The sequence below is a fragment of the Camarhynchus parvulus genome, chromosome 4A (assembly GCF_901933205.1).
Source record: "Camarhynchus parvulus chromosome 4A, STF_HiC, whole genome shotgun sequence".
NCBI lineage: Eukaryota > Metazoa > Chordata > Aves > Passeriformes > Thraupidae > Camarhynchus > Camarhynchus parvulus.
The window spans coordinates 7,640,040-8,104,508 of NC_044600.1; the positions used below are offsets into that span (position 1 = coordinate 7,640,040).

At 43.4% G+C, this 464,469-nt stretch overlaps 7 protein-coding genes across 16 annotated transcripts; 5 read left to right on the top strand and 2 right to left on the bottom strand.

Annotated features, from left to right (window-relative positions):
* Positions 1-23,368: 23,368 nt before the first annotated feature.
* On the top strand, positions 23,369-37,141 carry SLC6A14 (solute carrier family 6 member 14). 2 transcript variants are annotated; one of them, XM_030967538.1, is made up of 15 exons: positions 23,369-23,416; positions 23,869-23,955; positions 24,039-24,201; positions 25,762-25,893; positions 27,400-27,561; positions 28,880-29,015; positions 29,768-29,900; positions 31,715-31,855; positions 32,816-33,044; positions 33,129-33,254; positions 33,346-33,464; positions 34,642-34,741; positions 35,138-35,247; positions 36,226-36,393; positions 36,995-37,141. In XM_030967538.1, the coding sequence occupies exons 1-15, from the start codon at positions 23,369-23,371 to the stop codon at positions 37,139-37,141; spliced, it is 2,001 nt and encodes a 666-aa protein (XP_030823398.1). The 2 variants fall into 2 exon arrangements, with proteins under 2 accessions (XP_030823398.1, XP_030823399.1); XM_030967539.1 differs by lacking the exon at positions 23,869-23,955.
* A 12,640-nt stretch (positions 37,142-49,781) lies between these two features.
* LOC115915028 (protein FAM162B-like) lies at positions 49,782-53,924 on the top strand. Its single transcript, XM_030967960.1, has 4 exons — positions 49,782-49,914; positions 51,746-51,851; positions 53,056-53,164; positions 53,817-53,924. Exons 1-4 carry the CDS (start codon positions 49,782-49,784, stop codon positions 53,922-53,924), a joined length of 456 nt encoding a protein of 151 aa, XP_030823820.1.
* A 142,332-nt stretch (positions 53,925-196,256) lies between these two features.
* Positions 196,257-270,734, bottom strand: KLHL13 (kelch like family member 13). Of its 7 annotated transcripts, none has more exons than XM_030967991.1 (9): positions 270,666-270,734; positions 260,504-260,568; positions 253,039-253,097; positions 215,158-215,299; positions 213,827-213,959; positions 213,352-213,548; positions 206,667-207,462; positions 199,449-199,562; positions 196,257-197,797 (listed from the first exon to the last, which is right to left on the bottom strand). In XM_030967991.1, exons 3-9 carry the CDS (start codon positions 253,056-253,058, stop codon positions 197,310-197,312), a joined length of 1,890 nt encoding a protein of 629 aa, XP_030823851.1. In that variant the 5' UTR covers positions 253,059-253,097; positions 260,504-260,568; positions 270,666-270,734; the 3' UTR covers positions 196,257-197,309. The 7 variants fall into 7 exon arrangements, with proteins under 7 accessions (XP_030823851.1, XP_030823848.1, XP_030823852.1 ...); XM_030967988.1 differs by lacking the exons at positions 253,039-253,097; positions 260,504-260,568; positions 270,666-270,734 and adding exons at positions 228,545-228,657; positions 229,137-229,181; positions 229,860-229,874; XM_030967992.1 differs by lacking the exon at positions 260,504-260,568 and having other exon boundaries at positions 270,666-270,729.
* Positions 270,735-302,556: 31,822 nt separating this feature from the next.
* WDR44 (WD repeat domain 44) lies at positions 302,557-325,708 on the top strand. The gene is made up of 20 exons (XM_030967645.1): positions 302,557-302,671; positions 308,977-309,010; positions 311,425-311,499; positions 312,009-312,639; positions 313,224-313,354; positions 313,445-313,537; positions 314,470-314,606; positions 315,621-315,704; positions 316,029-316,135; positions 317,102-317,253; positions 318,671-318,809; positions 318,901-318,965; positions 320,195-320,308; positions 321,045-321,167; positions 322,077-322,268; positions 322,430-322,531; positions 322,792-322,907; positions 323,360-323,487; positions 324,119-324,250; positions 324,636-325,708. The coding sequence occupies exons 1-20, from the start codon at positions 302,598-302,600 to the stop codon at positions 324,728-324,730; spliced, it is 2,724 nt and encodes a 907-aa protein (XP_030823505.1). The 5' UTR covers positions 302,557-302,597; the 3' UTR covers positions 324,731-325,708.
* Positions 325,709-335,035: 9,327 nt separating this feature from the next.
* DOCK11 (dedicator of cytokinesis 11) lies at positions 335,036-410,671 on the top strand. 3 transcript variants are annotated; one of them, XM_030967508.1, is made up of 55 exons: positions 335,036-335,219; positions 350,995-351,111; positions 351,336-351,425; positions 352,107-352,189; positions 353,233-353,302; positions 355,588-355,683; positions 358,824-358,958; positions 359,967-360,144; positions 360,582-360,661; positions 361,051-361,134; positions 362,972-363,112; positions 365,139-365,348; positions 365,682-365,804; positions 366,799-366,881; positions 368,367-368,489; positions 368,671-368,747; positions 369,250-369,434; positions 369,610-369,675; positions 369,843-369,935; positions 370,332-370,455; positions 371,057-371,178; positions 372,013-372,099; positions 373,301-373,390; positions 374,904-375,022; positions 376,675-376,744; positions 376,876-377,001; positions 377,571-377,642; positions 378,008-378,154; positions 378,597-378,680; positions 379,154-379,265; positions 381,899-382,077; positions 384,067-384,180; positions 384,686-384,761; positions 385,038-385,141; positions 387,063-387,174; positions 387,295-387,361; positions 387,839-387,886; positions 388,074-388,139; positions 388,386-388,519; positions 389,144-389,259; positions 391,007-391,144; positions 395,582-395,764; positions 396,403-396,516; positions 398,196-398,411; positions 398,494-398,551; positions 400,221-400,327; positions 401,298-401,420; positions 402,286-402,399; positions 404,174-404,320; positions 405,181-405,391; positions 405,708-405,901; positions 406,365-406,465; positions 407,644-407,782; positions 410,064-410,076; positions 410,171-410,671. In XM_030967508.1, exons 1-54 carry the CDS (start codon positions 335,118-335,120, stop codon positions 410,067-410,069), a joined length of 6,156 nt encoding a protein of 2,051 aa, XP_030823368.1. In that variant the 5' UTR covers positions 335,036-335,117; the 3' UTR covers positions 410,070-410,076; positions 410,171-410,671. The 3 variants fall into 3 exon arrangements, with proteins under 3 accessions (XP_030823368.1, XP_030823366.1, XP_030823367.1); XM_030967506.1 differs by lacking the exon at positions 410,064-410,076 and having other exon boundaries at positions 410,171-410,310; XM_030967507.1 differs by lacking the exons at positions 388,074-388,139; positions 410,064-410,076 and having other exon boundaries at positions 410,171-410,310.
* A 7,093-nt stretch (positions 410,672-417,764) lies between these two features.
* Positions 417,765-435,572, top strand: IL13RA1 (interleukin 13 receptor subunit alpha 1). Its single transcript, XM_030967578.1, has 10 exons — positions 417,765-417,911; positions 421,108-421,265; positions 424,829-424,964; positions 426,860-426,980; positions 428,725-428,909; positions 429,287-429,438; positions 430,581-430,723; positions 431,180-431,266; positions 431,551-431,635; positions 432,768-435,572. Exons 1-10 carry the CDS (start codon positions 417,830-417,832, stop codon positions 432,885-432,887), a joined length of 1,269 nt encoding a protein of 422 aa, XP_030823438.1. The 5' UTR covers positions 417,765-417,829; the 3' UTR covers positions 432,888-435,572.
* Positions 435,573-440,985: 5,413 nt separating this feature from the next.
* Positions 440,986-462,286, bottom strand: RADX (RPA1 related single stranded DNA binding protein, X-linked). The gene is made up of 15 exons (XM_030967366.1): positions 461,650-462,286; positions 460,207-460,349; positions 459,192-459,384; positions 455,914-456,022; positions 455,692-455,783; positions 455,475-455,597; positions 454,241-454,339; positions 453,524-453,691; positions 452,869-453,029; positions 452,265-452,458; positions 451,164-451,232; positions 446,461-446,540; positions 445,721-446,014; positions 444,376-444,558; positions 440,986-443,960 (listed from the first exon to the last, which is right to left on the bottom strand). Exons 1-15 carry the CDS (start codon positions 462,206-462,208, stop codon positions 443,815-443,817), a joined length of 2,613 nt encoding a protein of 870 aa, XP_030823226.1. The 5' UTR covers positions 462,209-462,286; the 3' UTR covers positions 440,986-443,814.
* Between the last annotated feature and the right edge of the window lie 2,183 nt (positions 462,287-464,469).

Here is a 464,469-nt window from a genome sequence, read left to right on the forward strand (position 1 = left end):
TAATGCTGCCCATTGATATAATCCGCTGCAAAAACTCCTGATGGAAGAAGAAGTAGCCAAATCTTCTTTGCATTCCCTTTTCTCCCTTTTGCCTTTGTGCCGCCTACCAAAGCTGACAGGTCAGTGCTTCAGATCTGAACCTGTCTGTCCTTGTTGGTTCTACTCCTCTTTTTTTAAGCTTACCTTTTCTGTTTGGCAAATCTCTGGCCATCTCTACTCATACATCTTCCTACTTGGTTCACAGCAATCACAGAGCTTTAGTACTGCATTCCTCAGGCCTGAAGTTAGATTTTCTGCCTGATTTTACTTGTCTTTTGTCTCCTGTGGCATGGTTACTTTCTTTTTCCTGGCTTTTCTTGGTTTCAGTAGAACTTTTGTTTTCCTTCTGATAAAAACCATGTTTCACTGGGTGATTTTAACTTTCAATGCCACAGGTTGCATATGGTCAGACCTGAGAGAGTTGGTTGTTTACAGTGAGTTTCTTCCAAATTTGTTAACCTTGTCCTCTTCCTTCCCTCAAACCCCACCACAGAGATGATGAGAGCAGCACTGGGCTGGCACATGTACCTGTTACAGAGCATAATACAGGAGCCCTGCCTTGTACTCCTTTAAACAAAAAACCACATCACCTCCTTCAGTTGCTGGACTTTGCACCTTGATTTACAAAGTGGGGAGCTGTAGCTTCTTCCTTTCCTTCAGCTTCTTCTTCCATTTCAGCTGCAGAAAATCCATTTTCTTGCAGTTGGAATGCTTGGTAATATCAGTAAAGCCCGTAAATCTTCTTTGAGAAGAAAGGGTGTGGTGAGCTGCCAATGCAACTCTGGCCTCCAGCATCAAACCTTCTTTCTCCAGCTTTCAACATCTACAGAAAGGCCTTATAAAACAAAATATTTGCAGTTAGATTTTTCTTACTTTGTAGCAAATACATTTCTTTACTGCACTGAGAAAAATCCAAGGAAAACACGAAATCAACCATCCAGGAGTTATGCTTGTTTCTAAATTTGTCCCAGGTTCTGCACTGGAGAAGAAGACACCTCCTCAGAGGATCTTTCTTTAGTTCATCCTAATTGTTTTTCTGTGTTTTGGTTTTTTCTTGATCACTGCCTGATGTAGGAAACAGAGTGGTGTTTGTCCAAGATTATTGATCTAATAGCTTTCTACAGGTCAGCTCTTTTTTTTTTTTTTTTTTTAAATAGCCTTCTAAATTTCTTCTGTGAGTCATAAAAAGCAGCTATTTGAGTAGGTGTAACTGTGAATGCTCCTCCGGGTTTCTGCACAGACTGCACAGAAAACTACCCTCAAAAATTATGACAGGAATAATCTGTGTAGTGCTTCCTAAAGAACTGGTCAGGTATTATTTCAGTGTAATCCTCTAAATTTTTTTGCTGTGGGCCTTAATCCTCCAAATAGGCATTTCTCTAATTCTCAGTTATGTGCCTTGGGACACCACTCAACAAAGTCAGTGATGTTGCTTCCTCTTTTTTCTCCCACTAGGCAGCAGGTCAGAGGTTTTACTGCTGTGTTTTGGATGGGACAGGAACTTGCTGGGAGCACATGAGAGGTGGGGGGAAAGGCTATTTTGTATTTACCTTTGAATGAGGGAGGGAGAGGGGCTGCTCAGTGTTTGTTTTTAATCTGGCAACCAAAGCACTCCTGATTTCCTTCCAATTTCTTGGAAGCTTTATCTCATAACACTTACAGAACTCTCCCTATTGAGCAACAGTTTTGTTCTTTCTGTGGAGCAGGACTGCCTTGGAAGGTCCAGCTGGAGCACAGAGTAACCACAAGGCAAGGAACTGCAAACCAAACACCTGCCAGGGGCTGCTCCTGCTGGAGAGGGTGACCCTCTGCACCAGGCTGGGGCTTGAGCGCTGGTGTTGGGAAATCAGGCACCATTCTGGTCAGATTCCAGAGCAGCCCCAGATGAGTGGGAGTGCTTCTTCCCGACTACATCCATGTAGGAGTCAAAGAAGCTCCCAGGGGTGCTAAGCAGTTGGTCAGTTTGAGGGGAGAAGCCTTTGAGGGCAGGATTTTCCTACACAGGGGAAAGTTGTCTGTGCTCTGCAGTGAGGAGGTGCCCCTGCCTTGGCCCTCTGAGTGCTCTCTGTGCCAAACTGCACCACAGGCACAGGACTTCAAATGCAGCCTGTGTGGGTGGGCTCCAGTCTGGGGGAGGCAGGCTGTGGGGTTTGAACTTCCCTGAAATGCAGAGCCATGGGGGAAGCCTGACAGGGGGTGAATATGGTGGGATAGGGGCCTGGAAGAAGGAGGAATTCTCAGTCTTGCCCTTACTTTCTATTACTGCAGGAACACCTGTATCCTTTGGTGAAGTCCTCCTCACTTTTCTCCACCCTTTCATTGAGGTCAGTGGAGCTGAGGAATGTGCACATGAATTTTGGGAGGGAGAAAATCACCCCTCACCCACACACAGCCCTTAGAGCCTACACTGTCCTAAGACCTAATTGCACCCTGTGGTATGATAATTTAACAAAAGATTAAGGAGTTTCTTGTGTTATTGGTACTCCTCCCCAGTCTGTCTGTGTCTGCTATCAGCTTCTGAGAGGCTGCCTGAAGCTCAGCTTTGTTGTCATTGCCCTAGTTTGTGTTCTTGGCGTTTTTAGCACTGCTGGGATCCTCCAGCAGCCAGCAGGGAACAGCAGCTGGTCAGGCTTTGCTTTCAGACAATGCTCTGCAAACACAGACCAGCACCCCACAGCTGACTGGGATCTGCCCCCAAATCCAGGGCAGATTGGCTGGTGGGTGAGGGAAGAAGGAAGGGGAAGGGATTATAGGTTTTGGTCGCATGATGAACCTCTGCCTCTTTCTTCATTGCGCTCAGCTCCTGGAGGGGAGGTGGCAGCAAGGGCTCTGGGCTCTGTGTCTGCTGAGGCACATCAGCTGTCAGGACTGAGGAGCACACCTCTGTACACAGCCTTTTTGAATAATCACTCTTTAATCCTTACATTTTAATCCTTAAAATCTTTAATCCCGTACTACTCCTATTGATAAATCAAACAGGTGGAAGGTCTTGAGTTGCTCTGCACTACAAAATGCTCGGCCAGAATAATCTTAGGTTAGATTTGTAGCTTAGTAGTTCTCCCAGTTCCCATCTAGGAGGAAAAAGAAAGACGAAATTGCCCTCTTGAGCCATGTGTCTGCATTCCAGGCATATCCCAGCCTCCCACAGGCTCCCTGAGAGCTGTGGGCGAGCAGGAGGGTGGGAGTTGGGCAGCAGTGAGTCTGTGTCAGACTCAGGATGGATGTTTGCAGTTTCCAGTTCCCTGTTGTGTCTGCCAAGCTACATGGTCTCTGATTTAAAATTTGTAAGAATGTACTATGAGCCATGAGAAAGTGAAACGATGCCAGTAATTCCATCAATCTCACCTGCTTTTACAATGTAATAAAAAAAAATGAAAATTTTTCTGACTAGAAGTTCTAATTCCTTTCTTTGGAATTGTTATGAAAAGCTGACCTTTTTATTTACTACAATTAATTTTTTCTGATACATTTTACTTCTAAATGGTCAAGATAAAGATAATTTATTTTACTAGATCAGGGCATTTTGTGACTTTTTCAGCAGTGTTAAACCCAAAATTGTTAATTCTATTGGACTAAAAGAAAGATTAACATTGAATTCTTTGAAGTCAAAACAAAATATTTCTGCAGAGAGCAGATACAAATTTAATGTTGCCAAAAACCCTTGCACAACACTACTAAGTTACTGCTCTTTTGGAGAATTGCTCTGTGGGTGAATTTCCAGCTAGATCTAACAGCAATTGAAAGAATGACACTGGTGGGCTTTTTCCATCATTCCTAAGACTCTGTGGCAAATAATTTTTATAGGAACTTAGAAACAGAGGCATCTAATGAGAAGTGCCACAGCTTTTCATAGCAACATGGTAGAAACAAACACAAAGTTATGAAACAGATAGAACATTCCGAGTATTTAGTTTGGCAACTGCCAATTATTTTTCGAGTAGTTTCTGATTTCATCCTTGAAAACTGCTGTGGGCATGGCATCACTGAGGGCTGTCCGTGCCCCTTACTGGAAGGGCAGAAGATTGGTTTCTCCTCTGCAATTGCCTTGGATCCAGTCATGTGCCTGCAGGGCAAGGGAGATTGTTTTGGTATTCCCCGTGGGAAATGCTCAGACTGTCTTTTCCTGGAGGTGATGAAATCCTGATCCTGCAGTGTCAGTTCTGTTTGCAGCTTTCTGATGTGTGCTTTTGTTTGTCCTTCCCTGGCCTTGAAACAATTTCTACTGAATCAGGTCAGGTTATTACTACAGTGGGGAAATACAATTCACAAGAAAATAAGCGGTTCTGACCTGGCAGTTATTTCCAGTCTTTTCTTTCTTCCTTTCCCAGAATCCCTCCCCTTGCTCACTCCCCAAACTTCACAATCTCTCTGTGATAGTCTGTGATAACTTTTAGAAGTATTTCCTTGCCAAAAGCCAAACCAAATTCTCCCTACCAGTTAATATCAATGTACCACTGTAAATAGTCAGCAGTGACCTTCAGTTTTGTTTAAGCTGCCTTCTGCTTAAAACTGGCTTCCTACAAAATTCATCATCAAATATGATTCCCTACCAGATTTCTAATCTAATTGACCAGTTCTGAGGAAGGACATGGCATTTTACCTAAGGCAGATTGAAATTCAGTCATAAGATCTGGGTTGCAGTTCAGAGCTGAATTTGTCTGGTGCCTCTACTTCTGAGCTTGACCTTGTTTCCTTGTTGTTCTTCAGTAAACCAGCCTTTCCAAAACATTCCATCTCTTTAGGGAATGAGGAAGTTATAATGTTTCCTCTGTGTGCAGTCCCAAGAAGAGTTCTGAAGTCCTGACAGCCATCCTAATGAATCTAGGTGTTTGTTGGAGTACTCTCAAGTTGAAAAGGGAGCATTGTACATAAGCAATCATAAATTATGTTCTCAGTAAACTTTGGAACATCAGTGGATTTATTTTTTGTGCATTATTTAATTCTGAAAATTATACAGATGGTCTTTCAGAGGATGTTCAAAGTACAGAAATATTGCTGTATTAAAAATGAGTACAAAATGTCTTCACAACATACAAATCATGACACCATCTGTGTGAAGAGCAAGTACTCAGTGGCAAAGTGCTCTTCAGTCTGAGAGCTGGAGTGTGGGCAGAGGCCATGTAATCAGAACTAAAAGATCTCTATGCATGTCAGACCTAGGCAGAACTGTGGTTATTGCACCACAGGATGAAGGGTTTTTCATTAGTATTTTGCACAATATGTAAGAGTTTTCACAAATTCTAAAAGCTTGCTTGAACAAAATGTTCATTGTCTAGAGTCAATGGCCACTCCCATTTCCTACCTTAGATTCCTGTGACTTCATCCAAAGTGAAATATCATTCTGAAGTCTTACTAAATCTTTAGAATTTTCATCTGTCTTACATTTAATAAATTTTACAAATAATATGAAGCAGTAACTTTGTATTAGGACAAAATATTAACATTGAAGTTACTAGGAGCAGATAGAGCCTTTACCCATTAAGTTGGTCTCGATGCTCAAGGAGTTTTACCTGGCTAATTGGGCTGACCTCCATGTACTTTTTGTTATAGACAGGCACTTCTGTCTCAGAGGTTTCTATATTGTGGTGTTGGCCTCAAAGATTGTCTCAGTAAGAATGCCTCAATCTTAAGAATCATATGGAATAAAATTTGGGAGGGTTATAATTAACAATGAAGGTAATGACTAACTAAGATTAACAGCAATGAAAGCTTCCTGATTAAGAGTGCTGTAGCAGCTTATACAAGACATTTATTTTTGTTTACACGTTCTCTCAACAGTGTGTTTGTGTGATCTCATAAGGTTTTTACAGTGCTTCAAACAAACTATCTTTGGATTGCCATTGCCATTTGAGTTCATGTTATGTTATCTCTCTTTTAGGCATGTACAGCACCAACAAAATCAATATCACAAGCAGAAATGGAACTTTAAAAACCCAAACAAACTCCTGCAGCTACATTTAGTAAGAGAAGATTGAAGTGCATGCTAACCTTGACCTGAATGCCAAGGTAATGGTGATGAAAGATGGTACAAGAATGGGCGTCCCTCCCAGACAGGAGCTGACTGAACTCTGCCAGGCAGCCCTACAGCCCCTGTGTTCCTGTGGGGAATCTGCTCCTGCAGATCCCTGAAGCCCCTGTGCTCCCACAGATCCCTACAACCCCTGTGTTCCTGAGGTGAATCTGCTCCTGCAGATCCCTGAAGCCCCTGTGCTCCCACAGATCCCTACAACCCCTGTGTTCCTGTGGGGAATCTGCTCCTGCAGATCCCTGCAGCTCCTGTGTTTCTGTGGGAATCTGCTCCTGCTGCCCACACTTTCCAGCAGTACAAGCACACAGGGGTTGTGGTGGGCAGGAGCAGCACAGGTAAGAGCAGGATGGGGCAGCGTTGCCACAGGGAGGGAGCTGCTGTAGGAGAGGGCCCTGTGTGTACTTTCCACCAGGAATTACCAGTGCTGGTGGCTTATGAAAGAATAATAAGTGAACTTCGTGTTGCTCTGGCAAGGGAAGTGCAGCTTGTCTGTATCAATGTATGTGTATCTGCCACCTAATGTTGTTTTGGTTTTGATACTTTGGAAGATGATGATTCACATTCAATTCTTGCTTCTCTGTTAGTCATGGCCTGGTGGCTGCTTTCCTTCCAGGGATTGCTGCCATGGCCATGAGCTCTGTCTGGTGTGAGCAGCATTTGTTACACACTCACAGGCTCTGTTTGCCACCCTGGTATGGTCAGGTTTACAGGGTAGTATTTGGGACAATGCAGAAACACATGCATGGAAAGTTTTTATCTATGCAAATAAAGGGAGAGGGGTGACTGCTTCATGGGCAAGATAACAGGGTGTTTAACACTGAATTTCCTCTAACAGGTGCCAGCTCCTCAGCACTCACAGGCAGCAGCTGCTGGGCACTCGCTGCCAAAGCAGCCAAATCCAGGCCCCTGTAAATGAAAAACCCTGTGGTGTGTTTATTCCAAACCGTGTGACTTCCAAGATCCTTTGTGTTCAGTATGATTTTAGGCTTGTTATTTTTAATACAGAGCCTCTTTCCAGCATCAGTAGTTAAGCTAATGTTGTTACTTACAAAAACAAATATGTTTTAATTGTGGTAAATCCTAGGGACAGATCAGGTCATGGCAAGGGCAGTAAATGAAGGAGAGACCAAAACAAAGTGGAAAATTGTTGACTCTGCTGCTGGCGCTTATGGAAGAACATTGCATGTCTTTAAGGTTGTGCCCTGTGGAAAGAGAAGGCTGCTGGAGGGAGCACAAGCTATAGGACATAAATCCTTGTAGTAAGCAATACAGGAGCTTCCTCCTATCTGAAGAGGAGGAAATTGCAGGAAAGATATACCCAAGCAACAGGTGAAATCCATATTGCCTAAGTCAACAGAATCCTACCTTGTTTGTGTGTGGTTTCCATAAATGCACAGGATTTTCTAGGCTGATGGAAAGTTAGGGAATTTGATATTTCCTTATCTTCAATCTTCAGAAAATACCAATTAGATGCTGTTTGCAAAAACAAAGTTGCTATTTCTTGAAGCTCTTTCAGCATGCTCCTGTTGACTCTGGACATTTAACTTCAGGCAGCTGGCAGAGAGACAGCTATAGAAAAATAATCAAGTTGTTAATGACGCTCATAATGTTGTCAAAATTTTATTTATTTGTGAGATTATCTGCCTAGATTCTTCTGAGCAGAATCCAAAATGAAAATTTTGAGTCTTGCTTTCAGACTTGGAATGCTGATATGAGCATCCAGTTACATAAAATTGAATCTAAATCTCACCGCTGTAATCTCTTTTGACGCAAATTTAGCCATAAGCTTTTTGCCCATTTTTGAAGAAAAGTTCAGCAAGCGGTGAATACAACTGAGCTACAGAGAACTAGCAGCAAGCTTGTATTGGGGTGCTAAATACACACAAAATGAGCTGCGAGGGACACATACACACCCACATTTATTTCTGCCTTATCCTTGCCCTGGTGAGGTTATGTCTCTGAACAGATGAAATTGTGACCTTCTGCAGTTGTAGCTGTTGTTATGAGACTGTTCTTTATTGCAGAAAGATGCCCCATGATGTCATGCTCAGTATATAAAGTGAGGAGTAAGGAGGGAAGGAAGGAAGGAAGGAAGGAAGGAAGGAAGGAAGGAAGGAAGGAAGGAAGGAAGGAAGGAAGGAAGGAAGGAAGGAAGGAAGGAAGGAAGGAAGGAAGGAAGGAAGGAAGGAAGGAAGGAAGGAAGGAAGGAAGGAAGGAAGGAAGGAAGGAAGGAAGGAAGGAAGGAAGGAAGGAAGGAAGGAAGGAAGGAAGGAAGGAAGGAAGGAAGGAAGGAAGGAAGGACATTTGGAGCGATGGCATTTGTTTTCTCAGGTCATGGTTCTGTGTGTTGGGGCTTTGCTTTCAGGGATGTGGCTGAACTCCTGCCTGCCCGTGGGAAAAAGTGAATTAATTTCTTGTTCTGCTTTGCTTGTATGTGTGGCTTTTTCTTTCCCTATTAAACTGTCTTTTTTTCAACCCCTGATTTTCCTGCCTTTCACCCTTCCAATTCTCTCCCCCATCCTGCTGGTGAGGGAGTGCCCTGAGTGGTCTGTGGTACTTGGCTGCTGGCTGGAGTTAAACCACAGCACACCCAGAGCTACAGGAGAGGCTTAAGCAGACAAAACTGGAAAGCCAAGAGCTGCCTCTTGTGCCAAGGATGGGGAGAGAGCCAGCCCCCTGATCCCCAGCTGTGATTTTACTGGAAGTGGGAATTGCAATAAATCCCTGCAGTTTGCAACACAAAACATCCCTCCTGATTGAGCTCCAGTGCTTCCTCTCCTTGTGGTGTCAGACTAAATCTTGTTTTCAGCTTTTTGTTTCAGAGTCTGGGCCAGCCCCATGCTGTTGGTGTGTTTCACAACTGACCTGGCCCCCTTTGTGAGGTGACAATGTTACCTACTTTCTTGAACTTTTCGCTGTTTGGCCTGTACTCGGTGAGTGCTGCAGGTGGAACATGCACTAATCCATTTATGCCTCTTCCTGCTCCCAAGTCTCAGGGAGGAGAGGGCTCAATAAAGGCTTTCAGTAAATTCCTTTTGGGTAAAAAAGAGAAGGGAAGGTTATCTTGAGTCATCTTTGTGTTTAAACTCCAGCTCCTTCTATGTAAATAAATTACCTTCCTCAATGCCAGACCAAGTAACTTTAAGGAAAGTTTGGAAAAATAAACCTCACAACTTCGAAACAAACCAGCCAGAAAGGACAAACAGAGCCAGACAATTGACAGTACCTGGGAGTTGCCTCTTTGCACAGCTCCATGACAGTATTTTAACTCATGAGAACTGTACTGAGGGCTTGGGTTGATGGCAAGCTGAGTATGTCAACCATGTCTTGTGGTGCATCAACCCCAGCATCAGCAGCCATTTGAGGGAGGGGACTGTCCTGCTCTGCTCTCTGCTGGTGCAGCCCATCCTGAGTCCCATGTGCAGGTTTGATGCTTCTTTGTAAGAAGAGCATCAAATTATAGAGCATGTTCAAAGGAGGGCAGCCAAGATGGTGAAAAGGGTAAGACTTGGAGGAGCGTCTGAGGTCACCTGGTTTGTTCAGCTTGGAGAAGAGAAGGCTGAGGGACCTCACCACACTCTGCAGGTTGCTCAGGGAGGGCAGTGGAGGGGGGCTGCTGATCTCCTCTCTCTGGTGACCAGCAAAGTATGAGGAAATGGGATGAAGCTGTGTCAGGGGAAGTTCTGATTAGACATTAGGAGAAGGTTCTTCAGTGCAAGAGTGGTTGGTCACAGTAACAGGCTCCACACTGGGATGTGGCTATGGCACCAAGCCTGTCAGAGTTCAAGGAGTGTCTGGAGAACATTCTTGGTCATTTGGGATAGCTTTAGACAGTCCTGTAAAGGCAGGGAGTTGGACTCCATCTCTATAGGTCCCTTCCAACCTGAGATATTCTATAATTCTATTATTCCTTTAGCTCAACACAGGAGGGTTTTACGTTTTCCTCTGTTCAGGATTTGCTAACAGTGTCAGAGTCTGGAAGAACAACGAAAATATATTGCAACCTACAAGATTTGGCATAGCTTGGTAGGAGATTACTGCAATATTTAAAGCAATTAACATGTCTTCATAGGGTTCATTTAGCAGGCTTTGTGAAAATAGATATAATTATCCTAAGGTAATCTGGCAACTTCCATGGGAACCATTTGGGAAACAAAAGAAATTTTATGTAGCCTTTTGGAATCCAGTTTTCTACCTGGTCTACGATTACTCTCTTTGCTCATACAGAAGTCCTGTGATCTGAGTATACTGCAAATAAAAAAGAAAATGGCTGTTACATCTGTTAGGCATCCACCTGACAGATGATGGTGTAGTTTAACAAAGAATTGGAACAAGCCTGACATTTCTTTCATAGTCTAAATAGTCTAATCCAGAGAAAATATAGCAGGCACAGAAACATTAAATTATTTGAGTTTTTCAAAACAGAATCTAAGGAATAAAATTCGGTGGAAGAAAATAAAATGCTAATGGAAGGAAATTGATGATAATTTCTCATTTTGAATAAATACAAGTATAAAATAATCACATTCTTTTACAAAAGCTGTAAACACCCTTTGACTACTAGCTCAAGCAAACTATGAGTCCATTGCTATCCAACTCTATCTTACCTGTATAAACAAGAGGGGAAAGTTTATCTGAAAAGGAAGTTTTCTTCAGTGAGTGAGACTCTACCTCTGATTGTTTCCAGATTTTTTGTCACAAAAAGAGCTGAAGGGGGACAGGAAGAATAAAATAGATAGAAAGGTGTTTTGCTGTGGTTTGCTCCACATAATTTTTAGGCTGTACTGGCATTTAATCTAGATGCTTTGTCCAATAGACACAACTAAACTGCTGCACATGGGAGTTTGCTCCAGTACTCAAATGTTGCTATTGAACAAACAGCTTTATTCTCAATAAAGTCTCAGTTCTTGGCTCTGAATTTGCCCCTCAGCAGAGCCAAGAGCCATTGTTCCCAGCACTGAGGTGCTGCCCGTGTGCCGGTGCTGCCTTGGCAGGGAGCACATTCATCAGGCTCCATTGCAAGGTGTTCCAAACTGCCTGCCCAAGGAGGTCCCGGATCATTGCTGGGGGGTTGAAAACTTGGCCAAGGAGAAGGAGGAGGAGACTGGTCCTGTCATCAGCAAAACCAGCCCTCTGGGTTTCAGTCCTCTTAACACATCTTGGTTTCTTCAGCAACTGTAAACACAAGTGAGCCTCCTAAAGAAAACAATTGTCATGGAGCTTATGGAAGAGGAAGAAGTAGATATTTTTAGAAAGAGCTTGGAGGTCATCTGAGTGTCTTTGGCCAATGTGGCCAACACAGGCTCCAAGGCTCATCTCAGCTTGGCTTGTACACAGGCTAAGCCCAGCATCTCAGCAGAGGGATGAGGAATGGAGATAGTGATAGTAAACAAACAAGTTGTGCTTGCTGTCCTTCTTCCACAATCAAGCCTGAACTTTGTCTCTTTCTCACCATCCTGCTGTGAAATTGGAATTTCTGTTGTGATTGCATGTGGCTTAGGTTTTGTGTGTGTTGGTTAAATTGTGTCTGGGTTATATATCAGTTGGTCCAAACTGGAAAAAACAAGAACAAATGCAAAGGCATTTCTCAAAGAGAAAAGGAAATAGTCAACACACACCTCCCCCACACTTTTTCTACTTAATTTGCCAATTCTTCTTCATTCGTGACATAAATTGTGTCCAAAAATTTAGAGCCTAGCAGATTTCAGTAACAGTGAGAAATCAGGTATTGTGACCAGATAAAAGAGACATAGAAGTACATTTCAATCCAATAAGGCAGATACAGCCAATTGACTCAGAGAGAGAGAGTTGCAAAAAGACAGCTGAAGGGTTTGGATAACATCACAGAGTTATTATTTCATTATTGTAAGGTTTCCTAGCGTCATCACAACATTTGAGTATGTGATGAATCTACCATATTGTTTTAGCATGGGATACACAACATTGACTCTGGAGCAATAGCAGCTGTGGTTTCTTGTTCTAATGTCTGATCTCAAATCTTTGGATGCCCATGTCATCTCAAACGTCATCTCAGCAGAAGAGCTGAGTGGGAAAAATGCCACAGGTCTTTACTGGGTTTAGTTTTTTTTTTTTACTCAGAAGAAAAGTATCTTCTCTTTTCTGGCATTAGTCAGGCAAGAATTTCTGTTTCATGGGCCATGAGGAGATGACCTATGTACAGCTTTCTGCCTGCTGAGCCTGTGAAGTGCCATAATATATCCAAACTGCATCTCTGGGCTTCAGAAATATTAATGACTTTTTTCTACTTTTTCCTGCTGAATCACTTCTCTATGACTGTCAAAGCCCTGTTTTAATTTTTTCTCCTATAACTTTAAATGATTTTAGGGTGTTAGAAGCTTTTAGTTGTTCTATTTCATTATTTTTTCTTTCCCTCATCTCCAGCAGGCTTTTGCTTTGGTATTGATTTTTTGGAATTTTTTTCTCTCTTTCAGGAATCTCATTTCCACTACTACAGGTTCAGTAAAACAGATCTCAGGACTTTTAGCAGAAATGTTTGCTGTGACAATATTACAACAGGCCACCTCTGATTGCCTCTGCTCACTCTGAGATGAGGATAAGCTATTTCTCCTGGCTGTTTTCTGAACGTAAAAATAGTTTCTGTGTAAAGCAAAGCTTGACTGCTTGCTTCAGCCTAGATTTCCATTCTCTTTAGTTAATTTCAAATAAAAAAGGCAAAAACTTGTTCACCTGATAGGCAGGAGTCTGGACTAGAGGTACATTCCTGCCTGAGTTGTTCTGTTTCTGAGCCTGTTGTCATATAAATGCTTAGGTTAAGCTGAAAGAAAAAGAAATAAAGGCAATTACAACAAAATTTAAAAGATATTTTGCAAATAAAAGCTAAAAAACTATGTTACAGTATTTTTCCCTTTTAAATTATTTTTTAAATGCCTGAGCTTTTTGTTGAATTTGAGATGAGTTAGTTCTTTGGAAGGTCAGTTCTATGGAGTTTACCATTTGAAAAAGACATCTCACCTCCAGTGACTTCCTCCTAAATACTTTTCTCTTTATAAAACAGACTAATACAATCTAATCCTCTGCAAATATAACTGTTTGTTCTGTTTCCAGTGGGGAACTACCTTCAAACAGTAGCCAAAGAAACACCTTAATAAATAAATGTATTCAGCTGATAAAGACTTTAGACTTACTGGTTCTACTTTATCACCTTGCTAAGATCAACAGCTTTTTAAATGGCTGGAGAGTAGAATAGAATAGAATAGAATAGAATAGAATAGAATAGAATAGAATAGAATAGAATAGAATAGAATAGAATAGAATAGAATAGAATAGAATAGAATAGAATAGAATAGAATGCCTCTTCTGTTTGGGTTCTCCTGTAAACAGGATGCTTAGGTTGTCTTCAAAGTTTGCGCCCTTGGCCTCCCTGCTCTTTGTCCCTGCCTGTGGTTCCCCATGTTCAAAGGAGCTTAATCCACACTGTGCAGAGAAGGGATGTCAGAATAACCAGAGGAACTGAGATGTGACTGGAGGAATTTGGTTTATTTACGTTAGAAATGCCAGAGTGAGAAGAGATGTGACAGGTCTCGTAGAAAAGGGCAAGAGGAAAGACAGAAGGAAAGGGGAGAAGTAGGGGAAAAGCAAAGGAGGAAAATAAAGTGAATTAAGCACAAATACAGTTGTTAAAGGTACATTTTGTCTTCAGAGGTGTCAGGAAATGCTTTATCTGGAGGAGCGTGTGGAAAATCTTAACAGGTTAAATTGAGGTTTGATCACTAGAGAGGAATGGAATGAGGCTACTGTCCACAGAATATTGGATTGTACAACCTAGACCTGCCTGTCTCCTAACTCCTCCTTTGTGCCTTCTGACACCACAGTGACCCTTCCTACTAAAGAAGACAGCTAGGATAAATCCTTGCAGATCATCCATTCTAACAAATTTTTGTAGAAATATTTACTTCCTTTTTCCTGACCCTGTAATAGGAATGCTTGATATATTCTTTTGGTAAAGAAGATCCAGGTGCCAAGTTGGCAAATATCCTTTCTATTTTGGAGCAAAGCTACCAAGTTAGCCATTTGCAGTCTGTTTTATCATTTGTGACCTTAGTGTGCCTGTGAATCTCCTGAGCTTGCTCAGAGTGCCATTTGGTGATTGTGTTCTTGTGTTTGCAATAATTATCTTTCGAAACGAAAGGCCTAAAACCAAGTGTCCATGTCATTAAATATTGTGCTTGAAATATTCAAACTAGTAGAGATGTTATCTGCCCTTGATTTAGGCAAATAAGGGAGGACCTGACCTCAATCTTTATATAAACAGCCAGCAGCATAGCAGTAAATCTGTTTGCTAGCTGGCAGATGGAACTCTTCTCTAGGTTTCAGTTTTCTCTCCACCATCCACATCTACTTCATCAGCCAATGCATGCCCGTGGAGAAAGAATAGTCATTGCCAAGTGAACCCTGGAAAGCCTTAGCAAACAGTCAAGATAAATGTACCAGGATTTCTGATTGAACTCCTATCACCAGTAGTCTTTTAGTCTTTGATGGGAAAATGTTTCTTTTACAGCACTATCAGCCTCCTTGTAATCTTGTTGAGGTTAAAAAAATAAAAAAAAATCTATTTATTTAGTGTTTCAGGTATATACACCCAGAGTAAGTCCCAAGTGCATGAATTTTGAATGTAAAGGAAAAAACATTATTGTCTTCTTAGTTAAGCAGGGGATTAAACACAGCTCTCATCTGGCTTTACTTTTTACCACAATGTTTCCTCCTCTGCTTCAATATTCACTTAGCAGGGAAGGGCACTAAAAGGAAGGACACAAAGCTGTGTAATTTAGCCTGTAAAGCCACACTGTATATGGGCAAAAGCCAAGACATGGGAAGCATTGAAACATCAGAAAAAGAAAGCAGCCAATATGAAGCCCTTGCTGGAAGGACTCATGTCAGCGTTGTCCCTTTTACTACCAGTGCCCAGTTTAGTATCAGTGTCATCCTAATGCTGCAGACAGACCTGGGACCATCCCTCAGTGTCCCAGTAAAGAAGGCAACCATGATTTGTAACCTGGGAAGATTCAGATTCAGCCAAATTTTGTTCCGTTTCCATGCATATGTATCAGAATAGAGGTGACCAAGCTACATCCTGAATAATTCCTTCTAAATGGAACTATATTCCAGTATCATCATTCACTTTCCAGGGAACAAATAAAAAAAAAAAAACAGCGGTGAAGGAACCCCTCGTTTCACAGTGAAAGCAAATTTTCCTGTAACTAACAAAGCCCTGCCTCACAGGATTGTTTCATAACCACAGAAACTTGTATAAGCATGGTTGCTTCCACAAACTGGACAATTGCTGGCACTACAAGCACCACTGGAAACAATGCTGTAAATTTACCTTTTGGTTAATATCTACCACCAGAATGTCCCAAATGAAAAGCTGCCTTGAAACAACTGTAGAAGGAAGTGGTATGTGCTTAGTTAATGAAATTCTGTAAAGTGATGATCAATAAACATAGACTCTTGTGGTTTGGACATAAACCATCCATTTTTAAAATGAAAATTAACACTCAAAAATTACTTTTTCAAATTTTCTCCATACTGCAACAGCTCTGGAGGGATTGTACTAAGCCTTGAATTATCAGCTCAGAAGTGTATGGGATTGGGTGGAATAACGGAGAGAAGTTTCCTGGGACTTTTTCCAGGTGCTGCACTGTGAAACTGGGAAAATTATCATGTTACATGAGGTAAATAGGACAGGATCTGCTTTGACTAAATCATCTAATCACATTACTTGATTAAATTCTTTAATCAAGGCGGGTCCTCTCTACTCAGTAGCCTGAAAATATGATGTGTTTTAACTGCATGCCTCAGGCTGCTTAAACAGGGCAAATACTCTTATGTGTACGGGTGTGGGAGGTATGGCTGCAGAGCATGTATCTGGATGTGCAAACAAATACAATCTCTGTGCACATTTCTTGGGTTTGAAGTAGCTGTTCTACGTAAACTCTGGGGCTTGCTATTATTTTTAACTTCTTACTGGGTACCACGACTCAGCAATAAATCTGTAGGGCATTTTTTTACACAGTCCTAAAAGCAGTTGCGTGTGCTCTGTGCTGTGTGGAACAGTCCTGGAGATTTCCCATCATGGACGGAAAACCTGGTTCTCTCCTTTAGCTTTTGCAACCCTTCATAAAATACCAAAACCAAAACCAAACCAACAGAGAGAAGGTGAGCCTTGGGGATACGAAACAGAACATTGTACAGCCAGCACACCCAGACTGTCACCACAAAGCAGAGCATTCCTCACAGCTAGTCCCCTTTGGATCAGTATTTGCTGTCCATCACAGTTTATTGGTACCTTTCCAGGGACTGCTCAATCCACTGTTTTTAGTGGTGTCTCTGACTCGTCCTGTGGTGTTCCCTGCCAAGTGCACAAACACAGCTTCTGGTGTCTTGCTTCATCTCATGGGAAGGACGTCAGTGCACTTCCTTGCTTTGCCTTCCTGCACTCCTGTTCAAACTTTACTCCCTTGTTTGCCAGTCAAGGAGAAGTTTATAAGGAGGAGTGCAGGAGATTATAAAACTGCCAGACCAAGATTATGCAAAGAAACTAATAACTGTATAAAAGTTTGCAAAGCTTCACAATCCAGAGGTGTCCAGATGAGTGCCAAATGTTGATATACCAGATATCAGCCTTTATATAATTGCCCCAGCTTTAAGGAAAAAAACCAACATGTCTTCATAATACCTTTTTTCACTTGAACATTAAAACCAGCCACAGAAAATGCAGGTCCTTTGAGAACAAAAAAATAACAGTGTAAAACTTCATACATTAGTCTTCAGCTTTCAGGAAAGTAGAGTGTACTTTTTTTTATCCTCTGAAGTAAAACATTTGTAGGAGTGGGTGCTCTTAGCACTACAGAGCAGCTGTAACCTAGTGGAAGCAGGTTGTTTCCATTGGGTATACTAATAATTTTAGCAATTCACCTTTCAGAAGTACAGCTGCACTGAGATCTCACATCAGGACAGTACTCAGCCCCTCACCTTTCTATACTGAGACCCCTTGAAGTCTGACAGAGACTTCAGCCCTTCCCTCAAATCGATTAAAGTGGCAATTCTGTGGAACACTAATCCAAAACTGTAATCCTAGAAGCCTCATGCTGAGATGCTGCTAGCACATTTAAAATCTGTGGGCCCCAGGTTTAGGCACTGGAAGTCAGGCAAAGTCCAGAAAATCCCAAGTGCTGGGAGTTCTGAGAGGCTTGGTTAAAACCAGTGTTTCATTAGAAAATGGCTTCTCTTTGGCTGTTGGGTCAGGTGAGAGTGTGCTGAGAGGATCCACCCCAGAGCAGGTGTTGCCACTGCTGCCTTGCTAGTGGCAGGGCCATGGGAAGCAGGGAGTTGCCTTCACATCCCTTCCACCCAGCCGCTCTCTGGCCCTTTGGGGTCAGATATGGCTGTTCCTGATCCTGCAGGAGAAAAGATGGTCTGGGCTCTGAGGATGCTTGTTCAGGAGAGCCTGAGCCAGAGAGGGAGAGCCTGAGGGCCTGGAAAGGAATGTCAGGGGAGTGACCAGATTTGTGGCAACCAGGGTGAGTGTTGTGGGTGGTAAAATAACTTACGGTGTTTCTTTGTTGAAGCTTTTCTTCCCAGTCAGTCATGGATTATTTTGGGGTGACCAGCTTTCTTCCTTGCTTAAGGGGAATACAAATGCACCCCTGATTTTAGAGGGGAGGATGTCCTGCGGTGAAGCTAAAGAAATTACAGAGTCTAATGCTTGTGATGACTGCAATTCACATGCTCTCTGCAAAACCTGTGCCATATTAAATACTTGAGCCCTACCTCTGCTACAGTCCTTGAAACAAGGTAAAAAGACCAGTTTCTTTTAGAAAGGATTTCTAGGTCTAATAATGAAAAGAGTTGTAGGAAATCCAGATAGCAGAAGGAATAATATTAATACCTCTAGTATTTAACTTCTTTTAAATGCCTTTTTTTATTTCTTCCAAATTGTGAAAATGCTCAGCTAAGTAATTGTGCTAGTGTCCCTGCAAATCTTGCTTTTTCGTTTTGGACTCAGAATCATGTTATTGCAGCAGGTGACTTTATGGCATTACTACTACATTTATGGCATTACTACTTGATATGAGGTTGTTTTTTTTTACGTGAGGAAGCCCCAGTGAGTTGGATGAGGCTCTCTCTGAGAGTAATTGCTGACCTGCGGGAACAGGTATCACACACACGGAGGAAAGTGTTGATGGAGGTATTTCCATTCCAAAGATATCAGACAGGACTAACAGCCCGGCTTTTGTCCTTTTGTGAAGGAGGACAATCACAAAGATAATTCTCTTGGCTATCACATGGCAAGACTGCATGTCAGTATGTAAAATTACCTCAAGGAAAGGACTGAGCTGAAAGGTCTTCTTTTTGCTGTGTGATAGCCAATACCTGTATTTCAAAGCCTTTCTGTTAGTAAAAAGCTTCTCAAGAATATGCATTTATGTTATCTTATGTGAAAAGCTTTTTTTTTTAAGCAGTTAGCAAGAAAGTATAGAACTGGGGGGCTGGGGAAGAGAAACTACCTAACAGCATCTCTTGGCTGTGCTGAACTCCAGAAATATTGGTGCTTGGTGTGGGGGAAGAATTTAAAAATGAAACTGTTAATGATTGATGAACTCAGTACAGCATATTTGAAAATTACTACTGTACTCACTCCTAGGCTTTATTTTACTCAATTAAAAATGACTCTTTAGTTTCTACTGGCCCCACCTCTGAAATATTTCCTAATAGAAAAGTCATTATATTCTGACACCTCTGCTCTCCCTGATCATTAAGTTTTGATAATTGCATGCTTCCAGTTTTTCATTTTCCCATACTTTATGTCTCCCCTTTCCTTTGTTGTTTCTGTTGTTACGTCCTCCCTCGTGCGATACCCGAGGTTTTGTGTTTACAGAGCCTTTCATTGCTCAAAGAGAAGTTGAACGTGTTTGGAACCTGCCTCTAGGATGGTCAGGGAGGGGGCAGGTAGAGTGACACCTGCCTGATGCATCTTGGAAAGGCTTGGATGTTTGTTTGGCACAAGGTTTCAATGATTCATGGAAAACTAAGATGCTCTGTGCCAAAAGCCAAAGCAGAACTGGGGGGATTAGGAGTCCTGGGCTGCAAATGCCGGTGTTCACTGTGCTTTGGTAACTGTAATGCAAGTCTGGATTTCAGCAGAGATTTCCAGATGGTTGCGTGATTTAAACATCTTTGACCTTTACCAACATTTAATCCTTTCTTGGTTGCTTTTCTCCTTATTGTATATGGAGCTCTGTGTTTGAGAACCTTTTTTTTTCCTGTATGGCAACTTCAGTAATCTCTGACTGATTGATGAGCTCTCAGGGTCTGGAGAGAGGCAGTGCTACAAGAAAGACCATGTTATCCTGGAGTTTTGGTCAGCGGGTGAAGTGATTGAGGAGCACATTCCAACTCTTGAATAAAATTAACTAAAGTGGAGATTAATGTTCCATAGATACAGAACTGTCAATCTTGCCGAGAGTCGTGAAAACACCTTGATTAATTTTGTGGTTGAAGACCTGTGGCTTCCTCTTAAGTGGCTGGGACAACAAAATCTTCCAGGCTCAGTGTTGTAGGAAAGCAGTTCTGCAGAACCTTTCAGTTTTATTGGTATATTTTAATTTATTTCTGTCTTATAAGTTTTTTCTACATGCATATGTAAAACTTCCCCATCGCTAACTTGATTACTGCATATAATATTAATGATTTGCAGGTTGCAACCTGCTGAAAAGGCCTGAGGGCAAATCTGCTTTCCATACAGTTTCAAGTCTCCACCCATAATATGAGCATGACTTTGAAGGCTTAAGCATTTTGCATTTGTAGCACTTTTGCAACTGTTCCATTGTAAGGAGATAAATGAGGGAGGTTTCAGCTGCTTCTTTTGGGTTGTGGTAGCAGACTGTCCATAGAGGCAAGTAGGAGTGACCTTGCTGCATTTCTCACCTCTGAGATGGCTTTAGAGATGAATCCAAAAGTCCTGAAGTTGGAGGAAATTGGATTAAGCACCTCATTGTGATTTTGCCAATACAGGTCTTTAATATGATTATGTAATTCTTAATAGAATGAATGACTGTTATGTTAGTGAGCCAAACTTATACCACAGTACTGAAAACTTTTGATGTTTTTCTGAATATTTTTTTCAGGATTTCCATTTAATGAAAACAAATTTGTGGCTTGAGATCCATATTGAGTAGATGTGTGTGTCCTGGTGGCCTGTTGAGCAGCAGCAATGAACATCCCCATTATGGAGAAAAGCAAAAACTGATTAAAAATAAGAATCCAGGAAGGATATATAATACATCAACTCCTTTTCCCATGAGCAAAACCTCCTCACCCTCACCTTGGCAGCATTGGAAGGAAAATTTACTTCCTACCTTTGTTGCACAAATGGTTGGATGAACCATTAGAGCCAGGCAAACCAGTATTGAGGCTTCTTCAGCAAGTAATTCCCAGACTGTGTTTTGCTACAAACCCTGTCTGCTTCCACAGGTACCTCTCTGGAGTCACAGATGGCCATTTCAGAAACTGTTGCCTTTGTAATTTTGTCCTTGACAACACCATCTTTACCTCTCCATTCTGCCTTCTAAGCAGAAGGGCCACTTCTTGACATGCCCTCCTTGTAGATACACTCCCATCTTGCTTACAGCAGGCTCACAGTGAAAGAAGGCATTTCTCACCAGATGGAGAATGCTGCCTTGCTTTCAATGATTGATTTTTTTTTTAAGTTAGTGGTAAAGGTTTGGTCTAAGTTGCCTGTGGATCAGTTCAACACCAAGGAAATGGTCACACTTTTAATCACTTTGTCTTTAAATCAAGGTTAAGGCTTTCTTAGGCAGGAAGCCTTAATTAAAAGGTGAACTGTAGGGTTTGGTTCTGTTCAGCTGCAGAGGAGAGGACAATTCCTGCAGCTGCAGGAGCCAACTTTCTAAGTTTTCTACTTTGCTTAGCCTGTCAGTTTATAGCAGTCCTGTCTGTCTGATCCTCTCCTCTGAAGTGTGTAACATTGCCAGTTGAGCTCTGGATGACAGTAATTACATGCTGTTGATAGACAGTTAAATGATTTAGATCATCTTCCTCAGATCCTGAAGGCCAATATGGGGTTTTTTTGTTGTTGTTGTTGGTTGGTTGGTCTGTGTGTGTTGGCCTGCCAGGATTTAGTGCCTTCTGAAGTGATTTGCAAAGTGGGTTTTCTGGTCTTTAGCTCACACCAGTTGGAAGGGGAGGGGTAAATGAGCCCCAGCTTTGTCTGCTGAATCAGTTTTGGATGTGTGTGTCAATATTAGTGCCAATATTAGTAAGCATTGCTATCACAGAAGATAGAGGTTAAGAACAGAATTTACTCATCGTATTCCTAAATAAGCACATCAAACACAATCTGCTGTATCGCCAGAGCTGTTTGTGTTAGCTAAGGGCAATACCCAATGTCTGATAATAGCACTGGTGCAACCAAATGGAAAACACGGGTATCTCACTGCTCCTAGGAAATGTCAGAATTGTTTGCTGTATTCTCAGCATGTTAAGATTATAATTAATTTATTTCTAAATTATTTTTTCTCTCCATTGGATTAGCAGAAGATTCAGTAAATGGCATTGATAGTAATCCAGGGGTGCTTTCCGAACTAGAAAGATGACGTCTGTTAGGCTGCTGGTCAGGAGATGGGATATCTCATCTATGGTAGAACCAAACTGGCTCTGGTTTGCTGGCTGATAATTCTGTAATCATAGCTGAGACATTCCAGGGGTGACTGGCTGGCATGGTGCTTGGTTGGTGAGTGGGTATTCCAGCTGTGAGGAACCAGCCTCAGGGATCAACCTGATGGAGTCAGCCCCTAGTGAATGCAAGGGGAGCTGCTGTGCTGTTCAGCTGCAGAGCTAAAAGGAGAAATATACAGCCCTCCTTCAGGCACAATCCTCTCTGGAGATAGTCCTCTCTCCACTGCTCACTGCAGACCACCTGTAGAGGCTTGTTTTCTTTAATTTTTATTTATTATTTTCTCCCAAAGCCTGTGTCCTGTCCGGACACTGCACCTGTACTTGCTTTTTGTTCCAAAGGTAAGAGTATTCTGGCACCTTTCCAGTATCTAAAATATAACTCTCCTTGAGAATCTGCTACACAGGGTGATAAAATAAAATCTTATTTTACTTTCCCACCTTTCAGATGCTGTCCCACACAGTCCTCAGTCCTGGTGTACCTCTTAGTTGTGGCTAGGTTGAGATGCACTTGGTAGCACTTTGCTAAATGAAAAGTCCCACTAATTTGGACAGAAAGGGTATTTGTCAAGGTGTGGATCTGAAAGAGCCATGGAAAAGACCATTTATAAATAGGGGAGAGCAATTAAGCAACTCAGACAATCTGTGTCTCCTTATGTCTGTGCAGAGTGTGTGCTTTGAGCAGTGTCCTCGGGTGTTATGGAATGCCTGGGGAAGGTCACTATGACATCCCTTCCCATGAAGGGTGAAATGTCACAGCCACGTTTGTGGTTGGAGCGGGGCAGGTGGGTTGTGGAGGTGCCCGGTCTTTCTGCTCAAATTCCTCCTCTGGAGATTACTTAACTTGTATGACTTGCCCTTTCTGTGCCTGTACCCGAAAGTTGTGTTCAGATGCTGAAATTTCCGCGGGATATAACCCCCTTGTGGCAGACAGGGGAGCTCAAAGAGGTCACCAGGGTAGTGGGCAAAGGTGAGGCAGACAGGCAGTGCCTCCGTGGGGAGCAGGCATAGGGAGCAGCGGGGTGGGCTGCTCAGCTGAGGGTCAGTGTTTGATGGGGAATTGGCAGCCCTGAGGTAGAAAACAAGAAGGAGAGTGTGTGGGTAGGTGTTGGAAGAGGAGGAAGAGGGGAAGGAGTGGGGGCACATGCTAGAAGGGAAGGTGTGTGACAGAGAGGCGGCCAGGCAGGGGTGCAACGAGAGCTGAAGAGCCCTGACAGGGGGAGCGAGCCCAGGCAGGTTCGTGGCAGGGAAGTGGCTCGGGGTAAGGCGAGGAGCGAGGGCGTGCGGAGGGCAGGCAGTATTTAGCAGGGGAAGTGGGCAGGTGACCGTGCAAGGTGTTTTAGGCAGGTGGGTGTTCCCGAGGAAGTGGGCGCGGGGCCGGAGGAGGGGACGCGGGCACGGGCTGCGAGGGGCTGCCCCGGGGGCGGGAGGCGGCCCCGCCCGGGCCCTGGGGCAGCCCAGGGGCCGCGGTTCCCGGCAGGGCAGCGAGGGGCGGGCGGCTGCCGCTCCGATAAAGCGGCGGGCGGCGGGCGGCGCGGGCAGAGCGCAGCGGCTGCGGCGGCAGAGATGGGGATGCTCAGCCTGCCCGGCTTTCTGTCCTGCGGGAAGAAGAAGGTGAGGCGGCGAGGGAGGCTGGCCGGAGGCTCCCGGGCAGGTGGGGTGCGGAGGCACCTGGGCAGGTGTGCGAGAATGTAGGCGAGTGTGGCTGCACCCGGGCAGGTGGGTTGTGGAGGTGCCCCGGTGGGCATAGCGGCACTCGGGCAAGCAGGGCGCAGGTACGTCGGCAGCTGAGGGCAGGTATGAAGTTGTCTGGGCAGGCGAGATCCGAATAGGTAGTGGAAGGTAAAGTGGGATGAGTTCCTTGGCAGATGTGCAAGGCACTAGGACAGGTGTTTTTTAAAGGGGGCATACAGGTACGTGCTGATGTGAACATCTGAACAAGTATGGGGGCATCTGCAGGGGCAGAATACAGGAGTCTCCTGGAGCTGATAGCACAAAGGAGTAAGGCAGGAGTAAGGCAAAATTGTGGAGGTGTTTGGGCTCTCTGGTGGCACCCTCTCTCACAGGTCTGTGCTGTCCTGCCAGGGGCCAGGTGGAGTGGCAGCCAAAAAACTGACTCTGCCCGTCCTGTCTGGCTGGTCAGCTATCCCAAGGTGCGTCTCTGGACAGAGAAATGATGATATGATTGCCCTTCTTGCCTGGTGGGTGTCACAAGCCTTCCCTCTTCTCTTCAAAGGACTTCAGTTTGTCATATGAAGGAGATCCCAGCTGCACCGATGAGAATGCGGAGCGTGGCAACTGGGCAAACAAAAGCGAATACCTGCTGTCCTTGGTGGGCTATGCCGTGGGCCTGGGCAACGTCTGGCGCTTTCCCTACCTCGCCTACCAGAATGGAGGAGGTACCTGTGCTGAACAGCAGGGTCACAGGGTGGGCACACCTTGCCGTCCGCAGGACAGAGGAGGGCCAGGTCCAAGGGCCAGCTCCGAGGCTGGGCATGTTCTGTCAAAGCTGGATGTGAGCTCCATCACCCTGGGAACTGGGATAGAGCCTGCTCATGGGAAAGGGCACTAAGAGGCACCTGTGTGCTTTTTGGGTACCAGCTGAGAAGGGAAATAGTAGTTAGTTTGAGTTGCAAATTTCTACCTGAGAATTCCATCTTCGGAATTACTCATAAACAACATGTACCTTTTTGTCCATGTGCCAATATCTTCTACTTGTCTAAATAGCTGCTCTCCCTCCCCAGTGCTTACCCTCTGGTAAGTTTATGTTATATACCATACCTGGCATGTTTATGGAGAACAGTGGAATCCCCTCTGCACCTTTGTTTTTCCATGCAAACAGTCTAAGCTGGAATAATTATCTCAGCTCAATAATTACCCAGATCAAACACTTGGGAAGTGTGAGACAGAGAGAGCCTCTACCTGCTTACACAATGAACTAGTGGCTAAGCCAAGCAGAGGCACTGGTTTCCTTGGATTGTATTCCAGAGCTTTATCTATTTGCCAAGCTACCCCTGGTAATTAAAGGCTGTGTAAGTAGTAACTGCAGAGAACTTGCTTATATGTACCTATTTGCTCTGCCTAACTGTTGTTGAAGTAAAATTCTGGGTTGTAAAGGCAGTACAGCCCACACAGCTGCACATGGAACATAAGGAGGCATTCCCAGTACAGAATTTTTATTGGAGTGAGATGGGCTGGTTTGCATTACTTGAAGTTTTGTTGAAGAAAATTGTGAAAACAAAATAAGTTGTGACGTCAGCCCTTGGACTAGATCTTTTTTTTTCATCTGCTGCAGCAGAGACTTTGCATTTAAAGCATATTTGTGCTGTTGCTTGCATCCTTTTCTGTGCTTCTTGCCCATGATTGATAAAGACAACTGTTACATCCTTGTTTTGAAACAGAGGAGTAATCCAGTTAATTCTGTGGGACAATTTACTTCCTGAAATTACATCAGGTATTTGCAGTTCCTTGCAGAACTGGGTCCTTGATTGCTTTAAATTCACTGAGAGTGATGAGGACAGATTCCTGCAGGGCTATCGTGTCGTGTTTATGAAACTCGTGCTCTCGCTTTCCCTGTCTTCTGTGCACACACAAAGAAGTGCCAGTCCCTTTCACAGAACAAGGTGCTCACTGATATCAGGTTAACATGCTCTTTTAAATGGACTTGAACAAGAGCCATCCTGAGATGTTGTTTGACACAGGACTCAGCCAACCATAGAAAATAATCTTCATGCTTTGATGTCCAGTAACTGCTTAACAGGCAGTTGCAAAACACAGCTGAGCACACACAGGAATGGTTCTGTTCTTCTTTAAATTAAAAGTTGGAAGATTAAATAGAAAGGAGCAGGAGTGAAAGGAGGAGTATAAAATGTCATAAAACTGTGGTGAATGCTGAAAGATGCATTGTTTTCTCTGTGTGTGTGATTATGCTTTTCCCCCCATTTTTTATCTCCTCTCAGGTGCTTTTCTAATCCCCTACACCATCATGCTGGCGTTAGCTGGCTTGCCCTTATTTTTCATGGAATGTTCCCTTGGGCAGTTTGCCAGTCTAGGGCCAGTTTCCGCCTGGAGAATGCTACCATTGTTTCAAGGTTGGTTTTCTTATCTTTCCTTTTATTCTAATAATAAACTGTTGTGAATTAATGATTTCTTAATGAAGTTACTAATTCTGAGACACCGATATCTGTGTTGTGACTATTCCCAATGTTACAGGGTCAGTGTTCTGCACCCAGGTATATACTTCCTCATTATTCAGTTAATAAACAGATGCTGAGTAAAGATTCCCCCAAAAAGGGTCTTGGTTATGAAAGGTTTTATCAGAGATTCTTGTGCTCAGCAGCACATCACTCTCACTCCAGCTGTCCAGGCAGAAGGAAATATCTCTGTTTTGCTGTGTGAGGGAAAAACTCAGTAAAACAACTGGTGTAATGTGTGCAACAGGTTGAAACTAAACTTCAGAAATTGACTTTATCACTGGTTTTTTATGCTTCACATCCAGTGTAGCTTGCAAGGCAATTGTGTGTTGGATGGGTTAATTCTGCATTTGGCTGCCAGTGTGGGCACAGGCACACTGGTCTGGGTGCTCTGTGCAATATTGTGCACAATCACCCAGCAGCTGCCTTGGGAGTCATCTGCTGGTGAGATAAAATAGCCTAGACTCTGGCTTTGTAAAGTGGGGTGCTTCTTGAGATAAGAGAAACCGTTGCATGCTGTAGTGGTAGTTTGAGTTTGTAGTGAGGGTTTGTATTTCAAACACTCTCATAGGGAGATTTGTTTGGAAACAATTAACCACGTGCTTTACTCATGCCTGTCCATCCTGGCCCTGTACCATGGGTGTAAAGGACTCTGCAATGATTTTGCTTGTCTTAATCTACCAGAGGAGTTAACGTAGGAACGAGGAAGTTTCCTTCTGATGCAACAAGAATTTGCTTGTCAACTACAGAAACTGGCTGCCCCAACATTTACTTTTTTTGCCAGTCTCTGTTCTGCTGCACAAGAAACTTCCATGAAAGCAGTGTGTCTATCTTAAAGCAAAAGGTTTTAAACACAGCATATATTTTATATATCTGTAAAGAGAGAAACTTTATATATCGTTTCTAAGATGACCGGTACAGTTTGTCAGGCTTTTCCAAACTCACAGAACAAAACTGATTTTAACAAGGGGGAGAACAGTAATATTTACAAGATTTACTATAGTTTAAAGCATTCATTACAGTGGAATCTTTAAAACGGCTTGGCCAGTCCTAGTACAGTTTGTTTTATTTTACTAAATTTCCCTCTGAATGGGGAGAGAACAAAATACTGAATTTCTCCTTTAGACTTTGTAAATAGTCCATTTTTCTATGGGCCTGATTCAAATTCTGTTTCAAAAGCATGTTTGAGATGGTCAGTTTGGATCATATCCATCATTTAATGGGTTTAAAATGTCGCTGTTTGTTTGCTGTTAAAAAATATTTTAAAACCAAACAAAAACCAACTTCAACTTCTTCCCAAGTAGCCTTTTAAAAGTCAAGTGAAGGCTATTTGTTTTGGCGGGAGGAGGGGTTTTGCAACCCGAGTTTGAGGTGGTTAAGATATTTTGTGTTTCTCTTTCCTAGGAGTGGGCATCACAATGGTCGTCCTCTCAACACTTGTGACTATCTACTACAATGTTATCATTGCTTATGCACTCTACTATTTATTTGCCTCATTTCAAAAAGTGCTGCCGTGGTCAGAATGCTTTTCCTGGGCAGATGAACTCTGCAGCAAGACACGAATAGGTACCATACTTTCCAGACAGAGTTTAATATTATTGTTTTTGGTAATTGGGCTGCTTTCTGGGTGAAAGTACAGGATCAAGACAGCTACCCATGGCTTCAAAAGTCCTTCCTGGAGTTTTGCATCTGAACATAGAGGAGTGATGCTTATCCACTTTGCCACCAGTTCTGGATGCTTGGGAAATCTATAGAGAACTGGGCTGAAATCACTTTGTTGGATCCTTTTTTTTTTTTCCCTTTTAAACCTCAGCTTTTTTCTAGTACATACATTTCCAATCACTTGAAATACTGCATTCCCATTTCATCAGGCTTTGTGGCAAAAAATACCTTCCATGAGACAAACTACTGCAGTAGTTTTTATCGAGGTCTTTTCATTACTCCTTGCCTCCTCTGTGGCTATGGTAATCCTGGGCACCACTGAGGCGCTGGTTTCACTCTTCATTAACTCTTCAGAATGTATCTCCACACCATTGCTGTGTTTCACAGCACATGTAGGGCCTAAACACTTATCTCACCAGTTTCTGTATCAGACCAGTTTAAGGCAAAAGGTGAAGTTGGTGAGGTAATTACCAGTTAGCAGCTGGAAATGTGCTTGCCTGGTAACCAGTGATTATTGAAATAACAAGGACAAGATGAGGATGGATTATATTGTTTACAGTATTAATGTAAATATGTCTCAACCATATATCTGAAAATATCTTCTAAGAGGCCTTATGTAACAAAAAGTTGATGACTATTTATTGGCAAAACAAAAAAGATTTCAGCACCTAATTTGTAAGTTTTGGGGGAACACAAAACTGAACTGAAGAAGCTGTCCTGAAATAGGCTTCAACAAGAATTTCCAGTAAATGCTGATACATATGCTGATAAAGTGTTTTTTATTGTATGTTCTGGCAAAAAATTCCCAACCCTAGTTTCCATTCCTCCAACTCTGCTCCAAGGAAAATATTTAAAGTGTTCTGACAAGCCCTCTGCCACAATAAAATGAATATCAGATACCAGATGATCCATGTGTCACCTTGGTTCGGGACAAAGGTTTTCACAGAGTAACCAAGGCTACAATTTTAACTATGCTCTGATTTGATTTTTATAAGTATTCTTGAGGATAAGTAAAACGTGGTGAGCACACCAGATTCTTGGTGTTTTGATTTACAGTCAAGTAGCGAAATCACAGCTGCAAGTGACATTTCAGGTTTGTTTCCAAATATTGTTAGCAGGCAAACTGAAGCTGTAATTGCTTAGGAAACACATCTGCTGTATCGGTCTGATTTTTTTAATAATAGTCATCCCAGTATTAATAATTAATTTTTCTTGATTTCAGTAAATGACTGCAACACAACCTTCCATGGGGATATCATTCGTGCAAACTACTCATTTGTCACGGCCAACAATCTCACATGTATAAATGGCACCATAAGCTACAAACCAGTGCAATTTCCCAGTGAGCAATACTGGAAGTAAGTAAATACTTTAAAGAAATTACTGAAAAAATACCTTTTTATGCATTGTGGTTTTGGATGTACCTTTTATTTTTGTCTTATCTTGCAGTCCAGAAAAAATATTGTCAAGGGACATGGGCATGCAAATCTCTAGAGAGGGGACTTAAAATTTAATTGATAAGTTTTGCTTTTTTAAGAGAAATTATGTATAGAAAGAGAAGCAAGTGAGTCAACCTTTAACCAATTGAAAAATACTCCCATTTATAGCAGTCTTCTTCTCTGGAGTCCTGGTAGGCACTACTTGGCATCTTTATACATAGCATATACTTTTCTTTTTCTCAGGAGTTACTGTGTGAAATATATTCACCTTATTCTGAATCTGGGCCTGTTTTAAAATTGCCATTTCTTTATTGCCCCATGGTCTCAATTTGCCTCGTGTTCACTGGGTTCCTGGAAACTGATTCTTTTGGGCTCTTCTTTTCCTGTCAGAATTTCATGATTAACATAGAATATCTTAGGTGGGTCTTACAGGAGATGTATGGAGAGATGAGAGCTGGTAGGCTTCAAAAAGAAGGAAAAATTGCAGTTAAATACACAGTTTCTCATTGCCAATCATGCAATTCTAACTGCACGCTCTTGGAAGAGGCTGCAGAGTCTTGTAATAGCCTCACACAGCAGCTCATTTTTTCTGGAGAAGTAGCTGAAGAGGAGTGTGTGAGGTTTGTGTGCTGCTGCCATCCCCTCCTCACGGGAGCATCGTGTGCTTTCAGCAAAGTGGCTCTGCAGCGCTCGAGTGGGCTGGACGAGACCGGCAGGATCGTCTGGTACCTGGCTCTCTGCCTCCTCCTCGCCTGGATAATTGTTGCAGCTGCCCTGTATAAAGGAATCAAATCTTCTGGAAAGGTATGTTAGGAAGACCAAGGAGATGACTTTTGGCCTGATTCTGCCCTCCCAATGTCAGTTGGACCCAGGGAAGTTTAGCACAAGGCAGGATGCAGTCCTAACACACCCCCCTCTGCTGGGCTCAGCATTTGGCTTCCCTCCTGCTCCTCAGCTGCATAACTGTTACATAAAATATGAGTAAGGTGCTGATTACACAGCCATTACTTCACTCTTGGGCCTCCACTCCACTGGGCTGCCCTGTATTTTGGAATCTTGCTGTTGTGCCAGTGATTCCAGCTGAGTTTTAGCCGTTGCCTGGGCTGTGTGATGGAAGCGTGTGCGTGATGGCACACATGGGCACACGCCCTGGGAACACCCGGTGATTATTTTGTACTTCCAGTCTGGTTGAGATGGTTGGACCATACAGGTCAGGTGCTGTGAACAGGTGTGTGTGTGCAGGTTTCTGGCAGATTGTGAAATGTTGTTTGTTCCCAAGAGTTGAGATTAGTTGTAGGGACAAGGTACTTAGATACTTGTTTTCAGAATCTGTCTCTGCTGAGCTCCCATTTCCACAAGCTGCAGCATGGTTTTCTGGAGTTTTTCTTGGGCTAGGCTGACTTCAGGCAGGCTGAACTTCATCCTTCCTCACCTGAGACCCTTTTCTTGGTTTTGTTTCTTCCTCCTCATACTCATTTCTCACCTTTGTGTTGCATCTCCATCATTTACATCTTCAGTCTCAGTTGCCTTTGCTCTTTTGTTCACCTTCTCTGCACAGATGTTTTTTCCCCCCTGTTCCTTCTGTCATTGTGCCTTTCTTTGGTTCCTTGCTGCCTCCTTTCCTCCGCTCAGTGTGATGTCTCCTCCTGTTTTGATTTCTATTTGGAGCTTTCTGTCCTTGTTTCAGTGCTTTGGGTTGGAGTGTCTGTTCTTTCCCAGCCTCAATTATTTGGCTGCATGGCTCTTCTTAATCTCATGTTCTTTGGGTTCCTGGCAGTTGCTCTTTCTGTTGTAATTTTTTTTCTGGCACAAAGACAATTTTCTTTGGAGAGTAAGGTGAGACTTGGAAGAATCTAGCTGGGCAGGAGCAAGACAGATGAAAGGCAGAGAGAATTGTTCTAGGCAAGCATGAAGGAAGTCTTTGGAAATGTCAGACTCACCACACAATGGCACAATGCTCTGGCTTGGTGGAGCCAACAGTCCTGGGTCAATTACCTGTCTGAATAACACTGAAACTAAGACTCAAGAAACCAGAGTATTGTTGAACATAGCCTGTGTGACAATAACTGTACTACTGGCCTTGGTCCCATTGTGCTAGTACAACAGAATAGAACTGTGTCTGAGAGAACCTAAAAGTCCTTTCTCCAGCAAAGAAAGCTTCCAGAGCAGTGACTTTTAAAAATAATTTTTGTTTTGGTTTTTTTTGAGGGATGGTCGGGGGGAGTAGCAGGGAGCTCATCAGGAGATAATTCCACCCTGGTCGCCTAGTTTTTCCTGGCTTTCAGCTTGCACTTGCTAGAAGCACTGCCTAGCAAGAGATGTCTGAGCTAGCTGAATCCAGACCTACAGCAGTAAATCATGCCAGAAAAATGTATTTCTGAAACTGGTCAAGTGCTATCTCAAAAGTGGATGTGTGGCTTGGGCCTTCTGCTTCTGCTGGAATGCAGCTCCAGAACCGGCTAAGCCAGACGGTTTGGTGGTTGGCATGTGTTCATTTCTCTGGTTGCCTGTTTTTCTTTTGTACCAGCAGACCTTAGCCTAAAGCCTGTCCAGTCTTCCTACATGAAGGTCTGTGGATCCCCTCACACCTAATGTGTGTCCCTGCCATCTTTCTGCAGGTTGTCTACTTTACTGCACTCTTCCCATATGTCATCCTGCTCATCCTGCTGGTGCGAGGTGCCACCCTGGAAGGTGCTTTGGATGGCATAGAGTTCTACATTGGGAAGGAGTCCAACATCACCAAGCTGATGGAGGCAGAGGTGAGAGGAAGTTCAGCCCCAGAAGTGTGACACACTTTTCTGGTTATGTGGCTTTCTTCTTTTTTATCCAGTCAGGTACTTCAGGTCCTGCCCTGTGTTTTGTATCAGCAGCTGGTTGTGTAAAAAGTCCAAGCCCCTATTCCAGCTACTCTCAAATTGAAAGGCAGTCACCTCCTTCCCCCTCCCTGCCACACCAGTGATGAGAACTGTTCTATTGCTTCTAAACAGTTCTTGCGGATCATGCTGGAGTTTAATCTTAGCAAGATCTGCTGACAAAGCTCTTGCTGATAATTTTAAAGGACTTTATCATAAGGCTGAAGGGATCCCTGAGTTTGAAATTCAGGCCATGCCTTGCCTGGGAAATTACCTTGGGTAATTAGGTGGACCAGGAAGGGCACCTCATGCAAAGAAAGCCAGAACCTTCTTTGTTCTGGCTTATGCCAATATTATTGCAGTTTTATCAAAAGCAACCATTAGGTGTGATATTTATTTGTGGTATTTATGAGAGTGCTTGGCACTAGCTGAGGGGCTACATCAGAGGCAGGAGTGGTTTGTTTGGGTCACACAAGTGAGAGGGTACATGGAAGTTCTCACTCCTGCAGCCAGTCCTGGTTGTCCTTATTTATTGTCTCTGTGCCAAGATTCATATCTCAGCAATTCACCTATGTGAACAAATCTAATCTTTTCTTCAGGGTTAGCCCACTACAATTTAAGTATTTGGCAACATACTTGGGATGTGACCTTTAGACACCATAGAGATACTGTGTGATTGAGACTGCAAGGTCACCAGCATGCTATATTCTATCCTCCCTAAAATTCATATGAAATAGAATTAGATACACAGGCCAAATGAAAAAAAATACCCTTGAGCTTCAATGGTGGACAGACTTCAATGTTTATGATAAATACTATAAGTAATACAGCAATTCTCATGTTCTTTTTTTTTTTTTTTTTTGGCAGGTTTGGAAAGATGCAGCCACCCAGATATTTTTCTCCCTGTCTACAGCATGGGGCGGGCTTGTTGCTTTGTCTTCATACAACAAGTTCCACAACAACTGCTACGCAGATGCCATTCTAGTTTGTGTGACCAACTGTGCCACCAGTGTATTTGCTGGGTTTGCAATATTCTCCATCCTGGGACATATGGCATTTGTGTCTCAGAGGCCTGTCTCAGAGGTGGTGGACTCAGGTAGGCTGATGGTCACACTGTTGGTATTGGGACTTGCGTTGGCCAAGGCACCACAATAACATCCTTCTCTCCACTACTTTCCAGGGTTTGACCTGGCCTTTGTAGCCTACCCAGAGGCTCTCTCCCAGTTACCAGTTTCTCCTCTGTGGTCCTCCTTGTTTTTCTTCATGCTTGTGCTTTTGGGCCTTGACTCCCAGTTTGCCATTGTAGGTAAGTGGGGTTTTAAGTGACTCATGTCTTTTCAAATGACCATTGCCTTTCTTAATTATCCTGCTCAAGCTCACTTCTTCTTCCTTTACAGAAACACTTACAACCACCATTCAAGATATAAATCCCAGCATAATGAAAAAATTAAGAGGACCTATAACCCTGGGTGTATGTGCAGTATTGTTTTTACTTGGGCTTATCTGTGTTACTCAGGTAAGAAATTAAATTTTTTTGGTAGTGAGTTTAGTTATGCTGCAAGTGATGAACTCAAATCAAAATACCCTTTCCAACTGTTGCTGTCTTTGTGGATAAATCTTAGAGACCCTTGAATTTTGACAGCGTGCCTGAACACACAAGCAAGCAATTCCCAGGGAAAGCTTGAAGAACCTAAGGTTTTCTGCGATTATTGAACTGAGACATGCTTTTAAATAGAAGGCTTTTGCAGAGCCTGTGAATGATCAGCCTGATTTATGGTTCCTCGGTTCAGGAATTTATTTGTGTAATCACAAGTATATGCATAGAACATGTCCGCAGCACAGTGGGTACTGCTAATAAATGCTGATGGGATCTTTTTGTTCAGAACTCACTACCAAGGAGGACAGGAATTAAGGAATGGCCTAGCCATGTAATAAAAACCCACTAGCTCGTGAGCATTTGTAGATTGCATGGTTACTTCTCCTGCATATGTATACTTATATAAATAGATACACAGAAAAGAAATTTTAAGTATACTGTGTAAAATTTCTTGAGGCAATTGCTTTTAAGGGCATAAAGGTTCACTGCTATTACTCCATCTAGAAATGCAGATTTATGTGTGTAATTAGACTGAGAATGTGAAGGAGGTAATTGTGGTGAGTAGACATTTGTATGGTCAAGAAAAGTACATAAGTCATTAAACAGGGTGGTGGGGAAGCTTGCAAGGGATTCAATCACAAGAGTGTGGAATGGCTCAGAGATTGTTTCCTGCTTTGTATCCTGCTATTGCATGCTGGTGTTCAAAGCTGTGGTTAACCCCATGGAGAAGTCAGGCATGTAGGAGGATTGAAGCCTCCCAGAACTGATAACTGGTATAGCTGTTGCTGTAATTCAGTATAAAAACTTCAGCCCCAAATTTATTCCTGTAAGCTCCAAATTTAAATCTTGCTCTCAGCTGCTTATATATGCTCTATATATGCATAGATCTTGGTTTTAGCATCTATAGTATTTTGTTAGATGTGCTTTTCAACTTTACATAGAGGGTTTAAAGAAAATAATATTCACAAATCTGTGCTTGACCTGGAGAACTGTGAACTTAAAAACTCAGAGTCATGATTAGTTAAATTGTCTTGAACAAATGCATTTTATTTGTATGTTACTACTCAAATTTTAACCTCTAATGTTTGTCCTGCAGGCAGGAATTTACTGGGTTAACCTAATAGATCACTTCTGTGCTGGATGGGGACTCCTCATTTCAGGTGCCCTGGAGATAATAGGCATCGTCTACATTTATGGTAAATTATTTGCATTGAAAATACATTAATTAAACTAAGCAATCCCAGGAGCAGTGTATATCATGGAGTCACAGTATGGTTTTGGGGTGGAAGGAACTTGAAAAATCATCCTGTTTCAAGCCCCTGTCATGGGCAGGGACACCTTCCAATAGACCAGGTTTCTCAAAGCCCCATCCAGCCTGGCCTTGAGCAGTGCCAGGGATATAAAATACTAATTATTAAAATAAAGAATTTATAAGTTAACCATCTGAATAATAATATGATTTTAAAAAACCCTTTAATGCAGAACTGGAGAAACTGTCCTTGATTATTGCTTTTCTTTGATCACTTTTGAGAAACCCCACCTGCAAGGGAGGTACCTGCTTTACAGTGAGTCCCATGATTGTCTTCCAACAGGAGGAAAAAGGTTCATTGAAGACATTGAAATGATGATTGGAAAGAAGAGCAATTCATTCTGGGTGTGGTGGAAAATATGCTGGTTTTTCGTCACTCCTGTGCTGTTAATAGTGAGTGCACATGACTGGATTGTATTAGTGTGACAGAATTTAGTAACTTAATATTGAAGAGGTTTCTTTGTGAAGATTCAGGGCTGACTGCCCAGGCTCTGTGCATAAAGATGGGGCATAGCTGTGCCAGTGAAGTGAACTATGGCCTGTCTCTGCTTTCTGATACACTGCCTCCTCTTTTGATCCACTCCAGGAGAGGCTGGGGCTTGAGATCAGTAACTAGAGAGCTGGGTCTACACTCCCAAGGACTAACACAGGGCAACTAGATCCTCTGCCTTGGCAGTTGGATTATCTTAATTTTAGACTGAGATTGGTTTGAAAACCTTTTGAGGGAAATCCCATTTTTGGGTCAGATTTTCTGCTGTTCTCCTGTCTAACTGAGACCTTTAAATGTCCTGTTGAATGTTTGGTTTTTGTTAAACCTTTACTTCCAATTGTGAGTGTAGATGGTTGGATTATGTTACTATGACAGAATTTATTAACATTCCCAATCCAGGAACAGTGGCAAGTCACTCTGGCCAGTACATTACCTGTAATCTGCCCAGACTATAGTTTAGAAAATGCTGCTTAAAACTATCAAATTTCTGAAGCAATATTTGCCAGTTTCTAATCTTAGATTCTTTCCTGTATTCCTGTAAATAATGGAATACAGGAATGCATAAAACATATAGAGAAGGGTACTGGGCTCAGCCAGCAATACATATATTATCCAACATAAGATTTAAAGAGAACCCAGAGATCAAGTCATGTTCAAACACAAATATACTTAGTGCATCTCAGCACTGGTGTCATTTTTCAGTCCTGGCCTTCAGTCTGAACACCAAATCCTGCACAACTGTTCTCATACTCAGAAAACAAGAGGGAACTGTGCAGAACTTGTAGACAACCCTTCTTTTTATTAAACCAACTTGGAAGCAGTGCAAATTCAATGTTGTTGGAAACCTGCTTTTCTCTTATTGTTTTTGCCATTTTTTCTAGGCTATTTTGGTCTGGTCTTTGACCACATTTTCAAATCCCACTTATGGCTCAGTGATATACCCAGCCTGGGGAAACATTCTTGGCTGGTGCATGATCATCTTCAGCATCATGTGGATTCCTATTGTTGCTATTGTAAAAATACTTAAAGCTGAAGGAAACCTTCTTGAGGTAAGTGCAAAAAACCCCACTGATATAGCCTCAAATCTGAATTTCTTTGGTATTATCAGGACCACCTGTGCTTTTTTCTCCAACACATCTACTACTTTGACATGTTTTTCAAATGGATTTTTAGACCAAAGCATTATCTCTGGTAGTTGCATCAAAGGTGCATCTACCCTACCATGTTCTGATAAAAAGATAAAGTCTAATTCTTTGGGAGTGCACACACACCATTTGAGAGAGATTTTTCATCAGTTCTGTTGCTATTCCAGCTTCTTTAAATTCTCTGAAGAATTTCTATTGCTTTCTATCCCCATATAATTTTCTGGAGTTTTGCCTCCCATTCCTCACAGAAGCAAGTGACAGATCTGAGATATTCTGCTCTTGGCAAGCTTTCCCAAACAGTTGTGTTGGTCACAGCTTTCCCTGTTCTTTGACCTCAGTGCCCAGAACCCACCAACCCCAAAGATACTCGGAACGATTTTAAACAACTTCGGCGATTCGCCATTTGTTGAGTTGCGGCGCATGTCTAGAGCTATAATTTTACTGAATTTTAAAAGAAGCCTGGACTAAAGGAAGACATTAAATGCCTGTTGGTTTTGCTTTGCAGCGCATTGCCAGCTGCTGCCGGCCTGCAGCAAACTGGGGCCCCTACCTGAAGCGTCACCGAGGGGAGCGGTACAGCCACATGGTGGACCCCAAGGACAAGGAGCACGAGATTCCCACTGTGTCTGCCATCGTATACAAGCGACGTTGAGATGGCTGTTTGGATGACTGTTTTTTAGTATATATATGTGGGTTTTGTTTTTTAATATTGGAAAGGTACTAGCAAAAAAAAAAAAAAAAGAAAAAAGGCAAATCAACAGCTCTGCCTCTTTAATATCCAGCCCCCAAATGAAAGTGATTTGTATTATTTATTTTTAGTGTTTTAGTCTTTGGGGAGGAACACATCAATTAGGCACTGAGATCTCACCAGGTGTGTAGGTTGAGAGGGCAGGATAATCCATTGCAGGCTCCCCAGGCTGCTGGACTGGGCATGATTAACCCCATCCAACTGGTATCCAGCTGGACTGCAGATCCAGGTGTGGGGGAGAGTAAAGATATTCTGGTGCTCCCAGCTGGAGCCCAAAGGTGCTCTGTGTGTGTGTGTGTGTGTGTGTGTGTGTGTATGCCCCGAGGTGCAGCTGCTGCCTTCTGCTGTGCTCTGCCACCCCAGGGGTGTGCAGTCAGCAGAGGGGAATGGTGTGCTGCTGCCTGGCACTGAGGCTCAGGGAACATGGATAATTCTTCTCTGTCTAAGCCTTGCTCAGTGTGAGCTGCTCAGGGTTTGATGTTGAGTATGCTCTGTGTGTGTGTTGTCTAAACAAATACATATATTGAGTGGCAAAAAATTGCCATCACAGGAAATAAGGTTTAAACGTGGTGAAAAGCAGGCTGCTTTCTATTTCTCATTATTCCCCTTGGGATCCCTAAAGAGCTATCTTCTCTGTCATGCCCTGTGCTCAGCCCTCATCTGTCTTTAATTGGAAAACCTCATGTTTCCATATTTTGTCATTAGGCTCTGCAGAATGGAAGCGTAACCATTGAATTCTGGTTTGTCTGCTCTCCTATTTTCATCAATGCTTTACCTATCAGGTTGTTTTCTGCTTCTTTCACTCAGATTTGGGTTTTGCCTTCCAAAGGAGACCCAAAGTGCTTTTCTAAAAGATTCAAACAGTGTTATGGTAGGGCCCAAAGAAGCAGAACTTAAAGGGAAGGTTACAACTTCGTTGTAGTGCTGTTATTCCAAAATTTGCTGAAATAATGAGATTAATGAAAAGTTATTAAGTTTGTAATGTATTTGGGAACACAGACTTGAGCATCGACATAGGCAGGAAGGGTTTGGGTGAAGAGAAACTGACTTGTAATACAAGTGAACCCAGGTAAAGGGGGGAAAAAAGACTGAGGAGAGAATTAATACATTTGGTGTGCTGAGGAACATCTCTCACTGTGATAATGGTTCCTGGGCAACAAAGCAGCAGGGTGTTCAGCTGTCACTTCCTCTCAGGGCTCTGTCACTTTTTCTGGACATGAAGGAGTGTGGATAGTGGCTTTCTTGCTCAAGCATCATACCTTGGTTTATGTTTTATACTGGGGGGGTTTTGTGTGGGTTTTTTTTCTTGTGACAAATCAACACTTTATGGTGAACAAAATGTGATTTCCCCCGTTTTTAATGATTTTGCAACTGGCAAATAAAATGTGATTTTCTGTTTTTAATGAGTTTGGACCTGGAAACTTTTAATTTTGTGTGTGGAGTTGGTGGCCACAAAAGCTTCTATGATCCTAAGCCTTTGAGAGCTTGAAGTGGAAAGATTCAGCCTCCAGGAAGTCTTGTCTTAGTGCAATAGTCTTGTTTTGAAGTGGGCTCAGAAAGTACAGGAAGTAATTAAATGGGAATTTATATAAAGGACTGTGGAGCTAGAGCCCGTACAAGAAGCTGGTGAAGAGGAGCCTCTTCCCGCACTCCAGCTGCTCAAGGATCATCTTTCAGCCAGAAAAGAGCTGTCAGTAGCCTGGAGAGGCTGGGAGCAGGAGGGGGCTCCATCTGCTGGAGCTGACAGCAGCTCTCACCTGGGAAGGGACGCACTGGGGGAAGGAGAGGGAAGTCAGTGAAGTAATGAGTGAGAGCAATGAGATGGTGGAGAAGGACATTGGACAAAACAGCTTTAGAAAGAATTCAGGAAAGGAGATGCTGCAGGCTCATACCAGCCATCTACTGCCCTTGCAAGAAACCCCTGCTGCTGCACACAGGGCTCACTTGGGTAGACTTAAAGCTCTAAGATTCATATTTGCAAACTTTAACATATTTACAAGAAAAAGAGCATTGTTGCCAAGAGAAATGCATTGAATTTTCTCTCTTGTGTGTCCCCTGCCAGACACAAACAGATTCACATTCAACACAGTTTGGATACAATTTCATCTGGACATCTCCCTGTATTGCACAATCTCTTGAGTTCCAGACTTTCATTATTTTCCTTCTAGCAATCAGGAAAGTAGAATTTCTTGGCAGGGTTTCTATATTCAAATAGAATTTAATTTCTATAATTAAAAAAATTATGGAAACCATGACTGGCTTTGCTACGGGCAGCCTGAGTTCCACAGGGTGAAACCAGCAGCAAGCACCAATGATGGCAGATCCTCCTCCACCAGTGTTAATCAAAGGTAAAGTAATTCCCTTTAAAAGATTAATTGTGGTGTTTTCAAGAAAGCAGAGAGCTCATGTTCACCTCTGCCATCTAAACTGGATTCCTGCAAGGCAGCTTGTAGCTACACATACATGTTAGTGACATATTAGCAGCATGAAGACAGACAGAATTTCCCAAGGTGTTCTGTGGGCCAGAATGATTAAACACAAGCAAATGACCACCAGGAATTTTGGTCCTTAGTTTTACTTTGCTGAGTATTGTTGAAGTACTTCGAAAGCAGAAGAGGAACCTCCAGGTAAGACCCAAAAGAGGCAAACCCACGTTGTACACCCAGGACAGGCTGGGAAGGCAGATGGCAATGTGGGAAGGAATCACAGAGTGTTAAAATGCAGCTGTTGATGAGAGAAAGGAGAATGCTTATGGGAAAATCCAGAAGTGTGTAGATTATGGTGAATTAATAACAGTGTTTGACAGAGACTAAAATAATGAGAGCAATCTGTCATATTCCGCCTGTTCAGATAGAGCTACAGGGCTGTGAAATGACAGATCAAATTAAGGTGTCAGGCAAAAAGGCTGTAGTGAGAGACTGATTGCTGAGAATTAACCAGACTCTGGAGATGTGACCTGGGAAAAACTGCTGTGAGGGAGAGTCACTGGAGGGAGCCCTGGTTCAGCTGCAGGGTCTGAGGCTGGGCAGCCCTGAGTGCACTTCTTCTTCTGTGGTCTTGGAAAAGATCATTTGGGATTGATGTTTCTATGAAAATTAGTTTGGAAGGACTGTTTTGAAAATTTTCATCCAGGAAAAAAGGTAGCAATTAGAAACAAAATTAATTTCAGTGTTGTTTTTCCAAAAAAAAAAAACCTTTAAAATGTTCCCATGAGCATTTCTGTATAAATCAAAATGTTTCTTTCAAGCTTTGGCCAGTCTGTCTCCCTCACGTGGGGACACAAGAGCCTGGATGTTAGTGTGGAGCTATGGGGCAGGAAGAATCCAGCCTTGTTTCCATCACCTGCCTTCCAGGCTGGACAAAGCTTGTGGCTGTGCCATGCCTGTGGCCCCCTCCAGGCTTTGTCTAGGTGAGAGCTGATCATGCTGCTGAGGGAATCCTGAAACCCACACTCTGTGGCTGATAGTAGACCCCTGCCCTGAGCTGCCAGAGAGTCACTTTGTTGTCATCAAATGAGACCTGCCTGCTTGTGCTGGGATGATCTGGGATGATGCTCCTGCCATTAACATATTGCGAAACTGTACACTCAACTTTGGAGATGCAGACTTTGATTAAATCTGGGTTTTATAAAATAAAATCAAAAGGAATGGAAGTTTAGAGGGATAAGGCACAAGCCAGGAGAGATGTCAGTAAACTGGGAACTAACAGAGCTGGACTGTCCAGTTCCTATATTGGAGTTGCAGCAGGGCTAACTTCAAAAGAACTAAGAGGCACAGGCATTTGTGAAGCACCTCCATCTGCTTTAAAAGCTGTGTTCCTCTAGAGCTCTGAAATGCCACCAGATCGGTGCTGGGATCTGCACTTTCACCAGCCACAGCCCTTCCTGAGGATGTGGCTGGCCAGTGGCATTGTCTCACTGAGGAACATTTAATAGAGGCTCCTTCTGCACCCCAAACCCTTACAGAACTGGCTAGTGCTACACTTTGTCTACTAGATGTATTTTTCCAACTTCAAAGCTTATACTTTTATGAAATATGAATGAATGTGTGTTCATTTGCTCCTTCATTTCACCTTCCTGAGGGCCACTGATGGTGCTTAAAACATGCCTCCTGTGTGTGCATGATGGATTTTTGCCAGTGTGGATGAAAGAGGCAAACCAGCCTCATTCTCTGTACTTCCTAATCCTGCCTGGTGCATGAGTGTGCAAATGGCTTCAGGAGCAGGGGTTGCTCTGCTCTTGCTGAATCCCAGTGCTGCATCTCAGTATTCTTGTGTTCTCCTGGCATCAGGAATGTGTTTTTGTTGTTGTTGTTGTTGTTTGGTTTTAGTTTTATAAAGAATCTACAAACTGTTTTCTTCTTTTGAGCCTAGACATTGTCTTCAGTGTAGAGAATTGAGAAATTTCTACATTAAAACTCTGTTGCAGCAACATGGTCATATTGATTCCAGTTACCAACAGCAGCATTGCTTACTAGCTTGAGTCCAAGCACGGACTTTGGAGCTGGTTGCAACAGAGTCACATTTTCATCCTGGAAGTGATGAATGGCTTAGGCATACTAGGCCGGGAAATAAAACCTGTCACTGGAAGACAGATGAGGGCAGTATTTCCCTTTAATGTCAGGACATGGGTGTTCCTCTCTGAATAGGTTTTGATCTTATGTGGGCTGTTAAGCGTCTAAGCTCCTTGCAGAGGACCCTTGCCAAATGTTCTGCTTCTTCATATAAAATTGGGGATCCACATTGCTGGTGGCACTTGCAGAAAGTATAGGAAAAGCAGAGATTGTCTTCACAACTCTGAGAACTCATTTATGCTAAGGATGTTTGCTTCCCTAATCTGGTATTTTCTTTAACACTGTTTTCTGTTTGTGTTGTGGGATTTTTTGGGCGGTTGGGGTGGTTTTTTTTAATACTTGTCTACAGTGAGTGGTGTATTTCCTGTTTCCCTGCTTTTTAGAAGGAGGAATAACTGCAGTAGGCAACAGGGAACTGTGTTAAAGAAATTAGAGCACTACAGAAGCAGACAAAGCTCCTGCTTCTTGTGTGTTGATGCTGTTGCCTCTGTCTTTGTAGCTATCTTGTATCGTGACCAGGCTGAGGATGATTAACAGTTGAGATGGGGAAGGAATTACTGTTGATACGATTGGTCCTGAAAGGCTTTTCCCAAAGGTCTGGCTCTGGTTTTTGCACATATGACCAGTGTCCTCTGTTGTTCCTGGGCTGTTTAGGGTTTGTTCCTCTGAGCTAGATAGAAGCCACAGCATTCCCATAGCCAAGGTGACTCTGTAAGACCAAGCCAGGCATGCTGAATCCCTCTTCTCACTGCAGTGCTGCAATGGATGAGTTTGTATTTTACCTCTTGGGCTTTCAGCTGACAGTTGGATGTCCCGGTCCTGTTCTGCATGTGGCAGCACTGAGTCAGCAGCTCCAACTGCTCCTCCAAGTGCAAAGATTCATTAGCCTGCATTTATCAGCTCTTGCCAGGGAAATGGTGAATAATGAAGCCTGGTTCAGGTAATGAAATGATCTCCTTCTCACATCTGATTACATTGCTGCTTATTATTTCCTTGGTGTGTAATTCTGCTTCTCTGGAAACTTGTTTTGTAAATACTAATGACTGTGCAGCTGTGGCCCAAAGTTAAACCAGCGCTGCAGGAGCCTGGAGAACTTTGTGGCCTGGCTCTTGGCTTTACTGCCTGTGCTTCATCAGCTGCTGGGAGGGTGGGGACAGCCCCTGCCCCAGTGCTGGAAGGTACAAGGAGCCCCATCTGAAAAGGTGCAGCCCTTGGCATTCACCAGGAGCAGTTTATTCCCTTTGTTCAGGTGTCAGTGCTGGGACTCAGCCCGACTGCCCTTCTTCTCTGGCACTGAGCTTCTCAGAGAGACATCTACCATGATGCCTCTCCATTTATAATCGGTTAGCCAAGAAAAAGACATATTCCTCTCATTTCTCCCTTTTCTTCTTGAGTAACTCTCTTAAACAAGCAGACTACTGCAGGCTATTCCAGATGTTTTATATGAGAACACTAAAACTGTTTTCTCTCTACTGGAATGACTTTTCTTGTACATCTTAGAATTGCATCTGCTTTTTCCATGGCAGCATCCATTTGGCAGCTTGCTGTCATCCTGAGTTCACCAAATGCAGTCAGAAATCCTCATCCTCAGACCCAAAGGATTGACTTTGCACCATGTGCTCTTTGTCCCACTGATACAACATCAGAGGGTCTTCCAATCTTCCTAGGCCTCTACTTCACCTACTTCCTTCTCCAAATTGTCTTTGTTTCTGGAACTCCCAGTTCTCCAAGAATAGTATTTGTACCTGTGAGAGACTTTTTTTGAAGGTTAAGCAAATGAAAGGTGCCAATTCAATGTGGGTAGCACGCTGGAAACGTCTCATATGTCCATGATAAACTCAGATCTTGGGTAAATCCCTCCTTAGAAGGACAGCTCTTTGCCATGGGTTGTGTGTTTCCAGGACGTGCATAGTCCAAAAAACGCAGGACAGTTTTGAGTTACTGCTGAAGAAGTGAAGTCCTGTTTATGGAGGATGTAATTTATTTTTAAGCAGCTCCTTGCCCCTCTGCTGTCATTATTCATCTTCTCAAGATGAGTGTCTCATTTTCCTCCTCATTATTGCTTTGCTAGACTACATGGGAGCAGCAGGAGGTGCCTGGGACTCCCTCGTGCCAGGCACTGCACAAGCAAGGAGCAGAGGAGTCACCAGCATGAGTGAAGCCACTCCTGAGTGTGCAGGCAGACAGAGCCAGTGGTTTAACAAGGCAACAACACAACAGTCCTTCACCACAGCCCCCAGGCTGCTATGCAGAGATTTGTGTGACAGATCCTCACTCCTGCCCTCCCCATGCTCACTTGGGTGCCCATGCATCTCTTAAGAGATGTGTTTCCCTGTGGTCCCTTTGGACACATAAAAGTTGCTGGAAGCAAATCTCAGCCTATGTGTAGGTTGTGTTTCACCCAGCATGGTCTCCTTAGGAGGATTGCCAAGAAACAGTCCATATACTTGAGGAGGCATTTGGCTCTGTTATGGTTGCTGTGTTGTTCATTACTGGTGCAAATTGTGCCCAGGGCAGTGCCTCCCACTGTGCTCCTGCATTGGTTACATACCTTTTCAGCCAGTCAGTGAGAGGGAAATTTAACCCACAATGGAGGAGGTTCTAGTGATATCTGCCACTTTATTGGCCTGACTGATGGTGTATGACTTCTCTGCAGGAGCTGAAAAAAATTTGAGTCATCCTTGTATTAAAACAAGTGCGGGGAAACGGAACTTCCACACAGAATGGTTCAATCCTTTTAAATTAGAGGGGTTTTTTTTTCCCTAAACTATTGACTAATGGACTGAATTTTTTATAAATGCATCTGTTTTTGAAAACAATGCCATTTTTCTTAGGAAAGAAAATAATTAAGTGACAAGGGAACAGCAAGTCTGTCCTTGTCAATGTGTTCCTCTGGCTCAGCTGGGGAAACAGGTGTGGAAAACATTTAAATTAAATGGTTCTCCAAACTCTGAGTCAAAATGTAAACTGTTAAGATTCTGATGGTTTTGTTTTCTCTGGAGTTTCACACATTTTTGCTCTACAGTCCAGTTGTGCACCATTCCAGGAACCAGTGGCCTGGTGCAAAGCTCATCAGCGCATTATTTTCCCTAGCAATAAAAGCTGTGATTGCATCACAACACCCCAAAGGTTTTGGATGATTTTCCATGGGTCCTGTGATCTTTGCTGCTCACATTTGGCTGCTCCCCCATGATGAAGCTGCACTTGGGGTCACCCCACCTTTCAGCCCATGTGTGGGCAAATGCTGCACGTGCCAAGTTGCCCTGTGCTGGACCAGCACCTTTGTAAGATCATTCCAGACCCTGGGAAAAGTCAAACTGGGGCTTTGCCAGAGCAAGGACGGACTTTTGTTTTGCTGCCATGAGCTTTGTCCTTCTGACATGAGCTGTTATAAACCCTGCCCTTTGTACCCAGGACACTTCAGAGCCATTCCAGGTTCCTTTACAGCGTTTGCTTGCATAGATTAGTGACTCCAGCTGTAACTCATAACCTCCACTGGATTTGGCTCCTATTAAGACAATTCTTAACTGCATTCCTGTGTCCAATAAAGATTCCATTGCATCTTCTCTAAAAACACAGAACTGATGGAAGGAAACACAGCAAACGTGGCTTATGGGTCCTCTTGTCTTACCTCTCCCTCTAAAGAAACTGATGTCAAAAGGTTCATGTGGTGTGAATTAGGCAAGATTTACCAGAAACAGTGGAGTTTGGGCTTGGTTTTTTTGTTTGTTTGTTTAAATACTATGATTTACTATCTTATTTATGGTTTCTAGGCAAGATTTTTTCAAATGGTAGTGGTACTATAAAATTTGGAGGAAGAGGGACAGTATTGGAAGAAAATGCAGGACCTCTCAGTAAGTGGATAGAGGATTTTTTTTTAAGCAAAGTTGAAATTTAACACAAAAAAAGGGTAAGGACTCCTTCATTGTTTTGTTTCATTGACAACACTTAAGATTATAAAAAATATGAATCCAAGTGTTCTGAGTTGATTAAAGCCTCATGCTGGTGCTTGTGTAAAGAACTCTTTACAAATCCTCAAGTTTTGGTTTTGTTGTAAGATGCTGTAACTATTCCTTTGATTGACCTCGCCATGGTGAGGAACAGTTAAGGAGCTTTCAGTTCTTGGGATTTGCATTTGAGTTTCCTTAGGGTAGACTCATCCCCGATATGGGGAGGAGGTGACTCATCTGGAGAGAACTGCAGCCCTGAGAGTGCTGCTCCCTGGAGAGGAGGGACAGCTTTGGGCTGGGAGTCTGCAGGTGAATGAGACTTTCCACAGCAATTCCTTGCTCTTGCTGTGTTAAATTGTGCTGCTGGAGAATATCCAGTTGCGTGGAAAAATATTTCCTGACTCACTTCTAATTTCATAAGCCACAAGCCCATCCAGGATTGCTGTTTATCTTGTCTAGGAACTAAGATAGAGCTCTGCTGCATATTTAATTAGATGGGGGAAGGCAAAGAATTTTAAGATAAGATTATCTTCTGTTCCCCATCACAGCTCTCATGTAAGAAGTTTTCATGGCATGCAAACCAGAGCCTGATGGTAAGCCACTTGTTTTTGAGGATACTGAAAACAGTTTTGCAGAGTAATACTTTTTTATTTTTTTAAATACTCCTATGAATTCTTTTCTGTGTATGAGGAAAAAGATTAGTTATGTGTTTTTATGAAAATGAACAAGGAGGTGTAAAGAGATACGTGGGAACCTGGGGCTCTTGGAAGAATAAACACTTTCATTCCTATGGCTGTTGAAAGCAGCAGAAGAAGGACAAGTGAAGAGAACCTGAGTCTAAGTTTCTCATTGTTGCAATAATTCTAACAATAATCAGAATTAAGGCACTGGGAATAACAGTATGAAGTCAGCCATAAGCCAGAGCAATGGAGTTTCACAAACACAATTGGGTTTATATTGTGGTCCCTCAGTTCCAGCTCTGCAAAGGTTTTTGAGTATGTTTAGGGGCTGGCTGCTAGGCCTTGCTGTGGAGGCTGCTGAAGTAGCAGAGTTTGAGCTGGCAGAAGGGGTGTGAAGAGGATGCAGGACCAGGATGGAGTCCTGTGAGGTTTTTTGTTTAGTTTAAATCTTCAGTGTTGGCAGCAGTGTGCAACAAGTGTGGCAGCCACCTATCACTCTCACACAGAAACCAGAAATGTCATGAGCTGCACCACCACAGCTGCAGACCATCCTCTGCTCTGTCTGAGCTAGTCTGGTCCTTTGTGACTCAAAACCCTTCAGATCTGTGCCCTCCCCTTGCAGTGAGGTCAGAGGAAGCCTGGGCAATGCCTGTAGAGCTGGTCAGTGCTTTCTGTATTGTCCAGGGCTTGCTCAGGAGTTGGGGTCCTGCTCCCCTCATGGCAGAAGGATGCTGAAGGCAGAGGAGATGGCGCTTTAGACCCAGTTTTGCTAATTCTGGAACTCTGAACAAGTTGTTACTCCTATTCAATCACCTCCCTACATGTGATGTTAATGGTTATGAAATGCTGGCTGCCCTTTGGTAATGAGTCACTGATGGTGTGGGGAGTGACTGGATGAGCCTCCTGTGGATGTGCTGTAACCTGGCCAGAGGGGATGTGCGTGCACTGAGATAGGCACAACACACCTCTAATGAGATCAAAGTTCATCAGGCTGCTCACAAGTTCTACCTTGGTCCAAGAGCATTCTGCATCTCTCTGCTGTTCCAAGTTGCTCTGGGCCAGAGGGAGATCCACAGTGTTGGAGGGAAAGCTGGAATTCCTAACACAGAGGTGTCTGTAGCTTTCATGCACTGCAGTAAAACTCAGCCTGTCATTAAACATTCATGGTGCCAGACAAACAAATAAAATTCAGGAACAAGTAACTGCCTTTGTGGTTTTGTGAGGACCTCTGTGTCTTTGCACTCCCAAATGCTGGCATAATAAATCCTGAAGTGCCTTTTTGCTCACAGCAGACATGATTAATACAGCTGTTAGCTGGTGTGTCTGCTAGAGGAAACAATTGGCAACCCCTAGGTGAGCAAGCAACAGAGGCCTGCAACCCCCACAATTTTCTCCCCTTTTGAGAAATTAAGACATAATATAAAAATGTTCTTTTTTTCCTCTTCAAATCCATCATCAGACATGACATAAAGAACAGTCACTTCTGCAATAGTATTTTGGAGAGTGCCTGTTAGAGTGAAGATGCTCTAATGTTCTGTACAGCTGGAGCCCCTGTGGGGCCAGGCAGGTCCAAGTGTGACCCAAGCACCAAGGCAGCACATCTCTGCCCACAGCCCCTCCTGCCCTCCTGGCTTGGGGACCAAGGGATGCCCAGATGTATAATGCTTTTTTTTCACTCAGCAGCTCTTCCACAAGGTGAGAAGGGAGCTCGTGGGAATGCTCAGGCATGCTGGCCATAAACTTCAGGCTACAAATGCATCTTCCCTCATACCCTTTTTACCACAGGGAAATCCTGAGCAGGACACAAATATTCTCTCTGACTTTACCAGCTTTCCCTTCTGCTTTTTTCAACATAATCACATCCACTGATTTCTTCTTGTTTGCAGGTCTTGTTTGCAGCTGGAAGCTCAAAACACTATTTATTTTCTGTATGGGTTCCTAATCTGGAAATGGATCTAATTTGCTTTACCAAATTACAAGTGAGTTAAGATGAACACATTGTGCTGTGTCCGGATACATCGTGGTACTTTCATGGAAGAGGAAAAACCACATTTGTCACTGCTGTGATTTTCTTCTTTCCTCAGTATCATTAACTCCATGTTCCCAAAAAATATTAAACATCTTTATAAATGATGGTGTTTTTTCTTGGGGCAGAAGTTGAGGAGCCAGAGCTGCATCTGTTTCACATCTTTCATCCTTTCAGCCCCTTAAGAATAGTCCTGCCCACACCTTCAGTACTCTTCCCTTGCAGTCCCTCCCCTTGCTCTTAGACACATTTTGATTATCTGCAATATTGCATTTGATGGTATTGCTAAGTGGTTCTGAAAATTTTCCTTTTGGCAACTGCTTCTTCACTTTTGAATGGATTTTTTTTCCTTACCTGTAAATCAGCTTTAGGGCCTTGTATGTCTAAGGAGAGTAACTACCCCACAGCTCCAAATGAAACAAGTATTTTGCATTTCCATTTCCTGACCCATCAGGAAGAATTTTGTTCAAAATGCAGGAGAAATGTTGAAGTGATAAAACAGCATTGGTTGTGGTTCTTTCTCTGGTTAGAACAGTTGGTGTTATGGAAAACATTCAGCATTATCCAGAATTTGTGGAGGCCAAATGCTTTATAGGTATCACTACATTTTAATGACAATTTTACTGACTGACAAATACTACCCCAGCTGAGGCTTTTGTTATAATTTCTTAGTTTACTGTTTTAAACCTGAAGCATATCTGAAGTATAATTCTTTGCTAGGAAAGTTTGCAGTCTGCATGTGAGATGGACTTCCTATGAATTTATAGGTACAGACATCAACTTTATTTTCCTGCCACCAAACCACATTTATTCTGAGATGTGGTAAATACTGCTCCTTTTCATAAAATCTGTTTAAAGCAACTGATTTGCAAGATTATTTTGTAGCTGAGAGCAATTAAGAACTCTAACAGCTTAACCAGCTGTGATAATTAGCACTCACTAAGCCTGTCTTTGGGGAAATACAGCACACTGTCTTATTTTAGTTCTTCCATAGTAAGGACTGAGAAAATAGTGTAAATAACCACTGTTCTCCTGAGCAGCTCCTTGGGATGGGGAGCCTGTGGCAGAGTCAGAGCTGGGTGTGAGCTGCCCCAGCAGTGATTTCTGCCCGCCCAGCTCCCAGGGTGTGTCATTTTGGTAATCACGGGTGATAAATTTAACTCGTCATTGTGATGTAAGCAAAGCCTGTTGTCAGTTAGGGTGGAAGTGCATGCTACTCCCTTCTTTCAGGAAGGGTTATTTTTACTTTAATAAATCCTAGCAGCAGCCTCTAGGGCTCCTGCCCGGGCTGGTGGGGCAGTGGTGGCTCAGGGCAGGATGCTGGGGAGGCTGCTGGGGCACAGCCCTGGGCTGTGGCAGCGGGTGGCTGGGCTGGTCCTGTGCCCCACCAGGGCTGCTGGCAGCAAAGCAAAGAACACCCAGGACACGGCTCTGCAGACAGCTCATCCAGGTGGGTGGAAAGCCTTTGGTCACTGTGTGGTGCTGCAGCACGGAGGGAAAGGGTATTTGCTGGAAAAGGTGAGAAAATGAGCCTCATTCTCAGCCATGGCTGAGTTGCTGCAGGGCTTTGTCAGCTGGGGCAGGGAGCACACCCAGAGCTCTGACCGGCACAGTGCACAGGGGTAAAGCTTTTTTTATTATATAGCTGGTCTGCTACGGCAGCAAATACCAACTGATGCTTCATGTCAGGAAATCTGTCAATTAAAACAAATAAATGTTCCTCCTCTTACCCAGCTGCCAGGTCTCCAGAGGAGGATCAGTGCATGTCCCTGAGTGTGCAGGGCTGGTGCAAGTGGAGGATTTACTCCCCTCTGCTTCCTGCTCTGCTCCCTGCCAGGTTACAGCCACAGCTGTGTGTGCTTGTGCCAGGCAGTGCCCTGGATTATGAGGCAGGGAGCAGGCATGGGCTGCTCCCAGATGAACAAGCTTCCTGGTATGGACAGGGTTTCTCTTCTTTGCACCACCACTTCCTTGGCTGTGCCTTTGCAGAGGCCTCACCCTTGGAAAGCTGGGCTGCATGGGCCTGGCTGTGCTCCTGTGGGATGGCTGGGGGTCTCCAGCATGGGGCTTTGCCCTTGTCTTCCTTGGGATGGAGCATCTGCTTTTAGCAAGTGTACTGCTTGCTGCAGATTTGATTCTGGCACCTGCTGATGTAGCTCTCCTGGTCTCACTGCACTTTGTGAGAGAAATAGGAGAAGCAGGAGACTAAATTTACCTGGGCCAAGATTTACAACTGGGATTTTTCAGCCACTTACAAGTCCTGGCATGCATGAGCAGCTCTGGGGCCAAGGCACTTACTATAATTTCACCAGCTCAACACAGTCAGGAAGAAATTCTTTCCACACCCTGTTCTGTAGCAGCAGTGATTTCCTTTCAGCTGAATTCCAGCAACAGGCAGGGAGTGAGGATGCTGAGACTGGAGACATCTTCATGTCCATCTCTTCCTGCCCATTCTGGTCACAATTGGACATTTCCCAACCCAGGCCCCACATTTGCAGGCACGGGGCATTGTAGTGTGGGTGCACCTACCTGGGTGTAAGTACTGGGTGAGCAGTCTCAGCTGCCTTGCAGAGACCACTTGTACAGGTGTGCACTGCAAAAGCCAGGGCTTTGAGCCAGCCATTGCTTACTATGTTTTCCAGGTCTCTCTGCCACTGTCCTTGTTGTTGCCTATTATTGGGTTTGTGTCCATCAAGAGGAGCCAGAGTCCTTTTCTCACTGTGCTGTGGGTGACAGCATGCAAATAGCATCACCGTGGTAGCCTGATGGGGTGTAATGTATCATCATTAGAGTGCAGTAATGTGGTACCCAGCTTGCATGAGAACAACTGCCAGTCTCCCACCAGGCTGCATTTTAGCAGATATCATCTCTCCATCAGTGATTTCAGGAGAAGCTGTGGAGGAGTTAGCTACTGGTGCTGCTGGCAGTTTGCTTAACTCACTAGTTGGGCCATTTAAAACAAGATGCTCGCAGGGTGAGATGTTGCTGTGGGCTCGGGGACTTCAGCCCCACATCGTTTGCCCTCTTAATCGGGAAGTTTAGAAGAGATTTTTCAGTTTAAAATCTACCAAAATGAAAGGGAAGAAAGTAAAATTAAATAAGCTGCAAATGTAACAAAGGACCTCACACCACCTGCTGAGTCTTTTTGATGTTAAAAAGCACGTTTAGTTCCACAGAATAGAAAAGTGTAATTTTAAACTTTCAATCCTTTTCCCTTTGCACCAACAGCTCTTTTCCCTTCTTGAAGCTTAGCTCATTGCTTTGTACAAAATCTCTTACAGGTAAAGAACCTTTCAGGAATGAAAGAAGGCCTACAAATTTTGATAAAAAGGTGCTAGTATGGTCAGGACGCTTTAAAAAGGAGGAGGACATTCCCAGGCACATTTCGTAAGTGGACCTGTCACAATGATTCTTTTGGCTGTGAACACACAGATTGAGACCCCAGTCTGCATTATCCAGAGCTGTGCTCTTGTGGGGGTTAGTGCCTCCCCCATGCTGGTGTCCAAAAATAGCTGTAAATAATTGTAACTTTTGTAACTTTTTGTCATTCCCTGTGAGGTAAACTGGATTTGCTTATTTTCGTTATCACAAATTTCAGACTAAGCTGAAGTATCTTTTGCAAGACAAGTGGCTTTGAAACGCAGAAGCTGCCATGATAAGATATCATTCAATCTGGGTTTTTACATGCTTTTCTAGGTTTTATTGATTAGTGATTAATAATGCTGCATAAATTTTAATTAGAAGCTGGGGCTACATACAGCTTTGGTGACAATGAGTTCCTCCTGTATGGGCTGTGGTTCCACCTCCTTGCTGAGATATTTTGTTAAAGGGTTGCACTCAGTTTTGGAGTCCTAATGCTTCTGACTTGTGACATCCTGGATTCACCTCCAGCTGTCCTTCCCCTTGCAGGTGTGAGTAAATCCATGGCTGGATTTCATTTCAGGGATGGCTCATTGCCATGCTGCAGTTTCTTGCAAACATGGATTGTTGGTTATATGCCAGGAGTTACTCATGGAAGGTGGTGGAGACTTTCCAGCGATGGATGGGGCTGTTCAGCTGCTTGGGAAGAAAACTCCTGGATGGTGCAGCTGTGTGCTCTGACCCAGTCAGCCTCCCACCACAGCCTCATGGGGCTGGTGCCAACTGCCTGGCAGAGGCTGTGCTGTGGTGGGCTTTTAATTCCCTGAGGGTGGCATTGCCTGGCTCTGGTGCCATGGCCCCAGTGCCTCCTGGTGCTGCACAGCACCCCATGGCCTGCCCTGCAGCACCCAAAGATCAGCCCTTTGTTATTATAGTGGAAAGACTTTCCCACCCCTGTCATTTTACAGGCATTCACTCTCTCACACAATAAAAGAATACAGGAGAGCAAGAGTTTTTAATCCTGTTATTACTGATGGCTTTTGACCTAAATCTTTTCCCCACAGGCTAATTTTTACAGTCCTCCTTTAAGCAGCTGCAGAAAGAGAAGGCTGAACCCCATTATACATTGACAGGAAGTAGCTGCAAGTCTTGAGCATTCATTACCCATCTCCCCATGATCCCATTTCCCACAGGCTGCTGCAGAATGGAAAATCTGCTCTGTCCTCCACAGGTCTGAGGTGCTTGACAGTGCCAGGAACATTGCCAGGATAAAGGTTTGCTACATCATGATTGCACTGACTGTGCTGGGCTGTGTGACCATGATCATCTCAGGCAAAGAAGTGAGTATTGCTTCTGGGGGAACTGGTTCACTTAATGCGTGGTCTATGTATGTTCTTTGGAAATAAGCACCTGGGTGACAGATAGGTTTGAGAATACATACACATGAGCAATGTATGCACAGGGTGTGTATCACTCCTTCTCCAGAGGAGACACTGGCATTAGAAAGCACAACCTGCTGATTAATGTGTTGCTCCTGACCCACACTGCCATAAACTGTGCAGTGCAATGCTCTATATGACAGTGTCTCAACAGGAGGCTGGGCCAAAGGTGATGGAATAGCTCAGACAGTGTCAGTGGAACCTGGTTCTGCCTGACACCTGTCAGCCATGAGGCTCCTGTGGTCCTGCCTGCCTGGCCTGGATGCCACCATGGTCACCAAGAGCTGTGACTCTTCTCCCTGTCCCACCCCACTGCTGGGTCTCCAGTTTGACTTGCAAGTCCCAGGGCACCTGTAAACAATTTACAGCGTAATTCTCCTGCTAATCAGAGCTGCAAATGCTGAAAAAGTGGTATAACAAGGAAACAGATTAACTTCTATCACTGCAAAATATCAAAAAGGAGAGCGAGGTGTCAAAGGAAGGGGTGCAGATGTGGGGAAATTTTGTGGTGGCAATTGTGTGCAGGCAATGATTTCCACCAAATTGTTTCCAGGCTGCCAAGAAGGATCAGACGCTGCTGAGGGTGAATGCAGAAAAGAAGGCCAAATGGAGGGCTGAAGTGGAGAAAGGTCAGGAGGCAGCTGTCGGGAAGTCACAATGATCTGGAACAGATTTATTTTAACATAAGGATATAAGTGATTTGCACATGTGGCATATGGACCTGTCTTCGTTTAACTCTTAAGAGTTTTTTCACTGAAACTCTCAGAGCAAAGACTTCACTGCTTAAAAACTGCTCCCTGCAAACTGGGAACCTCCTATGGAAACGAACTGCTTTTTGTGGCTTCTGGTCTTTGGCACCAGGCCCAGCTCATATACAAAGATCTCTTTTAAACTGCAAACTGTGGAAAGGACAAATTCAGGGCTGCCCAGCTCAGGATCAGCTTTTCATGGTGCTGCTGGTGCTCAGGTCTCCTCCAATCCAATCATTGCTCCCAATGATTGTCATGAAAGTTGTCTAGCACTTGCTTAGCTGTGATTTTAGTCCAGAGTAATTGTTAATACATGGTTTGCTAAAACTGAATTCTTTTTAATCATCATAGTTCATTAACTCATAATAAAACAGCTGTCCAATTACATCTAAAACAAACACATCTCTTCACAGCTTCATTTAGAGTGTCACCAAAATCTCTGGGATGATGCTTAACAGATGGGAGAAGTCCTAATGAGATATTGAAAATTACATTTTCACAAAGTGACTTAACTTCAAGACAGGCCCCAGTTCATGCCTGTGGGTGCTGATGCTCTGATCCCCCAAGTGTCACATGTAACCCCTCAAGACCTGCAATGCTGGCTGGTGGAGCTGGATGTGCTGCACGGAGTCCCAAGGGACATGGTGAGGCAAAACCCAGCCAGTCTGACCCCAGCTGCTGGAGGAGGTGCTGCAGCCATGCTCAGCCCTGGGGCAATGTCCTGAGCACCACACTGGGGTTGGCCTTTCCAAGGTTTTTTACTTGGAGCGGTCACACTTGTGCTCCAGGGGAGTTTGGAAGCTCCTGCTCGGGTCTCTGTGGTTTATTGTGTCAAAAATCACGTCCATTTCTTGCTGAAGTGTCACTGCACAAACAAGCTGCTGGCAAAGTTGGGCTGAGGCATTGGCTGGTGGGCAGCAGTTGTTGGGCTCTGGGACTCCATCTTTTGTGCCTGTGGCTTCTGGGCAGTTTTTTCCCTCTGGTGCTCCTTAGGAGCACTTCTCTCCATGCTGCACACCTGTTTAGGGTGAGGGGGATGTTACCTCTGTCACATCTCCAGGCTTGCACTCCTTGTTTCTGACTCAGAGCCCCATGCAGTACAGTTCACCAAAACTGATGTCTGGTCCCTGTAGTATTCCTCACAAAGCACATCTCAGGGAAGTGGAATAATGGTCTAGGACAAGTAGAGAGTGAACAAAAGTGCCTTCTGCTGAGAAGGCACTTTTGCTTCACAGGTAATACGGCCTCTTTCATTTTATATGACCTGGTTTTCTTGGTTAGTGCAATAAACTGCAAGAAGTACCTCAAAGTTAGTGCTCATTTGGGAATAAACTAAAAGAGCTTGCTCAGTCTCTTAGATTTTTTTTTTAATTCATAAATTACTTTAATGTGCCCCTTTTCAGAAGGTGCATGTCACAATTAAAGGAACCATTTTGATGGTTGTAAACAAATTCACATCCATGTTCTGAGCTTTCCTGACTTAAGCAGGAAAGGAGATGACCATAGCAATATCTAAAGAACAAGGAAATTAATTGTGACTTGTTCCAGTCTCTGCTCTGCACTTCCCTCTGCCTAGGAAAGAAACCTGCTTCAGTTGTGAGCTATTATCAGATCCTCTTAAACAGCCATGGTCTCTGTCTACAGTGCATAAAGCTGCCACATTACAACATAGTCATTGAGAAAAAATCAATTCTTCCTCCCTGAGCCCATGGTAAAGCATTTGAGTGACCAGGTGACCCAGGTGCTTTTGGGCTCTTATAAAGAACCATGACTATTATATAGGGAAAGATCCTTTACCAGTGCCTACATGATTATTCATTTTAATATCATATTACTCTCCCAAAAAACCAATTGGACTGACCTCTGGCTTGCACTTGGTTGGGGGTGGGTGGCTGCTGGTGTAGCATAGCCTCAGCTGGAGTCTCCCCTGTGTGAACTGGACATGCCTCTCCAACACTGGGACTTATCACTGCTTGTTAAAATCTGTTTCCATCTGTGTCTGCAAAGTCCTTTGACTCTCCTCTTGAAAAGCCTCTAATTAACACAGAGTCCTGAATGTATAATTGGCTGATCCTCAGCACCTTATAGTTGTGAGTTTCTTTATTTCCCCTCCCGTCTGAATTGCTTCAGTGTCACATCTGATCCTCCAGGCATTTAAAAAGGGGATGGGAGGTGTTATTGGCTAGGAGCTATTCTTCCCTTCTTAATAAGGTTGTTTTGTCAGCCTGGCCCTGAGGAGAGGGGCTGGCTCCTTTCTGAGGCAGGGGACAGAGCTGAGAATGTGCTGGTTTGCTGTGGTGCTCAGAGAGATCAAGGGTGAGTCCTTTCAACCCTCACCTCCTCGTTTACTACTCTGTGCTGGGGGGAAAGAGTTCTTCTTCCCTTGCAGGATATTTTTTTTTTCTGTTTAATGAATTCTTGTATGGCAGCGGTTAACAATGTACTGGTGGTTGGTGCCACAGAGATTTGCATTACAGTAACAATTATTGGGGAAGCTCTGCTGTCTTGCTGGGGTTATCTAATTCTGCTTCCATTAAAACCAGTGCTGCAGTTCCTCCTGGCTGTGGATTAAGGTTATCATCAGTGACTTTTTGAAGTTTCAGTGATTTCCAGAGACTTAGCTTCCCCAGGGAGTCAGGCTGCTGCAGGGCAGAGCTGGGTGCCCTGAGCTTTTTTCCTCCAGTGTGGTGAGATAAAGCTTTTATGGGAGGCTCTGCATCATGAGCCTCCCAGTATACCAAAGGACAAAAGTCTCAGCCAGGAGATCTCAGTCCCTTCATTTGACCTCTTGTTTTGACCTTCTTGGGGTCAAAAATAAATCAAGTATCTAGTGACACTGGTATGTTCCTGCGCTTGAGAAGGATTTTTTCCATTTTCTTCTTGTGATTCAGAAAGACCTAATTTTAAGGACTGTTCTCCCAGTGCTTAGTCTCCCACCAAGCTCAGAAACTGCTGCTTGTTTTAAGTCTAAATGCACACAGCTTCAGCTTCCAGGCATTGAACAATGTCTTCAACATGGAAACTTTGAACCCAACTCTTCCCTGTGTGTCACCAGTCACCCCTCAGCTGTTGTTTGCAGGCTGCTGTGTTTAAAGCACCTGGCGTTTCTAACCATTGCCTGGTGGGTATCATTGGTTTACTGGCCAGTTAGGTGATTGACTGTAGTGAATTTATTCCTGAATCAAGTGATTTACTACATTAGTAGCCCTCTCATAAACAATCAAAATAGATTGTTTTTGTTGGTTTTAGCATAGCACCAATAATCTAGTACTCTTTGCAGAAAGAAGGGATGTAAAATCTTCACAGATTTTACTGACTGCCCTGGAAAATTAAAAAAGCACAATGGCTATGCATCAGAAACTGGTTCTCCTCTGTCTGTGGCCAAGGCATCAGCAGGTGCACGAGCAACATGGCCAGGCATGCCTGCAAATCTGCTTTTATTTCTGGAACTTTGAACTGCCAATGATCAGTTCAAAACAGCTTCAAGGCTAAAGGTCTCCTCTGGGTGAGATGCAGTGATGGTTTGGATCTGTAAAGGGAGCTGCTCCTTCTTACCACAAAGATCTTTCCAGCTTGGAGCAGCCTCCTTGATGCTCAGCATCATTGCAGCAAGTTAATTGATGTCTGCTGCCGGCACTGGCACTGGGATCCTCATGGCCACCATGATTTCAGAGCTGGCTTAAACACAACTGTCCTGCTTGGATTTGGCATGGAGTCATTCTAGCCTAGCAGGAAAGCAAGGCCAGTGTTCAATAATTGGAATTAATTAATGAATCATTCATTAACACATTGAGATAACATTAAAGCAATTTTCCATGGTTAAGTAGCTTGATGATTGCCAGTGCTGTGTGATGTATTGCAAAACCTCTGTGACAGTCATATAATGAGTAAGTAGCTCCTGAAGGGCACTGAAAGGACCTGAGCATTTAATTTCTCTGCTCTGTAAAGGATCCAGACACAACTTCCAGCGCTGCATTAGTCAAGCTGGTTCCACACCTTCTCTGTGTAGGCAGGAGCTTTTCTGCATGGAAGCCTAAACCTCACACCTGACTCTTCCTCTGCAGCAGTGTTCCTCAGTGAAGGACCCAAATCTTGAGCTGCTTGGGCAGGGACTGCTGTTTGCTGGGTGTGTGACCTCCTCCCCACCATAGGGAGGAGGTCATTCTGGAGCAGGGTTTCCTAGGGAAGCACTGGCCTCATTCACAGCTTAGGTATGTTCTGCATGAGCAGTGTTATTGGAAACTGCTGGTGAAACTGCACCAGAACATGGAGGGATTTTCATGCGGCTCTGAAATCCACATCCCACAGATGATGTATGGTCCTGTGACTTTTTCTAACTGAAATGGGAACCAAAATAGCTGAGTGAATTACAATTATTCCTAATGGTTCATTTTTCTCTGCATGCAGAATGTGTGAATGCAAACACAGCTCACACGGTGCTCTATGAATTGCACCCCCTTGCACTCAACTTCTCATCCCCCACAAGCAATTCTATCAGTCTAAATGTTGTCCTGCAACAAATTTCTACCAGCAGGGCTATAATCTGTATCAAGGACATCCACTAAGGTTGTAAAGACATCATTAAAGCAATGGTGCTGCAGGGGAAAGAGGAACAATCTCCAGAATGGTCCCAAGTAGTTTTAAGAAGCAGAAGAAAACTGTGAAAGGCATGCAGTTAAATATCCCAATATTTCAGGCCTCTAAGCCCCAGGAGAAGGCAATTTTACTTGACAAGCAAGCATTAATGCAAAGCAAAAATACAGCTATTGTACGTTGTTCTTTCCCACTCATTTCTGTTTTTCCTCTCCTCGGAGCCCTTGTTCAGGTGGCACAGGGGATGCTGTGGGCTGGGGACTGCTGGGCACCCACTGCTGTGGTGTGAGCACATGCAGATCCATGGGATGCTGAGGACTGCACAGTGATACCCTGCAAAAATGGCAAAGTATCCTATGTATGAACTCCCACAGTGTTGGGGATTAGGATTTTTCCTTTTGTTTCTTTATCTCAGGGAATTTTCTCCTATTTGTTGCTGAGACAATAATGACTGGTACTTAAGAGTGACAAAAGATACAGCCAAGGAGCAGGGGGAGAAGTGCAGCTGGCTGAGGGGCACTCTCTTGGGAAGGGCAGAGCTACCATGAGATGGAAAGGATAACTAATAACAGTGCTTTCCTCAGCAGCTCCCAACATGCACCACAAAGGCAGTCAGTGCCATGCCATACCTCATCGAGGTGGGGAAATTGCACCCCTGAGAGCAGTGCTGCTCTGAGAGGGCATCAGGGCAGGTGTGGACTGGCATTGGCATCACCCCTTTATGTGCTCTAAAAAGACCCAAGGACTTAGGATAGTGAGGTTTAAGAGCTGTGGTTTGGGATGCTGGGAAGGGGTTCCCCATCACCCAGACACCTGGAGATGCTGCTGAACTCTGCCTAAGACCCTGCTGCAATGGCCAGCCCCTGTAGGGATCCCCTGGGAATGTACTAGAGAGGGTATCACTAATGAGTGGTGATACTGTAGAAAGTGGCTGCGTGCAGAAATATCACAAACCTGGAAGTGAGACAGAGGAAACATCCCAAATGTGGCATAGAAAAGGGATGGCTTTGCCCCCTCTTCATTGACTCCCTCTTCCCTGTTAAAAATGTTTTCATCAGGAAGGAAATGTGCTTTGAGTTGCTTTTACACATCAGCCAGGGACCTGAGATTTGAGGCAGCCTCCCTTTTGCACTTACCAATCTTCTTACTGAGGCTGGGCTGGGGTCTGGATACTCTCCCACAGCAGCTGGTGCAAGCTCAGTGCTTCCCTGCTAATGTGCTCCCTGGCTGCTCAGAATGCAGGCATACTTCTATAAACAGCAATAGAGCCATGTACTTAACCAATAAACCAGGCCTAGGAGCTCTGACACCCAGACATCAGAGCTGAGATAATGACTCTCCTGGAGTCTAACCTCTGCGGAGGCTGAGCTATTATGATTTCTCACTCCACAGCTATTATCCTCCATTATCCTGCCTCCATCCCACTGCTCTCTGCAGCGTGTGCTGTGTCATACAGCAGCTCCCAGGCTGTGACTGGTGTCCCTGAGTCCCCAGCACAGATCCCCTGCACATTATGGGGTTGGGGTAGTGCTGATGCTTGCCAGCTTGTGGTGTTTGCTGAGTGCTGCTGCTCTTCATTCAGGTTTCAGTGAGCACGGGATTTTGCTTTAAAATGCAAAACCACATCTTGACATCTATGGGAAATTAAGTTTCATGCAATAACCACTTTAGAGACTCTGTTTTTAAGTGACTGGAGAATAGTTTTAAACCTAGGAGGAATCTAGAGGTAGATTTACATAACAATTGATTTAAAAGCTCCCTACCACCCCCAAAGAGAGCAAAGAAATCTGTTTCTGCTCAATTTTGTGTTTTAAGTGCTTCTAACAATGCAGCAACTCAGTGTTTCAGTACAATTTGCACGTTCCACAGTAGTCTGCTCCAGAGAAAACTCCTTCATAGCATTTCTGCATGTCTGAAGTCCTGCTCAGATACTTGAGTGCATTTTAGTAAAAACTTTCTCCTTTGGCTTTCTATATTCACTTGTTTGTTTAAGATTTAAGTAGTTTCAGAATATACTGTTTAATTTTTTTTTCCTCTTGTTGCAGGAAAAAAAAGCCATTAAGCCCAGATTCAACTTCATGTGCATGAGCAAAATAGCTTTTATTAAAGCCTTCAGCTGTGATGAGTGAGAGCTCCAAGCTGTCAGTTCTAACTCTAGGGAGAGTCCCAACGCTGTGCTCAGACTTTATATTAAAGGATGAGAAACTGCACATCAACATATCAGTGAAAAGCCCATGAAAATGAGAATACACAATACATAGTTTATTAATATTACAGTTCAGCAAAAAGGTGAAAGCTGTCAAATAGGGAGGAGAAAGTGGGGCTTGAATTTCTATCCAGTCAGGCTTTACAGTCCCTGTTTGACCATATTATTTCCATCTTTCACCTTTCTAAGTAGGAAGCTCAGGATTCAGCCAAATGGATGTTTATTTACCTTTGAACACCAGCAGATATTGCTTCTTCCTTGTCAATACTGAGTTTTTACTCCGCAGCAGGGCAGAGGCTGAATCTGGCCCAGGTTTGATCAGGACGACAGCACGCTCACACCTTGCAGAAGCTGCTGTATCCTCTGCCAGAAACCGAGTATTTCTTTATTTTAAAAGTACCTCTCTGGTTGCCATGGTTTCCAGGAAGCACAGGTCTCACTTTGCTGTCATGGGCTGATTTGTTTTCCAGGCCATCATTGTCACCTGGGGGGAGCTCAGACACCACAGGAGTCCCTTGGCTATAGGGATTTTTCCAAGATCACACCCACCCTGTGTGTGCCACACGTGGGTACAGACCAGGTCATTTACGCCTTCAGAGAAATGGGATAATTTGATTTAAGGAAGTCTTGCTGTGCCAACATTCTGCCCACAAGTTTCAGCTGGATGTGTAAAACCGACCCCCAGAGCTCAAAGATTTTTCCCACTGCTGTGGGTTTAGTGTTATAATATCTTTTTTTTCAGCCTGTTTAGCAACGAGGCTGTCAATCAATACCTCTTGTCTCAAATGGAGGAGTTTGACATTGGTTCATTTTACACCTGCAGGTGAAATTTTGTAGCTGTTAGAGACAGACCATCTGTTACACAGCCAAGGAGCAGGCAGGTATTATTAGAAATACTCTCACCTATCCATGAGGATGGTGAGAAGCAGCAGTGCACCTAGGTGGGTTTCAGGGGAGGCTGCCAGTCAGGAAATGCCTCAGAACCACTCCTGCCTTTGCTGATGGCCAGCACTGTGCTGATCAATCACTTTTAACGTCCAGTGAATCCATAATCTTGCTGGGAAATGTTGAGAAAGCAAATTTGCTCTGAACAGAAGGCAGGCTCTGAGGGTAGGACTTGTTCCCATTTTAACTAGGTGTTTGCTGGTGCAAAACTGAGTTTGTGTAGGATCCACTAAGCACCTCCGTTTTTCCTCCCCTCAATCTTTTCCCTTTTGATGGAAAAAAATCTTTTCAGCTCTCACTGCTCTTCCTGTTCAGCGAGAGCTTTGGAAATGAGGGATGGTTCGTCCTCCTCTTTCCAGTAGGAACATGCATGAGTTGAAGGCAGAAGAAGACCTGAGGAGGACAGGAGGGCTCTGCACCTCCTCACCTGCCTGCCCTGCCTAATCCCCACTGGCCACAGGCACCAGTTTTACCAGGGATCACCTGCCCTTCAACTGGAGCAATGTTTTGAGTGCAGGAGTGACAAAAAACCAGAGCTGTAGCTGTGATGAAGAACAGATAAAACTGGGAAGAATTTCCCACTTTCTTCTGTGAGTAAATGGCAAAATTCTAGACCCAGTATCATTAAACTGTTCAGAAAAAAGAGAAGCTCACAGAAGAAGAGGTAATTTCCTCCTTTGAGGACTGGAGACGCCACAATTACTCTATAGCATTAGCAACTGCATCACCACCAGAGTGAGTCTAAGAGGAAAAAATAGTCAGGGAGGCAGGAAAAAAATAATCCACCTCTATTTTTCTTTCCTTACCAAATTAAATGACCTGCACCAGGGAGCTTCTAACACTTCTAAATGGTTGAGTGAAGCTCCAATTTATTTCCTGTCAGATTCTCACATGCTCCAGTGTGATGAGGAGTGCCCTACAGGTGCTGAGCAGCCTCTCCTTGCTCAGAGTCTGTGTCCCTGGTGCACCTCACATGCAGCTCCCAACTGCTCAGGCAGTGGGTGCAGCCTTTGTTTTGTTTTGTTGCTGTGGTTTTGAAGTGACTGCTGTGTTTGCAGAGGAAAATTTGGGTGGGAATAGAGGTGGCTTTCATGGTGTCAGGGTGAGGCTCCTTGCAGCTTGCATTGTAGCTCTGGCCAGAGGAAAGGCAGCCAGAATGCAGCTTTATTACTGACAAAAGCAATTTCTGAAGCACTTGGTGATGTTAATAGCTTTCAGTGGATGTGAGCAGGTGAGGCTGAGCCAGGAAGAGCAGCCCAAAATGTGAGGTTTGGGAAAGCAGCCTAATGCCAAGCTCAGGAGGGCAGCTGAGGTGCTGCAAACCAGCCCTGCTGTGCCAAATGTGATGCTGAGGAACCCCACTGGCTGGTGGGAGAGGTGGTGCAGGCTACAAGAGATAATGGGTGTGAAGAGGGATCCACCTCCACGATATCCCAGCCACACAGAGCTGTTGCTGCTCCTTGGCCAGCTCAGATGGGCCATGGGGTGCTTGTCCCAGGGTCTGGCAGGTGGCCTTTGCCCATCGACCCTCCCGTGCTCCACATGGTTTGTGGGTGTTTGAAAACTCCATGGTGTGACTGAATAATCCCAGTTGTCCTGGATCTCCCATCCCAAGGCTAGATAAAGCTTGTAGAAAGGATAGATCTGTGTAGACCCTGCTCCTGCAGCTCCCAGCCTCCACACAAGATTTCCTTACCTCATGGCAGGAGCAAGAGAATGAGCCTGAAAGTCCACATAAGATTTTCAGATGTGTCTGAGCCCTATATTGTGAAATTTGGCCAATATAGGACTCTCCAAAGGGCTGAGGAGTACATATTGGTAAAACAGCCTCCCTCTCCTGCAGTGCACTGCTCAGAGGGGAGCAGCACTCTATGGCATGCATAAAATTAGCGACACTGTGTTTTTGTTTCCTCCTTTGATTAGCAAAGCTTGTTGCAAGTGGTGTGTTTAAACAGATATTATGCAGGATGGTGATAACCAGTTTTAAGTCATTATACAAGCAGTTTAATTTGATGTTGCTCCATAAATAATCTAAGTCTATTTGCATGCATATTTTGTTGACAGGAAGATAAAAACCATAATTCCTACAAACAACATAATAATGCTTTATCAGTGGCAAAAATAGAGGAAAAATCTGCCTTTCAAAATGCCACGGTTCAATCACTAAAAAGTAGATCTTCATCACATCCAGTCATATTAAAAAAAAAAAAGGTACAGCTCCATCCCTAACCTCCATGGAAGCAGAGAAAATACTAAACCATGTAAGCTGGGGACAGTATCTTTTGTTTCCTAGCTGGGAATATTGGCTGATGTTCTCTGGATCTGATCACTGCATTGTTAATAGAGGATGCTATGTCCCAGTGCATCACTTAGATACACAAAGTAAATTTTATGGGCTTTGACTATTCTCTGTAAGACTATCACTGGCTTACAAAAGAAGAAAAGGAAGTTTCATAGTTCAGTCAAGCAACTTTTCAAAAATACTTCTCTGATTTGTGAATCCAAATGCAAATCTCCCAGCCCGCTGCTGTGGCTTGCAAAGCTCAGGGGTGGTGTTGCCCCAACACAGCTCCCAGCTCTGGCCAAGATCTGCTGCCAGAGAGTGCCCTGCTAGCACAGAAGGTGGGCAGGGCTCACAGAGAGTGGGAATAAGAGCCTAGCTTTTCTAAATGACAAATAAAATATTTTTGGGGGAGTTTTTCAGTACCTGGTTTGAAACATCTATGTCATACAGCCTCTACAAATTTCATCCCTGTTTCTGCTGTTCTGTGAGCAAAGTTTGGCAGATGTAAACTTGTGCCAAATAGGGTAAAATTAGGCTCTGCTGGGAGTCCTATACATGTTTAGAATTGACAAATGTGCAGATCCTTGATATTGCTGCCTTGTGCAAGTTGCACCCAGAGTCTGGACAGCAGAGTGCAGGTAAGTGCATCCATTCATTCCAGGTCAAACAAGAAAAGAAAAGTTCCTTTTCCTGATTTTTTTCTCACAACTTTTCACACAACTGTCTGGTCCAGATATTCATCCCCCCTAGCAACTACAGGAGCACCTGGGCATCTCCTCAAATCTCTCCCCATGCATAAAGATGAGGTTTTTGGGCTCATACAGTGTTTGCTGCCCAGCAGTGAATTTTTCTCATCAAATCCACCCCACCAAAGTCTCTCAGTTGGTGCCAAGTGCAGGATCCCCAGGACAGGACATCCTGGCCTGGAGGGGTGGCAGGAAGCACTCATTATCCATGGCTTGTGTGGAGGTCTTTCCAAGCCTGGAACAAAACCTGGGGTGAGGTTTAGCTGTGCCCAGCTGTGCTCACCTCATGCCACCTAACCTGAGAAAATTCATCCTGCAGATCTTTCTGCCAGAATTCAAGAGCTTCTTAAAGAAATGACAGCAAACCAGACTATCTTTTCTCCTCAATGGTGAGGAAGAGACGCTGTCATCAGTCTGGTAATTTCTTCTACCTTTTATTTACTAGGAGTTAACTTGTTTGGAAAGAGGGAAGAGTGTAGCCTTTTTCATATTTTTACTAACTCAGTTTCTTCTGAATGAAATGAAGTTTGCAGCTGGTGCTGACAGTTTGGAAAGAGGACTCTGCTTTTAGTGTTGGTCCATTAGGTCTGTTTGTTCGCTATTTAATACTCTGTAAGACTTTGCTTTAATTTAACAATTTCATCTGTCTGCAATAAACAAATAGAATATAAGATTTATTTTCCAGAGCCGTATTTGCCAAGTCAGGGATGTATTACCATTTTGTTGAGGCACAACACTGGTAGAGAAAGTAATTGTGTCTTTGGAGAACACACTTCATTCATTTTGCAGTGGGTGGTTCTTGATTATCAAAGTTGAGTTCCTTAATAAAAGATGCTTGTTGTTGGAAATAAGCTGTAGTTTAGCAAATAGTCCTAATGCAGAAGTTAATAATGCAACCATCTTAGAGACAGCACTCTCCAGATTTTAAATATCAGTTTTGAGGTAATGAGAAAGTGTGGGGTCTCTCATCAGCTCCTAAAAGATGAACCTAAGAGTTATTGTTTTGACTTGGACAGAGCTTCAGTCTGTGCTGTCTTGAACAGGTGAAAGTTTTCCCAGTCTTACACAACTTCAGCTTTTTGTTGTTTTTAAAATAAGAAATTTCAAAGAAGAATAGGTTCCTAATGAAGAATGAAAGGAACCAAGAATGAACAGCACAGAAGTTCAATCCACCTCCAGAGCTGCCTAAGCAAGGAAGTCAGCAGGGACACCAGGAGGTGAATTTTTAGCCTGCTTCTAGCTGTTGCAAGGAAAGGAACAATCTTAGAAATGTGAAATAGCTAAGAGTTAATCCAGCTGAAAGTTCATGTCCTGGTCAATTTATTGCCAGTTTTCCATAAGAAAAAGACCAGGTGCCCATCCTACTGGTACCTGGTGCCTCTGAGTGGGTAATGCTCAGAGGGAGGTGGCAAGTGGGACTGGCTGGTGGCACCTGTGGGAGACAGCCTTACATTCATTAAATCAGATTTTTCCAAAGAGCAGCACATGCAGCAGCTGGCAGCAGACCTGGATCAAGGACATTCTCCCAGACAATGACACTGTCTCTGTGCTTTGCTGAACACATTTGGGTGTAGAACTATTAAGAAAATGCTCTTGGATTCAGGATGGAGAACAGCGAGTAGCTCACTCTGGGTTTACCAGACAGCATGGGATGAAAGACAACGAATAATTGAGCAGCAGAAAAAATGCATTTAGTGCACATAAGGACTTAGGCTAAATTTGTCCTGAATCTGAAATTAAATATGAAAAGCAGACGGGAGAATAAAACCAGTTCGAGAATGAGGCTCCCACTCCCACAGGCACAAAGATGGAAAATGTGAAGAACTATCCATTGCTGCACCCATCCACTTGGAAATGCTTCAGTGACCCAGACAGCCCAGGAGGTGTCTAACTGACTCTGCCATTTTAGCAAATGGATAATTGATGGGTTATTTATAAATTACATTCTCATGGTTGGTCGGAGAGCCAAGGAAGTCAGTCTGAAGTGATGGCTGGAGGCACTAGAGGGCTCTGGTCCCTTTGCAGAGCTGCTGTGGTAGATGGAGCAGAACTGCATGTGCCTCCTGGAGGAGCCTGGGCAGACGCACCATGAGGGGTGCATTCTTGGGCCAGTTTTACTGCTCTGGCAAGAAGAGGTTTTTTCACAGCCAGGGCAGAAACCTGCAGAGCACAGACTGGCCGGCTCCTGTGTGCTGATCTCCCTGCCCTGTGGCGTCCCCCAGCTGGCAAGGGTTTGCTCTGCTGCACTCTCACTTCCATCACCAGCATTTTTCACTTTCTTTCCTGCTTTTTTAGCTGCTTATAATTTGTCCTTTTCTCAGGGCATTGCTTTGTTATTGCTATTTCTTTTCTCGGGTGCACGAAATTCCCTCTCATTGTTTGTGTTTGCCTTTCTATCTGGAGCATTATTGTGCTTGAAAGGACTGTTGTGAAATCCTGCAGTTTTCATGAATTAAATGAAGCAGTGGGAAAACAAACAGATCCAGGAGTCTCAGAGCATTTGCCTGGCTTACAGCATTACTTGGGCTTTTCAGTTCACTGTGTGTTGGACGTGGAGAGAGTCAAGATCCCCAGGAGAGCAAAGACAGCAAAGACCACCCCACCTTTCTTTTTGGGGAACTCACATGGGATAAAGTGGGGAAGGCTGCAGGGTATGGATATCAAGGACTTGAGAAGCCTCCAAAACATACAAAGGCAGAAATGAAAGGGAAGGGAATGGAAGTGAGGTGATGTGAAGTAACACAAGCACAGTGTGGGAAGGATTTATCCCACCTTTGAAAATGGCAAAGAATGAAATGCAGGGACATTGCCTCTGTACAGCACTCTTCACCTGAAAACATAGTCCAGAATGGCTTTTATGTCCTTTACCCCATCCCAGGATTTTCTGATGATTCTAATAGATGGTCCACATGGCAACTTCTTGAAAACCACAGATTATCAGTACAAATCAAGCTGGCTCAAATTCTTCATGTCAGATGTAGATTTTTTTATCAGAAAGTAGAATTTCACATCAGAGAGAACCATAGCTTCAAATTTGGCATGCAGATAGGCAAGTAACTGCTTTGCTGAAGGCCTAGATCCTGTGAAATAATATTCATCTGCTTTAATTTTCATGCAGCTGGGTTAAGCCTTGCCTCATTATGTTGCCATTAGGTGCATTAATATTTTTTGACAAAACTACATTAAAATTGTAGATTGATCTTGGTGTGCTGCAGAGACCATGCTGGCTTTCTAAAGTGCTTGGAAATACTTTGTGTTTTGATGTGAAAGAAGATGAAAGGAGTGAAAGTCTATTAGACAGATATCCTGTGTGGTACTATGACATTTGGTGTATCACGTCTTCAAAGCAGGATTTGACATGGAGCATGGTGTGGTGGAAAGAATCCCTAGTCAGAAAAACTCAGGACACAGTAACAATAAGGAAAATTATACATAACATGAAAAGATGCAAGTTCAAGTGACTAAAATTTTTAATGGAAGACCTTTTATTTGTGGAAAGCCCAAAACCTATAAGTGAAGAGTGTGGATATCATTAATTTCAGCAGCTGTTTGTTCTCCTGCAGCCATACAGCTAACATTGAGACTGAAGATCTGTTTCTCTGCAATAACTGAATACCAGAAATGTTCTGTTGTAATGTTTTATGCTGGGATGTCCTTACTGCCTGGATTTTAGCAAACAGAACAGCAAGCTTTTCCTAGGAGAGAGCAGCCTGGAAATCAGGGGAAGTTCAGCCTTGCAGAAAGCTCAGCTCTGCCTTGTAGTCATGGAGGTAAAAAGCTGAAGTCACATGCAGGAAAGATTTTTTTATTTCTAAATGTGTTGTTTTGAAGAGAGAGGACAGATTAGTTGTAAACTTTTAAAATTTAACTTTCAGCTAGAAAAAGATGAGCTTGAGATCAGCCTGATTGCCACCATGGGGGATTTGAGGCTCCTTGAATTCTTGACTCTGAGATGTTTTATTCCTGGCTCTGCTGTACAAACAGCAGTGACTGAACTGTAAGAGTACTTGTGAATGGGTTTTAGCTCTCTTGACTTAGCCAAGGGAAGCCCACAAGGACTCAGCCTGCATTTGAATTACCATTTCATGGAGAGTGTGGAGCAGCACACAGGGGTTTCAGAGGAGATGAGGCTGGTATTCCCTGGGAGGCCATGGAGGCTCCCTCACTGTCCTGTGCAGAGCAGCTCTCCCCTCTCATGCTGAGGACATGATTATACCCTCTCTTCATCTCTGGTTTCACTAATCATCTGGAAGCACTTTGTGAGCTGTTTTTCGGGATGTAACTAAATATGGATCCAGCCTCTCATCTTCATGCAGTGACTATAATGATGTCCTTTAAAGTGCAATTTCTTATTGCAAAAACTCCTTGTCTGGTGGGGCCCTTGTCCTCTGTACCAGCTCAGAGCATCATTTGGGTTATGACTGTGAACTGCAGTTCAGGGGCCTTCAACATATTATTTACAATATTACTGAGCACTCTGTTCACTGTGGGGGGAAAAACCACAAAAGTCTACTTCCTAACACAATCTTTGCTCTATTTCATCTTTTGAAAATTTACCTGACCTGCTGGGATCAAGGCTAGAATATTTCTAACCTCTCTTTCTCCTACCAAGCAAAATCAAAGCTGCTGATCTTCACAGGGCTGGCTGCTGATTGAAGTACAATCACTTCTCATCACTGCAACCTGCAGACCATTCAATTCTCAGCTTCTGCAAGCCAAGACAGCAAAGCTGACCACAGGGCAGGATGGAGCAGCCTCATGGAGATGAGCACCAGGTGGCTTTGTCCCCCTGGCTCCAGCAGATTACTGGGAAAACACAAGCAGGAGCTGAGGGACTGAGAGGAGAGCTGTGAGGAATTAATATGAGCCTCAGGTGTGGAGAGAAATGATGGCTTTGTTATTGCCAGGGGCTGGGGTGAAATGGCAAGGGAGAAACAAGGGTGGAAAGAGAGGGATGTAACAGGAGCCTCTTCCCTCGGGAGGTGGAGGGGCCCAGCTCCTTGTAATGTAATTTGGTATTACTCACCAGTTAACAGAGGTCCTGCTCGGTTTGCCCTTACTGAAGCACCCTTGCTTTAGGCAGGAGGACCTTTTCTAGAGGCAGCAGCTGAACTCTCCAGCCCCAGAAGCAGATGTGGATGCCTGAAGGTCTTTGCTGCCTTCTGGCATCCACTGAGGTGATGAGGACCAGCCCCTGCTGCTGTCCCCCTTCTCTCCAGCTCTGTGCCATGCAGGGGCTTCTGACTTGAACTCCGGAGCCCTCAGATTCCAGAGGTGAGCAGGGGCTGAAGCTTGGGAAGGCAGTGCCCAGTGCCAGTCTGTGGCAGTGCAGAGGGTGTGGTGAGATGGGTGGGTTTGTGTGGCAGTGGGGACTGGCAGGGGCAAGGGAACACTGCCCAGCTGGCACTGGAGGGCAGCCTCCCCCAGGGGAGAATTAGCTCCTATTAGAACTAAGCTTCAACTTAATTATTTTAGCTACACTGGGATAATTTCAATTAGCTCTTCACATCTGATGCTATCTCTCCTGTTCTGCTTAGGCAGCATTTGCCCTGAATATTTTTGCTCTTGTGCTGGAGTTTGCCATGACTAAAAGTCTCACCCGTTCTTGTATTTATGCTCTGAGTCTCATTGTTTATCAGGTTGTTCAGGACATTGAAACCATTTATGGGAAGCAGTTTCCTTTTGATTAAATTGCATCTGTGGTGCAGAGATGCATTTCTCTGCCTCTCTTCTCTCACCAGCCTCAAGTCTCAGCTGGATATATCCTCTCAGATGATCAAACTTTCTCAGAGTCTTTTCCCCTTGGTGCTCCTTTATCACTGCGTACCTGCAGTGTGACAAGTGTGATGGAGCAAATGTGCAGGCAATATCTCTTCACTTGGGGGAAAGAGTGTTTGGGAAATGAGGGAGATTAAGTAAAGAAAATTTCTGTGAGCTTTGGTGAAAGTGACCTGTTCTTCTGGGATAAGACAATTTTAAAATTTTACCCAAAAATATTAACATGCACTCAGGGTCTGATGGTGCAGGTGATGGGAGAAATAGCCTTCCCTTGAGAAGCTTATAGTGGCAGAAGGGCCTTGTGGATGAATTCTCTGTTCAGGAATGGTGCTGCTGACTGCCCAGACCCTGGTTTGTACAAAGGTTAAAAGAAAAAACAGAATCCCACTATATTGTTTCCCTTCTCCACACCATTTATGAATCTAGGATAAGTGTATACCCCCTCTTTGTCTCCCTTTTTATTTATCTATTTCAAATTCTAGGGTGATGCTCGAAGATGTCATTTAAAAAAATATTTTTAATATGTCTTAGCTGTATTATTACAGGAATTAAGCCATTCTGCCATTGCTGTCTTGCTCCAAGGGGCCAATTCTCACACAGATGGCTCTGAGTTATTTACCCCACAGAAGGGTGCTCTGCAGGAGCATCTGTTTGAATTTCATCTAGAACAGGAACTCTGCCCACACTGGGCTGGAGACCTCTGCTCACTTGCAGTTGTCTTTTGTTGGTTTTAGCCTAAGCAATCTCCCAAGTGATTGGAAATGTCAGAGAGATGTGATAGTGTGATCTGAAGGATTGTCTCTGTTCAATATCAAAGCAAACTTGTGGTTGTCTTGTAATAATTAAAACCGTTAGCTCAGCTAATCAATATGTCTCAGTTTAGCTAAGTCTTTCTCAACTTCAGACTTTCTCTTTAATTAAACTTGCTTCAGTGACCTTTTATCCCCTTGCTTGCATCAATAATGCCATCATTTGCATATATAAATGTGATAGGACGGATGCACTCGAGCCAGCTGTATGGAAATCTTGACTGAACAATTTTATGAGGAAATGACAGGAAGGTTCATGATGCATTTGCAAGGAAAAGGCAGACACAGCTAGGAGAAACTAGTTCAGTTCCTTCACAGGAATGAGAAGGTTGTTGGCAGTGAGTGTCCTGATTCCCAATACTGTGGTTCCTAATTCCATGGGATTTCAACAGGTTTGCTCCTTTGTTATGGATCATCAGAGATTCCACCCCTGCAAGTCATGTTCTGGCTGTGCAGGAACCAAGAGGATGTGTGATGCCAGTGAACCAGGTCTTCATCCAAAACCACAGAGCAGTTTCAGTACCACGTGGAAGGAGATCTACCAGATCACCAGTCTGCTCTGACAGGTCCCTTCCCTTCTGCTGCTTCTGGGAACTGCTCAGATTTACAGACGGGGAATTTACCACTTTTTAATTCTTTGCTCTTTTTAGTTCTGTGTGAAGCTGGATCGATCAGGAAACCCTTTGTTCTGACTCTAGCAAATTTACATGCTAAATGCTCCCACAGCCAGAGGCTGAGTAATACAGATGGCATTTTGTCTGGCTGTGGATTTGCAGCCTCTGTTGGTACAAGCCACCTGAGATCTCTTGGCATCAGGCAGAGACATCCATTGTCTGTCTCATTTCCTCCACCTAGTAAACACAGGTTAATCTTTCTCTAATGCACAGCTGGAGCATTTCAAAAAGGAGATAAGTCTGCTTTGTGGGAGCCAGCACAAAAACCCAGCCCTGCATGTTGACTCAGTTGAGAGGGTCTTAACAAAGCTGGTGGGGTTTAGGGCAGAGCTAGGGGCCAGCCAGCCCAGTGCTGGATTGCACCCTTAGCTAGTAGGCAAATTCATCACCCTGTGATTCATCCTGAAATGGGGAAAACAGATGAACTTTCATATGACAGGAGAGTGGGCAGCTTTGAATTGTTAAAAATCACTGTTGCACAGACAGCACGTGAAGCCAAGGGAATATGCTCACTCCATACACCCCCTGCCAGTCTGTTCCCCAGCCTTGTGCTGCTAAAGGCCACTGGGTGTTTAGCAAAACTTACAAAATTCTTGCTACACTACGTTTTCTTTCAAGCTACCCTACATCCATTGCAAAGCCCATTTGGGGGAGACTGCCTAGGAGTTGGTTGTTATTTCTCTGTGCCATCTCTCTCCTCATGGTGCAGGGAAACATGAGTGCAGCTGTGCATGGAGCTGCTTGGCTCTGCCTTATGGGCACAGTGGGGCTTTAGAAGCCACTTCTGTCCTATGCTGGAACAAAATGAGAGATACACAGACATTTCTGAGAGCTAGGGAGAGGAGCTGGCCAACTCCAGAATGGCTAAGGAGCTGTTGAGTGGGATGTGAACCCAAAATGAGCAACATCTATTGGCTCCTCTAAAGAAGGATGTTTCTTCTTGGAGTAAAGAGGGATGTGGTGCTTCTCTCTTCCTCCCCCTCTTCTGCTGCTGCCCATCCTGCCTGACAGCAACCACCAAGGTCAAGGGAGAAGACCCTATTCTAGAGGCTTTATTGCAAAGATGATTTTGCAAAATGTTCATTTTATTGCGTTTTTGATGAGGTGAGAGTGGGAGACACAGAGCATATTGTCTGCAGAAGGCTGGCTTGTTTTGTACCTGACTTGCCATCCAGGGTGTCCTAGTCCCTCTATTTTAAGATGCTTCTGAATGCTCTATTTTATTTTTTTCTGCTGTTTAGAACTCACCTTTTCCTTTGAAAGGTACAGCCACCCATGGACTGTGTTCCCCTTTCTGAGGCTCTTGCTATGAGCTGTGCTAAAGATTTAAGAGTGCTTAAAGCTAAGGATAAAACTCAGATTTTCAAAAAAGATTCTGAAGAGATGATTATTATTTATTTCTTATTAGAAGTCCATAAGGCATATAAGTTAGCATGTAATTAGTAACTATTAGTACTTACTAATACTAATTACTATTACCAATTAGTTAGGAAGCAATTAGTTAATTGCCCCTTATAAGCAGCAGGGGGTTTGACATTGAGCAGTGACCTGCTAGCATTCCTGCCTTTGCCAGAGCACCCTCACCTCTCAAAAAGTATTTTCCTTTTTGTAGAGTTTGGCAAAATGCTCATCTGTAGGGTTTAGCAATGTTGCTGATATTTTTGACAGAAAATAAAACTTCAATGTTCTCACCTATGGAAAATAATTTTCAGCTAATGGTGGCAGGTGTAAATAGGATGCAGAATTTTTCCCAGAGTATTTCATGCCACAACTCTTCATGGTTTTTGAGCCATGAAGTATCTGCATCCAACTAGAAAGAGCACTGCATGCTCCCCTAGGACGGCACAGATTGTGACCATCCCAATTCCTTCTTGGAATGAGCCTCCTTCACCCCACTGTGCCGAGGGCTCGCCTCCCACCCAGGCTCTGTGTCAGCAAAGGAACCAGGGGTACGGCGCTGCTCCCGCCCTGCCAGGCTGAGCAGGCACAGGGGGATCCCCACAGGCGCTGAGGGGGTGAGCAGAGCTCGGATCAGCCATGGCTGAGCCCCTCTGGGGCTGGGCTTTGGCAGCAGCAAGGTCACCCTGTGTTTGCAGCTCTGCACAGAGCAATCTCCTGTGCTGCTGAGGCCAGATGAAATTCAGGGCTGCTCCTTTCTGCCTTCAGCTCGTTGGAGTAAGGCTGAAAGGTGAAAAGCCAAATGAAGCAAAGGCAAACAAAACATTTTGCATTAATATTTTTGTAAGCTCTTAGGGGGCTGAGGGCAGCATGTCCCATATCCCCAGATAACGGGACCCTGAGCAATTACAGTGTGGGCACAATCTGAAAACTGTGCTGGGTTAGCTCAGCTGAAATACACAACAAAGAGAGATGGGCAGGCTACTCTGAAAGCAAAAGGGAGGCTCATTTTTGCATTGGTTTGGGCTGAGCTGGGCTCCCTGCTGCTATCTTGCCCTCATCAATATCTACACAGAGAAGAAGTTTTGGGGAAACACTGTGTGCCTTTTCCTGAGACTCCTCTGTGATGAAGATGGGGTAGGCAAAACTGAAATCACTGCTGGAGTCATTCTGCCTGATCTCCCACATCTGAACTTGTGCTCAGGTAGGTCTGCAACTGCAGACACAGCATCTGCACAGAGGAGCCTGCAGAGCTCAGAGCAAAAGCCCTTTTGGCACCCAAGGGAGCAGACTGGGGGCTGGAGCCTTGTGTGGGAGGAGATGAAATGCAGAACTCCCACACTGGCGTGTGGAAAGGCAGGTAATGGCCCTGCTGAACGAGCTGGGTATCGACTGCTGGAAGGAAATGGGCTTCCCATTTGCATGAAATATCTTCTTTTCTATGTGTGCCAGTTGGGGGCTGGAAAAACCATGGATTATATTTAGCAAAATTGTATGCTCCTTACCTAGGCATCTTTTCATTCTCTATCTCCCCCTTTTGACACTAAAATTAAAGCAGAGTAGGATCTTTTATACTACTGAATAGGAAAGCTGCAATTAACTAGTCCATCATTATTACTTTTATACCTGAGATCATTAAAGGTAAGGCAAAGCCACAGCTGCTCCTGTGATATGCTGCCTTGCTATTGAGAGTATAAATTGTGAACACTTTCCTATGGGAGCGCCAGTTTCACTGAAAGTTCCTGCAGCCATGGGCTGCCTTTGCTCTCTCTATCACTTATTGTTCAACACTGCATCAGTAGTTTGGTATTTAATTATAAGGGCTTTTTTGTTTTATTTTGGATCGTGACCCTTTTGTTCTGGATCACCACAAAAATCTATTTGGTGCAATATCACTTCTGCTAATTACAGACTTTAAAAACCCCCTTTGTTTGTGTTACTACAGAGTTAAACACCCTCTGGTTAGAAGACAGTCTTGGCATTTCTGTTCAGTAAAGGCTGTTTAGATTTATTAAGTCATGCAAAACTAACAAACAAGATTAAATAGAATAAACGAAAAACATCCACTCTGAAAAGCCCCACTACTCCTACAAGAAGTAGGAGAGCTCATAGGGTGTGTGGTTAATTTTAGAAGATGGCAGTTTCATGATCTTTTTTATGATCCCTGGAGCTCTTCTGTCTGTGTCTTTCAGCTGCTATCTTTATTTAAAAAAAACCCACCTCTGAAGAGCACCAGAGTTTCTCTCTGTGGCTCAGGGCTATGTTTTTAGGTTAGCAGGGACAGGATCAGCAAGGGCTCAGCAGTGCACAGAGATGGGCACCACTGAGGTTCTCTGACACAGGCGGCTGCATTTGCTAATATTGGCCATCAAATGTTAACTAGGTCATAAAAATGTCTCTGAGTTGGCCATAATTAGTCTCCTAATGATCTGCTGGTTCAGTCCCTTCTCCAGTGGCTTCACAAAGGTTGTGTTTATGAGCACATGTCAGGGTTAGCAATCATTTTGTTCTGAGTGATGGTAATGGCTCTGAAACCGTTCTTCAGTTTTTTAGGGGTTGTTTTGGTCAAACATTTCCTTGTCATTTGGCATGGAATGATGGTGTGCAGAACGGCTTAGGCTGCACACAGACAACTATTCTTTTCCTCTTGGAGCTAAACAGCCATAGGATAGTAGTCAGATTTATTTTTACAGCTCTTTCTTACCTCTGTTTCCCTGGGTTTATAAATCATAGCATTTGGTTTTGAACACTTGCAGCTAAATAAAACCCAACACAACAGCTTTCCTGTGCTGTGGAAAGCTGTTCTGAGATTTTTGCAACCTGGCTTAAAATTCTCAGCAACTGAAAACCCGAGTGAATGTGGTAGAGACAGCATTTCCTAGGCATAAGGGGGCATGGGAATGTCTACAGAGTCAAAGGCAAGGAGCTCCTTATTTAGAGAGGCATGGCACATAAAAATGTTTGCTAAACAAGCCTTTCCCTGGGCATTTCCCCTGCTGCCTTCTGGCAGGGAGTGTTGTGTGGTGATGCAGGGGACCACAGGTGATGTTGTGTCCCTGCTGGCACAGCTCCCTGGGTCCTGGGAGCTCCCCCATCCCCCTGGTGAAGCCTTGGCCCTGTGGCTGATTCCCCACGTGGGATTTGCTGTGGCAATGCAGAACAGCTGCCTGTCCCATCTCCCTGCTCCCAAACAGATTTCATGTAGCCAGAAGGGAAGGAGAGCTCAGGTGGTGACACCCCTCGAGAGGTTTGCCGTGGAGCTGACTGTCCCTGGACAGAGAGGCTGAACCCCACTGTGGGGCAGCCTGAATTTGAGCACCTGGGCTCAGCTTTGCAATTTTGGCAGGAGACAGGAGGTGGAATTTGAGCTCCCTAACTACAGTTATGAAAGGAGCTGTGCAATTTCACAAAGGGCAACTGAGGACAAAGATATTGCCCTGTTGTAGATCACAGTTGTGCACAACATTTTGTTGTTTTTTGCACAGTTTTTATGTATATCATGTGCTTTTCCAGACACAAGGTAGGATGTGATGCTCATCCCTCCACTGCTGCTCCTGCTCCCTGGCTTTGCAGCATTGCTCTGGAGCAGTCAGAGCCATTCCAGAGGCTGCCCCAAATCCATCCTTCTGCCCACAGCGTGCTCCTGGCTCAGCTGTGCTGCTCTCCTGTTGGAAACTGTGTCCAGGCTCTCCTCCTTCCCTCCCTCTCTCCCTCCTCCCACCTCGCCTCACAGAGGGGGACTCCTGCAAATTGGAAGGGCTGGAGATCAAACTGGAGTCCAGTGAAAGCACTGGGGGTCTTTCTGCTGCCTGCCTGACTCCTGCCTGCTTTGGGCTGCTCCAGGGAACTCTTGGGTTCCACCCTCATTGCATCTTTCTTGGTTTGGCCTGTGCAGGGCTGCTGTAACCAGGCTTTAATGAAGCATGAGCTTGATTTAGGCAGGGACCATGTCCCTCTGCTCTGGAGCAAGGAGAGGAAGCCTTGCTGTGACTGCCTATGCAGCCCAGCTGAAACGAGCTCCAGGTGGAGGACAAAGTACCACCTGTCCTGCAGAAGAGGGAGAATTTTAAAAAGCAAACCCAAACTCCTTGGCTCATTGAATTCAGAAGCTTTTGTTCTCATGATTGTCTAGATTTGCAGCTTGTGTAGATTCCTGAGGGAAAGTGAATTAAACTCTGGAGGGGGAAAAAAAATCCATTCTTTAGAATGGCTCATAAAAATATCTTCTAACAGGAGTGCAATTTCTGCCTTTGTGTCCTCTGGAGCTAAATGATCAGCCATATTATGTGCTGTGCTTCGTTACCCAAGAACATTGCAGCAACGAGCTGGAATAATGAGTGCAAAGCTTCATTCAGAGAGAAGCTGAGCTCCTCAGAGCTTCAAAAGACCAGGTTTATTAATGAGAAAAAATACAGAAACATCCTTATTTAAGAAATTTATATCTTCTAGGATGGTTCTGAAAATTACAGCTAAATCAGCTGAGATGTCAGACATAAAAAGAAGATGTGTGATTCCCACTAATACTCTCTGAACTGTGTCTGTCTTGGCTGCCCTTCCTGGCAGTCAGCATTTCACAGTTCTCATTTCCAAGCAGCCAGCTTTGGCTTTATGTGGGAGATGTCTCCACTAGCAGTGGGAACAGAAATAACTGTCAAAAAATGTGAAGAATGTAATCAACTTTGCAAGCTTTAAAATCCTTTCTGGACGGGTGAAATGGTAGTAGCCATCAAACTGTTCTCATCTCTCTTTGCTTCTTAGCATTGGTTTTTGAGCACCATGTAATCCACAAGAACAAGAACAATATCCATTTCCTTTGCACGAGGCTGCCAGGCTGCTTTGCTCACGTGAGCTATTGTGTACAGAAAGATTCAGTTTGCCCTTATCTCCCACATCTCCTCTGAGCCAAACTATTGGCGTCAGTTTTCAAAAAATACATTTTATCTTTGCAGAAATGAATTTAGATGTATCTTTAAATGAATTCTTGTAAATCATCTTTCATGAAAGACTTTGAAGCATGCCATGAGCTAACTGGCTTTGTTCCCTTTCTTCAGACAAACTGACATTAAGAAACTTCAGGCTTCACACTGACAGATCTTGTGACATTTGTGCTTTCTCACTGAGCACTGTGGACATAATTTTGTCCCTTCTGGGATTAGTTCTACTGTACCAAATCACTCAAAGATTATCACTTGTACCTTGTGTCCAGTATGATTTCTAATTCCCTGGTCTATAATTCCCACAAAGTACTTGATTAACTTCTGAGGTATTCTGTATAACGTTGTTTTAAGTCCCCAAAGCAATTTAGCAAGCCTTGCTGCCTTCACAGTATTAATGTTCTCTCAATGTTGCATTCTGATGAGAATCCCTATTTTAAATAAATAAGTTCACAACACTGAGTATGCATTTGGATGGTACTAATACTGATCTCCCATGCATTAATATGAATGAGCAGGATTAGCATGGCAAAATTTGCAATTTCTCTAAGTGCTGGAAATATGAATCAGACTAAAGTGTTAAAATTTTGCTTTGGTTTGTTCATCCTTAAAGGGTTTTTTTCTTAAGTTATAGCCAAGCATATAAATGCAGTCAAAGGCCAAGAGCATGAAATATAATTTAGAAGTTGAAATTTTCATTATATAAGTCAGAGATGTGATAATTTGCTGGCATTTTTCATTCTTATTTTCCTAAAAGGTTGGATTTGGGGTTGTTGGCGGGAGAGGTTGTTTAGGTTTTGTAAATTTTGTTGCTGATTCTGGTTTTGCTTGCTTTTTGTTTTACTTGAAATACATATCAGGAGCTGGCAGGGTTGGAGTGTGGGATGCATGTGGATTGTTCAGCCTGGAGATAAAGAGATGGAGCAGAAATTAATTTCCATCTTTACCTACCTGAAGTGTGGGGCATAGGAAAGAGGAGCAAGGTTCATCTGGAAGATACAAACTGAAGGGTTGTGAGGGACCTTCTCACCTCGTTCATTTTGTGGGTCTATGAATGAAGCAGATATTTGTGTGCTGTGCAGTGGCTCTAGATGTCCTTCTAGCATGACCTACAAAGCACCAGGAATGACAAATTGTCCCTGTGCCAAAGGCATGGGAAGGAGGGTGTGCTGGGTGTGCTGTTCACAGCCAGGCTGGGTGGGGATGGGGCACTTGTGGTCTGTGAGCTTCTCCACCCCAGCCTGCAGAAGAGCTCCTGCAAGGACCTGGACTCTCATGGGTGTCTTGCTTTCATGGCTTGTGCATCCATTAAGATTATAAACCCCTTCCCAAAAGGAAACATTCTCCAAACCTCCGGAAACTGAAGTGACAAATAATATTTTTTGCTTCTTCTCTTTAAAACATCCTTCTTTAAAACTCTGAGCTGCTGCAGTCTCCTTGCCCAAGCAACTTAATTGTCAACTCTCTGGTGAGCCAAGCTGTCCTCTCTAGGTCATTGCAATGAGGGAACAGCTTTGTCAGAGCATCATCTCTCCTGGGTGAGCCCCATGGCATTGACAGCTCAGAAATGGAATGGGCTTTGCCAGTGCAGCTGGGTGAGCATGACTCCACTTCCACTGCCCTGGCACTGATTTACCAGGGGTTTCTGTGGGAGTTAATGCATATGGAGCTGGACATTGGAAGACACCACAAACTGTATTTGCTCCCAGAACTCTCCTTTGGCTGATTTGCTGCCTTCTCCCTCTGAGCATACACTAACTTTTGTATCAAATATACATCAAAGCACTGTATGTTGTTACCACCCACAAATATTCGCTATCACTACTAAACAAATGAGATGCAATTGCTGGATGAAGTTGGTGAGTGTTGCCTAGCTGGAGAGAAAGCAGGGGGGAGACTTGAAATCTCTCCTCCTTTTGGGTTTTGGTCACTGTGCTAGGGACAGTGGATAATTAGGATTAATAGGGATTCCTTGACATCCCATCTCAGGCTGTGCTGTCAGAAAGCACGGATCTCCCTTGGGGTCTGCAGCAGATGCTGGCTCTGCAGCAGGCTGGCTCTCTGCTCCCTGTCCAGGTGACTTTGACCTTTTACTTGATGTTTTTAAGTTGTGATGCTGCTCGTCTGCAGGGCTGGGGCTGAGCCTGGAACTGAGGGTGTGCTGGGGAGCCAGAGCTGTGCCACTTTTCCATGAGGGAGCAGAGTGCAGGGCATTTTAAATTACTGTCAGGGATACTGGCTGTGTATCTTGTGTGGATGCCTGCTGCCTCAGCAGGGGCTGCAGATGCCTTAAATCAATATATTATGATTTCACCTCAACTGTGTCATTTTGAATTTCCACGTGATTCTGCAGAACCAATTATATGCATATATATATGAATAAACTCAACTCCCTAGGCTGTTGCTGGGAGCTTAAGCTACTTGGAAATCCTATTTTCAGAAAGAAACAACACCGGAACAAGAAAATTCAGATGCTGAGATCTGTTCTGGTGCTTCCAAGGACCAGGAGTGTTGGTTCCTGCAGAAACAGTTTTGGGAGGCTCCAGGGTAACGCTGCTTATGCAGATCTACTAAACAAGTTTCTCCCTCACTGATTTTCTCCAGTGCAGGAGCTGCTGCAGGCTCCTTTCCTGCTCTCAGAAGAATCTGCTGCTGAGAATGGCTGCTGTCTCCAAGCCCTGTTGCTTGCTCAGGAGAAGGCTGAAAGAGGCCTGTGAGGAGGAGGAGGGTGCACATAGGACAGTTTGTCTTTCTGCCTTTCTGACAGTCTGTGTTGGTGCATTTGGGTTTTGCAGGGGGTTCAGGGCTGCAGGGGAGGGCACAAGTGCTGCAATCTCAGCAAAGCTACTGTGGGTGCTGTGTAACTCTCCATAAAGAGGTGAAATACTTACAGGTGCCATTAAAATGCTGAAGGCACCAAGTATTTGTGATGTTGACCTCCCATGATGCTGTAGTTTGACATTGGCCAAATGCTGGGCACCCATGAAAACTGTTTGCCCACCTTCTGCTACAGTTGGATGGAAGAGAGGGGGAAAAATTAACACAGGATTAATGAATTAGGGACTGAGAGAAAACACTCTAAGGGCAAGAAAGGTTCAAATTTAAAGGTATAGGGTAAATTTATTAGTAACAGAGTCAGAGGGGGAAAATGAGAAGAAAAATAAGCCTTTAAAACACCTTCCCCCCACCCTCAGCCCCTCCCTCTTCCCAGGGGCACCTCGCCACCCCTGGTAAAAACTGCCAGTGTGCTGCTTTGATTTTCTTCCTAACTATCATCACAGAGGCATTCCCAACCCCTCTAACTGGGTCAGCAGCGTGTCCATCTCCAGAGCCATCAGAGATTGGCTCTGTCTGACATGGTGGAAGCTTCCAGCAGCTCCTCACAGAAGCCACCTCTGTGGCCTCCCCACTACCAAAAACCCCACACCAAACATGCCAGATCAAGACACATGATTTTGTGAGAAATACTTTGTGCTATTCCAGCACGCAGTGAAACACCAGCTCCTCAGCACAGAGCAGCCCTGCTGCCCCCAGGATGGCAGCCAGGCTGCTGCCTGCTGAGAGGAACCTCGGTGTTTGAAGGTTCTCTGGCAACCAAGGTGGAATATCTGGTCCCCTTTCCTTTTTAATATTAATTTAGCTTTGTAGTTAAAGGGAAAATGCTGGGAAATGCACAATGTGAGGCATTAATGGGTTAGTCAGTGGGATTTATTTGCTGTAGTGGCAGGGGGCTCAGTCTGCAGGCACAGTGAGGTTTCTCCAGTTTCTTTCATGATGGTCAGAGTTAAGCTCTGCATTTCTCTGATGTTTGGGGACTGGGGACCTCCAGCACTGGCTGAGTTAGCAGGTGGTTTTGTGCTTACAGCCCATGCAGTGAGAAGTCAGGCATCTGTAAAGATTTTGGAGGGATGGAGGTACAGCAAAGATCCTGCATTGCCTCTGGGCTCACCTTTGCCATCCATGACTTTGGCAGAAATCCCATGGGACTAAATTCTCATTTTTTCAGTGGAGAGCAACCCCAGTGCAGAGCAGGTAATGCTGACCCTGTGCCTCCATCTCTCTGCTGACTCAGTCACTCCAGACTGCCTCCACATTTCCAGCAAAGGGCACACAGGGCACATTTACAGCTGCTCTGGGGACCAGCCAAGGCTGCAGCAGTGCAGATTTACCAGCCAGCGTGGCAGGGCTGTTCCCAAACCCTGGGGTCTGTTAGAAGAGTCTCTCCACGTCCTCAGGAGGATCCATAATCATGGAGAAGACTTTGCTGGTGGAAGCCCAGCTTCTCAGTGGACTGCTGTGTCTGAGTTATGCAGTTTGTTCCTCCTCTCCCTTGTCAGGACAGCCACAACCTCAGTGCTTGTTATGGGGAGTGTGTGCATGAGCACACAACCAGAAAAAGGCAATTTGGGATGCTGTTATTCACACAGCACTGTGTGAACTCAGGAAATTGGACCATGGGGTGAGAAAGCAAAGCCCTTGCTCAGTGGGAAGCAATGGGGAATAAGGCTTAAGGAAAGAGGGAAAACAGGTAAAGAGTCTGTTATTTCCTGGTGCTGAATTCCTGCTGAAGAAGCAGAGCTGAGGGCATGCAAAGTGATCATAACCAGGTGCAAAAACTTCCCAGTGCTTTGCTTTTCTGGAAACTGCCTAAGTCACTAATGACATGAGGGCAGGGGAAAACACTCTGCCTTTCCCAAAGCTGAGATGGGTTTTGTGATACTTGATTGTAATTTTCAACTGGTCTAAATATTAGTGATGTTTGGAGGTAAGATGGTAATATTTTTCAATAGAGGGTTTTTAGGCAGCAAACTGTAAAAAATAGGATATTCTTAACTTGGGACTAATGTGAATTGACAGATAAAATTTGCCAAACCCTGGAATTTATGAGCACTGCTAAAACATATACAAGCTGGAAGCACCCTTGAGAATTGCAATTATGCTGTCACCCTGCCCTTCTTGGAAGGGCTCTGTGTGCCTGGGTATTGACAGCAGTTCAGTAGAGGAAGAAATTGCCATTTTGAAGCTACACTGACATCTGAGGAAGACGTGAATCAGGGTACTGAAGGTGCCCAGGGCAGGGAAAGCAGGAGAAATGCAAAGTGTGCTGGGCTACATGTGCTGGTGTCTGTAGGTGCTTTGCTGTACTTTTCCCTCCTAACCAGGACTGTTGTTGGTTTGCTTCAGGCTGGGATTGAGGGTTTGTGTTATATGAAGAGGAGAGTGAATTTCTCTGGACTACAGCATAGAATGTGAATGGAGAAAATGCAAGGTCACCCAGGGACACTGCAGCAGAAACCAGGATAAAGCTGTGGTCTCCTCAATCCCAGCACTACTCCCAACAACAAGGAATGTGGGGGGAAAAGGGCACAGAGATTTTCAAGTCAATTGAAATTATCCAGCTGCTTATGCACTGGGCTTCATAGCATGAAGGGTTTCTACACCCCCAGTATAACCAGTGTGAAGCTCAAAGGAGCAGCAGCCTGGGCCATCTCCCTTTTTTACTGCGCTTAACAGCAGTAAAAACCTCCCAGCAAGAAAAGGATTTGCATGATGAAACCTTAAACAGCTCCAGTTCTTCACCTGGAGGGAAGCACTGGGTTGTGATGAGATCTAAGTTTAAAAAAAATCCAGTTTATACTTACATTTAATTTTAATTAAAATGTGCTTTTCACATTTCTACTGATAACTCTCAGGTGCATTATGAAACACTGGAAAGGGCACTCATTTTGAGCACTTTCATATTTTCAATCATGCTGACAAATTCTCCCAAGTTGTTATTGAATGGGCTCATAAAAGTAGCCACCTACACAAACGTGGGATCTAAATCTCATCTGCTGGAGAGACTGGAAAAAATATTCCTGATCTGGATGGGAAGAGCATTGGGCAGGTAGAGGGACTGCTGCTCTGGGAAGCACATTGCTCAATGCCTGCTCACAGGCAGTGATTTTCTCCCAGGGCTTTTTGGGTTATCAAGTCAATCAATGTATGTGATGCTGGCCAGAATTTTAGTCTGAATATGATCACCCAAAAGTGGTTTTTTGCTGTGTCTCCTTCTGTGGGTTTTCAGAGGTGCTTTTTAGAGGTATGAATTTATGGGTTGCTGTCTGTACAAACTGCATCAGCTCTGGTGGGAAGGTTTGCAGCAGAGCAATCCCAGCAAGCTGCCTCTGGTGGTGCTGGTAGAGGTAGGGAGCAGATGAGGTAAAGCACAGGAAGCAGTTAAGGATGGACTCATTTCCCTCCACTACTTATAAATTAATGCCAACATCCCATGAGGATCTCACACGATTTCAGTTCATGAGCTCACATGGCATCAACCACAGAGCCTTTCACCATGTCACCCAGACATGTCACAGGAACAACAACAGCCTCTGAATCAGCCATCATTCCATAGGAACACACAGCCTGCCTCTTCGAGACAGGGGATATATTCTTTTTCTGTCTTCAACACTGCAATTAGACTATTGAAAAGCCAATAGGAGACAGTTCTCCTGTGGAGGAGCAGATATTTATTCTCAGAGAAGCTGTCCCCAATTGTCTTAAGTAACTGGCAAAAATAACCTACTCAGTTACTCTCTCATCTTTGCATTTCAGGGGGATTTCATTAATCTGTGATGTCAGGCTCTAAACATAAGTCCATTTTCAAGGCAGAAATAATGTCCTATTTCAAATAGTGTCCATTACACTTCTGAATGTAAAATCTAAAGCTGCTGAGAGATAAGGAAGATATGGCAACTATGTAGTGAATCTCTTTGCTACTGGAAAGATTTTCTTGTTGGATTTGGGAGAGGAAATGTTTGTTTAGCTCCTTTGATCTGCAGATGCTGAGTTGTCTCCAAGCAGGAGCAGCCATTTCTAGTTACTTTAGAATTTCAAGAAGTATTTGATCCAGAAAGGTTCTGGAGATAATTCTTTGTGTTTCAAAGGGTAGATAATGCATCACATGCAGTAGGAGACACCGCTGTTGTTCCCTGAAGAATCAGACAAGGCTATCAGAACATCATCGAGGAATTTGAGAACAGGCATTGAAACGTATTTGTTCTGTCACTTTTGAGGAATATTTGGTGAAGCTTGTTTGATTTGATTGTTTCACTACTGTGTGAGCTCGCTTATCTGATTATGGTATTGGCCACTTTCTCATTGTATTGAATTTTAATAGTCCCAAGATTAATTAGATGTGCATAAAGAGCAGCTGCAAGAGATGTGAACCTTTTGTTCTGTGTTTTTTTTTTCTACTGCTATGAGAAGAAAGAGATGAGAGATAACTGAGTGCAATCAAAGTGCAGTCATGCTCTTGATTAACAACATAATTAGTTAAAAATCTGAAAGTTTTGCAGGGAATATCTGCACTTGATATTAGGCTCTGAACTGACTAGAGAGAAAGACCACATTTGGATTTTGCTTTATTATTTGGAAACATAATTGAATGTTTAAATAACAAAATTTGTCCTTTTTGTTTTCCATAGGAAAATCAGTTAATAATAAATAAACAGACAAACCAGGAAGGTATGTTGGTTTTACTGCTGTTACATTAACCCCAAAAGGGAAAGTTTGGTCCCCACTCACAACTATTTTGCAGCTGGATTTGCTCTAGTTCGTATGTGCATCCAGTTTAATGTTTCATGGAGATACAGACTGAAAAGGGCTTTTTTTTTTTAATCTGGGGATCAGGACATCATTTTTTCTCTTAAAAAAATTCAGCTTAGGTGGATGCTTTCAACAGGAGCATCCATAGAGGAGGTATGGTGCAGGCAGGAGAGTACAGACCTGGGGTGGAAGTGGCTGGGGATGTAAGGGAGGCTGATGTAAGTTTAACTAAGGGTTAAAATGTATACCTTGTCTTTTTTTACCAAAAGCCTATTTTTTTCTTATTTAGCTGTTAAAATCAAGAAAAAAAATCTCCCAGGCTACAACTGGTAAGAAAATAATGAAATTTTAATGAAGATTGTTCTGATAGGTCCTCCTGTTTTAATGAAAACTTTATTACCAATTAACATTTGAAAATACCTGTTTTCACACTGAGTGAAACATTATGCCTAACATTAAGTATAAAAAATGAAACAACAAAAGAAAAAGAGCATTTTAATGGCTATTATTTGTGAATACTCTGTTTATTTGCCAAATATAACACACAAGATAGAGAACTACAAGTAAACTCTTATTTATATTTTATGTAATTGTATGCTTTTACTTTCAGCTTTAAAAAGAATAACCTTAAAAAATCCTTTAAGCCTGTGGGATGGCACAAACATGAGAGCAATGAATCTTTATAAGCTCGCAAAATATGTGTTTGCTCTTCTAGAAGTTTATGCTTCCAGATTTAAGTATCTCCATCCCAAAATACATCCTGTATAAAACTCTGAATTTCCTTGGTGCATCTGCAAGTTTGCAATGCTTTCCTTACAACCACCTGTCAGTTTTAGCTTCTCAAATTCCACTTAGCAGCACTGCTGAGAATCATAAAAAATAGTAGACTAGAAAATTAGCAAACTTATTTTGTCATGCAAGGGAAGCTATTATTTTCAACATCTGGAAAAATCTGTCTCAGCTAAAATTACTGCCTCAAAAATTTTGATGGTTTTTAAATGAAAAAATAGGTGGATTTGTTGTTGTTGTTGTTGTTCCATACATTTTCAGTGCCCATAAATCCCAAGGGGTTTTTGGGGGACAGATCCATCCTTTTCCAGCAGAGACTTGGGCAGGACAGGAGTGAGGATTTGGGCTCAGGAGAAGCCACACCAGTTTGGTTCTGCTCTGGTGTTGTTGCTACTTTGTTTTGAAGTCTTTCTCTACCCCAGTGTGCTGAAGCACAACACAGAGGGCTTGTCCTGTTCATGCTGGAAGTCTGATAATTAGAAATTAGCTGTGCTTGCAGCCACTTCTTGGTGGTCTCATGAAAATTCCTTTTAGCTCTGAACAGCCCCTCGGTATGCAGAAATTCTTCAGTGCACCATCTGCTCAGGGCTTGTGGACATCTGCAAGTTACCTTTCTGTGACAAGGATGTCTGTGAGCTGGGTGTCTGCAGCATCCCTAGCTGGCTGAAACATTTCAAAGCCGACTACTGGTGAGAATGCAAAGGGGATTCTTGCACAAAAGGAATGAGTGCTATGAAATAAATTACTGGGACATACTTGCAACTGTTTACCTTCTGTTAAGCTTGTTGCTACTGAATTAATTTTGGAAACATGGTAATTTCATTCTGCTAAAACTAATGTATGCATGGGATGTGTTTTTAGAGCTTTAAATCATCTGAGAACACTTACTTTTCTTAATTTATCACCTGCTTTCTAAAAATTTTAATTTGTAGTTTTTCTCCTGTGCAATCAAAACCTTATTATTGAAGAGGCTGTCACTCAAAACTTCCTCCTTCCCTCCTGTGATGTGCAAAATGAATTCTCTGTCAAATGTGCCTGTGTAATTCACTGGGACCAATTCTGTTCAGGATCTGATCCTGCTCTCACAGCTGTAAAGCCTGAGATACTCCTCTGAATATTCACTGCAAATTATCTGATCAGCTGCTAGCCAGCCTCCTGTTAGCAAAACCAGAATGTAACAACTGTTGGGTGGATTTGCAGTTGGCTGCTAAATAGCCTCCTTTTTAAATTGCTGTCCTTTTTGAAAAGTACAGTCATGTAATGCAGGAGCAGAGCTGAGATGAGGATGCCCTGTCTGTAAGGCACTGAAAGGCCCCTGTTACACCTCCCTTTCATCAGGCAGAGAGAACAGATCATTTGAGCTCTGTAATCTGTTGCTGCTGATAGCTGACCTAATTTCTGAGTGCAGAAATGGCTTAGTGGCAATCCCATCTCTTTGATAAAGGAGGTGAATAGAAGTGGTGTGTTGTTCAATGGCCTCTGCCAAGAAGGTCAGCAAGTTCTTAAGGGAAAATGTTTGATGGATTCTACTAAATGTATAAGGCTTCTGCCTATTGCTTATTGACAGATTCTAAAATGAAATTATTTTCTCTCAAGCTTGAAGGTCATTTCCAATACGTGCCTTGGCACTAAACTCAGGATCACTTAAAATAAAATGCCAAGAGTGGAATCGAAAATCTTGAAAATCTTCATATGCTGCAATTACAAAAAACAAACCAATGAAGGGAGCACATTGAATGAGACTCACAAATGTCAGAATACAACTTCAGGACATATCCACATCCATGACTAAGACTTTACTCTGTGCATGCTCATATTGCACAGCTGATAGACAGAGAGGCAAATTGAACCTCACTGACATCCTTTATCTATTTAAAATAATTGCTTCCAATACATTGCAGGGGAAAGCAAAGCAGATGTATAATTAGACATATCCCTTGGTGGAAAGTCAGTCTATAGGCTTGGATGTCTCTTTATTTTTAACATCCCCAATGCCATCTGGAGGTTATTCTAACCCCCAAAAGTAAGACAGCTCTGAAACAGCTTCAACGGGGCTGGGCCCTGAGGTTCAATTATCATGCCTGGTGTCATGTCATAACTCATTAATTTTCAGAAATATAAATTTTTAATGTAATACAGCATGCATAAATATTTTTTGCCATTTGATGGTGGGAGGGATTAGAGCACAATGGGAGCAGAGCTGTACTTGGAGTGGCCTTTTTGGACACATGGCTAAGATGCCTGCTCATTAAGGGAGCAGCCAGCTGCTGGCCCTGGCTGATTGCATTGCCTTGTGTCTCTGGGAGGTACTTTTCTCTGATTCTACAAGCTGTAAAAATAGCCTCTGTGAGTCTGGGTTCAGACTTCCTGCCACATTTGCACATTCCATTAGCGAAATAAGAAGTTTGCTATTACAGTACAGAAGGTAAAACAGGGTAATGCATTTTGCTTTAGTGTATGTGTATCCACTTCTAGAGCATGCCCTGCAAAATTATCACTGGCTTTCCCTCTGTGTCTGTTCTACTGGCCCCTAAACATCCTCTCATCCTGTTACCCATTCCAAGGAAATTAATATGCTAAGTTTAATCTCACTGTGTTGGATTTGGGAAGCCCCAAGAGAGATTTGGAGATCTCCTGTTTCCTGACTCTGTCCCTGATACCTCCACAAAGGTGTGGTCTCCTTTCCCCTGCTTCTGCAGCTCCCTGTAGGTGCTCAATGCACTCAGCAGTTATGGACATGGGAGAGGTGGCCTGAGGGACAGGGACAGTGCAGGTCACCCAGGGGTCTGTCCTGAGCCTTCCTGCCCCTCGTGCCTCCTGGATGGTGCTCCTAGCAAAGAGCCTTTAGAGCTGCAGCACTCATGGGTCAGCTCACCTTCCCCTCCAATGAGACTGGTGGCTTGGAAAACCCTTATCAAGAGTGATAATGCATTCTGGAAGATGGATGGAGAAATTCTTGCTGTGCATAATGCATGCTTCCCCCCAAGGACAAAGCCTGAAGTAATTCTAGTAGGATGCCAATGACAGAGATGCAATGGAAATTCTCACCTTGAATTCAGATCCACAGTGCCATTTGGCAGCTGGAGACTCCTGGAAGAGGGAGGGCTGGAATTTCCTAGTGGATGCTATGTTGAGTGCTGCCAGGATGGGGTTTTGGGGCAAGATGGCTGTAGTGCAGTGCCTCAGCTGGCTGTGTGACTGCATTCAACCCTCTTGGGACCTGCAGCCTTTCTGTGATGCTGCTCAGTGGCTGTATCCAAGCTCCTCTCTGATTTACCAAAACCTACCTGCCTCTTATAGGCAGACCTTGAAAAAGGGTCCCTCCATGCAAAGACTGTCAGTGTAGGTGTTGATGTGCACAAATACACTCAGGACTACTTCCAACCATTTAGAACAGCTTTTAATTTGTCCCCAGTGTGTGATAGGTGGCACTTAGGGATGTGGTGGAGGAAGTTGGCAGTGTTATGTTCTTGGTTGGACTGGATAATCTTAATAGCCTTTTCCAATCTAAACTATTTCATGTTTCTATATAGAAAACAAAGGACTCCAAGTACATTTACTTTCTTGGTATGATAATTGTCTAGAACAGCTCTCCACCACCCTGAAAAACCTAGATCATCTTCGCTGGGTAACATTTATTGAGCTGTCACTAGAAACAGAATATTTTTTTGCTATTAGGTGTAGCATCTTTAACCTCCCTCTGTGTGGAGGTTTTTGGACTGGAGCAGATACATTTGTGCTTCTGGACTGCTGAAAAACCTTTGGCTGCAGCACTTCTGTATATGTGAGACTTGCACAAAACACGTTAACTGTGGTGCATGTACCAGGATGGCAGAGGCTCAGCACAGCCTCTGGCATTATTCTGGGCTGCAGACCCTGCAGCATGGCTGCTTGTGCTGGTGATGCAACGGTGCAGCAACCATGGCATTGCAGGGCTCTGGCAGCAGTGCTGGGAAAACAGCATTTCTGCATTATGTTAGCACAAATTTCCTCAGAAATGGGCCTTCCTTGGGTCTGTGTTAGATAGCTACAAAAGCACAAAGTGTTTAGCAGGTACTTCTCCTTTCCCTGACCTGGGATCAGAACTGATGCTGGCTGTGACCCTTTGTTTGCCTTGCTCTGGGTCGTTTCTTCTCCAGTGGCAGAGCCCCTCATCTTCCTCCCCTGTCCTTGGCTGAGCAGCCTCTCTGCTCTTGTGGGGTTCTGGCAAAGGGGGCTCTGCTTCTGTTCCCTGGGGATATCTGTCCAAACCCTGTGACCCCTCCCAGCAGCAAATATGTTAAATACGGCACAGCAGATTTTCAGCATCAGCAAAGAAGAACAGGCAAGAGGTGAGCTGTGAAGGCACAATCATAACCAGACAGCTGTAAAAACTTCCTAGTGAGCAATATAATACTTGAGTAGTCTTAGGAGGTGGTTAAGGACAGATGAGACATCCCACAGGCAGAGGTTCAGCTGTTCCTGCCCTAGGCAAGAAAATGTATGAGCTGGACCTGCGAGGTGCCTCCCAGCCCTGCTTCCCCTGATCCTGTAGGTCTGTCCTTGGGGCTCACATGGCCCTGCTGGTGTTCCCAGTGCTCTGATGGCTCCCAGCCCTCAGGGCCCCTCACTCTGCCGAGCACAGAGCACCTGAGAGCTGCCTGGCACGCTCAGCCCCAGGGCTCTGCCCGGCTCAGAGGTGCCTCACACAGTTAACCAGGAGGAATTTTCCATACAAATAACATGCCCAGGACTGAGCAGCCTGGTGGCCCTGTGTCCCTCAGCACAGGGTGAAAAGCTGCCCTTGCCGTGCTTGTGCAGCACGGTGAGGAGAGGGGCTCAGAGCACTGGGGGCTCACAGCTCCCAGCTCACTGCAAGGCAATGTTTGAGGATGGCAGCTGGGATGGCATTTTTCTCATCCCACACCCAGACAGAACCTTGTGGGGCAAGAAGAGCACAAAGAGATGCAGCACCTTTTCCAGAAAACTGCAGGAGCCACAAACTGGCTGCTTTTCTCTGTGTCCTGTCACCAGGATGAACAACTCGCTCAAGTGTCAGCTTTTGTCCCCAGAGTGGCTTGCCAGCCTGTGAATGGAATTGCTGATTTACTCCCACACAGGAGGATGAGTTTCTGTGCCACAGTGTCAATGAGCACTAATTAGCCCAGTTCATGTGCAGTGACTTTAGTCTGACACCAAGGCCCATTTCCTTTGTGCTTTATAAGCGCTCCCCACCTCACCAGGACTCCTGGTCAGGGCTCTTGTCATCCTGGCACAGCCCCACAGAAATGGAGAGTCTCTGCAAGCTCTGCTCTTGTTGCCTGCCATGTGGAGTTAATAATTCCCCTTGTATCACCCCAGGTTAGAAAGGATTTTTGCTTGTCTTCATAACTTCTATTGCAATAGAAATGCACAGATTCACTGCCCTGACCATGGTGGAAGGAGAGGTTCAGTTGGGTTGTTGAGAAATGCTGCACACAGGGTTGGGTTGCAGTGAGAGAAAACTCCTCTTTCCAGGCTTGGATTCCAGGCTTTGGTTCATCATTGCTGTGCTGGAGAAAAGGCTGGTGTGCAATCTGACATCTGGCTACAGGTAGTTTCCAATCAGGTCTGTGGCTTGGGTCAGGAAAGCCACAAAAGCTTTGGTTCTTTGCTCTTTTATTCTGGTGTCTGCTTTTGTGGGCTTTAGGGTGCAGATGTACTTTTTCTTTTTTATTTTTTTTTCCCTTGGTCATCAGCATTGCCAGAGTAAAATAGTTTTTGATGAAAATATTGATTTGAGGTAGGCATGCTAAGACCAATGTCAGGCTGCTGCTGGCACCTAGATTCAATTTTACCTTCTATGAAATACAGATTTCATAAAATGCTCCATGACTTCTCTGAGCTGTTTCAATTATCTTAAATCAGTTTTGAAAAAATATTTCATCATCTTCAGTCAGTCAGTTTTCTTGACTTTTTGACCCTTAAATCCAATCTGTTGTATCCAAATTAGCTGGCACAGAACAAAAATACAATACTGGCAAATTAGCTGCCTTATAGAAGCAGTGGGCAAAATTCCTGCTTGCATTACAAATCTGGAGCAAATTTAGTGGCTTGATGCCAGATCTGAACTGAAAGCAAAAGGGGGCTGTTTATTTTGAAGCCAAATTATATAGAAATGTTGTACAAATTGCGTCCTTGCAAGAACATCACTCTTTCTACAGACACAAATATTTACATGATGACTATATAGCAGAGAAACTGTGGCACTAAACTTTCAGGCATTTGCACTGGAACAGCCACATAAGACACTTTGATTCTAAATGATGCTGCCCTTGTAAGTCTTTGCACCTCATTGTTTTTATGGCCAGCTTGTCATTTTTGTAGATAGTTATAAATATGACCATAATGTATCTACAAGGGCACAGTAATTAAATATATAATTAATTTTAAGACTGTGCAGTTTAAAGTTCTGTTCAAACTGTAGGTGATGTGATATTACATTTCAATGCTGCTTTCATTAAAGACATTACAAGGAAAAAATCACTGAAAAGCCTCTGGCTACCTATTGGGAGAGGGGGTGTGAATTTTATTGTCCATCTAATTACTTGGCTGAAGACTCTGAGATTTAAAATCCCATTTCCCACCCCAGTAGGGATGTTAGATACTGTTTTCTGGCCCAAATCCAAGCCAAAGAATGAGCTTCTGCATACCAACAGGCCCCTGCTGCTCCAGCTGAATGTACTTCTTGCTGGTTTGTCCTGGGGATGTGGTGTGGTGTTGTTTTTGCTGTCTGCTCCAAAGGCAAGTGATGCGACAGAGAACCTGAGCAATATGAGTGATGTTTTGCCATTCTTAGAGCCTCTGCCAGGGAGCCCTGGCAGGTGCAGATTGGTGGCCTGAGGGTCTGTAACTCCACCAAGCCATTACTGAGCTTTTGTGGTCACTGGGAGCCAAAGCGAACCTGGTGTGCAAGCTCAGAGCTGGCTGTGAGCTTCTGTATTGTCCAAAAACCACCAAAATCCTCTGGGAAAGCCCTCTATGATGGAAAATACACATTGCAGGGAAAGACCCCTAGGTATTACTGAGAGAAAAAATTGTCATATTTTAAATTAAATTTTTAAATTGCCTGTGCAATTTTGAGCTCAAAACCAAAGTGGTAATGTGGGAAATGGCAGTGTCAGCTGTGAGTGTTACATGGGCTGCACCCACCTTGGAGATCCTTGAGCTCAGGGCAAGGCTCACAGCTCATCTCTCATTGTGCAGACAAATCTGTGGGATTTGCTGTGCAGAGCAGCACAAAATTCCCACAGATACAAAACTCACTTTGCCTTTTGCCTGTGTGTGGTGTGGGCATTGTGGTGGAGGTCTGGTCAGGTAAATTGCTGGGACCTGGAAGTCCCACCATGAGGGCTGCAGCCACCCTGCTGATTCACAAAGAAGAAAAAAAAAAAAAAAAAGAAAAAAGAAATAATGAAGTAAACAACAAGGAATGAGACAATAAATATTTCACATTTTCCCTCCTAAGAATAGTAATTTATTGGACACTCAGATCTCTTAATTAACTATATGAAGCAAGCACTCCTTCTCCCCCTCCTCTCTTTCAATAAGATTTCTAGAGCAAAGCAAAGGTGTGATGTTGGTCTGGTTATCCTCAGAGATTAAGGTAAATTGTGTAAGATATATTTAAATCAATTAATCTTTTCAGATAGCTCCTAAATCATGTCATCAATCTATTTGATTCTACAGGCATAATTCTGAACATGCAGCTGTCTTGTGCAATAAGCCAGGGAGATGCTCGGCTGCATTCAAGGGAAATAAATTTAATTATAAACACATCATGGAGTCAAACATTTCCTGAATGTGGAATTCAATGTCTTGTCAGCCTTCCAGCAGAGAACACCATCAAAATTTTATAGGGAAGTAGACTCTGTCCTGAATTTATATGTACTGGCAAGCACCTCAACCAGAAAACAATTTCCTCTTTTTTAAAACGTTTTTTAATTTAAGGTTATTTTTGTCTTCAGTAGAATTATCCACAATGTTAGATAAAACCAAGAGTGCAGTTACAAGGTGTCAGAAAAGAAAGAAATACAAAAACCTACCTGGTCCACACAGCCACAGCATCACGCCCCAAATTCTGAAGGGAGCAGAGGGACTGGAGGTGCAGCAAAGCGTTCACAGCCCTCGTGTGTGGCCAGAAATTCAGTATCTGCTGTATTTAAAACCTGGTGGCTCCTTTTGGTGCTGATTGTTACTCGGCAGTTCTGAGCACCAAGCACCTCAGATGTGGGGCTGGTGCCACTGGGATTTCTGGGGCAGTGGGAGCAGAATGCCCCAGTGAAGCTCAGCTGGGTGTGCAGAGAGGGGTGAGCGCCCTGCAGAGGGGGCACCAGGAGCTCCCAGGGGTGCAAGGACAGCAGCCTGGGTGTCCCTGTCTCTGATACAGCCCTGCTGGCCAGCAGGGCCCTGTTAATGCTGACTGAGCACATCACAGGGCATCTGGAGTTACTACAACATTAATAATCCTGTGCTTCTCTTTTATTTACTTGTTCCTGCCCCTCAGTGTTGTCTCCTCACCTCCAGTACTTTCTGGATCCCTTTAGGAGGAATGATTGACAGAGTTTTTTACTGTATAGTTTTTTATTTATCACTACTCCAGGTTATACTAAATATTCCATAATTTATAATGGAATATTCTATAGCAGATGTTTTAAAGGAATTTTATGCTTGGAAACTTCTGTTGAAAAGGTCAGAAAGAAAATATCTTGACCTTAGTGATGATCCCTTCCAACACTTTCTCACAGTGTTTCAGTTAGGGAAATGTGATCTTTTTATTCTTTAAAGAATTCAAAAAAGTAAGTGTTTTCATTGTTCCTGCAGTGTTAGAGTCCAGCAGTGAGCAGCAAAGGTGAGGTGCAGCAGAATTCCTGGGTGCTCACAGAGGCTGACTAGTGTGGTTTAGTGTTCTCAAAAGAAGGCAGCTGTATTAGTATATTATGTATCATAAATTTGTAATGGCAGAAAACTGTTCTGTTAATAGCTTCATTTAGTTCAGAATAAATTTTTAATCTTCACTTTTTGCAGGCTTATTGTTATTAAAGCCAGTGCTAGTTGGGGAGTTTCAGGGCAGATTTGGTCCCACTTGAGGAAATAACATATTTATTTACACAGCAGTTTTTCACTGGGACCAGGTCCCACAAAATATTTAATTTTTCCCATTTTCCATGGTTTGCTTTTAGGTTATTATGTAGTTGCAATGTCCCTGGAGCTCTAAGCCCTGGAGCTTTTTGAACCTGAACCATAACCCCAGCCTGAACAGTAAATGTTGGGGCCATGCTGCCCTTGGCATGTTTTTTGTAGTTGCAATGCTAAATCAGTTTTATTTATAACCAAACCAAAGTTTTGCTGGTGTCGAGGGCTTTTGTTTGCACCTACACTGCCCCTTTCTTGTTGCCTGTGTGGGTTATATCTGTGTGGGTTTTATCTGTGTGGGTTTGTGTTTTCTTTTCCTAAGCTGTTCTGCACCTCTGTCTTGTGCTGTCATCAACCACTGAGACAGAGAAGTTCTCAGCTGAGGAACAGCAGATCTGGCATTTTCCTCCTGCCAGGGAGATGCTCTGAAGTGGATGCTGGGGAGCTCAGCCCCGGGTCCCAGGGCAGGGGGGAGACTCTGGGGTCTCCCTGCTGAGCTGCCTTGTCCTGCTCACAGCTGCCCTGCAACCACCCAGGTGTGGCTGCAGCTCCTCTTCTGCCACAGCAGCTGAGAAAAGCTGATCAGAACAAGCCCAGAAACCCAGGGGCCAAGCTCAGGGGAGGAGAAAGCCACATTTTGTCCAGGGTGTGATTCTTGCTGCATCACCTTCCCAGACAGCCTACCAACATTATCTTTTCATATTACATTTTAATTTAGGTTGTGGCTGCTTTTTCTAAGTGCCCCTTAAATATGCTTAGAATGCAGAGGAAGGGTAGGAAATAGAGAGAGGTAATTACCTGTTCAGCCCTCCAGTGCAATCCCATGCATCATCTGGAAAAATCTGAGTTTAAGCCAGAGGAAAGGAGAGCCAAAGCACTGCTTATTGGCTTTCCTGAACATGTAGCATGTGTCAGGAATAATTATTTCACCTGATATCTTGTTAATTATTTCCCCACACTTACCTGGGGTGGTGGCAGAGCAGGTGAAGGAGACCAGAATGCCACCTGTGTGTGCTGCCCATGCCATGGAAGAGAGACAACCCTGAGCAGCATCAGGAGCCATTGTTTTCAGATGGCATCTTTATCTGTGTGGGTTTTGCCCCCGTCTCTAACCTGAGACAACTTGCCTGCAAATTCAACTACTTCAAATTCTACCTTTTTTTTTACACACTTCATAGCTTCACAAGAAGACTTAAGCTTTCACCTCATCAATATTCATGACATTTTTTACTTTTGAACAATTTTTGTTACTCAAATTGTAGTTTTAAATTTATAAGAAACTAGGTATTATTAATAAAAAATAGGTGCTGAACTGGATACTAGTTGTGAAAAATAATTGCTAAATGTTTCAGTTTAAAAGTGTTTTCAAGAGCGTCTCAATAGAACAATCACTAAATCCATAGAAATATTATCTAGAGACAATTTTTCTATCTGCAATTAATACAGAGAGGTAGTTAATAATAGAGAGAGGTAATTACCTGTTATAATACAGAATATTTATATATATATATAATATATATTATATATATTATATATTATATAAAATATATAATATATAAAATATATATAATTCTGTTTATATATATATATATATATATATATATATATATATATATAAAAATACAGAATATTTTATATTTTTCCAAAATCTAGGTGATGCCTTCATTGTTCTAAGTGCATAAAGAGACTAAAACTACTAAAACTAAAGAGAGAGTACATCAAGGTAGAGGTGTCAGTGGTGCCTTTGATTATAATCTGTTTATCTGGAAAACAGCAAGGATGAGCAGGTCCTGCCAGGCAAGATGTTCTATAGTTTGACACTGTAGAAATGCCCATGGCTACCTGGGGACACACATGCCTGAAGATGGCCCAGAACCCGGGCACTGACCCCTGCTGCAGCCACTTTGTCCCACAGAATCCAGGTGGTGCCATCCTCATGCACCCTCTGGTAATCTCTGGGGAGGAAAGCTGATTTATCACAAGTGATTTCAGCCTGACTGACATACAGAGGTCTCAGGCTGGCAGTGCTGAAACGTCTTGAAAATATTTGATAATTATAGATGGCAATCTCCTAACTCAAAAAGCAATGGATTTGGCACAGGAGAAATCTGTATTTGACCTTCTCCTGATAGGGACAGATATGTTTCTAAGAACTGAAAATGAGTTATTTTCCTGGGTATAATTAATTCTGGCTGGACTACAAGACCATCTACACTTGTCTTTGTAATGGAGGGCAGCTTGGTAACAGCCAGTGCTGCAGGGTAGTAGACGAAATAAAATAAAATTTGGTGGAAACTGAAGCTACTTCACACTGAAAAAGTAGTTCTTTTCCTGGGGAAAAGGAAATTAACTCTGGCACCAATTTGCAGAGCAGTTATGGTCAAGTCATTATAACTGGAAATTTTCCCAAAGATAGCTAGATTTGTCTCTCTGAAATGTGTGTTCTGGATCCCACAGCTACAGGACTTGTGGCAGAACCTTCTTTAGACAAAAATTACGTCAAAAGGAGAAGCAAGAGCTGTAACAAAGGGGAGAGTGTTTTTCTGATGCTCTTTTGCACTGGTGCAGTCCCTGAGAGGAGATCCTTTCTTGGTCCTGGGTTTATTTGGAGTGACAGGTTTTCATTACAGCTTTGTCCTTATGGATGTTGGGTGCCTCAGAGCCCTGTCTTGTGATGGTTGGGTGTCATCTGGCAGTGCCCAGAGGCCAAACTGTATCTGCCTGCTGGTTTTGGGCCCCTCAGAGCCAAGGGAAATCCCTTTAGGCCCCAAGTTTGGCAGCTGGGGTGCAGTGTGTGCCTGGAGCAGGCACAGCACCTGGGACAGACAGGTCTGGCTTCAGGACTTCATTTTTAAAGTAACTTCTCAGAGTTACTTTACAGAGCTCAGGGGGAAAGTGCAGCTTTCCAGAACCCAGCCCATTGATTAGGGACACCCTCTGGAGTGAGATTTCAACTTCATGTGTTTGAGGACACTCGGGATCAGAGCAGCTAATCAATGTTTAATTAGATCCAAGTGACAAATGTTCCCATTTTGGTGGCATCTCATTTAGTTGCAGCAGCAGAATTTTGACCCCTAATTTAGAGGAAAATGGGAGAGTTTTTGTATTCAAGATTACTTGGCTAATACATCAGAAGCAGACTGTGAGGCATATTGCTATGTATTTGCTTGTGCTTTAATTATTGCTAATCATTACCCTGCTCACTATTTAACAGTACCACTCTCCAGTTTATCCCTGCTGTCTTGGAGAAGCAGCACCAGTTAGTGCTTTACTGGTCACTGCTGCCTCAAAAAGGAAATCTTTGGGGTACCCAGACAGACTTGATTTTTTCAGTGTGTTCAGCAGGAAACTGTGCCACAGAGAAAATGCAAGGAGACAAAGCCATGGAGCCAGGGATTGGGCTCTGGTGGAAGTAGAAATGGAAAAATGGATTTTCAAATGGTTCTCAGGCTGCTCCATGACCTTAGAGGAATTAGCAGGGGATGATGGCACACACACTGTGCCACTCCTGGTAGGGAGGGATGGAGAGAACATTACTTTACTCTGCAAACCCATTGTCAGGGTAATCAGTGAGGTGGTGCTCCCAGAATGGCAGGATGGAGAGAGAGCTCCTCCACCAAGGAGAAACAGCAGGACCCTGACTTGCCCCAGCTGAGTGAGATAAGTCACCCTGTGAAAGGTGTCAGGCCCAGGAAAAGCACTCACAGCTCTTCTGAAGCCAGAGGCAGCAAAACCCACAGAATCATCACTTGGTCACAGCCACACTCCTGGTGCACACTGAGCCATCTGCAAGAACACTGCCTGGCCAGTCTGGATGGAGAGAAGGAGGGCTATAAATGTACCTAAAAGACTTCCCTCCATGCAAATAATCGCCAGCAAACACTTGGGGTTTTTTCAGGAATGGATTGCAATCTATTCACATTCTGCTGCATTAAATTAACATGACAGATCAGCTCACAGCTATGGCTCATTGTGGGGGAAGATGTCTGGAACAGCTCACTGGGAGCAAAGTTCTCTGAAAGTCCTGCCAAAGGCCATCTTTGGCTGGTTTTTAGTGGGGTCCTCTTTGTCCATGACATTTTAGCCTAAAGACATCATGCATTGTTAAATCCTCCTCCTCCATGCTCCATCCTGGAAGTCTCATGGCGACAGAAGAGATGCAAATCAACTCCTACCTTCCCTGCAATGCATCACATGCTTATCCCTCTTCTTGCTAAGCCCTGAGCAGTCTGGAAATGCTGTTTGTGAAGAAAAGGACACTTCTGAGATGTAACCAGCTGTGCTGGTTTCAGGGCAGGGCTGTGCTCAGAGATGATTCCCAGTGGTGCAGCAGCAATGGAGAATTATCTGCAAGGCAGTAGATTTAGCACCTGATGGAAGCTGTGATTAAACACAGCACCTACATGTAGAGGCTGCTGGGAAAGATTTCTGAAAATACCTTCCAGCAAAGGTTTTCCACCAATGAGGCAGGAGCTCTCTCCTGTACTTCCCTTTAGATTTGGTGCTGGCTCTGAGCAGGGGTGAGCACAGAGGGACTGAGGGAGCAGAGGCCCCAGCACTGGTGACTTCACACCTTCCTTGCATGGGGCAGGGTTGGGATTCATCCTCCTGGTGTCTTTTTCTGCTCTGTCTTAACAGTTGCAGCAAGTGAGGAGCTCTGCTTTCATGCCAGTGGAAACGAGGAGGGTGGAGAGCACTGCTGTGATTACAGCCCTGTCCACTTCTACAGACCTCTGGAAACAGATCTTTATTAACACTATTGTCAGTTATAATGGATTCCTTCTCATTCTCATCACTAAAACAATTCTGGTGCCTGATCAGTCACATTATTGCCACTTATATTTAGAGCTAATTGATTCCCTGTGTTTATTTTCTCAGGCACAGACAAAGCATCACTCATTGCTGAGCAGAAGCTCCCTCCACCCTCAGCCCTGCTCTTTCTCCACCTGGATGTGGTCTCTCCTCTCTTTTCCTCATCTCTTAGGGGCAGATGAAGACATCCATCTCAAGAGTAATGAAACCCTGTCCTCTGCAGCCCTGAGGGGCTGTAAGAAGAGACATGGGGAGGTGACATTTTTTCTGTACTGACACCAGGGTCCTCCAAGGGCTGTCAGTACCAGCTCAAAGAACACAGGAGGAGCAGAAATCCACCCTGGTTTGTGGACAAGCATTAATTAGCCCATAGCAGATGCACTGACACTTTCTGTCCCTTGCTTCAAAAGTCATCATTTCCAAATGCAGGAGGAAACTGAAGACAGGTCAGAGGGGTTGCCCCCAGGCAGCCAACCTTGTAAATAGTGATTTATTTTAGCAGGGAAAAAAAGGAAGAATGGATTTTACTCTTGGATGTCTGTGTTTAAGAAGAGAATTTGATTTCCTTATATCTCTCCCATATGTGTCTGGATTTTAAAAACACTTATAAAAGAATAGATATCTAGAATAACAACAAAAAAAGTGCCTTTTAACTTGTTTTCTATAAAAACAGGATTAGGATTCAGTGTCCTCTTTCAGCTGAAAGAGTCAAAAAGCCAGTGCCATGCCCCAGCCTCAGAGGGAAAAAGGCTGGAATCATATCCAAGTGTTTAATATTTATCAGATGATGGTTTCTTTTCTCCTTTGTTTCAAAGAACAGGACACAAATAAAAGCAAGGGCACATTTCTTTTAAAATTTAAAGGACAAGATGTTGAATTTTACATTTCTGTAGTAACATATGCATTGGTAATGTGCACACAAGGAGCTTCAAAACACTTATAGCATTCCAATATTAGAGATCAAAAATAAAACAAAGGAGGGGATTCAAGCATGTAATTTGTTCATTGTTCATTTATCAGCTTCAACATGAATATTTTCATATCTGAGACCTGGACTTGGGGCTGAGTTGCACCATGCAGTCATGGAGCCTTCCTCTGAAAAGGGCTGTTTACATTCAAAAAACAAACAATAACAACAGCAGCATTCTTCTAACTGATCACAGCTGAAGCAAAGCAGTTTTATTTCCCGCAAAAGAAATTTGTTACGAGAATTAGTGGCTGGCTGAGGCATCAAGCTGTGTGTGATAATGAGATGGGTTATAAATAGTGTCATTAATTCACATGTCCTTCTAACACATGCCACTCCAGTTAGTGCTCAAATCCCAAATCCCTCCGTGCAAGATGCACTGACCTCCTCATTAAAGCATCTGATGGAGAAGCCTGGTTTGCATGTAGCTGCTGCCTGGTGCTCTGCAGCAGGAATAATTACAGGCCAGTGTTTTGCTGCTCAGCTGAAAGGCAGAAGTATTTCTGTCACCAGAAAATAAGGCTTTCCTCATGTCTCCTGCTGCCTTTTCCAAGTGCTGGGATGTTTTATGGGGCAGCACATCTCCCTGGGCCCTGCAAGAAGAGGCTGCCCTTACACCAGTGCTGGGATGCTCCTGCATCCTCTGAAACCTCCGCTTGTCTTCTTGCAGCATCCCTTGAAATCTTGCTGTGAGGGCCCTAGAGTTAAATAAACCTTCTTCAATGCTCTGCTTACCCCACTAGCAGCACCTTTTGTCCAGGGAAGAGTCTGTGCTGATGGCAGCTGGCACTTGTCTCTGAGGTCCTGCAGAACAGGGCCACTGCAGACTGCTCCTGCACACTGGCCCTTTCTCTTGCAGGCAGCCTCTGAGGTTTGTCTGCTGTTGGAAAAGAAACTCTTTATGGGGAGCAGAGATGGGTTGCTTGCTGTCCCTGGGGCTCTACATCATAAATTTTGCTAAGTGCGCACTATTACCAGTGAACAGCCAAAGCAAAACAAACCAAATTGTTTTTTCCTTTTTCACCATTTTTCTAACAGACTTCTGAAGAATGAACATGCTTCTGGAAAGTGCCTGGAGAGAGCAGTTATCTTCAACAGGTGTGGAGCTTCCAGTGAATCCATTCTGCTTCACCTCTGGGACACTCTGGGATGTCAATGCCACAGCCACGTACAGCTGCCAAAGGAAACTGCTGTGGCAACCCACAAACTGCACTTTTGTTCTCTGCCAGCATCACATGCAGCCTGAGTAATATTTGTGCTGTTTCCATTTTGAGATTGAGTGTGTTGGGTGTTTCCAGCAGGCGGGCACACCACGTCTCTGCAGTATCATGGCTTTTGTTGGTGACAGTTTCCATGGTGTTGGTGTTCCCTCAGCCTCAGAGTTGGCACAGTTTCATTATCTCCAAAGATGGTGTTTAAATTGCCCATCTCATTAATAAATTAGACCCTGGTAATTATGGGCTTTTCTAAATAATCTAATAAGGATGCTTCTGGTTTGATGGGGAGAGTTTAACTGTAAAAGCAAGATTTATAATGTGCTCACAGGAACTGGGATCAACAGGAGTGCCTTGCCTGGAGACTGAAGGTTCTCTCTGCCCTGTGCAAATGGGCAAAGGAGCTACTGGTTTAAATGCATTACAGTCAACAGGTCTCTGAAACACATCAGCATTTGCTTGTGCAAAGACAGAAGGATCAAGCCTGTGCTGGAAGAGCTCCCTGCCCAGGGTTTGTAGGGGATAATTCTGCTCTGAGTCTGCTTGCCAAGCCAAAATGCAATGATGGTATCAGGATATTGACTTACAAATCATGAGATGTGTAGAAAGTAATACAACTAGTGGTTTCTTTGGGTTTTATTTTTTTCCCTTTTAGGATTTAAGTCTTCAAAATGCACATGCTTAGGCTTTATTCTGAGCCTTTTGGAGAAGGAAAGGAGATGCTGAGATTCTCCCTGTAATCACCTGCCTCTGGGATCTGCAGCTCCATAAATGAGGTATCCAGGTATCAGCAGAGCTTTTGAAACCACAGAGGTTCAGAGCTGGCTTATCCCTGTGCAGCAGGCAAAGTGCTCCCTGCAGTAACAGGGAAATGCTACTGGTGCTGTGCAAGAATATTCTGTGTAATTCCCAGTGCCTGTATTCAAAAAAAGAAGCCATAAATCCATGATGGAAATGTGGAGAGCAGGGATCCAGGTGACCTCCAGGACTAGGAAGGACTCAGGGCAAATGAAGAAGGAACTGGGCTGTGATTTTTTGGGGTAGGGGAGCCAAAAGTCAGCTCAAGGCTCCAAAACCAGCTTTAAATTGCAAATAATCAATGTGTGAAACATCTACAGATGCCTCATTGTGTGAAATTATGCTCTTAATCTGTGCAAAACCAGCCTGGTTCTGCAATAAGATTCTGTGGCTGGCCAGGGCTGGTTTCATTATCTGTGATGGGCTTCTTGTTGGGTTTCTGCAGTGCTGGGATTAAGATGGGTGTGTGTGTTGGCTGATTTTATTCCTGGTCTGACCTCAGCAGTTCTTCCATAGGTAAGATATTTTTACTGTTTATAACCTTGATGCCTTACGTTTTAGCTTTCATATTTTCCAGATTTTGTACTGCATTAGTTTATAACTCTGAACTTAATATAAAGTGTTAGCAAGTTTTCTTCACAGTTTAGTTAGACAAAACCATCCTTTTCCAGCCTGAGAACCAAGGACAGCATTGCAGCTTCAGGCCCAAAAAGTGCAAACCACAGAGAATTGAGGAGAGCAGTCTGGGAGCATAACCTGGAGCTGTAATTGGACAGTTAACACCAAGATGGAAATGAACCAAAACCTATAAAAGTGTGAAACCCTGTGGCCAGCTGTCCATCTTGGGCCCATCCTGGGTGGAGCCATGGCCAGGCTCTTGCACTGCCCAGGGTATATCCTTTACAGGCCTTTTAATAAATCCCTGCTTTATTCCTCTAACACTGTCTGGCCTCTGTTCCAGGCAGCCCCCCAAGGCATCACCCTGGTCCTTGCCTTGATGGGAGCCTCAGGCCCATCTTCACCCTTCACATTGCTGTGAGAGCTGCCAGTCCTGGAAGTGGCATAAAACATGTACAGCTTTTTCTGGAAGAAATTAAAAATGGCTGTTTCATATTGGTAGATGTCACACACCGACTGCCTTAGAAATATAATATTAATGCCTTAAAAAGTGATTATCACCTTTATACTTGCTTAATGGCATAGTTTTAAAGGGAATTACCAACATCATATATTACATTCTTCCCCTACAGTAAATGGTCTGTCCCTGGTATATTTTATTATTTACTGTAAATTCATTCAGGCAGTATATTTTGCTTTCAGTAAGGTATCCTCAGTTACTTTTTCTGTCCAGGATAAATTGAGATAAATTTTGCCTGAGCCTGGATTTTGCTCATGGCATCCATCTTTGCCCATGAAAAGTTGCAGTTGGAGTTGAACAGGAGTTGAGAAATGATAATATTGTGCTGCAGAAAGTCACAGCTCACCAGTCTGCAGCCAAGCTGCATACAGAGGCCACATTGAAGCAGCCAGGAGTTTAATAGGAATTGAGGAACACAGAGGAATGTGATGTATTCTCTAATGTTTATTCTGATAAAGCAATAAGAACATTACAAGAAAATGACACTAGTTATTTACCATGACATGGTGAGATTACACAGTAGCAGATCATCACCCCAGGCACCATGGCTTGTCACTAGCTTCCATTTTTGCCCTTGGAGGGTTTTTATTGCCAGAGTTATTAAAAATGTTGCTAGAGTTGTAGAAATGTTGCTAGAGTTATGGAATACTTTTTGGAGGGGGTGGAAGCGGAGACTCCAAATAAGAGATATCTCCATCCCTTTGTTGACAATTCCGTGTTCCCAAGGCTTAGCAAATCTCATAGCTATGACCACTGTGTTGTCAAATTGGATAAAAGCCTTCAGGCTGGCATGGATTGCTTTCCTGCAGAAGTTGTGGAGTCCCTGTGAAAGCTGCTTGATTGAAAGCTCTGGTTCCACAGCTCCCACAGTGGGAATAAGACCTGGCCTTGAGATCGGTTGTGCTTTGCAGTGGCTCTGGGGAGAGCTGCCTGTGGTAATAAAAACTCCATATTTCCATGCCTTTTAAGGAATCCTACCAGCTGCCCCCTAGATGCAACATTTTTATGGATCCATCTGGGCTCTGGTTTGCACTTGCAGCTCTGGAAACCCCAGGATCAGCCCATGGCACAGCCCAGTGTCTGTGTTGGGCTGGATTTTGGCAGATGCCCCATAGTGCAATGCCTTTTGTGGCAAATCAGAGCAGTAACTCAAACATAGAATACCTACAAGTGGAAAAATAACAATAATTTTTTGTATCCCCCAGGTTATGGGGCTGCCTGTGGCCGTGGAATGGGTCACCAGCATTCAACATCCCAAACACTTTTCCTGCAGCAGTGGAAGCAGAAACAGCAGAACTGTTCTCTCCTGCTCCCCTCTGAAGAGTCATCATTTGCGCCTCACTAACATCAAGTGTTTTATTTAAAAGTGTTTAAATATGCAAAACTCATTTCAGATTTGTATTATTAGAATTTTTAAGTGGACGAGGATGCAATATTCTCATTACAAGGGAGAAATGTCACATTTTAGCTCGAAGAGTGTTGTCAATGCCAGGTTACAAAACACAGGTAATGAAATATGCAGAGTTTATAAAAGGGCAGTGAAAGGAAGCCTGGCAGTGCTGCATGTTCTCCAAGAAGCAAACCTCTCTGTCAGCTCAAATGCACGTGGCAAGGGAAAGGAAACTTGTGGGACCTTTGGCTCATCCTGTGGCAGAGAGGTTTAAAACACATCTTTGGGGATACCTCTGGGCATTGCTGGAAAGCCCATTCAAACCTGACCCTTTGAAGCCAAGCAATGTGTTAAAACCTACTGAGTTTCCAGTTCCCCCTGTGAGACCTTACAATATGTTTTGCTCTGTAAATTTCCCTGATTTTCTTATGCTGCTGATGAAAGGGCAGGTGTGTGTGCTAGAGGGGACTGGAGCACTTGTGGGAGGTGCCTGGGCTCTGCTGAGCTGTCTCCCCTGACTCACCCTTGTAAAGCCTCTGAAGTTAATTCTGCCTGCATATGTTGCTGAGAAGAGAGGAGCAATTCCTCTGGAGATTTTAGCATTCTGTAAGTAAAATAGAATGATTTTTACATCATGAGGCAGAGACTTGAAAGCCAGTTGGGATGGATTTTGTTTAACTTCCCTATTTAAATAGCTCATGCTGTTTGAATACTTACACTTGTCTCTTTTATTATCCCACCCATGTTAGAGGTATGTCTATATTTTGTATCTTTGACATAAAATAAGAAGGGGGCGTGTAGGGATGCAAATAGGAATTAATCCATGTCTGATGTAGAGACAGTTGATGTTACAGCCTGCTAGCCCAAGCAGGACATAAAACTCTCAGGTGCCACTGGGGCACTTTTCCATTCTTGCTGCCCTTCCCACTGCTGATTTTTCCTGTGATTGGTGTTTTTTGGGCTGTCAAGAGCACTGAGCTCACCACTGCGCTGTTGTTACCTTGCAATAACCCTGCACACACTCTAAGAGCTGTGAAGGGCAAGGCCCCCTCTGATACACACAAAGCCAATTAGGACTTACAGAGCACTAAACTCAAATTTCTTCAAGCCATTTAATTTTATTGATCAGGCACATTTTTATTTCCAGATTGCTTGCTCTTGGGAGCCATCCAGGTTTCCTAGTGTGAAGGACTGTGTAAAATGTAACGATTCAGCACTCCCAGTGTGCCTGTCTGTGGATTTTGTTAACCTTTAAGCTACATTTAGGATGCAAGACAGGACTTGAAGAGCACCATCATCTATCTGATGCTCTTCTGAAAGAGTTCTCCAATTTGCATTTCCCTCATATCCTCCTTAAAATCAAAAGACATCTGTCACCTCTCTTGGTTGAATCCTAGGGTTTTCCTGGAATGGAGATTCCCAGCATGTGAGAGAGTCCAGCAATTCAGCCTGTGCATGGAATGATACTTAACTAACTCTTCTGCCAAAATTGTCTGTCCAGGATGGTAAGCTTGCCCTAGTGGCTAATGAGTCTCAGAACTGACAAGTGGCACTTCAGGTGAGAAGCTGGAGCTCACCCTCACTTCAGAAAATGGTACACAGCTAAATACTGCCCCTGCTTCTTCACAGGGTTGGGAATGCTGGCTCCAGGCACATACAGACCATTCTTGGAGTCTCTAGCACACAAATTTACTGCCAATTTAATGCCCTTTTGCACAGGAAAAATGTATTATTTTTGCCTCAACTGAATGAAAGATTTAAAGTCCCAAGAAAGGAAATACACTCATCCTAGATCAAGAGAGAGACATATACAGTAAACATTTTAGTATGTTGTGCAATAAAAAGAGCCCTATATCTTATAAATACAGACACTTCACTTATCATGTGCTTGAATTATAAGTACATGCACACAGTTCTTCAGTATCCACAAACTGCTTGAAGGGCACAGAGCTGAGCAGGTCTGCAGCCACTGAAACCTTTTATGTGTTTCTCCTTTTTGGTGATACAGATTGGACTGAGCTCTGGGAAGAGCCATTGCCATTGGCCTGGACCAGGGCATACTGGGGGATCAGGGCAGAAAAACCTGTGCTGGTTCTGTGCAGGTCTGGCTTATGTTTAAAACCAGGAGCAGCCATTCCCATCACCCTGAGCAATGCAGAAATCTCCGTTACTCTGCTGATGACACACAGGTTGCCAGGATATGAGGAATAGCAACAAAGATCTGTGACTGCAGAGTGACAGTTGGAGCATCTTCATGTGAGGGATCTCCAAGAATATCTGCAGAGCTGAGCTGGTTTGCTATCCTAAGCGAGCCAGCTGTGCCTTGGGGGCCAAGCAGTCCCAGAGCTCCATGGAATTCAGCTGATGGAAATCCCTGCTGCCACACTGCATTAGAGGATGGCCATGGACAGGCATGGGGAGAAGAGGTTAGGCTGGGTGTGAATGCCTCATTTCCTTGAGAATTCACGCAAAAATGTCCCCAGCACACACAGGCTGGGTGTGAGCAGCTCTGGGTGTGTGGGAGGAGAACAGAGCCTGCTGAGCCCAGCAGGAGCAGAGCTGAGAGCTGCTGGGATCCAAAGCTTTTCCCTCCTCAGCAGCAGCCCAGCCTGAGTCTTGTGGATTTCCAGGGATCTCCTTTTAATTCTTCAGTCATCATCTCCTCCTTTGAGGTAGTTTTGGCTGCTCAGCTCCCTTTTCCAGCCCATGTGGGCTCATCCCAGGGAAGCACCAAGGCAGGAGGCTGCACAAAGCCACCCAGGGGCTCCCAGGGCTGCCAGAGGCCATCTGCAGGGCCATGGGCCACCTCTCCTCTGGAAAATGTGCCACCAGTGCCTTGAATCTGATGTGAGATGTTGTGTTTCAGTATATCACAGGAACTGGATATTTAATTGTGCGACAAACTTCCTAGGACCACACTTGCCAAGTATTATTCTCCTTGGCTTGTAGTCCAAACTGAATCCAAACAGATTCCTCCCTTCACTCACCTGAGGCTCTCATTCCTCTTTCAAATCACCTTTTCAAATTGCTTTCAAGAAACAACACCTCTAAATAAGGAAGTAGAGAATATATAATGATATATGGGAATATTTCTGTGGAGTCCATCATAATCTCATGTTCCCAATTCACCTCTTTGCCTCAGATTCCCTTTGTTCCCCCTCCATCCTCCCACCAGCCTCCCTGTTTGTTCTTTTTCCTTTTGACTGCCCACTTTCACATTAATTTTAGCTTTTCTTCAGTCTTTTAATGCAGTATCTATTCCTTGAATTTACTACAGTTTGACATGCTGTTTCATGAGTCACTGCTGCAGATAGAGTTTGAAGCAGATTAAATCACACAAACTAGTTCTAACAGCTCCCTAAATATAATTTGATTTTATGCTCTTTTTTTATAAACCTTTGTGGATTCTTTCATCCACACACTCCCCCTGAACAATAATGAAGTTAATACATGTATTTTTTGCACACACATGGTGATGACTGTGTGCTGGGGATGGAGGGGACCCACAACTTCTACCCTGTTCTCTGTGAACAGGTGCTGAAATAACGCACCACAGAAAACCTGAATCATGTCTGCTTCCTCAGAACTCTTCTCTGACCCTTTTCTCCTCCAATTAATTTAACTTTATCACCCAAGGTGAGGAAATTCAGAGGTAGCAAATCGAGTCTGCATCCCCATTTGCATCTTTTTACTAGAGAAATGCTGCTTGGCAGCAACATTGATTCCCCAGCATTTTTGTGGCCAAAAATCACTTTTCCCCAGCTTTTTCTCCATTATGCTTTATTGAACTTGTTTGCTTTAATACAGTGGGAATCATGCTAGTGCTTAGAACAATCCATTCTCTCCAAGCAAGAGCTAAATTTTCCATGCAGCTCCACTTTGCTTTGGTGTTTAATCATCTTCAGAAATTGTTCCTAAACTTGTATGTGCTACAAAGGACATTAGTCTTTAAATAACGTTGTGCTGTGGTGGTGTGAGATGATTAGATTGGCAAGGATTTCTGTTGTGGTGTCATCATAATTTTCATTAGTACAGTGAATTATAACAGCTTGTTCTCTGCTCAAATTGATGTGATTACTACTCTGAAACCCTGGCACATTTCACTAACACCTGACATCTGGAAGAGAAAGGTGGGAGGCAGAGCAAGCTCTCAGAGTTGCTGTGTGATGCACACTGAAGGTCTCTTCATTTGTTCCAGCAGCTTCTGCAGCCAAGGGTAATGGCCTTTGTTGGTCAGCAGAGTTAATGCAATTCTTGTGATGATAAACCAAATAGCTCTTGTGATTAGTGATGGAAAATACCATCCAGCAATGTGTTGTGCTGAATAGGCAGCAAGAGCAAAGAGCAGCACATCCTTATTTGAACTAAGGGAACGTGTCAGAAGCAGGTGGATGAATTGGAAAATTATTTTTAAAAGAAGAGAAAGCATGCATGGAGCGTACAAGTGTACATCAAATTGAAGGGCCATATCAAAACAGAAATTATTGTTATAGCTTGTTAAACAGAGGATTGTTCTACCAGTTTGTTTACCAAAACTGAAAAAAAAAAAGCATTTCTAGCTCATCTAACAAGGGGTGCCCTTGCTTGATGGTGACCCCGGGCAGTCTGGTACTGCACAGGTGACATTGCTTCTGCAGGAGCTGCACAGATCACACACCTGCCTTGTGCCCAGCTGAAAAGGGGGGCACAGATGTACCTGCTCTTCTCTGCTGGGTACAGCTCAGGTGGGTGTGATCTGAATGGGAACAGCCACCACTTCAGCCCTGTTCTCCCTTTAGTGGACGCCAGTGACATTGTCAGATCAGTTTTCTCTGCATCACCAGAGAAATTCCTTTCCTGCAGCATTAGGCCTCTCACCAGCAGCTCAAAATGCAGACCCTTGGCAATGAGTTTTGGTGCAGACATATCTATTCCAGTGCTCAGGACTGGTGATGATTCTTTGCACAGTGATCTTGCTCCCTGCAAAGTCAGCAAGTCCCACGCGCTGCCAGCTCCATGAGTGTCCAACAGGAAAATCTGATTTGTACTTCCACCATTAAGATTCTATTTCCAGCCCAGAAAATTATGCTGGGTGACAAAAGGCAGCCCAGCTCTGTAAAACAGTGTAGACAAGACTGTCACATTGCTGCCTTGGCAGAATAATCTGCTCTGACGCTGAGGCAATCTCTGCACGGGCACAGCCCAGCCCTGACCCAGCTGGGGACACGCAGGGCTGTGAAACACCAGAGCTGCCACCACAGGAGCCCTGGGTGTGCCACAAGTGTCACCATGGCCCAGCACCAGGAATCTCCAGGCACAGCCAAAGTGCCTTCAGTGACATTTGTCAGGCTCTGGTACAGACCCAGCAGGGCTGCAAAGGGCCCTGGCACTGCTTCTGCTCTCAGCAAAAACCACAGGAACAGCAGCAGCTCTGCATCCAACTTCTCTTACAACAGACTGAGGACTTGTGGCTGCCATTATCACAGATATTTTCTGTACAGCTGCATATTAAACTTTTAAGAAAATAACTAAAAGCCATTAATCACTAGCATATTTCTCACTACTGTGGTGGCCAAGGATTACTTCAATACTTATTTTAATGGATTTCTCAGCTATGAATGATTTTAAGGTTAAAGGTCTTGCAAGACTCTTTTTATAAGCTTTCTCTAAATCTAATCCATCCCTAATTTCCATATGTCTTGCACAGCACTAGGATAATGTAATGCATCACCACTTAAATCCCTCTCTGATAAAATTATCCCAGGTATTACAAAAATTCAAAGCATTGTTCTTAGCTATGTGAGCCTTTTTCAGATGTCTCACTAGTTAAGACATAAACCTAACATGTTCAATTTTTTTTTTCCTTTGGGACAGTTGGAATAGGAGGTTTAAGATGACACCTTGGCAGCTTAGATTTTCCACATCAGCAAATGTCACAGGCACAACTTGCTTTTTAGTGACAGCTCTTAAAAGAGAACAGCTAACTTCCTAATCTTGTGTCTTATTTTTTGGCCCCAGTTTCAGTGTTTTTTAATCCCACAAATCAACACTTTCCCTCTAATGTAATGTAAAACACTGATGTGACTTTTTGCTCTTTCACCATTGATTTCCCCAAATAATTTTGGTATTCCCTCCTATACAAGAAGTACAACCATCAGTCTAAGCATCAACAGCACTCTGCTTCTGACAGTGGCCTTGCTGGTTATCCAACCATGATTTTCACAAGGGAGACAGAGGTGGAATTACCCAATAATCAACTGCACACTCAGCTAAGACCAGACAGCTCTTTGCCTTCTCTACCCTGTTAAGAAATCTCTGATGGTGGGAGAAGGTTAACACAAGAAGCCAAGCCAGGTCTACCACAGTATATGTTACAGGGAAAGTTTACGTTCACAGTCTGGGAGAAGCAGGCAAAAACCTGAATTTTCCAAGAAGTCTAAGAAAAACTTGAAAATACAAGCCTGTTAGCACATCACAAAGTCAATATAACACCTGAAAAAGCCCAGAACAGGAGATAAATTGGAAAGGAAGCATTGCTAGTACATTGGGAAAAACGTGGTAATGGAAGTCTTGTATGTGAAGTCAAATGTAATGGTTGTGGCAAGAGAAGCCTGCAGAGAAAAAAGGACAGGAAAAAATAGCACAGGAACTGAGCAGTGATGCAGACAAGGTGACTGTACAAGTTCTTGACAATATCTCAGCAACAGCAGAAATAAACTCTGTACATTCAGCTGTCCTCTGATGCAAGAATCTGCCAGTGCAGCCCCTGGGGAGGAGCTGCAGGAGGTCACCCCAGCGGGGTGAGTACCTGAGGGTGGGTTTATTGGATGCTCTGTAATGCAGCTGTGCCACATCTGGGCTCTGCCAAGGCTGATTGTCAAGCCAAGCTGAGCCAGCAGTTCAGAATTAGTGGCAGCTGCTGAAAGCAAAGGCAGACATGAAATCACAGAGAAACCAAAGTTTCTGAAGCTGTCTCTGAGGAGATTTGTTGTTTTAACCTAATATACCTGACACCTTAAAGCCCTTGTGTGCCATCACCGGTACAGCTGCACTGTACATGAAAGGAATAAAATATTCACCCTTGGCTGGGTATGTATCCCCTGTCCAAGGCTGCTCTGTGCTTCTAGGTGCTAAGGAATTACAGGTATTTCTGAAATTATGAGATGTTCAGGTGGTTCACCCGCAGCAGAACTGGTTACTTGCTGAAAACAAGATTTGTTGGGGCTTGCAATAGGGAGGACTCACTCCACTGGGTTATTCAGTGCAAGTCCCTTGAAAGCCTTCACATTGCAAGCTTCCAGCCAGCTTTCTGAAATCAATATGTTCCCAATAAGTGCTTGCTTTATTTTCAGGTTGCCATTAAAGGGAAGATTTGCATCACATTATTAAAATCATGTTGCTGAGAATGATGTGACCTCTATTCATGCCTCATGGCCATAAATGATTTATGCTGAGCCCACCTCCATCCTTCCCCTGTACTGCCTCATCTGTGCTGACATTTCCTTGTGAATATTTAAGGTGATGTCTGCTCTCATCTCTTGTTCAAAATCAAACACAAGGGGAAGTGGATTAGGGTTAGCACACAGGTGGTGAAGGGACACAGAACTGGGCAGTCTGTGAAAAGGTAATACTGAAAGTGCTGCTTTGGGCTGTGGGTTGAATTGGATTCTCATCAATAAGCTTTTGGAACTTGCCTAAAATGTGATGCAAATATTGCAGTCCCATTACAGCCTCTCCTTATTTCAGTGCAGGAATGTCAGCTGGGACAGGAGTTAAGTGTGGTGATGGCACCAAATATGAAGGGCACGGGGTTGGCTCAGCCTCTGGTGAGAGATTCACCACCCCAGAGCAAGAGCTGGACCTTGCAGGGACCTTCCCTCAGTGCAGGGAGGGCAGCTCTGCAGCTGGGCCAGTGGCACAGCTGTGTCTGTCTGTCTGTCTGTATGTTAGCCAAGTCAGAGCTGGCTCCTTCCCCTGTGCACTCACCTTGTGTGACAGCACTGGTAGCAAAAGACATTTCAAGGCACTTCTGAATGGGGACACCGTTCAGGTAATTTGTTTGTTTATTGAAATGACACCACACTGGCTGCAGGGCCATGTGTTAAACCTTCTCAAGCAATAGATATATTAAAAGAGAGAGAGTCATATATATATACATATATGTATGTATGTATGTATTTGTACATAAAGCAAATTTGATGCTTCATTTATGTATTCTTCTCATTACAACATCTTGGACATACTCCTGGCCTATGATCCCACTGTCAAAGCAACAAAACACAGTAATCTGTCCCTAGTGCCTGTGGGGTTTGTGCTGCAGAGCTGCTGGAATGTGCAGCTGATGCAGGGAGGACAGGGACACTGGGGTTATTGACAGCACCTTTGCCACGTGGCTTTGTAGCTGAGCACCACCCAGGCAAAAGCAATCCCTGCCTAATTCTGCACACCCTGGGTGAGGTTCTGAAAACAATTCAGCCTGCAAAGTGAGGACAGGCTGGAGGGAATGGGGCTGTCACTCTTACAGGGAACTGTGTCCTGCCACATCCTCCCTCCACCCACTCCACCTGTGGGACTGCCCTGTCCCCTGGGCTGGGCCATGGCTCTGCTCCCTCCTTGGTCTGGGGACTCTGCCATGAAAATGTGGCTGCCCCAGGGTGCTGCCAAGAGCAGCAAGAAGGGTGCTGAACACCCTGCATCTCCCCTCTGCAGGTCACATCTGCTTTGTGCCCATTCTCCATCCTGCAGAATCCTCCTGGCTCTGGGCTGAGTTTTCAGCTCCCCTTCCCTGTGATTGATGTGAAAGCCAAAAGTTTCTCCCAGCTTCCCAAGGCCCTTGCACCTTTCAGTCACTACAGGGAAATACCAAGACTTAGGTAAAACACTCAGTGGGTGAATTTTCCCACCTACACTTCCTCACAGTACTCTCAAAGTCAGGTGGGATTTCCTCTCCTTTCTCTCCTTTGCTTTTTGCTCCCTGTGTGCAGAAACTGGGGTGTCACAGGGCCATTTGTGGCAGATGGTCCTCTCCATCTCCCTGTGCTTCCTTGGCTCTTTTGTTGCAGCGGCTCTTGCTTGGGGAGTGTTCCCTGTGTTTGAAAAGCTCTCTGTGTTTACAACCCCTGGGAATCACACTGTGAGTAGCTTTGCCTGTTACTCAAATTTCACCAATACATTGAAGTATTTGGAGGTTTTTGTCACCTCTGGCAACATCATGACAGCCTCATGTGTGGGAAAAATAACCCAGGGCCACCTTTGGCCACATTGGGATGGATTTGAGTCATGCAGATGACAGTCATGCAGAGACTGGGAACATCTTTTTGTTCACTGTTACCACAGGCTTCATTTACAACATTACTGTCTGTTCAAAACATCCTCCAAGCAAAATCCTTGGTATTGTTCAGAATTTTTACATCTGAGTACTCTTCTGGGAAAGCTCACACTATGCTTTTGGAATTAAAGTATTACTGTAAGTGCTTTTAAGATTACTCATAATATAAACATTTCAGTTGTGCAAACCCATGAATATTCATTCACATGAAGTTGAGTTTTTGTTAGATTCAGCTCCTGATTAAGGTGTTGGACAAAAGATATTCTTTAGGATACTTTGTATGTGTACTCAGGGGCTAAATAATTGCTTGTATTGTTGATGTAGTTGCAAATATTAATTTCAATGCATATGGGAAATTATTTTCTTCAAAACAAAACCAGAAGTGATTGGGATTTTGTGTTATATGTTTGTAATATGCTGGTAGAAAGGGCTGGGAAATGTTTTGGTGGTTGTTCAGTGCCTGTGTCCCTTTAAGGGGAAATAGTGAAGGACATGCAGTCCAGTCTGAACCTGCAGAGCATCTAATGGGATTATGGTGCTGTACAGCAGAGTGTGTTCTGTTAACTTAATAAAAATACTCCTTGCAAGCAGAGATATTGTGAACCTACCAAACAAGAAGGAGACTCCTTTACCCAAGTGGTGATCAGGCAACATCTTCAGCTCCAGCATGAATTACTCACAGCCCAGCCTGCACATCCTCTGTGCTGGCCTAAAGAGCAGCCAGCAATGAGCTCTGGGGGAGCCTGAGGGGAATGTGAGATTTCTGGGACCTCTCCCACTGCTCCCCAGTGCCTGGGCAGCAGCAAACTGGGCGCTGCAGCCAGGCTTTGCTGCAGCTCTGCCCTGAAGTGCCACACAGGAGGGAGGGCTGGCTCCAAAGGGAATGATTAACACAATTTGCTGGCAGGGATCACAGCAGAAGTGTGGAAAAACCCCCCTCTCCTTGTGCACCAGGGTGCTGACAACAAAGCAGGGAATTTAGGGGAGCATCCCAAGGGGAATAAGGGCAGGCTAAGTGTTATTTTTATTATAGGCACATTAGTGTGATTAGAAAAGGTGCAAAAGTGCAAAAGGCATTTTCTGTCTTCTCTCAATTCTCTATTACTAAGAGCATTAATCCAAAACCAAAACAACCCCTCCTTACCAAAATCTTACTTATGTTGTTCATTCTCCTTCCCTGCTGCAGTCTGAGATCCTTCAGCTGGCTGGCATGCTTCAGCTGATATTTAAAACATCATCAGATGGTAGCTGGGGATAGTTAATACCCACAGATGTATTTTTAAAACATCATCATCAGATGGTATTCACAGAGAGTTAGCACCCATGGATATATTTGCTGTGCATAGGTTTCCCAGCCCAGGGACTGCCTTTCCTATTACACATCACCTAAATACAGAAATCTGCACCTGGAAGAGGATCCCATGTATTGTGAAGTCAGAGCTTTTGAGCACTCTCCTGTGCAGTCATGCACCATGTTTAACATCCCTAAAATTTCTGGGAAATAGGCAGAGGGTCCCACCCATTCAGAAAAGGGAGGAAAATCCTTTTAATGCTGAAAAACAGGAAGACAAGCAGTGGGCAAGGACAAATGGTGCCCAGGGAAATAATCACCCAAACTCAGGAAGCAAGAACCTTGAAGGAAACAGAAAATTGAGCTTGGACAATTTTCCAACTCATTAACTGTTGAAATGGAGCAAATTCTACATCTGGACCTGCCTTCATTAAATTGCAGGGTTTAGTCACATTGACATCTTACTGCCTAAGCCCATGCCTCTCTAACCAGACCAGGGAGCCAACCCCTCAGCAGGCAGTGCCCAGCAGTGCTGTCCCATCCACACAGACCCCTCAAGCAGCCCCAGGTTTCCCACCCAAGGTTTATCACCACCTCTGCTGCTCAAAGGCACAGCAGCCCACGTTACCTCATTCCCTGAAATCCTGGGGGTAACACAAACCTCTACAGACCTAACAGACCTTGGAATTGCTGCTGCTCCTGCTCTTTGATCCCACCAAGATGCCCTGGAAATGCTGCACTGTGGCAGTGCTGGGGGATGAGGAGCAGCTGGAGCATCGAGCAGCACATTCTGTGATTCTGACAGCTCAAAAAGTTTGTGGCCCAGTGGGCCCAACAAAAAATATTGAAAAATAGATAACACACATTTAGTCCCCCTCAGTACATTTTTAGGCACCTGCTTTCCAGCTGGGACAGACAGGATTTGAGTTGCAAGGAGCTGAGATCAAGCTTAGCAGGATGCCCACACATTTCAGCATCCCACACACTTAATACCCATGATTGTTACAACAGAGCAACTAGTCTGTAATTAGAACAGACATTGCCAGAGCTGCCTTTGTATTACTTATGAGTCATGCTGCTAAAATATTCTTTATTCATTATCCAAGACCTTTTCATTTCAGTGCCAGCCATTACCATGTTTCAGGCTACACAAGACTCTGCCAGACTGGTCAAAGCCAAGTCCATTCTGATAGGGATCTTCATATTTAATCTGACAAAGAGGTGCTTTACAAAAGAGAGAGATCAAAAAGGTTCAAGTCTGCCCAAAAAAACAAACAAAAACAAAAACAAACCAAAACCAAAACTAACCAAAACCCAGAGAAAAAGAAACAAAAAAACCAACCAAGCAAACAAAAAAATACCCACAACAAAACCCCCCAAAAACCATGTCTCAGAGTAGGGGATTTTCTCCTTTTTGCTTCTCCAGGCACACATCACAGCTAGAAGAACCCTTTAAAACTTGTCTTAAGTTGTTCTGTCAGTTAATTACATATTTGTATTTTAATGTCTTTCTAGTCAACCAGAGAGGAAAAAGGCTCATGATGAACTCAAACTGAATAGAAAACCTTTTTTGTCTTCTTTAATATAGTGTATGGGACAGAGAGGGGCAAATAGAGCTGAAATGTATTATGACAAGGAAATAAAAATAATATCAGAAAATTCCTTTGGGCAGATTCTGTTCTAGTATTTACCAAGATTCATTTTTTTATTCACTGTGTTATTAAATCACTGGATTGGAAAGTCCTTGGGTCATTTCAATCCACTGTCTCATTGATTTCTTATTCCTAAAGCATCCTTAATACAGGAGCATCATTAGAGCTGATGACAACCATCCCTCCATTTCCCTCAGCAGTGGGCTAATTGTCTAAATGTTCTTTCTGCTGAAGAACACTGACAGATTAATTCAGGTCCCGAGACCAGGTTTGTAAATAAATGGTTAGGTTTAAAAAAATATTAATTTGACAACCGAAAGGTTTCTATAAAAAACCACAGCAGGAAACAAGTTCCCTCAGCTTCCCTCCTTTCATGCAGCCACAGAGATGCAGGTAGCAAGCAGCGATGCAGCATGGCAGGAGAACATCCCATGGCACAGCTGGGGCCTTGGGTGCTCAGCTGCTGCTGCTTTAGAGACTGTTTTTGGTATTTCAGATTGCACCTGATATCCTTCCTGCTGGAACATAGGCTGCAGGCAGAGGTCCTTCCCCTGAGTCTCATCTTAAGGGAATGGTGTTTCTCTATTCAGTTAATTTCTCAATGTCATGTTCTGCATTTCTAAAATATCTTAAAGTTTTCTTGAATTCTTTTCAGATTTATCTCTTTAGTTTAAAGACTTACTATTATCAAGAAGTGGGATTCATTGCTTTATATTTTGGAAAGCACACTCTCAAATGCTCCTCCTTCTTAAGTTGAAAGAGTGGCTTCAATCTGAAGTTCCTTGAATTGTGTTTCAATGAGCATTCAACCTTTGCCCTGCACAGAAAATCAGAAATCTCTGCACTTCCCTGCTTGGTATTTTCTTGGTTAATGTATTTTAACATTTTTCTTCTGCTTCTGTTTTCTACTCCTAATTTACTCAGCATTTCTCTTTAGCCTTTGGAAAACTGCTGTATCTACATTTCAAAGAGCAGCTTCTTTCCCTCCCAGATCTGCACCTGAGCTGGAGCATTTTGCCTGAGCCATGCAAGCATGAGGGAAAGGGAAAAGGAAAAAAAGAAAAGGAAAAGGAAAAGGAAAAGGAAAAGGAAAGAAAAGGAAAAAAAAAAGGAAAAGGAAAAGGAAAAGGAAAAGGAAAAGGAAAAGGAAAAAGCCAGCCCTGGTATCTGGTGCTGCAATGCTGAAATGTGTAACAGATCACTGATCCTAGTGGTGCCTGAGACAGACCTGTCAAGTGTTTTGTGTCACAGGAAATCAAACTGGAGTCAAGCATTTCTATTGAACTATTCAGTTTAGCCATCTAATTATTTCCCAACTAGGAAGGACATGACAGAAGTACATAATGTTATCAAGAAGATATCAAGAAAGAAAACTTCCAAATCATTAAACTAGAAAGAAAACAAAAATTATAGTTTTAGGCTGAAACAATTTTTTTCTCCCTGTGACATCCATATCCTTCCTTTCAATAAAATCCCTGGGTGCATCCATTTCTGAAAGCACAAAGCATGTATTTCCATGGAGGAACCATATTCCAGGAGGAACCAAGCTCTGCAGCAGCATTTCCTGCAGGAACTACAGCCCTGGAAAACCACATCCACATCTGTGTGGGGAATGGCACCAGCTCCTTCTCCCAGACCAAAGCCAGCAGCATTTCTCACCTGGTGCCACGCTGGGAGCAGCCTGCACACACAGGGGGATTCTTCACCTCTGGGGATGTGGTGCATTGGCACAGCAGGGAGGGACAGGATCAAAACACCCGGGATGAACCCCCAGACAGGCAGACCAAGAAATGCTGGCTTTACTCAGCCTTTTTTCCTCTCCCTTTTCCTAATGTTTTTGCTAGGACGAAAAGCATGTCCAGCGGTCAGTTTAGGGCTGGAGCAAATAAAGGTAGGTAACAAAAAGTAAATCTATAGGAATGACCACTGCTGCTGCTTCCAAGTCAAGGCTGAAGGAGTTTAAAATAATGGAAACTAACACAAAACTGCTTCTGAGAGCCAGAATAAGCACTAACAGGCACTAAATTGTAAATTTCTTCATTAACTCATCTTTCTACTGAAGAAATGAGGTTTCAGAGGGAATTCAGGAATCATTTCTTCCACATGAAAAATTTGTGCACTTAATTTGTTGCAGTAAACTGCTGCTCTGAATGCTGAGGAGGTCTGTGTTAGGCAGATGATGAAACAGCATCTGCCTTAACTGCTTTCCCCCCGCATTTAACTAGTAAAATATTTCCATTTCAGTGATGAGATGAAAAGCACAGTGGAGAAAATCACAGGAGAAAAAAATTCCCAGTTTTCTAAGCAGGGCTTTAGAGGGAAATAGCTGATATCACCAGACCCAGCACAAAAAGAAAATAATGGAGAATTCTTTTGCAAAGGGTTTACAATGAACAAAGAGAGTTAAAGCATTTTGCAAGGGGCATGCAGCACACAAGTGGGATTTCAAAACAACACAAGGGACTTGTAGATAGAGAGATACATCTCTTTCATTATCAGAACTCTTAGTCTTGTCTTTGATCTAAAAACAAACAATGACAATGGAAGGATTTACAGACTTGGGAGTCTGAAATCAGAGTCTGGTTTCCATAGATTCCCAGTTATTCAGGAGAAGGTAATTGGAACCTACAGCCCCATAGTTGTGCCTGACATTGGCTCTGTGTCTCCTGTAGATGATCTGTGTATCTGTGCCACCTGTAGATGATCTGTAGATCTGTACCACCCTTAGATGGTAACATCTACCCCACTGACACTCCCTCCAGTGACACCCCTGCAAGAAGCAGCACAGATGTGACAGTGTCACTGCAGGACAGTGGGAGCTCACTTATTTCACTGCTGGTTCAGCTCTGGAAGTGTTAAAGACCCTGACCTTTTCTTCTTTAAACAGTGTCCTGGATGCTGGGTTTTAACACAGCTTACTTCATGTAAAATATGCCCTTTTCAAAAACAAATTCTGACTAAAATATTATTAAACACTTTTTCCAAATGCTTGTTCTTTTTCACTCCCTCCAAGTATTCAGTTCTCATATATTACAGCCAACACCTTACTGCATATAAAATTCCATCATTGAATTTGAAGTGAAATCAGGAGAGTTTAAATTGCTCAGAGCCTTGGGAGGCCCCAGCCCCATCTAGAGCAGGAATGCATTCAAAGATTCAGCCTCTGGATTAATCCCATGGCTCAGCAGATGGATCCAAGCTTCACATTGAAGAGGTTTGGAATACCCAGGTCAGTGAGCCCAGAAATCCTTGTGGTCAGCAGTGGGATCCCCTCACAGGTTTTTTGCTGCAGGGTTTTTGCTGCAGTCCCCTTCCCTGCAGGAGGTGCAGTGTCCAGTGTGTAGCTGTCCCACTGCAGACCAAAATCACCAGGAATGAGTGAATTACTGGGCCAACACTTTTAGAGCTGAGAAAATGGATCACTGCAAAGCAGATTTCTTTCTCTTGCAGTATTTTGGCAGAATTCTTAGCACAGAAAAGGCATCATTCCCAAGAGTGATCAGAAGGTGCAACTGCTATCCATCACTTGTCCTTCATGGTTAGCACAACATTTTGGGCTTCATCACAGAGTGGCCACCTCTCTTGGCACTGCAGATGTTGTTTAGATCTTCTCCCTGGTGCCTGTAACACACGGAACTGGAGAACCAGCACTTCCAAATGTTCACATATTAGAGATGTAATACAGAGGAACAGCAAATGTTAATGTGAGGGACCCCTGAGTGGATCCCCTGTTCCTCTGGGGAGTTTCCAAAGCCTTTCTCTACCCTTCAGTGTTTTTCCTGCTGGGTGATGGTGTCTCAGCTTTGTGCTGTTCTCTAGAGGAAGGAAGCAGCCATTGATATCAGACAAAGCAGGGGACAGGTTTGTAGCTTCCTCTGCTTTAGCAGCTACAAATATCACCAGGAGAAAACATGAAGGGAGAAGTATGTAAGCCTATAAATGGTCAAACAAAGCAGGAAGCTGCATTTGTAAGAATTTTTTGCTGCAAGTAGGAAGATGCTGTTAATAACTGAACACACCCATCTGATCACTATTTATAATTTCAAGACACCATCCTGGCTATACCCTGCACATTCTGCTCAGCAGCCATCTCAAAGCAGCCAGGAGAAATTGGAACTTGCCAATTCATTTACCAGTGGGCTACAACCTTTGCTGTGTCCAAATTGCATCTACCCATCAGAGCTGCTGGAGTTACAGGAAGCACAAGATAGTGTCAGGAAAGAAATTATGTCCCTAGGAAAAAGTTACAGAAGTGATCTTGCTGGAAACAGCTGAGCAGCATGGATAACAAGAGTTCTAGCCCATGAAATGTCAGCAGGTTTAGCAGGGACTCTTGGACTAATGCTGGGACAGCTCAGCCCCCTCTTGCCATTTAAATGTTATCACAACAATTCCTGTAAGTTTCTAAATTGAAAAAAATAATTAGCAGTGCATAGAAATTAGTCATAGGCTTGCACAGGGAAAGCAGCTAGCCAAAATAAAAAGGACCTTTAAGGCGTCACATTTTTGAGACAGTACTGACTAGTAGGAAGTATTTATGTTTGTCTGCTCTGCCCCCAGCCTAATCAGACTAGTACCACTTATAAAGCATATTTATCCTAGCTGGCTTTGGGCTGGCAAATGTGTGTGCAGCTCAAGTCAAAGCACAAAGAAGGAAACAACTGCCCTCACTCTGATCTTTACAGGTTTCAGGACAGGGATGGTACCAAATTTTAGATCTCAGTTCCAATCCTGTGCTGAGGATTCCAATAGCAGTGCTGAGTAAGGCAGTAGATGCGCCAGAGCCCCAGCTGAGGTTTGGATACTGTGTCTCCTGAGAGCTTTAATCCTCATATTCCTGCCCCTGTGAGCTCTGAGTTCAGCCTGTCACCAGGCTGAGTTACCCAGAACAGCAGCCTCAGCTTCCCCACCAAGGACCGAGGAGGGTGAAGAGCAGACAGGCTCCTGCCATGCTCCAACAGTGAAAATATCCTGATTTCCTGCTGGCAGCCCTGAGACAGTTACCTTTTGCTCTGTGTTGGGCTGGAAGCCAGTTTGTATGACTACAAGGACCAGCTTACTGCAGAAAAACAGGTATTGTGATGATTTTATTTAAGTGTTCCTAAGTGGCATTTCATACAAAATATAAATTACCTTGCCCACTGCTTCCCTGACAAATACCTTTTCTAGCTCCTTTATTGAACAGCATAAATATATCACTTGGTATTGTATGTGTTAAGTGTGCCTAGAGATCTTTCTTCCAGCAGTATTTCATCTTGCAAAAAGCAGAGTATTGACAAAATATGTAGTCTTTGAGGTAAAATGTGATGGCCAGCTGGGTTGAACCCATCACTTAGAGGAGCAGCAGTCCCATAGAAATGTAGATGTTTCAGAAGGATCACGCTGCCTTGGCTCAGTTTTCAAGAATACCTGACTGCCCATGGTTTTTATTGTGCCTGAGGTTTGCAGTGTGAGGGACACCAAGGTTATTTGATAGATTGTTTTATGGCAGTGTGTCATGGTGCAACCCCACGTGGTCTCTGGCTCACTGCCTTCCCTGGAATGGGGAGAGAATGGGAAGGGTAAAGATAAAGACACTTTAATAGGTAAGGCAAAAGTTGCACATGCAGCAAAAGGAAAGCAGGGAATTCATCTTTCCCCAGGGCAGGCAGGTGGGTGTGCAGCCATCCCCAGGACAGCAGGGCTCTGGCACAGGTAGCAGTGACTTGGGCAGGCAAACACCATCCTCTGAACATCCCCCCTTCCTTCCTTCTTCTTCCCCAGCTCCATGCCAGGAACATGATGCCACATAGTCTGGGAATCCCTCAGGTCAGCTCTGTGCTATCCCAGCTCCTTGTGCACCCTCAGCCTTGGGGCTGCCGAGCAGCAGAAAAGGCCTTGACTTCACCCAGCAGTGCCAAAACCATCCCTGAATTATCTACACTGTTTCCAGCACAAATCCAAACCACAGCTCTGTACCAGCTACTGCAGACAAAATGAACACCACACCTGCCAAAGCCAGCACACAGTGACAAAATTTAAACACAATAAACTCTGTGCTGGTGGGTAATGGCATGTAGACTCATTTGAGTCAGATCTGTAAAAGGATCTCAGCAGGTCACACCATGCCTTTGGAGTTTGGCCTCATGAGGATTTCTGCCCCCTGCACCCTCCCTGACAGGGCCACCTCCCCTCACTCCTCAGCAGTCACACAGTGCCCCTGAACACCTGGAAAGGATTTTCTCACAGACAAACTCAAACACAGAACCTCCAATTGAAGCTGTGCTGAGAGGAGTCCCAGGATCAAAGCACCAGCAGGATGCAAACTCCATCTCCCTTCAGATTTGGTTACTGCTCTGTCACTTGGGATCTCCCAAACACAGCTCTGCGATGTGGTTCCTTTGCATGCCCCAACTGTTCATACACTTGCTGGCCTGGAAAAGCCAGATTTAAAATACAGATTCATTATCTAAATCACCAGCCACCAACTTCAGCAGACTCCTGAGTACAGGGGGGAATCACAAATGTCATGAGGGGATTTCATGTCCTTCATCATCACTTCTTAAGATGAAGCTGAGTTGCCTATTTAGATGAATAACATTATGGGGTGGCACACAGTGTATAAACCCATGGTAGCCACCCCCTAAAAATGTCATATTCATGAAGTCAAAGATTATTTTGCCTTTTGTGTTATCTTACACTCGTGCTAAGCACAGGAAGGAGAAGAATGCCTGTTTTGCACATCACTCCCTGTGAGGCTGTGTCTGGTTACATCACATCAGCTGACATAATGTTACCCAATGCAAGCAGATCAGATGTGACACAAATGTCATGTTGAATCAGATTTTAATGGAGTTGGCAGCTTTTACATCACGGATGAAAAATACCAAATACCCACCATACCTGTAGGTACTCAGGATAAAGCAATGCTAGTCACTAACTCCAAGCCACATTTTCATATTCTAACTTATAAAATGGCCATTTTTACTCTCTGTTATGTCCCTATTCCTTCCCAAAAGTCATAAAAAGCCATGATGAGGACTAACCAGGACAAAGCATGCCTCAGCAGGGAATTCATCTACTGAAAAATTGATAAAACTTGGAGCCTGTCTCAAATAACCCATCAAAATCAATAACAACCTTTCTATTGATTCAAACAGGAAATGGATCAAGGTGTCCATGCCTCAATAAATATTTTTACTGTACAACTAATTTCCCATGAGAAGGAAATTACAGGGGTTTTTGTAGGCCAGGGGAAAAAAAGCAGAGTGAAATTTATGTAACAGAGCAGGATTACAAAGGGGAGGCAGCACCTTGGTGATATATCAAGTGGTAGTAACATGTTGGGTTTTTCAATGTTTTCTTCATTTTCCACTCATACAGAAATTTTGCACTGAGGAAGGAGCAAGGCTGATGTTTGCACCACAACTCGTGTCCATGCCCCTCCAAGCTACAGCTGACAGAGAAAACATGGCTTTGGGATATCAGAGAGCCCACTGGGCCCTTGCTCCCTCCCTACCCAGCTTCTGGAGCAGAAAACAGCCCCAGGACCTTTGGTGCTCCTGTACCTATGGCTTCTAAAGCAGTCTTTCCAGGGCCATATTGTGCAGGAGATACAGAGAATCCTGCCAGTCCTCTGCAGGGATCCTCCTTAGCCACAGCTGCAGCTCATATCAATTACTTTCAGCATCCTGAGGGTGTTTATCCTGCAGTGCCTCAGTGGGATTCTGCCTTTACAGCAGATTATTGTCAGGAGACTGGAAACTCTTGTGCCACACTAATAATGTAATGCTCTGATAACACAGTTGGTTAATAACTTCTATTGCAAACAGGAGACAAGTCAAAACTACAGAATTGCAGCCTGAAGGGAAGAAAAGGGAAAATGTCCAGCATCATCACTGCCTGCAGTCCTCAGACATCACCTGCTCAGCAGCACAGTGCCTGCACACTGCAGCAATGATCTGCAGCAGCGTGGGGAGGCATCAGCTGGCAGAGGGATGCTGCTCCCCAAAACACATCACCCAAATAGTTTTCTCACATGCTGATTTTCCTTCCCTCACCATATCATTTACCCATCAGAAAAAATTCCCTTCCCTAGTCTGCATGTCGTCCAATGAAAGGAAAAGGACAGATATCCCTGCAGGGACTGGGATGCTGAGCAGTGAGCTGAAAGTGTCTGTCAGGAGTAGCAGGAATTAAAAGGACACTGTCCAGACCATGGATATAAACTTTCATAACCTCCTCCTTGGTTTTGTATCCCTCACATAACCATGTGTCAGAAGAGGAATTGTGTTTAGCACCCTTTGCACACCAGATCCTGCTGTGCTCTGCTGCTCCTTTTGCTGTGAATCTTCCCTTTCTACTTGTTGAGAGCAGAGGTTTCTCTCCTGCTTCTCTTTTTTCTGAAAGCTCTAATAGCTGCACTCCTCAGCCCAGTTCAGGGGGAAGAGAGCACACGCAGGGAAATGCTGGGGGCAGATGGGCCAGCTGATAATTGCTGAAGTAATGCTCCACCAAGGTTTTCAGTATTAGACAAGGTACCTGGGCTCTTCTCCAGGCTGCCCACAGTAGCTGCTGTCAAGGCCAGGTGCCACTGAACAGAGACCCCATTGTAGGCCAGAACTGCCCACTGAGGGTTTGCCTTTCGTATATGGGAGCTCTGATAAAGAGCACTTGAACAAATCAGACATTTTCTCTGAAGTAAAAACATTTCCAGCTTACCCTCTTGATCCTTCAGGTTGCTATTCATTGCATGCACTAGAGGAATGCCTGCAGATGGACCCAAGCAAACTATTAATTCAATGATGAATCCTGCAGTTTACCAGTAGACTAAGATTCAAATTGCAAAACAATTCATCTTCAGCCTCGTTCATAAGTGAGGAACAGGTATCTGGAGGCTGGTAACCTTTTAGAAACACCACGGTGACAGATTCTGCCTGACAGCTCTGATATGAATTTTGCCTGCTGCATAAATATTGATGGCCTTAATGCTCAGCATAGCAGACCTAATCTTCTTAGCAGGTATGTTTCCAGATTTGGAGCTGTGCTGGCTGCAGGGTCCCCCTCCTTCCCCAGCATGGCAGCGATGAGCTCAAGGTGCTATTTAGAGTCATTAGCCCTTGAAAGGGAAAGTTAATTGACAAGCTTTCAGGAAGGAATGGTGTGTACTTTACCATCTCAGAGGAATGGCTCTCAGCCAAGTGGATTCGAGATCCTGAAGAGCCTCTGACACATCCGAGAAGGGATGGGGAAGGCACACAAGGGAGCAAGGAGAACAAGGAGCCTGTGATGGAACTGCTCTTGTCGTGGTGGGGGAAACAAGCCAGACTGGCTCTGCCACTTCATTTCCACATTTCCTGCAGGAAAATTTCCCACAGGAAATCTCTGTGATTGAGATGAGAAGGAAGCAAAAATAAACAGGATTTCAATGTGAGTGTTTGTTTTCAGACCTTGATTTTCCAACCAGCTCTCAGAGTCCATGGGGGCTCAGAACCCATCTCCACCAGCCAGATGTGTAATTTATAACTCCCTTTCTTCAATGTCAAAGCCAACGACATAAAGGACATACAATATTGAGAAAGACCTAACTTTACTGACACTATGAAATATTAAGGAAGCAAGATAGGAAGAGAATATTTTAAAAAAATGCATCAGTTTGCTGGGTTTTATCTTCTGTATACCTCCCATTTGTTTATTCCACCTGTATATCTCAGTTTAACTTTAAGTAACTTGGCTGCTTTTATTCTCACTTTATTCTCACTTTTAAAATAAAGAAAGTTCTAACCTAATTGTTTAAATTAATGAGCTGCTCTGCAAATTTTCTATTTTCAACTGGAGCCACTCTCAGTCGGCCCTGCCAAACCAAATTCTTTGACCCAATTTCTAAGAATAAATTTCCTCCTGAAAGCTGAAAACAGCCACACCAATCTGTATTGTCCAGCCTGCTGAAACTGGGACTTTATAATGGAAATATGCAGAGCCCTCAGCAACAGTGATGCAAATTATTGTGGTTTTTATTTTTTTGCAAAGGTTATTCTGAGATTCTGAGGTCAGTACTTACATGGCTTGATGACAAGGGAATTAACTGCACAAAGATCAGGTGATATTAGAATTTTAAAAAAACCTCACTGGGAAAAAATAGAAACATTCAATATTGTATGAAGCCTAGATGTGCCATTGGTTAAAAAGTAGGAATTATATTTTTTTTACTTTTACATTGACAAATGGATACAAAGGAAAGGGAAGGATTTTAACTAATTGGTGCTATTAACCAATATTCTTTTAAAAAATCATAATCAAATCTCTATGATCAAACCTTTAAGTATGTATTCTATAGAATGAAATCTGGGTATCATAAATTAACTCCCAGTTACCTGCAACCATGCAGATAATTTCCCCTTGCCTCTCCCTACTCTTTAGGCTGCACACCCATGCCAGGGATTGTATCTCGCTGTCACCTCTTGCCTGCACCATAAATCAGAGGCAGTTTTGCTGCTGATCTGCTGTGCTTAAATCAAGCCCTGTGTGTATTAATAAATATAAATTGCATAGCAGCTGAGTGCTGTAATTCTGATGGGGGTCTAAGGAGGCAGCAATTGTACCCTGGCACCCAGGATTTGTATTTCTGCTCTTGCACTGGCTAGAGCAAGACTTCTGTTTGCTTCAGCTAATGCAGATTGTGCCCCTTTGATCTCTCCTGGTGGCGTTATCAGACACTGATTTCCATGGGGGGTCATGATGGAGGGAGAATACACAGCCAGGAGTTCTACCAGGGATTAATCTGCAAACTCCTCACTCAGTGAGACCCTGGGGCAGAGCAAGCCCTGGCTGCACCAAGGCAGCAACAGCAGGAGCACCTCAGGGAGGAGCTGTTTGGGGCCACCTCCCAAAACTCTCTGAGCAGGGAGGGAGCTGGCAGCAGCACCAGCCCAGGCTGCCAAAGAGCAGCAATCTCTGCTCCCCCAGCCCAGCACTTGCTTCAGACACAGCAATAAATACAGGGCCCAAGTACGGAAAGATGCTGGAGTAATGAGGAATTTAACACCACGGGATTTGACCCACAGAGAGAGGAGTGGCAGCAGCACCTCAAACTTGTTGCAGGCTCCAGGTTTTCCTGAGAGCCATTTGCCTCTTTCTGAAGTTGTAAAAACACAAAGCAAGTTTTGTTAATGTGAACATCTCATGAGCACAGACAAAGCACCCTCTGCAGCACATCTTCCCACCCACACATGCTGGGATGTGGCAGGATGAGGTGCAGGCAGTGCTCCAGCTACCCTGAGAACTGCCAAGGAGCCCAGCACAGTCACCCAAAAATACCACCCAGAATAATTTACAGTGTACTTGTGCTCTGCCTTGTCTCTTAGAGGTGTTTTATTTCTGCTGGAAGCATACAAATATATTTTGTAAAACTGATGTATCTCAAGACTAGAAATTCTGCCACTCCATTATTTCTGTTTGTTCCAGAGAGAGGACCTGTCTCTGAATCAGGGCAAAGCAGGGATTTTATTCCCTTTGATTCAGAAACAGAGATCTGTACATTTCAAAGAGAAATATTTAACCATAGTCAGATGGGCTAAAATGGTGCTAGAAGGGCTTGTTTAGATTTAGCATTATTAGCAAAAATAGTTAAAAGCTCTTCCTTAATAAAGCCAACAAAGTAAGACAAATTTGAAGGAAAAATAGAACTATGATTCTATACAGACAGCAGCAAGGATATACTCATAATCTGAAAGAAAGAGAATACCTAATTTATCTGCAGTCTTTCTTTTAAGGGAGAAAAACGTTTTTGCCTCCAGCTGTAGAGAACAGAACTATTTCCAGTCCATCAAAGAGAGAAATGCAGTACAGACCTCACCAGCCATGCCATCAATAGCAGCACCAGTGCCTGATGCAAGACCTCAGCAGCAGTCCTGAGGATCTGCTTTTCCCTCAATCACCATTTCCCAGGCAGGATAAAGCTCTCCTGGGCACGTGGGACTGGCATGATGCTACAGCTGAAGCACTGCAGGTGCAGCAGAACGTCCTGCCAAATCAATATTTTGCTTTCATACAAAGTCTGAGGACATAGTCTGACCCCTGCCATCTCCATGGCTTCTCCTTTCTCTTTTGGGAAGAGCAGCACTGGTTCACAACCCTGTGTCATCTCAGCCTTGGGAAATACAAATGTGTTTGTGCAGAATGGGCCTATTAGCTAAACCTCTGCTGCAGGGCACAGCTCAGGTGATCCACTGAATTTTATCTGCATCCCCTCAGAAGCCTCTGGGAAGCCTGAGGAAGCTTAAATAATGTAAGGGCACCAAGCACTGAACCCAGTCCCTCGATGCTTTGAGTTCAACCCCTTTGCTTTTAGCCTCATCACTGGTGGAGAGGAGGGAAGTGGGGCTGACAGAGTTTGCCTTGCAGTGGGATGGGAGCAGAGAGGCAGGGGAGGGGTGCAGGGGAACACTCCAAAGCCTGAACACTCCTCAGCAACATCCCTGTTGTTGTTCGGGCTCCTCAGGAGCCCTGCCAGGTCTGGGAGTGAGGTGAGATTTGTACAGGGCCCTGCAGAGAGCAAGAGCTCTGTCAGGGCAAAACCCACGAGAGAGCCAGGAGAGGATTTGGGGCACCCAGGGGATCTGGGATGTGCCTTTGCCTCCCTACCCTTGCTGGAGTAAAGATACAGTAAAGATGGAGTAGCTGTGAGTATCAGTGGAGAAGAAAACCATGGCAACAGAAACTTAGCTCCTATGTTAATTTATTGCCATCGAGATATTTGCCAAGTGCCAGCTCCCTGGGAAAAATGCATTTTTCATCAGTACTGCACAGAAATTAGCGTCAGAAGAATTAATGCACTTAATAACTGACAAAGAGCACTGAGAAATGTGCATGAGATATGAAGACAACTGTATTTATGGGTCCCTTCAACCTATAGCAAACACCAGCAAGCTGGATAAATGTCACTGCAAGTTTGAATCATGACTTGGTGTCATTTTAAATTCAAGTGAAGCAAGGATTTTCTTTATTTAGCTAACACTGGAAGTGACATAATGAATAAAGGGCACAAGCTCCTTGTTTGTGTTGCAAATATTTCAGCCTTTAACCTAGAAAAAGGTGAAGGCATTTCCAAAACAGGTTAGGTCGTAGGCTAATCTGCTGGTTTGTGCCCAGAGGAGATGTGCAGCAGACATGGGACCTCTCAGACCCTTTAGGCCATGGGGGCTTAGGCCATGTCCTCCTCCTCCTCCTCCTCACTTTTCCTGCCCCATCTAAGCCAGGAGAGTCTGCAGCCCCTGGCCTTGCTGTGCAAGAGCCTCCATGGAGCACATTCAGCCAGAGCTCTGCTGTTCCACAGAGCAGCAGCACAGAAAATCTGTGCCTGGCTGAAGGAAATCCAGGGCTTTGTGTGCTGGGCTGAGTGCCTCCAAGCCCTCTCCATCACTCTGATCCTTGGCTTGTCTCCAAGGTTATCTCCTGCTACCCCACACTCCCAACGGCACAACTTCTGCACAAGGCTTTGGTACCTCCCCTCCTTCCATATCACAGCCTGCTGATCTGAATGCTAGGCAACAAGCAGCCAGCTTGCCAGAGCATCTCTGGGTTTTCATCAAGACAGTCCACTTCTTGGCTTTGGCCCACAGAAAAAGAGAAGAACCTTTTTGCCCCAGCTCTAATTCATTAAATACACAACACACAGACTACAATCAGGATGACTACAAGTAGCATCATTACATTTCTGTGAATATTTTTGAAGGAATATCAATCTCTGCATTGTTGGGTTTTTTGTTTATTTTTTTATAATATAGTGCTTCACCAACAGACAGGACTGTCTACTGTCAGATATGCACTGCAGTTTTGCTTTCAGGACCTACAGAGACTTTAGGAAACTTGGGTGGTGATGGGCTTGTTTCCCTATCTGAAGCAACTGCTCGTTCATAAGTTTCTAGAAGATGGTTTTTCCAGACCTGCCCCCAGACTTTCCCTCCAAATGATGAAGCACTGTTTGCTTACACTGAAGGCAGTAGAGCTGATGTGCACTCTGTCTCTCAGCCCGTAGCCTTGTAACAAACTGACCACTTTATTCAGCCTCTCGATTTTAACAGGGAACATTATTTAGTACCACATGCAAATTGGCATCTTAACTGTGAGAAAAATAGAGACTGATTCATTGTTCAGCTGATGGGAGGAATTACCTCTATCACTGTGTGATTCATCTTGATTCATCCCACATCAGGAATCACGAAGGAATAATTTAAACCCAACTCAATATATTGGAAGCTCTAAGTGGGAAAGCCTGTGCTTAGCAGACATTGCTGATGGACAAAAGCAAAGTGTGGGGCTATCCTGTTGCAGAACAGAAATTCTGCAAAGATGGAAGCACAGTTACAGAAATAGATGATTTTTCCCCCACCCCTGGCTCACTGTGGAAAGCTGACTCTCACAGGACAAGGTGGAAAAAGAAACAAGGTAGAGAAAGGGCATAAAAAATTTATTGTAGGCAAAGCAAGATCTGTGCAGGGAAAGAGTGACAAAAATTGAGCTGCTACATGTTCTTATGAGACAAATAGGACAGGACATGGCAGAGCATCCTAAACCAGTGCAAGGCCTGGTGCTTGCCTGCTTGCACATGAGACAAACAGAGGACAGGTGAAAAAAAGGGAAAGCACACAAGCTGGAAGAAAATGTGGGGGAAGTTAGGAAAACAGCAACACAAAGCAGATACTCCAGGACTCAGTAACACTGAAAGATAGGGATAATGAGAAACACAACCAGGAAAATAACCCAAAGACCAGAAGGATTCAGGTTCCCTGATGGAGTGGGGTAGTAGGGGTGACCTTGTAGACAAATTGCAGAGTATTTACCTATCACAAAACACTGTTTCTTTCAGGATCCTGCTATGGCCTAGACAAAGGGCTGCATGAGACAAAAAGACAGTGGATATTGTTCCCATGGCACAGCTTTAGCATGTCCAGAAGCAGGATGGTTTGTAACCCTGACCTAGCACAGACTAGAAATCCCTGCTGTGGTGTTAGGGGAGCACAGGCAGGGCAGGCCTGCAGAGCAGGACCAGGTTATGGATTTGCTAAGTGAACACTCTGAAACACTGTAATTGCCATCTGGGTTCCATTATTGCAATATGGGGGTTTTAATGGAGAGTTAAGAGCAGTGCTGACCTTTAAATACCCTAAGTATTTTAAAGCTGTACTAGAAGATTTTACACCAATTATTTATTAGCATTATAAGTAAATGAGTTATTATCATTCATGAATTCTGTAACAGTCAATTTGTTTCTCTGCCCAGAGCCTTGAAGTGCCTATTTCACAATTTCTTAGAGATGTAACCATAGGAACTAAGTGGTTGCCAACATAAACCCTCACAATTAATGACAATAAGCTTTCACCCTATTGAGTGATAGTGAAATGTATACAGAGCTGATGAAATGCACCTCAAGGGCCATGGGACCCTGAAGGCAGAGGCACATCCACTGGCTGTGCAGCACTCTCATGCTGCCTCAGCGAGTGCATTGGCTCAGCTGTGCCTTTTTGAAACTCTCACACAGAGACTCCTGCTGTGAAATGGAAGACCAAGAAGGCAGATTTTCTGCCCTGGAAAGCAGAGATCCCTCTGAGCTGTAATAGAGAGCAAGGACAGTGCCCTTGACCGGCTCCCTGAGCATCACAGAGGGATGGGAAATGGCAATGGAGAGGAGCCACAGCTCCCCAGGGACACCAGGAGAGCTGCAGCACTGGAGGGCTCTGCTCCTGCAGCCTGAGCAGCCCCCAGAGCTCCCTGCAGTGCAGCACCCACCTGGCATCAGGGGCTCAGCTGTGATGCCTCCTGCACTTAAACCTGTTCTGTGGAGATCCTTCCTGTCCCTTTCACAGTGGGATGAACATTTTGCCTCTGTTCCCCTCTGAAGAGGTGGGTTTGTTTTGTTCCCTAAGCATCTATTGCTGGAGGACAGACAGCTCCACTGCAGATGATCATCCTGACGTGGGTGTGTGATTTCCAAGCAATAACACGGCTTTTCCCAAGAAAGATTCACAGATTCACAATCATCTCTGGAGGTGATCATTTTATATGCTTAAATACCAGGCCAAGGACAAATGCTTTTGCTCTTGCTTGCCTGTGACCAGGAAGGCACAAGACCTTCTTGCAGGGGAAAATGTTCAGTAACACCTGAAAGCAAACTGCTTTCTTGCCAGGGAGGGGAAATTCATCAGGAGTTTGTGACATTCATGGTAACAGGCTCAGAGGACATCTTGAAAGACATCTCCATTTACTGCTTCAAGACAAATACCCAGATGACTTTTCCCACAGCATGTTATGGTAGAAATTAGAATATGGAAATTAGAGGCATCCTTGCAAATGGTTTGGGGCTCCATGAGGTGGCTTTATCAGAAAGAAACAAAAGACTTTCCTGTTTCTGAGATTCTTCCCAGAGCGATGCTGAGGAGGAAGACTGTGAGTGGGCTCCAGCTCCAGAGAAGGAAACAATGCTTTCCTCACAAGGTGGTGGAGAGCACAAGAACAGTCACCTGGGGCCTGAGCAGAAGGGAACAGAGCCCTTTGGCTGCCAGGGAAGTGTTGAAGGAGAAGGGAAATGTGAGCAGCACGTGAGGGGCTGCAGGCACATCTCCAATCTGGCATCACAGAGGGACTGAGGGGCTGCCAGAGCCAGTGGGATCAACCCTGCAAAGGATCAGAACTGAGAGTTTGTCGTTGAAATCTCTGTGAATGAAAACACTGAAAAGGGGCACAGCAACAGCTTCCTTTTTTCCTTGGGCAGCGCTGCTGGAGAAAAGTGAAGTGCTTCAAGAGGGGTAGCACAGGCAGGGCACAGTTCTGCACACACACATCCATTTCTGTCTGAGCTCTCTGCACACAAATCCGTGCATTAAGTGATGCCAGACTGATTTTTGCCTTTTTTTCTTTTATATATTCTCTGTATTCTTTACACAAATATTTGTAGCTGTGTAGCCTATTATTGCATTCAGAGCTAGTTTTCCCAGTACTTTTCCCTGCCCTGATAGGTAGAAAGACAAAACATATTTCAAAGCCCCATCCTATCTTGGGTTCTCCCTGGGACCCAAGACCAAAAAACAGCTCTTAGAGTCACATTGTCATCAACAGGCTCAGTTTCCATCTGAGGGGGGAGGATTTAGCAGGGGCTTGAACTGGAGGGGAATTGTACCTGAATTGCTAATCAGTGATTTTTGTCAATTATGCTAATTTAATACACTTATTAAACTGTATGCACCCCTGTGGTGGGTGGGCTTTTGTGGGCATTTTCTGTATTTGCCCTTGGAGGCCTCCAATAAAGATCAGGCTTTATATAACCAACTATACTAATATTATCTTGAAAATATGTGTTGTTTCATTTCTAGGTTTCTTAAGGCATCATAAGAAGCCACATTTGGCTTCTGCAGCGCAATAACCCTACCAATAAAGAAGCCCATTTGAATATTTGATGCCATTAAGGAAACTGCTCTGAACCCTTAGACAGGTTTTTGGTTATCTCAGCCATCAGAAACACTCGGAATTCTCTGTGTTTAAATGTATCTGTCTTCAGCTCGGTACAGATACACAGTTCCTGGCAGATAACACTGTCACACCAGATAATAAGCTCCTGCTGCTAGATAAAGCACTTGCAAGAAGATGCACATTCATTTGAATTTCTATTCCCTTGGCTTTAATGAGATGCCACCAGCTCAAGTTTGGCCCCATATTTAAATGTCATTAAGAGAAGTTCTATGCAATCATAACAACAATTAAAAAAAAAATTTAGCACGATTTCTACGGGAAATGGGATTTTCTTGCAAACCCCCATTTCTCTGCAGTCTTCATGCAGAATTATGTTGGCAGATAAGAAATGACGCCCAGCAAGGATGGGACTGAGAGCTCTCACAGGGTGACCCAGGACTTGGTCACCCCGCAGGGGCCGGGTGTCCCCCCAGGCAGGGATGTGACACATGGCAGCAGTGTCCCCCCCAAAGCACTGCTGCCAGCATGGCACAGCGCTGTGCAGGTTTGCCTGACACTGACACATTGGTGTGGCCACCAAGCCACACAGGCAGAAGAGTTTGGAGATTGAGAGGTTCCATTTCCAGAGGTTTGAGCTCCTCCATGCCCAGCACACACCCACCACCCATTGCCCCCAACAGCAGCTTCTCCCACAGAGGCAAAGGGCTCAGACCATTCAGATTTGGTGCTTTTTCCTCTCCTTCTCTTCTTCATATGCTGCTGACTTCCAGTCTGCCACATCCTAATCTTGATGAAAATCTTGGTGACCTCTGAGGATTTTAAGATCTCAAAAACTCATTTTCTCCTTCATATTCCAGCAGGAATAGCTTGGAAAATAATCATTTGGCCAAATATATATTTATATCCCATCATATTATATTCCAAACAACTGCCTTGGGGTAGGAGAAACCACATTAAAATGCATGCAAACTGAGTTAACAAATGTCAGCCAGAGGTCCCAAATAGAAAGTGTGCTTCTCAGACCCCAGGCTAAAAGTCTGAATAAACAGATGTTCTTTGCACTGTGCCCTGAAGGTTAAACTTAACCTTTGTTAGACAAACAAGGGACACTGATACTCTTTGTTAAATAAGAAAGGTCGATGGCATGTATAATCAATAATATTAGACCATTTGACTTATTTTAGGTTAGGGGTTTTAGCAGAGGAAGAGAAGTTATAATATTTCTAGGAGAGGAGAAGCAGACAGACTGTGCACAATAAATCAAAATATTAAGCGTTCAGAGGCACCCACAGAGAGGCAGCAGTTCTCCCCCTGTTTCCACACCTACTTTATTTGCAGCTTGGGCTCCACCCCAGATGGAGGGATGGTTTCCAAGCCACCCCAAGGAATGGCTCCTCTCTGACCCCCTGGTCCTGGCAGGTTTTCAGGTCCACTCACAACAAGACCCAGGTTTTACTCCTTCTTACCTGTGAGTTAGGACTTGAGATCTGGATGTGAGTAATTCCACCAGAGATAAATTTTGTCAGAAGCACTCTTATCCATAAGTCCATATCCATGCTCACAAAGAGACTTAAACAAAAAGTCCAGAAAAACCTAGAAGAAAAACTGTGAAACAATTTCCCATGATCATAAAAACAGAAGAGAAAGTTAGGGAAAATCCTAGTCACTGTGTTGTTTTTTCCCTGGAAACAGAAAAACTAAATATACCGAAAGACTCTTTGTTTCCTCACGGGTTGGTCAGCAGGGTTTTTACTTTTCCTTGTGCTCTTTCTGGGCTTTGTAGAATGAAATCAAGGCACGTGCTCCTCTTTGCCTTTTTTGCAATCTCCATTGATTTATATTCGTCTGGGCTGTGCTGCTTTTTCCTGCCTGTGCTTCTACTCTGCTCTAACCTACTCTGCATGCCTTAATCTGTGGAATTTTTCATTATCTCCTAACTCATGTAGATATCCATCTTTCTAGCTCAGCAAAAGCTACCCTGAATATGAACAGTCCATGCTCCAGCTGTAGGGTGCTGTGTGTGGCAGGAGCTGCCTCCCACATCTGATTGTTTTAATTTACCCATTTGATTTCTCTTCACATAACCAAGTGAATCCTTTCTCTACCCAGGCCGTGCTTGCTGACCATGGAGATTATTTTTAATGTGGTTCCCATCCCACAGGAGCAAGGATTGCCAGGGTAATGTTCCTTCCTGCTCTCTGAGTTACACATCACTAACTAATCTAGAATGACTCTCAAGGACCCCTGTGACTCAACAGAGCACAATCAACAGAATTGCTTCATGTTTTGCCATGTTGTTTCAAGAGTAATGGGTTCAGATGAGGTGACAATGCCTTGTAAACTGACTGCAATGAGATATGTTTTATTAGGAAAGTACAGAACCACAACTGTTGATCATCTAATTAAATTTCAGGCTAAGTTTGCTGCAATTTGATTTACTCATGTGCTCTGAGTGAGTCACAAACATTTTGAAATAAGGGGCTGGTATGACAACTGTGCACAATGATACAGAAAATAAAGGCCTTTCCCATGCCAATTGGAAATAAACCCACATTTATTTAAATAAAGATATGAATTATTTATGGCACTTCTGTAACACAAAGATGCTGATGCAGACACTATCATAACAGAGAATATAAAAGCAGAAACTAAACATGTGTCTTACCTGCCAATAATCCTGCAAGACATCTAAAGAAATAGTACCTTGTTTACTGTAGTGGGCTGTTCCTCCCAACACACAATGGATGTGAGTTTTTCTATGTTTCAAAGTCAACTAGAATACCTTGTGTACTCATGCTAAATACTTTCACTCCAAAGCTGATCTTTATTATTGTTATTATAGAGAGAAAATATCTGTTGATTACATCCAGACAGATAATGCCCATTTCCATCATAAGCTTTACAACAGTTTTATTGCCTCTCACTGAAAAGTCAGCATTTTGCAAGATTTGAAGAAAAAAAAAGATAAAAAAGAAGTAGTTGAAAACAATTAAACAACACAAGTTTCATAGCCATTTTCCATGGGAACAAAATCTTCTATAGTCAGGGCGATTATTCCTTTTAAAGTATAGCTTCCAATGTTCTGTTGTGAGTTGCACTTAAATAGGGAATGAACTCATCATCTCACCGTTTAACCATCTGTAAACAGTCTAAACACAGGACATTAGATCTGGATAAGAAATCTCTGCAAAAATGTTCATTGGTATTTAGTGCAAATTAGAGCAAACTCCATTTTGTAGAGGACACCAGAACTCTTTGTTCCTCACGAATTATCTGGAAGAGTTGATATTTCTGCCAAATGGTGGCATTTTGGCTGCCTTGCGTGAAAGTTGAGGGAGCATGGCTGGGGTAAAGAGTACTTAAATTCTGACTAAAGTCAGTATCCAGGCCATGGCAGATTGAAACCAGAATCCATGGGAAAGGCTGTGAACCTCCCAGCCCAGCCTCAGAGACCCACTGCTGGGGTAGTATCATCCCAATTATAAGCTGCCCAGCAGCCATGAATAAAATAAATAAAATTATATCCTAGAGATGTAGCACTTGCTGCATTTATAGCATTAATGAAGATTTCATCCCATCTTATCCCATCTGTAGCAGGGCATAATTTCACTAATACCCTTTCAAAACACAACTAGACTCTACTCCCAAGGGAGGGAATCAGCCCACTGGTGCCCACACGGAGACAGAGCTGTGGTTCAGGAGCACAGCAGCCAAACATCATTTCCAGAGGAGCCCTTAATTGACTGCACTTGTGAGAGATGCATCAAAATGTCCCAAAATGAGCACATTGTCGCTTTTATAATTCGCTGACAGTTTACCCCCAGGTAAACCTCCAGCACACTAATAGTTTTTCTTGGCCAGCACAACCAATATAGACTTAATATCTTTCTTTGCTAAATAAGAGGAACATTTACAATAGCTGCTGGGTAGAAAATTAACCAAGTGAACTCTTCAATTTGTCTGTCCCTGTCTGTCTCTCTCATTAATTTTTTATGGAAATCAAAGACTAATTCTGTCTCTCTGCTTGTAATCACATTCAAAACATGCTCATGACTCAGTAATCTGCTTATGAACGTTGCTGTTCTCTGCAGTAACTCTGCAGACACCCACATTTGGGGCGGTCTGAATGTTCACACAGCTTGCAGTTGCCAACACAATTTCTATTCCTTGCTGTTTTTGTCATTTTAGAATCTCCCTTCCATTTTGAAAGCTATCAGGGTGAGCAGGAAACTCATCAAGCCAAAGTCAGAAGTCACAAGAAGCTATTCACCACACTGCAAAACCCTGGTAAGCAATTTCTGATGGCTTTAGTAAAAAAAATAAAAGTAAAAAATTTACTGATGATGCTTTTTTTAAAAACAAGCCCAGCCTGAAAGGCCAGATGTGAAATCCCACGCTTATTATCCCAATACAAGGGAAGTCTGATCCAAATTTGTTCTTTTGGCTTGAGCCAACACTATTTGCTCAGTTCCTCTGCGTACAGAACATAATGGGAGTGAGGTTTTATTTCAAATTTCAACTAGTTGCCAAGATGTTAACTTTCCTAGCTGTGTTCAGCATCATAATTACCTGCTTCAACCAGTAATGGGTTGCCTTCGTAGAGCAGCAACAATCTAGTTATTATTCCTCATTCTGCCCCAGTCAGAAAGGCCCTGGGGAGGAACAGGGAGCAGGTATCCATGTCACCTTCCCAGCAGCTCCTGGAATAAAAAGTGGCCAAGGAGAATTTCCATGGAATGGCAATACCATAATTTATGTGCTCCTCGATGAGGAGAGACAAAAGGCAGTGATGAAGGCAGGAGCAGGAGCAGCTCTGTGGGAGCACGAGGGGCACAGCTGGGCTCATCATTGTTTTCCTCTCAGCTGCATTTTGATGGCTTAGCAACACAGCTAATTTTACCTAAGAGGGAAATGGTGAAGCAAAGTGATAATACTTCTTTATTAAGCAAATGCACTCTTATTTATAGCCAGATTTTGGATCACAAAAATAAAAGAGATGAACACAGAGCTTCCTTACTATTTTTTGTGTGTGCATACAAATTGTTACAAATGCTTTTTCACATTCAAATCATATACCAAAATCAACTATCTTCCAGCATGTAAATGTTTTTCTGACCGTATGAACAACACAAATACAATGTCAGGAGAGTTTGTAGCAAAATGGTTTGAACACTTCTACTTAAAACTCTGTTCTATACAAAAAAGGACACATGTATGTATTGCAGAGATCTGGTGATGCATTCAAATATTCTCTCATGCTTCCTGTGATCAGTCCCCAGAGCAGAATATTTTGGAGGAAGCTAATTTGTTACATAATCTAAAGAAAACAATCACAGGCTTCCCAGCTCTGCTCACACAACAAATATAAAACAAAAAAGGATTTCTTTATTCTTAAAGAACGAGCCATGAGTTGCCTAAACATAAGCTTTCATAAGCACATAAAAATAAACACCACAAATATGAATGAGAAAGAATTCTAAATGAGACATTTATTAGACTTGGGATTGCAAAAGAATAATGAAGTAATGTGTGAAAACTAATTCTCTTTGATTTGACATGTTGATTTTTGTGTGTTTACAGCTAGGCAGGGATTTGCTGAAGAGAGGTGTCCATGAGGACGTGCAAGTGGGTCAGAATGACAAGTTTCTTCAAGCTGAATTGCACCATTTTTTAAAAATTACCTTCTGGGGAAAGTCTAAGGACAAAAACACACCTCTGCTAGCTAAGCAAAACTCTCCTAAAAGTTCTTGTGCAGAATGTACTCTACTTCTGATTATTTACCATTTCTTTGTTTTATTTTGCCAATGACAGTATTTCCATATCAATCTAGAGCATGCTCATTTTAGGCCTTAAAACTGGGTCAACACACCCTGGAAATTCACACCAAACTGCAGTTCCTGAGCACAGATAGGCAGAGTTGTCAAAATATTCTCATCGCTGAGTAAATTTGTGCTTAGAGCAAAACCAACAGCCTGGAAAACACAAGTGCCCTGCAAGCTATCAATTAAGCCTTACATCAGGATAAACTTGTGTCAAGAGGAAATTATTTCCATTTTACCTGGAGAGATCCAGCTCTGCTCTGACACACAGAGAAGGACAGCTCAGGAAAGAGTCCACTTGCCTAAAGAAAGGGCAAATCCTTGCTGTGCTGTTTGATAAGGTGCTACAGGGAGCTCCTGTGCCCTCAGTGGGGTATGATTTAACCTGAGCCCTTTCTGAGATTTCAAAGCATTCCCATTCCTCATCAAAATGAAAGAAAAATGCTTTCAGGACGTGCTTTTGCCAAAGCCACAAAGCGTCCCCAGAGGAACCCAGCACTTCCTGACTGGGGCAGAAATTTGGTGGCTGGGCTTTGCGCACAGAGCCCTGGTGTCAGGGGGGTGCAGAGGGGAGATGAAGCAGCTCTGCACAGCAGCCTGGATGTCAGAAAATTCACCTTCCTACAAATCCTCTGGGGAGCCTCCTTTTCCCCCAGCTGGTCTCTCCTTGCTTGCAGCTTTCTGGGCCCATGAACCTTTTAACTCAGAATAAGAAGATGAATCAAAAATACTGAGATAGAAGTAAAACTGCAGGAAGAATGCAACATATTTTAAATTTTTAAAATGTCTTCTCTTTGCAGTGGCTCAAATTGAACTGTCTTTTTTAAAAGCTTCTCTTATTGCCTCTAATTAAATAATTTCATTTTGTTTGACTAACAGATGTAGAAACACATTTCATCAAATAGTACCTGAACCACAGTTTTTCATTAACTTTATCAAAATTGACATCAGGTAGGTTTTTTCTGATCTTTGGAACAGATTTAAGACAAAAAAGCCTTTAGAGCACTCTTATCCCAGGTTATGCTTACAAACCACTCTTCCTAGCTCCATATCAAACACAGAGCCAGATGGGAAATTCAGGTGGGTTTTCTCTCCCTGTGGATATTCACACAGGCCTGAATGGGTAGGAACTAAATTTGCTTGGAGGAATGATCCTGAGAGTGGGTGCTTCAGAGGCCAAGATTAAACCTTTGAACTAAAGGGGAGGTAGAAACACATTAAAGGTGATTTCATCACCCCTGGTTCTGGGAGGTGCGTTACTATTCACTGCAAGTTGTGCTGAGATGGAGAAAAGCATCTTGCTCAAGATTCAAAACATGGCACCACCAGCTAAAAGGTGGAAGCGTTGGTTCCATAGAGTTCCCATAAACTTGGGAGATGCCAGATCTTCCTCCTGAAACATTGGCCACATCTCTGCCTTCCTGCACTGACATTTTCCTGCTCTAGTATCACTCTTTCCTCTGCTTTTACATGCCCTCCTCCTAACTTATTCCTCCCTCCATTTAAGAGGTGTTTTATGAAGTTGATTTTCAAGGCACCACATTGCCCCACCTGCTGTGTATCTTTACCTGCTGCCCTTTCCTTTCACTTCTCCTTTTGCATCTTTTTCAAAGCAACTGAAGAAAATTTAACCTTTGCTGTCAGCATCTTGCCACCAAATGAGGCAGGAGAAATCAAGATCTACCTGCTTTTTCCCATGCAAGTACCTCGTGAGTGTTTTGGTCCTAAGAGGAGTCTGAACTAACAGACATGAAATTTGCTCAAATGTATTTTTCCCAGACTGGTGCTAATTCAGTGTTATTGTACATGGCCTCCACTCCCCAAACAGCCCTGCCACACATTTCTGGTTGAAACTCACACTGCTCTGTCTTAGACTCCAGGGGGATTTAATGAACAGGGAAATGCCCATTTTGAAACTCCCCATGGCTCTCAGGCTACTGAATGAGGTAAATGTAAATTGAATCTAAAGATTATATGATTTTTTAAAAAACACAATAAATGAACCAAATTTCCAAGCAGATTTTCTAATAGGACACATCTTTCCCTTCCAGTTCTGGCACTGCCAATATTGTGCTGCGTCTCACAGTATGGCAGCACACAGCGTGGATGGGTCAGAAGGGTTCAGTCTTGAATTTGTAGGAAAAATGATGCTGTACATATTTTCCAGCTCGTGTCTGTGCTAAACTCTCCATCTTGAGATATGCAACATTTACCAGCTTACACATTTTACATTTCCCTCTTTGAATGCTCATTCACCTTCTGCTTTGAACTGTTTCAGGGTCTGTTAACAAGGGAAGATAGAGCTGCTCAGAAAAATAAATTACTTTTTAAAAAATATCACAGTAGTGCAGGAATGTTTCTGAGAAAGGGGAAAACAACTGCAAACCATGTACTTAAAAGTACCTGGGCAAATTGACTTTGCATTACAAATTGGGCCTGTGCTATTCAAAGGCATCAATTTGTATTGTGTTAGTAGTCAATTCAAGTAGTAGTTAATAATATTCCATTACAGTTAGTAATTAATTCAATAACAAAATGAAATAAATATTAAATATTTTACATATTATTTTAAATATTATTATTTTATACAAATATTAAATAATCAAATTCAATAATAGTTAATGGTTTATTCAAATCACCTGTTTAATGTCTAAGGGACCTATGTAAAGAGAACTTACTTTCAATACTACGGTATCAATGAGCTATTGGAGCATCATTTTTTAGCTGCCCAAAGGGTGATTTTAAAAGTTAAAACTAAATTTCTGACCTTACACTGTTACCCAGAGGCAACCTTCTGTTGCCCACTAATCTGATTTCCAGGAAGCATTCAGCTTTAATTCCTCTTGTCATCAGTAAAGGAAATGAGCTGGCCCATGCAGTGCCTTTACAGCTGTTAGTGATGAGGCTGGCAGGATAATTCAGGCTGAGTCCTCTCTCCCCAAACCTTAGAGCAGCCTGTGCTCCAGAAATCCCTGCCCTAACCTGCCCTGGGGTGGGGCAGGGCTGTCTCAGGTGATGGGTGACCCTTCCCCATCTCCTCTCCAAATTCCTGTCAGGTGAAACCCACCTCCACAGACTGTCCCCCTGCCCCAAGTGCTCACCAGGCTCCTGTCTCTTGTACATGGCCCTGCAACAAACAAACAGAGAGACAGAAGCTGCCTCCTGCCAAAGGAAAACATTGCAAGAAGGAGGAGATTAATGTGGAACAGCTGTGCTGTGGATTTTTTGAATAATTTGCTGAAAATAAACTTTAATGGCAAATTAAGAACAGAGATTAGCTCTGCAGTTCTGTGTTCTCAGAGGGTAACTTGCTTGCGCAAAAGCAAAGCCAGAGCTTGGCACCAGGAGCAGCTCAGCTGGCAGTGCCCCCCAGAGCCAGGCAGGGATGGGAGCTGCTCCCCAAAACCCTGCTCAGCCCTGGGCTGCTCCCCATGCCCTGCTCAGCCCTGGGCAGGCTCCTGCTTTTGGGAGCTCCCCTTGCTGTGAGCTCACTCAGGAGGAAGAGGAGGCGATGGCCCAGTGGATCAGCCTGGCTGCTCCTGTCCCCTGTGCCCGGCTCTGAGAGGTGACCCAGGAGGTTCTGGGCAGGGTTGAACACCACTGCCCATGGCAGGGGAGTCACTGCCTCTGCCAGTTCAGCCTTCTCTCCTGGATGTGTCTGTTTTTCAGCAGTTCAGAGGCCCAGATGAGCCAAAACCAGACCTTTCAGGTCTCTCCACAAATGTTGGTTCCCACCACAGGAGCTGACAACAAGCAGGCAGCCTGCACCCCCCTGGCCTATTTGAATGTGTTTTCTGAGCTCACCAAGAACTCAAATCCTTCAGTTTGCATCTCCCAAATTCTCACTTTCCACTCCCAGAGCAGCTCTCAGCCCCTCTCCCAGCAGCAGGCAGGGGAGCTCAGAGGTGTGACAGCCCCTTCCAAGCAGTGATGGGATACAAGGCAAGGCACACTCTGGAATGTCGGCTGCCTCCAGCAGGGTCCATTTCTAGGACCATACCTGGTTTAGCTTGCCCAAAAACACCTTCCTTGTGGAGCCCCCAGTCCTGAGCACAGATCTGTCAGCGCAGAGTGTGTGAGCTCCCCTCCTGCTGCCCCGAGTGCTGGAGTGGTGCCTCTGCAGGGACAGCTTGGGTGCCTGGCTGGGAGGCACAGGGAGGCTCCTCCTGAGGGAGGCAGGGAGCTTTCCCTGCTGCATCCTGTGATCTGTGAATTAAACACCCTGGCTCCATCACCAGTTTCTCCTGGAATGACTGGGCAGCTGACAGATAGGGATGAAAACACCAAGTCATTCCTCCTCCTCTGAAAGGATAAAGGCCAATAAAAGATGGATGTTGGCAGGCTGGCATGAATTACCACGCAGGCTGGTGTTCTGAAAAGTCCCAGCTCTGCCATCATGCCTGACTGCTTCATGGACATTGAGTAACATGACCCCAAACATGACAGAAACTACTTGTGTCTGCAGAAATGATGTCAATTCATTTTGAAGTTAATTCATCCAGCTCTGATCACTGCTTTTGCTTCAGCTGAGAAAAGACATTAATCTGTTTAATTTCTCCCTCTGTGTTTCAGATCAGACAATCCATTTACTGAATGTGATTGATAAATGAATTAAATGTGCAACATTCATTCTTTTCACTAGTTCAGAACAGACAAACTGAAAATAAGTCACTACAAACCTCTGTATATGAAAGACAAACTACAGATCTTTCAGGATATTGTAGAGTTCAGTACCAGAGGAGGATTGAAAGATTGTTTAACCTTGTCCAGTCCAATTCTTCCTCACCTTGCACCCTCAGCAGCCATAAGAGATCACCAGCATTGCATGGTCAAACACCAAGGATTGTTTGGATGGATATATTGCATCTGGCAGGAGAATTTTCCCTGCATGCTTTTCTAATTTGTTCTCTTCCTCCAACAAGCACAATTCCTTTTTTTTTTAATATATATTTTTGACACAACCATATCCTATCAGAATGTAAAATGAAAGCATTTTTGTCCTAAATCTTTGCCAGTTTTAATGTTTGTTTGCTTGCTGAAAGAGAAAATTTGAAGAATTGCATGGTATGTGAGAGAAGAGACCATGGCTTGAAGGGGGCAGTGGTGGAAAGTTCCCAGCAGCAGATCCAGGCTCACAAAAAGTGCCACTTGCTCCTTTTCCTACCCACACAGACATGTGGGGCAGAGTGCAGCTGAGATACACCCTGATTAATGGAAAATTTTTCCTTAACACTGATGAACCACTCATCAGGAAACACAAAGCACATCCAGTTCCTTCCAAACGTGAAGACATTTACTATCTGCTCTATGAGCTTTATTACAGTATTTCCTACAAGTTTTATGCATGCAATCAAAGCATCTACATCAAGTTCTGCACATTTTAAACACCTCCATAAAGCAGAGTAATGACCTTCCCCCCCAAAAAAAAGTTAATAAACCAATAATATTCAAGTTTTACATCATTGAAGCACAAATATTAAGTATATGCAAATTGCACTGATAAATCTGGAATGAGCATGTAGCATCCAGCACTTTGCATAGTCACTGGAGATTCTGGAGCATCAGGAGATTCTGATGGCCAGTCCTGTCAGACAAGACCTCTTGAGTGAGGCAACGAAGGCAAACATGTTCATCATCCTTGGAAATGAAAGGGGTGAAGCAGTAATTCAAATGCCACTTAATCTTTACTAGTTAAACAGCCAAACAAGTCATTTCCCAGGGTTGGTTAAAACCCCTCTAATAGCACATCACTGGGAGAGTCACCTAATCAGTGCCAGCCCTGCCTGCCTTGGGCTGGCTGGCACCTCTGTGCAGGTCCCTGCCAGCTGGGAGCCACGAGAGCCAGGGGATAGAGGAGGGACACCAGGGAGAGGGGAGCATGGCACATCCAGCAGAGCTGCCTCTGGCTCTCTGCATGCTCCCACCGCCAGCCCAAGCCATCTGCCAAGGGTGGGAAAGCCACCAAAGTGCTCCCTTTTTTTAACTGAGTGATCATATAAAGATGTACAGGTAATCCCACAGCTCCCCTCCAACAGCAAGGTTTGTTATGTGATTGTATTTGCTGTCTGCCTGCCACTACCCAGCAAAGGACCTGTATTCTCCCGTCTCCATGGGTTTAATGCACTGTGCATCTCAAATGTTGGCTGCTTTTCTTTGCATTGCACTGCAAGCTCATCAGCAGAGCAACAAGGTCAGCTTCTTTGTAAGTACAGAGAGAGCAAAATGGAAAAAACAGTCATTGCATTATTATCCCCTTGTTCATCCCTGCTCCTGCTCCCTTCTCCAAGGACACACAAGCCCAGGAGTTACCCATGCTGCCAGTCTGGCCCAATAATTACATTTCAAAATAAAGTTACCTGTCAGGATGAAGTCTGCTTTCCTGATGATGCTGATCTTCTCTTCTTTTTGTACTGCAAAATAATACAAACAGAATGAGAGTATGTTTGGTGGGGGTTTTTTCCCATATTTTTTTCCCTTTTAGGCTGTATAATTTTAACCTCCAAACTAGGCCAGCTCAGAGAAGGCGCACTTATTCTGTTACAGTGACTAACAAAGCTGTTATATTGTTAAAGATTACATGTGAAGTGTTTGCCACAATACCATCCCCTTTGTGCAAATGCTTCCTAGATGGTGCTAAGGAAAAGCAGAATGCAGAGAAAGACCAAAGAAAAAAGCCTGACTGAAACCCACCAGTCTGAAGCTCTGACATTTTGGGCAGCCCCACTTCCTGGGATATGAAACGATGTTACCCATCCGTTTAGAAAGTCAGCACATTCCACAGCACAAATAAATCTGTGATGAGTCAAGGGTGAGGAAAGCCTTGTAGACTCCAAGATTAAATACAGCATGTCTCATACCTTCTGTTGCTAACTTATATCTTTTCAAAATTAATCAGGAAATGCAGCATACAGCCCTTTAACATAAATAAAATGGGGAGCAAACCTCTCTTCTCCCTCCATCTCTTCCAGGCATTTGTGCTGCCTGAAGACACAACCCCATGGTGAGTCTTGGGGGTGTTTGTGAACAAGTCCTGGCACCTTTATTTTGGCTGTAGCCTCAAGCCTTCTCCACTGGTTGGAGGCATTTAAACAGGCTTGGGGTCCTGGCCAGGGCAGGAGGTTTCCCACCAGGAGAGCCCTACCCACCGCTGTAATTTCGCTTTGGTATCCCTTCATTTTGATTTGACAGCCCCTGCTCTGTGGCTTCCACACGTTTTTTTTTTTTAGGACACTCCCTGTCCCAGTTGTGGTCCTGAAGGGCCAGGCACAGACCCAGGCATTGGATGTGACCCCTTCCTGCAGCTCTGCCCCACCCAGACCCTGCAGCCCAGGGAGCTGCCCTGGACCAGGGCACACTCCTGTGGGCTGCCTCCTGGATGGAGCTATGGTGATGGAGAAACATTTAATTACTGCTTTATTACCTTTGTTAGGAGTCTCAGCAAGGGAGGCGAACATTCCTATGAGAACCTCTGCTGTTGTGCCCAAGTCAGGCAAACACTTGGTTCAGCAGAACCCCGCCTGCCCAAGCTGCAGTATTTGCTGCCTTGTCTCATTTGCTCTTCTGGCTCTCCTCGTTGCTTCAGCACAGCTGATATGCTGGAATAAAAAATAAAAGCAAGCCTGGAGCTCAGCCTGGCTTCCTGTGAAACACACAATGCCGTGGGAAAAGGAGCTGACCTTTAAATCTTGCGTTGCATTGGGCTTGGAATAACTCAGAGCTCTTTCTGTATGAAGATTTTCAAGAATATTGCTAATATACAACAATTCATGGAGGCTCTGCGTTAGTTCACTGCTTTCTTACTTCCCCAACCCCCCAGCAAATGACCTCTGCCACATCTGGTGGTGTCTGGAGCACAGGGGCTCTTCAGGTGCGGTGCTCATTTCTTGCCAGGGACTGGGGGATATTTTACACCTTTCAGTGAGGGATTTTGTTGCCTTTGTAGAGATGTTCTGCAAAAGCTTCATCTCCTTTTAGGACTAAAATTAAGCCTCTCTCACTGTGTGTTTAATTAACTTTTATTTGCTTGACATTTCATTTTTTTATTATTTTTAAGCAGCCTGAGGTTCTTGGCATTAACATCACATGTAAACTATTTCAACTGATAGATTATCTTCACAAAAGACTTTTTTTTTTCTATCATCACACCACTAGGAATATTTTTCTGAGGAAAGAAAGTGGCTGCAAAAATTCCCCTTGATTACCTCAGTACAATGGATGCTTTGCAAGGCAATAACAAGGGGAGAAAGTATCTGCTGGGAACATGTTAACACTAAATCAGACACTTTATGCTTCTGGTTGAGCTCCTCCAGGTACCAGTAAGGGAGAGGAGGGGCTGCAGAATATTTATTTTATTGGGGAAAAAACCCCATTTATTTCCTCAGTGGTTTAAAGCCTGATTTTAACCAGACTGAAGAAGAAAATAATCGCTTCACTCCTCCACCTGGTTACTGCCAGGCTTCTCCTCCCTTCCCTTCTATTTTGGGCATATTTTGGAAAGGCTCTGGTGTCTCTGAGATGTGAAGCCTCTTCTGCCTGAGTGGCCATCAGAGGCCACAGAGGAGCAGGGACAGGAGCAATGTAATCAACATGAAGAGTAAAAGGGGAGCACAAAATCCTCTGCTCTGGACAATAATTTTATGTATACACACACATACAAACATACCTAAAAGCAGATAAGGATTTTAGGAGAACTGTGCCTATCCCTCCCCCCCAAAAATTGAATCAATTAATATACTGAGCATTACCAAGACACCAGCTTGATGAAGTGCCCTCAGGAGAGGCAAGAAAAAAATTCTATTTTTGCATTTACAGAACATCTCAACCCACAATGTTCCACCTATCCTTTTCAAAGCACTCATAATTCACCAAAGAGAGAAAACCTGGCACTTACTGCATGTGAGATATGTTTACAGTGGCACAGTTGGTATATTGATTACATTGCTTCCTTTTAAATATTTTAACACAGTCTTTGGCTAATGGAGTATTTAATTAAAGAGAAATAAACATTAGTTTTCAATTTATGGGAAAGGAATGCCCTTACAGTATGGGCTGCAGGATATGAACCTCCCTGTCTTTGCAGATTTATCACTTTCTCCAGACACGGAGGATATAAATAACATCAGCCTTAGACTGGTGGCTCCCAGTAACTCTTGAACACTTCATAATATTCTGCTGAAAAATCAGTGTTCTCTGAAATTCTAGTCCTGAATTGCCAGCAATGTCTTCTCAGCAGCAATCAAAAACTTTTGGGAGATATGCAGTGGGGGTACAGTAGTCAATATTAGGCTTACAGACACCATAATCTGTTTGGTCATAATAAAGTGATAATAAAGTCAACATGCTGGTTTTGAGAATAGAAAATAATGTTAAATAAGCATCATGTTTGCAAACACCCATTCTATTCCTTTTTTACAATTACTTTTTTGCTTCCATTTCCTACAATCTGCTGGATTCAAAGCCAAAATTATAATTTTGCTGATTCTACCCCCTTACTGAAAAAACAGTATTTCAATCTGCGTGGATGTGGAAAAGAACTATTCAAAGAGTTTCCTGCAGAAAAATGGGCTTTCTGAAGGTTTTTTTAGCCAACATCTCCCTAATTTGTTCCTAATATCTGATCTAAACCAACCATCCTTGAGCCTGAAGCCATTGCCCCCTGTCCTGTCACTGCATGCCCTGGTGACAACCCCTGTGGTCATTCACCAAATGGCAGCAGCAGATTTATCTCCCCAGGGCACTCTTAAACTTTGGGCCTCCTATTTAGCAGTGCCACTGTGACACTTTGAGGGCTGTCACCTGTCCTGTGATTTGCAATGTGAGATTTCTGCTGCTGCATTTTGTGCCACGGCTTTCTCCCAGTCTGCAAATACCCTGGAGCTCTGTGCCCGCTGCTCTCCTCCTCGTGCAGCACTTGCAATGGTCACCACTGATTTTCAAAGCTTGCAGTGCAGCATTAACCAGGAGCTGCTCTTTCTAAAGGTTTTTTTGCTGGCAGTTTTTCTCCTCCTTCCCTTTAGTTTTCTCCCCTCAGACAAGTCTTTGGGAGAGAGTGCCTCAGCACAGAATTTCTCTGTTTGGGTGCCAAATCCTCCTCGCAGTGGGGTGTAGTCAGGAGGCTTGCATCCCTCTGCCAGAAAAACTTTGCTTTTCAGTAGCTCTCAACCTCCAGCATCCCTCTGGCAGCCAAGGCAGAAAAGAACAACCTTATTCCCAACCCAAAGCATTTATTTTTTTTCCTCCCTCCCCTGCAGGATTCATCTCCAGCAGTCACAGCCGTGCTCTGGTCCAGGTCTCTCCCCACACTGTCTTCACGCAACTGGCCTCCAATTTGCTGCTCTGGCTCCAAGTGGGGCTTTTAAAATCAAAAGGAAAGCCAAGCATGGAGGGAGAAGGAGCAAGCCAGCTCCCAAAACGAGGTAGCCCAGCCAGCCTGCCCAGTGCTGGGCTCCAAATCCACAGACAGGGCTCCCCCCACCCTGCTGGCTCACAGCCTGCTTCAGAGCAGAGCAGGAATCCAGAAACAGGAGGGACTTTTTATTTGCTGCTTCTCTAGAGACCTCTTGAGCTGCTCTCTGAGCAGCTCTCATTTAAGAGCTGGCATGGCAGCCCATTTGATTTCTTTTTAAGCACTTGGTGGTGGAAGCAATTTTAGAAGAGGAGTGTAATTCTTGTAAGAGCAACTTCTGCCTGGGCAAACGCTGCTGTCAGCAGTGGCACAAATGAAAATGGGAAAAGAAAATTCTGCCTCTTGAGTGGGATGGGAAGAGCAAAGGCTGCTCCAGGGCTTTGATCTCCCAGGGCCCACAGCACTGCTCTCAGGGCCAGTGAGCTCCCCTGAGCCATGGAGGTGGCATCTCACCCCACAAACCCCACTGAATGCCCCACGAGTCTTTCCTGTCTCATAAAGCAAATTATTTGCCTTTCTTTTCAGCCTTCCTGTCTTGACATTTCTTCCCTGATTCTGTTCCTTCCTCAGATTCATCCCTATCCCATCACCACTTGACAGCTTCTAGTTATTACTCATTTCAGCAGGTAAAAGGGGCAGACATCTCCCTCCTCAGTCCAAGAGCCTGACTTTTAAAAATACATGCAATGAGCTGAATAAAGCTCAACACATCACATACCTGATCTGGGCTATGGTGGAAGAGACCTCTGCCAATGGCAGTTTCTCCTAATAAACTTTTGTAATGGTGCATTTTCAGGAAAAATATACCAAGCCCCAGGAAAGAACTAAAACCGCTGAAGTGGCTGAGTCTCAAACACCCACATTTACAAGGTTAATAGCTGTGAGGAACAGAGCATGCTGCACCACAGAGCAGAAAGAAATGCCCCACTCATGAAGCCCAACAACGAAAACCAGTATGCAATTTCCCATTCCAAAGGGATTTGGAGATCACACTCTGCAGAAAGCTAGGAAAAAAATTCATTTAAGAGCCTTTCTTTCCCCTTGAAATGCATGGCTCTGGGGAATCTGATGGCACCTGGGCCCATCCAGCAACAGCAGCCACATGAACCCAACAGAGACACAAGTGATGGACTCTGGACACTCGTTTGGCATGTCTTGCTTGTGGAGATCTTCCCCCCATCCCCAGGCCCCTGAATTTAGCAGATATACTCCTAAAACCACACTGGAGAACTGGAGTTTGCATAATATTTCTTCTCCCAGATGCCTCTGGGAACAAGGAATCCTCTGGCAGGAGTTTGGGAGAGGTTTTGCCTCTGCTTAGTGCCCACATTCAGCTTATCAGTGAGTCCAGGAAAGATCTGGTGTTTGCTCCAATCCCTCCCTCCATGCCTGGAGCCATGGGGTTGGCAACTCACACCAGGCTCTGCCAAGCTCTGCTAGTGGTGGAATTTAAAAAAAATACACTTGCTTCTATCTGCCACATTTATCTGCTGGCAAAATACAATGGCAGAGATACACAGTGCCAGCATGAGTTCCATTTGCTAACTGAGCCTATTCTGCTCACTAAAACAGCTTTGGAACTGTGTTTGTGTTGGGCTACAGTGGCCAAATTTCTCAGCACAGACAAAGCTGAATTCCCAGCAGTGCCAGGGATGGGCTCTGCCTCTGCAGCCCCTGGAGCAGCCTGGGAGGCTCTCCCTCTCCTGTCTCTGGCATGATTCCTTTGTTCCCTGGCTTTCCAGAGGGGAGAACTGACCTCAGATGGGTCAATTCAAGAGAGGACTTTTCACACCAAAGACTTCATCTCACACTTTGTATCAGCTGTGTTGCCTTTCTTGCAATTTTGCAAATTAAAATATTACCCAGCAAAACTCAAACATGACTCTCTGTTTAATACAACCTAGATGCATTATCTTTTTAAGGAAGGCTCCAAAGTAAAGGTGTGTTTTAGTTAGAGCAGCAAGGACAGGTTTAATCAGTGTTGAACAGTTGAGTTTCTCCCCTAGCCCTTGATTAATGAGCATGAAACACAATCTACCTTGTAACTACTCCCAAACACTCAAGTATGTTAAACAGACTTTTGATTCTCTCCAGCTCCTTGAGTGTGTGTGAAGCTGCAGCTAAATCCAATTTGTACCATCAGCAACTGGAGCTATTCTACATTTGTCACTGGCACTACATTTGGCATTACACTTCTCCAGCCACAATGAGGTGACACTGAGTGACAGAACTGTTTTTACTGTGCTAACACTGTGATCATCCAGGTGTTTGGAGCCTGTTAGGGACCTTGAGCTACATGTCTGCCAGGACAAAAAGGTAGGAGTGTTTCCAAGGAATTGTGACTGGGCAAATGGAATCACAGTTGAAGCAGAAGCGGCTCTCCTGCACCTCCCCTGCAATGTGTCCTTTGAGGGACTTGCTAAAACATCTCAGTTAAATCTCATCTATCAGTGGGAGCAAGACAGGCCTCTGGAAAACAGCTTTTGTCCAGAGGCACCCAGGCCTAGTGAAGCACTCTGGGGTTGGCTGAACACACCTTCCTGTCAAACTGAGGATCCTTCCTGAAGCTCGGGGGTGAACCTTGCTGAACCCCACAGATGGATGCCCTGACCAAAACAGCAGCTGCAGGACAGAGGCAGAATGAAACAGTGGACAGAGATGAACATCTGCATGAACCTCTGGCCACCAGCACAGCACATGCTGCCTATCAAAGGGGGAGGGGGCCATTTTTAAAATTTCTGCCACAAAGAGAATCTGTGCTGTCCTCCTACTGAGAGGAGAATATTCATGATAAAGCCTGAACGGAAAGGACTACTAAATATTTTAACCAACTCAGTCCTCCTATGGAAAAGAAGTAATTTTCCCCTCTCAGGGCTGCGTGGATGGGTGCACACTTGCTGCCTGATGGAGCAGTAATCATTTATTTAGGCTGCTTTAGCTTAACAGCTAAAATTCAGCTCTTTGACTTCCTGTGCTTAGGCAAGAAATTGATATACATTTTTTAAACCCTGAAATAGACAGAAGCCAGTAAAAGCCAAAAAGAGGGGAGGAAAAAGGGAGCATTCAGAACAAATCAGCCTAGAGTAATCCAAAATAGGTTTAAGCATGTTTCCCCTCATATTGCCTATTTCCTCCTGGACAGTTTTTACTGTCCTGTTGTGCACCTTTCACCCTGTGGACTTTTTATATTCCCCTGCCTACAGGGTCAAATACCAACGTCTTCCACAGTCCTTAACTCACAGCAACTCAGGGAATGCTGCTCCTTGCCACCCCAGGTATTTTCCCCTATAAATAACAACATTGGAGCTGCTTCCCTTGTTTTTTACAACTCTTATCCAGCTTTCTTTAATCTGTGAATGTATTTTCTAATAATTACCATGTGCACACAGTGTCAGCTCCCCTTTAAAAGCTTTAATCTTTCTGTTAGTCTAACTTGAGGTTTTTGGTTCTCATCTGCCTTTCTATTCCCCATCCATTGCCAAGCAGGAACCTGCCACCCATTAATTAATCTGGACAGCAGAGCACCTGAAAACAATCAGTCCAAATGCAAACTACAGGACACACCATTTTCATCATCTTTCAGGAAAACCACATTTGATTCTTAATGGCAAATCTTTACTATTAAATCTATAAAACTAGTTCAGCAATAAAGGAATGAGGGAAAGCAGAGGTAACAGGGGAAAAGATATAATTTCAGATGATAAAAAGACAGAAAATATTCCCACCTTTGGGCTGCTTTCAGAGGTTATGTGTGTGTTGAAGCCATTTCAGTCCAGCCACTGCCCTGCTGCCCCACTAACTGCAGTGACACCCCATCACTTTGCAGAAACAGCTGGCACCAGTATTCCCCAGTTCAAGGAACTGATTAAATGACTGTTCACTACTGGGAACAGCAACGGGCAAATTAGCTGTTTATCTCAGGAGAGGGTCTCCCTTTCATCTTAAAGACCCACATGAGACTTTACATTGTACTTGGAAGATCCCTGTGCTGGCTCTGGGGGTTTCCATGGGGCCCAGGCTGGCTCAGGGTCCCTGTGCTGGCTCTGAGGGGCTCAGCCAGCCATCCATGAGGGGCTGCTCAGTCCATGGGGCTGAGCAAACTGAGCAAAAAGCTCAAGGACTGTGTCTATAACTGGAGGTTTCCCTGGCAACATGGAGAACTTGGTACATCTCATGATTTGCAGTGTGCACAGATTTCCTCACCGGAGCTGCAGCCCAGGGAGTGCAGGGCTGGAAGCAGGAAAGCCTCCAGCTGCCCAAGCGTCCAACCTCCTCCCTCCCAGCCCAGGCCAAGGCTCATTGCTGTGCACTGAACAGCTTTTGGGGGGCACAGTCTCCTGTGATGAGCTGTGTCCCAGAGAATGGCCACACAAAAGCCATTGGACTTGTAATGCTGTTTGTCCCAGCACACAGCAATGCCATGAAATGAAGAAAACATAGCTTGAAGCACTGCTCAAATTAATTTATTCTTTTAAAAAAATGTATGTAGCTTTATTTCAAGGGTTTTGAAACCACCTAACAACTTGGCATTTAGTAGAGCAAAGCCTGTGAGAAACACAGATCCCAAATCCTAAAACTATATAAATAGAAAACTCAGGCATATCATCGCTAGGAAATTAGACCCAATTCCCATAGCACAGCTGGAAGTGAAACAACAACTCCTGATCTGAGGCAAATTACACAGAGGCCTCGACCTCTGATAATGAGTCCAGGCTCCCCCAGCTATCGTGTCAGGTGGTAAATGTGTGTTTGGAGTCAGTGTTTGTAGAGGAAAATTCACATCATGCAACCCAAGTAATCAGAAAACACAGGAACTGACACCATGATAGGCAAGAAATGAACAAGAAGGAATCCAAACTCATCTCCTTTGCTGCTTCCCACTGAAGGTGGTTTAGCATATTGTTCTCCAATACAATTCAAACTATCAGCTGATAGAACAATTATCTAACTAAAAGATTTAACTGTGATTAAAGTCTAAACAAGCTGCTGAACAAACACCTACTCAGCCCCACTTGAGCTTCATTTCAATTCCCTGCACGTTGAGTGCCTCAGCTACTGATTTTTCATTTACTGATGATCAGGCTGGCAGGGTTCTAGGCAGCATCTCTGACCTGCTCACCCACCATTTATAGTCCAACCCCCCTGCCAAGGCAGGGTCACCTGGAGGGGGTGACACAGAAACACTTCCAGGTGGGTTTGGAAGGTCTCCATGGAGGGAGACTGCATGACCTTCCTGTTCCAGGGCCCTGCCACCTTCAATCTAAAGTTCTTTGTTGCATTGAGGTGAATTTTTTTCTGTTTTAGTTTATGGGCATTGCTCCTTGTCCAGTCACTGGACATCACTGTAGAGTCTGTCCCTCTCCTGTACCTGCATTTGAGACATTTATGTGCATTAATGAGATCCTCAATCAATCTTCTCCAGATTAAACCCTGTGCTCAGGGACTGTCAGAATGGTGCTTTCCAGCGGTCTGAGGGAAATCTGAAAAACTTCTTGAAGCTCCCATTGTAATCTACACCATCTGAGCTAGATGCAGGTAGTCACTGGTACCTGGGCACCAGCAGGTCCCACAGAGCCCCTGTGCAGGTGTCCACATGTGCCATTTCCAGTATCTGACCTTAGACATCACATTCCTAGTTTCAGTTTAAAATCTCTGGAATTATGGAGCAGAACAGGACACCAGCACAGGTAAGTGCAGGGACAGCCAGGCATTTCCAGTTGCAGCTGGGAAGAATCCCTGCATTCAGGTGAGGGCAGCACAGGAGGTTAAGGCAAACTGGCCATGAGAAAAGTCTTTCAAATGCCTTTCCACAGCCATGAGAATGAGAATTCTGTTCAGACAGCAACAGAACTGTAACCTGATAGTGCCAGGACAGCTGCACTCCCCAGCAAAGCCACCATGCTGGAGCCACTCAGTGCTGCCAGGGGCACACAGGGCACCCAGCTCGCTCATCACAGCTGAAATGATGCACAGGTGTCACCCACAGCCAGGGTGACAAAGTTCTACCCACAGAGAGGCTGCAATGTCCCCTCTGTCCCAGTTAATGACCCCAGGGCAGACCCTGTGCTCCAACACCCTTTTCCAGGAGTCCTGCAGAGCTCTGTGGGTCCCTTTGGGAAGGAGAGATGCATTTAGCAGACAATTTCTGCAGAAAGGGCCAATGTGCCCAGGCCTGAAGCAGAAGATCATTTTGAACCTTGTGCAATAAACAGCACCCCAGTGAGTGCTGGCAGAAGGAGGAGAGCCAGCACTCCCCTCACCACACCCCAGCAAGGCACCCACGTCCCCCTGACCTTTCCATGGGTAATGGGAGAATGGAAGCAGCAATTTGTCTGTGACAAATGGCAGAATGCATCAAATGAAGAGTTTTACAGCCGTGAAACGGCAAAATGCCAGCAGGCACTGGTGGGTTTCTGTGTCACCAAACAGCAGGTCCACATCCAGGAAATGTCACTGTCCTGTGGCAAGAGCCACAGGGGGCTATTTAGGGACCACAGCCACACACAGAGCTCAGCCAGGAAACACCAGCAAGGAGCAGGATCATCCACTCCTGAGGGCAGCAAGAAACACAAACACAGCCTGGGCTTACTCCACCTCCTGGGCTAACTCTGGAGCATTTGAGAAAATGCTCAAGCGCTCATATCAACACAGTACTGTGCCATGGGTGCATCAGCTGAGAACAGAGGAGATTAAAGTGACAGTCTGTATCCTGATTTATGACATAAAAATGGCAGGATCTTTACTCATTGGGCTTGAAAAATAGTTATGCTGCTTGACTTTTTAATTAAATTGTGAAGACTATTTATTATATGACCATAAATTGTTTGTATAAATACTTATGGTTTTGAGGGGTCTCAGTGCAAAGGACAAATAAAATAAAAACTAATAAAAATGTATTTTTACCATTAAATCAATAGTAATTTAAGCATGCTAAGAGTCACGATTCTATTTGAGAAAGATTGATCATCCCACAGAAAGAATTTTTAACTATTTGGTTTGTTCCTTACACTTTCCTTGAATCAGCTTCTCTTGGGAAACCAACAGCAAAATGTTAAAACCCGTTGATTTTAAATGGCTGAGCTCTTGAAAATCACCCACATTTGCACTTCTCAGGCAAGTGATGAATAATAGATATCTAAACAAAACTGCCCACAAGCTTGCTAAGAAGAGTGGAACACACCACAGTGGCAGTAAAAGTAATCTGTAATACCTATTTCCCCATATATGAATTCCATAACCAGTATTAAAAATGAATGCATCATAGAAGAGGATCTACAGGCACAATTACTGATCTGAATTTGTACCACTGGTATAAAAAAATCTCTTAACCTCCAATAATGTTAAGATACTTTCAATGCCATTTGGATGACAGAAAACTGTAAGGAAAAACTGCAGCTGAAAGAAGCTAATTATGGAAAATCCTGTACAAAATATTGCTGAACACAGAAGTGAGTATTGCTTCCACTCTTTTCTGCATTGCAGATGTACAGATCGGTTTAGGTAAATATCCCTGAACAGTAAAGAGAAATTTGAGCATAAAAATAATAAATTTTGGTAGAGAGAATAAGAAGCAGCAAGCTAACACTGGTTGGGAATTCCTCCCTTTCCTTCAGTGCACCTTCACACACACACAGAGGGGAACCTTCCCCACAAGGACCACGTCTTGGCAGATACTACAGCTTCAATATAATTCCTTATTTATGTGCACAAGTATATAGAAAGGGCTGGAGAAAATTTCACATCTTACAAAATATTAGATATGCAAGTCTAGGCAGTGGAGCTTGCAGGGTGTCAGCTCATTTAGTCCCTAACAGGAACACAGGAATCATTACCACACCTCATGCCCTGGAAGCTGTTATTTATGGGCACTGTGTTTGAAAGCAAACCAGCCCAGGGCACTCACCTTTCCCTGGAACCCATTGCTGAGGTTTGTCTAATACTTCCTATTAGAAATTATGCCTGTCACCTATTTTTGAGAAGGTCTCACACCTCTGCCACTTGCTGCCAGACACTGAAATTTAGTGGGGAGAGAAGCCCCCAGCTAAACAAGCACTTTTTCTTTAGCTCATTCTATTTGGGGCTGCTCATGTTCCTTCTGCTCCCAGTGCCAGCAGCAATATTTTTTAGCAGCCTGTCAAAACTGTGATTAAATCCAAGACTGCAATCTAAACCCAGCCCCAGCAGCCCCAGAGAGCTACAGCAGAGGCAGATCCTGCTGTGCCAAAGGTTCCACTGGCACCTTGCACAGGCAGGGATGGGAGGCATGAGGGGATGGAGCCCAGAAGTGCATCCCAGCCTTGAGTGGATTATCCTGCAGCAGTAACAAATCCACCAAGGGTCTTACTTCTGCATAAACACTGAACCAGCAACCCTTTGCACCTCAGCCTCACCTCTGCTGCACCTCTGCATGGATCCCTGCCTGATCCACACTGCAGCAGAGGAGCCCCAGCCATGCACAGGCAGATTCCCAGCCATGCACAGGCAAGTTTACCAGCCATGCACAGGCAGGTTTACCAGCCATGGACAGGCAGGTTTCCAGCCATGCACAGGCAGGTTTCCAGCCATGCACAAGCAGATTCCCAGCCATGCACAGGCAGGTTTACCAGCCATGCACAGGCAGGTTTACCAGCCATGGACAGGCGGATTCCCATCCATGCATAGGCAGATTTCCCAGCTCACCCTCTGCAGGAGGGTGTCTGAGATGCGAAGAGGGGTGGCAGCAAATGCAGCATCCCCAAGGGGATGAGGGAAGGAATACACCTGCCAGATAAACCTTTTTCAGAGAGAGAGAGAGAGAAGATGCTGTTGGCAGCTTGTGGGGGCCTGCACAACAAGGCAGTGCAGGGGAGAAGCTCTCAGAGAAATGTTGATTCACCAGGAGGCAGAGGCAAACCTGCCACTATGGGGCAATGGTTACCTCTGGATGAACAGGAGGGTTTGGAGCTTGTAAATCCTAGAGCACACCTCAGCAGCCTCTCAGGACATGCCATTCATGGCAGATTATTTGCCAAGAGTCCCCGTGCCTGTTGCAGCCCATCCCTGGGTGCTGAGCACCCCCTGATCCCTTTGGGCTTGTGCATGAGCTCTGCACTGCTACTCTTGTGCCAAGATCCATTTGAAGACAAATCACCTGAAGCAGGTCCCTTTCTAGGCTGCAACACTCAAAAACCCAGGTGCACTCACTATCTCTCCAAGGTGCCATCCCATTAAAAGATTAAGCATTAGTATAGAAAATATTAATGTAGATACAATTAAGTTAATACAAATAGAAAGATAATATATAATAAAATACATTAAAACATCAGAAAACATGGATTTCTGCAAAGTTGAAAAGCAGAAAAGGATGCTGTGACTTCCTGAACTTTGCTAATGTTTGTGATTCCTCTTGCAGTAGCTGGTGAGAAAGCAAAGATTTTGCATTATGCAAGTCACATTCTTTCACTAATATTTCTATTCAGAGGCAAATTGATGCGCTTCTAAATATCATGAAGCTATCTCCATATTCACACTTGTTTTATGGTGTATCTTTCTCCTCCTTAGAAAACTTAATAATGCCAATTAAATTTAAAAAGCTGTGTAGGCTGGATTGGTTAGGCTTAAAAATGTTTTGGCTGATTAACTTTGGAAAGATGCCTTGCTTTGAAAACATCTTCTTTGTCCCTGTGCCTAGAGCCAAAGGTGACTCCACTTTGCAGCATATTCCAGCTGAACTCCAGAGAAGTGGCTGACAGCACAACAGGAGCTCCTGCAGAACACACACATCCAGCCATCCTTCATCTCTCTTCCTTCCAGCCCCCACTTTGCATTCCTTACACTGGCTAAGTCATATTTGTCTGTGCACAGAGGCCCACAGGGGGAATTTTCAGCACCAGGTTTACAGAATTTGCCCTTTACCACCTCCTACAGATATCTAAAAGGATACATGCAAGCCAGGGCTCCAAGGGAAGTGGGTGTAGAAACCCAGGACTCTCAGCATCATGACAACTGCAATAGCAATAAGGAAGTCATATGTCTTGGCCAAAGTTCTGTGAAACCTTTCATTTTCAATGAACTGGCATTTTTCAAAGGGGGAAATGCATCATTGCAGTGTTTCTCTTCAGAACTCATACAAAGACACACCACAATAATTTGCTTTGCAACAAATCCCTCCATAAAAAGTGCTGAGCTTGCAGAGCTGTCTGCCTGAGAGGTTATATGGAAGATTTCTAGGAGCACAATCAAAGAGGAAATGACATGTTAACTTCTGGATTATAACTAATCCCTCTGGAAATAATCATTTATCCAATCAACAAAATAAAATCAGTTACATTAACCTTGAAAGCTCTACTAACAGCTACTCTCCAAGCTTCACATACACAGATTATGATGCTTGGCACTGACAGTTCCCACTATCTGATTTTTCACTCTATTTTTGTCATAAAACAGTGAAAGATATCCTCAGGCCTTTTTACTGTTTTACTTACAGAGAATGAAATTATATGGAAGGTAATTTTCTTCTCACATGCCCCAGCCTCTCTAACTGGGCCAGCAGCTTTTCCATCTCCAGAGCCATCAGAGACTGGCTCTGTTGGACATGGTGGAAGCTTCCAGCAGCTTCTCACAGAAACCACCTCTGTGGCTTCCCCCCCACTACCAAAAACCAGGCTGTGCTAAACCAGCCCACCCTGTCATGCGTGATTTCATTGCACCATCCATCCAGCCTGGCGGATTTTTGTCTCAAAACCAGTTCTGGCTGGAGACAACTTCCCGTGGCAAATGGCACTCTGTGGTGTCCTCTGATTCCTGGTGTGTTGCTGCTCAGTGCAGGCGATGCTGTGCCTTCCACACTGCACCAAACACCTGCAAAATGAGAGGATTTACAGCAATCCCCAGCTCAGCATGGCCATTCCTGGAGTGCAGCCATCCCCAGCACTGGAGCACTCCAGCAGGCCTGAAAGGATGAGCTCTGAGACCTTGGATCCAGCCCATCTTCACAGGAGCAGCACACACAGCTCTGGGGGCCAGGCAGAGGAAAAGCAGGAGCATCCCCCAGGCATCTCCTGTTTCTGCATTTTTTTTTTCTCAGAAGGGAAATTCAGAACAAATGAAACAGAAAAGGTGATTCAGATGTGCTGGCAGGCAAACAAACTGCAGGAACACCTTAGCTTCTTGCACAGTCAGGTCTGCCACTGCTAGAGCTTCAGGAGTCCTCCAGAGGAATAGACTGAACAGAAAGTGCTGAGAAAAGGATGGTTCTGGAAGAATAAACAACCAGCTGGAAGGCAGCACGAGGCTGGGTGTACTGCAGTCAGCCTTGGGCCACACTCACAAACTGCAGCACTGCTCAGTTTACACTGCTCAGCATGGCTGTAAAGCTGTGCCACTCAGCCACTGGCTGTGAAGAGGCCCCAGGATGGCAATTTCCTGGAATTACCTGGGGAATGGTCACCAAAGCCCAGACCCACAGCAGGTTTGGGTGCTGACTGCAATACAAGCTGACACCTGGGGAGAGCAGGTGGCCACAGGATGGTTTCTGCAACAGCTGGGTGGTTACACACAGGGGCTGCCTGCAAGAACCTGAAAGAAAAGCAGACATCTCCTGTTAGCCAAGACTTGGCCAGAGCATTCACATGTCCAGGTGCAAGCTGTAAATATTGAAAAATGTTGAATCTCCAGCCCCTGGAGACAGGCAGCAGCCTGAGCAGGGGCTGGATGTCAGCACTGAAGTCCAAGCCCAAAGGTTCAGCTCCTGGATGCTCAGTCCTGCTCTGACTGAAGCCAAAAGGAAATCTGCAATGCACTAAAAAAGCCAAGTTTACTGGTGTTTATGTTTATAAATATATAATTAATGTTTGTGAAAAATTCATTCTGGGAGCCATGGAGAGCAGCAACATCAGAGGAAAGCAGACTTGAAAAGAGAAGGGAGAGGTTGAGTCAACAACAGAGCATCTTTATGATCCATATATTTAACAACTGCACCTTTCTGTGCTGTTTTTAAAAATCACCCTTATTTGTTATCTGTGAATTTGTGCAGCACCTCTACCCTGCAATACCCCAGGAAAATTATTAAATTTAATAGAATCCACCCACGTTTTAAAGCTGAGATGGAAAGTACTCATATTTAATAAAAAGTACATTTTCTAAATGGTTATGGTATTTAATTTGCATTCTCTTTGCTGTTTTAACTGCAGCTTTAGTAGAACAGCATTGTTGGCTGCAGTGTTTATTTTTCACCACCATTGTCATGATAAGAAAAACATGGAAAGCAGATGAAAAACAGGGAAAATATTAAAAAAACCACAGCATGAGCAGAGTAGGCTGAAATGTGTGTTTTGGGGAAAAATATCTCAGATCTCTGCAAAGTTCAAATCCCCAATCACCCTCCCTGTGAGCTTCCAGGAAGAGAAAAGAAGATGTAGGATGTTGCTGGCTTATTTCCATACCAATTAAACATCCTTTTGCTTTGGCAGAGAGGCACAGACAGCAGGTGAAAACTCAGCCCTCCAGCCAGCTGTGCCCATTGGCACTGGTGAGGAGGCCTCTCCCAGCCTCTGATTCCTCTGATGGTGGGCACAGAAACTCTCTTTCCTTCTGCTGTCTCCCTCTCAGGACCCACTGGGCTCTGTGGGGTGGATCTGGTGCCAGATGTCTGCGTGTGCCCAGGTCAAATCCCCAAGCAGGAGATTAGACATGTCTGCACCGAGAGGATCATCCCCAGCCTCTGCTAATGAAATCACAGAGATCAGGAGGAGAGGCTGTAAGGCTGGCCCAGAGCACCCACAGGGGCTGGAGAGGTGGACGTGGACTGGCAGCAAGGGACACAGGGAATGGGGTGAGTGAGCCAGGGAATGGGCTGGGTGACACAGGGAATAGGATGGATGAGCCAGCTCTGTGTGGGTGCCCAAAGCCCTCCTGTGTGGTGCTGCTCACAGGGGTCCCAGGACGAGGGAAGAGACGAGAATCTTGACTCCATGTTTCAGAAGGCTGATTTATTATTTTATGATATAGGTTATATTAAAAGAAAATTATATATACTAAAACTATACTAAAAGAATAGAAGAAAGGATTTCATCGCAAGGCTAGCAAGGAAAGGAAAAGAATGATAATAAAATCTTGTGACTGCTCACAGCCTCTACACAGGTGGCTGTCATTGGTCATCAAGTAAAAACAATTTCACATGCTGGGTAAACAATTCTCCAAATCACATTCCAAAGCAGCAAAACATGGAGAAGATGAAGCTTCTCAGCTTCTCAGGAGAAAAGATCCTGGCTAAAGGATTTTTCATAAAATATGTCTGTGACACTCCTGAATCCACAGCCCTGCTCCAGCCCCTCCAGCCTCAGCCACAGGGATTATCAAGAGTCAGAGGGCAAATTGCAGAGGGAGAAAGGTGAGTAGAAACAGCAGCTTGATCACAGCCCCAGTAATCACTTTCTGAGCTGGAATCAAGAGGATTTTCGCCACTGGGGAGGTAAATGGTCATATGGGTGAAAATGATGCAGTGAAATGGTGCTGCAGGCTCAGCATCCACGTTCCCCACTGTCACCAGCTCAGTACCAGCCCACAGACCCTGTTTAGAGAGCCCTGCCAGCTCCCCAGGCTGTTTTCCTGCCCGAGTGCAGATGCAGCTCTGCCTGCTCCTGGCAGCACAGCCCCAGCCCTGTGCAATGCCTGTGGAGCTGCCAGGGGAGGAACAGGGATCAATCACCTTCCCAGAAACCTGCACAACCCAGTGCTGAGGGAAAGCACTGCTCAGCATCCTCCCAGCCTGAACCAGGCAGAGAGCAAGGAATGGGCTCAAAGAGGGGAGATGGAGAGGCTCCAGAGCACCAGAGCACAAGGCACTGTGAGCACTGAGCCAGAGCTCCCCAAGGGCACTGACAGCTCAGTCATGCAGGATGATCCATGGGCATGCAGCCAAAGATGGTCCCTGCCCCAAGTAAAAGACTCTAGTTAAAAAAGGAGGGAGACAAGAGGAAGCATTCTGGAATTACTCAGATCTTTCAATCTGAAGGAAATATGATGCTCCACAATGAAAAAAACTCATATAAGAGACTATATCTCTGCTGATTCTGAAAAATCAGACATTAAATTCTCCTTTGACTTTTTCCATGATAGGGATTTGCTTGGATTCATCATCTTTGCTGCTTGCTGGATGGAACAAGGAGCAGCAACTCACCTTTCTACAGATGTCATGGAGTTTATGGCCCCTTGTGCTAAGAAGGCAAGGCACACAAAGAAAGTATTATGCCTTCATTTGCTAAAAAATCAGATTCACACTAAAATGTAATAAAAGTATTATGATTTGTTTACTGGTTCTCTCTTTTTAATTGAAAAAAAATAAGTTACTTTAGTGAACTATTTAAGCTGATTTTGATGTATAACAGACTTTTTGGGAGAATAGTGTGTCCACTGATTAGATTTTGAGAGAAAGGACATGGGTTTTTATGTTAACTGGTCCTTTTGCTCACTGCTGTCATGAGTTTAGACAGATCCCCACCAAAAATCAAACTTTGATGTAAAATAACACTCCCCAAACGTGGAGCAGAGCCAAGAATGCCTGCAATTACAGGGCAGCACTATTCATCTGTCCTGGGGTTCCTGTGCTGCAATACACACAAAACATTTCAGATGGAGTCATTCAGATAATATTTCAGATAGAATAGCTAATAACAATTGTTTTAATTAGCCCTTATCAAACATCACACAACAAAGCCCTGTAACACCAAGACTGGTGCAGATGTTTTAAGATTCTCTCAAACAGGTTCAATCAACAGCTTAGTCCTGGCAGGAAATTCAAAGAGGGGAGGATAACTAGAACATTTATGCAGAGACACGTGAGCTTGCAGCTATTAAATACAAACCTGCCAAAGAGCTTACTCAAAGGGGCACCAGAGATTCATACCAGAATTATTGCCAACTGAAAACAGCTCCTCAATGGTTTCTCTGTGCCTACTGAATGTCTGTCTTCAGCCCTTCTCTAAATATATTCCATGTCATCCTGGGAGAAATACTAGAAAGGCAAAAAGATCTTCAGTACTTGTACTCTTTCTTGTGAAAGAGCTGCTACCACCTCCAGCCTCCCTTTTAGATCTGCCACACAAAGTGGCCCTGCTGAGGGGGTTTGCATAGCAAAACCTCTTAAGATGATGATGCCAGAGCATGAGTGCAGTGGGCTCACCCCTGGCCTTTGCTCGGCAGCAAGAGAAAAGAAGGTGCCTTCAGCTTTTGAAGTTTTCTTTCAAGCAGGTTGGTTCATCTGATCAGAGGCAGGCTGGCTACTCAGGAGTAGATTTTACAGGCAATAAAAATGGCAGAGAAATAAAATGCAAATACCACATTTAAGTTTAACTAATTGATTTGCAATTATGCAGGTTGTTTCATGCACAGTTCTGCCAGGATGGCACAGAGGGTGCCTTGGCAGACCAGGGACAGACACGTGTGGCCTCAGCAGTGCCCACACCAACCCAGTCAGCCCCGAGACTCAGCTGGGACCCAGTCCTGAAGAACACAAATCTCAGAATGCAGAAGGATTCAAACCCTCAGTGTGGCTCCTTCCCATCTCACAGTGTGACCACAGGCTGCTCACCAGGGCTGTGCTGGGCAGGTCGGGTCCTGCAGTCAGCTCTGGCTTCAAGCAATGCACAGAATCCCAGCCCTGGCACGGATGGCTGGGTCAGCTCAGGGGTGCCAGCTGTGAAGGTGATGCCTGGAAGGCACCTTGGATGCACCAGACCCCATTCCATTGCACACCACTGCCCCAGCTCTGGGGGTCATGGCTGCACCCACCTGGCCCCTTTGCTCTTTCCCTTTGTGTTCCCTTCAGGGTGAGCTCTCCCTTCAGGTTTGATTGGATGAGTCGGTGTGTTTCTGTGCTCATGTTAAAGTGGAGCTAATTTTACATGGCAATATGCCAGTTCAGGAAACCAATACGCAAATTCATAATTATTCATGCATAATTCAGGGTTATTTGCATACAGTAAACAGGCCATCATCCTGATGAAGTGTCAAATGATATAAAGTGCTAATGAAAGAAAAGAGAATAGACAAGAAGAGATCATGAGATCAAGAGAGAGAGAAAGTGGGAGTGGAATATATCCTCTAATGAACTTTCAGAAGTCTCCCTGAAGTGTTGTGCATGACAAGAGGCACTAAAACACCTTTAAGCACAGCCCCATGAGCCTTCTTCTCTCCCACATTTCAGTCCAAAATTTCCATCAAGCAAAGGCACATTTTCAGTCTGGCCCAGGGTTTATCTGGGTGTAAATCAGAGCATTCCAATCAAACCAGGAATCTGTTCTCCCAGTAATGCAAAAGGCCCATCTTTGTCAGAGGTGCAATGTTTCATTATTAAAGGGCTCCTTGGCTGTCCCAGGAGGGTACCTACACTTTCATTATGTATTATGCATGGTGAGATTATTTTAATCATATCAACACAAAAACAAAAATTTCCCAGCCTCATTCAAGCATCTCTCTCACTCTTATCCTGGGGTCTATGAGGGAGAGAGTCCTCACCTCCAGCAACTGCAAAAATCCTCTACATTACTGAGTGCTTGTCAGCAACAGGATATTCACTGAGGAAGAAGGGGAGAAATGGATTCACATGTTGACACTCCAGCACTGGATTCATTCCATCATTTTACAGTGAGGGTTGCATCCACTGGAGAGACACAACTCTTACTGAAAGCACTCTCTTTGCAAGGAAAAACAATCAAAGGTGTTTGCTGAGAGTAAATTCTTTCTTTTTAGATATGCAGACTTCATAAATATTACTTTGAACTTTAAAATGTAAATATTTCAGAAAAGGGTTTCTAGCTCTCAAGATTCAGAAAAATGTGGTTTTTAATGAGTTATATGTAGGTAATATTTCTACCAAACCACAGGTGTTAGCCGTTACTATATACCTATTAAAAAAACCTCTGAGAAAAACTACAAAAACTGTTGTAAAAATATGCTTTTAGAAGTTTTTTCAACATTTGATTTTAAAAATTTGACTTAACTGCTAATGAAAAACTTGAGCATGGAATAGTGCAAACACAAATGACAAAGGACAGTTCCTATCCTGATTTACTGTGTATTAACCTGTTGCTTTGTGCACATTACAATTGGCATGAAATGAAATAAAGTGATGATGGTACACTCCTGGTAGTAACTCCTATTAGACTGAAGCCCAGCCAGGCTGGTCTAGGCTCCTGGGGGTATTGGAGTTCCTAGTCCTTTTTGCACACATGTTATTGTGTGGTTTGCCATTGATTTGGTCATTAAAGCCCTGACTTTGCTATCTGCTTCCACTGAAGCGGAAATCAGTGGGATGTCCCCACACTTGCTATGGATTTATTATACTTTCACTGAACTGCAACCACACCTACTGTTCATGGAGGGGCAGTCACATTCCCACTAAATACAAGCACCAAAACATTCATTATTTTGATTATTCTGTGGTTTGCTCATTTCTGCTGTCACATCACGAGCAGCAAGGTGGCTCTCAGAGCACAAAAGCAGAGACAGGCTCTCTTTGTGTGCATTCCTGTTTGTTTGCTTGCTTCTTAAGCAGATAATATTGCCTCTCCACAAAAGCTATTTATAATCAAGGCCTCGGTCTTGCTTTCCTCTTGGGTTTATTTGGGGGGGTGGGGGTTGCTGGGTTTTTTCCCCATGAATGGACTGCCAGGGGGAGCTGAGCCTGGGAGATAAATATATCAGCTGCAGTAACTCTGGAGCAGAGCTGAGGCTTGGCACAGTGCTCTCTTTCGCGCTGCCGTATGCATGATAAAAAGGATTTTTTTTTTTTCTGGTGAAGATGCTTTAGGAGAAAATGTTCTAAGCATGGTGCACAGTGGAGAGAAAGGGAGGGAGACAAAGTCTGGGAAAGAAGGCAGGAGCACTCTGTGCCATGAGAAAAGATTTAAGCTTGTCGGAATGAAAGACAAGCATTTTCAAAGTGCATAATATCTTGAGAATTACATGGGATGTGGGTGGCTTCAAGGCTACAGCTCCTGCTCTGCCACATATAGGTTTCAAGGTCAGAGTCTAATTTTATCCTGTGATATAACAGCCTGTGCTGGAAGCTGCTGAGACGAGTCCTGTCGCCCCAAGTGATTCGTGCTCGCTCTCCTTGTTTCTCTGAAGCTGAGGATGGTGAGAATGGGGCAATTTGGGATCACTCCATGGCTTCCACATCCAAAAGTGACACAGGGGCAGCCACAAACACTGCTCCCAGCACAGCACAGCTTCCACTGCCAGCTTTTAAGGTGAGCTGAAGGTGCTGGAGGGGAAGGAATGAAAGCAGAAATTCCTGCGGTGGGCACCAGCTGTGGAAGATGCTGGTTTCTTTTTCCAGTTATCCCACAGAAGCCTCAGCTTGAAAATTAATGACTTCAGGGCAGGAACCAGAAGTGCAAGGCAAGGAGAGAACATGGCAAGGCAAGGCAGGGCAGCAGTGATTCTGTGCTCATGAATTCAAGGGTTCATCTCAGAGGAGCTTGGCAGGAGCCCGAGAGAAGCTCTGGGATGAAATCTGACTTCAAGCAAACAACCAAAAAAAGGGAAGGATGGAAAATGGAAATTAAAAGTCAGTGAGACAGACCTTGAGAAACCTGATAAGGATTAACACTTCTGATGCCTGTTCCTCATAGAGGAAAGGAGGGTTTGGCAGGATCACAGGGCTAAATAGTTGTGACCTCTGGAAATTGGTCCATCAGAGCCCCTGGGATGGGCTCCTGAGATGAGGGCAGACAGAAATCTACACCTAAGTGGTTCTTGCCTTGGAGCAAGCACAGAGCAAAATGACTTTCTGCATTACCTGCCAGTCCTGCTATTCAATCATTTCACAAATTCTCCCTAATGCATCTATTGGCATCTGCAATGCATCCCAAAGAGGGGGAGGGAGGGAGGGAGGGAGGGAAGGAAAGCAGGAAGGAAGGAAGGAAGGAAGGCTTCTTCCTTTGTTACTTTTCCTATAAACAACAGAGCCACCTGCCAAAAATGAACACAATTTTTGTGGGTTTGGGGTTTTTCCCCCCACAAATCACAGAAAATGTTGGAGAGTCAAACACATCTCTGCAGCCAAGGGCCACTGCTCTGCCACTATCATACAGAAAACATCAGGTTCTGCTGTCACCACAATGTTCCAGGGCTGGCTCAAATAAATCATGGATGAAGACAAAGGCAAATTCTGGCCAGTGGTCCCTTCCCAGGGCAGTGCAGCCCCGCAGGAGAGATCTGCTGTGAGCACCCACAGCTGCTGCTCAGTCTCCTGCCTGCAGCCCCCAGACTCACACAGGGTTTTTCACACAGTGAAAAACTCTCCTGTGAGAGTTTCTCTCCTGTGAGCTCACCTGTAGCACTATTTAAGCTGTCTCCTAATGACAGTCTCAGAGACAGATTTTTCCTTGCCTAAGCAAGAGCTCTGCCAATTCCGCCCATTAGAAGTATTGACTGCCACAGGGTGATGTGTGGAGCAGTGAGAACACAGAGCTGCAAATTGTAAAAGACAAATTAAGTCCCCACTGACAGTTCTGAGCACCAGCATGGAGAGAGCTGTTCCTGCCAGCAGAAGGATTTTTAAGACTTTGCTAGATTGAAAACAAAAACAACACATGGTGACAGTGACCTTTGGGCTGAGGAAGAGCCAAGGATGGAGTTCTTGCATCTGTAAGGGCCAGAGGAGGTGCAGGATGATGCTGGGGGAGTACCAGGAGCTGTTCAGCCACCTCTCACTTCTGCAGCACAGATGACAGAGAGCAGTTCAGATTTTTGGCTCTCACCAAAAAAGACACCAGACCCCCAAGTTAGACACCCAGGGCCATTGCAAGCACTAAAGCATCTGGTAACTGTAAATCATAAATTTTCCTCTGAAGCATTCTGTTAAAGCAACAAATTCATTATCTTCCCCACACAGCCTACATTTATTTTGCTTTGTGCCTTGCCTTGTATTTAGCTGCATTAAAATCAGCTTATTCTACACCAGTCCAGTGCTGACTACAAAGTACACTGCTGATGATTATAAATTCTTCATGATGTTATTTTCAAAGTAGGAAAGATCTGCAAGGCTGGGAGAGACTCTCCTTCAATCGTTTTACCTTAATCAATCACGTTTGCTATAAACCTGTTATAAACTTGTTATGAAGTAAACAATCAGAAAACCAGCATCAAATTTGTCTGACAAGGTCATCTTGCCCTCCTTTAATACTTTATCTGTTATGAAGCAGGATTTAAAATAATGGTGCCCTCAAGGTACCTTCACCCCTAGCAGATGGCAGAAGTCACAAGGCAAGAGCTGTAATTAGGAAATTAATGGTGGTCTCATCATCTATTGCCTTCTGCATCAGTGCTGGAGAGAAGAAGAGGGGGGTCCGTTTGTTGGTGTTGAGGGTACCCATATTCCATTTCCCATTTTCCATTTCCCATTTTCCAGTCTGATGCTCCTTGTCCCTGGCCCCTAGAGGATGTTAAGATGCCACTTGAGTTGTTTTGGAAGTCTCCAAAGCGCTCAGTTGTTTCCAGGACCAAGGAAAGGGGAAATGTGTCACTTTGCCTGCTAAGAGTCCCCAGGTGCTTTTCTTTAGTGCCTTTGGAGCTGGTCCATGAAGATTGGCAGGGAAGGGGCACTAACAGTGGGATTGTGCCTTTTGCACCCCCCTGATGAGTTACCAGGCTCAGCCCAGAATTTCCCCAACACCAAGAGGAGTGTGTGCAGGGACCCTGCACTCCAACAACTGCTCTGGGTGCATATGGGTCAGACCAGTTTTAATTACATGATTTTTTTTACTCAGATTCCCAGACTTATGCAGGACATGCTGCAGAGCTGGTTCATGACTTACACACTTAGAAGGAGCTCTAGTCACAAATCACAAGGTTTATGCTCCAGGCCTGCTTCCTAGAGTATCCAACCTTTAGAAGCAACACAGAAAGCTCAGGAATGAGCAGCACCTTACCAAGGTTTTCAGCCAGGGCTGAGACCAGCTGGCCTGGCTCAAAAAGGATGCAGAAGCACCAGAGCAGCAGCTGCACTCTGGCTGCAGCTGCCCCAGCCACAGGTTCCAGCATCTCCTCTTTTTGCAGCCTGTGGGCAGGACCTCAGTGCCCTGAGGGCTGGAGGGGTGGGAAACCAGCCCAGAAAAGGGAACCAGCTAGCAAAGGGAGCATCCTGTAAGTAACAGGGCAAATGGTGCAGGGGTACAGGCAGCATTCTTCCAGGAGCAATTCTGGAAACATCCCACAGAGCAGATAATGCCAGGGAAAAGCATTTTCCTTTAATGGCCCCTTCATTTCTCTTTTATTGCATCTGAAGTATGCAGTAAAAGGAAAAAACATTTGAAGCCATAAACAACCACAAAGAAACAGCCTGGCATCTCCTGAAATACACTGAGGGATTGAACAGAGGCAATTTTAGGAGGGAGCAGGGTGGTGGCACAAAGGAAGAGCATTGATGATCCCATGCTGGGGGAAATCTCATCCTCCTGTGGGGAGTCTGAATGCAAATCCCTCACTGCACTCCCCATCACTTGTTCTGCTCTGGGAGACGTTCCTGCTGGCTCCATGGGCATCAGGCCCCGGGGATGATGGTGTTGCTGGGGGAGGCAGGGGTGGTGGACAGACACAGGGACAGTCCTGCAGCAGCACCCCGTGTTGCAGGTCCCAGAGATGTGCTGAGGAGATGGGCCAAGACAAGGCTTGTGCCACTGCACTGCAGCACAAGGAATCCAACCAGCAGAATTCCACCCCATGGACAGTAACAATGCAGTCACGTCAGAGCATCTCTAACTGAGCAAAATTTTGGCCCTATATCTGAAATGCCAAGGAAAATTAACTTTTTTTTTAAGAACTAATAAGGTACCAAACCCCCACAGTGTGCAGGATGATACAGAGCCCACTCTCAGTGGAAGACAGAACCCCATAGTGGTGGTGGCAGTGAATTCCCCCACAGCCTGTCTCCCCTCCATAGTGAGAGAGACAGGAACTGCACCCAGCCCCTTCCCCAGCCCAGTTCTTGAGGTATCTCTGCCCCACCAAGAGAAACCCCTCAGTGAGAGCAGCCAGGTGCACCCTTCCCTGTACCACAGCAACTTCTTGGGTCTCTCTTAAGTACCAGTCATTACTGTCTCTTAGCAACAGATGCGAGAAATTCCCTGAGAGAAAGGAGGAAAGGAGCAATCCTGACCTGCAGGACAGCTACACTATGCAAACAATGCTGCTTTCCTGTAAAGTTTGTAGATATTTGTTAAAGTTTGTAGAATTTGTTAAATAACACCTAATGCTGGTTTTAATTTAGCTGGATGCTGTAAAATAACACCAAAATTGGAAAAAAACCAATAAATCCCAAACAATCCAAAATACCTATTTCCAGTGCCCAAGAGTCAGTAACCAAGGACATGAAACAGGTTAATTATAACATTCAGTGTGGATATGCATTACAGCACTGGTTGTCCAGCCAGCAACACCTAATTGAACTCAAATTATTCACTCTGCATATCTAATTAGAAGGCACAGTCTCAAGGCTGTGATGCAATCAGTCACTCAGCATTAGGATTTTCTATAGGACACAGCTGCTGACACTCACTCGTGCAGGGCATGGAGGAAATGCCAGTGCTGGACCCTCAGCTCTGGTTTGCAGCAGATTTTACTGTTTATGATGGCCTTGATCTTTTTTGCTGTGTATTTACAGACCCTACTGCTGTGCACAGACATCCCACACTAAATCTATCAGGAAACATTACCCACTACAGCTCTTGGCAGCACCAACTCTGCTGTGTCAACCAGCCAAAACAGGGCTCTAAACGAGGAGAACAACTCAGATCATATGTTTTGCTAATTATGCAGAAGAAGAAGATGTAAACAAGCTCCATTAAGATTATTATGCATGAGTTCATGTTTTTGCACAATTCACAAATTACCTATAACTGCTTTTCTCAGATAAATAAGGTTGGAACGACTCAGCTGACATTATTTGCCAAAGTCTATGACTTCACTGCAGCTTTCAGAGAAATTACTCTGAGATTTACAGTCTTATTAACCCATGACCCTGATATTGTCTGATGAGACTTGATTATCATCCCAGTCTGGTGGCTGAAAAGAGTCCTTTTCTTGATCCAGAAGACTCAGAGCAGAAGCAATATGTCTCAGAACTGAATTGGAGTCTGAAAGAAACTGTCCCAGCTGTGTGTGAGCAGGGATAGCCCTGCTCTGACTAGGATGAGAGCTGGGTCAATAGGATGAACACATAGAATGTCTTTATTTTCTGATTCAAGTCAATCTTATACAAACTGGGAATGCTAAAACAGACACAGCTACTAGAAGGCATTGATACATAAAAATTCCTTGATCACACCAAGTTCGCCGTGCTCCTGCAGAGAGATGCATGGAGAGTCTGGGGGACCAGGACAAAAAATTTGGGTTTCCTGCAGGCATCAGGATCTCCACATGCTGAACAAACACATAAAGCCATGGCCTCTCCCTAGGTCTCAGATCACAATGAACAGGTTGCTTGGCAATACCATTCCCTGTTTAAAGCTCTCCATTCCCCAGCACTTCTGGCTTCACTCCTCACTGCATACACACTTGGGATTTCCTGTTGAAAAATGCTGGGAATCAACTGCACTCGATTTCTTGTCCCTTTTTGCTGTTTAACATCATAATCAGATCAGGGCAGACTTGTGACTTTTTAAATTAACCATATTATTATTATGATTCTCTTTTCTTCTGGATCATTAGACAACAGGAATGCCTTTCTAGCCCCATGTCACTCTGCTAATTGCTTCAGTCGTACCTACTGAGCACTGTCCAACACTGGAAAGAACAGATGTTTTATGAAGAGATTGCCTGTTTTTCTGTAGTATTTCCTGACAGAGATAGAATGAAAACACCTCCCTGAGATGAGAGGAAGGTGGGACCAGTCCATGGTTTCAGCCAGTGCTGCAGACAGCTTTGCTGGAGGAAAGCAGTGATCAGCTTCTTCCCTTGACCAGGCTGTACACAAGCAGGAAGCCTTACCTAATATTCCTTAGATTTATAAATCCCTGAATGACCTTCATGGATCTCTTAAAAATCGTTTTGAAGCACTGCCAGGTTCACTAACCTCGCAGCATTTCCTAAAGGATGCTGAGAGCCTGTGCTTAAATCGGTGGTGGGGTAAGAGCACCTTGTCTCTTCACACCTGAAGGGCTTAAAAAAGGTAATTTAAGGATTTCTGCAGAAATCTCATCTCATCCATCTTCCAAAAGTGGCCACTATGAAGGACACAACTCCTGTAATGCTGAGGGCCCAGTGGACTGGAGGGCAGAGCAAAAGCCTAGAGGAACCCAACAAGACCTGGGTTTTAACCCAAAATTAACCCAAATGTCCATGAGCTGCTGCTACCATTGAGTCAGAGCAGGCATGTGCTTTCCTAGGGATGTGTTCAGGCATTCAGCTTCCAAATCCAGCTTGCTCAAGGGCTCCTGCTTGTGCAAAACTGTGCCCAGACCACAAATTAAGGTTTGCCAGTGGCATTGTGTTCTCCTTGACTGACATTCATAGCTTTAACTACAGGTATTTAGAATTATATTAATGTCTCCTATATTATGTAAGGAAGATTAGAGTTCTGTTCCATTTAATCTTGCTCATCCATCATTTATTTAACTTTGCATATTGTCATTCAAGGCAAGTATTTTGAAATCAAAGCTCCATTAAACCTATTCAATTATCTGTTGTTCTGGGTAACTGTTATCACTGGGTGCAATAGCTTTTATTAACTGAAATAGAACATTAGGAAAATGAAAAATATGTGATTGTTAACCTTGGAGCATCCCCAGGTCCTCATTTTAAAGCAGCTCAGGCATTAATCCTACAACTTATAAATAAATGATTATTAAAAAAAGACTAGGAAAAGTTGTAGAAACAGACAACTAAGCAATGTCTTCCATCACTGATTCTGCTTTTTTAAGCAGGTAGATCTTTCTTTCTGTGCAGCACACAGAAAGGCTTTGATATTTTATGTAATGCTGTTGCTCACTGAAAGGCAACTTGAAGTTCAGTATAAAATTCAGCTGCACAAAGAGCCCAACTCCACAGCTCTTGCTCTCCTATTTGTGAAGTGCTTTATATTTAAGAGTATTTATACTGCTTCAAAACGATGTTCAGAAGGGACATATTGTGGTGACTCTGTCTTAATCACTTTGCAATTAGATGTACATTTAGTAACTTCAAAGTAAGAGGAAATACTGGTCTATTTCTGTACTATTCTTACTCTATGTCATGCTTGTAAAAACTTCAAAGTGTCTAAAGAACCAGTCTGATTTCATGCATAATTAGGTGTGGAACTGATACTTCCAAACAGCAGCCCGAGACAATAGCAACCCACATTCCAGCCCTTGGCAAGAAACAATTCAGACAGAGACAACAGCAAGAATGGCGGATACCTGAAATCACCTCCCTGCTTTCTGGAGTGAGAAAGCTTGGGATCAGACAAACCACGTGCTCTGTGGATCATCAAACTTCTCATTTGTGCCAGGAAGTTATCTAGGAAATCTTACAGACTGAAATGCATGAATTGGTCAGAGAGAGGTGGCTAGATCCAGAAACATGCTTGAAACAGGGAGCTGCAGAAAAGTAACAGGATCCAAGGGAAGATGCCCAACTCTCCAGAGGCCAAAGATACCTGATACAGGATCACATAAAGCAGCCAGACACAAGGCAAAATTGCACTGTGAAATTCCACTATGCTTAGGTACAGTTGTTAGCTTTATCCTGGGGGAAGTTTAATCCAGGCTTCCTTGTAATCCTTTTCCTATTGCTGACCAACACCACCTCCCCAAACCGTCCAAACCACTCTTCATGGACAGCAGTGCCTGCACAGCACAGCCTGCCATCCCCTCAGCAGTTCTCTGGTGCAGGAATCAATGCAAGCTCCTATTAAGGCATAACTTTTTCTGTTGCTCCTCTGCCACAGCGCAGAGAACCAAAAAATACCCTTGAAGAGATGCACATATGAGATTAGATGATTTACAGCCAGCATGAACAACAGATGTATGTGGGTATTGACTACCTTTCTTGCTCCAAGTAATTACTGCAGGCTGCAGTGAAGAAGCTGCAATCTCCCAAACACCTTCAGTCACATCTCATTGGTCTCCAGCCAGATCATCCCACAAGAATCTTTTCAATCACACAATCCTATAGAAACCAATTTGGTTTCATGACGGTGATGAATCTGTCCTCTGACTAACCTTATTATTTGCTTGCTTGCTTTGTGAAGAGCCAGATCAGACAGCTTCAGATATATCCATACATTTTCAGTGTTTTGTTAATCACCCTATGGCTTTATTGATGTTCCCATATTGGACAATCACCTTCATCTGAAGAACACTTGCTAATTGTCAATACTGGGGAGGCTGGACATTTGTGATAAGTCTGGTTAGCTGAACTGCATTTCTCTGTTCTGTCAGAATGTAATGATCAGCTGTAAAACAATAGGATAAAAACAAATAAATAAATTGCTATGTGTGTTCATCCATGGGAAATCACGTCTGACCAATAGCGCATAACTCCTTACAAGAGAGCTTCCTTGTTGGACTGGGGAAACACATTTGTCCTCACCTATCCAGAGAGCAGCAGTCACTGAAATCTCCTTAAGTGAGTTACTGCTTGAAGATGGAGCAGCTGGGAATTAAGAGCAGGAACCAGCTCCATTGGGATTACCAGCAGGCTGTGCTGAAATGAGACTTCTCAGAGCAAGGGCATTATCGGTGGTGACAATCCAGTCCATGGTTGCCATCAAGGATCCTGGCCCGTCAAGCAGCTGTGGTGCTCAAGGAACATGCCAGGCTCATGTTCGAGGCAGGAGCTGCCTTACAGAGGGAGACAGAACATCAAACTGTGTAAAACTGCCCTGTATTACTAGGCTTTTCTTTTTCTAAAACCTTGAAATGGTCAGAGGCTGAGAGTCACAGAAAAGTGACATCAGAGGGAGTGGTAGAGATAAAACAGAGAATGCCTTGCAAAGAGGCACAGCTTGACTCAGCTCTGCTCTACATCGAGCAGGTGATCACTGACACAGGCTCAAGTGAAGGAAGAATACAAAATGTACTTCAGCTCCTGAAGGCTCAAGATCTGGGGAAAAAGAAAAGCAATCAACAGTGCAATTTGTTTCTAATTCCCAAACATTTGAAGTCTGCTGCAGTGAAATAGTTCATAATGAAGCAATTTCTGCCACCACACTGAAGAGGAGAGATGTATGGGCCAGGAACAAATCAAAAGCCACTCTACCAGAACCATCACTCTTGAAGAGCCATCAGAATTGCTGCTGAAGTGTCTCAGAGCACATGACAGCATTCAATCCCTGCCCAGGCTGATGCCTGGCTAACCAGCCCTGTGCAGGTCAGTGTATTGCTGCTGTTGGGACCCAGGAGACTTTTGAGCTTCTCTGTGCAGGACAAGGAGCATGAGATACTCCCAGAAACACTTCACCTCTAAATTATCAAGCGGTGGAGTAAAAGGGGATTTTATAACGCCAGATGCTGCAGCTTGTGTATTCAAGGCTGTCTCTCACAGGGTGCACCAAAAGGCTCAGATGATACAAAGGGTTTGGTCCACACAGGGTTGACAAGCCAGGACGTCCTGCAGGGACCTCTCTGTGGCCACCAAACCCTTGGAAGTTTGCAGGATTTCCTCAGCTCAGCTGGGACGGGGGTGAGCAGGAGCAGCAGCACAGCCAGGAGAGGCACCTGGGGCTGAGGGCACCACAGTCAGACAAGCTTAGCACTCACCCCAATGAGCTACAGGAACAAACCCTGTTAATTTTAATGCTCTCCCATTTATGCTGGAGTCACTGTGCTCCCACAGCCCCTTCCCCTGGCAGTGCCCACTGGGACAAGGAGCAGCTCACTCCTGAAGCAGCAGCACCTCTGCACCCCTGAGCCTGCGCTGGGGACCAAAGCTCAGACTGAGCTGAGCTCCCTGACCCAGATGCAGCGTGGGGGATGCAGACACCTCGCTCCCTGCCACTGCAGGACTGCCCCAGAGCAGGATTAGTGCCTGGCTGAGGGGAGGGGATGGTTTTGCCTCCAAAACCATCCCAATCCTTCTGCGACTTCGAGGCGAGCTGAGGGACCTCAACAGGATCCCAAAGGGCAGCAATCTGGGGCACAGAGACTCCTGAGCTCTTCCAAGGGCAGGCAGAGCCACCCAGCCCCTCTCATCTGGCAGAGAACATCTGCTCCTCAGAAACTGCAGTCTTCACAGAGAAAACCAAGAAAAACAGGTGGCATTTTTCACTATTTCCCACTGAATTTTTAAATTGAAAATGCCACCATTTTCAAAGAAGGCCAAGAAGAAAAAAAAATTACAAGACAGGGCATAAACAGAAATTAATAGAAGTATTTCCACAGGATTTTTTAAGCATGAAAACCTTTTTATAAGTATCTATGGAAAGATTACTGCTATTTTGGATCAGCTGTGGAGTCAGCATCGAGCCACAGATTTTGCTGATCATCCGCTCCTCTGGAAACATTTCCCAGGATAGAAAGCAAAACACCCAGAACTTCTCAGCACACTCAATTTGCTAATTTTGTCCTAGGAAATCTACCCTCCAAGCTGATCCCTTCATTAGACAGAGCAGTCCCAAGGAAGAGCAGCAGCACTGCAGACACTTTGGTCACCCATCAGCCCTTTGTACAACACGCTGCACACACAACCCAGAGCCTTCCCCCTTGCCAAATACACATTTTTATCCATTTTAATGCTGATCCTCCCTGCAGTGATGAGTGGCTGAAACACAGGCAGGGAGGCAGCAACAAAGCCGCTCTTAAGGTGTTGGGGAGGACTGAACCTCCCGAGGGCACTGGTGGGACTGAACTCCTCCTTGGAACGAGAGTGGAGACAAATTCAGGGAACTTCTCCCTGCTGCCCAGAGGTGCTCAGCATAGCAGGCAGCTGTGCTGAACTGGGGATATCCTGAAAGAAAATCCATCAGACAGCACGGAGAACAAGACCCAGGAGAGAGGGTGGAACAAACTGTATAGCCATGGACGCTGACTAATGAACACAGATTCATTATCTTACTAATGTTGAACAGTGTTAAAGCACAGAGTGATACTCTGGTATCACTTACAAGCCCAATTGATTAAGGCTTATACAAGCATACTTTTATTTTTTGCATTTTTGCCAAAATTAACTCTGTAAAGTGTAAATGCTACAGCAGAGCTCTGCAAATCAGGGTATTTGTAAGGCTATTTTAAAGATTTTAAAAATTGGGAAAATGAGTTTAAAAAGGGAGCTTCAGATGAAAATTTGAAAGCCAGTTTGCCAGCTAAATAGTACAAGGAGAAAAAGAATAATTAAAAATAAAGTTATCAGGCTTTTACTACTACATTTACCAGACAAACTAAATATAGCAACATTAGACTAAAGTCTTTTGCAGGCTTAAGTTTCAACAATTCATCTGCTGATTAGCATCAACATGAAATCACTCAGCACTTGATTTTTGGGGAAAAAAAAAAAAGACAAATAGTGAATTTTTACCTGTTTAAAGAAACCCAAACCACAGTGGGCTAAACATAGAAAAGGAGAGCGATAACGGAGAATGATGTAAAACCTAATTACAGACCTCTGGCTGCCGCAGAATTGAAAACCAATTAAAAACCTCTTTTTGCCTAGGAAGGTCCCAGAAGAAATTCCTAAATCTTAATTTGCTTCTGTCCTTATCTGCTCTGTGGCAGGTCTCTGAGGGCTCCCGGGCAGATAAGGGGCAGCGAGCAGAGGCACCGGGCTCTGCCTGCCCTCCCCAGGCACAGCCGCGGCACCGAGATCTTTAATTACAGAGCACAAGCGGGGGCTCCTTTAGAGAAAGGACTTTTAAAGCCCCATTTAGAGCTTGATAGCCAGCCTCAATACCTCACAGCCCTGGAGGAGGAGGAAGGATGATGCTCAGCCCAGGCCATGCTGTTGGAACCCAGGAAATCCCTCTGGCTGCCCTGGAGGACTTCGAGCCCCTGCCCAGGGGGCTCAGAGACCTTGCCACAGAGCCCAAGCCCCTGTGCCTTTGATTTAGCCCTTGGATAAAACAATTACCAACCTTACATGAAGAATTACAAGCCATGAAAGTTTAAGTAGAATGATAGTGAATTCATAACAGGGTGAAAAAATAGATTTTTGGGTTTTTAGCATGGGGGTTCAGGGGGCAAGATGGAGGAATCTGGGTGTGTCCAGCCTTTCTCCTTCTTCTTCTTGGCCTCCATCTTCTGCTGAGATGTTGGTATTTTTAGATTGGTTTAGAGTAGAAGCTCACTGTCTAACATAGGTGATAGGTATTGGGAAGTAATTGTAAATATTGTACACGTAGTTTTTAGTATAAAAAGATAACACCGCCCCAGGGGCAGGCAGAGTGCCTGGACTGTCCCGCTGAATGGACCTCGGCTGGACAGGAGAAAAAATTTTATAGATAAGATACAATAAACAACCTTGAGAATGAGAACTGAAGAGCTCTGACTCCTTCTTTAACCGCCAGGCTGGGAAAAAAGACTTTCCAACTTATCTTGGGGTCACTCTGAGCAGCAGAGACCCCCAGACCATACCTTGAGCCCTCCCACTCCTGCCAGCACCCCCAGTGCTCCCAGCTCAGGCTGTCTCCTGTCCTGCTGCACTGGGGCAGTGCCTTGACACTTTGCCAGACACTGGATACCATTTTGTTTTATTGCTGTAGGCAATTATCAATGACAGAAGCTGGGAACACTCAGGAAGACTTTTTACAGATTTATACTTAATTTAAAAATCTAATTTAAATCCCTAGTAGCCTTTGCTTTTTATAAAATTAACACTTAATTCCTTCCTCGAATGGGTTCACATCTGTGGTCAGCCAGAGATGATGAAATTGGCAATTACAGTTCTGGGGTGTCATACTGCATACAAGTAATTAGAACCATGGGTTTTGACATTGATTTCTTTTCTTTATTACTATTTTTTGTTGCCTATGTCAATATCACTGCGACTTGGGGTTTGAGATTCACACCCACGGCAAGTGCAGAGACCAGAGGGAACCAGAGGGTTCAGCTCTGCTCCCAGGTCCAGCACTGGGAAGGTGCAGCCTGCCCACCGTGTGCCCACAGTGGATATCCTCCCTAGAGGACAACACAACACAGATCAGCAATCCCAGACCACTGAGGCTCTGCAAAGCATGATTTGGGAGCTGGTCCATGCCAGAGGGCATGCTGCCTGATGTGTCCATCACCTGAGACATTCCTGGAAAGATATCAAAGAACCTTTTCTCCTGCACATCTTTCCCTTTTGTTGAATGCTCCCTTTATCCTGTTACTGCTCTCCTTTTCTCTTCACTTTTTTAGATTTCTAGCAGACTGTTTTTTCCTTCCCACCAAGGCAGACTCAGTCTTGCCTCCCCCTGCAGGGCCGGGTCAGCTCTCCCTGCTGGAGGCAGCAGGTGACCCTGCTCACACCATCCCTCTCATGAGCTCTGCTCTTCTCACCTGAAGAAGGAGAATTGGAATTATCTTAGCAAAACCCTACACAATGATGGATGACTGATCATGGCTCTTTCCCCCAGAGATCCCACAGGCATTGCTTGAGCTGGCAGCTTGCTGGGATTTTCATGATTTAATGTTTACCCATGAGCTACCTGAAGAGCAGCTTGGGCAGTGCAGGCCCTTTCATCATTTTTCTTGCTGAAGTCCCAGGCTCCATCCAAGTCATCATCTGCAGAGGAGCAGCATCTGCCTGTGCAGACACAAAAAAATATCATAGCACTGGTATTTACCAATTGATTAGCAATGACAAGTGCATCCACCTTAAGCAAAAGGACCACCAGAGCCCCAGAGCAATTACATAAAGCAAACTCTCACCTTGAGAACACATTGACATTATTTAAAACTCATGCTCCCAGTGACTTTGCTCCCTTTGCTTGTGTCCCTCATGATGGCAGCTGCGGTGGATTGCTGCCTTGAGTCTGCCATGCCTGTGATCTTCACATTCCACTGTCTCCCAGGGCTGGGACTTGCTCTCCATGGACAGGGATGGGTGCTTTAATTGCAGCCTCTGCCCCCAGGACTGCTGGGATCCTGAGGCCTCACCCTCTGGAATGCCAGGCCATGGAGCTCCAGGGCTCTGGTGATCCTTCTTCTGCAGTCAGATGCTCTCATCACTGCTGAGCACTTGCAGCCAGCCCCCAGGGATCATTTCCATGACCGAGGGCCATTAATCATCTGATCAGCTTGCTCATCACAAGCAAGTTCTGCTGCTGCACTCCTTACATGAAAAAGGCTGCTTTAATTTGGGGGAGGCAGCTTTAAGCCTGCTGGAGGAGAAAAGCCAAGGGAAGTTCATTTAGGGCAGTTTGGTGGGAGCTCTGTGATGTTTGATGTCGGCTCTCACGCCATCAGATACTGAGTGAGAAGCAACTCCAATTGGGAATTAACCCATTTCGCAGTTACTGCTAAACCTCTGGGTTTAATTATTTTTAAGAAAGTATTTTAATCCCCATTCCTAGGGTTTTTTCCCCAGAGATCTCTTGGCCTTAAAGCAGGTTCACTTGTACAATGGCAGCTTCACAACCTTGTCTGAGACAGGTTGGACACTGAGCTCAGGGGGCTCCAGGCCATCAGACACATCCAGGTATTCCAAAACCATCAGCCTCAAGGGCTCTTCTACACACAAAAATAGCCTTTAAATTTGCCCCTCCCTCTCACACTGGTACAGCTAAATTTTATTTTCCTTTATGCCAAGCCTTTATTCCTGCACAACAGACTGCCCAGAGAGGAGGATCAAGAGGAGCTGTCCAGAGGTTTGTGCATTGTAAGGTCACAGCAGGCCTTTCCTGACGTAAGCCACTAATAGCATGGCTAGACACACTAAATGACATAAAAGTCAAGAGTGGACAATTAAATATAATTTCAAAGTGATAGTTATCCTGCTTGGGAAGGCCACTGAATTTACAATGTCTAATCCTTTGCAAAATGTCTGTATATTAAATAGAAATAGTTAATTCAACCACATATCCTCTCTGTGACCTCATTAGTCTATCCCCTTGCTAAAAATACTCTTGGTTTGTCCCTGGGAATACAGTGATGCTCATTAGCAAATCATGGTTACTCTTACTTAGTACAACAGCACAGACTGCTATACATGAAAAATACATCAAAGAAACTAAACAATGTCTTTCTGCCTTTCTGAGGGATAAAAACCAGTCAGAACAATCAGTTATTTTCTTGTGAGAATACAAAAGAACCACCAGAGCACTGCATGCAGAACCCAGCAATAATCTTGTGCAGGTATAAATTAGCCCCTACCCCTCCCTGTGCTCAGATCATGCATTGTACCCACAGCTCCACTCTTTTATTCCCTTTATGGCACATCCTGGAGTCCTGGGCAGGAGCTGCACTCTCCTGTCAGGGCTGTGCCACCTGCACACCTGCCACCTGTGTCAGCTCAGTTCTTGCATAAGTCACAGCTTCCTAATGTCTCTTCATCACAAGATGCTGGCCCTGAATTACAGGCAGTGTCTTGTTGAATTTTTCCATGCTGTCAACATCACTCCTGCCTGTGAGATGCAGCAGGAGCCCTGCATTGCCCTTGCACACAAAGGCTAAATTTGCTAAAAAAAATTGTTTACAGAAGTGTTAAAGAAAACAGCTGGAAATTCTTAAGACTGTACAAAGCACTTCCCGTGAGCACGCTGGTCACAGGGCGGGTCAGGATCTCCCTTTCTCCCTCTCTGTCCATCACCCAACCCAAAAGCACAGCTCAGTGAGGTAACACCAGAGGCAACCCAAAACTGGTGAATCCAGCCCCCATCACAGCTGGAAGCAGAGCCTGCAGAGATGCTCCCCTGCCTGGAGGCAGCTGTGCCCAGAGGGGGATGAAGCTCTCAGGTACCAGCAGCTTTGCCAAAGGGCATTTAAAGACCTGAGTGCTTCCCTGGCCTTCACCAGCCTTAAGCAGAAAAACCCTAAGATCCTTCCAAACAGTATTTTTCATACCATTTCTTTAAAAATCACTGTGGCTTTCATAAAACTCATTTTACCTGTAATTTTATCAAATTGTTTTGGTGAAAACTGTTCACTCCCTACTTGGTGACGGCCACAACCAAAACTTGCTCATAAGCCTATGGTAATACTGGGAATATGCTCCAGATTTGTTTTCTAAGCCTAAAATTATTTGAAGTAACTTTCCATCAAAACCTATAAATCTGATCTGTGACCCACACACAAACATTCCACCTGGTTCCACATCATTCACTGGAGCTGGAAGGAAAATGGACCTTAAATGAACATAAACCATAGCATCTGAGTATTTACCACTGCATCTTCAAAACAGTTCCTCGGTTACATCCTTCCTGTTCATCACTTTTTTCAGCTGAGAACACACAATATTTGGTGATAGATATTCTAAGAAGTAAATAAAATTAGTTCTAATTAGTAACCAAAGTACTTTTACTGAATAAACAAACTGCAAATCTTTCCTCTGTGCCTAAAGGATATATACTCTCTTATATTGTCTGTGATCATATTACCAGAGTCCTGCTACTGGGCAAACCTGGTGAAGGTTCAGACATCAGAAGTATCAGACATCCTGCAAGGTGTGAGCAGGGCAAATGCTGCTGGTGGTGGTTGGTGGGGTTGTACTGTTTGCAAGAAAAAGTTGGTACTAAACTGCTGCAGCCCTTTCCAGTGTCTTAATGGTGGAAAAATGGTAAAGCACCTGCTACAGGCCATGAGAAGGAGAAGGCATAAAACTGCTTTAGGTTTGCCACTGTGGTGCACATCTTTACAACCAAACATTCATGTATAAACCCTCATCCGTTAGCTATTTTAAAAATGATTTTAAAAGGAACCTTCAGCTGCTATTTACCCATTATTGTTTTAGCCATTCAAGATAGTTTGATTTTTTTTGTCCCTTTCTTAAAACAATTCATCCCACTCCACCTTGACATCTTGTTTACAGTTTGTTTCTAGGCACAGAGAGCTGACAGATGTGATGTGATTAGCAAGACAAGACAGCCCAAATACAGAGCAGACAGCAGAGCAGACAACACGCAAGGGGCCTGCCAGCTCCTCTGCAGCTCCATCATCCCCACCAGCCCTGCAAGCTTCCATCTGACAGTGGGGATGGGCATTAACCCCTGCAAGTCCACGCAAGGCTGCACTATGAGCAAACCCAGTTTCTGTTGAATTATAGAGAAAAAAGTGTCTTTCTGCAGCCCTGCTCTTTCAGACAGGAACATTTCCAGCTCAGTTCCACTGTCATTAGCAGAGCTGCTAAAATTATTTCTGAAGATCAGCTTGTGTGCTGTGACCTTGTCCTTGGTGCCACCTGAGCAGTACTGTGGGAGCAGGAGCAGAGCCCCACAGCTGCTGTGAGCTGCAGGAGCAGAGCTGCCCGTGGGGAACCCTCCCCTCAGTATTCAGAGCTGTCACACATGGAGTCATCTGTGTTCTTTCCAAAAGGGGCAGGACTGGCAGGGCAAAGAGAAACTGAGGAACTGCCTAACAAACCCGAATGAGGATTTCTGGTGTTGGCAAATTCAGATACTTGGGGTCTCTCTTGCCAGGGTCATTACATTACAATGCTTTGGCTTCTCAAACCCCCCTGAGCTCAAGCAACAGGTAACACATCCAGAGAAGAAGCTTCTTTACAGCCATTTGATGGGGGCTTTCCAAAATATCACTGCCCTGTTTTGAAAGGCACATGAGGCCATCCAATACCCACCCATCAGTACCACACATCTGAGAATGGGCTGTCCAGGATCTGCAGACCGTGGGGTCACAAGCCTCAGCACACGGCTTTACTTACTGCTCTGGGGAAGTGTTTTCACTGGAGGCTGTCAAATCACATGGATAAGGTCCACAGCACGAGAATAGAAACAGAAGTTTAACAAGGGGCATCCCACCTTCAGCAAGAACAGCGCAGGTTGGTTCAGGGGCTGATGGTTCCCATCACAGCAGCCATGCACAGCATTTTGCAGAGGCATTGGCCAGGAGGGATGAGTTCAGAGCCAGGAGGGGCAGATACTAGATACTTGATCCCAGCAGACTTTCACTCACTTACTCAGTTCCTTGTGGCAATTCAAGAGCTGTTTTCATAAAATAACCAGTGGTCATGAGGTTCTCCTGCACCTTCTGTGGGTGGCCAACATAGACACTTGACAGCAAAGCCTTTGCTGTTGGCATCAAAAATGTCACCTGCCCCCCCATCCTCCTTCAGGTAGATCACAAGATGTTAGAGGTTTTGAGAAAAAACAAAAAGTAACACCAATAAACAGTTGGAGAAAACAAGTCTTTCAAAGCTTAGCTGATAACCGGCTTCAGAAGAGTGTAATAAATCTTTGTTCCCACTTTATGTGCAAGGGAATACTGGCTTCCCAGGTGGCTTAGAAAAGAACCAGGAAAGCACAAGGTCTTCCTCCAGCAAATGGAGCTAGGAAAATAAAGATGTATCACATCCTCTGACCAAGACCCAGCCCCTGGGCAGGCCAGGCCAAGGGTTTCCCTCTCAGACTCTGGCCCTGCTCTCCCCTCATCCCCTTCCAGAGCCTGGACAAATGGCAGTGCTGGGAAGTTACTGGAAGTGACTGGGAAGCTGAGGAGCCACCCTGCTGGACATCAGCTCTCCCTGGAGGTTCGTGGCACTCCTCTCTCAGGGCTCTGGTTTTGCCCAGCAGCTGCAACATTCAGGGCTTCCTCAGCAGGTCCCTCCCTCCTCTCCAGCACTGAGCCCATAGGATTTGGCAATACAGAGTTTTCACTTGCCTCTTAGCCTTCATATTTGCACCACACACACTGAGATTCTTCTGCTTAATCCTGACCCATTTCCAGAGGCCAAGCAGTGACAATGAGCACAGGGTGCAATGGTTTCATGCTGCAAAGTCAGCTTCACGTGGGGTGTAGGGAGAGGGCTCAGAGCAGAGGCTTCTGTAAAAAGAAACTCCAGTAATTTTTAGTTTGTTTGCTAATTGACAAGCTGATTTTAGACTGCATGAAAGACTAATTGCTATTCCTTTCAGCCAGTGAACTGTTAACGAAGCTGGAATTTGTCCTAAAGACCATATGGCACATGTCATCTCTATCAAGTTATCTAAATTCCAGAAAGTCCACATTTATAAGTGTATAAATATGGAAGAGGAAAATGAAATGTGATTCTTTAAGAAGTGTAGTTTCTGCTGTAACCCTGAGCTCCAAGCTGCAGCTGTTTATTGAATGGCATTGGTCCCTCATGCCACATGATGTTAAGACAAAAAAATTCATCTTAATTTCTAGAAGACAGCAAAAATGAAGAGTGAGATGAAGAATGTGAGGCATCTTTTAAAATTCCCAATCTGATGTCTGGTCTAATGAAAATGCTGGTTTACAATGGGAATGGGTTCTTTTTGGGGAGGAAGTAAGGACAGGGAGAGCAAACAAGGTCACAGCTTTTTTCCTATCAGCATCCCTAAGTACAGGGCACATGCCTGGTGGCATGCAGAGGTCTCAGTCATGTCCCCAACTACTTAAACCTCTGCATGGCCCAGCCCACCTGGAATCAGACTCACAAAATGTCTGAGAAATATTTAGGGCTTTGGCAGAAAACTGGGGATGGGTGGGGGGAGAAATCCCCACTCTCTCCAAAATCAGTGGCTGATGAGTGCTAAAACCAGAGGAGATCACTCAGACATGCTCTCAGTGACCTCCATGTGCAATGACTGCAGCTCAGATTTGTCCTGTGCTTTGGAGAGCCAAGATCCAAAGTATTCTGATGAACAATCAAAGATAAAAGAGAAAATCCTTCCTCCATGCATGGATGAAGGTATTTTCCTGGCTCTGCTGTCCGCAGTGGAGCCCTGCTGGTCCCTGCTCAGAGGGCCACAGCAGCCCCTGCCTTCCCAAAGCCACTCTCCATCCCTTCAGCCTCCCAGAGCCATGGGATGCAGCCCAGCTGGGGCAGGGGTGGCCACAGATGGCCCCTGGCTCGGGCAGCTCTGGCACAGCAGGGACTGTGTGATCCCAGCCCTGACAGGAGCAGGGGTGGGATCTGAGGCTGCAGTGCCTCGGTGCACTGGGTACCCATTGTCACTCCATGGGGTAAGACACAAGGCACAGAGCAGGGAATAATGCAAAGATGCTTGGATTTTCCTTTCCCAGCACTGTGTCACTGCAGGCCAAATGGAAACCTCCTGGGTTATTACACAAGATAAATTTGACAGGATTGTAAATCATAAAATTGTCCCAAATGGCAGAGCTGCTGACAGCAGACACTCTCATTCAGTTCCACCTGATGTTTCCTTTTCTGTGTTTCTTCTTGCCATTCCCTCCTTAAAATTCCATAAAGTAAAAAGGAGAAGCAAAACTCCAAAAAGACCTGAATGATGAACCAAAATCTGACATTTCATGTTTCCTGGGTTTAACTAAATGCAGTAATGCTGAAATAATGAGATATATAAAATCTCTTTTAAAAAGGCTTAGGAAATAAAACCAGAAAAGTGTATCCTCTAATATTCTATGTAATTTTAAAACATTATTCAGAATTGACTAGATAGAAAACACTGTGACTAATGGGAACTAGGGCATAACTTATGTGATATGACCACTTGAGACATCCATATACACACAAAGTCAAATATTAATAGTGTGGTATATCAACAGAAGAAATCTCTCTGTTTTGGGGACAGATGTAGGGATTTATTTTGTCTCCATTTACAGCAACAATCCTTTCATTGCTAATATCCTCAACTCCTGACAAAACATGCCTAAGGGACAGCAGCTCTCTCCCCTTTCTGGAAACTTGGGCTGTGCTTTAACTGCAATTAGGAAACTGCTTTGATTTTCCTTCCAAGTTCACTGCTCCTGACCCTGGTAGAGGTTCTTTAGCCACACAAGGCTGTTCCTCTGAAGATGGAAGATCACTCACAAAGAGTCTTTCTGGCTAGGAAAGGAGCCTGGCAGGCAGGGCCCAAGGAAACCTCAGCACCCAGTGGAAACCTCACCTATGGATGAGCAGGGAACACACACTCTGTGAACAGTGCCCTGTAAGCACCCCATGCAATTACATATCTGAAAGAGACAAATATTCAAGACTAAAGTTAACAAGCACAGGCCAAAACAATCTGCATTTAAATGTATTAAACAGGGCAGCCCTCTTCTTCAAAGCAATTTTTTTTTCCAGAAGTGATTAAGAAAAGAGATGACCCCTCTTTATCCCAATTAACAATGCAGCACCCATCAGCAGGAATTTTATGGCTCTGTGATGGTATTTATTGACAGCTGTCAAACATTTGGGTAAAATATGGAAAGATACACTGGCACTGAGTAAGAAACATGGGGAGGGGACTCAGGTGATCAGTGGTGTGTTTATTTTGGTGCATAAAACATGTAAGGAAAATTATTTCCACATTTCTAAGAAAAGGTTACAAGCAATGAAAAACAAATGGAAAAGAAACCAAGCAAATTTTTTTTACAGTAACGTTGAACAAGGGAAGTAAAGGCAAAGTTTTTAATTCAACAGAAGCCAAGTATTTTGGAACAATCCTGGTTATGAGGAACACAGGTTAAAACAGACTAATTTTTCCTTTATTAATGAATACTGTTCTGTGAAACAATGTTTAAAATCTGAAATGTTCCTACAGTTCTTTTTGCTGCAGTGTTGTGCAGACAGAGGAGAATAAACAAACTTGCTCTCTACTGAGAGCTGCAAAGTGTGACCAATCCCTGACCTGCCCTCCCACCATCTCCATCTGGGCACAGAAGAAAGAGCAGAATCAAAGGGCAATAAAAAGTCTGGTTACCCAAGGAGTTCCTGCGCCTGCCCCTCCCAGAGCCCTCAGCAGCTCATGTGCAAACTCTCCTTGCAGAGGGGACAAGGACACTCTGGTGCTCCTTAGATGCCCAAGTTACTGAAATTTTCAGCCTGAGAGATTTGCCTCGTGCACACAGATTTTAGCTGGGTTTGAGAACTTCTTGCAAAGCAGTGAGGGGCTGGTGGGGAATTAAATGTCAAAGCCATGGCCCTCAATCCACAGCTCCACGTGGACTTCAGCTCCACAGGTGCTTTGGATGTAAGAACCCAAGCTCAGATTGATTTGGGAACTCAATCAACAGGCAGCAGGGAGGACAGGAGGTGCTCTTACACAAGGAAACAGATGCCAGACAGCACAGAATGCTGTGGTCTGAGGGAGAATACAGCAACAGGCCAGCCAGGAGTGCAAGCAGGTACAAATAACTGAACTTTGACTCACTTAAACCAACTATAAGTTATTAAAAAAAATATATACATATATATCACTCCCCATTCAGTCTGTGAGAGCTGAAAGTCCAAACTAACCTCTAAACCATGACCAAAAAAAAAAAAAAGCATTTTTGTTCCAGTCCCAAACACATTTTCATCTGAGATCTTTTCACATTGTAAAATTATTTCTCCTAAACACTTAGGAAACAGAGCTCCAAATAGAAAAGGTTTAATAACCATGTGGACAGCCTGAGAGCATGCAGCTCTGAAAGAGCCACCTGAACCTTTTGCTCCCACTGCAGACTCACAGAAGCATTACTCATTTCATGAATAAAAAGTTAAAAACTCAAACAGCAGCAATAAATACTCCCAAAGATGGGGAAAAAACAGCCAAAGTAATACTTATAGTAGGAGAGCATCCCCTCAGGAATGTCAGCCAGTTGTGGCTCCTGCTGTAGCACCACTCCCAGGTTCCCTGGGCTGCATCTCTGTACAAACTACCAGGTCATTAAAGAACAAACACATCCCACCACGTCTTCCCCAGAGTGGGTAACCAGCAGGTCCAACAGAGCTGGACACCGAATTTGGAGGCTTCTGACAGAGAAAAGAACTTCACTTAATGACCTGTGAAAGACTGGCAACAAGAATGTGTGACCTGGTGACAGGTCCTGTGACTGGCAGGAAAGCCATCGGGATTTCCCAGCTGCCTCTCAAACTGCAACCACCTTCTCACAGCTGAACGGGTCCTGCAATGCTCATGGGACTAAAAACTTTATCAATTAAGCAAAGTATAACTCTGCCCTTTAAGACTCTTTTTTCCGACCACACTTGCACACAAAGAATCATTATTCACATTTAAAATACAAAAGAAAAAATACCCAATAAGCTACATACAGTGTGCAAGGAAAGAACACTTTCACAGAGCATGGAAAGCATAAAGTGCCACATGAGAGCTTGAGTCCCTCCAGATCTCTGGGTCACCACTCCACAGCACCCTCCACACATCACAAAAGGTGCAAGCCAGGAGGAAGGGGGACACACATTACTCCTGCAACATGCACATACCTTTCACTAGCTTAAAACTGCTTTTATATTTCCAAGAATGCACAAGCTGAATTACAAATACATTTATCAACAGTGGGCTATTTTCTCTCCTGATGTAAGTGCCAGTAAAAAAGCTTCTGCTTTATCTGTTCTGATCAGGAGCAGAGGAAGTAACAGAGATGTCAGCTACAAAACCAAGAATTGAAAAAACAGTGACCAGCAGAGTCAGACACCAGTGTAAAGGTGAGGTAATCCCCAGCTGGAGGGCAAATTAAGAAGGAACAACAATCCTGGTAGGCAGAATGAACTTTGCAAAGAAAAGTGCTATGATCTTTTCTGATCAGATCATCCTCAACTTCATCCTCAATTCTTTGGTTAGAAACTTCTCCAGATATTTGTACTGCACTTGTTGCTGTGGTATCAAATTATTTTTTCATGTCCAACTAGCCCATCAGATTAAGATTGTAAGCCTTTAGGTAGAGCTTTATTTATCTGCATGCAAATTGCTCTATTCCATGACTGCCACTAAAGGACCAGACTGCTGGTTTGAGCTTCTGTCACTAAAATGCTCCTCCTTAGAGATCTCTTAGAAACAGAATGGGCAATTTAAAAATAGCATTGTTTATAAGAACACAGCTCACTTTTGTCCTGAGAACAGGGGAAGTGACTCTTCCACCCAAGGGGCCTGTAGAGCCACAGCCAGGCTGTCAGCCACGTTCTGCTGCACCAGTGCTCATCCCTTCAGCACAACTCCTTTACCCCAAGGAGCCACAAGACCAGCTGGATCCTTGCAGGAATTGCTTTCCCTGGACCAGGTTCTTGGACTTTACAACTTTCTAAGGGGAGGGGAATCACAGAAAAATGGGTATCTGCAGATGATGAACTCTCTGATGTTAACAAGGCAAAGAAATTTTACATAACCTGAATTTTCCCAGGTCATCTTCCCCATTGTTTTTGTCCTATCTCAAAACACAGAACAAGGGAAATGTCATCTCAGCTGTCTGGAGTCAGAGTGCTGGGTTCTGCAGGGATATCAGATGGGCCTTTGGGCAAACTCTATATGGAAGTGAACCCTTTTGGCATTTGCTGCTAATTGGGCACCATAAAGCAAAGTCTGAATGAATTTTGCAGTGTGTGTCTGCAGCACTGGGAGAGGGCAGACAGCTCCTGTGGCTCTCCCAGCTGGCACACCATGCAACCCTAACTTCATTCAAATCAAATAGCTATAATTGCTTTTTATCCAGATGCTTTCCTGATTCAGGTACTACAACTGCAACATGAGAGAAGCCAAGATTGATGAAGAGGCAGCCTGACTGGAAATGGAAATTTGGTGTATCCATGTGTGTACCTACAGCTGTGGGTTCAGAGATGGAAAGGGGTTCTTATGCTATGGTTAAGAAAGACTCAATGAGCATCAAGTCATTTTATACTACATTACAGAAGAAACCAGTTTGCAGTTTTGGGCAAGTCTTTGATGCTTGCTTTTCAATCCTAGCAAGTAAATGTTAACTAATGTAATTATAAACACTTTAATCCAGAGGGAGATTAAAAAAAAAAAACAAAACCAACCAAACAAAAAACCCCAAAGATTAATTTGATTGAAGCATTACCTTTAATCCACTGATGACAAAATGTTCAAAAATAATTCTTCCATTTTACGTATAACAAATAACAAGTTAAAAAAAAAAAAAAAAAAAAAAACCACAAACAAAAAAATCTCAACATTGTGTCCATATACCAGCTCCTGGCTACACAAGGTTCAGACACAAAACTGACATCCTGGCTTTAAACCACCTCAGAACGATCAGAACCTATGTTAAGCTTCTTCAAACAGAGAACACCAGTGAAGATACCCAATTTTATACACTGTGTCCCTCATCCCCAGCATACAAAGAGCAGGATATATTTACATTATCCTAAAGGAATTGCAACTCCTTCAAGTACTTTTCAATTTAATTAATCAAAGAGACACTGAATATGGATTTCAGGGGATTTAAACTCAAGCAGGATCTAAAATCTGGTCTTTGAGCAGGGAAAAAAATTAGTAGCATGTGACACTTAAAGGATTGAAAAATTCTTAAACAGAGCAACATTTTTCTATCCAGTGCTTTGCACAGCATAAGAGGAGTATTCTTAGGGTGATGAATCAATTTATCTCCACTGGCCAGTTTCCAGGAGTATCCACTGGTGCCACTAGTCCACCCATGACAACCTTGCACATCCGCATGGAATTTAGACTTCAATTTTTTTAAAGAGGAAGAATTGATTTTGATTTTAACCAAAACAATTATGAAACCTAAAGCTTACATGTAGATTTTGGTAGTGACCATTACTAGTAAACTGCACAAAGAATAAATATCAGTACTTCCAAAACTGACACCACAGTAATCCTGCTGCTTGATTGCATCAAGCAGGGACAAAACACAAATAGCAAAATCCCAACAAAAGTCTATTAAGTTTTACTTGGTTATTATTAATAGGTAACACAATAAGCTGGTTTAAACAGTATTCCCCAGAGGATGCCCCTGTGACTATATCCATTAGCAAAAAGACTTGTAACATGATGGGAAGTTCAGAACAACCACAATGGCATAATCAGAGCTGCAGTTTGTCAGCAGGGCACTGTGTTTTGGAGCAGGTAAAGATTCCTGTGAATTTGCAGGGCTGCACACATAAGCAGTTCTCCAAGGAAAAAACATTAAGACTGGTTTTTCATCAGTCCCTAACAATAAAATGAACACATCAGACCAAAATAGTTTCTTAAAAGTAGGTCGAAAAATACCCATTCATGATCACTTGTGCATTGGTTTCCTGCAGGTTCACCTACCCATGTGGATATACGTCACACGTATCCTGGAGACAGTGAGGCAGAGGAAGAAAACCAAATACATTAATGAGGTAGCTTAGACTGGGTAACTGCAGTTAAAAGTTTTATTGAACAAAAGAAGGTAAAATGTGGTAGTCCAGGTTCACTGAGCAAAAGCAGCTCTCTCACTGAAGCTGCACTTTGTGCTAAATAACCTTATTAACTGAGACTATACAGAGGACACATTATGCAAGTTATCTCAACAGCAAAGGAGAAAAGGTAGATTAAATTTGATCTGATGGAACCATTTGGTCAAATTCAGTGGCTTAAGTTACTGATTCTAGCCCTTAACTACCCATATTCAGTACAGCCATAGCACAGAATACACAACTGCACTGAATTCCCATTTGTTAATAGTGTGTGCTCCCATGCAAGCGGAAGCCAATTCCTGAAAAAAAACCCCAAATTAAAAAACACAAATATGTTTAGGATAGTTTGTTTGAAGCATCATTCAACTGACTCAGGAAAAACACTCGATATATGTTATAAAAAACTCCCGACCTCTACAAGGTCCGCTCCTGTACAGTGCTAATATTTTAAAATTATTTTATTTCTTCCCTCTGCCTAAGAAACTTCATATGCTCTGAAAGCACCCACAAAGTCAGGTGGGTAAACAGATATGTCAAAAATACTCTGTGTAAAGAGGGAGGTAGCTCAGGCCCCTTGGCAACCTTCAGAAAGTTCACATTGATGTGGTCTACCTACCCTTGTGATCTGCAGTCAAAAATGAAAGGAAAAAGGATTTCAACATGAAATTCAGTGACATGTTCAATACAAAATTGACTCACTGGGCTCTCAAATGTAAGCTACAAGGTACCTCACACCCAACATACAACATTAATAATGTACCTAGTTCATACATTTTATAGACAATACCCTCTCATTTGTTAAACATTTGGCTCGGGCGAGTACATCTTTTTTTGTCAACCACTTGAGAGACATCCTAGGCCAAACAAACAGCACAAATAATGTCAACGTCTTTTATTTTTCCAGTAATTGTATGAAATGCTGTAGGCTAAGCCTAACAGAAACTACTGAAGAAAAATGAGAGACCCCATGATGCAGTGCAGAGGTGTTACTACAATGGTGAGCCAAGGGATGGGTCTAAGGTGCTGACAGAGGAGACTCCCTGGACGGTGACCCTGTGTTGTCCTCCGGAGGGAAAACTGTGAGAGTGCAGGCTCGAATGCCACCAAGGGATTCTGGAAGGTCAAATACTTTATGCCACTCATCTTTTTCTGGATCATACTTCTGAACTATTTCCACCATGCACCGGTTATTCCAAGAATATCCTCCAACAACATAGATTTTATTTTCAAAGACAGCAACCCCGACATCACTTTGCCCACGTAACATGGCGGCAATTGGAGTCCACTGGTCTAGAGTTGGTGAGTAATATTCACAGCTTAGAACATCATCATAATCACTTGTTCCTCTAAAGTGATTGCCACCAATAACATACAGCTTGTCTCCTACAGTACACATGCAATGCAGACCTCTGACTGTCGTCATGGGAGCTTTCTGAGTCCATTTGTCTGTGTCAGGGTCAAAGCACATGAGTTCCTTTTGGAAAGTATCGTGGGTGATTCCCCCTAAAGAAACAAGACACATGTTAGAGGAGTGGTCACCCTAACAAGCATTAAATAACAAAAAATACATTTTACTGAAAGAATTCCATCTTCCTTAAAACTTCTTCACTCTAGCTTAGATTACTATCACAGAAGTATTCCATTTCAAATGACATTTGTTCCTTTAAATGGGAATATGGACAGAAGCCACGTCTCACACTGCACCTCATTACACAATTGATACTGGCAGATTAAAAGAACAAAAAACTGTTACCTATGCTTCTACTTTGCAAATTTATTTCTTTGCTTGTGTTCATTCAGTTTGCTAGTTATATGTCTCACCATCAATAATCCATTTCCCTTTCAAATTTTGATACTATGCCACTGTGTTTTAAGTATCACATAGTAGAATTTTCATCAAAACACTTTTTTCATCAACTTCAAGTGAATAGAGAGAGGACACACATTTCAAATATTCTTCAGTTAATAGTTACCTAGGGTTCCCTCTACATTCCCCTTCTCCATAGCTCCTTGCAAAAGCATTTGGAGAGGCTCCAGGACAAAAGGAAAAGAAAAATCTGTGGGATCTACATGAAAAAACCACAGCAGACAGCATATGTATGTGCCACCTGCAGTAAAACAAGCAAAATGGGCAAAACACAACTGACAGCAGCACAGCAATTAGGAGCTCAATGGACTTGCTCACATCAAAACAAGCACCTGTACCTCACAGTAAATTCTAAAGCAAATTGCTCCTAGCCTACTGGCACAAGAGCCCCTAAATGAAGCTGCTCCAGCACATTCCCCACCAGTTCTTGTCAGCTAAGCAACCTTGTCCCACCTCCTGCTCTGAATTTCAGCTTAGTTCTCAAGAGGACATCCTTTAAAATTTCAGTGGAATATAGGCCTGTGATCCCTGCAATGATCACTGACAGACAGATTGAATCTTTTTTAAAAATTAAGCTAATAGCAGATTTTCAGACAACCCATTTGGAAAAAAAAATGTAATGAAACTACAGCACATTGTAGTGTTGTGAAAAAAATGTAATGATACTACAACACATTGTGTGTCAGTGACACACAGGATGAGCATATTTCAAATTAAAAAACAGTGTACAGATATTACTTGTATGCTATGATTAACATGAGAAGTTAGCCCTTTCCATTACCTCAATGAAGGCAAACATTGTTTAAAGTATTAAAATTTTCAGTGTGTTCCAAAGTTTATTGGGAGGGTGTGTTTAATTGCTATATTATATCATAATACATGTTATAATTATTAAATACTGTTATACACAATTATAATTATATATTATAAAAATATTATGTTTAATTATATTGCTATATAAATTTATATATGTGGCTACAGAAAACTTTATTCTGATTGGTAAAGTGAGTAACTGCTTTGGAATTCAGAGCTATTCAATTAAGCAATAATAAGCTATTCAATATTGAATAAGCTATTCAATATAAGCATAATATTATCCACAATAATTTCATCAGAGCCAGCAGTGTATGTACTGTTTGACTGGCTTCAAAGGAAACTGCATCACTACTGATACCATGGCAATCCTACTGCAACCACAGACTAATTTGTACTGTCTGCTGCTGAAACAGAAAACGTTAGAGAAGGAATTGTTTCACACAGATAATGTCACAGGCATGATTTATTTACCTGAAATGTACATTAACCCCCCATAGACGGTTCCAGCATGACCATAGTGGGGCTCGTTCATTTTTGCCACGTAGCTCCACTCGTTCATTCTGGGGTTGTAACATTCCACAGTGGCTGTTGGAGACAAAGGAGAGCACAAAGAGAGAAGTGGTGAAAGCAGCATGGCAGTTTGGTGCTCAGCTCAGTGCAGTGGCAGAAACATCCACAGAGGAAGTGCCAACAAGTAACACTGCTCAGCTGAGGGAGTCTCAAGGGAATTATTGAGCACTATCACAGAAACACAGAGCAGATGGGGCTGGAAAGGGCCTCTGGAAATCATCTACTCCACCTCATCCAACTCCTCTGCTAAAGAGGGTCACCAAGAACAGGCTGCATAGGACTGTGTCCAGGTGGGTTGTACCATCAGCAAACTTGCTCAGAGAACACTGTGTTCTAAATTTCTATTCTGTGTGCTAATTTCCTATTGTATTGCAGTGTTTAATTAAGGATTTGCACAGCAACATACAGCACAGCATATGCAAGTCACTACATCAATTTACAAAAGCCAAGCTTAAAAGAAAAAAGATGAAACATCCCTGAATCTGGCAAGGAGATGAGCAGTGCCTGTGTTGATGCACAACTCCACTTGTGCAGTTTTCTCTGAGTTGGAATGTTAGAATGATCAAGGGTTTTATCAGATCAGAAATCACAGAGGACAGTACCCAGCAGCACCCAGGAGTGCAGAATGGATTCCTGAGAGGGAAACCTCTCTCCAGTGTAAGATGGGAGAGATGCAGGCTGCAGGAAAAGGGCTGCAACAAGCACAGGGAATACAAATAGAAGGCAAATTCAATAATGGAGCAAGTTCTAGTATTGGCAGTTTGAATACTACAGTATGATTAGAGGGGCACAAGGTCCTCAAAACCCCCATAATATAGTGACTTTATGATGCACAGAGAAATTGTCAATAATTAAGTTATCTTAAAGACAAATCTCATTATAAGTAATTCAAGACTGCTTAATCTTTGTTGGATGTTTATGAACTATACATAGAAAAACTGAATCTGTCTTTAAAACCGGCATTTTACTTGCTCTAGCACAAGGTTTTGATTGAATCAAGAGTAGAAAATCTGAGTCAGCTCTATGGAATCAGTGATGGTGACTTAACAGTGCAGGATTACACATCAACCAAGAGAGAAAATACCCTTAGAATCTGAGAAACTTGTCATTATAAAGGCAGAATTTAGTTAGTTTTAGTTTAAGCCTAATTACAGAATTATAGAGCCAGTAGAGAACATCAGACAGTAACATATAGTGAATATAAAGCACCTCACCCTAACTCCAAAGCTGTTTTAGAAAGATCCTCTGAATCATTTTAGAAGAGTATAGCTATGGTCTCAGACTACAAAAAAAAATCCCTAGCAATGAAAAAATTAGTATAGAGCACATTAGAGTGACCTTCTGAATTCTCTTTTAGTTGCTGCATAACCTCTTTATTGTTGCAAAACAGGATGATCATACATAATTCCATGCAATTAGTGTCTCAAGTACATGCACTGAAAATAGAAGCTTGCAGTTCCAATGTCAGAAATACTGTTTGACAGCCAGTTCAGCATCATATAAGGCTAGAAGTGAAAAATAAAAACTCTGTTTTGCACATAAGAATTGTTAAATTGTTGCAGCACACTGGATTTACTTCCGATTTTTCCCCACCCAGGAGCTGAACTTTAAATTTATGAAATGCAGAAAATGCCACTTCAGAACATTACGTTCATGATACAACACACTAAATTTCTGCTTTTTTTCTAAACAAATTCTATATGTTGATTTGCATGCATAAAATTATTAGTTTCATATTCTTGAAACTGTTTCAGAATAGTAATGAAATCTTGAAATGCACCTGGGTTCTGTGTGAGTGGCTCACACAAGGACTCCCAGTTCTGCCAGCTCAGGGACGTGTAAGATGGACAAAAAAATAACAAACCAATACAAAAGAACTGATGTCAGGTGTGTCTGCAGTACTGCTGATGTACCAAAGTTTTGATTTAAAAAATCTGCCCAATATATGGGCAAGTTCCCAAGTTTACTCTAAGAGATCTGCTTTGGTTGTTTGGGTTTTCCTAATAAAGACAGAAACCTCCTTTTTAAAAAAATTGTATTATTTTCCATGCTACAGGCTTTCTGTATCCCATCACAGACTTAGCCACAAATCCAATGAACGCTGGAGACACTTTCTTGCCTAAAGAAAGGTACAGGCACAAAGAACTGATTCCACAAACGACACCTAAAATTAATCTGTGCCACCTTGACATCACCTGCAGTTTTTGCCCAATCCCCAAATAAACCCATGTTCGCTCTTGTAAACATATTCATCCATTCCAATGCTCTTTTTTTAAAAGGAAAGCTCCTTTCCACTCTGCTCTATTTAGCAATCAGAAGCAAAAATGTGCAGAAATTTCAAGACCAGAAGGAAACAGATTTGATGTGCAAGTGATTACAACTGTCCCAGTTCCACCCCTAGGGCAGCCCATTCCAACCCCTGTTTGTGCTCCTCTGTGCTGAAACATCGCTCTGCTGCTTCCAAAAAAACTGCACCCCTTCCCAAAGTGCTCCCACTCTGCACCAAGGTGAGGAACTCGTGTTTCTATCACACTCCAAGGACAGGGAGAGCAGAGGATGTGCAAAGGAAGAGCAGAGGATGTGCAAAGGAAGAGCAGAGCCAGCAGCACACAGATGAACGTGACATTCAATGCTGGGCAGTTTTATCTCACTCTGCACTAAAAACTGCATTTAAGAGAGAAGCCACAGCCAAAATATCCCTTTAGCTAGAGAAGACAAAACATGCAGAATTGGTACTCATTACCACCATCACTATCAGCATGTTGTAAAGATATTATTTATCTGAGAAAGGATGGTGCTGAGTCCAAGACCCATCACTTTCTGATGTGGCTTCAAAACTGTCTCTAACATTCCTAGTACATCCAAAGTTCTGTCTGACACTATTTCAGACAAACTATTCCTCCCCAAATCTCACATCCACTGTGCTCTAAAACAAAGCTAACCACTTTACAGCTGAAAACCCTACTCTGCTGTTAGATTGATCTGTGTAATTGTTTCCCTGTTACCTTGCATGGTCATTCAACTTCTCTCTTTTAGCAAGATATTCCTCTGTACTGAAAAGAAAAAAATATTCAAAATTCCAGCTATTAAAGGCGCCCATAATTTAAGAGAGACAAATTCTTCTTTAGAAAATCTCCAGACAGAGCAGAGTTCACAAAACACTCTAAAACTGCTACTTTAATGCACCTAAATGAGAGTGATGGATTCATTCTTCCAACACCATGAATGATTCAGACCAGGCTCTATTTATGTTTAACAGTAGAACTTCTGATGTGTTCATTACCATAATCCAGGGAAGACAGGCGTCATTTTAAGAGAATTAAGCAATCTCAAAAAGACAAAGTTTTGGCAGTCCCAAGGGATGTTCAGCCTGCACTCATTTTATAGTGCCATCTGTGATGCTATTTGAGGAGGATACAGATATTTAACACTTCTCTGTCAGTAGCTTCTGAAGTGTCTTGAGGTCTGTTACAGCAGCACTTAGCAACTCTGTGATGTCCCAAAACCCAGGCTCTTAATTTTGTTATACTATTTCTATAATACAGCTTATTCACATACAACTCTAAGCTGATTTGATTAAATAGTCCTGACTAATTTTGTCCTAGCATAGCAAGGAGCCACTCCAAATTAAGCCTCTGCACAAGAGGTCCTCTAGTTCACACTCTGGTCTGATATTCACAATACTACTCTGACAGTGAAGAGCCCAACTGGATACTGGTGCATCTCAATCAACATTTAAAATATATTAGCTGTATCTTTATATACATACATACATACATACAGATATATATATACACATATATATGTACACACACACAGGGGAAGTTTTTACATAAACAAGGAGGGTTCAACATCATAGAGGGCATCTGGAAAATAAGTATCTTCCAGCTTGATGGGCAGAGGTTCAAAAGAACAGGTAACTGGCCTGGCAGTTTTCTCTTTCTGTCTTTACTGCAGCATGATGAATGAATCTGTGGTTTAGTCACAACCCAACTTCCCCTAAAGTGCTGAGGAAAAGCCCACATATAAAAACCCCAAACTATTCAAGCCTTTCAACAGCAGAGCCTGAAGTATCTGGGCAATACTAATGCACAAGTTTTCTAGTACTTATACACACAGCTTCTGCCATCATCAAGCACAAGTCTTACAATGAGCTACAAAAATCTTCTTGTCAGAAGAGAAAACAGTCTCCAGTGTTCAGCTGGAATCTGTTGATGTGCTGTGCTTCACAAGTATCTTTGTGAGCCACACCTGCTTTTCCCTTCATCCATTTTTCCAAAAAGTCTTTTTTTGCCCACCTGCCCTCTCCAGGCTGGGTTTCTCCATGCCCAAGGGCTGCTCTCCTGCCTTCTGGGAACACCTCTGACAGGTGCCTGCCTGGGCATTTAAAGGGGAACTAACCAGAATTATCTACAATCCTTCCAGGAGGGGTGCTTAATTCTGCACAGCCCTAAGCTGTCACAGGGTTGAAAAACCTAAATTAAAATGTCATAATTCAGGACATTTAAAGAATACATTTACCACATTCCAACACATGTACCACCTACAGGGAAATTCACTCATCCTGTCCAGTGAACCAAACTTTGCCAGTGGCATGCACTGGTAAAACAGCAGCTCATTATTACACTAAAGCAAGTATTACAAATGTAGAACGTGGCATTTACAAAGTTCTCAGAAGAAGAAACATCTGAAAACTGTTTTCAGAATGTTTGATAGAAACCATCAAAAAGTATAATTTTTATTCCCATGAATGTCAGGGGGGAAAAAAATTGTTTTAGTAACTTTAATCCTTTGGCCCTTTTCCATAAGAGCCCATTTGCCAGAAAGCTCGATTCAGGTTTTGGGAATTTTTCCTCTCTAACAACAGACTGAAATTAGTTTGAACCCAAGGGCAACTTCTTCAATATCTGTCCAACACAGATTTGACCTTCTCTCTTTGAAAAGCCTTAGAGCTTTTCTCTTCTGAACAGAATGGGAAGTTTAAGCTGGATTGCATCTTCCAGTTGTCAAGGTTTATGAAAGAAACATGAAAATGAAAAGTGACTCACCTCACAATTAACAAGGAAAGAACCTGAAGCCCCAAATCAAAGCATCAGACAGCTACAATATTTAGCATTTAGAGTGCTCTTCCCACAGAATGATCCAGTGGCATTTTTCAGGTCTGTGTGGAAATTGCTACAGTATTTTAAAGATATCTTTACAAAAGAATTTTAGGTAGGTGATAAATTTTGTATTTTAATTAAAGAAAGCAGAAGAGTTGAGGTAAGCAGAATGATACTGCTGGTTTAATTTAAGGTAACACTGCACTCAAAGCCTCCTTCACACACAGGTTGCACTGGCTTAGTGACAATATGATTTCATATTGATTTTGTCAGACTTGCAGCTTTTTCACTGACATTTTTATAATCCTCCTCTGTTCAGATTGTACAGTGCACAAGGTCAGCAATCTGATTATCTGCTATTAATTCATACTGTTAAAAAATAACTCACTGAACCTATATATCAGGTTTTCTGATACTCAGAGATCAATACATGTTATTTTGTACATTTAGTCTTTCAGAGGATATTGAGATTGTTTGGGATGTATTTTCAGGCAAAAAGTGATAATAGTAAAAAATTCTGAAATCCTTGGGATCTGCATCAGAAAATGGCTGTCTAGGGAAAACAAGTTATTGCTAAGCAGTTTCCCATCTTTTTGGAACAGGAGGCATTTTTAAATGTCCCATTTCCTCAAACATTGGAATGGAATTAAAATTTCTAGCAAAGCCAGGCCACTTTTTTCTGGTGGAAGCAGTGTACTGTATGTTTTCTATGAAAATTTGCAACGTGACAATGAATTAAACCTGTGTATGTGAATAACCAAGATGCAATAATTTTAAGAAGCCACAGATCTTGCAGTAGAAATCAAGTTTTGTATTGTTTCAATTAAATATGGTTTTCACTGCAATTACAGATATCTGTGCTTTTCTGAAAAGTAAATCTTGGTAGCAAGAAGTAGAAGCCACAAAGGGACATGGGACGGTTGAGTATTAGGCTGAAGCAGCAAACTAAATAATGAGATGTTACATCTGGTTTAGATATAATATTATGCTAAACTTCCAAGCATGATCTCTGTGACATTTCAATTTTAAAGCACAGACAAATTTACAGTTGAGTCTCCTATCCCAGACTTGACTAAATGTTAACTACTATGGCTTTGCACAATGCAGTGGATTAACAGAGATCATCCTCTGCATATTTTTGTTAAATTTAAACTTACCATGTGTTTATTATTTGTTTCTGTCTTCTCCTCTGGAAACTGATATGGGGTTTTTTCTTCTGTTTTTGTTTGATTGTTTCTTTTTTAAAGTTCTTGTTTTTGTTTTGTTTGTTTGGGTTGGGTTGTTTGTTTTTTTGTCAAGCTAAATTGAATATCCTTTGCGAGGAGGGAAAAGAAGAGGCACCAGGACTGAGTCATTCAGTCATTTGTACAAATAAGATCATAGGTGAAATATAACATTTTTAATAATTAAAAAGTCCAGAACATCAGAATATCTGAATCTCACTAACCTGTAACTGAAACAAATCACAGTCATAAGACTAAAACAAAAAAAAAAAAAGGCAAACAAAAACCAAAGCAAACCCAAACAAACAAAAAAAAAAAAAAAAAAAAAAAAATCAAAAAAATCAAAAAAACCCTTGGCATTTCAAATACTGTTCCAGAAAAGTTTTGTCTTTAAAATGTAATGTTCATTCAAGAGTGAGTTTCAGCTAAAGTCATGTATCCCTTAGGAATTGATTTTGTTTCTCAGCTGAAGTAATGATTAATTTTTTCTTTTTAAAACTGCATTTATATCCCCCACACTTACACAGGCAGACACGGATGCTTGCTTCATGTTTCCTGGTAAAGGCCAAGACACTGGATAATATGCATCAATACACAAGACATATGTATTTGGAATTGTTTTGTGGGATTCTTTCTAAAATTAACTTCTAAGAGTATCCAGAAAAAATTCTGCATTTGCAGTATTTCCAGAAAGCAGCAGCACTCCAATGACCTCAGCTTGTTTCTCTCCACCCACTCCCTGGGCAGAGGGTATTCCCAGGCCCAGTACAAGGCAAGGCTCCAGGAGGACTCACCTAGCTCGCCTGCCGCGTTCCGACCTCCGACTGCATACAAATGTCCTTTGAGGGCACTTAGGTGGAAGAAGGTCCGTTTCTCATTTAGAGACGCCACTTGCATCCACTTGTTGTAGCGCGGATCAAACCTGAAGACCGTGTCCACCGCCGTCTTGCCCTTGGTGTCGTAGTTGCTCTGGCCGCCCACCACGTAGAGGAAGTTGCCGATGACGGCGATGCCGTGCTGGTAGCGCGGCGCGTCCATGGGCGCCAGGGACTTCCACTCATGGGCCTTCTCATCGTACATGCGCAGCTCCTTGCTGACCACCAGCTGCTGCCTGAGCACCCCCCCCAGCGTCACCAGGTGCGTGCTGTCCGAGCGGATCGCCGTCCGCTCCGACTGCATCACCGGCTGCATGTACGGCATCATCTGGTAGTTGCTGGCCTCCAGCAGCAAGTTCACGCAGGTGTTGTCAGTCCTCATGAAGTCCACTGTCTGAACGTAGTTGATAAGATCCTGGGGTGTCATCAGGGGAAACCTGATGTTCTTCATGAGCTTGGCGGCGTACTCCATGCGAGGCTCCTCGTAGCGCAGCCAGCGACACGCCGCCTTGAAGAGCTCCAGTTCAGTGCAGTGCTTAAGGCTATTACTTGAAAGCACGAAGGCAAGACGTTCAAAGGGGAGTTTCACAAATTCACCAGTACTTAATAATGCAGGGAAGTTCTTCAGGATGAAATTATTAACATATTTATCCACTTCTGTGAGGTTGTATGTGTTGGCAATTCGCCCAACCTCAACACAGTTTTCCAATGAAACCTATTAAGTAAACAGAAAAAGGAATCAAAACGCTTTCTTAATTTGGTGTCCAAATGATAATGTAAAATTTAATGAATACTGTAGAATCAGCAATATTTCAGCATTTTGCAGTGCTCAAGGTGATTTATACATGAGCAAATATTCAATGCACTAAATATATTCATGACTGCAAGGGGAGAGCCGATTTATTCCTTATTTTGAAGAAAGAACTGAGACAAGTAACAAGCAGATGGCATATATTATGTCAAACACCTTATACAATGATGAGGCATAGCAGTTATATAGCACCTCATCTTTGAAAAGCTCTGAAAACATCTTTGTAAGAAAGAGATGTGGAAAATAAAGTTAGGGAACAGGTGAACAGCCCAAGGTTATAGAGAGCAAAACAAAAGTCTCACCAGTAGATTTTTTTATGACACTAGTAAAATTGTATTGGCATAATAAAACCAAAGAGAATGGCACAGCTAACTCCTGTATGCCACATATTTTGGATAACTAATATTTACAGTGTTCAATCTCATTAATACATCCCTTCAAAACAAACAAAAATGGATCTTTAATAAATCAAGGCAGTGTTCTTACAGACTGTTCAAAATTAAATACACATCAAAAATAAGACAAAGGTGGTGATTTTAGATCATACATACTAAAAAGAACGAGCCTAGAAGGATTTCCCATAAAAATACCCAGCTCATTAAATGCTTCAGCAGTATGGATCACACCCTAATTTAATTCAGTACTTGAGTGACTTGGTAATCATCTGTTTTACACTGTAGCTGCATCTATCTTTTTATATCTTTGGCTCCTGAATTTCTAAGGTCACTTGGGATCCAAGGCACAGGAAGGAAGAAACATGCCAGGTATGGTACAAACTTGTAGTGGGTTTTCAGTGAACCCAGCCAGTTCTTTTCAGGAAGCTCTCTGGTACATGTCAATCAAAGGCTCCTTGCTGAGAATTGCAGCTTTTTTGCATTCAATCCTTATTCCAGACCAAGCTTCATTTACACATGTTCTAGTCTCTGTGCATGTCAGTCCTACTCAGTGTCAACCATTTCCACAATTTTGTGATTCTCATTACATTCCTAATGCCACAAGAATTTAAGCTTACAAATCTCACAGTTATTTTTAAAAAGATTATAAAGATTGAGGACTGGACCTGACTGGAGCCTAAGAATTCAAAAACCTTCAAATGACTTCTGGTCATGACAGAGATTAGAAGATTTTAATACTGTATAACTCAATCTGATCATTGTTCTTTAATACCAGACAATCCAAATGTCTAATGAGTACAGAAATAGATTTTTTTAATTCACTAGAAACTGATCTAACTTGCCCTAGAGTTAAGATCTACAGTCATCCAAAGTCTTCATTCACACATCTTGAAACATCTACTAATCCTGTAATCAGGTCCTATCTATAAAATGAATGACTGTCAGGAGTTCTAGTATGAAAATATTTGTGCTTTATATACATGGAAATAATTGTTGTATTACAAGACAGACCACATAGTTTATATCAAAATATAATCACACCAACTAGCAACAGCCTATAAAATATTCTCTGACTGGTTTTGAGGATCAACATCAAACAGATTGCCCAGAGAAGCTGTGGCTGCTTCATTGCTGAAGTGTCCAAGGCCAGGCTGGATGGGGTTCTGAGCAACCTGGACTTGTGGAATTTCTTCCAAAATTTCTTCCAAGTTGTATTACAAAATAAAGCAATGGAAAAATCACTCCTTAACAAACAGCTGACTTGCAGTATACCACAAATCTTAACTCTTGCTGTATAGTTACTGTATTTAAAAACCACTTTGGAATACATTGTCTGGCACCAAACTAGAGAGATGCAGCACTTCCTCCACATCAAAGTAGGGAGGCAGAAATTATTGCATACAGGAAAGGCACACTTGAACTGAAAAGATCAAAGCAAAACCTGCACAGGTTCTGTACCACTGGCACATGCCCAGGATGCAATGAAGTATTTGGAGCTATTGCTGGCTGCCATTTATCAAGTGCCCAGAGTGCATCAAGTTCTGTATTACCATAATTATGTTACACCGCAAATCCAGGCAGCTGAGCATATTCCTGGACTTCTTACATTAGAAAAATTTATTGACACATTACACACTGTTAATAACTGATGAACATGACATCAGCAGCTTCCAGTCAACCCCTAATTCTCGGAATATTTACTTTATATTGCCTTTATTAATCCACAGGGACTGTACTGCACTCAGGTTGTTTTCTCATATATGATTGTAAGTACTTCCCATTATGCTTATGAAATTGTGCACTATGTTTGACTCACCAAAATTACCCTCTTTTCTGTACTCTAAGATGACAATCAATGTACCAGCCTAAATTATATTGCAAAGACTTAAAAGTCATAAAAATATATATCCTAGATTCTTAAATCCTGAGCCAAAAAATAATCCTTCAACAGAAAGAAACGCTATAGCTACTTCTACTTGAATATTCAAAACTGGACAGAGTTCAGCACAATAATGTTATTTAAAGAAATATTTCAGTTACCCAAACATTTGGGTTTTTTGGTTATTTTAGAAGTTTGACTTATGCTATGGTTCTGTGTGGAAGTCAGTCAATCAGGAGCTCTTCAATGAAGAGAAGGAACTGCTACTCTGGAAATTCCACTGAAGCGACCAGGAGGAATGGAAATAGGTGAAAATATATACACTGTACAATGTATCCAATAACAAGTAAAAATACTCACAAGGAAAGAGTTAAAAGCCATAAACATTCAAACAGCTAAGCAGCTCCACAAGGAGTTGAGAATTTCAGTTAAATAAATCCTATTTTACATAGACTTTGACTATTGAGCAGAGCTGCTCACTCACATTACTCATTGTAATTTCTCATTACAAAACAGAAGTTGCAGAAAATACTAAAAAGCTTTTGAAAAAAGAAAGGTCAAGCACAGCACCATGTTACAAACGCCAAAGTACTTTCTTGAGAAAGCAGTTCACTTAATTCTTTGAAATTTTGGTAGCAACCACTTCCCAAGCTCTCATAAAAACTTAACTGACTATAAAATACTACAAAACTGGACACAGCCAAATGATTGCAAGTATGAGAGCCTTGGAGAACAGCTCAGGAAAAGCAGCATGCACAAAAAAATCCACTCCTCAAACGCAGGAGCACAAAACAATCAGGTGTCTAACTTTGTTTTGTGTCAATGGCTGTCAGACACTGAAGCACTTAATGCAGTGCTTCAAAGGGCCCAAGTTTTAAAGAGCAAACACACTCCTGAAACCCTCAATTTTCCTATGGGCTCCCATTGACAGAAGCCCAGAAAAAACAACAGAGAAATCTGACCAGCTCAGAAAACAGAATCCACTGTACCCCTACAGTACAAAGTCAAATTTCTGGTGGCTGTCAGAGCTGGTCCCAGGGTTAAATCCCCCAGTCCCACAAAACAGATTAATTTGCTCCATCCTCAGATAACAAAGTTTTTTTGACAAGACACAACTTCCAAGTATTAAGCCCTCAATATTTTACTATTTCCTAGTAGTTACAAAAGTGTAAAGCACCAAATTATAGAAGGAATAAAATTTTTTTGCAGGTACATTCAAGATACATTCATACATTAATTTTCAATGTTTGGGAATGTTTTCTTTAATTACAGTGTAACAACCCTTTCCCCATTACCCTGTAATTTTCCTAAGTGCTGTAATTCACTTGGGCAAGTTTCTCATCTTTCTCCATTTTGTACACTGCTGCTACTTTTGCAAAATCAGTGTTGTGTCTAGAACTCACTACTCTGAAAACATTTCCATGGCATTTTTATGAATTTTATTTACATTACAGCTCAGTTAGATGTGAACATGAGAGTAGTCCTAGTCTATTGCACATCTATAATTATTGAAAACCAATAGTAACAGTAAAACTGAAAACATCTTGGGAAGTATTCCACTGTTTGCTCTGAGAGTATGTTTGGTTGCAGAGCAAAGATAATCAGAGCAATGGGATACTTGACAGATGCGGTGTAAATGGAGAGCAAATTAAAAAAAACCTTTCAAGTCAGCTACCACAGATATTATTGTTTGAAGGTCTCATTATTTTTGTTACACAAATTAAGCTGTTACCTTAAGCTTTGGTTTTTCTTTGTAAATATTTCCAATACCCTCTTATGAAGTACACAATTACATTATGCCTTACATAAACTGACTTCTATAATCTCTTTAATAATGGACTCCCCAGACAATTCAAAGACAATTAAGCATTTGTCTGGGAATGGTTACCTCGGCTCTCAAGGCAGCTAACTTCAGTAGAAATAAGCTCAATACTTGCTCAGAATATTCATTTAAATTACAGAAATGTTCCTTCAAAAAGAAGCTCATTTGCTCAACAACTCTTGTTTCAACAAATTTAGAAGTAAGGTCATTCATAAATTCTTTATATAAGGATGCTAAGAACATAACTAGGCTAACAGAACAACCTCAGTTTTGTACTTCCTCTACAGCTATACCATGAACGAGATTATGTCCCCTTAGACATCAGTCTAAATGAAAGTATTCCCAAAAAAAAAACCCAAAAAATTAAGAGAATTGACAAAGTCTTCCTCATTCTTTGCAAATGAATCCAGTGTCAAACAAGATATTTCTTATTTGAACAAAAACAGTGACTGAGTCAACATCACAAGTGAACATACTTCCAGAGAATGAGCACTTTAAACAATAACATGATTCAATATGAAAAAAGTTCTTTCCCTAACAAAGCAAAATAAACAAGGAGCTGCCCTACCCAGAAAGGGGAAAGGCCACCAGTGTCCCCAGGGCTCAGCTATCATCAGAAGGAGCCCTTTTCAAATACTTGATTCAAAACACCACCAAGACCTTTTCCCAAGCTGGTATTTATAGTAATGTCAAACCTGGAGAGGCATCATTTTGGAGGTAAAAAAACCACTGAGCAAGATAAAATAGTTGGGGTAGGATTGAAGAGTATTAAGCTTAATGAAATATTACCACAACATTATCAGACAGGTCAGATATAAAATGTCTCCAAATTAAAAGCAAAATGGCATTATCAAGCCTGAATATCTCTAACACATCATAGGAAACAAATTGCTGTTATTACCAGCTTAGTGTCTTCTGGTTTGCATAAATCCTGGTACATATTTTCAGTTAGGGAGGTCACATTTCTAAGGCTGTACTCTGCAGAGCAAGAGGAATACCTGCGTCTTTATTTCTCATTACAGAATCAAAAAGCTGATTTCCAAATAATTCTGTAATTTGTGTGGAACAGACCTGTTAAAGTCAGAGTTCTAGTGAGATATATAAGCATTTAACATCCACACTAGAAAACCTCCAGTGAACATTAAAAACAACTGCAGAGTGTCTCTCCAGGCAGAACTGCTCTTGCACCACTGCTGTTCTACAGCCCCACAGAGCAGGAGCTCCTCACTGCTGGCAGGACAGGAAAGGTACTGAGGGATCCTCTCTGGATATTGCATTTATCCTAGTTAGAGTCAGAAAACAGGTAACTGCACCCCATTGAGGTGGAGGGGCTGTAAATACAGGAATAAAGTGACTGCAACTGAAGCACACCTAATGAATGCAGCAAGCAGATAATGCCAGAGTGAGTGCAGTCATGCAGGGAGACACTGAAACATCTCAAATCAGACATGTAAGGGAAGAATTTCAATGTGGTAAAACATTTGTATCAAACTCATGCTGTATATAATGCTCAGAAGAAAACCAGGTTTTTCAAGGAAACTATAAAGCAAATTTGTTTTCTGTGAATCTAAGCTGTGAATAATGGCAAGTTCTAGACATAACTTTGATTATTATGGAAGTCAGTGTCATTATAGAAGAAAAAACAAAACTACATACCAAGGCTTTAAACACTGTAAATGGGAAACAAATAGTCTTACCCCAGAGATAAGAAATACTTTACAGAAGTCCAAAACAGGTAAAATCTGCAAAAAACTGGCAGCTTCCAGAGTGTCCTGAAGGTTGTCCATGTTAAGGGAAAGTTTTGCAGTATAGATGAAATCAATGATCTTCTTTAGGCCTATTTTGTTCACACCATGAAGCTTAATGCACATTAAATCTTGTTCTTTCATTCCTCCTGAAACAGACATGCAGGTAAAAGTAAATGACCATTTTGGTGGGGTTAAAATTATTTCACAAATTTAGAGATAATTCAAATATAATTTTAAAATTTAATTTTAAAACCCCATATGCAATAGCAGAGAGAGATGTTTAGTCCACAGTTTTGTTTGCAGTCCTGGACTGATTCACAAAAAAAATCAGTGAACTCAGCACTGAACTTGTGTCTGAGTGTCTGAATTAGAGCAATTTGGAGCAGCAATTTGGAGACAGACATGGCTTTAATAAAAACACCACCTGTGAACATGGCCTTGAAGTAATCACTTGCAGAAGCCATCATTGCTCTGTGCACAGGGAACACCTCATCACCATCTCCAGGAACGAGTGTCACATCACAGAGCAAACCTTCCACTCGCAGCTGGTCAAAGCCCTGCAGGAAAAGCACAATGCAAAGCATCCCTTGGATTTGGGAAGAGAGCAGGAATCTCTTATTCCCCTTATGTAAATATTTATTTAATTTCATGTACATGTGTAGCATAGGTCCAAGAAAGTGACAAAAGAGATAAGTTGTCATCTTAAAACCATTATCTGTAATATATTCAATGATTAGTATTCACTGAAAACAAGCAGAATAATCATTATTTTCCAGATACAGCTGATGAATGCCAAGTACATTGAGCCTTAGAAAGTAGTTTTATTCAAATAATTAAGTTATTTTCAGGAAGGAGTTTATTTTGTAAGCTTTCACAATAGCAGCTGTTTCAGGTAGGGACTGCTATCTTTTTTGGACCTACCCCTTCTGGTCACATATGCATTCTAGATACAATTCTGTTCCACAGCAATTTAAGGGGTTTACAACCTAACAGGCTGCAAAAGTCTGTGACCTGAAAGGAAAGTAGTTACCTGGTTCTATGATTATCAAATTTGTTACCAAAGCTGACATGCTAAAAACTCCAAAATAAGCTCCCATTATACACCTGATCTCTGAATTACTTAGAGCATCTAACTGTAATAAAAAATAAAATCATCTACAGTGGCATCCTAGAGCAAGATTTCTTCCAAAGATGTTCCTGGTTGTGCATACTGGAGGATGGACGAAATACTCTCCTCCTTCATTCACCATGGGACAGAAACTCAAACATTTTCCTTTGAACTGGTATTTTTCTAATACTAGCAAGAATGTAAATATTGTCTGTATAGATGTTCTACTACACAGTAGTGCCATAGTCAGACCCAGCACAGGGCATTACACCAAACCTGGCAGGGCTCTGCCTGTTAGGGACATGCCTAATGTAATTAAATTGTGGTATTTAACTGAGCTTCTTTGCTACAGCTGTCATGGCAGAGGTAACAACGTTTAAACTCCAAGAATTTGAGAGTGGACTGGGATATGACCCCAGGAAAAGGCCAGTTTTTTTCCCAAGCTGCTGCTAAAAGTTAAGCCTCTATCTCACAGGAAAGCAAGTTCCAAGCCATGCTTGCTTGTGGGCATTGACAGCCCAAAAACATGAGAGTTTTTGAGGCTTTATAGGAATTACTAGACTAATAAAATCTACTGAGTGAACATATTGTATAGAGCAGTCAAAATTCTCAGTACAGCTCAATACAGGAAGAGAATATTTAATTACCTGTAACACCACAGAACTGTGAGTATTGCTGGTGAAAAATCTGGTGGTTCCTGTCTTCGAAGACTGCAGGTGGGCAGAGACGCCCATATCGCTGCTGCCAAGAGACACTTTCATATGAGGATCCTCCTCTTCCACCAGGGATCTAAGGGAATTGGAACAGAGATACCTCAAGACCAAAGTCATTTTCATTCAGTGATCATTTGTTCTAAACCCACAGTCTTCTGGGATGAAATGTAACAGCACAGGGGCTACAGGAAAAAAAAAAATCAGCAGGCAACAGAATCAGTCCTTAGTGGTTCCCTTCAGCTAATTCAAGAAAGTGAAGGGTTAACAGTCTCTAAAAAGGCATAACTGGTTTTTTGATTGTAAGTTTTTCCTTTTCCTTCCATCCTCAGCTCCCTGATTTAGACACTTGAACACTTATTTCTACAATCCAGTATTATAGGATGTTTACAGAGGTTTCATCTGGTTTCCAAAATTAAGCATCTTGGCTTGTCCTTGCCAAACTGGTGAAACATTGAAACTCTAACTGTAATATTAAAAAAAAAGTATTTTCATTCTTACAGCTTGCATTACCTCATCCATGCATGACTATTCATAATAGAAAATATACATCATGGAGTTTCAAGCTGCAGTTGGAGTCTTTAACCTGCTTTTAGAAACACACAATTAGAACTCCTTCAGGATACGATATCGAGTATTGTGCTACTGTCCAGGAAAACACTTCATAATTTTAATTTAAGATTTGATTCCAAGCAATTACTGTCCAAATCTAGACAGGACAAGCTAATTTTAGGCAGAATTGTTAAAGAATTACTGCAGTGTTATTAGCCTACTATTTTAATCTTCAGTTATGAATTAGGTTACATCTGAGAGCCTAACTATGCTAACCTGTAATTATTATACAATGTTAATAAAATTCTTCTACAGAAATATTAACAACAATTACTTTCTGTAATTTCTGTGATTTTTTAATGTTCTACCCATGAGCCTGTATAGAGGTCTAATGAATATGTACACAATTTTAATTAGCAAACATAAGCTATAAATCCACAGAATAGGGCATCTCCATTTTTCCATCAAGTATTTCCATATCTCAAAAAAGATTTATAGCTAGTTTGACATAACTGGTGCAAATTTCAGATACAGAAAGCTTTCCAAATTTTAAACATGCAGGTTAAAACGCTGGCCTTCAAACTAGTTTCAGAAATTACTTTAAGTAACAGGAATGTGCTTAAATCCCCCTCCTTTTCCCCAGTTTTGATCACTATGTAAGGACAAATTTGGAATTTGTGGAAGAAAAATAATTTTCATTTTTTTTAAAAAAACATTTATCCCCACCTTCCTCAGGTACAAAGACCACGTAGAGCACTTTCTGAAACTCTCATATTACCCTCATAGCATTGATGCGCCTTGTTCAAAGCCATGAGTACAAAAGGTCAGCTACAAAAACATATTCAAAACAAATTCACCATTCAACAGAGTACATGGGTTTGAAACAGTGAGATTTTATGCACACAGACATAACATTGTAGGAACAAGGGTACATCTGAGCAGCTGTGACTTCTAATGTACTCAGCTGAATAAACTAATGTGGATGAACTGTAGCATGCAAGATTTGTGCTATTTTTGAAACACAATTATCTCTATTTTACAAAACAAATCCAGAGTCATTTAAACAAAGTTTACAGGGTATACCTTAGAAAAGGGCTCTCCAGACTATCTCTGCATCCAACAAACACAACTATGCAACAGAGCAGCAAGCGGTTGCTGGCTCACGACACAAAATATTTTTGTTCACTCAGTTCCAGGGTGTTTTGGGTTTGGTGAGTTCTGTTTATTTCAGTTTTCATACAATCGCATGGAGGCAAGAGTCTTACATAATTTCAAAGGACATCCACTCTCTAAATTTGTACTTGTCTTCCGGAGAAGAAATACAAAATAATGTGGGGAGACTTGCAAGTGTGGGCGTGAAGAACAACAGATTCAACAAGCATGAATCTGACTCTTTGCTCTTGAAGCATCTTCCCAAAATGTCAGATCAGATAGATGTTACATGAGGGAGTATTTAAAATACTTTCTCTGAACTTGGAAGAAAATAGAAAGTGAATATATCGTTTAAAATCATTATGAAAAGAAACAGACAAGTAAACCAACCTCCTTGGCTGTTTGGAGTGGGCTTTTTACCATGTTTGCCACATCACTGCTTGACTTCCTGACAGACAGCATAATTCATAAGTTTTACAAATGAAGGCAAAGACCTTGAGCATAATTCATTTATTCCAAGGACAGCTGGGATAATGGAAGCATTTTTCTGAACATGACACACAACTTCCCATAGCTCTGTTCTCTACAGGTTATCCTCCATAGAACACAACGCCTTGTTAAAACTGGACAGTCAACAGAGAGGATATAATAAATAATAAAATACTTGCAATACCTAAAAGTAGACATTTGACATGCCTGGTGTGGCTATAAGCAGTTCTCTACCTGATTTTCAATATATAATGAGCAGTTCTCTATCACACCCACAAGCTCAGCCGCTCACCACCTGAAGCTCTTCTGCAGAAAAGATTTTCACTATTTCTCTTCTACATTTACTGTTATGTATGGACAGAAACTTGCACATGTGAATGAAGCATTAAAAACTGCAAATTCCACACTAGAAAAATTCACCAGAGTATAACTTTTACAATTCTAGTCCTAAACATTAACTTGGCCGATTCTGTGTGAATAAAGACAAGCAGATTATATTAATCCTATATGGGGTTTGGCTTATATCTAAACAACTATGACCAAAAAATATTTGTGATGTGGGTTTTTAGTTTCTTTGTGGGGACTTGGGGATTTTTGTTTGATTTGTTGTTGTTAAATACACCACTACAGCTTAGCAGTTCTGGAGGGCTGAGGACTCTCTCCTTTCTGCAGAAAGTGACATTCAGGAGCTGGGTTTGGCAGAAGTTCCAAAGCAAGTCAGCAATAACACCTGGCAATAAGGCACTGATCCCCTGAATTCCAGCCCTATGACATTCACCAAGAAGGAAAGAGCACTCCCAGAGCAACCACAAATTCTGCCTTTGTCACTTGCTTGGTAGCAGCTCAGCATTTATCTCCACACACCTCCAAGAACCTGGCTTGCTAAGACAAAGTGAAACTACAACAGTGCTTAAACTCTGTGTAAACTGCAATACATAAAAAGCAAAACCCAAGCATTGCATCACATACCCTGCAACAAAATCTTGAAGTATTCAGAATGTAGGTTCTGTTGCAGGGGCTGTAACATTAAGATTCAGAAATAACTCTGCCATTCACACCCAGAACAGATGGGAAATGAGCTGAATGTCCAACTGACTTCCCAACAAAACCACAGTAAGTACATCTGTCTTGTCTGGACACTTAGCAAAGGCATTATTTACATTTATCAACATAGGTCTACTAAGCACTATCATTAACTCAACAGTAATGAAGATAAACATATTGATTTTTTTTTTTACTTTAAGTACAGTATATCACAATTAAGCATACTACCAAAGGAGAAAGTTAATTCACTTTCTAATTAATTCTATTGTTCTGGTCAATAGAAATCATTAAACAAGAAGTACAGCAGTACTTTTTTTAACCAGAGTTTTAAAAAGTTAGGAAACCAAAGAAGTTAAAACTACAGTACCATGTAGTGAGAATCCACAAGCTGCTCTAAATGTAGATGTTAAAATCACCTTCAACACACATACTTGGTCTGGAGACGGTTGAACATTACAGTAGTTAGACTAACATTGTAGTTAGCCAAGAGAACGTTGGAATTGAATGTGAAATGAATATTAACACTGCAAGTGGAAGGCACAGGAGCTGCTTGACTTTCTGAAACTTCTGGGAAGCAGTGGCTTGCAGCTCAGAGAAAGGTGCCAGAGGTTAATTAGTTGCTATCACAAAGTAGGTTGAATCAGAATTTTCTTTCTAACCACATGTTGATCCTTTCAAGTACAGCATAGTTCTTTCCTAGAGGCTGCAACCAAATGTGCTTTTCTCATGACTCCAAGTTAATCGTCCAAGTACTTCCAACAGATATTTTTGTGGTGATGAAATACAGAGTGTTCATTATATGGATATTAACATGCTTTAACTTTCCAGCAAATACTGACAGATTTCACTGACTGGAGTTACAATATGATTCACAGAGGCAAATTGCTTTCTAAACCACTTAGCAAGTATTAACCTGTTAAAACAGTTCAGAGGCATTCAGGTGATGATAAGCAAAGATCCTTGAAAACTGTGATAGACTTTATTCTCAAATAGAATATTCAAATCATGCAGTTGCCATTTTGTAGAGCTTAGTGGCACAAATGAAATAAACCAATATTCTGACATTTTCTTCAGAAGTAGTTGAGTTTATTCTGATGCAATAAGAACAAGGCAACTAAGAATATTATTAAGGATTTTTTCATTTCCATCAGTAATCCATTCATCTATTTCTCAGACTATTGTAGAAACTCTTTGAAAACAAAGTAAGGAGATCAGCCTACAGCCACAGATATTTTAGAGTGCTTGTTCTCCAATTTATTTAAAATCCAGTCTTTACATAACTCAGTAAAAGCTTTGCCAAAGCCAGATCGGCCAGAGAGCGAGTTCTTAATTTGGTGAAGCTCAATAGCTCATTTTTGAAAGGACTATAACCTTATTTTCTCTGTCAAATTACTGTTCAATGAACCATGACCACAAGTGTTCTGGTCACTGGTAAATGGCTTCTGCTGCAATCAGCCCTGGCATGTGCCAGGACTCTGGTATTTATCAGGTAACAAGGACAGAGATTTCAATTTCATATTAGGTTATTCTTATTGCAGGCCAAATCTTTATGATTTTATGACCTATCAAAAAAAACCAAAACCTGGCACATCCCTGGGCTATCCTATGCGTGCACCTATGCATGTAATTCGCTAACCAACCTATTAATAAAAAGGCCAGTAAAATACAAGTAAGTTTTTACTTTGTATGCATAATCTGCTAAAGAGTATTTAAGTAAGCTTAGTCTCCAAAAAAGCCAAAAACTAGTGTCTATATTGCCATCTTCCCATTATGAACAGATGTTCCAACTACCTGAGTAATGAATTTAGGAATTCCCTAACAAAGTACCTGGCCACCTTGGAGCTCAGTAAGCAGAACTGACAGGGCAGCATTGTATTAAAGAAAATTTTGTAATATTTTTTAAGAAATTCAAATATTAACATAATGTAGATGAAAAAAATATGCAATCACAGTATTTCACATTTCCATTCCATATCTTCTACTCATACAATTTCAAGAAATCCTTTATTCAGGCAAAGAAGTTACTTTTATACTTGTCCTCCCCTAAAATAACATCACTTCCTTTTATTACTACTTTTTATCAAGAACTTCTAATTTAATTCTTTTATGGTATCAGCAACCCAGTAAAACTAACCAGGTTTTATCAACTGCTAATGATTCCTTATTACAAAAAAGTTTCTATAGGAAATGCAAGTTCACATTTTAAAACAGATACATGACTCCAGCTAGGAGAGAAAAGGAAGAGAAAAGGTCATTTTTGTGCCAGTGGGTTGACATAGCAAGTTAACTCCTGTCCACAGACCAAGGAGCAGGTTCAAACTCCAGTTCTGGCTTTGGGGCACACAGGAACTGCCACTGCTGCTGCTCAAGAGCCAAATGGAGCATGAACACAAGAACAACACTGGAAGGCAGGACCTAAATTGCTCTGCATGGATCACCTCTGTGACACACACAGTGCATTAGGAGTGGGAATCATGCCTTTCTTTCCTTTATCACTTTCACCAGTTGTCCTACACTACTGGCTTCAGATGTCACTGTTTCTACTGAACAGTTTAAAAATCAACTTTTTATTAGATGAACTTGAGGCTGCTGCTGAAACTAAAAACACCTTGTATTTGTCAGGCTACTGACTTTCTTTTAAATGCCATTTAATTAGGTTCACTTGAAAGGGGCTGCCACAATCAGAAGTTTACAGACCTTCTGCCTCAAGTGAATTATCACTGCACTGTAACTACTGTGAATGCAATCTCCTAAAACAGTTAATGGCAGCTAGTGCCGAATACTGCTCACTTTGGACAATGCTCTGCTGTTTATATTTTAATATTTCACTTTTTACACCTCATCTTTTTCATACATTAGATGGGCAGCAGTAACAGCAGAACATTTAAAAATATTTGCTTAGTAACTTCATTCTGAGCTCTTTTAAATCTCCACTCCAGGAGAAAGTCACAAAGTAAAACTTACTGTTTCTTAAGTTAAAAAGCAAATAGGTGTCCCATTTTCCACCTTTCCTCTAAAGTGAGGGTGTTCTGTAACAGAGAACATAAGAACAGGCCCCATACAATAGACCAAAGCAGTGAGAAGTGGGTTTTTACTTTGACAAGGTTCTGGCCAAGGGAAACAGGTGATGAGGATACAGGACTTGCAAACACCCCAAACCCAGCAGAAAGGAAGAAAGTCACTTGTGGGCAGACACTGATGGGCAGAGGCAGGCAGTGCTCCAGCTTCACCTGCTGCTCTGACACACTCACAGCACAGGATGCTCACTGCAGTGACCAGCTGAAAAAGGTGAAGGCAAAGTCAGTACAGGAGCAGCAGAGCCTGAGCAGCTCTGCCAGCGCCATCAGCAGAGGCAGCAAGGCTATAAGGGGAGCAACACCCCAACCTCACCTGAGGGACAGGGACAATGACGTGCTTAGTTTTGGAGATTAGTACTTAAATGTCAGGCCTTAACCTTTCCTTCCTTTTTTTTTCAGTACAGTCAAGTCTCTTAGGACTTAAACATACAATCACCATATTGTGTCCAAGCACACAAGCTCACATCAACAGAAATGATGAGAATTACTACAAACACTCAGGTGATTGAAGACAGTCTCACTGTTTTCAGCACTGGTGGATCTCAATCAACATCACTTAAACCTTTTTGTATCACTTTCTAGTAAGGCCACACTGTGACCAAAGCCAGCAGAAGATCAGTTGCCACAAAGCCAGCAGAAGAGGACCGAGCAACATCAACTGTTTAGGTACAATTGCCCAAGAATATGCACACAGAAAATATTCCCTTCAAAACTCCTTCTTAAACAACTAAACAATCACAGGTCTCAAGCTGTTTGCAGCACAATTACAGCCTGCTGGTTAATTCAAATTTGTTTTCCACAGAAACAAAGCAATATTTGGCTCAGTCACTGCTATAAAGCTTTTGTTCCTAACAGCATTTAATCTCTCTGGGAGCCTTAGCATCACATCCACATTTATCTGTTTGACAAAGGGTTTGCATTCATTGAGCCATTCGTGGCTTAAATCTGCAGACTTGCATTGTTTAATGATGCTAAATTAGAAACAGTTCACTAATGACTTTTTGCCAAAGTTGGAGTTTGTTGATTCCTGCTATTAGAAACAGAAAAAGCAAGGAAATACACATTTTGTGGCTTTTCTACATAAGGAGAACTATTTTATTCCCTTAATGTTGAAAAAGGTAAAATAGAAGAGTCAGAGGTTTCACAGTTCAGGCTAGACTAACACTGCACATGTTTTCTGCTCTTTATATTTGGTCTTAAGTACTCAAGAGTTAAACAAGAATTTTGACTAGGCAGCTTAATACTTCCTGTGTATTACAAAACACAAAAAAACATTCTGCACGCACCAGCAGATTACAGTGTGTCCTTTGTTTCCACACACAGAAATTAGTAAATTAACACAGTGGCTCCTTAGAGACAAACTGAGGTCTAAGGAGGCACCTGCACATTCAATATTTGGTCATAGACCACACATCCCACTGTATTCCGGTAACCAAATTAGGAACTACTCCTCTCAAGAGTGTTAGAGGTTTTTTCCCTATATAGTGGTTAGAATAATTCTGATACCTTCAAAGTCAGTAAGATTCTGACTTTAGGGTTTGGGTCCTTATCTACCATTCCTCTTGCTCTGTCACTTCTCACAGATGTTTCAGCATTCCTTTATTGCAGTCTGTCTGTAGAGGTGCATTAATTACTTTCAATTATAAAATATTTTCCCCCTATGTGATAAAGCATTTAGATCTATGCATGCCAGATAAGAGAGGCATGTGACTTGTTCATCCCATGAAAAACCACAAGTGCAATTTAGACATTGATACAGTCTTTGTCACTGCTGGAGAGCAGCAACATAGATGCAACACTTCCACTTTAGTGTGAGAGCTACACATTATTACACTACACTTCCCATTATTACCATTGAGAACAAGCAACTACTATTTTAAAACCCAAATATTCACCAAGCACGTTTTGAAAATCCATAGGTAGCTCCCTCCAAATGTCAATAGAAAATATCACTTAACACTAGAAAAGTCAATGAGTAGAACGTGACTGGAGAACAAGATTTTTTGCCTTAACAAAGAAATAATGGCAAAAATAACAACCTGGCAGAACTGTCATGCTGGCAGAACAGGCTAAGTAACACATTCTAGATAATTCAATAAAGATGCTTTACCATGTCACAACACAATGTCAATATTGCAACATCCTGCTGTATAAGGAGAAGTGTGTAATTTTGGAGACCTGTAGGCCACATCATCCCCTATAAAGTCTCCCCAGAAAAAACAGCAGCCCCGGAAGACTTCATGATAAATGGAGGTTTTTTCTCATCTTTATCAGTTTATTACAGCACTGATATTTGCTGTATGAATGAAATTCCAAACTTAGAATAATCTATTGAAATAGCTATTATATAAAGAGCAGAAGAAATACCAACAGGCACAAAGGAGAACTCTATACACAAAATTTCTGGGATTAAAAGCAGTCTCCTACTAGTATGATGCAAGCCCCTTCTACTCCCCACTCATCCAATTCATCTTTTTGCATGTATTGTCAGATCAGTTTAAAACATATTTGAGGTGAGCTGCACATTGACTTCCAACATGTTGTAGTTTGAAATACCTAGGAAGCAATGTCCTAAAATGGAAATGTTGCCAAAGACAGGGGCACGTGAATATCAAGTAGCCTGTCAAATGCTCAGGAGCCCAACAAAAGGGTTCATTTCCTAAAAATGACCATTGAAAGCAGCAGTCACAGACAGGGTGGTCTCACCAAAGAGAACTAGTACAGGTGGTCTGATGAATTACACACACACACACCTTTTCCCATTTAAGTATATATCACTGTACAGGATAAATTCAAAGAGCTCATTGTAGAGCAAAGCAGATAGTTGGAAGAAGACACAAAAGCATTAACCTGTATAACCAATATAAGCAGCTAAATCTAATGCTGCTTACTCCAGAAGATTAAGAATTTATTCTACCTTTCTGCAAAGCAACTGATTTCCATTAGAGCAAGGCATTTCCTATCAGACAAATTTCATAACCACACGACTCAGGATAGACTGTGTAGTAAACCCTTTGATAACAATACATTTGGAATACTACATCTGTTTATTTCTCCTAATATTAGTCAGTTATTTATGAAAACACATGCAAAGGATAGTTTCCATTTAATACTACTCCATGTGAAAGGATAGAAGGCACTAAGATTACAAGTGGATTATTCTGAAATAAGAATTCTTTTCTTTTACTTATATTTAAAATTGGCATGCAGATGACTAAAACCACTTAATTGAACATTTAACTTTCTAAAAACCAGCTAGGAATATTCTTGCACGACATAACCTTAGCAGAACAATCCTCTGTAAAGTATTTTTGCAAATAGTACTTTTGCATTATTGAATTCTTTGTAGATGTTCATCATAGCACTTTAATCTCCTGAGTTTCCAAAAACATCTCTTCTATTTGTATTAATGGAAGATGTGCACAATTAAAAAAATAAATAAAAAAGAAAAAAAAAAAGACATTACTGGTGTGAATAAGAAAGAATTCTCTTAGTTCTTAATGCATGAGATGCTGTGTACCATGAACAATAAGTGGGACCCACACTCCTTTATGCCTCAAAGCTGTTAATTCAGGACTGTTCCTCACCCTTACTGTAGTAGCGCTTTAATTCTTATCTCTGCTTATGTCAGTCACTGTTGCTTTTTTGTTTTTAAACATTTGGCAGTCATGTTAAATAACAGCCATGATGCCATGGGACATCACTTTTTCAAGTGTTATTCACTGTCTGTGCTGTTCACTTTCTCCGTTTCTCTTATTCCCTTGCTGAAACTGTCCACCTAATATATGAAGTCACGTAGGTCTCTCTCCACACAGTCAACACAACCACAAGTATGAATATGATTTGACTACTGGTGCATAAACTTGCTGTAACAGCTTTCACAATGTTTGACAAACAGCATCTATATTCTAAACCCGAGCAAAATAAGTGCCACAAAAGAAAATGCAGCCTGACAAAGGCGTGTGCATGTACCCACAGCTGCATTCCTAACTCATGCACTCAGCCAGCTGCACTACACCTACAGATACTGGCACATGCCAGTCTTCCAAGTCTAATAGTGCTTAATTTTCCCTAAGCAATGTCACTGGATCTCTCCAGCTTGGGGAAAGTTCAAGCTACTCTGGATCAGTTTCAGCAGCAGTCAGGGAATGTGAAGAGTTACCTCTTTGCAGTCAGGATGTCGTGAAAATATCCCTAATAAATGACTGGTGGTATAGAAATCCACCAGCCAAGAGGCAGCAAGCCCCTGCTGCTCCTTCCCATTGTGAGGAAAGGGGCACCAGCTCCTGCAAACCAAGCAGAATTCCCAGCGACAGAACCACATCCTCACCTACAAACTGACCACACCTCACCTTCTGCAGGTCCTTCACGTCAGCTACTGCCCAGCCACAAGTTCCCCACAGCACAGAACTCTGCCAGAAAAGCTCCTCACACTCATCTTCCCCCATCAGCAACTACCACAAACTTCCCAAGCAGACAGTGAGCTAAGCCTGCACAGCTGCAGGACAGCCAACATTTTGCAGTGGCACTTTGTACACGGGTGCTTCAGCCAAGAAGCCAAACCTGCTCACAATCACCAGCCTCAGCATTTTGAGACAGGGAAACCGAGGCAGAGTTCAGCTATTGGGTAGACAGACCAAAAAAAATTCTAATAAAATCTATGCATCCTGATCATCAGTTTAATCTCTAGATATGTGGCTTGTAAATCATAAGCAGGATGAAGCTTTTAAAGCTAAGGTCAACTCCATTAGAGGAACCTGAAAAACTGGAATTTCATTTTAAATACAAGGGAAAAAAAGCCAAACAAAACACTTTTAAGACCTTCCTACTTTGCATTCCAAACTACAGTAAACCCCTTATTTTGTAAGATTTAGATGTCAAGTATCAAAGGGATTAAAAGCTCAATCATACCTTTGTATACCCTAGATCCAAAATATGAACAAAGTGTTCATCTGTGAATTATAGAGCTTTATGGTCATTTATTTGACATCAATACACGTTCCATTTCACACACCACTTATTCCTCAACCCTTTACTCAAAACATAAGCTCTTTGCCAGTGTGCAGAGTATACTACTTACAACAGAAGTTATAAATATGAATATGAAAATCATCGGATTATATAAAACACTATCAAATTTACTGTTTTCTCTACACTGAAAGTAATTAATCTGATCACCTACTTTACTGGCCAGCCCAAGATTTTTTAATTAGTTGATTTATATTGCTTAATCAAATAGGTGCCATTTTGTAATGTTTCTCATTCTTTATAATAAAATATATGAATAATTTTAGTGTTAGATATATGAGTCCTCCTAATGCCAGGTCTGTGTGCCAATAAAGAAATGTCTCCATAAACATTGAGATACATTGACTCATTATCAAGAGATGATTAAGGCTGCAGATCACATATTTCTCATGCTCCAAATAAGCTCAGCATCATATAGTTTAAACATGATCACTAAACCTGCTCGTACTTTCAACACACTGGGATAATCAGCCACACGATCCCCATCACAAAGGCTGGAGCATTCTCAGGGCTAAGATTTGCACCTTAAAGGCAACGCACAAAAGAAATGCTGCCTTTCAGCAGCAGAGACATCAGACTGGGCTAGTTCTGATTTTTCTTGCATTTAAGACCACTACAGTTTAAAAACAACAGCATAAGATAAAACACTAATGACACTGTTTCCCTGAAACATGTTCAAATGTCTCACAACTCTTATAATCATGATACTTTCCTTATATTTAAGTCATATTGTTTAACAACTCAGAATAGGTAGCAATTTATAGGAGACAGCTTCCCTTTTGGTAGCCTTAAGTATATTTGATGATTCCCATAAAAAGACTGAAACACATCCACATCTTGCCATAGATGAATTAATCTTAAAAGCAGAGGTTTTGTACAGGCAGGTTTGTTCCCCACCTTTCTGTTTCTGAGAACAATAGTGACCCTGCACATGGCGCTGCATCCTTTCAGCCCCACCACAACAATGCCACGCTCAGCAACAATTAAAAAACATTTAGAGGACCTGTGCACCTCTCTCTTACAGCTTGTACCTACTGTAACTGAAGAAAAAGCCTATCTGTAAGCAGACAATACAAGCTTAAAAGTACTAATATCGTAGGTATTAGGCTGGAAGTCTATTGGAAAGTAGTAGCCTTTACAGCAATTTCCAGATAGAAAAGTCACCTACACTGCTACCTGGGCATTTTAAAGCAACTCCTCCTCCGTTTGGAAGAGCTGCTTCCTTAAATAAAGGCAGAAGGAATTCAGCACCCTGAGCTTAGTAGTTTTATTTCAGAGAAAGAAAAAAAAAAAGCCACCTGTATATGCTAACATAGAACTCACAGCAACAAAAGGTGAACAAAAGCTGCATCAGGATTTGGCAAGACAAAGGTACATAGTGAAGCTACTTTACACTGACATCCTGTATAACTACGTAAGTATTCAGATATGAATGATTCAAATTTATGTTATAAGCTTTTATTGTAACTTTTTTATGAAGACATTCAATTCGTATTAAGGCTAAGACTTTAAGTAATAACACAAGACCAAAGCAGGATGATTTCACCTCTACAAGAACTCACACGAACAAAAGTGCAATACAATACAGCAGGTGATTTCAAGCTCAATTTCCAAACGAAATAGTCAGAAGGAAACGTTCAAATATACACTATATAGAAAGCCTGCCAGCCTCAAAGCTAAACTTGTCATTTCAAGATCAGCTCTACAAATTAACACCACCACAAACTTTTCAAATGAACATACACAGTATCATTATGAATAGAGCTTAATCTGCACAATTTCTCTACATTTCAACAAAAAGGGAAAGACTTGACACGACATCCATCATGAAACATCCAGGATAAAATCAGGAGGGGGGTCTACATAGCAAACAAGATAAAATTCTGAGTGCCAATGTCATTTAATATGTATCAGGGTATTTTGCCACAGGGTAGTCTCACAAAAAGAATTCCCACCTTATTATCCTCATTTCTCTCACTTACATGTATGCTGGAGAAAGTGGCGATGACCTGGATGTTTTAAGCACAGGAACTGGGAATTTCCAGATAGCAGGAGAGCTCGTTTTCCATTTCAATGGCATGTTGTCACCACGGTACTACAATAACAGTAAACAGCGTTTCCATAACAGACTACCAACTAGGACTTCCATTCCACACACTACTGACACAGCAGTGGCTGCTGCTAAGAACAAGGAAATGATTCTGCCAATGCCCTTAAACCGATGCTTCCAATCTGTAAAACAGGGCTGTGAGGCATCTCCTTTTAAATCCTGCTGTCCCCTAAAGCAATATGATGATTCTATCCTTCTAACTCAACAATAGTGCCACCTCGTTAGGGAAGCACTGACTGCAGTATATGTTAAGAAAAAAAAGAAAAGACTGCACTCTGCACACCAGCATAATGCAGCTTTATTTAATAAAAGCAGCTAATTTTTAAAGTATGGTTTCTGATGCTATTGTTCTACCTTAACAGGGACACTGCAGCACTGTACTATATTCTCTTCCTATTAACCTCATTTCTGACCAATGGAAGCAGAAAAAAAAATGGGTTTCATATGAAAATGAAACAACATACCTACTCAGAATACACTTGTCATCCTCTGAACATTCTTCTTTTGAGCTGCAACAATACAAATGGGATATAAATCTCAGCATAGCCTTAGGCCACGGCTAATAGAGATCAGTGACTAAATTCAGCAGCCTGTTTTCCTCCTGTGCAAGCTCTGACCAAACAATACAAGAATGCCATTATAGAAAAAGCCCATTGCAAAAATCAGTCCTTCTAATCCATAGCTAGGAAGACAAAATAAAGCAGAAATCGCTGCAGGTTTCTGCATGCTCTTCTAATAGCTTCTGGTTCAGGATGCTCTCATTTTCCTATTCTCATTTCCAAGGAGGAAGAGCAAAATCTCATGCATTTTACAACACGATATGGGAACACAAATATCACTCTGTCTTCTGCAGTAGAGAAGCAGAGACTAGCAGGCTGTTAATAGCAGTCTTTGTAGGAACGCTATCAACAATCTAATTCTCAACGCCCCCCAGCAGCTCCCAAATTGCCTCCAGAGCTGACGAAGCAGATGGGGCCACGCCGGTCCCCAGCAGGGACGGCTCCGCAGCTCAGGGCTCTGCCTGGTGACCTCCCGGGGCTGACGACAGCGGGGAGCAGGGAAGGCAAGCTATTAAAAAGGGACTGGGGAGTTTAATAGCATCTTATGCAGAAGCAGAGCATGTTTCTAGGGAAAAGAAGGCAGAGATTCCGCTATACTGATTACCTTACAGGGAAAAAATACATCACCTCTAATGTATCGCCAGAGCAGACCAAACCAACACTAAGATATTTAGTCTGCAGATTTCAGAATAGTCTCTGTACAGCATGACAATTTTTCTATTCATCAGGACAGCTTAATCCTCTCATTAAAAAGCCAACACCCTGTCACGCTACTTAGCAATAAAGAATTGAACCAGGAGCTATTTCTACAAATGTCTATAAATTTATTCATTCTAGTGACGTTTAACAACACTCTGATAGGGTTCTGTAACAGTGAAACATTTTAAGTTTCACTGTTACAAAATGTTTTTCACCATGAAAATTCAATTTTGGAATGAAATCACCAGGATATAATTGCTGCTCCTGATCACCATTATTGAAAATAGTTTTGGGCAAGCTGTTACCAAATCCAAAGGCAAGGAATTAACACAGGACAACCTCACTCAAAACCAGATGCACCCCTTGGCCAAACAATTGAGGGTCTCTCTCCCACTTCTCTGACGTTCTAAATTACAAATGAGCAGCATTAACCCAGGCAACAAATTTCACAGGAACTGGGATGCTGAAGAGACACCTCTGTGTATGACAATAGTGTTTATATGCTGTGACTATTAAGAAACAAAGTCATGCAAAAACATCTATGCAGTTTTAGCACAGTCATACTTTTAGCAAAAGAATTCAAGTATTTACATGCCAACAGGCAGGCCTGGCTACACACTGTGTCCAGTCACAAACACACACAACACCAGACTACTACATCGTGCCAGCTCTGCACTGAAGGTCTAGAAATCAGGTTGAAAGATGTCAGATAGCAGCTATTATAATCACAAATTTAAAAAAATCATTAATTTGCATTCATACACTCAGCTTTGCTTTTGCATTCATCATTATACAGAAAGTGTTTTAAAATACAAAAAGCAAACACAGTTACTCCCTTCCTCACACTGAGTGCAGCCAACTGGTAACTGCTTGTAAAGCCTCTGCCTCCACTGCTCTACCACCCCCAAGGAGATCTTCACATGTTTTATTTATTAAGAGCAGCATGACTAATTTAAAAAAAAAAGAATGAGGTTAAAGACAATCAATGGACCCCTTTTTCAGGAGTAACTCCTGAAATACTCTTTTGATCAGTAAAATAAAATCCAACTCAAGCCATAAAGTCATTCCCAAGCATTGACTGACATTGAAGTCAATCCAGACAGGCACAGAAATCAGTTACTTCTCACTTTTGACCCCAGCAAGATCATTCACCCTAGAGGGCAACGTGAGTGCTCAAATACCTGCTCTCCTTTGTGTGCTCCTGGTCCTACTTACTTTTCCACTTACTCTACAAACAACGTAAATAAAACCTTAGCAGAAAAAACAGTAAATTTTTTTAAAGTACAGGAATTCCAAGCACTGCCAACCAAATCCCCTCCCAAAGTCCAGCACAAACTACTCCACCAAACAGCTCATGTACAAAATCCAGAACTGAAGAAAGCAGCAGTGCCAGGTACTCTAAAAATAGGGAAATACTTGTCACTTGCTTAAGAACAACCATGTGAGAAATGAATCACCTATCCACACATAAGGAGAAAAAAAAATAAATCAAATCCCATTTTCTTCCTGACAGTCACAGATTGGTTGCATATTCACAAGGAAACTACTATTATTATGTATTTTATGCTTTGCATCGACTATTCCTAAGTCAACAGAACATCTCAGTATATAATTCTGATATTTTAATTAAGACTTCAAAATAACATTTTAGCTGCACATTTAAATATATGGGAAAAGAAATCTGATCTCCTGGAGTGTGTTGTACCACTGAATACACATTTTTCTGTTCTCATACTACATAGCTCTGCCACTCATCCTCAAATGAAGGATTCTGAGGGCCAAAAGCAGCATTACACCTCTGTGCAGAATACTCCTTGCTGAGAAAATATTTTCCAGTGAAGTGTTTTGAAAACATATCAACTTGGTAGACAAACTGGAGATGTGCTTTAAATTTAAAACTCCTAAGTGCTGAAAATCCCATGATAACTGCACAGATTAAACATAATTTTGGGACCATTTGAGGGGCTTTTCTGCAATTTTCTCACAAGCATGTTCACATTCAAAATTAAAAGTATCTACTATTTATAACTTGCTTGAAGTTACATTCTACTTATTATCCAAGTCTGCCACGCATCCTTAATTCTGTGCACAAAAGATGAGAAAGTGTTTGGGGTTTAAGCAGCTATTTCCATGTTCATGTTTCCAAAGCTGCACTGAGCATAGACAAGTAACTGACAGAGTATCACGAATTTCTGCACAAAACTCAGCCACAAAGGAAAGGAACAGGTGGCATAAGAAGAATAAAAGTAAATAATGGCACCAAAGGCAAGATCCCAGGATGCCACTTTAGAGAGCTGAGACCTTAAGTGAGGCCAGAAGCTCCTGGCTGGGGCAGAACAGCAGTGCAGCTCTGATCCCACAGAGAGAAGACTGAAAAGTGCTTGTGATTAGAGAGGAAATCATTTCCTCACCCTCTCCCTCCATCCCTGCACCTACATCCTGCTTCACTATTGACCAACAAGCAAAATTTAGCCCCAAATGAGCAGAGCAGGCACACAGCATCACACTCAGCAAGCACATGACCAAATCACACACAGAGTTCCCCTGCCAAGGCACTGATCACAGCATCTTTTCTTCTGAAAGCTCTCCCTGGTTTTCAGAACAGGAACACAGCTAAAACTATGTCCCTTGTGACTCTCTTCCTTTTCTGGGGATATCCTCCTCCTTCCTTTGAATGCTAACGCGCTGCCACGTTGTGTCACACACAGCAACTGTCAACACATTGTCCTCTTATAGCCCACTGTGTTCACAGTTCTGGGGCATCTGTGCATCCAACAAAACTTCTAAACCATCTCTGCATTTCCCATAAGACTTCCCTTCACAGTTGTTCAAAAAAGAAGAAAAAGGCACAGGCAGAAAACTGTGTACCAGAGCCCAGGCAATAGAAAACTGTTCTAGTCTGAAAGTATTTATTGTGAACCTTTGAATGCCACCTGAATTGTTGCATGAAAACCAAGCAGAATAAAAGTAAACTTCTAGATATGTTGCTGGAATTTCATCAGTTTCCTTAGCTCTTAAACTGTTAAAAACAAAACTGAAAAAAATACTTGCTCAGTCAAGTGATTTGCTGTGGTTAAAAAATTGCTGTTCCACTTTAACAGGCTACTTACCTGTCTCCTTTTATTCATCTCTTAGGTGTCAGAGGAACTGAAAGCACTAGGTGAAAAGAAGGGTTATGCTAAATCACAGCTTTCTCAAGTCTTCCAAACCCTTCCTAGCATGACCTGAAAAGTCTTCTCACTTCCAGAACCTCAGGCTTCTTAAGCTTTCCAGAAAGAAAAAGCCAAAGTTATGGTGACAGTATGATGTACATCTCCCATTTTCAGCTAGAAATGTAGACAACAGAATGGTCTTAATATTTGGGTCACAAACTATTTCCTACTGATAGGGTGTTTATATAAGAGAAGATGCCAGACTCAGCAACAAGAAAAACACCTTAAAATGGTAGTGGTTAGACCAGTAAACATATTCAAACTTCTGAGATTCTTTCCCCCCACACCTGTGTTCTAAAAACTCATTGATATAAAAGCATGTTTCCATTTTAAAATGCGCATTTGTTATGTGATAAAATCCCTGGTTTATGATATTAACAGCAGCAGAGCTCACTCCAAACTGAAGGCAGAAAATCAGTTTCACATAGGGAGGAATTGCTCTCACCTTTTCTATATCTTCAAACCACCAGCCTGCTGAGCTGATGCATCCTACACCACACAAGAGCATTTTGATACAGAAGAAAATAAACCAGAACCCCCAAAATCCAGGAAAATATTCCCAAAGGCATGGAGCTCAAATGCAGTAATCATTTCAATATCCAAATCATTTCAGCAATTTAAATATGGTTGCAAAGGCACAAGTCTAGAAACTGAAGAGGAACAAATAAGGATGTGTAACATTTCTTTACAGGTTCCCAAAAAACTGTGTGATAATTTAATTGGCTTCCTTACTCAGCTCTTTCCACTTCACATGGGTGCTTCTCATGCCTCTACCTCTGGCTTTTGAGTCTATTAAACTGCAGCTGTTCCAATTACTGGAAAAGAATAATTAAAAGATGGTGTTGACAGTACTGCCCTATATATGAGTCAGTTAATTAATACCATTTCTTTGACCATATATCTCAAAATATTCATACCAAAATTCATACGAAGGGAAAACAAATCTTTGCCTAAGGAGGAATCCAAAGGAAACCACTGCAGTCACATCTGCAGTCCTCTCACAGCAGCACTGAAACATTCCCCAAATACTGAAGTACAGAAAAAGACTGGCAATATGCACCTGGCAATGCTTTTACTGAAATGGCAACTTTTCTAGAAACATCAAAAGTCTTACAAAGAAATCTTACTAAATCTCACAAAGAAACAGTTTTTGAATTAATTTTTTTAAATTTCATTAAGAAATTAGCTTTAAAACAGCTAAAGTCAGTTCTGACAATAACACCTGTACTTTGACTTGTTACCTGCTATACTATCTCAGATTTTTTTTTATAACTGGGGAATAAAAAGGCCCTCAGACATCAGATGGAAGTTACAGCAGCTTTTAGAAGCAGTTGTACTGTAGACACCAAGGTGCATGTGATGGATAATAAATGGATCCATCCATAATCTCATCTCATAAATGGATCAGAGATGCTTACAAAGTAGTTACTATCAAATAAATTTAATTCTTTTAAACTGGAATGACTGCTCATGGAACAAGGAACAATCATAAAGAAGTGAGACAAACTGGGTTTGCAGCCAACCCCTCCTGCTGTCAAAATGCTGTAAGTAGTGCAGGTTCCTGTCTCTATAGCAATATGTGGGGCCCTTTCTCAAACAGGAAAAGAAATCCCCAAATCTTTAAATATTAAGCCAGTGAGGGTATCTCCTATGTGTTTAACAAGAAGTCCTACCATTTTCTATCCACTCACTCAGCATTTTTTTCCGTATAAATGAGGAAATTGCTGCAGTAACATTTTAGGATGCATAATTTCAGTGAAAATTATTATGCATAAATATACATATGCATACTCTATATATGGGATTGTTTATATAGCATGTGTGTGCATATATATATACACACATACATACACACACTATATATATAGACATACATTATTTCTATATATATTTGACAAATACACATTACCCTGCATCTGACACAGGCACTTCCCCTTCCCTTCCACACACCTCAGATAGGAGAGATTCAAATTCTCACATGATTTTCAGACTACCAAAGTAAGTATATGTTCTTCAACAAACCAAAGATGCTGAGAAGGAATCATGTTGAGAAATTAGTTTCTCCATTTCACACATTCTTCAAATGTCCATAACCCTAATGATGGTCTTTGCATCATTCATAAATTAAAAAAAAATCTTATAGTCCGGGTTTGAAATGTCTGAAATCATTCAGCAACAGCAAAGATTCAAAAAAACTCATGCCATATCCTATAAGGTCACAATCAACTATTTTTAAAACTATTTAAGTAAAATAATTTTGCTCAAATCCTACGTCAGGTTCCCAAAAACTTGCAGGAAAAGGGAGATAAGAAACGCACAAATTCAGTCCCTGCAGTATTCACACTTTAAATATTTGGAAGCATTCATTTATTAAAATATTAAAGCCTGTCTCAGGTATATTTGGTAACTACAAAAAGTCTCAGAAACATTTCTAATATTCTGAAGTGTGTGTTTCTTACCATGGAAGTGGGCTTTATTTTATGCCACTTATGGATGTCTTAGATTTTCTTGTGTGTATTCTTGAAGAGAGATTTTTCTAAAATTGAGGTAAGATTTGTCAAGATGCACTGTTAACTTAATTACAAGACACCGGTTATAATAGTAAAAAAAAAAATCAGCTTTGCTTGGATAAATTACTGTTATGTAAAATTTATTAGGTAATATAAGGTCTTGAAACACTCAGTAGGAGGTAAAACTAAAGTGAGCTAATGAAGGTTCCCAATTTTTGATCTAAGTCCATGTACTCTACTGACAGCACATCACTAGGAAGAAGTGCTTTTGAATTAGCATCAATTTATTCAGAGAACTTGGCTCATCTTCCCCAGGTGATTATATTTAATAAATCAACACAGAAAACTGAATGCACAGTCACAGCAGCCAGACTGACCCTGCTGAAGGTAATTGTCTGAAGCAACAGTTATTCTTATTAGGTCAACTGTGAACTACAAAGAATTTATTTCCAAACAACTTCTCCACAGCTGTTATAGTCTGCTGGCTGCTCAATTTATTTTAGTAAAGTATGCCTAAACACATTTACACATCAGACTCAAATGCTGTAAATATATTAAACAATTTAGTAATGGAACAGAAGCCAGGACTGAGCACCAGCCATTAACAACTTCAGTAGTTCCTGCACCACAGACAGCAAACTGCAAACTACAGGTGGCACGTGTTGGGGAATGTTTTTTGGAAATATTCTTAAAGTGGAAGTTTCTGGGCTTTTTCTTTCATTCTTGCATTATTTATATGGAATCTGTTAGTCCTCTTGCATTCTCTAAATCCTACTATCTTTATCCACTATGGTGTGTTTTTGTGGTCCTGCACACCTACAGAAAGTGACCCTGAGGAAAAGAGAAGAACTGGTATGGGGAGGCAAGAACAAAGCCTTGACCACTGCTCTTGTGCATGTCTGTAATGATTCAGTTTCATTAAAAGCCAAAAATTAAAACTTTTCCTGAACACAGGAGTTCCCACTGCACTGTCACCTGTGATGTCCCCACTGTGGACACTCCTGACACCTCCATCCAAAGGCCAGAATCCCTCAGGAACACTGACAGAGAATGAGATTGAAAAGGTTTCAAGAAAGATGCTGATGCTTCAAGTCCAGGTTGTCAGAAATCATTGTGTGCAGCCTGGGAGCCATAAAAACTGCAGCATGCATCTTCCAGGATGCCATGGCCACTGCACTGCAGCTGGCTGGATTCCTTCAAGGAGCCACAAAAGGTGCAATCAATTTAATTACCTGCCTTCAGATACCCCGAAGCATATTAGATACAAATTTTTATGAAATAGCAGTTTGATCTTAAAGTTCAGCTTGCCTTCACGGAGGGACATGTGAAAGTCTTAGGCAGCAAAAAGTTCAATTTCAAATTTGTCACTAATGTTAATTGTTTATGGCTAGTGTTAATTTCTCACATTCAGTGAGAGGAAAAAATAGTATAATTTCTCTACACTAGAAAAGGAGTTTCAGGACCACCGATCATTTTAAATAAATGCCATGAGAACAGGTGAAATTAGTACCAAAACCAGAGCAGCTAACAGGCAGTGTGGGAAAAAGAGAGTCTTGTACTAAATTTTCATTGTACAATCAATGAGTGTATTCATGACACAAAATTAGCCCCATCCTAGGGGTCATCAACATTTTAAAAACACTTGCAACTTTCAAAATGCCTAATTTGCTTACATTTAGATTTTTCTGGAAGACAAAAAACCACGATCACAAAAACAATTCTTCATATGAACTCGTCCCATTTCTGTGAAACACACCATTATGTTCTACTTCTAAATCATAAATGTCAAAACTCCTGTGTAATAATTAAATTATAGACAGAAAATTACAAACTGCTTTCATCTTTAGCAGCTCTGAGAACATAAATTTAAGGAAAATTCCACATTTCCTAGGCAAAGTTTTGAAAAATGCCAGTTACTTACTTCAAATATATTATGGTGGGCAAACATACAAGCTATTAATTCATTTCCAAAAACAGATTTAAAGTTTTAAAATATTCACTTAGCAGACTGGAAGAACTCTGCAATTGCAATGCCCCTATTTAGTGGCAATCTGGATAATTTAGGATCAAATGAGGACACGCTGCTTTGCATAAAATAATTGTACATAGCAAGAAAAGTACAAGCTGCTTTTAGAAAGGCCCATGGAAGAATGGCAATCTCACTTGCATTTTTAAAAACTATGAACTATTTAAATCAAATACTTTAAAGTCTTATGATTATAAACCTTTTTGTCATAAAACTTCAGACATCTGACTCATATTCAAAAATGCAATTCAGTGCTTTCACATTAAGAAATGTGGCCACATCCCTTTACCTGGCAAAGCCCCCTTCACAAACACAGAACAGAAAATAAATCAGTGAAGCTCAGAGGAGGAGAAGACTGCAGAGAGGTGGGTGGGAGGCTCAGCCCAGTGAAAGCCACCACCAGCACAGCTGCACCACTTCATCCCACCCACATCATCTGGTCAGGGAAAAAAGGGTCTAAATTCTGCAAATAACTCCAGGCTCCTATGCAAAACAGTCACATCCTTCTCATCTGTGCTGCTCTAGTGAATCACAGCAGGCTCAGGAGAGATCACACTGGAGAAAAAAAAATAATCAATAGAAGTGCATGGTGTAGAGGTCCTTGGGGTGAAATAGCATTGCACAGCTGTGATGCATGAAGACACAGTGCAAGAGTCAGCTAAACTAAGAAATGTCTGTATTTCAGCACCTTCTGCAGCTGCAGTAGTGTACTTCTCTACAGCTGAAGATGTCTTTTTGAAGCATACATAGAGAACACCAAGCAACCGTGATAACTTTGAGCTGGGACAAGCCCTTCATTGAAATAGTTCTAAGTAAAGCAGTTGTAATTCAGGGCTTTGTCTGCCAGAGGGAGCTGAAGGAAAGTGAAAAAATTCCATGCATCTCATTCCTTCAAAAGTTTCAGGGTTGTCCTACACGTTACAATTAAGGATTCTAACAAAAAGGGGGTTTAATGTAAATCCACCCCAGCTGTGTCTGGCACAGGGCATCCCTGCACTGACTCCACTACCAAAACCCTGCCCAGTGCCCTCACTCTAGGAGTGAGTCTCTCTACACTGAATGGAAACAATATCTCCATTTAACCTTTATTTAACTACTTTTTGATCAACACCATAGTGGAGATGACTGCTCCAGAGACAGACTAATAAGGAAAGCATCAAATGAGATGGTATCTAACAGCTCCTTGCACCAGCTTGTCAATAAATGCAGGGCAGCACTGCACGAAGACTGAGCTTCCAGTTAGAACAAGACACATATTGTCTGAAAATAGATTGTCATTAAAAGCCTCATTGGTCTTTTTTGCATACTCTTTTCACATACTGCTTCTAATACCCAATGTTGGGTACAGTTAAAAATCTCCCTGTGGTTAGAGGTGCTACCACACAAAACTATCATTTATATGTTACCATACCAATAACTTATTTTTTTATAGCACTTGCTAAAGAGCTTAAAAGAAAGGGGAATTGGTCTCATTTCACAAATTGATGAAGCAAGCTATTCAAACAATGTGTTCATGGGAAACTGGGATTCTGTAAAACAGCTCAGGGAAGAAGTTCACTGCACACATACTGGATAACCCCTTTCTTCCTCCCTGCATTTTCAGGTAAAAAACTTCCACCTTCAAAAACTTAACCTATAAAAACCTGCACACAAGGGTTTCACAATTTGAAAAAAAAAAAAAAAAGGCAGATGGGTATACCTTTAAATAACTCTTTTAAATGCTGAGGTCTAAGCTGATCCAGCTATCCTTAGATCAAAATTCCACCAGCAGCTTTAAAATCAGCGCAGTAGCATCGTGTGCATTTCTTGCAATCAGAACACTTTAGGAAAACCAGTTGTGCCACCTTCTGGTATTCACAAGAACTACACACCAAATATTTTAATACATTCCCATTTTAAATGGGAAAAAACCCCAGTACAAACAGAAAACTCACTTTATCTATGAAAACAATGAAAAATACTAGTTTTTTAAAGTTTTGGTTGATCTGTGCAACATCATAGCCAGGACTAGCTAGATTGGACTAGTTTGTACCCAGCCTTGAAGTCCTAAGGCCGTACTACCCAGGAGATGGATTTGATGGTCCCATTAACAAATTAAGTGAACAACTGACTCCAAAGTGTGTCAACTGCTACCTCACAACCCCTCCTAAGACAAACATTTAGTGATTCTCCCATCTTAGACAATCTCTGACACAGAAAGTAGTTATTTCTGACTGCAATTTTCTGCTGTAACTTGGAACTACAAAATGTAACTATATGAATTTAAAATAGAATTTGGGAGTTTGGTGTAGGAATCAAACCCAAGACCATGCTCAGTCCCTAATGTACCAACAGCAGAAAAAAGGTAAGACAGCTGAAACACAAGGACATCTATTCGCATGCTGACAAACCTCGGCAAACCTCTGCATATTCTTTCAGCTGTGTTTACTCAGGTCTCTGCAGTATGTGTCCCATGGTATAATCATTTTCTGGATCTCTAAACAAAGCAAAACTTACATTAATCAAAGCTTTACTTTGACATGTTCTTCCTAGTACAGGATATTTTACTCATTCTGAAGTTTGGCAGTTTCATTTTCTGGAGATGCTGAAATTACAATTTTGCCCACACAAGACAGAATGATAATACACAGGAGGGTATACAACACCATGAGAAATACAAAACATTATTTTCATCATAAGCAACACCATAAATCATGCTGCAAATAATATCTTACTTGCCTGAAAGATTTTACAAGAACCTTGAGATAACTAATATAACAGCAAAGTTGCCCAATAATACTTCAGGTGGATCATGAGAGTAACTCAGACCAGGCAGAATGTGACTGCAACCCCCTGAACAAAGTCTTGCTGCATATTGCACTAAGTGTTGCCAGGAAAATGCAACGCCATAATCCCACATAACTAACTGTTAAAATATTTTTTTTTAAAAACCATGCATTAACATCAGTCATGTCTGAGCTTCTCCCATCTCCCTGTGTATCTACAGATATTTAGAACTGGAACTGAGTAGATTCCTGCAATTTACTAAAGCATTTCTTCACTCACTTGGAACACCGATTCTAAATTTCAAACCCTATACTGCAAGCAGCATTGGTGTCTAGAGATCCAAAGGCAATCTCAAAGGAGCTCAGTACTTTCATGACAGTAAAATCCTTGAGAGCTGAAGCTTTGGAGGTCTTTGAACAGCCTATACTGAAAACATGAAAAGAAGGGAAGATTAATTCTGGGGACACGTGGGAAATCTCTGCTGAGACAAACATACATTACTCCAAAAGGACAGGATGCAGCAGTCAGATTAGGAAGGGAGGAAGGCAGGAAGGGAGGGCAGTAAACCAGATATTTATTCAGTAGGGTCGGTACTGAATTCAAAGCAAAATGCAGTTGGTAGCTTAAGATAAGATGAACATTTGCCACAAGAGTTTCTGTAAACACTGAAATAAAAACTGTTCAGTGAATAATAAACCTCTGCAGGGCAACCAAGAGTTACAGCAACTATGAACCCAGGAGTTTTACATAAACACTGCTACAGAAGACTTTTCTTTCTTTAGTGCTTCTCATCAAATTTCTGTGAACTTGTGTTCTGGCTCATATCCTGAATCAAGCAACAACATGCACAAACATACCTTCTTCTGAGTCTTTCACTAAAGTAGAAATATAAGTAAACTACCAACACCTTGCTGTCCAAAAAGCAGTTGCTGGGGAGAAGTTTCTAAAACATGACAAAGTTTTGCTGGATCTTGAAATAAATGTCCATTCAGGGACATTTTTTTGCTGTGGGAAAGGGGGCGTGCAGATGGCACTAATCAAAGACTGATTTATTTAAAGGAGAAGGCCTATTTGAAGACTACCAAGTATTTTAAATAATTACATGCAATAAATAGTTAAGAAGATTTTCAGAATTTTCAGTCATTCCATCAAGCACCTGTGTGTAAATAACTAAATACAGGATTTGTAGATAAGCAGCCTATTTATAATTGCGTTTTATCAACACCCTAGAACAACGCACAAGGCCCAGTGTGACTAAGCTTTTACTTCAGGGCTCTAATCTGATGAAAGTCTACAAAATCCAAAGGGCAAAAGTAAAATTAACTAAAATTATTGAGCCTTAGCCTTCTGGTGTTGAATGTACAAATTCTTTTTCACAGCAAATTCCAGCAATGTGATTCAGTTCATTTACCCTCCTCCTGAGCTCTGCATCAGTCTCTAAGCCAGTTCACTGGCTGGAGAACAAGGCCATTGCTGTTCTGCAACAGAGCTGCTCATTACCCCTGCAGCATGAACAGCAGAGAGATGGCTGCTCTCACTGCACAGCAAGCCAGCAGCATCACATAATTACTCCTCACAGCCCAAGCCTCTGCCACACCCCAGTGCAGAGCAGCAATGAAAAGGATTTCCGGCTGCCAATGACAGACCAGGGATGTCCTGGCCAGGGCCCTGAGCAAAGCCCAACACAGACAACTTGTACTTTGCTGTGTGGGCCAAGCTCTAATTATCTGAAAACAGAACTGAGCAGAGTCACATTGGTGCTCTAAATACCAGGAGACAGAACAAGAGAGGAGAAAACCTGGCTGTGGGAGCACAGAGGAACCCAGACAAAGGCAAAGATGCTGCTCTAGCCAGAGAGAGCAGCTAGACAAAGCCTGCAAACTCCTCTGCTGCAGCTCTGGTGTTCTGCTGCACTCCCACATTGCTCTGACTCACTCCAGTCACATCAATTTCAGCAACAGCAAACACAGCTTTGCTCCTTGTCCAGCTGGGCTTCGAGGGACTTGCTGACTTGTTGATACATGACCTCTGTGCTCTTTGGGACAACAGAAGCAAAATGAGATTTAACACATTCTCCTTGAATTAAGTTTCCTCCTGGATCCTTGGTTATCCACCTCCACCTACCTGGCTGTCAGCTCAGATTCAGCCACTCTGTAACAGGTGAGCTGGAGCAGAAGAATGAAAGCAGAATTCAGGAATTTGGAACAGGGTGTTTGCATGCTGGAAATGTTTGGAATCCAACATGATGGAGCTGGATGTGAAAACACAGCTTGGGAAAATGGAAGGAGATTAGCAAGATGCTCAAGTTTCAGCAATGCCATAGGAAGGTCAGGCATAAATATACACAGAATGTTGTGACAAGGCAGAAGAGCAGTAGTTATAGCTGGAGGTTTTCCATGACAGACATGGACATTTAAACGGTGCACGGTTATGTTCCATTGTTAAGTTTGCCATTATCTGCAGGAATTATATCAATGTCTGGATTTCAGAGTGTTCATTTATGGGATTGGAAGTCATCAGGCTGTACAACAGTGTTTTAAAAACTGAGCTGTTTCCCTGAACAGCCTTTGCTGGTCCTGCAGGATACCTGTATAATACCTCTGAAGATCACATGAAAACTTAATAGTTGCTTCAACTTTCATTCTCCAGGACTGAACATTAATGCAAATATAACCCAACACTTCTCATTATTACAAGATGTCCTTAACAACATTAGTAAGCTTAAGGTGCAGCTCATTAAAACAGATCAGTTTCAGATGCAAAACTGATCTCCCCATACAACGAGCACAAGCAAGACTGTTTTTCCAGCACAGTCTCCACCACTGTGTGATTATTTTCCAAGATATGACTGATTTTGCATCCAAGTGAACTGCAGCCTGAATCAGAGACATCCCAGATGTCCAATGACAATGGAATAATGGGAAATGTATTACCAAGCTGCACACAGGAACATACACAGTCAGAACACCTCTAGCATAAAAAAAGAGTGGAATGACTCATTTTTGAAACAACAGGAGTAATTTTTGAATGTTTTGTACATTATCAATTTAAGAACTATGCCGGTCTCTACCTAAAAGTAATACACACAGTTTAAATATAAGGTCACAATCAATAAATTACATGCAGACAAACAAATACCATACTCTCTCTCAAAGGGACAATGCCATACACACAATGGGAGTAGATTATTTTAGATTTAGGACTTTAAAGCACCTTATCATAAGCACAAAGTTGCTTTGGTTAAAGCCCTTCTTTTTAACTTGATGCATTCAAATAAACAGCAAACAGAGCAGGGAAACAATTACTCATAACCTACAACCACCAGTCATCAGGAGAGCAACGATAATCAGCAGACACCCACCCACCCAAGTGACAGAAGACAGAGAGAGGAAACAAAAGGAAAAGTGACAGTCAGCATGAGATTACACTACACTGCTAACAGGTGTCATCAGATGGAGAACTTTCAAAAGTCAGCTTTCCAGAAAAAACCTGCTTACAGTATGCTGAACATCCTACAAGCCAGCCAGACCTTCCAAGCAGCCAGGGCAGTTTGCAAGCTCACCTATCCCAGTAAAAGCAGCAGCTGACCTCCTTTGAATGAAATATGAACTATTTTAGATCCACACCTCTCTGCCTCCCACATGAAGTTCAAGTTGCAAACAGTTCCTGTGCAAAAGGCACTGGCTCACAAACCATACACTGAAGCTGCACTTGGACAGATGGCAGGACCCACAGCCATGTCTAGAGGAAACTGAACTGCATTTAACCCAGAAACATACCCAAACCAAAACCCAGCTTTTAAATATGAAAGAGAATGTTTCTGCTTTGAACCACTGTTCTTTCTTCATGAAAAAAAGAAAAAAACAGGAATACACTTGCGTCATGTTTCAATAAATTCATTAAGCCTGGATGTTAATTTCTAGTCACAGAAGAGGAACTTGGGTGTTTTCATCAAATATTCCATCACAAAGAAAACATTCTTGAATGTTGAAAATCTTGAAAAAAATTACAGATACTTTCTTTTAATGCAAGTTAACACTAAAGCTGCAAGTATTCACTCTACCAATTCCTAGGTCATTTTAGTGGCTGGTTGAAAATAAAGATTATTTGGAGAGCTAAAAGCATTTACAGGAGAAAAACTTTTTACTGAAGAGATTCATTCTTCCACTGAGATTAAGAAACCTTTACCCCTTAACAAGCATAATCACTGTCACACACACCATACTGAGACCAGATGTAACAAAAACCAGTGCCCAATAAATATGGTAAAAAGTTGGTCATTGCCTTAAAAAAATATTCACTGATTTTTTTTTTTAGTTCTTTATCTTCTAATTTTAATTCTGACATGAATATATTAAAAAAGGATTCACATCACAGTGCCAACATTTGCATTTTGAATGCTAAAGTATTCAAGTGCACATGCCTGGGAACAAAGGACAAAATCATGAACCTAGTGAGGACTGAAAGCACTTATCACTGCTATGAACACAGAGATGTGTTCATCTGCTAAATAAAATGAAGTACAAAAGAGTAACTTGAAGGAAATAGGACTGAGTAGGTACTGGTTTGGATTACTAGAGACTGGAAGCTTTCAGAGATGGAGAGAACGCATACATAAGAACTCTACTCTAAGGAAAGCTTTTATAATTTTCTTTTTCAGAGTTTCACATAATTATTCATTAAAGAGCCATTTTCCACACTAAGCAGAAACGTGACTGACCAAAACACTGCTAGGAGGTTGTGTGCACTCAGAGTGCAAGTCTGAAAAGTGAAACTTGAGACTGAATATGCTCAAGTCACCATAAATGCATCCAGCAGACAAAAGGCACTTGTGTGCCTGTTTTGGAAAAAAAAAATATATTGCTTCTAATCCAAGATCAAACCTATAAGGAAAACCCCCCGGAAGCAGCGAGCAGCATACCAATGAGTTTGGTCATTCTTCAAGACTGATTCAGCTGCTGCCAAAACATAACTTTAGTAATTTCAACTGTTGTCCTATGAATTATCTATTTAGACTGAGACAAAAGTACACTAAATCAGCCACTGAAACTACAGAATCTATTAAGATTTCTTCAGTCCAAACTTGCTAAAAGAAGGTTGCTTAATGTCAATACATGCCTTGGAACAGAAATAATTGAGCATTTATTCTTAAGATGAATGCTCAAAACAGTTTTATTAATCAAGTTAAATGAAAGGTTTAAGATGCCATTAGCAATCCAAAGGAAAAAAAGTGGAAGTGTTAAATGGCATTAACAGAAAATCCTAGTCATGAACGATGCCTCTTGCTGCAGCAATAGTTTCAATCACCTATAAAGGAAAATAAATCCTACCAACATACTGAAACACTCATAGCCAGGCTGTTACATTTCATACAGTGCTGAGGAAAGGCACATGATGGATCCCTGTCGCTTTCTCAGACGAACACTAAATCAAAAGTATTATTCCTGACAGGATGTCAGGATGTAAAGTTCCTTTACAAAGTAGTGTCAGAAACTGTTCTGCCAGCAGCACATTTCATTATAAACTTATGACCCCTAATCTTACCTTTTCCATGCAAGTATGATGTCCCTATTCAATTGCAAAATGCATGAAAACTAATAAAGTTATTTATATTTGAGCATGCAGCTCAAAAATTTTATACAGAAACATATTGCACTACAAAAATTTTTATTTTTCTTGTTTCTTTGAAAGAATGAACCCAGTTACTCCCACATAAATTAACCACATCAGCCAAACTACCATTATGGGCATGCAAAGTACAGCACAAGATAATATAAATAATGCTATAGCTTCTATGTTCACATTATAAAGGAACAATTATGTTTTAAGTGAGGATTTAATTTCTAGAAAAGACACTGAAATAAGGTTAGTGAAATTTCTGTTGGGTTAAGGCAATCAACTCTGCATTAAATGACTGCTGAAGTCTGTGGAGTCTATCTCCTGTTTACTATAAGAAATTTAGACTTGTGGTTTCAAAAAAGCCTACATCACAGAAAACCACAAAACAGATCAGACATTCTAAAACATAGAATCACATCGAATCACAAGTTTCCAATATCTAAAATGAAAAGATGGGAACTTTTCCCTTCGCAAGGATACACTTGTCTCATTTTTCCATCAAAAATCTCTCTTGAAAACATGTTAAGAACCAAATTACTTTCTAATTAAAACCAATATTAAGTCATTTTTGTCACCACAAAGCATTCCAGACAATGAAGATATTCTGTATTACAAAAAAGGGGAAAAAAACCTACTGAACTTTACTCATTTTTCTCTTTGCCAACAAAGCATCAAGAATTGAAATTCAAAAGCTGAAGTAGGTTTTCAGACATTTTAATATTATAAAGCCTTGGGTTAAAGTGACAGTATTTATATCAAAATAATCTTCTCATTTCTTCTCTTCTGCCCACATGCTACCTCGAGTTTTGGGCAGATCTTTATTTATGCCTTTTATCTTGCCTGCAGCAGTACATCACTAGGGACGTGCAGTTTTGCCTGACTGGTAATTTGTTTGCTGGGAGCACTAAAGAAAGAGAGTTTTGTTTGCAGGATCCTGTCCCTTGGCATGAAAGTGAAGACATAGGAAATATGAAGGGTGCTGTTTCTCTAAAAAACTCACATATTCAGTTCAGCAAAAGCCTTAAATAAATGCAGTTACATTGCTAAATTATTTTTATCAATTTATGTCATCAGTTAGGGTAAGACATCTTCTAGAAGTGTGTTCTGCAGGTGTAAAGAATTACTGACAAATAGACAACCATTTTCCACAATTTTTTCTACAACATCTGCAAGATGCAGCCTTTTCTGCCTTATTGTCTAGTCAGGTAAAATCCATCTTTCACAAAATTAAATTGTTCTGGCTTCTGACAAGCCCTACATTTCCTAATCTTTGAAACTACTCAAGCGTCTTCCTGCCTTGTCTCTTCAGCCATATTAATTTACTACAACACATCCATCCAAAACTCCTGCTTCTCTCACTACATCCAGCATGAAAAGCTGCTTTCTGATGCCCTACAGGGCTCAGCTTTGCTGGTTTTGCAGCAATTTTTCCCCTCAATTAGATCACCCTTTGGCAATGCAGCCAGCAAACACTTCTGTGCTCTCTGCCATGGGACCCCTAACACACCAAAAAAGAAGAAGCAACAATAATTTCTCCTTCAAAACACCAAGTGGCAATGGCAATGGCACTCAGCAGTCAGTGATGATTTATGGCAACTATCCCTGCTTAGGCACTGGAGTAGATTTTGCACAGATCCCCAGACAACCCACAAGCTCTTACAGCAAGAATTGGGAGCTCCAGGCTGGCACAGCACAGGCACAGCTTTAGAAGTGCAATTAAGCAGCAATTGTTAAGGTAACACTTTGCATCTTGCAATCCCATTACAAAAACCTTGGTCATTTCTGATCAAAAGCCACTAAAACTAACCATGACTGAGGGGTGCAAGCTGACTGCAGAGCTCTCTGCTAGCACAGCAACAGCAGAGACTCAGCCTTCCCATCACAGGATATTCTGATCCAGCTGCAAACACCCACATGCAACATCTGTTGAGTCAGGGCTGCTTAGGAGCAAGGATTAAAGAGGGCATCAGACAACATTTTGAAAAATATTCCCCATGGATTTTTCTCTTTAACTGAAAATACTACGACACTGTTCCTTCTCACAAAAAGAAAAAAAAAGATCAACAACAAAACTGTTCTGTTTGGCTCCTTGAAGCAAAAGCAATTTTTAATAAGTTGTGCAAAACTGTCCAAAGGCCAAATTTTAAGGAAGCTTTGTTAATAAAAAAACCCAACACACTTCATATTGCACTGAAGAGTTCACCAAAATTCAGCTGTAGGCAAAGTCAGCATGTGTTGGATCAGTTCAGACTTCCTGAAATGCCATTTACAAGCAGTGAATTTCAGGTAAGCCACATACACTAAAAATGAAGTGAGACTCATGGGACAGGATTCACTACAATGAACTCCATCATACAAAACCATATTTAAAATCAGTGCAAGTAATTCTTGTTTTATGTAAACCATTCTACTGCAAAATTAGCTCATACAGCACACAGAACACTGCTAAAGCAGCATAAACACCTGGCTTGTGAAAAATGCACTCTGGCAAGCAGGAGAAACCCAGCAAAGGACACATTACCAATGTGCAGAGAGTAAAGCTCCAAAAGATCTATTGCTTTGCCCTCACCATCCTAAAACACTTCCCAAAACAACTCAGAAGGACACCTGTACCAAATCAGAATACAAACTGCTTCACTGCACAGCCACTGCAACCTTTAATAAGACATTGTACAGCAGCAAAATAAACCTCTTGTGCTGTTACTTGGAGAAAGCAAAACCCTTCCACAGCCTTAATGAAATCTAATCTATAATCTCAAAACCATTGAGCAATTTCAATCCCTGCATAACATTTGCAGGAACACAACTGTGCTTCTGTGCTCCCAAGCTGCACAGGATTATTTCACTGCCTAAGTACACTGGCATCTTGGCTCTCAAGTCAGTCCCTGTCTTGGCAGATAGGGGCCAATTCCTATATTGAGCTCCAAGAGGGACAAGTCTGACAATACCAGAGTCATTGTATAACTTCAGCACAAACAGAGTTGCATTTTACAGAAAGATTTATGTAACTTAAGTTTAAAAGCAGATCTGTCTGTTAAGACATTCAGGGAGATATAGGACAAAGCATAGCTGGAACACGCTTTTAGAGAAATTTTAATCCACTATCTCATGTCTGCCACAAGTCACCTGAGGGCCCTCCCTTTGTACATTACTTCTAAAGTTGATCTGCTCCAAATGAGCTTTTCTGTCCATTTTCATGGCCTAGAAGATGACACTGCTTCCACACCCCTGCCTGCTGCAGCCTCAGACAGAGCAGGGACAGAAACTCTTCCCACCAACACCTCCCCTCAAATGGGGCAAGCACAGAAACCCCCATTCCTACAGGCAGCCCATGACCTCGGTCAGGGCTCCCTGAAAGGACAGCCTTTAACCACTGCACTCAACATAAAGTGGCAGAAAACAGAATTTTTACAATGCTGAGGTATGTGTATTAAAATAGTGTCTTAAATGAAATATTCTTCTGAATTTTAAGTCAGATGATCAATGATCAACTTTTTCATACCCGGATTTGCATAATGAACCAAATTTAAACTCACATATCTATGGTGAAATTAATCAAATTATTATTAGCTGGCCCAAAAGTATCTAATCAATTTATAAGTGCTCTTAAAATGTGAACTTAAAGATTTCCCATCTCTCAGTATTCTGTAAAGGACTTTCATCTGCACTTTCCAACCCTCATAAAGCCTTTCCCTGATATAAGTCACCTGTGGCTACAACTTATTAAAGCTCATTCATCATCACCTACACTTAATAAACCCACAGTGATGAAATAAACTCTGCTGACAAAAGGTTGATTAGATAAGCATTGCATGTAAGAAAAAAACTGTACAGAAGAAATCCAGCAAAGTGAAAGAAAAACCTGGATTGTCTCCACAAAGACAACAGGACCATGACATTTGGATCCCACTTTTCCTCACTACCAAGTGAAAAAAATCCTGCTATGAAACCAGCTGCTGACTGTCAATTATTTTAAGAGCATAAAGTTTTATGTGGTTACAGAGAGGAAAGGCCAACAGAACACATTAATCAACCCATTCATGAGGAAACTGAATAGCTTGGATACAGCATGTCCCTTCAGTGCCCAGCTTGTCACATACAGTCCCTGATCTAGTGACTACCAAGGGCACAGCTCAAACACCTTCTACTGTTGCCCAAATTAGACTCACTCAGACATGGGCAGAAGTCAAGCAGAACACGGCACCCTCATTCAGCCTGTCCAGAAATAACCAGCATTGGGAATGCTGTGCATCTCTGCATTTTGGTTGAACTCATGTTAAATATTATCCACTTTAGAATCCCACTCAAGAATTGATATTTCTGAAGTTTATTAATTTACGAATCAATATTACATAGAAAATGAAAAAGCTTTTATTGGGTATTTGTTCTTCGTTAGCTAAGTTACTTTTAAACTTAATGGACTAAGTTGCAGTGTATATTTCAAGTCCTTTAAAACCTTTGAGCATTCAAAAGGCGAAATGTTTTTCAATTTTCCACCAGAAATTCTACACATCAAGTACACAGTAATAACAACAAAAAGAACAACGGTAACAGGAAAAAAACAATTTCCTTTATCTAGTCCACAAACTTGATAAATACTTCTCAAGATATTACAGCATAAAGGTTGAAGGCAAGGTTAGGATCAGGCAGAACTGGCAAAGGAACCCATTCCTTCAGCTCCATCCTGCACCAAAAATTAAATTAAATCCTCAACTTATCCCATTATATTTTACACACATTCACCCTTGCAGTAATGCATTAGACCTAATGGAACTGTCCACAAAGATATTACCTGTTATTGCAGCTACCAATGCTGACACAGAGTATTAATGTAGGGAAATCCCAAAACACTCTTCATGGTGGGTGTCATTAGCTGTGAGCCTCATCCACTCAAGCATCAGAGCACAACCTGACCCAGCCCAGTGCTGAAGACCATGAAAAGCTGACTGCTGTGCAACTGAAAGGTCCTAACAGCAACCATCTGTACAAATCAAATGCTAGCCACACAAAATAACTGCTGCCATTTTACAGAAAGTCTTTTCTGAAAATGACCTCTTCTGAAAATATAGTCAGCATCTGTAAATAAGCTCCAGGAAAAATGTATGTATTACCAAATTACTGTAGCATCACCATAAGAACACTTCAAGGTATAAAGACTGATACTTGGAACATTTATACCTACACTTCTTGTTCAATTAAAAAAAATCAAGGTCCAATTTTATTAAGCAGATAATATTAAGAGATTTTTTTAAATAATGAAGTAATGAAGAATATTGCATATTATCATTGCTACTCAGCCAACTGCAGCTAAAACTTCACAGACTTTGTCCACAAGAGATCTCAACACAACAGAGTAAATCAAATCAACACTATCTCCTGGGTAAGTCAGCTGGATCAGGACAAGGATTTCTCCTGCTGCTTCATAAAGAATCCAGCATCTGGCCAGGAGATTGTTATGAAAAAATCCTCACACAGCCTCCCTGAACCAGCAAGCAGAGCCTGGAAGAAGCCAAGGGAAAGATGACTACAAGCCAACATTTTCTTTAAGCTGATTTTCTCTTGAGTGAAAGCAAGACAGACTTTCAAATCAGGCACTTATGCAGATGCTAAACCAGAATGAGGACATTAAGCAATAGTGACTTTTTTTAATTAGTTACTTACAAATCACAAAACAGTATCTAAGAAAATATCCAAAAGTCTCCAGGAAGAGGGAAGTCTAAAAACCATTTAACCTTTCTCTTAGATCCAGGTAACAAGAAAGGCAAGTCACGTCTAGGAACCCAAACTGGTTCCTACCTAGCAGTTGAAGCAATTACAAGTCTGTTGTAATAAAAGGATTTTTCTTCAAGAAAAGAACAAAGAAAAAAAAATTCACTGTGTAGCTTTAATGCTATAAACATAGGAAAACTTAGAAATCAAGGTGCCTGAGGTTAAGAGCAGTTCTTCTAACTTGAGCTCTTCCTTGCCAAGAAAAGCACTGAAGTTGTCCACAAAGGCACTATTCTCCTAGATAATTATCATTAGAACAAAGCAGCAGCTCCAGAGTATCAAAGTTTATGGTTTAAAAGAAAACACTCAAGAACACATTACTCATATTATACTTACACACAAAAAAAAAAAGAAGCACAAAGACTATCACGGAAAATCCTAAAATAACATGCTGCTTTAATTCACAACTGTTACTGGAAATCTGGCAAAAAAAAGGAAACACTGGGACTAATTACTCCAAAGGAATGCTGGCTGAGGAGCTGAGCACTAAAAGCACAGCATTTTTATGGAATCCATCTGAAAAATAAGACATTGCATCACCTAATTGTGCTCTCTAAAAACGACCTTGTCTCCACAAAAGCAAATCCCTTAAATACTTATTTAGGTACAGTTATACTCCATCACAGAGGTTCTTTCTTCCCTGTAATATTTTAGCAGTGTGGTTTAGCTGCTTGATCCCAGAATATTGTTGTTTATTCCAGCAGAAAAGAACTGAAAACTTTCAGGAAAGCTTCTACTGACTGCTATTATTCCCATCATCTTTACAGCAGATATAGCAGACATGCAACCCAAAACTGGACAAGGACAATAAAATGTCAAGAACCTGACATGCAGAATAAGCTTCTGTAAGTAACAAGTTAACCCTGCTAGAGGTTCCCCATGCCCACCATGTCAGGGGTTTTACTGCAGTCTAGAACACTTTCAGCAGCCAACAGTAAAAGCCTTTGGTAGACTGAGTACTACAGACAAGTGAAGCATTGTGGTTAATCCCTTATGAAACCATACATGGCTCTGTCCTCCAGCTCTCTCCTTCAACAATGAGCTTTGTCTATGGTTCCCATGAAGGGCTTTACACTCACAGCTTCCCAGACTCAAATGAAACTTTTAGACAAATGGCACAGTTATTCTAAGTTAGAGAATTAAAAAAAAAATAATTCCCACATTAGCATTTTGGGCTTTTTAGAAAACACACATCAGTTACTCACAAAGAGTCTCTCCACATCATCTCTGACAAGCGGAAATATCTCCTCTGTTCTTCATGCACCTGTAGTCAAACAGAAAAGAACTGAAGCAGAGTCACAGACAGACATCCCCAAATAGCACCTGGCTCTCTGATCCCATGGATTTTCACAAAATGAACCAAGATTTGTTCCAAACATTCATGCACAATCTGTTTCCCCATTTCACTTACTTTCTCTGGTAAAATTACAGAGATGAAGGAGCACAAAAGCAAGAAAAGTGTTTCCTGTTTGCGTGCATTAGGCTGCTCTTTGCTGTGGAAACAAGGATGAATTATGAAAACTAATCAAGTGAACAGAGAGCACATGCCCTAGATTTTTCAAATAATCTCTTGGTTTAACCCAGTTGTTCCTGAGCCTGCCTATCCCATGAACAATTTACTAAAATGGAAGCTGTGACTCAATAAGCCACCTTTTAAGGGAGAGAGAAACGGCTCAAATTATTTATAAGCAAGACGTAATCACATTAATTTGTATAGAAGAGGCCAAAATCTTAATGACTTCCATTTCTAAGATCTAATACAGCTGATAAACAAACTCCTCCTTTTTTTTTCTTTTTATGTCTCAGGAGTGTGTATCTTACAGCCTTTAACCAAAATGAAAGACTACAGACTATATTCTGGCTTGTGAAATCATACCTCCACTTGAAGGGACAGTGAAAAAGTTGTAACACTTCTATTTGTTGACACTTATTAGCAAACTTTGCAAAATATAAACTAGGCAATACCCCTGAAAAGAGCCACACTTCAGATTTTCAGTCTTTTATACATTTTACATTTATAAACATAACTGAATGATAAAAACTTAGCAGCAATATGCACTGGGTATTTCTTTAAAGCAATTTGCTATTAATTCATAGCCCAAAGAAGAAATTTCTTTTTCTTAGTCAATACTTTAAAAATACAGAAGCAAATTTTTAGATAAGGTCACAGTGGCAGCTTATATATAACAGAAAATAAAAGCTTCTGCAAATCATCCTCTCCCCTTCAAGTGCTCTATACCATGACAAATAAAATTTTGACTTCAGAGAGTAGACACAAGCTCTCCTAATTTAAGAGCCTGTCTAAAATCTTATTTTGCTAAAGCAGACTGAGACATTTAGTGGAAGGAGATAGCACACAGTATTTGTAAGCATGAATTATAAATTCAGTGTATGCTTTGCAATACTTTAAACATGCCACAACTGAGACAGCATCAAACAGAATTGTTTAATAGCAGCTAACTTGCCCACTCCCTCCCACTGACACTACAGCAGCTGGCAGAATAAAGTGGTTCTTGATGTTGTTACACCTCAGGACATCCTCTTGTTTCAAACAAACTTTAGGTTCTCTTCTTTTAAACAAGTCAGCTGAGTGAATGGGATGGATTTTATCCATCCTCCATTACAAAACTAGCACTCAAAAAGTGCCACATCACCTGAGCTGTTCTGCTACCATCATTACTCCATTATTTGTGAAGTCCTGTGTGATGTGTAGTGTGGTTCCTGCAATTAGGATGGGTGCTTAAGTCTCAGTCCTTGTTTTACCAACCTGTGGACACTACACAGGCTTCTCTAATGAAAGCTTTACACAACAGTAGGAAGGGATCAAAAAAATTCCATGCTGAAATAGAATTTTTCATACCCAGAAAAATTTCAGTCAACTTTCATCTTTAGCAATAGAGCTTCTATCATCCTCAGTGTTGATTCTACATTCCCAGCATGCAAATATCAGAAATTCACACCTCTGCTTATACCTCTGCCAGAGAAAGGACAAATCTGATCACCAGCACAAACCTGCATGCCCCTGTCAGGAGCTGAATTTCTCACTAGTGTGCAAGGTCCTGAGGTCTCTGGTTTGCACTTGTAGTTGCTGTTATATTTTGCCATCATTCTTTCAGAAATGCCAAAAGTAGTACATTTATTAATGAATAAGGATTCATTTCCTATATAAACCATTACATTTGTTCTAACCATCTTCAGCCTGAATACAGGAAGACCATTTAAAAGAGGTGTGGTTGAGACCCATGTAAAATTGTTGAGCATTCCTGAGAAGTATAAACTGTTTCTACTTCCAACTCCATAAAGCAAACACACTACATGCATTGTTGTATGCCACTGAATGCAACTCATGTGGTGGGTACCCTGTGAAACTTATTTTTACACCTGTAATTCATCTGTCAGGAAGCTCTAGATTATTCATGGTAGATAGTGCACACTGCTTATGTAGGTTACTTGTATCGGTTACAGCCAGCTCTTCAGAAACAACAGCAGAGGAGTGACACAAGGCATGCCAAGGAGTGACAAAGTGTGCAGGGCACAGCCTAGGAAGCCACTGAATGAACAAGCCCACACTTCCTCGGGGGCAAATGTGAGCATCCAGGGAATGTGAGAAACACCTGTCAGGTCAGAGGCCAGACCTCAGCAAACATCATTCCTACAGCAGGCAAGTTGGCTTTAAATGAGTCTCAGAAATCACACAGCAGATGCTGCAACTGAGCCTGACCTACAGTGGTAACACAGTCCTTCCTCCAGCACAGCAGACAACCTGAATCAAAGCTAACAAAACACAACTGCTGAAAAGCAGAGTGCTGGAGAAATGCACGGAGCAAGAGGTCGAATTCTCCCTTGGGAGCACTACTGAGGGCCACAGCCCCAAGCTACTTGGTTTCACCCAACCTTGCCTACCTTGTGACCCAGCTGCACAAGCCACCAGCAAACAGCTGTGAGGGACAAGCAGAGCCAGCACAGCCAGTGCTGTCCCACCAGAGAGACAGGGAGATGCTGCTCTCCAGGGCAGCTGCAAATCCCCAGCACCCACTGGGCAAAGACAGAAGGAAGCAGCACTGTCCCTTCCAGCAGCAACTGATTCAATCTGACATTGAACTGTGCTCTTAAAAGAATGGTTTTAATCTCTATATAAGTAATAGTAGGAGAATCTCTCTCTAAATACAGAGAAGACATACCTAAAAAAGCATTATCATCTTAGAAGTCAGATGCAGACTATCCTGATGTAGGCAGTTTTCAGCATGGACTTCGTACACGTTTCTGGAGAATAGCACAGCCTCCCAGTTTTTATAACAGGCATCAGAGTAGTATTACTCAAGAGCAGCACTACCCTATATCGACTACCACCTGATAATCATTACCAAGTAGAATAATTTACTGACTTCCACCCATAAACCAGAAGTACATAAGTACTTAAACATTTTCTATAAAAATCCAGTCCAGACACAAAAGCAACCCCATATTATAGACTACAGAAAATATAACTGAAGCTACCAATTAGCTTCAGTCAAAGTGCTGCATTTTGAAAAACTCAGTGTCATTAATTTGAAGCCAACAGTCAAAATACAACTCTAGGCAGCAGAACAGATCTTATCCTAATGGAAATTTTGCAATTGTGAAGAAGTCTTACCCACCAAAAGCAGTGCTACCATGCTTGTCAACTGCAGTTACAGAATGGCCTTCATTAATGTACTTTAAAAATATATTTGATAAAAATTTTACTCAACATATTCTAGAAACACAAAATAAAACAAGCTTCAGCATGCTCACACAAGCTTAGAAGTCTTCAGTAATTCTTCAAGTATTAAAAAACCCAAGCTTCTTGGTATAGTATTTCACTCACACAGGAAGAGAAAACAGTTCCCTGAAGCAGACCCAGTCATTAATACACCACATATAAATGGCACCTAAGTGAAACACCTGAAGTTTAAAATGGCACCATAGGCAAGAAGAAAGTGCTGTTTTATACTGAATAGCTGTGCTAAGCCTGGCAGACCTAGGTTGGATGCCCTTATATTACACTCTCAACACTGGGAGCTTCAGCAATTACAGCACAGTATAATCCTGTCCCAAGGAATGAATGGACTTCTGTCCACTCCCTTGAGCCCTAAGCAGATCAACTTCCCACACAGCAATCCCAGCCTGGGACCAAAGAGAGGGGGACAAGGAACAGGCTGCAGATGACACACTGCAGTGACAGTGAGTCTAATATGCCAGCACAGGGAGGGAACAAGGATGGAGCAGGGACCAGTGCCCCAAAACACAAGAAAGCAAGTGCAAGACAAGCCAGCTCCTGTGAGAGCCACAATGACCTGACAGGTCAGTGACTCACCCGGGTCTAGCTCTGCTCCTGGACAGCAGCACTGCTCTGTCTCTTCTGCCCTTGCCTCAAACATCTGCACCCCCTTGTCATCCCCAGCTGCAGATCCAAGCATTGTTCAGAGCTGTCAGCATTGTCCAGATGATCTGTCAGTGGCAGCTGCCCAAAATGCTGTCGTCTTCGCACTGCTGCTCCTACGGGCAGAGCAGGCCCCTACCAGTGACAGTGCCCACAACTCCTGCTGTCTGCTGTGTCCAGACAACAAGGCAGCTTCCATGCCACCCCTCTCCTAAAGGTAATGTGAGCTTCTGCCTCCATGCTTATAACTGGAGGAAGGTTTTCAATCATTATCTCTCAAGAGTGCTGACAGTACAAAGTTAGGAGTCTTACCCTCCATGGATTGCTTCCATTCTCCAGGAGCTCTGTTCTGGACAGTCTGTGTCACAGATTTAGAGGCACCAACTGCCACCAACTACTCTGGAAGGGTTAATGAAAAGGCCAGTTGCCATCAGACTGGAAACAAGTGATAAAAGCAGGAAGTAAAAGAGAAGCTGTGAAGCCTCCTGGTAAAACAAAGCACACACACTTCAGCAGACTGAAATCTTCCAGCCTTCACAAGTGACTCCCAGATAGCCAGTATACATTACCTGGCAATAAAAGCAAAAAGAGCTCAGAATATTAAACCCCATTTTCCCATTTTCTGCTGTAAATAAACCTTTTGGCACCCTCTCCTACATCACATACCAGAGTATCAGAACCACCTGCATCACTGAGAAATTGAATCCTTGGTATTTCCTTATGGCTACCATTCAAGGATCCTTATGACAAGGCACCTTGGAATCACTTTCCACTTAACTCCAAGCCTTCCCTCCTGCTGTTACTTCCATCAACAATGTCCTTTACCGGGAGGCTTCTCCTAATCTACATATGCAAATAAAGGCCTCAGAAAAATGCTCCTAGATGAAGTTAGACCGTATGATTTCCAATAGCAATCACTGTCAGCAAGCTTCCTAATTGTGCAGTGCTGTTATGGGCAAAGGTGGAAGCTCAGGGAACACCAGGCTGCAGATAACTCAGAAGCATCAGTGTGCCTTTATTGTCTTTGTAAAGCTGTTCTGAGCCGAGCTTGAAATGGCACAAACACTGAACTGACTTGTGCACACTCTTGCACACCTGCTCACACTCATGCACACCCACTCACACTCTTTCACACCCACCCATTCTTGCACACTACTCACACTCATGCACACTCTCGCACACTACTCACACTCGCTCACACTCTTGCACACCTGCTCACACTCATGCACACTCCCTGCTTTATCCTAAGCCTCACAAATGACATGAGAGCTGAGTCAGATGCACTTCACCTGTTGGTCATTCAGCTTTAGTTAGTGGCACATGGATGTTTTCTAACACAATAGCTTTAAAAGCAAAATGAGATTTGGATTTCTGATGATACTTGTGCTAGAAATGGACATTAAGAACTTCTCAAACACAAGGATCTACAACAACAGTCCAGCTTTTTTGGCTCAAATAACCACCTTGAAGGAAAGACCAGAAGAGAAGCCACACAATCTTTAGGTAACTGATTAGCAGGTAACAAAAAAACCCAGGATCATTCTAGATGTCCCAACCTCTCAAACAGTAAATTTGCTAAATAAGACAGTTCAAAACGAAGCAATGCTTTACCTCTGAGCAGCACAGCTTAAATTGTTAGCTCAGTCAATCTACAATCAGAAAAAGTAAACTGAAGCTTTAGCTGCATTCTGGAAAAATTTCAAAGCTATTTAATATTCTACAAATATATACATTTATCTTCTTCAGGTAAGCTGAACAAACTTCTCAGAAAGCCAAAAGTAATCAGTCTTGGCAGAATCTGCTTGGAGTGACATACCCTACTTTGTACAAAGCACTAAGCTTCCTGTGTCTTTATCAGCTCTGCTAATAAAGAACGTAAAGGCTCTGTGATTTGATCTACAAGAATTTAACAATAATAGTTTGTTCATCAAATGAGAGTGCTGATATTTTCAAGATGTTCACAGTGCCTGACATCTCAAGGATGTAAACCAGCTTTTGAAACCCTTGGAGAAAAACTGCTCCCACAAAAGAATTAAACATGACATGGTCAGAGTCCTACAAAAGAAAATAAAATAATTTTTCATTTTAACATTTGCATGTTAAGTATTTACAGAACTGTGAAGAGTTTAGATTACAGGAGTTTTCAAGAGATATACATTTTCAATGGACTAGATCCAAATTATTATATGTAACAATACAAAAGCCTTCTAATTTCTGTCCCAGTGAAGGCTGACAAATTGTGTAGGTTTTCTGCAGACACTGTTGATACTTTACAAATATATTACTCACCCACACAGTCTCTCAAGTAATCTATTTTGTACCAGGAAAATTAATTAGAATAATTTTCAATTAGTTAATTTAAGGATGTCTACTGCAACATCTGGAAATTGCTATGTAAAGAATACAGAGCATGTACATACATGAATATTTACACATCCTTCAAGCTAGGAAGTCTCAGGATACCAACAACACAAAAATATCAGAATATTTTGATCAACACTCAAGAATATCTTCAAAGCTATCTTGCTTTTTTGGCTACACAAACTATTTAATCAACCTCTGTTACACACTAAGTTTCATATAAGAAAAGCACCACACAAAAGTGGGACAGGAAAGCTCAGACTGGAGACCTAATCAGCCAGGCTACCTGTCCAACAGCAGTCAATTCAGGAGCAGTGGCAGTGAAAGGACACTGCCTTCTGGCAGCTTCTCTCTGTCAGGGTTTTAGGGACTTCCTCCCACAAACTGCATCTGGAATTCAGCCTTGAGCACTTCAAAATCCACTTTTTTTCCTTCCACTAATTTATCTAATCACATTTCAATCTAATTTGCACTCAAGGTATCCCATTACAATGGAGTCTTGATATAATTATACACTGGGTAACAATGGAGTCTCACAATATAATTGCACATTACAGGAAAGCATCCTTCAGCTACCACCTCAATAATTTCTTAATGCACCACCCCTAGCAGCTTCCCACCTTCAATGCCATACTGACTGCAGAGACTTCCCCACCTCATAATACTTTTTTAGGCATATATTCTCTGTATTTAGAGTAATAATGCACAGCTTCCCAAAGAATGCTCCCCTGCTGGTCCAACCCTCTGATCCACTGTGCTACCTCTTTACTGCCTGGAAAGCTGGGAGCACCTCCACACCAGCTGCACAGTATGTGCCTGGTTGTGTAAATTGAACAGAAATGGTTTCACTGGGGTTTAGTCACTAAAAGAAAATTATTTGCATACATAAGTTATCTCAACTTTCTTACTGTTCATGGCAGGATCCCAGGGCAATGTTCCGCCATTCCCAAGCAGTCCAGGTTAATTTTGACATCTAGAACAAGGTTTGGGAAGAGAAAAAAATTGTCACACACGTTTGCACACTATTATTCACTGTAGATGTTATTTTAAAGAACTGCAGGGTAGAGCATCTCCAACAGAGTTAACTATTGGCTTCTGCAGCCCTTTGAGCTCTGTCTCTAGTGTGAGTGGAAAATTGGATAGCCCTGCTTCTTGCCTGAAGGGAAAGTTCACATAACTCACTAAAAATCTGTGGCATCCTGCTCTTTTCCATGTGTATGGAATATTTCATGCAGAATCCCACAAGATCACAGCTCCACATAAAAATCTATTTCAACAGTAGCACAGAAGAAAAAAAGTCAGCTCTTATTTTTGCATTGAAGCTCCTGAGGCAGACACTGTTTCAGAATCACAGCCACCACTTCATGTCAATCACAAAGTGCACACAAGCCACAGGAGGTACAGAAGTCCTAACAGAAGTAATACCTTGCACCATGATCCCAAGCCAAGCCCCCTTCTCACAAATTCCCCCCAGCAGCTGCTACCACAGCAGGAAGCTCTGGCTGGGCTTGCACAGAGAGCACCAGTCACAGCGGAGTTGAAATAGCACAAAGTTACAGTGAAAAGTCATCTTACAGCCATGAACAATGGGATAGAGGGATTTAGGAGACAGTGCACTTCTTTTTAATGCTGAAAATATAGCATAACCAATTTGAAAGGAGAACAGCAGACAGTTACCCCAAAACACAAGCAGCAATCAGCAGTGCTGTTATGTACACTGGCAATATTTTTTTTAATTCATTCTAACATAAAGCAGAGCGAAGAAATGCTGGCAATAATGCTGCTGGCTCTCATTTCCTCTGCATTTCCTCTCAGAAAAGAAAAAAACAAAAACATTGCACTTGGCAACCCATATTCTCACACCGTTAGCACCAGACAGTGAGGGTCACTTCTATAATTCAATGAATGAACAGTGTTTTTTTCAAATACAAGCCCTTGCCAATCAAATTATTTATCCAGTTAAAACAATAAAGCAATGCTAACAACAAAATCACTAAGAAAGTGTGAGTTAACCAATAATAATGGATCAGAAGCACTATGGGACATTTATACTTCTTAACCAAAACAAAGGGTTTACCTGAAGATAAAGGGCTATGGCAATCTTATTTTATGAAGCTTTTGATACTCCTCCTTAAAATGTGTCAAATTATATTGCTTTCATATATGCACAGCTATGGATGGCAGCAATCAGAATGACTCAAGTTCCAGAAGTAAAATGCCACTGTGTCAGAAATGGCACACACAATTCACCAGGAAGCCCCTCACACAGTTTGTTTTGGTGAAGAAGGCCAGAAAGCCATGAAGTTACAAAGTAGTTTTTGGTGGTTTCTTACTCCCTTTAATACCACGAGTAAGATCCAGCTCCTCCCATGCCCTATGAGCACATTTTGCCCAACCTGCAGGGTGGCAGAGCCGTGTCAGGCTGCCCCAGTGACACACACGAGCATCACTGCAGGGCCTTGTGAAAGGCTCTTAGTAATGAAAATCTCAGACAATGTCAGACTTGTTAGACACATCTGGGATGGCACTGAAACAATAAAGTCAATACAAAGACAGCATTTTCTCCTCTGACCCATTCATTTTTTCCTCCCCCCATTTGTTTTTCTGCCATTATTTATTCCTGACTCCTTGTTTAGGACTATGAAGTGTTGTCATGCAACCTCCTACCTTGCACATTCACGTTTTCCAGCCCAAGTCCCTCCTACCATCAATTTTACTAATGAATAAACAATCTGAACTAGTAGTGGGAGCTGGTTTCAACCAAAACATGGACTCTTCTGTACACACATGGGGAAGACAAGGCACTGCTGCACAGCAGCCCCACACCACATGCCCTGGCACCAGGCAGCACCACCACAAGGGTGCCAGCACTGCCATCCCCTGGTTCCACATGAAATCTGTCTAAATTTAATCACTTCTTTCACTCCACACCAGCAGATCATTACAGCCTAACCAGAAAACACACACATCCCCCATGAGGATGATGAAGTGGAATTTTCTTATTTCAGCTGTAATCACAGGGTTATTTGCAGGGACAAACCACATTTCTGCCTCCAAGCAGCCCTTGGGCTTGTGAACCTCTGCCCTAGGTTTGGATCTCCTCCTCTAGGAACAGCTGTGCCATGGAAGAGCTCAGCACCCTTGGCTGCTTGTCCCTGCTCTCTGCCATAAGGCTCCAGCTGAGCTGCTCTTAAGTACTTTCTAACCTATTTACTCAGGATCAACCAATACAAAGAGTGATTATTTAGGCTGTTAAAACCACTCCAGCTTATTTTGGTTGACATTCTGCAGAAGAGCTCACATAAATGTTTAAGCTGCCAGAGGTAAGGTTTACAACCCCCTTACTGAAATATTTTCTGCTCCTACAAACTAGGAATGGTATCCAACAGCAAGAGAAAGCCAGCAGCAGACAAGAAATCCCTGCTGTCATCCCAAAAGAAGCCAGGGCATTTGGCACACTCATCATCACTGAAGAAATCAATTTTAAGAGGAGGACAAGTCCATTGTACATCTGCTCAGCCCTTTCTCTCAAAAAAGACATAACTTGGAGCTGCATGAGCCAGGAGAGCCATGTAAGCACCTACAATAACAATTAACACAAACCCCTGCCCTTAAAGGAAGGCAAGACATGCTGGTAAAAGTCCACCACAGGCTACAAGAAAGAGGAAACTGTCACCACCACAGGCTGGACTACTTGCTTACTAAGATGTTACCAACAGTTGTAACTGTTCCGTTATACAGTCATACCCAACCCTACCCACTGCCACCAAACACCAGAAGAATAACCGGTGGAAGAAAGACTACATCAGCATAGCAGGATTTGGGAAAGGAACAGAAAGTGCCTTTTTGTTCTGCACATGGGAGGGGCTATCATAACAAGGTCTTGGTGCATCACTCTGGCTCTTAATTATCATCAGGTATGCACACCAGCTAGAACACCATGAAAAAAAAAAAGATAAGGAATTGCAGTAGGAACACAAAATCTCAGAGTCCTGATCTTCTTGCTAAAGGGAACTGCTAGGGGGGTTGTACCATGGTTCATTTAGAGTCTCCCAGCAAACTCCTCCACATATCAAAATTTACATTAAGACAAGGTACTAGAGCATCTCTGAAAAGTATTTGCAAAGATACAGCCAGGCTCTCTTGTAGCAAGAGATACCACCAACATCACTGAGATAAATGATGAGTTTGCAACACTTCTACCAACCCCAAGACAGGTGATAACATGATAAGCTCATTACTCTTATCCTTTAAATAACAGAACTCTGTTTGGACATTAAAGACAAAATTCTCAGACTCAGGGGTAAAATATGGCACCAAGTCTCACTTGGATCACAAAACTCCCCACAATAGTCCTTTTATCATTACAGATGTCAGTGTTTGGTACTAATAAGGAAAGAGACAGTGAATGTTGGCACATTTACTTCCCCAGACAAAGGTGAGCAATCACAAGAGACTGGTCAAATTTGCAGAGCCACCAAGGGAGCAGTGTAAGGCAGCTCAGGCAACCTGGTAAATTCAATATTGCTGACTTATCTAGATTTATTCTACAATTCCTTTGTAGTTTAAGTGTTTAAGTCCTAATTTCCAGCTTCAATGTGTAAGCTTGCAAAGTCTTTTGTTTGTATGTCTCATAGGACATACACCCTGGTGGAAATACCTTAATTCCACTGTATAAAAACAAACTTTCCTTAGAACAGCAAACACAAGAGCCCAGAATAAATTTCTAACCATAAAATCATTGCTATACTATAAGTTCAACATTGAGAGCAAAACTCATAACACTGTTCCTGTTAAAATCTTCCAACATAAAAAAGAAATTAAATATAATTATTAATAAGTGTCAGCAATACAACCTCACATGTGTCTTGTAACTTGTAGTTGCTACTACTTAAAAAGTTACTAACACTGAGATGAAAGATGATGGGGGGGTGGTAGGCATAAAATATTAACACAAGTCCTCTACAATTCTGGCATCATGGTGGATAATCAGCTTCTTAAAAAAATAAATATATATACAGAACACATGCCCACGTCTGTAGGATTCTAGTGCTGCTTGCAGCTTTCTTTAAATAATGCATGTGCTACTCACTTCCTCAATTCTATTCAAAAACTGTGGGCAGCCATAAACTTGCCCAGAACCACGTGTTTTGTAACACTGAAACTGGTTGAGTGTCAGGCACTGACAAGGCAGAAGAGCAACCCACTTCTCCCTCTTGGCTCCTTTCAAGAGCCAGGTATCTGTCAGCAGAATGCAGGGCAGTGTTTGAATCCTCCAGAACTAAGAAAAAGTCTTCCCCCTTCCTTAATGTAGTGTAGAATTTCTGCTTTAATATAAATATTTACCTGAAACCATGAATTTAAGTGATACATGGATCTTTCAGCTTCCTCACAGATGGAAAGCTAATTGGAGAACAGCAATCCCAGGAAGGGTTCTTTAAAGGCATCTGGAAACATGACAAGTTTGAAGTGGGAGCAAGGCCCTGGTCCTGCTGAGCTGAGCTTGATGCTCCATCCCCAGCATCTGCTGGGAGAAGCTGTGCTGCTTTCCCTCCACTCACCTCCTGACACGATTCCTACCTCCACCTGTGAAAGCAGTAGCAAGGTGTAGCCACAGGGTGAGTTAGCAAACTGATAAAACATTACTGAGTGGGTAAGTTTCCCATGAGCTAAGCAGCATGAAAGAAATCATCCTGCAATCACTGAAGCATGAGCTCTGCCAATGGAGCTGCCCCAGGAGATCAGGGCACAAGGCAGGACCACTCAGAGGCACATTTGATGAATTATTTGCAGCACCAAACTGTCTCCAAAGTCTCCAACATCAGATTTTGCTGTCTGAGTGTGAATCTTCTGCTTAATTTTCAATCCTAACAAGTTTATGAAGAAGTTTGAAATCTGAAATATTTTGCATTGTTTTCTTACAGAATTATTTTAAAATGTAAAAAACATCCTGCAACCATGTATGACAGAACCAGAGCTTCAACTTCAGAAAGCCAGTACAGTAAAAATGTGCTGGGTATTTCAGATCATCATCTTAACATACTGCTGGATACCTCCATTAGCATTATCAGATAAGGTCAGTTACTCAAAGGAATCAAAGTTCTCACAATACTGAATTAAATGCATGTGGAACACATTCAGCATAAACTAGAACACACCACTCACATGGAGATCCCAAAGAACAACCAGGAAAAAGGAACTGGGTTGCAATTCACATTTATCCTTGCTTTTTTCAGCCTATAAGATTCTCTCTAATACTTAATCATAATCACTCATATTCATTCTGCTGAATTTTTTCATCACATGGCACCTCACCTTCCTCATAACAATTTGCACTTGACCAGATGGTTATGGTGTGAATTAAGCTCATTTACCACGCACCATGGTTTTCACTTGTCATGATGCTAAATCCTGGTCTGTGATTTCTGAATAACAGACTGATAAAATGAGTTTATTTTCACCACCAAGAAAAAAGGAACAAAGTTCTTCCCCCACTGCCCTGCAAAGATGGAGATTAACATTCATAACAGGACTCACATGATGAGTAGCTGAGCACTGCAATATTTGTTAGAACACATACTTTTAAGTCCTCTGAGCAAGGACAGGCACTCAAATCACCCCATCCCTAGTTTTAACCATGAGATCCATGCACCACATTCCCATAAGCTTTGTGCCAACTGTTTCTCTTCTTGCAAGGTGGAACAGCTTAGACAGGACCTCTGTCCTAAAGCAGCTTACACCTCCCACTTCAGGCAAATAAAGAGACTTCTGAGAGGCAGGACAAACTAGTCCATGTGCCAGGAGGCAGGAGCCAAAGCAAGTGTCTGACATCACAGGTTAAAAGCCCTGCTGCTTTGCCTACTGACAAGCAGCTCTGCTCTGGTGCCATCCACACCTGCACAGAGAACAGCAGCAGTTTTGCTCTGTCAGTTGCCTTCCATGTGCAGCACTGTCTGGGCACCCTCCAGAGAAGGAGCTCTTGAAAAGGGAGAGCAAAATGTGCAATGTGACAATTCAAGCAGACATGGGGCACCTGGTAAGATTGATGCTCTTTAATAGGGAAATAGAGAAGGGTCTGAAGTTTTCTCCAAAATTTAAGCAGCTACAAGTCAGGGCACAAGCTCTAAGAACTTATTTAAAAGCAAAACTTCTGTTCACAAACCATTTTCATTTGTACTTTCTCCTGTACATAAGTTTGTTCATATTTTAAATATTTCACATTAAAGAAACGAAGCAGAATAGCTAGCATTGCCAAACAAATTTCCCAACTACAGAACACACCACCAAGCAGCTGCATCAGTCACAAAGAAAGTAAAACAAAAGCCCCAAGGAATCATATGACCATTGTCATTAGTATTAACAAAGCACTGTTTCCATAAAAAGAAATTGAATTGCGTATTTCCTACAGCAAGTTTAAAGGAAAAACCTCAATAATATAAATCGGTAGCTGGGGCATTCTTCAAAAAGTAGTACAGCCAACTCACTTGAAAACAGCTTCTCAGAAAAGGCATCAAAGACATGAAATTCATTACAGGACATTGAACATGGAAAATCACAGAATTTCTTAGTTAATCTTCTGAAATACACAAGTCAATTAAAGGAGTCAGGTTTAAATTTTGTCGCAGGTTGCAAGTTCCTCCTGGGTTCAAATAGGTCCCTTTCTACCTCAAAATCCAAAAGATATCTTCAGGAAATGCACTTCTGAAACACTTCAGTCAGCAGTACCAAGTCACACATTCCAGCTCCCTGTATCTCCCACCCCAATGCACTCACAGCCTGGCTCCCTGTCAGAACCTCCGTACAGGATATTGGCTGTCTGCACTGCATGGCACAGGCACACCTTCACCCCAAAACACCTCCTACTCTGTCAAGTCCTGAGAGACAAAGCTTTATGGAAATAATTCATAATATTTCATAATCATGAATAATTTTATAATCATAATTCAGATAAAACTGGAAAATTTTTCAATTCTGCTGAAGGCCCACTGAAAGCGTGCCTGTGCACCAGAGGCTACAATTTAACATTGGTTAATTACTTTGTAGCTTTTCAAAGACACTTAGCTTAAGGCGAGCCGATACACTGAGAAAAGTTTCTTCCACAGCAGTGTTTCTAATTTATCCACAAAGCTCTAATCTCGCCATTTTAATAAACCTGTTGCATCACAAATAGTTAAAAAGAAAACCATAAAAATGTTTCCAGTCAGTACTGTGACAATGCAATACAGCTGTGAGAATGAAAAAGACCTGAAAGTAGAGAACCTTGAAAGGAAAGCAGAACATATGTTGCCCCATCTATTTAAGCTTTTACCTCCCACTCACACTGACACCCATAAACACTATGCCAGATCTGTGATAAAAGCACCCATCCCTGTGAACTCAGCCCCAGGCTGTCAAAATCAACTCTGATAAGCTATTAAGAGTCATTAGAAAAGTTTTCCACTATTGATACAGTGAAACAGCCAAAGACTGAATATGTTCTGAGGCTGTTATTCTTAAAACACTCCATAATTGTTCCATTTTTGCCATAGTGCAGTTTCACAGAAAGTTTTGCCAGCACAGATATATCATCCAAAATAGTAAAGGGAAAAAAAGAAAAGCCATATACTAGGCATCACAGCTATTTCAGCAACCTAACAACCATGAAAAACATGAGCATTTCTGACAGCTTTGCTCATGGTGTTTGTGGAGGTGATAGAGTAGTGCTAGCAGAAACACTCCCAGCAGAACACACTGCAGATTCCTTTGGAATCGCTACCAACACTTTCTTTGTAGTGTTGATTAATGATCCCTTTCCAACAGCTAGACCACACCAAGAACATAGAGCCCTGGAGGTAACTTCAATGATACCTTCAGATCCAGACAACCTGGGCTTGATCACCATTGTCAAAGAAACCAGAGAAGTACCGAATTACACTGAGATATTTCAACATGAGATAGCTTGTTGGTTTTTTTTTAAGAACTCCAGCATTTTTCTCAGCCTGTTGGAAAACAAAACAAAGCAAAAATCACACTTGTGACTAGAATTCATAGAACAATTTGGGTTGATAGGGACCTCAAAGATCACCTGGTTGCAACCCCCCTGCCATGGGCAGGGACATCTCCCACTGCACCAGGTTTCTCAATGCCCCATTCAACCTGGCCTGGAATTCAGGGGGAAAAGGCAAGACCTTCCTTTGCATGCCCAACGCCACTGTGCCTCTAGACAGGTCATGTGCCAGCAGAAGAACCCTTCCTGCAGAGCTACATCTCACTTCCCCCCTGAGCCTCCCTCACCAGCTGCATGTGCTCCCTTCCCTGCCTGGCCCCCCGGGTGCCTGAGATGATCCCAGTGCTCAGCATTGCTCCATGGACACGCTCCGCTGGCATCTGGGGGACTCCACTGCAAACCAAACCACGGAATCTGGCCCCTTTTCTTCTGGTGGGGTAAATCTGCTGATCTGCTTCATACATCACCAGAAGTTGTGCCAATGATACCGTGCATTGCAGGAGTCTCCACGCCACAATTACTGCTACAGATCAGGTACGGTTGAACTACAGCCTCAGATGACATTCAGCTTAGTGAATCTTTTACAGAAGAGCAGAAGAAATTATTTAAAGGAATAATAATAAAAAAAACTGGCTGGGGCAAAGTCACTTTAATTCATTTTTGACACCTACAGTCATTGGCTCACTAGAAGCAGTCTTGCTTCTTTGAAGCAGAGCAGCATGCTAATTTGTGCTGGCACCTCACTACAATTTTTTGAACTTTAGAAGTGAAGGAAAATGTTTAGAAGCACAATTTTGAAAATCACAGAATCAAAGAGATCACAAGAAGTGCATTCAGGATAGCATTTAATCCAAGTTACTACACCAATTTTTTTTTACTATCAACACTCTGCAGCATATTCTAGTATTAAACAGGACTGCAGAACAAGCTCTACCATGAAATCAGAGAAGTGGGAAGAGTGCCCTGAAGGTTATTCATTAGCATTATCTCTATGTGTAGCTCACTGGGGAAAGAATAAGGAAAACTCCTCTGTGGCATTCTATTCAAATGTATGAGGCATATTTAAATGAGCGAGGGAAGTATTTCTGATGCAGATTTCACAGCAGGTCTAAGACAGCATCAGTTTCATTAACACTCAGAACATCCAAGCTGAAGCGCCCTTTGCCATACAAAACTGACAAAGATGTGCACCTTGCGTCTCCTGAATCATACAAAGGAGCCGAGCCAAGACTCCTAGAGTTCTTTAGTTAACATCGCACTTTTCATATGGAGGCGAAAAGTCCTGAACAGTACCTACTAAAAACAGAACTTGGCCTAAATTTTATGAGATCAGGGAGAAGAGGAAACTGACAAGTTAATTACAACCTACAGCTACGTCCCCTTTTCTAATGGCTGCATCCCAGAACTAATCCCCAAAACTCCTTCCTGCACCCAGACCTCCTCCAGCCCATTTAAGGACCAGGGAACAATAAACACTGACGAGCAGAACGGGCCGGGTGAAGGAAGAGAGCGATTACAATGGCTGCACAACAAAGCCTGCAAAAGGAGAGTTAAAGACAGTTTTTGCGAGCGGCACAAGCTCCGCAGCCCGCTCCGCACACGCCGCCAGCCGCGACCCGGGCCGGGACACTCCCGCTGTGTCCCCAGCGGTGACCCCCGTCCCGCCGGACCCCGTCCCTGCCCCGCGGGGCACGGCTCACTCCGGCTCTGCCCCGCACCGAGCAGCCCTCGCTGGTCCCCGCTGGAACGGGGGAGACCCGGCGGGGACCGCACTGCCCCGCGCCGCCCCCGGCACGGGGCTGACCGCCCGCCGCCCCCCAAAGTGCGCCCGGGACAGCCCGGTCCCGTCCCGCCCGCAGGGAGCCCCCGCCGCCAGCAGCGCTGCCCCGCGGCGTCTGAGCGGCCCCGGTGAGCGGAGACCCGCGGGCAGCCCCTCCGGTGCGGGGCAGCCCCCCCGCGCCGCTCACCGAACGCGGCCCCGCTCCCCCGCGGCCGCAGAGGCCCCGCAGGACGCGGCGCCCCCGGCCCCGCCGGGGCCCCCGAGCGGGACAGGACCGAGCCGGGTGCCCGCGCCTCGCCCTCACCTGCGGCTGCGGCCGCCCGGCCCGGCCGCGGTCCCGCTCCGGAGCGGCCCCGAAGTGCCGAGCGCGGCCCCGCTCCCCCGCGCGCGCCCGGCCCGGCCCGCCCGGCCTCGCGTCACCACACGGCCGTGCGCACTGCGCCTGCGCGGGGCGGGGCCGCGAGGAAGGGGGCGGGAACATGGGGAAGGGGCGGGGCTTCTGTGAGGGGAGGGACGGACGGACGGACGGCGAGACGGACCGAGGAAGGGATGGAGAGAAAGAGAGAGGGAGGGATGGAGAGAAGGAGGGAGGAAAGGAGAGAAGGAGGGAGGAAAAGAGGGTAGAGGCCACGGCGCACAGTGGTAGCAGGTCTGCCAGCAGGGCTTGTCTCCAGCAGCTTGGTGCATCAGGAGAGCTACGGGAACAGCAGGGAGGACAGAAAGAGGCAGCAACAGTCATGAAATCACAAAATGGTTTGGATTGGAAGGGACCTCAAAGACCATCCTGTTCCAACCCCTTGCCATGGTCAAGGACACCTTCCACTAGACCAGGTTGCTCCAAGCCCCATCCAGCCTGGCCTTGGATATTTCCAGGAATGGGGCATCCACAGCTTCTCTGTGCCAGTGCCTCAAACAAACCTCAAAGTAGATAACTTCTTCCCAATATCTAATCTAAACCCACTCTCCTTCAGTTTGAAGCCATTCCCCCCTGTCCTGTCACTACATTTCCCAGTGAAGAGCCCCTCTCCATGTGGCCCCCTCTCAGGCACTCACCAAGTCCTTGGTGGCCTAAGGAATGTGAGTGATAGATAGACATAAACATCTCCTTGTGTTCTCCAGGGGATTTATTTGGGATCAGCAGCATTACCAGGTGAAAGGCAAGCCACAAGCTGCTCTCCCAACCAGAGTATTGGCTTCTGGAGAGCTCAGAATTGCTTCACCTGCTCCCATAACGCTGGAGAATGCTAACCCTGGATTTTCCTCACAGTCCTCTCCTCTTTTTCATGTGGCCACATCTTTGGTTTGGGAACTGCTGTTCTTCTGCCGTTCTGCCTGTATTGTTTCCTGTAAACACACCTTTAATTACTGAACCCCCAACATTCAGCGAATTTTTGACTGCAGGTAATCTTAGGGCAAATAATGCCTTCGTTAAACCCTGCCAACCCTAATGAAGTTATAGGAATTTTAGCAATGCAATTGAGGGCAGAACTTGAAGCAAAACTAATTATGAAGCCATAGGTAACCTTCCAGCCAAGACTGCAACCAGCTCCTCATTCTTTTAACCCTGGAGGAAAAGCTGAACAGCCTATGAGACCACAACACACCATTTCAGAGTTGTGTATGTCTGACAGCACTTGCTTTTAAAGCTGTTTTTTATCTGGACATTTTTTTACATTGGCTTATCAAAGTCAGTGCAGCATCAATCTCAGAGTAAAAGCTATCCTGGTTGAGTAACTCTAACAGATTTTGCTGTGGGCAGTTTTGGGTTCCCTTCTGTTCTCCTCACATCAGTGAGAGCAACTGAAGCAAATTCAGGCACAAGGAACCAATTCACCTCTGCTCTGAAGCTGACAAGAAAATCAGTATCTCAGTTGCAGAAAAAAGCATTTTTTGTGTATATATTTTGTGTATATTTTTCCAACTCCTGTCCTTGAAAATGACCTCTTGCATGAGCCAGTGCTCTCTTTGTAAAGATAAGTCTCGACTTATCTTTACAAACCTTTAGGAAGAATTCACCTCTGCTGGAAGAGACATGGACAGAGTGACACACTGGATATCACACAAATGCTCCCAAATAGAATAACTCCAGTATAGGAATGTGCTCAGTCACAATATTTTACCAAATAAAAGGTTGCAGCCCTGAGTTCTTCACCTTTTTGCTTCTTTCTTTCCATTAGAAAAGAAAGTGAAATTTGCCATTTAGGTGGACAGTAGCTATAAAACACATGCCGCTCCAGATATTGCTTTTTCTTCCTACTGCTCTTTTTTATCCCAAAGTACTGCTCTTTTTTATCCCAATGTCTCCAATGCGCATGAAACACGGGTTCTTGTCCAAGTTCAAGCCCACACTTCCAACAGCACAGAAACTTTCTGATCCTCTTTGCTCATTTACCTGGCAAAAGGTGTTTTTTTGACAGCCCAGGTTGCATCTGGTTTCACAATTGAATAGTCCTTTTTTTTTCTTTATTTCTTTTTTTTTTAACTAAGGACTTGGCAAATGAACCAAGTGCTCATAGTAGTTCTCCAGTGTTCTTCCAACAGTTCCACCTTGAAAACCAAGTGAGTTTTCCTGGTCTTTACCTGGGACCTCTCAGCACCAAATTCCAGCATGCACCTGGAAGCCCCCAGGACCCAGATGTGCAGGGGAGAAATGCAAAACTCTGTTCAGCAGAGCTAGGCTTTGTCACTAAGGAGTTCTTCTTGAAAATACATGTACTAGGGTTGCTTAGATATTATATTGTCATTAAAAAAATTGTTCTAAGCATACTTTTATACAAAGCTTTGATGCCTGTTATGTATTTCTCTGCAAGAAATCCACTTGAAATTTGCTGTAGACTCTGTCAGGCATAGTATAAACACAAGACAAACACAAAAAATTACTAATACAAAGCAATTTACATAGTAAGTTTTATACGTGATTATAATATATATTACATATTATATTACAGTAAAACTGTATTCACAAGCATTTCCTGTGTAAGTCTACTTTACAGAATAGTTCCTTTCAAAACAGCATTCTCAGTATTTATGCTGACAAATCTGATACAATTTGATAATTATACTGAACATAATTTAGTGTGATAATACATGCTTTCAGCATCTAAGAACAGTATAAAAATGAACAGCTACCAGTTCAGGCAGAGCAGGTTATATCTACCTCACAATCACTTTGCATTGATATTACAGACTAGAGACAGCAATATCCATTAAGCAAGAGTATTTCCTGTTTAGAAATTATACAACTCGATTTTATCTCAAAAGAAACACGTACCCACCACCGCCTGAGCTCGAAACAATTCGGAGCTTTTGCCATAAATTGTAGCAGAATCTGTTACAAAGCAGAACACGGAACCTGGGGAGAGGAGAAATACGCTCTATTAAGTTTCAATTGCTTGTGGCAATATTGATTCACTGTTTGCACTTCTGCAGGTAGTTACTGTCAGACTGGATTTGAGCATGTGAGGAGCTCACATGTAGTGAGTACCCACACGTGTTTAAGGCAGCATTTCTGCAGCTTTCAGCCAGCATTGCCCGCCAAAGTGAACTGTAGCATCCCTGACCCCTTCTCCAGGGGCAGGGCTACAGGTGAGGATGCATCTGTGTGCTGCTTCCAGATAGTGAAGTGAGCTCCTCTGCTGCAGGAATGCTTTTTAGTTCCTCTTACTTTCTTTATTCTGCTATTTAGAAAAGTTACTTTCAGGATTTATACCTTTTCTATAGTGAAAATGTTTTGTGTAGGACAGATTTGCATATTCATGCCACAATAGCAGCCTTACAAAACTAAAATCATTCTAAAATGAGAGGCGAGGTGCATATTTGTCAAGCAGTAAACACTGGAAATATTTTGTGGTAAAAAACCATTCATTTTAAGTGTTTTTAAAGCTGTCTTTCCCCTCAAGACAGCTTGATTCCAGCCATGCATGTTGCATTTCCAAAGTTCACTGACAGCTCTGGCTCCTGCTAATGCACAAGAAATCCTGCAGAGCTGGAGCAGAAAGGAACATCTGCTGAGTGCAGGCAGTGCTGAGCTCCCGGCTGCTCCTGCAGGCTGCCATTCCATCCCACCCCATCCCATCCCATCCCATCCCATCCCATCCCATCCCATCCCACCCCACCCCATCCCACCCCCATCCCACCCCATCCCATCCCCCCCATCCCATCCCATCCCATCCCACCCCATCCCATCCCACCCCATCCCATCCCATCCCATCCCATCCCATCCCATCCCATCCCATCCCATCCCATCCCAAAAGGGATGCACAGACTGCCAGGAAGGGCTCTGTGAGTGCAGCCTCCAGCAGAGAGAGGGATCTCAGCAGCAATCCCCCACCTTTGCTGAGGCTGGTGAAGCCTCAAAAAGTCTTCATTCAGAGTGGAGTGTAGCTACACCCTGTCCTTGGTGTTTCCCCACGATGTGAGTTGGGAATTTCCCCCAGAAGGTTATCAAAATAAAAATCCCTGCTCTACAAGTCTGTCCTACTCCACTTCCAACAGCATCCAGGAGACAACAGCCACTTTCCTCCTTTCTTTTCTAACTATTTCTCAGATATTTCCTGTAAGAAAGACAGCCTGGCAGCTTCTCTCCCTGTCCTGAGATGCAAACATGAGATACCCAGCATGAAAAATGGAAATTTCACCTTCCAACCTCATGCTTTAGGGCAGAGAAATGGGTATCAGCTTCCTCACCACCCAAGCACTGGTCAGATCAGAGCCAGCTGAGGTGCACAGAGACACAGCCATGCCTCCCCAGGCAGCTGCAGGCAGCCCTCAAAAGCAAATAACATTAAAATATATATTAAAGCTTTATCAAAAAGATATTTGAAATGTCTCTCCTTGCACAGTCAGTGCCTTTACATTACAAACGTACCAGATATTAGAGAAGTTCCCAGTGCTTGGAAGAGGAAATAGCTGCCTGGTATGTGCTGGCACACAAAAGCATTCTAAATTAAATTATAATACTGATAAATCCTGCATACGCAAGCCTGATTTTAGAAATTTTTTTTACCATCCATAGCCATTTTCACAAATGTAAAAACAGGGGCTAAACAACAACCTACAGATTAATTTTTCTTGGTATCACTTTGAATGCCTCATCTCTCTTCACCCTCTTAATGTTTTTCTCTCTTTGCCCTCCACACACTTAGCCACCACTGAAATGGCAATTACTGGGGCAGCAGAGAGTCACATGCAGCTTGGACAGCCTGCCCTTCTCTGCCAGGCAACAGGGAAGGAATCAGCATAAACAGCATTGCTACTCTCAGAGAAACATTTCCAATGTAAATGGAGCATCTCACTGGAGAGACATATTTAAAATATTAAAATATGTAGGAAGGGGGAGTTACTTTGGCCACCGAGCATTAAAATTCATCATGTGGAAGAAAAAGAAGACAGAAAACATTTAGGTTAAAATTGATCCAAATCTTAGGAGTTTGGGAAGACAAATGAAATGTGAAGGGAGTGGAAGGCAGGATGGGGAAAGCAGAGAGGATGACTGCAGGGAGAACAGTCTGTGACTGGCATTCAGGCAGAAAGGAGGCCATCCTGGGCAGGCAGGGATTTCAATGCCTCCAGGATTCAGAGCAGTTCTAAAATTTAACCCAACAACTACAAATAGAGAATCTGACCTAAATACATCTCTGACATCCTTACATTGTCCAGTGCAGCAATAAGCTCTGTAGTTTGAGGCCATGAAGGACTGATATAAAAGCAACACTGACATTTTAATGCTGTTTTTAAAACATGCTAAGATTGCTGATTGACTTATTCTTTTCAAGACATACCAGTAGATTTTACATTCCATATCACACCAGCTTTGCATAAAAGGGTGAAGAGGGCATCAGACAGTCAGAGATCCATTGCCCAGGGTATGGCTTCTTGTGGTAGACACACAAAACGTTTTACTCACTTTGTCGTGCAGGGTGTGATTGTAACATTTCCATTTGTAGCAAGGACTGCCTCATCTTCAGTTGACTAAATTGTTTTGGAAGCCTTCCTTGGGAATATAAGCACTGACAAATAGCAACCTTTACCAGCTGCAGTCTGCCAGTCCCAGCCCCAAGTCTTCCCTTACCTCCAAGGATTTCATTCAAAAAATAAATAGCAGTGGAACTTGTCATTTCCTCCGAAGTAATTTTGGAGTTTATCATATTTTTCCTCCAGCAAAAATCAGCAAAGCAGAATTTCAGATTTAGAGGAATAGCTGTTTTTAGAATAGATTTCTTCATGCTATAATATGTTATAATAAAATATCACTATCAAAAGATGAGGGAGTGCTTTTCCTCAGCTGAGGTAGAGAGCCATTTGGGAGCTGGGGAAGGCTGCAGGTTGTGTCTGAACTTGGTGCAGGACTCAGTTAAGACATTTCTTTGGTAATTCAGGTATTCCTCCACAACAGCTTTCATTTTTAATACAGGAATTTTCCTTGCTTGCTGTCTTTGAGAATCAAATGTATAAAGAAGAGTGAAGCAATTCAATATTTTAGTTGTATCATTTCTCTACGTTGCTTTTATCTTGATTTCCTATACACATTTTGAGGCAGCCCAGAGAGGGGTAGAAATCTGAAGTTTGAGTTATAGAGTATCAGCAAGTCCAAAGTCTCGATTGTCTGGGTTTTTGTAATGTCAGATTTGTGTCTTCATTGTGTCTTTTCTAAAGTTTGGCTTGTTTTATAGCTTTTAAAGTCATGGAGAAAAAATAGCCAGATGCAATTCTTTCTCACTGTTAGGCAAAAAGTGAAGTAGTGCAAGTCAGGAAGTGCTTCCAACCAATGTCTGAGGAAAAAAGCAAAATACAATACTTTCTTTCAATCCTATACATTTCCAAAATGCATTACAATAAGGTGTTTGTTATCATTCCCATCAATCTCTCCGTCTTTTTTTTTTTTTAGTGTCTGTACAGCAGCATTGAGCTTTGAAGTGCCAGCATGGGGATATTTTATGATTCATGGAATAATTATGTTTGCATTCAGCTTCTACAAGTTCCAACAGCCAACAGAAGTGCTGGGTTAATCAATGTCTTCTGCAAATTCTCACTGCTCTTCTGGCTTAGGCAGGAACTGGAACAACACTTTTTGTACAGAATTACAAATCACCACAGACAACTACTTCCAGCACTGCAGACTGTGTATTCTCCAGGCTAAACAATTTGTCATTGCACGCTTATGCTTTTGTTCCCTGCTGGCAAATGTTTCTAACTCCTTTCATATGACTGCAGGGCAGCTTTCAGAACATGACAGGAATTTTAAAACACTAATAATAATTCTCAATTTGAGTAAAATCCGCTTACTTTTAACTCATAAAACGGGTGTTACAGGTCTTTCTTATCACCAAGAGGAAATGGGAGTTCAACACTGCCAGGAATGCAGATAAATAACATCACTTTCATCTTCCTTTCCTTTCCCACAGGTGGGGATGAACAGGGAACAAGTGCCAGCAGAGGAAACTGCTTCAGCCAACACAGTTCAGCCAGGATGCAGGAGAAGTGGCCTGTGCCAGATGAAGGGATTAAATTTACAATTCCCCTGGAGCAACAGGGAGAGCAGTGGCTCTTGATGGAGCAGAGGAGCCTTGCAGTGCAGCACTGCACTCCTCGTTTGCTTGCTGCACATGGCATAATCCATACACTGTTTGATACCTGGGAATTTCTTCCCATAGTGAAGAAAGCAATGCACCTTAGTTTCTTCATAATTAGCAGTAAGGATAGAAAACGTGGAATTCTAGAAACCCCTGTATGTCTTAATAAGTTATCATTTATCACTGCAATATCAAAACAAGAAATGAACTTCTGTTGTGTATTATTTTTCCTATCACAAAAAGAAAGGTAATAAAGGCTATATTTTGCTTGCCTCTTGCAAACACTTGTGCTGATCTGTGGAACACTGCTCATTTGAAAGTTGTAGGATCTGATCAAAGTTGGGAGTGACACAACCTGACCATGTCCTGGCAGAAGAGCTGCCTCTGATCACCCCTAACACACAAAAGCAGTGAAAGCAACTGTGTGCTTTCATTTTCCACAAAGTGAGCTGCTAAATAGGCTTTCTGCAGCAGTCAATAGTTCTTATATCAAAGCAATCTGTCTTTAGGGTTCACTCCCAATTAGAGATCACAATGAATATAAAATAAATTATTGATTGCTGTCAGGAAATACATTAACAAATCCATCTCCAAGCAAGAGCAGCTCAATGGTTCTAAGTGGAGCAAATTTAGTGATTGGCAGTGGTGTGGAATGACTCCATTCATCATCTGATACTAAAGCACCTTAGTAAACCTTCTGAGCCATGCCAAAATATGGACAGGAGAACAACACAGGACTACCCAGTGCCATCTCCCAAAACAATGCTTAAAAAAAGTGTCACATTGCCACAGGATAAAACATAGTGCCTCATCATGATACTCCCAAAGGCAAGGGAACCTGCCCTGAGGCAGATTCAGGCACCTCTAGTAAGGCTAACCAGCACTGCAGCAACAACAGTGAAGGGTTTATTTCTACAGAGGTAAACAAATTGTGCCTGCACCACTGAGATGCTGCAGTGTGCACAGCATCAGCAGAACCCAGTGACACCAGCTATCTCATTACAGGGTATTTTACTGCAGTAGCTGCATGGATATAAATCCTAAGTTTTGAGCCATGACTGCAGTTCAAATCTGTGTTTTTTTTCTGTGCAGTACAAGGATAATCACTGCAGAGAGAAAACAAAGACGTTCAGTCCAATACTTTATCTACAGGGGAACATTTCAGCTACTGCATCCTGAATAGGTAACACCAAGATCTGTTACAGCAGGGAGGGCAGAGGCAACTGATCCTGAATTCCTATTCCTAAATGGCATAAGGAAAGTAAAATTCAGAAACAAAAATACAACACAACATTTATTGGGAAAGAAACAGGCTGAGCTCCTTGACAGGCTCACAGCCTAGCTCCTGAACAGGCTGTGCAAGGTCTGCCCAGGAATGTCCACGCTGACCACAGAGATTTACTCTCTCCAGGAGCTTTCTGAGGTGGGCTTCATTTAGAGGGGGATATTTGATCATAAACAACAGCAATCTGAGTGTAGTATCATGGTTTCAGTACTTCTAGTCCATATTCTTACAGCATAATGCCAGGTAGACATTTCATGAATCTGCATATGCATGTTCTGTATCACTCAATAGGTTACCCTAAATATTGTGTATGAGAGAGAGCACAGCAAAGAGTATCAGTACTGCCAGAAACCTGGATCACCATCAGCTCTCCTGGCTGTGCCCCAGCACTGACAAAACCCTGCTGTTGTGGGGGCAGTGGGGACATACTCTTTTAATGTCAAACTTGATTCTCTGTGTTATGGCAGAAGTTCTCAGGAGCGTGCCTCCCTTCAAGGAGACCAAATAAATTAGCATAAAGTGGGGGTTGTAAATAACAGGTCATCAGCATTGGCAGGGAAATTATAGGTGTTTGGCAGCAGGATAAACAGTGGAGGTGAGCTCAGCCAATTGCTTTTGAAACTCCTTATTTACTGCTGGCCCCAGCTGCAGGCTCTGATGGCTGTAAACATTGCTCTTGAAGAATGGGATGGAGATCCCATGGAGCATCTGTCCATAGGGTGTAGTAGCAAACCCTTACACCAAACAGGGAAACACAATATCAAAAACAATACAATAAAATGGGGTGTCTGTGCCAGTGAAGCTGTGCTTCATTTGGCTCAACACATCATTGAAAACTATTTCCATGAAAGTGTATAGAAAGTGTTTTCAAAATATCCTTGAAAGGCTCCTGGAAATAGTTGTGAATGTCTGACCAGCAAGCACAGCCAGTACTCCTCTTTGTGCCAGTAAAACCAGAGGCACAGGAGTGAGTCCTGAATGTCTTTTCTCCAGGGTTTTGCTGTCTGGGCTCTGTGACAGTGGTTTTTATGTGGTGACTGGAGCTTGCACAGCTAGGAATTTGTGGAGCTTTACGAGGCTGATACTCCATTCTTTTCAAGTGCCCCAGATACTGGCTCTCTAGCAATCCCTTCAGTGCCAGGGAGAGATATCCTTAGGGAAGCTCTAATCCAGGTGGTCAGGCAGAGAGGGGGAAGAAAACTGTTTCTTCATTTCCCTTCAGGAGCAGAGGTTGCAATGCACACAGTCCATGGGCTGTGCCTTGCAGGCTGTCCTGTCTAGTCCATGATTAAGGATGCAGTTTATGGTCCACAGCTAAGCAGGATCACTTGATCCCTCAGGAAGGTCCCAGGTGCCTTTCTGAGGATGCTGAACACTCTGTTGTGTCTGGGTGTGCTGTATCACACCCATTTAACACTCTGCCTCCCTTCCCTGCCTTGGCACATTTGCCACTGTCTGGCAGAGGGTCTCTTGATGTTTCTTTCCACTCACATGTCCTGGACACACCAGCAACAGTCAATTTTCTTCGTATGGGCAGATGTGAAGTTGGGGGAAACAGCCATTGCATTGCAGCTTCCATCCTGCTGGGATGCTCAGAGCTGTCCTGGGCATGCAGTGATCCCCAATAACTTTGGGGGTTGGGTTTGGTTTTGCTGGTTTCTTTTTTTTAATTCAGGGAGGAATTTAGTGCATCTTTTAAAATTGTTTTTAGTATACATGTAATATTTTTAATATTCAACTTCATTTCCTGGACAGTCCATGTGTCCCAGTGGGGGTTTGTGCCTTCTCTGTGACTCCTTCTGGCAGAGAGCCAATTTATTAAAAAATGGAATGAGGATTCTCATTAAATGAGAAAAATCATTTCCACCCTCAGAGCTTCTCTGTCTCAAGGCAGAGCTGCTTAACCCTTTCTTTAGTCTCCTTGCACGAACTCTTTGTGTGTGATAACCTAGAAAGAAGTCCCAAATACCATGGGCTTTTCAGGAGAAAAAAGACATTGAGGTACTTCCCATGACTATTTTTTCCATCAGCAGACTTAGCATTAAAAATGCACATTTCTGACAGCAGCAATTTGTACTGTTCCTACCACATTATTGCCCAGGATATCTGAAAAAAAAAATTACTGCTTCTGCCTCACCACATCTTTCCTAGCTGCCTGTGGTGCTGCTGATGCCTGGGAATGCAGCAGGTATGCTGGATGCTGCCTGCTTTTTACTATGCAGGTCCTGAGGGGTAGTGAGGAATTGCACTCCAATACCGTGCATCTGAATTTTAATTGAATTGTAGCCTGCAGCTAAGTGGAAAGCCATGAAAATGGAATTTCAGTGTTTCACTCTAAAGTTGATATTCCACCATACCTCTGAAATAACTGATCAACTCTCTGCCCCGTCTCTGTGAGAGTTCATGGCTCTGGGAGACCCTGCCAGGAGCTGGCACAACTTCCCAGGCAGGTCACAGATACATGGACCTTGTCCCAGGACTCATGTTCAAACCACTGCCTGATGCTGGCAGTGCTGGCCACATCCATTTCCTACACTTTAATGAGGATAACCTACAGACAAGGTTTTCCAGGTGAGCCCTGAATGTAACAAAGGTTTGTGGCAGTGTAACCCGAATCTACAAGAAAGCCTGAGTTTGGCAATGCCACTCCATCCTGGTGCTGCCAAATACAACATAAATGTCAGAAACAAATGGGTAATTGATTCACCCATCCCTTTGCCTTTGGGGTATGCACACCCCAGAGAAAAGAGCAGTGAGGATGCCTTGTGGTGCCTCCCTGACATCTTGCTGATAAGTGAGAGGTTCTGGTGACTGTGGGAGTCAGTGGAGGACCTGGTCCCACCCAAACAGCAATTTAGTATAAATTTCTGCTACAGCAACTGCATCCACTGGTCCAGGAGTGATTTAGCTCTCACCATGAGTGCTGTCGTTCTCAGTTACTCTGTGTAACACAAACATGGAAAATGTGCAGAGGAGGGTTGTAAAAGTTGCTGTTTTAGCTGGAACAACATAAGAAGGGGAGAAAACAAAATCAGAGATATGAAGCACCTATAAATAAATGGGCACACCCTTGCAAGAGTGGAGATTCAATAAATATTTGAATATACTGACCCCTGAAATCAAAATGTTAAAAATAGTCTCTAGCTTTTGTTTTTCACAAAGGGGAGTATCCTGTTGCCAGAAGATTCTGTAATATTTGAGTGGAGAGGTCACTGTCACACCCACCAGCTGATGTGAACCTGCTGCTCACCAGGGGCAACAGGGCATATTTGGGCTTTGCAGAAGCTGCTTCCCACAAGGTGTGACTGCAGTCCCCACATCTGTCCCTGCCCCAGCCCTGTCCCCTCAAGCTGCAGCAGGAGGAGACGGTCCCTCTTCTGCACCCTCAGCCAAGTGTGACAGCAGGTGAGGAGGAGGTTGAGGAGGAAAAGGAAGAAGGGCTCTGGCAGTTATGCCAGGAACAGTCACATTTCCCTACAGAAAAAGTAAAGATTTTTCCCAAAGTTTTGAAACCATCTGCAGAGCAGGGATGTGGCCCCTGACCAGGCTTTGTTCGTATTCTTTGTCCATGTGAAATTGTGAGTGTGGCTGCAACACAGCCACCCTGTCATATCCCCTGCCACACAGGACTGCTGCTCTGTGGGGTCTGACCTCTCTTTTTCCAGACAGTTCCACTACCCAGCACCATCAGCTAACCCAGCACACTTCTCCATTTGCATTTGAAGACTATATCTGCTATTTTAGACTTGAAGTGTGGGATATCTGTGCAAAGTGTGTTGGTTCTTCCAGCTCTATCAATGTCACAGAAGAAGCTGTGTCTTCATTAAACTTGTACCACTTCTATTCTCAAAACACCACAGGTCCAGCAATGCCACTGCTAAACATTTTCTAGCCATTTTTCTGGTTTTGCTGGTTTTTCCTGTTTTCCAGTTTCCTGGTTTAAAGAAGATCAGAACAGTATAAAAATAAACTTTATATTAAAGAGCAAAACTTGCTCAGTATGTTTTGCTTCACTGTTGGAACAGGAACCATTTTTCCAGGTGCTGGCTAATCATCAAGAAACTTTATAGACTATGTTGAGGCCTTCACCGGGGACATTGCTAATTCTTGCTACTGCTTCTTCTACAGCCTTGGCCTGTAATATGACATTTAAAAAATTAATTCTACAAAAGCTTTTAGTTTCTATGCCACAGCTTCAGCTTTTGGGGCTATGCCCTCAAATAGGAATTCCTTGCAAATTTAAAAAGAAAATGGAGTTAAAAGTGCACAGTCCAACAAGTCGGATACATGTAGTCAGCAGAATTAGGGAGAAGGCTATGGAGGAAAATGCAGGATGTCAGAAACAGGATGCAGCGTGTCAGCCTTGAGATTCTGACATGGAATATGCTTTGATCTCTGCTCTCTCTGTCCTGTTCATGTCAGACATGGCTAAGCCAAAGGCCACAGGCACCAACATGCTCCTGCCCTGCAGCCATCCACCAGCAGTGACCTCCATCCACACCGGGGGGTTGTATTAATTTGAAATGTTTCGAGTTGCTCTCATATTTCCATATCTCTGTTCCAAGCATTTGCCCCATTTTGAGGAGAATGGAGCATTGCAGGGGTTGGGCTCTGCTGCTTTGGGCATCTGCACAAGGCTCACAGGCACTTCAGGGAAGAGTGGTCCCTTGTCATCCCCATCAGCTTTAGACTGAGATTCATTTGAAAGTACAGGAACCATCAGAGAATGTAATTGTGTTTACAGGCATGAACGAAACTCATCAGTTTTGCTTATTATTTCAAGGGATTTGGGTTTTGCTTGCTTAATTCTCCATAACCATGGTCTCTGCCACTGAAGAGACAAAGGTGTTGCTCTGTTCTCAGCCACAGCTATTTATATCTTGTAATAGCACTCCTCGGGATACAGGAAACCAGCAGTGTAAAATTAGGACAAAGACACAACCTTCGGGGCCTTTCTGCTCAAAAGCTGTCACTAACATTATCACTTCACCTTTGTTTTCTCTGCTGGATTGCTCCCCTGCAATCCCTCAGCCAGATGGTCTTTAATTCTGTTTATTTGAGCTTAATTCAAAGCAAAAGGAGTCCATGTCTTTGGGGACATCCGTCCCACTTTCAGCACTAGACGTGCTGACACCTCTGAGAGCCCAGTGATAACAAAACCGTTTAAGAGCCTCTAAATGCTGGGGGAAGCAGAGCCAGCAGGTCAGGTCTCCCCCAGCTCTGCCTTTAGTGCAGCTCTCCCTGTGTGTGGCCACTGTGGGTTGGACACATCCCAGCCTCCTGGTGGGTGTGAACCCCTTCCCTGCGGAGGGAGCCCCAAGGGAGCAAAGGGAGAAGAGGCTGGTGGAAATCCAGACACATCTGAGCACTTGGCAGGTACTTACTGTGCCTTTTGAAATGTTCCCTCTGACTCTGAAATTACAGCTTGTCATTCCAGAAGTGTGTTGAGATACTGTTTTGCTGCCCCTTGGATGTTTTTCCCTTAACGATTCCCTTAGGAGAATTGGCTGACAAAAATAAGTACTTAGTAATTCTTTGGAAATCAGATGTGGATGCAATTCCCTTAAATCTCCACTGCCAAAATGCATGCATTTGTAGCATATATTGAGTTTCTTGTATCCACTTGTATTCAGATGATTTTCTAGGCGTTTCCTTTGCTATTAGGCTGTCTGCAAAGGATTCACAAACATTAGAGGTCCCACTCCTTCAAAACAAAGTCTGTCCTAAAAGTGACTCGTAACCAGATGTGCCACAGTATGTTACACGCACACTGTGCTATTTTTATCCCTCCTTGTTTTCATCAGTGACTAAAGTTTTTATGATGTAACCCAGCACTTTGAAAGGGCTTCTGCTGTTCCACACCGCAGCTCAGTGCTCCATCCCGCGTTAATCTCTCCCTGATTGCAGGGAGATGCTGCCCCAGCCGCTCTGGCAGACAGAGCTGGGCTTTGAGCGAGCTGCCACCTCCCTTAGTGGGCTTTGTTTTGAGAGGTGTCTCCTCTGGATAGGGGTGAGCTGTCTGGCGTAGTCTTTGGGGTCCGTCGGGGGCCGAAGGAAGAGAGTTCAGGCCAGGAGATGCAGGGGGATGTTCCCAGCCTGCCCTTGCCAGTTGTGCCCCCAACATCACTTACTGGCCAAAGAGCTCTGCAGCTGCTGGCAGAGTGAACCTCAAATCTTCCTCTTCCGCTTTGTCCCACATTTCTCCCTTCAGAATATACACAAAGGTTGATTGAAATTGTACATGGTTTAAAAAAAAATAATGACAGTACCTGATAAATTTATCAGACAAATGTGAATTAAAACTCCCACAGTACTGTGTAGGATTTTTAGGAAAACACATTTAAAAGAAGCCCAACCAGCCGTCCATATTGAAGCCCCAGTGCCTGTGACCAGGATCAGGGGGCAGAGCTGTGCCTGTGCGTCCCGGTGGCCGCAAGCAGCGCTCCCGGGGCTGGCGAGCCGCTCCTGGACACACCTGCACCTCCCCGGCTTCTCCCTGGCCCGGAGCTGCTGCCTCAGCACCCGCAGCAGGCGGGAGCGCATTGGATCCAGATAATGAATACGCCTCGTTCAACAAACATTTGTCGAGAAATGCAGACAGAGTAATCAAGATACTCATCTGCTTCAGAAAAGGCTTCTGAGAGTTAAGTTACGCCCTTGCTACGTCATATATCCAATTATAATTCAGCCACCTCCCCCTGGGAATGAGTATAGAAGCTCATCACTATGTAAACTGCAGAATGTGTGGGAAATTGTCTTTTATCAGCTCCGGTGCTACCCCTGGGAACGGGAGGGTTCAGGCAGCAGTGTGCTCCCTGCAGCAATTCTGTCTGCTGCTCCTGGATGCTGCTGAGTGTTTGGGGTGTTTCCGTGCCCCGAGCCCCGTGGGGTGGACACCACAGTCCCCTGGCATGGCCGTGGTCTAAGGCCAGCTCTGCTTCTCGCTGTGGGTGGGGAAAAAAATGCCAGGGCTGGTGGTACCTTGCAGAGAGTGACACAGGGATGTACGAGGATCCAAACTGGGAGGAAAGCTCCAGCCAGCAGGGCTGACCTGCTCCTGGTGCACTTTGGGACACACACACACACACACACACCACCTCCCAGCCAGGAGGGCAGATCAATTCACCCTGAGCATCACCAGAGCATCACCCTGTAATCCCCCCCAACAGCCAGGGCAAGCTGCAGATAAAGACGAGTCATTTCCCTCCAGAGCAGCAGCTTCTGAGCTACCAGATAGGATTAATTTTTTGGTTTTTGTTTTTTTATCATGTTGAGTTTTTTACTTGCTCTTAAAAGGTGCAACTGCAAGAGTACAAAACAGATCTACACATATGTGAGAAGATAGTGCAACTTCGTTTTCAGCAAGCCCTGGGAAGTCACCATTTCTGTCCCAGAGCAGTGCTGAAAATCTTTGCCATTTCCCAGTTTACTCTTTCTCTTTAGTTTGACATTTAACAAAGGCACAACACATGGCCAGTGACTTGTGCCCATCACTGCTGAGCTTTGCTGAACAAAGAGCTGCCCAAGCTTCATGCCCTAAGACAGCTCTCAGCTCCCACAAGGCTGTTTAAGCTGAACCTACAAACTGAAGCTTGAGCTCTGCTGGTGGACAGTGAGGCCCAGAGTATGGTGGCATTGGAGATGGATGAGTGCCAGCTCACCAGGATATTTGGAAGGACATTTGGAAGAGGGCATGTGTGCCTTTGTCACATTACAGAAAACGTAATGTCATATTCCATGATTCCTGAAGTCACCCTGCAGAGCTGCCTTTGTCTTTCTACAGACAGGTATAATTTGTGAGTTCTTGTTGCTAGTACTGTCCCACAGCAAACAAGCAGCAGAAGCCCCATTGGCATTTTCCCACAAGAGCCTCCTTGGAGCCAGGACTGTGGTGTTATCTGCACTGGAGCCCCTGAGCCAGAGCCCTGGTGCTCCCCTTGTCAGGGGCCATGGTGCTGTACCAGGGGTGCCTGTGCCCAGCACTGCTCACCTGGGCTGGGCAGCCAGCACAGCTCCACCCAGAGCACCTCACATTAGTGGGCTCAAAGCAAATATTGCCATCGTTTCACATTCCTGACTGACTTTGTGTCAGAGCACATCAGCATAAAGAAGTGGATGAGCCCTCAGGTTGAAGCAAGATGGTTGTTATTTAGATCTAATGAACTGCAATAGGCAGAAATACATAAATCATTCCTGGCCAAGGAGTAAATCAAATGCAAGTGGCTGAGATGATGGTGGAGCCTGAATTTCAATCTGCTGAGGGCCAGATGCATCCAACAAGAGTATGAACTTCGTGTTTCCTGACAAGCTGCTTTTCTCAGCACCTGAATTAAATGCTTTAAAACACTGACTGACCTACACTTTCGTTGAGACCATGGCTCTGGGACAGCCACCCCCTGTGAAAGTCTCTGACTTGGCCATCACCTATACAGAGATGAACAATCATTTCTACCTGTAATGTGGACAGTTCCCCATGCTGTGCATGTTTTGCATGGGCTTTCAGCCTCACTGAGCTTCCTTTATTCAGTTTTTAACTGATGGGAAGTGATTTGAACATGGGTGTAACCCCTGGATTCAGCAGAACTGCTGACACAGACAGGGCTGGATCTGGCCTGACCCTCATTAGCAGGAAAAAGGACACATTGTCACAGTTGCCATCAGAAGTCCCCACCTGGCCTTGCCACTGCACCCCAAAGGTCTCCATCTGAGATAAATAATAAATGCAAAAGCCAGCCTCACATCTTCCCCTTGAAGACTAGACGAAGCTGTGTTCAAACGAATTAAATCTGCTTGCTCTCTTTTGGTGATGAACTTGAGGCTGATGAAAGTGACCTATTTTTAGTGCTAGCTAGAGGCACAAGTGAATGGCTGGCAAAGCACAGAGTGCAATTCCCTGCCCTGCCAGTGCATCCAGCCAGGACTGCACCACCCAGGCACAAAGCATGCCAAGAGCCTTGATGCCATGCTCCACCTTGCCCCCTTTGATTCAGAGTATGCTCTGCAATTCCTGTGTCACAAGGAGAGGCTCCTTCCAGCTCAGACCCCCTGGGTAGGTGAGTGCCAGCCTTTCTCAAGCAGTGCCAGGGGATGCATTGCTGTGTCCAGCATTGGGGGCTGCCATGGTTCTGCTCCTGAGGGAAGCCTGCTTCTCTGCCTGGAGCAGCTCAGTGGGAAATGCCCCACGTGCAGCTGCCTGTGCTGTGAGAAAACACTGTGACAGCACTGCCACGGACTGGAGAGGGGGCAGAAATCTTCTACCTTTGGTTCAGGGCTGCCAAAAGTAGAAGATTCCTTCTGCTTCTGCTGCACGTCCTGCACCTTGCTCCATGGAGAGGGGGAGATGGGCTTCTATTTCCTCCAAGTGCTCTGAGGGCTGCTGCTGATTTCAGATTTACTTACTGTAATGTGTCCTTTACTGTGGTCATTTGTCTTGTTCTTTTAAGGCTATGGTCTGACATTTGGTCTTTACTGGATTTCACATTGCATGTGAGCATAAAGGTCCTGTCTGCGTAAATAAAGTTTTATCCAAGATGCTATTTACAAGTTTCTCCAAAATGTCAATATTTGCTTTCCTGCAAGCTAGCAGGGTGCATCACACTTCCTGCTGGTTAGCACTGCAAACTGCAGGTGCTCAGTGTCCAGATAGTGTTTCTGAGCCCTCAGAGAGACTTCCTGGGGGCTGATGTCCTGGGCAGCTGCCCCCTGCATATCCAGCTGTGGCTCCTCCTGTAAGGATCTGGCTGCTTTTTTTCAAAGTTTATACCAGCAGTTAATCATTGGGCTTTTTATACACAGATATCTCTTAAAATGTTTTCTTCTGTTCCTTGACATATTTATTTGTGCTGCATGCATGGAGTGTTTCGGCCTGGGATGTATACTTGAAGCAGAACAGGCAAGTCTTTCTTTATGGCCTTGTAGAGTCAGCTGCTCATTTGGCTGTTGTAAAAACAAATGAGGAGTTTAAATCTGCAAGACAGGAAGATCCTGTCTTGTGTTTGCAAGCACTGAGTGAGCAGGACACTACTGGAGGTGGTGGCCCCAATGGCCAGAGGGAGCTGCGAGTGTGAAACAGAGTCCCTGCCTGCAGCAGCTGCAGATCCAGCACAGGCAGGTTTATCTGCCCAGCAGGACAGCTGAACACTGCTCCATGGGCTGCAGCAGTGCCCAGGCTCCGGTGCCAGCATTGCCCTGCAAGCACTGTGCCAGGGAGGGACAGGTCTCTGTGGCTTTGCAAACTGCCTTCCCAACCAGGCATTCAGAGAAAGCTCCAGCAGCCTGTGTGCCAAATGCTTGGGGGCCTTGTGCTGCTTTGGCTGAGGAGGCAACAGGACTGCAGGGCTCCAGCAGCAGACATCCCCTGCTGGCAGAGTGACCCCTGCATTCCCACATGTTCCATCCCCTGCAGCAGTGCCATGTGCCGTGCAAACCCCCAAACTCTGATGGCAGGAGGGGGAGATGAGCTGTGGGTGCCATCCTCAGCACAGCACCCAGCACCAGACGCCTCCTGCCCTGCTACCCAGGCCCTGCTCTGCCCCAGCCCCACAGTATTATGTTCATCCAAGTCGTTCCCCCAGAAGCAAAAGTGCTTTTCTGTTATACCAGACTGCCCTTCCACTGCTGCCCGAGGAAAGGGGCAGTGAAATGTTTTCTCTGCTTCAAGACACAGTGAGGGGAGATAAGCCCCAGACAGCAACCTAAGCAACACAGCAAGCTCTTTCCAAGAGACACTGGCCTGCACTAGACCTCTGCTTTGTGTGATGAATCAGTGTCCTTCCAGAGATATAAAACAAGATTTCCTTAATTCCATGCTACTCAGGATACAGAGCTAAACTCGCAGGACTTAATCTATTTAAATTGTCCTGTGATATATATTCAAGAAAACAGAGGTACACTCATAAGAGTTAATCCATTTAAAATTGATTTCGCCTCTCTGCCTTTGTGAAATATCTGTACAGGAGAGCCTGGGGGGTTTCTGCATTTTTCAATTAGGAAAGAGACCAGCCAAGTCAACCAAACACAGGGCAGATCTCAGCTTGCTTTACTGCAGACATGCTATATCCAGTCTTTCAACTAGTACCCAAGAACCAAACTGTTGGAAAGGAGCTGGGGAAAGCCACCAGTCTTATTTCTTCCAGAGCTGATCAAAACAACCCCTGAGAACTGCTACAAAGATAAGCAAGTGGAAAGGTCCCAAGGGAGTGAGCATGCTTAAGCTCAGCTCCCATGTAGAGGCAAATAAATGGCTTTAAATTGATCCTTTGCCAATCTCTGAGCAGAGACAGAATCACAGAATGTTTTGAGTTGGAAGGGACTTCAAGGACCACCGAGTTCCAATCTGCCTTCCATGGGCGCCTCCGACAAGACCAGGTTGCTCAGAGGCCCGTCCAAACTGGCCTTGAACACTTCCAGGGATGGGGTGTGGTTCATTTTCCCCTAAGGACGGCTTTAGCTGTTGGATACAGCGGCAAGACTCGGTGCCTTTCCCTTGGAGTGTCAAACCCATGCCCACGCAGGGGAAGCAGTGGCCCCAAAGCCTCCAGCGGGATTTGATGCCGGAGCTCCCCTGTGCGGCTCAGCCGAGGGGAGACAGGCTCTGTGGAGCCCCCGCAGCCGCAACGCATCCCTGAAGGGCTCTGCGGGCACCCGGGGCAGCGCACACCCCGCGGGGCCCCCGGTGACGCCGGCCCGGAGCACCTCGCTGCTCAGCGACACCGGAGCCCATCGCTGCCCGGTGTCACCGGCCCGGAGCACCTCGCTGCACGGTGACACCGGCTCGGAGCCCATCGCTGCTCGATGACACCGGCCCGGAGCCCATCGCTGCCCGGTGACACCGGCCCGGAGCCCATCGCTGCCCGGTGACACCGGAACCCATCGCTGCCCGGCGTCACCAGCCCGGAGCCCATCGCTGCCCGGTGACACCGGCCGGAGCCCATCGCTGCCCGGTGACACCGGAACCCATCGCTGCCCGGTGTCACCAGCCCGGAACCCATCGCTGCTCGGTGTCACCGGCCCGGAGCCCATCGCTGCCGCTGCGCACGGCGGGGCCCCAGCGCCACCCTCTGGGGACGCGGCCGCAGCCGCGCGGTCCCGGCTGCACTCCCGGCCCGGCTCCCCTCCCCTTTGCTCCTCTCCCCTTTGCTCCCCTCCCCTTCGCTCCCCTCCCCTTTGCTCCCCTCCTCGCCCCTTCAGCGCTGTTTCGGGGTTCAGCCCGGGCGGAGCATCAGGGGCCGGAATAGGGCTCAATCCCCATTGCACCCCGCAGCGCTGGGGATTGACCCACTGCACCTTGGTGCTGCCTTTTCAGCTGAGGAAAGAGGATTTTATCAGTCATTTCAGAGCCAGCTGTTCAAAAAGGTGTATTTAAAAGATTTTAAATCTTCCTCTCTCAGTTAAGAATCTCATCCTTTGGTTTGATCTTTTCACATGAAAATAAGTTTGTTTGGAGTTTTTTTTCTGTTCATTTCTTGATCAGCTACATCAGCTCAGGAGAATCACCTCCAGGAGGAAGAACAGGAGGATACTGCTGCAGAGGAAATCTTGAAGTTCGAGAAGTGAGACCCTGTAGCACAGGCCTGTCCAAGTGCTCCTCACACCAATAGCTATTCTAAAAACAAATTACTGTAAGTTTAGTAACAGGTTGCGGATGTGAGTACTTCATATCTGCTTATAAAGGACTCCTCTTGTTATTTATTGTCCCCTTCAGGATTAGCTGAGGAAGGAAATGGGAAATTGTACTCGCTGGCATGTCATGGAGCTGGCTGAGGGGCTGAGGAGGAAATGAAGCAGAAGCCAGCTGAGAGCAGCACCTTGCCATTGGACACTGCAGGGTGGTTTTGGCCCATGTGAGAAGCAAGGCAGCTTTGACTCAGCATTCCTCAGGTGAAAGTTTCAAATCAAATCAGCACAGCAGTGAGCATTTTTACTGCTTCCTCCCATAACCACCAACTCCTGCCCAGTCACAAGCTTGGATGGAGGATCCCACTGCAGAGCTGAAGATGGCGAAAGGCTCTTGGTTGACTCAGACCAACAGTGACAAATGTGCCAAGTTCTCCCCAAAATTCAGCAGTGATATGTTTCTCCCCACTCTTATGAAGGTCACTGGTGTTCTGCATGCTGGGACACACAGAAAGGAAGGTCAAGCATGCTGACTCCCTGCTGAAGAGGGCATTTCCCTCCTGAACTAAATATGGAAGCAGACATAACTATCCCTCTTGTTTTTCCTGCGGTCATCTGAGGCATAGAAAATTCTGGAGGAGGCTGTTCTTTAGCCTCCGCTCCTGACTGCTTCCCTCCCACTGTTGGCAGAGCCAGAGCTGGCAGAATGGGGAGGGCTGGCCTTGAACACCCACTGTTCCCACAGAACACCCACCTGAGCGGGTGCCCAGCCTCTGGGCAGCCTCTGTGAGGAGCACTTGATGCAGTCACAAACAGGTTTTTGTGTGGGGTTTCTTTCCCCAACCAAATGAACATTTGCCAGAACTTTGGCCCTCCAGAGCAGCATAACCATTGGCAGGGCAGTGACTGTTGTGGGTATGAGCTCCTAAATCCCAGCAAGAAGGAGAGAGGTGATTGCATAGCTTTTGCTGCTTTGCTGCAAGCCTTGGCCAGTCCCACCAAATCAAGCACTGTGGGATATCTGGGATGAAAATATCAGATCCACACAGGATCCAGGCATCATCCCTGGGATGCACCCCCAGCCCTGAGCCATCAGAGCCCAGGGATTTAGCAAGAGTTGCTTCCTTCCAGGAGAACACTGGATCTAAAATAAGTTACATTTCCTTTATTGTTTCTTGGCTTGAGCTTCTAAAATTCAAACTGTTTCTGTTTTCCTCGTGTTAGTCATGCACACAGACTGGGAGCTTAACCTGTAATTCTGGCTTTGCTGCTACTATAAAACATTCACTCTGGGTTCTTCTAAACCAGGAGCAGAAACCTCTAATTTCATTCCACTAGAGGAGTTTAATCCAGGACTATGACATTTCAATTAGTTAGTAATACATATTTAACACCCCCAAAATTAACCAAGAGAAGGAAAAATGTTGTATATAAGCATCTACAAGGATTTTATTTACAGCCAGTAAAAGCTCTAAATTTAGAACAAAGATCTAAACAAAGACCTTGCAGTAACTCCTTCTGCCTGTTAGGCTGCATCATTTAGGAACTTAGGTTCAAAACATAATGTCTGAGTTTTTAATTTCTCCTTAGTTTGAATTTTCGGCTGATAAGGGGCAGAAAAGCCTAAAATATTGACAATTTCCCCTAGATGGGGAAACCATTTCTGCAGGATGCTGGTCCTACTCTGGAGCACACTGATGTTCCTCATCTGCAGTGGTTCAGTGCAGCTCCCTCTTTGTCTTTACCTCCTGGTAGCTATAGGTCCTCTCTTCACCTTCAGTGAGGCTGTGAACACCCTCAATGCGCCCCAGGCTGCTGCAGGTGCTGGTCCTGCACGGTGCTGGCCTAGAGCTTGGCAGTGCTGTCCTGCAGCATCTGAAGTGTTCCATGGCTTGGCTGTCTTGAATAACTGTGTCAGTAAGAAATACATTCAATTTTATATTCTTTAACATCACTGCTTTCTGTGCCTCCATAGATGGTTGTTTATTACCCACAGCCAGAGGTGGTTTTGCTCCTCAGCACAATAAATCAGGCTCTTTTTAGCACAGCCTGAAGAATTCCCTGAATGGTTTCAGCTCCCCCAGAACCACAGTGTGACTCAACACACTGAACAGAAAGCCAGACTTTCCCAGTAAGCTCCTGTTTCTCCACAGAAGTTATTGCTAGATATGGGTTGGTTTCCTTTTCATGGTATTGCACTAGGGCTCTTCAGCCTCTGGATTAACCTTGGAGCAGGGCATTGCAGGGGATTGCAGCAGGCAGTCCTGCCTTACAGAATGGGTGCCACGTGGCTGAAGTGGTCAGTTAGCAGGGGAGAGGTGATGAGCAGCCAAGGGATAAAGGAAGAAATCCTACCAGGCTGCAGGGATTTGGGAGCAGCCTTGTGAAGGCAGTTGTTCAGGGGGGTGAGGAGCTTCTTGGCCTGGGCTTACACACACAGACTGGCCACCATGTGCAGGATGCAGCTGGGTTTCTGCACTTCCTAAATAGTTCTGGGGTTATTATTATTATTATTATTATTACTTTTCAATCAATGCAGGAAATGAATAGAGGTGAGAATGGAAGTGCAGGGGTCAGCAAAGAGGCTGCTTTGTTATTTCTAACACAGCACAGCAGGGACCTGGAACTGTTGACTAAAGCACAACAATAACAACAATACCCTTGGAGCTTCTCTTTTTATAAATGACTACTGATGTCTTTATTAGCTTCCACAGCAGTTAGCAACACCTGTAGCAGGAAAAAGATTTATATCCACTAATAATGAATTCTGTGTTAGCAATGGGGACTAACTCAAATATCATTAGCTGTACCTAACAATAAATCATAGAGGTCACATAGTGCCCTTTGAAAGCTCTGATGTGACTGTTGTGCTAAACTCACCACACTGCTCTCCTGCCTGCCAGAGCACACAACAATGTTAATGTGGTCCTTGGCAGTCTTCAGAGGAAAAGTAAATGCTGAACTTCATTAAATATAATAGCACATAATAAGCTGATATTCGTTTACTTAATGCTCATGCTATGAATAGCAGATATTGACCCAAATGTGAGAATAGCCTTATCCAGTGTTCTGTCACCTAACATTAATCTTTATCAGCTTTGTGGTCATGTTCAGAGATCTCCCCTGGGTATTTTTCCTGGCCACTGTTAAACAAATAAATTGCTTCTGCTGCCTATAATTAAAGACATATATTCAGCAGTAAAGAGGCACAAATGGAAGTGTACAGCAGGAAATTGCTGCACCCTGAGTGATCCTCCATGTAAACCACAATGGCAGAACAGGACACATTCCCTGCTGGCAAGGAAAAAGCAGAAAAGAGAATGAGATTAAACTCTGACAAGCTACAGTGCAGTCTCTGGGGTGCCCTCGGGTTACCACATAAAATACTTTGATATATCAGCAAATACTCCTTATTTGGGAGAGATCATGCTCATTTGACCCCACCACCACTGTTATCCCAGCTTTTACTGCCACCCTGCCTTGACACCTCTCTGCTACCACCACCACCACACCTCCACCTCTCTCCCCATCTCTGTACTCTGTTGACACCACTTCTTGCACCAGAGAGTAAAGCTCATCCCCAGGAATGGGGCAGGTGGTTCAATCAGTGGAGTTTTTTTGGTAGATTCTTTCCATAAAAACTCAGAAGGCCCATTTCAGAATTTTCTCCCACATCTGTCCACCCAGGCCCACAGATATTCACCATGCGTTCTTTCTGGGCACTGGAAAGAGTAGCAAGGAACAATTTTGTTTCCTCTGGGACCCAGAATCTATTAAGAGAAAAAGCAGCAGAATGGGTCACTAAAATATTATCATCAAAAGCATAGATAGATAGATAGATAGATAGATAGATAGATAGATAGATAGATAGATAGATAGATAGATAGATAGAAACTTGGGTTACACAAATCCTAAGGTTTAGGCAGAAAACTATGAAAGCAGGAGAATTCAAAGCTGGGGCTGCCATGGTAACCCTGACTCATGCCATGGTGGTTGGGCACTGCAGCACCTCCCTGGGACCTCCCAGCAAGTGCTGATATGTGTTCTGCATTTTGTGGGCATTCTGTGGACAGGTAATGGAGCTGGAGAAAGCAGCTGGTGTGTTTGTGGAAGAGGATGCAAGTTTTGAGGGAAGAACTGGAAACGCAGATCTGGAGAGTACCAATACAGGCACAGGTAAATCTGGGCTCACAAGTGAGGTTGCACATGAACTCCAGAGCCCACAGCCCCAGCAAGCCATGGGACCATGAGAAGCTGGTCAGGAAGACAAAAGTTTTAGTAGTGAGGCTTGGAATACTGAAATCCAACCTGTGAACCCTAAATAAGTGCCAGCTCTAGCATGGGTCCTGCCCACAGGGCTACAACTTCCAGGTTGCAACAGAACAGCTTCATTTCCCTCCTAGGAAAATTTCCTACAGTCATGGAAATCCCTTCATGCAACTGCATCCCATTTGCAGTTATTCTGTGGAGGAATTGAGTCTAAACCAGAGACCAAGGGCTGATAAAATCTCGGTTAAAAACAGCTTGACTTGCTGGCTGTAGGCCAGGAGAGTCTGGGTCCTCCTGCCACATCAGAGAGGCAATGCCCAGGAGAGCAGCCACAGGTTATTAAATAGGGCTGTGATGACCAGGAGCTGGAGAAGATGTTTTCTTAGCATTGGCTTCATGTTAATTGTATATATAAAGTTATAACTTCCAGACTCCTCAGTGCCTTTAGAAATCAGACTGATTCTTGTGAGCATTTTTAGAATGCAGCCATTTCAGAATTAATTTTGTCCAACACAGAAAATGTATGCAACATAATTTCTCCACTGTAATGCTATTATCTTTTCTATTTCTCTTTCCCTTTCAATATATGTGTTGTGTAAAATCTTGTCAGTAAAAGATATGCATTTGTTTCTCTTTCAACACTTACATTAATTCTGGATTTGTTTAATCTTCACAAGTAACAAATTACCTTTTAAAATATGACAAAATTCACTTCAAAGCAAGCTGCTCTCCATTGTTCCTTACAAAAACAGCCAATGCACTCTTTTTCATTATGCATGCCAGCATTCATTGCTTTGATCATGATTTTTGGTGAGCTGCAATGAAGAACAAAAGTAGATGTTCAGAGAAGAGCACAACTCCCAGCTCTGCTATACATTGATATGCCAAGCCTGATTCATAAAATAGCAGCGTGATTTTAGGCATCTAGAGACAGAATGGAGAGAAAACAAAAATGTAACAATTGTATATGTATCCACTGAGCATCTTCAGACAAAAATAAAACATGGAAATTTGGAGGACAGAGCATTTGCATTGGCAAAGCTGAGACAAAACTCATCTGCACATGCAGGAACTGTCAGCGTGCCAGGAAGAGCGATTAAACAGCACGTCTGTGTATTTAAATTGGTTTGTTTGTGAGAGCAGATGATATAGTGCAAGTCAGAGCAGCAGGAAAATCCTTTGAATAGAAAGCCATGCACAGTCTGAGTTGTGGGAGGCCACCTCAAAAGACAGATGGGGCTTTCTTAACTATTTCTTAACCCATTCAGCAGGCACTGAGTCTTCACCTCACCTTTGATTTAGTAGCTGCACTTTATACTGCTCCACACTTTGGGTAACTGACCATAAAATAACAAGGTTCTTTCTACTTCCAACAGAAAAGTTTGATGCCCTGCTTCTGGAAGCAGGGAAGCCCCCCAGGCACTGCCAGATTTGCTCAGCCTATCCTGGCTCCTCCTTGCCAGGGACCAGTCACTGCTGCTCAGTTCCAGGTACTGTGTCCCTACACCTGTGGGATGGAGGCAGGGATGGAGGCAGGATCCAGACTGGGCATACCCTGTGTTTGGAGAAAAAGGGCACCAACCTCCCAGTGGACATTAAACCTCTTCTTTCCATCTTTTGAGCCATGGGAAGGAGCCTCACTGCTGGATTTTCCAGGGTGGATCTGGCCTTTGCAGAGAAAAAACAAGCCAATCCCTTCAGTTGCATAAAGCACACCCTGCTGGGCACTGCCAGGCATGGGTGTGCATCTCCATAAGGAAGAGAGCAGGGGCACTTCTCACTAGCTTGCTCAATGTCCCATCCAACCTGGCCTTGACACTGCCAGGGATGAGACATCCATAACTTCTCTGGGCAACCTGTTCCAGTGCCTCACCACCCTCACAGTAAAGAATTTCTTCTGTATATCTAAACTAAATCTCTCCTCTTTCAGTTTGAACTCATCAATCCTTGTCCTCTCACTACAGCTCCTGATGAACCTTCAGAAAAAAATAAGTCAGAGGACCTTTCCCTCTTAATCACAACAGGAAAAGTCTGTTCAGTCCATTCAGGACAAATATTTTCCAAATCTGCTTTTCAGTTATGTGATATTTTCTTTCCTACATTATGCCTTGTGCTGAGCACTTCCCATGCTCCCAGAAAGGAAAGGCATGTGTTATAGCACCATTCCCTATCAGTCTCATAACCTGCATGAAAACAAACCAGTTTCATAGCTGCTGGTGTAAATAGCCCAGGCACAGGACTTGCAGTGTGACTCAGTCATCAGCAGCTGGCAAATGCCAATGTCTGTTTCCACACCTGACACACACAGCCACAGACAACCTTGCCATATCTCTCTTCCCTGCCACGCCTTCTTCAGGAAACATTTTGCTTGATACATTTTTGACAAGTGTGTTTTCTGTGATCTGATTTGCTATTAATGGGGTTTTCATCACTGTTGTTACCTGGGTTTCTCTGTGTGGGAGCTGAGTACAGAGCATTTCCCAGCATTTCCCATTTCCCAGTGCATATTTCCCATTCCCCTGTGCCTGGAGGTGAGTGTTGGACCACATTCTACTGTTATCTTTGTGTTTGCATTTCTTAGTGCATTTCTTCACCCCCTGCAGGATGATTTGAGTTCCCGCATAGCATTTTGCTAGCGGGGATCCTCCCTCCCTCCTCCAGTTTCCCCTGGTTCCTCTCTTTGCCAATACTTGCCAAAGTTTCTCATCCCTCCTCATCCTCCTTTGACCCTCGTGGCATTTCTGCACCATTTTGGGGGCACTTTGTCCTGTGTGACCACCCTTCACCCAAAGCTGCCTGTGCAAGAAGTTGTCAACAACCGAACCTCCCAGCATGCTCCCTCTGGGACAGCACAGGGACCAAGGTGACACAGTGTGATGGCTGTGGTGGCAGGTGCCAAGGGAAGGTGCCCATGCATCAACAGTGGTTTTCAGCACTGGGCAGGAGCAGTTTTCACAAAGAGAACCAGAAATCATGATTTGCATCAATGGCTTGTCAAACAAGTTGGCAAAGACAGATGCTCCTACATGGCGCTCAAGGTATGCAGCTTTTCCTGTTTCCCTGCCTCTCTCACACCAGCACAGGCTTGGTGCTCAGGAGTTTGACTCAAAGGCACTTACCCTGTTTTATCTGGCCACTGATGCCATTCACAGTTCTACACAGGTCTCTTCTACTCTCACCAAACTCTGTATCCCCGGGGAGCAAGGTCATACAGAGAAGCATCTCCAAGCCCCAGGATGCCATGCAGGAAACCTTGGTGTAATTCTTGGTTCAGCCAGATGTTTTGAGTTTCACTTTGACTGCCTTCATCCTACGGTAGACTGTGACCAGCAGTTCTTCCAGCACTTGTGCCCTGTGCTTCTCCCTGTGCCCAGAGGGCACTCAGGAGATCACCCACTGTCTATGCTGCAGGATGGAATCAGGTCCAAGTTATCCCTAAAAATACTTTTTGCCCTTATTTTTTTTAATGCAATGATAAAAAAGAGATTTTCTTTAAAACCCTATGTCCCTAGAAGAGACGAATCTGGAGATGGGTGATATTTTGCAGAGGCTGCAAATCCACCCTGTTTTCTGTCTGCAGTGAGTATACAAAGATTTAGTGGGACCAAGACCTATCTGCCAATATAAGCAGTGCTAGCAAATGAGCCAGGAAGAAACAAAGAGGGACTCCTGTGCTTTCTAAGCCTCTGAACTATGAAAGCAGCCACAAAGTCACTCAAAAAGACACAAGCCTTTATGCTTGTAGTCAGCCTGGCCAAGGCAAAAGACCAGGAAACTTCCACACAGTGGTGATTTTGGTAAGATGGTCCTGCTGACACCACGGAGTGCTTGGGACAAGCTGATACATGAGCTTGATTCATGGGAGGCCCTGGGGGAAGTCCATGTCCAAGCTGAAGAAAACAAAAGTTCTCATTATGTGATCCAGATCAGAGAGGGCATGGAGGGCCTTCAGCTGCTGGGCACAGGGCTCAGCCATGGTGTACTGGGGAAACACTGGGATCAGTTTGTGCTCACTCGGGTGTGAAATGCATAGATGAATGGTTGAGCAGGACATGGAGGTCAGAAAACAATTCAAGTAATTCAATTGTGTATGATTTCATGTTAGCCAATCTTAGCACATGTACATACAATCTGCTATATCAAGGAGTCTGCCATCCATAAGGATTTTAACCTATGATCTCATCTTCCTCCTCATGTGGGTTTGGTTCTGAGAAAACTGGGCCAGGGACAATATCAGAGGTAAGTCTGAAGATTTAACAGCTCCTTGCAGAGCTGGCCATTGCAGCCCCTCCAAGCCAACACATCCCACTCCTGTGGCAAGGTGAGATGAGCCCTCATTGCCATCCTGGTGCTCATCCCTGCCTGCCCCTGGAAAAGAGCTGTGCCAGTTCTGGGGAGAAAGCAGCCAGGTCACTTGCAAACATTAATTATGACCTTTATCTTCTATCGCGGGAAACTTTGCCCCTGTTACACCCAATTGTCCTCTTGCTGATCTTTACGAGCAGCAGAGATAACAGCAGCCAGCCAGCCTGAAAACACTGCACATCCCCAGCAACACCCTGCAGAGGCAGCAGCCAGCACAACCCCACCAGGAACGAGTCCTTGTTCTGGCTCTGTCTTGGCCAGGGGGTTTCCTGGTGCTTAGATAACCTTAGTAGCCAACATTACATCTGTCTGCATGGGCAAATCAGGCATGGCTGTGTCACTGTGGTCCTGTGGTTATAAATCTCCCTGATCTAGGGGCCCTATCAACCTCTGAGAAGCCATTCTGATGCAAAAAATAAGTGTGTTTGCAGTGGAAAGGTCAAGAGCACTGTGGTAAAGCTGAATTTTAATCATTGTGTAAGACCTGACTAAACACCAAAACTGGGCTTTTATTTGAATGTTCTTTAATTCTGCAATTACATAATTTCCTCTGCCTAATAAAACATGAAGTCATGCAGCTGCCATGAGTGACACACTGATAAACAATTCAAGATGCCTTTCAATAGCATTTTTCTCCAGTTTCCAGAGCCATCTGCCTTCCCCAGCTAAGGTTACATCATTACAGACTTTAATTATTTAGAGGCCATCCTACTTACTCTAATGCAATTGTTGTGTTTGGCTGTCAGTTAGAGCAGAAACAGTGTGCAATGAATAAAGTCAGCTATTTTCTGTACTAATTATTTATTCAAATTCTTCAGCATTGAGACCATGAGGTGTATGCTAGGCTCATTCTTCCTTATTTTTAAAAAGAATCAGAACTGTTCATGCATTTCCAGTGTGTTTTCTTCCCGTCATCCCAGCACTTCTGGTTTGGCTGAGAAGCATAATGATTTTTTAAGGGACTTTTTTGAGGAGGATGTGGCCTGATGTCACCCGCATGTGCAGGACAGGTGTGCATGTACCTGCCTGCATGTGCACAGCCACCTCTGTGTTGACCACTTGACAACAGTATCTGTCTCAATACGTTAAGCCTTTACTTATTTTACAAAAAAAGAGACTAGATAGAGAACTCCAGTTTGTGTCAGTGCTTTGGGAACCTCTGTGGTTGTTAGAAGTCAGAAAAAGGCTGTAGCTGAGCTAGGGAGCCAAAGAGTGAGGGGGACAGCAGGTCAGTGCAGAGAATGTGGAGGGAAGCCTAAATTTATGCTCAACCTGCTCACACGTATTGATTAAGTGTTTTGGCTCAGGATCAGGCATATATTACTGAGCAAATATTAAAAGCTATGCAGGTTTCAAGGGGAAGCCTCTTTCCTCTGGGAGTTGCTGTCGATTACTCATAATTAGTTGAGAGGTCAAAGCCGACCAGAAGATCAGATGAAAATTTATGGAAGGAAAATATGAGGAAAAACAAATAAGGAACCATATTATTTGATTCCTGCTGCCAGTTTCAAACATTCATTACAGAAATTAATGAGAAAAAAACGTTTAAAAGGTTCTTGTCATTTTGTCTAGTAGACTATCTTAATTCTCTATCACCCGGTTTTATCACAAAATCCTGTGGCTGAAAAAGACCCAGGTGGGGGTCGGGCTCTTCTCACAGGGAACCAGCAACAGGACAAGGGGACAAAGCCTTAAGTAGCGCCAGGGGAGGTTTAGGTTGGATGTTAGGAAGAATTTCTTCACAAAAGGGCGATCAGACATTGGAAGGGGCTGCCCAGGGAGACGGTGGAGTCACGGCCCCGGAGGTGTTTACGGAAAAACTGAACGCGGCACTCCGTGCCATGCTCGGGTTGACCAGGTGGTGTTGGGCCATGAGCTGGACTCGGTGACCCCGAGGTCTGTTCCACCCCGCTCGGTTCCGTGGTTTTGCGATCCGCTGGTTCCGCACGGACCGGGCGGCGGCGGCGGCTCCCCCTCACGCCCTCACGGCGGCCGCCAGGGGGCGCTGAGCGGGGGAGCCCCTCCCTGCCGGCCCTCTGTGGCTCCGCGGGGCGGGGGCGGGGCCGGGCCGCTCTCGCGATACCCGCGCGGCGCCGCCCGGCCCGCGGTGCCCGGAGGTGGCGGCCCGGCCATGGCGTCCGACAGCGACACCGAGGAGTTCTACGATGCGCCCGAGGACGTGCACCCCGCGGGCTCCCCCGCGCCGTGAGTTCGCCCTGCCCTCCCTCCTCTCAGCGCGGCCCCGCCGCCTCTGGGCAGCTCCCGGGGGTGCGGGGGGGAAGCGGGGTCAGAGCGGGGCCGCGGCCCCCGCTGGGAGCTCGGGGTCCGCTCGGAGCGCGGAGGGTGCGGGCACCGAGCGGGGCTCGCCCGGCGCTGCTGCGAACGGCGGCGGCCGTGAGAGGGAGGATGAGCTCATACCTGCCTTCCTGAGGCGGGAGCGGGTGTAGTGCTGGGAGGAGACGGGCGGAGATGGCATCGACAGAATAATCCCTGAAATGCGATAAAAGTAACAGATTTTCCGAGGAAGGAGAAGCCAGCGAGCTTCGTCAGCAACAGGCAGCTGTTGCTGCGTGAAGAACAACTTCTGGTGTGCTCCGTGCTCTGTTTTTAGTGGTGCCTTTAATACTTTTACTGTTTTTAATGGGGACTGGACTAGATTATTTCCAGAGGTCCCTTCCACCCCTAACAAATCTGTGATTCGATGTCGCTTTCATGCCCTAAGCCAGTTGGTCCCAGTAGTGAAGGTTTACCAGCGTTTTGTGGGGTAGATCCCAGTGCTGCTGCCTCAGAACGAACCCTGACACTGTTGGTGTCAGCCAAATCTGCCCCTCTTGTTCTAAATCTCTTTCTGGTCGTGTGCTGGACAGGTTATGCCTTGTATCAGTTCCGGTTTTCGTAAAGCCTGACCAAACCTCTTCAATATTTTACGTGGTAGGATGAGGTTTCACATGGCCTGTATAGAGTAATAGATATGGATTGTGGGATCCACTTGAAGCTTTAATAATGGACCAAGGAGCTTGTTTTAAGCTGCGACTCAGTGGTCACTGGATGCCTACAAGAAAGGAAAGACTGGATCTTTTTTCCTCACCTTCAGATCCTGTATTAAAGGTTTTCTGAACTCAGCTATTTAGCTGTAGCCTGGTGAAAAGCACATCTTAGCATACAGTTCTGCAAGATGTGATAAGCCAGATTCACAATGCTTGTACTGAAATGAGGTTTTTCTCCAGCTGCTTACCTCCTGCTAGGAATACTGATCAAACTCTTCTCTGAGTTGCATTAACTCAGAGTAAACAGCTGAAAACTAGAAACAGCAAAAACTGTTCTATAAGTTAAAGCAGCTGAAGCCTGTCAAGGTTGGGACAGAGAGGGTGAAGGTGAGGGATTAGTGTGACTAGAGACCACAGACAGGAAAGGGGAAGCAGACTGGTAGAAGTGAGCTGTTAAATCTGCCCAACTGCACATCCACCTTTTGTCTGATACAGATCATGCCATGTGTCGTGGCTTTGCAGGTTTGCACCACCTGTATCTAAGCAGAACTTGATAATATGAAGTCACTCGCTAGAAGTTAAAGTGAAAAATGCTTTTAATTTCTTTAGTGCTCTTCCATAACCTGTGTCAATGCATCATTGACTCAAGTCAACAGAATTCTGTGAGCCTGAGTCAAGTAAGGAGGTGATGTCTGTGGGCTTAGTTTGCAATGCAGCTGCTGGTCTGTAATTCAGTCTGTGGTTGAATCTAACAATATGGACAGTATTTTCTTGAAATATGCTTTGAGATTTCATAAGAGCTAATTTCACACGTGCATTGGACATTTCTAGGAAGCAGGCTGGTATATTATTTTGCATGTGTCATGATGTTGAGTTGGGACCACAAAAAAAAATAAAATCAAAACCTTCTTGTTGCAGGCAAAGCAACTGAAAACAAGTACATGTTGCCCTCTGCAGTTTCAGATATTTCCTCCTGCATTCAGTGTTCTGATGATCAGTAAAATAAATCAGCTGGGAGTCCTTTTTGGCAGCACTAGTTTGCAGCAAAGCAGTGTAGATACATTTGCCCTCATTAAAAATGTGAGGTTTGTAGCTTCCTCCCTCCCTAGCCTTTGTTCTATGTGGGGAAGTTTAATAGCTGCTGATAGAGAAACTCTGAAAGTGGTGCCAAGTGTTCACGTCATCTTGCTGACTTCTTTGCTGTTTACTTGCTTTATTAATTGTCTGGTCTATAAGAGTGGAGTTTTCAAGTTGGATGTAGGCTCCCAATTCCCACTGTTAAGTCATTAAAATACTGATGCTTGAGTCCTTCTCAAGGAAAGCACCATATTCTCATCCTTGACTACATCTGTAGCTGGTGCTTTTTAAGAACTAATCAGCAGAAATTACAGAACCTGATGGAAAGTGTTTCCTTCAGATTAGAATGGTCTGAGGTAGTGTTCCTGGGGTAGCACTTCTGGGGTGATGACTTCTCTAAGGTGAGGTGTATTTGGAGATGTTCTGAGATTACTGTGTCCTGTCTGGCAAGGCCTGTGTGCTTCCCTTCTGCTCTAGATCTTGTCTTTTATTGTAATTCTACTTTTGACATGTGGAGGGTGTCCATTTGTTGGATAACTAAGTCCAGAGTAAAAAGGAAGAGGTAGTGTGACAGAAGATGCCCCTATTTAACCTCTGTCACTCACTTTAGAAGCACTATAACCATGGAAGAATTTGGGAAAAGATGCTGAAATGTAGAGGCCTGAACAGTCCCGTGCAGGAAGATGCCAGTTTTGAGAGAAGCAAAGTATGAAGTAAGGCACACTTGGTTAGATGCAGGCACGTGACAGACCCTCTATATTTTATTTATAGGAAAAGTGATCCACCCACTCTGAAATCAAGAACTGTTAAACCTAATCGTTTGGACTTCATATGCCTAACAGTGAGGGGGCAAGTTTGTTCCTAGTATGCTTGTGTCCTAAAAATTGTTATGAAAAACCAAATGAAAAGAGATGGTGTAGGTAATGAGAAATGTCCTCTGTTTTGTTTAAATTCTTGACTTGTAACTTCAGTAGTCCTGTACTTAGAAGTTGCCTTGATGCTTTTCCTGAAGAATTTAGTGTTCCTCTGTGTAGGACGACAGGTAAGGTTAAGTTGTGCCCCGTTGACATGTGGGAGATTTTTAGTTCAACTTTGGTGTGTGCGAGTGTTTTAGGCAATGTGCAAAGCTGATCGTGGCAGCAAACAGATGGAGTGGGAAGTGTTGGTTGTGTTCAGTGCTGCAGATGCATTTCTGCACTCAGAGTTTACTGAGCTCCCCCAGGGCAGCCCAGACATGTATTGCAGCAGTGAATCCCTGTAGGTTTGGAGGTGTGACTGCCATGGAGAGCTGCAGCAGGAGTAATTACAGCTTCCAGGGCAGCCACAGGCTGGAGGGAACATGGTGTGCAGGACAGGGGTGAGGGCAGTTCCTGGGCTGGCTGCTGAGCCTGTATGTTCTGTACAGGGCACAGCTGCTCTGTGCACTGCAAACACCTTCTCATCTGCTTGCTGGCACACCTGTTGTATAACAATGTACATCCTCCAGGAAGGCAGGCACTGTCACTTTGGGATTTGCCCAAGGCCAGTACTCACATTGTTTTTTGTTTGAAGGGCTGAATGTTGTGTTTTCTGTTACAAAACTTAACAACAACATGTTGAAATGTTAAGCCCTCTTCAAACAGGTGCTAGGCTGGAGCTCCCTGATAGTAAGAATGGGAGCTTAGTGTGGTCTGGTCACTGTCAGCATGAATTTGATAGTGGGATAAACAATTTTAAAAAAAGTTTCTTCGTGAATTTGTTTGACTTTCAGACTAATCAGACATCTATTTGTGCAGGTGAAATGGGATATTTCTTTGAATTGTGTTTAATCTCTGTAGATAACCTTGAAGCCTTCCGTTGTTAAACTGGTGTAAAAGTGGTGTAATGTAAGATAATTTAGAAGTTATGTGAAATGCAGTCTAGAAGATGTATTGCTATCAGTTTATAAATCCCACTTTTTAGTAAATGTTCACACCAGATTAGTTTTTGACTTATGTTTCCTGTGGCATATGTCAGTTTTCATGTGCTGCCTGACCTTTCAGAGCCAAATCAATATTTGATCTTTGGGTTGATCTTATGTAAATATTTTCAGACAGTTTTTCCACTGTATATATGTTTTTTTAAAATGCAAGGATTTATACACTGCATCCAGAAAACAAATTGGCTTAAAGTAAAGGGGCATGGAGAAGGCTGTAAGTTCAGGTGGCTGAGAAGACAAGACCATATCAGAGTCCTGTTGAACTGCAGAGGATTTCAGTTACTGAGCTGGCTGACTTGGTGTAAATGTAGTAGCACATAAGCAGTAACTGCTCACGACTCTGGGAACGATGCTGCTGACAGACACACAGCTCAAATGCTCTCAGGCAAGATATTGCACTTACCTGCCTGTATTACAAACTGATCTGAAAGTGGGGGTTTTGCCAAACAGTTGTGGAAGCTTTCCAGTAATTTAAAAGCATGTAAATTCCATGGTAAAACTTCTCCTTAATTGTGTGTGTGGGTTATGTCAAGCTATCAGCACCATGTTATGTTCTACACCTGCTAGTTTGTAACCTTTATCACTCAAGCACCTTTTTCCCAAGGTAGCTGAGCAGCCTGAGCATGGAAGGTAACATCTGGTTTTGTTTGAGGGCAGATTTTCTGCAAAACTAATTAGCTGAAGAAGTCTGAAACAGTAACAGTGTCTTTTGAACCTCCTATTTTGTGTAACCAGTGTAGGAATGAGTTGTCTGTACCAGAGGTGAGGGGTAATTAGTGGGAAGTGTCACAGTAGAAAGCTGAAATATCTATTTGCATTTGAGGGATTTGTCTTATTTAGGTTGTTAAGCAGTGTCTTGTAAAATAGGAGCCTGGCTGAAGCCTAGGCATTAATGGTGTAATTATAAATATATTTCATTCATGGACTTAATGAACTGTGACACATTTCTGCCACTCCTAAGAAAATCCAAGAGTTGATAGTGGAACTGAAAATGTTTCTGTAACCAGAAATCCCACACAGGCTGAGGCCTTTCCCAGCAATGTGTTTTGCTATACTAAAAATGGTCTTGTTTTTCTGGCCGAAATATTAATTTTTCTCCTTATTTGGCACATTGGGGTTAGAGCTTTCTAGGAGGATTATACCTCAAAACAGTGTCACAGGTATTGTGCACCTGAAGTTAATATTTGGACAGAAGCATCTCAGTGTAGCATGTTAAATTAGTTGCAATGATAGAGTGTTTATGTAACAATCCACTTTCTTGTTTACTTAGCTCTGCAGTATAAATGGGATCTTTGCTTTTTTGTGATTAAATGCTTCCAGATGGTAAAGAGAAGAGCTGAAATTCTTAAAAAACAATTGGAAATAGTTGTGGTTTTTTTCAGGAAGTATTGTTCTTTAAAACGATTTTGGAGGCAGGAGGGGCAAATGAGGCTGAGATCTCAGTATTTGTCTGTATTGCTTGGTGCCAGGTGAAACTTGGGGTTCAGAGTGTCCCTGATCTTGGCGGTCAGCTGGGATCTGTGTGCGATCCAGGCAGTCCTTTTGGTAGTAAGCTTTTAGGGAATTAATCTGCAACTTTGTCCCTGCTTGTGACTGACAAACTGATAAAATCATAGAACAATTCAGGGTGGAAGCAGCCTGGAAAAATCATCTGGTCCAAGCTTTCCTTTATGTCTCAGCAAGATTCTGCAGTCAGAGTAAGCAGTGTGACTCAATATTTAAATATCTTCCAGAATTCTGAAAGTCTTGCAGAAGATGTAAATTCAGGATATAATAACAGCTGACCATCCGCTAATTGAATTGACTTGACAAGAAGTAATTATTTGATACCATTCCCTTAAGATGGCTTGTTCTTTCATGTAATTAGTGTAACGAGAGGTGGTGTGTGAGTGGTTGCTAATGCTAAGTCACTGTTTCACTGTGAGTATTTTGGAAAGTAGTGCACACCAGTTCCTTCCTGTTACAATGTATTTTGTCTCTATTTATATCAAATGTCCTGATTAGAAACAAGATCTTCGGTTTGCTACAGAACCTGAAGGGCAGAGTGGCCGTGGTAGTGCCAACTCTATGGATCAGGATTCAGGCACTTGATTTGCAGAGTCCTGGAGTGTTTGTGCTTCTGCTCTCTGAGAGTTTTTGTTTCTTCAATGTCCACCCAATCCTTGGCATACCCATGCTAATTTTGGATTCTCTGTAGTGCAAAATGTTTTTAGTTTTGTACTTGGAATAACATCTTTTTATCAGAAAAGGGTGATAGGTGGTTTCTAGAAGATTCTGCTGACAAACTCTCAGAATTTGTAGAAGCTGTGGAACTGTGTGTGGTATAGAGTAGGGAACTTGTATGGAAGTGATGTGAAAAACATTCACTTTGTTGCTCATCTAAATTATCAAGTATACGGTTCCTGCAAAGGAAGGCTGTGTGGTAGACTGTTAAAAACAAAGCTTACTGTTTGTGAACTCTACCTAAGTCTATCTTCTCTTTCTAACAGGTCACCAACAAAAGTTGGAACCAATGTAGTAAAGGTGAGTTTCTTCTTAAAATCAGTCAAGTGCTTGTTGATGAATACAGGGTTGAGTATTTCCACCTAATGTGCTACAGTACCCCTGACATCAGCACACAGAGGAAATTACATGCTTTTCCTTGTTGTATGCAGCAATTGTGCTTGTCTTGAAATTCCAGCTTTCCTTTTATTTAGGATATGTTACAGTGTCTGAAAGTTCATTTTGTTCTGAAATGTGTATGTGCAATTTAATTAACCTGTATGTGATTACTAAACTGTGCTCTTTTAACTGATTTGTGAGTAGTAAGCAAGGCTCTGCAGCCACCTGGCTTTTGGTCCTGATTTATATGAAATAGTTGATTGTGCTCTCTTCTGTCTCCAAAATAAGAAAAATCTTTATATTTGTACTTCAGAAGCCTCCCCTCTAGGTTATGTGAAGATAAACCACTATATTTAGCTTAATGAGACAGCGTTGCCACTTCCCACGCAGATAATTGGTATTCTGTGCGTAGTGACAGCGAGGCTGAATCCAGCACACAGTGAATAGGTGAGGAGCTGGAACCTTGTGCAAATAACACTCATTTCCTGCTCTCAGAAGGGCCAAAGGTGCTGCTGTACAACACTTCTTGTAGGTTTGTCTGCAAAGTGTTGGGAAATCCTAGTGAAGCCAGTGTTTCTGAGCTGTCAGCAGTACTGTGCTCTGAATCAATAGTATTTTAACAGTGATACCATATCTTGCTATACCTCTTAGGGAACAGGGCCTTACCCCCAGTTTTGTGTTCTATTTAATGTCCCTTTAATAATTAAGTATTACATATGTAAGCCTTTCAAGCAATGTTGTTTTATCATTCCCACTAAACTGTGTGCAATCAATGAACTTCAAAACTAACTTTAATGTCTTCATGAATTATTAGCTGTGAAGTTCCCTATGTTGCTATTTGATTATTGAATTTTTTGAAGTATCTTCCTGAAGTACTTGTTCAAAGCTAAATTTCTGAAGGTGGAAAAAGTAGTAACTTCTGTGCTTGGTATCATATCAGTTCAGTGAATGTGTGACTAATGGTATCATTTGTCTTGGAATGGGTAAGAAATATTTCCTAAGTCCGAAGTCTAATAGGTGTGTGAGTTTAATGTCAACAGAATTGGAAATGAATATAATGGGTTCTGTAGGCACTGATTACATTTAAGTATTTATGTCATCATACATTTGAAGATAAACTTTAATAATAAAGTAAAGTAGAGCTTGCATTTAGATTAGAAATCTTTGTGGCAGGAGGGAGTGGAGAGGGAGGAAGAATTTTTCTGTAATTGCAGCTGTCTTTGTACAATATGCCATTTCTTTAGGTCAGAACTCTCCAAGATGGATGTCTGCAAGAGTTTGGGGCAGGGAGGAGTTTCAAACATAATATGTTAGGATGCTCTAGAGGTTCTGTTTGGTTGTCTGAGAGTCCAGACAAAGTCTAAGGAGAAATTCTTAAATATCTGTACTAGACAGTCACTCTAAATAAAAAAACAGGGACAAATGAATGAAAATACCCCATTCTAGTTGGCTCTGAGGGCTACTGGATTTCTGCAGATCCCTTCCAATACCAAGGATTCCATCAGGTTCCACTTTAGATATTGCTGATGTATGTGCTTATGGACGATGTGATGTTGTGGCCTTTCATTGGACTGGATGGTCTTTGAAGGGTTTTTTTTTTCCCTAATGCAAACTCTTTAGGATTCTAATAATTCATGTAGAAGAGAAGGGGTATGATGAAGTTCTTACTGGTCTGTATCACCTGAGGTTAAAGCAGTAACCTATGGTAAAAACTATTTGTGGTTCTGAACCTAAAATTTTGCAGGAATTTATTAAAATGTTTACTCACAAATGAAATATTTTCAGCTTATTTGGATTTTGGAAGGATCTGCATGAAGAAGACTGATGGCTAAAATATACGATGTGCACTAGGAATAATTGTAGAGTGTAAGATTCCATGTTAGAACCTCAGAAGCATGTTTGTGACCACTTGATAGAGCTGCCTGCCTTAATTTGGAAATTTCTAAGTAGTTTCTACTATATGTGGCTGTTATACAGTTCTTGCGTCCTTTCCTAAAAACTGATAAAGAAAAGAGAAAATATTTTAATATGGAATTTCCTTGCTGCAGATTATTACATGTGTTTATTTCTCTGAACTTCATGCTGCCTTCAGTTTGATTTTAGTTGAGGTTGCAGCCTCTCATATATAACTGCCTGTTTTGTTACATAGTGTGCATGACTCTGAAATACTACTCATGTGTACTGAGCATTACTGTTTAAACATCTGACAGCAGTAATGTGTGAAAATGTGTCAGATTTCTTGTCCTTTATGCTATTGAATTTGTTGGAGCTGTATTTTCGTTAGATATCTTACTGAAGAGGTTAGTACCATCATCTTATGACTTTTTCTTTTGTAGGATATGGACAATAAACTACACAAAGCTGGAAATGAAACATTTGTACGAGAAATGAAACAAGATGATTCAAAAGAGGTTAGTTAAATATTGCTTTGAGCTTCCAGCATCACAGAAAAAATATTAAATAATTTAATGATCAATATTCAACCTGAAACTACCACAGGTTAGAATTAGTTGTTAATGTTAGTAAGAATGTTCGTCTAAAGGGTAAAAATCAAACTAAGTGTTCTGAAAACATATTTAGGATTCACAAGTTTTGAAGTATTTGCGTAATTTACAGGATCATATTTAGCAGTACATGAGAACTCTGAAGAGTGAGCAGCTTTTGTTTCCTAACAAAAAGTAGTTTTGTTTTCTCTCCAAATATATTGAAGAAGACTGGAGATTAGTTACTTTGTTTTATCTTTTGAATATGCCCATTTCTGCACCAAGGTTCTGGTTTCCTTTTTAACCAAACTGCATTTTATATATAAAACAACTCCTCAATGGAAGAGTTCTTGTGGGTATTTTACAGGCTGACTGATTTGTGTACCCAGGAATTGCCTGCTGGTGACTGGTAGAATGGTTTTGTTTTGTTTCTCTAGATTATTGACAGTATTATAGAAGAAAGCCAGAAGGCCCAACAACTAGATGATGATGCTTTAGCTTCTAGAGGAAGTGAATTGACTGTTCCAACTTCAGATGCAAATGCTTGGATTTCTGGAGCAGGTATCATTAGTGATGTCCCAGAAGTACTAGCTGCTAAAATACCATTACCAGAAGACACTAGAGAACCAGAGGATCAGAGTGTGTGTAAGGACACTGAATTGGAGTCTGGGAAGGTTTTGTTTAGTTCTGACCAACAGGAATCTCATAAACCAACAAAAGTAACAAATGCAACTGACCATAAAACGGATGAAACTGAAGCACAAGGAGAAACATCAAAAAAAGAGGACATAACTGACAAGAAAGAGACAAATACTTTAGAAAAAGTGGCTTCAGATTTACCTACCAAAGACCCTTCTACAACAGAAGAAATGCCCCCAGCCAAGCCCCCAAGGCAGCTGACTGTAGAGCCTGACATAGTTGCCAGCACAAAGAAACCTGTCCCAGCCCGGCCACCCCCCCCCACCAATGTCCCTCCCCCGAGGCCACCCCCCCCTGCACGGCCAGCTCCACCTCCCCGGAAGAAGAAGAGTGAACTGGAGTTTGAAGTGCAAAAACCTGTTCTAGAAGGCAAGTGTTCTATTTTAGATGGGTTTATTTATCTATAGGGTATTATTTTTTTGTGTTTTGAGTGAAGGATCATTCAGGCCTGTGATTTTTAGTTTAGTTGATAGGTAAAAAAATCATGCAACAATCTTAGCTTATTACAATGAAGTAATACTCTTCTGCTTTACAAGTGTTCCTCATTCACAGACTTCCTTGTAAGGTAAGACTTCCTGCTAAAATAGCTGTAGCTATAGCAAGGAGAAATTGACTCATCAATACATAAGCTAAAAACCAGTTACTTCAAATAAAATGTGTGTGTGGTCTGTATTTGCATAGAAATGCAAGTCAAGGTGTGGACTGAGGTCTTATGAAAATGAGTAGTCTTGGGTTACTAGGAAATGACTATTAAAAAGAAGTTAAGAAAGCTTAAGAGGCCTAGGTGTGAAGTCATGCCTGAACCTCCAACTGTATATGAAATACATAATTTTAAGTTAGATATGGTGGCAGTTGATCATTAAAAAATACCAAACTGGTCAGAAAGGGTGTTCAGGCCTGTAAGTGATGTTAGGCAAGTGTTATGCTCTTCTTTCTAATAAATCTCTTTTCAGTTTCTCGGGACAGCTTCACAGCTGGTGGTCTTTTAACTTCAAGTTCAGTGACAGAAGGTGTGCCCAAAGATTCTCAGCCTTCCTTGGATTTGGCCAGTGCAACTAGTGGAGATAAAATTGTCACTGCCCAGGTATTGGGAAATGCTTGTGAGTTTGATGACTGGAACATTTTCTATTGCTTCAGTGATACAGTAGAGATAATGTAATCTGTGTCTGCACAGGAGAATGGGAAAGCAGCTGATGGCCAAACAACAAATGAAGTACTTGGACCACAAAGACCCAGGTCTAACTCTGGCAGAGAGCTCACAGATGAGGTATCTATGGCTGTGGTCTGTACATGGAACACCTTTGTGTTTGCTTTCTCTGTCTGGTAAATGAGTTCTCATAGTCAGGTCACTCCTTGTTCTCTGAACCTCTCCATGCTGTCACCAGGAATGCAAATAGGAGTGATGGCACAGCTGGCTTTGTCCACCTAAGAACTTGTGTCCCCTGAGTCATGTGTGCCCTTAGCCTTTGGATGTGTGAGCTCTAACAGACCTGAAATGTCATCAAGTTCATGTTGGTAGCTATGCAAACACCTCATAGGATTTTCATGAGAGGGAACAGCAGCAAACCTGGTATTTTGTCATGTGTCTAAAAGGGGAAGGAGTCAGCAATAGGAAAATGGTCTTCCTCATACTAAAAAATAGTTTCTTTGGTTAATAATTCCACTAATTCTGATGATATTTGGCTTTTGTAAGTTTTCATTTGTGTCCATCACTGTACAGCTTTTTTTAACTGTTGCTGAACTTCTGTAAGCATTCATGAGATATTCCAAATAAACATTTTCCTTTGTGGTACTAGTCAGTTCTAAATTCCTTTTCTCTCTGTATGTTAAGTTTGCCTTTGGCTAAACCAAAGATACAGCAGCTGGAGTAGGAAAGGGAAAGACTGCAATGTCTTTTAATTACATAATATGTTTGATATTAGCATGAAGAGTGTCAGGCAGTGGTTGATGTCTCTATAGCTGCATTTTTGATTTATGAAATTGAAGCTTGTGATATGTAACTGTTCATCTTTGTCTGGTGGTTGATAATGTTTGCACTAACACGCTAATTTAAGCTTAGTCTTTGTAAAATAAATATATAGTGAGCTACAGAATTTCCCATTAAGATAAGTAATTTGTAAGTTTTGATGATTTCTGTTTTGCTCTAGGTTTTCAAGTGTAATCAATTTCTCTTCATTTCACATCTTTTTTTTTTAATAGGAAATTCTAGCAAGTGTAATGATAAAAAACCTGGATACAGGTGAAGAAATACCTCTGAGTTTGGCAGAAGAAAAGTTGCCAACAGGCATTAATCCCTTGACTTTGCATATCATGAGGAGAACTAAAGAATATGTCAGGTATGAATCATGAGAGCTTTCAGCTCACAAGATGCTGTTGCACTCATGGGTTTTGCATAAACAGAAGTCACTCTTACACAGGTAAAAAGAGCCCCAGTCCATCTGTCTGGCTAATCTGAGCTGATTCCCAGTTCTCAATGAACCAGACTCATTATTGATTTCTCTCAAGTTAGCTAAAACTTGCTGATCTTGCTGGAGCTTGACAAGCAAGTACATCTGAAAATCCACTGATCTCTAGTTAGCCTTTGATGTACTAAATGTCATTTCTGTGCTGAATTAAACACGTTTTATGTTCAAGTACTGGATGTTGTTCATGCCACCACCTCCTGTAGCTTTTTCAGTGGTTCACAGGAGACTGTTTCTCTGAAGATCTGTTGTCATTAGTGCAGCTGACTGCTTTGAGGTTTGCCTGTTCTTAATGCAGCTTTAGATCCTTCTAATGTGTAAAATGGAATCTTTTTGCAATCTTTGATAGAAAAAGACACGTGCTTAATGATCAGAATTTCATGTCAGTCTAGATGTTCTTTTCAAAGGCCAATATGAATTTATACATCAGACAACTAATAGGTTTTTTGCATTGGTGTATTATTGAGAAACTCACTTTTCTAGAACTTCATTGTGGAAAAAACTTCTATTTCAGGATTAACAACTATTAATTTATTTGATCTGCGGAAAGCAAGATAGGAGAACAAAGTGGCATGTTACCAGTTCCTAGTAATTTAATTAATTTTGTCTGCTCTTAGCTTTCAAAGTGTCACTATAAGCTTAAGTTGGAAATTTGTGGCAGGGAATAATATATCTGACACCTGCAGAGTGTATGCAGCTTCAGTATCAAGATGCCTAAGATTTGAAAGATCTGTTTATTGTGTGATTAAAATAGTGTCCATGCTTTTCCAGCATGTTACATAGAGGAATAAAGATGGATCCTAAAATGCATGGCCTACTTTACTAATGTTTCACTCAATTTAGATTCATTATGATACCCCATTAAACAGTCACTTCTGTATTTCCTAGTAATGATGCAGCACAGTCTGATGATGAAGACAAAATGCAGACACAGCAAACTGACACTGATGGAGGGAGGTTAAAACAGAAAACGTAAGATGCTGTTTTATGTTTTTTCCTTTCCCTAGAAAGAAAAAATAGATTTTCTTTTTCTAAGCTGAAACTTCCCTTCTGATTACTGAACAAGTTACCTTTCAAGTAATCACTTTACTAGTGATACCTGATTTTACATAAGCCTGTAGCTCTGTTGTTGAGCTGAAGGTTGCATGACTGCTGTCAAATTTACTGGTTATTTTAAGAAGCAGTAATGAAAAAAGATAAGGTGGCATTACAAATCAAAATTACTGATTATAGTAGCAAAATAAAAAAAGACAATTTTCCATTATTATGTTTTGAAAATGTACCCTTGTTTTTAAGGACTCAACTGAAGAAGTTCCTTGGCAAATCTGTGAAGAAAGCAAAGCACCTTGCTGAAGAATATGGTGAACGTGCTGTTAATAAGGTTAAGAGTGTTCGAGATGAAGGTAAATGACAATGACAATCCTTTTTTTTTTTAATAGGGTAGTTGGTTTATCCTTCTCCTTTTAGGAATCAAAGCTGGCAGAGGAACATACACTGCTGCATTCTACCACTATTCTACAGTTGGTGATAGGATTTTTTTAGAGTTGAACCTTTTAGCTTAGTAGGCATTTTGAGACGACCAGGTTACAAGGATAAATTCTTGTAAAGTGATAGTTGAGAGACCTTTTCATCTAAACCAGCTTAATGCTCCAATAGAAAGAGGTTTTGATATCAAAACATTCACATTTTTGGAAAGTTACTCCAGCAAAGGTAGAAGTGGGGATTATCTTCATTACTTTGGTAAATCAGATTGTTTTCTGGCAACCAGCACTACAACTGGAATTTTCATATAGCATGAGCTCCTGTTAGATTTCCCAGCTACAACTGAATTCTCCCCTTCTTGTTTCATCAGTGTATGGGCCTTTCAGACAGAATTCCAGTGCTGCAGCAAGCTGGTGTAACCACAGCCTGAGATAAGTGCCATGGAAATGCTGCACTTCAGTGTCTTGTGTTGCCAGTGGCTTTTGGCCACAGCTCTTCTGCAGTTCTTGTACTTCATGGGCAAATCACCAGGCCATTGCAGTGTACTCAGAGAGAAGAAGCCAATAGACTCATTTCCAGCACACATCAAACTGACAGAAATCACTTAGTGCAGGATCTCCTGAATGCAAGACAAGGTGCCAAGAAAGGGGCAGAACAAAAATTGATAGCAGTTTTTATTTTCAGTGTTCAGTGTTTGGATTTGCTGTAGCCTAAAATGAATGCAGATGTATTTTTAGATCTTAATGCAATACTGTTCTTATTTTGCTTTAAGATCTTTAAATTGCCTGTAGAAATTGTCTAATTCACAACTAATCCACTACCAAAAATTTTGCTAGCATATTAAATGGGTGCTGCAATATCAAGTGCTGAATTTGTGTTTCTCTAAGTCTTTCACACAGATCAAGATGATCCCTCTTCCAGTGATGATGAAGGGATGCCCTATACAAGACCAGTTAAGTTCAAAGCAGCACATGGCTTCAAGGGACCTTATGATTTTGAACAAATTAAAGTTGTTCAGGATCTCAGTGGAGAGCATATGGTAGGTCTCAAATTCCATCTGTGGTTTTGCTCTGTCTGTTCAGCCTGAGATTCAACTTCTTATTTTCATCTACTTGCTGGCCTCCAAAAATGACTGTCAGGTTTATTCTCTGTGGAAAAACTTCATTCTGGAAAATAATAGTCTGGCAAAAAAAAAAAAAAAAAAAGGAAAATTTGGCTGGTTTGCCCAGATCTTCAGAGGGTAAAAAACATGTACATTCCTAGGAATTCCAGGGATTCTCCAGAGCTCTCCTTTGAAGAGTTATGGTATCAAGTGGTATTTGGTTTTTTCAGTTCCTGCAGTTACAACTTTAGGCTGAAATAGGCTATTTTCCTCTGTCGGAACTGAACACAGAGCAGCAAGCTTGAGCTGCTCAACAGTAAATAAATTAGTCTATTAGACAGATGAACACAATATTGAACAGAAATACTTACTAGGTTTTGGAGGCAAAAGTGGGAGAGGTTAATGGAGTATGTGGTTCAGAATGGTAAGGTGGGGAGAAACCAGGATAGGATATTGCAGAGATGCCTGTGGAGAATCAGGCAGAAAAGCTACTTATTTGTCACTGTTTGAAGTCTGCATGCTTTCCTATGGAGTCTGGAATACATTCTAGTATTCCTGATTTCCCAAACTTCTGCTGACAGCAGCTGTCTGACATTGGAAGCAATCCATCTCTGAGTGTTGGGATGAGGGTAATGACCTACAGCAGTCAGTAACCAGAGATTCCAAGTTGTCATCCACAACTGAACTTTCCATTCCTACTGGTAATCCCTGTTAGTTTCCATCATGCCAATATTTGACTTCTTAAACCCAGGAAATTCCTCCAAATAGGCGGAGCATGGTGGAGTCAAATGCCTGGTAGCTCTTTATTCAGTAGCAGGAGGAAATGGGATATTGCTTGTGTGGTTGTGTTTTATTGACTAGTAACTCTTTGGACTTGGCAATGGAGAAAAAATTATCATCAGAGGCTTTGCAAAACCCTCATGCCAATGATGAATATAACAAATATATGTAGTACCCATTTTGGTTGTAACCAATCACAGTTTCTACTTTAAAAAATGCATGCAAACCTCAAGTGCAGCTACAAGTACTTGTCTGTTCTACAAAACAAACAGGAGGTTCTGAGTCCCTCAGACAACTGTACAAGTCTTATGTGGAATTCTGTGGTAGTGCTGACGTCCTGTAACTCCTCTCTTGCAGTCATCTGCCCTGTGGGCTTTTTCTTTCAAACTGTTTTTGCACATATGTTATACAATCCACCAGTCTTAACAATTACTTATCAGCATTTTGATCTACAGTTTATTTTACTTGTGGTATCTTGAGTACGTCTAAAATCTTGTCAGTTGGCCTTGTAGAAAGTCTTTTTGGTATGCAGAAAAGCACTTTTTGTGACTTAATCATCTCTTTATTTTGACAGGGTGCTGTTTGGACAATGAAATTTTCTCACTGTGGTCGATTACTGGCATCTGCAGGGCAGGACAATGTAGTGAGGATATGGGTTTTGAAGAATGCCTTTGACTATTTCAATAACATGCGCATGAAGTACAACACAGAAGGTATCTGTGCATGGCTGGAGCTCTGGAACAGTAGAAATTCTGGGTGTTTGGGAACTTGGTGCTGACCATGGTGTTTCTGTCTGTGTTCCAGGCCGTGTCTCCCCTTCTCCCTCTCAGGAGAGCCTGAATTCTTCCAAGTCTGATACTGATGCAGGGGTAGGTACACAAGGGAGGGGAAGAGATGGTCTGGTTTGTAGTGCCAGATCTTCATTGTTGCTTTATCCAAACTCGCATTAAGGAGTTCTTGGCTTGTGTATTTTTGTCAAACTGTCATATCAATAGATGTCTTCAATCAAATATATTAATTCCATGTACATGGGGTGCAAGCAAGGAAGCCCATCACTGAATTTTAAGCATTACAAAATCTGCATAGCTGTGCTGTGGCCTCCTGCCAGAGGAGATTGCTGAGTGAATTGCTAAGGGGAAAAACTCTACATCGTTGAATTTCCTGTCTTAGTGTTTTATCTCTGACCATTACTTGTGGTTAACATCTGACTCGATATTTTTTCTGAGGAAGGCCAAAGTGAGCAATGGGATTCTCAGAAGCATAATGATACCCGACAGATTTAAATTTTTCACATATGTGTAGAAAAAATAGAACGTGACTGAAGAAAAGTATTCAGACACTCTTACTTGTAGTTTCCAGATACTGTAGTAAACCTTGCCATTAAAATGAATGTATTTAAGGTGTTTTTTTTCTATTTTTGGCTTCCAGTACTATAAGAAACAGAAGATAAAATCAGGGTTTAAGTGAACATCTTGGCAGCAGCGTTATTTAGTGTGTGTTGTCTTGGCAGAGAGGGAAGCAGGGAGGCCAGCGATTGTTCTTTAACTCATGTAAATGAGTGGGCTTGCTAAGCCACACACACCAGAGATGCTGTTTTGAGTGGTTGAGTTTTGTTGGGTTTGGGTTAGTTTTTTTTTCCTGGAGAGGTTTTGTATAGGAACTTCTAGGACTTGTAAAAATTATGATTTTACACCTGTTAATTCTGAACTGGTCTCTTACTAGGAAGTTGTCATTCATGATATGCACTAGAAACTTGGAAACTTGAACCCACAGTTTATATTCTGAAGTGGAATGCAGTTTTTAGGGTTGAGATACTTTGTTCCAAAAGCTTATCTTCAGGTGCTTGCTTAAATTGCTGTCAAACTGATCCCACTGAATAAGAGACAAATGAAAAATGGAAAATTTAGAACTTGTTAATTTTGCTCTTCCAGGATGATGTTTCACAGCCCATTGTACTTGACATTTACTTTGGTTGTTTATTAGTGCAATATTGTTTGTTCAAATTATTATTGTCCTCATACTTTTTTAAGTGGTAAGTGCCTGATGGGAAATTTTTCCAGCTAATGTTTGGTAATATTTCTGTACATTTCTCTGATAGATTTGCAGTGCAGTTGATGAAGACCCAGATGATAAAAATGCCCCGTTTCGTCAACGACCATTTTGCAAATACAAAGGCCACACAGCAGATCTTCTTGATCTTTCCTGGTCTAAAGTAAGGCACCTTAATACAGGCTACACAGTTCTTCTGTGTTTTCCTTGTTTTCTGTTGTCAGTTGCCTCTGGAACCATACATCTGAGCAATATGAAATGATCCTTGAAGTTAAGAGAAGTTTTGTACAGGCAACATTTATTCTGGCTGAAATAGTTGGAATAAAGTGAGCAACCTTCTTGTGCTTGTGAAATTAAGAGTGGTCTTAAAAAACCCAAACAAGCCAGTAACAATTACAGTTGTGTATTCAATAATGAAAGTAAATTATTTAGAGTGGGAGGGTTTTCCATTGAGCTATGTGGTTTCTGTTATATGGTGTTACTGCTTTTCCTGTCTTCAGTGTGTTTCACTTTTTGTGCAAAGTGTACATGTTCTGACTTATTCAGATAATTCTCCACATGGGAATGCAGTTGTACTTTTAGGAGCATAGTCTGGTTGAAGCATGTCAGCATCTCTGAAGTCTGTTGTGCCATTTCTTCCCTGAATACTTTAACTGCATTCCAAGTATTCATTTTACTGAGATTGTTCCAGAAAATTTTCTGTTACCAAGGGTCAGTGTACAGCTCTTAAGGAAAGCACTGATCAGTAATGGTAATTTGGATAAACCTTTTAATCTGAAAATATAAAATGTTGAATTTCATGGCAGCATAGCCTTGGTAAGGCTCTACTGATCAAATTGCTTCTGTATTTCCAGTTACTTTGTGTCTATTAATAACTGTGGAATTCTCTTGTTTCACAGAATTACTTCTTACTTTCTTCTTCTATGGATAAAACTGTCAGATTATGGCACATATCAAGAAGAGAATGTCTTTGCTGTTTCCAGCATATAGACTTTGTCACTGCCATAGCTTTCCATCCAAGGGTAAGTGTAACTACCCTCTTACTTCTATAGAGGTAGAATTTAAAATTACAACATTCCATTCCCTTTCTAATTAAAAAAATAAAATGATTGAATAATAGAGTTTTTGAACTTCAAAAATATGCTTCATGGATAATATTCCAGGACTTTGTGTTCATCTTCACTGAACTTCACCAGGACTGTCCATGGGGTTTAACCATGTGTACATGTGAAGTGGAAAGTGAATTGTCTGTTGGCTGTACCATCACAGCTGGTATAGTGTAGAGTAACTTTGTGAAGAGTTAGAATTTCCAGTGAGGGATATTGTGATTAAATATTTGTGGGGAAATGATCATAATGAGGTTGAACAGATTGTCCAGAGACCACAGAATCCTTGAGAATTTTTCAAACTTGGCAGAATATAACCCACTACAGCCTGATCAAACTTTCGGAACTGTCCTTGCTACAAGCAGGGGAGGTGGATCAGAGGCCTACAGAGATTAATTTTAACTTACTTTTTGTAAATTTTATAAAAATACTGTAATCAACTTCCTAATATTAATAAAACTCAAGTGGAAGAACAGTGTTTGTCAGTGTTCCCTAAACATACAGAACTAGTAGATGTATGGGAAACCATTAAAAGAGCTTTCAGCTCCTGGCAGGGTGAGTATTGAGAGGGTAGAAACTACCTGTGCTAACAGTGAGCAATTTTCTAACCTGAGGTATGACTTCATGTGTGTAATCTTGTCAAAAACCTGTAAGAATTTGAATTTGATTTGCCACAAATTTCTTAAACATTATAATCAGCTCGTCTGAGGGTTCTTATTGGGAAATTCTGTAGAGGAGTTGTTTGGAAATGGGTGGGAAGGTTTTGAGGAAGGCAGAAACTTACTCATAGCACAAGTGGAGATTAAACCTTGTGTGTGTTCTCAGGATGACAGGTACTTCCTCAGTGGTTCATTGGATGGAAAACTCCGACTCTGGAACATTCCTGACAAAAAAGTGGCATTATGGAATGAAGTAGATGGGCAGACAAAATTGATTACAGCTGCCAACTTCTGTCAGAATGGCAAATATGCAGTGATAGGCACCTATGATGGAAGATGCATCTTTTATGACACAGAGGTAAACAAACTTGAGACTGTGGATTTTTTTATGTTAAATAACAAACAGATTTAGAAATCATGGTAATTTAAATACCAAGAAACAAACCTGTTAGAGCTTAAAGCAAACTAATGTTTTTACACAATTGTTTCAGTTTGGGACACATTTTGTTATCTTTTCAGCACTTGAAGTATCACACACAAATACATGTGCGTTCTACCAGAGGTCGAAATAGAGTTGGAAGAAAAATTACTGGCATTGAACCTTTGCCTGGAGAAAATAAGGTACTGTCTATGAGTGCAGCTTTGGCCCAGTACTGAATTCTGATATTTATATCTAATGCTTAGTAAGTTTGTGCTAAATCTTTTAACACTACTGAAATGAGCCTTACTCTTTGCTGATTTAAGCTAATACAATACTAAGTAGTAGTAAAATAGAATATATATTCTTTTAATGATGTTATCGTCTGATTAATGTGCAGGTGAAAAAATCATTCCAGATGGCTAATTGTTTCCACTCATAAGTTTATTTATTTCTTTTCTAGATACTAGTAACATCAAATGATTCCAGAATCAGATTGTATGACCTAAGAGATCTGTCTTTATCTATGAAGTACAAAGGTTATGTCAACAGCAGCAGCCAAATCAAAGCCAGCTTTAGGTAAGAAAGTTTTGTAACAATGGAGTTGTTGGATTTGGGAAATGCTGTGGCTGAAGTACAGAGGGCTTTGTTTAAATAATCTACATTGGCATGAAACTGAACTTCTGAGATGTCACTTGGCTTGGAATGCAAAGGTAAAAAAAGACTCTGATGAAGAGTGATGAGCTGGGAGCTCCTGTGTGTGAGTAAATGCATTTGCATTCTGTGGACAGTGAGCTGTGTGTCCATTACTGTTGCTGTGAGGGCAGGAACTCTGCTACAGCTGAGGTTGGAAAGGACCTTGGGAGATCATCTTGCTCAGCCCCCCTGCTCCAGATAAATTTCCCAGATTAAATCATCTCTATTTCCTGAGCTGTAGCCCAGTTAGTGTCAGAGTTTAGAGATGCAGAGCTACTGTAATGCATGCTTGAACAGCTAAGAAAAGTAATGTTTTTCCTTCTTTGAATCTTTAGCCATGATTTTACCTACATTGTAAGTGGTTCAGAAGATAAATATGTCTACATTTGGAGTACATACCATGACCTGAGCAAGTTTACATCTGTAAGAAGAGATCGAAACGACTTCTGGGAGGGCATTAAAGGTAAAAACCAGCTTTTGATCTTTGTTTTATCAAAGCTCACGTGATTTAAAAATGGAAATATTTTATTTGCTATGCATTTAGTGTGAACAAATTCTTAGCAGGATGCATGGTAATTGGGGGCCTGTCAGGAATCCTTGTTCACAGGAGACTCTCTTTGGGATGGCAAGAGACAAAGTAGCTTAGTTTGTCCAGCTTCAGTAAGAGATTGTGAATGAATGTAATGTTTTGCTGGTTGATTGTAGAAATCAAAATAATTATCAACCCATAATCCTTTATGGAAAAGTGACTTTGAAAACAAATGCAAACTTCCACAGCAGATTAAAACCAAAAATGGGTGGGGTAAAAAGCAGTTCTTTTATCTGCTCCACATACACACTGCTTTTGGAAAACGTGAGCCATGTTTATATCAAATGTGTTTTGGACCTCTTGCCAGTTAATTTTGGGCACTTAGAGCATCTTTTGAAATCCCCAAGATTATAGAACAATGACAATTGTTCCTTGAATTCTGAGTTTACCTGATGGCCACTAGCACTGAGATTCTTGTATATGTACTAGAAGTTTTGCCTGCTATTCTTGTAAAATGAACAAATTCTTGAAACAAGGTAATCAAAATTGGATTGTCTTTCTGAAGCGCACAATGCAGTCGTCACCTCTGCAATCTTTGCTCCAAATCCTGGTCTGATGGTGTCACTGGAAACTTCTGAAAAGCAAGAAGCTGAAAGTAAGGGAGAAGATTGTGAGATATCAGACACCATCCCCTCTGGTAGGTGTTTGAGGTGAACTCTGCTTGGTACCATGGCATGAGCAGGAAAATATTATGAATACTTTTAATCTGGGTGGGGGTTTTTTGAGAAGAAAAGTCCTTGCAGTGGCATGGGTACATATTCAAACCTAGCATTCCACCTTGAACATTTTGGCAGCTGTTGCATTCTTACAAGCTGAGGGAGGATGTGAGATGAGGGATACAGTTGCCATCCTAGTACTTTAGAATTGTTCCTTTTACATTGGAGAAGTATTGGCTAGAAATCAGAAATATGATAAAGGAAGAAGGGTGTCACAGTGATGTCATGTATTTTAATGAGAGTGTAATTTATGTATATATATATTTTTTTTTAATGAACTAACAATTTATTCTCGTTCTTGTTAAGGAGCTCTGAAGACAGATCACACAGAAGTGCTTTTATCAGCTGACTTTACTGGAGCAATTAAAGTCTTCATTAACAAAAAGAAATATGTATCTTAGTTGGTTTGCAACTGACAGCATAAAGCTATGGTACTGTGGGATTGAAATTCCATAAATAATGCAGGCAAAAGCAAAGTATCTAATATAATAATGTTACAGGCTGATTTATTTTTAAATCTTTATTTTAAGGCTACTCAAATATTGGATCCTTGGAAAGCAGTGTGCCTATTAACACCTGGGCTTGTAGGATAGAAAGGAATTTGTAACAATAATCCTGCCAAACATTAGACTCTAAACTTTCTGCAAACAGTTGTTTTGCCATGTCATTGTGAAACTGCACAGGTTTCTGCACAAAATGGTGTCTGCACATGTGTGTGCCTTTGGGATACACGCACGAATTGGAACCTGTATCAAAGGGTTTTAGTGGTGCTTCTGGCCACTAGATGTCAGGAGCTGGGGTGGGAAAGGAAGGCTGGAAAAATGCTGAATAATGTAGTCTGATCTTTGCACAAAATTCTATTGGAGAAAGATCTTGAATTTGTAGTAGCTAATATTCAGAGTTTTAAGTTATGCAAGTTTTTGATGGGTCAGCAACCATGTGTAAATGTTTTTATAAATTTCTCAACTTCAGGACGTGAAAAATTTTTTGTTGTCTTTTAATTGTTGTGGACTTTAGATTCCTTTCTTATATATAATTTTTTGCACACTGGAGCACAATACTTGTGTAAAGAATTCTCTCATTCCGTGTTCACGGGCACCAGGATATATTCACCTTCCAGATATAATTAAGCTGCATTAGAAAGTTCTTATATTTTACAACTATGTAAAATAAACTGTTTACATTTTTTAAGCATTGTAGCTTAAAGTTTTAAGTTCTTCTTGTTTGTTTAGTGCCACTGAATTTTGAAAGTCTTTGTAAATATTCATATAAAACACCTATGAAGTAACATTCTGGGCGTCATAACCCATGAAATGTTATTGATGGTCAAATGTTTCAGAGAACAAATGTATCATTAAACTTGGTCACACACTTGGAAATTGTTGCTTCTTTTCTGTTTTGATTTGTTAATTTGCCTTTTGTCTAAAGTAGTTTTGACCTGTTTCTGAGATCGTTGATCCTGCAAGCACTTGTTACCTTTTGAGTTCTACTTTTCCTGATCTTGTCACACCTTTATTTCTGAAAGAATGGGGAATGAAGTACTGCAACTGGATATAAAGTAGAATTAAGTGTAATTATATGATAGTGTCACATGAGGAAAACTTCAGAAGTGTGCACAGAATCCTCTCCTTCCCATTAGTGGAAGAATGAAGACATGGAAAGGCAGGAAGTGAGTCTCACTCACCATTTAATTCTTTTCTACTCAGGTGAATTTGGCTATGGCTTTGTATAGAATTGTCTTGGACAAGAAAGGCAGTTCCAAAGGGTTTATTATCAGTAAAAATAGATACAAGAAGGTACACACATTATATAAAATTATCTTCAGTTAACACAGTTGGGTGAATTTGACTCAGAGTTGAAAATACCTGCATGGATGAAACAAGCTAAACTATCTCAGGGTTCCTTTGTTACTTTGAGCTCCACTGAATTGACAGAATTGAGGAGGTGGCACAAGAAGACATTCTGTTTGTGACTCTAAAAATCAATTTCTATAATATATGCAGTATCTGTGTAGAAGACTGTAACTGAGTGAGATTTCTGTGAGCTGTTCTCAGACACTAATAGGATTTGTTATAGATGTTCTACATATTAATTGACTCATACAAGTTAAGCTACTTTATGCAGTACAGTGCCATCACTTTGCTTACAGGTACCTTAATTCCAGAGTCTTGGCATATTGTGGCTTTCCTTTCTCTGGAACTAGAAATCCAGACTGGAGGAAGAGGCATATGGGCTTAGCATCGGGGGTTTTGGGTATGCTGTTTCTGTGTGTGTCTGCTGCTCTTTCACCCCTGCTTTTCCCATATTATAGTTAAAATAGTAAATGCCAAAATTGGGAATGAGTAACAGGAGAAGGGAGCTCTTATTAGCTGCTAAGAAATACACAGAAGAGGATGGGTCCAACCCAGCTCTGAGTGACTGAAGGCCTGGCTGCTGTCAACATGCAGTGTTGGAGGTACATGTGGGGCTGAGTGAACTTTGGGAGGGGTTCCTGCAACATGAATGGCCTGCACTTTGGCAGTTGTTTTACATGTTCTATGCAAAGTCTCCTTTCTAACCTCTTAATCTTCTGAATGGTTTTGGTTTGTTTTTTTTTTCAACATGACTACTTTGGAGATAAAAGTTGAACTGTTAGTTTTGCATATTAGGTGCCAGAAACTCTATTTTTGTATTTGGATGTGTTAAGTACTCAGGTGCTCATTAAAAAAGGGTTATTGTTTTCATTATTCAGGCAGTAAACAAAGCTGATCTTGAGGAAGATTGACTTCCATTTATCTTGATATTTAGCTTTTCAGCACTCACAGTTCTGGTGTTCCTCTGCATTGATCTAGTATTCTCAATGCTTTTTCCCCAGCTGAACTGTTCTGCTCAGTTTTGATGGTTCAGAAATCAGTGCCTCTTTCCCTCTCCTTCCAAAAGTTGTGTTGGTTGAGTGCTGTTCCAGTCTGATTGGTGCTGTGTCCTGTCTGCTCTCAGCCACTGCTGGGTCTGGAGACTTCTCTGGTACCTGATGTGCTGCCTTCTGCTTTTGTCACAGCCTCCAAGTTCTCCTTGCAGGTAAATGTCAGTTTCCCTGCTGAGCCTGTCGGGTTCAGTCGTGTGCCTTCACTGTCTGTAGGTCAGGGAGTGCCCTTGCACTGCAGTGATGTTCCTGGCTGGAGCACAAGCACAGCATGGATGGAGATCTATTGAAATAAAACATTTCTATTTGTGCAGGAGGGTTCTTCTCTCTGGAGTGTTTTTTTCCAGGGGACTCCTTAACAACCTCTGTTAAGGAACAAAAGGTTGACATTCATGTCATCAAAATTCTGCTGACAGAAAGTGAGAATTCCCAGGAGGCAAAGTGAGGAATTGCCATTGCAGGGGAGCCTTGGTGCAAAAAATGTGAATTAACCCAGTCACTTCCCAAGAATCAATAAAATTAGCTGATTGGAGTGAGTGTCACAGATCTTCAGCACCTCATTTCTGCTGTAGCTGGGTCCTGGCAGCTGGTTCTGGCAGAGTGGCTGTGGGTGGAAACAAAGCTGTGCCTCTGCTACCTTTGTCTCTTTCAGAGCTGGGCACCGAGCCCAGTGCACGTACAGAGGGACAAAAACAACAGAACGAGTAGCTGAATCATGCTAAAATTTGATTTCTAGATGCTGCACAAGTCCTTTTTTCTGAAATTTAAAAGGGGAGAGGGATGTCTTTGTTTTTTTTGGTTGGTGAGATTCTTTTGGGATTTTGTTTTTTAACTGAAAGCAATGCTGAACTCTGCAGCTGGCATGATTCTAACAATGTTAAATATATGAGCATTAGCCATAGGCATGGCAGAATTGATTCAGCAGTCATGGAAGGCCACTGTGCTCTTTTTGCCTGTCGTTACCAATTTGCTGAACACATGTTGGAAAATGGCCACTCCTCAAATGAGCCAAAGTGAACCTAGAAGTGTAAGGAATGCTAAGCTGTTAACCTTTTGAGGCAAACTTACCTGCTGCTTCTGGCTGGAATATCAGCAATGCAAAATTGTTTGTGTTTTGTGTCTGTTTTCTAGGTGTTTTCTCTAGTTTCATATATGATACTTTGTTTGTTTGAGAACTGCTTATAAGCACATTGCTTCATTTTGTGGAAGTGGGAACAAACTGGAAGGCTGTAGGGAACTGTTGGCTGGTTCTGAGGAGGTGCTGCTGGATGAATCCATGTTCATGAATCCATGTTCTTTATGCTGATGTTTACAGCTGCTACTTTTGCTTTCTTAGTATTTTGCTGATAGTATTGGTCTCCTGCTAAGATGCAGTGGAGGCTTTGCAGTTCACATGGTTAGAAACTGATATGTGTGTTAGTGATGGTGCTTCGGGCTTTGGTGTGGATTTCTGCTCAGACTATAATGCTCAGTAAATGGAGCACAAAAAATGAGTGAAGCCAAGTGCTATATACAGAACAGCACACAAAAGGCCATTCAGAAAGGAACACGACTACTTGTTTAAGCCTGTGGGTAAATTTGTCTTTAACTGCAGTAAGTGATGAGCACATGTTTCGAGCTGTGCCAGAAAGTTTGTTTTTCCACTAACCATAACTCCTTTGATTTTTGTAGGTTTCATGCATAAATTTAAATCTGTCCTTTAGTACCCTCCTGAATAAAGGCTGGTGTTATATTATGGTGATTAACAGAACAGCTTGTTTACAGAATCATACATTACTCAAGAGGACTCAAGTCCTCTGGAGCTCTAGTCCAATCCCCTCTGCTCACCCAGGTCAGAGCAAGTTGCTCAGGCCTTTTAGTATCTCCAGGGATGGGCACTACATTTTTTTGTAGATAACCTGTCCCAGTCTGTGACCAGCCTCACAGAAAGTGTTTCCTTGTTGTCCTCCATTCTGCTTCCACTTACTTCCTCTGTTTGCATATCTAAATATCCCAATGCCATTTTTGTCTTTTTAAACCTGCTGGACTTTGCTTGGTTCAATTTGTGCCTAAGATTTTCAACAGACTGTTTTTATGGAAGTAACTGCTCCTTCCTTTTGCTGTCTGAAAACAAATAATGAAAAGCAGTAACAAAGAAACTTGGAAAGGATGAGAGATTAATTTATTGACCTGTGCAGAGCATATTGTGAAATAGATTTATTTGAGCAATGGTGACCCCCCCCATACAGTTTTCTAGTTGGCCTCACATAGCTATACAAGGAAACAAACATCAGGGAGTTTTTTCTTCTGGTTTTTCACAGAGTTGTCATGAAAAATACTGGGCTGAGACCAGGCAGCAATGGCATTTTGACCTAGGGGGGGATGTCCAGTAGCTGTGTGCATCCACATCTTAATTGCTGTATTCTTTGTCCAAGCTAGAGAGCTGCTCATGGGAGTTGTGTGAGATAATAATCCCCTTGTGTGTGGCAGTTATTGTAAATGATCTTTAAAGCTTTCAAGCAGAGGAAGATAAATAGAGGAGTGCTGATAAGCTGGATGTTGCTGTGTTACAGTAGAGCTCTGTGCTTAGCCTGAACCCTGTGCTTTCCTTCCATCGCTCCCATCTGATCAGTTGTGCTCCAGGATGCAGGAGAGAGGGGCAACAGCTCAGGGGATCATCACTGCACTGCTGGGCTCCCCAGTACTCAGAGAGACAGAGATTTGCTGGAGAGAGTCCAACAAAGGGATAGTCAGGGTATGGAGAGCTTGAGAGAGCTGGGTCTGTCCACCCTGGGGAACCATCTCAGGGGGATCTTGCCCATGTGTAAAAATTCCCGACTGGGTAAATGTTGGAGACTTCTTGGTGGTATCCAGTGGAAGGACAAGTGGCCATGGGCACAAAGGAGATAGAGGAAATTCCTATGTTTAAATAAACATTTTAAAAGTGTTGGGTTGGGTTTTTTTTTCCCTGTCAGAGTAGTAAAACACTAGAACAGATTAAAACACCTGCCTTTTGAGGTGTTCCAAATTTACCAGAAATTGTTCTTGCCCTTTCTCCCTGGGATTAGGGGTGGAGCCTGCAGTGCAGTGAGCAGCCAGGGCAGTGCTGTCCCTGTGCTGTGATAACCTTGTTTGTGGTGCAGGCAGCAGCTCTGCAGTTGCTGTCAGGGCTCTCCACCTGCACAGTGGGACCAGTGCTGGTCCTCACCAACAACCACATCTTGACCTCTCTCCCTTCCAATGTCTGGGTGTGCAGAATACATGGACTGAGGAGGTTTTATCTCTGTTCAAGTTCCCTGTGGCAGAATAAAAAAGGCCACATATGAAAAATGAAGAAGAAGTGATTTAGAGACAGCTGGAATTGCTATTAATCTTATTTGTAGTTCTGCATCTGAAAATAGTTAATGCTGGCTGTTTCAGAAGCAGCATCTTGTCACATTTTTAAAAATCAAATTTGATGATATTGCCTTATTTTTCACAATGTAAACTTTGGGAGAACTTTTAAATACAAAATACAAAAATCGGGCGACTGCTGGGTCAATATTGTCTCTTTAAGGCTGGGCTAAGGGCAGCCTGGGACATCCCATGGATTCAGCATTACTGGTGGTGCCTCAGTGCTACTTCAGTGACCCTTTGTGCAAGGAGGAGTTTACCCAAGGTCCCTGAAACCCTTGTGTGCTCTTCCGTGGAGGTGGATGCTGATGGGAACTGCCAGGATGCACCTGCAGCTGCCGTGCCTTCCATCCCAGGAGCTGGAGGAGGTGAGCAAGGAGAGCAGTGTGTGCTCCTGCAGAGCTGAATGCTCACCCGAGGGTGCCCTCCTGGGCAGGGCAGTGCTTTGGCACTCTTCCCATCCCCCGGGCTGTGCCCGTCCATCGGGGATCGGTCAGCAGAGGGCAGCCCTTTAACACCAGGGCTCCGCAGCCCAAGGACCAGCTCCGTGCTGCCCAGCTGGAGCAGCCTCCCTCCACAGCCTGGAGAAGCCAACAAGTGGCTGCTAATGACAGTGCCACTGCCACCTCTAGCCATGGGTGACAGGGCATGTGGCTCCCGGGCTTAATGACAGTGCCACTGCCACCTCTAGCCATGGGTGACACGGCATGTGGCTCCTGGAGAGGAGCAGCCAGAGCTGAGGTGTCTGACCAGCTGCTCCTGCCATACCTGGCCTCGCACAGTGTTTGTCTCTCCTGTGACCTCCCAGATTTCCCCTGAGCACAGCAGCAGTGCTGGCTGGCTGCATGTGCAGCTCAGGAGTGATGGCTGATCAAAATACCCAAGCACTTCATTTGCCCCTTGCTTTGGCAGAAGGCACAAGATGCACAAAATTTGTTGGACCTGGGGCAGTCTGTGCCTTGGCTTTGCTATCACTAGGAGTCAGTGTGCAGATACCATTCTAAGGATGCTTTCAGATTTGTTTGTTTGTTTGTTTTTTAATTTTGAAGTACTTGAAATACATTCAAACATCACAGCTGTATCTCACAGGAATTTTGAAGCTGGGAAATAGAAGATGTAATGGCATCTTCATAATCCTCCTCCTGCCCAGCAAAAAAAAGCACATCTGGATCTGGGTGACTGAGTCTGGCAGGTTCCCTGCAGGAATGCAGGACCCTCCCCAGTGCAGTGAAACTCTTGGTTAATCACCTGCTTCAATTAACCACATTGGTAAGTGGTTTTTTTGGGACAGGCTCATGTGCAGGTGCTAGTAAGGCCCACAGATAACCACTGAAAGCAGTGAAAAATTGGATTATTGGCTGATAATATCAAGTGCCTTTTATCTTGGATGGCTTGAGACATTAAATCCTGAGCCTGCCACTAACCCTTCAGTACCTTTGGTAGGTTTGTGGAGCTGGGTCAGGTTCCAGACCTATGTATGGTTCCAGACCTTATGTCAGCATCAGCTGCACTGACAGATATTTGTCAAAAAAAAAAAAAAAAAGAGATTCTTCTTCAGTGCATCTTCTGTGCTATAGTGCTACTGCTAAGTGGGAAGGATACCACTATCAGTCTAATATGATGTCTTCTGGAAATTTTCTCCTCTGTAGTCTGTGCTGTGCAGCAGAGCTGGGAGCAGGTGTGGCAGCAGAGCTGTTTTGCCCAGGTTGGCTGCACCTTCCAGCCTGTATCCTCACTGGGAACTACAAGCTGCTGCTGCTGCTCACCCTCTGATCACTCAGGCAGGTGTGGGATCAAAATGACATCAGGGACTTCAAGGTTGTAGTCTCAACAAAAAGACAAAGAGATGAAAATATTAGCACATTTGAATCTGTGAGTTCCCCATGCAAACTGAGTTGGAGAAAGTTTTATCTGAGGCAGTGCCACTCCTCAGCACTTCTAAATGCTCCTGTGTGTCCTTGGATGCCTTTCTTGTGCTGATAAACAATTACTGGCCTTTTTTCCTTGTGAAAAAGGAGATGAAAACTACAGTCCTTGCAGGCCTGGGTTGGTCTGTAACAGCACTGCTGTGGCTGCTGTGTCTTGCCTTAACACTTTTTGCGCTTGAGACTCTTCCTCTGATGTTTAGTCTGCCCAAGATGGAATCACAGCTTTCTGCAGGTTGTTTTCATGTGATGTGTCCTTCCCTTTGGTTTTATTTTCCTTTTCATGCTTTGCTTCAAAAGCAGCCTCACTGTTCCCTGGCCTTCCCTGGCTGCTGAGCTCAGGTCAGTGGGATGCTGATGGGCAGCTCTTTGGATGCTGGCACCCAACCAGGCTCATAATCTTAGTGGGAGCCTTTTGCTTCTGTCTAGCTAAGAAATGGAGTGTGTGCTTTAGGGAGGGTTTTATTTCTTGTCAAGTGACCATCCCAGCACTCTCCTCCCCAGACAAACACTCTGGCTCTCAGAGCTGTTCCTAATGTAGCAAATGGAAGGCAGGAATGGCTCTGGCAGAGCTGTTGGCCCCAGTCACTGGTGGGGCTCTCCTGCAGTGCCCAGGCCCCTCTGAGGAGCCACAGGGGCCAGGGGCTGTCCCCAGCAGCCAGCAGGAATAGGGCTACCCTCACTTTGTGACCAGCATCGCTGTGTTACCTGTCCTTTTGTGGCCAGGTGAAGGAGACCTAACAATTTTATTTGCCAGTTCACTGCAGGGGAGTTGCTGTGAGGATTTGAAGTGGCTGATAAAAATCTCTACAAGAACATTCATGGGTGTGGGAATAAGGAAGTGAACCTCACAGTGCTGCTACTGAAATTGTGCATCAAATGCTTTTCATTTAACTTGGGCTCGGAAAAGCTTCATGTTTGTGAAAATGCAAGTTCCTTAACTTGTCAACTTTTTCTATCCTGCATCTAATAGATTTTTGATAATTAACAATAACATTTCAGATTTGTTTTGCCTCTGATGTAAAAACCCAGAGCAATGTTTCATATGAAATGGTGACTGCTGCCCCTTCAGTGAACTCCTAAAAAGCAGAACAATAACTGGCTTGCATGCTTTAGGAGTCACGAATAACATTTTAAATGGTTTGGATCATAATGGCTGTATTCATTGCCCCCTACAGATTGGCTCTCATAATTAAAACTACTTCTCTATAAGTTGTGTGATTTATGGGATGCCTATAATTCCAGTGAGATCCTTGTAGATAGCATTTAATCAGTCATATGGCACACTGCGTGTAAATTCCTATGAATATATGGCAACTCTTTTCAATTCAGTATCTTGCTGTGAAGACACAACACACAAAATAACTAAAAAAAAAAATTAAAGGCTTTAACTAACAAAACAAAGGCTCTCTATTTTAATTTCAAAATTACTATCCTTCCAAGAAGTGCACAGTGACAAAGTAATGAGGAGTAGGAATTGAGTCCTAAGGAATCTTCTCATATCCTTCTTGGTTTTGCAGCTGAGCAAGCAAATGGAATATGATTGTGGCTTCTGTAACCAAAGCAGTTTCCTATAGCAAACTCTATAGGTTGGATATTTTTTCATTTAACCCCAGCTCACAGCTCAGCTGCACACAGCTGTTCCATCCCTTCCCCCCAATGGGATGTGGGGGGAGAATCAGGAGGGTATAAGTGAGGAAACTAAATACAGCTTAACAAGTAAAGCAAAAGTCACTCACACAGGCAAAGCAAAACAAGGAACTCATTCACAACTTCCAGAGCAGACAGGTGTTCAGGCATCCCCAGGACAGCAGAGCTCCCTCACGAGTGATGGTAACTTGGGAAGACACTCTGAATGTCCCCCACTCCCTTCTTCTGACCCTGATTTATACCATCAGCTGATGCCATAGGGTGTGGGGTGTCCCATGGGTCACTCGGGGTGAGCTATCCTGGCCGTGTCCCCTCCCATCTCATTGCTGCAATTTTGGGGTCGGGTGAGGAGCAGAAAAATTCTTGCCTTGACTCTGGGTCAGCGCTGCTCAGTGGTAAGGAGAACATCCCTAATGATCAACACAGTTTTCAGCACAAATCCAAAACACAGCCCGCTGCCCTGGTAAATTGCACCAGCACAGAGATGCTCAGTAGAAAGCTCTTGTCCTGGATCCAGCTTAGCCTTGCAGGAACACTTGGGAGAGCCGGGAGATCCCCAGCCCAAGCTGCCCAGTGCCCCATCCCGCGAGTGCCGTTGTTCTGAAGCTGCAGCCCGCTGCCCTCGGCTGAGCCCCGGCGCGCCGTGCCCTCGCTGGCCGGGTCGCTGCTGCATCCCGCGGTGCCGGGGCACCGGGGCTGTGGCTGTGGTGGGGGTGCACCGGGGCTGTCGCCGTGCTGGGGCGGGCTCCGGGCCACCTGCGGCTGGGACAAAGCGGGCCCGGGCGGGGCGGGACAAAGCGGGGACCCTCCCGGGCCCGCCCCGCGGCTCCGCCCGCCCCGGCCCAGCCGCGCCCGCCCGGCGGCAGCGAGGGAGCGCGAAGGGAGCGCGAAGGGAGCCCGGGGCTCGGCTCGGCTCGGCTCGGATCGGATCATGTCGCCATGTCGGAAGTGAGGAAGTTCACGAAGCGGCTCAGCAAGCCGGGCACGGCGGCCGAGCTGCGGCAGAGCGTGTCGGAGGCGGTGCGCAGCTCCTTCGTCCTGGTGAGCGCGGGCAGCGCCCGGCAGGGGCCGCGCCCCGGCCCCGCTCGGCGCTGCGCGGCAGCGGGAGGAGCCCGGCAGCGCTGGGAGCGGGCAGAGCTGGGCAGGGGATGCGCCGAGAGGAAGAGGAAGAGGGCCTGGAGAAGGGGCAGAGCTGGGTCGGGGCTTGGCAGAGCGGGGGATGCGCAGGGCGCGGCGGGGCAGGGTTTGGGATGAGGAGGGCGCGGCCGGGCGCGGCAGGGGATGCGGATCTGTCTTTGGGGTCCCCTCCGTGTGCGCTGTGCCCTGGCATCCCGCCGACCGCCCCACCTGCGTCCCCGCGCCCCCTGAGCGCTCCGGGCCGGGAGCATCGCAGGGAAGCGGCGCTTGGTCCTGGCGTGGGGCGGCGGCAGCAGGAATTAACGGGAACCGGGGAGTGCCGGGCACCGAGCAAACAGGTAGCGGAGTAACGGGGTGCGGACAGTGTGAAACCGGCACATGGATAGGGCAGGACTGAAGGGCACGGTCGGGCAAGGCGGGAGGCACAGGCGCTGTGAGCCGGGAGCTCGAGAGATCCCGAAAGATCCCGACAGAGCCCGACAGAGCCCGGGCATCGCGCTCAAGGGTCTGGGGTGAAAGTCACGTTCGTGGTCAGAGGCGTTTCATCCCGGCACGTGGGATGCTGCAGCAGGTTGTCTTTGTTGTGCTCACAGCTGTGCAAACGGCAGCGCTGCGCCTCGGGAGGATGCCGGGGTCAGCTCACAGCTTCCCAGGCTTTGTTGGATGTGTTTCACTGGTGCTCATTGAATTACTCTAGCGTGTGATCAACTTTGACCTTGACTTTGATGGAAGAAAGGTTAGGCAATGGGATATGCAGAAAGTGCAGTACAAGTTCAGGAAATAATTCCTATTAGTTCTCTACTATTAGATTGAATGGCATGTGCTGCTAAATAAATTGAGAGGTTTGAACATTTCTTTTAAAAACTGAGTTTTCTTGTAAATTTACAGATTTCTAAGCCTGAAAAAAACCCCATGGTGATAATCTAGCCTGATTTCCTCGTACTAGTTTTTGCTTCCTATGTGCAGTTTTTTGGGGATTCTTATGGGCTTCCATGTGATTTGCTTTCCCTCTTTCATCAACAATACACAGGGACAAAGGCTTTGTACAAGCTGATGGAACTTTTCATTAAAAATAAAATTACACATACAGGACCAGAGGGGCTTTGGTATCCTACATGCAAATGGTTATGTGGCACCCGTGTCAGGTTCTTTTTCTCAGAAGGGGAAGGGATGGGTGGGACTGCAGATGAAGATAAATAAAACCTTGACAGGAACCCAGAGGAGCGTCAGAGTCTGTCAGGCAGCCACTCTTTTTCTGATCCCCTCTAGGGTTTCATTGCCCACACTGTCCCTGCCAACTTCTCTCTCTCTCTGGCAGGCAGATCCCCAGAGCTGCTGTGCTGCCTCGTGTGTTTGCAGCCAGGCACCAGAGGAGGGTGAGGGCAGGTGTTCCTGATCCAGGTCCTGGCAGAGGTTCCTGCTTTCGACAGTTCAGCAGCAGTGGATGAATCCCAGCACTTCTGCATCACTGGGAAGGGCCATAAGGCACTGCAGGGATCAGGGAGGGGGGAAGGAGGTGGCACAAACTTATAGGGCTGCCTCAGATGGCATTTTGACCTTCCTCAGTGATTAAGGATGAGGCTTGCTCCAGCAAAAAGCTGGCTCCCCTCTATCTTCTAGTTTGTCATCTTTGTGAGGAAGAGATGTCTGTGGTTGTTGGGAGGGTACAGAGGGGATCCTGAGAAGTGATGATGGGGAGTGGTGGAGTGAGGCTGGGACTGAGAAGTTACAGTTTCTGATCCTGTTCCCGAGGTGAGCCTCAGTTTTGGTGCTGGTGGTGCTGGGCAGCTGCAGAGCTGTGTGAGCACCTCCCCATCCCATCTGCCCTCTGCTTGCCACAGCCAGTGTGGGGCAGGTGGAAGGGCCCAGCATCAGGACTGTGATCCCTCACCCTGGGGCAGTGCTGAGCTCAAGGAAGCTGAGGGTGGCCAGGGAGTACACGGGGAGTAGGAGCTGGTGTTTGATAACTGGGTGGAGCAGGCTGGCAGCAAGTGATGCTCTGTGTCCCAGGATGTCAGGAACTGGGGCTTTCTGAAGCAGACTGGAGTTGCACTGGAGCCTTTGCCTGGCAGGATGCCATCCTCTTCCTGCATCCTGGACAGAGCAGGGGATGTTGAGTCAATAAAAACTATGTGAATAGTTTAATATTCCCTTGGTCATCTTGTCAAATGCCTTGGCTGTCTGCTTGCCTTGGGGCAATCACAGCTGAAAGCACAGGTATCTCTGGTGGTGAGCATGAAGGGGATGAAGGGGTGGTGAGCAGAGCCAATGCTGCAGGTAGCAGAGCCCACACCTCCATCCCCAGGAGCAGCGGGCACCGTGGGGCTCTCTCAGTGTGTTGGGTGAGCTCAGCACTTTGGGCATTCAGGGCACGCCTCGAGACAAGGAACTGTCTGGAGTAAGAAGCTGTTTGTAGTCAGTGAATGAAATGCTCATAAGAGAAAACATCTCAGGGAGGAAAGCTTTTAATGCCATGGAAGTGGTCAGCTTGTCCAGAGCCACAATTTGTGTGTTTAAGGAGGTGTCTCTCTGGCCAGAAGGGCCGTGTCCAGCCCCAGGAGTGCGATGTCTGGTACGGTGTGGTTACAAGGCTGCTGTCTTGCAGGAGCAGTGAAGCCCATGCCATCTTATTTCTGTTCCTGTTTCTTGATTTATGCCTGTCTAATGCAAGGAGAGTATTTAGGTTGTTGACTTTGGCAGGGCTTTGCTCCTTTGTGCCTGTGGAAGGGAAGCGTTGGATATGGTGGCGGTTGGCAGTGAGGGGAGCCTGTCCCTTTCCAAGGTGTCCTGGAGTCCCTGTGTCCACACTCTGCCCTTTGGACCAGCTGCTAGGATGCAGTTAGAGCTGCTCCTGTCAGGGTAGGCAGAGCTGGAGCCTGCAGCAGTGGAAGTCAGCACAGGCTGTGGAGGGGAGCTCGGGGGTGCTTTGGTCCCTTGTGAAGCATGGGCAAGGATGAAGTGCCTTCACCTGGGGCTCCTGTTCCCTCTTACTGTGCTGTTGTTCCCAGCATCCTGACAGTCATTCTGGCCTTGCATCTCGTTCACAGCCTGTGCAGGGGAGGTCTGGGGAGGAACAGTTCAGCAGGAATCCCTTGAAAGCAGGCACAGCCCTGTGCAGCGCTCTGTGGGAACCCTGCTTCTCTCTGTGCTCCTTTCTGCACAAGGCTGCAGGGCAGATTGTATCAATTTCAGCTTTGAATGGTCCCTGATGTGTGCTACTGATTACAACTAGGGATGAAGTTTTGGCAGGCTAATTGACAAATAATGTCACTGTTTAAATAAACAGACAAATTTAGTGGAGGTGTTTGTTGGCAGGTGGGATAAATGACACACTTGAAAGGTGAAGGGGAATTTTAAGATTAGGTTAAAGAAAGGAGCAGTCAAAGCCCAAGTGTGATAACTTAAACCATTCTTAAGTGAAAGATGACCTGTTGGGGCACCAACAGTAAAATACTGTGTTAGAAGTGCAGCTTCAGAGCCAAAGTGCTGATGGTACCTGGGAGAGACATCTGGGCTAGAGCTGAAAGAGAGCAGCCAGGGACCTTTGGCAGTGGATGGAGATGGGTGATTTTGGCTCAGACCTTCAGTGCAATCTCCCTCCTCCCATCCTCTGATGTTGCTGAGTAATAGTGGGAAAGTTGAGCAGCAAGGAGGAGAACCCTGCCGGGGGGCACTGCTGATGGGGGACCTGGGCAGGTCAGACTCTTGCCAGCAGGATGCACCTGAGTGCTCAGTCCTTGTTCTGATGGCAATGCCTGTGCACCTCTCCTCCACCCCACCTGCAGCCCATGGAGTGCAGTGGGGCATTGCAGAGTTGAGCAGTTTGAGCTCATGTGTGTGAGTGAGATCCTGGCTCTTGTGACACTGCCAGGACAACAGCAAGGGCTCTTCCTTCTGCCTAAGGACCAAATCAGCTGCACTTGTTTGGGTGGATGTGAGACCAAAGCTGAGACACCCTGTGCCTGCCCTGTCTCTCTGGGGTGTGCTCAGCAGCTCTGGGGCCCTGCAGGGAGAGGGGGCTGTGTCTCAACCCAGGGCAGGTTTTCCAGAAGTGTCGTTCTCTGTGTCGTGACAGGGAAATTAAAAGTGTGGGAGGCACAAGATCAGAGCAGCATGCACTTGACAAAACACAGATGATGCATTTTCCCACAGTGCTGCCAAACCCAGTCATCTGGTGGCAATTCTAAGTCTCGCACAATCGCTCTGATTTTCTTTAGACCATTTCTATACAGTTTGACTGAAGATGCATTTACTGCTTTGCCATGAGGATTTTGGAAAGGGTGCAGAGCCAGACTATCTTATCTGAAAAGGAGCAGCTGCAAAAGATTAGCCCACGCTGGGTCAGCCAGGCCAGGGGAGCATCTCTGGGTACCCCCAGGGCACAGCTTGGTGGCACTCACAGGTCTGGGCCAGCAAATGGCAGTGGGAGAGCCTCTGCTTCCAAACAACTGCGTGGATGCTTGCCACCCAGAGGTATTCAGGGCAAGTGTCTGCTCTCTGGGATGTGCTCCCTGAAAGCTCCCTGTGAGAGGGTGGGCAGCGTGCCAGGAGGAGATGGGTTTTGTTTGATCCTGGCTGGGCTGGGCTCCTATGGGTAGCTCAGTTTCAGTCAGACACAAAAAGGAGATATAAAGCTCCTTAATGGTGATAGTAAGGAGGCTTTGACTGGAGGCAAAAAGGCATTTTGTTCTTTCTGTGGGTTTTTTTTTTCAGCTTAAACTATATTATTAGTGTCTTGATTTATGCTCATGCAGAGGAAATCAGCTTTCTGCATAGAATCTTCTTTTAATAAGCAAAATTCACTTTGATCAATGTGAAGCCTGTTTATATGCAGCGTTTGTAGTGATCTTGGCACTCAAGAGAGACAGAATATATGCCTGTTCCCCCGGGGGTAGTCAGCATGCTGTGTTTGCACAATTTACATAGAAAAACAGACATATGTGAGGCACGGGAGGAAATTCTGCCCCTGCCTCAGTGGGCGGGAGCTTTGCTGTTGGTTTAGGCAGGGCAGGTTTGCCTGCTGTGCCTCCAGAGCTGGCCCTGCTGACTCCTGTGGAAGTGTCTGTGGGGAGAATCTTGTTCACAGGGGCTTATCCGAGAAAACACTCAAAGGCATTCTTAAAATTAATCACATGCTTTCCTGAATCAGGGCTCCTGTGCCCTGAGGGGCTGGGTTTAGCCCAGGGCTGGCCAAGTGTGCCAGGGAAGTGGCTGGGTTTGCCCCTCTCTGGGCACACACCAGTGGTGGGGTGGATGAAGGGCACAGCTTGGTGGAGAGGAGCAAGGCTCCAAGTACACCCTGCAGCTGTGTGGGGACAGATCTCTGGCATACCTGCTGCTGATACCCATCCTTAAGAGATGGAGCAGTCCCTTGCTCTTCTGTGCGCTGAGATGTGACTGTTACAGGATGAGCTGCAGTCAGTGTGTCCAGTTCTGGAGGTTTTTGGAGGCAATGACAAGCTTTTGATGGGTGCAAAATCTTATCCTTCCCAAGGCATCATTTAAATGTTTGTGTCCTCCTGTCTGTTATAGGAAAGCTCTGGGAAGAGAAGGAAGCACCCAGCCCTTACATGTGTCTATCTTTTACCACATTTTGCTAGCTGGGGCTTTAGCACTCGCTGGGCAAGGCTGAGGGTGGTTTGTTCTGTGCTGAGGACAATGTCATGGAAATGCAGGTGTCCTTGCACTGGCAGCATCTGCCCCAGCCCACCCCTGTCAGTGCAGAGAAATGCCTGGAACAGATGGTTGGTGGTGGTGCCTGCAGCCACTGCCAGCACTGCAGCTGGGATTTGTGCTGTCAGAATACAGAGAGGGGATGGCTCCTGGGCTTTGTGTCAGCCTGTTCTGCTATCTGGAGATATTTGCAGGTATCTCCCCCAGCACCAGGAGCATTTGAACCAGCAGAACCTGCTGTAGTGTGTAGTGTAGCATTGTTTTCTGTATGCAGCTGGGTGGCTCTTCCATCATTTCACTTAGCCCTCTGCATGCTGATTTATTATCTCTAATGGTGCAAAACTGTACAAAGCTTTTGACATTTCTGTGGCCTGAGAATGGAAGTCAGGGTCACACACAGCAGCTGAGCAGCAGCCAGGCCTGGGGTACACGTGTGCTTCTGCATCCCTGGTTAATTGGCCTCCTCACTCCTGCTTTGTGCAAGGAAGAAAAGAGTAGTTTCTTATACCTTTGTGGCCATTGTTGTCATCTTAAAAATGCTGGAATATGTTTCCCTGTCACCAACTCTTCCATCTCTTTCATTCTCTTAAAAGTACAAATCAAAGCTCTCCTTTGATGGCTCCTCTTTCCTTCAACACAGCCCTGACTTATCTTTACAGCTTTTCCCTGCCTCCTGCTGCTTCTCTAATGGGGTCAGGGCTGCTTGTTCCTGACCCCTTTCTCACCCCTCTCTCTCACTGAAAAGCAGTTTCTTCTCTCCCCTATTAATATCTCCTGTCACAGGACTGTTCCTGGGGAGTGCTTGCATCTGGAAGGAGACTCTGCTGGTCCACAGCATTCCCCACTCCTCCTGCTGCCCCTGGCTCCGTGCTGGGTGACATCCCCACTGCAGCCTGGCCTCTCTGTCCCCTGAGCAAGGACCCTGCAAGGGAGAAATGACACCTCCCCTGTGCAGTGGTGGGAGCTGGTGGTGTCAGAGTGCTGCACATTGCTCTGGAGAGCCATCACAGCCATGTGTGACTGTGTTTTGGCAGTGGCCAGCAGCCTGGGTGTGGGCTGGGCTGCAGTGTCTCTGTATGGAGCAGGGCACGTGTCCTGCAGCTCTGGAGGGCTCACAAGGGCAGCTGGCTCTGTGTCTGCCAGGGCTCTGCCAGCCTGACAGCACAGCCTCTGTCTGTGGCCCTTGGGGACATGGGCTGAGCTGAGCAGGGGCTCCAGGGAGCTGCTGGACATGGGGTGAGCTGAGCAGGGGCTCCAGGGAGCTGTTGTGCCAGCCAGAAGGGATGGGGGGACGCAGGAACATGAGGGGCTGGGCAGGGGCTGCATTTGTGACAGGGTCAGGTAGAAAGGTCTTGGTCAGGGGAGGGAAAAGGAGTCTCCATCTCTTGGAGGGAGATGATGGTGCTGTCCAGGGTGGGCTGAATGCCCACAAAGCTGGTATTGACCCAGCTTCCAGCAGAGAACTGCTTTCCATGGCACTTTTGGGTTCCAGGAGAGTTGCACTGGACTCAGGTTTTTCTTTCCCTCTCTGCCTGGGGAGCCCTAAACTCTCCCTTTTCCTGTTGCATGATGTTGCAATTGTAGGGATGGTTTTATTTGGGGAAGCTTTGAGGTGCTTCTGTTGCCAGCAGCGTTTTGTCTGTGGGTGGGTTGAAGCCTGGAAGAGTCCATCCCCTGCAGAGCCCATCCACAGCCTCCCCTGTTTGCTGGGGGGAACAGAGTTAAACTTGACAGCCCCTTTGCGCCTGTATCCAGTGCCTGCAGCCTGAAAATGGAACAAGATGAGGCTGAGACAACTTCCTGAGCTGCTGAAACCACCCCTGACACAACTGGGTGTTCTCTGTGCTGCTGAGGCACCCAAAACTGCCCTGGGACTTCCTGCCCTGCTCTTCCCCTCTGCTCCATGGGCCTGCACTGTCACACACATATTGTCTGAAAAATCCTTGTGCCAGGATTTTTTCTCCTGAGAGGCCTCAGAAACGAAATGTAGGCAATAATTTTCAGCTGCTGTGGAATGTGGCAGGTGCATCTTTGATTGGTCTCATGTGGTTGTTTCTACTTGTTGACCAATCACAGGTCCAGCTGTGTTGGGACTCTGGTCAGTCCCAAGATTTTATTAGCATTCTTTTCTAGCCTTCTGATGAAATCCTTTCTCTTTCTTTAGTATAGTTTTAATATATAATTTCCTTTTAATATAATATATATCATAAAAATAATAAATCAGCCTTCTGAAAGGTGGAGTCAAGATTCTCATCTCTTCCCTCATCCTGGGGCCCCTGCAAACACCACCACACTGAACAAGTGTCCTGCCCTGCTCCTGGCTGTGTCCCTGCCCCAGTGGTGTGGGTGGGATGGGGTGGGAGTGCTCCCCTGCTCACTGGGGCAGTGTCTGTGCTCCTGGCTCAGCCCTTGGCTCAGCCCTGCGTGCGAGCAGCTGCCCGAGAGAAAAACAAGAGTTTGAGACAGACAGGAAAGGGAGGGGTTCTGCTTATGTGCCATTAATTGCTTTAAGATGTCCTGGAGCTGGCTATTCTGGATTTGGATGCTAAATATAAAACTGATACTACATAAATAAATGATGGAATACAAGTGACATCTGAAAAGCACTTTGGGATGTTCCAGCTAAGAACCTAAATAAATAATATTTATTATTGCCGTTGTAATTACTATTTTCCTTTTTTAGCATGCCTGTGTTACAGAATGCTTTGAGAAGTCATATCTGGCAGAAATTCAGTTATCCCATAGAAACCAGTGCCCTTTTGCCAATTTCTATCAGCTCTATTATTTTCGAAGGAGGAAGTCAAAGCTGTGACGTGTTTGCACCTCTCTCACGCTCTGCAGCAGATGCTCAGCTGGATGCAGGTGCAGTTTGGCTGACACAGAGCTGCCCTGGTCCTTGCCTCTGCCCCTGGAGGAGAAGGGCTGGGATGGAGCCAGGATGTGCCAGTTTAGAGCCAGGATGTGCCTGTGCAGGCAGGAACTCACAGGACCTCAGGGGCTGGGGACTGCAGCCCCCATGGCAGAGGGTGCTGAGCTGTCACTGTCACACAGCAGCACTTGGTGATCCTGAGGCAGGTCAGGCACAGGGACAAGGGTACTGAAAGCAAAATGCTTGTCCTGATACACAGCCCTGGGCAGGAACAGTGCTGGATCACCTCAGGTGTGTGCTCATGCCAGACAAGGGTCATGCCAGTGCTTCTCCTGCTGGCTCTGCACTTGTTCAAGGTTTTCAGAGATGATGTGTAGAGGTGAAGTGCAGCTGGGCTGGAGTGGCAGCACAGCCACTCACACTTGGGCTGTGAACTCTCACTGCTCCATTGCAATGCAGCTGTTTTCTGGGGCCTGTTTGCTTAAGTGATTATGCAAGAATCTCAAGCTTTCAGGAAAAAAAAAAAAAACAGTGTTCCTGCCCCTCGTGGCTGCAGAACTCTGCTTCAGAATAGGATCTGCTAAAGGCTGTGAAGTGTGGAGTCCATTTCTGAGTAAGTGGAAGGAAAATGAAGAGTCACGTGCTGATTATTCTGGTTTCCTGTATTTCTAAACCAACTTGTAGACACTTCAAGGCCTGAGTTCATTTTATTTGACAGGCCTAATAATGACAGCTAAATGTTTGCATGTCTACAGTGACATCTACTTTTTGACTATTTTTTCAAGCCCTCTCCAAGCTGGTGTCTCACACCAATACTGTGTCACTCTCAGGGACAGCATGTGACTGTAGGCACTTGCTTTTTCACTGGGAAGTGGGCATTGCATTGAAAAAGGAGACTTCCACCTTACAAATTACCCAGAACCCAGGTTCTGGTGCTCCCCGGGGCTGTGGGTGCAGGAGGGGAGGGCTGTGGGTCCGTGAAATGCTTTTGCACAGAACTTGGGTGGGGTGGAGGGAAGCGCAGGGGAGGGGGCTGGCTTCTGATTCAAGCTTTGGGATGGAAAGAGTGAGTCATTTCCACTGCTGATGCTTTCTTGCAGGGTGCCAAGGCTGTGCACTCATCCTCCCCTTCCCCATGAAGGCTTTTCATTTCTCTGAGAGCTCCTGGGAGGTGCAGCCATCTCTGTGCAGTGCAGGGAGGATGTGGGGCCCAGCAGCCTGTGCTGCTGGCTCTGCACTCAGAGCTGGAGCAGGGCACACTGGCACAGAGTGGGGTGGAGAGGGGATGTGTGCACTCTGAGCCAGACCCCTGTCTCATGAGAGCCCTGGCAATGATGTGCTGCTGTTCAGGAGGCTGCTGTGCTGCTGCCCGTGGAGGGCTGTGCAGAGCCTTGCTCTGAGCTCTGTGTGTGTTGGTGTTTGTGTGTGTTTGTGTGTTTGTATTTGTGTTTGTGTGTTTGTGATCTGATCACTCCCTGGCAGGCCCCTTCTCCTCACCAGTTCCTTCTTCCCTTCCTGGTTGTCCCTGGGGCTCCTCTCCTGCCTGCAGTGCCCACCTTCTCTGCCAGCCCCTCTTGGCCTCCCTGACCCCATCTCCTGCCTCTCACAGCTACACAGCCCAACCTTGGCACAATTCTTGCTTCCCATGATGTGGCCCCTGCACAGATCCATACCCAGATGGGTAAAGCCCCCATCCTCCATTCTGCCCTCTCCTGCACCACCTTGGGCCAGCTCCTGAAACCTTTCCCTCTCCATTCTTCCCCTGCTTCTCCTCTTTCTGGTGAGGTTTTCCTCCCTTACCTTTTCACAGGATGCTCTGTGTGTTTGCATGCCCACCTTACAGCCCATCCCTCTCACCTGTCCCAGGTGCAGCTGGGGTGTCTCAGTGTTTTGGTGTCTTCAGCAGAGCCAGAATTCCTGTCTGGACATTTTTCTTGTGTTTTTAAACTTCCTTCTTTCTGGCCAGTGTCAAAATAGTTTTGGCCTGCTCATACCCAGCTTTATGGACTGTTTTTCACCCTTGAGGTTTTACCATTGTGCATCTGCTGCATCCAGCTGAGTGCTGGCTTTGCAGCAGGCTCGTGGACACCAGCTCCCCATCGCCTGCTGGGAGCTGCCTCGTTGCCTCCCTGCTGATTTCTTCCCAAAATGTGGCTTTGCTGAGAAGCCCAAACCTCCTAGCATCAGCAGGGCAGCCCTGTGTTGTGGCTGCTGCCATGTGTGCTGACTCACACTGTCTCCCTGCTTGCCCTTCCTCCCTGAGCTCTGTTCCCACCTCTTCCCTTCCCTTCTTCTGGAGTTTTGAATGCCAAGTCCTTGGGGCTCAGGCTTTATTCTGGCTTTGCAGAGGTTTATGGCACTTCCACGAACATTGGATGGCCAAGCCCAGAGTTTCTGGGTTTTCATGATTCTCATGCCCAGCAGTCTGCAGTGATGACTTCTCTGAAGTGAATCTGAGCTTTTGTAAATTGAGCTCTGTAGCCTTTCTGCAAGCTGGAGTGAGAGTGTGTAATGGGATCAGATGGCAGTGCAGGAACTGGGGGTGGGAAAAGTCACAAATGTGATACTAAAAGGAAAAAGCTCTTAAAGGCCACGCAATGTGAGTTTTCCCTGACCTGATCTTTGAATCCCTGGCTGTGGAAAAGCTTTTCTGTGGATAGAAATTGCTCATTTCCATATGCCCATATGGTTTGCCAAGTGAGTTTGCTCAGTTTCCAGGCATCATTTGAATTCTCTCATGTACAGTCAGGTTTCTTGAGCAAAATAAAAAAAATGGGGACTTCTCTGCTGTTTTAGATCATGCATTGCAGTGGGGAGTGGTCTCTCTGTCCTGGAGTGTTGCCAGTCTCAGAAGTGATGTGATTTTAGCTGTGAGAGGTGTGTCCCAAGGGTAGTTGTACACCTTCATTTCCCCCTATTTTAGCTTTTCCTCTCATTTTCTGTGTATTTCACTTACTTGGCCCTTTGGTATTTAGTTTAAAATTTGGGCTTTTGTTTGGCTTTCATGTAAGTACATTTCAGGGTTGCAACAGGTCAGGCAGCAAATAGGCTGTAAAATGGGGGCTGAGTTTTGGGGAGCAGTTGTACAATCTGAGATAATGCAGTTACACACATGCATGTGATCTGTCCTCTTCCTCCTCCTCTCTTCAGCTGCTCTAAACAGCCAGCACTTTAACAATTCATCCCATTTGTGTCTCTGGCTGCTCTGGGATGTGCTGCACAGCCTGGGCAGGGCTGCATTGCTGAGGATGTGGGGACCGTCCCGAGCTGGGGCTGCTGAACGAGCAGGGTTTGCAGTGGGAGGAACAGAGGAAGGGATGGGGGGTGTGTGTGAGTGAGTGAGTGAGTGAGTGAGTGAGTGAGTGAGTGAGTGTGAGCGGGTGTGCAAGAGTGTGAGTAGTGTACAAGGGTGTGAGTAAGTGTGTGTCAGAGTCATGTGTTGGTGTCCTGGGCCTGTTCCTGGTGTTCAGAGGCAGAGCCATGTGTTGGTGTTGTGGGCCTGTTCCTGTTGTTCAGAGGCAGAGCCATGTGTTGGTGTTGTGGGCCTGTTCCTGTTGTTCAGAGGCAGAGCCGTGTGTTGGTGTTGTGGGCCTGTTCCTGGTGTTCAGAGGCAGAGCCATGTGTTGGTGTTGTGGGCCTGTTCCTGGTGTTCAGAGGCAGAGCCATGTGTTGGTGTTGTGGGCCTGTTCCTGTTGTTCAGAGGCAGAGCCATGTGTTGGTGTTGTGGGCCTGTTCCTGGTGCAGGAATCCCTCTGAGTTTCCTGTTCAATGCCAGCCAGCTCGCTCCTGCTGGGCAGTCCATACTCCAATAGAGGCTCCTGCTCTGCCTGTGCTGCTGCCCCAGTGCAGCCTCTGGACCCTGCTGGATGGGAGTTTGTGGTTTCTAAGACTCTAATTACTTTAGTGTAATAGTTTTTCCTCTGCTTTTGTAATGACTTTGGTGGGTGCCATCTGCTGTTGTGACACTGCTGGGCGGTGTGAGCCTGGTGTACACTTCAACCTTCAGGGAAACTAAGACTTTGAAATCCCATTTTCAGCTTTATCTCCAGCCTTTCTGGACTGATGGGAGTGTGTGGACTCAAAGGGTCAAAAGGGCAGCAGATATTTGGGATGGCTCCCTTCTTACCCCAGGGTCTGTTTGCAGGACCCAGCCTGCCTGGCCCCGCTAGGAGCCTGCACAGTTTAGGGTGGTGGGAGGGGTTTGTTTCCTCGATGGCAGGCAGGAGCCACATCCTTCCTTCAGCAGCTGCTTGCTGACAAACAGCTTGACCTATATCCTCTGGCTTTGCTTCAGAGACAGCAGACAGGGGATGATGTGCTGGGTGTGAGTATGGTCAGTGCTGGGCTGCAGGGGATGGACACAGGGCTGCTGTGTGCTGAGACAGGGAATTGGCCCAGCCTGGAGTAGGGAGCCCTACGACTGGATTTCTGGCAGCCCCAGAGGAGAAATGCCTGTCTGGGTGCTGCAGAACCCTTCTGGGTGCCAGTGCACATCCCTCCATCCCTGCATGTCACAGGGCCTGGCACTGCTTTGTCAGATACAGATCACAGCCTGCACCACACGTTTTTTCCAATATCATTACATCCACCAGACTAGAAAGGCTGCAGCCAGTTTTATGGATTTTTTTTTTGTATTTGTTGTAGGCAGTGCTCTATGAGTTTCCAAACATTTTGTGTGAGGATCTGGGATGCTTTGCAGCTCTTACCCTTCAGCTGTCATTGAATCCCACCAGGATGACTGCCAGGACTTTGTCTTGCTGGTCATCAGAGATATCAGATCTAGAGAAGAAATGTCATCAAAGCCCCAACTTTTTAAAGGGACAGCTTTAGAAACACAGCCCTAGTTTCAGGACCATGTTGCAAAACAAAAAAGGACTAAAAATACAGTGTGATTGGAAGGTCTGCATTCCCAAAGAGATGTGGAAGGCTCACAGAGGGACTCTAATTTACTGTCACAGCTGCTGCAGGATGAGGTGAGGGGGGCATGGTGTGAGTTCTTGGGGTCATGGCACTGCTCTAACCCACCAGGGCTGCTGAGTTTTGCCAGGGTTGCTGCAGTGAATCTGGCAGAGCTCTGTGCCTGCTCTCTGGGGCCTGCCTGCTATCCTGGGGAGGAAAAGCTTTGGGGCCCAGACCTGCAAATGGGTGTCCTGTTAATTCACATTAATTTGCAAAGCTTGGCAGACTTTGAGAAGTGCACAGTGCTGTCCTGAAATAAGACCAGTGTTTCAGATGATTAACCAAATTCAATTAAGCAATTAATGAGCATGAGACTGACTGAGAGTAAATGAGCTCCTTTTCTCTGTCTACCTGTTGGGTTTTTCAGATTCCTGTTTTTCAGATGGACTCTTTCTTTTCTTATTAAAACCCTGTACAGCTCAGGTTTTGGATGTAGAAGCAAGAAGTTCTGTGTGCAGTGGGACTGGCAGCATTTGTCACCCCATTCCCAAATCCCTCGTGGCTGAGGGAGCTCCCTGGATGCCCTGGCAGCCAGCCTGGGCTCTCTGCTCCTGACCTTTGTCTTTCTCACTGGTAATCTGAGGAGTGTGATGTTCCTTTCAGGACTGTGCAAGCAGTAAAGCAACGTTTTCAGGGAGTGATTAAGAAGGGAACTTTTTTCAGATAACTGAGTTAATTCATGCTGGATTTCTGCAGCATGGAAAGGAGACATTTTAAATGCCAAACTCTCTGAGGCAGGAGTTGTTTCATTAGTGCATCCCAGGAGCCAAGGGCACAGAACAGGCACAGGACCTTTGGCTAGGATTGGTTATGGAAGAGCAGTGCTGACTTCCTTGCTTATCTCACATGTCACAGAAAATATTGAGTTGTGTGGACTCCCAAACAAGCTGGTGTGGCCGTTTATCCAGTGGTGTTATACAATGCTGAGCTTTCAGTCCTCATTTGAGACTCAATTTTTTAAGCTGCTGGTTGTGCTGTGTTCAGCAAGAGACCTTGTACTGGTCTCCTCTTTACTCCAGTCATGGTGAGCAGTTCATCCCAGAAAAAACATTTGACTGGAGGGTAATGTTTGCTGCCCATGGGGAAGCATCTGATGTTCCTCTTCTGAGAGGGGAGAGCCCCAGCTCTCCATGTTGTCCTGCAAGGATGTCCTGTCCAGAGGCACATGGCACCACGTGCTGCTGCAGGGCCTTCATGAGCACTGTGGCAGGGCCAAGCTTCAGGATTTTGGTTGAGGTTCAAAACAAGACAAAGGTGATGGGTTCAGAATTTGGTTCCTGTTTTATTGTGACCACTCCTATACAGAGTCATTGGTTGGCTTTTGGTGTGAAGTTTGATTTTCACAATGAAGTGCTGACTCTTGCTCGTGAAACCTGACCTGAAGTCAGGCTGGGCAGCTGAGATGGCATTTGCCTGCTTCAGAAGTTGGTTTTCTCATTTTACTAAGTTCTGTTTTCTGGACTTGTTACACAGACAAAATTGGTACAATAAGGAATGTAATGAAAGTCTCCTAATAGTTTTTGTTCATGACTCCAGGGATTTTTGGAGAAGTTCCTCTTCCTTCCCTGAAATATGAGTGAGAATAAAACTGGGCTCTGGCCTTTGGCTGTGTCTGGGCTGCGATTTATGGAGAGGGCTTTCCTGTCTTTCCAGAGAGATGCTGTTCTTCCTTCCAGAGGCTGAGATTCCTGCTTTGGCAGTATTGGTAGGGTAGCTGCAGCCTTGCTCTCCTCATTCCTAGGAGAGCACAACTCTCATCTGCTCCTCAAGCAAAGCCAGCCCTGAGCTGAGCAGAGCCAGTGCAGGAGCCTTCCTGTGTTTCTGCCAAGCTGCACAGATGAGCTGCTCAAACATAAAGATGCTGGATCTTGCAGCTGTTAAAGAAAGCTATGGCCTGTCCAGGAGGCTTTCTTGCTCCATTAGGAAATTAGAGACTGTGCTCAGAGAGAGCAGCACAGTGCTTTGTTATTCCCATAGCTTATTGCTTCAAATTTAACCCTTCATCTCCCTCTCTGCAAAACATGCTCATCAATGCTTATGCAGCACAGGAGCATCAGAGTGCTGAGTAATGGGCAGTCCAGTGGTCACACAGTTTGAAATTAAGCACAAGGTGTTAGTTACTGGTTATTTTAGATGCTACATGTGTGTAATATTTTTCATAATCTGATTTTCCTGCAGGAAAAAACGAAAGTGGTGGAACCCCTGGACTATGAGAACGTGATCCTCCAGCGCAGAGTTCAGATCTACAGCGATCCCCTCCGGGACCTCCTGATATTTCCAATTGAGGATGTGTCTGTGAGTTTGCTCTGGCTCTTTCCCATGTTTGAGGCTCACTCGTCTCCTGTCCTGCTTACCTTGGAAAATTTCCACCATTAACCACATGTTAATTTTGGCTGCATTACTGACACATAAAACCAAAATGACCTACTGGTGGCTTAGGCCCACCACATTTATTTAAAGTTAATGTCAAGCCCTGAAGATGCAGTTTGTGCTGAAAAAGTGTTCTCCTTTTCCTGCAGATCTCAGTCATCGGCCGACAGAGAAGGACTGTCCAGTCAACAGTGCCAGAAGATGCTCTAAAGAAAGCTCAGAGTCTCTTTGTCAAAGAGGTAGGGACAAAGCCCATGTGACACCTGCCTTGAGCCCTTGGTGGCCCTTGGACAGGATGCTCAGCTGTAGCTCCTGATCTGCAGCATTGTGCGTTCCTTGGCTTTTCCTTTGTGGGCAGCCCTGCCCGACCTGCTGCTCAGGAGAGCTCTCACAGGTATCTCACGTACAAAGTGTCCTTGCAGTGGGTGTTTGACACAGCCAAGGTGAGTGGCTTTGCACCACCTGCCTGACCAGGAGGGGATCCACAACCTCCCTGGAGCATCTGGAGTGCTGTGGGTTTGTTGTGAAGTGCTGCTCTCCAGGACCATTCCCTTCAAGTGCAGCAGAACAAAAAGCAGTGGTCGTGTCGAGATAGATGCGCTGTGTTTCTGAGGACAGAAAACTTTTGCCTTCTGGAAAACAGTCTCCTCCCATATCACTACTCCTTTTTTAGAGCCTTGGAATGATGTAAATCCAAAATCTGTACCTGTGTGGCAGGCCAGATGCTGTGTGATTTTTGTCTCTGTGCTGAAAAGGTTCCTTATGGAATTCTGCATTGCTGCATGAAGCAAGTGAAGCAGCCTTGCCCATGCCCTTCCCGCTTGTGCTTACCTCACCCTGCAGTGTGTAACCTCTCAGATGGTGCTGGGCTTTGTTGTGCTTGCTGTAGGTCTCTGAGAGCTGTATTGTTTTCCTTTCAGTGCATTAAAACGTACAGCTCTGACTGGTTCGTGGTGAACTACAAATATGAGGAATACTCAGGAGACTTCCGGATGTTGCCATGGTAAGTGTCGTGCTCCCTTGGAATGCTGATGTGTGATCACAGGCCTGAGCAGGAGCAGCCTGCCCTTTCCCTGGTGCCTGTCCCACAAGCAAGGTTAGAGCCAGAGGTTTGTGTTGCCATGCCATTGTCCCTCCGCTGTGCCAGGGAGCTGCCCACAGTGTTGTGTGGTAAGTGCTTCACATCCCACCCACCAGTGTGTGCACATCCCCTCTGGGATGAGGACAGACTGCAGCCCAGACCCATGGCAGGATAAATAGTGTTGGCAGTGCCTGAACAGGAGCCTCATTGTGCCACTGGGCCGATGTTCCCTGTGTGCCTCACACAGGCCAAGCAGATTCTCCTTGTGCCCCAGCACAGGGAGGGTGATGTGATATTGCTGCTGGTGCTGCCAGTGCTGAGGAGTTGTGCTTGGAAACACTGGGCTGTGCCAGTGCTGTGCCAGTGCTCCCAGCTCCAGAGCTAATTGGGTTTTTCAGGCAGGCACATCCATCTCAGATTTCTGCTGGATTGTTATTTCCTGTGTGATGGCGCCTGCTCTGCTCACTGCCCACACTCTGGGCATGTCTGGACCCCTGTCCAGGCTGCTCATGTGCTGGGAGCTTGTTAAATGCTTTTCTTCTTAATTGGATGTAGTGGGTGTGTTCTGAGGGTCTCGAGGGGATATGAAGCAGCAATGGAGTCATACTGCTGATCAAATAATGTTAAATTTTTGAGTAATCTTGTAGTCTGATCTTGCTCTTTTTTGGTAAAGATGGAAGATAAACCAGAGTGCTCTTTGTTCCATAAATGCAAGTCAGCAAAAACTCTGCAGAATCAAGAGCTAACAAGAGAAAGCTAATTACAGACTGCTTGTGCCTAATTTCCATGAAATGCACTCAGAACTTAGCTTTCCCCAGCTGCAAGGAGCTGTAGGTCTCTTGCAATTTATCTTCTGTGCTCTGTAGCCTGCACTTTGGCTGCTGCTTCTGGATCCAGCATCAGCTGCTGGCTCATACAACCCTCATGTTCCATTCATTAAATATGAAAATGTGTTGTGATTTCAGCAAATCCTTTAGGCCAGACAAGATTCCAAGCCATGTGTTTGAAATTGATGAAGACTTTGAAAAGGATGAGGTAAGGAGAAAGTTGGTTTTTTTTGATTTTTTTTAATGTATTCCTGTTAAAAAAGCAGGAATACATTAAAAAGTTAATTTCACAAGGCAAAGCCAGAATTCAGTTCTTAGGAATGGTTTTCTGGTGAGTTGCTTTCTGCTGTGAAAATGGGTTCCAAAGTGAGGCAGTGATTTATTTCAAAGTATGACATGATAATCTCTTGGAGCCAGGGGTCTCCTGTGTTATCTGGAAGATTAGTCATATTTCTCATGGCTTTTTCCCTTGAAACAGAGCATCATAGGAAGAGTTAAAAAAGGAAGCCAAGTAGTCACTAAGGAAAACTCTTCATGTCCAGAACTAAAACTGGGCAGTCTGTTTTTCAACTACACTGTGATTCTGGGGTTCTCCTCTTAGAAAGTTTTGTGGTTTACCACATAATCAGATATTTTTCACCAGTCACTTCGACCCACCCTGCTGACAGTGTGTCAGTCCTGCCCTGCCCATCCTGTGCCAGTGCTGAGAAGTATTTGCACCCCTGGAACTGGCATCTTTGTGCTCAGCTGGCATCAGGGAGGATTGGCAGCCCTGGAGCTCCTCTGTGGGATGGGCTGGGGGCTCTGCCAGCAGGGACATCTCAGACCTGGTGGTTGTTTTGGATGGTGGAGATGCCATGTTTCCTGCCCATGAATATCACATGTGCTACAGAAGGATGGGCAGTGTTTTTCTGTTTCAAGTACCACGTGGAGATTAATCCATGCACGTGATGTTAGGAAGTTTTTGTTTACAGAGGGAAGGGTTTAGCCCAGCTGTTTAAAATTCCCATGGCACCAATATGTTGCTGCTGAGAAATTACAGAGGAAAAGGGAACTTTGTTGCAGAGCTGAAGATTTGGAGGGACTGTTTCATGCACATTTCTCAAATTACTGGGGTATGTCCCAGCACGCCTCAGGTCTGGACTGCAATGGCTTCTTTATAAATGGAAATGTTTTGTCAAGTTTAGCCTTAATCTTTTTTTAGCTATGTTGTTCATTTGCATTACATCAGTAACTTGAGGTGCTGCCTCTTAAAAAATATCTGCTCTGGGCTGGAGACATTGCTATGCACTGTTATCAGCATGCTTCCAGAAAAGCAAAAGGACAAAAATACTCTATCAAAATGTGAGACCTTTCTTCTTCTGGCTAGTGTCCCAAATCCTCAAACAAGAGAAGTTACTGAGGTTTGTTGTGGAAGAGTATTGCAAGTGCTTTCACAGATGTTTTGAGGTTTGTATCTTTTGGCATGGCCGTATCTAAAGGATTCTGTTACAGTTTCCTGACAGAGCATTTGCATTAGAATTGTGTAATGGAAATTCAAGTAAAAGAAATCTCTTGATAAAAAAGGTGAACCACTGTAAAGGAGAGATCATAGGTTGTTTTACCCAGGGAAATAAAGCATCAGAAAATTTACTCTGGAAGTTGGACATGAAAAGAGTGAAGCCCTCCCTTTGGATGCAGCAGGCTCTGTAAAGCAGCTCCTTCATGGCTCAGCAGGGCAGGCTGGGGCTGCCTCTGCTGCTGAGTCACTGGGAACCCCAGGGTGAGATTTTTTCATCACTTTGGGCTCTCATTTCCCTCCCTCCCCAGTGGAGGTCATAGTTAGGTGTGAGTGGAGAGCCATTCTCTCTTTCTGCGACCATGGGACAGAAGCAGGTGGAACCCATCTGGTGTGCCAAAAACAGCCTGGTTGGGTCACTTGAAACTTTGTGGTTTGGTAAATGTGAAATCAGCCAGTTAAATTTCAGTTATTTTACTGGGGTTTGGTGGTTTTTGCTGAAATTTAAAATATGAGAATGACAAAAGGAAATGACAGGAAAAGTTCAGAGTTCTGCATTTTGCAACTTCCTAAACAGACCATCTTGAAAATTTCCATCTTCCCCAAGTTTTGAAATACTGCATAAGAATCTGAGGCCTCATTGCAAAATCACTGTGCAGCTCTATCAGAATAGATGTAATCTTCCTTTTTTAAAAGGTGACTTAATCTAGCCTGTTTTACCTCTTCATTGGAAAGGAATATCCCTGATATTTTATTTTTTTTATTTTATTTTATTTTATTTTATTTTATTTTATTTTATTTTATTTTATTTTATTTATTTGTGGTAGCACTGTTTGCATAGCTGTACCTGTTGCACATGCATTCTACATGTCACTGTATTGCTGTAGTTAAAATCATATTGCTTTCCGGGGTGGACAAATCCCTTTGTCCAAGGGGAATTTCCTGTGGGAAACAGTTTACCTGACCTCTTTTTATGGTTGTTTGCTGTCTTTCAGGACTCCTCTTCCCTGTGCTCCCAGAAGGGGGGTGTGATAAAGCAGGGCTGGCTGCACAAAGCAAATGTCAACAGCACCATCACTGTTACCATGAAGGTGAGTTTGGTGCAGTTACTGATGAGTGAGGTGAAGCTCAGGCCACATCTCCAAAGCTCCCAGGAGCACAATGGCTGGGTTTGGGTTGGGATGGGATCTGCCCCTCTTGTATCCCATGGTGGGCTGGAAAACCCAGTCTGGCAGCAGTTTCTGACCCTCCCCTCCCCTCCCCAGCGTGTAAGGCTGATGCACGTTGGACCGTGACAGGCAAGCTAACCAAAAGGTGAAGCATGTTCTAGTAAAGCAAGATTGTTTTCTGGATGAGCAGCTGAGGCCCAGGAGAGGAAACAGCTGCCCTGCGAAGACAGCTTTCTGAATTTACAGTTTCCTTGCTGGTTGGAAGCATGTAGAGAGGCCAGCTTTAAAATAAAATGATAAATCTTTGCTTTTAAGGCAGGGGTGATATTACTGCAAAGATGTTAGCATTACTGACCTAAAAGCAGCAGCTACCTTGTCTCCTGTTCTCTATTCTTCATAATCCAGTGTGACATTGCTCAGATTGTGCAGAGATTTTGAGTAGTTCCACCACAGGTTTTTGCTATGGCAATGAGCCTGTCTGCAGTCCCACCATGCAGCTGCCTTGTCACAGCGCAGAGAGACCGTTGGGGAGTTTGTAAGGATATATTAAAATAATCTCAAAAAGCCTAACTGTTCCAAGGCTTGATTCAATGAGTTATGATTCCAGGGGAAATGGAACAGGACTGCTCATAGGGCTAATTTTAATCTGAGTTTTAAAATGGGCTTGGAGGTGATAGACAGAAAAGGATTTTCTGATCCTCTGCTTTTCCAACCAAGCTTAAAGCAACTTTTTTCCCTGAAACTTCTGGAGGTGGTATCACTCATACTCAAAGTAGTCAGTTGGGTCTGTTCTAGCCTGAGCCTCTGCTGGTGCTGGTCTCAGTGCCCTGCACTTCAGACCTGCCTTTCAGAGAAGTTACCTGAACTGCACTGGCTTCAGTTCAATTTATAACATCCAGGGTCTCCAGTGAAGCTCTGGTGTCAAAGTACTGAGGATCAGGAGCTGTTCTCTGAGCTATGTCTTGGAGCCAAGGGTCTCCTAAGTTATCTGGAAGATTAGTCATGTTTCTCATGGCTTTTTCCCCTTGAAACAGAGCGTCATATGAAGAGGAAAAAAAGGAAGCCAAGTAGTCACTAAGGAAAACTCTTCATGTCCAGAACTAAAACTGGGCAGTCTGTTTTTCAACTACACTGTGATTCTGGGGTTCTCCTCTTAGAAAGTTTCGTGGTTTACCACATAATCAGCAACACCTCTAAGGCACATGTGAGGAAGCTGAGGACTTTGGCCACCTTCAGCCTTGCCACCGCGTGGAGAGGCTGCTGTGGTGTGTCCTCCTTGTCAGTGCTGGTTCTCTGCTGGGCTGTTGGTGTCTCACACTGTGCTAAGCATGTGCAGAGTGAGTTCTGTGGAGAGCTGAGCCACAAGCAAACACTCACAGGGCTGCAGCTGCCACTCTTTATTTCAGAGCACCCTTTCCTGTGCAGAGAACTGCCCTGGTTTGGCTCAGCTCTCCCTCTCTGGTTTGCAGTGTGTTGGTGGCCTGGGCTACAACCACAGCACTGTCCTTCTGTCCTTCCCTGCCCAAATGCACTTCCCCAGGTCTCTAGCCCTCCCTCTGCCATCTCAGTGCTCACCAGCAGCACCTGTAGCCTGATCAGAGGGGATGTTCCCTCTGCTCACAGGTTTGGAGTATTAATTTCATCTTCTGACAGTAATTTCTGACAGCAGTGCTTGCATGGGGGGAAGATCACAGGAAAAGTGTTTGCTGTTTGATTCTGCATTTGCTTTTGATCAGAGTTCAGCAAATGCAAACTGTTTAGTATGAAATCCCATAACCACAAAGGATATCAACCCTGTAATATCTAGAGAGAGATCTGTCATGGGTTTCTGTAGCATCCACTGCCAAAATTCCTGAGATTGCTTCAGTGAAGTGCTAAATCAGTGTTTAGGCTGGATTAATGCTTCACATCCTTGGCTTTCCATGTGTCTTTATGCTCTGTTGAACTAAAGGTTTAGTTAAATCTTATAAAACTTAAAGCTCAACAGCCTGTGGAGCATCTCTACAGCTAATTATCATCCAAATGAGGCCAGAGGTTACCCTGAGAAGGGATGGGTTATGCTTCAGGGCACGAAGCTCCCTCCCAGTTCTCTGCAAGCCAGGGAGTTTACTGAACCTGTGCTGGTGTCAGTAATGACAGAAACAGGAAATTACTTGTAATCTCCCATGTGGCATGAAAAATGCTGTGTTTATTCATAGATCTTCCAGGTAGACAGAACAGTAGAAATGCTTGCAGTGCTGCTTGGCCTGGCTTCCTTCATCATTCTCCTCACACAGATACCCAGCAACAGTGAAATGCACCCTGCTCCTTACAGCATCTGGTGCTACCACAGTTGCTGCCAAAATGGTCTCCTGAATTATAGTCCAGTAGCATTTGGCTGACAAGCATGAAGAAAGGTGTTCAGAGATACTGGAGAGCTTTTTTTTTCTTCATGAAAATCAGAAGTACAAATACAGGGACAATTCTCCTGAAATTACTGCTTTTTGATGTAAGAATTGGACACTAAGCCAAAGCCAGTTCATGAAAATAAGTTTGTATAAAAAAACCCAAACCCAAAGCCACAAAAAACCCAAGCAGTTGAATGGATTGCATTGTCCCTTGGCTTGCATTTGAGTGCTAGGGATTTCCACATGTCTGTTCCTAAGTCTTCCAGACAATTGCTTTGTAAGTCTGAGGTCTGTATGAAAAAGGCTCTGGAAATACCTGCTTTAGGGTGAGATGGATCTTCAAGTAATGTGCTGATCTGAATTTACTGTGCAGCATTGCTTTGTAAAGATAAATGAGGCTGGAGCCAGCTGAGAGATGAGCTGGAAGCCCTGGGGCATTGCTTTAGATGGGCAAACTTACAATAACAACAAGGGCATTAAAATTAAAGAAGATGATGGAAATCTCTCTTTGTAAAAGCAAACCATATTCAAATGGGTGAATCTGAGCACTCCAGGGTCAGCAGTGTTTTGTGTTACAGTCTTTTCTCAAGAGCAGGGAGGGCAGATGTGGAAACCATGGTTTGTGGTGCACAGCAGAGTGAATACTTGCCTGAGCAAGAATTTGTGTTTTTACAGGTATTCAAGAGGAGGTATTTTTACTTGTCACAGCTCACAGATGGCTCCTATATTCTGAATTCCTACAAAGATGAGAAAATTTCAAAAGAATCCAAAGGCTGCATTTTCTTGGATGCTTGCAATGATGTGGTTCAGGTAGGTGTCCTTTCTGTGGGGCTCTGCATGGATTTATGGATTGCTGGCTCTGAGACAGGCAGGCCTGCTCTCTCGAGGTCTGAAGGCATGGAATTGCAAACTAACCTAAATCTGGTCAGCTAAACTGATCAATAGACCACTAAGTAAATGATATTACGTTATCTGGGGCACCTTCCTCCTCCAATTGGTGCTTGCTCCAGCTTCTTGTTTCTTAAGCTATGTCTTGGTAAGTCCATGCAAGCAGGTAATCCTTTAGAATTCAGGATCTACTCAGGGGTCATAAGGTTTTAGGAGCAGGTATTTGTACCAGTCTAAATCCTGTGTTTGCTTGGTTGTGCTAGAGTGAGGTGCAGCAGTGGATTGCTGCTCTGCCTTCTGCCCTTGCTGTCTCTGCAAAAGCTGCAAGCACTGAGCGTGGTGCAGGATGGCTTAAATTACCCCAGTGCTTTGCTTCAGCATGGATGAGTCAGAGCTGTGAGTTCCCATTTATCTTTCTGAGCACAGTAAAAGCAATAATGCACCCACCTCAGTGATCTATGGGATGTACTTCCCAGGTTGCATCAGATTTGCCTTGGCTTTAGTTGGAAAATGCTGTTTAAAGGCCAGCACAGCTTCAAAAATCTGCAATGTACCACTTGCTTTTTAAAGATAGATGCCTCTAAGTGTCCTGGAGTGCAGCATTACTTACCATGTCAGACAAATCCAGTTTCTGGCTTCTCTGGGTAAATATTAAAGGTCTGGTGACATCACAAGGAGCTTGTTCCTGCTCCTTGGTGCAATGTCTGCGCTCCAGTCTGGCTTTCCTTCACTCAGAGCAGCTGGCGATGGACCTTTGCACTGCTCAAGCCACAAAGCTGTCTGTGATTGCAGCCAGATTGCTGTGTCAGGGAGGGTGCCTGCCTTGTATTTTGTGGTGTTTCAGCTCAGGATGCTTTCCCAGAGAGGAGCTGTGTGGCAGGTGCTGTGTTGTTGAGGAAAATGCAATATAAATCTGTTTTTGTTGCTCAGTGTCCCAAGATGCGCCGCTATGCCTTTGAGCTGAAGACAATAGACAAGTACAGCCACTACCTTGCAGCTGAAACTGAGCAGGAGATGGAGGAATGGCTGGTAACTCTGAGGAAGATCATTCAGAGCAATACTGAGGGTTTGGTGCAAGAGAAGAAAGATGCTGTGGAGTCTGTGCAAGGTCGGTTTGTAAACAAACACCTCCCTTCTACACAGGATACAGGCAGGGTGCCTGGAGAAGTGTATGCTGTACTGAATTTAAATCAAGAATTGTGGCTGACACACAGTATCATGCAAAGGGGCTTAGTATAACACAGATGATAGTCTGAGGAATAAAAGTGGAAGGAAATGTGACCCTTCTTCTGGAAGGGAAATCCATGTCAAAGTTTCAAGGCTCCTGGAAAATTGGCTCTGTGAAGTTCTGCTTTGGACAGACCTAGCAGACTGTAATAGTACACTTTGATACTGGTAATGCATGGAAAAACCTTCCACTCCGAAGGAATGGAAAAGTCTCTGTAAACTGTTTCTGTGCTATTGTTAGCAAATACTGCAGGATGCTTTCTGGCAGAGTGCTGCTCCTGCAGTTGTTTTGAACATCTGTTTCTGGTGTCCTTGCAGATGATGAATCGAGCACGCAGGGAAAGTCAGAGAACATCCTGGAGAGCCTGGAGAGAAGCATGCATCCAGAGCTGATGAAGGTATTGTGTTTGCAGGATCACTCTCCCCACCCACAGCTACTTCTGTCCAGCTTATCTGGGAGAGGGATTTTCTGCTTTCTGTGTCTCCAGCCCTGGGCAGGCACCAGGTCCTGGTGGGGTCTCTGTTATCCCACCTGTCTGTCTCACCCATGGTTTGAGGCTGCGTGTTCCTCACCTCCAGGTGTGGTTGCCTGCTTCTGCCTGCTTTTTCCTTCAGCACAGCCACATCTCTGCACTGTCCTTGCACCGTGGCAGTGCTTTGCATCAGCTCATGTATCACAAAGGCAACCTGAAAAATAATTACTTTGTTTTGATTCAGTTCTTTCCCAATAGCAAGTGTTTGCCTCTGTGTGGCCAGGCACTAATATCAATGCCTTCCTTTGTCCTAGTATGGAAGAGAAACAGATCAACTAAACAAACTGAGCAGGAATGACGGAAGACAAAACATCTTTTCTTTTGACCCAGAAGTCCAGGTAAACACTCCCACATTTCCCAGTGTGAGGTTTTGTTCACTGTGGCACCTCCCTTGTCCCCTTGCATGGCCACAGGGTTTGCCTGCAGGAGCAGCATGTTTTCCAGTGCAGAGCAGAAGTGCAGCCCATATTCCTGCCAGAGAGAGCAGAATGAGGTGTCAGTGCTCAGGAGGTAGCTAATACAGGGAAGAGTTGCAGCAGCCCCACACATGGCCTCCCTCCAGCTTTGCTGGCATTCTTATGATGCATCTTGATGTTGCTGGATTTCAAACCAGTTTTTTTCTGGGGCTCTGAGAGGTTCTCATGCTTGCACGAAGAAGCAGTAGAAGACGTGTTGCATGGATGGCTGCAGTGCTGCATGGGCTCAGCACATCTGGTGCAGGGAGCAGTGGTGGTGAGGCCATGGCAGGGGTTTGCAGGGAGAGCCTCAGTCTTCAGGGAGTTTTCAAATGTAGGGACAGAGAAACTGGAAGAAACCCTGTGGTGGTCTGGTGCCCTGGAGTAGGGGCCATTGTCTATTGGCCTGTTTTCTTCTTGGCTTTGAACTTGAATTCTCTGCCAGGGTCCAGGTGTGGGATTTCAGTGGAATGAGCTGCAATTGCTAACAGAGTTTTAGAGAGCTGTTCCAGGGTATGTCATGGTTTCTGGTTCTCCTTCTGGTTTGGCGTGTTCACACCTGTAAAATAGAACATTCTGGTTTAACAAGGAAATGCAATTAGTCTTTAAAAGGTTTAGTTGTACGAAATGAGCTTTTCTCTTGGCAATTCTTTAGAGTCTTTAACAGAAGGAAGATAAGCATCCAGGAGGCTTTTTTGTTTCCTTTTTTTTTTTTTGAGAGAAGCTCTGAGAAGCTTCCTATATTCTAGTCAGATAATAAAAATGGAAATATTGCTCAGTGTGGAGCATCAAAGATACTTCTTTTACCTAACCAAATGGTTAGGCTGAATTCAGTGCCCTCTTTCTATACCCAGAGTGCTTCATTCTGGAGTGGGTCAGTTGGATCTGCTGTAACCCCAGGCATTCAGAGTCTTTGCTCCAGTCAGTGCTGGTACATGCACACTTGTGTGCCTGGCACTAAGGAAACTGGGAGCAGGAACGTATGCAGCAATGTACTTTCCTCAGGAAAAGAAAATAAGGGAAGCAGAAATACCTGCTGGTATTTAGGGGTGTTTGGTAGCTGTCCCCAGTGCCCAGCACAGTGAGTGTGTCAAAGGCTGAGGGTCTTTGGTTGCTGTGTGGCTGCTCTTTGAGGAGGGTGGGTGCGGAGGCACAGGCCAGGGTGTGCTGGGTTGGGGAGGAGGTGATGATCATTGAGCCTGTTTGGATTTCCCAGCCAGACACTCTCTGCTGTTTCTAGCCATACCAGTTACTGCTGTGCAGCTGGATGGACCTTCCATTTGAAATGTTGTTTACAATCCCACGTGTGCCTTGTCTGTATTTCAGGCACAGGGGCCATCTCTAAGCTGGCCATACCTTCATGGTTGAAGGCACTTTTCTGGTTGTTGTCTTGTGTTCCGCTTTCTTGCCGAGCTCTAAATGGTGTTTGGGAAGATCCCCTGGGTTACAGCAAAGCAGGAGGGAACTGAAATCATTCTGAGGTTTAGTTTGCTATGCTCTACAAAACAGGTTGCTAAAAATTGATACAAACCCATGAATCCATGTCCTGAATACCTTTGTGTAGCACCATCAAATTGCACTCATTTGTGAATGTCTTGTACCTTTCAGACCACTTAAAAAAATTGATAAAGATAGAATTGGCAGTAATATGATCCCCTAACATTATTCAGGGGGTTGTTTTCTTTTTTAATGAGACCAGATGTGTTTGTTTGCTGTCTAGAGACTCGATTTCTCGGGGATTGAGCCAGATGTGAAGCCTTTTGAGGAAAAGTGCAGCCGGCGCTTCGTGGTTTGCTGCCAGGACTTCTCCCTCAACCTCCTCGCTCAGCTGAGTGACAGGGCAGAAGAAGGACCCACCAACGTAAGGGGAGCTCCAGCATGTCCTGCTTTGTCTTTTTTCCTCTCGCCACAAAGAAAATACCTAGGCAAATTAACCTGTGTGGTTAAAATGATCCCATTTTGCCATGAGCACCAGTGGGACCTGGACAGGCAGTGACTGCTGGCCCAGAGTCCGAAAATGTGTTTGGGCACACCAGCAAACACCAAAAATGTGTTTGATGATGTGCCTCAGCCTGCTGGGAAACCTGTGCTTCAGGGGCACAGGGAATGAGGACTGTGTCTCTGCCAAATTCTGCATCCCTGTGAAAGTCCTGTTGGTAAATGATTAGGCTCCGTCCTCAAACCACTCAAGGCTGTGTTTTGTTTCCCCTAATGGCAAGGGATTTCCCTGTTCTGGAACCTTCCTCTGACTCCTAGCCTAACTCTATTCACAGTCACTTTTTTATATGCATTTGTTATTGTGCCAAAGTTGTGCCTTAGCCTAAAAACCCTGGTATTTTCTGAGCCTCTGATGTCTGTAGGCAGCTATCACATGTCACCTCAGCCTTTGTTCTGCTGGACTGAGCAGACCAGTCTCCTCCAGTCTTTCCTCCCAAAACAAATCCCTGCTGTCACCTCCTGTGCTTGCTCTGGCTGGAGTCAGCCCTTTCTGCAGGGGTGCAGGGCAGGCAGAGGCACCAGCACTGCCCCATCTCTGCTGATGCTGCCCTGTCTGATGCCTGGGAGAATCACAAAGGCTTTTTTGTGATGGTTTCACATTGGCAGCTCACAGCTCTGAGACACAACACCAGGCTCAGTAACTCCCAGCAGATGGATGCATTGCTAATAGCAAAGATTCTTGTTATCCATCCTTAATCAGGTCCAGAGTGAGACTTAATCAGCACATTTTCAGCATTGATGTAATGCCTCCAAGTCATGCTGGAATGTCTTGGGCATGCTACAGTTTTATCTTCAGGCCTGCATTTTTATCTTTCCATGGATGCACGCCTCCTAGGATGTTTGAATTAGAAATACATGAATTATTGCCATTTGCCTGGTGTTGTCAAGGTCAGTAGCTACAAAGCAGTTGGCAGATTTTGCACATGCATTTCCTCAGCAGTGTCAGCCCTGTATTTGAGCTCTCCTGGCTGGGAGAGCTAACTTTCCTCCTGGGATAGCATCTGAGGAGCATTTTGAGTGTCACAGTTGAGCCATCCAGAGCTGCTGGACTTTGGAAAATAAATATAGTGATCTTTAGTAGGTGATCATAAACACTCTTAAGCTGATTTCCTATTGCAAAATGATAAACAGCTCCAATAAATTGAGCTCATCTTTTCTTCCTGACTTCATAGTTTACCACTTAGGTAAAAAACATATGGATATATTTCCTTATATTTCATATAGCTGTGTTCAAACTGACTAGATCAAAATGAAAGAAGGTGCAGGAAAAAGTGGATCTGTATATTTATAAAGCAAATAAACATGGATTATATGTCACTATAGTGGATATTTTTTGCCCCTGATGAGGGAGAAATGGTGAGGAGGACTCCATCTTATCAGAAGGCTAATTAATTCCTTTATTATACTATGTTATTCTATATTATATTACATCTATTACATTACATCTAAACTGAATCTGCCAAGCACTCAACTGCTCACACTGCCCAGAATCTCGTGGCTGTCACTCGACAGTCCCAACACACACACACGCCTGTCCCTGATAGGCCAAGGAAACAAAACACCCTCACTTTGGGTAAACAATCTCCAAACTGCATTCGACTTTGGCACAAACACAGGCAGAGCAAATGAGATAAGAATTGTTTTTCTTTTCTCTGAGGTTCAGAGGATGTGAATCTCAGAAATATTCTTGGGAAGTTGTGCCTTGCTTTTCTCTGTGAAGAGAAATGTAGCTACACGTCACAGTTCTGTAAAATGCTGGTGTACCAAAGTAAGGGAACAAAGAGGAGCAGAAGGTTCCTAGTTTCCTTGTCAGGGAAAGCAGTGCTGTTGATACTCTTGAGCCTGAGCTGTGCATTTTTTATGACACACATATTCAATCCAATTTCCAGGTTGAGCCCTTTTTCCTAAGCTTGGCGTTATTCGACCTGAAAAGTAACTGCAAGATTTCAGCTGACTTCCACGTGGACCTGAACCCCCCCTGTGTGCGGGACATGCTGCAGGAGGGCTCAGAGCCCAGGGCAGAGGGAGCCCCAGGGCAGTGCCCTGGGCAGAGCCTGCTGCACGGCGTCCCCGAGTCCTGCCTGCGCTACATAAAACAGGTCAGTGCCTCCCCTTCTCCCCCTTCTGTGCCACTGCTGGGGCTTTCAGTGACTTTGAAGTGTGTTGTTATCCTCTGTGTGGTAGCCAGAAGCCAGCTTTTCTCCTGAGTTCTGGTCAGTGTTGAAGTGGCCGTGCAGGTCTCGCTGGCAGTGATGGGCAAAGTGCAGGGAGAGTTTTCCAAGACTTGGCCATGCTCAGGCCTGGTGAGCCCCTGTGGCCCATCCCCAGGGCAGGGTGTGTGTGGGTGTGGGAAGGGACAGTGGGAAGATCAGGCCAGACCCTGTGGTGCACACTGGGGTCCTGCAGTGACAGCTGCTGCCTCTCTGTTGCAGGGGGTGTTCTCCGTGACCAACCCACACACAGAGATCTTCCTGGTGGCCCGAGTGGAGAAGGTGCTGCAGGGCAGCATTGCCCACTGTGCAGAGCCCTACATGAAAAACTCAGACCCTGGGAAGGTACTGGCTGGGGCAATGGGTGCATCAGCTGAGAGATGCTGTCTGCTGCTGCTGCAGGGGGTAGAGGGGGATGAAACATGGGTTGTTCTGCAGCTCTTCAGTTCTTGCTGGCAAAAGCAGGCTTTGTCCATTCTGCTTGCACTGTTCCCAGGCTGGCTTCAGCTGGGCTGTCCTGGGAGACTTGGTTCCTTCCCGTGGAAAGAGGCAGAGGATTGGAAAGAACCAAGCATTTGGGGCCTGACCTTCCCCCATTACACTTCAGCAAGCCAAAGCCTGGGCTGGGCTGAGAGGAGAAAGTGGGATACTTCATCTCCAGAATGAAGTGTCTGCATGGAATCATAGAATCCTGTATCTTGGAAAAACCCTATAAGATCATTGAGTCCAGCCATTAACCCAGCACTGTCAGCTCCACCACTAAACTGTGTCCCTAAGCACCACATCCACGTGTGTTTTTAACACCTCCACCACTTCTCTGGGCAGCTTTTCCAATGCTTGACAACCCTTTGGGTGAAGAAATTTTTCCTGACATCCAAGAGAGCGGCCCTACTGTTTGACACCAGCTTCAGTGTCTGCATCCATGTGGAGCTGATGCTGCCTTGTTGCAGCCAGTCAAGAGTAGTTCCTGAAAGGTCAATTATAGAATACCTGGTAATGATGACATTCCCTTGGCACACTTTGTGAGTCTGTATAGGATGAGCCAAGTGCAGTCAGTTTTAGAAAATACACTTAACACCTTTTGGCAAATAGAGCACTAATAAATACCCTGGCAGTTCAATCCTGAGGAGGTTTACCATGACTGCCCACAATGTTTGCTGCTGCTTCGCAGGCTGACAGCTGTGGGTGCTGTGAAGGGACACACGGGGATGTCTGTCAGCTGCACTGGTGCCTGGAGCAGACAGAGATGCTCCTCCCTGGAGACTGCAGCTCCCTTCACTGCTGTGCTGGGGCAGCATCAAGGCCTGGCACCTTTGACCTGCCTCTCTGTGTTTTGCAGACTGCCCAGAAGGTCCACAAGGTGGCCAAGCAGGTGTGCAGCCGTCTGGGGCAGTACCGGATGCCCTTCGGCTGGGCTGCCAGGTCAGTGCCTCACCTCGGGCTGGGCTCTGCCCACACTGGGAGCTGCTGCTGCTGCTGCTCAGAGTGACCTGGGACATGGTTGGGAAAGGGGCCAAGTGGCTGAAGTCAGTGAGGTTGCAGCTGAGGGCAGAGTTTGGTTCCAACTCCCGAGAAAGAATTGGGATTGGCCTGAAATGCTCTATCTAGAATTAGAAACAAAATATTAAAAAGTAAACAGTGCTAGGGCTGGGAAGGCAGTAACCTTCCTACTGACCTGCAGCTACTGCTGTCAGGGCAGAACATTTCTAGGGATAAAATACACTGTCCCATGCTACCAAGGGAATCACTGCAGAAATTCCCTCCTAGCACCAGCCACTGCCAGGGACAGGATGAAAGCAGAGGCCTTCCCAGCCTGGCAATGGCAATCAGATGGGTTTGTTTTCTATCTTAAACTCTGCTTTAATTAATGTTCTTGGGAATGGCTGGAGGTAGTGATCCCATTCCCTTGCTGTTCTTTTACTGGGACTCATAAGTGTGTCAGTGCTAACTCTCTTAAAGCTCAGTCAGAGGAAGGCAAGCTCATCTACTGCCTCCTAGTGCTAAATTGCATTTGGTGCTGGGAATGACGTGGGAGCACAGGAAGCTGTCACAGCAGCTGGAGTTTGGGGGCATAGTGCTTGCAATGTGTATTTTCGAACTGGGTGTCCCTGTGGTGCCGGCTGCTCACCTTTGAGGTGGTGGGTTTGGGATGCAGCTGGATGGACCCTGGCAGCCAGCACTCAGCCCTCTGCCAAGGGGATCCTCCCCTAATGGTGGGCTCTGGGTGGGCATTGACTTAGGCTGGCTCCAGGTTTGTTCCTGCTGGGTAAAGAGCTGCCTTTGGAGCTGAGTGGGCTTCTGCAGGGAGCTGTGTTGCTCTGCATTCCTGGAACATTTCCCCTGTGGGTCTCAGAGGAAAGTGGTTGCACAGAAGTGGAGTGCAGATGCTTTAATGTTCTTATTATACACAGACACCTATTAATTTCAAGGGCAGAGATTCTGGTATTCATCCAGGGCAGAGTCCAGTCTCCTGCTCTGATTCCAGGAGGAAGCTAATGCATTTCTCCAAACTGGTTTTTATTGTGCTCTCCTTTCCTGGGAGGATTTCTGTGCTCTTGACCCCATGTGCAAGTGGGAAGGTGCTTTACCACTTGGTGTTAGTGGGAGGGGATGGAAGGGTGTTTGTGATTGTGGACCAGGCTTGGAAATGGGCTGAATGTGTCCTGACCTGGCTGGAGAGAGGGGAATGGATAATGATGTCCCAGCGATTTCATGTGACAGCTGCAGCCTGGGTTGGGTCTAAGCACCAGTCAGGGTGGGAGAACAGTCAGGCCTGTGGTGCTGGGAGCAGTCAGAGGCCAGTGAACCCCTTGCCTGACGAGCATGAACTGCCTTTCAGATGTGTCAGAGACCTCAGTGTCTGTATATTTACCAACATTTAGAAAATACACCTCTTGGTTTCTGCAGGCCAGTTTTCAAAGACTCCCAGGGCACTCTTGATGCTGATGGAAAATTCTCACCCCTGTACAAGCAAGACAGTGGCAAACTCTCAAATGAAGATATGCTGAAGCTTTTAGCTGAGTATAAGAAGTAAGTGCAAGAGACTGGTGCAGGGGCTAGGCAGACATTTTAACATATATTTTTAAACAGTTAAGTGTAAGCATGAGACAGCAATTTCTAAAATATTTGGAGGGTAGCAAGAAGTGCTGATGATGTGCTCTGCACCTGAGCTTTCAAGGTTCACACTCTTGTTCCTCTCTCCCTAACACAGACCAGAGAAGACAAAACTGCAGGTCATTCCAGCCCAGTTAAATATCATCATCAAAGACATCCCACTGGACTTCACAAGTAAGGATCTTGGATCTTAACAGAAGTGCTGATGGCTTGAGCCTCAGGAGTTAATGCTTCTAGGGGAGATTTTGCTGTTGCATTAACAAGAGTATCTCAGGGCTGCCATCAGAAATGAGTAATTCAGCACAGCCACTGACTTGTAAGTCTTTCTGATGCACTCTGTGGAGGAGATGTGGTCCAAGTGCAGAGATTTATCTGAGGGATTGATCCTCTCTACATTTTGGCCATCACACCCTAAATCTGAAGGAAGCCAACTGCCTGCTTTTGCACCAATCTCATATGACATTTTTGATCCATAACATTGTAGGGTTTTACAAACATGGTCAGTGTGATTCTTTGCCTTGCATTTAAAGAAACTGAAGCAAAGAAAGGACTTGTGATGTGTTCAGTGTAATTCCATGGGCTTTTGGCAACTCCTGTCACAGGTTATGTAGTCTAATCTCCTGTCCAAAAGGCTTTTCTAGTGGACCTAATTTACTCAGTTCTTATTCTCTTATAGATTGTTTCACAGCTTCTTACATTCCTATAAAACCCTTTGAGAAGGGCTGTGAGGACGTTGCAGTTGAAGTGGAGGAGCTTGTCCCAGAAGTTGCAAAATACTGTTACCCCTTCACTGTCTACAAAAATCACCTCTATGTCTACCCCCTGCACTTGAAGTATGAGAACCAGAAGGTGTTTGCAAAGGTGAATGACCCTGGGATTGATCTGGGGAGTGACATGGGGAGTGACCCTGGGAGTGATCTGAGGGGAGTTACCTGAGGGGGAGTGACCCAGAGAGTGACCCAGAGAGTGACCTGCAGCCAGGCTTGGTGTGGGCCAGGGTGATTGCTGCTCATGCTCCTGTTCTCCCCCATTTCAGGCAAGGAATATTGCTGTCTGTGTGGAGTTCAGGGATTCAGATGAAGCTGATGCCAAGCCATTAAAGGTGGGTTAACGTTACCTTTTAACAGGGCTGCCATTTTGGGTGCTCTGTACCAGCCAGGCTGAGCAGGGCAGGAGAAAAGCACTGAGTTTCCATGGTCACTGGTTTAATTTGGCCAGCTGATTTCGGGTGGCAGGACCCCGAATTCAGCTCTGCTTTTGTGTTTGCAGTGCATATATGGCAAGCCCGGGGGCCCTCTGCTGACCACTCACGCCTACGCTGCCGTGCTGCACCACAACCAGAGCCCCGAGTTCTATGATGAGGTAAAAGCAACCTGGGAAACAGCAGATTTTCCTGGATGTTACAATGCCAAGGGGCTTTTCAGGACACCTCTTTTTCCAGGGCTGGGTGAAATATGGGTAAAGATAATCAGCAGCCCTTTGCCTCAGCAGAAGGGCTCAGCACAGCCAGAGCCTTTGTCAGTTTTTAATGTCAGTTTGTTTGCTGCTGTCTCTACTGTCACGCTTTGTGCACTCCAATCACACACCCCCATTAATAAGTAATGTTGCAAATGTGATGGAAATGTTAGGAGTTGTTTAAGGTGGGTAAGAATGTATCTTGTGTAACTGCATACAAAATAACATTTGTGAAATGAAGTAGAACTAAAATACTACTCCACAACTAAAAATACAGTCTGATCTATCATGATATCATTTTAGATTAAAATTGAGCTTCCAATTCACCTCCATCAAAAGCATCATTTGCTTTTCACCTTCTATCATGTCAGCTGTGAAATTAATACAAAGGCTACATCGAAAAAACAAGACACCGTTGAAACTCAAGGTATGTTCAATGCTTAAATTACTTCTGTTGGAGTGTAAAAGGCCAAGATAAAACAAATGTAGGGACATGAAAAAAAAGTGATTTACATACCAGCCTATATGAATTTTCTTTTCTAAAAGCAACCTGATATGATATTGTAGGTAAAAAATGGAATAAACTCCATGGTTTTAGTTTACATTAAATCTTAAATTTTTGCTGCAGTCTGACAGCTCTTTCTGTATGTTCCTGACTTGACTTGCACAAATGTGCTGTTGTCAGGCAAGTTACCAATATAAACTTGCTGTGAGATCAGGGTCTCAGGGGCTGATCCTGGTAGCACTGGGCATGTGCACACCTGGGTCCCACTGGTTGGGAAGCCTCTCCCTCCATGCAGCCCTCAAAGGACCCTGACCATGGTGCACAGCCATGGCTCGTGCACTGTTCCTGCCCCTCACACCCACGCCCGCTCTGCGCTGCGTCCGAATTTGGTTCGCCAGCTAAAAGGTGCTTTAGTGACACTGCTGTGGTTGATCCCTTGGATGTCCTGGGATGAGCCAGAGCTGTTTTTGAGCTGGGCACGTCCCAGTGTGTGTGCTGACCCTGTGCCTGGTTGCCTTTGCAGTGGGGTTCTCCTGGGTGCCGCTGCTGAAGGACGGGCGCGTCGTGCCCTTGGAGCGGCAGCTGCCCGTGTCCTGCACCCTCCCCCCCGGGTACCTGGGCCTTCCAGACTCAGACTCACGCAAGGTAGGGTGCCATCTGAAATTCTGAAATGGGCCTGAGTGGGAAAGGAGGAGTGTCTTTGTCATATTTTCTGAAAAATCCCTTCGCCAGGATTTCTTCTCCTGAGAAGCCTCAGAGAAGAATGAAAACAATAATTATCTGATTGCTTCTCCCTGTTTTGCTGCTTTGGAATGTGGTCTGGAGATTGTCTATCCAACAGCTGGTTGTTCAATTGGTTTTATGGGAATTGTTTTGACTTAATGACCAATCACCATCCAGCTGTGTCGGGACTCTGAAAGCAGTCACAAGTTTTCATTGTTCATTCTTTGTAACCTTTTGTCTGTATCCTTTCTCTATCCTTTAGTATAGTATTAGTATAGTATTTCTTTAATATAATATAATATCCTAAAGTAATAAATTAGCCTTCTAAGAACATGGAGTCAGATTCTCAATTTCTCCTTCATCCTGGGGACCCAGAAAATACCACAGAGGAGGGAAGCTGAGCTTTGTTACCACTGTAAATTCTGGGTTTCTGTTGGTGCTTTGCTCAACTGAAAGCATCTCTACTGCAGGACACTCCCAAAGCTTAAAGTTCCTAGGGGTGGGAGGCAAGACCCCTTTAATTCCACTTTCTCTGGGTATGCCAGTTGCAGAGGGTGGCAGGCTGGGCTGTTGCAGATGGCACAGATCAGGAGAAGAGCCTGTGCTCTGTGTGCCTGTTTTCATGGGGAAGGTGGTGTTTGTGCTGGGGGGGGACCCTTTTTCCACCCCAGCCAGTACCTTCTGAGCAGGTGTCTGCACAGAGCCACCTTCTCACCGCAGTCTGAAACCAAGTACTTGGATGTTGTCTGTTCACAGCAACCCAGCATGGATGCAAAGTGGGTGGATGGAGCAAAGCCACTGTTTAAAATCAGAATCCATTTGGACTCTACCATTTACACCCAGGTAAGTCAAACACTTTTAAAACTTCCAGCACAAAGGAAGAGACTGCTGTGTCTCTACTACAGCTAAGCCATAGGTGGTGTGGGAAAGAGGGCCCTGGTACCTGGTTTGCAAAGCAGCACTGAGCTATTCCTGAAGCACATGGCTGGGATCTGCTCCTTGGCTGGATGGGGTGAGATTATTGTGTGACTGAATGAGCCTGGGGAGAGGCTGATGTTTCCTTGGCCAGTTGCACTATAACTGGCAGGACCAAGGAAACATTTGAGCAAATGACCTGCTTCAGTGAGGCAAAAGAGAGACCTGGTGGATGTGAGAGGTTTCCCCAGACTGTAGAATCATTAATGTTGAAAAGACCTCTAAGATCATCGAGTCCAAACTAGTATTAGACTTTTTATTAAGTTTTTAAAAAAAACATTCTCTGACAGCAGCAGACACAAGAAACCAGTCCTGGTTTCCCTTTGAAAGCAGTTCAGGCTGTTTTACCAGGTCCTGCTGTGTTCTGCTGTCTTATGGTAGTGATGGACTTCCCAAAGTTTCACGTGACGTGCAGCAAAGATCCCCAGCACATCCTCTAGGGCTGTCCTGTCAGCACTCCTCCTGGGGGAATGCCCTTGGCTGGATGCCATCAGCTTCATTTACATTCCAAAAAATGGCTTTCAGCATCTAATTCTGTTTTTGGAGATTTACTGGCTCTGTATAACACTGAGAGCAGCATAGTAGTTATGCTTCCTCCCAAATTACATTTCCAGATGCTTTTCAGAGTTAAATAATCCAGTAATTAAATCTAACCTTGGAGGAGGAGGGAGAGTAAGAGGAAGTAATGGGATGGACAGTAGGAGGCTGGTGAGGCAGTTTCTGTGAGTTGCAGCTGTTGGGAAGGTTTCTGTTTCTCCAGACCAGTGTTCATTGGGGATTGGGGTTTAGGGTAGTACAACCACAGCAGAATTTTAACACTGCTGGAAGTTTTGTGCTTAATATTGAGGTTAGTTGGGAGGCAGGGGCTGAGCAGGGGATGGGTATGTTGGAAAAGACAGAGCAGTCCTGGGAGATGGCAGCTGGGCATCTCAAGTGCCATGGGGACATGGGGTTTGCTGGGGACATGGTCCACTGCTGCAGGAAAGTCACCAAATTTCCAAGTGCAAGCAACAGAGTAGGGGCTGACAGATGTTGAGGCTGCTGAACTGAACTTGTTTGTCTTTTCCAGGACATGCACTTGCACAAATTCTTCCACTACTGCCAGCTGGTTCAGGCGGGAGCTAAGGAAGTGCCAGGAGAGCTTGTTAAATACCTAAAGGTGAACAGTGCCTGTCGCTGGGCTTCATTTGTGTTCTTACAGACTGTCAGCAAACACCCAGAACCCTGCCCTGTGGGAACACACCCCTGCTAGGGCCAGTGCATTGTGCAGTACCCTTACTTTTGCTGTATCCTGTCAGATGGGCTAGGATTTAAATTAAATGTTTTTTCATGTCCCTACATTCATTTTATCTCGTCAGACGATTTTCTGTGTGCTGCTTCCCTCTGCCTTCCACAAGGGATAAAACAAGCAGTCAGCATTGCTCTGCCATGCTCAAGGCAAAGCTCTCCTGGTGCACTCTCACACCCTTGCTGCTCTAGCTTTGATTCAGCCCTTTAAACTCTAGCACAGTTCCTTGTTTTCTGGGAGCCCATTCGAAATGCGAGTTTTTATTTCCAGGCTGAAAAAGATACATGAGATTATCAGCCAGCTAAATGTGAGCAGAGGTGACCTATGACCTAGACCCAGCTTTTTGGAAATCACTGCAGCATGAGTAAGGGCTTTGGAGCAGGTCCAGCAAGGGCTTCTGCAGGGAATATTATTCTTGGCTGTTTACTGTCCTTGTTTCCTTCCATAACTGCCTGTTTTTGAGAGTGGTGCTGTAGCAACAGCTCCACTTCCAGTGGTGGGGATGTATCACCACAGGGTTACTTAATATGTGTCAGATAAGGTATAAATATTTTAAGAAATAGAAATAATAGCAGGTTTTAAAGCCAAGCACTAAAATCACAGTAGCTTTGTTGTGAGCATTTTGCCAGGTCCCAGCCCTGCCAAGCCCCAGCAGCCTCACTGCAGCCTTCAGACAGGGAGATAGGTATGTGCTAACCACAAGTGAGGGATTCTTAACCACCACCACCACCTCAATAATTTCAGTAATTTAAGTAGCTAGATACAGATTTAAAAACCTTTTGTTAGATTTGCAGGTTTGAAAACTGAAAATGAAACATGCTATCTTTCCTAGACTCATATCACGAGCTTCAGGCACAAGAGCTCTGAGAGTCTGGTGGAGAGCCTGTGCATGAGACCATCCTGACCTTCACCAATTGCCTTAAACTCCATTTTCAATAGCAAGCTATGCTCTTTGAAAAGAAAAGTCTCTCTGAAAGTCATTGGGCAGCAGTTTTTCATGCTCCAAAGGCATTTGTGGAAATGGGACTTCAGAAAACTGGCACAAGTGATGAGAAGACTTAAGAGCAAAACTTAATATCTGAGCTTTTCAAATCAGATTAGTAGCCTTTGACCTCTAATGAAGTCATATCTGCCTGGACACATCTGAGAGGAGGATTAATACCTGCCATGAGTGATTTGTATTGCTCCCTGAAGGTTTTCAGCTGGGTTCTGTCGGCAGGTCCTGCTATGGGTCCCAGTTTTCCTGTCCTCCAGTGGGCTGAAGCATTTGCACACCCTGAATCCTTTGTTGTCCCATTGCCACAGAAATGTCTGAGGACTGTAAATGTTTAACATCTGCAACACGTTGAACTAAAAGTGTCTGTGTTCTGAACATTTGTTTTAGTGTTTGCACGCCATGGAGATCCAAGTAATGATTCAGTTTCTACCTGTAATTCTTATGCAACTATTTAGAGTCCTCACAAACGTGACGCAGGAGGATGAAGTAGCTGTCAACTGCACCATGTGAGTGCTGGCTGAACCTTCCAGTGACAAATGCAAGGCCACAAATGGCAAAAGCAGGGTCTGGTTTCCCAGGGCAGGGTGCTAAGTGACAGCGCTGGCTGTCCCCTGCTGCTGTCTTCCCCTGGATCGTGTGGGTGGCATGGGGGCATTGTGGGGCTCTTCTCCTGGGGGTGGTGTGAGGAAAGACATGGTACTTTAAAGATATTCCTGGTTTGTTTCTCAAAAGAGAAAGGGTTCGGTGGCTCTGGGAATTGAGTTGTCTTATCAAAGAGCTGCAGAGTGCCCAGGTGTGTCCCAGCTGCAGGCAGCAGATGTGGGGAGCAGTGTCCTGGTCTCATCCCGGCACGCCAGTCCCTGGGGCTGGGATTGCTCCTGGGGCTGCTGTGGGGCTGCTGCAGCTCCAGCTGTGCAGGCTCTGAGCTCCAGCAGCCCCGAGAGGGCAGCAGCGACCCGGGCAGCACTGCAGGAGCTGCAGCCAGGGCACCTTCCCTGCAGGGAGTGCAGCCAGGGCACCTTCCCTGCAGGAGCTGCAGCCAGGGCACCTTCCCTGCCTGGCACTGGCAGCGACCCCTGGATCCCAGAGATGCACTAAAACACACAGAACATGCACCTTCCTCCCGTGGTGCTGCCTCAGAGCAGTGCTGCCTGCACAGGGGGTGGTAGATGTCACCCTCCTCTGGTCCCTCCATGTGCCAGGAGCATCCTGCTCCCATGGAACTGGAGGCTGAGCCCCAGTCCCCAAGGATGTGGTGCCTGTTGCAGTCACAGCCCTGCCCCATGTGGTGTGGGTCATGAGAACTTCTCCTCTGTGGAGCGCTGATTTCCACTCTGTTTGAAGAGGGTGAGGACAGGGCAACAGGTGACCGCACCTGTTGGGTGACCAGCTCCCACCTTCATTTCCAGAGATTTTTATCAAAACTTGGCCTGATGCTTTCCAGTTTGTCAGTATCTTTCTGTTTAAGATACTCTTTTCTCATCAGATTTTCATAGTGGAATTTAAAACCCACTTTATCTGATAAATGGCTTGTAAGCTCCTCCTTGTGGTTTGGCCTGTGGGGTCTGTGACAACATGCAATGGCTTGTTGTTCCCTCTGGCTGGGAGTGGAATGCAAATCCCCAGTAGTGGCTGGGGAAACCAGGCCTTGATCAGCCGCCTGGGAGTGAGTCCAGAGGGCTGGCATGTTCTCCAGCATCTGCTTGACCTTCCCACACTGCAAGGCAACAGCCCAAAATAATCCAGTGCACATAACAAGGAGCACATGATGTAATTAAATTATAAAAAATAAGGAGGCTTCCAGAATTAATAAATCCTGGGGGTGCAAGGAGGTATCAGATTATAACAAGGATGGAAAGTGTTCTGTCTCGCCTCTTTGTGCAAGGAGTCCTCTAGTGCTAAAAGTCAGCTTGTCTGGGCCAGCACAGAAGTGGAGAAGAGGCTTTGGGCACCTCATCTGAGTGCTTTGTGCAAGGGTGGTGCAGGAGCTGTGTGGGGGTGCTGGCTGCAGAGCTGTCACTCTGCAAATCAGGCCGTGCCAGTGGCCTCATGAGGCTTTTGGGGTTGGGCATGTGGGACACACGTGTGTGTCTGTTTTTGTGAGCTAGAGGAACTTGCCCTTGTGTGGCTGCTGAACACAAACAATGTTTCTCCCCAGGGTTCTTCTGCACATCGTGTCCAAGTGCCATGAGGAAGGGCTGGACCACTACCTGCGCTCCTTCCTGAAGGTCAGTGCTGACACACTGCCCCTGTGGGGACAGCTCACCCTGACCCTGCTCTTTTCCCCAGTCAGGGGTGACATGCTGCCCCTCAAAGCTCCCTGAGGGGCAGCTCAGCCTGACCCTGCTCTTTTCCCCAGTACGTGTTCCGAGCCGAGAAACCCAGTGCCAAGCAGGCCAAGATGACCCACGAGATCCTGGTGCTTTCCATGGCCACCATCTTGAAGCAGTCAGCAGATTTTCTGGCCATCAATAAGCTCCTCAAGGTGAAGTATTGGCAGTACTTGGCTGCCAAGGGTAGAGGGGAAGGAAAGGGGGTCTGGTGTTAAGCCCAACACTCACCCCCATCTAAACCCACTGCAGGGCAAACCTTGCATGCAAACCAACTCCTTGCATCACATCCTTGAGGTTCTCCCCTTAAAACAGAGATGAATTCTTGCAGGGAGTCTCTAGGCCCATCACAGGAGGCAGCAAAAAGCTGTTAATTTTGCCAGTTTTATCTATTTTCCCCAAGCCACACGTGAAGGGTGACTCATGGGAGGCAAACTGAGTTTCTGCCCCTCTGGGCCTTTGCAGGGCTTGCACCTCAAGCTCTGCTGGTTCTTGGCATTGGGGTGCAGAGGGGCTAAATCCATTCCCACCCTAAGACTGGCAGGACAGCTCTGGGTAGCAAAGTCAGCTATTCCCAACCAACTGTGCAAGCACAGCTGTGCTTACAAAAAGCCACTTGGATGTGAGCTTTCCCTCCCACACAGGTGCTTCCCCACATAGTTGGGGAGTATCAGTCATGTTCAATCCTGCTGAGAACAGTAATAGTATTCTTTGTTCATTCTAGTACTCGTGGTTTTTCTTTGAAGCACTGGCAAAGTCCATGGCAATGTACTTACTGGAAGAAAACAAAATCAAGGTAAAAATGAATTTGTTCAATGCTGCATTACAGAGCTGTCACAAACTCATCCAAAAGCTTTTCTGAAAAGCTATGTGACTATTTAAAAAACCAAAAACCTGCCAAGCTGAACAGCTTCACTTTCTTTTTTACTTCACTTTTCCCTTTTCCACCCTTTCACTCTCAGTTGTAATTTAAAAATTCCAGAAGTCCTTATGGCTTGTGCAGCCTCCTTTTCTGTTCCTACCTGCTGCAGTTGCAGCCAATACTTTCTTTGATCACTGTTTCATTAGTAAGTAAGAAAACCAAACACTAAAGAGCTCGTGCCTGAGCTCAGTTGTCCCAGCTCAGCTGCAGCACTGAGCTGGGCTCTGCTCTGCTTTCAGCTGCCCAGAGGGCAGAGGTTCCCTGAGTCCTACCAGCACGCCCTGCACTCGCTGCTGCTGGCCATCATCCCCCACGTCACCATCCGCTACAACGAGATCCCTGAAGAGTCCAGGAATGTCAACTTCAGCCTGGCTAACTTCCTGAAGGTCAGCATTTCTTTCCTTCTCCCAAGATTTGATAGATTGATAATGAGAAATATGGAGCAAGCAAACAAATGTGGTTTTAATTTATCTTGCCTTTGGTTTTTTCAGTTGTAAAAACTCTCGAGGGGATAAGCTGTCCTAGAAAAGAAACCTTTCCCTTTCCAAAGAGACAGTAACTCTGTATGTTACTGAGGGTTTTCAGGCATTCCTAGCAACTGTTTGGAACCTGAAATATATCTACTCCCATTTTAAATATTTCTGTTGTCCACTGGAGACTTTAAGTAAAGTCATCCAGATTATTTCACAGAAACAGGATCGTGTATTGGAAAGTCAGCAGCAAGCCAGAAGATGAAATCTGGCTGCTGGCAGGACAGTAGTATGGAGGGGATTTAGGATAATTGCTTTTCTTTTTAATGGTTGGTCACATGTTGCTATTTTTCCCCAGCGTTGTTTGACCTTTATGGACAGAGGATTTGTTTTTAACTTGATAAATGATTACATTTCTGGATTCAGCCCAAAAGACCCTAAGGTAAGCAGTAGGTTTCTTGAAAAGTGGTTTCTTGTAAAGCAGCTGTACATATCTACATCAGTCAAAGCTTTGTAGTGATTATTTTGCACAACTCTTGGAGGTCTTTTAGACTCTGTTCCTGCAGAGTCTGTAGAGGCAGAGACCTCTTTGTCTGGGCTAAGAGTCTGTAGCCAGACTCTTAAGAGCCAGACTCTTGTTCTTTAAAGTAATGTAAAGAGTCAGGATGACAGGAAAGAGCGGTTAATAGCCTGGGTGAAAAAGACAAAGTCGCAAGTGACATCTGTATACTTTGACACTTAGGCAGAACAACACAAGAATTTGCCAATTATTTGTGAGTTTCACCAGATGCTGTTTATTAGAAAGCATGGATAGATTTATTAGATTCTTCAATCCTTGTGTAGCAAGTGCATTGAACTGGAAGAAAATGGGCCAAACTGAAAACACCGTTTGTGTTTGTCTTTTTTTTATCTCAGCTGCTGGTTGAATACAAGTTTGAATTTCTTCAAACTATTTGCAATCATGAGCACTACATTCCTCTGAACTTACCAATGACATTTTCCAAACCCAAGCTGCAAAGAGTTCAAGGTATGTTCTTTCTTAAGAGGTTGTCTAAAGAACTATAATTTATTAGTCCTGATGGCTTCTGACTGGATGAACTTTGGTTTGGTGTCAAGGAAATGTATGTCCTGGTTAGGACATTAACCTCAGGACAAGATGTTTTCTGTCAGGTTTATATAATTTTGTTCCAGAATGATATGCAGTCGGTCTTTTTGGTATTTCCTATATTGAAGTTTACATGGGACTAGCAATATCTGGAAGACAACTGCCTGTGTTTCAGTAAGTAGGCAAATTTACTGCAATTTAGGCAAATTTATTGCAATTCAATCCTTTGTTCTCAGGAGTGCAGCCTGCCCTGAGAAGTGGGGGGTCCTGTAGGGAATGGGGGTGCAGGAGTGCAGCTGGAACTCACTGCCCTGCTGCCAGCTCTCCCTGTGGCCCCCAGAAGGGGATCAGGTCACCTTCTGCTTTCACACTGAACAAGGCACAGAGGGCACAGTGTGCTGGAGCTTGTTTTACACCTGAGGGCAGCCAGCCTGTGCCAGTCCTTGGTGCCACCAAGGGTGTTTGTGCTGTGGCACCCCCACACCCCCACTCTGCTGTCACTGTCACACGCTGTTCTCTTTGCCTGAAGCTGCTCAGCAGGGCTGGAAGGGGCTCACAGGGGGCTGAGCTGAGGCTGTGTGCAGGTGCTGTGGCTGCACCTCTGGCACTGCTGCCAGCCCCAGGAGTGCTGCAGACAGAGCCTCACTCCCTCTCATGGCTCATCTGTGCTACACAACTGCAGTAAAGATTGCCAGGTTTGGGTGCCAACAGCCTGGCCAGTGTAAGTACTGGAGAGGAGAGTGAGGATTGGGATTCCCCATGTAAAAGCCCTGTGGATTTATGGTTGTGTGATGTGTTCTGGTGGAGGAAAGGGGATGTTTGGCTGTGCCTCACAGTGAAGCCATACAAGTCCCAAAGTGGTTCCACACACATACAGGTGGCAGAAGCAGAAGTAAATGAAGTATCCCTTATTTTGGTAAATATCTGACCCCTCAGAGCTTTCTGGACCAGCTGCTAATCTCTTACTTCAGTTTGGCTACTTGCCTGGCATTGTTTAACAAAGAGTATTGCTAGAAACAGCCAAGAAAAACACATCCACAGTGCCTCCCTGGTGCTTGTTAGGGGCATGGTAACATAAGGATGCTCTTTCTTGGTTAACATTCACCTTTGCCTTTGTGATGGTTAAATTGAGAAGCTGTAAGGGCAGCTCCTCTTTTCTGCTGTGTTTTATTGTGACTGGACCTACCAGCTGAGGTTCACATAGAGCCCTTGGCAGCAGAGCAGCCCATGCTGAGGTAGCAGAGGTGCCTGAGCCCTGCCTGCCATGGCAGAGCCATGTGGGGATGCACCTTCACTGCAGACCTGGCTCCTTTATGGACAGACCTGTGGCACAGGGCTCAGGAGAGACCCTGCTGGTGTGTCTGACCTCTTCACCAGCCTGTGTGGGTGCAGGGAGGGGATGCCCAAACCCCTGCTGCTCTGTTTCTAGGAGAAGAAGGAATAGCCCTCAGGGAGGTGGGCAGAGAGAGTTTCTGCAGCTTCAGCCAGGGCAGATGGGCAGGCTGGCAGAGCACAGCCCTGCAACCACATCCTGTTGGGTTGGAGTGTTGCATCTTGGAACAGCAGCTCTGAAACCTCCCAGCCAATGCAGGGCTGGTTGTTGGTCTGTCCCTGCTGCCTCACGTGGGGACATCAGCCAGAGCAAGCCCCAAGCTCAGCCTCATGGCCAGCAGCACAAAATTAGTTGTGCAATGTTGTGATGGGAAAGAATCCAAGGGATTGACAGAAGCTGGGAGTTAAGCAAAGGCCTCACAAATAATATTAAAACATGACATACTGTCCTGTTTCTCCAAGATTTAGAGCATTACTTGTTCCTCTTTATTTTTGCTTCCTTTTACTTGACCCTTTCATTTTCACACACAATTAGATTTTTTTTCATTTGCTGTGGAATGGTTCACTTCAGTAGGTAGGTCCAGCTGGAATGGTCAACTCCTCTAATGTTGAATTAAGTATGTACTTTCCAATCAGTTAGCTTGCATCCAACTAATGTAATAACCATGATGTGTGACTATTAGGCATTTGCTAACGTGACTAACAGTGAAAGCTAGGTAATGTTCCAGATTGCTTTTTCTTTCCTCTGAATCAAAGTTTCACAATCCAGTAAATGCTACTTTTGAATCAATGAGTTTAAAAAGATCTTTTGCAGCCACAGAGCTGTTGGAACCCTTTGGCTGGGATTTTCAAAGCTGAATGCACCCTGCCTTATCACAGAAGAACTTTCATACCTGTGAGGTTTTGGAAAAAAAAAGTCGGAGCTGAGCATATGGCATTTGTACTTTTGGGGGAAGAGCACAGAGCTTTGGGGTTATCTGTGTGGTGGTTCTAATTAGGTGAATGGCCTGGCAGAGGTGATGGTGTCAGGACAAGGCTGTCACAGCAGCCCCAGTGCACAGGCAGCCTGCAGCACTGTATGGTCAGTTCAGCTTTATTCAAAGATCAGTGCACTGTAGGGGAGCAGTGAACACTGTCAGAGGACTCTTACATGACTGTTATGTCTTGCTCTGAACAGACTCTTGGAACATTTTCCTTAACCATTGCCTTGTTTTTCCTTTTAGATACAAACCTTGAGTACAGTTTAACTGATGAGTATTGCAGGCATCACTTCCTCGTGGGGATGCTTCTTAGAGAAGCCTCTGTTGCCTTGCAGGACAATTATGATATCAGATACACGGCCATCTCAGTCTTAAAAAACCTCCTGATCAAGCATGCCTTTGACAACAGATACCAGCACAAGGTCAGGCCTGTTTTCTTGCCCTTTTAACTTAATGTTGTTGCACTTTATGAAAAAAAATCACATACCAGAGTTTTAGATGTTGCAGGGTGCACCAAAGGTATTCTAATTGTTTTTTAGGGAACCATTGTAAATAACTGACAGTTATGGAATAACAGTAATAGCTCAGAAACCATCTAGGAAATAAAACTGCAGCCCTCTTATTCATGCTGAGTATTTAGGTAATTATCCCTAAACCATTAAGGAACTTGAAAGAGTCATTAGCCAAGAGTTGTTCAACAAAATTAGGACATTAGTGATGTTCTGGTCTTGGGCCTAAATTCATGTCCTGTATTAATATGCTATAATCAGGAAGCAGAGCTGATCTCTGTTACAAGTCAGCTGCATGTTTTACTGATTAGTGACTCAGAGGAGAGGATCTTGATTCTCATGAGGTGCTGGATTTCCTCTGGGTGGGTCTCAGTTTTCCTTGGTCAGAGGCTCAGCATGTGATGATGCTGAAAGAGGCTGGAAATGGGTTGGGTTTATCTTGGTGCTGCTCCCTGCTGACCCATATGCCCTCCAGAGTGCCCAGCTATCTGTGCAGACACTGCCTGCCCTTGCTCTAGCCTGAAAACATCCCTCTGTTTGGAGTCTTGGTCCTCACATTGCTCCTAGTGTGCTGCATTCCTGAGTGTTATCTGGGAACATGGATGGCTGCCTGGCATCAAGGGTGGGAGGGTGCCCCAAATGTGCCAGGGGCTCTCATGGGCCCAGAGCCAGCTCCTCTTCCCCCTCTTCTCTGCCCGTTTGAAGGCCTGAGCTGGAGCTGGGTTTGCTTTTCTCTGCAGTGAGGATCCATGAGTAGCTCAGGAGCTGTTTGCTCTCTCAGTGTGCAGCACTGCTCTGACTGCTCACAAACTCCCCTGTCTTGCTGCTGTCCCATGGGATATTGGTGGATGTGTTGTAGATGTGAATTTCTTTATTATTTAAAAGGTTCTACTCAATTTGCAAGCCTTACATTTTTTTCAACTTTTCAGCCAAATTCAGGATAATGTATGTTTAACAAAAATAATTGAATATAAAAGAATCCTTCATTTAGAAAATGTCAACCCAATCATTTTGATCTGTGCCACTTAATCCAAATTAATCTGTTCCTACAAACTGTTTTCACTAGAAGCATTTGCTGTGGAGAATTTCTGACTGGAGGCAGTAGCCAGCACCAGGCATGGAGCAAATATTTCTGTTACTTTATTCTTGGGTGTTGCATTTAAAAATCAAACTATGCAAGTCAAGTGCCAGTTAAAGAGTTAGGAAATCCAGGACTTAGTTTTTCACACATCCTGTGTGACTGGGAATGTTATTTAGCCTCCAAAACCCCTGAGTGCCCCAAGCTTGTTGCTAGAAGGATAATACCTCTCTGGCAGCTCTAGAAGTGGAGGTGAGAAGCCAAACCAGCTCACATTCTTGAACACCACATACCATGTGTAAATACAAATATATGTGTGTATGTGTTTTGGCTCAAGAGCGTCACATTCACATTCTCTGGAAAAATCCCTTCACCCAGGATTTTTCGCCTAGGAAGCTGAGAAGCCTCAGAGAAAAGGAAAACAATTCTTATCTCATTTGCTTGTCCTCTGTTGTGCTCATGTGGAATGTGTTTGGAGATTGTTTACCCACAGGTGATTGTTTCATTGTTTTCTGGTGTGAGTTGTTTTGACTTATTGGCCAATCAGGGCCAAGCTGTGTCAGGACTCTGGAGAGAGTCACCAGTTTTCATTATCTTTTTAGCATTGTGTAAATATCCTTTCTGTATTCTTTAGTTTAGTATAGTTTAGTATCCTTTAATATAATATCTTAAAATACTAGATTAGTTTTCTGAGAACGTGGAGTCAGATTCATCGTTCTTTCCTGCCACGGGGGCTCCAGCAAATACAATACAGGAGTTCCTCTTGCTTCATTCCATTGGAAACCTGGGCTCTTACTGAGATTTTTCTCTGTGCCCGCTTTCAGAACCAGCAGGCAAAAATTGCCCAGCTGTACCTGCCGCTGTTCGGGGTGCTCCTGGAGAACCTGCAGCGCGTGGCCGGCCCCGAGGCCCTGACCTCCTGCCCTGCCTCCAGCCCCGTGAGTAAAGCTGGGGTGCCTCCACATCTGACGTGTCTTTGCACAGGTTGTGCAGTGCTGGAGGGGAGCTGAGTCCCTCCAAGAGCAACGAGCGTGAGCAGGGCTTGGCCTGGGACTCCAGCAGCTGTTCTGGGGAGTTGCCTGTCTTCCCAAGAGCTGGGTTTGTGGCTCCCAAGTGGCCTTGGCCTTGCAGGCTAGGCTCTCCTCCTTGCTGGGCCAAAAGAATAACAAATAGGACATATGAGAAAAACAATTCAGAATTTCAACTCAAATGATGAAAAACAAAAAGGAAAACATTTCCCTGACTTATTTAATATGTTCTGCTATTCTTTGTACTCCTCCCCAAGTCCTTTGTTTCCTTGTTATACAAGTAAGGAAATTTTTGTTTTCATCTGTGTTGTTTTTAAAACCTGCTCTAATCTGCCATTTTGTATTGCACTGTTCCCTTCTGTAAGAGAATAGGTGTTATCTTTGATTGGTCACAAAACATTATATTGCTTTACAGGCATCCAGGGATGAATTCATATGCAGTTTTCCATCTCCCTCAAGCAGATCCAGCCTGATTGCAGACAAAGATACAGGTACATTAATTTTTCTAAATTCTAAATTTTCCTATTTCTTCTAACACAACTGTTGGCAGCCTGAAGCACCCAAAACCCATTACCCAAAACCTGAAACAGTCATCTCCTAAAAGACCTCACAGACTTTGCATGGTATTCCCCAGATGTGGTGTCACCCTAACTGTCCTTTCCAGATTTTTCCTTTTCCAGCTTTTGACACGAGGCTTTGGCAAGCCCCATCTGTGCTGTGCTGACAAGTGCAAAGGGTTTAACTGTGGGGTCTGGGATTTTTTTCAGCCTGTGGAGCAGCCCTTCCAAATGGCCATTCAATAAAGAGAGAGGACTCAAAAGGATCCCTGAACTCGGAGGGAGCAACCAGTTCCCCGGATCAGAGTGAAAATGTAATGTACCAGGGGCTGGGCACAGCAGCACAGCCTGCAGGCTGTGTGAAATAAGGGGGAGGGAAAAGGAGTTCCCTGTGGTAACACTCTCCAAAGCCAGCTTCTGGATATCTCTGGAAACAAACAGATTGATATTTAACAAAGGTCAGAGTCACAGGGTATGCTTTCCTTCTTCAAACATCGCAGAGCCAAAAATAGAATGGCTGACAAATTACTTGTTGAAGATGAAAGGCAAAATCTGTGTGGAAGATCTCTGCTCCTATGGTGCATCTGTCCATACTCAGATGTGCTCCCTGTGTGTTGGTGGCTCTGAGCCTGGCTGCACCCCATTACCTGGTGCTGGGAGTTGGTTTCCAGATATCTGAGAAGCAAAGCACCGTGGTGTGAGATTGCCAGTGACCACTGACTAAAGATAAAGTGTTTGCAAGAAAACCAGCCCAGGCGAGTAACCACAGGCCCAAATTTGTAGACGGTGACTGTGGTCATGCCACAAAGAGCTCTGACCCCACTGTTCAGACAGGGGGATATTCAGTACTCTTCTTCTTGGCAGATTGCTCACATGAAAATCAGGTATTTGTGCAAACCAGCCCCTGGTTTTCCTCAAGGCACTTTGCTGATATCTTGGGTTGGCGTGAGTCATTGATACATCTTCAAAAACTTTGGCCTTGTAACAAGCAAGGCAAAGATTATCTGGGCTCGTGGTTGTGTCCTGACGTGCTTAGAAGAGGTGAGGCCTTGCCAGCTCTCCTCCATAAATCCATAAAGAGCTCCAGGACTGAGTACAGGCGAGCACTTGACTGTCCAGCAAAGCCCTGAGCTCCAGCACTGCTGATGGGGTTTGCAGGAGGTTCTGTGGCTTCCAGCTCAGCTCTTCCTCCATGCCCAGACATCCTCCTCTTAAATGTGTTTGGACGTTTTTCAGAGTTGTTGAAGGCAAATCTTTCTGTTAGGGAATGCAGTATGCACAGGACCGTGTGAAAGCAGTGCCCCATGGAGGGGCACAGCTTCAGCACTGCTCTCAGAGGCAGACTCTGCTCATTGCCCTGCTCCCCTGGAATGAATTCTGTGCTGACTTGATAGTTTGGCATGGTCAATAGCAAATTTCTGGCCATAGCAACGTCTTCAACCCTAACATGATTGTTTATTTCTGCTTTATTATGACTCACATCCACAGCTTATCCCAGAATAAACAGCAAAGAAGATCTGTGGATCCCTCTCCAAACAGGAGAGGCAAAGCTTTAGGAGAGGCCTAGGTCTTCATTGTATCCATTTATCAAAGGATACAGCTCAGGCAAGCACAGAGAATGCAAAATAAAATTGGTGTAAATTTAGAGGTCATGCTTCCCACCACACAATGCCCAAGCCTTTCCCACATAAATTGACTCATCAGCAGGATTTCACTTATTTTGCCTGAGTCACTTAGTAGGAGGAAAATTGAAACACTTCCAAAAATCAAGGGGAGGAGAAAGTTCTTAAGATGAAATGTCCTCCTTTTTTAATAACTGATATTTTGTTTTGAAGTGTATGTCTTTAACAGAAAGTCAGATTTTTCCTTTAAATGGTGGCAGCCAGTGAATTTTTGTTTACGGGAACTGGCTTTAAAAATGTCCAGGAGCTTAGCTGCTTCAGAGAGCAGGGGAAATGAAAGCAGGCTGCTGTGTATTTTGCTGGATAACCTGTCATTCACTGCCCAGACATTTCTTCTCTGAGCAGAGAAGTGTTTGGTGTTTGGTGATGTGCCCAGGATTTCCAGGCTGCTCATCACTGGATGAGCTGTATCCAAGGCACAGTGCTGTGGGGTGCACATGTGGGGGGCAGGAGGGATGCCAGCACACCTGGTGGGTGCCAGGTTTGCTGTGCCCATGCTGCACAGCCCTGTGCAGAGCCAGGAGCCCTCTGTGTCACAGCTGTGTCCCAGCAGATCCGCAGGAGCTCCATGAGGAGCAGCGTGTCCCACTGCAGCCGGCTGGACCAGTTCGAGATCCGGACCCTTCTCATGTGCTACCTGTACATTGTGAAGATGATCTCTGAAGGTTGGTGCCTCCTGCCCACTGGGGGCAGCCAGAGAGACAAGGGACCATCAGTTTTGGTCTGTAAGGTCCCCCCTTTGAGTTTTTTAAAATCTCAGTGCACTGTTCTTCATTTTCTTTCAGATACTCTTTTAGCTTACTGGAACAAATTCTCCCCCCAGGAGCTGATCAATGTCCTCATGCTTCTGGAGTGAGTATCACGAGGCTGCTGTTCAAACCCTGCACCTTGGTGTGGTCAGAATGGCTGAGGAGGAGAGCACAGTGCACACACTGTCCTGTGCAGCACTGGGGGTGTCTGGGCAGGTTGGAATGACATGCTCTTCCTCCCTCTGAGGACAAGCAAGTGTAAATTGAGGAAGCATGGTTTAGTGGCTGTGCCCTGTGCTCTGTCTGGGGTGTGTCCCACCACCTGTGGGCTCAGCTTCCCCTTCACTGTCACAGCCTCCACTTTGCAGCAAATCTGTGAGAAGAGATGGGTGAGAAGACAGGGATGTGCCATAGAATTTTGAAACCAAGAGTGTGAGGTCAAGTGACTTGTAAATACAGATGCAAGCCCTTGTGCAGAGAAAAGTGGGGCTGCAGGCAAGAACAGGGTGGGTTTTAAATGTTCCGGATTGTTCCTGATCTGCAGGATCTGTAACAGATACATATTTCGTTTTCTTCCTAGGGTGTGTTTATTTCACTTCAGATACGTGGGGAAGAGAAATATTGCCAGGTACTGCGTCCTTCCATCTGGTGCTGGGCTGTGGGGCTCATGCCCGTGCTCCCTGCCCCAGCAGAGGTGGGAAGGGCTGGTGCACACCAACTCTGGGCAAACCCCAGTGGGTCTGGGGCTCTGCTCAGTGCCATGCCCTGAGCAGGGGCCCCTCATCTCAACTCCCTGCCCCTTCCCTCCCCTCCAGCTCCTGCATGAGACCCCCAGGCTCAGGCGAGCGCAGGTTGGCAGTGTCCCCCCCAGCCAGCTGCAGGTGAGACAAGAGCCCCAGCTGCATCCCTGCTTCCTGAGCAGCATCCCTGCTTCCTGAGCAGCATCCCTGCTCTCCTGTTAGCCCTAGGGCCTCCTGCAGCAGCAAGACTGGCACAGCGCGGGCAGGCCCACTGGGACTGCCCCAGAGTGGTGTGCTGGAGGACGAGGTCTCCATCCTGGTGCCTTGTGTAATCTGTAGTGGTGTGGCTGCGGATGTGCCCAAGCCCTGTCTCTGCTCCCCTTGCAGGGTGCAGGATGCCTGGCTGGCCAAGCACACGGCGGCCGAGAGGAAGTCCCAGACGATGCCGGCGCTGCGCAGCCGGGCCGGGGCACGGCTGCAGCACCTGGGCAGCCTGGAGAGCTCCTTCACCCTCAACCACAGTACGTGTGCCAGCAGGGCCAGGCACCTCCAGGCTGAGGAAAACTGCATGGGGCCATTTTACACTTGCTTTCCACAGATTACCCAGATTCTACAGAATTGCAGTGGTCACCAGGCCTCCCTGCAGCATTCCTGGGTGGGTGAGGGTGGCATCCACGCCAGCCCCTTAAAAATCACCCCTGGGATTTAGGACTTGTGTGGCTTTCTGCTCTTGCCTGTCTTGGCTCAGCTCCTTGGCTGAGTGTGTGGGCAGGTGGATAGAGAACAGGACAAGCAGGAAAACTGCACTGCCCAGAGACCTGCACCCTCTCCCTGTGGGTGCACTTTGTCCCATTGAAGCACTTTGCCATCTCCCCTCTCTGGAGACAGCTGGGACACCTCTTGCTCTGTCTGGCTTTAAAGACAGTGATATTAAGGGGCAATGCAGGTACTGTTTTCCTGGTGTGGCGTCAGGCTGAGGCAGCTTCTCTAAATGAAGTTGGCAAATTCAGCATCTTGCTATTCTGGCATCATCTCCCAAACACAGTGAAAGTGCAAGGGGAGAACCTTATCTATATCAGCACTTAGATTTTTTGGGAGCTGGAGTGTTGAACGCTGTTTCCTCCTAATTTTCTCTCTGTCCACAGATGCAGGCACCTCAGAAGCAGACATTGTGCACCAGGCATTACTGGAGGGCAATATTGCCACCGAAGTGTGCCTGACAGTCCTGGACACCATCTCATTTTTCACTCAGAGTTTCAAGGTCAGCACTGAAATCACAAATGTTGTAGAAAAGTACTGTGTTTTTATATGTGTCTGGATTTTGGTGATCTGTTTTCCTAGAGTGGAAGAATATGGAAGGCTTTACAAAAGCAAATAATTAGCAGTTTGTTTATTTTCGACAAATAGTGTTTCGCAGGGTCTCAGAATAATTATACCCATACACAATCTTTCCATTTCTTCAAAGCTGCAAGGCCAGAGAAAATCCCATGTATGTTATAGCATGACTGTAAGTTTTACAAAAATAGAATAAGAGGAAATGTATATCGTGTAGAAAAGAGGGACTAGAGAAAAGGGAAATGAATGTCCAACATTTTTAGAAGAGTCGCTCTTTTGTACCCTAAATTACCTAGAAGCAAGGCCCAGATTTCTTTGAATCACTGTACATTAATATCTCTGGGGCTGAGGCACTCCAGCTGTGGTTACCAGTGCAGACAGGACCAGAACCATGGGTAGAAATCTTCTCTTCCATGTTGGGATTCATGCTTTTGGCAGCCATTGCTATCTACAAAAACCAGGGCCTCTGTGGTGAAGAGAACCCCAGAATGGCAGCAAAATACTGTCCCAGAAATTCCCTTCCAAAGTGTAGCCAGAGGAATCCTGCATGTAGCAACGTGTCTGGTGTGGTGTCACAAGAACAGCTCTGGATTTCAGGGCAAGCACAGTGAACATTTCCTTTTTACATGGAGATGAAGAGAAAGATATTCAAAGCCTCTGCTTCCATTGCAGAGCCAAAAAGCCGTCCTGGTGCAGATGTTAAATTATTCCTTAGAAGTTTGATAACAGCAAAAGGATTTAGATGCAACATTTAAAACTTGCTTGACTTTCTTAGCTGCCTCTTTTGGAATATTGCTGAACCAAAAAACAATGTGATTTTCAAACCACAGGACAGACTGGATTCCCTTCCCCTTTAGTGGGCTTTGACTTCACTTTTATGGCCACACCAGGCATGAGTGGGTCCTGTGCTGCAGCAGCTGGGCTGGTGCTGTTCCACTGCCACAGGAAACGAGCTCAGTGTAAAACTCTGGATCCTGAACTTACCACAAGGTCTGTGCAAGGTGTCAAAATCTGAGCCTGCCCAAGGGCTGCGAGGACTGGCTGTGGGATAGGGGCTGTTGATTTCCTGTCAATACAGTATATCCACATCCTTGTGTCATGTCCTGCACAGCCCAACTGGTCTGACACCAAACTGTATCAATAACCCCCAGGTAATTCCATTTTACCATATCTCCACAAGGTGCAAACTAGAAAAATTCTGCAGGAAACAAGGGAATTGAAATTACTAACCACAGCTACTAATCTATACAGTGAGAAAATGGGTCTTATTTTTTTTATCTTTCCCCTCTCTCTTTTGGGCAAACAAAACAATTTTCAAGAAAAATAAAAAGAAATGAAAAAAACTCCAGGGTGATAGTTACAGTGATAACAGAATGTTTTGTTTAAAATAACTAGGCAACCAGTCACAGTTGTACAGAATATTGGCTTAGGTTTTGGTATTAGTGATTCAAAAGAGATAAAATATTTTCGTTTTTTCTCTGCTGCAAAAATAGCCTCTGCTAACTACTGTAAGTTTTTATTGATTGTCACATTTTATTGGTTATATTTTTACTGAAGGCCCTGTTGCTTATCTGGCTTAAGAATTAATGTGATTAATTATGCAAAATTATCTCTGTCATTTCCAGCTTCAGGCACAACATTTCTGCTAAGTAAATTCTCCTGTTGCTTTCCAGACCCAGCTTTTAAGCAACGATGGCCACAATCCACTTATGAAGAAGGTTTTTGATATTCATCTGGCTTTTCTGAAAAATGGGCAGTCAGAAGCAGCCCTTAAGCATGTGTTTGCCTCTCTGAGAGCTTTCATTAGCAAGGTAGGTACAATGACAAGGGTGTGGGAGAACTTCTGAGCATGGCAGAGAGGCCATTATGGTTAAAATGCTGTTAAACTGATATTTTGGAGATGTGTTTTAGAAAACAGCTTCATGGATTTAAAGAACAGCCCAGGTTAAATTCTCTAGTTATTTATTATTTGTTGGAAGCAAAAGGAGGAATCATGAGGAATTCCCACACTTGCCTTGGTCACAAGGATAAATGTCTATTCCACCAACAGCTGGTGCTTGAATCTTTGCCCCAAACTGCCAGTGCTGCTGACAGTGCTATTGCTTGAATAATGCATGCACTGACAGGCAGCTCCTCAGCCACTGCTGGGAGAGATGATAGTTCTGCTGAACCTTGTTCTGTGCTCTCTGAACCCAGACAGTAGAGAGGCTGTTTAATGCTCCGAGCTCAAGCAGAGACAAAGCCACAGCTGACTACAAAGGAGCAGTGACTGATGCTGACATTGCCCTCTGTTCTTGTCAAAACCTGCCACTGCTCAAAAGGACATCTTTCCAGATCTGATGTACATGATAACACCATTCCTCCCAAGCTGTGCAGTTATCATAAATACAAAATTAATTAAAACACCTTAAATCCCTTGAGCACAACATTTCATTAATGAGAAAAATCCACGTGGCAGATTGCAGCCAGGCAGGGCACAGTGTCTGAGTGGTAAGCAGCAAAGAGTAACTTCCAAAGGAGCTTGTGCACTAGCTGCTGAGCAAAATCTGATTAAAACAAGAGACTGCTAAACTGCTTTTCAAAGGTGGAAAAAGTCTGTGCTCTGTACATTTTGCTGTAACCCCACAGCAAAGCTAAGAGTTAGTGTAAGTCTAGGGCTGGATTTTGGCTTGTGCTAAGCAGAAATGCAGAGGGCTTGCTGGCTCCCTGTCTGCTCCAGACAGCATGGTCTCCTACAAGGTTTTTTTCCATGGGGCTTCTTAGAGCCTGCTAGATTGGCAACTGGCAGCGGCAGGAATCACTCAGTTTTTCCGCAGAGTTCAGTGCATGTTTATTGCTCTGCCTTTCTTTTGACTTTCCTGCTTGCCTGTGATCTGCTTAGCCTTGAGATCCATCCTGCTGCAGATCTGCACACACCCTGCTCTCCCCCTTGCTAGCCAAAAGTTTGTTAAGCCAGAAATATTTGTTTTGTGCCTATAGCAAATAATAGACATTCCTGGCCTTCCTGGCATAGTTTCTGTGGGTTTTTTTTGAATGTGAAGCCAGACCTGCACACCTGCTCTATTTGATCACACTGTCAGCCTTCAAAGCCTGGAGCCCTTCAGGGCTTCCACACTTGCTTTCCAAAACATCAGTGGCAGCAAGGAGGCGTCATGCTTGGCTGCTGCAAGGATGGGGCTGTGGGATTGTTTGCTTCGATTTATGCCGGTCTAAACCCATGCTGAATTTCACATCATGGGTCTTTAAAGACCCAAATTACTGATTTCAGCTTTCTCGCATTTCCCCTATGGCAGGACATATATGGCTTCTGTAAAAGCAAGATATGAGCCCAGCAGATGGTATCTAGAAGGAGGAAGTGTTTTCTTTGCCAACTCCATAACCACACAAGTCCCAAACTTCCTTTTAAGTCCTTTCAAGTGTTCTTCTCAGGCCTGAAGTGGCTATGATGGCCGAGGCAGGTGGTCACTGCATTGCATGACAAGTCAAGGATAAAATGTTTTCCTGCAAGTTTGTTTTCAAACACTAGCTCTGCTTTACTTTGTAACTTCCAGAAAAGCAAAAGTTATACCTTTGTCACAGCTAGAATGGATTTTTTTTCATTTTTAGGGCCTTCTGTAGCTATAATTACAATGAAAAGAATCCCCCTCTTATTTGTGGTCACAGCAAATGGTTGCTGGAGGGAAAAAACTCCTGAGATGCATTCTGCAGCCCATAGTTTGTCTTCTACATTAAACTCAGTTATTTGATAGGCAAAAGACTTCTAAAAAAATGTTGCAAGAGAGCAAATAACAAAAATCTTCTGTAATTATTAGCATCTTTGGTTTTGGTTGCATGTGTGTGTTCTGGGAATTTGGCAAGAAAGCTTCCTCTGTTTTACTGGCTGGTAAGAACCAACAAAAGCTAGATTGTTCTTGTTTCACACTGTAGGTTTTCTTAAGATCTGAATCTGTCTTTTCAGGGCATCACTTACAGATAAATACATATATAAATACCTATGCATGCTTAGGAATGGTCTTTAAATTAAAGGTTATAAAGGAAAACGTGCATAGAGGAGGGGTGTGCATTACAGGCTCTCTCAGACATCCTTCTGCCTGTCCCCATGGCTGTGCTACCCTCACATCCCTTTGAGCCTCTCTGGGAGCTGGCTGCTGGGTTGGCCCTGCTCTGGTCCATGGTATGGGGCTGGGTCAGAAATGGGCAGAGTGCACATTCAGCACCTCAGGGGCTGTTTCATGCTCTCCCCAGTGCTCTGAGCCAGCTGGGGAGCCACAGGCAGCGCCTGGCCTGGCTGGACCTGCAGCAGCCATTCACCCCTAGATCTGTTTCCCTGGACCTGGCCCCAGGAGCCATTGCCTCTGCTTGGGCTCCAGAAAGGGACCCAGTTCCCTGTGAAAAGGGCACAGGTTGTCCTCCAGAGCTGGTGTGGAGGGGGTGCACAGGGCTCCTCCTGCAGCAGATTCCCAGGCAGGGGCTTTGTCCCTGGCAGTGCACTGGAGTGTCTGGAAGCCTCTGCTGGCAGGCAGTGTCCCTACTGGCAGAGGTGCCAGCCATGGCTGTGCTGTGTGTGCCTGCCCTGTCCCTCAGCTCAGCCCAGGGCTGCCCATGATCCTGTCTGGCTCTGGGGAAGGGCAGCACTGCAGTGGGCAGCAGTTCCTTGGAGCTCCTTTCCCAAGGGGAACACACCATCTGTGTGGCCCTGTGTTATTATGATGTTTCTTTGCCTCTTTCCTTCTTTCTCCCATTTTGTTTTTTGATGGTAATTTTTGGCCAGAGGCAGTGAACAAAAAGCGGTTTGTGCCCTAATTCTGGTTTCTTGGTGCAATCCCAGTATCTTGCTAGGCACAGGTCCCAGATCCCTGTTTTTTAAGACTGTCACCATCATGCCTTGGTGGTACCTACAAGTTTTCCTGGAACATACATATGTAATGCAAGGGGCGGAGTGCCACAGTAACAGCTTCAGCCTCTGGCTGATTCTATTTACTGTCACCTCCCATGGGCAGAAGGTAGTGGGGCAGATAAAAGTGGCTCATGGGGCAGATGAAAGTGGCTCATGGGGCAGATGAAAGTGGCTCATGGGGCAGATGAAAGTGGCTAATGGACCATGCCCCATGAGGACCGTGGGGTCTCAGACAAACTGAACAATCTGAATAGGTAAAACTGTGGTTGCCTGTGGTGCCTCTTTTTGGCAGGAGATTCTCTGGGCCTGGTTGCCAGCTGCAGCAGCAGAAGCAGAGTGCTGCTGTGCAATCCCCAGCAGCCTCCCCCACCTCGGGAGGTGCTGGCATCTCCCCTCCCCAGCAGGTCCCTGCGTGCCAGCACAAAGCCCTTCCTTGTTCTGCTTCCCTGCGCTCAGCCTCTGTGCCGAGGTGGAAGGAAGCCAAGGGTGGTGTCACCTCCCTGCCAGCCACCTCCTGTGACCACAGCCAGAGGGACAGACACACCCTGGCATTCCCAGGAGGCTGCTGCCCACTGGGACAGGTGTCCCACCTGTTTGCTGCAGGTGTCCCTTTCCAGGCAGGGTTGAGCTTGCCCTGACAGCTGTGCTCAGGGGTTTGCTGAGGGGACAGCCAGGCCACCAGGGTGTTCCCCTTGTCCCTGCTGCAGGTCCCTGAGCCCTATTGTGACTGAGGGAGCTTGCACTGTGGCTTGGCTTGGTCCTGCTGCTCCCTGGGTGGCCCTGGCTGGGGAGGTGGGGCAGGTCACTGAATTTTATGCTCTAAGTGACAAGCATGTTTGCATTCCTGCATGTTTGCAGGCATGATTTTAGATGTTTTTGGGAGATCATGTAGAAGTAGATGTGTGAGCATTGCAGGTCACATTTCCCAGTGAGGTTGGATTCCTGGTTGGACTCTGATGGATTTTCTGATCTTCCAGATAGCTCCTTGTGGTGGGAATGTCTGGGGGACCTCTCCTCTCTGCCCCACTGCTTGTGATTATGGCTTTTGGAAGAATGTAATTCTATCAGTCCAGTTTGGTGAGAATTTGGCAAAAATCCCAGATGTTGTCAGGGGAGGGGTTAGATGGACAAAGCAATCACATCCCCAAGAAGCGTGACAGCAAAGTTCCCATCGGTCTAGGAAATGTGGTTAAAAATAGACCCCACATTCATTCCCACAAATACTTTCAGGCTCAGAATTCTGGCAGAAGTTCTGCTGAGGCTGTCCAGGCTGGAGCTTAGTTTGTTGCCTTGTGCCCCTGCCCATCTGAACCCTATGGCATTTTCTAATATTTGCTTGTCTCTTGTGAAGTTTCCCTCAGCATTTTTCAAAGGAAGGGTGAACATGTGTGCTGCCCTCTGCTATGAGATCCTGAAGTGTTGCACTTCCAAGGTGTCCTCCACAAGGAACGAAGCCTCTGCTCTTCTGTACCTCCTGATGAGAAATAATTTTGAGTTCACCAAAAGGAGAACATTTCTGAGAACACATCTTCAGGTCAGTGGCTGGAGAAAAGCTAGAGACAGGATACCTCAGATTTAATGAACAGTTACAGCAACAGAGCTCTGTGACCTCCTACCTGCAGAGGATCCTGCCATTGCCATATGGACAAAAATCTTCCTGCTTTCCAGGCTTTACCTAATTCAGTGACTGGTCCAAGCACCTTTAGGTAAAATAATTGCCATCAAGTACTCCAAGCTGTTGAGTTTTAGTGTATCAGACACATCTCTGTGCCAGAGACTGGCTGGGATGGGGTGGAAAGGACAGCTGCCCTTAATGCAGGAGAAGGGATTTCCCAGGAGCTGCTTTTTTGGCATTGGTAGTTTTTGAAGCAAATATAGATACCATGGGGGACAGATGAATACCCTCTGGGTTGTAAGGAATCACAGAAGAAGGTAGCTAATGTCCAAACAGGGATTCATATTATAATAGTTGAATTGTTAGTTCTGCAAAGCAGTTTGGCCCTCTGGGGAGTGTCTGTCCTTGGGGGATGTGAGAGCTAAGCCACAGCACCAACCACTGCTTACGTGGTGGAAAAGATGTGATGCTTTCCTGTGAGCATTTTATTAACTGTGACCTTAATAAAACCCTTTTATTAGGGCTTGTTTAAATAAAGCCTCTACCTTGTCCCGCAGATAATAATTGCAGTGAGCCAGTTAATTGCAGATGTGGCCCTCAGTGGTGGGACCAGATTTCAGGACTCCTTGCTCATCATTAACAACTTTGCAAACAGCGACAGGCCCATGAAGGTGAGTTGGAGATGTCATATCCCATCAGGTTCTATCAGCCATTGATGCAAGCCTGGGGACAGACTCCAGGAAACTCTGTTTAAGGGTTGGGCTAATGACTGGAACTGTGATTTATAGGCTTGTAGTAGGCTGCATTTGCTCAGTAAACAAGTGTTGTGCCAGCAGCAATAGGACCAGCTGCTCAGGCAGGTCGTGCTCCAAACTTGAGGCCTCACACCAAGGAGAGGGAGCTCAGCAGCTCAGATTGTGCTTTGCCATATTCTGCTTCCCAGATTGTCCAAAGAGCTTTCCAGGAACTCCCAGCTTTGAGAGAAATGACAAGGGAGGGTCTGGTATTTCTGTTGCCTGAAGGTAATAATTAGCAGGATTTTGTTTTATTCAACTAAGTGTCAGTAATGTTAAGAAAGAGCTCTTATGTGGAGATTAATGGTTGTATTTCTTTGGAAAATAATTGCCTATCTTTGTGCTAGAATTAGTGGCTTGTACCCCATCCATTGAGCAATTGCAACGTGTTCCATTTCACACAGAGCAGCTGCCAAGGCAGGATAGGGGAAATGGGAAGTGTTGCTGCAGTTCCACAGTTATCCTATACCTAAAGGCTTAATGGGAATTTGCATTAGATGTTGAATTGTGATCTAACCAATTTATAGAGAGGATATACCTGGCAAAAACCTCAGTTCTTTTCTGTGCACAGATGTTGGTAAGGGTTTTACTGAGCCATACTTTAGTTGTAATTTACATCATGAGATGATCATTATATCAAGTTTTTGTGTTTGTGTAAGTGCAAGAGCACAGGAGAGATTTCAACACACTGGAGAGAATGCCATGCACAGCCACAGCAGCAGCTGGACTACAGGAATCTGAGGATAGGGAGCATAAATCAGGCTCATCATGGAAGGGAGAGAGCTGAGGGGGAACCTACCTGCTTCTTTCCACAGCAGACAGTATATAGAGACAGAGTTAGACTCTTTTCAGAGATGTGGAGTGCAGGGCAAGAGGCAGTGTATGCAAGTTGCAGCAAGGGCAGTTCCAGTTTTGCTTAAGAAAAAATTATTTCCCAAGAGCACTGTGCAGCCCTGGGGCAGGGCCTAGAAAGGAGGTGGATTTTCTGTTGTAGGAGATTATAAAACTTGGCTGGACAAGCCTTGGTCTAGCTCAATGTTGGCCTAGTTCTGAGCAGGGGATCAGATCAGAGCACATGCTTTTCTACTACATTCTTGTGGTGGGAAGCTCTACAAATGCCTTCAGTGCTTTAGGAATTGAAGACAGACCACATCAGAGCCTAACAAGCCAGATGTTGAATGACATGAAAAAATACTGCAGCTGTGGTTCGTGGTCTCATCCAGAGATATTTGCATGCATGGAGCACTTGTGTGTTGCTCTCAGGGCAGCTCCTCAGGATGCCAGACTGGCAGCCTCAGCGTAGCACAGGAACAGCCAGCCTGGCACCCTGGGCACAACCTGGAGAGATTGGCCCTGTGCATGTCGTGACTGAAGTGCCTCTGAATGCAGCTGAAACACTGGACTCTGTGTGCAGTGTGAGTTCCGTAAAAGAGTTAATTAGCCTTGTCTACCGTGTTCTCAGTGTTTTCAGGTAAGTGAAGTTGGCTGAAAGGGTCATTCCTTGGCAAAGCCTGTATTTTCTGTATTAGCTTCTAATTCAATTTGTTTTGTGTCAGGCAACAGCTTTTCCTTCCGAAGTCAAAGATTTGACCAAGAGAATCCGCACAGTGCTCATGGCCACAGCTCAAATGAAGGAACACGAGAAGGACCCAGAAATGTTGGTGGATCTCCAGTACAGTTTGGCCAAGTCTTACGCAAGCACCCCCGAGCTCCGGAAGACGTGGCTGGACAGCATGGCCAAGATACACGTGAAGAATGGAGACTTCTCAGAGGTAATTTGTGCAATTGAAAACCGGTGCACAGCAGGACAGATGTACGGATGGCATTTTGATAATTTCCCTTTGTGCTTTGCAGGCAGCCATGTGTTATGTTCACGTAGCAGCCCTCGTTGCAGAGTTCCTGCACAGGAAGAGTAAGTGTCTGCTGCTTGGGAGACATGAGGAGGATGATGGTGGGGTTTGGGGGTGTCAGAATCTTTTTAGAGACAAGGCTTTCTCAGTTTGGTGAATTGTTATTTTATAAACAAGCTGAAAAGAAAAAAATAAATTATTGCAGTATATAAAGCTAGAAGATGTTGAGTAGTTTTTAAGAAATGACAATTGTTCATGCCTGTTCACTTAGCCATGCTAGCATGGTGCTGAGTGAAATAAGAACCGACACATCATGTCTTGGTTTAAATGTTCACTTGTATTTTACATTAGGAAATGTGCTCGCTGGGGAAGGCCATGTTAAAAACTGACTCAATATGATCATCAGAATTATTGCTATAGGCAGTACAGGAAACTGTAGAATAAAGCAGTCAAAATTCAGCCAAGAAATGAGACTGTAGCCTAACCATACTCATATGTAAAGAACAATCAGAAAAAAGGAGAGTTTTGTGGCTTAGTGCAAAACAGGAAGGAAGGACAGAGCTGTGTGTTCTCAAGTTACACCACATTGCACGTTTTATTTTAAATACCTGTTCTGCAGTTGATATATTGACCCTATTTCTCATTTCCATTTAAGGGAGTAATTGTTGAAGTGGACCCTTAACGTTTCAGAAAGTTAAGGCTGCATGACAGCTGATTACATACACTGCCTTGGCTGGAAAGTTCTTCAGTGCCCTGCTCAGGGGGATTGGAGTCCCTCCAGATTCTGTACTTTGTCTTGGCAAAGTGGGAAAAATCAGGACTTGTTCTTGTTTCACATGGCTGCAGAGAGGGGGGTACTGAAAGTTGCAATGTTTTATTTGTACACAAAGGCTGCTTACCACAAGTAGTGGTAAAGGAGAACTCCTAAAAGGGAAGAGGAACAAGTCCAAAAGAATATTAAATTAATTCTGAACATTGAGTTATTTCTGTTCCTGGCACTCTTTGCATATACAGAGGCTGGAATGATTCAGTGAAGGCTGAACTACCCAAAGTTTTGGGGTACCTAACTGTGCTTCCTTGCTGGGAGTGTACAGCTCTGTGTGCTTACCCCCCAGCTCTCCAGCAATAGCTGGGTAGGGATAGAGTTACTTTTCTTCCTTGGTAGCTGGTGCTCTGTTTTGGGTTCAGTATGAGCGTAATGTTGACAGCACATGGCTGCTTTGGTTGTTTCTCAGTAGCATTTACTCTAAGCCAAGAACTTCTTCAGTGTCTTGTGCTGTGCCAGTGAGGAGCTGCACAAAAACCTGGGAAAGGAGAGTAGCTGGGGCAGCTGACCTGAACTGGCCAAAGGGATATTTCTCATCTCAGGATGTTGTGCCCAATGCATTTGCTGGGAGAGTTACCTGGAAAGGGGGCCAGTCTGGGGATGGTTTTGGCATTGGTCAGTAGGTGATGAGCAACTGTGTTGTGCATCACTTGATTTTCTTGAGGTTTATATATCTCTCTCTGTTATTATTATTTCCCTAGTTTACTTTGTTTCAATTATTAAACTGTTCTTATCTCAACCCATGTGTTTTACTTCTTTTCCCTGATTTTCCTCCTCATCCCACCAGGGCTGAGTGAGGCAGTGAGTGTTGTTGAGTGGTATTGATTTGCCAGCTCAGGTTAAAGCACATCAGCATGACACATTTGAGATAATTCCACTAATCCATTTGCTTTTGTCTGCTGCAGAACTGTTTCCCAGTGGATGTGCTGCCTTCAGGAAGATCACTCCCAACATTGATGAAGAAGGTGCAATGAAAGAAGACGGTGGCATGATGGATGTACATTACAGTGAGGTGAGCTCCTGTACTATGGATACAGGATATTTGATAGCTGGTTAGGGTTTAGTTTTAGACTTCATTTATAGGAGCTCTAACAAATTGCAGTTGTGCACTGCTGTCTGTAAACAAGACTGTTCCCCTCCAATTTCCCAAGAGAAATCTGCTCTGGAGAATTTTATGTGTATGATTCAGACAGGTAAAACTGATGTAAGTTCTTGGTTCTGTGAAGGGCTTTTCTAGCACTGAGGCTGAAAAAGCAGCACCAGAGCCTTTGCCTGATGTGTTATGCAAGTGCTGATGTTGCCAGCACAGGGCAGCACAGCCGGGTGTGGTGTTTCCAAGAAGGGGCAAGACAAAGTCAAGCTCTGCAAAGGAGAGGTCATCTTAGGGTGCCCCTGGAGTTAGGGCTGTTCTGCAGGACACCACGATAGCAGAACAATCCAGAAACCCTAGCAAGGCCTTGGGGAAGTGGGTAGATCCACCCATGACTCATGAAGCCTCACAAGAACTTCTGCACCATCCATGTGCAGCTGCCTTGCTTTGGCCATGTGGCTGAGCAAGGTGGCCCTGCAGCCCAGCTGCCCATTCATCAAGGCTTGAGGATCCTTGGCATCACAGCCAATACTTGTTCCTTGGATGTGTTTCTTAGTCACACACCTCTGATCTCCAGTGCTGTCCTGTCCATACTCTCCCAGAGTTTTTGCATTTTTCTGGGGGAGTAACTAAAGAACCAGGACATACTTGCTGGCTATTATGCTAATGGATTATGAAGAATTAATGAACTTTTAAAAAATAACTTGTCCTTCTTCTTCCCCTTCCCCCTCCCCCAAATTTAGAATGCCTTTAGAAAGGCCAGGAATACAGTGTGTTTAAACTTATGTAACTGCAATTACTTATTCTGGGATCTGATAGAAGTATCTGAAGTTAAAATGGTTTTATCTTCTGAGCTGGAGTGTTAGTAACACCACCCATCTGGCTGTCACAGGAGGTCCTGGTGGAGCTGCTGGAGCAGTGTATAGATGGCCTGTGGAAGGCAGAGCGTTACGAAACAATTTCTGAGGTTTCCAAACTGATCATTCCTATTTATGAAAAGCGGCGTGAATTTGAGGTGGGTATTAGTTTGCACAGAGCAGGTAATTTTCTAGGCTGCTGAGAAATAAGAAACAGGGAACTTTTTTTATTTTTGATGTTATGAGTTACTAAATTAGTGTCAGTAAAGCACACACTGTGCCTCATTGCTGGTTATTAAAGAAATTAGTGAAAGCAGTGATCTGAAAGGTATTTATCGAAGCTAGTGACATGGGCGACTCATGTTTAGTGAATAATTACCACCTTCCTTCCTGTAAAAAAACCTGTCATTCCATATGCTCATCGAAGCTGGATTCTTTTTGAGACCTGAGGTGTTTAAGGGTTAAAAACAGAATGAGAGGAGCTCAAAGAAAGGACTAGATCTGTGGGTATTTCAATGGCAAGTGGAGGGGAAGGAAGGAGGCTGTTCCCAGCCTTGCTGCTTTCCCCATGTGCTGTGACCTGTGCTTCAGCTTAGTAGTGGTCCTCTTTCCCTCCCTCTGCCATGACAGAACATCCAGCCATATAACTGAACCCGAGGGGAGCCTTACCTCGACTGATTTTTTCATTCTAAAGCTGTTTTTAATCAAAAAAAGACTTTCTGGGTAAAATATTGTCGGCTGCTCTGTGTGTGAAGGCTCAGTCAGGAAACACCCTGAGACAGTGCACTGAGCCTTCTTTCCAGGGGCAGTTCTGCAATCTGTGGTACCTTGCAGACCTGACACTAAGCATCTACTTAAAACCAGATTTTTCAAACAAGACTGCATGAGTTCAACCTCTTTAGAAATAAAGGTTTCAATTCTCCAGAGGATTTTGTTCAGGTGTCTCTGAGGCTTCTGGTGTTAGCTAGAATGTGCTGCTTGGAAAATCCTGCTTTCCTCATAATGTTAAAATCTAATTTCCAGAAACTCACCCAGCTGTACAGAACACTTCACGGAGCATATGCTAAGATATTGGAAGTAATGCACTCAAGGAAGAGGCTTCTTGGAACCTTTTTCAGAGTGGCCTTTTATGGACAAGTGAGTATACACACTGGCTTGCCAGCTGCCCCTCACCAGGCATCCTGGCCCAAAAGCTGCTGCTCTGTCAGACCTGGAGTTGAAAAATTCCTCTGCTACAGCCACCAGTGTCTACATGAGTGTTTTGGTATTGCACGCTGGGGATGAGGGTTTGTATCCAGGAGCACTTGATTTATTATAAAGTTTATGATTCTGCTGGTAGGCTTTTCTTAAAACAACTCAGCAGTTAGGAAATGCCTTAGTGGGCTCAGAAAACACTGAGGGTTTTTTTGTAATTATAGTTATTGTAGGTTACACAGACACAATTTAGTGTGTATAGTATATAACTGGTAACAGTATATAACTATAACCATAGTATATAAAGAGTAACAGACTTTTTTTTTTCTACAGAAAAATGCTGCTCCCTTCTGGGTATTAGCAGAGTAAAAGGTTATGAGAGAAGCTGGAGGCAAAATATCTGTCAATGTTGATTACACACATGTAGAGATAGGTAGTACTAGTGTTAGCTGAGGTAGCTGAAAAACTGAGTAAGATCTGGGGCACAGAGTGTCAGGAAGTGGCATGATCTTATCATAGCTCATTGAAGTCTTCTGAGCTTAAGAGCAGTTGTGGTTTTATTTTTTTTCTCCCCCTATAGCAGTTAATAAAGTGTGATACCCTCATGTCCTTTCTGTCTCTGAACAACCTGCTTCTGCTTGAGGAGTTAACCAAGAGGAGGTGCAGGACCCCTCTTTAGAAAACACCATGTAAATTATATTAGCCTTGCCTTTCCTTATTCCTTCTTTTCGAGGAGGTGATGAATACCCCTGAAACCATCATGGGTTTGTACCTTTGAATGTCACTGTCACAACATACCAGAGCAGTGACTTTTGCTGCAGCAGACATGCATTTTATATTTACCCTCATCTTCTCTGTAACTTTGGATATGTAAAAAGTAAATAAGATTAGCAACAGATAAAAGGAAACAACTGCTGGCTTAGTTTTCTGGAAGCTGGAAATAACTGGATCAGCCCTTAAAATTGAGCTGTGGAGCATCCCAACAACCAGTACTTGTTCCAGTTTTGCACTTTGAAGCTTTTCTGGCTTTATATTCCAGCTACACACAGATAGCTTAACGTTGTGTCACAAGTTCTAACTGGAACACTTCACCAAAGCATGAAGTTCCCATGCTGTTTCCATTATGGGTAAGACTGGTGATGCAAACACAGCCTTTGATGTGTTTTGGTCTCCATTTACAGTAAATACACCAAATCCCACTTCCCTGCATACAAGAGGAATTAAAGCACAGGAAACCGATTTCTTTTTTTATTGCTTAAAGTCTCTTGCAGCTTACACAAATTCTTCAATTTCAGACTGTTCCTGTGGCTCTGCTGTCAGGGCTTCCTCATGTATCTTTCTGCTCCTTCTCTGTACCTTGTTTTTGTGGTTTTTTCTCCTGCCTATCTCTTTCTAACCTTCCAAAAGGTCAAATGCTGGCCAAACCATCTTCCACATAGTTTAGATTTCTCACTGGTTGTACTCAAGTAATTATGCGTTGTGTTTATATTGGTTGAAGAATTTTTTTTTAGACCATTTTTGAAGGAAGCGATTAAACAGGCAAAGTTCAGTGAGACTTTGTGAGCCATAGCCTTCCAGAACTGTTTGGCTTTCTGAAATGTTAGTAGAAGCTTGCTTTACAAACAGCAAATGTAACATAAAAGTTTTCTAAATGAAGAAACACAGCTATTCCTCACTGGGTTTTTTGTTGGTTTTTTTTTGTTGTTGTTAATGCCAGACATTCTTTGAGGAAGAAGATGGGAAGGAATATGTCTATAAGGAGCCCAAACTGACAGGCCTCTCGGAGATCTCCTTCAGACTTCTTAAACTTTATGGAGAAAAATTTGGGTCAGAGACTGTAAAGATTATCCAGGATTCTAATAAGGTAGAGTTATAAACTGCATGCTCTGTGGAACTGAAGGAGGATGACAGAGCATCCCTTCCTTCTGCCAGTGGGAGAATGAGCCCTCTCCTCCACCCTCTTACAAACACCTGCTTCCAGTTGCCCCTGGCATTCTTCTGCTCCTGTATGTGGACATGTTGCACAGCTTGACAAGTGCTGGTGCTGCTGTGGCTCCCAGGTGTGAATTAGGAACGGAAATTGCAATCCCCACTGCACTGAGCCTTGCTGAAGGCATTAGAAGCCAGCACAGAGCATCAGGTGACTGGAAGCAGAGTTACTTCTTGTTGCTTTGATGCTACAAGTCTAAAAGAAAACCTCTTGGGGCCTTGCAGCCTTAGCTCCTTTCTTTTCACATGGAATACTTATTTATGCTCCCTGTAAGAGCTGTGCATGCCCTTAGGCTGCAGTGGGATTTGTCTGGGTTACCAAAGACAGTGCTGGTGATCCCAAAGCTGGTTTAGTGCAGGCCTGCAGGTTTGGCTGGCCCAGCACTGCATGAGCACTGGATCATGGTCTGGAAACTTTGTGGTCATATTAAAAGGACTGAGTGGCTCAGGCCTGTGCTGCCTTGATGGGTCAGGGGATGTGACTGCCTGCTGCAGGAACAGCTTGTTTGGCACCATGTGATGTATTTCTTGTGCCACACCTCCTTGTCTTATCTGCTGGTGGATGGTCTAGACATAGTACCTGAAGGCAAAATGAGCATTTGGCATGTCATTGGCCTTCCTGCAGTGAGGCCAGACCAGCAGGCATTTATTTTAAATCAGATCCCAATGAATAGATTAGCCAATTATAACTTATTAACCTTTGCTCCCCCTGTGAGTAACCCTCTTATTTCATAGGTCAACATTAAAGACCTTGATCCCAAGTATGCCCATATTCAAGTGACTTATGTGAAGCCCTACTTTGAAGACAAAGAAATGTCTGAAAGAAAAACTGAATTTGAAAGAAATCATAATATCAATAGATTTGTGTTTGAAACTCCTTACACTTTATCTGGAAAAAAGCATGGCAGTGTGGAAGAGCAATGCAAAAAAAGGACCATTCTAACTAGTAAGTACAAATACCTGAACATGAAACAGTATCAGTAACTATTAGGAGACTTGTTCTAGCTCATGAAAATATTAAAGAAGTATGACAAATTCTCTCAGCTTAATCAGAATTGTGAGACAATATTCTGATTGGGAGGGGGAAATTCTTAGGTGCACATTTCCACAGATTAAAAAACCTTCCTGGTAAATTATAGCCTTGTTTGGGATTTCATTTCCCCAGGGGCAAGAATCTGCCTGTATATGTTCTATGAAGAGTACTCCTGTGTGCTGCTCATATGACTTCTCAGTCTATGCATTTCTTTTGCTGTTTCTGCTAGCTTTGAACTCCTTCCCATATGTTAAGAAGAGAATTCCAGTCAATTATGAACATCAAGTTAATTTAAAGCCAATTGATGTCGCTACTGATGAAATAAAGGACAAGACAGCAGAGCTGCAGCAACTCTGCAGCTCTGCTGGTGATGTTGACATGATCCAGCTGCAGCTCAAACTGCAGGGCTGTGTCTCTGTGCAGGTCAGTCTGTTTGATGTCTGTTCACAATTGCATTTACATGCACAGCTCGGGGTGAGGCATGGTCACAGCACATTTACATTCCAGAAATCATTAACTACCCAGGCTTCAGGGCTGCAGCCTCCAGCACAGGCTCCCTGTCGCCTTCAGTGCTACACACGCTGCTGGCTCATGGGAATAAACATTTCCTCCAGTGCTGTTTACAGTGTCAAGTCCAAGTGTAATTGCACAGTAATTAGCCTTAAGTAACTGCTGAAACATACTTAAAACTTGAAGGTTGTATGTAGGGATCAGGCACAAAGTGCTTTTTGTGAGTCTGCCTTCTCAAGCTGGATGAGTGACCTTAGGACTCAGACCATGCTGCTTTTCCACACAGAAATAAGAGGAAAATATGAGGAAACAATATTAATATCTCTTTTTATCTCAGCAGGAGTTCTAGCATAAATGATTTCTTCTTTCATTCTAGGTTAATGCTGGTCCTTTGGCCTATGCCAGAGCTTTCCTAAGTGACAGCCAGTCCAGCAAATATCCTGCCAAGAAGGTGAATGAGTTAAAAGAAATGTTCAGGTAGGATTTCTAATATAATAAAAACTAGCAGCTGGTTGGAAGATGGTACATGCTCTGATTATATTTTTGTCTGTCTCCAAACTCAGCAGATGCTGGATACTTACAAATGTCTTATAAAGATCCAAGTCTCATGGGGTTGTGGGTGCTCACACATATGAAAAAAGCCAATGAAATTATATATGTCAAGATTATATACATCAAGATATATGTTCCCAAGTCTAGGGCTGTGCTCTCCATGAGGAGATTTGCTTGAACACTTGCTTCCACAGTTTGTGTGGGTTTTTAAGATTATCACATAAAGTATGTTTGAAAACCAGAGATCTGACAGTCCAGAGGCTCAAGGGATGTTGTGCATTGTTTGCCAGTTTTTCCAAGTGGATTTTTTGCTAGCTAATGATGAACTTAAAATACTTTAAAGCAAGTCCTTTCTCAGTTGATGGAAGAGCACTGATCTTGTTTCTGTTGCTAATTTTTGAAACTCTGTGACTTGAACAGGTGTTTTTCCAATTTCTGGACCTCTCAGGTGCAACCAGCTGCCCACAGGCCCCTGGATTTTTTACTCTCTGCTGGTGGCTCCCATTTCACCCATTTCTCCATTCTCACTGTATGAAGAAAGCAGCATTTGGGCTAATCCCATTCTCCTTCCGTGTACCAAGTAACCTGGCAGTCAGGGAGCAATCCCTGAGAACATGCCATGCATGGTTTTACTTTCCAGCCTTGCAGTGCAAACCCAGTCTCCATTTCAGTTGTAAATGTATTTTTATTGAGTTTTATAAAAAAGGAAAATATGTGTGTTAAATGAAGCAAAGGAACAATAACAGACCCCAGAAAGAGCACTACAGCTCCCCATGGTGTGAATTTCCTTCTGGAGGGTGCCTGACCTCTGACAGCCCTGCTGTGTCACACACACCCAGCTCTGGCCAGCTCTGCAGGACTGGCTGTCCCACCTCCTGAGGGTCCAGGCTCACAGGAGCTCCAGCAGAAAGCCCAATGCCTGTGTTGCAGTCCCTCTTCATTCCCTGATTCACTGGGCCAGGGATACCCCTGGAATATGCCTTGCCCCAAACACAGGAGAAGAGGGGGTGGGAAATACTGAGATTTGCCTGTCTGTTCAGTTGCTTGCTTTGATAGAAGACTGGACTGTTGTAATGCCCCAAGTTCATTCCTTTCCTCCCCAGGAAGTTTATCCAAGCCTGTGGAATTGCTCTGGAGCTCAACGAGCGTCTCATTAAGGAGGATCAAGTGGAGTACCACGAGGGGTTAAAGTCAAACTTCCAGGATATGGTGAAAGAGCTTTCTGACATCATCCATGAACAGGCACGTACTGCACATGGGGAGCCCACAGAGGTGGCTCTCTGTGCTGGAAAACTGACTAAGCTGAGAACTGGCTGGGAACTGAAAATGTGCTCGCTCCTTGTGTTCTGTAGCTAAATAAAAATGAGCGAGTAAGCGAATGTGAAAATTAGGCAGTGGAGTTGGTGGGTTCCTAAAAATGCTTTCTGTTGACTGGAGATGTCAGCCTGAAGTTGGTATTCAGAGTGCTGCAGGGTGGAGTCTTCAGGACACACCACTGCCTGCCATGAGCATCAGAAATCCTGTGCCACGTTCTGCATCATAGTTGAAAATTTTAAAGATGTCCCAGGTCAAAGTTCTCTGGCAGAATCTCCATTTCCTCAGTTATAGCCAGCTTATGGGTTTTTTTAAATGTTATTTTTCCTTATATATGTTTTCTTATAATTTTTGCCTAATGCCAACATGCCATTTCTATGCACAAATTCATGCTAGTGTATCTGTATCTGATCTATGATTTTATGTTTTCTTGGATCTTAATAGGAAAATACTTTTTAATAGTAGCATCAGAGAGGTGAGAGATTCAAAGAGCAGTTGTAATTCTATCTAGTATCATGCTGTGAAATTAGATGAGAACTGTCTTTCTGAAGTAATTTCCATGCCTCTGGTCTTCAATGTTGCCTTCATTATGACAAAAGAAAGCTTGTAGAGTTATAGCATCAAGGATATAAAATCAACAGTACAGACTGCACTGTGGTCCATACAACATGAAGTTTAGAAGAATGCTTTCAGGATCTTCCAGTTAGTCAATATACAGTCTATGTGTGACTATGAATTAAGGATGCAACATGTTAACTCACTAAAAATGAGTTAGTTGAGTAGTTGTTCACACTAAGTAAAAAATATACAAATGGCAAAATGATACAACTGCACCAGGCTGCTGTTTGTAAATGAGGTTGATTTACAATGAAATAATGCTTATGGGAATCAGAGTCTTGTTATGGAATAGTACAATATCATTTCAGGGAAGCAGTCTCATGATGGGGGTGAATTTTGTTGTAGGAGTGTTAAGGGTGGATCCATCTGAGAGTGACTGGTGCATTTCTGTTGCTTTTGTTAGATTCCCCTTCTATTCTGCTCATGGCCACCATTGTTTTAGTGTGCAAACTATAGATTTTGCACATTTAGCACACTGGTTTTTTCATTGCCACTACCTGCAGAGAGGCTTGTTCATAAGAGCTGCCACCTGTTTACTCTAAGCTGTTTGCCAGTGCCAAGACTTCTTATTTGCATGCAGCTGCTGAAACTTTTGTGGCTTTTGAATTTTGCAATAGTCAAATCAAAAACAAATCACTCAGTCCTGCACTGTCAAAGTACAATAGCTAAGATTAATGGGCAAAGTATGACTGAAATGTCCAAGTGAAGGGCTCCCTGGGAAGGATACACTTTTTACTTTCTTCTTGAAATAGCTCAAAAGGCAGCTTAAAATACCGTGTTTATGAACTCTGTTCTTTATAGTTGCACAACATGATGTACAACAGCTGACTTGAACTTTTCATTGCCATCAAATGACCTAATATCTAACAAATTCATCCTAATGGAATAAGTTTTCTTATTTTGCAGCATTACTCAGTTAAATGTAAAAAGTATAGTGCATTAACTTAGGGTTCTCACTGCAAGTAGCATATGCTTTTCTGAATATTGTCAGTGTCCTAAAGCAGCACAGGCATTGCCCTTTGTTTGAGATGCAAGAGAAGATGGGTAATCATTGGGTCAGCCTGTGGCCTATTTACAGATCTTTTAAGCTACAATGTAAACACAAAAAATTTATAAACTGGAGCTGAACAGGTCCAGGAAATTCCAGAGACTGGCAGAAAGCTGAGTGTCCAGAGGCTGTTTATGATGGCCAGTGATCTGAGTTTCACTACTGCAATTTCTGAGTAACTAATTTGACTGGTGAACCACATGGTGAAAATAAATGCACAGTCAGCTCTGTCATTCCAGCTGGATCCTGTGTTGTCAGGGTGTCTTTCTGGCTGCAAAGCACAAAATGTGGACACAGAGGTAGTGAGTGTCTTTGGGATTTAGCTGCATGTAGTCCCCATGCTCATAAAAAACCTATTAGAATTCTGTTACTGCTGAGACATAATAAAAAATTGTTATACAGGGAACTGTTTCTTTCCCACAGTGCCTAGTTGTAACTAAAAGTGATCTAGTAATACACAGAATGGTGTTTGTATTAATGCTACAGAAATCACTAAACCATTCTTCTTTCTCATTTCTTTGTTACGCTGCCTTTGTGAAACAGCTTTGAAGACAAGGTTGGATATCTCTTTTGCATACCTTTTTAAACAGCTTGATTATAATAATGAAGTAAAATCTGTACTGAATTTGTGGTTGTTTTGCTTTGTTTAGATCTATCATGAAGACACAATGCATTCACCGTGGATGCAGGACTCCCTTCACGTCTTCTGTGCGATCAGTGGAACCTCTGGTGATGGAAGTTACTGCTCACTCAGACCCACTGCTGACATATAAACATATCAGTCATATTTTACAGAGCCTCCTCAGGAATTCTTGGAACTGTACAAAGGATGTTTAAAACCATCCATGATGAGCAAAGATTGAATTGCAGGGTGGTTTGGTTTGTTTTGCTTCATTTTTTTTTCCCCACAAAAAAAGTTGCCATGCTTTCAAACAGGGTGCTTGCTTATTTTGCTGAGCAACATTGAAAGTGCCTGGACATTGCACCACTGTGCTTGTTTTCTACTATTTTTTTTATGCTAAAGGAACAGCAGGATGTGGAAAGGCAATTATCTAAATACATGTTGAATTGCTGAACTATGAATTGAAACAATGACGTACTGTGTAAAGTTGTACAATGGAATATAATAAAATGTAAAAGTACTTTGTAAATAGAAGGACTATAGAGTATATAGAAATTAGCATTTTATCATATTTGCTGCTAAAAGCTTTGTTGGACAGGGGACATGAAGGAGAAATTGTATTTACTGGTAAGAGACCTTTCTCTTTTTAAAAGTGACATGGGAGCCCCATACTATTTTGCACTCAATGAGAGTGAACTTGCCCTAGTCTGGAATAATAAAACCTAAGTCAGGAATTACAATTTTCATACATCCTCAGAGCAGATATTTCTAAGTAATCTCCATGAAAGACGAGCTTACTGTAGCTGATTCCAATTTTGGGTAAATTTTCACAGCTGCAGGAGAGGATGGATTGTACTCACTGAGAGCAAACCTGAGAGATGTGTCATTTGATAAGAGTTTTCTCCTGCTTGCCACTCATGGTCTCACACAGATATGAACTCTGAGAACAGCTTCAATTGAGTTGGAAATTATAAGGTGCTTTAATAACTTTTGGAAAAAATTCTAATAATCAGAGAGATGTAGTTTAAAAACTTGCAGCACATCAAAATAACTTATACAAAATTGAGGGATTTGTTAGCACCACAAGTCATGCATGTTCCCTCCTGTTAAGCAGATTTGTTCTCTGAAAGCTCATTGTTTTTGTCTGATAAATGGTTGAAGAAAATGTATTTTCCAGAATTCTTTTATTCTTCTTCCCCTTCCCAAAGCTTTCATACATTCTCTGCCTCTTTTTTAATAACATGCTTCAGATTCAGGAAGAAGAAAGAACACAGTTCAGTAATTCTTTTATCCAGTGACATTTTTAACATCTGTGTTTTTCAAAATCCTATCAATTGTAAATATGGTTCCAGTAGTTCATATGGGAAGGGTGGGAGTTTTAAGGATGTGTAAAAAAAATGCCATAATAAAAGGACTTCAGCTGGGAATTTAGCTTGGCTGTCGTGTCTATAAAATGTGAAGCTTCTAAGTCTTTGACAAAAATTATCTTCAAATAGTAACTGGACCACATTTCAAAATGTTTATTATGCATGATTCTAAATACCTACAATTATTTGTATTCTAAGAAAATAATGTTGTGATCCATAAATTCACCCATTAGCTGTTTCAAGCAAAATACAGATGTGCCTATAACGAACCTGCCACATTTCTGCTTCTATGTGCTTTTGTGCCAGACAGGCTCTAAATTTAGCACAAAGTTTAAGTAACAGGAAGAGAGATTAGTGTGTGTAAATATGGTTAGCACCTTCCTCGTTGTTATCTTTCAACAAATAATATTTAAAAGCGTATAGTGAGAGTTTTCCAAATTACTTTACTAAGAGGTGTGAAGCTCATTATTAGTCAATCTAATACAAGATACCTTTGGAGCTAATTGGCCTCTAAATATCCATAGTAAAAGTATATCTTGACTACAGTCAGCAGATGTATGAGATGCAGACATCCAAAAGCTCTTGCACTGTAGCTCTTTCAGATACTACAGAAAACCTCCTTTTCCTGGATTTGCAGGGAGACCCTTATGCATGTTTTTTGATGTTTTTAATGTTCTGAGATAATATGGTTGGCTGAATTTTCAATTTCTATTCCTTATCTTTACTGGAATTCCAGTGGAATTCTTACTTGTATCTTCAGATGTCTTTAATGGTCCAAGATGAATTTTTGTCTGAACTTCTGAAGCTGTTGATATTGGAGTTGTTCTGCCATTTCACTGTCATATACTGGAAAGCTGTCACAGTAACTGGGCCAAAAAAGAAGTGCTTAATATCAGTCCAATTAGAATATATACAGTCACTGCATTTCAGAAGATACACTTATTTGCAGTTTTAATGAATTACATAAATACTATGCCCTAAGGATTAGCCTTCTGTGCTGCTAAATAATTTTTTTTATTTTCTACAGAAAAATCTATTTTTTAGATAGGTTATAAAAAGACTGGTAACAAACCAACTTGTTTTTCCTTTGTGTATTCACCCATCTAGAAAGGATGAGGAGTGGCCATTATTTTACAGCTGTTTTTGGACAATGATGCCAAGAAGATGATCACATTTTCTCCATCTATCCTTTTCTTACTTAATTGTCCCAGTTTAGGGAAATTCTGCAGATCTTTTCTTATTTATGGCTAAAAGAGCTTAACTCACAGATATATCTGGAGATTGTACTGTATATGTGCCTATTTTAAGTAGCTGATACTCACATTGGGTACATCATATTTGCTACCTGTTTGAGAAAAATAGAAATGTTTATTCTTCATTAACATTTTTTATTTTCTTATCTTGCCTAAGGAATGGCAGGATTTTTTAGTCTTGAAAAATTAGTGGAACATATTTCAAATGACATCCTGGCACGCACTTTTTCTATACCTCAGTTTGGCTACATTACATATTTTATTTGTGTGCCTCTAATGATTTTTGCTGTAAAACTGCTGTGTAATACAGCAAGTCTTCAGAATGGTTGCCTTGGTAATTTTGCACAAAAGGAAAAGAAATGGGATGAAGTGTCTGTGAGGATTAAGAGGATTGGGTATTCAAAATATCAGGATTGGTTTGGATAATGGGATGTCCCAGAGCCAGATAGGTTACAAATAGGCATACAAAGCAACAAAGGATTTGCCAGAATTTTATGTACAAGAACTTGCTTTTAGAGATTTACCAAGTAAGCAAAGTATAAACATTTTCTGTCTTGGACCTACTGCTTTTTCTCTGCAGAGGGATTAGAAAGTATCAGTTTAAGAAAAATAACCTCAGAGCTCCATTTCCTCTCCCCCAAAATATCTGGAATGAAGAGCTTACTGCAGAAAATTATGTACTTTTACATATTATTTGATGTTCTAGTCTTCTTCTGATATCAGGACTTTTCATGAGATAGGCCAGCAAATGAAAAATCATGGATGAGAGAATACCTGTAGCGTGTAATGTTTGGTTTTGTTCCAGAAGACCTTTGAACATACACAACATGGTATTTTGATATCGAATAAGACTTTACACAAACATAATACCTTTGTCTTAAAGTAGGTAAAATATGTTTGTTTTCCCTTTCTAAAGATACCAAATTCCAGGGATTCCGCATTATGATTTGAGTAACTTAGTCCAAAAAAACTGGAGAAGAATGTAAGTGGAAATTATGGGCTCAAAAACTTAATAGAAAGGAAATTACATTTTACCCAATTTACCCACTTGAGGAGAGTAGCACAGGTTGATTTGATGTTCACAGAAATGAGTTCTCTAACTGAAAAGGGAGTTCTTACTGTGTTGAGGAGCACTGTGTACAGCTAATTCTTATACAACCAGACTGTAGTACTTCAAATAATAGGCTTATGCCAAGCAGTGGCAAGCCAATTGTGATACAGATATAATATTTCAGCTGGATGTAATTTACTCTCTTCTCATGTAAATCTAACACCTGCTGCTCCATAACCATAACAGGAGTGCTTTTATCCTGCGTGTTTACCTTTGAGTGTTGTACTAGCCCTGTTTAAACTTCTGTGTGTGAAAGAACAGCACCTCCCATCTGCCTTGGTTCTTAATTGCTGTACTGGACACAGAGGATGAACAGAGCTGCTCAAGAGCTTCCTGAGACCAGCCATCCTATACTGCTCTTTTTACTTCCTTTTTCTTGAATAATGAGTAATTTTGACAAGAACTCAGGGAAAAAAAGTCACATTGCTGTCAAGTTCAGGGTTTATTCCAGGTCAAAATAAAAGTCTAGAAAACCAGGAAAAATAAGTGTTTCAATAACCATGTTTTGCCTAGGGTTTTTTGTTTTTCATTTTTTTCTTCATTTTACAGAACAGGGTGAGTGATCAGAAGCTAATATCAGTGTAAGATTCATGGGACTAAACCCTAGTGCACTGAGCTATCACATGTGTACCCCCTAAAGAAGGTTACCAAAATAAATCTTCAAACACAGAAGTACACCAAATTAAATGGTGAATACTAAACTATTCAGCAAATACAAGATGCTGACTGAAAAATCCTAAAGGAGCATGAGCACCACAACATCCAGCTCAGGGAAATTCCACAAATATGATTCATTGGGAAAACAGAGACAGTCATACACAAAAATTTAACAATAGAAACAAGAGCTGAATCACGTAAGGAAATGTCCCAGCAGATCACCCTAATTTCCTAAAAAATATCCGGTAAGTTTGTGGGTTTTGTTCTGTTCTGAAGTTACAATTTTCAGACTTTTGCTCTTTGGGGATGTATTTATTATTGCTCTTCTTCAACTGGCTCAACCTACAAGGTGGTTAGAATAATGTACATGCCCAGGCAGCTGAACCAGCTCTTACATTATGTAATGTAAGTCAGGTATAATTGTTATTTACCTCACCAGAGGGTAAAGGAAAAGCTGCTTTTTTTACTTCTATCTTTTGGGGCTTCTGTATGGAGCTCTTGCAAGCCTTGGCCAAAGCTGTAAAACCAGGTTTATGCCCTGCCTCCCTTGGTGAGTAAAGGCCAAATAAGGCCCTTGCCAAATAAGAAGGTAATTCAAATAGATCTTCATACTTAGGGAGTAGTGAGTAGAAAAGTTGATGCATGTGCTTGTAATAGAATTTATCAGAGTGGGAGATACAACATTTGCACAAACATGCTTGGTTCCATGTCCACCCAAAAGTGCTCTTCAAAGGAGGTGGGTTTTATTCCACAGAATTTCTAATTTCCAGCAGGGCTTGGGCAGCAGTTCAGAGTTTGCAGAGTTAGTGTCTGTTGTGCATGTGAATCACAAAGTTCTAGATGTCCCCAAAGAGCACAACAAAGGTCAAGACATGAGGAGCCATGTGAGTCAGACTGGGTTTTTTTCAACACAGTTTTGGATTTTTGTGCCTCAGATCCAGCTGTATTCTAGTCCTTTTTTGAACTGACTCCAGCCATCTTCTGAAGAGCCTGTAATTATTTTGGCTGAGACTTAAAGTATTGACAGAAGCTGCTGCAAAATCGGAAATCTCAACATTGATGTGGAATAACTTCTGGTCCCAAAAGGGACAATTCCCCATGACTCTGTGCTGCTAATAATTGTTGCCTCTTGCTGGACTTGGTGATTGTGCAGGCACACCAGGCATTGGCACAATTTCTTAATTTGATTTAGGGAACATGCACCGGAAAAATTGGATTTTTGTTTTCTTGCATCTGCAAACTCACTGCATGTCCCCACAATCACTGGCTTTGTTTGTGTGGGTGGAAAAGGCAGGAGCACACAGCCAAGGGCAGGTCAGTAAGAGGATTGTAAATCAGTTGATACCAAACCTGAAGCCATACCCCAGGTACTTGTTCAAGAGATCATTTGAAAGGTTCCTCAGGTGTGTCTGTACGAGTTCCAGTCACCACAGCGCAGGTGCATTGGCTCACAAGAACATAAACGAGTATGAGATTTGCAACAGAAAGCTGCAGGACAGGACTCAGTGAGATTGAGAAATGGGAAGTCTCTGGTAGGTGGCAGGGATCAAAGGCTCTGGCAGCAGTTGTGATTGCCGGGAATTGGGACGGAAATATGACAATGAGTTGAGCTTTCAGGGAGAAGGAAGAGAGAGGGGGGAAAGTGTTCCAGCCGCCGAAAACGTTGATGGGCAGGCAGCCCAAAGCAATGAACGATTGCATGTGTGCTTGGCATTGGCTCTGCTGGGGGAAGGAGTGGACAAAACAGAAAGAAGGAAGGAAAGAAAACAGCAAGGAAACTGAAAGCAAGAGAGGATCAGTTTGGATCAGCTCCACTCTACAAATGTCCTCACTAACAGGCATAGCCCATGCTTGCTCTAATTGCACAATCCAACCTCCATCACACAGCTTAAATGTTCCACATCCTGGAACTTTAAACCACGTTTATTTGATTATAATTGCAAGGTCCTTGGGCACTTTTAAAGAGCAACTGGAAGTCCTCTTCACAGGGAAACAAAAAGGCAGAAAAGCAAAAAAAGCCCAGCATCAACACAGGATACTCCCCACCCTGTCATAAAAAGCTCCACTTCCCTTTTTCTAGAATGAGTGTCTAAAAAGCAGATGAACTCTTCCAAAGCTCTTTGAAGAGCTGAGTAAATACTGAAACATTCTGTTGGGTTAGGAATAAGTTAGTTTTACTAACAAATTTTGCCTTGAAACTCAGCCAAGTTTCCTCCCTGCTGGATCTGTACTATTTTTAGAATACCTGTATTTGGTTGGTAACTAGGACCATATTTGGTAGCTACCACAAAATTCTGGTTCTGAAGGGAAATTTTTATCGCAAATATTTTATTCTCCTGAAATGAATCAAAATAGCACTTATGTCCTATTCCCAGTTCTGAGAAAATTTTGGAAGACTTGCTGCATCTCTCCCATAAAAAATGTGAGAGCAAAATTCCAAGTGACCATATTGTATTTGGAAAGGGCTGAAGGAGAGGGAGTTTGCGGAAATTTGTGGATGAAAAAAAAGATCAATATGCATTTTTAGCACAAATGAGAACTGTAGAAATTAGCTCAATTTTCAGGAGGGATTTTGAAAAGCGGCATTCTGCCGGGGGCTGAATAACTGCTCCGAGATCAAGAGAACTGCTCGGGGATGTGCTAACGTAGCTGCTTTCCTGGTAGAGGACATGAACCATACCCGTCTGGGGCACAGTTCAATAGCTGTAGCAGACAAGTGTGAACCCAGTTGTAAAAGGAAAACGACTTTGACTCGCAGAACGAGACCTTCGTGAGTGTGCGGCCGCACTGCAGCGCCATGTGCGGAAGCACGGAGGGCACGGGGCAGGCGGCGGGGCAGCGGAGCGGAGCGGGTGTGATCCCTGCAGGGGCTGTGCGGGCACCGCCCGCGTCCCGCGGCGTCCCTGCGGTTCCGCGACTGCAGCGCGGCCAAGTCCGGGCTCGGGGAGGCACCGACGGCTCCAGTGGAGGGGAACCCAGTGATCTCATAGTCTTTTCCAATCGGATTGATTCCGTGAAGCTCTGTGCTGGGCATGCGGGAGGCAGCGCAGGGGCAGCACATGGGGCACAGAGGGGTGACAACAGACGGAGGGCAGTGCGGGCCGGGGGATGCTCCCGTCGCTGCACAGCCCTGAGCCCGGGGCGGTGCTGCCCAGGTGGCGGGGCCGGGCCGCCCCTCCCGCCCGGCTCGGATTACCTGGGCGGGCCGGCCCGGCCCTACCCGTCACGCCGCCCTTCCCGGCTGGTCCGGCCCCTTGACGGGAAGTGGGAGCGGGGGGCCGCGCTTGGGCGGCCGAGCCATGGCAGTGTCCGCGGCCGCTCCGCTGCCCTGCCCGCTCCTCCTGGCCGTCTGCTGGGTGGTGGTCGCGGGGACGGCGGCAGGTAGGAGCGGGAAGGGCGGCGGGGACGGGCGGCGGGGCTCGGGAGCGGCTGCGGGCTGCGCTCCGTGGCCGCGGGCGCGGTGCCGGCGCTGGAGCGGCCGCTCCGGGCTCTCCTCGTGCGTGGGTCGGGCGGCTCGGCCGTGGCTCCGCGCACACGCGGGCATGGATGTAGGAGAAATGCGGGCATGGATGTGAGGGAAATGCGGGCATGGATGTAGGAGAAATGCGAGCATGGATGTAAGGGAAATGCGGGCATGGATGTAAGGGAAATCTTTTAATTTTGTGGTAGAAATAGCCCGAAGCTCGTCAGCCGTGTGCGAGGCAGCGCCGGCTGCGCGCCCTGCCCTGTCTCTTACCGGGAGCGGGGATGCTGAAAATTTTCTCTCCCCTTTCAGTAAGGCAGCTCTTGGCAGGGCCAGCAGAAATGTTTTCAGCTCCGTCTTCGTTTCCCGGGACAGTTTCTGCTTTAAAACCCCGAGCAGAACCCCCTGCCCTCCTCCCGGTGCCCACGTCCTGCTGCGGCGCGGGAGCGGCTCCGCCGGTGCGGGCACGCAGAGCCTCCCTCGCCCTGCGCCTTCGCTCTTCCTTTAGTATTCCCGATTTTGGAAGTACGAATGTTTAGTTTAGGAAACATGCGTGCGCGTCTGTGAGGGCTTCATAAGGACGCGGGCTTGAAGGTTTATTCTCTGCTCATGTTATCCAAAAACGCAGCTATAGACATTAACGAAATGTTATTTTTCAACTGTCTGCAATTCGGTTTATCACTATGAAGTCAACTTTTTCACTATGAAATCAACTTTCAGAAAATGCAGGAGGACAAAATAAAAATATGATGAGTTTTATACTACTTTACAACACTCTCACGCTACTTGAAGCAAACGATTTGTTGATGTTTCCTCGTTAGGGCTTTTAGAAATAATATGTTTTCTATGCCTCACGTAATCTCTGCTGGCTCTTGCTCTTCTTCTTTTCTTAGAAGCACCACCATGGTTTTGCATTTTAAGAGTGAAATAACGGCTTGCCTACCTTTGTAGTTGGTCATTGAGTTGTTCTGCAAAATTGCTACAGAAATCTTAATAACGAGAGCCTGAGATGTGAGCATGAGCATAGTTTACACAGACAAAAGTATGAGATTGGCTTAATCCATGAATAAAAGCTGAATTTAAAACTTTAAAACACGAGCTTCAGAATTCTGTAGATTATTCAAAAACCTACTAAATTTAAACTTTTTATGCTAATACAATTTACTGATTAATTTATAAGCTGGAAATATTAGCACTTCTTTGTGTGGCTAGTAATCCGCAAACTTTGAGTGCAGTGGCTTCTAATCAAAGCTTTTAGAGGAAAATGTTTAGAACTTCAGAGTAGAAATCAGGGATGACATTTTTTAATGGTTTGTGGCTATTGTAGGTAAAAGTTCAATCATGACAAGATGGAATGCTTGGAGTTGTGAACTCTTGTTGAATTTTTTTTTTTATATGATCAAAAGGATTCAGTATTTGCAAACTTAATGTCCCAAGGCTGTTCCTAAAGCCTGTCCTATGTTTTTGTTAGTGGAAGAGGTAATAGGCAAAGATGTTCTTGCTGTGTTCAGTTTTCTCACTGGAGGATGTATTTTTGCAAGAATAAAAATTTCTCTTTTCTGCTCAAACAAAAATCACAAAAATTTTAAGTATTCAAACAGACTAAGCATATTCAAACTAAATCAGTGCATCTTTGTAATTATTCTCATTATCTGTGCAAGCATCCATTCTCTATGCAAACACGTGGATTATAATGGTGCCTGATCTTTACCATTGCCTGTTCTTGAGCTATGCAAGGGTCTGAGAGAGCTCCAGAAGTTTGATGAATTCCCTTCAAGATTTAGCTGCTCTGGCTTTCAGGAAATATAAGATAATGGTGTCATGGATGCTTTAAGCAGAACTGTTGCTCAAGGAAGCTCTTTTGCTTCTCTATCTTCCCTCTTCCTTGTGCTAGCAGAAGGAAATGTGGCTGCACCGTGAGCTGGATGGGAAAACTGATCCTGATGGAATTATTCTGTCCTTTTCCTATGAGCTCACTGGAATGTTGGGATGGGTTGAGCTTGGTTCCCTGGGACAGCAAGACCTGCAGCACGAGCTGATATCTGTTTGAAGTGTTGGTGAAACTATTGAGTAACGAGGGTACACTCTGCCCACAGACTGACAAGTGGTGGTGGCTCAGTGATGGTACCTGGAGATACCCTGAGAAACAGAAATTGGGCTTCTGGTTCAACATCTTCTCATAGTACCTGTTAGAGCAGCCCTTTAAAAAAACAAAGTTCACTTTTACTTTTTTAGGGAATTCCCAGTTGGTGATGTTTTCTAGAATTGATGTCTGACATGTACTTTACTTTTTCCTGGAAGTTTGCCATTTCCTGTCGTATTTCCCTTCTTTGTTTTCTAATATGATCTTCAAGCTTTGTGATGGGTCTTGAGTAGGCATTGACTCAGTGCACACGATAAGGAAGGGTCAAAGCACAAATGGATTTATCGCTGTGACCGTCTCTGAGTCATGGCCTTGCTCTGCTTCTCGTTGGCTTTTGGGGAGGTAAAAAATGTATCCCTGAAGTGTGGCAGCAGTGAATTACCACTTGTCCCACACTGGTTTTGCTCACTGTGCCAGAACATAGCATTATATTTTTAATAGGTAATTGAGAAAGCAATGTGGTTTCCTTGTTGTTTTTTAACATTCTTGCATTTGCAATCTTTGCTTTGCTTGCAATCTTTGCTTAAATTGTGCTTCAGCTGCTGCTTGCAAGATGTAATCACTTGTCTTTTTAAGGATTTCTCTTTAAATCTATGCTGATGGATAACTTTTGGGGAGAACACGGTATTAATTGCTCCAAAAAATGTACATACTGTTTTTACTAAAGTTTCAGCATGTGATTCATCTTCCCGCAACGTGCAAAATCTTGAGTACCACAACCACTGCATTGTTGCAGGCTACAATTTCTTAAAAATTACTTTTCAGTTAATTTGTGCATATTTAAAATATTTATGAGTTCAGGTAACAAGAATAATACAAACACCTTAGTGGTCAGTACCTTATCTGATAGAAGACGTGAGCTGACAAAGCTGAGAAGTTATTTGTGTTCTTTTCTGTCAGAGAGTTAAAAATCTGCCAGTATTACTAACGGTAAAGTGTGGATTGTTACACTGGTAACTCCTTTCTTCCAGGAGCAAAAGTTCTTCCATCTCCATCCAATTTGAACTATTCATTGACCCATATCTGTACTCTGACCTGGACATGGAACCCCCCAGAGAACATCAGCAGTAGCTGCAACTTGGAGTATTCCAGTGACATCGTCATTAATGGGGTTCCCGAGGACAGAAGAGTAAGTACATCACCTCTTTGAGCTCTGTGTTCCAGTAAATGCCTTACTGTTATAAAACTCCGTGTGGGAGAGCATTTACACATATATAAATACAATTTTAATATAGCGTTTCATTCTTATCATGGGATCAAAACCTCAAAAATGAATCATACCAGCATATGGGATCTCCAGATCATAAAAATCTGTCTGTTGCTCTCTGATAACTGAGTGCTGATGGTAACACAGAAGTACTGTTATAATAATGGGAGAAGTCTCGTTTCAGTCTTTGCTTGTGCAGCTTTCTAGAAAGAATAGATACAGGGCAGTCTGCTCAAGAGTTAACTCAAGAGTTAAATGGGAATTTGCAAAGGCTTTTCTCCTTTACTTTGGACTCAGTTTAAAGAGACATGCAGATTTAGTTGTAGTTTGATAGTATTGCATCTTTTGGGGTAATGCCAAGAATTAACATTCCCTCATTTACTCTCTCCCTGCAATTACAATTGTTTATGGGAGGGTTGTGTTTTGATGACAATATGGTTCATGTTTGTTGCCTGAAACAGAAGTCATATAACTCATTTGCTTTGGCCTTTTTTTTTTTCTGTGTTGGATGGTTTGTAGCCCAGATGTGCTCCTTGCTGTGGGTTAGCTGCTGTTTGGACAGGGCATTGCCATGGTGCCCATTGCTATGGGCTGTAGGACAAGTATTTTTACGATTTATTGCCAGTAAGAAAATAAATCCGTTATTCCAGCCTCTGGGAATTTGAAGCCTTTGGTAGTTGCCAGCTGTGGGGGAGGCAGTGCTGCAATTTCAGATATGGTTACAATTGATATGATGCCTCTTGAAGCAGTATATTGTTGTTGAGCCCTGTTACAGACTTACAGCCTGATGCTTACATTGGTCTCTTCGTGCTAACACTATTTTTCCCACAGCTCCAGGATATCCTGGACATGAGTCGGGATGTGGTTTGACCAGTTTGGATGGAGCATTGAGCAACCTGTTCTAGCAGAATGCAGGAACCTGCAGCGAGGGGCTTGGAACTGGATGATCTTTAAGCTCCCTTCCAGCCCAAAACATTTATAATTCTGTGACTCTGGTTTTGCAAAGAGCTGAGCTGATTTAATGTCACTACTGAAAGGGTGATGTTTCATTTTGACACTAATGATCTCTAGTAATCTTCATTGGACCTTTAGATGGGCCATTGGACCTTTAGTTGAACCTGCTAACATAGCAGAAACCTATTTACCTATTTTGACTGATTGATTAACAAATCAACAAGTAGAAAGCCTCCATGGTTAAAGAGCTGACTAAGTTTGTGGAAAAGTCTAATAGATATTAAGGTCATCCGCAATGAAAGAACTGAGGGTCAGCAGTTTCACAGGACAGGATGGATTTTTCCTTTTTCCTTTCCTTCCTTGGAAATTTTCTCCCATTTGTTGCTAGAGATGATAACAACTGGTGCTTAAGAAAGACAAAAGAAGTGGCCAAGCTGGGGTGAAGGGGTGAGCTGGCTGCAGCCCCTTAGCTGGGGGGTTTTCTTTTGGAAAGGGCAGAGATACTTTGACATTTTGGCTCAGGGGTGAGGGGCTGAACTCGGCTCCGAGCTCTCTCTCATTCCTGGGGTCTCGGGCTGCGGTCGCTGTGGGAAGAATTCCCCACCACTGGGGAGTCCTGTCTCCCACTGTTTTCTCCTACCACGAGTGAGTCTTTGCTTGTAAGAGTGGCCATTGAACTGGGGCCTTATTAACACCCGATCTCACTGGAAGGGACCCTCACCATCTGCTCGGGAGCCTCCGGGAACGCCCGGACCCCGAGCCCCTTCCCCCTCTGAGGGAGCTTCTCCCGGCTGTGTTTGGGAGCCGGGCTGCCGCTGCCCAGCCCCGCCATTCCTGTGCCACTGCTCCAGGTGTTTCACTGCGCTGTAACCCCACACTCTGCCTGACAGGACACCCCGTGGCTCCTGCTACGGCTGTGGAGTTTCTGATTAATTTTGTTTTTTACTGTGGGATTTTGCTCGCCTCTGCCATTCCAGCTTGCTGCTTCTGAGGGTCCTGCTGCAGCTCCTTTCGCTATCCAGAGGGGCACTGACACCAGCTGCCCCTGGGGTTTGCGAGGAAGCCGCTTTGCTCTCTCTCCCGCTGGCCTGCCCGCCATTAGCGTGTGAGGGAGACGCGGCCGCGCTCGGCCACAGCGCCCCCTGCAGGCCCAGGGGAACTCCCCCGCCCGGCCGGGAGCCAGCAGCGCCCCTGCTGGCCGTGCCTGGAACTGCACCGAGGGGAGGCTGGGCTGGGTTTGTGCTCTGCTCTTTGCAGTGTTACACACGGACATTCCAGTCGAGAACTGGTGTTCCTTTCCTCATGTCTGTGCCTGGAAGTGTTGTTGTCTTATTGCATATCCATACTGTTGTCTTCTTATCGCAAAAGTGTCATACCTTCTTGGTGTTTCTCATGGGCAGCTCTCAGAGCACCGACTTTTTCTTCACAAAGCAGCCAACGGACTCCAGTTCCCTTCTCACCCAGCCACCCCACTCTTTTCTAGCACTCTTCTTCTCATTGATTACAGCTGTGGCCTGTTAAAGTGAGGCTTGTTCCTAATCTTTGATAATTGGCCCAGCTGCAGCTGCCTAGGGGTAAGATTACTTTCTACACTATCTTTATTTTCTTATATTCTATCGCCCTACATGAAAGCCCCTTTATTTTCGAGTTATAATAATTTGTTGGGAAGGGGGCCCACATTTCTTATTCTGACAGAGGTTCCTACCTTCCTTGCCAGACACCTGTCTTTTAAACCCAGACAAACCTAATCTGTCCATTTGTTTGATTTCTTTACCCTCTCATTAGTGCCAATATTTATTATTTTGATATGTGAGTGGTTACAGCATTCTTTGGCCATAACAAAATTATTTGTTTTGTACCCAGTTTCCAGTTAACTAAAACGCATCCTCCTAGGCCAACAAGAGATGCTCAAGAAAGTGTGTGTGAAAGAAGGGTGAGCCTTTTTCTCATGCAAACGTAGTTGAAATGGAAGATCATGAGATACTTGGGCTTGATGTGGTGTCGCTGCTTTTAATAGCCATTTATGGGTTTGTTTTGGTAGGTTTTTCTTCTGCTCTTTAAATCATCCTAACTCATCTCACTGCTTTTTGTTCGTGTCTTCAAATGTTCTTCATTCTGTTGGTCGTGCCCTCATGTGCACAGACACAGAAAGGTGAAGGTCAGATCTGTAAGTGCCTGTTTATACCGCTGTAGTATAAACATGCTTATTTTGTATTATCCATGAAGATTTTTCTAGGATCATTTTGCCCCTTGTTATACTTACTTCTTGATCTCTGTGTAGCCTTTGCTTATGTCTGTAGGTCGCAGGGGTAGGAGTAGCTCTTCTTTGTGAGCTCTGACTGCGCCTGCGAAAGAAGAAAGCAAAGCCAAGTGATGCTGAGGCTTCCCACATAGCCAGACACTGGTTTCCTTTGGCTTTGGGCTGTAGTCTTTCTGAAGGGCTGTAATATATCCTGACAGTAGTAGGAATTCCCATGTGTCTGAGATGGTGTGACAAATGTTTTGGTTTTCTTCCCCCCATCTGAACCCAGGAATGGAGTAAGAGCCGATTCCGTGTGACGGACGCGCACTTGAATGAGGAAGTGCGCCTCAGAGTGAGAAGTGAGTGCAAGAATGACAACACCAGTGAGCCCAGCCCCTGGGTAGAGACCTCCCTCCTGCCAAAAGGTAATGCCAGCAGTGGCCAGACCCCTCTTGCCAGAGGAGACATGGCTTTTTCTCTTCTCTTTCAACAAGAAATCATAAAATACATCATAGGGAAATACCAGACACAAAGATTGGTTTTATTGATAGAGCTTAAACAGGATGATTATACCACCTTTAAATGCAACTGGGGTCTTCTGATGCTTAAAGTCTTCTGGGCAAGCTTGTAAAATTGAAGTGCTCTTCCAAAACAGCAGTGTAGTTCCTGTTATTTGTCTTCTACCTCCTTTGAGCCCTTCTTTCTGAAGGGTTGTAATATATCCTTACACTGGCAGGAATTCCCATGTGTCTGAGATGGTATGACAAATGTTTTGGTTTTCTTCCCCCCATCTAAACCCAGGAATGGAGTATGAGCTGCTTTGGTTTTGGTGGTTGTGGCATAAGAGATGGCTCTGACTCCATTAAGCCTGCTGCCTTCATGACTGACATCTAAATCAGTTTATTTTGTATGATTTTCCTGTATAAACAGAAGCCCATAAAAAAACCTCTAAAACTGTCTGTGTAGGAGGGAGGAATGTAGTAAATTTAATAACTTGTTGAATAAATTACTTAAATAATTGTAATAGGGTTCTGTCTTTTTCAAGAGATGAATGAGGTCTACAAAGCATAGCAAAATGAATAGAGAAAAAGTATTTTTTTGTTTCTTGGCATGCAGAAATATGGGGTCCACAGCAAAACTGTTAGGAAGCAGACTTTGAGGAGTAAGCTGTTTTGCTGAATACTTGAAGTTAGGATGTACAGCAAGAAAATGAGCCTCTTGCCTAAAAGTCTGTCTTAACCCAGGAGCATGACTTGATGTGGATGAAAACCACATGTGGTTGGGAGAATCAGAGACCTTATCAAGCTTGTGTGGGTGTCTGCCAGAAGGGTTCTGTAAATCAGGGAAGGAGATCATTAGGACAGCATGTGTTAAACAGGCAGGGGATTTTAAAACTGTGCGTGCAGATGAAATATTTTTATATATTTCTTGGAATGGGAAAACCTGTTTCATTTCCCTATACTCTTAGTTGCTGCTTCAGGGAGAATGCAAGCTCAGACTTTCAAAGTAGATCTGCATTTAATACGCATTTAGTTTTTAGTTCATGGAGATGTTGCTACTTGCTACAAGGAAAAGGTATCCAATGCAATGTAATATGGTAATAAGTGTAAAGAACTCATAGAGAAATGCAAGATTGAATATGACAGACTTTATTCCATAATTGTTCTGCCTGGGTGATCCATTGGCCTATTCACAATTGCTAAGTACTCATTTGTATTGATGTGACTTGAGTTTCCAAATGTTAGATTTTAATGTCTAAAGGTATATGGCTCTCCAGTAAAAAGTCAACTTACCTAGTGTTGCTTTTGTCAATATTTAAGACTCAGAGGTATTTCCTCGTATTATAAATACCAAGCAACTAATACTATATCTGGAGGAGCTAAAAATAGTAAGCCCTTAATTATGGTTGACATTGATGGCTGTAAAAGCATTTAGCTTTGTTGTAGTTTTCCCTGCAATTACCAGCTACTTTGACTTATTTTTAAAGTACCTATAGATTAATAGAAATAAATATTTTCCTGACTTAATACCTTGTCCTTAGCATCTGGTAACTCTAAGTAGCAATTCAGCCATGGTGAGCTCTGGGATGTGCTGTTGTGATTGGCTTGCCTCTCAAAGTTATTTTGCTGAAATTTCAGCCATTGCAAGCTCTAAACAGCTGGAATTCATCATTTGTTGTGCTGAACAGGCAGTGTAGTCTGAGAGGTAACCAACCCATTTCTGCCTCCCAGTTTCAGTTATGAAATGTTTTACTTCTGGAACCAGCAGAGAAAACTTGGACAAAATAAATCTTAGAGAACATTTCCAACTTGCCTTGCAGGTATTCCAGGTACTGCTGCTGTTGACTTGGGCTGTGTTTGGCACAATCTGGAGTACATGGCTTGTACCTGGCATCGTGGGGAGAATGCAAGCAGTGACACCAACTACACTTTGTTCTACTGGTTTGTGGGAGATTTGTTTTCCCAGCTCTAAAGTGCTCCAGGACTACTCTTTAGCTTTACATGACACATTCCACTTGTCTGCTTCCTGTTGCTTTTAAAGTTCCCAGGGCATTGTGTCCAAGTTCCTGCTCAGTCCCATCCAGCAGAGAACTTCAGCACTGAAGGGGTCAGAAGCTGCTATGGCCAAGACTTTTTGGGAAGTTGATATAACTGCTTTGTGTCTGCTTCTGTAGCCCAGATTAACACAGCTGCTATTGCTTTCTATACTTTTGTTTGGGCACTTGATTCAAAAAGGGAATAATTAAGAACTAAGCTAGACCAATGTATTAGTTGCTTTCTTTGCAGTCCAACAAAACAGGATGTTTAAGTTAGGATCACTCACAATGTATGTGTCAGCTCATAAACCATTGGGAAATGGTATGAAAGCATGAATAACTCTTAGCCGTACTTCTGTTTGCATCTTCAATGTTGTAAATAACTGATTCACCTCTAAAGCTATGAAGAACATCTTTTTATCATCATCCTCCCCACTGGCCAGTGGACAGCCATAAATGGTGTCTTGTTCCCAAGGAACAGACTTGTGTGAGCCAGCTCTTGGCATTGATAGCTGTACATGCTGATCTATGCATACTTCTGCACCTGGATGGGGCTTGTGAAATGCCAGATTGCATTAGCTTCTGTAGAAATAGTGGAGTTTCCTTTTCGAAAGCCCCATGTTGTAGTTTTAAATCAGCTTTTTGTCTTATTTGAGCTAACTACATGAACTTTTTGCTCTTCTTCTCCAGTGGCAGTCTCACAGGCCAGCTGTTCAGTTCAGGGCATTTGGGCAGCAAACAGCACAAGTCTTGCTGCTTTCATTAAATGTGGGGGGACTATTTGTCCACACTGCTGCTCAAACTTTTTCTTTGTTATAAGAACAGGACCAATGCAGGATTGATGATCTGAATTTCTGGGTGGAGAGATACTTACTGGAATAATGCTTTAGATTTGAGCTATATATTTTCAACCTGCCCTTAATTTTAATGGAAGATGTAGCTGCAGTGACTTCAAAGTGGTTTAATTCATGCTGCTTTGAAAGAATAATAATTTTTAGATTTTAAAGCCAAAAACCAAGAAAGCACTTCAATTTTAGACTGAAAGGTACATTTTCTACAATGCCACTGAGGTGGGGTTTTTGTTTGTTTTTCTGGGAGGAAAGGCTATTGATGTATTATCATTGAGACTTGGGCCACCAAGAGAAGCAAGGAAGAAGTTTGTCTTCCTAACTTCTCTATTATTGGAAGGGAATACTGACATTTTGAAAATCAAATCAGGTAAATAGGTAAAACTCAACTGTCTCAAGGGCTTCAATACTTGAGGCTGAGCTAAAGATTGATCAGATCATTCTACCACAGAGATGAAATTCTGCTGACAAGAAGTGGTCTGAATTTAATATGTTCTCTAAATATTCTTTACTCCTTGGAATTGTTCTCCCATGTGGAAAATGTGAACCAAAGCTGACAGCAGTTGTTCTTTTTGATATAAAGCAAGCCTGCCTCTCTTTCTGCGCTCGTCACAAAAACAAGACTCTTTCTAAAGCTTGAGATAGAGGCTGCTTACTTTGCTTAGCTTTTACTTTTTTATATGCTATAGCATAGCTTTAATGCAATATCAGTCTTTAGAATTTGTAACACATGTTTATAAACAAGCTTTCCCATTGCTGTCCTTTTCTTCTGAAGTTTACAAGAATGATTTATTCCTCTAGGTTTGATGGCTTGGAAAACCCTAAGAGCTGTAGCAACTCCTCTGTAGACCAAGGAATCTTTGAATGCATTTTCAGTCTTAGCTTCCCAAAAGACAGGAGAACTTATCCTGCTATAAGTATTTTGATTAGAGGTGATTCTGAAGAAGTCAGGCCTGTGTGTGCAAGTATAAATCCTTCTACCCTTGGTAAGTTTAACATCACATCATAAAAATATAATTAAAATAAGAAATTTCTAGTACATTGTTGTGTTTGAGAAACTTCACCTCATAAAGTATGGATGAGACAATGAGACTAGATGCTCCCTTCTACTGACCTTTGATTTGAAATTATGTAGACAAGAGTTTGTTTTCTGTGGGATGGTTATCTGGGAGGAAGGGGGAGGGGTAATTTTCTGTTAACTTCTATTATTCTTTAGTTGGTTTACTCTTTTTTTGACTTACTAGTGCTAACTTCTTGCTCTTTCTCTTCTTAAACTGGTGTAACATTCTGCAGTACAGGACTGAGCAATTTTTGCAAATGGTGAAATAGAATTTTGAACTAATTATTCCATTTTGCATTTCAGTAAAACCTGCCACACCAAGACAATTGACATTGTCAAAGATTAGTGATAGAATTGATGTAGAGTGGAGTGAATCAGAAACTTTTCCAAAAAGTTGTTTACACTATGAAGTTAAGTGTTGCAATGGTGATTTGGACACTGGTCAGATCATTGCAGTAAGTTTTCATTGCTATTTTTTTTTCAGTGAATCTTTTGAAATATTTGCAGTTGATAATGAGCAGTTGCATGTGACTGGGTCGGGTGCCAGAGCTGGAAGTGCCGTGTGAATGTAGGATTTTTCTCTCATACTCTAGATTTGTTAGTACATCAAAATCCATGCAAGCCTTATGAATCCTTCCCATCATTTTTAGGGTAATTTGTTAGTGTGTGAGAACAGTCTGATAAAGAGGGATTTACTAAACTCTCAGGAAATGGTGCCTGTCTGCTTCTCAGGCATATGGGCTTTGGTGTTCTGGTGTTGGGTTTTCCTGCTGTTGGTCTCTGTGCTCATGTGGCAGCTTTGGAATTGAATGCTGTGACCTGATTGCCCTAAAGAAAAATCAACCACTGGTGCAGACAAGAGCAGAGAATCTCTCAGAGAAAAGCAAAGGAATAAAGATTGAGGATAGAGGGGAAGAAAGAGGGGTGCACCCTCAGGTACACTGATTTTAGTGTGCACATAAAAAGCATTGAGTTCAGTGTCTGGATGGACTCATGCTGTATGTCCATAGCCAAACTGAATGTAGTGTTTGATCAGAATGGTAAAAACAACATGATAAATTTCGAAGTGAGTGGCAGTCTTCTCCTGTGGAGCATGTTTAGTTGTTCATTCTACTCCAAACTCAAATGCTAGCAACATTCCCCAGGAAACTGGTATTTTGGATAAAAAATAAGTGCAGTTAGATCCTATCTAGTGTGTACTCTTTGTAGAGGCATCACAGAACACTTTGGCATGGTTGGTTATGCTGCCCTGACAAGAAGGGAAGCTAAATCACAGATGTTTCTCAGAAAATGGAAAAAAAAAATTAAAAAGGCACTGATCCAAATGCTAAGTCGTAGTTTAATCATTGATGCCAAATGCTGCATGATAGATGTAGCAGTGAATGAAATTAAATCTTAGCTTTGGAATGTGCATTTAGGCCTTCTGTGCTTGTTAAATTCCACTATGTCCTATGTTTAATGAGGTTTCATAGTCATAAAAAGGTCTTCCATCAAAACATTCAGAATACATTAGCTGCACAATGTAAATAGTCTTGGAAGTGACTGACAATACCCTGGTAATTGAACAAAGAAAATTGCCTTTTCTTTTTTGCCTTAGTCTGAAAGGAATTCTGTGTCAATTGCTGGCATTGATGCTAACAGCAAGTACAGCTTCAGAGTGAGAGCAAAGCCAAAGCGGGAGTGCTACAACAGCCATCTCCAAAGTGACTGGAGTGAGGAAAAAGCATTGGTGAGAGACTTGTCCCTGCACTGTGCTGCACTTTACTCTTCATCTCTAAGGCATTTAATACCTTTCTGTCTGCTAAATAAATGGGAGTCAAGGATCATCTCCTTATGTAGCTATTTAATTTTGAGTGAAAAAAGGACAGAAGAGCTCTAGTCCTTCAGCAGCATCACCAGGCCCAGCCTGTGCTGCTGTTGGTAGTGGAGCCATTTGTGGAGCTGTGCAAAGTCCAGTGTAGCCAATTTTTCAGCCCTGAGTCTTGCTCATTTGTATTTCCTTGCTAAACACATCAACATTATAATCCCATCTTTGGAAAATAAGACTGTCCTTGCCTACAAAAGTGCTACTGTACTTGAAAAAGCACTGAGTCTTTGAACAAATTGGAGAATTAACTATTTTGTTGTCATTATTCCTAAAAAGCCTCTAAAAATATCCCTAAGTTTCAAAAATTTCTGTTTTCCAGGTGAGAAGAGGGACTCTACAATCTATTTTGTTCTAATAATTACCATTCCATTAATAGTAACAGTATCTACAATAATTCTACTGGTTTATCTAAAAAGGTAAATATTGATCTCCCTACATTTGCTGCTATCTTTGTCAAGATGAAAGTTATTTAGGATCTGTCTGTGTCAATGTTCGCCTTGTGTTTTGGGGAGTAAAAATAAGAAATGGGTAGAGTTGCACAGAGAATGAAGGCTGGCCAGTGATGACAATGTTGAGTCCACAAATTTTCTTGACTGTACCCAAACATGATTTTGACATTTTTAAATGATCTTGGGGTTTTTAAATGATTTTTAAATTAATATATCCTTCATCTAAATATTTTGTTTTTAACTTCGTGAAGGCTGAAGATATTAATTCTTCCACCAATTCCGGACCCTAGAGAAATTCTCAAGCGCATGTTTGGAGAGCAGAACGAGGATTCCCAGGTTAGTAAGAAACTGTTGGGTCAACAAATCTATTGAACTGGGATCTCTAGACTTGAAGTTTTGTTTTTCATATGTCTGTCTTATAACTAACTGTGTATAAGTAAGTATATCATATGAAGATGAGGTATTTTACAATACTAGGAATTGTTCATAAACAATTACCCAAAACTTAGATTTCCTTCCCCACCCCCCCAACTGCATGTACTTTTCTAGTTAGATTAATAGAATTACATTATTCTGTTACTCCAGATTGCTAGGCCCTTAAATTTGTTTCAGGTTAGGGTTTTTTGGGTGGCATTTTTCTGATTGTCAGGCTTCTTTTGTTGTGTGGGTTTTGGTTTGAGGATTTTTGGTTTTGTTTTTGCAACTCCATTAATTGACTTTTACTGAACATTCATGTCTTTCTGCTACTTAATCATATTTATGATGCTGAATTAAGCTATTTGTGTTTGACTTCCAGAAACTAACATTTTTAGCACTCTCACATTTATCATAGTCTGTTAGCTAGGAAGTAAATCAGACATGTAGCTTCTTGTTAGCAAAAGAACAAAAGCAGCTATAGTTTCAGGCACTGGTTGATGAAAGGCTTGCAGTGGTGCCTTATTTTGGGGAAAATAAATGTAATACCATTAAGGAAACTGATTTCTAAATAAATCTCTCTCAGTAGCCCTTTATAAAAATCCAAAGAGAAGGACACTGACAAGCCCTAATTCAAACCTTGACATGAATGTTGTTCTCCCAAATGGGACTCTTGACCATGAGGGCTGTAACTGTGGTAGCAGTTACACTTTGTTGTGCTTTCACAAGTGTTTGGTTACTGCCCCAGGTAATTTTCTCTGTGTGAAAACTCTACAAAAACTGTACATGCTCAGTTCTCCATCCTCCTGCCTGAGCTTCTCCCGTTGGCTGTAGTTGGAAGCACCAACCTTCAGTTCTTCATTTCCAGAAGACATCTCTTCTGTCAGCCAGGTCTAAGCCATGGCTCTGAAGAGCACATTTTGTTGCCCAGCTACCTTGGCTTTCCACTGTAATACAGGGTATATGTTGTGGAACAGGGGTCTGTCTTACTGGGGTGAAAAAGCAACATTTGCCATGAGGAAATACTGTTAAAAATGTTGTTCCTCTCTTTCAGAGCTCTGCAAAGGATGATCCCATGAATGCTTTTGACAGGTTAATTATAGAAGAAGAAATTCATTCTTTAATTTTAACAGAAACTTCAGAGAGCACTAATGCTGAAAAAGAAAACAGGTAGACTCTGCTTTATCAGTGAAAGAGGAGGAATTCCTGCTCCTGTACCTCAGGTGACTGTAGATGTGAAGAGGCCTGTGAGCCACTGGCCAGCTCTTCCTTCTCTGAAGATGCATCACTAACAGTGACTGTTCTTCCATCTCTGCCAGAAATACCCATCTGAGCTCAGTCAGGATGAGCACGTGTGTAATCCCATGGGACTGCATTGTGGTTCCCTGCTCTGGCTTCAGCCAGCTCTGCCCTGCAATTGTTACTGCCACTTGCACTTGTGTTTGTGCCTCACACCACACTGTCAGGGTTGTTTGTTTGTTTTGGTTTTTGTTTTTGTGGGGTTTTTTGTTTGTTTGTTTGTTTTTTGTTTGGTTGTGGGTTTTTTTGTTGTTGTTTTTGGGGGGTTTTTTTGTTTGTTTTTGTTTTGGATCAAGCACTGTGACTTCTCTGAAGTGTTTGGCTCTGTTTGCAGTGGGTGGGATGGGTCATTCGTGCTACTACGTGGGGTGGCAGAGCATGGACTGTTTGTAGATAACCCTTTGTGTGCCTGGGCTGGGCACTCTCTGGAGGGCACGTATGGACTGAGCTTCCTGTGCTTCTGCCCATCAGCTGGGGCTTGGTCAAATCCCACCAAAGAGGGTTTTAATTTGCAAATGTGTTTGAAAAGCCTCTGCTTTCCAGCTGGTGTTCAGAATATTCATAAAAAAGGCTTAGTTTTGTTATCCTGTCAATTGCCTGTCCTCAGATGCCTTGCCTTCGTGGACTTCTTGGGTTAATTATACTTTGAGTAAAAGGAGAAATAGAAGTTTTTTACTTGTTCTGTGCAGTAGCAGATAAGTGTATTGAATCTCACCAGACTGTGATTCTACTTTGGCCATATTGGCCTGAAGACACCTGATTTTTAGCAGCTAAGTTGTCCTGAGCCTGTCCAATAAAAAATATTAGGATGGATGCATGAGTCTAAGGAGCTGTGGTCAAAAGGATTAGCAAATATTAAACCACTGAAACCCAACTAATTCAAAGGCTTCAAGACCCATCCTTACTGCCAGACTGATGGATCTGGGGAAGAGGGGGTGACAACCTTGACCTGTTTTCTAAGAGATAAGTTTTATTCTTTCTATAGTGGTGAGACTCTGATTGGAGCTTCCCCTCTAGGACTTAGCAATGTAAAACAAGGTGCTGATTTGACTTTTAAAAAAATATTTCTTCTATATTTTACTGTAACAGTTTGACAGGTGTTTTTGATGTTGTTTTGTTCATTCTTTGATGGTTTTGTTTTGAGGATTCTTTACCCAGCAAAGCTCAGCAGGTGTTTTCTGTAAAACTGTGACATTTTTCTGCTCTGCATTCTCAGCATTAGTTTCTGCCCTGTGCTGCAAGGGTGGTTACAGTGGTACCTTGATTGTGCTGGAGGAAGAAGATAATGGAATGGGGAGAAAAGGATCCATGGAAGCCCTTTATGGTTAGTGCTCAGGGATTTCTTGCTCCTTCCAGATAAGTGTAGACATGTGAGTCATGGACATGGGCAGTCTTAGCAGACTGGGAAGAGATGTGACAGGCCTTCTAGGAGCAGACTTTATAGCTACTAACCTTTGAAAGTTCATCCCTGTCTTCAAACTCCGTTCAGTCAAAAAAGTGAAACTAAATGCTATATTTTTAGAACATATTGTTCTGCAAGAAGTAGAATTAGTACCACAGGCTTTTTAGCTACAAATGTGCATCTTTTATGCACTTATGTATTCCCTCCTTATCAATAAATCCAGTTCTTTCCCCATTGTTCGCTGAGCCTCTCAAATACAGTTTTTTTCCATGTCTTTTATCCTCCTTTTGTTAGTGGTAGAAAGGAGAGGAGAAATGTAGCAGAACTAGCAGACCCCCTATTAACACATGCCTTTTACCTCCCATCAGGCTATAAAAACCCCAACATTATAAAAATTAGTAAACAAGACAAAATAAAAATAAAGCCTCAGGGATTTCAGTGAGAAAAAACTCAGGTTATACAAAGTCAGCTAGTAGCACTCTCTGAAATTCCAGAGATTAAGGAATAGTATGAGGAAAAGAGTAATTACATTCCTTGCTGAATTCATTCCCTCTGCAACACTGATGTCCTTAAAATGATAAATATTCCTTCAATCTACCTCATCTGGAATGTTGCTCAACATAGACCACTAGAGAGATATGTATAGTTTCAAGATAAGTAAACATGTAATAAAAAGTGTAATAAAAAGGTTTGTAGCTTTCAGCATAGCAATCTAGGAAAATCACTACTTACCCCTAAATTCTTTTGACTTTTATGCTGGTGTCTATGACAAACCCAAAATTTATTTGCTTTTAAAGAAAAACCAAACCAACAAAAAACCCCAAATTTGTAAAGCCATAGAATGGGAAAAAAAAATGGATGGTAGGTGTTGGGCCAAAAGGAAGATTTAAATGCTAAGGATGGTTTAAGTCACTGTATAGAAAGGTTTTAAATAACACTAGTTGACACTTCCTCGTGGATTCATTTATTGAGCCTGTGTTTCAGCATGTAAAGCAAATATCTGAATATACTTTCACCTTTAACATTTTTTTTTAAGGTAAGAGGTTTTTTAGCTTGAAATTATCTAGATTTTGCTATGATTTATTTTTTTTCTTCATTGCAGTTACTTGATCTGTAAATTTGTTCAAAGAGTGAATAAATGTGATTGAATGCTTTTCAGTGTAATGACATGGCATTTTGTTCTTGGGTTGAGGAGATTAAACTGAGCCCAAAGAGGTGAATTTTTAATGAGGAACCATGCTTGAAGCATGCAGAATCCAGAGAAGAAAAGCTGAGTTGCTTTGCTGTCTTCCCTTTTAAGAGTGAGTTGTTTTAAGAGTCCATTGTGGATGGACTGCATGGCCATGGTTTTGGCTGGAATATTGGAACAGAGATGGAGCTGAGCACAAGGTTTGGGCTCTCACCCTCTCTACTCAAGGCCATTCTACTTTCTGACATTGGCACGGTATTTCAATGCCATAGAGACTTAATAAACCGTCAAACTGGAATTTGACTGAAATTGCTGCAGCCTTCCCCAATGTATCTTCAGTATTTTAAATCTTGTTAGCTGCTGAGGTTATTGAAAATGCCAGATTGCTAAACTGATGGAAGCCATCAACTTGTCACTTAGACCCAAATATATTCAAGTGCCAAATAAACACATTAGTAATGGCTTCTTGGAAAGACTGAGGGAGAATTCTTAATTCCCTTCAGTGAGCAGATTGTTCAAAATTAAAATATAAACCATGACATTGAAAACAAGACTTTCATGTTTCTCTTTCACAATTCTACAGTTTTGGTGGTAATAATGACTAACAATTATTTTAATCGCTCCCCATAAATGACCTTTTCCTATTTTAATATATTCTGTTAAATAATCTCAGCTTTCTGTATTTGGCATCATTGAGAAATTGAACAATTCTTTTTTTTTTTTTGGTTAAGGAATGACATGACATAGTTGACAGAAGTTCAGAGGAACACACTTCAGTGTGTTCAGTTCAGAGGAACACAGTGAGGTGTAAGTCACAGTGTTTCAGTGCTTACTGGGTAGAACAAGTCACAGGTTGGGTATTTCCATTCACTGGAAAGTATTCAATAAACTTATTTCTGAGCTGGGACTTCAATACTCAGACTTTCCTTTTTATTTTTTTTTTCATTGTTAAAAAAAAAAAGAATGAAATTTTTGTTTTGGAGGGTTTTCCACTCACTCAAGCAAGAACAGGATGTTGGTGAGTAGGGGGTGGAAGTCCAGATATGGTCAGGATGTTGTAGAAACCTCCCTCCCTCCTTCTCACCCAGGTGCTGTGGTTGGGCAGCAGCTGAGATCTACAGGAACAGGCAAGGTGGGACTGGGAGGAGCAGTTCTGCTGGGTTACTGAAGGTTCACCAAGATAATCCCCAAATACTTCAGTTTTAAACAATATTTGCAAAATATGTTTTAGGGGGGCATTGCCAGCTGTAGAAATGTAGCTTCTAGATAATACTGAAAATCCAAATGCAAAACCAGATTAGCATCTCTCTATTTGGATGAACTTTCTGCAAGCTGTTGAATCAAGGCGACAGCAGGAGGCTCAGATCACATGATGTAACAAAATCCACACTGTTACCACAGCAAAGCAGTGTGGGTTTGGGTGGGTGGCACGGGGAAGAGAAACTTTCTTTCGGGTCCGGAAACTCTGTCTCAGGTTTCTAACATGTAAGGGCCTGACAGCTTGTTGATGACTTATGGGGTTTTTTGGGGTTAGTTTTTTCAATCTGTTTTTCCAATATGCTGGTTAGGTAAAAGAAATAATTTCTCTTTGTTTGTAAACCTTGTGGTGTTTATCACTGAAGGACCCCCTTCTATGGCCATTCTCTGGTTATTGCTTAGTTTTCTGAAGATAGTAATCCAGTGGGGAAAGACAATTGGTGCTGCCACCACAGAGCTGAAAACCAGCCAGTGTACTCTAGTAATAGTCTCTGCTTCTTGTTTGGCTTCTGCTAAAATACTGCAATTATTTTGATGACTCTTGCATAAAGCAGCTACAAAAAGATAACTTTCCAGTTAACCAGGACATCCAGTAATCATGTTCTTAGCTTGTTATATCAGTTTTCCTCTTTCATTTGGCTCAAACAGCTAAATAAAATAGCAGATTATTTTGGCTAACTCTATGATGGGATTAAAAGCTTTAGTGAGAAATATGTTTGGTTAAGCTCAGGCACTGTCACTTTTTGGAATCTCGGGCAAAATTTGCAAAGCTAGATCAAATGTTAGGGGCAACTTGAACCAGGAGTTAAGCTAATGCTTTAAAAGTAGAGCTGCCCCTATGTCTTCTGTGCTGAAAGAAAAAATAACAAACCCAACTAAATATGTGCTCTGTGGTGGGAAAAATTAAGTTGTGCAATGGGTATGCTCTCCTAGTGATTTACTGCAACTGATATCAACAATTTCTGCCTCAAAGTTCTCTGTTCTGAAACACCACAACTGAGCTGTATTTAAGACACTTAGCTATGTCATTGCCACTTCTTTACCTGTTTAGCTGTAGCAACAGAACATTTTTTTTTAAATGGCAGACAGCACCAAAATTAGCCTGTTCTGCCTGTTGGAGCCTTTCTCCCTCCTGTACTTCAAAGCCTTTTAGCCTCTCACTAGTTTCCTTTCTTCACACAAAATGTCAGTGTGGAAACTTCTAAAATGCCAGCAAGGTACTCCTAAAAGATGTGAAACTGCCTGGTCCTCCAAATGTCAAAATCAGCTACAGGGAAAGCTACTCAGGTTATGGCTATTAAGTTTTAATATCACACCCTGTCATGTTGTAGAATATTCAGCTGTAGACAACCTTGCCTACATTGGCAGGTACAAAGGCTGCGCAATTAGTTGACATTTTTCCACAGCTGATTTTAACACACTTTTTTTTGCATAAACACTTTGTAACCTGTTTAGCTAGGAGGTATAAACGGTAGAAATGCTAGCAACATACCAGGCAGAGAGAGAATGGCATTCGCCTTTCTGTATGTGGGATTTCAAGGACTGTGCTTGAGCTTGGCTTGGAGTAAAAATCCTGTTTCTAAATCCTTGGGATCACTGGGCCATTTTATTAGTTGTGTAACAGTAATTTTGTTTATGGCCTCTATGAAAAAATTATATTGATCATGAATTTATTAAAGCTTGGGTAGGGCTGGAACAGTTGTCAGGGCATCCTTGCCATGTTTTCTTCTTCTGAGTGATGCCAAGACAGAGTGCTCTTGGTTATCTGTCAAACTTCAAAAAAACTCTACTAGAGAGTCTCCCAAATATTTTGTCTCACTGCTGTTTTCTCCCTAATTCAAAACTCTCCCACCAACTGACCTGCTGATTTTTACTGCAAATAAAGTTGCCTTTTTCTCTGTCCTCCTCTCACCAGAATCTTGTTTGCACTCTGATCATGCTATCAAGTTCTGTCCCTGATCTTTTCTGCCTTAAGAAACAAGCCAAAAAGCCTGAGTCTTTAACTCTTGTGTTTTCTAAATAATTTATTTTCCCATTGGTCTCTTCTAGAGTGTCTCAAGGCCTTGAAGCCAGACTGCATCATCCCCAAACCAGCAGAACAATTACATTTTTTGGCTGTCAGTCCTCTCTTCCTCATCTTCATCCAGAAATCATAGCTGCTACTTTCTGTGGAGCTGCACCTTGCTGTGGAGCTGCACCTCACTTTGTGGTTCCCTATGATTTCTGGACTTTTCAGTAACATTGCTGCCCTGTCAGCCCCTCCTCACTGCAAAATCCCTTTCTCCTGCCTAAGGGGACTGCTTTTGATGGTTTTATTGGACCACATTTTTGTCACTTGTTTTGCTTTGGAAAACTGCTGCAATTTTTAATCCTCATAATTGTGTCCCTGAACATCCTTCTAAGCATTTCTCCTTGGCTGTAATCCACAGAGGGTCATCTTCCAGATGATCAGATGGTTTTAAATGCTAAATAAATCTGCTGCCCTGACAGATTTCTGCAAAGCAGCAGCATTTGCTGTCCTGCTGGGTGGTCAAGTGCTTTTAGGGAGTTGGGTTTTTTTTAATTGCTGCATGTCTATCTCCGTGCTTAACTTTTATTCCCTCAAGCTGATTAGGAGGATGTTGCCTCCTATCTTAGGCCTATCAACAAGGGAAACTAGACTAGTTTGGCACAAACTGTCCTTGATGGTGGTAAAAATGCAAAGAAGGGATTAAAAAAATATTGTTCCAGAGTCACTTTAGGGACAAAAGTTGGACAAATGGACCAGTAATTTCTTGGCTGCTTCCCTTCTGAAGACAATAAAATATTTGTCCTTCAGATTTTTCTGTTTTCTACAGACCTCAAATAAAACTGCCCACATTCCAGGTCATATCAGTGTGCAGATTATTACGTGCTGCAGGATTAATAAAGCCCTGCCCACCTGAAGACATCCACTTCATCTGCCTGTTCTCCAGCCTGTGTGTCTAAATGTATTTGCTTGTTAATTTGCTCTGGTGAGAGAAGATCTTTTTTGAAAAGACTAAAACAAAATAAAAATTGACTACACCAGACTTCACAGCAGCACATTCTGATCCTTCCCATCTGGTCTTGAGCCTGGAGTTCATCTTCCTTTAGCCTGCAGTGCTGTCAGACCCTCTTGCAGTGTGTTTTGGCCCTGGTCAATCAGGGCCTGGTTGAGCCTGTTGTTTTCTGGCCCTCAGCCCTGTCGGAAGCTGCGGTTCAGGGCCCCACTCCCAGTGGGGTGAGGGCTGGAGGGCAGAGAAAGGGCACACTCAGGGCAAATGAAAGTCATCAGTACTCACCCAGATAGTGGTCACAGATTACAGCACAGACAAAACAGCCTTTATTGTTAACTGCCTGCCAAGCCAGGCTCTTCCTTTGGCCTCATTTCTCTATCTAGAACGGTTCAAGTGCCTGGCAGGACTGCAGGGAGGCAGAGCCCTGCTGGCTGCCCCTCAAGCCCTTTCCAACATGCTGCCCAGGCTGCTCTCAAGGTGGCTCAGTCACTCCTAAAGAGTTCACTGCCCAAGGGTTCAGGATGCTGTTGTGCTCATACAAATGCCAAAGCTGCACAGCAACTCCACTTGACGTGCCTGAGTTTTGCAGTGTTCATTTTATTCACACAACTTCCAGAGCTGGGAACAGACCCAGTGCAGAGCAGATCTTCTTCAAGCTCTTTCCCTTCCTGCAGGTTTACAGAGACAGCCCAGGAAGGGCGGTGATGCCAGGGTGCCCAGAGGACACACTGCTGTGGGACTCCCAGCCCATTCAGCTGACAAGCAGCCAAGGAATTGGATCCTATCCTGCTCTGCCCAGCCTGGGGCTCAGCCCCAGTCCTGGAGCACAGTGGAAGGAGAAGGGACAAAGAGACTCCCTTTTGCCTCTTTTTCTACAAAGCCATGCTGCACACCATGTTGAAAGCAAAGAGAAGCTGCAATTGGTGGCACAGATGCTGATGGAAGCTTGGCCTACTTCTCCTTTAAAGTTTCTTGAAAAGAGTGAACATGACTGTAGAGAAGATTCTGGGAAAATCAAAACAACTTACAAGAAGTAAAAAGGAAAGAAATTGAAAGAAAAAAATCCAAGATATTTACATATATTAATTTGTTTATTTATATTCTCTTCTTTTCAATGTTGCACAACTTCTACATCACATTAATTCAAAATTAGTATTATTTTCATGATCTATGACTTAGGAACTTTTATACACTCAACAGTACCACTACCTACATATGCTCTACCTTCCTCCCTTCTTTGAAATTAATGCTGAAACACAAGAAACATGCACATGTAAGGTTTAAGAGTAAAGTTCTTTGGTCAGGTACACCTTCCACAGTAAAGAAATGTGTTCTGATATTATTTTACCCCTAGCAGTAGCAATAAAGGCCATCCATTTGACATTTTGCAGGAGTAATGAGACTGTATCTTAACTTAACATGGCAAAACTATCATTTTGACAGACTCAGCACCAAAAATCAATTCGTTTTACACTTGGGTTAATAAACACTGAAAGTAGTAAAACAGCAAGTGGTTTCTTTGCAGAGAACCTTTGCTCCAGTCTGACAGTGCTGGATTGGCAGGGAGGAGAGAGACAGACAGAGTGGTAGAATTACAATAACACTGCAGCACTTCAGCCACTGAACTCCACATATTAAATCCAGTGTTATTTAGTAGGATGGTGACTCTACAGAATGATCCAAAGTAGTAAAATTCCAAGTCTACTACAGGCATTGGATATTCACCAGCTGCACACAGAAAGCCTGTGCTTTCAACACTGGCACCCCAACCTACAAAAGTATCTCTCCTTCCCAACTTTGCCATGAAAAATTTCAAACACTTGAGTAAAGTAAAATGACATTCTTTAATGTTTTAAAACATTATCTATATTCCAAACAATTCAGATATTTCCTTTAGAGTTAGGAAGTCCTAACATATAGGATGAAATTATTAATGCTTTATGTTTAAAGTGTACTACGCAGTGCAATGCCACAAACAGCCTTTGGCTCCATTTCTGTGGCATGGGGTGAAGGAAGGTGGCTGGACCATCCCACTAATGTGGCTCTGTGACAATGTCAGCCACATCAGTCCTTATGTGATGACAAGCATCATTCCTTTAAAAATTGCCTTGAGAAAGAAGAGTTGTATTAAAATTAGACTTCCATCTGAAGTATATGTAAATAAAAAACATTGGCTGACACAGTCAGCATGGCTCAGTTTGGAACATGAAGTCCTGTGTCACTCACTCCAGAGCAATGGCCTCTCACCTTCACATACCCATAAGCAGCACAATGACACAAATAATACTGCAAGCAATACCCTCCTCCTCTTGAGTTGGTATCTTTTAATTTTGCCTTCTGTGGGTACTCTGAAAGGCATGACTTGATAAACATTGCTCCAGAACTAATACTTCTGATTCATATTAAATAGACAAATACAATACAGTCACATTTAATTGACTTTTAGTTACAGTGCAATTAAAGTTAAACTGTTCTCCTTAATATATTTTTAAACTGCAAACTACACTAGAAAGACACAATAGTTTTATTAATTTCATGATTTTTTATCTGAAGTTGCCTGTGAACTTGCATGTAACAAAATCAATTACATTTTTCTGTCAAATTACCATTAACTGAAGATAGGGTACAGACTTTAAGTACTTGAGGACAAAGTCCACTGCCTCCAGGGCAGAGAAGTGACTACTACTACTTGAAAGAGGTAATCTCCAATTACCAACAGGCTGCTAAAATGTACCTAAGAATTAATCTGTTCCTATAAATTAACTCTGTGGGCTTTGGTCAATAATGGTACAATTTACCTGGCAAGTCTCTGTAATTCTTTCTTCTCAAAGAATTGAATTGAGGGCAGTATTTCAAATGGATAAGTAGTCAAATTGCAAAGAGCTCCTGCTTGAAAATAATTTTGCAAGAATCCAGTTCCTCAAGTGATTTGAGGCTGTTTAACATGGGCAAAAATGTGCTACTTGATTCTGGACCAGCAGGAGCCAGTTGCTCCTCAGTACAGGCAAAATGTTGGCAGAATTTTCCAATCCTTTGCTTTTGTGGAAGTAGCAGCTTCTCATATTGGCTGAACTTAATGTTCTCAGAACACACCTAGAAATTATGTGGCAAACTGTATATCCTGCCATGATTAGCACTTCTTGAAGGCAACTTTCTCTTGCAAAGCTCAAAGCACGTTCCAATAAAAAAATTATTTTAAAAAATATTTCATAACTCATATTAATGAATAAAATATGTTAAAAATGTTTGGATGCTATACTCACTACCTAATACTCTGTGTACAAAAGCAGACATATAAAAACAGCATCTGACCTTGCTCAGGTGAAAAGAACTGAAAGTGGTTTCCTGGATCATGGTACTAAAGGCACCATGGTATTTAATCCCTTTCACAGTAAGCTTCAAGCCTAAAGAGCAGTTAGGCTGCCTCTGGTAGCTTTCACTAAAAAAGATCACCACAGAAACATCAAAATTCTAATGCTCAAAATTATTCTGATTTCCAGCCTATTTTTTTATCACAGTCTGTTAATTCTTTTGCAAACACTGCCTTAAATATTAGGAAAGCTTGCCTCTCTTGTCAGTTCTCACCCAGATATATACATTTCCTGTGTATGTTTGTGCACAGGCAAAGAAAGACAGCTGACAATCACTCTGAGTCCTTGGTATCCTGCCAAATGATCAGCTCACTGTACTGCCTACTCATCCTTCTTGAACATCAGCAAGCAAGACATTGTCTAATCTATTTCAAGACTGAAAAATAAAGGCAACAATTGTCCTTCCCAGTTACATGGATGACCATTACAACTGCCCCAAGAATCATGATTTTATATTTGTGTCTGCTAGCTCTAGAAAAGTGCAATGTATAGAGGGTGTATTCAAGTTACAGCAATTTTATTTCCCTCCATTTGAACAATATACATTTGAAAATTAAGTTATTAAATTACATTGGATCCAGCACACGTGGTTCCACTGTCTTGTAGATTTTGGTTAGAAAGACTTCCACCTTGTCATCACCCAAGTGACACATGTCCAAGATGCAGATAACATGTTTGCCATCGAGCTCCTTCGCTGCTTTTACAATTTCATCTAGAAGTTAAGAAAGGTGGTTTTAAAAGGTATTTGCTGTATACTCTGTACACAATAAAAAGGTGTACAGAATTGTTAATGTTCTCCATACAGTAATGTTCAACCTTCTTTCAGTGAAAAATTTTATTCATAAATTCCATCACTAGAAATGACAGAATCAGAATTAGATATGAGTTTGTAGTTTGGATATTAAAATACTGTTCTCAGAGGATGAGAACAGCTCCAGCAAAAACTGCCTTGAAAGTTCAGTATTACAGCAATTTACCAAAGGTGGTGAAGTAGAATTCTCATCTCTTTCACTGCAGAGGTGAACAATGTCTGATCTACACCAGAGATTTCTACAGAGGATTAACTCTTGCACTGACAGATAAATCAAGAAATTATAAATGAGTAACATCAGTGAAAGGCACCTCACCTGAAAGAGGAAACGTGTCACCAAGCCTCCCACTGCTGGTGGCCTTCTGCTGGCATGCAGAGATACAACTCATACAAGACAATAATGTATCATTCTGAATGTCTTCCAGTTGAAACAAGTGGGGATTGTCAGGGCAAAACAGTGGAAGAAAAGCAACATCTATTGCTATATCATGGTTTATACCTGTTGAAAAAAGTATTTTATGTTAGCAGAAAACTTAATATTCAGTCCATCAGCAACTTTGTACACCACTTCTCTTTTTTTTAAACAAACCACTGAACTGATTTTTATTTACATATTTTGCCCATTAGTTAATAATTAATGTCTAAAAATATGTTTCTACATAGGATTATACACAAGCACATTCAAATTGATATGATGTTATGAAATACTATGGTTTAAGGCTAACAATGCTGATAGCTCAGAAAACATTAAACCTTGGAAGCCATTTCATCCTCCTTTTAACTTTATCTGCAAATGCAGAGAAATTAACTTTACAACCAGTAAAGTGTGCAATACAGTTCTACTTTCATCTTCAATATTGTATTGTCAGTCACGGGATTCCAGTGACTTCAAATATTCTCTGCAAATGTCCCTTAGCAAACAATGAAAACCTTTAAATTATGGGAACTTAACATAAGCATTGTTAATCAAAGCAATTTCTTGTCCCCCTTTTGAAGGGAAAACAAAATCAAACTTAATAACCCTCAATAAAGCTAGCAAACAGATACATATCAACTTGCATATTTATATTTTAATAAATAAAAATCAATCAACTGGCACTTCGTGTTAACCAGAAGCAGCATGGAGCAGTTAATGAGTATGGCTAAAATATAGCCTTTCATTTTCTGCCATGGAAAGAAGGCACTTTAGGAGCAACAGTATGAAAAAATCAACTTAATGAGAATAATCCTGAAAAGAAGCATTTATAGTTGTCTTTTTAAGAACACTGACTTGTTTCTGATAAACACCTCTCCAGCAGAAAGTTAGCTGGCAAGTGCAATTTATTAATTTGCCTGATTGCATCAGGACCTATTCCTAACTGAAATAACCAATAGTTTAAGGACTACACACAATCTTCAAATAACACTCATAAGACTATCCCAAAAACTGAAATTATATGAAAAGTGTTACTACAAATAAGATATTCAGGCATTTCATTGAAAGGTATGTTTAATGAGAATAAAATTTACCTTTAATGGGGACTGTAACAAAAATCTAAAATATCATTTTTCAAACCTCAGGAAATACTCAGAATCAATTGATTCTTTTAGAGAAATCCATTCAGTTTCTGATGAACCTACACTGCTCTTGCTTAACCTTTTTCACAAGGCAAGCTACTTACCCAGAACTGTCACTTCATAATATCCAAGGCCAATAGCACTTTTAAATTCATTGATGTTTTTATCTGTTCTGGTTTCTATTGGCTGGTGCACTGCTGCATGAAGGTTGTACTGTTGCATAAGTAAGTCTTTGTGCACATAATCAAATTTACGTGGGATACTTTCTGGGAAAATTTTGCTGTGATGAAAATAATTCATTAACTTGTCTTTCACTTGTGCCCACAGGTCACTCTGCCAGGAACCACAAGTTCTTCCAAGCTCTTCAGTTTCAGCTATATTATTGACTCCTTCTTGATCTATTATAAGCACAGAAAACATTTAGTTGCTTATATAATTGTATCACTCCTCTGTTAAATAAGAAACAATTTTCATTAGAACATTTCAATTACGAACACATGGCAGAAATTAAAAGAGCTACAAGAAAACATGAGGTCTTATGCTATAAAGTGCTTCTGAGATACTAACCTAACTTAAAACTTCTATAAAGATATACTGAGAATTTATTGCCCATTATGGGAAACAATCCAATGCTGTCCTTTCAGCCATCTCTTAGAACCCAGCAGGGAACATTGAGTAGAATGACATTCATGATACATGCGGTTCCCCAGAGGCTGATGCAACCAGATGTACAGAGGAACTGTCTTAACAAAGGTTATAAGGATATCTTTGTTGCCTGGTTTGGACCTGAAGAAAAGTAGTCTTAAGCCTCCTAAGGTTAATATAACAACTATTAGCAACATACCTGTGCAATACTCCAAACTGTCTGACACAGCCTGTCCATTTTTATTTTGCACAGAATGTCCATGCTGATATTCATCTAAGCTATAAAAAGAAAATTATAGTGTGTATGTGTATATATATATTTATTTACCTTAAACCTAATTAACCTCAAACTCTATGCAGCAAAAGACAGACTTCTAGTGATAAATGATACGAGCTCGAGTGAATGAGCTGATTCCTCATTGTGAGAGTTGTACACAGCAGCTGGACACAACAAGTAAACACAATTTACTTGTGCTCAGTGAATCAGCTCAGCAGAGCTCAGGACTAGCCCTGGCTGATTCCTGGCTCTGGGAAACAGACGGGGAGGGTTTTACACTGGCAGCGGTGTCTGCTGCCCTCTACCGGCACCGGGCGGAAATACCACGTGTGACACGGCCAAACTCACAGGTGACCAACAGGGGACCGACAGGTGACCGACAGGTGACTCGATGGCAAAACCCGGTGCTCAGCATGCGGCTGCACTGCTCTGCCATCCCCTTCAGCACCCAGAAACACAGCATGGACGGAGCCATGCCACCACTCCGGAATCCAAAATGACAGAAATGCAAATCTCTATTTTCCTGTGAACATACTGTCCTGTTGTAATGATCAGTTTAATGAAGCAAACTACGTATTTGTTGACTGTCTTTTTTTAATCATGAAGTTTTGAATTAATGGTAAGAAACTATTCTTTATCCATCTAATAAATTACCTAGGATATTAAGCAGGAGAAAAACAAGAGGCACTCTGCAAGCAACATGGTAAAATAAGCTCTTAGGCCCATGTATTCCTTTCTTCTTTGATCCATTCCTCTTATTAAAATAAAACCCACTGTGATGTCTGAAAAAACTTAGGGAAAGGACTATCTTGATTATCTTGCATCACAAACAACTACAACAGGTAAGACTTTGTTAAGGTACTGTTAAAATTCCAGACCATCAAAGTAGTTAATAATAACGACAAGATACAGACAGTAAAAAAGGAATCAAAGATGAACATGCTGTTTACAGCATATTGTATTGATAATTAATTTCATAAGGATTTGCAGGTTTTAAAAATATTTTTTCTATTTCATACTAGGGTGTATCTTGAAATTTTCATGGCAACATTTCCTAACAAATGGAAAATATCTAAAATAGTATCTAGTGAAAAGATAAAAGGCAATGCACTATGGGTTTTGAGTATGAAAGTGTATTTTAAGAAATACACTCCCATCATGGATTTATCACCACTGAAGCGACCTCCTTGTGATGTCCAAATCTAGGCACAAAACAATCCTCACTTAAGCAGTACAACCTGTGAAATTACTGCCCACAAAATTAATTTTCACTTTTGAGATTTGGACCTGTCAAACACAAAATGAAACCCCAGCACAGTGTTAAGGAAGGCTTGCTCAGAAACCAACATGTCAAGTTAGATACACAACAACTTCTCATTAAAGCAGAGGGTTAAACCACCAAGTCATACTGCTGACAAGTAGATATTGTGTAAAGTGGATATCATGGATTTTTTTTCTTTTAAAATTGTCTAGATTTGGAAGTGAATAGGCTCTGATTTAAAGCACGTAGAGCCTCAGGAAAATATGAAGAAAACTTGTCATGATTTTTCCCTACTTCTTTCACAGATCTGTAGCTGAGATAATTTCTACCTGCCCAACACATTATTCCTCCAGGCCTGCTTTGTGCTGGATGCGTGGACAGCCTGACCTGAGCTAGACTTGTAAGGGAAACTACTTGTCTTTAATACATCCAGGTGCTTCTTTGTGAGTGAACCACTATGTCTGCAATGCACATGAGGCCACCCAAATCCTTCCACGTACTGCAATATGCTCCTGCTGTTGTACACCAAAACACCCACAGCCCATTTTACCCATGCCAGCTTTAGGAGAACTTGTGCCCTGCCAGATTTGCTGTTTCCAGCCTGCACTCTGCAGACCCCCTTTTCACAGATGTCCACTTGAAAAAATCCTTTCTTCACTATTTTCAGATACATTGATACTCAATTTGTCAGTAATTTTATTTTAAAGTATTGTCATCAAAAATAACATCAATCAAAATCTATGGCAGATCAGTATTTTCAGAAACTATTGGGAAAGTAAGCACATTCCATGCTTCACACCTATTTTCTAAGCATTGGGACTAAATGTAATAAATGAAATTAAGAAAAAAATTAGTTATGACTCACAGCTATGCCCAAACAATGCAAGGAAGTGAAGTGCCTCAAAGCAATACAAGAAAACATCCCACTCACTGATAAAACTGGTAAAACTTTTCTTATAGATTGGCTTGAAATGAACTGTTCTGACACCATTGTGATAAACACATCTACCACAGCAAGTAACAGAGAGACCAAAAAGCCTTCTATGAGAACTTGACAAGTCTACACAAATTGATTTTTAGTATCTACTAATTTGTCCCTGACAAGTTCTGATTTATGTGAAAAAGGGTTGTGAGGGAAACATCACATGCTGTGAAACTTTCGGTCATACAAACCTCAAGATGAATTTCCCTAAATTATAGAGTCCCCATTCCCATGCTGTCACATCCACAGGAAAGAACAAATATAAAAGGGTCTATGTGACAAAAAAATACAGAAGTGAAACTACAAGGACAGAAGCATGCAAACAAGTTCATTTCATGCAGTATGGAGTGGGAGCATGTAGTGCAGCAATTCCATGGTAACACGCTAAATTTACGAAGATTATAATTCTAAGAAAACTACTGAGCTTTTTTCACTTGCACATAAAAATAATCCTGTCTGAAATTCCTGATCTTTCCTCATTCACCATCACTTCATTCTCTACAAATTAAATTACTTTGGAGTATATTAAATGCTTAGAAGTACCATTATGTGGAAGATCTTTACTAGCAAGGATATAAATATCAACAATAATACTAAATTACCCATTTGCTTTGTTTCTGAAACCCTTAAAAATCAGGTAAGTTACCTCAGAAATGCAGGAACTGTAGCTGTCAATAAAAAACCTCAAAATAAGCTCTTACTGCTTAAAAACCCAAAAATGAAACTGCATGCTGAAAATAACATACAAAAAACTTGATGCAGAATAGTTTAAGTTAGAATATGTACTTTAAAACATAACTCTACTATTGGATTAAATGATCTTTGTGGGCCCCTTCCAACTCAGAATTTTCTCTGAAATATGTGACGTTTGTTAAAACTACTGTTGTTATTTCATCAATATATTATAGTATTTCAGTGAGAGCTGACATTCTGCTACATCTAAGGAACAGAAATCAATGCAATTTTAAAGTATGTCAGCTAACTTTCTATTTTTCTTTGGCAATTTGGAGAATTCAGCACAATTCTATAGGTAGTTACAGAAATACATGAGTTACCTTTTAATTATATAGAGTGAAACAGCTTTCCATAATCCAACACAGACTTTCTCCTCCTTTAGCTGGGGTTCTAGCACTAATGGCATAGAGTGGACACACAGGTAGCGAGGAGAGTAGCAGATTGAGAAAAGCAGAGAACAAAGTAAACATGCCTTAACTTCTGGCTTCACCTATAAGAAACGGGGAGAAGACATTCTTCCCATCCTCCCCCCACCCTGGAAAAAGCGGAACATTTCTCAGCAAGCAAAAGAAAACAAGATTCCTTACAGTCAAGGAAAATCTCCTGATTTTCCTATGGATTTGTACCACAAGTCCCTGCAAAGTCCTGCACCACATGCAGAACCTAAAGCCAGGTGATGTTTTTAATGAACCAGCTGCAAAGTTAGGTAATAACTTCTCCTAGAAAATGCAGTTTCTACCAAAAGGACCAGGAAACAACACATGGGTGAAAAGGCTGTTAAAAATTAGCTTCCAGTAAATGTATTTCAAGAAAATAGGCATGCTTGTAGGGGAGTAACACTGGCAGAATGGTCAAAAACTTTGTTGCCCTATTCCTAGCACTGTAATTCTTGGGTTTAGGGGGGAAAAGGAAGAGATGCTAAAAGTAAACCAAAAAGGCAACTGAGCCATATATGTAGTCATGACATAAATTCCAGATCACTGCCAAAATACACAAACATCCTAAATTACTTTCGACACCAAGGAGTTCAAACATTCAAGTTGCTCATGTTCTGTCTGGAACAAGCGACAAGAATTTATGGCCCTTAAAATGCTCAAAGGAAAGTAGCTTCTAGCCCCTGGTTAACAAATAAAAGCATTCAGTTTTCTTAATAATTTCACTTTTGTAGTTATTTCAGTAGGTTCCAGACTTGACAGGACTCTGGGTTTGAAACTCCTATGTGGACTTCAGAAAAAGCCCACCTTCTCTGGATCCAAGCTGAGTTATGTAACAACTGAATGCTGGGGAGTGAAAGGAGCAGGGGAGTGGCTTCCCAGGGACAACTATACTTACACCTCTGTAGCATCAAGAAAAATGTACAGCTCAGCCACCACCAGAAAATCCATTAATTACCATGATGAACCTCTGTTATTATATATTCCCTTAGTAGAAGTAGTAGCAATAGAAGATGCTTAATAACATGCCCAAAATTATGTTTCAGATATATTTAGAGTGAGTGCAGATGAGTGAATAGAAAACATGAAACTCTACCCTGATCTGTTCTTTCATTTTGCTTCCTTAGAGACTCCCAATCTGTAAAACTTTTACTTGGAGTATTTTTGTTTGATCACTGCAATTATTCAACACAATTAATTTCACATGACTTACCCAAGTTTTCTCCTTACAGTCCGCGTAAAATAGGGGTGAGATGATGCAGGACTAACAGATGTACCTCCCCTTAAAGTAGGAAATTCACCATTACTTTTCAGTATCTATTTAAATGGAAATTCACAAAGCAAAGAACTTTGATGTTTTTCTTTCAGGCAGAACTAAACTAAGACACTCAAATGCTGGAAGTTTTCATATGGAAAAGAATCCACTAAATCTGCTATAACACTGCCAAGACAGAACTTCTATTTACCAAGGTTTTCATAATACTAAATCTTCATTCAATGCTAATTATATTTTATTTCATTTCCCCTCAAAATATACTAAACATCCACTCTCTTCACACATTATGACTTATGAATGTGAAAAGTAAAGAAGAAAAATATACCCTTTATAGTATGAGAAATCCACTGCAAAAAAATCAGATGTGACTGGCCTGACTTTTGAAACTTTCCATCTGTCAATGTGTACACCAGGCTCTCAATAGTGAGTGTGGCTGTACTAGATTTTACACAAGTTGCAACAAAGAGCAGTGTTATACAAGCAGTTACTTTACTCCTGAATTTAACACAGCTGTATCAGACAAATTAAAAGTTATTTTGAGCCCTCAGATTAGCACATGACCACCATCTACTTTCCTTTCTGACAGCAAGTTACAGCTACAGGCACTACCCCATTGCCCAGAAATCAAAAATAAGGTGTGTTTGAAATTAAGGAACAGGTATACCTGATTCTGCATTTTCAGCCAAGATGTCTGATTTCCTCACATCACTGTAACTGTTGTTTGTTCCACAGCTATGTCACTAACTACATTTGGTTCAAGTATTAACTACTTTTATCTCAAATCCGTGAGCTTAATAAGAAAACAGTATAAATATTAATCAGAAGAGAGCACTGCATACCTACTTTAATTAATCCTTCATTAGCATGAACAGTGTAACTGTCATCACCTGATGCCAGGAAAAGTACATAATTACATTTCAAAGATTAAACTATATATGCTTTTAAAGCTCTCTTATTATTTTCTACAGGCTGGGCTCTGGCTTAATTTCTGAAAACAGTTTTTAGAAGATCCACCACATATTAATGAAGAGAGCTTACTGTTCTGCATCTCTTCTGAATCTGCGTGCTGTCTTTCGCTTGACTGAACTCCTTTTTGACAGCGGAGTTTGGTGCTCATGTTCCCCAGGAGTGCAGGGTGGCCCCAGAAAAGACTTAACTTCTTCATGTTTTCCCTTGTCAACACAGTCTTCTTTGGACACAGAAGAACTTCCATCAGACTGAGAGGTATCTTTCTGCAACAACAGTTAATTGTTTAAGAATTTCAATGCACTTAAAGCTACTTCTTCCAACTCAAAAACTTGCAAATTTCTGACAGCCACCTTACATCTAGCAGAAATTATATTCTAATCATATTAAAAAGGTAAATTCTGTCTAGAAGGCGACAAGTGAGCATGTTGCAGCAGTTGCCTCTCCCACACTCCAATTTACACGAGGTGATCAAACTAGTAACTTTGAAACAGTTACAAGTTTTACAGAGGACTGCCCAAACACTTTCAGAGAAGCACTGAATCATCACTTCTTAAAATTTTGCTCTCAAAAATCAGATTAAGAAACAATGTAATGAGATTCTGAACTCGTATGTAAAATTCTCCATTCTAACGACAATCAGAGATGCTTTGGCATTAACTGTCACACACCATACCTGGACCAGGTCCCCTCCTGGGGCTTCTTCAGCCGCATCGCTACAGCTGATGTATCTTATAGCACTAATTATTCCCTGAACAGCAATTCGCTTGTGTTCTCTGTAGTGCAGGTCTTCAATCTCTTTCCCTATTTCACCTATGGGTTTCAAAACTGATTCAACTGCAAAAAAGAAATTTCCAGAATCAAGTTTCAGAGTCATAGTCTCTGAACACAAGACTAAAGAGAAGATTTACTAAATATTAAATTGATTTAAACTTATGCTTTTAAAGAATTCTAAACTTTTTTATTATCCACATCACATGGAAAAAAATTAAAACAATAAATCTTTTTTGTGCATAAGCACAAATCTTTTTTGTGCATAAGTTAGTATGCATTGTCAGACACCATAATTTCTGTTTCAGGTGAAATTTCCAGTACAATGTAGCCTTCAGAATAACTATTTTTAATTTTGATGTAGCAGAATATTCAGAGTAAAACTTCTGGGTATATGTGTAGTTCACCACAGCTTCTACAATTCTCCTGCAGCTAGCAGTGCAATATTTTCTGTGAGGTGAGGATTTAGCCTATGAAACACTTAGTCACAAAAGGAAGTTTTCTTGGAGTAAGACTGACTGGAAAAGGCCACAAATCTAAAGATATTTCATATGCGATACCTTCATTGTTTTTACAGTATTTCAAAAAGCTATCAGGAGGTCGTGGAAAAGGGTAATAGCCACCAATGACAGTTTTCTTTATTTGATCAGTTTCACTTTGAGATTCCATCCACTGAATGAAGTTTTTCACTTTGGCATCCTTGGTGTATGGCTGGCCCTTGTGCCACCCTTTTAAGACAAAAATAATCAGGTATCAAAATCAAAGCAGGCAACTGACATTTGTTCTCATTTTGAAACTCCCCTGAACACTACCTAGAAAAAACAAATTAAGAAAATCTTGAGAGTACAAAAGATGTCTTTTGTCAAGAGTGTTTTACAAAATGAGTACCTTGAATTCCTTGACTACACTTGCATTTGACACTGAATGTCAGACAAACACTAAATAACAGAAAAAACCAAAACAACTAGCAAAAAAGCTCCTAGAATAGGAAAGCTGCAAGTGTTTTTTAATATTTTAAGTGGTAACCACAATTGCTACCCTATCAAAATATGAACAGCCTGAAAGAATTAGTAAACATGTGTCTTAACCTAGAAATACTTTTTATAGATAAATCCATTTTAATGCCTTACAAGAATGCCATTTGCCTTCTTGTCTTCTGCAGTGATGTTTCCTTATTACCTCATAGTCTGTACTAATTTACTGTGCTGTAAAATGAAAACACCCTTTCCAAAGAAACAACATGGGAACTACATAAAACTAGAAGTAGTTTAAGTTACCTTTAATGAATATTTGACTTTCATTTGAAGTTGTAAGGTAAACTGTCCTGGAAGGATTCTCAGTCATCACTCTCATCTGTGTGCACACCAAGTATGTCACTGGTGAAAAAAAAATTCATTTTTTTTTCCTGAATTCATTGATTTTAGAACAGCAAGATTGACGCACACTGGATTGATTTTATTAAGTCGTCTAAACAAGGCAATTTAGTTCTTGACCCTACAAATGTTTCACACAGGTTTTGAGTCTCCATTATAAATTACCATATGGACATGCAATTAAATTTTGAATTTAATTTCAGCATAGATATTACAACTGAAACATGAGATACTTCATCAGGTAGGATATCATTGAAACAAATAGTACAAATATTGGTACTAGATAGCTGTGTTTCTTAAGGATAAAAAGTATAAAATCATGAGAAATTATGGCATGCCACTGCAAAACTTCTAAACGGAGCTCAAACTTACTCTTTTGTTAGTATCTCAGTTAAACACTGGAATGTCATTCCTTCCCACTTCCCCAGAACACTCAAGATGAATGCAGCCATAATCTAAGCACGATTGTGCAGCTGGTGCTGCATCAAATGATAAAAAAATACATATCAACACCAACCAGTGTTATAAAAAGAATGAGTGCTTGGAGGAGAAGAGAAAGAAGGCAAGAAGAAATATTTAAAGCTCTTTTAAAATCCTTCATTAAGGATTCCCTAGTTTAAAATTTATTAGTCTTAGCTGATGTGTGATAACTAACACATCTGGGTGATGATTGCTGTTTGGGCAAAAAACACTGTTTCAAAGAAATGAAGTTTTTCCACTTTCACCTCTCTCTTCATTCAATCCTCTTAAATTATTCCTGTCTATAAAAAAAGCAGAAATTTACAGGTCAAGAGGAGCAAGAGATTTGACCAGCTGCTGCCTTTAATTGCCTCTGATGCAAGAGATGTTGCCCAGGTTCTTCATCACAAAAACATCTGAAATGAAGGAGATCAGAGCAGCCCCAGGCCCACCTGCCCATCTAATTGTTTATGCTAACAGACAGGCTGCAATTTGTAAGGGTTTCAAATATTTAAGCTATTTTTCATTCTTAAATTTTAATTTCTGATCCACTATCTTCTGCTCCAGGAGATAAATCGCAGCATTTTTTATTCAGTGGCAACTAATCTCATAATTAGAAATTCACAATGAACTAGAAAAACATTAAGAATAATTATTAGTATTATAGAGAGATGAATACTTGGATGAATACGCTCAAACACATCTGGCTGAGAAGTTGCAAACAATTCCAGTATGAACGGTTGGTCTGAGGTCCCATCAATGGCATGTGCCCAACGATACAGCCAGAAGTCTTCACTGTGTTCTAAATAAACAAATATTAAGAAAAATGTATAAGCATTTACTTAGAAATTTAGAAATTATTTGATAAGTTCTGAAAGTCATATTTATAGAAAAACCTCTTTTTCTGGCTCGCTCAGCCCTTCCTACAAATGTCACAAGACCAATAACATCACAGGAATGATTGTGCGGTAAGTCATCCAGCTCTGACCTAAAAGCAAAATAGAAGAAAGCTGGGTAAGCTTTCTCAGAAACTCTGCAAAAAGCATTTCCAATTAACATTCACTGTAAGGTAGTGTAATTTAAATTCCAGCTTGATAACCAACAAAATTCTATTTTACCTTGTGATAAACCTATATTTAACTTCAGGTAATCCCCACTCTGGTTTAACCATTTCTTCTGGAATAATACTTATTTCAGTAGGAGGATCCCGAACATTAAGGCAAATTTCTGACAAAGAAAAAAAAGTAACATTTATGGCATGAATACAAATTATCATCATCATCATCAACAACATTGTTATAATAATAATAATAACAACAACAACAACAACAACAACAACAACAACAAAAACAAAAGTATCAACAACCCATAAAGATTTACTGGGGTAAAGTTTCTTAAATATTCTGACTTTGTGAAATCATTCATCAATTTCTCTGAGTTCAGGTTTTCATCAAAATAAAATAAGAATTCAGGTACAACAAAGTAATTTTATCACCTGAGTAATGTTAAACTCTCCAACTGCCTACAAGAGCCAACTAGTACAATCCAGGCAGTATTTTAACAGGAACTAATCCAACCATTCTGATTAGATACAAAGTACTTTCTACACTAGCTTTGTTGTCAAATGCCAGTGAGGTCTGAAACTGATGTGCAGACAATGAAGTAAAACAGAACTTGTGCATGAGAATTTCCATATTTGATGCTATTTCAATAGGATAGAAATACACCATGGCCATGGAGGAAAACAAAAGGTCTTCCCATGCCTATTCTATAGCACCTGAACATTTTAATTTATTTCTCAGATTGTTTAGATGCTAAATTACAAACATGGTGGAGCACTCGGGCAAGCAAGGTGTTCTTCAACCAGATTAAAAAATACAGGAATAGTGGCTTCAGCTTCTAGAGTACACAAGGCAGTACTCTGTAGTCTCATAACAGGACAAATCTTGCTGGTATATAAAAGACAGATTCTGATTAAGTTTCTTGGGTTTGAGTGAGGGATTATTAAAAAAATGCACCCAGGGAAGAAATTAAGTAGATATAAATACTATATACAACTGTTTATGTAATTATATCTGGTGCCTCACCCTGGCAGTGCAACATTTGGAAGGTGTCCTACTTCAAGTCAGACCCTCTACTTAGGAATACTCTCTAGGCTTCTGCTTTCTAGAAATGCATTCAGAGAACTATGGTGGTTTTGCATATGGTCTTTTAGGACAGTATTGCCAAGAAATTTCCTGAAACAAAACTTTCCCATGCATCAAAAATTTCTCAATTGTTCCATTATTTTGAGATTAAATGAATGATGATTTTGAGATTAAATGAAAGTCATACACTCAGGTCCGGATTACACAAAGGCTGTCATCAGTGCCACACAAATCCACTGATGTGTGAAACTGAAATATGCACACTGCCTGGCAGGGGAATTCAAGGCATTGGTACTAAGTTCCAAAGGTTTTAGGCTGTGAAATGGCACCTCTCAGCAAGTCCAACAATGCTGCAACTGCAAACAGGGGCCAGCAATGCAGAGCTCACTGCATAGCAGTCTAGGGATGTGCCTGAAGCACAGCACCTTGCAGAACTCTCCATTTGGAAACCTTTTAATACTGGGGAATTGATAACTCTCCAGGTACACTGTACAATATTTGCAGGTGAGTGCTTCAAAGGTCATACTGGAAAGTTGGGATTTGATGGCATTACAAATTTAAAATAAATGAAGGAAAAAGTAATTGTTACTTTTGTGACTTAGTGTAATTGAAACCTGAAATATTGGTCCACATTGGGCATATACAGAGATACTTAGTGAGGTAATAATTTCACTTCATCTGAACAAAAAAAAAAGAAAAAAAACCCCTCATGCAATGGAAGTTGCACAAAATCCATCTTACAAATGCTCTAGAATTTTTTCTGGATATTCTGTTTTCTTGTGACTCTGTTCTTATATGACATATGGTCATACCCTCCATCCATGCATCATGTGATTATGTGAATTCATATTAAGAAAAAATTCTCAGCTTTGTGCAAAGAACTGAGATCCTGTACATACTTTTCTATGAACCAAAGATTTACAGTTTCTGCAGTTTATCTGTGCACCATGGTGCTCTCCAATGGAGTGACTTCTAGTTCTTGCATTACAGAGCAATTACCCTTTACAGCCCAGTGGCTGAGTTGGCCATTTTGACCTCTTTGTTACCATTCCTACCCCAATAATGCTTGTAAGAAATCAGGAGTGCAGAGTAAATAAGGCCATGAAAATGCAGAGATATTGGCCCATAGAGAAAGTCACCTCACATGGCATATTCTACTCTGTCCTCTTTGCATAGAAAGGTTTTGTGGCAATTATAATTGTTTTCAGGGTTGGCTTGTAGTTGTCATCACCTTCCCACACAAATTTCCATTCCTAGCTAAATGTTTCTATCTCCTGCCGAGCCATCACAAATACTTCAGACATTGAGATCTGGTTTAAATGCAAATATTTATCAGTCAGGGAAGATACTGCTTCTGGCAGTGAAAACATTGCTTCTTTTTGTGCACTGTAGCTAACTTTTTGTGCACTGTTTCCTAACTTCATTAGGAAACTGTCATTGTCAATAAGTGATACATACATCACCCTTCACCAACATGCATATTGTTCCAAGTTATTTGAATTTTCAGAATGTTGGCTGTCATTTTGTTCTAAGTATAAAAGCACAAAATGGGAAAGAGCTCATACAGAGTGAAGGAAGAGAGAAAACAACCCCAAAGTTGATCAAATCCAGTTTGAAAAGGCCATTACTGTTATATTGCAGGACTTGTATTTTTGTAGTATAGCTCCTTTGAGTATCTGCCACACTAAACAACTGGCAAGTAAGACAATGCTTTTTTACAGTCAAGGAATATTCTTCATACACACTCCCACAGTGATGCTCTTTCAGCACACAGAAGTCATCAATGCAACTTTTTATTCTGTGGAGCTGTGCAGATACTCTGGGCCTTGACAGCATAAAATCTAAAGTCAGATGAGGTGATAATGTCCTTCAATGACCTGGAAAAAGATGTGTGCAGTATACAAGTGATATGTGTGTTATTAAGCAGGAAGTAGAATCAGATTAAAAATCATTACTAGAGGCCTATCTTTATAATCTCCGTTCCTGATATCAGGGATTCTTTCTTTATTTTTTTATTTCTTAAATAAAGGGTTTAACTAATTGTGGCAGTAAACTCTGTAGACATGATTCAAAATAAACAGGGAAGAGCAAGAACCTGGATGCTCAGACACCTTTCAGAAGTACTAATTAAGGATTTATACTTTATCAATAAGTCTCAGCAATGGATCACTTTCTATTTTATTTCTATGGAGAACTACTTTGTACAACTGTATTTTATAGACTCAGAATAGGTTTCTGCAATACTTAACCAATTGTAGCAAATCTCTTCATCTGTGAATCCCCTGGGGTGGGGTGTGTTTTAAATGGGTAACTGGATTTGATGGCATACTTGGCAAGGAGCAGCACTGTGCCAACCTTCATACTGTGATACCATTCAGGACACAGAGAATTCCACAAAACCATTGACATCATGCCTGAGCCATCAGCAACTTCAAAGTAAGCCTGAAGAAAAAAAGAGACAATCTACAGTCATCTTATTTATTATCATTCTGCTAGGTATTTATTTGGGATAATGCACAAGTACTTGACTCATAAATGATTTCTCTGTTACAAATGGATATAGAAGATGTTCCACAACTTGTACTGAATACTAGAGTGGAAAGAATCCCCAGTTTTTAACCTGGGCAAATGCTGAATCAGAAACTGAGCAGATAACTAAGCAGATAAATACTAGAGTGGAGAAAATCCCCAATTTTTAACCTGGGCAAATGCTGAATCTGAAACTGAGCAGATGACTAAGCAGTTAAAAATATTTTTAAATTAACCCACCACACCTCCAGTCTCCTTTTCCAAGAAGTTCAACACAAAAATATCACAAGTTAAATGTATTAGAAAAATCATTAAGAATTTTGCAGTAAAATAATCTGTCTATCTGAAAGTCAACAGATGACAGAATCAGGGCCTAGAAATAATTTAAATATAGTGCCTCTTTTTTTTTTTGACAGGACATACTAAGTCCAATTTTCAAAAGCATAGAGACCAGAAATGTTTAGGCTGTTAAACTACTAACACCTCAGAGTATCCTTTTCTTCACAAAAAGCTCAAATGAACTACAGTAACTGAAATTCATCCACTAAAGTTTGTAAATATATGATCATAAAATTCAGCATTTCCTGCTCTAGAGAGCTCAACATTTTTGTAAAGGCAACATTTTCCATATAAAATAGCTACGAAATAACTTTATGTGCTTACTATATGGGAAAAATTATTTTCAAATATCCTACTGCAATCTGAGTGTTAACCTATGCATTTATCCCTCTTTACCTGATAAGGCATATCCATTTTTTTCTCTGGTTTTCCATAGTACTTTAGTCTAGATTTGTGCAGGATTCTCACAAGAAGTGGATGGAAATGCACTCTGCTTCTCCATGTCATTTCCAGATGACCAAGATTAGTCAGTTTGGAGACTAAAGTTAAGGGGAGGGGAAAAGAAAAAAACCAAAAAAGAGCATTCATGATTGAATATCTAAGTTTTCAGGAGTAAAGTGGCAAGATGTTACATGTATTTTATTAAGGTTTTTAACATTTAACAAGACTCATCTGCTGATATCATTCACCAATAAAACTCTGTTATGAACTATCTGCACACAGCATAGTTTTGCTCTTTCTTTTAATTGAGACACATTTTAAATGACACAGAAGAGCTGTCAGATGAGCAGAAGGGCTATTACAAAAACCACAGGTGTCAGCCTGCAAGGGCATCACACTCATGCAGAAGTGCTGTTGTACCTCTCTCCTCACCAGGCTTCATGGAATGGCCTGAGTCCCTCAACACTGACCACATTTTGGGTGGCTGCTTCAAAATGTGAGCATCCTGCCCCACAGACCAGACACAAGACTACTACTGCACCTAGTGTTTTTGACACCTCAGGAGACTGGGCACAAACACCACAGCTACATATTTCAGTCAATGATTGCAGAGTTTAAAAAACTCTCTCAAAGCAACAAAGAATCACAGAAGGGGTTGGGTTCCAAGGTTCTCGTTCTAATATTCTGCCATACGCTGTACCACACCAGGTTGCTCAGAGCCCCATCCAAGCTAGTCTTAAACGCTTCCAGGGGTGAAGTATCCACAAGTTGACAACTCTGGGATACCTGTGCCAGTGCCTCACCATCTTCCCAGGGAAGAGGTTTTTCCCACAGGAGCAGGTGAACTGTGACACAGGTGGCACATTCCTAGTGAGGCCAAACACAGCTGGAGGATATCAGGAAGCTCAGCCCAGCTGCACAAGCAATCACAGAATCAACCAGGTTGGAAAACACCCCTAAAATCATCGAGTCCAACCTATGACCAAACACCACCTTGTTAGCCAGGCCATGGCAACAAGTGCCACATCCAGCCTTGCCTTTAACACCTCTAGGGACGGTGACTCCATCACCTCCCTGGGCAGACTGTTCAAATGTTTATTTACCCTTTCTGTGAACAATTCTTCCTTATGTGCAAGCTAAACTTTCGCTTAAGACTATGCGCCCTTGCACTGCCGCTGGTTGCCTGGAAAAAGAGCCCGAGCCCAGCTGGCTGCACCCTGCAGTCAGATGACTGTAGAGAGCGAAAAGACCCCCTCAGCTCCCTCATGGGACTTGTGCTCCCGATCCTTCCCCAGCTCCACCGCCCCACAAACACGGCACCGCCCCCTCCCTCAGGGCGCCCCGCAGCGCCTCAGGGCGTCCCTGCCGCACCCCTACAGCCGCCTCCTCCGCGCTTACCGTCCACATCCACCTGCACCGGAGGCCTGTCCGGTACCCACACGTCTCCATAGGGATCCTCGTTGTTCCAGAGCGGCAGGTAGTGCCTATTGTCCCCGCGGAGGGGCTGGAGCGGGCGGTACCCGTCGGGCGGGGTGCCCGCGGCGGCGGTGCCGGTGCCCCCCTCCCGCTCCAGCCCCTCCAGGCAGAAGAAGCCGCGGTTCAGGCGCCTCTCGTCGTAGCGGTACGAGCAGCGCGTCAGGCGGAGGCGCGTGCCCGCCCGCAGGCGCGCGCGCTGCACCAGCCCGTTGAGGCGCGGCGCGAGGTGGCAGCGGTGCCAGCACGCGCCGTCCGCCAGCGTCAGGTCGTACCAGTACTGGCGGGGGGCGGCGGGCGGCGCCTGCGCCAGGTACCGCTCCACCGCCACCACCGTCACGGCCGGCGGCTCCGCGGGCGCCGCGCTCAGCTGCGAGGAGCCCTGCACCTTCTCGAACACCCTCTGCAGGCAGAAGACCCCGCCGCCGTCCGCCGAGGCCGCCGCCCGGCTCTCCTCGGCGCGTTCCGGGGTAGGGTCCTGCATGACAGCGCCCTGGCCGCCCCTCCCGGGCGAGAGCCGCGCTCCGGGGCGCTGCCGGGGCCGGCCGCGGCTTCCCGCTGTCATGGCTGAGCGCAGGGCGCCGCCCCCATGGCGCGCGCGCGCGGGGCGGGGCGGGCGGGCGCGCGCCTTTCAAACCTCCAACGGCCGGAGCCGGGGCGGGGACACGGGGACAGGGACGCGGACAGCGCCGGCTGGGGACTCGGACACGGCAGCCGGGGAGCGGCTGCGGTCGGGAGTAGGGACGGAGCTGAGGCCCGGGGAAGCGGTGGGAGAGGCGGCTGCGGGTGTTCCTCCGCCAGGCCGGGGCCGCGGCTGTTCCCGTGCTCGCTCGCCGGTGGCTGTGGCGCTGCCCGCCAGCTCGGGGCACAGGTGACCCCAGCGCCCCGTCGGAGGGACAGAGGCCTGAATCGGCGAGCATCGCCTCGGTCCCTGCCTCCCTGCAGCACCTGTTCCTGGTTCCACAGCACTCGCCATTGCTTCTTCCTTACCATCAGTGTGTTCCCAGCTGCGAGAGGCTTGTGCCTGCTTCTAATATTGTACTTGTCTTTTACATAGTTGCAGTGTGAGGGTAATTGTAATCATTTTGCCGTTGAAAACGTCTACTGGGTCTTGTTCTTGCTCTCATCTTCAGAAGAAATTCTTATTAGTGGTTCCTAAGTGTGTGAGATTTATATTGTTATTGATTCTTGTCCCACTGCAACTACCAACTTCTTTATCACACCATAGAATCGAAGAATGGTTTGGGTTGGAAGGGGCCTTAAACACCATCTGGTTCCAAATCCCCTGCCATTGGGACACTTTCATTGATCTCGTAAGTAGTCCTGTGAAAGCTTACTGAGATCAAGAACTTTGATATTTTATCAGTGCCTGTATTTTTTTCTAGTGGGGGAAACACCTCTTATGAGGAAAGGTGGAGGGAGTTGAGCCGATTGAAACCAGAGAATTACAAGACTGAGAGGGGATTTTATCAGTGCCCACAAATATCTGCAAAACAGGTATCAAGAGAATGGGAACAAGTGGTGCCCAGTGACAGGATAAGGGACAACAGACACAAACTAATAAACAAAGAATTCCATCCGAATAGGAGGAAAATTTTATTTTGAGGGCAGAAGCAGCTGCAATGTGCCTGGAGCTTGGGGCTTTCTGCTTTAAAAACCCTAACTCTAGGCGTAACCCTAACCCTGACCCTAGGCAGGTAAATCAGCTGGAACTGGAACAGGCTGCCCAGAGAGGTTGTGGAGTTTCCTCTGGAGATACTCAAAAGCTGTCTGGATGAGATCCTGCTCTGCATGGCCCTGCTTTAGCAGGGGGCTTGGACTTGACGTTCTCCAGAGATCCCTGCCCACCCCAGCCATTCCAGCAGGACAGAGTGAGGAGAGGGCTAAAAGAAAAGGCCAAGAAGAGTAGCAACTTCCAGTCTCTATAGTGTCACTGGTCCAGATAGTCTGGAAATCCAGAAGTGTGGCTGCAGCTGAGGCAGAGCTGGCTCAAGTGCTGGGCCAGAGCAGTTCCTCCAGCCTGAGCACAGCTACATCCTTGGTCTACTGCCTTTGTTACTGTGGAGCATTTGCCTTGGGGAAATTGGAAAACCTGTCACCTGAATCATTTAAAATAGACTGAAAAAACTAGACAAAGGGGTATAAAGCACAAGCTTTTACTGGCCTTTAGAATTCTCTAAGAATGATATGACACTATGGATTTTGTGATAATCACAGTGCATTCCTCACTGAGAAAGTTTAAAACATATCAGTCATTTGTGTTATGTTGAAGCTAAGTATTGGATAAAACTTCCACAGGGTGTCTTTCTTCCCCAGTAAACACATTACTTGTGTGAACTGATAAAATGGCATTTACAGTTTAAAAAAATGAACAAATGATCTTGCACAGGATGTGATTTCACATCACAAACAATGGATATCTATGGTGTACATTTTTTTTAGTTATTAAATAACCTGTGGGTATAATGAGGAAATCTGTGGACCACCCCCAGCTTATCTCCACTTTTGTCTGTGCTCATGATGGGATTTGCAGAAGAAACTTATTCATACACAGATTATTGTTACATGTGCATTTGTTGCCATTTTTATTGTGGGTCACTGGGGTTTCATTCATTGAAGCTGAAGCTTTTGTGGAGCATACATGCAGAGTACTGCTATCAGTCCCCATCAGTCCAACACTTTATACTGGATAAATCTGTATGCATTGCAGGTTCAGATACAAGATTGCTCCTTCTCTTAGGAACT

What these genes read in the sequence shown, in the direction of transcription:
- LOC115915028 (XM_030967960.1), top strand. Translation starts at nt 49,782, where the DNA reads ATGCTGGGGAGGCTGCTGGGGCACAGCCCTGGGCTGTGGCAGCGGGTG. An exon ending in GACATTCCCAGGCACATTTC is followed by an intron (nt 51,852 to 53,055) that starts GTAAGTGGACCT and finishes TGTCCTCCACAG; the next exon opens with GTCTGAGGTGCTTGACAGTG. An exon ending in TGATCATCTCAGGCAAAGAA is followed by an intron (nt 53,165 to 53,816) that starts GTGAGTATTGCT and finishes AATTGTTTCCAG; the next exon opens with GCTGCCAAGAAGGATCAGAC.
- WDR44 (XM_030967645.1), top strand. Translation starts at nt 302,598, where the DNA reads ATGGCGTCCGACAGCGACACCGAGGAGTTCTACGATGCGCCCGAGGAC. An exon ending in ATCTCAGTGGAGAGCATATG is followed by an intron (nt 317,254 to 318,670) that starts GTAGGTCTCAAA and finishes TTATTTTGACAG; the next exon opens with GGTGCTGTTTGGACAATGAA. An exon ending in TTGATCTTTCCTGGTCTAAA is followed by an intron (nt 320,309 to 321,044) that starts GTAAGGCACCTT and finishes CTTGTTTCACAG; the next exon opens with AATTACTTCTTACTTTCTTC.
- IL13RA1 (XM_030967578.1), top strand. Translation starts at nt 417,830, where the DNA reads ATGGCAGTGTCCGCGGCCGCTCCGCTGCCCTGCCCGCTCCTCCTGGCC. An exon ending in AACTACACTTTGTTCTACTG is followed by an intron (nt 426,981 to 428,724) that starts GTTTGTGGGAGA and finishes TTATTCCTCTAG; the next exon opens with GTTTGATGGCTTGGAAAACC. An exon ending in TATAAATCCTTCTACCCTTG is followed by an intron (nt 428,910 to 429,286) that starts GTAAGTTTAACA and finishes TTTGCATTTCAG; the next exon opens with TAAAACCTGCCACACCAAGA.
- RADX (XM_030967366.1), bottom strand. Translation starts at nt 462,208, where the DNA reads ATGCAGGACCCTACCCCGGAACGCGCCGAGGAGAGCCGGGCGGCGGCC. An exon ending in AAATGGATATGCCTTATCAG is followed by an intron (nt 459,385 to 460,206) that starts GTAAAGAGGGAT and finishes TTTTTTCTTCAG; the next exon opens with GCTTACTTTGAAGTTGCTGA. An exon ending in GTTTGAGCGTATTCATCCAA is followed by an intron (nt 454,340 to 455,474) that starts GTATTCATCTCT and finishes TTTTTTCACCAG; the next exon opens with TGACATACTTGGTGTGCACA.
- SLC6A14 (XM_030967538.1), top strand. Translation starts at nt 23,369, where the DNA reads ATGGGGATGCTCAGCCTGCCCGGCTTTCTGTCCTGCGGGAAGAAGAAG. An exon ending in CCCAGTGAGCAATACTGGAA is followed by an intron (nt 29,016 to 29,767) that starts GTAAGTAAATAC and finishes GTGTGCTTTCAG; the next exon opens with CAAAGTGGCTCTGCAGCGCT. An exon ending in CTCCCAGTTTGCCATTGTAG is followed by an intron (nt 33,255 to 33,345) that starts GTAAGTGGGGTT and finishes CTTCCTTTACAG; the next exon opens with AAACACTTACAACCACCATT.
- KLHL13 (XM_030967987.1), bottom strand. Translation starts at nt 228,642, where the DNA reads ATGCCATTGAAATGGAAAACGAGCTCTCCTGCTATCTGGAAATTCCCA. An exon ending in ACAGTTCTGTGGTGTTACAG is followed by an intron (nt 213,960 to 215,157) that starts GTAATTAAATAT and finishes CTTTTCCTGCAG; the next exon opens with GGCTTTGACCAGCTGCGAGT. An exon ending in GGGGTTAATGTACATTTCAG is followed by an intron (nt 197,798 to 199,448) that starts GTAAATAAATCA and finishes TTGTTTCTTTAG; the next exon opens with GGGGAATCACCCACGATACT.
- DOCK11 (XM_030967506.1), top strand. Translation starts at nt 335,118, where the DNA reads ATGTCGGAAGTGAGGAAGTTCACGAAGCGGCTCAGCAAGCCGGGCACG. An exon ending in AAAACTCAGACCCTGGGAAG is followed by an intron (nt 365,805 to 366,798) that starts GTACTGGCTGGG and finishes TGTGTTTTGCAG; the next exon opens with ACTGCCCAGAAGGTCCACAA. An exon ending in CCCTTCGGCTGGGCTGCCAG is followed by an intron (nt 366,882 to 368,366) that starts GTCAGTGCCTCA and finishes TGGTTTCTGCAG; the next exon opens with GCCAGTTTTCAAAGACTCCC.